This window comes from Dendrobates tinctorius, unplaced genomic scaffold (genome assembly GCF_039654945.1).
Source record: "Dendrobates tinctorius isolate UK_male_01 unplaced genomic scaffold, ASM3965494v1 ptg000006l, whole genome shotgun sequence".
In the NCBI taxonomy this organism is placed as follows: Eukaryota; Metazoa; Chordata; class Amphibia; order Anura; family Dendrobatidae; genus Dendrobates; species Dendrobates tinctorius.
In genome coordinates this window covers 11,600,379-12,169,056 of record NW_027361674.1, presented here as the reverse complement: position 1 = coordinate 12,169,056, position 568,678 = coordinate 11,600,379, and the positions used below count along the sequence as shown (strand labels likewise).

General features: G+C 44.3%; 4 protein-coding genes and 1 long non-coding RNA gene across 12 annotated transcripts in view; 3 read left to right on the top strand and 2 right to left on the bottom strand.

The window, feature by feature from the left end:
• Positions 1-30,499: 30,499 nt before the first annotated feature.
• HSPA2 (heat shock protein family A (Hsp70) member 2) lies at positions 30,500-37,542 on the top strand. Its single transcript, XM_073570699.1, has 2 exons — positions 30,500-31,971; positions 34,019-37,542. Exons 1-2 carry the CDS (start codon positions 30,547-30,549, stop codon positions 34,496-34,498), a joined length of 1,905 nt encoding a protein of 634 aa, XP_073426800.1. The 5' UTR covers positions 30,500-30,546; the 3' UTR covers positions 34,499-37,542.
• Positions 37,543-40,524: 2,982 nt separating this feature from the next.
• Positions 40,525-104,157, top strand: PPP1R36 (protein phosphatase 1 regulatory subunit 36). 3 transcript variants are annotated; one of them, XR_012231286.1, is made up of 11 exons: positions 40,525-40,580; positions 44,510-44,574; positions 59,837-59,964; positions 60,823-60,892; positions 77,874-77,972; positions 78,473-78,613; positions 82,381-82,423; positions 83,601-83,788; positions 101,043-101,225; positions 101,333-101,440; positions 103,824-103,930. XR_012231286.1 is itself a non-coding variant. In XM_073570671.1 (10 exons), exons 1-10 carry the CDS (start codon positions 40,572-40,574, stop codon positions 104,038-104,040), a joined length of 1,143 nt encoding a protein of 380 aa, XP_073426772.1. In that variant the 5' UTR covers positions 40,525-40,571; the 3' UTR covers positions 104,041-104,157. The 3 variants fall into 3 exon arrangements, 2 of the variants coding, with proteins under 2 accessions (XP_073426772.1, XP_073426782.1); XM_073570671.1 differs by lacking the exon at positions 101,333-101,440 and having other exon boundaries at positions 103,824-104,157; XM_073570681.1 differs by lacking the exons at positions 77,874-77,972; positions 101,333-101,440 and having other exon boundaries at positions 103,824-104,157.
• A 21,000-nt stretch (positions 104,158-125,157) lies between these two features.
• Positions 125,158-463,399, top strand: BRF1 (BRF1 general transcription factor IIIB subunit). 3 transcript variants are annotated; one of them, XM_073570644.1, is made up of 18 exons: positions 125,159-125,441; positions 151,289-151,369; positions 182,387-182,560; positions 237,432-237,463; positions 248,544-248,616; positions 273,286-273,435; positions 277,509-277,602; positions 283,499-283,625; positions 287,199-287,238; positions 290,910-291,002; positions 291,498-291,740; positions 352,106-352,170; positions 356,909-356,990; positions 357,105-357,160; positions 380,947-381,197; positions 456,130-456,181; positions 461,353-461,497; positions 463,053-463,399. In XM_073570644.1, the coding sequence occupies exons 1-18, from the start codon at positions 125,258-125,260 to the stop codon at positions 463,088-463,090; spliced, it is 1,980 nt and encodes a 659-aa protein (XP_073426745.1). In that variant the 5' UTR covers positions 125,159-125,257; the 3' UTR covers positions 463,091-463,399. The 3 variants fall into 3 exon arrangements, with proteins under 3 accessions (XP_073426761.1, XP_073426745.1, XP_073426753.1); XM_073570652.1 differs by lacking the exon at positions 151,289-151,369; XM_073570660.1 differs by lacking the exons at positions 456,130-456,181; positions 461,353-461,497; positions 463,053-463,399 and adding an exon at positions 381,294-381,837 and having other exon boundaries at positions 125,158-125,441.
• Positions 257,614-263,213, bottom strand: BTBD6 (BTB domain containing 6). 3 transcript variants are annotated; one of them, XM_073570633.1, is made up of 5 exons: positions 263,069-263,213; positions 261,583-261,862; positions 259,476-259,566; positions 259,256-259,374; positions 257,614-259,050 (listed from the first exon to the last, which is right to left on the bottom strand). In XM_073570633.1, the coding sequence occupies exons 2-5, from the start codon at positions 261,771-261,773 to the stop codon at positions 258,018-258,020; spliced, it is 1,434 nt and encodes a 477-aa protein (XP_073426734.1). In that variant the 5' UTR covers positions 261,774-261,862; positions 263,069-263,213; the 3' UTR covers positions 257,614-258,017. The 3 variants fall into 3 exon arrangements, with proteins under 3 accessions (XP_073426734.1, XP_073426730.1, XP_073426724.1); XM_073570629.1 differs by lacking the exon at positions 263,069-263,213 and adding an exon at positions 262,168-262,468; XM_073570623.1 differs by lacking the exon at positions 263,069-263,213 and having other exon boundaries at positions 261,583-262,469.
• Positions 463,400-561,394: 97,995 nt separating the features above from the next.
• Positions 561,395-568,678, bottom strand: part of LOC141085325 (uncharacterized) — an 11,973-nt gene continuing 4,689 nt past the window's right edge. Inside the window, exon 2 of one of the 2 annotated variants that reach the window (XR_012231276.1) lies at positions 561,395-563,857. This is a non-coding gene — a long non-coding RNA (uncharacterized lncRNA). The remainder of the gene's footprint in view (positions 563,858-568,678) is intronic. The other variant, XR_012231275.1, reaches the window with a different exon arrangement.

Here is a 568,678-nt window from a genome sequence, read left to right as displayed (position 1 = left end):
TATTGGGTGTATTTGGATTATTAATAAGACATCAATATGGTTATGTTTCATAAATCTGCCCCTGTGTCTTTATTCCGAGGCTTTGCATTACTATGATGATGCCAGAACAAACCATGGCGCTGTCACAGTAGTGTCTTTATTACTGGCAGAGTTATAGTAGCGGCATTCTAGAGAAATATGGGGCACAGGTATAGTAGGCTCACAACCTACTTCCGACTAAAGAGAGATATTTTGCTTACTCTAAATGTAAATTTAATGCAGCTTTTATTTATAAATTCTTATTCTTAAAAGGCAAATCAGAGATCTATTATATTGTATACTCTGTCCTGAAGCTAGTAGTCTGTGTCCCTGAGGAACTTCGATCTGTTTTTCTTTGTAATGTTTTTACCTTGATTTTATGTCTTTATGGCACTTGTATAATTGACCTCTTCTATGGAACCTATTATCAGCTTCTGGCACATAGAGTCGGAATCCCTGTCATCCGCTTTTGACATAGGGAGCTGGCGCCAGTCATCAGCTTTTGATGAATGGAGCTGGCGCCCCGTCATCCGCTTTTGACATAGGGAGCTGACGCCCGTCATCAGCTTTTGATGAATGGAGCTGGCGCCCCTGTCATCCGCTTTTGACATAGGGAGCTGACGCCCGTCATCAGCTTTTGATGAATGGAGCTGGCGCCCCGTCATCCGCTTTTGACATAGGGAGCTGACGCCCGTCATCAGCTTTTGACGAATGGAGCTGGCGCCCCTGTCATCCGCTTTTGACATAGGGAGCTGACGCCCGTCATCAGCTTTTGATGAATGGAGCTGGCGCCCCTGTCATCCGCTTTTGACATAGGGAGATGGCGCCCCTGTCATCAGCAATTGGCATATGGATCTGGCGATCCTGTCGTCTGCTTTTGGCATATGGAGCTGGATCCCCTATCTTCAGCTGGCGCCGAGTTAGTATATACTAAATACAATTATGTCCTTGTAAAAGCTTTCCGTTTTGCCTTTTATTTTTTTTTTGTAATCATTCGATCTTTAGACATTCGGTGCCATGCATATTATTAAGCCGTCAGGGCATTGCCACAGAATGTCAAAGTCACGGAGTCAGTCCTGCAATCATGAGCAGTCCATGTTAATTGACATCACCCCAACATGACAGTGTCACAGCGATATTGCTGCAAACACACCGACTCCAGAGTGATTGAATAAATCAGCGTTAATGTGTTAAATCCCACGCACGCACTGTTAGGCTCTCAACTGTAGACTGTAAGTAGATCACATACAAAACACCTATAGGAGTAAGAAGAAGAGTACTAAATTAGCCAGCAGCATATTTAAATCAAGCATACAAGGGACACCTGAGCAAATATCCCGACATACGTTTCGCTTCTTCATCAGGAGATGGATCAGTGACGTAACAATGCCACTCGTCTTAATTTTAAGTCAAGCCTGCGCTCCTGCAGAACATGACAGGAAAACCCATCTAATAACCTGTAACAACATGGCTCTTGCTACATATGCCAAAAGCCGATGACGGGTTCCCTTTAAGGCTATGTGCCCACGTATGCAGAAAATTTCTGCATGAAAACCGGACTCTTTCCCAGAAAACGCACTTTTTTTTTTATGCGCGTCCCCAGTCTCATAGAAAATGGCTAAAAACGCTGACTTTTCCGCAAAATTAATGAGCATGCTGTGTTTTTTACCGCAATGCATTTTTTTCGCAGAAAAAAAACGCATCAATATGCACAAAAAGTGCAGAATTCATTAAAATGAATGGGATGCTTCTTTTAAGCGATTTTTAAGCGTTTTTGCAGGTAAAAACGCTTAAACACGAAAAAAAACGCTTACGTGTGCACACAGCCTAAGTGTATGTGAACACAAAGTTTAATACCTGTTTAGTTTTTGAGGCAGAATACACTTAGGGAAAATGCCAGTGGTGTTTTTTCTAAAGTAGACCACAAAAATATATGAAAAAGGAATTTCCAGTGCAATAAAGATTATAAAACTGTGTGTGTTGTCTTCTTTCATTAAAATAATTTATTCTTATTGTGTGTGTGTGTGTGTTGTTTATTTAACCCTTTCTTTACTGTAGGATTAGTAATGGATCAGTGTCTTATTGACACCTCTCCATTACTAATCCGGGCTTAATGTCACCTGCCCACTCCGTACACCTCATACACACACGGCTCTGCTCCCTACACCTTGGTCCTCGTACTCACATGGCTCGGCTCCGTACACCTTGTGTACACGGCTTCGCTCCCTACACCTCGTACACACACGGCTCCGCTCCGTACACCTCGTACACACACGGCTCCGCTCCGTACACCTCGTACACACGGCTCCGCTCCGTACACCTCGTACACACACGGCTCCGCTCCGTACACCTCGTACACACACTGCTCTGCTCCGTACACCTCGCACACACTCGGCTCCGCTCCGTACACCTCGTACACACACGGTTCCGCTCCCTAAACCTCGGTCCTCATACACGCATGGCTCCACTCTGTACACCTTGTACACATACGGCTCCGCTCCGTACACCTTGTACACACTCGGCTCATCTTCATACACCTCGTACACACACGGCTCCGCTCCCTACACTTTGGTCCTCGTACATACGCGGCTTCGCTCCGTACACCTCGTACATACGCGGCTCCGCTCCGTACACCTCGTACATACGCGGCTCCGCTCCGTACACCTCGCACACACGCGGCTCCGCACACCTCGCACACACGCGGCTCCGCTCCGTACACCTCGCACACACGCGGCTCCGCTCCGTACACCTCGCACACACGCGGCTCCGCTCCGTACACCTCGCACACACGCGGCTCCGCTCCGTACACCTCGCACACACGCGGCTCCGCTCCGTACACCCTGTACACACGCGGCTCCGCTCCGTACACCCTGTACACACGCGGCTCCGCTCCGTACACCCTGTACACACGCGACTCTGCTGCATCCACCCTGTAAAACCCTCCTGACCCTACACATAAACTTATCTGCATCCAGCACCATGACAACTGGCACAGACAGCAGCGTCCTGCATACACTGAGCGAGGCCCCTGATCATGTGACCCCTGACTCCTCCCCCTCCTGTGACTTCATCACAGGTCCTGTGCACACAGAACAACCATCATGCGCTCCTGAATGCGTGCCCTGCCTTCCCCTGGCTGCCTCAGGGAGTGAGACATGTGGTGCACCGCGGGCCGCAGATCACTGCCTCAGGGCCGCATGCGGCCCGCGGCCCGCGTGTTTGAGACCTCTGGCATAGACCCATTCATTTGAATGGGTCTATGTGTGTCAGTGTCTCCGGTACGTGAGAAAACTTTCTCTACACGTACCGGAGGCACTGACATGTGATTACAGCCTTATTGTGTGTATTGGGACAACACAAAAAAGCCGCGAAAAAGGAAAATTGGACATCACTTGCCACAAACCCCCAAAAATGGGCCAGACAAATTGTTGCAACCTTCAACTTAATATTTGGTTCACACCCTTTGGAATAAATATCTGCAATTAATTGCTTCCTATAACCATCAACAAGGTTCTTTCACCTCTCAACTTGAATTTTTGGAGCACTCTTCTGTTGCAAACAGCTCCAGGTCTCTTATATTTGAAGGCACCTTCTCCCAGCACAATTTTTAAGATCACTCCACAGGTGTTCAATGGGATTTAGATTTGGACTCATTGCTGGCCACTTCCGAACTCTACAGCGCTTTGTTTCCATTCATTTCTGGGTGCTTCTTGAAGTATGTTTTGTGGCAAAGTCCTGCTGGAAGACAGAGGCCTAGGATCCAAATCCAGCTTTCTGACACTGGACATTACATTGCGACCCAAAATCCTTTGGTAAGCTTCACATTTCATGATGCCTTGTACACAGTCAAAGTAAGAGGGACCAAGGCTGTAGTCCTGGCTCTCAATAGGGGTGTTGTTGCACCCTGGCCCTATATCACATACACCAAATGTCCCAGTGGTAGCGTAGCTTTTTGTCCACTTTTCCGTCCGTCTGGATCCTCTCTGGTCCACTGTGGGTTTCTTTCTTGGGGTTCCACACAAATAGAGACAGTCAAATTCCAGCTTAAAACAAATGATTTTACTCAGTTCCTTTCTCAGTCCGTCCAGTTCACATTTAGGTACAGCACAAGACACTTCACAAGATACAACATTTTCTGTCCCTGTGCTGTCCCTCACTACTTCAGGAATATTGGAGGGTCGCACTGTTGTCCCCGGTACCACAGCATTCTGTCTGACCAGTCTAACTATAGGAGTTCCCGGTCCGTTTTGCCCTGGACATGCAGGTGTCTTCCTATGTAACTGACCGCCACCATGACAAAGCTGCCCTGGCTCACACATGCGAGAAACTCGGACGAGTGCCGGGTATTAAGATGCGAGACTCGTCCGAGTTTCTCGCATGTGTGATCCCGGCCTAAGGGTTGGTCTCAAGGATTCTCCAAGACCCCTTGGAATCTGACAAAACAATCACTAATTTGCCAAAGTGGAGCAAAGCAGTGCTGTATTTGTTGTCATTTTCTTGATTCTAGCTTTTAAAAAAAATTGAGAAAATGACATCATGCAGAAAGTAAATGTGCTACGTTGGCCGAATATTAGCAATCTGTCTTTATTGCTAGACTGAGTTTTATTACATTGATGTTACAGTTGTCTCTGTCCACATTTATAGACTGTGCGGTATTATATAATTGTAGTGATTATCTTTATTCGTAGGCTTATTATTATGTATTTATTCATCGTCTGTGTTGTATGCTGTATCGTGAAGATGTCACGTTAGTATGTGTCTTTATCCCTAGGCTGGGTCATCTGCCGACCGAGGACTATGTGTCTTGGATGGCTTAGTCCCAGGTAGGTCCTCAGCTTCTACCCCGCTCCACTCCAGCTGACTGATAGGTGTCTCTCTATGTGTACATCGGGAGAAACCTGTCAAATTAAGGGAAGAGTTAGATGACTGTATAACTCGGACAAGGATCATAACGCAATGCTCGGACTGGTCATCGGCTCTCCTGACTTACAGCTGCATAAAAATACATGTTGTCACACTTGGTTCGGAAGAGCTAACAGTCAGTCCAAGCATTGCGTTTAGATCCTTGTACGAGTAACATGGATGTCTGACTCTTCCTTAAGAGAGAATAGGGCAGTGAGAAGCAGCTGGGGATCTACCTCGGATCAGTCAACCCCTTGTGAGTGCGGCTGATCACCTATGAAGTACTATTACGTCCATGGCAATTAAGTCCCAGGTCACATGGACGAAATAGTACGTCTGAGGTCAGAGAGCGTTTACTTACCATATTTATTTACAGCGCAGGAGCGGCAGATGAATACTCCCATCCGCCACTCCTGCTGTCATTGTTATTAGCAGCAGCAGGGGTAGGCTGATGGGAGTAATAGTCCCATCAGCCGTCGCCTGCTGTCTCTTTTATTACTTAAATGTGACTCTCATCATTCTCCATTGCTCGCGCCGATCGCCGTCAGAGCAGGGGAGAATGATGAGAGCCGTGATCAGCACCCGGCGCCAGGGAACAGTGCTTACTGTAATGCTTCTTCCCCGGCACCAATGCGTGTCACATGGATGACATCCATGTGTGTTATGCGTATGAACGTGTGCGGGATGTTTTGTGGTCCGTACTGACATTAAAAATACGGACATGTCAGCGTATTTTGCCCACAGACACATGGTCCGTGGAAACACACGGACATGTGCACAGACCCATTCACTTGAATAGACAAATAGCGCTCCGTTCCTCCCGAGTCTCCGCATGGCTTAGTAGCACTGTACAGCCACATATGGGGTATTGCCACATTCAGTAGAAATTGTGGGACAAATTTTGTTGCCATTTGTACCCACTTCTTGTGTGAAAATGTAAAATCTTTGACTAAAACAAAATTTTGGTGGTAAAAATGTAGTTATTTGTCCTCACTGCCCAATCGTATAAAATTCTGTGACACACCCATGGTGTCAATATGATCACTGCACCCCTAGATGAGTTCATTGAGAGGTGTAGTTTGTAAAATGGGGTCAGTTATTGGAGGTTTTGCTGTTTTGGCACCTCATGGGCTCTCCCAGTGGGTCATGGCACCTGCAAACCATAACAGTCAAATCTGGCGCTCCTTGCCTTCTGAGCTCTGCCATGTGCCCAAACAGTGGTTCACCCCCACATACATATTTACTCAGGACAAACTGCACAATAACTGTTCAGGTCCAATTTCTTCTGTTACCTTTGGGAAAATAAAAATTGGGGGCGAAAAGAACATTTTTGTGGAAAAAATACGATCTTTTATTTTTATGACTCTACATTATAAACTTCTGTGAAGCACTTGGGGGTTCAACGTTCTCAGCACACAACTAGATAAGTTCCTTAGGGGGTCTACTTTCCAAAATGGGGTCACTTATGGGGGGGTTTCTACTGTTTAGGCACATCAGCGGCTCTCCAAAGTCAAACGGCGCACCTTCCCTTCCGAGCTCTGCCATGCGCTGAAGCAGTGGATTACCCTCACATGTGGGGTATCAGCGTACTCAGGACAAATTGCACAACTTTTGGGGTCCAATTTCTCCTGTTACCCTTGGTAAAATAAAAAAAAATCGTTCTGAAGTAATTTTTTTGTGAAAAAAAGTTAAATGTTCATTTTTTTCTGTAATGTTGTAGATAAGCCTCCAATGTAACCTGAAAGAGAAGAAAAAGGAGTTATATTATACTCACCCGGGGGGGGACGGTCCGTTCTTGGTCCGATAGGTGTCGCCGTCCGGCCTGGCACCTCCCATCTTATACAATGCCGTACTCTTCTTCCCTTCCTGTTGTGGCTCTGGCACAGGCACACTGCTCTACCCTGTTGAGGGCAGAGTCCTCCAGTGCGCAGGCGCCGAGAGAGGTCCGGCGCCTGCGCACTGCAGGACTCTGCTCTGCCCTCAACAGGGCAGAGCAGATCGCCTGCGCCGGAGCCAGGACAGGAAGGGAAGAAGAGGATGGCATCATATGAAGATGGGAGGTGCCGGACCGGACTGCAACACCCATCGGATCGGCCCGGACGCCGAGGTGAGTATAATCTCTTTTTTTTCTTATCTTTGCATCAAATTAAATGCTGTAGATAAGCCCCTGATGTCGATGCCGTCAGTTTATAGTCCAAAAAAAAAAGGGTGACCGATTCCCTTTAAGAATGTGGTTTTGAGCACTTTCAGTGGTGCAGTTTTTAGAATGGTGTCACTTTTGGGTATTTTCTATCATATAGACCCCTCAAAGTGACTTCAAATGTGATGTGGTCCCTAAAAAAGAAATGGTGTTGTAAAAATGAGAAATCGCTGTTTAACTTAGGGTATGTGCACACGTTGCAGATTTGGCTGCAGAGTTTTCTGCACGGAATTTGCATCTCTTGGCAGAAAATGCAGGTAAAAATCAGTGGTTTTTTTGCAGATTTGGGTTTTTGTGTGGATTGGCCTGCGGATTTCATTAATAGATTGGGTGTAAGAACGCATGCGGATCCGCAAAAAGAATTGACATGCCGCGGAAAATAAATCGCTGCGGATTCTGTGCGGAATTGTGTGTGCGCATACCCTCAACCCTTGTAACTTAGTAAGAAGAAAAAAAAAGTGTTGGTTCCCAAATTGTGCTGATGTAACGTAGACATGTGGGAAATGTTATTTATTAAGTATTTTGTGTGCCGTATTACTGTGATTTAAGGGCATGAAAATTCAAAATTGGAAAATAGCTAAATTTTCAACATTTTTGCCAAATTTCTGTTTTTTTTCACAAACGGAAGTCATGTCAAAGACATTTTACCACTACCATGACGTACAATATGTCACGAGAAAACAATATCAGAATCACAGGGATCCATGGAAGCGTTCCAGAGTTATTACCTCATAAAGGGACAGTGGTCAGAATTGTAAAAATTGGCCCGGTCATGAACGTGCAAACTACCCTTGGGGGTTAAGGAGTTAAAGATTCTAAAGATTAAAACAAAAAAACATACTTCACATCATTCCCCAGTTCGAAATAAAAATAAACGTATTTGATATTGTTACAGCCATGAAAATATCTAATTATTTAACCCTTAAACATCATAAAAAAAATATGAACATCAGAACTGCGGTTTGTCAGTCACCGTCCCTCCAGCAAAAGAATGCAATAGTTACCAAATAAACTGCACCCCACAATTATACCAATAACCTAAGCGCGCCGCTCCCAAGATTAACCCATACAGCGCCATCAACGGGGAAAGCAAAAACTATATAGCTCAACAAATGAATAAAACACAAAACTATTTATTTTTTTTTACACCGGATTTGTTTTTTTTCAGCCACTAATAAAAGGAAAAGAAATGCCAATATTTGCTACCGCTGTCATGTTTACCGCACAATGAGCACTTAAGCTGTGTGCACACGCTGCGGATTAGGTGCGGATTCATCCGCGCAGATTTTGTAAAATCCACAGGTGAAACCGCAGGTCAAAAGACCTGCGGTTTTACCTGCGATTGCTCTGCGGCTTTGCCCTGCGGTTTTTCATCTCCTCAATGTAGGAGATGGCAAACCGCAGCAGAATCCACAGAAAGAATTGACATGTCAATTCTTTCTGCGGATTGAAAACCGCAGATAATCCGTGCGGAAAATTCCACACCGTCTGCATTGCGGTTTTTGATTCCCATAGGGAATCCTGGTACTGTACACCGCAGCAAAAACTGCTGCGGGTCCGCAGCGGCCAAAACCGCTGCGGACCCGCAGCAAAATCCGCAGCGTGTGCACACAGCCTAATAAGGCCATGTGCACACGCTGCGGTTTTTGCTGCGTTTCTGCTGCAGTTTTGACCGCAGCAGAACTGCAGCAGTTCTGCAGCCAGTGTACAGTAGCATGTTATCCTATGGGATTAACATTCTGCTGTGCACATGCTGCGGATTTTTACCTGCGGAAAAGCTGCGTTTTTTTTTCCGCAGCATGTCAATTGTTTCTGCGGATTCTGCTGCGGTTTGCCACCTATTCCATTGTCCAGGTGGCAAACCGCAGGGCAAAACCGCAGGCCAATCTGCAGGAAAAACCGCAGGTCATTTTACCTGCGGTTTTACCTGCGGTTCCGCAGATATGAATCCGCAGACGAATCTGCAGTGTGTGCACGTAGCCTTAGATAAGACAGAACCTAGACATGTTTGGTGTCTATGAACTTGTAATGACCTGGAGAATCATAATGGCAGGTCAGTTTTAGCATTTAGTGAACCAAGCCAAACAAAAAGCAAGTGTGGGATTGCACTTATTTTGCAATTTCACTGCACTTGGAATTTTTTTCCCATTTTCTAGTACACAACATGGTAAAACCAATGGTGTCGTTCAAAACTGCATCTTGTCCCGCAAAAATAAGCCCTCACATGGCCATATTGATGGAAAAATAAAAAGTTATGTCTCTGGGAAGAAGGGGAGTGAAAAACGAAAACGCAAAACCGAAAAAAGCTCCGGTCATGAAGGGGTTAAAGAATATATAAATTTTATTTGAACAATCAGTGCACAAAGATTAAAAAAAATACAGACTGATCCTAAAGGGCAGGACTCGGAACACGGGTGAGTATTCATAAACACATGATAGTATTAAAGGCACAAATATACAATTAGGACCATATGTATTTGGACAGAGACAACATTTTTCTAATTTTGGGTCTAGACATTACCACAATGAATTTTAAACAAAACAATTCAGGTGCAGTTGAAGTTCAGACTTTCAGCTTTCATTTGAGGGTATCCACATTAAAATTGGATGAAGGGTTTAGGAGTGTCAGCTCCTTAACATGTACCACCCTGTTTTTAAAGATTAAATCATTGTAAATAAAATGTTCATTTCTAGTACTTGGTTGAAAACCCTTTGTTGGCAATGACTGCCTGAAGTCTTGAACTCATGGACATCACCAGACACTGTGTTTCCTCCTTTTTGATGCTCTGCCAGGCCTTCACTGCGGTGGTTTTCAGTTGCTGTTTGTTTGTGGGCCTTTCTGTCTGAAGTTTAGTCTTTAACAAGTGAAATGCATGCTCAATTGGGTTGAGATCAGGTGACTGACTTGGACATTCAAGAATATTCCACTTCTTTGCTTTAATAAACTCCTGGGTTGCTTTGGATTTATGTTTTGGGTCATTGTCCCTCTGTAGTATGAAACGACGACCAATCAGTTTGGCTGCATTTGGCTGGATCTGAGCACACAGTATGGCTCTGAATACCTCAGAATTCATTTGGCTGCTTCTGTACTGTGTCACATCATCAATAAACACTAGTGACACAGTGCCACTGGCAGCCATGCATGCCCAAGCCATCACACTGCCTCCGCCGTGTTTTACAGATGATGTGGTATGCTTTGGATCATGAGCTGTACCATGCCTTCACCATACTTTTACCATACTTTTCTCTTTCCATCATTCTGATAGAGGTTGATCTTGGTTTCATCTGTCCAAAGAATGTTCTTACAGAACTGTGCTGGCTTTTTTTGATGTTTTTTAGCAAAGTCCAGTCTAGCCTTTTTATTCTTGATGCTTATGAGTGGCTTTGAGTTCTCCATTACTTTTCGACCGGGGTCCAAAAATGTTAAAGCGGATGCCCTGTCCAGAAGTTTTGATCAAGTGTCTTATCCTGAGCCGCCGTCCTCCATTCTTCCCCCAGGGGTGGTAGTGGCGGGGGTCTCAACTGAGTTGGAACAAGAAATTCTAAGGGCTCAGGCCCTAGCTCCGGAAACCAGGCCGGGGGATAAACTGTTTGTTCCGGATTCTTTGCGGCCTAGACTTCTGCAGGAGTTTCATGAGTCTAGGTTGAGTGCTCATCCAGGTATCACAGCTATTAGAGAGGCAGTAGCCAGGGGTTTTTGGTGGCCTTCATTAAGGTCCGATGTCAAGGAATTTGTTTCTGCTTGTGGCATGTGTGCCCGTTCCAAAAGTTCGCATAACCGACCGGCTGGGGAACTCATACCTTTACCGGTTCCTGATAGGCCATGGACTCACCCTTCCAATGGATTTTATTACCGACCTTCCAGGGGCAATACCGTGATCTGGGTGGTGGTGGATAGTTTTTCTAAACAGGCCCATTTCATTCCCTTGGCAGCATTACCCTCAGCAGAAACATTGTCAAGGTTGTTTGTGCAGCATGTGGTCCGATTGCATGGGGTACCCCTGAATGTTGTGTCTGACAGAGGTGTGCAGTTTGTGGCCAAATTTTGGAGGGCGTTCTGTATGAAATTGGGCATCTCACTCTCCTTCTCGTCGGCATATCACCCGGAGAGTAATGGTCAGACAGAACGCACCAATCAATCCCTGGAACAAATTCTCAGGTGTCTGACCTCCGCCAGACAGGAGGATTGGTTGGATGCGTTACCGTTGGCGGAATTCGCTTTTAACAACCGGGTGAGTCAGTCCACCAACATGGCCCCATTCCTGATTAACTATGGGTTTAATCCGCATTTTGGGGAGTTTTCACGGGTGGATTCCGATTGTCCAGGGGCAGAGGGGTCCGTTCAACGGTTAAAAGACCTCTGGGCTGAAGTCCGGCGTAATATCTCTCGGGCCCAGGGGAGATACAAATATTTTGCTGACAAAAAGAGAGCCTCGGGAGACATGTTTCAGGTGGGAGAGAAGGTTTGGCTCGCCACACGTAACATCAACTTAAAGGTACCATCAGCTAAGTTGGGACCAAAGTTCATTGGTCCGTACGAGGTTATGGAGATAGTCAACCCAGTGGCATATAGGTTGCATCTCCCCGTCTCCTTAAAGATATCCAATGTGTTCCATATGTCTCTGTTGAAACCCGTAGGGTCTGTCAAAGAGGACTCCGAGCCTGTTGTTCCTCCAGTGCTGGAGGAGGGTCAATTGGAGTATGAGGTCGGACATATTGTGGACTCTTGGGGGGTGCGCCGCTCTTTGCAGTACCTGGTCCACTGGAAGGGATATGGACCAGAGGAGCGCTCATGGGTCCCTGCTCACTCTGTACATGCAGATCGCTTGGTTCGGGCTTTCCATGCCAAGTACCCGGGGAAGCCTGGGGGTCCAGAGGCCCCCCGTTGAGAGGGGGGTACTGTCATGATCCCAGTGCAGGCTTTTGAGCTGCACGTCAGGGGTTAATGCCTGGAGCTCGGTGCAGGTTTTGACCTGCACACCTGGGGTTAATGATTGTGGCCTCTTTCTGGTTCTGGAAGAGCTTCTTAAACCCCTGGGAAGCTTCAATCCCTGCCAGTTATACTTTTGCCTTTGGCCTAGTGTGCTGACCCCTGTGTGCCTGTTTGTTGTTGTAGCTTGTTTATATGGTTCTGACCCGGTTCTGTTTCCCGTTGTGAGTTTGCCTGCTGATTCTGTACTGCGTATTGTCTCTGTGTATGACTTATTGCCTGTGACCTGACTACTCTCTGCTCGCCCCTCTTGTACCTTACAGCTATCTCTGTGTGTTGACTCATTGGCTACGTCTGACTATTCTCCCTGTCTTTGCCCCTTGGTAACTTTGTCTCGCAGTTACCCTGCTAGGAGTTCTCTTGCAGCTCCTTGCTCTCTGGTGTTTCGGCCATGCCCCCAGCAGCCACGTGCTTCGGGTCCTGCGGCTCTGAAGTACGCATCTGCTCGACTGCTGCCCGCTTCACAGGTATCTTTGAGCACAGTTCGCTTTACTCAGGACACGCGCACTGGCTCAGTGAGCAAGTTCAGTGCGGTGTTCCTGACATTCCCAGCTGAGATTTATATATATATTCCCCACACCGCGTACCTGTGATTTCTACATATGTTCCCTCACACTGCCTGCACTCCTACTAATTTTTCTCTTGCAAAGCGTTGTCTTCTGAAGCCAGTTCCTGGCTTCAGCGTCCAAGTCAAGGAGACGCATGACATCGCTGCCATGCTCCCAGTCACGTGCACACCGACATCAGCTGCTGACCTCTGATTGTCCGGCAACTTATATTGCGGAGCACGGACCAGCACGTTCCTGAGCTGCCATACACTTCAGCTGGATGTGCATCCGATTACCCACGTTCAGCTGAATTAGGGACTGGCGTCAGCGGCGTCCGCACTACGGTGTCATTTCATCGAAGGCACTCTTCAATAAAATGGTGCTGCAGTGCAGTATGCGCATGCGCTGCTCCCGACTCCACACTGCGCAGCCGTCAAGTCTTCAGTCACAAGGACACATCTCCATTTACATTATAAATATAATGCATGACACAATACATGCAATACAGTCTACATTCTTACAGCATGACATTAATTGAAACCAAACAGCCCCCATTATAGTTAAGCTATGATAGTTCCCATGACCATTATTGGGTTTGACATCTAAAATATGAGATGTCAGGGATGAATATTATTATTTGACCTTTGTATTGCGTAAATGATCTACAGTGATTGGTTCTACATAAAACTTTGAAAATGTGCTCCGTTAAGCCTCACAACTAAAAGTACGCCACTTTTTTCCACTTTTGCTGGTATTTTTGGTGAAAAAGGAAACAATTTTAGTGGAAGTGGTCATCAAATCGTATTTCCTGACTGTTTGGAGGGTGGAGGTGCTGCGTTAGGGGTCCTGTTAGCATAGTTTCTGACCCATTACTTTGCTTGGAAGGATGCCATTGGCTTCATCTGCCTAAGGCTTCAAAATACCTTGTCCTGACCCTGATCATATTGCTAAAGATACCAAAAAGCAGGTCTGTATATGAGAAGAATCTAACCAAAAGCAACATAGATGTTTTATATATATATATATATATATATATATATTTGTGCATAAAAGTATTATGCAAATATGAAAAAGAAAGTGTGTAGATACAGTGACTTTCTGTATAAAGGAGCAGATGATGACGATTCCACTTCTTGGGCCTTGGTTTGCACTTATGCTGATTTTGGACATCCAGGTCTGGATCACACATGACAGAGACGAGATCTGTGTAGTTGAAGTTTTCCTGGATTCCTACAGCATTGCGATCAACCATATGGCCTTCTGTCTGACCATGGGCAGTAAGGTGAAGGAGCAGCCGCTTCCTTCCATCTGTCCATGGCCTTTTAGGTGAAGGAGCAGCCACTTCCTTCTGTATGTACATGGCCAAGTAGAAGAAGGAGCAGCCGCTTCCTTCTGTCTGTACAGGACCAAGTAGGTGAAGGAGCAGCCGCTTCCTTCTTTCTGTAATATCCGGTAGGTGAAGGAGCAGCCGCTGCCTTCTGTCTGTCCATATTCGGTAGTCTTCTCCTTACCACCACATTGTAGATGAGTCGTCCAGATGGTGACATAGCAAGTATTGCTGAATGAAGTCCTTCAATTTCAGCCTTTAATTACTTGCTATGTTGCTCCAGAGGAAGGCGAAAAATAACCCTGAGGACTCGTTGATGGATTGTCCTCATATCAAGGGAAAAAAATTCCTTCCTGATCCCAAATATGGCGATCGGAATAAATCCCTGGATGTTTGGTGCTCAAATCTACGTGGGTGTTATGTGGTGGAAGCTCGGTAGGTTTGTCACAGTCCGGTTAATGCGAAAGTCCAGTTTTGTCGTCTCATCCGATTAATGTAAATCTTCAATCCTGGATGTTACTGGAATGGGGCTGATTGTTATCAGCTTAATAGTCTTGCTGTAAGAAGAGAAATATACACGTCTGAGAATCAGCTCCTCACACTCAGTCTATACAGTTTACTGGGGAATATAACAATAAGGGGTATAGTGGGTAAGTGCGTTACTGGGTAACATTATGGATGTCCGTATGTGTTATACTTACATAGTAATATGGGAATGGTGGGTCAGATCTGCCGCACTCCACATCGCTCCAGTCTATGGAGTGGAAGAACGGGTGGGACCTGATGGATGTTATGGCAAATTGGGTAGATGGAGTTTTGCAGAGAAGCTAGAAAATGAATGAGACCATTAGTCATTAGATTATGTATTATTACTGATAAGTTATTACACAATGTCTATGGACTGTCCACATCTTATCTTCTATCAATTTTTGTAGTCCACCATCTTCTTTATCCATCTGGGCAGCACGGTGGCTCAGTGATTAGCGCCGCAGCCTTGCAGCGCTGGAGTCCTGGGTTCAAATCCCACCAAGGACAACATCTGCAAGGAATTTCTATGTTCTCCCTGTGTTTGCGTGGGTTTCCTCCGGGTACTCCGGTTTCCTCCCACATTCCAAAAACATACTGATAGGGAATTTAGATTGTGAGCCCCATCAGGGACAGTGATGATAATGTGTGCAAAACTGTAAAGTGCTGCGGAATATGTTAGCGCTATATAAAAATAAAGATTTATTATTATCTGATACTACTCACCCCTTTTATGATGTCAATGGTATTAGTGCATATCCCTGGTGGAAAATAAGGGATGTCCTCACGCAGAGACTGGTAGTATTCGTCCAGTGAGCCTCTGCTGTAAAATGGCCAGTCACCTACACTCATCATATATAGGATGACTCCGAAGGAAAAGGAGTCTGCCAGATGGTTGTATCCTTCCTCATTCATTATCTGTGGGAACATGAGATTGGAGAGAAGCTGAATATAACGGGAAGAATGACACACAGAGAATATGAGTATCAGTCTGTGATTAGATGTGAGCAGGATACATTGGGATCAGATTATCCCTCCTGCTATCGGCACCAATCACACACTGATGTTCCTTACCTCAGGCGCTACGTAACCCTTAGTGCCAGCATTCCACCTCACTATGGCACCCTCAGACACATTCATGACTGATAAGCCAAAGTCGGAGATTTTGATGTGTCCGCTGTCTTGGATGAGGATGTTCTCTGGCTTCAGGTCACTGCAGGGAGAAGGAGCAGACACTGATTGTGAGGATTATTCATGAAAATACCTTTCTACAATAGATATGTAAGGAGACAACAGAGAGTCACAGGTGACAGATTTATGGAGGTGAAATGATTACCTATGTATGATGCCGTGTTCATGCAGGAATTGTAGTCCGCACACCATCTCTGCCGCAAAGAGTCTGTGGAGATGAAAGTAAAAGATGGATCAGTGGTTACATACACATTCATATGGAGAACATGAGGAGATCACACACGTGTCCTTTTCACCTCATTATTTGCTCTTGTTGTCATTCTCCATTGCTCCAGGACTACATTGTGCGGGCAGCGGATTATTAAGATTCGCTATAAGACATTTACCTTGTTGCCTTTGTGTTAAACATCATTGAATCTTTCATGTGGTGAAACAGGTCTCCTCCGGCCATATAGTCCATGGCTATTGCATATTCCGTAGGTGTCTCCATAAACGCCCTCATAGACATTAGGTAGGGGCACCCGGCAGCCAGTCTCAGGACTTCTACCTCTGTAGAGATTATGTGCTCACAAGATCTCTTGTCCATGATCTTAATGGCCAGCAGTCCTTCACTGACCGGATCTGATGCCAAGCTGACCTGGAGAAAAATCACAACAGATCAGACCAAACTCCCATCTATTACTCTGTAACATGTCACTGGTTTATTCCAAGTATCAGTACATATGAACATCCTGTAATGAATAAGTCCATCCCTCCTGTGTATCTGTGCAGGATACATTGAGGGTCACGGACAAATATAAAATGACACTTACTTTTCCATAGCCTCCTTTTCCAAGATCTTTCAGGAACTCAAGACTGTAAAGGTCCATAGGTTGGTCTGTGTGGACCAGTCCTCTGTGTGGAGAAATCTGTACACTGGCATCACCAAGGCGTCGTGCCGGCATGTATGGTGTGTCGATGGACATCATTTCCACTCCATCGATGGACATCTTATCCATTCCATCTGCAAGAGATGATACAAGATTAGCCCCTTAGCGAACACATGGTGGAAATGTTTGTCAGGTTGTGTAGTAAATGTATGGAGCGGGCTCAGGAGCTGAGCATGCATCGTACCAATGCCTGCTGTATTACATAGCTGCCACCTGCCTATAACGTCAGCGACCAGAGCGTTCTCCGATTACTGTAGTTTATCCATTTCAATGCTGACAATTGTATTTAAACTAAGTGACTTCCAATTTGTGTCTACGCAATTGCAGGACATAATTGCTGGGGGTTGGTTGTTTAAAATGACTACCTGGGCCTGCTGAAAGCCCCTGACTCTCACTTCCCTTCTCCTGTGAAGACCAGCCTGGCTTAATTTCATATGAGAACATTAATTTAGCTATATACAGTTCTATCACAGTACAAGCGATCAGAAAATCACAGATTCAAGTCCCCTAAGGAGACTAAAGAAAAGAAGTAACTGAAAAAATTGTTACAGAAGAAAACAGAAAATGTGAAAACTTTAATTAATAATAGCAATAATAATGATAATAATAATTTGCATCTGTATTATCACCACATCTATATTGGTCCGATACACAAAAATGCAATATTTATTATTAATAATGCAAACCGTAAACACTGAAATGAGAAAAAAATGAAAATTGATTTTTTGAGAGTGCCGGATCAACTTAAACAATTGTAATGAAAAGATATCACAATGTCCGCTCTACCCAAGAAAGGTATCAATAAAAGCTACAACTCGACACGGGAAAAAAAAGTCCTCACACAGCTCCATCAAGCTATCAAAATAAAAAGATACAATGTCTCAAAATATGGGGTCACAAACCAATTTTTTTTTTTAAATTCACAATTTTCTTTCAACATCAAGTAAAATGAAAACCCCTATGTATATTCAGCATTATCATAGTTGTCACTGACGTGGAGAAATATTTTGTGAGGTCATTTTTGCCACTTTTTTTACCCACACTTTAAATCTTTTTCCCTATTTTCCAGAACATTGAATGGTAAAATAAATAATGTTCAAAACTACAGCTCGGTCCACTAAAAAAACAAGTCCACGTATGGCTACTTTGGCAGAAAAATTAAAAATAGTTATTGGCTTTATAAGGAGTAAGAAAAAAACGGACAGTTACCAGCTCAAGAAGGGGTTAACAAATATAACTCCAGAAGAAATATTACAATTTTACACAGCATTATGTAAATGAGCAGGAAATGTCTAATATTTGGGCTCCCATTCATCAAAACTGTCCATTAGCAAAAAGTTCCTGTTGCCCATAGCAATGAATCACAGCACAGATTCTATTTCTTAACATTCTATAGAACAATGAAAGCGCATTATGATTGGTTGCTATGGACAACAAGGACAGTTTTTCTGCACTTTCGATAATTGTGGCCAGTACATAATATTAGGAGTATAATCCCACTCACCCCAGTCTTATTATACTGAACAGTGTCCATCTTACCTGGTCCCTCTTTATCCAGTGAGGTGTTTGGTGGAGAATCACTCAGCTGTTTGTTCTCTGGGATGGAGATGTGCACAGCTGATGTCCTGGAGCTCCGTGATGCACCATTCCCATTTATAATGGGTTTAGGATAGATGAGACGTCTTCTACATTGGACAACCCAGTCTCTGCTGTTCCTGATCCTCTTCTCGGCTGCCGCTCTTTGCAGGTTTGGTGTCACCAGACTTTCAGATCTGGAGAATGTGACATGTCTCGGTGTTTCTTTGAGAACCTCTTCCAGCTCTAACTCTGCGCTGATGTTTCTCCGCTTATTGAGGATGTCTTCTTTGTTCCTCCTCCGTATTTCAGGGACCAGATCTCCGATTTTTTTCAATGAGATAAGAAAGGCCCTCTGAAGCTCAGCGGAGGCTGCAGAGTGAGAATCCATGAGGGTCTCCATTTTCCTTTTCTCTGTAAGGATCTCATGTCTTTTAGTCTTTCTCATTTTCTCCAGATATTGTCGTTTCAAAGCCATTTCTGAGGCTTCAGTGTCCATGTCCAGTAATATAGAGTCTTTTCGCCCTAAAGAGAACAATGGTACCTGCTCTTCATTTATTCCTCTCTTCTCTCTCAGAACCCAATCTCTTTGGGCTCTTCTCTCTTTATCCATTTTAAAATGCATTTTTGCTTCGTTTGTCACGAAAAACAAAAGGGGTTGCCTCACCCTTGGGAGTCTGTAAGGCAGTGATTTCCCTTAGGCTGCAACAATGGAATATAGAATGTGATGATGTCATCACATCACTTGTGACATTGGTTTTATTGTGATGTCACCATAAGAGTGATGATAGAGATAGATAGACAGATAGATAGATAATAGATAGAAATGAAATGTAAAGGATGATTAACCAAATTTTTGCAGATGTATGCATGTACACTACATATATAAACTGTGTGCACAATTTGTATTTTTGATTTATTTTATTATTGAACAACTACTGTGCTGCTGATTGATTCAAAATGATAATAAATCTGAAACCTGAATATTTAGTGTCATGGTCACGTGTGTCAGGACGCAGATGATGCCACAAGGCGAACCCATAACACACGTGACCCTGGATACACCGCCTCCAGTGGGGCGCATTTAAATAATAAAAACGTGCAGGTGGATACGCCGCCTCCACCTGGCAAATTTAGGTATTACATGTTATACATACAATAATCAAATAATAAAGGGGGAACCTGGGAAACTTTAACAATGGTGGGCCCTGCGATAGGGAATGGGGACATGGAGACCTCCTAAGCTCCCCTGAGCCAGTGTCCCTGCACTCCTTACATTCCCTAAACAGGCTCCACACCTGTCGCCGCACGCGTACCTTAACGCCCTTGCTCACCCTGACCCTAAACCCTCACTAGGGAATGGGTCGGTGCGGAGACTAATCCCACCACTGCACCAATAACACACGAGGAAAGAGACAATACAGGGGAAACACCACTTAGCTTTGCTCTGTTGCGTGCGCTCCTAGCAACAGAGCCCTCCACCTGAGTGCATCTTCTCCTCCACCTGGATCCATCACCATAACAGGATCCTCCACCTTAGTGCAGCCTTGGAGCAGAGTCCAACACCAGTTGCAGCTGCTTAGTACCAGAGTCCCAAGGAAGTGTTCAGCTTCTGCCACGAAGTCAAGCATGCTTGAGTCCAGCTCAGCGGCCAAGTCCCACATGGTGAGTGCCACTCTCCATAGTAGCCACTCCACCAGACCATGCAGACACTTCCCGCTGACACCATCATTGCGACCCCACCACGCCATGCGAGCCCTTCGTCCAGACACCATAGCTGCAACACGTCCCCCCTGGCTAAGCTGCGCAGGACTCCTCAACAGCTCCATCCTTCCTCCAGGCTCTCCACTTCAAAGTGAAAGCAATATCACAGGCAGTGATTGCACACCTCTAGCACACCTTTATAGGGTGTCACACCTGATACCTAATTAAGTGCACAAAAACCCAAAGTGCAATACCACAACCACCACCGGGGACAGTCAAAACACCTTTGAACTTAACCAAAGTAAAAAAAGTTCACTTTGTGCTTTTAATACCGCCAGATCCAACACTGGATCATGACAGTACCCCCTCCTTAATGAGGGGCCTCTGGACCCTCAAGACCACCCCTCATTAGGGAAACACCTACAGCGGGGACGCCCAGATCCTGAGTTCACCCCACCATTACCTGCCACTTCAGGTTTATGACAAACACCGCTGATATTGGCAATATATGTTCCTTTTGGAGGCACCACTCATCAACACAGCGCCGACCTGGGGAACGAGTTAATGTATGTGTAGGTTTGCTCAGAGCTGATCAGACTCCACAACACAATTCCACAAGATGTTTTTTGGTGGCACCCATACATGCTCGTTCACACACAGGTCCGGACCTGAACGTTTATTGCACACATACATATGTCATAACTCGGTGAACTCACTCTGGACTCAACAGAGGCGTCCCCCTGTGTCGCCACACTCACACCCCCACTATTCACCAAGGGACACCACCCTCCAACCCTTTCACCATGAGGACTGCGCCTCTTAGGGTTGGTTAATGGCGAGGGTAGAGATTTGTCCCTACTCCCCCGCAGCACAACTGCTGCACACACCAGGAGGAGAAGGGGACCGGGAAGTGGAGGAAATATACACTCGCTGGTCGCCTCCACATGACCAGGAGGGCGGCTTCTTCGATGGTATGAAGATTTGGCGTAAAACCCCGCGGACTATCACACCAGTCAGCTCACCACAGGGGCGTACCCCTTCACCTCGGGGAATACCAGGCAGCTCCGTGGGGCACCATTCCTCCCACCTGCCTGGGTGCGCCCGCCTGCATGAACCAGTCCTGCTCCCCAGCAGCGACTCTAGGGGGCTTTAGTACCATAGCCGCAGGAATATGGAGGAAAATATATATATACTCGCTGGTCGCCTCCACACGACCAGGAGGGGCGGCATCGAAGATTTGGCATGAGCCCCGCGGACTATTCACCAATCTGCTCACTACAGGGACGTACCCCTTCACCTCGGGGAATACCAGGCAGCTCCGTGGGGCACCATTCCTCCCACCTGCCTGGGTGCGTCCCCTGTATGAACAAGTCCCGCTCCCCAGCAGCGACTACACACCTAGTCTGCTCACCACAGGGATGTACCCCTTCACCTCAGGGAATACCAGGCAGCTCCGTGGGGCACCATTCCTCCCACCTGCCTGGGTGCGTCCCCTGTAAGAGCAAGTCCCGCTCCCCAGCAGCGACTACACACCTAGTCTGCTCACCACAGGGATGTACCCCTTCACCTCGGGGAATACCAGGCAGCTCCGTGGGGCACCATTCCTCCCACCTACCTGGGTACCTCCCCGTGCGAGAGCAAGTCCCGCTCCCCAGCAGCGACTCTAGGGGCTTTTGCCAGACCGCAGCCGCCATTTTTTTTTTTTTCTCTGGTTATCTGAGCAGAGGCCCCAGACCGTGATAACTGCTGCTGCAGCGGCTCTAAACACCTTGCCGCTCCCCACTCACCTCAGTGAGGCCCGGCAGCAATAACTCAGCGGTCTCCACATGGCCAAAGCGCACCAGAAAAAAAAACTGTATGGCCTGTGATAATGTCATGGTCACGTGTGTCAGGACGCAGATGATGCCGCAAGGCGAACCCATAACACACGTGACCCTGGATACACCGCCTCCAGTGGGGCGCATTTAAATAATAAAAACGTGCAGGTGGATACGCCGCCTCCACCTGGCGAATTTAGGTATTACACGTTATACATACAATAATCAAATAATAAAGGGGGAACCTGGGAAACTTTAACAATGGTGGGCCCTGCGATAGGGAATGGGGACATGGAGACCTCCTAAGCTCCCCTGAGCCAGTGTCCCTGCACTCCTTACATTCCCTAAACAGGCTCCACACCTGACGCCGCACGCGTACCTTAACGCCCTTGCTCACCCTGACCCTAAACCCTCACTAGGGAATGGGTCGGTGCGGAGACTAATCCCACCACTGCACCAATAACACACGAGGAAAGAGACAATACAGGGGAAACACCACTTAGCTTTGCTCTGTTGCGTGCGCTCCTAGCAACAGAGCCCTCCACCTGAGTGCATCTTCTCCTCCACCTGGATCCATCACCATAACAGGATCCTCCACCTTAGTGCAGCCTTGGAGCAGAGTCCAACACCAGTTGCAGCTGCTTAGTACCAGAGTCCCAAGGAAGTGTTCAGCTTCTGCCACGAAGTCAAGCATGCTTGAGTCCAGCTCAGCGGCCAAGTCCCACATGGTGAGTGCCACTCTCCATAGTAGCCACTCCACCAGACCATGCAGACACTTCCCGCTGACACCATCACTGCGACCCCACCACGCCATGCGAGCCCTTCGTCCAGACACCATAGCTGCAACACGTCCCCCCTGGCTAAGCTGCGCAGGACTCCTCAACAGCTCCATCCTTCCTCCAGGCTCTCCACTTCAAAGTGAAAGCAATATCACAGGCAGTGATTGCACACCTCTAGCACACCTTTATAGGGTGTCACACCTGATACCTAATTAAGTGCACAAAAACCCAAAGTGCAATACCACAACCACCACCGGGGACAGTCAAAACACCTTTGAACTTAACCAAAGTAAAAAAGTTCACTTTGTGCTTTTAATACCGCCAGATCCAACACTGGATCATGACATTTAGGAAATTAAAAATAAAGTTTTTTCTTTCTTAGGAGAATATCTCTGTGCGCAGAAGTATTGAGTAACTATTATTGTGCAGAATTATTATGCAACTAAATGAAAAACATTTTCTCATCTCATTTATTTTCCTCTTACAGTGAGAATAATAATCAAGGAACTCAAAAGTTAAAAAATACATTTCTGACTTTTAAAAAATATATATCAGTGCCCAATATAGCCGCCCTTCTTTTCATTAATAGACATAAACCGCTCATCCATGGAGTCTATTGCAATCAGCTTTTTGAGCAACACCAACCACAGCCTCCCAGACCCCGGTATTAGATGCATTGATACATAATGTTTTAGAGGTTCCCAATTGGATTCAGGTCTGGGCCTGTTTTGGAGGTAATAGTGGCCCCCAACCTCTTGGACCCCTGTGTGGCTGTACAAGTTGCACCAGGTCTGCTCCTGGGTATGGGGATCATGGACTCACAGGGCCGGTGTTAGGGGCAGGCAGACCAGGCAGCTGCCTAGGGCTCCCACTCCTCCAGGGGCCCCCAGCCAGCGGCACATCACACAGCCGCTATGGAGCCCCTGTGAGCCAGGGGGCCCGCCTGCCCCCAGCGCCGACTCCCGCCGCCGCATTGAAGGAAGCAGTGATGGAGGAGAGAGCGTCAGCTGACGCTCCCTCTCCCATCATTCCCCGCTCTGCCTCTGATACAGCGGGGTCGCGATGACATCATCGCGCTCTCACTGTGTGCCAGACAGAGCAGGAGGAGACAGGAGCAGCCAGCAGCGCAGGCACGAGGAGAAGGTGAGGAGTGTTTTTTTTTTTAATCAGTGTGAGTACTGGACTGTGGGGCCACTTTGGGGGACTACATACCATGCTGGGCTGTATTATACCATGCTTGGGGGGCTATATACCATGCTGGGCTGTATTATGTCATTCTGGGGGGACTATATACCATGCTGGGCTACATTATACCATGCTGGGGGGGCTATATACCATTGCTGGGTTGTATTATACCATCCTGGGGGGCTATCTACCATGCTGGGCTGTATTGTACCATGCTGGGGGGCTATATACAATGCTGGGCTATATTACACCTATCGGGGTGGGGCTATATACCATGCTGGGCTGTATTACACCGTGCTGGGCTGTATTATACCATTCTCGGGGGGGGCTATATACCATGCTGGGCTCTATTATACCATGCTGGGCTGCATTACACCATGCTGGGCTGTATTATACCATGCTGGGCTGTATTATACCGTGCTTGGCTGTATTACACCATGCTGGGCTGTATTCTACCATTCGGGGGGGGGCTATATACCATTATATACCATGCTGGGCTGTATTATACCATTCTGGGGGGGCTATATACCATGCTGGGCTGTATTATACCATTCTGGGGGGCTATATACCATGCTGGGCTGTATTATACGGTGCTTGGCTGTATTATATCATTCTGGGGGGGCTATACACCATGCTGGGCTGTATTATACAATGCTGGGCTGCATTATACCATTCTGGGGGGCTATATACCATGCTGGGCTGTATTACACCATGCTGGGCTGTATTATACCATTCTTGGCTGTATTATACCATTCTGGGGGGGCTATATACCATACTGGGCTGTATTATACAATGCTGGGCTGCATATTACCATTCTGGGGGCTATATACCATGCTGGGCTGTATTACACCATGCTGGGTTGTATTATACCATTCTGAGGGGGCTATATACCATGCTGGGCTGTATTATACCGTGCTGGGCTGTACTATACCATCTGGGGGGCTATATACCATGCTGGGATTTATTATACCATGCTGGGCTGTATTATACCATTCTGGGGGGCTATATACCTTGCTGGGCTGTATTATACCTTGCTGGGCTGTATTATACCATGCTGGGCTGTATTATACCATTCTGGGGGGGCTATATACCATGCTGGGCTGTATTATATCATTCTGGGGGGCTATATACCATGTTGGCCTGTATCATACTATGCTGGGCTGTATTATACCATTCTGGGGGGGGGCTATATACCATGCTGAGCTGTATTATACCATGCTGGGCTGTATTATACCATTCTGGGGGGCTATATACCATGCTGGGCTGTATTATATCATTATGGGGGGCTATATACCATGCTGGGCTGTATTATATCATGCTGGGGGGGCTATATACCATGCTGGGATGTATTAGACCATGCTGGGCTGTATTATACAATTCTGGGGGGCTATATGCGATGCTGGGCTGTATTATACCATGGTGGGCTGTATAATACAGCCCATCATGATATACAGCCCAGCATGGTATACAGCCTGTATACCATGGTGGGCTGTTTTATACCATGGTGGGCCGTATTATACCATGGTGGGCTATATACCATGCTGTGCTGTATACCATGGTGGGCTGGGGTGTATACCATGTGGTGCTGGGGTATATACCATGTGGTGCTGGGCTATATACTATGCGGCTGTGTTATATACCATGGGGGGTACATTTTACATTATATTCTATAGGGGGAGGCTGTGTTATATAATATGGGGAGGTGGGCTGTATAATATTCTATTTGGGGCTACATTATATTCTATGGGGGCTGTATTATATTTATTATATTCGATGGGGGCTGCATTATACCATATGAGGAGGGCTACACTGTATTCTATGGAGGGGCTACATCTATTATATGAAGCTCAAGTGTGTGTATGTGTGTGTGTGTATATGTGTATGTCTGGGATAGGCATCCGCACCGTCGCAGCTACAGCCACAAAATTTGGCACAGTCACATGTCTGGACCCCGAGAGTGTCCTAAGCTATGTTGTGAGGTGAAATTTTAACCCTGCGCGTTCCAATTCACCAAACAATTTTGTCCCTATCTACATAATGGGGAAAAAGTGTGTGTATCAAGCCTCGCCCCTCATTATGATGTCCTAATGGTTGCCATGGCGACACTGATGTCATCATAGGTTGCAAGCCCCACCGCTTATTATGATGTCATAATGGTTGACTATGGCATGGATGAAGTGTGATGGGTATATGGGCACTGGACTATGGGATGGAGGATATGTATGACAGGTATATGGGCACGGGACTATGGGATGGAGGATGTGTGATGGGTATATAGGCACTGGACTATGGGATGGAGGATATATATGATGGGTATATGGGCATGGGACTATGAGATGAAGGCTGTGTGATGGGTATATGGGCATTCGACTATGGGATGGCAAATATGTATGATGGGTATATGGGCATGGGACTATGGGATGGAGGATGTGTGATGGGTATATGGGCATGGGACTATGGGATGGAGGATGTATGATGGGTATATGGGCACTCGACTATGGGATGGAGGATATGTATGATGGGTATATGGGCACGGGCCTCTGTGATGGTGGATATGTATGATGGGTATATGGGCACGGGACTATGGGATGGAGGATGTATGATGGGTATATGGGCACTCGACTATGGGATGGAGGTTATGTTTGATGGGTATATGGGCACGGGCCTCTGTGATGGTGGATATGTATGATGGGTATATGGGCACGGGACTATGGGATGGAGGATATGCATGATGGGTATATGGGCACGGGACTATGGGAAGGAGGATGTGTGGTGGGCTTATGGGCATAGGACTATGGGATGGAGGATGTGTGGGTATATGGGCACTCGACTATGGGATGGAGGATATGTATGATGGGTATATGGGCACGGGACTATGGGATGGAGTGTTATGATTGAGTCACCATAGGAGGCAAAAACAAAAATGCTAGCTAAGTCCAGAAAACCAGAGAGGTTGGCAGCTATCGGATTGCAGACCTCTGATCCTATCACAACAACTAACAGTAGCCGTGGGGGGTTCCTACGATGCCCTAGACCCCTCGATCACAGCCGGAGAATTAAATAGGCCTAAAGAAAGAAAGGGGAAATCTAAACTGCCCCAGAGCAGACCCCAAAGCAATAGGCAGCCCCCAACATATAATGACGGTGAAGCAAGATGAAAACACTAACACAGACAGAAAGATAGACTGAGCAAAGACGGGGCCCAAAAACTACCTAGATAGGAAAGGACAGGAAGGCTGCTGTCTGCAATCCGTGAAAAACCCTATGAAAATAAGAGCCAACAGACTGACAGTGAAAAAGGCCCTGAAGACGCTAGGCTTCAAAATAGCTATGTCAGTACTCAGGAATATTCTGAAGACAGAGCAACCGGCAAAAGGAGATTCAGCTCATCCCAGCAGGGAATGGCAGAATCCAGAAAAGCAAGGAAAACAAACACAAAACATAAATGCAAACAGGCAGAGCAGAAACTTAGCTTTAGGGAAGCAGGAATCAGACTGGTGTCCTAGACGTCCACAGAGAAATCACCCGCAGGGCAGGAGGGCGTTGGCAGCCTTATATCCAGTCAGTGACTCCACTCAGCCAGTCATCCTCATTAGACTCAGGTGCCTGATAATCAGGCTCATTACCTTCCTTTACCAGAATAGGGAGTTCCCCAGACCTCAGTGAAGAAGGGGAAAATGAACTCACAACAATGGAGGATATGTATGATGGGTATATGGGCATGGGACTATGAGATGAAGGATGTGTGATGGGTATATGGGCACTCAACTATGGGATGGAGGATAGATATGTTGGCTATATGGGCACGGGACTATGGGATGGAGGATAATTATAATGTGTTATAAATATCCACAGTTACTATGCCCGGGCAGCACCGGGCTCTTCAGCTAGTTTTACTGTATAAGGGGCTGCATTATATCCTATGAGGGGGTTAGATTATATTCTGTGGAGTGGCTGCATTATACTCTGGGGTAGCTGCATTATTCTCTATGGGGTGGCTGCATTATACTATAAGAGGGGGGCTGCATTATATTCTATGGGGGTTACATTATATTGTATGGCGGGGCTGCATTATACTCTGAGGGGTGGCTGCATTATGCTCTATGGGGTGGCTGCATTAAACTTTATGTGGGCTGCATTATACTGTATCGAGGACTATGGGGAATACATTATATGAAGGAACTATGGGGTGCATGATGCTATGGGAAGTGAATTGTATTACATGGGTGACTATGGTGGTGCATTATACTATATGGAGGACTGAGGAGTGTATTATACTATATGGAGGACTATAGGGCAGATTATATTATATGGAGGACTATGGGGTGTAAACTGTAGATGTGCTGCTGATAACATGATAGTGTATGGTGGTCTGTTAGGGTGTGTGCACGCGTTGCGGATTAATCTTCAGCTTTTTCTGCAGAGAATCCATATCTCTTGGCAGAAACCGCAGGGTAAAACACATGCATTTTTCCTGCGGATTCCTAGCATGTGTGCAGCGGATTTGATGCAGGTTCTAGTGCGGTTTGGCAGTGCGGATGAGAGAGAGATTGATTGATTTGTATGTTCCGGAACGTACACTGCAGCTGCGGTTCTGCAAAAAAGAAGTAACATGCTGCGGAAAATAAACCGCAGCAAATCTGCGCGGAATTTTCTGCAGCATACACGGCGGATTTGGTTTTCCATAGGTTTACATGGTATCGTAAACCACATGGAAACTGCTGCGGATCCGCAGCAAAAACCGCAACGTGTGCACGCACCCTTAGTGATCCATTAGTGATTGTTCTGTCCCCATCATTCTTTCTCAGATGGTGGAAAGAGGCCGGGAAACAAGTGCTGAACGACTTCTTCAATTTTGTCCATCTCACTCATTTAGCGGCCTCAACTCAGCGCATGTAAATACAATCGAAATGCTTCTGTTATGTGCAATATGTTAGCATTTGGGGCCCCATTTTAAACTTTGCCTAGGCCCCACTTTGCCTAAAATCAGCCCTGTGGACTCATCAATACCTTCATCATCTAGTACCCAGTCTGGTCACATGAGGTCAAGTAATGTCCTGCACTCGGAGGAGCCCAGGGTCCACTGCACCGCAGTAAGGTCTGACAATGGCTCTGAGAATTTCATCCTGGTACCTAATAGCAGTCAGGAGCCGTTGGCTATCACATAGTACCCGTCCTACCAGGTGATGGTGCAGACTGCATAACATTCACCACGGCGTCTCCAGACTATCACATCTGTCACTTGCTCAGTGTGAACATGCTCTCATCTGTGCAGAGAACGTAGGACCGGCCAATTCTGGTGTTCTCATGTTTGTGCCACTTGAATTACAAGGTGCTGGGCTGTTAGTAAGGAGGATGCGAATAGGTAATTCAGGTGGGAGAAAGGGAGTTAGCGAGCCAGCGGAGGACTGGGCAGAGACAGGAGATTGGTGATATAAGTGTATGGTTAAAAAATAAAAAAACAGTCTGTTTATAGTGCTTTTCATTCTGCAGAGACTACAAGAAAAAAAAACAAAGTAAAGGACAAATATAGATCGTGTTATTGAATATCAAAACCTTATTAACCAAACAATAGATGTGCAAGAGTAATATTATTGTTATTATTATTATGCATTTATATAGCGCCATTTATTCCATGGCGCTTTACATGTGAAAAGGGGAAATATAGACAAGTATAATAAACATGTGGAAGACAAGGGACACACAAGTACATAAGGAGAGGGGACGGTGAGGATACAGTAGGAGATGGTAGAGCAGGTCATGCGGTGGTTCAGTAGACTGAGGATCATTGCAGGCTGTAGGCTTGTCGGAATAGGTGGGTCTTCAGGTTCTTCTTGAAGGTTTCCGTTGATGGTGAGAGTCTGATGTGTTGCGGCAGAGAGTTCCAGAGTATGGGGGAAGCACGGGAGAAGTCTTGTATGCGGTTGTGGGAAGAAGAGGTAACGGGGGAGTAGAGGAGATCTTGAGATGCACACTGCGGTTTTTCCTGCAGATTGGCCTGCGGTTTTGCCCTGCGGTTTGCCACCTGGACAATGGAATAGGTGGCAAACCGCAGCAGAATCCGCAGAAACAATTGACATGCTGCGGGAAAAAAACCCGCAGCTTTTCCGCAGGTAAAAATCCGCAGCATGTGCACAGCAGAATGTTAATCCCATAGGATAACATGTTACTGTACACTGGCTGCAGAACTGCTGCGGTCAAAACTGCAGCAGAAACGCAGCAAAAACCGCAGCGTGTGCACATGGCCTAACAATGCCGGAATTGCGGGTTTTTTTCACCATTTCGTATATTGGCTTTTCCTCCTGGTTTCCAGCACATTTTACGGTACAATAAATGGTGCCATTACAAAGCAACTAAAAAAAAAACTTTAATAAAAAAGGTGTGTCCATGTAACCATCACAAAGCGTCACCACACGGGGCAGACACAGATTCCCGCCGCAGTTTACGGCATTGCAGGAATTCTCCGCCGAGAACCATATAAGGACACGCGCTGCCCCGATGCGCGGAGGCTTCTGGCAAGAAACCGAAAAGTCAGACGCAATTGAGCAGTCCTGAGACACGCCTTCCCGTCAAATCACACGTGTTGTAGTCACATGACAGTCTTTAATATTCGTTGATTGGTTAACAGTCTATGCAGTCACGCCTATCTTCCGTTGCCATGGCGTGATTGGCTAATGAAAGAAAAAAAAAAGAAAGTAACGTTGTCCAATCGGACAGCGCGTTTTACCGTTACTGTATTTTGATTGGGTCTCGCTTTCGGAACTGGCTAATGAGCGCAGAGGGCGGGAGCATATAAAAACTAGCGCAAGAGCCAGCGTTACGCAGTTGTTTCAACTTGCTTGTCGAGTTGGTCAGGATGAGTACTTCGGTGGCTGTGGGCATTGATCTGGGCACCACGTTCTCCTGCGTTGGAGTGTTTCAGCTTGGCAAGGTGGAGATTATAGCTAACGACCAGGGTAACCGCACCACTCCAAGCTATGTGGCGTTCACAGACACCGAGAGGCTGATAGGAGATGCTGCCATGAATCAGGTGGCGATGAACCCAGCTAACACCATCTTCGACGCTAAGAGATTGATCGGCCGACGCTTTGACGATCCGACAGTACAATCCGATATGAAACATTGGCCTTTCACTGTGATCAACGAAGGGACAAAACCCAAAGTGCAGGTGGAGTATAAGGGGGAGGTGAAGTCGTTCTTCCCGGAGGAGATCTCGGCCATGGTGCTGACCAAGATGAAGGAGATCGCTGAGGCTTATCTGGGGAAGAAGGTGCCCAACGCGGTCATCACCGTCCCCGCATACTTCAATGACTCACAGCGACAAGCGACCAAAGATGCAGGGACCATCGCCGGCATCAACGTCCTCCGCATCATCAATGAGCCCACCGCGGCCGCCATCGCCTACGGGCTGGACAAGAAGGGTGGCGGGGAGCAGAACGTGCTGATCTTCGATCTGGGCGGCGGCACCTTCGATGTCTCAGTGCTAACGATCGATGATGGCATCTTCGAGGTGAAATCTACAGCCGGAGACACTCACCTGGGCGGCGAAGACTTCGATAACCGCATGGTCAATCACTTTGTGGAAGAGTTCAAGCGCAAGAACAAGCGGGACATCAGCGGGAACAAGAGGGCGCTGCGGCGGCTGAGGACGGCCTCCGAGCGGGCAAAACGCACCCTGTCCTCCAGCACACAGGCCAGCATCGAGATCGATTCCCTCTACGAAGGCGTCGATTTCTACACCTCCATCACCCGTGCCCGATTCGAGGAGCTCAACTCCGATCTGTTCCGTGGCACCCTGGAGCCGGTGGAGAAGTCACTCCGTGATGCCAAGCTGGACAAGGCCCAGATCAAGGAGATTGTGCTGGTCGGCGGCTCCACCCGGATCCCCAAGATCCAGAAGATGCTCCAGGATTTCTTCAACGGCAAAGAGCTCAACAAGAGCATCAACCCGGACGAGGCGGTGGCTTACGGGGCTGCGGTGCAGGCGGCCATCCTCACCGGGGATAAGTCCCAGAACGTTCAGGACCTGCTGCTGCTGGATGTCACCCCACTGTCCCTGGGCATCGAGACAGCCGGAGGGGTGATGACCCCACTCATCAAGAGGAACACCACCATCCCCACCAAGCAGACCCAGACCTTCACCACCTACTCCGACAACCAGGCCAGTGTGCTGGTACAGGTGTACGAGGGCGAGAGGTCCATGACTAAGGACAACAACCTACTGGGCAAGTTCGACCTGACTGGCATCCCCCCCGCCCCTAGAGGAGTACCACAAATCGAGGTGACCAGTTCTTCTAATTGTTTCTTGTATCTATACAATGATTCTATAGTGTTTCAGCTGCTACATGGTATACACAGGTGACAATCTTTTGTCTGTTCACCACAGTGGTTACATTGTATCCATACACAGGTTACGGTGATCATCACTTTTATATGATAGCTACATTGTATCCGTGGCGTGTGCTCACCGGTGTCACATTGTATCCATACACAGATGGAGGTGACTCTTCTCTCTGTTCTGTCAGCACAGTTGTTATGTTGTATCCATAATAGATGAACATGATCTAGAGAGAAATCGTGGAAGGCAATCTGGGCACCACTACTACCTGGCACCAAACTGATAGTTTTGACTTTAGTAAACTGACCAAATTAAATTGGGAGCAATGCTAAAATAATAATTTCTGCATAGTAGAAGTATGTTTTCTTGGCTCCTGGCTTAATTTGTGCCAATAATGCTATCATTTGTACTATTTTGTAATATGCTTTTGGCACTTTTTGAGTCTGCCATACACCATCAATAGTTATTTGGCCTGACAGCTTTTGTCCGTACATATGTATGCTCGATTTTGCGGAGTGTGCACACATTTTGAATGGGAAGAGCTGAGTCAATCGCTTCAAGGCACCTCTGGGACTTCTTTCCAGAACAGAAAGGATCGAGCATTGACATTACACATCTCCCTTCCTTCCCTCCGTCACTATCAGGCAGCGTCAGGACCTCCCCATACACTTCAGAGAGAAGATTTCTTTATGTATTCTTCCATTGTGCTTGTAACAGGAGACTCCAAAAGGAGGAGAGAAGGGGCACGTCTATGTGATACACGCCTTTATAGAAAATGTGGCCACACTACTTTCTTAGCCTGTATTCACATATTCTCTATCTATCCCATATCTTTCTATCCCATATCTATCTATCCATCCCATATCTATCTATCCCATATCTATCTATTATCTAACTATCTATCTATCCCATATCTATCCCATATCTATCTATCTCATATCTATCCCATATCTATCTATTATCTAACTATCTATTATCTATCTATCTATCCCATATCTATCTATCCCCTATCTATCTATCCCCTATCTATCTATCCCCTATCTATCTATCCCATATCTATCTATCCCATATCTATCTATCCCATATCTATCTATCCCATATCTATCTATCCCATATCTATCTATCTATCTATCTATCTATCCCATATCTATCTATCTATCCCATATCTATCTATCTATCCCATATCTATCTATCTATCTATCCCATATCTATCTATCTATCTATCCCATATCTATATATACACAGACACATATTTTTTTTTTTCTCTTTGGATCTGTGATGGGAATTGCCAACATCTGGATTTATCCCAGCATTGTAGAAAAAATAATTTTACTGCTTAGTTCAGTTATCTGTGGGGCAAACTCCTTGACTGTCCCCATAGATTTTAGGGTAGGACCACACGCTGCGGCCGGCTGCATGCATCCCAATTTCCACGCACTGTGATGCCCACAACTAATTTCAAAATCTTGCAGCCATTGGGCAACATCCTTGGTGGATTTTCTGATGCATGTACCAAGCCTAGGTATGTGGTCTTCCCCTTTAAAGGGGTGTTTCGCCTTTTGGGGACGTTTATTTATATAATGTATGAATGTATATAAAGCTAAAAATCATTTTTGCATTTGGATTTCATTAACATTTTGCACTATTTGGCTTCTATAACCTCTGGGTTGCACTTTATATTGCTGGCTGCAGAATGGTTCAACTGAAAATACATCAGTGAGCGCGTTCTTGTAGTCTGACGGGGAGTTTATAACTTTTTAGCGTGTCCTTTTCTGACCCGCTCTCAGCCGATTTTAGACCACAGACCACTGATCAAAGTTGAATGTGCAGGGAAACAAGAAGCCTGTAAAAGCAAAGCAGTGCAAAATTTTTCATGAAATCCAATAGCAAAAGGGTTAACATGAAAGTACCAACTTAAGTCCTACTTTTATTTCCAAAAACATCGACGTGCCATTTGCTCATCACGTGCTTCGTTTTTCAATAATTTCAGGTGACCTTTGACATCGATGCCAACGGCATCCTGAACGTGACGGCGGCCGACAAGAGCACCGGGAAAGAAAGCAAAATCACCATCACTAACGACAAAGGCCGGCTGACCAAGGAAGATATCGACCGCATGGTGAACGATGCCGAAAAGTATAAGGAGGAAGACGAATCCAACAGGGAGCGCGTATCGGCCAAGAACGGACTGGAGTCGTACGCCTACCAAATCAAGCAGACGGCCGAAGATGACAAGCTGAAGGGTAAACTAAGCGACCAAGACAAGGAGAAGATACTGTCCAAGTGCAAAGAGGTCATCGATTGGCTGGAGAGGAACCAGATGGCCGAAAAAGAAGAATTTGAGCACAAGCAAAAAGAGTTGGAGAAGTTGTGGAACCCAATCATGAGCAACGTGTACCAGGGTGGAGCTGGCAACCCGGGCGCTGCAGGCGGAGGAGCTGGGGGCCCCACCATAGAAGAAGTAGATTAGATTTTTACATTAAAGGGGTTTTCTAGCTTCACAAATCCCTTTTACCCCTGACTGCAAAAAATATATATTTACTGTGTGTGTATATATATAATCAGCTTTACACTCCCTCCCCGAGTCCAGTGCTCAGTCTCCGGAGTCTGTTGTCTACAGTGCTGATGGCGCGAGCTGCACTGCAGATTGTAACAGATGCCAGGAGCTGCGCCAGAGACCTGAACCCATGGAGGGTATATAAGGCACAGTTTGTTTTACAAAACTGCAGCTCAGGAATGGGTTATCTGAAACGGAAAAACCCCTTTAAGCATTATAGGTCACTGATGGTTATATGCAGATACCAGCGTATTGTTACCTTTTACTTCCAAGGGCATCAAGCATCTACATATTATCTGTAGCACTTAGCTAGAGCTTAAAAGACCATTGTCATTTCAGACCGGATGTGCCAGAAATTAATGCAGGCCTTGCCGTTGACACCCTGACCTTTTTAGAGAGTAGAGCCACATCTTGTGCCCCTGTTACCGTATGAGTGGCTCTCTCCATTCATTTCTGTGGGTATTCCGACGCATGTCCCACCTGACACCTGTGGCTTATCTTGTGGGATATGCCATAAATGTCTGACATGGGAATAACCCCTTTAAAGCAAATGTCCATCTTCTATGGAATTTTGGACAGACCCATAAAACTATGCCGGTGCCTTAGACTTCACAATTTCTCATATGCACGGGTCGGCTTTGTTCTCTGGCACTGACTAATCTGAAGAAACAGCCACAGATATAGAAGTAATGAGGAAACTTCCATAAAGGTGGAGATTTCCTTTAATTCTTGTTGGCTTTTTTTCATTGCTATTATAGTTGTTATAGTCATTACATGGCTTTACTGCTCAGGGTGGTGTGCGTGGGTTTTTAATAAAAGTTTCCTCAGACATAGGATGTGTCCTTCATTGCTGCATTATAATTGGGGGTTAAAAATGACATCATACATATGGCGGAGGACACCATAGTGGCGGAGGACACCATAGTGGTGGAGGGCACCATAGTGACTACCTAATGGGTCAGTGCAGGTAATTACCAAAACTGCTGTAGTTTGGGTGCACACAGTCAGACATAATCCTAGAGAAGTCTTGGCTGTCTCTTGAATGTTTCTTACAGGCTTCCTTCAGACAGTTGTAATGTAGCCAAATCTTTGTGTCCATGTTATGACCGTAAAGCATCTGGACAACTTCAGGGGCTTTTTTTTTTTAAAGCTACATTCATGTATTTTGCGCTAAGTATTATTGGGTGTTCAATAAAAATTATGCACTGTTTGCCGTTTATAATCTATGTACTACTGCTGGCTACAGAATGAGTTATTTGAGAATCTGTCAGTAAGCTTATTCTGATGGAGAATTCCAGATAGACCACATCAAAACCTGAGCTGTACATTTATGTTAGTGGTAAATCAGCTGAGAAGAGCAGATTAGAGTTACAAACGTGTTGAGAATGGCTCACTGACAGATTGTAAGAGAACTCCTTCAGCAGCCAGCAATATGCGGTTAAAAAAGAGGCTGTAAAATCCAAAATGTGCAAAATTTTTAATGTAATCCAAATTAAAATATGATTTTTAGCCCAATATTCATGGATTTAAATAGAAAAAATGTAATGTCCCCAGTATTGTCCATTTAGGCTGGGGTCTGACTTGCGAGAAACTCGCACGAGTCTCGCATCTTAATACCCGGCACTCGGGAGCGGAGCGCTCAGCTGCATAGCAATACATGCAGCCGCACACTATGGTCTCGAGTGCCGGGTATTAAGATGCGAGACTCGTGCGAGTTTCTCCCAAGTCTGACCCTGGCCTTACTCTAAGATCTAGTTCAAGGAATCAGATTTGGATTATTGTGAAGCCCTTTGGTCATCTGAGCTGTGCCCTTGTGACCCGCACGGCGATCAGGGCCTATGGCTGCTTTCGTTGTCTAAAGAAGCTTCAAAATTGGAAACTTTTTGAAATCTTAGGAGGCTTTTGTTATTTTTCCTTAAGAGTTATGATGCGTTGGCTTAAAGGGAACCTGTCACCAGTTTTTGAGTGTTTCAACAAATGCCACCACCTTTACTGTATTCCACAAACGTGCGTAATGTTGAGACTCAAAAACTGGTGACAGGTTCCCTTTAAGTCTGTCGTGATGATTAGGCTCCAGGCTTCCTGCCAATAATGTGTACAGGAGCTGCCGGGCAGGGCGTGCCTGCATGTTGGATTTCTTCATCCATAAGTGGCTGCCATAGATGTTTGCCAGGAACACAACTGATAGGCGGGGGATGTATGGTCGTGTGCCGTCCTGTCCATTCAGTTCTACTAGGAAATCGTTCTGGTTTTGTTATCACAATTTCACAAACTTTGAACAGTTAGGTTCCTGATCAGAGTTTTTTGGAGCTATTCACACACAGCGGTGACTCTGCAGAATTCTTGTGTTCTAGTACCCACAAATGTCAGGAGATGAGGTCAGCAACACAACTATGGGGGCACTTTACAAACTTCTGAAGCACAGGCCAAAGTTAAAGGTCGTGGCTCATCATCACGTCTTGGCAGGCCAGCTATACACATATATGTAATGCAGCATTTTGCTTCTGACTCTTAGTAGTTACATGTTATGATGGAGATCTCCTTTTACTGGTATGGCAGAGGCGCTTTCTAAGCTCAGGATGCATTTCACTTTGGTCCAGATCCGCTGCGGTCCTCCTCCTCCTGGTCTTATTCTGGGCTGTATGGAAGAAGCCGGGGTTCTTTCTGCACTAATGACCCCCGTGATCCAGCGATTGTAAGAATTCTGCATCCGTTATTTCTTTGTTCTCAGCACCATTGGTCATAACCAAGTTCTTTATATCAGAAAAGTTTCTGGAATCTTGGAAAGTCTTAACACTAAGTTTATTTCTTCTAGCAGGTGATGGTTTTTGTTTTCATCTTCATGTAACGGGAATTTTAGTGCCTTGGTGGAAAGTGTAATTCTGGGGCTTGTGTCTTTCATTATTCTTCATATGTTCAGTTTCTTCTCTTATGGATAATAAAGTATTTTCTCAGCAGGGTGGTTAATGAGTTTTTTTGACATTTTGCACTAAGTGGCTCTGACATCAGGTGTCCCCGAGTATCATGGCTGAAATCAGATAGGTTTTCTGCAATGTGAATGGACACGTTCATTATAGGACACTATGACCGTAGCATGTAATCAGCTTATTTCCAGTACCATGAGCCTTCGGGCGCCTACAGGAGTCCAGGAAACTAAGTCCGAGCACGGACTGGACTGTCTTCAGATCTCCTGACCTGAACTCGACAGTCTCTTAGGCATATATGAAGCTGTCGAGTTCGGGTCAGCAGACTGTCCGTGCATTGCGGTCTGTGTTCAGAGTAACTTTCTTGTCTGCCATTAGGAGCCCTTTCAGGTTTCTGCTACTTACGATGATGCATAGGACCTCTGCCAGTCCGCATAATAAAGACACCACTATGCCCTAGGAATCTTGTATGTCGATATCCGCGATCTTTTCTTCAGCTGACATCTGCCCTTGTGAGACTCGTCAATCTGGCCAGTATCAGTCATACCCCATACAGGATGGATCAAGTGCGGCCACCACACTAGGGAGGTATGGGACGGCCCTATCTTGGGAAAGGTCTGGGACCGGCATGTATCAGACATATACTGTTGATATGGGAATACCCCTTTAAATTTGTATTTTGTGTTAAACGTACTTTTAAAACATGTTTAGCAATGTTTTTTTCCCCTGAGAACAATTTTTATAAAAAATCTTGCAATTTTGACACAGGCCCCTTGTGCTATTTTAGATTCTTAACTTCCATTTTTTTAGGAATGTACATGGACATTATCCTAAGCATATAGAGAAAAAATTGCACATAGGAGAACCAAAAGTACTGAAAAAAATCGCTTTATTAAACAACCCGTGTTAAAAAATATCTGTAACATAGTAGAAGGGTGATTGGACAGGGAAGACTACCAATATAGTGGAACCACAGGTCAGAGGCAAATACATAGTTAATACAAGATACTCCCTCCAAACAGCAAGTGTGTATATGTATCATAAGTAGGTATCAGACCATTGTAAAGCCACTGGTGAACATCACCAAAGAAAGTGTTAGATGGAGGGGTAATTAGAACATGAAGGTGGTAAATAGCTACCCCTACGCGCGTTTCGGCTTGTGTGCCTTCTTCCGGGAGAGCCAGGATTATCCTCAATGGTCAGACTCTGACCCTGTCTTCTATATTGACGTGTCTAATGAGCATGTGCAAAGGTCATTGTGAAAGGAGAGGGAGCTGTGAAATTGCCTAATGTGATTGGTGGATCCTGTGTTATCTACTGTATATAGAGGTGTTATCCATCATTATACAGGAGGAGGAGGTGAGCTTTGTCATCACTTATTGTGAATGGTGGATCCTGTGTTAACATCTCTATATGCAGTAGATAACACAGGATCCACAGTTCACAATAAGTGATGTCAAAGCTCACCTCCTCCTGTATAATGATGGATAACACCTCTATATACAGTAGATAACACAGGATCCATCATTCACAATAGGCGATGTCACAGCTCACCTCCTATATAATGATGGATAACGCCTCTATATACAGTAAATAACAGGATCCATCATTCACAATAGGTGATGTCACAGCTCACCTCCTCCTGTACAATCACTGATAACTTCTCTATATACAGTAGATAACACAGGATCCACCATTCACAAAAAGTGATGTAACAGCTCACATTCTCCTCCAGTACAATCACTGATAACACATCTATATACAGTAACACAGGATCCACCAATCATAATAGGCAATGTCACAGCTTTCTCCCTCTCCTGTACAATGACTGATAACATCTCTATACACAGCTGGTAACACAGGATCCACCATTCACAGTGAGTGATGTCACAGCTCACCTCCTCCCCCTCCTGTACAATGACTGACAACACCTCTATACACAGCTGGTAACACAGGGTCCATAAATCACAATAGATGTCACAGCTCCCCTCCTCCTGTACAATCACTGATAACATCTCTATATACAGTACATATCAGTGATTGTAGAGGAGGAGAGCTGTGTCATTGCCTATTGTGATTGATGGATCCTGTGTTACCAGCTGGGGGTATTATCAGTCATTGTACAGGAGGGGGAGAAGGTAAGCTGTGACATTGCCTATTGTGAATGGTGGATCCTGTGTTACCAGCTATGCACAGAGGTGTTACATATCATTATAATCCTGCCTCTCCTGATAATGAGACTGCAGAAAACTTCCTGAAAGGGCAACAAGTATGAGTCTAAAATAACCCCAATGCCCAGTATGATAATTTTTATTTTTTTTATATAAAGATCATAATATGAAAAAAAGAAAATTAAAACATACATCTGATTTCAACAATGGTTATTTTCTGACACATTCGTTAAGTTTAGGGGGGCTGCATAGAGTACACTTGCTGTCTCCATGTTCACTATCGCTGTTAGTTATGTAAGGAGATGGAGCTTTTAAAGTTTGTAAAATCCCAAAGATGAATTTACACAATTCGCTGATTTGTGGTTTGGACACAGTAGATCTGGACGGTGTATACAGCGCTGCATTATACGTAGACGACAGAGGCTGGTAATGTCGAGCATCCGACACCGCGCTGATTCCCATAATTACTGTATACCCTGCGTAATGGGAAATAGTAGCTGGCATCGAACTTCTAAATAAACCTCAGGGAGTGGTGACTGCCAATGACCTGTAATGTCCCCAAGATGAAAGGTACGAATGTGGAAAATTATCATTATCGCAGTCCGAGCACTGGCGGCCGGGTTTATGGTTCAAACATTATAACATCGGGACGTTTTGTTCTGTTCTATTTTTTTTTTTTTTTTAAATTTCCTGTCTGATTCCCAAACCAGCAGCGACAGAGCTGCATCTCATCCTGTATCTCTGCCCCCGGCTGTGCTGTAGCTAAGCCCGTGTGCCTGCGCCTCTGGCTCCGTCCGGTCGTCCTGCCCATTCAATGATACAATAGAATAGTTACCAGGCGACACAGGAGCGCAGACAAACACTGATCACAGTCCGGTCTGGTGACCGTCCATGGAGCAGGTAAGGCATCTAACCCTCCAGACATCCCTGGAGACACACCGACCTCGCCTGTAACTACAATTCACTTTTTTGGTACATTTTGACAATAAAATCTAATGTGATTAAATATCCTGCTACTATTTATGCAATCCTGTGTATTTATTGTGGTATGAATACAATGTAGCTATACCTGGCACTCGTCCACTGCGCAGCTCACCTAGTAAATGATCTTACAGCTGGCAAATATGTAACATAATCTTCAAATATTTAAGATTTACATATAACATTATAATATAATGTTACCCACTAGTTTATATTTACAAAGATAAAAAAAATTGCATAATATCTGCAAGCAATAAATTGAAGATTATGTTCCAAATGTGATTGTGAACCTGCCAGCTGTAAGGTCATTTACTATGTTTATACACTTGAAACTAGAAGTTTCCATCCACTATATATATAAAAAGACACATCTGCATATTGTTCTCAATATCTGACATGAAATCAGAATAAACCTTTCCATTTTAGGTCAATTAGGATTACCATAATTATTAATATTTGCCAATGCCAGTATAATGAGAGACAGAGAATGTTTTAAGGCATTTTTATTACTTACTACAAGGTCAAAAGTTTACATACATTTCATTAGTATTTGGTACCATTTCTCTTAAACTGAATGACTTGGGTCAGACATTTGGGATATCCTTCCACAAGCTTCTCACAATAGTTGGTCAGAATTTGGGCCCTGTCCTCCTGACAAAACTGGTGTAACTGATCCAGGTTTGTAGGTCGCCTTGCTCCCACCGGCCTTTTCAGCTTTGCCCATAAATTTTCAACAGGACTGAGATCAGGGTTTTAGTCAGTCCGTGTGGGACCGAAGTTAGGTCCTGACTATCGGTGGATACCGCGTTGGTGTAGGAAGGACGCGCTCAGCTACCAATCTATCTTCACCAACCGGGCATTTTCAGCCCTTATTTGTCCTCCTAATATACAGGCGTATACTACATCTAATTCTCTCAAATTTGTTTCTTAAAAGCAGTCGGACTGACGAAGGTCCGTATGGGACCGAAACCTCTCTTGTTACTTTGACAGACTGCATTAAAATTATCAATGGAATTCTAAGTTAAGTTGAGTGCAAGTTTTATGTTACTATACCTTGGGCCTGGGAACCTACTTGTGCACCATCACAGTTGTTCAATGATATATCCTATATTGAGATCAGGGCTTTGTGATTGCCGCTCCTAAACATTGACTTTGTTATCCTTAAGCCACTTTGATACCGTTTTGGCAGTATGCTTCAGGTCATTGTCCATTTGGAAGATCCATTTCCACCCAAGCTTTAACTTCCCGACTGATATCTTGAGATGTTGCTTCAGTAATGCCACACAGTCTTCTTTTCTCATGATGCCATCTATTTTGTGAAGTGCACTAGTCCTTTCTGCAGCAAAACAGCCCCACAACATGATGCTGACACCCCTGTGTTTTACAGTTGGGATGGTGTTCTTAGGCTTCCAAGCTTCTCCCTTTTTCCTCCAATCGTAACGATGGTCATTATGGCCAAAAGGTTAAATTTTAGTTTCATCAGACCACAGGACTTGTGTCCAAAAATTAAGTTCTTTGTTCCTGTGTGCCTTTGCAAACATTATTCTGGCTTTTTTATGTTTCTTTTGGAGTAATGGCTTCTTCATGGCAGAGTGGCCTTTCAGCCCATGTTGATACAGTATTTGTTTCACTGTGGATATTGACACAATATTACCAGCTTTCACCTTCATCTTCACAAGGTCTTTTGCTTTTGTCCTTGAGTTGATATGCACATGTCGGACCAAAGTACGTTCATCTCTGGGACACAGAACTCGTCTCCTTCCTGAGCGGTATGATGGCTGGACATTCCCATCTTGTTTCTTCTTGTGTATAATTGTTTGTACAGAAGAATGAGGCACGTTCAGGTATCCTGACATTGTGCCCAAGGATGAGCCAGACTTGTGCAAGTCTCTTTGGCTGATTTCTTGAGACTTTCCCATGGTGCTACACAAAGAAGCAGTGTGTTTCAAGTGTGCATTTAAAATACATCCACAGGTGTGTCTATAATTAATTGTGTCTTTGATTCATACTGAAACTGTGCAACCAGGCTTTGATTCATGCTGCAATCACACAGCCAGCCTCTGATTTATGCTGCAATCACACAGCCAGCCTCTGATTCATGCTGCAACCACACAGCCAGCCTGATTCATTCTGCAACTGCGCAGCCAGCCTCTGATTCATTCTGCAACTGCGCAGCCAGCCTCTGATTCATTCTGCAACCACACAGCCAACCTCTTATTCATTCTGCAACGGCACAGCCAACCCAATATTTATACTGCAACTGCATAGCCAGCCTCTGATTCATGCTGCAACTGCAAAGCCAGCCTCTGATTCATGCTGTAACTGCATATGCTGCAACTGCGCAGTCAGCCTATGATTCACGCTGCAACTGCACAATCAGCCTCTGATTCATGCTGCAACTGCGCAGTCAGCCTCTGATTTATGCTGCAACTGCACAGCCAGCCTCTGATTCATGCTGCAACAGCGCAGCCAGCCTCTGATTCATGCTGCAAATATGCAGCCAGCCTCTGATTCATGCTGCAACTGCACAGCCAGCCACTAATTCATGCTGCAACTGTGCAGTCAGCCTCTGATTCATTCTGCAACCGCACAGCCAGCCACTGATTCATGCTGCAACTGCACAGCCAGCCTATGATTCATGCTGCAACACACTATTACAATTTCTGCCAGGAGCTGAACTCCCCAAAAAAGATGGGAAAATCTAGCACAGGAGAAAGACCTACTAATATTTGTGCAGCGCCTCCTAGGGTCGGGGTTACTCGATAACGGGCCGGTCAGTTCTTAAAGGGGATGTCACGGAAGCAGTGACCTGGTCCGTAGCCCTAGTCATGCAATGAAAATAAAGAAGATGATGATTTTAGGGAATAAAGATGGGGATGATTCGTGAGTCTGTAGGTGACTCTGTAAATAAGTCAGAGGACACAGTGGAGTGCAGTCTTCACACTTTTACTCACAGTTCTTCCAGTTACAATCCCCAGCCATGGTGCTGTGTCCTCCTGGTCGGTGGTCCAGCCAGCTCTCAGGTAAATTGGGGTACACCGCGTCAGAACCCCCTTCAGGTGTTCCTTCCCTTGCCGTCTCACTGCGCTAGCTCAAACATCTCCTGACCTGCGCCTTTACACACAGTGTCCCAAGCCAGCAGCCCCAGATCCTGTCAGGCGACGTGCTCTATGTCCCCTTGATCCTATCCGGCTGCCTTTTCAGCGAATGTGTATGGATGTGGCTGCAGCACATGCAGATACTGCAACCTCTGGTTAGCTAGCTGAGTCCTTAGTTTCTCAACTAGTCTGGGGCCGGTCCTCTACTGTGACCTGGTTCCTCCACCCGACTACGGTCGTCAAGGATACGGGCCTCACGGGTGGATTCCTAACTACCCGTGCCCCTAGGACCCCTTCTTCCTCTCTTCCACAGAACCTTATCTTTCTGTTTCTTCTTTCTTTCCTTTCTCTCTTTCTACTGTCTTCTGGTCTAAAGATGAGCTCCTCACTGCTCAAGTCCCCAGCTCCAACTCACTCACTTTCACTGTCACTTCCTTCAGCTCTCCCCTTGCTGCTTTCTCCACCCACACCCTCTGCCTAGTCCCTCCCTGGCCTGGAGCGGTCTGGTGTTGGATGCAAGTGTCTGGGTTCTGGGTAGTGCCCCCTCCTTACCTGAGAGCGGAGTACCACACCTCTGGATGAGGTGCAGTACCTCTGTGGCGACTGAACCCTGAAGGGCACCACATTTGCATTTTACTTATTCTCCGTTTTAACGAAAAAGCTGCAGAAAATGTCCTCAGTTGCCTACAATCTGTACCATGTGAACAATTAAAATCTAGATACTATCTTTCTCCATTATTTTACTCACAGACGGCAAACGTTCCTCCAGGAAAATGGTACTGGAAAGAGGAAACGAAAACACTTGAATTTACAAGGTACATTTTTTTTACACATTTATTTTATGGAAAGGAACGTTCCTGCCAGGATCGAGTATCAGATCTAGAACGAATGTGCAGGGAATACGTTAGTCCTGTGTTGGGATGTATCAGGCCACTGTGTTACGATAAAATAATTGCTAAAGTACAGTCAGTTACAACTGGATGCAAGAAGTAAACCTGCACCATTCATAATAATCCTACAGCTACATATGGCTGGTACACAGGTTCAGCAGATATGTCTGTGGGAGAGAGGATCCCCGCCGAGTGTCCAGGTCGGAACCAAGGGGACCGTCACCTGGGTTCTGGGGGAAGCTGTTTACGGGGGACAGAGTTCAGGGACGGACCGTGGAGACTGACAGATGGGCTGGGGGAGGAGCCAATATAAAAGGGGCGGGGAACGCGAGTCACAGTGAGTCAGCAGAACGAGACAGAAGGAGCAGGAAATCGTGGGAGCGACTGAGAGCCAGAGCGACTTACCAGAGCCAGGAAGGAGGCCAGAGACAGGAGAGATACTCCCCCTGGACATCAGTGGGACGGCGCAGAGACGACCGTCCGAGAACCGCTGCCCCGCGTCGACCAGCGGCCACCGCTGCCTTCCTCCAGCCCACACAGAAGTATATAACGTAGATCCGTGAAAATTAAAAATCATATTTTTTCCACAAAAATGATTTTTCACCACCAAATTTTTATTTTCCCAAGGGTAACAGGAGAAATTAGACCCCGAAAGTTGTTGTGCAATTTGTCCTGAGTATGCTGATATCCCATATGCGGGGGTAAACCACTGTTTGGTGCATGGCAGGGCTCAGAAGGGAGGGAGCACCATTTCACTTTTTGAACACAAAATTGTCTGGAATCAATGCACTGCGCATGTGCCCGCCATTTTCTCCCAGAAGAAGATGCCGGCAGCCCGGGGGACATCACGGGGGGATACAGGGACTCCAGAGGTACTAGGGGGGCCATTGGGGGACTGGGGGACACTATTTCTCTCTCCTCTGATGTGCGATCACATCAGAGGAGAGATAAATTAAATGGAAAATCTGATTTATTTTTTTTTTGCGGTCGCCGGTATACCGTTAATAACTGCGATCGCAACACCAGGATTGGTAAAAACGACCCGAATCATGTTCTCTGGTGTCTCAGCTACCCCCTGTAGCAAAGACCCTGGAGAAATTCCGACACTGGGGGGCTCTATACACTTAAACCTCAGCGCCGTTAAAAAGAGGCGCTGTGGTTTAAGTACCCTTAACTGACGCTGTTAAAAGGCGTATCGGTGGTCGTTAAGGGGTACAATTTTTCACTCTTTGCTTCATTGCAGCCATTTGCTAAATTCAAAAAAGTTCATTTTTTTCTCATTAATTTACACTCTGCACCCCATCTTGACTGAAAAAAAAACATAAATGTAGAAATTTTTGCAAATTTATGAAAAAAGAAAAACTAAAATATCACATGGTCATGAGTATTCAGACCCTTTGCTCAGTATTGAGTAGAAGCACCCTTTTGAGCTAGTACTTGTACAGTCATGAGTCTTCTTGGGAATGATGGAGCAAGTTTTTAACACCTGGATTTGGGGATCCTCTGCCATTCTTCCTTGCAGATCCTCTCCAGTTCCGTCAGGTTGGATGGTGAGCGTTGGTGGACAGCCATTTTCAGGTCTCTCCAGAGATGCTCAATTGGGTTTAGGTCAGGGCTCTGGCTGGGCCAGTCAAGCATGGTCACAGAGTTGTTCTGAAGCCACTCCTTTGTTATTTTAGCTGTGTGCTTAGGGTCATTATCTTGTTGGAAGGTGAACCTTCGGCCAAGTCTGAGGTACAGAGCACTCTGGAAGAGGTTTTCTTCCAGCATATCTCTGTACTTGGCCGCATTCATGTTTCCTTCAGTTGCAACCATCGTCCTGTCCCTGCAGCTGAAAAACACCCCCATAGCATGATGCTGCCACCACCATGTTTCACTGTTGGGATTTTATTGGGCAGGTGATGAGCAGTGCCTGGTTTTTTCCACACATACCGCTTAGTGTTATCACCGAAAAGTTCTATCTTCGTCACATCAGACCAAAGAATCTTATTTCTCATAGTCTGGGAGTCCTTCATGTGTTTTTTTTAGCAATCTCTGTGCGGGCTTTATGTCTGGCACTGAGGAGAGGCTTCTGTCAGGCCACTCTGCCATAGAGGCCCGATTGGTGGAGGGATGAAGTGATAGTTGACTTTGTGGAACTTTCTCCCATTTCCCTACTGCATCTCTGGTGCTCATACACAGTGATCTTGGGGTTCTTCTTTACCTCTCTCACCGAGGCTCTTCTACCACGATTGCTCAGTTTGGCTGGACGGCCAGGTCTAGGAAGACTTCTGGTGGTTCCAAACTTCTTCCATTTAAGAATTATGGAGGCCTCTGTGCTCTTAGTAACCTTGAGAACTGCAGACATTCTTTTGTAACCTTGACCAGATGTGTGCCTTGCCACAATTCTGTCTCTGAGCTCCTTGGCCAGTTCCTTTGACCTCATGATTCTCATTTGGTCTGACATGCACTGTGAGCTGTGAGGTCTTATATAGATAGGTGTGTTCCTTTACAAATCAAGCTCTATCAGTTGTAGGGATTCAACTCGCTTAGGTGCGACGGGACACAAACCAGGAGGCACGTTCCTTTAAAAGTTCATAGGGTTTATTGCTCCATAACCCATAAACCAGCACATAACATAAGGAATAGCCTTTAGCTCATGCGAAAGCAAGTATAAGTGTCCATGATTTCAGGCTCAGTCCTGGAGCCTCAGCAAACACAGGAGGCTTTTCTGTCCTCACATACAGCCAATATACATAGGCCTCCCCGGGTCAGCAGCCTCAGCACGTGGTCTTCAGGACGGTAGCACACCTTCATCCACCTAGGCCTGCCGGGACCTTCCACATGGCTTATTCAGATCCATGCGCTCTCTGTCATGTGACCTACTCTGGTTACCTTATAAGGTCCGTAGCCACGCCCCCGGGTCACATGGCAATGACCTCATCACAGGTCCTTCAAACATTCATACACATATACTTTATTATGACACTCTTAAACACACCCCTGGGTGGATTGTAGATAGCTCTCGCTGACACAGTGTAACAACAGTTCAGCAGTGCCTCTGCTGATCAGCACATAAGCAAGCCTTCATCTCAAGGCAACCTACCTTGAGATACATAACGATCCTTCAGCATCCTATACCCATTACCACAATGGATATGACTGTAGGCCCGTCCTGGGACACCCACACAGCGCCCCCTAGTGGACATAGTGGTCACTGCACCACATACCTCCCCCTCTGTTCAAACTTGTGGGGTTTAACACATGACATCACCCAGGGATCTCGAGACCGGGCACCCATGTAACCTTGCCCCACAAGTCGAGAGGACCATCTCCGTCTGTTTCGGTAGTCATACTGCATCATATTTACGCTAGGCCTCCCCTGCCCCCAGCGGTCAGTATCTCTGGCTTGGGCTTTGGCCTTCCCGTCAAAGTCCGTCAGCGTGACCAGACACTCTTTAGTCTCCACCTGTCTGCAGTGCGCTCCGTCACCCGACCTTTCTGTCACTGACCGGCTCTCCCGGTTCGTACGGTCATGAGTCCCACGTCCATTTAGGCTAACTGGCTGGTCTGAGTCTGACCCTCTGTCGCTACATCCACCACCGGGTCTCGTGCCTATGCTACTAAGATTAGAACTGCCACTTGCGGACTCTCGACGTTCTTGTCTTCGACTACCAGTCCTTTCATTATTTGGAGGATCCTTTCGGGCCCTTACACCTTGGGTTGGAGGTGGATGCCACATGACATTCTGTATCTGCTTATTCATTTTCAGTTGGTCCTGTGTTAGCTGCTCTATCTCCTTCAGGTACGCTACCCGATATTCCAGGAGCATGCGGAGGTTCCCAATGCTTTCCACCGAACCAACCACAATGACAGGAACCATGTTATCTTCAACAGCGACTTGGATTTCACCAGCAGGTGAGATCCTCACTCTCTTCACACCGGATCCATGCACCATCTCCTGCATCACCTTTCCAAGTCTACCAACGACTTTCCCCACCAGATTTCTGGGTAACGGAATTATGTCTTCCACAAAGCCCAGCTGACTTTGAGCCTCTCTCGCAAGCTCCAGACGTCGAGCGGCTTTCCTATTACGCACCACGAGCATCTGTTTTGCGCGGAGACATTGTAGGTGCATCTCCTTCAGGACAGCCACCCTTCTCTCTGTGTCTTCCGTTTCTGCCAGTATCACCAACTGGTCTGTCTCTGGTGCCCAGTTCACACTATAGGCCTTTACTGCCTTTTTAAAGGTCTCATGCACACCCTCGCTGGCACATGCTTCTCGCACGTCTTCAGGTACCTCCATTATGCACTTGAAGGTCGTGGACTTGCTCTCATCCTGGACAGATGGCTTTGGGTTTACCACGGACACTTCCCTCAAGATATCTGCCACGATAGGGTGACTGTCTTGTGCAGCTCTTGGCTCACCATCTTCCTGAGATTTACAGTCTTCAGGACCCTTTTCCAAGATGGGCTTTGGCAGTTCTGCCTTGTTATCTCTTGGGCCCGGCCGCTGTACATCTTCGTCCCAGCTCTTCTCCCGCAGAAGACCTTTTACTACTCCTCTGAGTTCTTGCAGAACTTTATCCCGCTCCACAGCCAGGTAGCGACGCTCATCCTCTCTCTGGAGAATCTCCTGTTGATGCTTCTCTTGGGCCTCTCTGAGGACCTCCATATCCTTCACTATAGCTTTTTTCATAGTTTGATACGCTGACAGGTGACCTCTGAGCTCAGAGACTTCCTTCTCCAGCTCATCCACTCTGTGCTCAGATGCTTGCCTTAGGACTCTTTCCCGTTTGAGATGTCCTTCCACTGTCTCCTTTATCAGCTGTATCTCACGATCTTGTTCTCTTTTGGCCAGCACGTGTCTCACCACTACCTCTTTAATTATATCGTCAAAGGGTACCACTAGGTCAGTACCGTCAGTCTCATCTCCCAGACCACCACCCGTCATGTCACGAGACATCAGGTCCGTAAATTGGGCAGATGTACCTTTTCTTCCGGTCGGTTCTACCTCTGACCTGTCCACTTTAGGAGGCGTCACCGTCTCAGTGTCCGCTGGCCCCACAGTCGAAACGTCTTCATTGCCCGACCATACGTCATCAAACACGACAAAGTCTCGGCCCCTCTCAAAGGTATGCCCTAAGTTTGGTGGCATACTACCACCTTGACACTTCCCCTTTGTCATCTCAATCATAACTCTGTCCACCGTCTAATTCACAATGACCCCATGGTCGCAGCGAACCCTGACGTTTTTCTCGGTCAGAGATAAAACGAGAGGAGTTCCTGTCAGAGTCACCTGACTCTTTGAGTCCAGCCTACCAGGGACTCCTTCCCGGTGCAGCATCACGGTACACACCTGTGGCCCATTGTTATCAGGAAAATACATGCCACACTCCTCAAAACTCATACACACACACTGCGGTTCCCCAGACATACCCACTGAGGCAACCAGTGCTGCCATTTCCTGAACCACCCCAATTTGGGTCGCTGCCCCTCCTGGGACTCCACCCCTTTGGGGCTACCACCGCAATTTGGGTCACCGCCCCCTTTTGGGACTCCACCCCCTTTTGGGTTACAACTCCAATTTGGGTCACCGCCCCATTTGGGACTCCACACCCTTTTGGGCTACCACCCTGATTTGGGTGACCTCCCCCTTCTGGGACTCCACCCCTTTCTGGGCCACCACCCCAATTTGGGCCACCGCCCCCTTTCTGGGACTCCACCACTTTCTGGGCCACCACCCCGATTTGAGCCACCGCCCCCTTTCAGGATTTCCCCATGTCCGTTCTGCAGAACTCCTTATGCCACAGTTCACACAGTACAGTTTGTCTTTCTGGGCTGGTACTGGCCCTTTAAGCACCACACCACACCAGTTCCTTCTGGCACTGCCACAGCGTCTGCTGTCACAAACCACCAGCACCACCGGTTGCTGTTCACACACAGCTGCTGGTGTCCTCTTCGTAACCCCACCGAGATACAGGAAGCCGCTTGCCCCCTTCGTAACCCCGCTGAGTTACCGGAAGCTGCTTGTCCCCTTCGTAACCCCGCCGAGTTACAGGAAGCCGCTTGTCACCTTCTTGACTCCCACTGAGCCACCGCAGGCTGAGTTGAGAAAAGAAGAAAAAAAAAACACACCACAAAAAACTCACGTGTCCTGTCTGTGTGCTATTCAGGACGTACCGTCTCCGCCTGAGACCGTCCAACACACAGGGCGCACCGGGTGCTATTCAGGGAGCCGACCCTCCTCCCAGGGTTTCCCAACACACTGGCCTCACCAGGTCCAGGGTCTCAGCGGGTGCTCTTCAGGACATCATCGCCTCCTGAGACTGCCCAACACTCATACCTCACCAGGTCCAGGGTCATATCACGTGTTCCAGGGATCCAATTCTTCTCCCAGAACCTCCCAACACTGACCCTCAAGGACCTTGATCACTGACCCCTCCAGGTACACAGTCTCTCACTGACCCTGGTCAGTGGAACACGGATTCCTGTCCGTTACCTGCTGGTGTCAGCCACATAGGTTCCTGGACGCCTCTTCTCCTCAGAGGTATCCCACAAATATCAATACAGTCACTTTCTCTGATCTCGGTCAGTATTACTCACAATTTTCCAGACCATCTGCTCTCCTGGCTCATAGTCGCCAGTATGGCAACATGTGCTTCTTGGAACCGCTGCCCGCAGTCTGTCACCAATTGTAGGGATTCAACTCGCTTAGGTGCGACGGGAGACAACCAGGAGGCACATTCCTTTAAAAGTTCATAGGGTTTATTGCTCCATAACCCATAAACCAGCACATAACATAAGGAATAGCCTTTAGCTCATGCGAAAGCAAGTATAAGTGTCCATGATTTCAGGCTCAGTCCTGGAGCCTCAGCAAACACAGGAGGCTTATCCGTCCTCACATACAGCAAATATACATAGGCCTCCCCGGGTCAGCAGCCTCAGCACGTGGTCTTCAGGACTGTAGCACACCTTCAGCACAGGCCTGCCGGGACCTTCCACATGGCTTAATCAGATCCATGCGCTCTCTCTCATGTGACCTACTCTGGTTACCTTATATGGTCCGTAGCCACGCCCCCCAAGTCACATGGCTATGACCTCATCACAGGTCCTTCAAGCATTCATACACATATACTTTATTATGACACTCTTAAACACACCCCTGGGTGGATTTGTAGATAGCTCTCGCTGACACAGTGTAACAACAGTTCAGCAGTGCCTCTGCTGATCAGCACATAAGCAAGCCTTCATCTCAAGGCCACCTACCTTGAGATACATAACGATCCTTCAGCATCCTATACCCATTACCACAATGGATATGACTGTAGGCCCGTCCTGGGACACCCACACAGCGCCCCTTAGCGGACATAGTGGTCACTGCACCACACAGTTTAATTACACACAGCTGGACTCCAATGAAGGAGTAGAACCTGTAATATCCACACGTTATGAAGAATTCAAGGTATTAAACTTTAGATATGTTTTATTCTTCGTCCTCCAGCACACAGCATAACAGTTGCATTCCCATGCTACACAGAAGTGAAACTGAAACTTCCCTTCTCATCCCTCTTGTCTCCACCCCCCAAGTCCCATAAGTCTGGCTTGCTTAAAGAGACAGATCTAATTATTATACATTACATCATCCCCTCTTTTTTTTTTTTTCTATAAATAAACCATATTACTGATAAATGCAACAACATGAAAACGTCCAAAGAAATCATATGTCCGTTTTGTCTTATTTGTTCAATTCCAAAGCCAGAGAAACCAACAAAAAAAACAAAAAAACAAAACTGTAATTACACTTCTTCAATAAGCCTCGATGGAGCGCTTCTCACTCGTGTAGGATAACGTCTGGGCTCATTGAGAGGGTTCATTATTGATGGACCAGCTACCTCTTGTTGGTCCTCTCCACCATCGGATATCAAATCTTCCACCAAAGAGAGTTCATTGTCATCATTCTGCGGTATGACTTTAAAATATGAAGAATTTCGCGTTATGGAGTGTCCATCTCGTTCAGCTGTGATCATGCTGCCTTTCCTTTTAGTAACATAATATTTTGCAGGACCATATACAGGTGAGGTCTTGCTGGTTGGTCTTTGACGTACCACCACGACATCCCCTCTTTCGATGGCACTTGACTGTGTCCTTCGCCTTCTGTCTGCATAACGTTTCATGGCTTGTTTGTTGGAGAAATCTGTGGATCTCACTGAGGAGTCACTCGGTCGGGGATGGCTGGTCACATCAGGGAGACGTATACGCAGGGTTCTGCTGAACATTAAATGAGCTGGAGCAGCATTAGTAGTGGAGTGTGGCGTATTGCGGTAATTACGCATGAATTTGTATAATGACTGTTTCAGTGGGATGTGCTCCAGACTCGCTGCCTTGATACGTTTCCCCAGAGTGCGCATAAAACGTTCCACAATTCCATTGGCTTGCGGCCAGCAAGGTGTGATTTTCCTGTGATTGAATCCCAAGTATTCAGAAAATTGTGTAAACACATGTCCATTGAATGGAGGTCCATTGTCTGTTTTGACCACTCTTGGAATACCATATGCCGAGAAAATGTCGTCCAGCTCCGGTATGACATTAGTAGCAGATGTTGAAGAGATAAATGAAATGACAGGGTATCGAGAATATTCATCAATTGTTACGAGAATGTATTGGCCATTTGGCAATGGTCCATATATATCGACTGCCACTTCCTCCCAGACAGCAGTGGGTAACGGAGACATTTGTAATGGCTCTAAGGTTGATGATGGAGTGATTAATTGACAAGTAGAACAGCGTCTAATCTTTTCTTCCACCAAGTGATCCATATTTGGGAACCACACTTTTTCTCTGAGTAACTTCTTTGTGCCAACAATTCCTAAATGACCTTCATGTGCTATCTGTATGACTAAGTTACGCAAAGTCTTAGGTACAACTAGTTTGGTACCTCGAAGAATGAGGTGTTCTTCAGTGACTGATAATTCCTCACGTACGTTTGAGAATAGTTTTAACTCTTTCAGATCAATCTCAGAATCAGGAAATTTTTCCTTTTGAATTTCATGCCACCTTCGATTTTGGATGATTTGTATTAGGGCACAGAGTGTCTTGTCTTTTGTTGTTTCATTTATAAATTGATCAAGAGAAAGTGCTTTTGGCATGGCATGATCTGTAACAAAACGTAGGTATTCTTCAATGGAGGAATGCACAGGTATATAATCATTAGTAGGATGTCTTGAAAGATAATCAGCCGGATTGCTGTATTTTCCAGGTTTGTGAAAAATTTTATAGTTGTAGTCCTGTAGACGTAGGCCCCATCGTTCAATTCGTGCAGGCATTTTAGCTCTGGGATTTCCAAAAATTGTAAGAAGTGCTTGATGATCTGTGACAATGGTGAAGGGAGCTCCATAGAGAAATAAGTGAAAGTGTTCACATCCCCAGACAACTGCCAAGCTTTCTTTTTCAGGTTGAGAATATTTTCTTTCAGTGTTTGTTAAGCTCTTACTTGCATAAGAAATGATGTGAGGATTTTGATTGTTATCCTTGTACTGCGCTAGAATAGCACCCAGTCCCATGGGACTGGCGTCCACAATCAGTTCAGTTCGAAGAGCTGGATCAAAATAAGCCATAGTGGTTGTCGAGCAGAGTTCATTTTTAATTGTTTCAAAAGAGGCCTGACAGTCTTGAGACCATTGAAAAATACAACTTTGTTTTGTAAGTTCCCGTAGTGGATTGCTGATTGTTGAAAAATTCGGAATATATCTAGCACAGTAACTTGCCATTCCAAGGAAAGAACGCACTTCACTGGCATCCTGTGGAATTGAGGCTGTTCTGATAGCTTCCACTTTCTTGGGGTCTGGTTGTACTCCTTTTGCCGAGAAGATGTGACCATAGAATTCTAATGAACCCTTGTCAAACTCGCACTTCTCTTTGTTTAAAGTGAGTCCAGCAGAAAGCAGTCATTCGAAGATAGCATATAGAGCACGATTATGCTCAGCTTGAGTTTTACCAAAAACCAATATGTCATCACTGTAATTAAAGGCATTTGGGATGTGTTGAATGACACTCCTTATTGCATCCTGAAAAATTTCTGCTGCTGAGCAGACTCCAAAAGTCAATCTTTTGTATCTTCTGAGGCCCACATGGGTGGAAAATGTGGTCAAGTATCGGGACTCTGGACTCAGTTCTAATTGATGATATCCCTTATTGAGGTCGAGCTTTGAGAAGACGGTGGCTCCATTTAATAAATGAATAATATCATCAATCGTAGGTGAGATATGTCTTTCCCTCTGGATAGCGGTGTTGGGCAGGCGCATGTCAACACACAGTCTCACTTGATCAGGAGTCTTTGGTTTTGGAACTACCACAAGTGGAGAGACCCACGGAGTGGGACCAGTAACAGTTTCAATAACGTCCTCATCCATGAGCAATTGGAGTTCCTTTTCTACCTTCTGTCTCAGGTGAAATGGAATACGCCTGTGAGGCTGGGCTACTGGACGAACATTGTCATCCACATGAAGGTGTACTTGAGAGTCCTTTAGTTTTCCCAAACCACTAAATAGGGAGGGAAAGCTGTTCACCATAGTTTGTACATCCATATCCGCAGGGTCAGTTATGGTATGAATAATCTGGATGAGCCCTAGCTCCAAGGCAGTGTGATAGCTGAGAAGACAGCCTCCCGATCCTTGTAATGTGTGGAAAGTGGTTTTCTGCCTGTTTTCTTTATATCTAATTTCAGCATCAAATTGTCCCATTATAGCTAGAGGTGTTTTAGATCCATAAGGAAAGATTTTAGTCTGCACTTGTTGTAAGACTGGCCTTGTTTTCAATTGTTCATATGTAGTGCCATCTATGATATTCACTGAAGCTCCTGTATCTATTGTAAAGGTAATGTCAGTGTTGCAGATTGAGAGTGTAACACAGGGAGACTGTACTGAACCAGTGACAGAGGTAGTGAACACATAGTTCTCAGTCGCAGACATTTCTTCTGTGTCCTGATTTAAACTTTTACATCTGCAGATTTTGTCATAGGCAGCGGAGGCTTGTAGTGCGCTGATTTGCAAACAGCTGCAAAATGATTCCCTTTTCCACATTTACTGCAGGTTTGTCCCATAGCTGGACATTTGTTCTGGTGGTGAGGGAAATCCTGCCCACATCTATAACATTTCTTCTGTTTCTGGGCTTGTTTGTCTGGTAAATTTTTCTGTTTGAGATTATGCACATGTAATTTATCCCCATTCTCCATTACGGTAGCCTGATGATCTGCTATTTCTATAGCACGGGCCATTTTGAGCAAATCATGTAGAGAGATATCCTGCTGCAGAGCCTTACGCCTTAGGTTATTAGACGAGCAGGTGACAATGATTTGAGTTAGGATTTCATCATCTACATCTGTAAAGGCACATCCATGTGCTAACTCTTTCAGCCGTGTGACATAAGTGTCTATGGACTCTTCTGGAAGCTGCTTGGCAATCCTGAATTTATATCTTTCATATCTGATGTTCTGTTTGGGGTTGAAGTAGCCAGTGAGAGCTTTAGTGCAGTTGCTGTATGTGTCTGTTTCTGCTGCAGGTAACGTACTGTATATGTCATAGACTCCTGTGCCTGCACAATGCAGGAGCAAAGCTCTCTTTCTTTTCTCCTCCTTTATGTCCATGGCTTCTAGGAAATTCTCAAATCTGTTTAGCCATTTTCTCCAGTTATGGGAGAGATTAATGACATCAGTCATATCAAACTGTGGGAATGTGTGCAAGTAGTCAGCCATGATAGAGTCTCTCAGTAGTGCTGGCGTGTGAAGCGGTAAAATATATTCCGTACTCACAGTAGTAGGTGATTATATCCCATCCTCGTCGCCAGTTGTAATATCCACACGTTATGAAGAATTCAAGGTATCAAACTTTAGATATGTTTTATTCTTCGTCCTCCAGCACACAGCATAACAGTTGCATTCCCATGCTACACAGAAGTGAAACTGAAACTTCCCTTCTCATCCCTCTTGTCTCCACCCCCCAAGTCCCATAAGTCTGGCTTGCTTAAAGAGACAGATCTAATTATTATACATTACAGAACCATCTCAAGGAGGATCACAAGGAAATGCACAGCATGTGACTTAAATATGAGTGTCTGAGCAAAGGGTCTGAATACTTATGACCATGTGATATTTCAGTTTTTATTTTTTAATAAATTTGCAACAATTTCTACATTTCTGTTTTGTTTCAGTCAAGATGGGGTGCATGAGAAAAAAAAGAACTTTTTTGAATTTACCAAATGGCTGTGAAAAATTTATAGGGGTCTGAATTCTTTCCGTATACACTGTAAGACCCTGACAAAACCATTTTTATAGTTGGACCACAACATTCAGTGGATTCAATGCAAAAATATCTCGGCTTCATATGGACAAATGGTAACATTCCCACAACCCTTGTATTGGGCCTATAGATAGTGGATCTGTGCCCTCAAATATTTGTGAAATAATTGTGCCAGTACTATAATTTGCAATATTCACTACTGTCTATCCTACGGACCCATTATTTTCCCCAACCTTGTGATTGGTTGGGGATCCCGGCCGTAGGACACCGAGTGATCATGGTTTACTACTTTCTGTGGCTACAGGTGATAAATCCTATGGACCCATTAAATTCTCCTACCTTCAAAAACAATATATTGGATCGTGAGAAACATTTATCCCCTACCACAGGTAGTGTTAATCGTATGATCGCTGGTGCGAGAATAAAATACTGATAAAGTGTCACCATGTTGTAATTTCAGTTTGCACGTCGCTGCCAACTACATAGAGCCCTTTTTTGCGTAGTCGGTAATATCTCACGGGCGCAATACTTTATCTATGTGCCGTTATGACGCAGACATTGTGGACCAGCATTAGGGATCAGAAATGCATAACTAGTGTATTTCTGTGGCTGCAGCTGAACAATAGCAGCCTTATAGCAGCACACAAGGCTTCTGGTTTGTTTTTTTGCATAGCAAATAATCTTCTGGAACACATGTTCTGATCTGTCTTCTATTATCACATCTATTCTATTGCAATGACTGGAACATTGGAGAATTTACAATATGATAATATCTTGGCACTGTCTGATCCTGGCCTTACAGTATTAGGTTTCCAGCAGCTTAGCCGGCCGTGCCAGACCACAATAGTCCATTTATAGCCCATCATATGGCAGGACTTTATATTAGGCCATTGATGTTGATAAGTCGGAGAAGAGATGGATCATGGTATAACTCATCTACTGTTCAGCCGTCTCTGAGTTTATCTGCGCCAGGAAAAGCTGTGTGGAAACATGTTGTGCTCCACCATGGAGAAGGGCATTTCTTCTCCCACGGCATGCAAATCTGGGCGATAACTCTTATATAAGCAGAAGGGACAGAGAGGGACAATGACCCATATTAGAAGTAGAAAATCTGGAGAGCAAAAAAAAAACGCAAGTAGGGTCTTAACTGGTTAAAAACATAGGGTTTGGGCAGCACAATGGCTCAGTGGTTAGCACTGTAGCCTTGCAACGCTGGAGTCCTGGATTCAAATCCCACCAAGGACAACATCTGCAAGAAGTTTGTATGTTCTCCCCGTGTTTGCGTGGGTTTCCTCTGGGTTCTCCGGTTTCCTCCCACACTCCAAAGACATACTGATAGGGAATTTAGATTGTGAGTCCCATCGGGGCAGCGATGATAATGTGTGCAAACTGTAAAGCGCTGTGGAATATGTTAGCACTATATTAAATTAAAGATTATTCAAAAAAACATAGGGTGAACCGTGGAAAGGTACGCTCACCTTTTTTTGTTGCAACTAAGCAACATGTATAAAGTGTATGTGTCCAAATCTGTGCTGCTGATAAAGATGTCTGGCAGACGATATTCTTCAAAGCTTTATTTTAAAACAGGTTAATAGTCAACGTGTTTCGAGGTGATGCAGGACCTATTCCTCTAGGACAAAACGAAGAGGTCCTGCATGACCTCGAAACCTGTAAGGTTTTGTCCTGAGGAAGAGGGCCTTCATGACCTCGAAACCTGCAAGGTTTTGTCCTGAGGAAGATGTGCTGCATGACCTCGAAACCTGTAAGGTTTTGTCCTGAGGAAGATGTGCTACATGACCTCGAAACCTGTAAGGTTTTGTCCTGAGGAAGATGTGCTGCATGACATCGAAACCTGTAAGGTTTTGTCCCATAGAATATTTTTGATGGCAAGAATTCATAATAAGTTTCTGGGAAATTTAGATGATTTATTTATTTATTTTACTCATTTATATAGCACCATTAATTCCACAGCACTTTACAGACATTATCTAGCCAAACCCTTTTTTTTTTTAAACTATCACCGTCCAGACCCATTTTCCAATTGCTCGTCTCCCTGATTGAAGAAACCACTTGGAATAGCTGTTGTCCGGGAGGTTTCAGACAGGTTCAGTAGGGCCTCAGAGACTTTCTGACTTGTTTTGGAGTATAGTAGAACCGCCTTTGTTCCAGGAGCCTCCTTCATGTTCTGGAAGATTTGGAAAGCATAGCTTATCCTTCACATTAAAGGTCTGTACTAATTTTTTTTTTTAAGGATCGTATTCAGCAATCCAGCTTCCTGCTTACCGGGGAGTGTTGCACTCCTGATTTTTCACAGTTTAGACCTATGGTATGGTCACGTCGCTGGTTTGAACCGTGCACTTTTCCATGCTGCGAGCAGAGGCAGCTTTGCCTGTGCAGCATCAGAGAAGCACAGGGAATCTGAAGCTGGCAGGATCGAGCAATCCTGATCAACTCTTGCAAATTGCACAGCAAACATCTTGCAAATGCATGCTATGTACTTAGGAAACTGGCGACATTAATAAGACTGATGAGTTGGCCGGTAACCTAGGCACCGAGAGGATTTTTAATAAGAGATAAATTGCACCGATGCTTGATTTTGCAAATTCAGCAAATTCAGCTGTTTAAGAAGTTAAGTTAAGAAGTTGAGACCCCCCCCCTTAAGAAACATGCTTGATATGTTTTCATGATACGGTTTTCAGTCAAATATTATACATTGATACGCATGAATAATGTCAGTGTAAGAACCCAACTGAATTAGGTGATCTTTTTGTGGCAGGTGGGTTCATGCTAAAATCCTTACATTTAAGTCAACACAGCAGTAAGGCAACTGAAAATTGGATCAAATGTTCAGTGTGTGGATATTTATTATCATTTGTTGCAAATGTTTGTGTCCTAATCCATTATTATTTAAGACGTTCAGATTTTCGTTGGAGACCTGGATCTAAATCTCCCGAAAGAAATACCACTGAGAGAATGACTAAATCTCCAAAACATAAGAAGAACCGACAACATGAATTTGTGACTCTAGATGATGTCAAAAGTAAGTGTGTGGAGAACATGTATATATAGAAGGAAATTTTTCTGTCCAATGGCCTGTAAAGAGATAACCTGAGTTTCCTCGAGTTCCCACTGGCTCAATGGGCAGATGAGACCAACGCTCATTGAGTCCCAGAGAAAGAGGAACATCCCCTGTGAGAGTAAGAGTGGAGCCTTATTGAGGTAGCTGGAGTAGGCCAGAAGAGTCAAAAACGTGCAGGCTCAAGAGAAGTGGGACTAGGCACCTAGTGAGATAATGGTGGGCAATGCCGAGTGAAGTTAGAATTTCCAGGTGGGCACAGCTCAGGTAAACAAGATGACTGGTGGGCAGGGGCTTGAAGGATATGCTCAGGACGGGGGACCATCCATGGTGCAGAAGTGATGGTAGCACCCTGGACCTAGAGTCCAATTATTTCCTCAGCCACAATTAAAGAGACCAATATTACAAATAGCAACCAATACTGGACCACAAGGCCCATTGTAAATGCTGGCTCCAATCTTGGCTAATGTAGGATATAGTATGACCAATATCCAATGATAGATATTACATATTTTGCCTGGTTGGTGGGGGGGGCATAACTTTCAAGTTATATTTCTGCCTAATCTATTTTTATTCTCTTGCTCAGTGGTGTAAATGGTTGGCCATAACACCTCTCAAAATGGAAAAATTAATTTGTGGATGATGTACAGTCTAGATTAGAGCAAGAAATGGGCGGGATTCGAAAGTTGCTGCAATCAGTAGGAGTCCCATTGGTCAGACCCTTTGCTAATGATAAAGTCGAGGCAGATCCAAGTTATCAGCAGATGCCAGATGAATGAAAACTTGAGAACACACGTTATATATTAATCCACTGTTTTCCAGGAGTGGCATTAAATTTGATAGAAGAACAAGAACGACTTTACTTTACGTTTGGATTTTCCAGCATTTTCAGGTATGACCGATCCACAAAGGAAACATAAATCACATTAGTCCCAATACTGATGCCGGTAGTAAATGCATCTGATGTGATCTGTAAAGTTACAGATAACAGGACTTAGAAACTTCTCTTCACATTACTGTTAGGTGACGTGTTAGGCCGGGATCACACTACCGTGTGTGATGCGAGAAACTCGCACGAGTCTCTCACATCAACACCCAGCACTGCCGCTGGCACTCAGGACCGGAGCTGTAGCTGCATAGAAATACACGCAGCCGCAGCTCCGGTCCTGAGTGCCTGCGGCAGTGCCGGGTGTTGATGTGAGAGACTCGTGCAAGTTTCTCGCATCACACATGGTAGTGTGATCCCGGCCTTAGGGATCCTGTAAGTGGGTGCGTATATTTGTCACCCGGTGGTTGTGTCCATCTTTGCATCTTTGGGGACAATTTTCTTTTTACTTGAATGCATATATTTAGGGCTAACATCATTTTTGCTAAACGTTTGCACTGTTTGGCTTTTACAAGCTTTTTTTGCTGCACATTAAACTTCGATGTGGTCTGTGGTTCTAAATGAGCTGAAAAGAGCTCAGAAAAAGAATGATGAAAGAGTCATGAACTCCCTGTCAGAGACTTATAGCGAGCTGACTCATGGATTCTCAGTTAGCTCATTCTGCATCCAGCTATAGACAGTACGACTCAAAGACTATTAGAAGGAAAACGGTGCAAAATTTTAATGAAATCCGATTGTAAAAATGATTTTTAAGGACCAATTACATTCATTTACCTAAAATTAAAAAAAAATTGTTCCCATAGGTGAACAAGCTCCTTACTTCTGTTGTGTTTGGCTGGAACTCCCCCTTGTACAGTCAAACTGCAAAAGTTTAAAGTGCCGTCATATTGGATGATGACGTTATGTGCCGACATGTTGGGTGATGAGGTTATGTGGGGCATGTTGTCTATTTAATTTAATTGCATAATTTACTAATTTATAAAAGATATGTTTAAATTGGCGCCAGTCTTCATGGCAGATGGGGTGTGCCAGGGTAACTGCTGCTGACGGAAATGAAGTGTGTCATAACAAATTTGTGGGGTGAAAAGTTCTTGAAATGTTTGGAAATTTAGAGTAAATGGTTTTCTTGCCAAGTCAGAAGGAAGTTACTTTACTGTCCAAAAGGATAATCACATGATTTTCCGAGTGTTTTAGTGAGCCAGTGGTGGTGAGTGCCAAGCACAGTTAGAAGTTCTAGGAAGGTTCTGCCCTCGTAAGCAAGGTTACTGGTGGTAGAGGGACTGGAGGATGTGTTTAGGAGGAAACCATCCAGGAAGAGTGTGATAGACATCAGTAATAGGTGAAAGTCTGGAGGATATGTTGAAGGGGAACTGTACAGGAAGACTATGACATGCCCTAGTAGTGGGTGAGGGTCTGGAGGATATGCTGAGGAGGGGAAAGTTCAGGAACAGTGTGACAGACACAAGTGGTGGGTGAGGAAGAGCCTGACATGCACTAGTATTGGATGATTGTCTGTAGGATATGCTCAGGATTGGAAAGTCCAGGAAGAATGCAAAAGGGTCAAGAAGTGGGTCAGAGTCTGGAGGATATGTTCAGGGGGAACTGTGCATGAGGAGTGTGTTACGCATCAGTAGTAGGCGAGAGTGTGGAGGATATGCTCAGGGGGAACTGTACAGGAAGAGTGTGATAGGCACCAGTAGTGGGTGAGGGTTTGGAGACTATGTTTAGGGGGAACTGTACCGGAAGAGTGTGACATGCACTAGTTGTGGGTGAGGGTCTGGAGGATATGCTCATGAGGGGAAAGTCCAGGAAGAGTGCGATAGGCACCAGTAGTGTGTTATTGTCTGGAGGATATGCTCAGGTGGGGAAAGTTCAGGAAGAGTACTATAGATACCAGTAGTGGGTGAGAGTCTAGAGGATATGTTCAGGGGGATCTGTACAGGAAGAATGTGATAGGCACCAGTAGTGAGAGAGGTTCTGAAGTATATTGTCATGGGGATACCACGCAGGACAGAGAAGGGCCAGAGGATCACGGCGTCTGGTTTCACGAACTGCGGCACTGGTTAGAAATACTTCACCATCTTATCAAACAGTGCTGTTTTTTTCCTTGCTTGCAGTGCAAGGGTCAGTCTGTTCAGCTGAAGCTCCTGGAACTTTCCTACCTGGATTGCATAGCAAGGCACGTGAACCTGGCATCTCCATCATCAGGAGTAATCCAGGGGACAGGAATAGCCTAGGGAGGCCCTAGTTCTAGGGACCTGGTTGGCGCTCACAGTCCCAAGTCACTGCTTAAAAGATATGCTCAGGAGGGGAGCATCCAGAAAGAGTGCCAAAGGGACTAGTAGTTTAGTAGGGTGAGGGTCTGGAAAATATGTTCGGGCGAACTGTACAGGAACCAGTTCTGGGTGAGGGTCTGGAGGATATGCTTAGGAGGGCACCATAAAGGAAGAGTGCTATAGGCATCAGTAGTGGGTTAGGGTCTGGAGGATTGGCTCAATAGGGGACCATCTAGGTAGAGTGATATAGGCACCAGTAGTTGAAGAGGGCCTGAACTATTATTATTGTTATGCATTGCTTATATAGCGCTATCATATTCTGTAGCGCTTTACATACAATATCGTCGCTGTCCCCATTGGGGCTCACAATCTAAATTCCCTATCATTATGTCCAGTGTCGGACTGGGGTGCCAAGGGCCCACCAGTAAAATTGACTTTGGGGGCCCCCTTTTTACCTGCACACAAATATTACACTACCCTTGCTCACAAATGTACCTATAGCAGTATATAATAATAAACTGGGTAGTTTGGTTAATGAACGATGAGATGCTGCTTTTTTCTGTATAGAGTGAATTATGCCAAGTTCTGCCCACACATTGGGATTGGGGGCCCAGACCTGCACAAGGGCCCACCAGGGAATTCCCCTGTTACCCTATGGGCCAGTCCGAGCCTGGCGCCGGAGATCGCGGTACGCATAGACACTGAATGCATACCGCGATCTCCAGTGCCATACTTACATACTTATCTGACCAGAAGGAGCATGAATCGGCGCTTCTCTTCTCGCCGGAGACTGGGCAGGAGTTCGGCGTCGGAATCGAGTATGCTCATAGCGCTATCCGGCGCCATTTTACTGAAGACACATTTGCAGTGTGTCTTCAGCAATATGGCGCTGGACAGTGCGGTATGGGCATGCGCGTAGTCCGGCGCCGCACTCCTCCCCCGGCCTCCGGCAGAACGGGACAGCACTGGAGCACAGGGAAGAAAGGTGAGTATAAAGATTTTTTTGTATGTGTGCCATTTAATAGGGGTGAGGATACATACATATCAGGATAAGGGGTTGAAATATAGCATGCATACCAGGATAGGGGGTGAGGGGACCATGCATGCCAAGATTGGGGGGTGAGGGGACCATGCATATCAGGATTGGGGGGTGAGGGGTCCATGCATACTAGGATTGGGGGGTGAGGGGACCATGCATACCAGGATTGGGGGGTGAGGGGACCATGCATAACAGGATTGGGGGGTGAGGGGACCATGCATTCCAGGATTGGGGGGTGAGGGGACCATGCATTCCAGGATTGGGGGGTGAGGGGACCATGCATTCCAGGATTGGGGGGTGAGGGGACCATGCATACCAGGATTGGAGGGTGAGGGGACCATGCATACCAGGATTGGAGGGTGAGGGGTCCATGCATACTAGGATTGGGGGATGAGAGGACCATGCATAACAGGATTGGGGATGAGGGGACCATGCATAACAGGATTGGGGGGTGAGGGAACCATGCATACCAGGATGAGGAATGGGGTGCCATGCATACCAGGATTGGGGGGGTGAGGGGACCATACCAGAATAGTGATGAGGGGGCCATGCATACCATTATAGGGATGAGGGGGCCATGCATAGCAGGATAGGGATGAGGGGTACCATACATACCAAGATAGGGATGAGAGGTACCATGCATACCAGGATAGGGATGAGGGGTGCCATGCATACCAGGATAGGAGGGGGGCAGCACATACCAGGATGGGAGACCATATACCAATAAAAATGCTCACCACCCGGGCGCAGAACGGGTTCAATAGCTAGTAGGCTATAACAGTTTAGGAGACCCACTGTTTAATAATGGCCCTTTAAGCAGATTAATGCTGCCTGATGCCCCTGTAAAAATAGGCTCTGTGACTTTAAGTGTCCCTCTTTCATAAATGAATCCAGATATGTCTACTTCTGTGTCACATATCACATGGCCAGCTATGGTTGGTAAATGTTATAATGACATTTCCCAGTGAATGCATTTGTTTTGGTTGAAAGCAATGTTAACGTTCAAAAACGCTGCGTCTGAACATAGCCCAAGTGGGGGAGGAACATTTTGATCTGGGGTTATTTATTTTGCCTTATATACAAGTCATTAACCTGCAAAGGATGTACCCTAACATATTTCCCAGCGAAATCCATTTTGGTATGTTTTTTGGTGCACTGGTAAAAATGGCATGAAACTCTGAAAACATTGTTTAAAGATGTGAACTAGGAGTCAGGAATGCTACCAGGGGCGATCCCCATGATGTCCCCGTGTCATTTAAGCAGTGTTTCCATCATTTTCAGACGTTTTTAGACCTTAAAAAGGACCCCCGGGGGGATGGCGGTAAAAATGCTCGGGTCTCCCATAGACTTACATTGGGGTCGATGTTCTGCCCGAGTTTTACAATTTGCTCGACCCAAACAATGAGCATTTTAGTGCTCGCCCATCACTATTAAAAATAATTTTATCATGGATCTTTTCTCACAACTGGACCCCTTTTTTGAATTGAAGGTTACAGTTCATTTTTGTGTGTTATACTGTTCACCGTAAACCTCCCATTTAAGAAGGGCCCACAATTACTCATAAGGATTTAGGGCCGTGAGGAAGGGGTTGTGTCATTATTCTTTCATCTTTACTGGCAGCCGAGCAGTGGAGGCATTGATGCTGCAATGGAGCATTGTCCTGCAGAACAATCATAATTTTCTTGAAATATACAGATCTTTTCCTCTACCACTGTATGAAAGAAGAGTCTTCTAAACACTGGTAAGGCTAGTTTCACATTTTCGTTTGGAGGTGTAGCGGACGCTTGCCCTGAAGCTCCGCCCCTGCCGCGCCTTTCTGGTCAGCTCTGCCTATGGGTGCATTCTGCTGCATAAGGCCTGCGTACCCTATCTTTTGCATTGGGTACGCAGGCCGTGCACAGGTATGCGTTTGCCGCCACATGCATCGTTTTGACGGTGCAGTGACCTGCGCCAAACGCAACGTGTTGCATTTTGGTGCGGTCGCCGCACCGTCAAAACGACACATGCGGCGGCAAACTCATACCTGTGCATTGCCTGCGTACCCAATGCTAAAGATAGGGTATGCAGGCCATATGCAGCGGCAGGCGCCCATAGGCGGAGCTGACCGGATGAGGCGTGGCGGGGGCGGAGCTTCCCGGCGAGCGTCGGCTGCGCCTCCAAACACAAATGTGAAACTAGCCTAATAAGTTTGCGACTTGATTTTAAGTTCATCTGCCACCTGAAAAGGTCCCTCAAGCTCATCATTAATAATCCCAACCCATAGCTATTCCCCACCTTCACCTTGCTGGTGTCAGAATAGATGTTTGTACCAGTTACTTCTTCAACCATTGCCATCTGGTCCATCAAGAGTCGCTCTAATCTCATCAGTCCATAAAACCTTTAAAAAATCTGTCTTCAGATATTTCTTGGCTCAGTATTGATATTTCACCTTCTGTGTCTTGCTCAGTGGTGGTCAGGTTCAGCCTTCCTCACCTCGGCCATGTCTCTGAGCACTGAGCACCTTGTACTTCAGAATCACAGACTTCATCACGTCACTCTATCCCCCTTATCTCTGCCCAGAGCACGTCTAGTGTGCCCCCCTGCCATTCTGTATCAAGTCTTTCTGTATCATCTGGCTGCCCTCACCGATAAGTTAAGCTTTGGGTGGTCCCGTCTGAGTGAGGGGCTTGGGGCGACTTCAACCTCTGCTTCTCCAGAAGTTATGCTACTGTGAGAGCAGTAAATGAGGATACTTTATAGTTTGAGTAGATTATATTCTCTCATCTCTTTTTAGAACTTAAATATTTTACTGTATGCAAAAATCCTTATGAGAGATATTCAGCCCCTTCCATAATTTCATTAGGTCATCAGGATATTAGTAAAAATACCAAAAAGCAGTTCTGTCAGAAGAATCGATCTAGAAGCAGCATAGATGTTCAATATATTTATTTTTGCATAAAAGTTGTTACTAATGTGGTAAGGGTCCAGATTGGGGGGTGGTCCACTGCTTACCACGAGCAGACGATGCAAAGACGAGACGGAGGCAGATTCCAATTGTAACAGGTCCGAGTTTATTGGCCATCCTCCTGACGACTGTAGCCATACACCGCAGCATGTTTACAGCTCTCCGTTTCCAGTCCCGGGTACCTTCACCTTTCCTTCAGTCGTGATGACGTCCCTCGCGGATCTTTCGCTGGGGATGTCCTAGACCAATCTACCGCCAGCGCTTCACCTGCCCGAGGTCGTCGTCCAATCGGTACCCCAGGGGCCTCGTCTGTCCTGCGGTCCGTTGTGTCAGGGCCACCCCCCTGACTGTCTCTTCCTGTCAGTCCCCTGGTCGAGCTCTTCCACCGTTCTTAGTCTTCTGTCCTGAGTCTTCTCCTCCTGAGCTCCTCCCGGGACTATCCTAGCCTAGAACCCTAACCTGTCCTATTTATCCCCTCTCTCACTGGGAATTTCCCTCCGGGGTTCCTATCTCCCCACCCCCCCATGACTAAGCAGTTTCTATAGCCGTAAGCTGATGTCAAGTCCTGAACTACACTCCCCCTGCCATCTTGTGGTCAAATCCCGGTACTGCACTCCCTTTTCTGTCTTTCCCTGCTGTTACCTTTCTGTCATTGCCGATCTCCGTCTGTAGTGCACAAATCGTCCCCTCCTACTTCCAGTCAAGTCTGTCCGTCAAGTCACCTTCCCCACACTAATATGCAAAGATGGAATAAGAAAGTCTGTAGATACAGTCACTCTCTATAGAAAGGAGCAGATGTTCATGATTCCGCTCCTCGGGCCTTTGGTTGCACTTGTGCTGTTTTTGCACATCCAGGTTTGGATCACACGTGATGGAGAGAAAAGCAGGAATATGCGACGTGTGATCTGTGTAGATGAAGTTTTCCTGGATTCTTACAGCACCGCGATCAACCATATGGCCTTATGTCTGGCCATGGTCAGGTAGATGAAGGAGCAGCCGCTTCTTCATTCTGTCCATGACCTGGTAGTGTCTGTATATGGCTGGGCTCACACTTGCCGCCGGCACTCAGGACCAGAGTGTGTTTCTATGCAGCTGAGCGCTAAGATCTAAGTGCCGGTGGCAGTGCTGGGTATTGAGAAACGAGACTTGTACGAGCTTTCGCAAGTGTGACCCCGGCCTATGGCCATGTATGAGAAGGAGCAGCCATTGCCTTCTTTCTGGCCATATCCGGTAGAGAAGGAGCAGCCGCTGCCTTCTTTTTGTCTATATCTGGTGGAGAAGGAGCAGCCGCTACCTTCTTTTTGTCTATATTCAGTGGAGAAGGAGCAGCCGCTGCTATCTCTGTCCATATCCAGTAGTCTTGTCCTTATCACCACATTGTAGATGAGTCAACCAAATGGCATGTTTGGCTGAAAGAAGTCTTTCAATTTCAGCCTTTTAGATCCAGAGGAAGGCGAAAAATAACCCCGAGGACTTGTTGTTGGAATATCCTCAGGGGCAAAAAATTCCTTCCTGAACCCAAATATGGTGATCGTAATACATCCCTGGATGTTTGGTGCTCAAATCTACGTGGCTGTAATGTGGTGGAAACTCTGTAGTATTTGTCACGGTCCGGTAAATTAGAAAGTCCAGATAATTGTCTCATCAGATTAATTAAAGCTTCATTCCTCGATGTTGCTGGAATGGGGCTGATTTATATGAGCCTATTACTCCTGTAAGAAAAGAAATATATTCAAAATAAAGAAACTTAAGCGACTCGGCACCATAATAAAGTCTGGGCGGAGATCACAATATCGCAGGTTGCACATTTAAAAAAGGGTCCGTGAACCACAGGGGAGCTGAGTTTAATAGACACCAAACTGGGGAAACAATTGCAGGTCAAAAATGAAGAAAAGCGTCACTCGCCGTATAAAAATACTCTTTTATTAATGTCCCGTAGAACATATCGGCTGGTCTCTCTGAACAGCCGCATCTGATCCTTCTCTCTCTACTGATGATATGTCTTAAAGGACGTTAATAAAAAAGTGATTTTTAAAGGTGAGTGCTGCTTTTCTCCCTTTTAAGAAGAGAAATTTACATTTCTTACAACTGACTCCTCACATATATACTGTATACTGGGCAATATAATGATGAGGTGTATGGTGGGTATGTGTACTACTGGGCAGAGGTAACACTATGCATGTCCCCATGTGCTATACTTACATCTTCATAATGGAACGGTGGTTCGGCTCTGCCGGACTCCAGGTCGCTCCAGTTTATGGAGTGGAAGAATGGGCGCTCTCGGATGAATGATGTTATGGAATACCGAGCAAATGGAGTTTTGCAGAGAAGCTGGAAGATAAGACCATTGATCATAACATTATGTATTATTACTGATACGTTATTACACAATGTCTATGAACTGTCAGCATCGTGTCCTCTACCCTTCCTCATAATCTACCATCATCCTTCTTCACCTATTCCTACTTACCCCTTCTAGAATGTCAAGCTCATCGATGGAGATACAGGGTGGAAAATATAGGACATTGTCCAAAGACTCATGGTATTCATTAATATCGCCACTGGTATAGAATGGAGACTTCCCCACAATCATCATGTACTGTACATGGAGTGCCCTCACTCACCAGGGCTGTGGGGTACTTGGTACCGGGCCGGTTGATCTTCTCAATGGGGGGTTGTCACGGCAGCAGTGACCCGGTCCGTGGCCCTGGGGCTCCATTGCGAAAGGGGTTGTTTCAGTGTGCTTATGGTGGTGAAAGGTTATAAGTGATTCGTGACGCCACCTGTGGTGTTCGGCAATGAAGATGTAAGCCGACGCCGCAGACAGATCCTCTGGGACAGATGGTGTGGTGCAGCAATGATGTTATAGCCCTCCACAGGCAGGGCTGTAGTCCCAGGGCAGAGTAGGTGAAGTGACACTTAGATGGTGTAGTGTCGGGCGCAAGAGATGTAGCAGTGCTGGACGGGTTGGCGCCAGAATAAGTGGAGGACACCAGGACATGTAGTTCCAAAGCTTTACTTACAGTCTGTTGTGGTACAGGTGCCCGCATCCGTGCGGTGTCCTCAGGGTCAGGAGCTCAGCCAACTTCCAGGCAGGATGAAGTACTCCTTTCCAACACTTCGCCAACATATGTGCCTTTTCTGAACGTCTCCCTCTTAGCGGACACCTTTGGGGACTCCTTCTACCTAGTCCCGGCTCACTATCGTTGCTGTTGTGCCCCCAAGTCTTGTGTGGGAATAAAGTGGTCACTACTTCTATTCCTCCGGTGCCTGCTGCAGGACCATTAGTATCCATACAACCTCGGGGACAGGGCCCCGGCCTTGCGCTTAGAACTTGGGAAAGGTTCTCCTCTAACCCTGGTCCTTGCTCTCTTATTCTCCTCACGTTCCATACTAATCCTTTCCTTCTTATGGAGAATCAGGCTTTCTAAAATGTCTCTTTCCTGTGCCAGCAGACCCAGGTCACTGAGGTCTGCTGCAGCACTTCCATCCATCCATCCCTCTCCTGGGGATCTCTCCAACTCCCTCTCTCTGTCAGACTGACTGAATCCTATACTCTTCCTGCTCTTTTAGTACAAAAACCCAGCTCCACCCACCTCCCAGCACATTTCGTGTTCCAAGCAGGGAGCCACCAAGGGGTGCTATGCTACACTCCAAGTGGGAGCCGCCGAAGGTGCTTTGCTACACTACTTTGTGGTGTGGGGTGCAGGTGTTGGAGTGTGGTCAGGTGTCTCCACCTTACCTGGATAGTGGGGTACCACATCTCAGGAGGAGCTGCAGTACCTCTGCGGCGACTGAACCCTCAGGGGTGCCACATACCCCTCGGTTATACACAGCACGTCCGCGGGCTGAAAAAGAAGCAAAGATGGACAAATACAGGAACATACAAAATTTTTATAATGCTAATAAACAGTTCTTATCTAATCTTCTCAATATGAGAGGCACTCATTCTTGAACATTGCAAACAGTTTTAACTAACTATCTATGTTCTAATACAGTACCTAATTCAAAAGTGCTATTGGCAGTAACTCACTAACACTTCAAGTATTCTTCATCAACACATCTCTTCATCATCTCTTCTTCTCATTTTCTACTTCCTTTTATTAACCTTAAGTGACAACCGTTGATGCCTGGTTCGTCACCTGCATTTCTCAAATCTTCATCTTAATTCAAATTTCTTTATTAAAACATTCCTATTAGTCATTGCTACTAACTAGATTCTATATAAAAGCTATTCTCTATTAATACTGTCATAAGGCACATTATAAAATACTTCACATCAATAATTCTTGTAAGTGCTGGACCCGCTCCCAGCCGGGATCTCTTGCAGTGTTCTTTTGGGTGGAGCTATGCTCCATGATGAGGTAGTTCTTATCCATAAAAGGGCTATGTAAAACCAAGAAAAGGCACCTAAGGAGGTGCAACTATATACATTAAAGTTCTGGATCATTCAGTGTCCATGATCTCCACAGTTCAAATGTGAGAAACGCTGCCAATGCAACTGGGCAACAAAACTGGAACAAACTTGATGAACAAACAAAAATAACTTTAAAGCACAACGGTGCAAATGCCCTCCTGGGTAACAGAAGTTAGTTATTTTCTACGTTCTTTAATGTTGGTGGTCCCCTCCTGGGGTACTGGAAGCTGATGACTTGGGCTGCTTCCAGGGAAGGACTTGTGAACATCCTCTTCCTGCTTGTGGGTTCACATAGGACGAGGTGGTGGCAGCTGGGTGGATTGCTGCCTGAGGTACTTTGGCAGGGGTGATCACTATGGTGCGTGGTATTCCTGCCGACTGTACTTCAGCAGAAGTTGCAATTGGCACCAATGGATGTGGTTCTTCAATTTCAGGTGTTTCCCCCCGTGGACTAGTATCCCGGTCCCAGACCAAGTCCAGCACTACCTGTCCAACCGCTGTAGCCGGCGGGCACCCAGTGGCTTCCCTAGCTTCAGGGGCGACGGGCATACCTTGTGCCTCCTTGGCTCCAGTGCAGGCACAGTGCGGCTCTTGGTGGCAGCGGTGGCGGTTGGAACTGCCCGGTTAAGTACTGGAGATGGCGGTGGAGCAGATGGTGGCTCTGGATCCGCGAGGATCTCCAGTGGGACCTGCGCAGCCGCGCTAGGTCCAGACAGGGGCTCAGCTTTCTTCGCTTCATGCCCCAGGCCCTCAGATGACTCCTCTAGGCAGACAACGCTCAGCGGCGGATGCAGCGCGGGGATGGTGTTGGGCACTGCCGGTGGTATTGTAGCCTCCTCCGGCTCCAAGGGTGCTGCCTGGGGTGGAGATTGTGCAGCGGCGACGGGTACCAGTGGTGAAGGTACCGCGGGTGTAGGCCCTTCCTGGGCGCGCTGCAGGTTCAGAGTCCATAAGGCTTCTTGTCTCAGCCGCAGACGGCAGGTCAGCTGGGCTATCTCATCCTCCAGCTGCTGACGGTCCAGATGGGAAGCCAGATCGGAGCCTTCAGCCATTGCGCCGGGGAGCTTCAGCTTAACCTCCCTTCGCTCTTCAGGCCTCCTCTCTCCTTCCATCATGGCGTTCTCTCCTTCTTATTCCTGTCTGGCCTCTTTTCCAGCAACTGGCTTCCGCTCCTCCTTCTGGGGGAGGCGTCTTCTTCCTACTCCTCCATACCATGCCAGTATACGAACCCCACGGGGGGTGGGCCATGTTGCTGTCACATAGAAGTTCAGACAGGGGAGGCCCAGGACAGTTCGCGGTCTTTTCTTATGACCACGCATGTTGTCACGCCCTTCTTCTCCGCGCTGGCGGCCATTTTTAGCATTCATTTTACAGTCTATCAAATTGGTTATTCTGCACATTTCCACAAACTTTTAAGTCCAATAAATCGTAGGCACACAGAACCCGGTGGCACCGGGTCTCGTCATCCTGTTCGTGATGCCAAGTTGGAGCGCCCTCACTCACCAGGGATGTGGGGTACTTGGTACCGGGCCGGTTGATCTTCTCAACGGGGGGTTGTCACGGCAGCAGTGACCCGGTCTGTGGCCCTGGGGCTCCATTGCAAAAGGGGTTGTTTCAGTGTGCTTATGGTGGTGAAAGGTTATAAGTGATTCGTGACGCCACCTGTGGTGTTCGGCAATGAAGATGTAAGCCGACGCTGCAGACAGATCCTCTGGGACAGATGGTGTGGTGCAGCAATGATGTTATAGCCTTCCACAGGCAGGGCTGTAGTCCCAGGGCAGAGTAGGTGAAGTGACACTTAGATGGTGTAGTGTCGGGCGCAAGAGATGTAGCAGTGCTGGACGGGTTGGCGCCGGAATAAGTGGAGGACACCAGGGCATGTAGTTCCAAAGCTTTACTCAGTCTGTTGTGGTACAGGTGCCCGCATCCGTGCGGTGTCCTCAGGGTCAGGAGCTCAGCCAACTTCCAGGCAGGATTAAGTACTCCTTTCCAACACTCCGCCAACATATGTGCCTTTTCTGAACGTCTCCCTCTTAGTGCCTTTGAGTAAAGTACTCCCAGTACTGAGTTACACTCGAGTTCCTCCTGTCAGATGTTCTTATGAACTCTACTTGTACGGCAGACAGCTGTAGCCTACTTCGGGGACTCCTACCTAGTCCCGGCTCACTATCGTTGTTGTTGTGCCCCCAAGTCTTGTGTGGGAATAAAGTGGCCACTACTTCTATTCCTCCGGTGTCTGCTGCGGGACCATTAGTATCCATACAACCTTGGGGACCGGGCCCCGGCCTTGCGCTTGGAACTTGGGAAGGGTTCTCCTCTAACCCTGGTCCTTGTTCTCTTATTCTCCTCACGTTCCGTACTAATCCTTTCCTTCTTATGGAGAATCAGGCTTTCTAAAATGTCTCTTTCCTGTGCCAGCAGACCCAGGTCACTGAGGTCTGCTGCAGCATTCCCATCCATCCATCCATCCCTCTCCTGGGGATCTCTCCAACTATCTCTCTCTGTCAGACTGACTGAATCCTAAACTCTTCCCGCTCTTTTAGTGCAAAAACCCAGCTCCACCCACCTCCCAGCACGTTTCGTGTTCCAAGCAGGGAGCCACCAAGGGGTGCTATACTACACTCCAAGCAGGGAGCCGCCGAAGGGTGCTTTGCTACACTACTTTGTGGTGTGGGGGCAGGTGTTGGAGTGTGGTCAGGTGTCTCCACCTTACCTGGATAGTGGGGTACCACACCTCAGGAGGAGGTGCAGTACCTCTGCGGCGACTGAACCCTCAGGGGCGCCACATACAGTATGACACCAAATGAAAAGGAATCTGCCAGATGATTGTAGCCTTCTCTGTCCATTACCTGTAGGAACATAAGATAGGAGATGAGCTGAATATACCGGGGAGGGGATTTACACACAGAGCCTATGAGGACCGGTCTGTGATGAGATATGATAACGGTAGTCAAAATAAGCACTATATAACTAAAATAGCAAAAGAAGCCATAACTTCCATCCAAAGATTAAGGCACAAATGCCAATCATACATAAAGGATGGAGAAGCTCCCACTAATATATGATATACAAAAGACAAATTGGAGCAAAGAAAACCCTCAAATACAATAGCAAAAAAACTTGTAGATAAAAAATTATAAATTACATGCCAACATTATAGGCCTAAGGAGGGGAGTGGATATAGAACACTGCAGGCATAGAGTGGGAGTAACAAAAGACGACCAAGAGACCAAAAATAATTATAAATAGTCCCAAAAGTACTTAAAGGTAAAAGGCAAGCACAAAATGATAAATTCAGGCAGAAATGGGCAAGTAAGTCATATGCAAATATACATAAACATCCGGATTGATGTGCCCAATTTTTCAGTCCAATCCTGCCCCCTGTGTCTCCAATCATGCCCCCAGTGTCTCCAATCACACCCCCAGTGTCTCCAATCACGCCCCCTGTGTCTCCAATCACGCCCCCTGTGTCTCCAATCATGCCCCCTGTGTCTCCAAACCTGCCCCCGTGTCTCCAATCATGCCCCCATATCTTTCATTCTGCCCCCATGTCTCCATTATGCCCCCTGTGTTTCTAATCCTGCCCCCTGTCTCCAATCCTGCCCCATGTGTCCAATCATGCCCCCGTGTCTCCAATCATGTCCCCTGTGTCTGCAATCATGCCCCTTGTTTCTGTGCAATCATGCCCCCTGTGTCTGCAATCCTGCCCTGTCTCCAATGTGCCGGCTTGCTGCTTTCAATAATAAATTAATTAAAAGAAACCAAAAACACCTTTCTCCTTACCTTGCCGCGCTCCTACGGCGAGCGATCTGCACTCCAGGCTTAAAGCGCGCACTCGCCGGAGACTGACATTGATGTCAGACGCCGGCGACGTGCGCTGCCAGCCTCTGATTGGCTGGCGCTTTAACTATTGCCGTGCGGGCCTGCACGGCAATAGAGTAACTGAACCTGCATCTTGGTTCAGTTGCTTGATCCTGCCGCTGGGGCAGGGCAGTGGGACCCGATGGGTAGAGGAGCTGCCATAACAACAGTGAGAGTGTGCATCTCATGGGGAGAACTGGGGAAGTAGTCACAAGGGTGTGACAGAGCTTAAAGTGTAGACTGACGGATACAGTGATTGGAAGTCAAGGATTTTTCTAGGTCGCGACATGAGCCCAGACGCACAAGAGAAGAGATTGTGCATATACTGAAGTAGGATTATGTTTGACAATGTTAAGAGCATATGTGCCGCCATACAGGACATAGGATAAAGCTCATTTTTGCTGCTATCCTTGGTATCTTGTACCTCTCCTTACTATCCTAAAACTAATTTATGTATTTTTTCTTGCACTGATGATGGATGATCGACGGGGCTGTCACTGCCAGCATAATGCATGGGTTACCAAGATTTAGCATCAGTGTGTAACAAGGTAGCCCGGGGTGGTAGTCCCAGCCAAGTCAAATAATCCACAGTCAGTAGACACCCTGGGTACCTTGCACAGAGATGGACCGGACAGACATAATCCTCAGGCACAACTTGCAGTCCAACAGGGAATGAAGTTTATAAAACAGAGATGAGAAAAAGGTACAACACTGGCTTCCTGCACTCTCCCTAGCAATCTCCATAGCCGTACACACAACAACCACGGTAGTCGAAATTAAGCAGTAGTCCATACACCGGGATCTGGACGCTTCAAGTCCCTTCGGCGGGGCCCTTACCAGGTCCTGGGGCCTGTGTTGCAGTCCTTAAGTCCTGGGCAACAGATTCTATCCCCTCCTGGGGTCTGGCAATGCTAGTAGTACTATCCTTGAGTCCGGGGCAACAAATTCTTCCCCTCATAGGGTCTGGCAATGCCCCGACTGTTGCTGCACACCTGCTCAGGGCAAACGTGCCTGGGCTACTGACTGGGAGCAGCAGCTTCCTGTTACATTTTCAGCTGCTGGCTCAGCACACAACCTTAACCGTCGGCTGTCCCTAATCTGTATACAGGCAGCAAGCAGTTAACATAATGCACAATAATACATGGGAAACACAGCACAGCATAATGCACTTAAGAACATATGTTACAGGGGTTATCATACACAATAGGGGTGCATAAGTTCCGTGTGAGGGAGAGGCAAACGAGGGTCTCCGCCACCTCCTTACAAGTGCACCAGTTTCGGCAATCATGTCGGATTTGTGCTGACCCTCTACTCAAGGACTATGAAATTTACATATGTAGATCTGTCTCGCCCAGAGCGTGGTACTCAGGTCGCCGGGCAGCATTAGATTCAGGAGGTCACAGGGGTGGCGGCGGTGCCCGATGCCTGTGCTCCTGGGACAGTGAAATGGGGGTTGAAAAATAAAGTAAAAATAAAAGAAATTTGAAAAGAGTACGTGACGCCAGTTGGTGTGTTCGACTGTAGGATAGCTGGCACTGTAGATGATCCTTGGGTGGTAGATGGTGATGGCAGTGCAGATATTTAACCCCCTCCAACCAGGGCTGATCCCCAGAGATTGTGATGGAAGTAGATGGCACGGAGTAATAAGGCAGGAGACAAGGAAAATCACTTTATCATTTACTGTAGTTCAGATGCAGTTCAGAGGAGATATTACAACTCTCACCAGGTTTACAGTCTGATCTGCAAGATGGAAGTTATCCTTCTCTCTGCTGAGACTTGGTGTAACCTTCCTGCTATTCTATCCTTTCAGGGACCAAGGCTTCCCGGAGTGTGAAACTTCCAATACAGCCACTACTCACTGTGTTTTCTTCTCTTGGCAACTTGCAGCTTGGATCTTGTGTGAGGCTCGAGTTCCTTCTTGCACAATCCTTCACTGATCCTAGTTTGCTGTAGTCTTCCTGGGGGAAAACACTCTGCTGTTGATTGTATAAACCCACACAGTCTCTCAGCTTACCACCCTGCTCTAAAAGCATGGATGGCCTAGGGGCTGATTCCCTGACTCTTCTTAGCTTTACTCCTGGAGGGAGCACAGTTATGGCTTCCAGGAGCGTTCTCCATTTACTCTTCACCGTCTTCGTCACAGAAAACAACAACTCGATTCCTCCCCCTCCCAGTTAGGGTACGTCTCCCAAGCTCTAAGCTTCAGGGAAGTAAGGGAGTGAGGTAGTGGTCTCTAGCAGAGAAAGTATAACTCCCATTTCTTACAAAACAGTACATATTTAACCATTTTGTGGTGGCAAAGACACAGGGCGCCACAGATCACCAATCAATGATCAGTCTGACATGAGAAGGTCATTGCATCTTCATGTACAATATTTTTTCTTGCAGGTAAAAAAAATAATAATAATTATGTTTTATATTAACTATTTATTCCATCCTTTTAAATTTAGATCCCAGCAACTTGATGATTTCCTCATGGCCGTGATTAACTACTTGTACTGTTTTTTAGTAAAACAGTCACGTAGTAAACAACCCAAATCTTTTCTGCCGTAAGTGTTTTTATGTATAATATTTGTATGTATGGGTAAAAAAAGTTGTATGTTGTATTGGGGTTTTAGTATAAATATCATACACATCTATAAAGTGGTTGTCTTGTGAAACAGAGTTTATGAAAGGCAAACAGTGCAATTCTTTTTTTTAAGAAACCCAATCGTAAAAATGATTTTTAGCCCCAAATACATGCATTTAAGTAAGAAAAAAACAATGTCCCAATAGACAACCCCTTTAACTTAGCTGAGCACTTATGATGCACCAAAAGGCCTTCTCTATAATAAATTACAGTGTGTAACAGTTTCCAGAATTAAAATCATCAAAGTATGGAATGTTCTAGGTGATTTCAGCTCTGAAGCTTGCAGAATTGTGAATGCAGCTCTGAAATATAATACAAGTTGTACATTATCAGGGCAAGTTAAACAATGTAATGTATTTATAATGTTCCTACATTTTTAGAAGGATTCTGTATTTAACCTGTAAAATATTCTCTTTCTAGGAGACCAAAAGTTTTAGAAGAAGAAGAGATGATGACCCTTAACAAGACACTAGAAGCTGCAATGAAGCACCTTGCTTTTAAATACTCCGTTCTTGTACTTGGAGAGGGGATGGACAAACAACACCATTTGGCATGTGGAAAGTATGATAACCATGGATAACAAATGTGTCATCATCTAGACCACACATACACACATAACGAGATATTTAAAGGAGAACATCATAGCATTTCCTAGTGTAACTTATAAGCAACCATAAAGGTTGTCCTCCTGATCCTAAAATAGGAGACCTGTTTTTGGTTCATTTTCCGTATCACTATATTAAAGAAGTTTTTATGCTCTTAATATATTACAATCAACATAATACTCGTATATAGCACTGTGTACTTACAGTTGCTCATTTTGCCTTTCTACCCAACTAATTCTTCTCTTTTCGCTGCTCTATGTAGAAACAGGAAGTCTATTGTCCCTGCATGAGTCAACACCCTCTTCAACTCCTGATTCAGATGCTTCCTCTTCCCCCTGCCAGGGAGATTTGCAGTGACTTATGCTTGTGCAGAGAAAATTGACCTCCTGTTTCTACATAGAGCTTAGAAGGATTCATTTCAGCTAGTCAGTTTTTAATCACGTGATATCATGGACCTAATGGAAAAGAGAAGAACTAGCTGGGTAGAAAGACAAAATGAGCAATTGTAAGTGCATAGTGCTATATGATGATTGCAATATATTAAGAGGATAAAAGCTTAGCTGGGGGAGGAGGAGTGCTTCTTTAAATGGAAATCATGACATCTTGCTGTTTTACACTGACTACTGATACTTCCTTCTGTTTTGTAGAGATCACCTCCTTCCTTACACTGCGCAAAGACCTGTGCATAGGTCACAGAGCATGCCCACAGTACTATCCCATAAAAGCTGTCGGAAAACAATATAATATCATATAGCATGCCTGAGAATGAATGGCCTGCAGTGGTTTCATGCATTATGTAACTAGATGTATATAGAAGTCCAATACAGCTGTATACAAAACCTATCTGAACTAGGGAGCATACATGAGCACTAATGCTAGCCATGCACCTTTAATAGATGTGGGCTGAACAGCTCATTCTCCCAACACCCCATATACATACAGTCCATGCTCAATTCAAAGTGTACATCTGTTTTCTATGTGGGGTGAGGATTAAGCTACTGCCAGACACCTTACCTGCCTTGAGAAAAAAGGATTGGGGGGCATGTTGAAGTTCAACATGCCCAATCATTTTTCCTCATCTTTGTCCAAATGAACATAATTCAAAAATACCTTAAAGTTTTTTTTTGGGGGGGAGGAGATCACAATATTGATTGGTCAGGTATAGAGAGCAAACAATGAAGAGGCCAAACAGTTCAGACCCTTTAAAACCAGATCAACGGGGGTGAAAAGAATCAGACCACCGCCAATCTGATATTGATTACCGCCATGCAAATGAGATCGTTATCAGTCGAACAATCGCTCGCCAGGCCGCTATCTCTTTCTGCTTCTTCATACAAGTGAGCGCTTGACTCGACCGAGTGTTCATGTATTTTCCACAGCGAGAGAGGAGTAATCCGATGCCAGACAATTTACAGTATCTCTCATGCAAAAAAAAAGGATTGACAGTTGAAATTCCAACAGTTTGATGCTTCTCACCCGTGACATCATCTGTCGGAGAAGAGTAGGGAGACCCTCATACAGATTTACAAGTTTAAATCGCCGGTTTTCCTCCGACTTTTATCTGGTTTATATGGGAAACTTTACAATAGAACATATTTACTGTGATTCTGGAATCCCCCTTTAAGGCTGTAGAATAGATACACAAGGATTTTGTCTTTTATCTTTGTGATCGTTGCTTTAATAAAGCACAAACCCGATGACTCAGTCTGGAACTACGCAGCGTCTTTTGTCCATTTTGTGTAGTCCTTTTGCTTTCAGTCATCCGGATCGATGTATTTTGTAGTGATGTGCCTGTATAAAGCCCTTTTCTTTGCATTGGCACTGTTGTTTAGAACTTATTTTGCTGGCATTTTGCTTCCCATTGTTTGTTAACTGTTTACATACTTGTGCACTGGCCAAACTGGGATCATGTAAGGACGGGAGGCGACATCTTTGTTGTAGCAAGAGGTTTACTTTAACCTGCACCGGCAGTAAGGCCATTTTAGAAAGGAGCGTCGGGTGGAGACACTTACTGTACACACATAAGCTTTGTTTTCTGCAGAGGAGTCTTTACTCAGCAGTTTGTAGACAAGTCCTGACAGATCTGGTTATATATCCTACTTGTATTTCTACATTCAGAGGAGTAACTTCAACTTTCTGAGCCCCTATCGAAAAATTGTATCAGGCCCCAATCCTAAAATGTGTCTGGTATATTCTTATGTGACTTTGCCTCCTTAAAGAGGTTTGTCTCTTCTTATTAAATGGGTGAAATCACAAAGTGCTTGTAAAAACTAACAACTTTGTAATTTACCTAAAATTAAAAATCCTTTCGATTCTCAAGAACGCTGAGATTTTTAATTTCACAGATTACCGTTCATTGCCAAAATTACTGGCCACCTTAGAAGTGGCCAGTTTCCTAGGCAAAGAGCATGTGCTGGCAGGCAAGTACCACTTTGCAGCTGTCCGGATCTCTGCATCCTAGCGCTCCTCTGATACAGAGACAAAGATGCCTCTGCTTTGCCTGTTTTCACAGAGGACAGGCTGCTGTTTTAGGCAGCCTGTATTCTGCCTTATCAAAGCAATGCCCACATAGACTATGAGTGGCATAGCGATCACAGTTGCAAAGGGCGCAATTGCGATCGGGCCAGAAAGGGGCTCGCCAACGCCCGTGCTTATTTCAGCTGGAGTTGTGTCCAAGGAGGCACATTCTGCTGAAATGTATTGTGGCGCAGAGATCCGCTGGTTCCTTGCACCGCAATATACGGTGCCAGTCAATCAGATGCCGGTAGCTTATGTCGGCGTGCAAGTCACAGGTGGTGCACAGCAGTGACGTCATGCGTTAGCCATAGCAGACACGCCAAAATCAGCTGCCAGCCTTTGGACCAGCTACAGAGGAGGACGCTGTGTCGTGGGAGAAGAGGAAGGTAAGAGGAATCATTGTTCTTTAAATGTGTTAGAGAACAGAGGCAGAAGAGGGAACATTATTACAGGATTGGTCCAGGAGCTGGGACATTATATAGCAAGAAGAGCCAAGTATGGGAAACACTATTACTGGAAGGGTCCAGAATGAGGATATTACACTAGAATGGGGGAACTTATTACTGAGGGCACCCACAATGGGGAACTTTATTACAGGAAGGGCCCCAGGATGGGGGACATTATTACTGAAAGGGTCCAAGATGCACAGATTAGGAGATTACACTAGAATTGGGGACATTATTACTGAAAGTGGGCCAGGATGGGGACATTATTACTGGAAGGGGCACAGGATGGGGGACATTATACCCGGAAAGAGCCCAGGATGGATGACATCAGTACAGGATGGGGGACGTTATCACATTATAGGGGGGAAATCAGGTCCAAATTTTGCTTCGGGGCCCATCGGACTTTAGTTACGGCATTGCAGACTACTATAGTGTTTTAGAAAGAATTGCCTCTGAATTTGGTAAAGTATCTGCAATGATTTGTGGACATATTGGATTTGAACATGCCCAATTGTTTGCCCCTACAGGACATATTGTGCCATCATAAGGATCTTCAGTGAGGCATGTCCATCTCTCCATTGAAAAGCATGCACACTCAAGGAGGAGTGAGGAATAAGTGTTAGATTTTTTTTATAAACCATTATTTGCAGAGTAGGATTTGTGCATGCTTTTTATATGCTTTGTCATAATATCATAAACTAAAAAAAAATATTTTGTTAGCCCAAAAGCTGATTGCAGTTCCCATATATCTGTGTTACAGAGGCCGAGCTTCTTCTACACTGAGAGACCGCAGATTCTTTGAGGTACAAGTATCTCTCCTGCTCTTGTAATGATGGGAATCCAACATGAAACTTCAGCAATGGCTGATTCTATTACATGTCAGCTTCGGGCTGGAACATTCCTCATCATGCGAGAAGAGTATAACTATGTATTATAATCGTATCCAACCTGGAGCCGTCCGAGTTGATGGAAAAGCTGATGTGTATGAGCAGAACTTGCAGTGTTTTCTTCTCTGCTGCTGTGAAGGAAAGAAGTATTTGATCCCTTGCTGATTTTGTAAGTTTGCCCACTGACAAAGACATGACCAGTCTATAATTTTGAGGGTAGGTTCATTTTAACATTGAGAGACAGAATATCAAAAATAAAATTCAGAAAATCACATTGTATAAAATTATAGACTGTTCATGTCTTTGTCAGTGGGCAAACATACAAAATCACCGAGGAATCAAACAATTATTTCCTTCACTACAACACACAATTTCATCTGCAGTTCAAATTACAAAAAAAGTCTGAATTTCATCAAGACTTTATAAACAGGATCAGATTCATATCTATAGTTGCCCGCGGGCAAAACATTTTGTTGGGGGCCCCTCCTTTTTTAAAAGGAAGGGTAGGGCGTGAGACAAGAGACAAGCTAAAAATACAAAGATGTAAGATTGAAATGTATTAACTTACAATATATTATGATTGTGCAAAGAAGCAGAATTACAGCAGAAATAACCTTAACGTATATGCCCATATTGTGTATGATCCTATGCCACCGCAATGCCCAAATTATAATACTCCAATATTAACACCGTCAGGCACTGTCTAAATAAAAAAGCTATATAATGTCTAAACAATGATATCACTGCCACATACTGCCCAAGTAGCAGAAGAACGACAAGAAAAGCATCATGGATTTATAGTTAGGTAGGTCCTGGCCCCTATATTGAACGACCCCATGGTTGGTGCCCTTTACATAACACCTTGTCTATATAAGTATAGACAGTGGGCCCCGTGGTAAAGCCTCTGTTATGCAGGGGATCATTTATTTTTGTAGTATATGCCGTATATTCTTGTATAAAAGACCCCAAAAAGTTTGGATCGGCCCAGTTTCCAGACTCATTGTGCACAGAAGATAATGAAAAAAAAACTTTTTTTTTAATAATTAATCCCAACTCGTTTGATTTCTCACATTGGGGTGTCTGTTCCTTCCAGTGCTTGTACAACTACTGCATTCAAGTTGGCTGGGTCGTGTTCAGACGCAAGAAACTGGAAGCAATTCAGGAAGAGGTTGGCAGAATATTGCGTACTCATCATTTTAATTCTGCCCTCCGGGTGACAGATATCATGCCAGGCAGAAACCTGTCTGGGAAAAAGAAGATGGCGACATATGCTAATGACAGGTAAATGGCATTATTACATAAGACTCGACAACGGGGTCAGCATTCATTTACAACGACAGTGGGTAATCAAACAGAGGTCTTTACACTATATGATTTGTATCCTGCATTTCTCAGCAGTTTTCCTCTTTGCTGGCTCTATCACCAGTTCAGTTCTTTCAGAGCTAGAGGAGCAGACACGCTATTATTATTATTATTATTATTATTATTATTACTAATTCTTAAAGCACCATTGATTCCATGTGTCTGTATATGTAAACAGGCTGCTATGATGTCAGGCGTACACAAACATGAAGAATTCCTATATGTATTGTGGTGTAGTGACCACTGTGTCCGCTAGGGGGCGCTGTGCGGGTGTCCCAGGACAGGCGTATAAGCATTTCCAGTGTCCTGATAGGTGTAGGATGCTGAATGATCGTAATGTATCTCAAGGTGAGTGGCCTAGAGATGAAGACTTGTGTATGTGTTGATCAGCATTGATACTGCTGAGGTTTCGTGCCAATGGGTTAGGGAGAGCTACCTACAAATCCACCCAGGGGTGTGGCTAGAACACCATAGTAAAGAATGTATGAATGCTTGTAGGACCTGTGATGAGGTCATAGCCATGTAACCCGGTGGGCGTGGCTACGGACCATATAAGGTGGCCAGGGTAGGTCACATGGATGAATGCTTGGACCCGGTTGGTCCGTTGTGGAAGGTCCCGCTGGGAGATGGGGCTTCCTGCCTGACAGCACGTGAATGCTGTGAGTAATGGCTGCAAGCGTCTGACAGTTCCCAGAGGGAGAGGGAATCAACGTCTGCAGTGAGCTGAAGCAGCCATGAGGTAACCGTGACGGGGTGAGATATCTGTGAGGCTGAAGAGCCTGAGTACTGGACATTGCGTAACCTGTGTGACCACAGGGATAACAGAGGGAAACTCTGTCATGAACGCTATGCTGATTATATGAACTTTATGTTGCTGGTGTGGATTTATGATGCCTGAATAAACCGCATGGATTGTTATTGTTTTATGGAAAACACGTGTCGGACGTGATTATTTGGCTGCCAAGCGAGTGTCCCCAACCTTGAATGACAGCGCTACCTTACACTTGGTGGAGAAATGCAATGGGCAGTATTGTAGCCTTGCTGCTAGGAGCAACAGAAGAGGACTGCAAAATTCGGTTTCTAAGGGCAACGGTTTCCAAAGCACATGGTGCAGTGCTGGCAACGCTGAGCCAGGAGGGCTGTCGGTCTTGAAAGCCGTGTGATATACTGACCGGGGTCAGTGGAAAAGACTTATAGGACACCTCTGTGGTAGAGGGGTCCGAGAAACTGCGCGGCCGGCAGGTGACGGTTGTGAAAACCGTGTGATATGCTGACCGGGGTCAGAGAAAGAGACTGTGGATTGCTATAGGGTGCCTCTGTGGATATGAGGTACCCGAGGACCTGTGTGGCCGACACAGGTAACGGACAGGTGTTCATGTTGTACTGACCTAGGTCAGTGAGAAAGACTGTGTACCTGGAGGGTTCAGTGAGCAAGGTCCTGGAGGGTCAGTGTTGGGAGGTTCTGGAAGAAGAATCGGATCCCTGGAGCATGTGGTATGACCTTGGACCTGGTGACAGGGCCGCCATCAGGGCATGACAGGCATTACACCTGTATGGGGCCCCGCCCGGGCCCGGCAGCCGCGGCGGCGCCTGAGCAAGCTGGGCGCTGCAGCTTGGTCCGCGCTCGCCGCTCGGGTCCCGGCCGGGCCCCCCCTACAAATATTTCAGCGGTTCGGGCGGCCCCCGTTCTCCCCCAGGCCTCTGCGCCTCTGCCTGTACATTCAGTTCACTCAGTCTGACTGTGACAGGACAGCCGGCCAGCGCTTGGCTCCTCCTCCCCAGTCCCCAGTGCACCATGGTTGGATCATGGTCACTCCCAGCACCGCCCCCGGCTCACCACGTGATGTGACGTCACACGCTGCCTCTTCACTTCCTCATTCCTGAGAAATTTGAAGAGCGGTATGCACGTGGTGTCAGCGTGGGAGCAGCTGCAGGCCTGCACCAGAGCAGAAGACGACGTCGGGTCCCGGGGACGGCGGGTCACGGTCTGACGGTGCTGTGGAGGAGTGGACGGCCAGCGAGCAGGTAAGTGAATTCTTTTTATGTCTGTCTGGCTGCAGCCTGCTGATCATGATTCATGGGGATGGGGACATTGGGGGCCGAGGGGGGCCTGTTGTCTCAGTCTGAAGTTGGGGGGGAGTCTCTGGGGGCCCCGGCGCCGGGGGCCGGTTGTTGTGGGGAGTCTCTGGGGGCCCAGTTGTGTCATATCATGGGAGGGAGTCTGGGGGTCCTGTGGGGACCCAGGGGCCCGGCTGATGGTGGGGGACCCAGGGGCCTGCCTGGCTGTCCATGGGGGGGTCACCCAGGGGCCCGCCCGGCTGTCCGTGGGGGGCCTGGGGGACCCAGGGGCCCAGCTGATGATGGTGGGGACCCAGGGGCCCGCCCGGCTGTCTGTGGGGGGTCACCCAGGGGCCTGGGAGACACAGGGGACCAGCTGATAATGGTGGGGACCCAGGGGCCCGCCCGGCTGTCCGTGGGGGGTCACCCAGGGGCCCACCCGGCTGTCCGTGGGGGGGTCACCCAGGGGCCTGGGGGACCCAGGGACCCAGCTGATGATGGTGGGGACCCAGGGGCCCGCCCGGCTGTCCGTGTGGGGTCACCCAGGGGCCCGCCCAGCTGTCCGTGGGGGGTCACCCAGGGGCCCGCCCGGCTGTCCATGGGGGGTCACCCAGGGGCCCGCCCGGCTGTCCGTTGGGGGGGTCTGGGGCACCAAGGGGCCCGGCTGTCCGTGAGGGGTCTGGGGGGCCCAGCTGATGATGGGGGGGCCTGGCTGTTCACAGGGGGGGTCTGAGGGGCTGATGATGGGGGGGACCCAGGAGGCCCGGCTGATGGGGTGAGCCAGGGCCCAGGGGGACAGATCTCCAGTGCCAAGATTAGTAGGCACATTGTCTCCACCTGCAGCTCAGCCTGTAGTCCTATATGGGGTATCAGCCTACTCAGGACAAATTGCACAAGTACTGTTAGGGTCCAATTTCTCATGTTACACTTGGGGAAAAACAAACATTGGGGGTGATAAGATCATTTTTGTGAAAATAAGATTAGATTTTAGATTGGCAGCTAATAAAAATCAAATACAAGCGGTTAGTATGTTAATCAAAAGCCCAAGACAATAGAAAAGGCTGCTTTGTAAACAGGGTTAAAGTTAGAGTAGAAAAAAAAGGGTTACTAGAAATACTATGATAATACCCTTTTCTTATGAAAAGTGACTTCTTCTACTCCTGATGAAGTCACATTAGTGACAAAACGTGTCAAGTAACAAGAGTGGCATCCCTTTCCTGGGACCAGGGCATTCATTATGGCTCTTCATGTTCAGTGAGCATGTCTTTGTTCTGCTAGTAGCAAGGGTGGCTTATCATAAGAAAAGGGTATTACAAAGCCTTTTCTATTGTCTTGGGCTTTTGATTAACATACTATCCACTTGTATTTGGTTTTTATTAGGTGCCAATCCTATTGCTAACATGGCTGTTTGTTATTTATAAGGTGGCTTGTTGTAATATTATCAATATTTCTTGTTTAAGCATAAGACTTTTTTGATTGTAGAGTTATTTGAAATTCGGAGGATTTCATTGGCCACAACGAATACACTGAATATATGTGTTTATTATATACTTGTTGCTCTGGCATGCTACATAGAATACTGAACTTTTATTGAATATTGTTATACATTTACTGTATATATTGCCCAGGACCGTCTAGCCGCTCCCTTATATACAGGTCACGTTTGGTGACACCTGCATATATTTTACATGTTTTTATCATTTGTGGTGTTTTTCTGCACATCTATATGTACTAAAAATTAACTTTATAAGGGTGATCCCTGCATGTGTGTATGTCTACTTTGCTTTCTTTTTTTTCTATTTGGATCTACTTTTTGACATACAGCGGTTGGATCCCTGATATATTTGGTTTGTTTTTCCTGATGGTGCCCTCCCTGTTCTGGTATTATACAACGTTTACTGACCGTGGGAACATAGCCAAAAGAGTTTTTGAATTCTGACTGTATAATGCTATGTGCACACGGTGCGGATTCTGCTGCGGATTTTTCTGCGCAGATTTTACTAAATCCGCAGGTCAAATGACCAGCATTTTTCCTGCGGATTTAGTGCATATTTTGTGCGGATTTACTGCAGTTTTTGTGCAGTTTTTCCCTGCGGATTTCAAGAATGGAGCAGGTGGAAAATTGCAGCAAAACCGCCCAAAAGAAGTCACATGCTGCTTCTTTTAATTCCGCACAAAATCCGTGCAGAAAAATCCGCAGCATGTGCACAGTGGATTTTGTTTTACATAGCCAATAATGGTACTGTACATCACCTGCAGTTCTGCTGTGTATCTGCAGCAGAATCCGTACCGTCTGCACTGTAAAGTTTTTCGATGAAAGCGCGGAGGGATTTTGGAAGGATCGCATGGTGAAGGAGGAGCTAGGGTGGAGGCGGAACTGGGGTGGAGCCTGGGTGGAGTCTCAAGGGGGCCCCATAAATTTTGCCAGTATGGGGCCCCGAAATTCCTAGTGGCAGCCCTGCCTGGTGAGGCGTAAGTGTTGGACAGTCTCAGGCGGAGACGGATGTCCTGAATAGCACCCGCCGAGCCCCTTGACCTGGTGAGGCCCGTGTGTTGGGAAACCCTGGGAGGAGGGTCGGCTCCCTGAATAGCACCTGGTGTGCCCTGTGTGCTGGACGGTCTCAGGAGAGGAGACGGACGTCCTGAAGAGCACACAGACAGGACACGTGAGTTTTGTGTTGCATGTGTGTTTTTTTTTCTTCCCTTTCAAGTCAGCCTGCGGTGGCTCAGTGGGGGTCAAGAAGGTGACAAGTGGCTTGCTGTAACTCGGCGGTGTTGCAAAGGGGACAAGCGGCTTGCTGTAATTCGGCGGGGTTACGAAGGGGACAAGCGGCTTCCTGTAACTCGGTGGGGTTACGAAGGTGACACCAGCAGCTGTGTGTGAACATCAGCCGGAGGTGTCAGAGATCGGTGACAGCAGGAGCTGTGGTGGTGCCAGCAAGGACTTGTGTGGTATTGTAAAAGAGACAAACTGTGTTGTATGAACTGTGGTCTAAGGAGACCTGTAGAATGGACATGGGGAAATCCAGAAAGGGGGTGGTGGCCCAAATCGGGGTGGCGGCCCAAAAGGGGGTGGAGTCCCAGAGAGGGGCAGTGACCCAAATCAGGGTGGTAGCCCAAAAGGGGGTGGAGTCCCAGAGGGGGGGCGGTGACCCAACTCGGGGTGGTCCAGAGAGGGGCCGGTGTGTGTTATGATTGAGTCACCATAGGAGGCAAAAACAGAAATGCTAGCTAAGTCCAGAAAAACCAGAGAAGTTGGCAGCTATCGGATTTCAGACCCCTGAACCTATCAAAACAACTAGCAGTAGCCGTGGGGGGTTCCTACGATGCCCTAGACCCCTCGATCACAGCCGGAGAATTAAATAGGCCTAAAGAAAGAGAGGGGAAATCTAAACTGCCCCAGAGCAGACCCCAAAGCAATAGGCAGCCCCCAACATATAATGACGGTGAAGCAAGATGAAAATACTAACACAGACAGAAAGATAGACTGAGCAAAGACGGGGCCCAAGCTAACTAGATAGAAAAGGACAGGAAGGCTGCTGTCTGCAATCCATGAAAAACCCTATGAAAGTAAGAGCCAACAGACTGACAGTGAAAATGGCCCTGAAGATGCTAGGCTTCAAAAAAGCTATGTCAGTACTCAGGAATATTCTGAAGACAGAGCTACAGGCAAAAGGAGATTCAGCTCACCCCAGCAGGGAATGGCAGAATACAGAAAAGCAAGGAAAAGAAAAAACAAAACAAAAATGCTAACAGGCAAAACAGAAAACTTAGCTTTAGAGGAGCAGGAATCAGACTGGTGTCCTAGAAGTCCACAGAGAAATCACCCGCAGGGCAGAAGGGCATCGGCAGCCTTATATCCAGTCCGTGACTCCACTCAGCCAGTCATCCTCATTAGGCTCAGGTGCCTGATAATCAGGCTCATTACCTTCCTTTACCAGAATAGGGAGTTCACCAGACCTCAGTGACGAAGGGGAAAATGAACTCACAACAGTACCTCCCCCTTGAGGAGGGGTCACCGAACCCTCAACCACGCCACCAGGGCGATCAGGGTGAGCCCGATGAAATGCACGCACCAATCTTTTGGCATGAATATCAGAGGCCGAGACCAAGGAATTATCCTCCTGACCATAACCCTTCCACTTAACCAAATACTGGAGTCTCCATCTAGCCAGACGGGAATCCAGTATTTTCTCTACCTCATATTCCATGTTACCTTCAACCAATACAGGGTCTGGAGGTGCCACCCCAGGAACAACTGGTTCAACAAACCTCTTCAACAAGGACTTATGGAACACATTATGGATTTTATATGTGACAGGAAGAGCCAAACGAAAAGAGACCGGATTAATAATCTCCAAAATCTTGTAAGGTCCAATAAATCTAGGCTTAAACTTAGGAGAAGCCACCTTCATAGCAATATTTTTTGATGATAACCACACCATATCACCAATCTTAAACTGGGGACCAATGGTCCTATGTCAATTGGAAAACCGCTGGGCCTTTTCCTGGGAGAGAGATAACTTATCCACCACTTGGTCCCAGATCTGGTGCATTCTCTCCACCACAGTGTCAACACCTGGGCAGGCAGAAGGCTCCACCTGCCCTGAAGAAAATCGAGGATGAAACCCAAAGTTACAAAAAAAAGGTGACATCAAAGTGGCAGAACTAGCTCTATTATTTAAAGCAAATTCGGCCAAGGGCAAAAATGAAACCCAATCATCCTGATCAGCGGAAATAAAACATCTCAAATACGACTCCAAGGTCTGGTTTGTTCTCTCTGTCTGCCCATTGGTCTGAGGGTGAAAAGCAGAGGAGAAGGACAACTGAATTCCCAGTTTGGAACAGAAAGTCCTCCAAAATCTAGACACAAACTGAACTCCTCTGTCAGATACAATGTTCTCAGGAATCCCGTGTAAGCGAACCACCTGTTGCAAAAACAGGGGCACCAACTCAGAGGACGATGGCAACTTAGGGAGTGGTACAAGATGAACCATCTTAGAGAACCTATCACAAATCACCCAAATAACAGTCATTCTTTGAGAGACCGGCATATCAGAGATGAAATCCATTGAAATATGGGTCCATGGCCTCCTGGGGACCGGCAAAGGCATCAACAACCCACTAGAGCGAGAACAAGATTTAGACCGGGAGCAAGTCCCACAGGACTGCACAAAAATCCTGACATCACGAGACAAGGAGGGCCACCAAAAAGACCGACTCACCAGATCTCTAATACCAAAAATACCTGGATGACCAGCCAAAGCAGAGCAATGAACTTCAGACATCACTCTCTTCTTCCACTGGTCAGGAACATACAACTTTGCACTGGGACAACGCTCAGGTTTGTCCTCCTGGAACTCTTGCAGAGCAAGTCTCAAATCGGGCGAGATGGCAGAAAGAACTACCCCTTCGCCTAAGATGGTAGCAGGCTTGGTCACCACAGTAGAATCAGCAAAGAAACTCCTAGAGAGGGCGTCTGCCTTGACATTCTTAGTTCCAGGAAGAAAAGAGACCACAAAATCAAAACGTGTAAAAAACAAGGCCCACCTAGCCTGTCTAGGGTTCAAGCGTTTAGCCGACTCTAGGTAAATCAAATTCTTGTGGTCAGTGAGGACCACAACTTGATGTTTAGCTCCCTCCAACCAATGTCTCAACTCCTCAAATGCCCATTTCATGGCCAACAGTTCCCGATTCCCCACATCATAGTTACGTTCAGATGGAGAGAACTTTCGGGAAAAGAAAGCACAGGGATTCATTTTAGATGTTACAGGATCCTTTTGGGACAAAACAGCTCCTGCACCAATCTCAGAAGCATCCACCTCTACCTGGAACGGGAGTGAGACATCAGGTTGCCGCAAAACCGGGGCGGAGGTAAATCTTCGCTTCAGCTCCTGAAAGGAAGCAACAGCCTCAGAAGACCAATTCAACACATCAGCACCCTTCTTAGTCAGATCAGTCAATGGCTTGGCAATACTAGAAAATTTTGCTATAAATTTCCGATAAAAATTAGCAAAACCCAAAAACTTCTGGAGGGCCTTCAAAGAAGTGGGCTGAACCCAATCATAAATGGCCTGTACCTTGGCCGGGTCCATTTCAGTAGTTGACAGAGACAAAATAAATCCCAAAAATGAAATCCTCTGTACTCCAAAAAGGCATTTCGATCCTTTGACATACAGGGAATTCTCCCTCAAGATCCGGAACACAGTCCGAATATGTTCCACATGAGAATCCCAATCCTTGGAGAAGATCAAAATATCATCCAGATAGATAATCAAAAATTTATCGACAAAGTCTCGGAAAATATCGTTCATGAAGCACTGGAAGACAGAAGGGGCATTAGTGAGCCCAAAAGGCATCACCAGGTACTCAAAATGTCCCTCCGGAGTATTAGACACCGTCTTCCATTCATCCCCCTGCTTAATGCGGATAAGATTATACGCCCCCCTGAGGTCAAGCTTGGTAAACCAGCAAGCACCTCTAACTCTAGAGAATAGAGCCGAAATCAGGGGTAACGGATACTGATATTTAATAGTAATTTTATTGAGGGCACGATAATCAATACAAGGCCTTAAAGAACCATCCTTTTTTGGCCACAAAAAAAAACCCGGCACCTAAGGGTGAAGAGGATGGTCTAATATGACCCTTCTCCAACGCCTCCTTAATATTGGACCACATAGCCTCGTGCTCGGGTACAGATAAATTGAAGAGCCGACCCTTGGGAAATTTACACCCCGGGCTTAGTTCAATTGCACAGTCATAACTCCTATGAGGAGGCAAGGACGCAGACTCATTCTCACTAAATACATCATAAAAGTCCGCCAAATAGTCAGGAACATCATGCGACTGAGGAGAGGTGGAAAAAACCGGACCCTCACTAAAGGCACACCGACAACCCCAACTCACCACAGACACAGATTTCCAATCCAAAACTGGATTATGAATTTGCAACCAGGGAAACCCCAGAACAACGGCATCATGCAGACCATGCAATACCAAAAATCTGCAATTTTCTTGATGGTCTGGGGCGACCCGCATGACCACCTGGGTCCAAAATTGAGGTTTATTTTTAGCCAAAGGAGTAGCATCAATCCCCCCTCAAAGGGATAGGCGTCTGCAGAGGTGTCATCGTAAATCCACAAAGTTTAGCAAAATCCAAGTCCATTAGGTTTAGCACTGCTCCCGAATCCACAAAAGCCTTGGCGGAAAATGTGGACAGGGAGCAGATCAGAGTAATTGCCAGAAGAAATTTAGGTTGAACACCACCAACAGAAAACGTGTGTGCAAAGCGTTTCTCTCGTTTAGGACAAACAGAAATAATATGCGAGGCATCTCCACAGAAAAAACACAGCTTATTACGCCTTCTGAACTCCTGACGTTGCGCCTTAGACAAAACTCTATCACATTGCATAGGTTCAGACGTCTGTTCAACCGGTGGCAACACCTCTCGTGCAATCCTGCATTCACGTAAACGCCGATCAACCTGAATGGCTAATGACATAGAATCGTCCAGACCAGAGGGAACAGGAAATCCCACCATAGTATCTTTTACGGCTTCTGACAAACCCTTCCAAAAGAGAGCAGCCAAGGCATTATCATTCCAGGTAGTAAGGACCGCCCACTTTCGGAACTTTTGACAGTACAACTCTGCAGAATCTCGACCCTGGTTCAATGCCAACAGGGTCTTTTCAGCCTGATCAATAGCATTAGGTTCGTCATACAACAACCCCAAAGCTTGAAAGAATGCATTCACATTAGTCAGAATAGGATCATCTGGTTTCAAAGAAAACGCCCAATCCTGGGGATCGCCACGCAGCAAAGAGATGACAATTTTAACCTGCTGCGCGGAGCTCCCTGACGAGTTAGGCTTCAAGGCAAAAAATAATTTGCAATTATTTTTGAAACTCAAAAATTTAGATCGATCCCCAAAAAATACATCAGGTGTAGGGATCTTTGGTTCAACAGCATGCGAACGAGCAAGGTAGGCGGAAATTCCCCGCACTTCCGCAGCGAGCTGCTCCACACGATCAGTACTCTGTTATGATGAGTCACCAAAGGAGGAAAAAACAAAATACCAGCTAAGTCCAGAAAAACCAGAGAGGTTGGCAGCTATCGGATTGCAGACCCCTGAACCTATCCACAACAACTAGCAGTAGCCGTGGGGGGTTCCTACGGTGCCCTAGACCCCTCGATCACAGCCGGAGAACTACATAGCCTAAAGACAGAAAGGGGAAAAACTAAACTGCCCCAGAGCAGACCCCAAAGCAATAGGCAGCCCCCAACATATAATGACGGTGAAGCAAGATGAAAACACTAACACAGATAGAAAGATAAGTTGAGCAAATGATGGGGCCCAAGCTAACTACATAGGACAGGATAGGAAAGCTGCTGTCTGCCATCCGTAAAAACCCTATCAAAATGAGCCAATCGACTGATAGGAAAAACAGGCCCTGAAGTCGCTAGGCTTCAAAAGACTATATCAGCACTCAGGTATATTCTGAAGACAGAGCAAAAGAACAACAGATCAGAGACAAAAATGGAATTCAGCTCACCCCCGGCCGGGGATGGCAGAACTCCCAAAAAACAAGGCAAAACAAAAACAAAACTGAAGAGTACAAAGCAGAGCAGAAAAACTTAGCTTTGAGATGCAGGAATCAGACTGGTCTCCAAGAATCCAGCAGGAAAATCACCAGCCAGGAAGAAGGGCGTCGGCAGCCTTATATCCAGTCCTCAATTCCAGCCACCCAGTCATCATCTAGCTGCCCAGGTGTTTGGTAATCAGTCTCACTACCTTCCTTCACTAGAGGAGGGAGTTCATCAGACCTCAATGGTGAAGGGAAAAATGAACTCACAACAGTACCTCCCCCTTGAGGAGGGGTCACCGAACCCTCATCCATGCCACTAGGGCGATTCGGGTGAGCTCGATGAAAGGCACGCACCAATCTTTTGGCATGAATATATGAGGTAGAGAAGATACTGGATTCTCGTCTGGCTAGACGGAGACTCCAGTATTTGGTTAAGTGGAAGGGTTATGGTCAGGAGGATAATTCCTGGGTCTCTGCCTCTGATATTCATGCCGAAAGATTGGTGCGTGCCTTTCATCGGGCTCACCCGGATCGCCCTGGTGGCATGGATGTGGGTTCGGTGACCCCTCCTCAAGGGGGAGGTACTGTTGTGAGTTCATTTTTCCCTTCACCATTGAGGTCTGATGAACTCCCTCCTCTAGTGAAGGAAGGTAGTGAGACTGATTACCAAACACCTGGGCAGCTAGATGATAACTGGGTGGCTGGAATTGAGGACTGGATATAAGGCTGCCGACGCCCTTCTTCCTGGCTGCTGATTTTCCTGCTGGATTCTTGGAGACCAGTCTGATTCCTGCATCTCAAAGCTAAGTTTTTCTGCTCTGCTTTGTACTCTTCAGTTTTGTTTTTGTTTTGCCTTGTTTTTTGGGAGTTCTGCCATCCCCGGCCGGGAGTGAGCTGAATTCCATTTTTGTCTCTGATCTGTTGTTCTTTTGCTCTGTCTTCAGAATATACCTGAGTGCTGATATAGTCTTTTGAAGCCTAGCGACTTCAGGGCCTGTTTTTCCTATCAGTCGGTTGACTCATTTTGATAGGGTTTTTGCGGATGGCAGACAGCAGCTTTCCTATCCTGTCCTATGTAGTTAACTTGGGCCCCATCATTTGCTCAACCTATCTTTCTATCTGTGTTAGTGTTTTCATCTTGCTTCACCGTCATTATATGTTGGGGGCTGCCTATTGCTTTGGGGTCTGCTCTGGGGCAGTTTAGTTTTTCCCCTTTCTGTCTTTAGGCTATGTAGTTCTCCGGCTGTGATCGAGGGGTCTAGGGCACCGTAGAAACCCCCCACGGCTACTGCTAGTTGTTGTGGATAGGTTCAGGGGTCTGCAATCCGATAGCTGCCAACCTCTCTGATTTTTCTGGACTTAGCTGGTATTTTGTTTTTTCCTCCTTCGGTGACTCATCATAACACTGCACCGAGAAGGAATCTCGCGTCGGCTGGACTCAAAGAGTCAGGTGACTCTGACAGGAACTCCTCTCACTTTCTGTCTGGCTGAGAAAATGGTCAAGGTTTGCTGTAAACATGGGGTCACGGTGAACTATGCGGTAGACAGAGTAATGTTTGAGGGGTCCACAAGTGGTGAGTGCCAAGGTAGCGGGATACCACCTGACTTAGTGTATGCCTTGGAGAGGGGCCGGGACTTTATCGTTTTTGATGATATATGGCAGGAGGTTGGAGACGTTTCTACTGTTGGGCTAGCAGATATTAAGACGGGGACGGCTCCTGACGTGGACAGGTCAGAGGTATGTGTGATCGAAAGAAGGGGTACGTCTGCCCAACGGACGGACCTGACATCTCGTGACAGGACTGACGTTGACCGAATTGATAAGACGGCTGAAGTATTCACACGGTTAGTGGGTAACTGGAAGGATTACTCGACAGGCCGGGGTGACTCAGACTCTGGGGGTGACTGTGGCTCTGAGAGAGAAAGGGAGCACAGAATAGAAGAGCTAGAGAAAGAAGTCTCTGAGCTCAAAGGTCACCTGTCAACGTGGCAAAACATGAACAAGACCCTTAGGGAAGAGATGGAAGAACTCAGAGGAGTAGTAAAAGGTCTTCTGCGGGAGAAGAGCTTGGACGGAGATGTACAGCGGACGGGTCCGATTGGTGGTGGGCCGGAGCTGCCGGTGCCCGTCTTGGCAGAGGGTCATGAAGAGATGGGATCTCGTGAAGTTGGGGAGCTAAGAACTGAAGAAGACAGTCACCCAGTCGGGTCAACTGTATGGCAGCACGGTGGCTCAGTGGTTAGCACTGCAGCCTTGCAGCGCTGGGGTCCTGGGTTCGAATCCCACCAAGGACAACATCTGCAAGGAGTTTGTATGTTCTCCCCGTGTTTGCGTGGGTTTCCTCCGGGCACTCCGGTTTCCTCCCACATTCCAAAGACATACTGATAGGGAATTTAGATTGTGAGCCCCATCGGGGACAGTGATGATGATGTGTGCAAACTGTAAAGCGCTGCGGAATATGTTAGCGCTATATAAAAATAAAGATTATTATTATTATTATTAGTGAGGGAAGTGTCTGTGGTAAAGCCAGAGCCTCCTGGCCAGGAAGAGAGCAAGGCCACGACCTTCAAGTCTGTGATTGACATGCCCGAGGACATGCAAGAAACCTGTGCTGAGGAAGGGGTGCATGAGGCTTTTAAAAAGGTGGTCAAGGCATGTAAGGTGCACTGGGCACCTGAGACTCGGCAGTTGGTGATAATTTCAGCCAGAGAAGATACAGCAAACCGGGTAGCTGTCCTGAAAGAGATGCATTTGCAATGTCTCCATGTCAAACAGTTGGTCAGGCGGAGTAATATGAAAGCTGCTCGACGCCTAGAGTTAGCAAGGGAGGCTATGGATCGGCTGGGTTTGCGGAAAGATGTAGTTCCGGTACCCAAAAGTCTGATTGGGAGAATCATTGGAAGACTCGGGAAGGTAATGCAAGACCTTGTAAATGTCTCCGGTGTGGTGAGAGTGAGGATCCCTCCTGATGATTTAGACTAGGTATCCAGTGAAGAGGGTAGGATCCCCATCATGGTAGTTGGCTCTGTGGAAAGCTTGAGAAGCTTTCGGATGCTCTTGGAGTATCGAGTGGGGTACCTGCGGTATCCAGTGAAGAGGGTAGGATCCCCATCATGGTGGTTGGCTCCGTGGAAAGCTTGAGAAGCTTTCGGATGCTCTTGGAGTATCGAGTGGGGTGCCTGCAAGAGATTGAGCAGTTGAGGCTAGACCATCTGCGGATCAATAAAGAGGTACAGTGCAACCCAAGATGTAAGGACCCGAAGGGTTCCTCCAAGTAGTGACATGGCAGATGGCCGAAGAATGTCAGCGAGTGGCAATTCGACGGGCCGTACGAGGCTGAGAGACCTTAGTTCCTGTAAGACGCTGAATGGGTCAGACTCAGGCCAGACAGTAGGCTCGATTAAGACTTATGACCGCACCAACCGGGAGAGCCGGTCAGTGAGAGAAAGGAGTGTGGTGACTAAACAGTGTCTGATGACGCAGACAGACTGTGACTGGAGGGCCAAAGATCAGGGCCGATATTCTGACCGCTGTGGGCGGGGGAGGCCTAACGTAGAGATGAGGCCGTATGACGGGCGGAGACGGTTCTCTCGACCTGTGGGGCAAGTTGTAATGAGTGCGCGGTCACGAGATCCTGGGGTAATATTGTGTGTTCAACCCTATAAGTTTGAACAGAGGGGGGAGGTATGTGTCCGCTAGGGGGCGCTGTGTGGGTGTCCCAGGACAGGCGTATAAGCATTTCCAGTGTTCTGATAGGTGTAGGATGCTGAATGATCGTAATGTATCTCAAGGTGGGTGGCCTTGAGATGAAGACTTGTGTATGTGTTGATCAGCAGTGATACTGCTGAGGTTTCGTGCCAATGGGTTAGGGAGAGCTAACTACATATCCACCCAGGGGTGTGGCTAGAATGCCATAGTAAAGAATGTATGAATGCTTGTAGGACCTGTGATGAGGTCATAGCCATGTGACCCGGTGGGCGTGGCTACAGACCATATAAGGTGGCCAGGGTAGGTCACATGAATGAATGCTTGGACCCGGTTGGTCCGTTATGGAAGGTCCCGCTGGGAGATGGGGCTTTCTGCCTGACAGCACGTGAATGCTGTGAGTAATGGCTGCAAGCGTCTGACAGTTCACAGAGGGAGAGGGAATGAACGTCTGCAGTGAGCTGAAGCAGCCATGAGGTAACCGTGACGGGGTGTGATATCTGTGAGGCTGAAGAGCCTGAGTACTGGACATTGCGTAACCTGTGTGACCACAGGGATAACAGAGGGAAGCTCTGTCATGAACGCTATGCTGATTATATGAACTTTTTGTTGCTGCTGTGGGTTTATGATGCCTGAATAAACTGCATGGATTGCTATTGTTTTATGGAAAACCCATGCCGGACGTGATTATTTGGCTGCCAAGCGAGTGTCCCCAACCTTGAATGACAGCGCTACCTTACAGTATGTAGCATATGTTCAGAAGCAGCAGTATGAAGAACATTATAATAAGCTATGTAGCTGTGAATCCAGCACTGTGGTGAGATTAAACACTTATTACAAAGCAGCAGCACTTCCTCTTCCTCAAGTCTTCCTAGGTTTCAATAGGCAGATTTAATATGTTCCCTCAGTGAGCTGGACGTCCATCTTGATTTCACCAAAGATTGATTTTAGAGAGAACCTATGATAACATCAATATGAGCATATACCCTATAGTAAGTAAATAAACTAATAGTAATAATACATGTAAATAACATAAGGTACTAAGTTAACACACTTTTGATGAAAAAAAGCATAAAAGTCATCCCACCGAGACAAGGTGTCCCCAATTGGGATGGTACCTAACGCTTGTAGTCACCTCACTATGCATCCACAGAGTTCAATATAGTAGTAGATGGGGGCAGAGCAGGACCTGGGTCCCGACTGTTCAGACACCTGTGCGTGGAAAGCTATAAAGGCAAAATGAACATCCCAAAAAGGGAGCCATGCCCCTGTATGTATATAAGAGCTTTCCAGATGATTTCATTCTTGTTTTCTTTACATTTTATGCATCGTCCCATCTTTTTTTTGGAATTGTGGTTGTATTTTATAGAGTTTATTATGCTAGCACTGTTGATTTATGCAAAGTTTATTTCTTCCCCTGTGATCAGTGAGCTCCTACGGCTGTCTGTTTTGTGACTACATTTGCATTCAGTATGCTAACCACGGGATACCATGTCATAGTACATCATAATAGAGACTTAAGTCCCCAGTTTGGATTAACACTGCCCAGAACACGAGGTTTGCAGCTGTATAAATAGCTCGGGAGCCGCACCTTGTCCTACAACTGTGATACCGCAGGCTGAGAGATACGTGATTAATAACACACCCATCATATATGTTATCGATTAGCCTGGTATTAAAGAGAACCTGGCAGTAAGAATCTTCCTGATGTAGTGCTATAATAAGGCAGGAGAACACATTTACAAGAATATCTGTACTGTCGTCAGCCAGCGCCCTGTTCTACTCCAAAATTAAGCTTGCAAGTGCACTGCTGGGAATATAAGTGCATTTGCAATCCTCATCTCTTCTTCTTCCCACTGGTGCCGTCTTTTGCGTCTTAATTGACAGTGGAGAGCAGAGGTGACTTTATGCAGCCGAGTCTTTGTCAGTCAATAAGCGAGGGGGCAACAGTAGGAAGAAGATGAGCTGAAGACTTCAAGTGCACCGATAAGCCCACAAGTGCACCGATAACAAGCCCACAAGTGCACGATATGCCCACGAGTGCAACGATAAGCCCACAAGTTCACCGAAAAGCCCACATTTGCACCTATAAACTCTCAAGTGCACCGATAAGCCCACGAGTGCACCGATAAGCCCACGAGTGCACCGATAAGGCCACGAGTGTACCGATAAGCCCACAAGTGTACTGATAAGCCCACAAGTGCATCGATAAGCCCACAAGTGCATCGATAAGCCCACAAGTACGCCGATAAGCCCTCAAATGCACCGATAAGTCCACAAGTGCACCAATAAGCTCTCAAGTGCACCAATAAGCCCACAAGTGCACCTATAAGGCCATAAGTGCACCGAAAAGCCCACAAGTGCACTTACGAGCCTAATATACATATAATGAAGTCACAAACTTCATTGCAATAGATGACTACAGAATATATATTTTTGGATTCTCGCTTTTTCTTTCTGCTACCATTAGGCTGTGGTACAAATTGACTTTCCAAACAGTGCCGAAGATGGGACCATGATGAAGGTGAGTGTGGTTGTATTCCAGCCCGTACTCTGCGACACACATGTTGCAAACAATCCTTATCCTCTGGCCTTCTTGCCATGTAGGTGTCATAATCATGCCAACGTGGTGGGTCTTAATTATGGTGCAATGTAGCATCGTCATACCGCCATCTTTTTCTGCACATCAGTCATTAAAGCCTGGGTGCTGCAGAGATTGCAGCACACTGCATGCCGACTGATGCAACACGCCATATTGTATTACTACTGCCATAGGCATAGAGATCCCTATTTTATTTATAACAGATTTCTTTTTTTGGAACAGGAAAGCTCATGCCAAAAGATACCCCATAAAGAAAATCATCACTCAGCGCTCCCCCGTGCTCAGTTCATTAATTCCAACTCCTAAGGAACGATCTCAATACTTGTTCCAGCAACATGAGCTTCACCCCAAAGGCAGTGATCACCTGGATATGGAGGAGACTGTGGATTACAACATCCCAGCCTGGTAAGTATATTATCATGCCTGTTATTTTCCTATGGTCTCATCTTTGTACCTGCCCTGTATTGGCAATTTCTGTTTTTCTGTATTTTTACATTTTTATCTCCATGAAGCCACCAGTAGAGGGAGCTAAGAACAGACAGATGTATACAGATCCTATTGACAACACAGGGAGCTGTGTAAATCTCTATGCAATGAGCTCCCCCTAGTGACAGCTGCAGGTAATCTATAAAAAAATATAATTCAGAATGCCTGAGTGCCGGTCTGACATGTTGTTCCTGTCAGTTTTTAGTAAAGCTGTTTAATTAACCATACATGCCTGGCCCTGGTGTATCAAAAACAGATACCGTAAAAATTCCCAATGTCCCAAGGTGGAAATAAAACAAAGTGGAAGAGATCTTTGCCAAAACCCATGAGCTGTCTCCTCAAACTATCTTTTCGAAGCAGATTTGCTTGAAAACAAATATAGAAAAAAATTCAAATGCACTGTGAATATTTTTATTGTGGATTTTCAAGTGGATCTACTTCAAAATCCACATAAAAAAACCTCTGTGTGGACATTCCCCTAAGTTATGTCCACACATTGCGTTTGCACTGAATTTTTTTGACACAACTTTACAAAATCGCAGTAAAAATGCTGCACAATTGCCTGATGTAAAATACCGTAAATAGAAAACCAGGATATGTTCACCGTTGTGATGTCAGCGTTGAGACAATAACAGACACTGAGACTCAGCACTGGACCAGGTGAGGGGGAGTTAAAGTGGTTTCTTTTGTTAAAACAAGCTGCAGCCAGGGGACATGGTGTTTCTGAAACTGGAAAACCCCTTTGAAGTCCTAGTGCTTTTCGTCTCAAGCTAATGTATTTCCACCTCTGTCATTGGAGCACAGACACTGCGACACTTACATACAAAGTGCTTGATAGTAATGTAATGGAGGGACAGGACTGTAGTCGTGACCTGTATGACTGCAACAGCTATGTCCAGTCCTTCCCTTACAGAAAACTGTACTCTTCTCTCCAGCGTACCTGCACCTCAATAATCAGCTTCCCCCGGGCACTTCCCAGGCGGCGACAGTCCCTCTTCCAGGCGACCCCCAGTAATGGAGACACAGTCCAGGATAACTTGAACATTCTCTTTACTGAATACTTCACACGTTATTTCCACAGTTGGTACATCATGGAATCCACTTGTTTCCTCATCTTTCCCTGTCTGGCTGTCGCTTCTGTGCAGTACACGCCCGGACTATCCTAGACTGCTCCCCAGTTCCTTCCTGGCCTGACCTCGCCATGATGACAATTCCTTCTGCCTGTTTCGCCCCAGACTCAAAAGGCTTGGTTGCCTCTGGTAAAGCATCCGGCCCATCTGTACCGATCTCGTCGAAGCTCCAACTTCCCTCATCTCTTCTGTCCAACCAACCGACTCCTGCCCTAAAGTCGTCCGCCCAAGCAGTGAGTCGCCACATCTTCCCTTTCCTGTTCTGGCCCACTGCTATGATGCACAGTGGCCATGGATATCGTGGGCTGGAGTGATTTAACGTTACGTGGCTGCCAAGCTGTCCGGGCCTATAGCCCATGTGGACACTTCGGGTACCCTGGCCCCGTCTGGCCTAACTTCCTAGAAACCCCTGTCTTATCACCCGGCAGCCCCTCCTACACTTAACCCTCTATAAACAACCTATACCTACAGTGCACACTATTTGCAATAAAAAAAGAAAAGAGCCAGCACTGCCAGTGGTCAGAACGCATAACATGAGGTGCATATGCACATATCTTACTGCATTCAAAATGAGACATTTAGCAAAATATTGATCAATATATTGAGCCACAGTGTGCATGTAATGAGGTCTTGCTTTTATATATTTAGGAGGCCGCAATGGCACAGCGAACATAAAAAACGTAGAGTAGGACTCCCCATACGAGACTGCCTTGACGTGGCGGGGTAGCTCAAACAATTGATCAATTTTTTGCTAAATGTCTCATTTTTGAATACAGATAGAAACCAATGTGTGTTTTCACACTTTATGTATTACGTTCTGACCACAAGCAGCGCTGGCTTCTCCCTCTCTTTTTTCTACAGTGCACACTAGTATGCCCCCATCTAGAGGCCCAGAACAGAACTACACCTACCCTATGTATAAGAACTATATACTAAGGTGCCCGCCTCTAATGTCCCCAGAAGGATGCACTTTACTTTCCCTAAACTGTACATAATCATCAGTACTAACCATCACATTACATTATATACAGTATGACACTAAACAACACAACATAATACAGTTCTCCAAAGAATAGTAACACATATATAAATGTGGCAGTACCATAAATGTGAGCGATAATACATATTTCTATGTAGCAGTACCGCAAGCATTTATCATAGACATTATCAGCATTAGCATATGGAAACATCAACAGATAAAAGACAACTGGAAGAAGGGAAGGGAAGCAAGTAAGTCATTCTATCTCACCCCCTTACAGTAACAGGGCAGCCGCACACTGGAACATGAGTAATATGCGAGGAGGGGTTTGAGTATGAACCAAACATCTGAAAACAAGTCAAGACATGAGATCAGCTGTTCATCTCACGCTCCTCTCTGTCTCCACAGTATAGGGATAATCGGAGAACCTCTGAAGCAATTCCACTTTCATGACCTGACGCCATTCGGAGTTGATGAAGATGAGGAGCCAGATGTGGAGAGACACAATACTGCTTCATCCTTAGACTTCTCTGGTCATCACTCACCAGTACGACCCGCTACTGGCCGCCAGAGCCAGGTTATATCCAGAGCCACCACGGAGGCCACATATTCTGATATTTACTGAGGACTATGAGGACTAACTCCGCAGACTATGGACTGCCTGAGCGAAAGATTTACTAAGTCATCATTTTATGTTGTATCCACGATTATTTAACATTAAAACTGTTCATATTTTATTGATTATCAGTTACATCATTGTGTTATGTTACTAGTTGTAAAGTCACTGCCTCCTTCAAGGCCAGAACCCTCTTCTCCCGCTGTCATCAGTATTTCTATGATTACAGGACATTCTGTCTCTGCCCAATTTCTAGGATGGGGTAAAAGTAATGGTCATCATTAGAGTTGAGAGAAACGGGTCGAAAAATTTCAAAAGTCGCCGACTTTTGGCAAAGTCGGGTTTCATGAAACGAAACCCGACCCTAGGATGAGGTCGGCCACGAGGTCGGCGACTTATGTGCCAAAGTCGCGTTTCAAAAGTTTGTTTTGCGCTCTTTTTCAGCCAATCAGGATACACGGACACTGTGGGCAACGTGATGACATAGGCAGGGGTCACCACCATCTTTCAGAAGGGCATGCAAGTGATTGGCTTGCTTTGGTGGGCGTCACAGGGGTTATAAAAGGGCGTGCACGCCGACCGCCATCTTACTTCTGCCGATCTTAGCATAGGGAGAGGTTGCTGCTGCTGATTCTGTAGGGAGAGCGTTAGGCAGGGAAGAAGAAAAAAAAACTGCTTCTGCTGCTAGCGATTTTGCCTGTACAACACACCAGTCACTGTGTGTGCAGTGCAAGGGGAGGCTATATTGTGGTGGATCAGCGGTGTTGGTTGTTAGGCTGCCTTCTAAGGCTTCCTGACAGCTGCATTGCTGTTTACCCACTGCTCTGCAAACTGCTTTTTTAAAAGCAATCCCAATTTTTTTTTTTGTCCTGCTGAGGTACTGAGCGTGCATTTTTTCACACCATACAGCGGTGTACGCTCCTCACACAGTACCGTGTAACGGCTGTTATCACAGCCACAGTGAAGCTATCTGTGTGTCACTCTGTGAGAATAAGTCGAGGACATGTTCCGTTCTTACAGACCTGCACCTACTAGTTTTGTCTAGCTTTCAAACAGTTAAATATATTTGCTGTTTGATCACATTCAAAACTATAGAGAGACAGCGTGTGTCAGTCCGTATTCTTAAAAAACACGGAGCTTGACAATTTTACGTACACCGGACAGCCGTGTATGTGCACGCTCCTCTCAGTACCGTGTAACGGCTGTTATCATGGCCACAGTGAAGCTATCTGTGTGTCACTCTGTGAGAATAAGTCGAGGACATGTTCCGTTCTTACAGACCTGCACCTACTAGTTTTGTCTAGCTTGCAAACAGTTAAATATATTTGCAGTTTGATCACATTCAAAACTATAGAGAGACAGCGTGTGTCAGTCCGTATACTTAAAAAACACGGAGCTTGACAATTTTACGTACACCGGACAGCCGTGTACGTGCACGCTCCTCTCAGTACCGTGTAACGGCTGTTATCACGGCCACAGTGAAGCTATCTGTGTATCATTGTGGAAGGATAAGTGGAGGACTTGTTCCGTTCTTACAGACCTACACTCTAGGGAGATTCCTATTCTGCCCAATTCTACATACACCTTGTAGTTTGTGATACACTAGCCAGTTTCTGCCTGTGACATAGCGCTCTGATATTCAGTGGGCCTCACACAATCCAAAAGTGTCCAGTGTCCACTAGTGTGTGCAGAAATTCAAAATCTCCCTTATCCTGTAGTCACTTTTTTCACACCTGTGCCATCGAGCCTGTGACATAGCGCTGTGATATTCAGTGAGCCTCACACAATCCATAAGTGTCCAGTGTCCACAAGTGTGTGCAGAAATTCAAAATCTCTGTGATCCTGTAGTCACTTTTTTCACACCTGTGCCATCGAGCCTGTGACATAGCGCTCTGATATTCAGTGGGCCTCACACAATCCAAAAGTGTCCAGTGTCCACTAGTGTGTGCAGAATTTCAAAATCTCCCTTATCCTGTAGTCACTTTTTTCACACCTGTGCCATCGAGCCTGTGACATAGCGCTCTGATATTCAGTGGGCCTCACACAATCCAAAAGTGTCCAGTGTCCACTAGTGTGTGCAGAAATTCAAAATCTCTGTGATCCTGTAGTCACTTTTTTCACACCTGTGCCATCGAGCCTGTGACATAGCGCTCTGATATTCAGTGGGCCTCACACAATCCATAAGTGTCCAGTGTCCACAAGTGTGTGCAGAAATTCAAAATCTCCCCTGTCCTATAGACACCTTGTACCTTGTTTTACATTACTATATAGTTTGTTGGATTTTGTCTACATTTCTACAAAAAATGAGGAAGGCTGGTGGAAGAGGCCGTGGAATTGGGCGGGGGTTGGCAGCTGGTAATGATGGTGTTGGTGGTGGATCTGATGGTAGTGGCAAGAGAAAAATAGGACTGAATGCAGGAGGTGTTGAGCCTGCGTCATCGTCTGGCTCCATAAGGCTTCGAAGGCTTAGTTTTCTAGGAGTTGGCAAACCGCTTTTAAAGCCAGAGCATCAGGAAAAAGTTTTGCCTTACATTGCTGACTCAGCCTCCAGCTCTATCGCCTCCTCTTCTGAAGTTATAAAAAGTAAAAGCACTGAGTCGTCATTGGAGGCTCATGTTCATGAACCACACCTTTCCTTGTGTCCTTCACCCCAACCAAGATTGAAGGATGACGCAGGCCATACTAATGATTACTCCATGGAGCTGTTTTCACATACCATGCCTGGATTATCAAGTGAAATGGTGAATTACCCAGGCCAAGATTAATCTGACATGGAGTACACTGATGCACAGCCGCTGATAGATGATTCTGCTGGTACATTCACTCAGAGCACTACATTGTCCTCGCAGTGTACAGAGCCAGATTCTGACCCTGATGAGACTCAGGTGCCCCTTCCCGCACACTATACCACCATACACGGTGACACAGAGGAAGGTGCACATGACATTGAAGAGGAGGTGATGGATGACCCAGTTGTTGACCCAGATTGGCATCCATTGGGGGAAGAGGGTGCTGCTTCCAATAGCTCAGATGAGGAGCATCCACAGCAGACATCGACATCGCAACAGCTGTTATCTGGCAGGCCCGGAGCACTCCAAAGACAGGTTCCAAAAATCAAAAGAGTTGCTGGACAGCATGTCAAGAGGGTCAAAAGATCACAGCGTGCTAGGCCGCAAAATGTCTGCCAAAGTAGGAAGAGTGCAGTGTGGCACTTTTTTGAACAAAATCCTCATGATCAGGCCAAGGTTATCTGTAAGAAGTGCGCAAAGACCTTTAGCCGAGGGAAAAATCTGAAAAATTTGAATACCAGTTGCATGCTTAGACATTTAGCCACCATGCACTTGCAAGCGTGGACACAACACCAAACCTCAAGTGCCACATGTGCAACTGATCACAGAGAAGGTAGTCAGCAACGCTACATTGTTTCCCCCACTGTAAGCACAGCAGCAAATGTTGAGGTGTCGTTGCAAGGCCACAGCAGTCAGGGAATCCCACTGTTATATCAACGAAATACTGAATCTATGCCATCAGAAAGAACACCAACTCCATCACCATCATCAACCCTCTCTCAGTCCGCCCTGTCCACCGCTACTTCCACCATATGCAGCTCTCAAGTCCAGCTCACCCTCCCAGACACTATGAATAGGTCAAGAAAGTACTCAGTCTCTCATCCGCGTACACTGGGTTTGAACGCCCACATTGCCAAACTAATCTCGTTTGAGATGATGCCCTATCGGTTGGTGGAAAGCGCAGCTTTCCGCGAACTCATGGCCTATGCAGTACCATGCTATGACCTACCCAGTCGCCACTTCTTCTCTCGCAAAGCCATCCCAGCCCTCCACCATCATGTAAAAGACCGCATTGTCCATGCACTCAAGCAGTCAGTGAGTGGAAAGGTGCACCTCACAACTGATGCATGGTCCAGTCGGCATGGCCAGGGCCGTTACGTGTCCATCACTGCGCACTGGGTTAATGTGGTGGATGCAGGGTCCACAGGGGACAGCGGTGGTGGGACAGTGCTGCCTAGCCCACGGTATAGGAAACAGTTGGCTGTAGGCGTTCGACCCTCCTCCTCCTCCAGAAGCGAAAGCTCGTCCACAGAGCGCAGTCGTACGAGCACTCCATCTGCAGCTGCCACTGTTGCACACGAGGTGTCCCCCTATCGAGCAGCTAGTGGAAAGCGTCAGCAGGCTGTGTTGCAGATGATGTGTTTGGGCGACAGACACACCGCCGAGGTGCTGGCCGAGTACTTGAAGCGACAAACTGAGTCATGGCTGGGCAGTGTACATCTTGAGGCAGGCAAGGTAGTTAGTGATAACGGCCGTAATTTTGTGGCAGCCATAGCCCTTTCAAAACTCAGCCACATACCTTGCTTGGCTCACACCTTGAACCTGGTGGTGCAGTGCTTCCTCAAAAATTATCCGGAGTTAACAGCCCTGCTCCAGAAGGTGCGAAGACTGTGCGCGCACATCCGCCGGTCGCCTGTACACTCCGTTCGTATGCAGAAGCTGCAGCGATTGCTCCACCTTCCCAACCACCGCCTCATTATTGACATTGCAACAAGGTGGAACTCCACCCTGCACATGGTGGAGCGGCTGTGCGAGCAGAGGCAGGCCATAATGCATTTGTGGCAGGATACACGGCCAGGCACTTTGAGAGCAGACATGGAGTTGACAGGTGTGCAGTGGTCGAAGCTGAAAGACCTCTGTAAAGTCCTTCAGTGTTTTGAGGAATGCACACGGCTGGTAAGCGCAGACGACGCCATCCTAAGCATGAGCATCCCACTTATGCGTCTGCTCATGCAAACTTTGACGCACCTTAAGGAGCAGGCGTCTGCAGCCAATGTTGATGAGGAGGAAGAGGAGGAGGGAATCCTTGATGACATTCAGCCATTGTCTGCTCAGGGACCTCTCCTGGACGAGGTGGAGGAAGAAGAGGAGGAGGAGGATGATGATGGGGATGATTACTTAGGGGAGGAGGATGCATCTCGTGGGGCAAGTGAAAATGTTGGCGTGGCAAGGTCTGGTACAGGGTTTGTGCATGACTGGAGGGATGTGGATTTGCCAGAAAGTGCTCCTCCAACCAGCACTCGCAGTGCATCATTGACACCGGGAACATTGGCCCACATGTCAGATTATGCCTTGCAGATCCTAAAAAGGGACCCCCGCATTGCCAAAATGATGAACGATGACGACTACTGGTTGGCCAGCATCCTGGATCCACGCTATAAAGGCAAATTACAAAACATCATGCCACAGGAGAACCTTGACCTAATATTGGCTAATAAACAAGCAACTATGGTAAATCGGTTGCTTGAGGCATTCCCAGCACACAGCAGCGGTGATGGTTCTCACACGAGCCGTACGGGCCGGGGGCAGCTTGGCAGAGGTGTTCATGGTGCACACAGCAGAAGTGATGTTGGAGACAGGGGTTTCATGACAATGTTGTGGACTGATTTTTCAATTACCGCTCACACAACTGGTAATACTGCATCGATGGAAAGTGACAGGAGACAGCAGTTGTCAACTATGGTTACAAACTACTTTTCCTCCCATATCGATGTTCCCCCACACAGGTCATTCTCCTTTGACTATTGGGCCGCTAAACTGGACACCTGGCCTGAATTGTCACAATATACATTACAGGAGCTCGCTGGCCCAGCTGCAAGTGTGCTATCGGAAAGAGTCTTCAGTGCAGCTGGATCAATCCTGACAGAAAAAAGGACCCGTCTGTCAACCCAAAATGTGGATGATCTAACCTTCATTAAAATGAACCATGCATGCAGGGGTGGCATTTATGCACATGTAATCTAAGTACATGTATCAAAGTACTTCTGGCAGTTATAACATGGCAGTTAGACAGGGCAGGAGACAGGTAAGACATTTATATACATCTACTCTCTGTACATTTGGAGTACAACAAATATATACCATATGCATTTGTGTAATTTTTATCCTGGCCGCTGCATTCACACACATCCACCGCCCTGGCATTAACTCTCCACACTCCATCCATATTGGCCCCTCGCTTCTTTCCTCTCCTATGTATAGCACTCATGCTCTTTTCACATTGTTAAATTGCACAGATCCAGCCAGTCCCACCATTCAACACCAGAGACGCTCTCACAAATCACTTAACCATCTGCTCACTCTTTCTATCCTCCTTCTCCTAGTTGTAGGAGACATTGCTCCCAACCCTGGTCCCCCATGTTATAGAAAGTCAAACCCCCCCACTGCTACACTCAGAAACCCCTCTAATCTTATTAATATTCCCTGCATGCCATCTGTCTCTCTTAATTGTGCACTTTGGAATTCTCGCTCAGTGTGTAACAAACTCTCCTTCATTCATGACTTCTTCCTTTCTAATTCTCTTAACCTCCTGGCTCTTACTGAAACCTTGATCCAGCAGTCAGATACTACCGCTGCTGCTGCTCTTTCATACGGGGGGCTACACTTCTCTCATACCCCAAGATCAGACAATAGAGCTGGTGGAGGCGTTGGTCTGCTCCTATCACCAAAATGTACCTTTCAGGTTATCCCTCAAGTACCCTCACTTGTCTTCCCTTCTTTTGAGGTCCATGCCGTCAGACTCTACACCCCCTTCTCCATGCAAGTGGCGGTGGTATATCGTCCTCCCGGCCCCTCCCATCAGTTCCTGGATTATTTTGCCACTTGGCTTCCACATTTTCTCTCCTGTGACATCCCTACCCTCATCATGGGAGATTTCAACATCCCCATTGCTCTTCCCCTCTCCCCATCTGCTACTCACCTTTTATCTCTAACCTCCTCATTTGGCCTTTCGCAGCTTACTAATTCTCCAACGCATGAAGACGGAAACTCCCTCGACTTGGTCTTCTCTCGGCTTTGTGCAGTGGATGATTTTGCAAACTCCCCTCTCCCGCTCTCTGACCACAATCTTCTTTCATTCTCTATAAAGAACTGCCAGGCTGCTCAGGTCACCCCCACTGTCCAGACTTATAGAAACATACAGGCCATTAACACCCAGAAACTTCTGAAGAACTTGCAGTCTTCATTGGCCCCTATCTCCTCCCTCTCATGTCCTGATTCTGCATTGAAGCATTACAATGAAACACTTCAAAGTGCCCTGGATGAATTTGCACCCCCTATAAATAGAACACCACAACGCAGACGGCGACAACCCTGGCACACGGTGCAAACACGTTTCCTGCAGCGGTGCTCCAGGTGCGCCGAACGTCTGTGGAGAAAATCCAATCTACACGAAGATTTCATCCATTTTAAGTTTATGCTTAGAACATACAACACTTCCCTTCACCTCTCCAAACAAACCTATTTCAACACCCTCATCATCTCACTGTCCAATAACCCGAAACGTCTCTTTGACACTTTTCATTCTCTACTCAATCCAAGAGTACAGGCCCCAACCACGGAGCTCCGAGCTGACGATCTGGCCAATTACTTCAAAGAAAAAATTGACCAGATCCGACAGGAAATTATCTCCAAATCCCCTCATACCATGCACTGTCCTCCCTCCCCCACTGCATCTAACTCACTCTCTGATTTTGAACCAGTCACAGAAGAAGAAGTAAGCAGGCTCCTTGCATCTTCTCGCCCAACTACTTGCACCAGTGACCCATTTCCGTCACATCTCCTCCAGTCCCTTTCCCCTGCTGTCACCCCTCACCTAACTAAAATATTTAACCTCTCTCTCTCTTCTGGTATTTTTCCCTCCTCATTTATGCATGCCATCATACATCCACTACTTAAAAAACCATCCCTCGACCAAAACTGTGCCGCTAACTATAGACCTGTCTCTAATCTTCCCTTCATCTCTAAACTCCTGGAACGCCTGGTCCACTCCCGTCTTATCCGCTATCTCTCAGAAAACTCTGTTCTCGACCCTCTCCAATCCGGTTTCCGCTCTTTACACTCCACTGAAACTGCCCTCACTAAAGTCTCTAATGATCTGCTAACAGCTAAATCAAATGGTCATTACTCCATGCTAATTCTCTTGGATCTCTCTGCAGCATTCGACACTGTGGATCATCAGCTCCTCCTCACTATGCTCCATTCCATTGGCCTCAAGGACACCGTTCTCTCCTGGTTCTCCTCCTATCTCTCCGACCGCTCCTTTACTGTTTCTTTTGCCGGTTCCTCCTCCTCTCACCTTCCCCTTACTGTTGGGGTTCCTCAAGGATCGGTTCTAGGCCCCCTCCTCTTCTCCTTGTACACTGCCCCTATTGGTCAAACAATCAGTAGATTTGGTTTCCAGTACCATCTCTATGCTGATGACACCCAATTATACGCTTCTTCTCCTGACATCACGCCAGCCTTTCTAGAAAACACTGGCGATTGTCTAAACGCTGTGTCTAATATCATGTCCTCACTATATCTGAAACTTAACCTGTCAAAGACTGAACTCCTTGTGTTTCCTCCCGCTACTAATGTACCTACACCCGACATTGCCATTTCCGTGTGTGGTTCCACTATTACTCCCCAGCAACATGCCCGCTGTCTTGGGGTCATACTTGATTCCGAGCTTTCCTTTGCCCCCCACATTCGATCACTGGCTCGCTCTTGTCATCTGCACCTCAAAAACATTTCTAGAATTCGACCTTTTCTTACTTTTGACTCTGCAAAAACTCTTACTGTTTCTCTTATTCATTCTCGTCTCGACTATTGTAACTCTCTTCTAATCGGTCTCCCTCTTACCAAACTCTCCCCTCTCCAATCTGTCTTGAATGCTGCAGCCAGGATCATATTCCTCACCAATCGTTACACCGATGCCTCTACCTTGTGCCAGTCATTACACTGGCTACCCATCCACTCCAGAATTCAGTATAAACTTATTACCCTCACCCACAAAGCCCTCCATGGCTCAGCACCACCCTACATCTCCTCCCTTGTTTCAGTATACCACCCTACCCGGGCCCTCCGTTCTGCTGATGACCTGAGGTTAGTATCCTCAATAGTCAGAACCTCCCACTCCCGTCTCCAAGACTTTACACGTGCCGCGCCAATTCTTTGGAATGCACTTCCCAGGTCAATACGATTAGTCCCCAATCCCCACAATTTTAAGCATGTCCTGAAAACGCATTTATTCAGACTGGCCTATCGCCTCAACACATTAACCTAACCTATCCCTGTGTGGCAGAGCCAAAAGTTTTACCATAACCAGGTTCCCAGCATCATGTTCCCACATGCTTTATGCATCCATTAGCCCTCTATGTCTGTACTGTTACACACTTAACATTATGGCTGGTCCATACAATCAGGGCAACTGTTACCACCCACCTTTCGTGTCTACCTCTTTCCTCATAGACTGTAAGCTTGCGAGCAGGGCCCTCACTCCTCTTGGTATTTGTTATAATCTACTGTATGTGATTATTGTTATGCTGTAATGTCTATTGTCTGTACAAATCCCCTCTGAAATGTAAAGTGCTGCGGAATATGTCGGCGCTATAAAAATAAAATTTATTATTATTATTATTATTATTATGCATGGGTTTCCAAGGATTTTGTCCCACCTTCCCCTGATGACACATAGGGTGACAGAAAAATGGCTTGCTTTGGTCCTCCTCTTCCTGGGACTTGACCTATTTCGCCTTTTGCATCAGCTGAATGTCCAACATCAACATATGCCACTTTCTAAAACTCCCTAACTGTGCTGCCTCCTCCCCCATGGCCGGGGTCACCACCTAGCGCACGACACCGTGCGAGTGCCGTTGCCCTGGACAGGTGGGTAGGCCGACTCTTGGGTGCGGGCACTGGCACAGGGTCCCTCATAGTGCAATCAAGTGTCTCTGACGGTGGTGGTGCACACCCACCGTCAGACACACCGCCGTACTATGAGGGGCCCAGTGCCAGTACCGACGCCCACGAGTGGGCCCCCCCCCTTGCTTGGGCAGGGCCCCAGCATTTGCAATCTTTACCTCTCCCTGCTCCTCCGCTGTGTAGTCTGGGCCGTCAAATCCATACTGTGCCTGACACCGTCTGAGCCTGCCTCCTGATGTATAGACATATATTTTGAATGTGTACGCTATCCATACATGTTATCCGGGGATACGGTACCCTTTCTCACCTTTGTGCAATCACGTGCAATCCATACTGGGCCTAACACCGTCTGAGCCTGCCTCCTGATGTATAGACATATATTTTGAATGTGTACGCTATCCATACATGTTATCCGGGGATACGGTACCCTTTCTCACCTTTGTGCAATCACGTGCAAGCCATACTGGGCCTAACACCGTCTGAGCCTGCCTCCTGATGTATAGACATATATTTTGAATGTGTACGCTATCCATACATGTTATCCGGGGATACGGTACCCTTTCTCACCTTTGTGCAATCACGTGCAAGCCATACTGGGCCTAACACCGTCTGAGCCTGCCTCCTGATGTATAGACATATATTTTGAATGTGTACGCTATCCATACATGTTATCTGGGGATACGGTACCCTTTCTCACCTTTGTGCAATCACGTGTAATCCATACTGGGCGTGAGAACGGCTGGCGAGCTGTTAAGCAAGCTACAGCACCTGTGGTTTGCACACGTAAGTTTTTCATTTTTTCAGGAATGACGGTTAGGCCTAATTCCGGAACTGCGGTTGACCTGCACTTACTGGGAAATCATCGTTCGCGGGTAATAATTGTAATCAGTGATCCCCATCACTAACGTTGTTCAGCGGGTTATCTGCACCTGTAAGCGACAAATGCTGGCCTTTTCAGTGTAGCGCACATGCAGCCACGGACATGTAAGGGCATGACACACCAGTTATTGGCCAATCTCATGTGTCAGAGCCTCACGTGTCCCTCTAGTAAGCCGGACTCGGACCGCGGGGCATGACGGAGTCTCGTTCGTTAACGGAATTAAGCTTGCAATGTGTGCATCTTTTCTGTAGCTGGCATGGTTGAGGTTTCCCAGGTGGAGTCGAATTTAACCGTAGGCTCCACTCCTGGTGGTGCCCTTCTGGACATTCCTTTAAGGTTCAGCTTTGCAACCATACTGCCCACGTAAAACAAACACTTTGCCTTCATGAACGCTGTTTGGAGGGTCATGACTCGTGGGAATAACGCCGCCCAATCAGTTAACCTGCTAGAGAGATCCTTCGTTGCTCCCAAGCATGACATCACACTCCCTAGGAGGAAGGTAATGCCACTGTGGCGACCGTACTCCTGGGGGCGACACAAGTGCACTGATGCCCAGCCACTGCTCGATGAATCTGCTGGTACATTGACCCAGACCACTACATTCCCCTCGCACGCTACCCGGCCTGAATCTGACCCTGATGAAACTCAGGTTACCCTTCCCATATACAGTTCCATCTTACACGGTGACAAAGAGGAAGCTGCAGATGAAAGTGCAGGTTCGGCCCACCCGCCATCAGACACACCACCGTACTATCAGGGGCCCTGTGCCAGTGCCGTCGCCAACGAGTGGGCCCCCCCTGCTTGCTCAGGATCACAGCACTTGCAAGGTTGAAATACTGTGCAGTGAGATGGAAGATGGGGACGACGAGGAGTCCAGACTAGTACAGGGATTCCCTAGCGAGGAGACTTATTTGATTGTTTTCAATGTTGGGACAGCAATTTTTGGGGAGCACTATACTCTGGAGAATGATAGATGGGGCCCACCATACACTGTAACATTCCAAAGGTGGACGTCAGACACTGGAGCAGCATTTACAGGGCCCATTATACACTAGAGCATTAGAAATGGGGCCCATTATGTTTGGAGCATTATTTGGGCCCATAAGACAGTGGAGCTTCATCCATGGGGACCAACATATACTGTAGCATTATGTGGAGCTCATCATATACTGTTTCAAACATTATATGGGACCAATGATTCTGTATGGAGAAATAGATGGGCCTCGTCATGAGATGTAAAAAGTGAGGTATTTTTCATTGTACTATACCGCTATTTCTCTGCCGTATCGGAGCATGATGAGTTGTGGTATGTGTTAAAGGGGCGCTCTTTCGCCCAGGGCACATGAAAACCTGGAGCCAGCCCTACCCCCCCACAACTTTAGCCAAATAACCCCCATTTTTCAGTGCGTAACTTGTATTATGAAGTTAATTAAGGTTGACAAGCTTAAGTAAGAAGAATTGATGCTTTTGGCATTCAAATGGGTACTGTAGGTGTGTTTCCTGTCCTCCTCTCACTGCCGACTTTTATTCCCCATTGACTTACATTGGGTTTCGTGTTTCGGGACGACCCCGACTTTTCCCTATAATCGGCCGATCTTGCTCGACCCGACTTTTGGAAAAGTCGGGTTTCACGAAACGAAACTCGACCCTAAAAAACCAAAAGTCGCTCAACTCTAGTCATCATTCATATAAAAAAAACAAAGTATCTGTCTTACACACATCAGCATTACATGAGAATTTGTCTGTCCAGATCAGGAGAGTCTCCAAAACCAGTCCAGGTGTCAATCTTTCAATGATAGTATTTCACAGTAAGGCCGGGGTCACACTAGACAGGAATACGGCCGAGTGAGAGGCGCTAAAAGCACGCAATACACACGGACCAATGATTCTCTATGGGGCAGCTCCCAACAGCCGTATATTTCTCGTCTGTATTCTAGGGTCCGTGCCAATCGCAGCATGCTGCGACTGTCAGCGTACTACGCCCGTAATACGCCAATGCAAGTCTATGGGTGCGCTAAAAATACGCATTACACACATGTGACTTGCGAGAAATACGCACCCAGTGTCCTTTAGAAAAGCTGGCAATTCAGTGCGCTATACAGTAAACTCACACTGACAGGTTTTATAACACAAACGAAAGAATAGATATATACACATAGAAAACATACATATATTTATATACATGTCATTGAGACACACATATACAGTCATATGTAAAAGTTTGGGCACCCCTATTAATGTTAACCTTTTTTCTTTATAACAATTTTGGTTTTTGCAACAGGTATTTCAGTTTCATATATCTAATAACTGATGGACTCAGTTATATTTCTGGATCCAAATGAGGTTTATTGTACTAACAGAAAATGTGCAATCTGCATTTAAACAAAATTTGACCGGTGCAAAAGTATGGGCACCCTTATCATTTTCTTGATTTGAACACTCCTAACTACTTTTTACTGACTTCCTGAAGCACTAAATTGGTTTTGTAACCTCATTGAGCTTTGAACTTCATAGCCAGGTGTATCAAATCATGAGAAAAGGTATTTAAAGTGGCCACTTGCAAGTAGTTCTCCTATTTGATTCTCCTATGAAGAGTGGCATCATGGGCTCCTCAAAACAACTCTCAAATGATTTGAAAACAAAGATTATTCAACATAGCTTTTCAGGGGGAAGGATACAAAAAGTTGTCTCAGAGATTTAACCTGTCAGTTTCCACTGTGAGGAACATAGTAAGGAAATGGAAGAACACAGGTACAGTTCTTGTTAAGCCCAGAAGTGGCAGGCCAAGAAAAATATCAGAAAGGCAGAGAAGAAGAATGGTGAGAACAGTCAAGGACAATCCACAGACCACCTCCAAAGACCTGCAGCATCATCTTGCTGCAGATGGTGTCACTGTGCATCGGTCAACAATACAGCGCACTTTGCACAAGGAGAAGCTGTATGGGAGAGTGATGCGAAAGAAGCCGTTTCTGCAAGCACGCCACAAACAGAGTGGCCTGAGGTATGCAAAAGCACATTGGGACAAGCCAGTTACATTTTGGAAGAAGGTCCTGTGGACTGATGAAACAAAGATTGAGTTGTTTGGTCATACAAAAAGGCGTTATGCATGCGCTGTATTGTTGACCGATGCACAGTGACACCATCTGCAGCAAGATGATTTCCTTACTATGATTCTCACAGTGGAAACTGACAGGTTAAATCTCTGAGACAACTTTTTGTATCCTTCCCCTGAAAAGCTATGTTGAATAATCTTTGTTTTCAGATCATTTGAGAGTTGTTTTGAGGAGCCCATGATGCCACTCTTCATAGGAGAATCAAATAGGAGAACTACTTGCAAGTGGCCACCTTAATTACCTTTTCTCATGATTTGATACACCTGGCTATGAAGTTCAAAGCTCAATGAGGTTACAAAACCAATTTAGTGCTTCAGGAAGTCAGTAAAAAGTAGTTAGGAGTGTTCAAATCAAGAAAATGATAAGGGTGCCCATACTTTTGCACCGGGTCAAATTTTGTTTAAATGCAGATTGCACATTTTCTGTTAGCACAATAAACCTCATTTGAATCCAGAAATATAACTGAGTCCATCAGTTATTAGATATATGAAACTGAAATACCTGTTGCAAAAACCAAAATTGTTATAAAGAAAAAAGGTTAACATTAATAGGGGTGCCCAAACGTTTACATATGACTGTATATATATATATATTTCACAGAGTTCTTCATAGCAGAATAGCCGCTAATTCAATTGCCGGCTTTTGTCAAATCATTCCCCAACCCGACATGAAACGACACATGGTTTACATACAGTAAAGCATTTCATTTCATGTTTTTTTTTGTATGTCTTTCATTAGTAATTAGATGAGGGTTGATGTGTAAATTTTGGGAGGTGTAGGTGTTAACTTAAGGTGTTAATTCGTTGTAAAAAAATGTGTGGGCTTCCACATTGACAAATTACCGCGGGAGCCCACACATTTTTTTTGCAACAAATTAACCCCTTAAGTTAACACCTACACCTCCCAAATTTTACACATCAACACTCATCTAATTACTAATGAAAGACATACAAAAAAAAACATGAAATGAAATGCTTTGCTGAATGTAAACCATGTGTCATTTCATGTCGGGTTGGGGAATGATTTGACAAAAACCGGCAATTGAATTAGCGGCTATTCTGCTATGAAGAACTCTATGAAATATAAATATATATATATATGTGTGTCTCAATGACATGTGTATATATACAGTCATATGTAAAAGTTTGGGCACCCCTATTAATGTTAACCTTTTTTCTTTATAACAATTTTGCTTTTTGCAACAGCTATTTCAGTTTCATATATCTAATAACTGATGGACTCAGTTATATTTCTGGATTCAAATGAGGTTTATTGTACTAACAGAAAATGTGCAATCTGCATTTAAACAAAATTTGACTGGTGCAAAAGTATGGGCACCCTTATCATTTTCTTGATTTGAACACTCCTAACTACTTTTTACTGACTTCCTGAAGCACTAAATTGGTTTTATAACCTCATTGAGCTTTGAACTTCATAGCCAGGTGTATCAAATCATGAGAAAAGGTATTTAAAGTGGCCACTTGCAAGTAGTTCTCCTGTTTGATTCTCCTATGAAGAGTGGCATCATGGGCTCCTCAAAACAACTCTCAAATGATCTGAAAACAAAGATTATTCAACATAGCTTTTCAGGGGAAGGATACAAAAAGTTGTCTCAGAGATTTAACCAGTCAGTTTCCACTGTGAGGAACATAGTAAGGAAATGGAAGAACACAGGTACTGTTCTTGTTAAGCCCAGAAGTGGCAGGCCAAGAAAAATATCAGAAAGGCAGAGAAGAAGAATGCTGAGAACAGTCATGGACAATCCACAGACCACCTCCAAAGACCTGCAGCATCATCTTGCTGCAGATGGTGTCACTGTGCATCGGTCAACAATACAGCGCACTTTGCACAAGGAGAAGCTGTATGGGAGAGTGATGCGAAAGAAGCCGTTTCTGCAAGCACGCCACAAACAGAGTCGCCTGAGGTATGCAAAAGCACATTTGGACAAGCCAGTTACATTTTGGAAGAAGGTCCTGTGGACTGATGAAACAAAGATTGAGTTGTTTGGTCATACAAAAAGGCGTTATGCATGCGCTGTATTGTTGACTGATGCACAGTGACACCATCTGCAGCAAGATGATGCTGCCGGTCTTTGGAGGTGGTCTGTGGATTGTCCTTGACTGTTCTCACCATTCTTCTTCTCTGCCTTTCTGTTATTTTTCTTGGCCTGCCACTTCTGGGCTTAACAAGAACTGTACCTGTGTTCTTCCATTTCCTTACTATGTTCCTCACAGTGGAAACTGACAGGTTAAATCTCTGAGACAACTTTTGGTATCCTTCCCCTGAAAAGCTATGTTGAATAATCTTTGTTTTCAGATCATTTGAGAGTTGTTTTGAGGAGCCCATGATGCCACTCTTCATAGGAGAATCAAATAGGAGAACTACTTGCGCTCAGCCTTGCCTCTACCGTCTGCAAGACTCTGCTTTGCTGTTGTCATGGTGCTGGTTGAGGTAAGTATGTGTGGGGTCAGGATTTACAGTGTGGATGTAGCAGAGCCGTGTGTGTATGAGGTGGACGGAGAGGAGCCGTGTGTGTGTGAGGTGTACGGAGCGGATGCGCGTGTGTACGAGGTGTACGGAGCGGAGCCGCGCGTGTACGAGGTGTACGAAGAGGAGCCGCGCGTGTACGAGGTGTACAGAGAGGAGCCGAGCGTGTACGAGGTGTACGGAGAGGAGCCGTGTGTACAAGGTGTACGGAGAGGAGCCACGTGTGTACGAGGTGTATGGAGAGGAGCCGCGTGTGTACGGAGAGGAGCCGCGCGTGTACGAGGTGTACGGAGAGGAGCCGCGTGTGTACGAGGTGTACGGAGCGGAGCCGCGTGTGTACGAGGTGTACGGAGCGGAGCCGCGTGTGTACGAGGTGTACGGAGCGGAGCCGCGTGTGTACGAGGTGTACGGAGCGGAGCCGCGTGTGTACGAGGTGTACGGAGCGGAGCCGCGTGTGTACGAGGTGTACGGAGAGGAGCCGCGTGTGTACGAGGTGTACGGAGAGGAGCCGCGTGTGTGCGAGGTGTACGGAGAGGAGCCGCGTGTGTACGGAGAGGAGCCGCGCGTGTACGAGGTGTACGGAGCGGAGCCGCGTGTGTACGAGGTGTACGGAGCGGAGCCGCGTGTGTACGAGGTGTACGGAGAGGAGCCGCGCGTGTACGAGGTGTACGGAGAGGAGCCGCGCGTGTACGAGGTGTACGGAGCGGAGCCGCGTGTGTACGAGGTGTATGGAGAGGAGCCGCGTGTGTACGAGGTGTACGGAGAGGAGCCGCGCGTGTACGGAGAGGAGCCGTGTGTGTATGAGGTGTACGGAGAGGAGCCACGCGTGTACGAGGTGTATGGAGAGGAGCCGCGCGTGTACGAGGTGTACGGAGAGGAGCCGTGTGTACGAGGTGTACGGAGAGGAGCCACGCGTGTACGAGGTGGACAGAGTGGAGCCGTGTGTGTATGGAGTGGAGCCATATGTGTACGGGATGTACGGAGCGGAGCCAAGTGTGTACAAAGCATACAAAGCGTGCTTTTCCCACGGACACAGGAGTACACGGCGGAGCCCCGAGGAGCATTTTAAAAAACACACATGACGTTCCACCTGAAGTGATGTGCTGGAAGCTGACCGGAAATGAGATAATTTCTTGAGGAGATTGTGACGGAACTAGGAATGCTTCAGAGCCATCACCGTGTCCTCCTCCGACAGCGCAGACAGCAGGATCGCCTTGGAATCGGGGATGCCGGCCATGTGAGCGGATCATGATAGGTCCTGCAACCGGGAGGCTCAGGTGGGCACTACAATGGGAGCCGGGCTGCTATAGTATCTTTGTAGAATCTTTATTTCTTTCTCTCTTTTTCTTTCTCTCTCTGTTCTTTCTTTCTCTCTGTTCTTTCTTTCTTTTCTTTACTTCTTTCTCTCTCTGTTCTTTCTCTGTCTCTCTCTGTTCTTTCTTTCCCCTCTTTCTTTCTCTCTCTGTTCTTTCTCTGTCTCTCTCTGTTCTTTCTTTGTCTCTCACTGTTCTTTCTTTCTTTCCCCTTTCTTTCTCGCTCTGTTTTCTTTTTTCTCTCTCTCTGTTTTCTCTCTTCCTTAGTGCCAGTCAGTGTGCCCATAATGCCAGCCACTGTGCCCTCAGTACCAGTCAGTGTGATCAGCAGTGCTAAATGGGTGCGATTAGGTGTGCACATGGGTGTGACTAGTTGTTAAATGGGTGTGGCTGGGCGTGTCCATCATTCCCTTCTTCAAAAGTTGGGAGGTATGATAGGGGCGGCTATGACCAGGGGGTCTGGTTGCCCAATAGAGAGCAGTTCTGCCAGGAATTCTGTAATCATGCATACAAAAGGGGACAGAGATTTGGGAGGAGTACTGTACCTAAAAGCAATAAATAGGACTGAGCTGAAATACTGGACACAGCTGTGACTACATGTTATATAGTCGTGTTAATCTCCTCTCACTTCTTGTAAACTACAAGTGTACAAAGATATTATATAGTCACCATGTGACTAGTGGGCCTGTGTAACTTCAAATGCCAGAGCTGAATTTTAGTCCCAGTCCGGCCCTGATACGGAGCACTATTTAGGGGTCATTCATCCGTATTACGCCTGTAAACTACTGACCGTATTATGCGTCGGTTAGTGTGACCCCGGCCTAAGTTCCACTCCTGGTTTTAGCATAGAAACATTAATGCAAAATACTGGTGTGTGAATAAGCCCTAAGGGTTGTATTCTCATGGGTCAGTAAGATGCAGCAATGACAAAAATTGTACAGGTAAACTCATGTTTTACAGTGAATTTCCTGCACTTTTCCATTAGTTTAAACAATGGATTTTTAATATGTTTCACTAGTAAAAGGCAATTTGGCGCACCCAAACAGCTCATGGGACTACACCCTAGATGTGCTTTTCTTTAATATGTAATTTTCTATAGAAAAGAATTAGATAAGATCGATATAGATAGATAGATATGGGATAGATAGATACAGTTGTGGCCAAAAGTATTGACACCCCTGCAATTCTGTCAGATAATACTCAGTTTCTTCCTGAAAATGATTGCAAACACAAATTCTTTGGTATTATTATCTTCATTTAATTTGTCTTAAATGAAAAAACACAAAAGAGAATGAAGCAAAACATTGATCATTTCACACAAAACTCCAAAAATGGGCCAGACAAAAGTATTAGCACCCTCAGCCTAATACTTGGTTGCACAACCTTTAACCAAAATAACTGCGACCAACCGCTTCCGGTAACCATCAATGAGTTTCTTACAATGCTCTGCTGGAATTTTAGACCATTCTTCCTTGGCAAACTGCTCCAGGTCCCTGATATTTGAAGGGTGCCTTCTCCAAACTGCCATTTTTAGATCTCTCCACAGGTGTTCTATGGGATTCAGGTCTAGACTCATTGCTGGCCACCTTAGAAGTCTCCAGTGCTTTCTCTCAAACCATTTTCTAGTGCTTTTAGAAGTGTGTTTTGGGTCATTGTCCTGCTGGAAGACCAATGACCTCTGAGGGAGACCTAGCTTTCTCACACTGGGCCCTACATTATGCTGCAAAATTTGTTGGTAGTCTTCAGACATCATATTGCCATGCACACGGTCAAGCAGTCCAGTGTCAGAGGCAGCAAAGCAACCCCAAAACATCAGGGAACCTCCGCCATGTTTGACTGTAGGGACCGTGTTTTTTTCTTTGAATGCCTCTTTTTTCTCCTGTAAACTCTATGTTGATGCCTTTGCCCAAAAAGCTCTACTTTTGTCTCATCTGACCAGAGAACATTCTTCCAAAACGTTTTAGGCTTTTTCAGGTAAGTTTTGGCAAACTCCAGCCTGGCTTTTTTATGTCTCGCGGTAAGAAGTGGGGTCTTCCTGGTCTCCTACCATACAGTCCCTTTTCATTCAGACGCCGACGGATAGTACGGGTTGACACTGTTGTACCCTCGGACTGCAGGGCAGCTTGAACTTGTTTGGATGTTATTCGAGGTTCTTTATCCAACATCCGCACAATCTTGCGTTAAAATCTCTTGTCAATTTTTCTTTTCCGTCCACATCTGGGGAGGTTAGCCACAGTGCCATGGGCTTTAAACTTCTTGATGACACTGCGCACGGTAGACACAGGAACATTCAGGTCTTTGGGACTTGTAGCCTTGAGATTGCTCATGCTTCCTCACAATTTGGTTTCTCAAGTCCTCAGACAGTTCTTTGGTCTTCTTTCTTTTCTCCATGCTCAATGTGGTACACACAAGGACACAGGACAGAGGTTGAGTCAACTTTAATCCATGTCAACTGGCTGCAAGTGTGATTTAGTTATTGCCAACACCTGTTAGGTGCCACAGGTAAGTTACAGGTGCTGTTAATTACACAAATTAGAGAAGCACCACATGATTTTTCGACCAGTGCCAATACTTTTGTCCACCCTCTTTTTTATGTTTGGTGTGGAATTATATCCAATTTGGCTTTAGGACAATTCTTTTTGTGTTTTTTCATTTAAGACAAATTAAATGATGATAATAATAACAAAGAATTTGTGTTTGCAATCATTTTCAGGAAGAAACTGAGTATTATCTGACAAAATTGCAGGGGTGTCAATACTTTTGGCCACAACTGTAGATAGATAGATAATAGATAGATAGATAGATATGGGATAGATATTAGATAGGTAGATAGATAGATAGATAGAGAGATATGGGATAGATAGATAGATAGAGAGATATGGGATAGATAGATAGATAGATAGAGAGATATGGGATAGATAATAGATAGATAGATAGATATGGGATAGATAATAGATAGATAGATAGATAGATAGATATGGGATAGATAATAGATAGAGAGATATGGGATAGATAGATAGATAGAGAGATATGGGATAGATAGATAGATAGATAGAGAGATATGGGATAGATAGATAGATATGGGATAGATAATAGATAGATAGATAGATAGATAGATATGGGATAGATAATAGATAGGTAGATAGATAGATAGATGGATGTATAGATAGATAGATAGATATGGGATAGATAGATAGATGGAGAGAGATAGATATCAACACCAACAAGTTTCTGGTGGCAAGCGGCAGTCTCCGGTTTTGCCCGTTGAGCTACTAGTCCATTAATCTGTAGATTTGAAGTGGGTAGTAACGTGGAAGTTCCTGATGCGGGCTCTGTAGTTGGGGCAACTATAACCACAGATGACTTGTCTGTCTTGGGAAATTCTTACATTTTCCGTTCAATAACTATTCTAGAGCGGCTTTTCTGAGAACGCTGCAGATTTAGTATCCAACCAATATGATGGCGGCTCCAGTGAGGGCGACAGGAATATCCTGTGCTCCGGCTAGTCGTATCAGGGCGACATCTAGCGGCACATTTTCAGAATGGCGGCGTGTGTACATCTTACTGTTGCCTTGCTTTTTAGTCACGCGAGATTTGGAGTGGGAAGTGGCCCACAGCGCCGCTGTGTGCAGGCCGTGACTGGAGCCGGCTGCTTGGATACATGTGAGGATTGTCGGCACCATGAGCAGCCGGGTGTGTAAGAGCTGCGGCTGCACGGACATAGATGTGGACGCGGCTCGCGGAGATGCGGTGTGTACGGGCTGCGGCTCGGTGCTGGAGGACAACATCATCGTGTCTGAGGTGCAGTTCGTGGAGACCGGAGGCGGCGGATCCTCGGCGGTGGGACAGTTCGTGTCCTCAGAGGGTGAGAAGCGGTCCGAGGGTGTGGGCAGAGCCAGGAGTGGGCACGGTGCTGCGCGGAGTGGCGGGAGTGGGCACGGTGCTGCGCGGAGTGGCGGGCGCGGGCACGGTGCTGCGCGGAGTGGCGGGCGCGGGCACGGTGCTGCGCGGAGTGGCGGGAGTGGGCACGGTGCTGCGCGGAGTGGCGGGAGTGGGCACGGTGCTGCGCGGAGTGGCGGGAGGACTTGGCGCGGAGCTGCGCGGAGTGGCGGGAGGACTTGGCGCGGAGCTGCGCGGAGTGGCGGGAGGACTTGGCGCGGAGCTGCGCGGAGTGGCGGGAGGACTTGGCGCGGAGCTGCGCGGAGTGGCGGGAGGACTTGGCGCGGAGCTGCGCGGAGTGGCGGGAGGACTTGGCGCGGAGCTGCGCGGAGTGGCGGGAGGACTTGGCGCGGAGCTGCGCGGAGTGGCGGGAGGACTTGGCGCGGAGCTGCGCGGAGTGGCGGGAGGACTTGGCGCGGAGCTGCGCGGAGTGGCGGGAGGACTTGGCGCGGAGCTGCGCGGAGTGGCGGGAGGACTTGGCGCGGAGTGCCGGGAGGAGTGGGTGTGGTGCAGGTGATCATTGCAAACCCTGGACGGCTGTCATTTCTTTGAGGATGACTGGTCCAGTTTCACCCTTTTGTCATGCACCTCGCAGATAGGGGGCGCAGCTGAGCACTTACAAACGTTTTGTGACTCAGTGTAACTAACATCTCTGACTTATCCTATAATGCACATGATGATAATCTTGTAGGATGTGTAGGTGTTTTCTCTGCGCTGCAGGTAAAGGTCCCCGGCTGAATCTGGGACACAGGATGAAAGAATCTGCGGGTTTATTAGGTATTAAACTGCTTTCATCTCTTGGTTTTTAACTTCCGTTTTGGTCACAAGTCCAGTGACTGGTAAAGAAAATGGGAGTCTAAAAACAAGAGATGAAAGCAGTTTAATACCTAATAAACCCGCAGATTCTTTCATCCTGTGTGTCCTGGTTTCATCTGCTGACCTTTACCTGCACACAGAGTAAACACCTACACATCCTCCATGCATATGATCGTGGCTTGCAGCCTCACCAGATGAGCACGTTTCTACATTCTTAATATGTCTCCCAGCAGATAAACCCCATTGTCTCCTGATAGTGTCCATGATGAGAATATACGGAATCTTCGTCCTCTTCGCTGCTGCTGTTTTTTATTTTTTTTGACCAGATAAGGAGCGGCCTGCGATTGTTTTCTCCGCCACACTGTAACCTGGTGCCATGTCTGCGCTGGTGACTTGCACAGTTCCTGTCTGTTTTGTTATATGCCGGTTACTGAGTGGTTATTACACAATGGTCTGCCTGTGTCTGTGCAGAGTATTAGGGGGACGTGACAGAAGCTGGGCATCACACTCGGACAGCTGTCAGTTGAATGCTCTTCTGGCTTTCTCGTCTCCTCCGTACATATGCACGCTCACTGTGCTTGAGCATGCCAGTGTTTTCACTGGAGTAAGCTGATGTCAGACACTGATGGTGGATGCTTATCTCTTGGGAGAGCAAAACAAATCGGGCATGTTGAAATTCAACATGCCTGGTCCTTTTTTGTCTGACATCTGGTAATGTGGGCCATGTGGGACACCCTGATAGATATTAGACAGCTGGGCTGTCCCTGCAAAATTGGGGGTGAGTGTACAGGAGGGAAGGAGGTGAGCGGTAACATTTATTGTGAAGGGTGAATCCTGTTATCTGCCTTGTATGGATATGTTACTAGTTAGTCATTGTACAGGAGGAGGAGGTGAGCTGTGACATTGCCTATTGTGAAGTGTTATCTACTGTATATAGAGGGGTTATCAGTCATTGTACAGAAGGAGGAGGAGGAGAGCTATGATATCACCTACAGTGAATGGTGGGTCCTGTTATCTACTGTATATAGAGCTGTTATCAGTCATTGCACAGGAAGGGGAGGAGGTGAGCTGTGAAACCTAAAGATAATGATGTTTCATTTGCAAACATTTGTTTGTAAACCTGTCTGTGATGATAATTAGACATCTGAAAAGTCATCTGTACACAACAGGAAGTGTGGATCTAGCATTAGTCCTAGTAGCTAGTGTGAAAATTGCAAGACTATTGCCATATATTGGATGCCGGTGAATATGATGAAGTGTAATGGATATGGAGATTTCCTGCCTTACTTGCTGAACATATAGACCGTCAGATGTGAACATGGATTTACCTGGCCAGACTTGTCACATCAACGACATAAGCCGATTGGTGCTGTTCATGCGATCCCTCACTTCCCATATAGTTTGCATATTGTCTGCTGCTGATCCCTTTTTGCTCAGGGTGATGCGCTGCCAGCAGCGATAATTTTAGTGCCAGACAAGGTCAGATTGGCTGACGAATGGCAGTTTTCTTTATCATCACATAAATCCAAAACATACCAATTTCTTTTGCGGATACGCTGAGTTTTATGTGCAGATTTTCTCCCAAAGATTTGCAATGGATTTGAAAAATCCCCAGAAAAAGCATGTAATCCACACGTGACTGTAGCAAACAAAATTTTGCTAAAGCCAAATACCAGAAAGTATCAAAAACAAAGCAACTTTATCCAAAGTGTGACACCAGAAATAGAGAAAAACCGGGTTGTCAAAAGCGAAATAAAAATAAGACAAGAAGCCTAATTTACATAATGCACAACATAGAAAAAGATTTTCCAGCGTCTCCAGGAGATAAAATAACAATTGCTTTATTGAAAATATAAAATCTTCTTACCATCAAGTAAAAACAACATAAAGAGGCATATGGAGGGGAGCACTTTCCTACGCGTTTCACCCTGATTCCATGATTAAGCCCTTTCAGGGTGAAACGCGTAGGAAAGTGCTCCCCTCCATATGCCTCTTTATGTTGTTTTTACTTGATGGTAAGAAGATTTTATATTTTCAATAAAGCAATTGTTATTTTATCTCCTGGAGACGCTGGAAAATCTTTTTCTATGTTGTGCATGCACTATACACCCGGGTCAGGGTGTTTCCGTGCGTCGGAGGTGTGATTAGGAGTGAAGAGGGGTGAGCAGAAAATTTCCTTTTGTGTAATTTACATAATGGGTACAGAAATTCTGCAATATCAAATACTCATCTTGGGAACAAAGACTACGGTAATGTGTATGGGTCCTCCAATGTCAGGGTAAAAAAAGATGGGGCTGCTAGATTTCTTCCATTTTCATCAGAACTTATATGGCTAATCTGAACGTTATGGAGCGCACTCAGGAGCTGAGCCCGCTCTACACAGGGCAGGTGCTGGCTGGGCTACACAGGCGGAATCTGTCTCTAATGGCAGCGACTGGAGCTAGCTCCGTTTGCTGCTGTTAACATCTTAAAAGCTGATGAGGATCACCGACAGCCGCATGTAAACCTCACAATCCTGGAAGGCTGTCCATTCACACAACATGCGACGCAATCACAGAGTACCGATTGCTGTGTTAGCTGGGGGGTGGCTTGCTGAAAACCCCCTTTCCGCCTATGTTGGTGATAATGTGAAGACTGGAGACCATGATCATAAATTTAAGCACCCCCCCCCCCAATAAAAAATTTGAGTCATCCCCAATTTTTGCACAAAGTCAGAAAAAAGTCTATAGGTGCTGCAAATTTATGAAACCATGTGAGCCAGTGTGATAAATTTGCTTCTTTTTAGTAAATGTGCTCCTCTTTCTTTTGGAGACATACAAGCTGCACTTCACGGCAGGTTATTGACCATGAGTGCAAACTCAAAATGTTTGGTTAGCTCAGAAGCTTGCCTGTGTCTAGCGATATAGTTGCATATGTAGTCTGTTGGCTCTCAATCTTTTAAAGGGAACCTGTCACCCCCCAGGGCGTTTTTCAGTTAAAGAGCCACCTTCAGCAGCACTAAGGCTGCATTCTGTGAAGGTGGCTCTTCTGTTTCTGACCCCCAGTAACGCTGAAATATCGACTTTTATAAATAGCTCCTCATACCTGTAATGTGTCCCACAGGTAGCCTTAGTGCTGCTGAAGGTGGCTGTTTAACTGAAAACCGCCCTGGGGGGTGACAAGTTCCCTTTATGAAGAAAAAAAAAGCATGTACAGTGTGGGATGCCTAGAAAAGCGTAGTCAACGTTCTTTGGACTCTCTTTGGGCCTCCATCGGGCAAATAAAGGCCTATAGACAGGGGTGATCTTAGCCTCTCTGCTGCCTGAGGTGAACAGCAAAATGACCCCCCCCCCCGCGCACAAAATACATTTTTATTTCTAAATTGTAAAACTGAGTATAGTAGTGGACATTTTGATTTAGATAAATAGAAAAAAAAGGTGTCCAAACACAAGGATGTCAGCGGCATCACACGCACATAGAAGAACAACACAGAAGTATCCAGAACAAGGATCATTAATGGCAATGGTAGGCCTGACACTGGACCGGACTGGGACAAAAATGCAGCCCTGCCACACAAATCCCACAAACTATAACACTCATCAGCCCCAATCAGTGAATTTTTGCTATATTGTCGTCCCCTCATCACTCTCTTAAAGGAGTTATTTGAAGAGCCACATGTGAATGGCACCACAGTGCGTATGACTGACCACCGCTCCATTTACACGGCGCTCTTCAAAGCTACGTTTCCCAGGATCATGGGGGTCCCAGCTGTCAGATCCACAACAAACAGTCATCCCCTATCCCCATATAATGCTCCATACAGTATATTGGGACCCATATATTACTTCATACAGTATAATGGGCACCATATACTACTTCATACAGCATAATGGGCCTCATATAATTCTTCTCCCCATACCCCGCTGCTCTGGTCTCCTCAGTGTATTCTGATCCTCCACACTGCTTGGCACAGGGACATCATTAACTTTACCTATATAATTTATAATTGTTCACTTAGACTGATAGTAATAGTGATTTGTTTGTACCCTGTTCTCTGGGACTGGCCCACTTTATGGGGGTGCTCGGGGCATATGATTATAGTTATATACCAGTAAAAAGTATGAGAGGCTCAATGTGACCAGTGCCACCTAGTTTCCTACCCCTCTTATTCTACTGGTACTGTGGGCACACTGACTGGTACTGAGGAAAAGAAAGAAAGAACGGAGATAGAGAAAAAAAGAACAGAGAGAGAAAGAGGGGACAGGAAAAAAAAAGAACAGAGAGAGAAAGAGGGGAAAGAAAGAAACAGAGAGAGAGAAATAAAGGAAAGAACAGAGAGGGGGAAAGAAAGGGGAAATAAAGAAACAACAGAGAGAAAGAAAGGGGAAAGAAACAACAGAGAGAGAGAAAGAGGGGAAAGAAAGAAACAACAGAGAGAAAGAAAGAGGGGAAAGAAACAACAGAGAGAAAGAAAGAGGGGAAAGAAAGAGGAGACAGAAAAAAAAACAGACAGAAGGAAAGAGGGGAAAGAAAGAACAGAGGGAGAGAGAAAGAAAGAGGGGAACGAAAGAACAGAGAGAGAGAAAGAGAGGGGAAAGCAAGAACAGAGAGAAAGAAAGACCAGAGAGAGAAAGAAAGAGGGGAAGAAAGAACAGCTAGAGAAAGAAAGAGGAGAAGGAGGGGAAAGAGAGAACAGAGAGAGAAAGAAAGAGGGGAAAGAGAGAACAGAGAGAGAAAGAAAGAGGGGAAAGAAAGAACAGAGAGAGAAAGAGGGGAAAGAAAGAACAGAAAAAGAAAAAGAACAGAGAGAGAAAGAGTGGACAGAAAGAGAGAGAAAGAAAGAACAGAGAGGGAGAGAGAAAGAGGGGAAAGAAATAAAATAGAAAGAAAGGGGAAAGAAAGAACAGAGAGAGAAAAACAGGGGAAAGAAAGAACAGAGAGAGAGAAAGAGAGGAAAGAAAGAATGAGCAGAGAGAAAGTTTAGAGAGAGAAAGAGGAAAGAAAGAACAGAGAGAAAGAAGAGAGAGAGGAAAGAAAGAACAGAGAGAGAAAAAAAAGAAAGATTAGAGAGAGAAAGAAGCAGAGAGAGAAAGATTCTATAAAGATACTATAGCAGCCCGGCTCCCATTGTAGTGCCCACCTGAGCCTTCCGATGCAGGACATATCATGATCCGCTCACATGGCCGACATCACCGAGTCCAAGGCGATTCCGCTTTCCGCGCTGTCGGAGGAGGAAACAGTGATGGATCTGAAGCATTCCCTGAAGTGCCTCCATGGTTCCGTCACAATCTCCCGAAATTACCTAATTTCTGGTCAGCTTCTAGCACATCACTTCCGATGGAACGTCACGTGCGAATTTAAAGTGCTCCTCGCGGCTCCACCGTGTACTCCTGTGTCCGCGGGAAAAGTAAGCTCCCGGCCGGGGCAGTGGGGCAGACTCACTCAAAATCGGGACTGTCCCCCTGGGAGGTATGAATGCTCCCCACCATACATCTTGTACACGTATGGCTCTGCACACCTCATACACACACGGTTCCGCTTTTTGTGCCTCGTACACACACGGCTCCGCTCGGTACACTTCGCACACACATGGCTCCACTCCGTAAACCTTGTACACATGCGGCTTTGCTCCATACACCTCGTACACACGCGGTTCCGCTCAATACACACACGGCTCTGCTCTGCTCCGTACACACACGGCTCTGCTCTGCTCCGTACACACACGGCTCTGCTCTGCTCCGTACACACACGGCTCTGCTCTGCTCCGTACACACACGGCTCTGCTCTGCTCCGTACACACACGGCTCTGCTCTGCTCCGTACACACACGGCTCTGCTCTGCTCCGTACACACACGGCTCGGCTCTGCTCCGTACACACACGGCTCGGCTCTGCTCCGTACACACACGGCTCGGCTCTGCTCCGTACACACACGGCTCGGCTCTGCTCCGTACACACACGGCTCGGCTCTGCTCCGTACACACACGGCTCGGCTCTGCTCCGTACACACACGGCTCGGCTCTGCTCCGTACACACACGGCTCGGCTCTGCTCCGTACACACACGGCTCGGCTCTGCTCCGTACACACACGGCTCGGCTCCGTACACACACGGCTCGGCTCTGCTCCGTACACACACGGCTCGGCTCTGCTCCGTACACACACGCTCGGCTCTGCTCCGTACACACACGGCTCGGCTCTGCTCCGTACACACACGGCTCGGCTCTGCTCCGTACACCTCGCACACACACGGCCCCACTCAGTACACACACGGCTCCACTCCGTAAACCTCGTACACATGCGGCTCTGCTCCATACACCTTTTATACACGTGGCCACGCTCTGTACACCTTGTACACACATGGCTCCACTTCGTAAACATTATACACATGCAGCTTTGTTCCATAAACCTTGTACACACGCAGTTCCGCTCCGTACACCTCGCACACACGCAGCTCCGCTCCATACACAGGTGGCTCCAATCCGTACACACGCGGCTCCGCTCCGTACACCCCGTACACACACAGTTCCGCTCTGTATACCTCGCACACACGGCTCCACTAAGTACACACATAGCTCCACTCCATAAACCTTGTACACATGCGGTTCTGCTCCGTACACCTTTTACACACGTGGCCACGCTTTGTACATCTTGTACACATATAGCTCCACTCTGTAAACCCTGTACACATGCGTCTTTGCTCCATACACCTCGTACACACGCGGTTCCGCTCCGTACACCTCGCACACATGCAGCTCCGCTCCATACACCCGCGACTCCACTCCGTACACACATAGCTCCGCTCCGTACACCCCGTACACGCTGCTCTGCACACCTCTACACATGCAGCTCTGCTCTGTACACCTTGCACACACAAGGCTCCACTCAGTACACACATGGCTCCACTCCGTAAACATCATACACATGCGGCTCTGCTCCGTAGACCTTTTACACACGTGGCCACGCTCTGTACTCCTTGTACACACATGGCTCCACTCCGTAAACCTTGTACACATGCGGCTTTGCCCCGTACACCTCACACACACGTGGCTCTGCTCCATACACACGCGGATCCACTCCGTGCCCGCATGGCTCGGCTCCATACACCTCGCACACGCGCGGCTCTGCTACATCCACCCTGTAAACCCCCCCTGACCACACACATAAACTTCCCTCTTCCAACACCATGACAACCAGCACAGCAGAGTCTTGCATACACCAAGGGCTGTGCGCACAGTGCCTGTGCTGAGGTCACAAGAGGGGAGGAGTCAGGTGGCCCTGACTGTCCCTTCTGTGTCCTCATCAATTACAAGCCTTTGCACGCTACCAGCAGTACCAGCGTGCAGAGGCTAAATTGTAGGTGCTGCGGGTAGCAGAGCGCATAATGCCGCCCCCTGTGCACAGCAGCTGCCTGCCGCCTGAGCCACAGGCTCAACTTGTCTCATTATAGATGCGCCCCTGCCTATAGAAACTTTTGGTGTATGTGCCGAGCATTTACCTCACATATACACTAAACTTAGGGCTCAGATCTGATATGAACAGAGGCTTTGCTTTTGCACGGAAATTTTCTGATTTGGTTTTCAAGAGGAATCCTCATTATAATAATCTTTATTTTTATATAGCGCTAACATATTCCGCAGCGCTTTACAGTTTGCACACAGTATCATCACTGTCCCCGATGGGGCTCACAATCTAAATTTCCTATTATCAAGAATCCATGCATTGATTTTTTTCTTAAAAAATCAAGATTTTCTGATTTGATGTTCAATTTGGAAAGGTTTTTTACCCACATGTTTTTTTGGCAGCCTTTTGATTTGACAGTGTCCCTTTTCTTTCTTAAAAAAAAAAAAAAAAAAAAAGCAAACCAAAAACCTTCACTGTTTGTACAGCAAAATAAGTTTTCTGTCAAGATCACGAGTAGTAAAAGAGCAGTTAAAGAATATTCTTTGCAGCAGTTTTTGTTGTGGATTTTGTTTCAGAATCTGCTTTAAAATCAATGTAAAAAAATGCAGTGTAACCCTAACCTGTAACAACAAGTTTCCCATTAATTTGAATGATAAAATGGTCTCCTTGTGCACGTTATTTTTTTTTTGCATGTTTTTTAACACTAGTAAAAAAAAGTAAATTCTTTGGCATGATTTTTTTTTGACAAGTTCACAACAAAACCATTGGAGTTTTTTTTGCACTTGTATTTTGCTACAGAATAGCACCTAAAGCACACCTTTTTGTTGCACCCCATGTTATAATTAAAAAAGGTGTCAAAACACAGACAAAGGTCATTTTTTGTCTTTCAGTTTAGATTTTTCAGCCAGAAAAATGTACGTAAAAAACCTCATTGTGAACTTAGCCATGGAGTACGTTGGCACCGTTTTCAACAGTTGGTGTGAATTGTGCACTAAAATCCTCCTGAAAATCTGCTTTAAATACTCTTTGAATAAGTTTCCTATTGAAATCAATGGGAATCCACATTACTGTTCAAATGGTGATTTTTTTTTTTTCTTCTTCACTACCGGTACTTCTTTAATGCTTATTTCTGATTGGATCTGCTACAACTTGACATACAGTTGTGGCCAAAAGTATTGACACCCCTGCAATTCTGTCAGATAATACTCAGTCTCTTCCTGAAAATGATTGCAAACACAAATTCTTTGGTATTATTATCTTCTTTTAATTTGTCTTAAATGAAAAAAACACAAAAAGAATTGTCCTAAAGCCAAATTGGATATAATTCCACACCAAACATAAAAAAGAGGATGGACAAAAGTATTGGCACTGTTTGAAAAATCATGTGATGCTTCTCTAATTTGTGTAATTAACAGCACCTGTAACTTACCTGTGGCACCTAACAGGTCTTGGCAATAGCTAAATCACACTTGCAGCCAGTTGACATGGATTAAAGTTGACTCAACCTCTGTCCTGTGTCCTTGTGTGTACCACATTGAGCATGGAGAAAAGAAAGAAGACCAAAGAACTGTCTAAGGACTTGAGAAACCAAATTGTGAGGAAGCATGAGCAATCTCAAGGCTACAAGTCCATCTCCAAAGACCTGAATGTTCCTGTGTCTACCGTGCACAGTGTCATCAAGAAGTTTAAAGCCCATGGCACTGTGGCTAACCTCCCTAGATGTGGATGGAAAAGAAAAATTGACAAGAGATTTCAAGGCAAGATTGTGCGAATGATGGATAAAGAACCTCGTCTAACATCCAAACAAGTTCAAGCTGCCCTGCAGTCCGAGGGTACAACAGTGTCAACCCGTACTATCCGTCGGTGTCTGAATGATAAGGGACTGTATGGTAGGAGACCCAGGAAGACCCCACTTCTTACCCCGAGACATAAAAAAGCCAGGCTGGAGTTTGCCAAAACTTACCTGAAAAAGCCTAAAACGTTTTGGAAGAATGTTCTCTGGTCAGATGAGACAAAAGTAGAGCTTTTTGGGCAAAGGCATCAACATAGAGTTTACAGGAGAAAAAAGAGGCATTCAAAGAAAGAAACACGGTCCCTACAGTCAAACATGGCGGAGGTTCCCTGATGTTTTGTGGTTGCTTTGCTGCCTCTGGCACAGGACTGCTTGACCGTGTGCATGGTATTATGAAGTCTGAAGACTACCAACAAATTTTGCAGCATAATGTAGGGCCCAGTGAGAGAAAGCTGGGTCTCCCTCACTTCAAAAAGCACTAGAAAATGGTTTGAGAGAAAGCACTGGAGACTTCTAAGGTGGCTAGCAATGAGTCCAGACCTGAATCCCATAGAACTCTTGTGGAGAGATCTAAAAATGGCAGTTTGGAGAAGGCACCATTCTAATATCAGGGACCTGGAGCAGTTTGCCAAAGAAGAATGGTCTAAAATTCCAGCAGAGCATTGTAAGAAACTCATTGATGGTTACCGGAAGCGGTTGGTCGCAGTTATTTTGGCTAAAGGTTGTGCAACCAAGTATTAGGCTGAGGGTGCCAATACTTTTGTCTGGCCCATTTTTGGAGTTTTGTGTGAAATGATCAATGTTTTGCTTCATCCTCTTTTGTGTTTTTTCATTTAAGACAAATTAAATGAAGATAATAACAAAGAATTTGTGATTGCAATCATTTTCAGGAAGAAACTGAGTATTGTCTGACAAAATTGCAGGGGTGTCAATACTTTTGGCCACAACTGTAAGTCATAAAGCTGCGAAAGACATAGGGGGAAAAAAAAAAGCATAAAAAATCTACAACGAAGGTGTAGCTTTCTCTTGAAAAATCAAATTTTTTTTTTTTTCATTTCAGCCATTGAACTAATGTAAATAGTTAAACAACAGATCACACAAGCGCTTACCCAGCAATCAATACCAGTGATTCCCCAGCTGGACTGGAGCACAAAGCAAACCAACGCGTTTCGAAGGTACAAACTGCCTTCTTCATCGATGAAGAAGGCAGTTTGTACCTTCGAAACGCGTTGGTTTGCTTTTTGGCCTGCACACTGCCCCGTACAGGCTGTGACGTCACACGCCCAGGTACTCTCGGGCAGCTGTTTCTAAGTGGGTTTCTAGGGACGCCACCGGCCGGGGCTTTCCCTTCCTGCTCCTTTCATCTCCTGCCCTCCCCTGTGCCTGTGCAAATGCTTCTTATCTTGGCAGCACGCCGTTTGTGCATGGACTTCCTAGCACATTATCACCCTGCATTGTGCTCCAGTCACCTCTGCTGGTATGCAACTCCTACTGTTTCTGTAATTTATGTCCCTGTTCATTCCGGGACGTGTTCAGCCTTCTTTTCACAGCAGCGGTGTTTGTATAAATCAGCATTGATATTACATCTGTGGGATTCACCTTTTGCAGTTTTCATTATCATCATCATCATCGTTTTCTCTGGTGAGTGCATGTCTGTTCCCTTGAGGACGAGTATTTAATGACTACTGTTTTATGTGCAACTATTTATTCCATTTGGAGTTTGCACTTTTTTTGAACTTGTATATGTTTACTTAGGGGGTGCCTTTGACCATCATTTGTTCACTCTTGTAGCCTCGTTTTAACCCTTTTAGCGCAGGTCTTAATGTAATTAGTTAACTTTATATATATATTAGGGGAAAAGTAATTAACCTTGCAGACAAGAACCCGGTGGAAAATAAGCCACTGTCTAATACGATATGATTGACGTTTGCATCCATGCTGGTTCTGTACTGCCACATTGTGCACAACATGAGTAGAAAGCATTATTGTCCCCCACCCAGTCCTACATCTTATTTCCTCTTGGTCTCTTTCTCTGAAGCCTGCGACACATAAGAGCTCTTAGCAACTTGACATGAGCGGAAAATCAACAAAAGTCATAAAAAATGGATCTTTCTGAGCGTACGTCTGGCTAGTGACATTGTTATGCAAAGCAAGGATCCGCTCCTGAGCTTTTTCCCGTCGCTGGAGTTTGAAGACCTCTTTTATATTTGCACCTTGATCAGACCCATTACTGCCGGACGGGAAATCAATCATGTAATCTGGCTGCCAGCCATGCTGCTGTGTACTTCATAGACTAAGCAGTAAAGTACCGTAGCTCTGTCCTTGGCTTGTTAGCCGGTAGGAGGCCGCTGATATAGAGGTCTTTACTTGTGCGCTGATTTGTACACAGTCGCTATAAATGCTCTATATTTCCATGACTGGTGCGAGAGAATATGGGCATCTGCAAAAACCCCTCGAGAAAATCTGTCGCTTGCATGAGCCTGTAGAGAAACCTTTAAGGCCCCTTTACATTTAGCGATGCAGCAGCGATCCTGACAACGATACGACCCGGTCAGGATCGCTGGTGCATCGCTAAATGGTCGCTAGTGAGCTGCCACACAGGCAGATCTCACAGCGATACAGCAGTTGTTACTTACCTTTCAGACGCGGCGATCCTGACGTCCTCCCGTCCGCGTCCACGCGTCGCTCGTCGGCGCCAGCAGGAAGCCCAGCAGGTAGCGGCCGACAGGAAATGGAGCTGCGCGATCTACGACAGACAGCGGGAGAGCCGCTCGGAGGTAAGTATCACACATAGCGATATCGCTGCTGCATCACCAAATCGGTGATGCTTTAGCGATATTGCTAGCTATATCGCTATGTGTAAAACCCACTTTAGGCTACGTTCACACCTAGCATCTGCACTGCTGACCTCCCACAGTGATATCTGCTGGATATCATTGGGAACAAAGGTGCTGGGGGAGCTGCACATTCACCCAAAGGGTGCACCTAGTACTGTAGCATTAATGGACATTCTGCGGTTCTCAATACCCCTCCCCCAGGTCTCAGTTATATTTTGCAGAATCTGCATGAGTTTTATTAAAATCTCATGCACTGTAAAATGCAGCGAATATGCAGTGAAATGTCCACTGTGTGTTCATGACGCATGAATTTACCCTTAGTATCATCTTATGAACGGCATCTTGCAGTGAATTTTCCATCTGGAATTTCTGGGCAATCATATCCCCAGATAAAGATGCACTTTGCTTGTTCGTCTGATGATTGGATCTTTTATGCAGATCATAATATAGTTGTCAGGGGCCACTCTGCTGACCAGGGCTGCGGAGTTGGAAAAAAATGGACCGACTTCTAAAATCTATGATAAATTGGGTACAGCGGTACAATGCAGGATGTGCTGTACGTTTTTTCATAATAATTTGGGAATATTATGAAATGTCCTATAAATGTCTGTTCTGTTCCTCATCTAAGGATCTCGTCTTTTAATTGAGATGAATCTGTGCTGCACTTTATGTCCATGCTCAGTAGTGACCAGTGCTGTGGAGTCGCAGATGAGATGAATCTGTGCTGCACTTTATGTACATGCTCAGTAATGACCAGTGCTGTGGAGTCATAGATGAGATGAATCTGTGCTGCACTTTATGTACATGCTCAGTAATGACCAGTGCTGTGGAGTCGCAGATTAGATGACTCTGTGCTGCACTTTATGTACATGCTCAGTAGTGACCAGTGCTGTGGAGTCATAGATGAGATGAATCTGTGCTGCACTTTATGTACGTGCTCAGTAGTGGCCAGTGCTGTGGGGTCATAGATGAGATGAATCTGTGCTGCACTTTATGTACGTGCTCAGTAGTGACCATTGCTGTGGAGTCATAGATGAGATGAATCTGTGCTGCACTTTATGTACGTGCTCAGTAGTGACCATTGCTGTGGAGTCATAGATGAGATGAATCTGTACTGCACTTTATGTGCATGCTCAGTAGTGACCAGTGCTGTGGAGTCATAGATGAGATGAATCTGTGCTGCACTTTATGTACATGCTCAGTAGTGGCCAGTGCTGTGGAGTCATAGATGAGATGAATCTGTGCTGCACTTTATGTAGATGCTCAGTAGTGACCAGTGCCATGGAGTTATAGGTGAGATGAATCTGTGCTGCACTTTATGTACATGCTCAGTAGTGACCAGTGCTGTGGAGTCATAGATGTGATGAATCTGTGCTGCACTTTATGTAGATGCTCAGTAGTGACCAGTACTGTAGAGTTGTAGATGAGATGAATCTGTGGTGCACTTTATGTACATGCTCAGTAGTGACCAGTGCTGTGGAGTCATAGATGAGATGAATCTGTGCTGCACTTTATGTACGTGCTCAGTAGTGACCATTGCTGTGGAGTCATAGATGAGATGAATCTGTGCTGCACTTTATGTACGTGCTCAGTAGTGACCATTGCTGTGGAGTCATAGATGAGATGAATCTGTACTGCACTTTATGTGCATGCTCAGTAGTGACCAGTGCTGTGGAGTCATAGATGAGATGAATCTGTGCTGCACTTTATGTACATGCTCAGTAGTGGCCAGTGCTGTGGAGTCATAGATGAGATGAATCTGTGCTGCACTTTATGTAGATGCTCAGTAGTGACCAGTGCTGTGGAGTCATAGATGAGATGAATCTGTGCTGCACTTTATGTACGTGCTCAGTAGTGACCATTGCTGTGGAGTCATAGATGAGATGAATCTGTGCTGCACTTTATGTACGTGCTCAGTAGTGACCATTGCTGTGGAGTCATAGATGAGATGAATCTGTACTGCACTTTATGTGCATGCTCAGTAGTGACCAGTGCTGTGGAGTCATAGATGAGATGAATCTGTGCTGCACTTTATGTAGATGCTCAGTAGTGACCAGTGCCATGGAGTTATAGGTGAGATGAATCTGTGCTGCACTTTATGTACATGCTCAGTAGTGACCAGTGCTGTGGAGTCATAGATGTGATGAATCTGTGCTGCACTTTATGTAGATGCTCAGTAGTGACCAGTACTGTAGAGTTGTAGATGAGATGAATCTGTGGTGCACTTTATGTACATGCTCAGTAGTGACCAGTGCTGTGGAGTCATAGATGAGATGAATCTGTGCTGCACTTTATGTACATGCTCAGTAGTGACCAGTGCTGTGGAGTTATAGGTGAGATGAATCTGTGCTGCACTTTATGTGCATGCTCAGTAGTGACCAGTGCTGTGGAGTCATAGATGAGATGAATCTGTGCTGCACTTTATGTAGATGCTCAGTAGTGACCAGTGCCATGGAGTTATAGGTGAGATGAATCTGTGCTGCACTTTATGTACGTGCTCAGTAGTGACCAGTGCTGTGGAGTCATAGATGAGATGAATCTGTGCTGCACTTTATGTACATGCTCAGTAGTGACCAGTACTGTAGAGTTGTAGATGAGATGAATCTGTGGTGCACTTTATGTACATGCTCAGTAGTGACCAGTGCTGTGGAGTTATAGGTGAGATGAATCTGTGCTGCACTTTATGTACATGCTCAGTAGTGACCAGTGCTGTGGAGTCGCAGATGAGATGAATCTGTACTGCACTTTATGTACATGCTCAGTAGTGACCAGTGCTGTGGAGATGTAGATGAGATGAATCTGTGCTGCACTTCATGTACATGCTCAGTAGTGACCAGTGCTGTGGAGTCGCAGATGAGATGAATCTGTACTGCACTTTATGTACATGCTCAGTAGTGACCAGTGCTGTGGAGTCGCAGATGAGATGAATCTGTGCTGCACTTTATGTACATGCTCAGTAGTGACCAGTGCTGTGGAGTCATAGATGAGATGAATCTGTGCTGCACTTTATGTACATGCTCAGTAATGACCAGTGCTGTGGAGTCGCAGATTAGATGACTCTGTGCTGCACTTTATGTACATGCTCAGTAGTGACCAGTGCTGTGGAGTCATAGATGAGATGAATCTGTGCTGCACTTTATGTACGTGCTCAGTAGTGGCCAGTGCTGTGGGGTCATAGATGAGATGGATCTGTGCTGCACTTTATGTACGTGCTCAGTAGTGGCCAGTGCTGTGGAGTCATAGATGAGATGAATCTGTGCTGCACTTTAGTGACCAGTGCTGTGGAGTCATAGATGAGATGAATCTGTGCTGCACTTTATGTACATGCTCAGTAGTGGCCAGTGCTGTGGAGTCATAGATGAGATGAATCTATGCTGCACTTTATGTAGATGCTCAGTAGTGACCAGTGCCATGGAGTTATAGGTGAGATGAATCTGTGCTGCACTTTATGTACATGCTCAGTAGTGACCAGTGCTGTGGAGTCATAGATGTGATGAATCTGTGCTGCACTTTATGTACATGCTCAGTAGTGACCAGTACTGTAGAGTTGTAGATGAGATGAATCTGTGGTGCACTTTATGTACATGCTCAGTAGTGACCAGTGCTGTGGAGTCATAGATGAGATGAATCTGTGCTGCACTTTATGTACATGCTCAGTAGTGACCAGTGCTGTGGAGTCATAGATGAGATGAATCTGTGCTGCACTTTATGTACATGCTCAGTAGTGACCAGTGCTGTGGAGTTATAGGTGAGATGAATCTGTGCTGCACTTTATGTGCATGCTCAGTAGTGACCAGTGCTGTGGAGTCATAGATGAGATGAATCTGTGCTGCACTTTATGTAGATGCTCAGTAGTGACCAGTGCCATGGAGTTATAGGTGAGATGAATCTGTGCTGCACTTTATGTACGTGCTCAGTAGTGACCAGTGCTGTGGAGTCATAGATGAGATGAATCTGTGCTGCACTTTATGTACATGCTCAGTAGTGACCAGTACTGTAGAGTTGTAGATGAGATGAATCTGTGGTGCACTTTATGTACATGCTCAGTAGTGACCAGTGCTGTGGAGTTATAGGTGAGATGAATCTGTGCTGCACTTTATGTACATGCTCAGTAGTGACCAGTGCTGTGGAGTCGTAGATGAGATGAATCTGTGCAGCACTTTATGTACATGCTCAGTAGTGACCAGTGCTGTGGAGTCGCAGATGAGATGAATCTGTACTGCACTTTATGTACATGCTCAGTAGTGACCAGTGCTGTGGAGATGTAGATGAGATGAATCTGTGCTGCACTTCATGTACATGCTCAGTAGTGACCAGTGCTGTGGAGATGTAGATGAGATGAATCTGTGCTGCACTTCATGTACATGCTCAGTAGTGACCAGTGCTGTGGAGTCATAGATGAGATGAATCTGTGCTGCACTTTATGTACATGCTCAGTAGTGACCAGTACTGTAGAGTTGTAGATGAGATGAATCTGTGGTGCACTTTATGTACATGCTCAGTAGTGACCAGTGCTGTGGAGTTATAGGTGAGATGAATCTGTGCTGCACTTTATGTACATGCTCAGTAGTGACCAGTGCTGTGGAGTCGCAGATGAGATGAATCTGTGCTGCACTTTATGTACATGCTCAGTAGTGACCAGTGCTGTGGAGTCATAGATGAGATGAATCTGTGCTGCACTTTATGTACATGCTCAGTAGTGACCAGTGCTGTGGAGATGTAGATGAGATGAATCTGTGCTGCACTTTATGTACATGCTCAGTAGTGACCAGTGCTGTGGAGATGTAGATGAGATGAATCTGTGCTGCACTTTATGTACATGCTCAGTAGTGACCAGTGCTGTGGAGTTATAGGTGAGATGAATCTGTGCTGCTCTTTATGTACATGCTCAGTAGTGACCAGTGCTGTAGAGTTGTAGATGAGATGAATCTGTGCTGCACTTTATGTACGTGCTCAGTAGTGGCCAGTGCTGTGGGGTCATAGATGAGATGGATCTGTGCTGCACTTTATGTACGTGCTCAGTAGTGACCAGTGCTGTGGAGATGTAGATGAGATGACTCTGTGCTGCACTTTATGTACATGCTCAGTAGTGACCAGTGCTGTGGAGATGTAGATGAGATGAATCTGTGCTGCACTTTATGTAGATGCTCAGTAGTGACCAGTGCTGTGGAGTCGCAGATGAGATGAATCTGTGCTGCACTTTATGTACATGCTCAGTAGTGACCAGTGTTGTGGAGTCGTAGATGAGATGAATCTGTGCTGCACTTTATGTACATGCTCAGTAGTGACCAGTGCTGTGGAGTCGCAGATGAGATGAATCTGTGCTGCACTTTATGTACTTGCTCAGTAGTGACCAGTGCTGTGGAGTCATAGATGAGATGAATCAGTGCTGCACTTTATGTACATGCTCAGTAGTGACCAGTGCTGTGGAGTCATAGATGAGATGAATCTGTGGTGCACTTTATGTACATGCTCAGTAGTGACTAGTGCTGTGGAGTTATAGGTGAGATGATTCTGTGCTGCACTTTATGTACATGCTCAGTAGTGACCAGTGCTGTGGAGATGTAGATGAGATGAATCTGTGCTGCACTTTATGTAGATGCTCAGTAGTGACCAGTGCCATGGAGTTATAGGCGAGATGAATCTGTGCTGCACTTTATGTACATGCTCAGTAGTGACCAGTGCTGTGGAGTGATAGATGAGATGAATCTGTGGTGCACTTTATGTACATGCTCAGTAGTGGCCAGTGCTGTGGAGTCGTAGATGAGATGAATCTGTGCTGCACTTTATGTACATGCTCAGTAGTGACCAGTGCTGTGGAGTCGTAGATGAGATGAATCTGTGCTGCACTTTATGTACATGCTCAGTAGTGACCAGTGCTGTGGAGTCATAGATGAGATGAATCTGTGCTGCACTTTATGTACATGCTCAGTATTGAGCAGTGCTGTGGAGTTATAGGTGAGATGAATCTGTGCTGCACTTTATGTACATGCTCAGTAGTGACCAGTGCTGTGGAGTCATAGATGAGATGAATCTGTGGTGCACTTTATGTACATGCTCAGTAGTGACCAGTGCTGTGGAGTCGTAGATGAGATGAATCTGTGCTGCACTTTATGTACATGCTCAGTAGTGACTAGTGCTGTGGAGATGTAGATGAGATGAATCTGTGCTGCACTTTATGTACATGCTCAGTAGTGACCAGTGCTGTGGAGTTGCAGATGAGATGAATCTGTGCTGTACTTTATGTACATGCTCAGTAGTGATCAGTGCTGTGGAGATGTAGATGAGATGAATCTGTGCTGCACTTTATGTACATGCTCAGTATTGACCAGTGCTGTGGAGATGTAGATGAGATGACTCTGTGCTGCACTTTATGTACTTGCTCAGTAGTGACCAGTGCTGTGGAGATGTAGATGAGATGAATCTGTGCTGCACTTTATGTACATGCTCAGTAGTGACCAGTGCTGTGGAGATGTAGATGAGATGACTCTGTGCTGCACTTTATGTACATGCTCAGTAGTGACCTGTGCTGTGGAGATGTAGATGAGATGAATCTGTGCTGCACTTTATGTACATGCTCAGTAGTGACCAGTGCTGTGGAGTTATAGGTGAGATGAATCTGTGCTGCACTTTATGTACATGCTCAGTAGTGACCAGTCCTGTGAAGTTATAGGTGAGATGAATCTGTACTGCACTTTATGTACATGCTCAGTAGTGACCAGTGCTGTGGAGATGTAGATGAGATGAATCTGTGCTGCACTTTATGTACATGCTCAGTAATGACCAGTGCTGTGGAGTTATAGGTGACATGAATCTGTTCTGCTCTTTATGTACATGCTCAGTATTGAGCAGTGCTGTGGAGTTATAGGTGAGATGAATCTGTGCTGCACTTTATGTACATGCTCAGTAGTGACCAGTGCTGTGGAGTCGTAGTTGAGATGAATCTGTGCTGCACTTTATGTACATGCTCAGTAGTGACCAGTGCTGTGGAGATGTAGATGAGATGAATCTGTGCTGCACTTTATGTACATGCTCAGTAGTGACCAGTCCTGTGAAGTTATAGGTGAGATGAATCTGTACTGCACTTTATGTACATGCTCAGTAGTGACCAGTGCTGTGGAGATGTAGATGAGATGAATCTGTGCTGCACTTTATGTACATGCTCAGTAATGACCAGTGCTGTGGAGTTATAGGTGACATGAATCTGTGCTGCTCTTTATGTACATGCTCAGTAGTGACCAGTGCTGTGGAGTTATAGGTGACATGAATCTGTGCTGCTCTTTATGTACATGCTCAGTAGTGACCAGTGCTGTGGAGATGTAGATGAGATGAATCTGTGCTGCACTTTATGTACATGCTCAGTAGTGACCATTGCTGTGGAGTCGCAGATGAGACGAATCTGTACTGCACTTTATGTACATGCTCAGTAGTGACCAGTGCTGTGGAGTCGCAGATGAGATGAATCTGTAGTGCACTTTATGTACATGCTCAGTAGTGACCAGTGCTGTGGAGATGTAGATGAGATGAATCTGTGCTGCACTTTATGTAGATGCTCAGTAGTGACCAGTGCTGTGGAGTCGCAGATGAGATGAATCTGTGCTGCACTTTATGTAAATGCTCAGTAGTGACTAGTGCTGTGGAGTTATAGGTGAGATGATTCTGCGCTGCACTTTATGTACATGCTCAGTAGTGACCAGTGCTGTGGAGATGTAGATGAGATGAATCTGTGCTGCACTTTATGTAGATGCTCAGTAGTGACCAGTGCCATGGAGTTATAGGCGAGATGAATCTGTGCTGCACTTTATGTACATGCTCAGTAGTGACCAGTGCTGTGGAGTTATAGGTGAGATGAATCTGTTCTGCACTTTATGTACATGCTCAGTAGTGATCAGTGCTGTGGATTCGTAGATGAGATGAATCTGTGCTGCACTTTATGTACATGCTCAGTAGTGACCAGTGCTGTGGATTCGTAGATGAGATGAATCTGTGCTGCACTTTATGTACATGCTCAGTAGTGAGCAGTGCTGTGGAGATGTAGATGAGATGAATCTGTGCTGCACTTTATGTACATGCTCAGTAGTGGCCAGTGCTGTGGAGTCGTAGATGAGATGAATCTGTGCTGCACTTTATGTACATGCTCAGTAGTGACCAGTGCTGTGGATTCGTAGATGAGATGAATCTGTGCTGCACTTTATGTACATGCTCAGTAGTGGCCAGTGCTGTGGAGTCGTAGATGAGATGAATCTGTGCTGCACTTTATGTACATGCTCAGTAGTGACCAGTGCTGTGGAGATGTAGATGAGATGAATCTGTGCTGCATTTTATGTACAGTCATGGCCAAAAGTTTTGAGAATGACACAAATATTAATTTTTACAAAGTCTACTGCTTCATTTTTTCTAATGGCAATTTGCATATACTCCAGAATGTTATAAAGAGTGATCAGCTTAACAGCAATTACTTGCAAAGTCAATATTTGCCTAGAAAATGAACTTTATCCCCCAAAACACATTTCAACATCATTGCAGCCCTGCCTTAAAAGGACCAGCTAACATCGTTTCAGTGATTGCTCCATTAACACAGGTGTGGGTGTTGATGAGGACAGGGCTGGAGATCAATCTGTCATGATTAAGTAAGAATGACACCATTGGACACTTTAAAAGGAGGCTGGTGCTTGGCCTCATTGTTTCTCTTCTGTTAACCATGATTATCTCTAAAGAAACACGTGCAGTCATCATTGCACTGCCCAAAAATGGCCTAACAGGGAAGAGTATCGCAGCTAGAAAGATTGCACCTCAGTCAACAATCTATCGCATCATCAAGAACTTCAAGGAGAGAGGTTCCCTTGTTGCCAAAAAGGCTGCAGGGCGCCCAAGAAAGACCAGCAAGCGCCAGGACCGTCTCTTAAAAGCGTTTCAGCTGCGGGATCGGGCTACCAGCAGTGCAGAGCTTGCTCAGAAATGGCAGCAGGCAGGTGTGAGTGCATCTGCAGGCAGGTGTGAGTGCATCTGCACGCACTGTGAGGCGGAGACTCTTGGAGCAAGGCCTGGTCTCAAGGAGGGCAGCAAAGAAGCCATTTCTCTCCAGGAAAAACATCATGGACAGACTGATATTCTGCAAGAGGTACAGGGAGTGGACTGCTGAGGACTGGGGTAAAGTCATTTTCTCTGATGAATCCCCTTTTCGATTGTTTGGGACATCTGGAAAACGGCTTATTCGGAGAAGACCAGGTGAGCGCTACCACCAGTCTTGTCTCATGCCAACTGTCAAGCATCCTGAAACCATTCATGTGTGGGGTTGCTTCTCAGCCAAGGGAATGGGCTCTCTCTCAGTCTTGCCTAAAACCACAGTCATGAATAAAGAATGGTACCAGAATGTCCTCCAAGAGCAACTTCTCCCAACCGTCCAAGAGCAGTTTGGCGATCAACAATGCCTTTTTCAACATGATGGAGCACCTTGCCATAAAGCAAAGGTGATAACTAAATGGCTCAGGGAACAAAACATAGAGATTTTGGGACCATGGCCTGGAAACTCCCCAGATCTTAATCCCATTGAGAACTTGTGGTCAATCATCAAGAGACGGGTGGACAAACAAAAACCTTCAAATTCAGACAAAATAAAAGCATTGATTTTGCAAGAATGGACTGCTATCAGTCAGGATTTGATCCAGAAGTTGATTGAGAGCATGCCAGGGAGAATTGCTGAGGTCCTGAAGAAGAAGGGTCAACACTGCAAATATTGACTTGCTGCATTAACTCATTCTAACTGTCAATATAACCTTTTGCTACTCATAATATGATTGCTATTATATTTCTGTATGTGATAAAAACATCTGACAAACACACATAAAAACCAGAGGCCAGCAGATCATGTGAAAATATAATATTTGTGTCATTCTCAAAACTTTTGGCCATGACTGTACATGCTCAGTAGTGACCAGTGCTGTGGAGTCGCAGATGAGATGAATTTGTAGTGCACTTTATGTACATGCTCAGTAGTGACCAGTGCTGTGGAGATGTAGATGAGATGAATCTGTGCTGCACTTTATGTACATGCTCAGTAGTGACCAGTGCTGTGGAGTCGCAGATGAGATGAATCTGTGCTGCACTTTATGTACATGCTCAGTAGTGACCAGTGCTGTGGAGATGTAGATGAGATGAATCTGTGCTGCACTTTATGTACATGCTCAGTAGTGACCACTGCTGTGGAGTCGCAGATGAGATGAATCTGTGCTGCACTTTATGTACATGCTAAGTAGTGACCAGTGCTGCAGAGTCATAGATTAGATGAATCTGTGCTGCACTTTATGTACATGCTCAGTAGTGACCAGTGCTGTGGAGATGTAGATGAGATGACTCTGTGCTGCACTTTATGTACATGCTCAGTAGTGACCAGTGCTGTGGAGTCGCAGATGAGATGAATTTGTAGTGCACTTTATGTACATGCTCAGTAGTGACCAGTGCTGTGGAGTTATAGGTGAGATGAATCTGTGCTGCACTTTATGCACATGCTCAGTAGTGACCAGTGCTGTGGAGATGTAGATGAGATGAATCTGTGCTGCACTTTATGTACATGCTCAGTAGTGACCAGTGCTGTGGAGTCGCAGATGAGATGAATCTGTGCTGCACTTTATGTACATGCTCAGTATTGAGCAGTGCTATGGAGTTATAGGTGAGATGAATCTGTGCTGCACTTTATGTACATGCTCAGTAGTGACCAGTGCTGTGGAGTCGCAGATGAGATGAATCGTGCTGCACTTTATGTACATGCTCAGTAGTGACCAGTGCTGTGGAGATGTAGGTGAGATGATTCTGTGCTGCACTTTATGTACATGCTCAGTAGTGACCAGTGCTGTGGAGATGTAGATGAGATGAATCTGTGCTGCACTTTATGTACATGCTCAGTAGTGACCAGTGCTGTGGAGTCGCAGATGAGATGAATCTGTGCTGCACTTTATGTACATGCTAAGTAGTGACCAGTGCTGCAGAGTCATAGATTAGATGAATCTGTGCTGCACTTTATGCACATGCTCAGTAGTGACCAGTGCTGTGGAGATGTAGATGAGATGAATCTGTGCTGCACTTTATGTACATGCTCAGTAGTGACCGGTGCTGTGGAGTCGCAGATGAGATGAATCTGTGCTGCACTTTATGTACATGCTCAGTATTGAGCAGTGCTATGGAGTTATAGGTGAGATGAATCTGTGCTGCACTTTATGTACATGCTCAGTAGTGACCAGTGCTGTGGAGTCGCAGATGAGATGAATCTGTGCTGCACTTTATGTACATGCTCAGTAGTGACCAGTGCTGTGGAGATGTAGATGAGATGAATCTGTGCTGCACTTTATGTACATGCTCAGTAGTGACCAGTGCTGTGGAGTCGTAGATGAGATGAATCTGTGCTGCACTTTATGTACATGCTCAGTAGTGACCAGTGCTGTGGAGATGTAGATGAGATGAATCTGTGCTGCACTTTATGTACATGCTCAGTAGTGACCAGTGCTGTGGAGTCGCAGATGAGATGAATCTGTGCTGCACTTTATGTACATGCTAAGTAGTGACCAGTGCTGCAGAGTCATAGATTAGATGAATCTGTGCTGCACTTTATGCACATGCTCAGTAGTGACCAGTGCTGTGGAGATGTAGATGAGATGAATCTGTGCTGCACTTTATGTACATGCTCAGTAGTGACCAGTGCTGTGGAGTCGCAGATGAGATGAATCTGTGCTGCACTTTATGTACATGCTCAGTATTGAGCAGTGCTATGGAGTTATAGGTGAGATGAATCTGTGCTGCACTTTATGTACATGCTCAGTAGTGACCAGTGCTGTGGAGATGTAGATGAGATGAATCTGTGCTGCACTTTATGTACATGCTCAGTAGTGACCAGTGCTGGGGAGTCGTAGTCAGGGAAATTGAGTAGTCGGAGTTCTGGCTTACCGACTCCACAACTTTATGTAGACTATACGAGGACCAGACATTCCTATTAACAATTTTTCAGTCCCTTTAAATAATCCTTAATCAAGCAGAGATCATCTGACTGTACTATTGATCTTGTTAGGGCAGGTGCAGATGAGCGTATTTTCAGTTTTAGTGCAATCTAATAAAATTGGACAATTGTTAGTGTATAGGACCATTCACATGTCCGATTATTTTTTTTGGTCAGAGTTTATCCGAGTGCAGTCTCCTTTTTGTTTTCACGGGTCTCTAGACTTGCATTGCCGATTTTGATCCAATGCTTAGATCAAGATCATACATGCCTCCATGAGTTCCTGTAGATCCGCAAGAAATCACTGACATAGGAATGGCCTCATAACATTTGGAAGTGTGAGCTGCATGAATAAATGGCTGTACAAAGCTCAAGGAAGACATATGCATTAGATAAATCGGCTGATAAATTTCTCATGTGTAATGGGGCCCGCCAGTATCTGATTTCAACTTGCCTTATTATCATTTCCCAGAAGCGTCTCTTCGTACATTACCAGTTGCTATAAACATGCACTCTCAGACGATCCATACAGACGTTTGTATGTGGGAGATGGAAGAGATTTGTATCTGCTGTCTTGTGTGCATGGGCGGCTGTACAACTTGCATTTCAATACAAGATGTGCTGCAGTTTCTTCTTTGTACACTAGGTGGCAGTATTTGTAAGAGTCAAGCTTTCATATTAATGTGTGTGTGTGTATGTATGTATGTATATGTGTATATATATGTGTGTATATATATATATATATATATATATATATATATATATATATATATATATATATGTATATGTATATGTATATGTGCAGGCATATCTGCAAATAAAACCATAATATGCATAAATAATTTTGTTAGAACAATTTTAATATAAATATTCTTTTATTATATATATAGTACACTTTACACTCAATTTGTCATGCAGTCTGTGTTTACTATGCAGCCTTATCTTTCTCCCAATCTTTTGAAGGTATTGGAAAATCTTCCACACTTGTCGGTGGATTTCACACAAATTTGGGAAAGGAATCTCGGACCCAAACACTACAGAATGGTACGTAGATCCATCCAGACTTTTATTTATTTTTGTCTAAGATGTGTGTATATGCCTTTATATCGTGCTCACCTTAATCGTATAGACCAAGCGTTCTTTAATCTATTAATCTATAGCCAAATGCATGCACAATGTTAGCCTTCAATATATATATATATATACACTCACTGGCCACTTTATTAGGTACACCTGTCCAACTGTGTGTTAAGACTTAATTTCTAATCAGCCAATCACATGGCGGCAACTCAGTGCATTTAGGCATGTAGACATGGTCAAGACAATCTCCTGCAGTTCAAACCGAGCATCAGTATGGGGAAGAAAGGTGATTTGAGTGCCTTTGAACGTGGCATGATTGTTGGTGCCAGAAGGGCTGGTCTGAGTATTTCAGAAACTGCTGATCTACTGGGATTTTCACGCACAACCATCTCTAGGGTTTACAGAGAATGGTCCGAAAAAGAAAAAAAATCCAGTGAGCGGCAGTTCTGTGGCCGGAAATGCCTTGTTGATGCCAGAGGTCAGAGGAGAATGGGCAGACTGGTTCGAGCTGATAGAAAGGCAACAGTGACTCAAATTGCCACCCGTTACAACCAAGGTAGGCAGAAGAGCATCTCTGAACGCACAGTGCGTCGAACTTTGAGGCAGATGGGCTACAGCAGCAGAAGACCACACCGGGTACCATTCCTCTCAGCTAAGAACAGGAAACTGAGGCTACAATTTGCACAAGCTCATCGAAATTGGACAGTAGAAGATTGGAAAAACGTTGCCTGGTCTGATGAGTCTCGATTTCTGCTGCGACATTCGGATGGTAGGGTCAGAATTTGGCGTAAACAACATGAAAGCATGGATCCATCCTGCCTTGTATCAACGGTTCAGGCTGGTGGTGGTGGTGTCATGGTGTGGGGAATTTTTTCTTGGCACTCTTTGGGCCCCTTGGTACCAATTGAGCATCGTTGCAACGCCACAGCCTACCTGAGTATTGTTGCTGACCATGTCCATCCCTTTATGACCACAATGTACCCAACATCTGATGGCTACTTTCAGCAGGATAATGCGCCATGTCATAAAGCTCGAATCATCTCAGATTGGTTTCTTGAACATGACAATGAGTTCACTGTACTCAAATGGCCTCCTCAGTCACCAGATCTCAATCCAATAGAGCATCTTTGGGATGTGGTGGAACGGGAGATTCGCATCAGGGATGTGCAGCCGACAAATCTGCGCCAACTGTGTGATGCCATCATGTCAATATGGTCCAAAATCTCTGAGGAATGCTTCCAGCACCTTGTTGAATCTCTGCCACGAAGAATTGAGGCAGTTCTGAAGGCAAAAGGGGGGTCCAACCCGTTACTAGCATGGTGTACCTAATAAAGTGGCCAGTGAGTGTGTGTGTATATATATATATATATATATATATATATATATATATATATATATATATATAACCAAGATGTGAACACTTACTCTTTAGATTAAGTTAACTACATAGACGTAAGGTCACCATTTTTATGTAGTTAACTTACTCTTCAGATTAAGTGTTCACATCTTGGTTGCTTGATTAAGGGTACCGTTACACTTGCACCAGCGATCCCAAAAACGATATGGATCGCTGGTACATCGCTAAGTGGTCGCTAGTGAGCTGCCACACAGGCAGATCTCACCAGCGACATAGCAGGGGTCGGGGGTCGCTACTTACCTGTCAGACGAGGCGATCCTGCGTCCTCCCGCCCGGCTCCACGCGTCGCCTTCGGTGCCACAGGAAGCGCAGCAGGAAGCTGACGACGAGAAATGGTCCAGGACAATCATAGCCTCCATCAAGACGGACCCATGTTACCTGAATGGTCTTACTTCTTCGGATCAGAGCATCCTGGTGCCTGATTTTCAAAGACCATCGGTGATAACGTGACCACGTATCCAATTACATAGCAATAATTTCCCTCGGGATCAATAAAGTGTATCATATCGTATCGTAATATACAATGACATTAAAGCCACGTTCACACTTTTAAGTATTTTAGTCACTTTTTAACTTCGTATTTGTAAGCCAAAACCCGGAGTAGAACAATAGGAGGAAAAGTATAATAGAAACACGTCACCACTTCGGTATTTATCACCCACTCCTGGTTTTGGCTTACAAATACTTATGTAAAATACTGACCAAATACTGACTGTGTGAACATGGATGAAAGCTGGATGTACCTAACAATCCAATTCAATTAGTGACGCCATTGTTTCACCTGGTATGTATAATGTTGAGTGCCACCATAAAATTCCTTTCAAGGGATTGTGTGGTCACTCCATATTGATGACTATCCAGGCAGATCTACAGTTGACTAATCCATCTACTGTCCAACCTGTTTTTCGAGTTTGAGGCTATGTGCCCACGTCGCGTTTTTCATGCGATTTTTTTCCTGAGCAGAAACGCATGCCCCTGCCAGGGAAATCGCATGCGGTTTTTGACGCGATTGTCGAGCGTTTTTGCATGCGTTTTCCCATGCGTTTTTGCTCATATAATGGATGGTATGCGGAAACGCGGGCGATTCCGCAAAATTAATGAACATGCTGCTTTTTTTACCGCTAAGCGATTCCGCAGCGGTAAAAAACGCCTCATTGGCACAACATCTGCGTTTTGTATTAAAAATGAATGGAATGCTTTTTATAAGCATTTCCGCGGCAGAATCGCGCGTTTAAAAACGCCTCGGAAACGTTTAAAAATCGCATCGTGGGCTCACAGGCATTTTAAAATTTTTAACCATGAGCTCGTTGGGGGTTTAACACTAAGCACCCCCACTGACCAGCAGAAAACACCTCCAGCAGACGGATGTAAGCACAGGAAATGTAGTTCCTTCCATGTAAGCAATTGCCTTTGTTATATGCTCTGAAGAAAATGTTGTATTTCTTCCTTTTTTTTTTTTTCCCCCAAGGGAGAGTTTTTGAATTTCAATTGTATATTATACCAGCTGAAGAGCCCGGCGCTGCCCGGGCATAGTAACTAACTACGGTTAGTTATAACAAATTATACATCATCCCGTCAGCCAGAGCCACCGGACTACTACCCCTAATATCCCACATCATCCCGTCACATCCGCCGGACTACTACCCCTAATATCCCACATCATCCTGTCAGCCAGAGCCACTGGACTACTACCCCTAATATCCCACATCATCCCGTCACATCCGCCGGACTACTACTCCTAATATCCCACATCATCCCGTCAGCCAGAGCCAATGGACTACTACCCCTAATATCCCACATCATCCCGTCAGCCAGAGCCAATGGACTACTACCCCTAATATCCCACATCATCCCGTCAGCCAGAGCCACTGGACTACTACCCATAATATCCCACATCATCCTGTCAGCCAGAGCCACTGGACTACTACCCCTAATATCCCACATCATCCCGTCACATCCGCCGGACTACTACCCCTAATATCCCACATCATCCCGTCAGCCAGAGCCAATGGACTACTACCCCTAATATCCCACATCATCCCGTCAGCCAGAGCCAATGGACTACTACCCCTAATATCCCACATCATCCCGTCAGCCAGAGCCACTGGACTACTACCCCTAATATCCCACATCATCCCGTCACATCCGCCGGACTACTACCCCTAATATCCCACATCATCCCGTCAGCCAGAGCCAATGGACTACTACCCCTAATATCCCACATCATCCCGTCAGCCAGAGCCAATGGACTACTACCCCTAATATCCCACATCATCCCGTCAGAGCCAGTAAAAGTAGAATAGTGAAATTGCACAGAAACATGGTTCACTAAGATCCCAGGTTTTCTACTGATCAGGCATAATCTCACTTAACTGCCACCATAAATCACAGTCATGCTTTTCACCAATGGACAGGCATAAACCTTATACATTAGTACAGCAGAGAAACCTTCACACATATTTTCATGCACCGTCAACTTGTCATTTGTCCGGGTGAGTTGCTCATGGATGTACAGCATCTGTATGCCGTATAGTATCATATTTAATGGGTCGTTATGGGAAAAGCATTATGTGTTATATGGGTATATTCAGGTGAATTATGGGGAAAGTAGCACTTTAAAAAACTCACAGCATCAGAGCACAGTAACACATCAATAATGCATAAAAGTGTCTGTGAGAAAATATTAAATCCACTTGACATTTAATACGTGCACTTTCCTACATTCATGCCTGTCACTTAATGATACCTTACGGGAGGGGGGATTCATTTTTGTCATGTACTCACTGCTCCTTTCTGGGGGGCACACAATGGCTGGAGCTTATGTTCCCAGGGATGCTAGACTTCTCCCACCATGTCCGTGTCTGCTGAGGTGTTGTCAATTGGGAAAACTTGCGCATAGCAACCAATCAGCTCAGCTACTTTTAACCAGCTCTGGTGAAATGAGAGATACTTAGTGATTGGTTGCAAGGAAAACTGTTGGTCATAGCAACCAATCACAGCTTAGCTTCTTTTGAACAGCTCTGGTGAAATGAAAGATGCTTCGTGATTGGTTGGTGATACACACACACATTGATTTTTATATATAGAGATTTCTGAAATTATCATAACGTATGTATGATGGATCATGGCTGGATATATCTCGGTGACTTACATTGTCAGAGATTTGTTCCATTTTTAAATATACACACAAATAACACTTTAATTATATTTTTACTTTATATATTTTTTAATTAAAAAAAAAAATCTAATCGCCTTCTTATTTAACTACTTAAAGGGGTTGTCCACTACCTGGACAACTTCTTTTTAAAACAAGTAGTGCTCGCCCCATGTAAGCAGCTGCTATTGAAGTAAAGGGCCTGTCACACTAAGCGATATCGCTAGCAATATCGTTATAATGTCACTGTTTTTTGTGACGTTATAGCGATATTGCTAGCGATATCGCTATGTCTGATACTTACCTCCGACCGCTCCCCCGCTGGTTATTGCTGATCGCGCGAGAACGTCCTGGACCGTTTCTCGTCGTCAGCTTCCTGCTGTGGAGACAAGCGACGCGTGAACGCGGGCGGGAGGACGTCAGGATCGCCTCGTCTGACAGGTAAGTACGACTCCCGACCCCAGCGATGTCGCTAGTGAGATCTGCCTGTGTGGCAGCTCACTAGTGACCACTTAGCGATGCACCAGCGATCCTGACCACGTCATATCGCTGGTCGGGATCGCTGGTGCATCGCTAAGTGTGACAGTACCTTACCTTAACCCCTTAACGACCAGGGTTATTTTTGGTTTTGCATTTTCATTTTTCCCTCCCCTTCTTTCCAGAGCCATAACTTTTTTATTTTTCCGTCTATATGGCCATGTGAGGGCTTATTTTTTGCGGGACGAGTTGTACTTTTAAATGACACCATTGGTTTTACCATGTCATGTACTCGAAAACGGGAAAAAATTCCAAGTGCGGTGAAATTGCCAAAAAAGTGCAATCCCACGCTTGTTTTTTGCTTGGCTTTTTTGCTAGGTTCACTAGATGCTAAATCTGACCTACCATTTTGATTCTCCAGGTCATTACGAGTTCATAGACACCAAACATGTCTATGTCCTCTTTTATCTAAGTGGTGAAAAAAAATTCCAAAGTTTGCTAAAAAAAAAACATTTGCGCAATTTTCTGAGACCCGTAGCGTCTCCATTTTTCATGATCTGGGGTCTGGTGAGGGCTTATTTTTTCCGTACCGGGCTGACGTTTTTAATGTTGCCACTTTTGTGCAGATACGTTCTTTTGATCGCCCGTTATTGCATACCAAATATGTGTATGTGGGATTTTTTTTTTTTACTGTTTTATTTTGATTGGGGCAAAAGGGGGTTGTGATTTGAACTTTTAGGTTTTTTTAATTTTTTTTATTTTTAAACATTTTTTTTTTTTTTATATTTGGCATGCTTCAATAGCCTCCATAGGAGGCTAGAAGCATGCGCAACCCGATCGGCTCTGCTACATATGGGCGATGAGCAGATCGCCCATATGTAGCAGATTTACTGCTGTGCTTTCAGCGCCGACCACCGGGTGGCGCTGAAGGCCATATGCCTGGAACAGCCATAGAGGTCTCATAGACCTCTGGTTGTCCAGGCAACATGATGCCGACCTCGATCACGTGACGGGGGTCGGCGATGATGTCATTTCCGGCCTGGCGGCCGGAAATGCTATTTAAATGCCCGCTGTCGGCTTTGACAGCGGGATTTGACTAGTTAATAGGCGCGGCCGGACGGCGATTCTGCTCGTGCCTATTGCGGGCACATGTCAGCTGTTCATAACAGCTGACATGTCCCGGCTTTGATGCGGGCTCAACGCCGGAGCCCTCATCAAAGCAGGGGAGATGTCTGATGACGGACTGTCTCAGTCATTGGACATTAAGGGGTTAAGAGTGCAATTACTGAATTTCTGGAGATCTGTCAAAGCTGAAACTGTGCTGGGTCGGGAGATGAGTACCTGCCATTTTTGAGACTACTTAATGTGTGCAAGTGGTATGTCATGCAGCGCAGGCCGTGTCGTGCAGCGCGGGGGCAGGCTGTGCCGTGCAGCGTGAGCGCAGGCTGTGTTGTGTAGCCGAAACTTGCTCTGATTACAACAGTTTAATCTCTGAGATGCCGCTGTCCGTGGCGACGGCAGCATATAAGAGGTTAGGAATGGTGGAGGTTTGTCAGTTCTGATGTACATTGCTCCAATCCTCCTTCCATTTTACTCCAATAGGTGGTCATGGCAGCCGATGACCTAAAGAGGGTATGGCTTTAAGTTATTGCAGGTACAAATCCCCTAACAAATCTAATAAAAAACTTTATCTTTTTATAAAAAAAAACAGTGTATATACCTAAGCTTCCATCAGGAGATGTTGTGCTGGGGGTTGTGCCTCCCCTGAGGTGAAGCTCTGCTCAGGTTGCACTTTACCTCAGAATTTTTAAGGCGGTGTCACGTGCAGACATGTTTTGTGATAGAGAAGTAAATTCTGTGGGATTTTTACCACAGAAATTAGGTCAATTGTCATTGCTGTAAATGGTCAAAAGGTAGCGGGAATGTTTAGTTTTTATCACAATTTTTATTTTAAATCATGTGAAATCTGTATTTCTATCTAGACTCTGGCCTTGGAAGAGATTTCTGACTAATATATTATATATCGCAGCTGGGTTATTTTCTTATACCCAGGCCGACTGTGCGGGGCAAAAAAAAATGTCAGTTTCTTTTGATTTTCAGTTCAGACTCGCCAATGTATTTCCTATTCCACTCCCCTATAAATGCCTCAGGCCGCACGTGTTGTCTCTGAGGTAAGCGAAGCCATCGCTTCCTCAGTCATGGACGCCCGTTATGTGAGCTAGAGCGGTTTCAACTTATCTGAGGTAATGGGAATTTCCTCCATGTTACTCCTGTCACACCTGTAGGGGGCAGAGCAGGCAATTACAAGGATCAGGAGCAGCTTTGTACAGATAGACCTCTATTAACCCCCTAATGGCACAATTTAAATTTTTTTTTCCTCATCTTTTTTTGTTCTTCTTTTACAACGTTCTATATGAGCTTGTTTCTTTTTTTTTTTTTTTTTATGTAAGCAGGACAAGTTGTAAGTTTTATTGACACCATCATTTTTTATCTTTCCCAATTAAGGCTATGTGCCCACAGTAGCGTTTTGAACCTGACACAAAACCGGACTCCTTCACAGAAAACACGCGTTTTTTGCACGTTTTCCGCGCGTTTTTTGCTAAAAAAAAACATGCGTTTTTTTTCCTCGCGTCTTCTGGACCACAGGAAATAGCTAAAAACGCGTACTAAGCCGCAAAATTAATGAACATGCTGCGTTTTTAGCCGCTAAGCGTTTTCTTAGCGGTAAAAAACGCATCCATTGCCCCAAAAAGCATTAAAATGAATGGGATGCTTCTTTTAAGCGTTTTTGAAGCGGTTACGCTTAAAAACCACTACATTTTAGGGGAAAATGATTGCAAAACTACAATTCATTCCACAAAAAAAAACCAATGTCGATGGAAAAGTAAAAAAGTGCGGCTCTTGAAAGGTCAAGGAGGAAAAAGCAGAAAACTAAAAATGGCCATAGTTCCAAAGAATTAATGCAGTGTAGATAGGATTTAGTTTTACCTTATTCTTCTCATTGGTAAGGCCTCTTTCACACTTCAGTTTTTTGCATCAGTCAAAATCCGCCAAAAGGACGGATGCTGGATCCGTTTTAGAACTGATGACAACGGATGCCACCCATCCGTTTTTTTGACGGATCCGCAAAATGAAGAATTTTAAAGGAATCGCAGCCTGAGAGAGAGAGAGAGTTTTGTCCGGCACCCAGAAAGAATTTCGGGTTAAATTAGTGTCTGGAGGATCCGCCAGAAAAAAAACGTTGCAAGCTCCGTTTTCAAATCTTTGAGGATGGTGACGGACAGCAACTTTTGGCGGATCCGCAAAAAAAACCGGATGCAACGGACAGCAATCCGTCACAATCCGCCAATAATGGAAGTCAATGGGGGAAAAAAACGGATCCTCAAAAGAAAATTGAGGATCCGCTTTTTTCAAAACCTGGCGGATTGTGACTGATTGTAAAAAACTGAAGTGTGAAAGAGGCCTAACTTTTATTTTTCCGCAGTTTTTGGGTGTCCTTTCTCCATACAACCAGCAGAGGGCTCTCTAGTTTTACATGATTTATTTTTCTAACCCCAGTGCAATGCAGCTGATTGTGTGAGTTCTGCTCTTCAGCTGAAGTTCTCGTGTACTTGCCATATTTACCCTCTGATCATGGTTTGCTCTGAGGCGGACCGGGCTGCAGCATGTCGTCATCTGCCAGTAACTGCCCGCTCAGCACAATTCTCCATCCAGCCGCTTGTAAGTGAATAGTTGCCCTTGTATCCTGCTAATCAGGCATGACCCAATGGGAAGGAGACAGGAGCATTCCCGTATTACACAGCGAGATGTTATACTGACAGCCTGTTACTAGATAATAAACACTGCTTCTTGGCTTACAATAATATCCCTATTATTAGACGTGTTACAATCCATATTCTGGGTGTCAAGGGCTGTGACGCCATCATTGTGGATCAGCACGATTCAAGGGGATTTGAGTATTTTATCCGGAATACATAGCATTAAACATTGGGACAAAATAGCCCCCGTAATGACCCTTAGGTTGGTTTTCCATTCTAGGGGTCACTTACCATTAGCTCACTTTTTTTTTTTTTTTCTATAGTTTATACTTGTGCCTTTTTTTTCCTAAACACACTGCTGTCAAATGTAATCAAAAATGCATTTTTCATGCATTTTAAGACACCAGAACGTACACTGTGGGAAGAAGCCACCTCGTACAGACCCTAAAATGCAGCTTGGCTGCTTTCTCTTACAAACCCCCCCCCCCCCCCCCCAATGACTAGGTGTGGAGAAAGCCACCTTCACACCTCTTATTTTCCCTGAAAATCTGTCTCTCCCCCCAATATCATCTGTCTTGAGGCCCCCCTCATAGATGTCAGATGGTTGTCTGGTCTTGCGGAAATTGGTTCTTTTGCCCCCAACTTTCATCTATTGTGTATGGGAATATTAAGGCTATGTGCGCACGTTGCGGATTTGCTTTCAGAAATGTCTGCAAGGTTTCTACATCTCTTGGCAGAAAAATGCAGTGGAAAATCCACTTGTTTTTTATGCTTTTTTTATGCGTTTTTGCACTTTTTAATGCAATTTTTCATGCAGTTTTGTAAATCCATAGAGCTAAACAAAGATTATTAAGAAAAAAAAGAATTGTGATGTAATTTCCTTGTTCAACTTCTTTTTCATTCTCCATTGAAGTCCATAAAGTCATTACATACCATGTTCAAATTTATAATGTTTACACACACAAAACAAATATGTAAATACTAAACCCAATGTTTAGTAATGAAGAGGCGTCAGCCAGATACCCTCATTAATAAATGGTACATAGTGTTAAAGACACACACACACGCACACACATACAGTCACCAGCCTATGTAGGAGCATTAACATAATTAACCTACATATGCTGTAACAAAACAGCAACTGTCAGAAATCTGCGTGAATTTTCCAAAAATGTAAAAAAAAATTTGTGGGCTCCCACATAATTTTCATAACCAGCAGAGGGAAAGCTGAGGGCTGATGTTATATTTCTGGGAAGGAGCCAATAGCCATAAAGGTTCCCATGCTATTACTATCAGCTTGCAGATGTTTGCTTAGCCTTTACTGGATAGTTTACAGGGGAACCCCAGAAAAAAATTGACATGGGGTCCCCTCTATAAAATCGAACCAGTAAAGGCTAGGTAGACAGCTGTGGGCTGATATTAATAGCCTGGGAAGGGGCCATGGATATTGGCATCCCCCCAGGCTAAAAACATCAGCTCTCAGCCGCCCCAGAAATGGAGCATCTTATAGATGCACCAATTCTGGCACTTGGCCTTGCTCTTCTTACTTGCTCTGTAGCGGTGGCAAGTGGGGTTCATATTTGTGGGCTTAATGTCACCTTTCTATTGTCAGGTGACATCAAGGCCACAGGTTAGTAATGTAGTGGCGTCTATTAGACACCCATCCATTACTAATCCTATAGTTATATGGTAAGTAAATGCACAGCCAGAATAAAGTCCTTTATTTGAAATAATCACACAGACTCCTTTATTTAATCTAAATTAACCATACTTACTGAAAGGCTAATCCCCGACTCCCTCGTCTCCTGCAACAAAAATAAAATAATAAACCAACATATAATACTATCCTGTCCGACGTAGTCCATTTAATACCGAGTGTCCCACGGCGATCTCACATGTAGAACAGTCACATCGGGAGATGTGACTGCTCTTTCTGGCCTTCGGCTATACACAGACAGGAAGTAATCATTTCTGCAGTGTATCACTGCGCTGCTGTGAGAGTTCACCGGAGTTCATCAGCTCCGTTGCTCTCACTTACAGCACTACCGCTGTGTGAGAACTTTCTCACGCAGCGGTGCCGTAAGTGAGATCAGATGATGTACTCCGGTGAACTCTCACGGCGGCTCAGTGATACATTGCGGGAGCGATTACCTCCTGTTAGTGTAACGCCGGCGGCCAGGTGACATCCACGTAGGACACTCTATATTAAATGAACTATGGCGGACAGGGAGTATATATTGGTTTATTATTTTTGATTGCTTGCAGGAGACGCGGGTGTTGGGGATTAGGTGTTCGGTGAGTAGGTATATTGTATGTGATTGTCAATATTTTGATTTTTTTTTTTATAATTGAACTCAGGCGCCGGACGATGAGACTATTTTCCCATGATCGTCTCATGCTGTCTGTGTTTATATGACAAAAGACGTAGCCGGATGGGAGTATTATTCCCATCAGACGACGCCTAAGTATAATCACTATGGACTGTTCATCGCATGGGTACACACACGCATGCACACAGTCATACACAGACTCCTGCAGACAGACATGCACACATTCTTCTGAAATCATTTCCTTTGACAATACTGCGGCATTTTTGGCAGCAAATCTGCAGCAAATGCACAAACCTTTTTACACCTGCATTTTTGCTGTAGATTTGACTGACTCAATGGAAGTCAATGGCAGGGCTGTGGAGTCGGTAAGCCAAACCTCCAACTCCTCAATTTCCATGACACCAACTCCGACTCCACCAAAATGGATTCCGACTCCACAGCCCCTGGTCAGTGGGTGACAAACGCTGCAGAAACGCAAAAAGAATGGCCAAGGAGCTCAGAGGCAGAATTGTGGCAAGGTACTCAAGGTTCCTAAGAGCACAGTTGCCTCAGTAATCCTTAAATGGAAGATTGGGACCACCAGAAGTGTTCCTAGACCTGGCCGTCCAGAAAAACTGAGCAATTGTGGGAGAAGAGCCTTGGTGAGAGAGGTAAAGAAGAACACCAAGATTACTGTGGCTGAGCTCCACAGATGCAGTAGGGAGATGAGAGAAGGTTCCACAAAGTCAACTATCACTGCAGCCCTCCACCATTCGGGCCTTTATGCCAGAGTTGCCCGATGGAAGCCTCTCTCAGTGCCAGACATGTGAAAACCCACATAGAGTTTGCTAAAAAACACATGAAGGACTCCCAGACTACGAGAAATAAGATCTGGTCTGATGAGACGAAGATAGAACATTTTGGTTATATTTCTAAGCGGTATGTGTGGAGAAAACCAGGCACTGCTCATCATTTGCCCAATACAATCCCAACAGTGAAACATGGTGGTGGCAGCATCATACTATGGTGGTGTTTTTCAGCTGCAGGTACAGGATGACTGGTTGCCATTGAAGGAAACATGAATGCAGCCAAGTACAGAGATATCCTGGATGAAAACCTTCCATAGTGCTCTGGACCTCAGACTTGGCCGAAGGTTCATTTTCCAACAAGACAATGACCCTAAGCACACAGCTAAAATAACAAAGGAGTGGCTTCAGAACAACTCTGTGACCATTCTTGACTGGCCCAGCCAGAGTCCTGACCTAAACTGAATTGAGCATCTCTGGAGAGACCTGAAAACGGCTGTCCACCAACGTTCACCATCCAACCTGACGGAACTGGAGAGGATCTGCAAGGAAGAATGGCAGAGGATCCCCAAATCCAGGTGTGAAAAACTTGTTGCATCATTCCCAAGAAGACTCATGGCTGTACTAGTGCAAACGGGTGCATCTACTCAATACTGAGCAAAGGGTCTGAATACTTATGACCATGTGATATTTCAGTTTTTCTTTTTTAATAAAGTTGCAAAAATTAGTTTTTTTTTCAGTCAAGATGGTGTGCAGAGTGTACATTAATGAGAAAAAAATGATCTTTTTAGAATTTACTAAATGGCTGCAATGAAAGAGTGAAAAATGTAAAGGGATCTGGATACTTTCCGTACTCACTGTATATGCATGTTACCAACTGGAGTGCATTTGTTGCAACAAATTTTGTGACTTTTTTTAAAATTTGCAAATAATGAATCAGGCGAAAACACCTGGAAACGTCTAAACCATAGCTACAGTGGTGAACTTAAATTAAAAAAATAAAAATTGGCGAACACTTGAAATATACATTAAAGGAAGCCCTGTCATGTTGTTAAAGTCACATTGCTGTCCAGTCACCTAACTGAAATCGTGACTACTGGGAGAAAATTACCTTTATTCCTACTAGAAGCTTCAACCTTTTAGTCATAGCTCGTGCCAAGACAGCCGTCATCACCGCTCAGTACATAGTGAGCAACCGCTGCAAGCAAGCCCTGAGAACGGACTGTCAATCAAAGTGTAAGGGGAAGTGCTTACAGTGTCTGCTCACAATGCTCAGGGCTGACTGTCGCCGCTTTGGGTACACCTCTATGACTGAAAGCTGGCAGCTTCTGGGAGGAATAAAGTTCATTTTCTCCCAGTAGCCACACTATCAGTATGGTGGCCGGACTTCATTGTAATTCTATTTTCCAGCAGATTAATAGCATTTAGGAACATAACAGGTTCACTTCAAAGCCCATTAAAAAGCTGATATCTAATTAGCTCGTTTGCCGATCTCCATAGGCTTGTGTAAACACGCTAGCAATCTTGTCTGGTAGGTGATTGCATCATTTGTGTCAGCATTACTATCATCCTTATGGGCAGATATCGTCTTGTGTAAACAAGATATGTGCTGCCAATAATATTATTTTTTGTGCACAGAAAGATCGCATTCAATATTATTCTGGTTCTGGTCGTGCTGGTAAGCCACCGCCAATCTGCCATCGTTTAGCGGCCTTTAGGGAATGTCTATGTGTGACATTTCCTCTGTACTGTTCCCGCAGCAAGATCCTTAGTGGTAAATACCACTGAAGATTTCATGGTGAAAATGGACATTTCACTCTTTGCATTGCAAATTTTATTCCAGAACACTGGCTAATTTACACTGTAGATATTCTCCGCAGTCAGTGTGTAAGAGAGCTGTGACTGTTGTAGAAGGGATGGAGCAATCCACCGGTTATGGCTCCGGTTGCTTGTACCCTTAGGGTCCAAACACACGGCAGTTTTCATGATCTGAATGGATGGCTCTGACATTAAACACACAACTGTAATAAGAGCAGCTACATAAAGGCACAGATGCTCCAAGAAGTTACAGACACCTTTCCTCTATTGAGCATCCAGACATCCCTGCAAACTGGATTTCGCCAGCATCCAGCCCTCTGATGACTTTTGCAGGCCATGTGCAGTCGGAGGAGCCGGATACTTCTGTGCCCAGTAGGTGGCATCTACACAAATAACTTAAGAGCAGAAGGAATTTCTTTTGTCCTCTGCTGGATTTCTTTGTATTTTCCAGGGTCCAGATCTTACACCAGGAATGTTGAGTCGGATCCAGTTGTTGTGGCTTATAAATAGATGCTTTTAAAATTAGATTCTTTTCTTCTCGAAGCTGAGCGGTCGCCCTGGTATGCGGGGGACAAATAGCTTTCACTGGTAATCTTAGCACAGATTATTCTCATTTTCTTTCCAATTTAAGATGCATGCACATGCTGCTGCTTAACACCCCTCCCCTTTATAAATGGAGTTTTACTAGACTTTGGGCTGTGATTCTGCTTTGCAAGACATTATATGATTTGCTTTGGTAGGAAAATTACAAACAATTGCACAAATTAAAGTTCATTGCAAAATGACAGAAATGCTTTGTTTTGTTGTGAGACCATGGCAAAACCACCGCATTTTGTGTCAAGATTTGTTGGAGATACCGAATCCATTGAGCTGCTACTGTGATTTACACAGACTGCAAAATCTGAGAGTATTGCTAACAATTGGCAGCAATGTATCCACGTCCTCTTTCAAGGCCAGGAAGCAAAAACTAAAAAATAAAATAAGGCGGTCAAAACGTTGCCATATTTTTATAAAGCTTCTGGATAGTAGTGCAAAAAGATATGCAGGTCCAGCGGCTACGACCGTCGTCTTCATCCTACCTTATTGCATGTCCAGCGCATCTTCTAAGTTGTAAATCCCGCATGATCTCGGACGCTTGTCGTGACTCAGTGATGATTTGCCGAGCTTACAAATCAGAACAGGAGTAGGGGATGCAAACAGATTAAAGGAGGGTCACTAGGTTCTAGTCCAGCAACCATAGGCAACCAACATAGCTGCTGGACCTGGGTCCTAGCAATCTTTTTGATCAACTTTACTATCTATTTAACATCTAGAAGCTTTACAAAATGGCAATATTTTAAACTATTTTTTTTTTTATTTTGCTTCATGACCTTGAAAGAGGAAGTAAATGCATCGCTGCCAAGTGTTATTAGCGCCTAAAGTTATTTGTGTCTTTTATGTATTAATATTTTCCGCAGTTTGTCACTGTGGATCTGTTTGCAGCTCAGCAGACCTGTTGTAACCCATTAACGACTGCCGATACACCTTCTAACAGTACATATTCCTCAGCTCCGCTTTTTAATGGCCCCGAGAAATAAGGGTATTGCGCCCCCCCAGCATTGGAAAATCTCAGCTTACGGGGTTACCCAAGACCCTGGAGAACATGATCAGGGTTGGTTTTTACTGTCCCCTGTCACATTAATGCCGTTATTCACCGAATAACGGCAGTCACAAAAAATAAAAAGTCCGATTTTCAATTTATTTGTCTCCTCTGATTATCTGATCTATAGAGGAGTGAGAATTGGGGTCCCCTTGGCCCTCCACGTCATCTTTCTGGAAGAGAATGCCGGGTGCATGTGCAGTTTTCCCGACGAGATCTGCCGGCCGGTACCCGGTAGCAATAGGAGATTTGTCCTATTTGTTCATTTTGATCACTGTCATAAACCCTAACACAATGATTAAAAAAAATAGTAAATCAAATCTCCCTTTGTCACCCCCTTCGGTAAAAATAATAAATTGAAATGTTTTCCATTTGTTGGGGCTGTGGTTAGGGTTAGGATTTTGTTGGGGTTAGGGCTGTGGTTATGGTTAGGGCTGTGTTGGGGTTAGGGCTAGGCTATGTGCACACGTTGCGGATTTATCACGGATCCGCAGCGGATTTTCCGCTGCGGATTCGCTATAAGTCCGCAAAGTGTGTATCAAAACAATGTTATTCTATGGGAAAAAAAATTGCTGTGCACATGCTGCGGAAAAAACGTGGATTCACAGTGTTTTATTTTCCGCAGCATGTCAATTCTTTGTGCGGATCTGCAGCGTTTCTGCACCCATTGTCTTGCATTGAGTCGGGCACTTCCACAGCAAAACCACAGGTTTTTTAGCCGGGGGGGGGCCTCAGTATCCATGGCCCCTTCCTAGGCTATGAATATCAGCCCGCAGCTCTCTGCATAGCCTTTCTGGCTATAACTTATAGGGTGACCCCATGTCATTTTTTATTTTGGGGTCCCCCTATTTTAATAGCCAGTAAAGGCTAGCTGCGGGCTGATATTCATAGCCTGGGAAGCTCCATGGGTATTAACCCCTTCCTAGGCTAGAAATATTGGCCCCGGCCATCTGCTTTCCCCCTCTGGCGCAGAAAATTGCGCGGGAGCCCACGCCATTTTTCCCCCCATTTTTTTTTTTAAATTAAAGATCTTGCGTGAAGCTTTTGTGTGTGTGTGTCTTTAACTATTTATGTACCATTCTATCTATCCCATATCTATCTATCTATCTATCTATCTATCTATCTCATATCTATTTATTATCTATCTATTTATCTATTATCTATCATCTGTCTATCTGTGTGTGTAATGGAGTGTGGGTTGGACAAATGTAAAATAGGAGGTTGGACAGAATTTACATCACAAACTTTTTTTTTTTTTGTTAAATAACATATCTTTATTTAGCTTACAAAAACGCATACAAATCCGCAGGGAAAACTGCATGAAAATCTGCATCAAATCCGCATAAAAAACGCACCTATGTTTTATGCCAAAAGGTGCGGATTCTGTGCAGAAAATTCCGCAGGCTAATCTGCAACATATGTACATACCCTTAGGGTGTGTGCACACGCTGCGGATTCTGCTGCGGTTCCGCAGCGGTTTTGGCCGCTGCGGTTCCGCAGCGGTTTTGGCCGCTGCGGGTCCGCAGCGGTTTTTGCTGCGGGTCCGCAGCGGTTTTTGCTGCGGGTCCGCAGCAGTTTTTGCTGCGGTGTACAGTACCATTAATCCCTATGGGAATAGAAAACCGCAATGCAGACGGTGCAGATTTTTCCGCGCGGTTTTTCTGCTGTTTTGAAACCGCAGAAAGAATTGACATGTCAATTCTTTCTGCGGATTCCGCTGCTATTTGCCATCTCCTCCGTTGAGGAGATGAAAAACCGCAGGGCAAAACCGCAGAGCAATCCGCAGGTAAAACCGCAGGTCTTTTGACCTGCAGATTTACCTGCGGATTTTACAACATCCGCGCGGCCAAATCCGCACCCCAATCCACAGCGTGTGCACATACCCTTAGGGTTGGAGTTAGAATTGGGGCATTTTCAAAAGTAAAAAAAAAAATGATGATGATATGATGGCTAGTGTAGAGCGCAAGTGCTCGCTACTGGAGTATGCATCTGGTGCTCGGGCATGCACCGAGTATATCAAGTCCCCGCATTTTGTGGGGGGTATCTAACAGCCACAAAACATGTGGGGCAGGGACTTGAGCATGTCACTCAAGCACCCACGATACCGGTGCATATCCGAGCCCCCGATGCAAACTGCAGTAACGAGCACTAAACACTAATGACGACAAATTCAATATGACGACCTAATGTTATCAAATTCTGTGACGTACCTGTGGGTTCAAAATGCTCACTATACCCCTTGATAAAATCCTTGAGGGGTGTAGTTTCCAAAATGGGGTCACTTGTGGGGGTGTTTAAACTGTTTAGGCACATCAGGGGGTCTCCAAAGGCAACATAGTGCCCGCCATCGATTCCAGCCAATTTTGCGTTCAAAAAGTCAAACGGTGCTCCCTTCTGAGCTCTGCCGTGCACCCAAACAGTGGATTTACCCCACATATGGGGCATCGGTGTACTCAGGAGAAATTGCACAACAAATGTTGGGGTCTATTTTCTACTGTTACCCTTGTGAAAATAAAAAAGTTTGGGTCTAAAGTACCATATATACTTGTGTATAAGCCGACTGACTACACACTGACACACCGACACACTGACTACGTCATCGCGCCCTCTGATGTCACAGCAGGAGCCGGAGACACAGCAGTGCATAGCGATGGAACCTGGACAGGTGAATATTACTCTGGCCCCGTCATACTCACCCCCTGCTGGCGCAAGGTCTTTTTTGCAGTGGCAACCCCTGCTTCTCCCTCTGTCGTCTGCTTCCTGCATTCAGCTGGTCATGTGGTACCGCTAATTAAACTCATAAATATGCGCATATTCATGAGTTTAATGAGCGGTACCACGTGACCGCTAAACGCAGGAAGCAGACGGCAGAGGCAGAAGCAGGGGCTGCAGAGATGTGCCAGGAGTTGTGAGTATGGTCTCTGACTCCCCCCTCCCCCGCCCACCCCCCGGTATATGACTTATGCGTATAAGCAGAGAGGGGGGGAGGGGTTTGGGACTTTCAGCCCCCAAAAATGGGCTGAAAATCTCGACTTATACACGACTATATACGGTACATTTTTTGTGAAAAAATTAAATGTTATTTTTTTTCCTTCCACATTGCTTTAATAAACTTCTTGAATGTGGTTTTGAGCACATTGAGGGGTGCAGTTTTTAGAATGGTGTCACTTTGGGTACTTTCTGTCATATTGACCGCTCAGTCACTTCAAATGTGATGTGGTCCCTAAAAAAAATGGTTTTGTAAATTTTGTCTGAAAAATGAGAAATCTCTGGTCAACTTTTTACCTTTAAAAACGTCCTAACAAAAAAAATTGTTTCCAAAATTGTGCTGATGTAAAGTAGACATGTGGGAAATGTTATTTATTAACTATTTTGTGTGACATATCTCTCTGATTTAAGAGCACAGAAATTAAAAGTTTGAGAATTGCAATATTTTCAATATTTTTGCCAAATTTCCTTTTTTTTTTTTTATTATAAATAGACGCAAGTCATATCGAAGAAATTTTACCACTAACATGAAGTACAATATATCACGAAAAAACAATCTCTGAAACAGTGGGATCCATTGAAGCGTTCCAGTTTGAATCACATAAAGTGACAATGGTCAGAATTGTAAAAATTGTCTTGGTCATTAAGGTCAAAATTGGCTTTGTCACTAAGGGGTTAATAGGTAAACATCTTCAAGTGTAACGGAATTTGTGCCGAACTATATTAAGAGTAATAACATGTTACGCTGTAGGAGCCCTACACAGATATACGAAATGTTTAGGATCCTCTTCTGGACGCCGCTGAGCAAGCCGCCTCATATGGGAGACACTTGGAACCTACCGCTCAGCAGCCCCCTGCTTTTGGGAGCCCACCGCTCAGCAGCCCCCTGCTTTTGGGAGCTCACCGCTCAGCAGCCCCCTGCTTTTGGGAGCCTAGCGCTCAGCCATCCCCACTCCTAGGAGGCCCCATTAAGTTGTTCCTTCTGTTGGGAACCACCCTGCTCAGCAGCCTCCACTCCTAGGTCCCATTCAACAGCCCTGCTCCTGGGAGCTCCCAATCTTGAGAATCACATTCTCATCAGTAATATATGGGTGCATCTGTAAATGTCACTGCATGTGAACAACCAGCACTGCTACAGGCACCAGGCCTATATGGAGGGTACACATGAAATCCCCACGGTCCTGTATCATAAACCATCTGCCCTCCATGTGCTTCTGTAAGGTGTCTCTGTGCTGCCCTTCACATCTGGGAGAACAATTAGATGTAGATTTTCAGGTTCCTTTGGACCTGTAACGGGATTCGGGTGCCATATTCTATATCTGCAAAGGTACTGTCACACTTAGCGATGTACCAGCGATCCCGACCAGCGATATGACCCGGTCAGGATCGCTGGTACATCGCTAAGTGGTCGCTAGTGAGCTGCCACACAGGCAGATCTCACCAGCGACATCGCTGGGGACGGGGGTCGCTACTTACCTGTCACACCAAGCGATCCTGCGTCCTCCCGCCCGGCTCCACGCGTCGCTCGTCGTCACAGCAGGAAGCGCCGCAGGAAGTGGCCGACGAGAAACAGTCCTGAACGTTCTCGCGCGATCAGTGATAACCAGCGGGGGAGCCGGTCGTAGGTAAGTATCAGACACAGCGATATCGCTAGCAATATCGCTATAACGTCACTAGTTATAGCGATATTGCTAGCGATATCTCTTAGTGTGACATGCCCTTAAGGCCAAGTGTTGGACTCCTTTAGAGATGATTATCTTCTGTGAAATTGGGCTGATTGCCTGTTTTCAAAGGATTAAAGTCTCCTTGTCAGCGCTCTCATCCACTGCCCAAGGGAATGACTACCTTCACCGACTGATAGTTAAGGTGTCACAAGGTGTACAGTGACTTATCAACTGGAGAGCAAACTAACCCCTTGGTATTGTTTACTGTGGTAATACAAGGAATGCTTATAAGCTTGGGGTAAGTGTGGATTGGTCGGGGTCCTGAGACCCGCATCGATCGATTAATAGACTCTTGAACATTGCGCAACTCAGAAGCGCACACAGTACAGAGTATGGATTCAGTAGGATAATTAATGCCAAATATGAAAAAAAAACTGCAGTGAAAATATACTCTTTTTGAGCGTTTTTGCTGGGTTTTTTTTCCCCTCTTTTTCATATATCAGAGTGTATAGGAAAGATGGCAGAAAAAACTCAATACTCAGATCGTGCTGCAGTAAAAAAAATAAATAAAACGCTGACTTCTCAGTTTTGCTACAACCGTCAACATCTGTATGCAGTATTTTGAAGGGGGGATGCAGCAAAAATTCTGCAAAACGCTGCACATGAACCCAGCCTAAATCGTTACAATGCAAGAAGTCTAATTTCATTTTGTAAAATGCGAGCTAACACAACAGATTAAATGAAGTCACTGGCATTGATGGAGAAGGATGCTTTGGCAGAAAAGCCAAACCCCTTAAAGGTTGTCTCCTAGGTGTTACTAATCGTATAGTCATATTGTCTAGAAACGCTTTAACCTTTGACTCATGTCCTCCGGGCAGGACTTCCAGGCAGCATTGCTGATCACATCCAGTCTGGCGTATAATGATGTGTGCGACCCCCTCTGCTACCGACCTACTAATATTGTGCATACAATCATCCGGGGTCGTGCTTCTCTGTAAAATGGATGTTTATTGCAAAATGAATAGATTATTATTGTCCATTCATGGCTTTAAGACCTGGATCACTTCTGATTTATTGCTTTTATTTATAACTAGCTGAAGAGCTCGGCGCTGCCCGGGCATGGTAACTAAATACGGTTAGTTATAACAAATTATAATGGTTATATCTATATATATAAAGCTGAGTGTATAGCCCCGCCCATTCCGCATAGCCACATTCACTATAATATCCCACATCATCCCGTCAGCCAGAGCCACTGGACTACTACCCCTAAAGTCCCACATCATCCCGTCAGCTAGAGCTACCGGACTACTACCCATAATATCCCACATCATCCCATCAGCCAGAGCCACCGGACTACTACCCATAATATCCCACATCATCCCGTCAGCCAGAGCCACTGGACTACTACCACTAATATCCCACATCATCCCATCAGCCAGAGCTACTGGACTACTACCCATAATATCCCACATCATCCCGTCAGCCAGAGCCACTGGACTACTACCCCTAATGTCCCACATCATCCTATCAGCCAGAGCCACCGAACAACTACCACTAATATCTCACATCATCCCGTCAGCCAGAGCCACCGGACTACTACCACTAATATCCCACATCATCCCGTCAGCCAGAGCTACCGGACTACTATCCATAATATCCCACATCATGCCATCAGCCAGAGCTACCGGACTACTACCACTAATATCCCACATCTTCCTGTCAGCCAGAGCTACCGGACTACTACCCATAATATCCCACATCATCCCGTCAGCCAGAGCCACTGGATTACTACCACTAATATCCCATATCATCCCGTCAGCCAGAGCTACTGGACTACTACCCATAATATCCCACATCATCCCGTCAGCCAGAGCCACTAGACTACTACCCCTAATGTCCCACATCATCCCATCAGCCAGAGCCACCGAACAACTACCACTAATATCTCACATCATCCCGTCAGCCAGAGTCACCAGACTACTACCACTAATATCCCACATCATCCCGTCAGCCAGAGCCACCGGACTACTACCACTAATATCCCACATCATCCCGTCAGCCCGAGCTACCGGACTACTATCCATAATATCCCACATCATGCCATCAGCCAGAGCTACCGGACTACTACCACTAATATCCCACATCTTCCTGTCAGCCAGAGCTACCGGACAACTACCCATAATATCCCACATCATCCCGTCAGCCAGAGCCACTGGATTACTACCACTAATATCCCATATCATCCCGTCAGCCTGGAGTCAGAACCAGAGCACTGAGTGGAACGGTCCTAAATTCCATACTGGGGGTCCCTTTAAGAGAGGCCTGGCGTCAGAACCAGGGCGCTGAGTGGATTTGCCCTGACCTCCATACCAATGATCCTTTTAATAGAAGCCTGAGGTGAGAATCAGAGCGCTGAGGGATTTACCCTAACTTCCATACCGGAGATCCCTTTAAGAGAGGCCTGGGGTCAGTACCAAAGGGCAGAGTGGATTTTCCCTCACTTCGTACCGAGGATCCCTTTAAGAGGGGACTTGGGTCAGAACGAGAGTGCTGAGTGGATTTGCCCTAACTTCCATATCAGGGATCCCTTTAAGAGAGCCTGGGATGAGAACCAGAGCACTGAGTGGATTTGCCCTGACTTGTATACCAATGATTCCTTTAATAGAACCCTGGGCTCAGAATCAGAGCGCTGAGGGATTTACCCTATCTTCCATACAGGAGATCCCTTTAAGAGAGCCTGGAGTCTGTACCAGAGCATTTGAAGGCAATTGCTCTGACTTCCATACCGGGGATGCCTTTAAGAGAGGCCTGGGGTCAGAATTAAAGCGCTGGATGGATTTGCCCTGACTTCCATACTGGAGATCCCTTTAAGAAAGTCCTGGGGTCAGTACCAAAGCGCAGTGTGGATTTGCCCTAAATTCCATACCCAATGATCCCTTTAAGAGACCCTGGGATCAGTACCAAAGCGCTGGATGGATTTGCTCTGACTTTCATACCAATGATCCCTTTAAGACGGATGATGTGCCTACGGGATGGAGGATGTGTCATGGGGATATGGGCACCGGAGGGGGGATTCATTTGTCATGTGCTCTCTACTCCTTTCAGGTGGGGCAGACAATGGCTGGGAGCTTATGTTCCCAGGGATGCTAGATTACTCCCACCATGTCAGTGTCTGTTGAGGTGTTGTCAAGTGAGAAAACTGCTGGTCATAGCAACCAATCACAGCTCAGCTACTTTTAACCAGCTCTGGTGAAATGACATGCTTAGTGATTGTTTGCAAGGAAAACTGTTGCTCATAGCAACCAATCACAGCTCAGCTTCTTTTGAACAGCTCTGGTGAAATGAAAGATGCTTCAGGATTGGTTGGTGATACACACACACACACACACACATTCATTTTTATATATAGAGATCTACTTTCAGCAAAATATGGCTGAAGGCTTCCTAGGAAATGTATATGTGGCTATATCATGCACGTTACAATCTTTTGTATTACATTTAATCATTAAAATACACATCTGGCAGATTGGCAATCTGAGAGTGGTCCCATAATCTATAGTCCAAGGGTCCCCATACACATTAGATAAGTCTTCTCAACCTCTGATTTTGGCAGGACCGGTCAACCATCTAAGGTCCTCCTAACTCTTCCCCCAACAGATCTAGGTGCCTCCCAACTTTTCCGCAACAGCTGATGTTGGTTGGGGGAGAGAAGGGTTAGGCAGTAGTGGTGAGCGAGTGTAATTGTTGCTCGGGTTTCCCACAGCATGCTCGGGTGTCCGAGTATTTTGGCGTGCTTGGAGATTTAGTTTTCGTCGCCTCAGTTGCATGATTTGCGGATGTTAGACAGTCTGAATACATGTGGGGATATCCTAACAAACAGGCAATCCACACATGTATTCAGCCTGTCCAGCAGCTGTATGTCATGCAGCTGAGGCGACGAAAACTAAATCTCAGAGCATGCCAAAATACTCTGAGACCACCTGAGCATGCTCTGGGAAATCTAAGCAACAAGTATACTCGCTCATCACTATTAGGCAGTTTAAATTTCAGTGCCTTACCTTTCTTGTTTTCAGCAGAGAAAAGCCTCAGTTGATCCGAGTGCCCAAGTGTACAAGGCTTAAAGGGGTTTTCCCACGAACAAAAGTTCATCAATCAAAACAATCTTGGAATAAAAATAAGTTCCACAATTGGATGTGCTGAGATAATCTTATAAATGTGCCCCTGTGTACTGTGTAATGGTGGTGTCTGACTGTACTGTAACAGTGGTATGATTAGACCAATGTCCTGGGGCAGGGGAAGCAAAAGAGAGTATACAGTCAGGATGTCATGGGATCATGGCTGATTCTTTATGTGAGGTAAAACATTTCCCTTCTTGTTTTTAAGGGAAATTACTTCAAAGAATAATTTGCGATCTTATGCTGTCCTGTCTGTATGCTTTTTTTTTTCTGTCCCCCTGCCCAGTAGCTGTGGTATGATGAGACCATGTCCCTGGACCGCCAAGACACCGCCATTACACAGTACACAGCAGGGACACATTTATAAGATTATCTCAGCACAGGAACATTTAAACACATCCAATTGTGGAAATTATAATTATTCCAAGATCTATTGATTAAAATCAACTTTTGTTCGTAGGATAACACCCTTTAAGTTAGTGACCTGATGATAGTATAGAAATAAGTTTTATGCCTACACACACATGCATACACACACACACACACACACACACACACTATAACTATGTTTTATGCCTTCTTTTCTTTTTTTTAATTTTAGTTTTAAATCTTCTTTTTCCCCCCTTTAAACAAGTTTTGGTGGTGGTTTATAGTTTTTTAATTTTGTATAATTGTGTCCATATTTCAGTTTTCAAATCCTATATAGAATCCTGTGGAAAAAAAAGAGAAAATTACCTTTTTCATGTTTTAAATAGAAACACCACTTATCCTCACCCTCAAAAAACGAAAACCTATTCTTGATCACAGCTCCATTCACTGTGAATAGGAGTGACGGCCATAGCTGAGTTCAGCACTTGGCTGTTAACCCCGTACCCAATGAATGGAGCGAAGGTGTGCATTCTTGATCGCTGCTCTGTTCAGATGAGGCTCACTAGAGCCTTGTTCTTGAGAGTGGTGGAGAGTCTCAAATGTTGGAAACTGCAGCGATAAATAAATTATTACCTACCATATGAATTAACTTTTCTTTGCTGCCCACCTCCAAAAAAATAAATAAAACAACTTTCATGGGCTTCACTTAAAACTAACCCAAAATGTTAGACACCAGGTACATTGGCCGCCTGACTCTTACATGTTTAATGATATTTTAAAATATATCCTAATACCAGTAAAGAAAGTCTAATACAGTCAGCCCTCGGGGTATGAACTATAATAGATACGTTCTGTAGCTTTGTTTGTTAGGTGGATAAATATGTGGAACGCCCCGCAGGGCCGGGGGTTACTCGGTACCGGGCCGGGGGTTACTCGGTACCGGGCCGGTCAGGCTCTTTCACAGGGGAAGTGTGTCACGGTGGTGATAGTGACCCGGTCCGTGGCCCTGGGTGTCCAGTATAGATGATGGAAGTTCAGATGTAGGGGGAAGATGTTAGGAAAATTAATAGGGAAAAGGGGAATTGTGACGACACCTGTGGTATTCGGCAACGGTAGCCGACGCTGCACTGCAGATCCTCTGGGACGGTGTTAGGGCAGCGGGGATGGTAAAGCTCTCCACAGGTAGAGCTATGTCCCAGGGCAGTTGTGCCGGTGAAGGAGATGGTGCGTGCGGTGTATGGCAGGAGAGATGTAAATGACACAAAGGACACAGTTGGGTGCAGTTTCTGGGTTTTTACTCACAAGTCTTGTGCACAAGATGACCCATTTGGTACTGTGTCCTCCGGGTGAGGGGTCCAGCCAACTCCCAGGTAGATTGGTGACACCGTTTTAGGACTCCTCTTTGTGTTCATCTTTCTAGGTAGTGTGGTCTCTCTGCGCTGATCTCTCCTTTCTCTCCTGCCCTGCGCCTTCGCAAACAGTGTCCCCTGGCCAGCAGCCACGGATCTCACCAGGCGACGTGGGTCAGGCCCCGGGATCCTCTATAGCTACCTTTGCCAGGAATGCGGTTGTGGCTGAGGCACTTAAAGTTACCTCAGCCTCCGGCTTTCTATCTGAGCCTTGTAGTCCTCCACTAGCCTCAGGGGCCGGTTCCCTCACTGCAGCCTTGTCCTTCTTTTCCAGGATGCGGGCCCCATGGGTGGCTTATCGCACTACGCGTGCCCCAAGGACCCCTTCTCTTCTCCTAGGAGCTCCTTCTAGATGTTTCTCTCACTGACTCGGACTTTCACTATGTCAGTCCTGCTCCTCGGCTGTCCTGTCACCGACTGACTGGATCTTCCAGAAAGATCCTTTACCTCAGGCTTAACTCCTCCCACCAACTGTCACCTCCTTGTCACTAATTGGCTACACTCCTTGTCACCCCATCTCCTTAGCTCCTCCCACTGTACCTACCTTTCCCACTTGCCTCCCAACACCCTTTCCTGGCCAGTGTGTATTGGGTGCAAGTGATAGGAGTCCTGGGTGGTGTTCCCTCCTTACCTGAGGGTGGGATACCACAACTCTGGATGAGGTGCAGTACCTCTGTGGCGACCGGACCCTATGTAAGTTGGAACAGTGCCAGGTTGAAAAAAAAAAATGAATACCTCACCGCCCTGGTCGCCCCACTGCTTACCGCTCTCCATGCGGTCCTCTTCTTTCCAACATTATGCACCGCATCTCTAGCTTCTTCACTATGTGCCAGAACTGCCATCAGGGGCCTGGATGCGACCAGAAGTTTTGGAGGCACGCGGTGGCGGAAAGAAGTCAATCGGATGGCGAGCAGCGTGGCGGTCGGAGAGGTGAGTATTATTTATCTTGTTTTAACCAATACTCACTTTGCTGCCTGGTGCTCTTATTTACGTCATCAGGCTCACACCATCACTGGCCTCTTTACTATAGGCTCGGATTTGTGGTCACTTCCAGGCAGGGGATTATTTTCCATCATTAGATTGCAATGAAGGCACAAGTTTATGATGCCCAGTGAGCTCCGTCCTGGACGTGTCTGGGAGCCCTAGTCTATAGATGTGGTGGAAAGAAAAGGACCGTACAATGGCCCCGAGAGGTCAGTGGTTAGGTGAGTATTTAAGTTTTTTCTTTGTTCCTTTACATCTGGTGTTCAAGACTAAAGGTCATATGTAAGCTGGGGACTCGCTGTAAAACTATACAAAGCTGGAAGTGAACGTGATGTACAATAGTGAAAACCCTCTTTGTTTTTCTTCTTCTGATATCGTATAGTATCAATTTAAGAATGATAAATTGCATTGAATACTGTATACAGGGTCACATGAATATTACGCTGGAGTCAGACGATCATGCTCCTGAACTGTTACTTTATTATAGATAATCCGCTTCAGTGCTTCTGCCGCATTCACAGTAGTAAAACTTTACAAGCGGCTGCTACCTTGACAACGCTGACATTCTTTTTTTTTCTTTTTCCATGCTAAACGAAGATGTGGAACTTGTTGATGAACGGGTATTTTTAGGATACAAGAAAAAAAAAAGCACCCCCCAAAAAAGCAAGCAAGCAGTGCAACACTGTTTACTCATTATATTTGACTTTATTGCATCACTCGCTGTTCGACCTCTCTCCTGATATTTCATAAGGCACATTGGAATATGAAAAATATCGTTGGGATATCGCCCATCGGATGCGGTATTACTGAACTATTCTCTCCCCCAAAATATTGCTTCCAGTGAATAAAACATCTGTTGTATGCCTCACAGGACACACCCAAGTTCTGCCATACTACGTCCTGTTTCTGCCTTTCCAGGCCTTTTCCTAGCTAAAAAACAGTAAAAGCTGTTTACTTTGGCACTCCTTTAGTGGTATGCCCATCACCACGATCCTATCCCAATATGTAGTAGGTGTAATAATAATATTAGCAAATAACTCCAATTAGAAATATAGCATATTTCCCTTGATTTGCTGTGTCTCTCACACCCCATGTGCAGGGCATTTCAGTAGCTTAGGTATCCATGGTTATGACCACTAACAGCTATCTGTCACAATATGAATGGTCATAACCATGGATACCTAAGCTACTGCAATGCCCTGCGCATGGGGTAAATGACATAGCGAATCAGAAGAACTATACAACATTTCTAATTGGTGGTATTTCTTAACCCCTTCACACCCGAGCCTGTTTTTGCCTTCGTGACCGGGCCAATTTTTTCAATTCTGACCAGTATCACTTTATGAGGTCATAACTCTAGAACGCTTCAACGGATCCTACTGATTCTGACATTGTTTTCTCATGACATATTGTACTTCATGATGGTGGCAAAATTTTTTAGATATGAGCTGCGCTTATTTGTTAAAAAAATCAAAATTTGGCAAAAATTTAGAAAATTTTGCAATTTTCAAACTTTTAATTTTTATGGCCTTAAATCAGAGAGTGATATCGCACAAAATAGTTAATAAATAACATTTCCCACATGTCTACTTTACATCTGCACAATTTTGGAAACATTATTTTTTTTTTTTAGGAAGTTATAAGGGTTAAAAGTTGACCAGCGATTTCTCATTTTTACAACAAAATTTGCAACACCATTTTTTTTAGGGACCACCTCACATTTGAAGTGAGTTTGGGGGGTCAATATAACAAAAAATACCCAAAAGTGACACCATTCTAAAAACTGCACCTCTCAATGTACTCAAAACCACATTCAAGAAGTTTATTAACCCTTCAGGTGCTTCACATGAATGAATGGAATATGGAAGGAAAAAATAAACATTTAACTTTTTTTCACCAACATTTTACTTCAAAACTATTTTTTTTTATTTTCACAAGTGTAAAAAGAGAAAATGAACCACAAAATTTTTTGTGCAATTTCTCCCGAATACGCAGATACCCCGTATGTGGGGCTAAACCACTGTTTGAGCACACGGCAGAGCTCAGAACGGAAGGAGCGCCGTTTGACTTTTTCAGTGCAGAATTGGCAGGAATTGAGATCGGATGCCATGTCGCATTTGGAGAGCCCCTGATGTACCTAAACAGTGGAAACCCCCCACAAATGACCCCATTTTGGAAACTAGACCCCTTAAAGAACTTATCTAGATGTGTTGTGAACACTTTGAACCCCCAAGTGCTTCACAGAAGTTTATAACGTAGTGCCATGAAAATAAAAAAATCATTTTTTTTCCACAAAATGACCTTTTAGCCCCCAATTTTTATTTTCACAAAGGTAACAGGAGAAATTGGACCCCAAAAGTTGTTGTCCATTTTGTCCTGAGTACGCTGATACCCCATATGTGGAAGAAATCTACTGTTTGGGCACACGGTGGGGCTCGGAAGGGAAGTAGTGACGTTCTGAAATGCAGACTTTGATGGAATGGTCTGCGGGTGTCATGTGCGTTTGCAGAGCCCCTGATGTACCTAAACAGTGGAAATCCCCCCACAAGTGACCCCATTTTGGAAACTAGACCCCCCAAGGAACTTATCTAGATGTGTGGTGAGCACTTTGAACCCCCAAGTGTTTCAGTAAAGTTTATAATGTAGAGGCGTGAAAATAAAAAAAATCATTTTTTTCCCACAAAAATGATCTTTTAGCCCCCAATTTTTATTTTCACAAGGTTAACAGGAGAAATTGGACCCTAAGAGTTGTTGTCCAATTTGTCCTGAGTACGCTGGTACCCCATATGTGGGAGAAAACTACTGTTTGGGCTCACGGTGGGGCTCGGAAGGGAAGTAGTGACGTTCTGAAATGCAGACTTTGATGGATTGGTCTGCGGGCGTCATATTGCATTTACAGAGCCCCTGATGTACCTAAACAGTGGAAACCCACAATTCTAATTCCAACCCTAACCCCAACACACCCCTAACCCTAATCTCAGCCCTAACCATAACCCTAACCACAAACCTAACACCATCACACCCATAACCTTAATCCCAGCCCTAGCCCTAACCCTAACCCTAACCCTAGCCCTAGCCCTAACCTGTGTACCTGCTTTTTTCTTTTTTTTTCTTTACTTTTTTTTATTTTTGTGACAAGATCGCTGCGCTGCGATCTGACTCATAGTAACGCCACTTCTCCTCTGATCTCACACTGACAGATGATCAGAGGAGAAGCAGCATTACTATGTGACTAGATCGCTGCCTGGCACACTGTAACGTGACTTCTCTGATCTCACAATGACAGATGATCAGAGGTGAAGCAGCGTTACTGTGTGACAAGATCGCTGCCTGGCACAGCTGTGCCAGGCAGCGATCTAGTCACAGAGTAACGCTGCTTCACCTCTGATCATCTGTCAGTGAGATCAGAGGGAGAAGCCGCGTTACAATGAGGGAGATCGCCGGGAAACAAGCAGCTTTCCCAGCGATTGCTCCCATTGGCTGCTGTGACGCTGACGTCATCAGGACCTGAACCAATCAGGTCTCGATGACGTCGGGGGTCCCAGCATGCATTGTGCACCGGGATCCCCGCATTGTAAGGTATGTGGGGGTCCCAGGGGGCACAAAACCGCCGACAGTAGATAAACGTCGGCGCTGCACAAAGCCCAGCAAGCGCCAACGTTTATCTACAGTGGGCGGTCGGGAAGCGGTTAATATTATTATTGCACCCTACTACATATTGGGATAGGATCTAGGAGATGGGGAACACCCCTTTAAGGTTCTTTTACACAAGTTGATGACTGGTCACATTAGGATTCTTGTAAGAAGGTGAGCAAAAACGAAAAATATGCAATAGTTTAGTCCCCGTTTATTGTGAATGTTGGCGGCAGCACTTCCCTGCTTATACAGGAAAATATGCTGCTGACAATAATTATGTAAATCACAAAGGTTTGATCTTCTGACAATTGAGGTGATGGCTGAATATTAACCTGTCCGATGATGTAGAGTAACAGAATGTTCCTTTTTTTCCAGGGAAGAGACAGATCCATAATTTGGGAGTCCAACTGCAGCTCAACAAACACTGTTTGGACACCGCTTTCAACTTCTTCAAAATGGCCGTCAGCAAGCACCTGACCCGCGGTAGGAAGATGACGCACGTTATAGCTGCCTGTCTCTACCTGGTCTGTAGGACTGAAGGAACTCCTCGTATCCTTTTATTTTTTTGGTAGTATAACAAACAGCAGGATGTTTCTTTTTTGCAAAGTCTTTTCTATGTGAGTGTCTACCACCTCCGTGAGCTATAAATGCGCTATTAGGCCGCTACCTGTCAGAATAAACATTGTGCAATCCGCCTTGAATAATACCTGTTACTTCTCACCTCTCTGTAATGTTACATTAAGTGTGACACTTTTATTCATTCTCTTACTCGAGCTGGAAAATCCAGTCTCCTGAGACTCCTGTTGTTACACAGAGATGTAGGAGGCAGCTATTTTAGCGACTGTTCCCAGCTCCCTCGCATACGTACTGCCGTTACCATGTATCTGCATGAGGTATCTCAAGGGCATTGTCCAGGGAGACCCAAGACGTGGTTGGTGGTGGTTGTCTGAGGGCTTAGTAATGCCTGCCTTGTACTGTCTGATTGCCAGATAATCGGGTTAGCTGTGTCTATTAATTGTCTGCGTCTGCAGCCGGTTTTCACAAAACACCATGTCGCTGACCTCTCGTAGTGGTGGACATTTTGGCTTCCAGGCGTGTCTTGTACAACCCGGGGGTCTGAAAAACCAGAGGCTTATTGTAGACCTTATCCTACGGGCCCAGTCACACATAGCGACGCACCAGCGATCCCGACAACGATATGAACTTGTCAGGATCGCTGGTGATTCGCTACATGATCGCTGGTGAGCTGTCAAACAGGCAGCTTCACCAGCGATCAGGACAGCGACACGCGGGTAACAAGCGACGCACGTCGCTTAGTTATCCACGGTGTACCTTAGTTACCAGCGCGCTGGTGCAGGGATCTGGTAACCAAGGTACACATCGGGTTTCTAAGCGGCATGCGGCACTTAGAAACCCGATGTGTACCTTGGTTGCCAGCTCCCTGCACCAGTGCGCTGGTAACTAAGGTACATATCAGGTTTCTAAGTGCTGCGCGCCGCTTAGAAACCCGATGTTTACCTTGGTTACCAGTTCTAGCTCGCTCATCACTGGTCTCCCGCCTGCCACATGCCGTGATGCGTGCTGGCCAGCGGGAGACCAGCTATCAAAAAAATGTCTTGGTCTTTCCAGGACGACCAGCGATACCTGGCAGGGGGGCCGGTCGCTGGTCAGTGTCACACACAGCGATTTCGCTGGTGAGATCGCTGTTGCGTCATAAAACTTGTGACTCAGCAGAGATCTCCGCTAGCGATCTCGCTGTGTGTGACGGGGGGCTTAAGAGTTTGCTAAATAATTGCACAGAAGACGCTCTGGGAAATAAATGCTTTGCTGGAAAATCAAATGTGTAAACTGCATCTGATAGACAACTCAATTGTAGGAAAATAGGAAGGTTTTATTCTAGGAGGAACATAAAACATGAAGACGAGACATGTCTCCTTCCTAGTGGCACATTTACATGGAATCACGTGCCCTGATGAGGGATATACATGTCACTTGGCACTATGTTAAAGGCTTAATCGCACGGGACCATCGTTATTAACAGTGTCCAGTGCTTATATTTTCGACAGCACATCCTCACTTTACACAAAGCGATGTGCAGCCGAATAGCGATGATTTATAGACTGTTTGCTCATTCGGCAGCCTGTTAACACGGATAAGGGATTGTTCATTTTCCTATTGTTGGGTCCATGTGGGTAAATGGAGAACTCAAGACTAATATTCATATCTGTAAGATCAAAGATAGAAAAACTTCTAGCTTGAACATTTTCTGCCTCTACATCTCTAATAGAGATCTCTAAAGATAATAGCAAACTAAAGCTGGAGTCACACATAGCAATCTCGCTAGCGAGATCGCTGCTGAGTCACAACTTTTGTGACGTAACAGCGATCTCACCAGCGAGATCGCTGTGTGTGACAGCGATCAGCGAGAGGCCCCCCTGCCGGTATCACTGATCGCTGTAAGAAACCTCTGGACATTTTTTTGGTCGCTGGTCTCCCGCTGGCCAGCACGCATCGCTGCATGTGACAAGCGGGAGACCAGCGATCAGCTGTAAAAAATAGAATTAAAATAAAAAATATTGTTATTCTCACCTTCCGACGTCCCGCGCAGCATTCCTCTCTCCACGCTCCGGTCCCAGTAATCCTTTGCACGAATGACCGCGAGACTTCTCGCTCCCGCGAGACCATGACTCTCGCGGTCATTCTCGCAAAGGATTACTGGGACCGGAGCGTGGAGAGAGGAATGCTGCGTGGGACGTCGGAAGGTGAGAATAACAATATTTTTTATTTTAATTCTATTTTTTACAGGGATGGCAAGCGATGTCGGGCGCTCAGCATCGCTGTGCTGATCGCTGGTGAAGCTGTCTGTTTGAGAGCTCACCAGAGATCACATAGCGACTTACCAGCGATCCTGACACATTGATATCGGTGTCTGTATCGCTGCTAAGTCGCTATGTGTGACTCCAACTTAAGGCAGCCATGGACATTAGATAGCTCAGCATTAGTGATGAGTGAGCATGCTCATATAAGGTGTTATCTGAGCATGCTCAAGTACTAATAGAGTATCTTCGGCGTGCTCTAATTCTAGATTTGAGGCGCCATGGCTTCATGTCTCGTGGCTGTTCAGACAGCCGCAACACATGCTGGGATTGCCTGTTGGTTAGGCAATAACCGCACATGTTGCAGCTGTTGAACAGCTGTGAGACATGAAGCCATGGCGCCTCAAACCTAGTATTAGAGGACACCAAAGATACTTTATTAGTACTTGAGCATGCTCAGATAACACCTTATATGAGCACGCTCACTCATCACTACTCGGCATCATTCGGCCCACAGCCATCTCGGCCGAAGCTTTAGTTCGGCTCAGCGTTTCCTATGACAAGTCGGCTGGCGGCTTATCACTGTGAGAAAAATGCATTCGTCAGTCCGAAATCAGACATCTGTGATCAATATCTCTTCCAACCGTCAGTCGCCTGGCACCTCCATACACGTTAGACCGCCAGTAGACCGTCAATATCGGCGGGTTCTGACTGGTTTAATTTAATGTGTATGGGGGCCTTTAGGGTTCATTTAGACAAGATGATAATTGGTGGTTTATTCTGTTTAGAATCCTTTGTGAATCCTCTTGAATTGGCCCTTTTCTGCTCCCCACCCAGGGAGGTGGGACGTAATAGTGTATGTAAACACACAAACCGGATAAACTATGGAGGACATACAGGGATAAATGAACATACCAAACATACAGTGGGGAAAAAAAGTATTTAGTCAGTCAGCAATAGTGCAAGTTCCACCACTTAAAAAGATGAGAGGCGTCTGTAATTTACATCATAGGTAGACCTCAACTATGGGAGACAAACTGAGAAAAAAAATCCAGAAAATCACATTGTCTGTTTTTTTTTTTTTTCATTTTATTTGCATATTATGGTGGAAAATAAGTATTTGGTCAGAAACAAAATTTCATCTCAATACTTTGTGATATATCCTTTGTTGGCAATGACAGAGATCAAACGTTTTCTGTAAGTCTTCACAAGGTTGCCACACACTGTTGTTGGTATGTTGGCCCATTCCTCCATGCAGATCTCCTCTAGAGCAGTGATGTTTTTGGCTTTTCGCTTGGCAACACGGAATTTCAACTCCCTCCAAAGGTTTTCTATAGGGTTGAGATCTGGAGACTGGCTAGGCCACTCCAGGACCTTGAAATGCTTCTTACGAAGCCACTCCTTCGTTGCCCTGGCGGTGTGCTTTGGATCATTGTCATGTTGAAAGACCCAGCCACGTTTCATCTTCAATGCCCTTGCTGATGGAAGGAGGTTTGCACTCAAAATCTCCCGATACATGGCCCCATTCATTCTTTCATGTACCCGGATCAGTCGTCCTGGCCCCTTTGCAGAGAAACAGCCCCAAAGCATGATGTTTCCACCACCATGCTTTACAGTAGGTATGGTGTTTGATGGATGCAACTCAGTATTCTTTTTCCTCCAAACACGACAAGTTGTGTTTCTACCAAACAGTTCCAGTTTGGTTTCATCAGACCATAGGACATTCTCCCAAAACTCCTCTGGATCATCCAAATGCTCTCTAGCAAACTTCAGACGGGCCCGGACATGTACAGGCTTAAGCAGTGGGACACGTCTGGCACTGCAGGATCTGAGTCCATGGTGGCATAGTGTGTTACTTATGGTAGGCCTTGTTACATTGGTCCCAGCTCTCTGCAGTTCATTCACTAGGTCCCCCCGCGTGGTTCTGGGATTTTTGCTCACCGTTCTTGTGATCATTCTGACCCCACGGGGTGGGATTTAGCGTGGAGCACCAGATCGAGGGAGATTATCAGTGGTCTTGTATGTCTTCCATTTTCTAATTATTGCTCCCACAGTTGATTTCTTCACTCCAAGCTGGTTGGCTATTGCAGATTCAGTCTTCCCAGCCTGGTGCAGGGCTACAATTTTGTTTCTGGTGTCCTTTGACAGCTCTTTGGTCTTCACCATAGTGGAGTTTGGAGTCAGACTGTTTGAGGGTGTGCACAGGTGTCTTTTTATACTGATAACAAGTTTAAACAGGTGCCATTACTACAGGTAATGAGTGGAGGAAAGAGGAGACTCTTAAAGAAGAAGTTACAGGTCTGTGAGAGCCAGAAATCTTGATTGCTTGTTTCTGACCAAATACTTATTTTCCACCATAATATGCAAACAAAATGAAAAAAAAAGACAATGTGATTTTCTGGATTTTTTTTTCTCAGTTTGTCTCCCATAGTTGAGGTCTACCTATGATGTAAATTACAGACGCCTCTCATCGTTTTAAGTGGTGAAACTTGCACTATTGCTGACTGACTAAATACTTTTTTTCCCCACTGTATATGAACTCTCAGACAACAGAGGGGACATCGGGGGAGGAAAACCAAATAGGAGAGGAAGAGGTATTGCACACACCCGAAACACCAAGTGCAACTGTCGCAGATCAACACTCCAAACGCCTCTTCCAACGACTGACACTTCCACTCCACACTAGGCAGTACAAGACTAACACTGGCAATCCAGATTGCCAGAGGCTAGTATATATAGGAGAGTAGAGTGGCAAACACTGAACAGCTAAAGTCATCCAAGCAGGAAAATTTCAGAGACTCTTAAGCTGAACAGTTTAACTCCTACACTGAAACCTGAACTGTTTAATGTGAAGGTGAAGTGCTTCTAATTGGTGCAGGAGTACGTGAAATCAGACATTGTGGTCTTCTGGCTCCTCTCTGTCGTGACTTCTGGTTTGAGAAGACAAGTCAGACATGCATGCATATGGGGTAACCAAATGGATAGTTGTCAGCCAAACGAGCATGTAGCCAGCAGCTTCCCTAGGTGTCCGGGCACCCTTGCAGTGTTCCACTTCAATCGCTTCCTAATTTCTGCTTGCTTTTCAAAATCCCATTTGCTGCTGTGTAACATCTGGAAGCAGAGGTCAAAATGCGTTGTAACTGACCTCAGGGTGTATTTCCCTTACATACCGACTTTGCCGATCAGATCAAAACTTGGCACTGCTGAGCGGAGAAATGGAAAATCTGCTTGGCAGCAATTGGTCCATGCCAGACTTCCTCTCAGCTTGCATTAGTAATCAGATTTTTTTCAGGTGGAGAGGCTGACCTTCAAAGTAGACACTTCTGCATTTAATGAGCAGATCTGTGATGTGATTATGGCTTCCCAGTATTAGTATAGAGCCCGGCTTCTGCTTGTGGAGGTGATTGACCTGCTCTTTGTTTGCCATTAATGTTAAGATGTCGTGTTTGTTTTTGAGCAGTCTTGTCTTCTTGCCCTGTCCTCCTCTCTGGATTCCCAGCCTCTTTAGCTTGTCGTAATGCATTGAATTGAAGTTTCCCCTAAGCAACAAAGCTTTTACATGTCACCTTGCAATTACGGTACTTTACATAAATCTTCCAGCTGAATTAACCATTTCCAGCTTCCAGGCATTGTCGCCACCAGCTTGTATGCTTAGAGGGGAGGGCACTTACCTTTCTTGTGTCTTTCAGGACATCTGTCACTACAGCTGCAGTGGCAGAAGGAGAGGCCGGTCATCCATTACTATACATTGTTGTCTGGCTTTCTTTTTAAGGTTTATCACATTGCATCTCTCACCTGCATACTCTGCAACAATATGTTTGTGGGCAGAGCTAATACTATGCGTATAGCTCAGGCAAACCAGAGAGGAAACAACTTGACCGTTCTGAGAAACTCATTCATATCCTGAATTAAACCTCAGCATCTAATGAAATATCCTTCTATAGATATTAATGGCAAGTACCCCCAAACGAGGGATGCACCATATTTTCTTGACTGAGCATCACATGCCTTTGTCATGGAAACAAAATAAGTTTAGCATATGTTAGTGATTACCTTCAGTAGCAATACATTTTCGACTGCAACCTTTATTCCACTTTATATGCAGCTTGATCCAATTTTTAATTTTTTCTCTTTTTGGATTGTCTTTCTCAACAATATAGGATGGATATTATGTTGTCTATGGTGTCTTCAATAGCTCTTATGTCGGCACAGCTTCTATCCTGCTCTTATTTCCTTTTCATGTACTTTCTTATTTCTAGTCTGTTTTCTCTGCCCTCCCAGAGGCACTAGATGCTTAATCCCCTCCCTGTACTGTGGAGCTCTGAGTACAGCTCCCTCCTGACTGTATCTCTAACACTTGGAGGTGGGAGCATTAGGAGCAGTTTTGACAGATCTTGATCAGTTTTGCAGATCTCTTTGGCTAGGTAAAGGACTTCCAGCATCAAGTAGGACATTTTTTAATTAAAACTATTTAGAAGGTTATTTGACTTTGTATTTACACCAAAGAAAATCCAACAAAGCTAAAAATAGAAACTACCAAATATACTTTATTACATAATAAACACATGTACAATCAATAATGTGAAACATAAAAAGATATGTATTTGTTAAAATAACCAGAGAAACACCACAAATAACACCCCGGACAAAGTGTTTCAATGCGAAACGCGCGTTGAGTTTAGGTGATATGTATGGCTCTCTTGTTTATTGTGTTGGGGATATGTATCTAAATGGACTATATTGACACTAGTGGGTATGATGTGTGTACATATTTGTTACTAAATGAATTTAATTAACGCTATTGTCTATCATTACCCTGGTATCATATTGTTAACTATACGTGACATATACCGTACGCTAATTAAGAGATTATGATATTTTGAAAGCCATACCCCTAATAGTATTTACATATATATGTACATCGCTTCCAGGTCACCCACCCTTGGATTTTATTTGTGGTGTTTCTCTGGTTATTTTAACAAATGCATATCTTTTTATGTTTCACATTATTGATTGTACATGTGTTTATTATCTAATAAAGTATATTTGGCATTTTCTATTTTTTGCTTTGTTGGATTTTCTTTTTGGTGTTGATTCATTGATTTCTTATTGCATGGGTGTTTTTAAATTTGTATTTAGTATGCTAATCAATTATAAATTGTGTATGAAGATGTAAAAAGGATTAGGCATATTGAAATTCAACATTCTCGTTCCATTTTTGCCGCTGTGATCTTCCAAACAAAGCCGTACACTTAATATATATTACATGGTTGGCTTGTGCTTCCAAAACTGCTCTTCTTGGTGCTTCGTGTAAATGTAAACGGTCACTTATAAATTGTGGTCTGTGGCCACATTTGCCTTATCTCTTCCTTTTTTCTTCCTTTTCTGCTGAATTTTCTCAGTACAAAAAGGCACAACTGCATTGTTATCTGCAATGTCTTTGCATTGTGCAGCTTGGGATCAATAGCATCTGATTAAACCATCTTTGGTCTTCGCTACCTGTTTATTGCTCCAGCCTGTCCCAAATATGTTGGTATATATTGTTGTTGTTTTTTTTTTTTTCATTTCAAGTAAAGACCTCTTGGAGAATTGCTGTTGGGATTCATGTATCTCCTTAGGAGAGTCCACTTGTACATTTCCCATTTCTTCTGTTTGAGGTTTAATAAAAAGCCATTTCAGTGTATCTGTGCTCAGAACGGCTTTGCAATTGAAATTAGATTGGGATGTTCCTGACTTTTTCACAGAAGAAATTTTCTTGGACTCAAGGGAAATAAAGACTAAAAAAAATTACAAAAGAAGGAGATGTAGATCAGTCCCAACGATATTTTCTGTGTATCATTGTCATATTCATACAAAACCTGAGGAGTATCGCCAGCTTCCTCTACAGCAGCTCTCTTAGGCCGGGTTCACATTAGCGCTTGGGGGCTCTGCGGAGGGCTATGTACTTCCTCCGTTAAGCCACTTCCGCATACTTCAGCATGCGTCCTGCGTACCCATCTTTAACATTGGACATACGGATGTATGTGGATGCGTCGTTTTGATGCGCCCGCCGTCCGCACAAACGCAACTTGTTGCGTTCCCGTGTGGTCGGCGGGCACAACAAAACAACGCATCCACATACATCCACATGTCCAATGTCAAAGATAAGTACGCAGGATGCGGCTTCTGGTATATTTTTTCTCTATTGGCCTCTATGGCGAGCCAGAAAAAAAATCTTGCTTCAATTCTGTACCAAAAACTAATCAATTGAAAGGAAAAATGCAGAAAAAAGTGAAATAATCGGAGAGGATTGTTATTACAGAAAACATAGAAAAAACCCCACAGCATTTACACTCAGTGTGTACTGAGCTTTTATTGGTGCTCTTTTGACTTTTTTTTTATATTATAAAGGCATTCTCTTGGATGGATATTTTTTTTTTTTTTTAGGATAGCCCTACTCTCTACTTCAGATCTCCTACTTCATGATACCTGAGGTTGAATACTGATTGATTAAATTGTGTCTTCAGCTGTGCATCTTTCTTTTTCTTGCTCCTTGGGCCTCTTCTTTTCTCTCGGCGTCGCCTCTGCTCTTCTCTCGGCGTCGCCTCTGCTCTTCTCTCGTCGTCGCCTCTGCTCTTCTCTCGGCGTCGCCTCTGCTCTTCTCTCGGCGTCGCCTCTGCTCTTCTCTCGGCGTCGCCTCTGCTCTTCTCTCGGCGTCGCCTCTGCTCTCCTCTCGGCGTCGCCTCTGCTCTCCTCTCGGCGTCGCCTCTGCTCTCCTCTCGGCGTCGCCTCTGCTCTCCTCTCGGCGTCGCCTCTGCTTTTCTCTCGGGATACCTCCCTCACTGAGTGCCCCTTTTTCTCCCTGTTGCTCCCCTTATATGCCTCTTCTTTTTCTCCTCTGTAATCCTGCAGGATTTCTCTAGGCACTGTGAAATACTTAATTTCTCCTGTGGTGGTGATGCAGGTTAATGAAACAACCTACAGGTTTTTGACTAAAATATGCTTGCACAAATCAACCGGCAGCGCTAAACAATGGCTGATCAGCGGTCATGTAATAGCCTGTTTACACAGGCAGACCTAAACTACGTAAAATAAGTGCCCATAGACTGCCACTGTTCTCAGTTGCGTGAGCCCTGATTCAACAGGATGATGTGCTGCTGAGAACAATGATTTTTAAGCCTGGAAATGCAGCTCAAGCAGGCACCTGTTTTTTGAATTAAAGCTTAGTTATTTTAGGTGTGGATGGACATCTACTACTCTGGCGTCTGTGGCTGTCAGGTATTATTGCAGATAAGCATTACTTCTGAATTTTCTGTTTTTCATGCCGGATTAAGATTTTTACCTTCTTTCCAGGGCAGTAACATCATAGTTTTGCTGGGATTTTTGGATATAAAAGTAATTTCCCTTGAGCCAAGCCTGGGTTTTATGATACGTTTCAGCTTTGCCCTGAGGAGCCACGCTTCACAATCTAATGAACTGGATCGTGGACAGTAACATGAAGTTGGCAGAAAGGCTCAGCACCTGATGTATCCTGCGATCCCACCCTCTGTTTCAAGGTTGCAACAGCGGCCCATCTGTTAAGTCTCTTGGCACAGGGAGTGTCCAGCTTCACCCTGAAATCATCGAAAGAGACAAGTGCGTGTCTGATTTAAGCAGCTGGATGTTTCAGATAAGGACTCTATAATACATGTAGAATATTTTTTACTATGGGTGATATGTATAATATACTTCTGTGAAGTAATCCAACCTTCTAAACATTGTGCACAGTGATGCACAATGAGATAAAAGGGTTGTATGAAATCAGAAAAGCCATGTCTGCTTTTCTAGTAAAATTGTCCATGTTAACATTGTAGAACAATAGAGAGATTTGAGATCCTTACTAATGATCAAACGTGCTGAATAAGGTGTTATCTGAGCAGGCTCGTATGCTAACCGAGTGTCTTCGCCGTGCTTGAAAATTATGTTCTAGTCCCCGCGGCTGCATGTCTCCCTGCTGTTCGACAGCCGCAACACATGTAGGGATACCTGTTTCTTTAGGCAGTCCCTGTATGTATTGTGGCTGTCGAACAGTCTGAGATGCTAATGTAAGAACAACTGGACAGATGATTGATTCTGGAAGATCATGGTCTTCTATGTATAGTCTGCAAAAAATTGGGCGAAAAAAACAAACAAAAAAAAAGACCACACTAGGATAGCTGATGAAAGATTAATTAACCCTTCCATTGTTCTTTGTGAAAGCATTGACGTTCCTGAGTGGCGGCAACATCGGTGCTGTTTCAGCTTTATTTTAAGATTATGTTGACCCAGTAAAGAAGGAGGAATGTGCGTTGGGAAGATCTGTTATCCTACAATTATTTTAAGTAGCTATTGTGAGCAGATGGAAGACTTTAGTGTCCGGTTTAGACAGTGTTATCTGTGGTGTCCATCAGACTGTCATTCCAGGTGTTGAACACTTGTATGAATATTGCCAGGCTCAGGCAGAACTTCTCCTGATCATTTCCTGGTTTTACTCTCTAACCTTATTTTTACTCAAATCCTACTGTTTTTGGCAGTTAAAACTTCAAATGAATCAGCTATACACCTAGTAATCATTCCATGTTTGTTGTGATTTTAGAGATCTATGATTCTTCACTTTGCAATGTGGCATGTCCTTAAGGTCTTTGGCGGTGCAGTCGATGGTACTTGGACAATGAAAAAAAAGAAAAAAATCCTGTTTATTGTTTTAGTAGAGCTGCAGCCATGCATGCACTACCGATCTTCTTAAAAGCAAACTTGTGTTTTCATACAATACTGTGGTGCACCTATGAACATCCCCGGCACCTCTTCTGATTAGCACACCCGGGAACGATGCCATTTGTGCTTCACACAGCAATGATAATGTCACGCCGAGCTTACAAATCAGAAGAGGTGAAGTAGGAGTATCGTCACAAGGCACCTGTTCAGTGGCCTCTGCACAAAATACTGCCGTGGCCTCCGGACCAGGGTCGTGGAAAGCAATTCACTCGTCTCTACACATTTTTATGACCCCATACAGTGTATAATTTTCCTTTTTCTTGTTTATTTGTTTATTTGTTGCCATGTTGCTTTTTATATAATTACATAGATTTTTTTGTTATTTTTCTTTAGATATAAAAACAGCAATGTTAGTAAACAATTATAAAAGCTTGATTCCAGCTCACCTAGTTGCTCTAGTCTATGCTAATCCGCCTGGGGCTCAGACACCGACCTCGCCCTGGCATCACATCAAGGAAAATAGAAAAAATTGGAGTCCGGCTCAACAGGACTGGATTTTTCTTTTCTTTTTCAAAAGAAATTATAGTGCGTACAAAAGAAAAATTTATATGGTAGGCATGACCCATTCGACGCGTTTCAATGTCATCAGTAAGACTGCTTAGTGCAGTCGAAACGCATCGACTGGGTCATGTCGACCATGTAAATTTTTCTTTTGTATGCACTATAATTTCTTTTGAAAAAGAAAAGGAAAATCCAGTCCTTTTGAGCAGGACTCCAATTTTTTTCTATTTTCCTTAATGTTAGTAAACATCCAGGGTTACTGAGAAGTGAAAGATCAGGATTAGCCGTGGTTATCTGGCCTAGTTTTACAATTACTTATGACAGGAGGGATAACAGCACTGCTGGTTAACCTGCTGATAGCATTGAGGGTTCCTTTATAAGACGCCATTTGTCCTTGGTGTCACGATGTGACTTGGCCCTGTGTGACGCAACCCGACGATCGGTCGGTCACTAAAACAACCAAAACAGACAAGGGGACACCTGGGACACAATTACAACGGTGGGCCCTGCAAATAGGGAACGGGGAAACGGACACCTCCTGCACTCTCCTAAGGAAGTGCCCTGAACTCTCCTCACGTTCCTTATACAGGTTCTTTCAACCTGTCGCCGACCAGGGTACCTCAGTCCCTCACTTGCCCTGCACCTATCCCTTACTAGGGAACTGGCAAGTGCGGACACTGGTCCCACCGCTGCACTAATACAACACAAGGGAAAATAACAGACAGGGAAAAACAAACAACTTAGCTTTCTCTGCTGCCAATGCTCCGAGGCAGCAGAGTAAGGCACCCGATCTCAGCTTTCAGCAGAAACACCACTGCTTCAGATAGGCTGCAAAAAGCACTGCTCCATATAAGCTCCTCTCTTCTCAAAGGTTGGTTTGCAAAGGACCTGCTATACCTGGTGTACCAGGTGACCTTATATAGGAAGGAGGGAGTGGTCACCAGCAGCAATAACAGACTCACCAAATATGTAGTAACACCAGCGGTCACCGAGGGCAAAAACTGACATTAACCCCCGATGGCCTGAAAGGAAAAGAGTTTATATCAGAGCAGTCCAAACTGACACAGATCCAAAAATGGATCGTGACACTTGGTTTCAGCATGTCAAGGATAGTATCAAAGTGACTGATGCTAAACTCTTGTTATCTTATTGTGACATCTAAAGGTCAGTTTACACTAGCTGGCTGGCAGCACCGCCAATCTGATACTTGTTCACTGCTCAGTAGTCATTTCATAGCTTATTTACATCTGTGATTGATCAATCAGTGCCCATAGTCTGCCGCCATTGTTCTCAGCAGTGGACAGGACAATGCACTGCCCATGGTAAACCAAAAGATCATTTCACCCAATGAACGAGTGGTTTTCTTGTTCACTGATTGCCATCCATGATTATTGGAAAACGAGTGGTTTGTTGTGCAGTGTAAATGCAGTTTAGGGTACGTGCCCACAATCGGGAATAGCAGCATTTTGGACACAGGGCACTTGCGCTGTATTCAAAACACTGACGTTTGGTGCAAGCACAGTGGATGGAATTTATAGAAATCTCATGCCCACAGTGCTTCTATTTGATGCCGCGTAAACTCACCGGCTGTGCTTATTTCAAATTCGCAACATGTCAGTTTCTCTTGTGGGTATTCTGAGTTTTCTGTGCAGATTTTTCCCCATGGTCTCGCATTAGATGCGGCAAAAAACAACGCACATGCGTTTTTAATGCGTTTCCGCTGCGGAAGCACATCAAAACGACATATAATCCGCACCTAAGTATATCAAAATTTTTTTGTCAAAGCAAGAAAACAGGAAGTATTGAAATCAAAGCAGATTTTTTTTTTAAAGCATGACACGAAAAAGAAAAAAACTGCAGCTTCAAAAATGCCATAAAAACGCATGTGAAAAAAAATCGCATAAAAAAAAAATGCAAGTGACCTAATTTAAACAATAGGCGCAAAAATTCTGCAACATCAAAAACTCACCAAAAGCTTATCGTGCGAATGTAGCCTCAGTCTCATTCTCAATTCACAGGTAAAATCTGTCTTCAGTGAATGCAGACTTTCCCATTACGGAGAGAAAAGACAGTTGGTGCTCATAATGTTCTATGTAGAACTGTAACTGCCGTTTTTTGAACTTGCAGCGGAATGTCTGCGTCTTCCTTTAACTGATCCCTGATCCATAGAATTTTAAAAACACTGTCATCTCGTAGCTCAGTAATATGAACGCCAGACTTTACTGAATGCAGATATATTACAAAGTTGATTATTTTAATGTGGACTATTGATTTGTGAAATAAAAAGTAAAAAGGAGGTTACACTTTGGGCTATGTATCCAAGGTCAGTCTGTCTGGGCCACCAGAGAACCGGAGGATTCTCCGGTGGGCCCAGGCACTGAAACCTGCTGGCATACAGGGCCATCAGCTGCTCCAGGGGACCCCAGCCAGTGGCATGTCCCCAATGCACTCCTTATCAACTGTATCGGCATCATAGATACCGATACAGTTGAAAGCAATAATGGAGAAGAGGGCGTCAGATGACGCTCCCTCTCCCATCATTCCCTTCTGTCTCTGACACTGCGGGTGCGTGAGTATTGTTTGTTTAAAAAAATATATATTTATATATATTTATTTTTTTATAGTATATCAGTGTGTGTGTGTCCTGGTTGCATTATACCCCATGAGGGGGTGGTGCATTATTCCCTATGAGGGGGCAGCCTTATACCCTATGAGGGGTCAGCATAATACTCTATTGGGGGTACATTATATTCTATGGGGGGCTGCATTATGTTCTATGAGGGGGGGCTACATTATATTCTATGGGGGGCTGCATTATGTTCTATGAGGGGGGCTACATTATATTCTATGGGGGGGATGCATTATACTATATGAGGGTTGCATTATATTTTATGGGGGGGGCTACATTATATTCTGTGAGGGTGCTACATTATATTCTATGAGGGGGCTGACCGTCTATGATTCTATCCCAATCCCTGCTACATAATTAAGACGTGTACTACCTTATATTATACCCGGATATTAGCTCGTTTTACCGAACAATTGGTGGTCTTGTATTTATTTCTATGTAGCTACATAGTGGGCCCCAAGAATGATTTTCTCTGGTGGGCCCAAGGTGCTCCAGTTCGACACTGGATGTATCACATGTGCATGTGTGGAGTCTGCACCATTGTATATTTGTGACGTATACTATTGTACAACTGTAATATATGGGCCACGATCTAAATTTAAAATAATAAAAAAAAATGATGCAATTTCAACAAATTTCTTGGATCAAATCTCACCCCGCGTGTCTGCGGATATTTATAGTCGTGTGGTTGCCATTTAACAACACTTCAGACTGGATTTTTGTTATTTTTTATTTATCCATGAAAACAAACTACCATTTATGAACACAAGGGTTGCAAAAAAGTTTTCAGCAATTAGCTTTATGGTACTTTAAAGGTTCTTCTTTAGTCTGTTTCAAAACGGCTGGATCAAAAAGAAATCTTGTATGTTTTATATACTTTCTTGCTGGCGTTCATTGTTTACAGTACTTTATGATGTGAAATGATGAAATCTACACACAATCCGCTTATATCACATGCAGAATTTTGATGCAAACATGCTTATATTTACGCAGCGCAAAACTTGCATTGAATCTGCAACGTGTGCATATAGATTTTTATAAGCTAGTATTTTGCTACAAAAAAGAAAATCTGTGAATAATGCAGTGTTTTTACAAAAAAATGCTATGTGAAGACTCCCTGATTTCTAAGGGTCACAGCAGCGGGACACACAAAGCAGGCAAAACCACTATTGTAAACGATACCTTTAGAGAACTGTATGGATCTGTTATTATTTATGCTTATTATGTGTTCCTTTCTCGTTAAGTGTCATGGGTTTTATATACTTGTATTTTTCCTACAAGTGTATTTCCTTCTCTCCGCGGCTCTTATTTTCCCTTAAATGTCTGCATCACAATTAACATTTTAATCAGTAGCTTGCGTCTGTATGGAGACAGCAGATGTTGTTATGCCACCAGTCCATACCTCCCTTCCTGGGGGAAGGGGTAGCCAGGGACGTCCATTCTCTTTATGTGCTTTTATATATGTGCCGTCGTATGGGAAGCCTGCGATATGAAAAGGATCCGAATGAATATTTATAACTTGGATGAAAGTCAAACAAAAGTATTATAGCGGTGCCAAGTGACATCAAATAATCAAATATGTAAATCAAATCGTGTATTGAAATAAGTACCATTTGGCGGTTATTTGTGCAGAAAATCTGCAGTTTTCCTTCTCTTTATCTGAGCTACATGTAAGGGTACGTGCACACGCTGCGGAATCCGCTGCGGATTAATCCGCACGGATTTTGCAAAAACCGGAGATAAACCGCAGGTCAAAAGACCTGCGGATTATCTGCGGTTTTGCCTGCGGTTTGGTCCTGCGGATTCACCATCTCCACAATGGTGGAGATAGGAACCCGCTGCGGATTCCGCAGAAAGAATTGACATGTCACTTCTTTCTGCGGTTTCAAAACCGCAGCAAATCCGCGCGGATTTTTCCGCAACGTCTACAAAGCGTTTTTTTTTTACCATTCATTTGAATGGTACTGTACACCGCAGCTAAAACTGCTGCGGGTCCGCAGCGGCCAAAACTGCTGCGGAAACGCAGCGGAATCTGCAGTGTGTGCACGCAGCCTTAGCAAGTGTGTGTAATATACACCGCATATAGCACTGTCCTGATCTGCTTTGGTAATGTCATATGCATTTTTTTTTTTTTTTAAAGATTTTCGATTAGAGTTGAAAAAGATTTGTAGGGCTCTGGTCTATGTCGATGCTTTGTGGCAGCCAAGGCAAGGCAGTGCAAACTTTCTTAGCCGTCACTCGTACAACAGCATCCTGGGCTCTTCTTGAATTTCCAAGACCCATGTGATGTAATGAAGTCAAAGCACAAGAAATGGTAAATGTAATGATGTCACATTATGAAGCACAAGAAAGGTCGACTCGACGTCATGATGTCACGGTAAGAAGCACAAGAAAGACCGATGCGATGTCACGGTACGAAGCACAAGAAAGACCAATGCGACATCATGATGTCATGGTACGAAGCACAAAAAAGACTGATGTGATGTCACCTTACGAAGCACAAGAAAGACTGATGCGATGTCACGGTACGAAGCACAAGAAAGACCAATGCGACATCATGATGTCATGGTACGAAGCACAAGAAAGACTGATGTGATGTCACCTTACGAAGCACAAGAAAGACTGATGCCATGTCACGTTATGAAGCACAAGAAAGGCCGACTCGACGTCATGATGTCACGGTGAGAAACATAAGAAAGGCCGATGCAATGTCACCGTACAAAGCGCAAGAAAGGCCGATGCAAGGTCATGATGTCACGGTAAGGCCTGTTTCACACTTCCGTCTTTTGACGTCAGTTAAAATCCGCCAATTTTTGAAAAAAACGGATCCCCAAAAAAGGGGGGGATCCGTTTTTTTCCCCCATAGACTTACATTAGAGACGGATCTTGACTGACGTTCGTCCATCCCACCCATTTTTTGACGGATCCGCCAAGATTTCAGCGGATGAGACGGACACTGCAACGTTTTTTTTCTTTGACGGTCCGCTATTTTGCAGTGCGCATGCCCAGAAGCTTCTCGCCGGGAAGCATTTTAACTATGAAATGCCGTTCCGGGGAGCGGCGAAAATTCTCTCTCTCTCCCTCTTCCTCTCTCCCTCTTCCTCTCTCCCTCTTCCTCTCTCTCTCTTCCTCTCTCTCTCTTCCTCTCTCACCTCTTCCGGACTGCGGTCGCTTTAAATTTCCAGCGCAATTAATATTCACCGGATCTGACAAAATTAGCGGCCGCTGACATCCGTATTTCAAATAATGGAGGCGGAACCGCTACTTTTCGTTTTTGGCGGATATCGGCTGTCCGCAAACAACGGAGGTTTGAAACACGCCTAAGAAGCACAAGAAAGACCGATGCAACATCATGATGTCATGGTACGAAGCACAAGAAAGACTGATGCCATGTCATGGTATGAAGCATAAAAAAGGCCTATGCAACGTCATGATGTCATTGTATGAAGCACAAGAAAGACCAATGCGATGTCATGGAACGAAGCACAAGAAAGGTCTACACGACGTTATGATTTAACTGTACGAAGCACAACGATGTGACATCAAGATGTCACGGTACAAAACACAAGAAAGGCCGACTTCTCGTCATGATGTCACGGTACGAAGTGCAAGAAAGGTCGACACAATGTCATGATGTCACGGTACGAAGCGCAAGAAAGGCCGAAGCGATGTCATGATGTGGCAGTACTTCTCCCTAGAGACGTGGCCACTCCATGGTGCACTGAGCACCTGTGCTTGGTTTGAACAGTCATTCTGTGTTGACTGATGTCTTATAAAAGGGTTTTGTCAGGTTATCCCTTACAGCATGAAAGATTTGTTAGGTTTCCCTTTGATCTTGGGTTTCTGTATGCATTCTGCGTTTTTATTGGGACTCTATCAGTAGGTGTTTCAGGTGAAAAGTCTGTTTGGCACATTGTGACCTCGGCTCCATTGTGCTGCAGTGAATGTTTCCTTATACAGACAGACATCTCTTGACAAGTGTTGCTGCTTCTCCCTCTAATGAGGAGGTTATTGTGGAGATTTGTAAGTAATTTGCAGTGCAAACATGTGAGCTTGTACTCCTCAGCAAAATATATTGATGAAGTCAGCAGTGTGCATGAGGCCCACACACTGAGGTCACAACCTGTGCACAATGTCCTCCTGACCCTGACACTGGTCACTAATGACCTGATTATCCTCCTTTCCAGGGAAAGTTGTAACTGGGGTCAAACAGCAGCTGGGCACATGGATGGAAACTTTGTCTCAAACTAAAACCATAAAAATTAGAATATTACCATCCGAAGTTACTTACCTGAGCAATTGTCAATGTCTTAGACTTTTACTGTTCAGGAGGTGGGTGTTTAAGTGAGTTGGGGCTTGTACATAGGGCTGTCTGATGGTGGAGTGAGGTTTCGAAAATCCCCGACATCCTTGATCAGCCATGTCTACTGTTCTGACAATCTGTGGATGAAAATATTGCACTGAAGTGTAATTGGCAGATAGCCTCATACATCACAGACTTTACCTTTAGTCACTATTTGGACATTTTGAAGGAGGCCGCTGACTTAAAACCCATATACTTTATGGTTTTATTACTTTTTTTTTTATTTTGTTTGCTTTTACTCCTCAAGTCTCCTTGGCTTGCCTGACCTCGCTTATGTCCCTTTAATAAGGTCTGCTGTAATGTTAGTAAGGAAGAAAAGCAAACAGTGGAGCAGTCAGTATTCTGAGAAGCTGGTAAAACCAATCTGTGGCTTTTTAATTAAGGAGGAAATGTCAGCGAGCCAGGGCCGTCTAATAGCCTATCAGATTGTAGATTACCTGCCGGCATTCTGGCACTGTGATTTCTCTACAATAAGTGTTCATTGATAGAGCACAGAATATAGCCGCTCAGCAGTTCGACAGCCCTTTAACAGAGCCGCCTCTGTGTGGACCACCGGCTGATCCAGGGACGGACACTGATAGTTTGGGGCCCCTGTGCAAGAATTATGTCTGGGCCCCCCTTCCTGCCCGGCTTACAATGAGGACAATTTGACCATGGGACCCCCGGAGCCTCAGGCTCTGAGCAACAGGCCAGATTGCCTCATTATCACCGCAAGCAGAGGCATACATAGAGTCCACACAGGGCACCATAGTAAGAGTTCTATTTGGGCCCCCCCACACCTCTAAAAATATGTTTAATTTTTTTTTTTTTACTGAGATGGAGATATATATCTTCGTTAGAATTCTGTTCTGCTGAGCCCAGCCATGTATATATTATATTAAGTTATATGGCTGGTGTCTTTACCATCTGGTATCTAATAAAGGGTTATTCCCCAAGTAAATTAAATTATCCCCAATCGCAATGATAAGGGATAACTGACTTTTGGGCGACTAACACTGGGACCTCCAGCAATTCTGAGAACAGGACTCTGCAGCTCAGCCATGAAAGGATTGGAGGGGCGCAGGCTTGACTTCTCTATTCATTGTCAATGGAACAGATGGAAATAGCCGAGCGCAGTGCTCAGCAGGTCTATTTGGAGAGAGCATAGGCCGAGCATGTACAACTCTGCTCCACTCAGGACAGGACTGCAGACCACTGGTCTCAGAATCAATGGGGGGGGGGGGGGGGGTTGTCAGTGGTTGGATCCTATGGATCAGAGATAACTTTATTATTTGGTGAAAAACCCTTTAAAGAGCCAGGTTGATTTTCCTATTCTTTTCAGTTACAGTGTCATACATGAACCAAAAGCAAATATGTTAACACATACGCATGCACACACATGCACGCGCATACATAAAGTCATAAACACACAGACGCACACATGCAGTGGGAACGGAAAGTATTCAGACCCCTTTCAATTTTTCACTCTGTTTCATTGCAGCCATTTGGTAAATTCAAAAAAGTCCATTTTTTTCCTCATTTCCTTTGTACGCCCTGAACCCCATCTTGACTGAAAAAAACAGAAATGTAGAAGTTTTTGCAAATTTATTAAAAAAGAAACACTGAAATATCACATGTATCATAAGTATTAGATCCTTTGCTCAGTATTAAGTAGAAGCACCCTTTTGAGCTAGTACAGCCATGAGTCTTCTTGGGAATGATGCAACAAGTTTTTCACACCTGGATTTGGGGATCCTCTGCCATTCTTCCTTGCAGATCCTCTCCAGTTCCGTCAGGTTGGATGGTGAACATTGGTGGACAGCCATTTTCAGGTCTCTCTAGGGATGCTCAATTGGGTTTAGGTCGGGGCTCTGGCTGGGTCAGAGGTGATCGAGGGTCCACGGGTTTCAGTACCTGTAGTATTAGAATATGGTTTGTTGTATGATTTTAAAGATGTTTTATTTCAAAATCCACATCAAAAATTATTCAGAGAGCATTTAAAGCAGCTTTTGTTTTAGTGGATTTTGATTGGTATGTTTTCATGGAGAATTTTGATGTAGATTTTTCGGTTTCAAAAATCCAAGCCAAAAAAAAATAGTTTTTGTATACTCTGTTTCTGTTCAGTTGTCAAGCAGCACCAAGGGCTCCTAAGGTGATCTTTTCTTAGAACATTAAACTGGATAGGAAGTTTATTCAATTAGTTATTGAAATAATTTTTTGTGTGGCTTTTTGGGACAGAATCTGCTCTGAAATCCACAGCCGTGTGCGCATGTACGCTGAGGTTATGTACTCACACCGTTTTTTGAAGTGCATCAAAATCAATAGCAAAAATCTCTTCATATACAGTACTTTATGACATAGATTTTGATCCGGGTCCATGTCAAAATAGCTCCCATGTGAACGTATTCTTGTACTTCTGTCTACAGCTGTTTTTACCCTATTGGAGTGAAAATGAAGACTTTTTAAATTGATTTTTTGTAAGAAAGCTGCAGATCATATATGTATTGTTTGTTTAGATACCAACAATTCAATTTTTAGAAGTGGCATAAAACATCCAAACAGTTACCCATTTATTTTGCAAAAATTTGTAAAAAAATTTGCAACTTTATGATGCTACAAAATCCTTGATGAATCCTCCTCCCCCCTAATGATTCTGGATCCCAGGGGCAGGGAATTATATTTACCTTTTATCTGTCCCAAGACTCTAAGGGTCTTGTTACACATAGCGATGCTCCAGCGATCCTGACAACGATACGACCTGGTAAGGATCGCTGGTACGTCGCTACATGGTCACTAGTAAGCTGTCAAACAGGCAGATCTACTCAACGACGCTATCCGTATAACGACCTCGGCGGTTGTTGTGACCTTGAAACATAGCAGCGATTCTGATGACTCAAACCTCGATAGGTGTGCTTCAGCGTTGCCTTTTCCACGCCCCTCTGCTCCACTACTGCGCTATCGCTACGCGGTTTGCTTCAGCTTCCCTATCTGAGTCATTAGTGCGCTATTTATTGGTGGATCTACAGTCACTGACACGGGGACACAGATTATTATAACTGTACATGTTAAATGATATGATTGCATATAATTGATAGCTGACCTATAAAAGGAAACGCTACAAAGATCCTAATTTGAGACCACCAATCGAGGCAGCGTTGAAAAGACAAAGCAAAATTACGCCTGTGTCCCTGAGTTCTGAGTCGCCAACGAGGTCGCTCATCGTTGTTATGGCGTCAAACACAGCGATGCATGCTGGCCAGCGGGACACCAACGATCAAAAAATGGCCTAGGACATTCGAGCACGATCAGCGATATGGCAGCGGGGGGCCGGTCGCCGCCATGTGTCACACGTAGCGAGGTCGCTGTTGCGTCACAAATCCTGTGACGTTTCAGCGATCTCGCTATGTGTGAAGTACCCTTTAGGCTGTGATGGCTGATAACAGAGAACACTATTTTGCATTTACAATAAGAAAATGCAAAAGAAAGCTTTAAGCACAAAGATGCCCACTGTGCCGTTGTCCTTGTGGATGTTTAGCTCACACTTGTTTCCGGCTGGGAATAACATTGCGTATTCTAGAGAAGGCAGGACATTGTTCTTTGTACTTTATACTTTTCCACACCCTTCCCTGGCTTTCCTGTTGACACAGATTCCTGTCCTGGGCTATACAGTCTTGCCTTATGTGGAAGTGCAAGGTGTACTTTTTAGTAATTGGCAGTGCCTAAGCATCAGTTAATAAAATGTAACACCCCATCCACCCAAAAAAAAAGCAAATAAAAAAAACTGAGTCAGTTTGCTCCTTTATGTACTGGATTATATTCAGCTGGAGTATATCTGCATAGTGGGCAGACTGGACATAAAGAAAAAAGTTGGGTGATAAACCAGGGAATGTTCACAAGGGACAGATTTGTTGCAAAAGTTTTGGCAGCTGCATGTAAACAGGCTTTCCAAAAGCCTCTGCATCTGCAAATTTCTAGTCTGAGCCTGGCCCTCTTATTTCTGCTGTGGGTGTGCTGCATGATATGCAAGCTTTTTCCTTTCTGTATTTTTAGTGTAACCAGCAATTAAAGGGTTTCTCTGTCTATTTATTATTATTATTATTATTATTTATTGTTATAGCGCCATTTATTCCATGGCGCTTTACATGTGAGGGGGGTATACATAAAAACAAGTACAATAATCTTAAACAATACAAGTCATAACTGGTACAGGAGGAGAGAGGACCCTGCCCGCGAGGGCTCACAATCTTCAAGGGATGGGTGATAATACAGTAGGCGAGGGTAGAGCTGGTCGTGCAGCGGTTTGGTCGATCGGTGGTTACTGCAGGTTATAGGCTTGTCGGAAGAGGTGGGTCTTCAGGCTCTTTTTGAAGGTTTCGATGGTAGGTGAGAGTCTGATATGTTGTGGTAGAGAGTTCCAGAGTAGGGGTGATGCGCGAGAGAAATCTTGTATGCGATTGTGGGAAGAGGAGATAAGAGGGGAGTAGAGAAGGAGATCTTGTGAGGATCGGAGGTTGCATGCAGGAAAGTACCGGGAGACGAGGTCACAGATGTATGGAGGAGACAAGTTGTGGATGGCTTTGTATGTCATGGTTAGGGTTTTGTAATGGAGTCTCTGGGCAATTGGGAGCCAGTGAAGGGATTGACAGAGGGGAGAAGCTGGGGAATAGCGGGGGGACAGGTGGATTAGCCGGGCAGCAGAGTTTAGAATAGATTGGAGGGGTGCGAGAGTGTTTGAGGGGAGGCCGCAGAGCATGAGGTTGCAGTAGTCAAGGCGAGAGATGATGAGGGCATGGACTAGGGTTTTTGCAGATTCTTGGGTGAGGAATGAACGGATGCGTGAAATATTTTTGAGTTGAAGTCGGCAGGAAGTGGAAAGGGTTTGGATATGTGGTTTGAAGGAGAGATCAGCATCAAGGATTACTCCGAGGCAGCGAGCTTGTGGGACTGGGGAGAGTGGGCAGTCATTTACTGTAATTGATAGGTTCGTAGGGGGGGTCACGTGAGATGGGGGAAAGATGATGAATTCTGTTTAAAGGGCATTATTCAGCATGTCTCCCTTCCTCATTGATGTTACATCGCCAGGTAACACTATTCTAATTAATAGGACCTGTGCTCCATGCCAGAAACGTCCGCAGCGCCTCTCACCTCCGGAAGAGTAAATTAAAGGTGCAGTTAACCCTTTTAAGCGGAAATTGGCTGGATGTCTATTGTAGCCGGGATTACGGAGCGTGCATGTTTATGGGGGTAGGTGTGGGGATATATCTCGGGCAAACAAGCGTCTGATTTTCTCCTCGCCGGCAGCTTGTGAGATGTCTAGATTGATGGTGGTGGTAGTAGTAGCATGCTGTGTCTCCATCTGACAGTAGAGGTTATTTTGCAGCATGTTTGATGGAAAGTCTCGCCAGGGTTGCAGGAGACAGAAGTACACCTATCTGATTTTATCTTCCAGTATGTCCACCTAATCCATGTCCAGAACTAAGGAACTTGTTTTACTGCATAAGTGCCACTCCGTGTATACATGAGTACTGCAGACCCTCGTTACTCTATGCTCCTCACAGACATTCATTTCCTTTGGAGCTAAGACTGACAATGCACGGATGATCCACAACAAATCTAATTGTAAGTCACTAAGGATAGCAGCACGATTTCTGTCCCGTCAGTACGTCCTATGAAACATGCATGAGCGTTATTTTCTCTAGATGAGCTACTATAGTGCACTTAGTAACGGCAGTAGGGTAAAGGGGATTAAAGGACGTTGTGTTCCCCCTCCTACATGACTTATCAAAATAAGCCTGGATTATATTTTCTCACCTGTTATTCCTCCTAGAAATTGGGTGTAAACCAAGTCAAGCTGTCCAATCAGCACTGACTATGTCATACTGCAAGAACACACCCCTTAAATAAGAAAAAATAAAAAATGGTAACACCTAGTTGTCATATTATTTAGAAATATTCAGGAGGGATAACAGGAACGCCACAAGATCGTTGCAAGAAGGTTGTGAAAATTTTTTTTAAAACTTTATCAAAAAACTACATTTGATTTCAGACTCAAATTTTTCCTGAAAGCCATGTCTGTTTTTTCCACCTCAAAACCCCTCAGTACTCTCAGCCACTACAGTACTATAGATGACATATTATACCCCTGTACCAAGCCGTAATTTTTAGCCCCTACCGATTCCTAAACTGTGTGGAACCTTTTGATGAATCAGTGCACGTTTCATGGAGAGGACACAGTATTTGGCCAAATAACTCCAAATATCGTAGCAATTGTAGCAAGAGGTTTAGAAAAAATAAGTACATACTCTGCTGCTGCCACAGTGTTAATAACTTTTTAAAGGTGTCTCTCTCTGGAGCGCACCTCGGAGCTTGAAAAGGTTATAAATAAGCATGTGGTACCTGTGAAGAGTGGAGGGAGTGGTCCCAGGGTCATTCATTTTGCGAAGGTCAATGGCATCCCCCGCATGGGCAAATGAAGGCAGGACCAGGCCACCTTCACTCGCTTGTAAGGCTAGGACAGCATGAGAACAGGGCCGCCCCCTTGACTCTTTAAAGGTAGCACACCCTACATTATATATAATAAATATATATATATATATATATATATATATATATATATATATATATATATATATATATATATATATATAGCTTTATTTGTAGTTTTATACTCCAATGTTAGAAAGCTTTTCTTATTCTGTCTCACACTATGGTGGCGGTTTAAGGGACGGTAGATGTGATCCCGGTGGAAGAGGCTTCGGACCTGATGGAAAGGCCTCCGGCTTTGTTTTCTGACATTTCAGATGTGCAGTCAGGGAATGGGGAGGATGAGAACGCCCTTATTGACTTCCTGCACAGATGCTCGGCCGTTAGTCCATTTAATAATTCTATCAATTTGTGCATTGAACACCGTCTGCAGAAACGCGTTGTCAACCCTTTTAGTAGCGATCCATCCCGCCGTCTCTGATGTTGATGTAAAGTGCCACAGTCTGTCCGTGCAGACAGATTACATGTGTTTTCGTAGCCGGCTACTCATCTGGAGGGAGGGGGGAGTTATCGTCTGTCCTTAAAAGCTTCAGGAAGAGAATGAGGATTAGGAAGATGATTTGTGATGTTTAACCTGTTCATACACACAGCTCAGTGCCGCTTCTCTTCTGTTGTCCTTTGCAAATAGAAACTTTGTGTGTGGGGGGTTTCGTGCAGGTAGGCCCAAGCAAAAAATTGGCTGGCCATTAATGGCTGCTGGGTAATGCTTCATGTGCTATTGCTTCCCATGGCAGAATCGTGGGGGATTCTAATAGCCCAATTCCTAGACATTAGCTGAATCCTCCGGTGGCTCCTTCCTTAAAGAAGCACAATATTTATACAGTATATTAAGTGGAGGAGCCACCAGTGCGATAAACTGATCACTAGGATTCAAGCTCCTCGAATTGCCTGCAAACAGCTTAATTCACCTGAGGAAGCAGAATAAATGTAGCCTCAGATGAATGGCTGACCATGTGTTACATACGGTATATTTCTAGAATCCCAGGAATATCTTACTACTTGCTAATATACTAGAAAATGAGCTGTGGAAAGCACAAGGAGGAGCACTCCAGGGTTAGGCTTTTCCTTCAGTTAAGGGCTCATTAAGGGTGTTTTTTGCAAACGAGGTCTATCCATGGCTTTCATGAATAGGACTCGTACCTGTCTATGGGGCCATTCACATGTCTGAAAAAGAGGTCCGTGTAAAATCACCAAGACATGTCCGATTTTGACCTGAGGGTTGTATCAAAGTTGGCAATTCAAGTCAGTGGGCCTGCGAAAAAAAACGGATGACATAGGAGTGCGGTCTGTTTTTCACGATCTGACGGAATGGAGAAGTTGGATTTCTTTTTTAAATTTCTCCACTTTAAGGGCACACTAAGAGATATCGCTAGCAATATCGCTATAACTAGTGACGTTATAGCGATATTGCTAGCGATATCGCTGTGTCTGATACTTACCTACTACCCGCTCCCCCGCTGGTTATCGCTGATCGCACAAGAACGTTCAGGACTGTTTCTCGTCGTCAGCTTCCTGTGGCGCTTCCTGCTGTGAGGACGAGCGACGCGTGGAGCCGGGCGGGAGGACGCAGGATCGCCTGGTGTGACAGGTAAGTAGCGACCCCCGTCCCCAGCGATGTCGCTAGTGAGATCTGCCTGTGTGGCAGCTCACTAGCGACCACTTAGAGATGTACCAGCGATCCTGACCGCGTCATATCGCTGGTCGGGATCGCTGGTACATCGCTAAGTGTGACAGTACCTTAAGAGAAAATCTTACCACACTCTGATCAACCTCTGACCAGAATAATCGGTCCATGTTTCCCGCACGTAGAAAAATCGGATGTCTGCATGAACCCTTCGCTGCGGATTCTGCTGCGGTTCCGCAGCGGATTTGGCCTCTGCGGGTCGGCAGCAGTTTCTGCTGCGGTGTACAGTACCATTATTCCCTATGGGAATAAAAAACCGCAGTGCAGACGGTGCGGATTTTTCCGCCGGTTTTTCTGCGGTTTTGAAACCGCAGAAAGAATTGACATGTCAATTCTTTCTGCGGATTCCGCTGCGGTTTACAATCTCCTCCATTGTAGAGGTGATAAACCGCAGGGCAAAACCGCAGGCTAATCCGCAGGTAAAACCGCAGGTCTTTTGACCTGCAGATTTACCTGCGGATTTTACAAAATCCGCGCAGCCAAATCCGCAGCGTGTGCACGTAGCCTTACCCTTCCACATTTTGGGTAAAGTTGCCTAAGGTAGAGGTTCCTTTGAAACTTACGGTATTTCAATCTCATTTCCGATCATAAAATTGCAGTGACCAAATACAACCACTTTTTATGAAGATTTCTCCATGCTACTGAGCCATGTGGAAACCATGTAGTTTGGATTGCAAAACCGAATATTCTCTTTTTTTTTTTTCTGTGCCTCCATTACGATTAGACATTGTGGAGAAACACAGTGGTATCATTGGTGTTATCGTCATGTGCTCAACTCTCCATAGATGATTTACTTTTTGCTCTTTTTCTCTGTCTATATAACATTGTTGTGTGATTTTAGTTTAGTTTTTTTCAATAGTTTTAATTTTGGCTGCTTTTAGAGCTACTGACACAGTTCTTTTTGTTACCTTTTATTTTCTTTTCATTCCTAAATGTATTTTCCTTATGTCCTTTTTTTTTTTACAAGTCAAATTGGTGCTTTCTGATTTTGACTTTTTGGCTTGTTGAGATTGAACAGCTGGATGCCACAAGTGAATCCTTATATCTGACCTTTATTGTCACCATTTATAGGAAAGTATGATCTATATTTGATCATGGGGTGGGTGGGAGAAGAAACATTCCCAACTGCTAGCAAAGACATAGGCCTGAAAATGATATAGTGTAGTAATTAGAGGAGGGGAAATGATCATAGATTGTGTTATTACAAGGGCTGGAGGTGACCTTCCTCTGAGGAAACACAAGAGAAAGGTGGAGGATAATGAATTCTCCTTGTGGACAATGGAAATGTCATTTGGTAGAGGACAAGGAAGGAGAATGCTAGTAAAGGTCCATTATAAATGTATTTATTGTAGAAAGGCTTCATGTGCCTTTTTACTTGTACAGCATATATGTAATAAAATGAATACTTGTCTATATTGGTACAAACTTTTAAAGCAAAATGTCTACTTTGTATTGTTTTTTTTTAATACTTCTAAAACAGCAACTTTGCAAAGCATCTTGATAAAAAGGCTATAGACTTCTATGTTAAGAGCGCATCGGCTTCATTCCATTCCGAGGTGCTACACTTGTGGTGATTGCCAGTTCGGGCCAGTGGCGTGGTCGAGACACTACATCGAACTGTGCGCTCTCCGGTGTTGCAGGCAGAGTCATCTTTGCACAGGGTCACTAAGCTGGGCAGATCCAGAGCTTCGCTCTCTATGGCAATGAGCTTGGAAGAGCACGCTCCTTTCCTACGAAACAACCGGCCACCTCGGTTACTGGTGTACAGTAACGTAGTCAACAAGTAGTAAACTGTGATGTGGAATTTAGATTGTAAGCCCCAGTAGTGTCAGTGATGACAATGGCTGTGGATATATTGGTGCTATATAATCAAACATATTAAATAAATATACTATGGAATTAAAGATCCCTCTGTTTTTGAAAAAAGAGAGGATTTTAATAAGAGGCAAAGTTTCAATTTGCTGGTCTTCATTTAACCCTTTTGCAGTTTTGTCGATTTATGATTGAGTGATCCCCATTAAAGTGTTTCTCCACCCTTGGACTGAAAAGTGACCATACATTACTCATGTAATGTGCCTGGTGCCGTCCGTCTGGCTCCTCTGCTCAGTGTGGCTTTCTGTTCCACCAGCTTCCTAGATGGCCATAACAGTGGCCGGTAGTAGCAGGTAGTCTAAACCACCCCTTCCTTTCCTATCCCACAACACTGAGTTGGAGAGGTCTAGATTTACAACTACACCGCACCTCCCCCATGTCACTGACATGGCCATCATGGAAGCAAGAGGCGCAGACATCCTCTGTGTAGTCTGATCTTGCAGCCTTATTGCCATTCCTATGGTAAAACAGAGATATTACACTTAAAACTGTGCAACAGTTGCTGGGGAGCGTGGTTTTGGGCACGGGTGACACCCGTTCTTATCCCAACGCTCACATATGAGACTGTCCACTTGTAACTGATCTTTCCATGTAGGAATTTCTGTAACATGCTAGTGCCCCATGGAGCCCATTGTTTGTCTGAAATAAGCGGAGCGTAACCCTGATAAAAGATACAGAATTAGCCTAACATCATGTTCTAGTTGGTAAATCTGTTGTCGTATTTGATTTTTTTTTAACCCCTCCAGCACTAGAAATAGTTATATAAATGTGGCTATATATATATTTGGCTGTATATATAGCTAAATGTTTCTGATAGATATAAATGTATGTACCGTATACAAAAGTCGTTTTTTTTTTTAATGGGCACATTTGAAGGCTTGTTACCTCCGCTTAGTGTGCGTCTATGAATATAGCACCATTGAATTACACTACTGACATGTACTGTTGCTCTCAGCATGCAGTGTGATGGAGGATACCAATTTGCACTAAATGAATACGCCTTATTCCTTTATTTAGTTCTCTCATGCATGTATGCCATTTCTATATGTCTTTTTCAGTCCTCCCTTTCTTATTTAGTGTAAACAGTAAATCTTAGTATATATTCGCTCTTTTCAGACATTTTAAGGGGAACTTGTCTGCATGTTTCGCATTTCTTTCTAGCTGCCATTCTCTGATATGCATCTTGACGTACGTCCCTACAAACTCCTTTTATATTCCTACAATGGCATGGCTCTCCACTAAGGGTGTGTGCACACGCTGCGGATTCTGCTGCGGATCCGCAGCGGTTTTGGTCCTGCGGATCCGCAGCAGTTTCTGCTGTGGTGTACAGTACCATAATATCCTATGGGAAATGGAAACCGCAGTGCAGATGCTGCGGATTTTTCCGTGCGGATTTTGCTGCGGTTTCTAATCCGCAGAAAGAATTGACATGTCAATTCTTTCTGCGGATTCCGCTGTGGTTTACCATCTCCTCCATTGTAGAGGTGATAAACCCGCAGTGCAAAACCGCAGGCTAATCCGCAGATAAACCGCAAGTCTCTTGACCTGCGGATTTACCTGTGGATTTTGCAAAATCCGCGCGGATCAATCTGCAGCAGAATCCGCAGTGTGTGCACACAGCCTAACTCTCTGCCCGCAGTTGCAGGCGCTCTATTTACTGGATATTTAGGGTATGTGCACACGCTGCGGATTCTGCTGCGTTTCCGCAGCGTTTTTGGCTCTGCAGAAACGCTGCAGATTCTGCTGCGTTGTACAGTACCTTTATTTCCTATGGAAATCAAAAAAAGCTGTGCACATGCTGCGTTTTTTTCCGCGCGGTTTTGCTGCGGTTTACAATCCGCAGCATGTCAATTGTTTGGTGCAGAAACGCTGCGGTTTTACACCTCATCCATTATGAGGTGTAAAACCGCAGGGCAAAACCGCAGAAAAAACGCAGATAATCCGCAGATAAACCGCAGAAAAACCGCAGCACTTTGTCCTGCGGATTTCCTGCGGTTTTCTCTACAAAATCCGCAGAGACTAAAAACTACGTGTGCACATACCCTAAGGAGACGTCACTCAAAGACGGAGGGACGGAAATGACGGGGAGGTAGGTATGGCGCAAAAGTGATCAGTACACAGGGCTGGACCTTTATAAAACATTATGAAGAAATTCTGGGTTATTGTGTGGAAATAAATATAAGAGTCGTAGGGACTTGCATTAAGATACATGTAAGGGGTTAGCAGCAGTTTATAAAGGGAAAACTTGCTGACAGGTTCACTTAAAACAAAAACCTTCAGCTTTCTCTGGCAACTAGAAGGCCACAGTCTGATCGCCCTTGTGATTTTATAACACTTGATTTTCAAACAATGTTAAAAGCCTGCAAAGTATTTCACCTAAGTTCCGATGTTAAAAGTGTTGAGCGAATGTACTGGGATAAGGCGATATCTGAGCATGCTCATGTGCTAGCAGAGTGTCTTCGGTGTGCTGGAATACTATGTTCGAGTCCTCACACCTTCATGTCTAGCGGCTGTTCGACAGCCAAAAAACATGCAGGGATTACTTGTTTGTTAGACAATCCCTGCATGTGTTGCGGCTCTCCAGTAGCAGCAAGACGTGCAAGTCGGGGACTCTGGTATAGTATTCGAGGATGCCGAAGATACTCTGTTAGCACATGAGCATGCTCGGATAATGCCTTATCCGAGCACGTTCGCCCAACACTATTACGGTAAATATGTATTTTTAACAACCTGTCAGATTATTTATTTTCTTAGTTTCCATATCTTATTTATCTAAAAATATATAGTAACACCGTTACACCATTCACAATAGGTGATGTCACTGCTCACCTCCTCACTTTCAAAAAGATTTTCTAATATCTAATTTATATCTTCTCCCATTTAGTTTCATCCCATTGCTCCTAGTCTTTCTTTTTGCAAATGAGAATAAACATGATCCTTCTACAATGTCTCAGCCCTTGAGATATTTGTAGACAGCTATTAAGTCTACTCTCAGTCTTCTCTTTTGCAATCTAAACATTCCCAAATCCTCTAACCATTCCTCATAGGACATTATTATTATTTATTGTTATAGCGCCATTTATTCCATGGCGCTTTACATGTAAGGAGGGGTATACATAATAAAAACAAGTACAATAATGTTAAACAATACAAGTCATAACTGGTACAGGAGGAGAGAGGACCCTGCCCGCGAAGGCTCACAATCTACAAGGGATGGGTGAAAATACAGTAGGCGAGGGTAGAGCTGGTCATGCAGCGGTTTGGTCGATCGGTGGTTACTGTAAGTTATAGGCTTGTCGGAAGAGGTGGGTCTTCAGGCTCTTTTTGAAGGTTTCGATGGTAGGTGAGAGTCTGATATGTTGTGGTAGAGAGTTCCAGAGTAGGGGTGATGCGCGAGAGAAATCTTGTATGCGATTGTGGGAAGAGGAGATAAGAGGGGAGTAGAGAAGGAGATCTTGTGAGGATCGGAGGTTGCGTGCAGGAAAGTACCGGAAGACGAGGTCACAGATGTATGGAGGAGACAGGTTGTGGATGGCTTTGTATGTCATGGTTAGGGTTTTGTACTGGAGTCTCTGGGCAATGGGGAGCCAGTGAAGGGATTGACAGAGGGGAGAAGCTGGGGAATAGCGGGGGGACAGGTGGATTAGTCGGGCAGCAGAGTTTAGAATAGGTTGGAGGGGTGCGAGAGTGTTCGAGGGGAGGCCACAGACCAGTCACTGCTCTGGTAGCTCTTCTCTGAACTTGCCCCAGGTTGTTCTTGGCTTTTTTTAAAATGTGGCGCCCAGAACTGAACACAGTATTACAGATGCTGCCTGACCAAGGAGGAGTAGAGGGGTATAATGACTTCACGTGATCTAGACGCTATGCTTTTGTTAATGCAACCCATAATTGTGTTTGCCTTTTTTGCTGCTGCATCACACAGTTGACTCATGTGCAGTCTGTGATCTATTAGTATACCCAAGTCTTTTTCACATGTGCTGTTGCTTAGCCCTTTTCCTCCCATTCTGTATGTTTTTTTTTTTCATTTTTCTTGCCCAGTTGTAGTACTTTGCATTTATCCATGTTAAAAACCATTCTGTAGTTGCTTCCCACAGTTCCAGTTTTATATCTTTTTGAATCCCCTCTCTCTCTTCTCTAGTATTAGCTATCCCTCCTAGCTTTGTGTCATCCACAAATATAATCCGTTTACCCTCAATTCCTTTATCTAAATCATTGATAAAGATGTTGAACAATACAGGGCCCATGACAGAACCCTGTGGTACCCCAATTGAGACATTTTTATAACTGGATGTGTAACCATTTATTACCACTCTTTGGGTCTGATCACTAAGCCAGTTATGAATCCACCTAACAGTTGCCTTGTCACTCCCATTCTTGGTAATTTTTTCAATAAGGATTGTGTGAGATACTTTGTCAAACTGCTTTCCTGAAGTCAATATATACTATACCGCATTTCCCAGATCTACCCAGTTAGTGATTCCTTCATAGAAGGAAATTAAGTAAGTCTGGCATGACTTATTTAGTTACAAACCCATGCTGACTCTGTTTAATCACTTCATTCTCATTTGAGTACTTGCATACATTTTGTTTAATAATTTGTTCAAAGAACTTTCTCGGTATAGAAGTCAGGCTCACAGGCCTATAGTTCCCTAGGTCCACCTTTTCGACTTTTTGAAGACAGGGACAACATTTCTTGTTCTCCAATCTCCTGTTCTCCAACAATTTTCAAAGATTCTGGCATTTGGTTCAGTAATTTCCTCTGCTATCTGCTTCAGTACCCTAGGACGTAATTCATCTGGACCTGGAGACTTGAATTAATTTGTTAGCTAAGTATTCCCACACCATCTCTCTCTTTATAGATACTGTGGATTCTTCTATTCCTTTAATAGGACAGTGAAGATCAGGTGATGTTAGATTTCCTTCCTGAGAGAAAACAGATGCAAAATAGGAATTTAAAAGTTCGGTCTTCTCAACATCATTTGTCACCACTTTACCATTTTCATGCTGTAAAAAATCTATAGAATTTTTTACTTTTTCTTTTGACATATCCCCAAAATCCTTTTTTATGATGTCACAGCTCACCTCCTCCTCCCCCCTTCGCAATGACCTCTGTACCGATCCCACCCACAACAGTCTCCCATAGAAGTTGGTGAACATGTCCGGTCTGTTTTCTATGGTACGTGTTGCTGCTGTAAAGTGTATTTCTAGAAGCTGTTGACCGCTCAGGCAGGATGACCGCCTCATTTTATGCAGAGAATAGATTATTCTACCATCGTGAAATAAAACTATAAGGATAAAAAGCCTATTAATTGGAATGTGGTGCAGTAAAAGCAAATATAGGCGATACCTCACCTTTTGTTAGGTCTTTCTGTTACAACTTGTATTCCCCTCAAATCATTCCTGGAGTTTGATTTCATAGAAGTCTGATTTGTTGTGCTCTTCTGTTATTCCTCTTGGACATGTGTGGAATATATTGAGTGTTTGGATCCCTATAGCCAAAGCTTCTCCTGCTCAGGTATATATGTGGGAGAATACTCTATATACGCCCCTTGGATCTGTTCTTTTCAGTTGGATCCGAACCTCCGTGCGTCAGGGCGGCCGCGCTCACTACTGAGACTCCCAGCTGCTGCTAGTATTACTCTATTTTACCCCTTTCTTTTATTCCCTGGAACCTCCTGATGCTCCTCTGACCGGTGTGTCTGGCAGCCATTTATTCCCCCTACTTAGAAAGAGCATACTGAAAATGGAGAACTTGAGAAGTGTGTTTTTGGGACGCGAGAGGAATATCCTATAGTTTATGGTTCATGTGAGCAGGACAGGACTCTGCTTCCTTCTGTTGTCAGGGATGATCTCGAGAGACTAGTGTTGGCCCAGGTTCAGATCTTTACCGCTGAGCTCATCTTTCATGCACAAGTAAGATACACCTTTCTGTGGTTCTTTTTTCCTTTTGTTTGCAGTTATCCTACTTTGCAAAACATATTTCCTTTATTATCCCCATTAGACGTTTGGGTTGGCAGCTTTTTCATCCAGCTCTGCTGCCTGATGGCTCCTGTGGAGCCCTGCCATGACGGCAGTGCTGCCTGTAATTGGACCTGATTATACGGGAGAGTGGCAGTCTTCTCCCTGCCTGCCTGCTCGGGCTTTCAGAGCTGTAGAAACCACTCAGCTTCACACTGCTCCTTTTATTAACAGAAACCACATGTAATGTCTTTGTAGAAAACTGGCGGCACAGGTGAATACAGCGTGGTGCTCCCTCAGGCCTTTACAAAGGTTGTAGTAGTCTGTGATAATAATGACCCACAGGTGGCATTACCCTACGGCCATATGGTGTCCTCCGGCGCTTTCTATGCCCTATTGTAATCCCCAGATTTCCTGGGTTGCACTGTGATTTGTTTTATTTCTGCTAATGCATTAATAAATGATTAGGACTTTACGCCCAGTCTCCTGAGAGGGTGGACATTACTGTAATCTCTTTTCTGTTGCTTTAGTGAAGCATAGCAAATGCATCCTCGATTTTGGCTCTATTAGGCCGAGCAGTGCCGTACGTAGGGTGCACTTGTATGCCACCCCGCTTTCTGAAGTACTTATTGATTTGTCACATTGTTTCCTTTTCCAGAGTTTGAGGCAAACTCATGTTGAAACCTGCATGTATTTGAAGCAGATTTTAGTGCAGATTTTTACTCTTCGCTTTGCAAACATTTAAATCCTTCATAAAAATCCAACCTCAAGCTGTTTATTTTACTGACTTTTATAGCACCATTAATTCCGCAGCGCTTTACAGACATTATACTCACTGTCCCCATTGGGGCTCACAATCTAGGTTTGTCTATCAGTATGTCTTAGGAGTGTATCGGTGGAAACTGGAGAACTCAGAGGAAACCCACACAAAAACAGGGAGAGCAAACAGTGGGGAAAATAAGTATTTGATACACTGCTAATTTTGCAAGTTTTCCCACCTACAAAGAATGGAGAAGTCTGTAATTTGTATCGTATGTACACTTTACCTGTGAGAGACAGAATCGAAAAGAAAAAAAAAAAATCCAGAAAATCACATTGTATGATTTTTACATAATTAATTTGCCTTCTATTGCATGAAATAAGTCTTTCACACGTTCTGTGTGCCCAGCCGGTCTTGAGGTGGCACTTCACTGAATCAGCTACTGATTGGCTGCAGCTTTCACATTCCATTCAAACGTTAAGAAAGTGCACTGCAGTGGCCGCTGATTGGCTGCAGCGGATACGTAACGCATCCATGCCAGATAGTGATGAGGGTAGACCGGCGGGGAGCATAATACGTGGTGTGGAAAAGCAGCATCGGAGGTGACCTAGGCACATGACTGAATAATCAGACGACACAGTGTTTGTGTTAAATCATAGGTCCGAATAAGAGCTGTATACCCAAAACGGTCAGTGAGTTATAAACATGTTACATAAAGTTTGCTCCTTTTTAATTTTAGATGTATTTGAGCAGCAGAATGATTGGTTAAGAAGTGAAAGATCCTTTCTCATAGTGCCCAATAAATGCGCCGTCCTGACTGTTTCAGCAGTGTGCGTTGTGACAATTGTTTCCTTACAGGACATAGTTATTTGGATTCACGGTTTCCCTGCTACAAAAATATTTTTCCTGTGCATCTAAATGTATATACTATTTAGCTCCTTGTTATTTTTACTTGAAATTTCCAGCCCTGGCTCCATAATAACAAGCTACGCTGGGGTCCCCGTCATATCCTGCCCGCTACTTAGTAGTGCAGTCCTTTACCCGCGCCGCTCCTGTTTTCTCACGCTTTGCCCTAAGCGCTGAAAGGTTTGTTGTTTAATCTACGACTTGTGTGCACCTCTGCCATTAGGCCTCTTTCACACATCAGTTTTTTGCCTTCAGGCGCGATCCGGCTTTTTTTTGTAAAACCAGATCCGGCAAAATGCAATGCCGGATCCAGTTTTTCCCCATTGACTTGCATTAGCGCCGGATCGTGCCGGATGGCATTGCGTTTCATCCATTTTTTGCCGGATCCGGCAACTTGTCTCATTCCGGCGTCTGGAAAAAACGGCTACTGTAACGTTTTTTGTCTCCGGCGAAAACGCCGGAAGCGCCGGATCCGGCGCTTCCAGCTTTTTGCTACAATGAAAGTCTATGGGCGCCGGAATGCGCCGGATCCAGAAAAAGACAGATCCAGCCACCGGATCCGTTTTTTTTAAGTCTGCGCATGCTCAGATCCAATTGGCCAGCCCCCAGGAACAGATATAACCTGCTAGACGGATCCAGCAAAAAAACGGATCCGTTTCTACAGTTCTCCAAAATTTATGCCGGATCCGTTTTTTCTAAAAATAGCCGGATCCTGCCTGACGGCAAAAAACTGATGTGTGAAAGTAGCCTTAGAGCGGTTTACACCCTATGTTCACCAGCTTCCTTCTTCCATGGGCACCAGCGGCATTAGCATGAGTGGAGTGGGGGGCATGAAACACAGTGGTAGGTGTCGGAAACCCTCCGTATTGTGACAGTGTGTAGGGTATCCATTCTCTACAATGAGGGATGTGTTGCTCCTCACATTAGATCTAGCCCTCCTCTCGCTTTTGTGTCACAATTTTGGCTACTTCGCTTCCATTTTCTTCAGATCTTTCAGCTTCTTGTGTACATACATCAAAGATTAATTTGCGGAGGCTAATGAGCCTTTTAAAAAGCGGACTATAAACAATTTCTGCGAGCGTATTGTGCTGCGACAAGGGGGGTGGGCATGGCACAAAAGCTGCTATTCACTCCGCAGCCAAGCCACTTTACCCATGTTTGTCAAGTGTTATTGCTTAGAGGCAGGATGGCGTCTTGCTCACTGGGGGCTACTTTGGCCTGACCGGCATGGCAGACGCTGCTGACACATTCACTGTGTGCACAAAAGCTTCAGAAGAATAGAAATACTCTCAACTGGTGGTGGATAGAAAGGCTTTGACCCCTTCATAATGTCATAGGGGGTCACTAAACCTAAAGACTTAGCCTTGCAAAAATAGCTTCATATATCATTCACACATATGCGGTGTATATATACATAATACGGTAGTCTCTGGGGAGTAAGATTTGTAAGGTGGAGGAATGGTCCCGGGGACAGGGGTTCTTCTTGATAGTGAGGTTTCCAAAACCATATTGAAGAACACTACCGTCTTTCTATGCTGTATTTGTTAATAACTTGTAAAAAAAAAAAAAAAAAAAATAATAATAAAATTGAAACAGAACTGTTATAAAAAAATCCACTTGACTTTAGGCTTGAGATACACATTAAAGGGGATTAGGAAACCATGGCCACGTTCTTCCATAGAAATCACCCCACCTGTCCATGGTGTTTGTGACTGGTGGATGTGAATGGGACCATGCCATGCCATGCCACACAGAACCTGTTTTTGGAAGTTGGCAGACATTTTTTTTTTCTTTTATCCAAAAATAATTTCTATAGCATCTCAGGTATGACTCTGGTTGCTTCCATTTTTTTTATTGAAACATGTAGACTCAACTTTTTTTTTATCCATCGATCAATTAAAAACAGAAGAAACTCTGAAGCACACAGTCTGTCTTCAGTGTGTCGTCATTTTTAATTGCCCCTGAAGGTTGTCTGTATCCTGTATGCTTATAGTGTTCCCTCCACGTCACAGGCAACAAACGGCCAGACCATTTTTGATAAATATCAGATTGTTTAATTATATGGAGATCTGTGGCTGGCACGACTTGTGGATCAGCGGGATGATTCATAGTGCAGTAGGCCGAGGAAACCTAATATTCTGACACATCAGCTGCTGAACGGTTAAACATTCAGACTTCAGTAAAATGGCTTGCATGTTTAGCAGCAGCGAGGTCCCACATTACCTGCAGTGGGGGCAGAGCTGATTAATGATTCCTCTCCATACACTGCAGCTTTGGAGAGTTTCATTTGCCAGGGCATGTGATTTATGACACCTGTTTGCAATCTCCCTGGGTTTGGAGGAGGGCATCGTCTCGTCCACTGTCTCTCCCCACTCAGGCTCTGTGTAATATGTCTGAAGGGAGTAAGCATGATTCACATCCTAAATTGCTCAGGCAGCTTTGAGTCAGCCTTACCCTCCAGTGGCTCCATGCATTGATCCTCCTCCCTGTGCTCTTCATAAAACCTTCACTATGAGAAAGTGCATTATGCAATGTCGTTGCTGCATTGTAATGAAAATATATGTACATTTCACGGCAGGTCTCTAAGACTCGGTGTCTTATTTGCCTTATAAGTTTTTCTTTTCCCTTTACTAGTAGATTTGTTGCTTCTAGTATATTGTGTATTTATTGTAATAAAAACGGGCTCTTAGAAACTTGATTCTCAACCAGTGGAGGGCTTCTGGTTACCAGAGCAGCCAGTCTGCAAAAGCAGAGCTGCAGCAAAAAAGAGCATGAGCCTAAATCTCGGATGAGAGAGAAGACGGATTTAAGATGTTTCTGTAATGTATCATTCCAAAAAGTAAACTTGCAGCCAACACTAAAGAACATAAATGGTAGATGCGCATTACCCATGCATAAATTGTGTTCACCTAAAAGTGGTATTCCCGTCATAGACATTTATAGTATGTTCACAGGATAGGTGATACATGCGTGATCGCTGGCGGTAAAACCTCTGATAACAGGGCTCCCAATGTCCCCACTGTGAGTGGAGTGGTATTGGCACGTGTGGATTACTTGGTTTGGGACCTGCACTTATTAGACAATTTGTGAACACTTTAATTGGGACAGTGTGTCAGTCTACGCAAGCGGACATCGCTAATCCTTATTATGAAAAAGCTTCCCGCTGTGCACAAGGTTAGGTCAGAAAAGCTTTTCAGCTTCTAGATGAGAACTGAATGTTTCCATTCCACACGAACATGCAGAGATCTGGAAAATGGAAACGGATTAATACACCAAGGTCTAAATTTTTTAATAAACGCATGCATTTTAATTATAAACTGTGGTTTACCCAATTTCATATCGTCTTTAAAAAGCTGATGATAAAGTTTCCCCTCTTCCAGTGATCAGCAGTGATCTATGGAGAAACTTGACTGTGTTTAATTTCCCTGCAGCGCCACCACTGGGGAAATTAATCTTTACACCCTTCTGTGTGTTGCAGGAGAGGACGAGTCCTCCAGAGAGTAGACACACTAGCAATGCCAACCTCCCAATCTGGGCCTTCACTCCCCTTCTTCAGTATTCTCCTGGCCTCGGATTGGTGGTATTATTTCGATAATCTATTTTATTGTGTGATGTGTAATTACTTACAGCTATGTTAGCGATTTATAATTTTATTTGCCTTTTGTGCATGATATATCTGGTGATATTGAGCTAAATCCTATTTAAGTGGACGACCGCTGTTCGCCTTTGTATGCCAGGTTCAGGCAATACTCATGGAGACGGCTGTGCATCCTATTAGCAGCCGCTTCCTATGGCGCTGTTTGGGATGAGCTCATTATGACCGAGTCATCCTCTCTTTATGCTCGTGAAGGATGGGAGTGATTTTTTTTTTAATTGTGTGAATGGCTGAGATTGTATTCTCAGCCTTAATTTGGTCCATACGATTAATTGCAGGGGACTCATCTGCTTTCATCTCCTCTTCATTTTGCTGTTGCTGTTGTTTTCCTGCCCTTCCTCAGGCTCTGGGTGTTTTTTTATTTTAATTTAGGGTCTTGGATTGCCATTACCTCGGAGCCTCTGATATTAAACGAGTGGTTTTAATTAAAGATCTGCTTGTTTGAGAGCCAATTTATTAAGGTTCTCTGACCTCTCGGCTTGCTACAAGTGAATACCGACCTTCATGTTTGTGCAACTCCTTCCTTTGAAATGTCTCACCCACACAGTGACTAGTGAGATATTGGCAAAGTCTTCACTGACTCAAAAGAAAAAGGGTCTGTGCTTATCATCCCTGAGTCTTGCTGTGTTTTCCAGTATACTTGGGCCCTGGACAGGATGTTATTTTTCAGATAAGAAAATATAGGATGTGCTGCAGTAATTTCCAGTAATGTTCCTTTTGTTCTCTAGACCAGTTTTCATACACCCTATGAGGTCCCTGTGCGTTAATGTTTTTTTTCTTCTATTCAGGATCCTTACCTCTTAGTCTAAGTGGAACAAAGTTGGAAAGAGCATCCCTTGCTCTGGAGGATCTGTCCTGCCCATCATTACACAGACTTCTCAATCCTTTATACAGATGCTGTGTAATGCTTTATTTCACCTGCAGTGGCGCTGGAGGGAAATTGAACACTTAAAGGGGTATTCCCAACTCCAAGATCCTATCCCAATGTGTAGTAGGTGTAGTAGTAATAATAATAGTAATATTGGCAACCAATTAAAAATGTATGGTTCTTTTGATAAGTTATGTCGCTTATCCCATATCCAGGGCATTGCAGTAGCTTATGTACCCATAGTTACCACCGCTAACTACTAACTGTCACTATGAGTGGTCGTAACTAGAGATGAGCGAATATGTTCGGAAAACGATTGCCAAATATAAATTTGGCACGAATATGGTAAATTCAGAATCGTGATCGGTAACACAAGCATTTCTCTTAAAATTGGAAAAAGACGGTAACATTCGGTAAAAGAATATAAGCTGGCAATTCATGTGTCGCGTACAGTAAAATTAGTGGCAGGTTAGAATAAAATAGATAGAATAGATGTATACACATAGAATATATAGATGTCAGTGACACACACACACATATAGGGTATATGTATAATTTAATAATATCAGCTCACAACTGTATACTTAGCATTTACAGGCTATTAAAATGGGGGACCCTAAAAAATATGACGTTGGGTCTCCCTATAATTAATAACCAGCAAAGGCTATGCAGACAGCTGTGGACTGATATTAATAGCCTAGGAAGGGGCCATGGATACTGACCTCAATCCCCGAAAGTAGTAATGGAGAGCCATCAATAAGACGCCCCCATTACTTACCCCATAGTCATATTGTATAAAAACACATACACCCGTAAAATAGTCCTTTAATTGAAAGACTGACACCGACTCCTTTAATAATCTTAATTAAACCATACTTACAACCTCGCCCATTCCCCAGATGCCCTCGTCATCTGCAATAGAAGTAAAAAAAAAACAACAATATTCATCACCTTTCTGCAGAGATGCTTTTAATCCATTTGTCCCATGACCAGTCTAGCTCTGCTACATCTAGATGGCAGGCTGCATGGATGCATGATGCGACCATGCAGCCTGTCATCCAGTAGAAACTGAGCACAGTGTGAGCTGTTATTCCCTGCCTGAGGGCACCGCGAGTGAGAGACAGGTCCTGCAAGTTCACAGCCAATGAACTCACTTCACCTTTCTGACGTCAACGCGAGCGCCATGGAAAAATTTCTCAGGGGGACGAGATCTGAATCTGAGCATGCATCACCCCCAGTGGCCATTTTCCCGGAGGCCGCAGCAATGGAGCTGCGGGGGCCTCCGGGCTTTGACAAAATGCTGGTGGAGCCCCCCACGCTGCACAAAGAGCCGCTGCTGCCATCCCCCAGCACAGAGAGCCGCACTGAACACCGCTGCCAAAATGAGGTAATAGGGATACTTCACTAACACCTTCCCGGTGAGACGCCCCCTCACCTCGTCATCGGGACCACTCCCCCCCCCCCCCCCACCATATGCGGTGACCGCAGATTTCTCCGCACCCGCCCTATAAGACGATACCTAGTGTATAAGACGACCCACGACTTAAGATTTTCAGGGGTTAAAAAGTCATCTTATATGCCGGAAAATACGGTAAATTGGTGAATATTGCAAATTCGGCGATCGTGAACCAAACATTGAAATATTCACTCATCTCTAGTCGTAACCATGAATACCTAAGCTACTGCAATGTCCTGCACATGAGGTAAGCGAGATAGTGAATTAGAAGAACTATACTATGTTTCTATTTGTAGATATTTGCCAATATTATTACACCGGCTACACATTGGGTTAAGATCTTGGAGTTGGGAATACCCCCCTTTAACCCTTTAGATATCGTTTAGATAGCACTAGCTGAACAATGGTTTGGTCAGCAGCTATATTGTCTGCCTTGCCGATGCACAACAGCATTTGCTCATCTCCCCCGACAATCATCTGTCTGAGGTCCCTACACACATTCGACTGTCGGATGAACCAATCGATATTGGAGCATTCAGTCAGTTATTCCAATGTGAATGGTGGTCTTCACTGCCAGGTTTTCTCCCAGATTACAGCTGGACTCTTCTATTTCAATATTTATCAATACAGTGTAAGGGTATATTCACGCGTTGCGTTTTTGCTGCTTTTTTTTATACAAATTGTGAGCTGCGTTTTACAGAACCAGCAAAGTCTGAGATTTCAGAAATCTCATGCACATAGCTTGTTTTTTTGTCCTCAATATTTTGTGCTTTGCTTGTTTTTTTGCAGAATAGAGCATGTCACATCTTTCAGCTTTTTTTTTGCGTTTTTTTTTACCCATTGAAAGTAATAGGTGGTGAAAAAAACGCTGAAAAAAATGCAGGTATCAGGTTTTGCTGCATTTTTTTTTTTAGCTAAAACCTGATGAAGTAGAATGATTTTTTTTTTACGTCACGTGTGAACATACCCTAATAGACGGTGTGTTAGGCTGGCGGAACGCACCAAATAATAAAAATGACAATGAGGTGCGTTCGCCGCCTGGGGTCCACCGTGCAGAGGTGTAGAACTGCTGCTCGGTAATAGCGAAGGTTATACGGCAGACAATAAATGAACACATGCGGGTTAGTGTCACCCGGTGTGTACAGACGCGAGCTCTGTTACTTCACAGAACCGCGGTGTCGCGCAAAGTAAATGCCGAAGCCTGTTAAGCTCACAGGACTCGGCCAGATGAGCGCTAGAATACGGACACAGGACTCTGTCCCAAGGACACGGGATTAGAGTCTTTCTAGTCAACTAGCACTCGGCGCCGCTGTAGCGGTGCCAGCACGGGATAATAATCCCAGATAACCGTGCAGGAGTGCACAGAGCCGCTCAGGCAAATGCCTCTAATCGCCCAGGGTTGGGCCAGATAAGCGCACAGATTGCGCAAGGCGCTGCACAGGCGGGCGCTGCACAGGCGGTCGCTGCCACTTGCCACGGTACAGTAGTGCCTTGCAGTGGGTGACACTATCGGACGCTAGTGTGCGTAGAGTACTGGGAGCACAGTGGCTTGAGCATAGCCACCCGTTGGCGCTGACTCTCACTCTGAATCCCTAACCAACATGAGTATCAAAGGGAGGGGAGTCTTACTGAGTCAGTCACCAGATACATGCATCCATCATCATACACACAAATAAGCATAAGAGTCTATACTAGCGCATGGCCGAGCGGCCATGCGGCTCTTTTATAGCGGCGTCCTACGGGACCTTCCCAGTAGTGGACCAATCAGAGCAGGACCGGGACCTGCGCATGTGATCTCTGACCTCCAAAGAGAGGTCGTCCCATGGACATGCTCAGTAGGCAGAATACAGGACTTAGTCTCTGGAGCTTCTGCTTGCTGCTAACTCAAACATGGTGTTTCAGCAGAGCCTGAAGAGCAACCAGACTCCTAGCATTAGCCTGGGCAATACGCCTGGACCGACGTCTCTGCTGAGCAGGAATCTCTGCGGCTGCAGAGGAATGGGAGACCTCAGAGAACATGGCTTGAGATTCCCCCTGTGCAGTGGGGGAAACTCGACGCCTAACATTACCGCCCCCCTCCCCCCTTTGCCTCGCTATGCTCAAAGGCCGCAATGAGTAGTGGAGCGCGGATGTTCTCCACAGGCTCCCAGGTCCGATCCTCTGGGCCATGACCCCTCTAATCCACCAGATAACACTTGCAGCCCACAATGGCGTTCACCTCAAACTCGTCCGAGGACAAGCTTGATGTCCCGGCAGATGACTCGGAGAACCGAGACATGTGAACGGGCTTAAGTAGAGAACCGAGACATGTGAACGGGCTTAAGTAGAGAAACATGGAAGGTATCAGTGATATCCAGGCGAGGGGGAAGGGCCAGCCGGTAGACTACAGGGTTGACCTGTTCGAGGACCTTGAAAGGACCAATGTAGCGAGGTGCAAGCTTCGTGGATTCGACCCACAGCCTGATGTTATGGGCGGAGAGGCACACTAAGTCGCCAGGGGAGAGGGTCGGAGTGGGGCTCCGTTGTGCATTGGCGGAGGATCTCATTCTCTCCTTGGAGGCCCGGATGGCATCCTGAGTGCGGTCCCAAATGTCACGTGCCTCCACCGCCCAGTCTGCCACCCTAGAATCAGTGGAAGACACGGGCAGGGTAACAGGGACGCGAGGATGCTGGCCGTAATTGAGGAGGAATGGGGTCTGACCGGTGGAATCGGCCACAGCGTTGTTCAACGCAATCTCCGCCCATGGTAGCAGGGATGCCCAGTCATCCTGCCTTGCCGAGTCAAAGTGTCGTAGGTATGTGACCAGGGTCTGGTTGGCCCTCTCTACCAACCCATTTGTCTCGGGATGATAGGCCGAGGAGAGATTAAGCTCAATGATGAGCAGACTACATAGTTTTCTTCCGAACCAAGACGCAAACTGGGGACCCCGGTCACTGACTACCTTGTCCGGCATACCATGCAGGCGAAAGACATGTTTAATGAAGAGCATTGCCAGGCCCCGAGCAGAAGGTAACCTCGAGAGAGGCACCATTTTGGAGAAATGGTCCGTGACAACCGAAATAACCATGCTGCCACTGGACTTGGGCAGTCCCACCACAAAATCCATGCTGACCATCTCCCAGGGCCTATCCGCCACCGGCAGGGGGTAAAGTAGCCCAGCGGGCCGTTGCCGAGGAGACCTATTCTGGGCGCAAGAGACGCACGCCCGAATGTAGTCTCTGACATCCCGGGACATATGTGGCCACCAATATGTTCTCATCAGGAGGTCGATTGTCCGCTTCGTCCCAAAGTGTCCACCCACCCTGGACGCGTGAGCCTAAGAGAGGACCTCTAGTCTCAAACGGGCAGGGACAAAAGTCTTTCCCGGGGGGCACCGATTCTAGAGCGACCGAAGCCACGGTCCTCAGGCTCTCAGTTGGGACGATCAAGCGAGGCTCTGTCTCCTCCTCCTCCGATGACACCACGAAACGAGAGAGAGCGTTCGCCCGGACGTTCTTCTCACTGGACAAAAAATGAAGGGTAAAGTGGAACCAGGAGAAAAAGAGCGACCATCTGGCCTGGCGAGACTTTAGCCGCTGGGCTGTCTGTAGGTAGACCAAGTTTTTGTGGTCCGTGAACACCTGGAAGGGAAAGCGAGCCCCCTCCATGTCTCCACTCCGAGAAGGCCAACTTCATTGCCAGCAACTCCCTGTCCCCGATGGAATAGTTCCTCTCCGCCGGGGAGAAGGTCTTGGAGAAGAAGCACGGATGCTTCCCGCCTTGAGCGTCTTTCTGGAAAAGAACCACTCCAGCACCAACAGAAGAGGCATCCACCTCCAAGATAAAAGGTTTATCAACATCGGGGCGGAGGAGAATGGGAGCGCCTGCAAAATTAGTCTTGATGGAGACAAAGGCCTTGGAGACCTGTTCTGATCACAACTTGAGGTTGGCTCCCTTCTTGGTGAGGGCGACCAAGGGAACTACCAAGGTGGTGAATGAACTGGCGGTAGTAGTTTATGAACCCCAAAAAGTGCTGCACCGCTTTGATGGAGTGGGGTTCCTGCCAGTGCATTACCATCTGCAATTTGGCAGGATCCATCCAAACCCTGGGCCGAGATGATATAGCCCAGGAAAGGCAAGGACTCCTGATCAAACAGGCACTTCTCCAACTTGGCATAGAGGGAGTTGGCACGTAAGCGGGCGAAGACCTTGCAAACCTTTCTCCGGTGGGACTCCATATCTGGAGAGAAGATGAGGATATCATCCAGATAGACCACCACCGAAGAGGAAAGCATATCTCGGAAGATATCATTTACAAAGTCTTGGAAGACGGCCGGGGCATTACAGAGGCCAAAGGGCATGACCAGATACTCATAATGGCCATCCCTGGTATTAAAAGCCGTCTTCCACTCGTCCCCCTCACGGATGCGTATCAGGTTGTAAGCCCCCTGCAGATCAAGTTTGGTAAACACTCTCGCTCCCCGCAACCTATCAAACAGTTCCGATATCAGGAGCAGTGGGTACTTATTATTAACGGTGATGGCGTTAAGACCCCTGTAATCAATGCACGGCCGCAATTCTCCATTCTTCTTCTGGACAAAGAAGAATCCCGCCCCCGCTAGTGACACCGACTTCCTAATAAATCCTCTTGCACGGTTCTCCCTGATATACTGTGGCATGGCTTCCATTTCCTGGAGAGACAGGCGATACACACGACCCCGAGGAGGCTCGGCACCAGGCAAGAGGTCTATAGGACAGTCATAGGAGCGGTGTGGCAGAAGAGTTTCTGCCACTTTCTTGGAGAACACGTCTGCGTACTGCTGATAGTGCTTGGGGAGCGAGGAAAGATCTGTGGGGACCTCAGTAGAGGCAACCTGTGCGCACTCCCTCTGACATCTACCCTCACAGGACTTACTCCAACCAAGAATCCTCCCCTAGGACCGCTCTATATGGGGAGAGTGATACCACAACCAGGGGACCCCTAGAAGAACCTGGTCGATACCCTCTGGCATGACGAGGAGGGATATGGTCTCCTGATGAGATGGAGACACCGAGAGTAACAAGGGGGCGGTCTGGTGGGTAATCTGTGAGGGCAGAGTTGCGCCGTTCACCACTCTTGACGGTGATTGGTTTAGGTATCATAACCAGGGGTATTGCGTGCCGTTGAGCGAAGGCAGACGACATAAAATTGCCTTCCGCTCAGGAATGCACGCAAACCTCCACCGCCAGAGTGGAAGAACCAAACTCAAGTGTCCTCTTAAAGGACAGCTTGGAGGAAAACGCCGCTGATTCTAGTGAGCCGCCTCCAACGGCCACTAGACGCGAGAGTTTTCCCTGCCGCTGTGGGCACCGGGTGGCAAGGTGACCGGACTGCTGGCAAGCATGACAGATCACAGGAGCTCAAGCGGACCGGGGCCTGGATCCCTCACGGGAAGCCCCCTGACGCTTGGTCGCCCGATCGGGAGATTCCAGAGGTTTAGGAAAACTGGGTGCCAACCTAAACCTCTGCCTACACTGGGACCGCTCCAACCTTCGCTTGGCAAAGCGAAGGTCTATACGGGTGGAGACGGTGATAAGCTCCTCCATTGTAGCGGGAATCTCCCTGGTGGCCAGAGCGTCCTTCACATGGTCAGCCAAACCTCTCCATAATGCCGGAATGAGGACCTTATCTGGCTACTCCAACTCTGAGGCCAGCATCCGGAACTGGATAAAGTGGCTGACCATGGACGAGCCCTGTGACAATGCCAGCAGCTGGAGTGCGGTGTCATGGGTGACTCGTGGCCCAAGGAAGACCTGCTTCAGAGTGCCCAAGAACTGTGAGGCACTCTGCACCACAGGATCACCACGCTCCCACAGCGGTGTGGCCCACTCCAAAGCCCTGCCCGACAAGAGGGAAATAATAAATCCCAACTTAGCCCGCTCGGAGGGGAGTCGTGCCGCCAGCAGCTCCAGCTGTATAGTGCACTGGCTCACGAAACCCCTACAAGAGGCACTATCGCCCGAGAACTTCTCGGGCAGCGGGAGGCGGGACAAAGTCGGGGCAGGGATGGCAGTGGTCACACGGGAGACAGCCTCCGTGGCTGCCTGAACAGCGACCTCGGTAACATCCGCAGCCGAGGTTGAACGCTCGAGAGCCGCCAACCTGCCCTGCAGCTGCCGGATGTACTGCAGCAGTCGCTGGTCTTACGCCATTACTAGCCAGACCCTGGCGCTGGTATAATGTTAGGCTGGCGGAACGCACCAAATAATAAAAATGACAATGAGGTGCGTTCGCTGCCTGGGGTCCACCATGCAGGGATGTAGAACTGCTGCTCGGTAATGGCGGAGGTTATACGGCAGACAATAAATGAACACACGCGGATTAGCATCACCCGGTGTGTACAGACGCGAGCTCTGTTACTTCACAGAACCGCGGTGCTGCACAAAGTAAATGCCGAAGCCTGTTAAGCTCACAGGACTCGGCCAGATGAGCACTAGAATACGGACACAGGATTAGAGTCCTTCTAGTCCACTAGCACTCGGCGCCGCTGTAGCGGTGCCAGCACGGCATAATAATCCCAGATAACAGTGCAGGTGTGCACAGAGCCGCTCAGGCAAACACCTCTAATCGCCCAGGGTTGGGCCAGATAAGCGCACAGATTGCGCAAGGCGCTGCACAGGCGGTCGCTGCCACTTGCCGCGGTACAATAGTGCCCTGCAGTGGGCGACACTATCGGATGCTAGTGTGCGTAGAGTACTGGGAGCACAGTGGCTTGAGCATAGCCACCCGTTGGCGCTGACTCTCACTCTGAATCCCTAACCAACATGCGTATCAAAGGGAGGGGAGTCTTAATGAGTCAGTCACCAGATACATGCATCCATCATCATACACACAAATAAGCATAAGAGTCTATACTAGCGCATAGCCGAGAGGCCATGCGGCTCTTTTATAGCGGTGTCCTTCCGGGACCTCCCCAGTAGTGGACCAATCAGAGCAGGACCGGGACCTGCGCATGTGACCTCTGACCTCCAATGAGAGGTCGTCCCATGGACATGCTTAGTAGGCAGAATACAGGACTGGAGCTTCTGCTTGCTGCTGACTCAAACATGGTGTTACAGCAGAGCTTGAAAGAGCAACCAGACGCCTAGCATTAGCCTGGGCAAGACGCCTGGACCGACGTCTCTGCTGAGCAGGAATCTCTGCGGCCACAGAGGAATGGGAGACCGCAGAGGACATGGCTTGAGATTCCCCCTGTGCAGTGGGGGAAACTCAACGCCTAACACGGTGCAATCTTAAGTCATGTGCACAGTTTTTTTCTTTTGTGTGTTCAAAGCAAAAAAACCCTCTAAAACAAACGAAAAAAAAAGTTTCTTGAAGTGGTTTTTGCTTGAAAATTTGTGGCTCTTGGAAAAAAAACAAACAAGCCTCAGTGTAAATATGTTTTTAATTGGACTTCTTTAGTATCTGTTTCAAAAATTGACATTCTCTTTATTTTTTGCTCAAATGCTCAAAAATCTGAACATGACCAGCAATGTAATTTTAGAATAGACATGAATAGGAAGAATAGTTCAAGTGTGTTTTTAAATGATTTAAATGGCTTTTTTTTTTTTTTTTTTTATAAAAGTGGACCTGCACCAAAAACTCCATATGCTCGTCTCTTTAGGCTACAAAATCTTAAAATATTTCATCCTGGCACATTTTTCGGCAGTTTTGTCTAAATTTGCCTTGCGGCAAAAATTTGCATCTAAATTTTGACTACATTGTTCATCTTTAAGGCAACGCCTTTTCCTCATGGACACGCCCATTTCTGCAAAGCCACACCCATTTGACTCCATTTCTTGTGCATTTAGCTTGATAAATCCATGAGTAAGTTTACCAAGATCCTCACCCTTTTTTTTTTTTTTTTTTTTTTAAAATACCAGTAAGCTTTTTTGTGTATAATTTTTATACACAAATCTACTGATATTTTTGAACACATGCAAAGAGGTCATTGAGATAATACCAAAAACCTTTTTTTAATTATTAGTATTTTTTTTTTTTTTTGCAAGATCCAGAGGACTATTAAAAATAGAGCATAGACCGCCAACTTCAACACCATTAATTAGGACCTCTAGCAACAAGTTCCTCCCGAGATCACCTTTAGGCCGGGGTCAGACTTGCGAGAAACTCGCACGAGCCTCATGTCTCAATACCTGGCACTGCTGCTGGCACTCGGACCGGAGCACTCAGCTGTCCCGAATGCCGGCGGTAGTGCCGGGTATTGAGACACGAGGCTCGTGCGAGTTTCTCGCAAGTGTGACCCCGGCCTAAAGGGGATGTGCAGGATTAGGCCGGTTTCATACTTACGTTGTTCCCGTCAGTTGGCATCCGCCAAAAAGGCGGAGAACGGATCCGTGTGCATCGAGAAACCAACGGGTGCCACCGGACCGTTGCTTTGACGGGGTCCGCCGATGTAGTAATGTTAAAGGAACCGCAACCAAAAAGTAGGCCGCGGGAGTGGGAAGAGATCGCGGGACCAGGAGGAGCCGCGAAAAGAAACCGGGGTCGGGACGAGCCGCGAGAAGAGACCGGGCTCGGGACGAGATCGCGGGACGAGCCGCGAGAAGAGACCGGGGTCGGGAAGAGCCGCGACATCGGATTGCGGGGTGAGGAGAGAGAGAAAATTTTTCAGCCGCCAGAACAGAGTTTAGGGTTAAATTTGTGGCTGAGTGAAGTTCTTCGGGCATGCGCAATGAAAAATGCGGATCCGGCCGCCCGAAAAAAACGTTGCATTGTCCATCCAGGCATGTCAGCGGACGCCAAAATTTTGGCGGATTCGCAAAAAAAGGATCCAACGGATGGCCATCCGTCAAGATCCGCCGGTAATGCAACGCAAGCAAAATGGCGGATCCGTTTTTTTTGCAAAACGGCGGATTTTGACTGATGGTAACAGACGGATGTGTGAAACAGGCCGTAGACAAACACTGCTGCTTTTACCCCACCCTTTTCATTTGGGTCGTGTCTGGTATTGCAGCCCTAGTCCCAGTGAATCAAATAGAGCTGATCTTCAGTACCACGCTTGGTCAGGGGTGGCCATGGTTTTTTTTTTTTTTCTAATCCTTGACTTTTTTTTTAAATTTCAGCCATTTTTTTTTTCAAAACCAGACCTTTCCAAAAGGTAAATTCACTTGTGCATTTTATTTTTATTTTATTTCTTGCAAAATTTTTTGCTCTTATTTTCAAAATTATGGCCAAACGTCAATTTATTATTACACCCTTGGACAGCTCTTTCTGTTGCTTTAGTGAGGAGTATTTTGTATACCCTTGAGTGAATTTGCATTATTGCTGACATTTCTAGTACAGGAATTACCTGTCATTTCACTATGGTGACTCATTCTTGCTGTTTTTATGCCTTTTTTTTTAACTAAAAAATCTATCTAAAATTAAAATGCACAACGCCCTATGAGGTCAGATCGTTGCCCTCTATCCAGAATAATAGATCTAGTCCGCTCCTACACGGGTCTCAGATTCTCTACACGCTGTTCATGCCCCAGCAACCATTGGGACTCTACAGTACATTAATACCTCTGCATTTTCCTGGGTGTAAAGTATGCAAATTGTGTCTTTAATATGTGAATTTTAATGTGCGCCAGCGTTGTAAGATACATAAAATAACAATATGCATGAAGAGAAGACAATCGCCAGGCAGCGTGCCCATTTCTGAATCATTATTGAGTGGAGAACACAGGATACAGAACAGCCATCCATCACATCTACAGACAAGAGGATCACTCTGCAGAACCGCCGTGTGGATGCGTTAACCCCTTCATGTTAGGACTTGACACCAGCAAGCCTTTTTTCCTTCGTTCGTATACTCTGCTTATTTATAGGAACTTGTACTCTGTCTTCCTGGGCCTGCCATACGTGAAAATAAAAGAAGTGCTCAGCAAAAACATTTAGTGCTGATGGGAAAATTTTGATTCCAGAGTGCAGTGCTTCCTTTCCATATGGTGTGAACCGCACAGGTCATCAGTGTGTGACGGTTTGAGCTCTGACCCTAAAACCTGTACAAATTAGCAGACTGGACACCCTTAGACAATGCTCCCATGAGCAAAAAAACACTGCTTTTTTTTTTTTTTTTCCTGCCGAGAGTGTCTGCTTCAAAATTCCAATAGCAATTGCTGTGATTGTTGTACTTTTTATGCATTTTCTTATATTTTTTTTGTCATTTTGGTGCAAATTTGAAGCAGCATTTTTTAGTGCAAGAGATTGGATTTTACACTTAAAAAATGCATTCATTTTTTGTCAATCACCCTATAAAATCCTTTAAGGAAAAATCTCACACAAAAATACAAAAAAAAGCAAACCAAAACATAGTTTAACAGTGTCTCCAAATGCATAGTGGGCGTGAGTTTTCATGAAATCATGATTTTCTGCAAAAAAAAAAAAAATGCAGTGTTTGTTACCTGGGAATGCAGCCTAAAGGTAAAACCAGGCGATGCATCCAAAACAGCTACCGTATATACTCGTGTATAAGCTGACCCCCCCCCTAATTTTGCCTCAAAAAACTGGGAGAACTTTTTGACTCGTATATAAGCTTAGGATGGAAAATACAGCAGCTACTGGTAAATGTAAAAAATAAAAATAGATGCCAATAAACGTAAAATTAATTGAGACATCTGTAGGTTAAATGTTTTTGAATATCCATATTGAATCAGGAGCTCCATACAGTTCATGATGGGCCCCATAAGATGCTCCATACAAAATACACCCCATATAATGCTGCATAAAGGTTAATAATGCCCCGATAAGATGCTCCATAGAATAATATGCCCCATATGCTGCTCCATAAAGGTTATGGGCCCATAAGATGTTCCATAGATTATGCCCCCATAAGATGCTCCATAGATTATGCTCCCATATGCTGCTGCTCAAAAAAAAAAGACATACCTCTCCGTCGCTGGGGGACAGGTGCCGGTGCCACCGCTGGCGCGCACTAACCACGTCATCGCGCCCTCTGCTGCCTGAACGTCACTGACAGAGGACCCGGCAGACAGAGCGGGCGCAGCGATGGACCGGGGGCAGGTGAATATCGCATATACTTACCTCCTCCTGGCGCAGTCTCTGCAACCCCTGCGTCTCTGGCAGCTCTTCCTTCAGCGGTCACGTGGTTCGCTCATTAAAGTCATGAATATGCGCGTATTCATGAATAATGAGCGGTACCACGTGACCGCTGAAGGAAGGAGCCTGAGACCGTGGGAGAAGCACGGGGGCTGCAGAGACTCACCAGGAAGGGGGGTAAGTATGATCTGACACCTCCGCTCCTCCCTCGTCAACCCCCAGGCATATATGACTCGCATATAAGCTGAGAGGGGGACTTTCAGCCCCAAAAAATTGACTGAAAATCATGGCTTATACGCGAGTATATACGGTACTTGTTTTTGGGCCCGTGATTTTGCAGAACATCTTTTCATCGGCAAAATATGCATGGCCGATTGTTATTATTTTATTATTTTTACATCCTTATATAACACCGTTAATTCCACAGCGCTTTATCAGCACTGTTCCCATTGATACTTGCAGATGTTGTCCTTGGTGGGATTTGAACCCAAAATCCAGCGCTGTTAACCAATGAGCCACCGTTCTCATGATGGCTTGCACCATGGCCTCTCCATCTGTCCTTACCCTTAAATGCCTCTAGAAACTGGCATTTCTTCACTGTATTCCAGTACCTGATTCCGGCGCATCCATATGTGCCCATTGCTGGGTCAGGTACTGTACCCAACCCCATTCAAATCAATGAGGCTGAGCTGCAAGTACTTGAATCATCATCGATCACTGGGTTAAACAGTATCGAGTCCTCACCAATTACTAACTGATTACCTAAAACCAGGGCAAAATAGCTGTGTGAATAAAGCATAAGGCCTAATGTACAAGTATTGATACTGCATACAAGTGCTGGACCACTTTACTGCACCCCAAATGGGGGTCTACACCATCCGCCACCTCAGTGTCCGTATAGTTACAAAATAAACCATATTATGGTCTATTTAATGTTGTATTATGGAGACTATGTCCCCTGAAGCATTGATTCTTTGGATTTAGATCCCCTTGCTGCGATGCTGTATAGCAGTACAGGGATTGTCTACAGCTCCATAGTGCGGTACCATAAGTACTCCAATTATCACCTTCCAGGATTCATGCACACAACATGTGATTTCTCTCTTTTTAGACAAGTTCTGTCTTCCATCATAATTCTAAGGGTAAGGAATAAAAGGTTTTCTATGTTTGTCCCAGAAGGTGTCTGCTTTCTCACTCCTGACACCTTAAACGTGTAAATTGAGTTTTTTGAAAAGTGGACGGGACGTAGTTTTTTATTTTTTTTTATTTTGTATATGTTTACTAATGGTTTTCCCTTTTAGGGTAGCTTCTTTTTGAAACTCTATATTTCACAGATGGGCAACGTGTTGTGAATCTGCAGTGAACTGGAACACATGTCGATCGGCTCAGATTCCGACAGTAATATTCCCTTTTCTTCTTAATAAAGACCATAAATCCCTACAGTCTGGGCTTTCTGTGTATTTTTTACTGTCTTTTGGGAAATTTGTAGTGGAAAATAATGAAATTGGTCACATTTGTTCCCCCCTTTTCCCTTCTTGGTTCAGCAGACTACAAGAACCCTTTGTGTCTCCAATGTATTTCCTTGACTTTACTCCCAGATATGTTACTTGATCTCAGCGACCTTCTTCAGGTATGGTATAATCTTACAGCAGTCTCTGCTTTGTGTTAACTAGCTTTATCACTGCCAGCTGGGTGTTGTGGTGAATAATGCTTTTTATTGTGTGCACACTTGGAGATCTCAAGGACACTGCACCTGTAGTGTTTTGACTCCCTGTGCTTTCATGCACCGAGGTGAACACTTTGCAGATGCCAAGGCCTATGGCAAGAGTTCTTCGGGATTGTAGCCAGTATAGGATGATGATGAGAGGAATCCAGCTGCGCTGACTTGTACTGGGAGTTTCTTGTTTTTTTTCTTTTGAAGTTCTTAGCTCTTTGAAGATGTTATTTTTTTTTTCTTTTTGCAACTTTTAGACGAGACGTGTCTTTTTAATGTCCTCCAACTTGGCACAATCCAATAGGTCTCATTGCCATCGAAACTGCAGTCGTACAATCGAGTGTTGGTCCGCAGGACAGCAAGTCAATTGGTGCTGAAAGCCCTTCTACACAGGTTGACACAAAAGTATGGGGGCGAGCAATCGTTAAATGTTTGCTCTCAACATAGCAGGTTACCTATTCACAAGATAGACTAAAACCTCCTGATCACTGTGAACCTGCCTATGGGTCCATCACCAATCTTGAAAACGGGGCTCTGAAATGTCCTGTCTGAAATACAGGACAGCATGAATAGAGCTGTGACCTGCATGTATGGACGCCACTCTACTCACTTCATAGGACAATTGGGTCCCAGCGATTGGACTCACTAACCAGCAAGTCATAGGTGATACTTTGAAATGTTGAGCATAACTTTTGGCTATGATAGTTGCATCTCCATGCAGTGTGCACATATCCTGACGATCTTTGGCTGACGTTTCTCAAGGGACCACATCTCTTATGAAGAACAATCACCGCCATGTTTGCATGGGCTAATAATCGAAGGCAGGTGGAGTTTTCAATAGGAAACTGCATCCCATTTGGGTTGTCACGTTTCATTTTTCTTTTTGGCTATGAGTAGTGGGAAAAAAAACTTGTTCTTTTGCTCATACGGAAGTGTGTGCCGCTGATTGTCTGCAGTGGTCATGTGACATTGTCACGAGACCAGTTGGGGAATCAGAGTTCAGCGGATTAGAGGAGCAATGGTCTGGGAGGTAAATATAGATTTTTCATTTTATTTTAAATGATAAAACAACCTTGGGCCAGAGAAAAATGTGCCCCGCCCCTTTAGATGAAGGCATATCTATGATTCTATGATGATATCTCTCTAAGCCCTTGCAAACTAAAAAGTCATATGGTTGAGTTGTTTTAAGACATACTATCTAAGGCAAAACTATGAAAAAAAAAATTATACTGTCAACGTGGCTGTAAAAAACTGGCTGCAGCAGGAGCCTCTCCCCTATTTGCAGTACCATGCAATAGAGCTGCCCCTGTAGATAAGGTGGGGTGCCTTCAGAACGGATGAGCAGGAGATCAGTCTCTGTGTCCTTTGTAGGATTTTCACATGACTGACTGTTTCATGACCATACAGAAAATACCGCAGAGGAAGAAAACAGGAAGGACAACTAGATTTCTTTAATGTAAACATTAATTTCCAGGTTTAATTTTCCTTTTTAAGATCAGTTGTTCATCGCACATATGCATCACTCATGATACAAGAAGAGAGAGCGGTCTATCCCTAGGGAATTGGCTCAAGGGTCATGGACCTGGAAAGCATACAGTAGGTCTTTATTTTCTGTGTGGCAGAATGAAGCACTACAAGGCTGTGAGATGGGGGAACTTCTACGTTCGGTGTACAAAGAAAGAAAGCTGAGTGACAACCGATAATAGTACCCTCTTGGTACACGGGGAATGTATATTTACAGAGGTCTGGTGAAAAGACGTTATCACCTATCCATAGCGTACGGTACAACTTCTAGATACATGGGGATCCGACCACTGAGACCCCCAACAATCGCCAGGAGGGAGCACTTTATCCCAGTTAGAATGGAGGGGAATTCTTATTATATGGAGCTAACGGAAAAGCGGAGCACGGCACTCGGAGAATTCGTGGAGAATGAATTGAGCGGCAGTCTGACAGGTGCGCTGCTGCTCCACTGTAGCCTGGGTAAAAGTGCCTGTTCGGAAACTGGTGGAACGCCTCTTCAGCTATGTGATATCTGCTAGATCCGGGGGATCTGACTACGGAGTATCCACATTAGTCCCATAGACTTTGAGTAAAGTGGAAGCTGACCTGTACAGTTGCCGCTCTGTTCAAATGGGGCAAACTACCAAATATCTCCTTGCCTGTTGATAGGAATACCCAGGGTACAAATGATATATAATTATATTTGTATGATTCTTTTTAAGTCTTGATGTTTACAGATAACGAAGAGAATGTTTTCCACTTGCCGAATAAGTTCATGCTGCCTCCAAAAAAGGTTATGAGAACTGGCAAAGCCTCATCTGATCATCTTGTGCCATTTTCATCTGCGAGTAAAAATAATTGCTGTTGCATGCCCCTCTGGCCCTGCCTAGCTAGCCCATCGCCTGCATATTACAGAGCAGCTGGTACATTTTATTTCGGTCTCCCCAGCTGTCCTGGTAAATGGCATCCCTCTGAGCGCTATTTATTGCGGCGTGGCTTTATTCTCTGACAAGTGAAAAGGAACTGCAGGAATGGCAAACCTTTACTGAATTTTTACCTCCAAAATAATTAACATTCTGTAAAACTCAGCCAGGCATTTTTTGACAAGGGTCTCTCTTCTACCCCAGGGCCGTACATCTCCCCTCTAATCTCTGCTGCATTATACATGCTGTTAACTTTGTAAAGGGCGTTATGTTTAAGAATTATCGTAATTGTGCAAAGAAAGAGGTTTGTAATATCAATTATTATGTATAAGCAGAAACAACTCCTGGGACATGTATTTATAGTATGATAGATGGAGACCTCATAGGTGACCCTCAGGGGGAAAGCTGAATGTGCTCCTTTTAAAAAGAGGGTTCCATTCCTGTACCCAAAATCATACTTGCCTGATCTGCCAAAGTTTTAGAGATTATTTTGGGTGGTCTCTATAAGGGTCTGCTCCCTCCTTCACCATGGCTGCAAGTTCAGGTCCAGAGCAACAGGTGTCATCATGAGTGAGATGAGGATGGAGGCAGTGGACAATTAGGGGGAATTTGTCAGGTTAGGCCTCTTTCACACTTCCGTTTTTGACAATCAGTCAAGATCCGCCAATTTTGAAAAAAAAAAACGGATCCGCAATTTTTCTTTGCGGATCCGTTTTTTCCCCATTGACTTTCATTAGTGATGGATCCTGACTGATTGCCGTCAGTTGCATCCGTTTTTTTGAGGATCCGCCACAATCTTAGTGTCTGTCAACATCCTCAAAGATTTCCAAACAGAGCTTGCAACGTTTTTTTTGCCAGCGGATCCTCCAGACACTGAATTAACCCCAAATTCTGTCTGGATGCCGGACAAAAAAAAATTCTCTCTCTCTCTCTCTCTCTCTCTCTCTCTCTCTCTCTGACAGCAGTTCCTTTAAATTTCCTCATTTTCAGGATCCATCTAAAAACGGATCCAGTGCCATCCGTTCACATCAGTTGAGAACGGATCCGCTTGTCTGCCTTTTTGGCGGATTATAACTGATGCAAAAAACTGAAGTGTGAAAGAGGCCTAAGCAGTAAAGCAACAATCTAAAAGGGTAGTCCACTAATTTGTAACACTATCTATCTATCTATATATCTATCTATCTATCTATCTATCTATCTTATATTCTGAGTCCAAGACATCTGTCCTGTCCCTTCATTGTTGTAGTCTGTCCAGGAATCTGTGAAGTAAATAGTCTGTGAAGGCAAAATCCTAATATATAAAGCTCAATGTGGATGTGTGTGTATGTGTGTATGTATGTATGTATGTCCGGGATTGGCATCCGCACCGTCGCAGCTATAGCCACAAAATTTGGCACAGTCACACGTCTGGACCCCGAGAGCGTCATAGGCTATGTTGTTGTCACGTTTCCGCCAGACTTAGGGCCTGCTGTTCCGGTCGCGGCCTCTAGGAGGCGCCGGACCGCCACTTTATCGTCAGACTCAGGGACGGCTGTTCCTGCCTCGGCCACTGGACAGGGCCGTGGTTCTGTCACGTCAGGCTCAGAGCCTACTGTCCCGGCTTTAGCCTCTAGGAGACGCCGGTCTGTCACGTCGCCGTTAAATTCTGGGTCTGCTGCTCCTGTCGCGGTCACTAGGAGGCGCCATGGCTCGCCCGGGAGTTATGGTGCTGACAGAGTAAGGGCACCTGCGCAGGCATCTGGTGGACGCAGGCTCCACCCCTCTGTCAGTCATCAAGAGGTTACTGCATCTCCATCTGGCCTGGTCCTGGGGGCGGTACTGATGACATCATCAGTCCAGGAACCTATGAGGGGTGACCTGATCCCTGAAATACCTTGGGACTGGTCTTGCAAGCCGCCGGATATATTCTTGGTTCCCCTGTGTGTTACTGTGTGAATTGCTTTCTGACTGACTGACTTTGGCCTGGACTTCTGACTCTCCTTCTGCCTAACGATTCTGTACCTCTGCTACTCTCCTGGTTTATGACTCTCGGCCTGAATCTGACCCTGCTTCTGCCTAACGATTCTGTACCTCTGCTACTCTCCTGGTTTATGACTCTCGGCCTGAATCTGACTCTGCTTCTGTCTACCGTTTTTGTACCATTGCTGCCCGACTGGTTTAGACTCGCATATCTCCACGTTTGTGTCCTGTATTGGAACACCTTTCTGGCGACCGTCCTGCTCTGGTCACTGCTCCTATTCAGACAGTACCTCCTGGGCTCTGCTATAAATCCAGATCCCTGTATAGGGGTAAAGGGTATCAGTGTTTCTCGGGGTGTTGCCTGGCTGCAGCCCAGACCCGCAGGCGGACGTCACATTTGTGAGGCGAAATTTTAACCCCGTGCGTTCCAATTCACCAAACAATTTTGCCCCTATCTACATAATGGTGAAAAAGTGAAAGGAAAGGTGTTGGAGGCAAATTGACAGCTGCCAGATGTGAACAAGGGGGACTTAAAGAATGAGAGCGATGGCGCCAAACAGTATATACCGTACAAGTTGCTAAGGTGGGGCCCTGACATGGGATAGTCACCACACACGGGGATATGAACACACACACAAAAAGCGCCACACACTACCACGTGCTTCACCACATAGACCACCCTCAGCACACATTTCACCACACATACACCAACCTCGCCACATAAATGTCCAAACACAAAAGTCGCCACTCAAAACTCGCCACGCTGTCCCAGAGCTGTTTAAAAAGATGAAAAATGAGCTGTGATTGGTTGCTATCAGCAACAGTTTTCTTTGTAGACAGTTGTGGTAACTGAGGCCTATTATTCTTATCATTTCTATGGTGTTATCGTCCTTCTGTAAAGCTGGAAATAACACAATTTATTACCGTGCCAACACAGACCACCCTCTGACACAGACTGCAGGGGGGGCCCAGTATCACAGAGGATAGGATTAGATACACGGCTCAGCAGTCAGTATCACACAGGAGAGGAATAGATACACGGCTCAGCAGACAGTATCACACAGGATAGGATTAGATACACAGCTCAGCAGTCAGTATCACACAGGAGAGGATTAGACACATGGCTCAGCAGGCAGTATCACACAGGAGAGGATTAGATACACGGCTCTGCAGTCAGTATCACACAGGATAGGATTAGATACACAGCTCAGCAGTCAGTATCACACAGGAGAGGATTAGACACATGGCTCAGCAGGCAGTATCACACAGGATAGGATTAGATACACAGCTCAGCAGACAGTATCACACAGGATAGGATTAGATACACGCTCAGCAGTCAGTATCACACAGGATAGGAATAGATACACGGCTCAGCAGACAGTATCACACAGGATAGGATTAGATACACGGCTCAGCAGTCAGTATCACACAGGATAGGATTAGATACACAGCTCAGCAGTTAGTATCACACAGGATAGGATTAGATACATGGCTCAGCAGTCAGTATCACACAGGATAGGATTAGATACACAGCTCAGCAGTCAATATCACACAGGATAGGATTAGATACACAGCTCAGCAGTCAGTATCACACAATATAGGATTAGATACACGGCTCAGCAGACAGTATCACACAGAATAGGATTAGATACATGGCTCAGCAGTCAGTATCACACAGGATAGGATTAGATACATAGCTCAGCAGTCAGTATCACACAGGATAGGACTAGATACACAACTCAGCAGTCAGTATCACACAGGATAGGATTAGATACACGGCTCAGCAGTCAGTATCACACAGGATAGGATTAGATGCACAGTTTTTATGTGCAATATAATCATTATAATTTGTTATAACTAACCACAGTTGGTTACTATGCCCAGGCAACGCCGGGCTCTTCAGCTAGTGTATCCATAAAACAAAAACACAATGCATAAAATTCTTCTGAATTATAGTGTGTATTATAGTCTAGAACTGAAATTGCAATTCTGCAAATTTAAGTGTTGAAATCTCTCAGCATTTCTTGGCTTAATGTCTGCAGTATTTTCACTGTTAATTTCCATTCTGAGAAGCATTGTATTGTCAGTAGGACCTTGGTTAAACTGTCATCAAGTGTGTGGAAGATTGCTAACAAGCAGAATAGTGAATGCAGCTCTGCAGTATGAGAAAGTTTATAACTTTGAATGTGAAATAAGTGATAGAAATGTACTGTATTTACATAGTAATTGGGATTTTCATGTAGATGATATTTATGTATATAGTGGGGTCGGCTCGGTGGTCAGTGCTGATGCCTTGCTGTACTGGGATCCTGACTTCGAATCTAGGTTTCTTACCTTATAGTTAGTGCTATGAAAACTAAGACAATAAATGGTAATTAATAAATAAAGCATAAAATACATTATTCATAGACTTGTCCTCCAGGTGTTATCTAATATGGAAGAAGAAAAGAAAAAGTGCAAAACCAGTTGTCACAAATTCCTGTGCCATCAATGTCTGTGAAGTACTGTACAAATGAGGTTGAGGCACAGCCGTAGTTTTTTTTTATTTGATTTTTATTGTAGTTTTTTCCTGTTTTGTAATTGTGAAATGAATATTCCACTTTCCCATTATTTGGGGGAGTACATGTCACTCCCTCCATGTATTACCTAATTTTCTCTATAGTGGCCGCTGTAGGAAAATATGTAAGGCCGGATCCTCAGCGATCATCAGATCACCCGTTCAGCTGCACTCTAAAAGGAAGTTGTCTCTATGAGATAACCCCTTTAATAATGATTATATTGTAATCTATATGTGAGGCCTCCTGCAATATCTGTTTAGGACAAGAGCTCCATATAAATATGCATTGAACGTAAAGACCTTTTACTCAGGCCTGATCATTGGCCCATGTAAACATGGCAGCAATCTGCCGTTGAGTTTGCAAGCATTCTTTCGGCAGCTAAACACATCTGTCACGCGACAGCCTGAAAGATAATGGTTGCCCACGGCACATCTACTCCTACGAACAGGGGATATGCTGCCGAAAATATGCATGGAAATCGAGTGATCATTCACGTCCAGCCTCCAAAAGTAAGCAGATCAATTTTATAGGGGCAAAAATCTGCATATATCAAAGGACCGCAAATTTATGGGATTACATAATATCATATTTTGATCTGCCTGATATTGACATCCCTCCCTCTCTTACAGTGGCAGGTGGTTTATCACATAATGTAGTATTGCCATCCATTTTTTGGAATATGTCAGCAGGGAGCCCCGTCCTAAACGAAGGATGTTAGTAGTAAATAATTTATGTTTGGAATTTATACGTAGAAACCTCCAGAAAGATAATTTACTGTGCAATATGGTTTATAAAATCACAATCCAGTATTGTAATATTGTAATAGTCATTGGTTATTGGATTGGTTTCTAGTGAAGAACACGGCAAGGAATGCAATTAACAGATTAACATGACATGTGAATTTTTAATCAATTTTTTTCCTATTTTTGTTCCAAATTTTCCCAAGTAAGCACAGAGAATGTATCACTGCTGTTACAGTGTGCCGCCATATCCATATGGATGCATGTGCTGCAAAAACGATGCCTCGTCGTACAGCGCCATACGGTGGCAGCGTAGGGAGCTTCAGAGGCCCCCCAGGCACAGTAGATGAATATCTGCCAATTGTAATGTGTGTGTGGGGGGGGGGGCACCAAACTCTCTCACCAGATAATAGGGGAGATGAGGATCTGGCATATCGTGTCTAACAGCAGCTCTCATAGAGCAGGGCAAGTACTCCTGTATATGGGAGAGTCGGGTGAGATAGCCGCTGGGGTGCTTAAGACTCTTTCACATCTGTGTTTTCTTCTATATCGATTGTAGGTATTTTTTGCTGCAGTTCCACACTATGCATCTCTGATGGTACCCGTTGATGTATGCATACATTGGCCTATGTTAACCTTTGACGCTAGCTATAATCTGCACCAACTCTTGGCATAAACTGGATGCACGGGGGCTTAGGGACGTGTTCTGTGTGCTGGAAGTTTTCTTGATGCATTTGCAGAATGTCAATAAAAAAAAAAACAAAAAAACAAGATTTTAGCAGAGCTTCATTGCAAACCTTTACAACCTGAAAGGGGATGTCTGGTGAAAGCTAGCTGATGATAACTTGTACTTTTATCTCAGATGCAATAGAGCTGCCGAGTGCTGTGCTCCTTCTAGTGTCTCCATAGAGAATGAATAGAGCCTTGGTCAGGTGTCCATCTTGTCACTCCAGCTTTTCTTTATGAGGGATAAAAATGATAGAGAAAAAAAAAAATAATCCGCATCCTGCCGATCAGTGAGTGTGCCAGTGGTAAGAGCCCACCCGTGGATAAGTCATCACCTGCTGCTAAGTGATAACTTTTTTTTTTTCACCAGACAACCCTTTTAAGTCTGTAGGTAAATACTTCTGCCCTACAGTTTTAGTTTTGAGTGCTGCTCTCTTTTTAGCCCTCCACTTTCTTCTCCACTCTTGTTTTTTTTTTTTTTTTTTTAAATAGATACTTGCAGTCTCCATGATGTAACAATTCCGGAACAACTGTTCACATGAGTTTACATTTTGTCATCCCTTTGCTTTTCCTCCTGAAAATATATGAATACTTTAGAAAACTGGTTGTTAGTATTCCACAGTCCGTGCACTGTTTTGTACCAACGGCACGGATTGGGCAGCATCAGAGGGTGTAGTAACAAAATAGTAACAGCTAACTATCAATGGATTCATACATTTCCTGGAAAAATAAGACCTGTCACTAGCTTATTGACCCTCTTTGAAGGGAACATTTAAACTAGGTTTTTTGTTATATTTATTTTTTTACATTTTTATAAATTCTCCCTTTCCAATCCATTGCTTTCAAGTATATTTAAAGAAATTTCAGAAGTATTGCAATTTTAACTCTGACCATTAATACTACTTCCTGTACAGTGACTGACAACTTCTCAATGTGCCATAGATAAAACATGACCACTGTAGATGATGTTACAGCTCACCTCCCCCCTCCTGTACAATGACAGATAACACCTCTACATACAGTAGATAACAAAGAACCCACCATTCACAATTGGTGATGTCACAGCCCACTTCCTCCTTCTCCTGTATAATGACTGATAACACAGGGTCCAGCATTCAGAATAGGTGAAATCACAGCTTTCCTCGTTCTTCTCCTGTACAATGAGTAATACCACCTCTATATTCAGTAGATAACTGTTGCGCTGGATGAAGGATAATTAAGTGCACAACAGCGGGAAGAGGGAGCCCAAACCCTAGTGAAGTGGTGAGTGGAGACCCCAATGCAGATCTAAGATCATCCTGTCTGCACCTATCGCTGAGCAGGAACCTAATCCCTTCCTGACCCTAGCGATAGGCCCTGGTTAGGGAAGGGATGGGGTAAACACTAGTCAGTCCCCACTAAAACTAATGACAGAGGGTAGACGAATGAGAGGAATACTTGAGAAGACAACTGAGATGTCAAGCCAGCAATCCTCCAAGAGTCCTCTGTTAAGGAACTAACCGACTGTTAGTACTTCCAACTAAACAGTGAGAAGAGCTAATCGGATGATTGTCAGTCACCCCTGATACACTCGTGATAATAACATAGGATTCACCACTCACAGTAGGAGATATCACAGCTCACCTCATCTTTGTCCTGTACAATAATTGATAACCTTTTTCTACAGTATATAACACAGGATCCACCATTCACAATAGGTGATATCACAGCTCCCCTCCTGTACACTGACTGATAACCTCTCCATATATAGTAGATATCGGATGATTGTCAGTTACCCCTGATACACTCGTGATAATAACATAGGATTCACCACTCACAGTAGGAGATATCACAGCTCACCTCATCTTTGTCCTGTACAATAATTGATAACCTCTTTCTACAGTATATAACACAGGATCCACCATTCACAATAGGTGATATCACAGCTCCCCTCCTGTACACTGACTGATAACCTCTCCATATATAGTAGATAACACAGAATGTACCAGTCACAGTAGGAGATATTATAGTTCACGTACTCCTGTATTATGACTGATAACATCTCTAAATACAGTAGATAACACAGGATCCACTATTCACAATAAGCGATATCACAGCTCACCTCCTCCACTCGGCAGACTGGCTTGTGCTCAGATTCTTACATCCTTGGGTAATATTTGTATACCGTATACCAAATAGGGTCTGAGTCAGTCTTTGGCTACTAATGTCCATGTGAAGAAAGGGAAATATGAGTTTAATATTAGGTCTAGGTGTCTGATGTCAAATTGAAAGTGTTGTTTTTTTTTGTTTTTAAATAGTGATAGTAAAAAATATATATTTTAAAAAGTAAAATAATACATTTAACATATAAACCTAATTTAAACAGTAAGTGATTTGGTTTTATGACACATCCCCTGTAAAAGATGTAAGGTTTTACTACACTGATTTTCATAGCGCTGATTGCAATCTGATTCCTGTACATGTGCAGCCGTACACCGCCGCTGGTCCAAATGTGCATTAAACGCCAGACTTCCCTTTGATTATAGGCTTTTTGGCTTTTTTCCCTTCTATTCTTGAAGGTGTAATGATGTTTGTGTTGTTCTGACAGGTGAACGTGTATATCCTGGGGAAAACCTTTCTTCTGCTGGCCAGAGAGCTCTGCATTAATGCTCCCGCTATAGGTAACTTTATGACTCACTTTATATCTTTTTACTGTGCGGCTCTATTGTAAATGAGGCAATCACTCACGGGAAACATTTCTATTCTTGAACAACCTGTGGCTATGCTGAGACCGTGGCGCTATAATTCCCAGCATGCCTCGCTCACCATTTCAGTACACAAATGGGTCGTTTCCAGCAAACGCATTGATTCTGTAAGCAAGTTGTGAAAAAGAAAAAAGAAAAGAAACCGTGGAAGCTGTGTCTGTGTGATAGCAGCCAGCTGAAATATTTATGACGTATAATAGCCATAGATAAGACAGGAAAATATGTTCTTTATATTCCTGGCTAATGCAGAAATCCTTGAAGTGGAGACTAGAATTTTGCACAGAGTGAGGGTAGGTTCACATATGACTGATTAAATGCAGAATTTTAGAAGACCGTTCGTGGATTCTAACTGGCCATTTATCATGAACGAATGTTCCTAGGAACGCTCATTTCCCAATAATCGTGCAGTGTAAACAGACTGCCGGTCACCCTAATAAAAGTGCTTAGAAATCAAAGCTTTCTTATAAATCATCGTTCTCAGCAGCGCATTGTGTAAACAGGACATGCTGCCGGGAATAATGACCGCCTATTTGCAGTGAATGGATTTTTTGATATGCGCTGCTGATTTAGACACAATCTCTCAAATCACAGGAAAAAGTGGTGTAATTCCAACTTGTTTTCGGAGTCCATCTGACTCCTTCCTCAGGACAACAAAAGGAAGGTGTCCTGAGGAAGGAGTCAGATGGACTCTGAAATGCTTTGACATTAAACCACCAGTGATTATGTTCTATATGCGACCGGTTGTATTCATCGTCGCACCTGGCATGCTGTTGGCCTTCATAGGAGAACATAGTTTTTAGTATATACAGTAATATGTACAAGCAGTCATATAGCAGGTTCAAATCCACTAGGGGGACAAAAAGGGAATCGTAATAAAAAAATGTAAACATATATTTATAAAAAATAAACCTTTTCTCAATACAAAAAGCTTTCAAAATGCTGTACGTACCCCAAAAGGGTACCAATAAAAAATACAGCTTCCAACACAAAAAAGCCCACAAATGTGTCTTTTAAAGAAGGAAATAGTGGCACAAACCAATTTATTTATTTATTTTTAACAAAGTTTTCCCTTTTTTTTAACAGTTGAAAGTACAAGCAAAACTATACAAGTTTGGTATTTCTGTAATCGCACTGACCTTGCACTGAATGTTATTGAAATGAAAACGCAGTAATTTTCAGATTGAGGTTGTTTCACAATTTCACCCAGTTGGATTTTGTTTTCCCCAATTTTACGGTATATTATATGGTAAAACTGTAACTTTTATATAAAAAATGGCTCTGTATAAAATAGGAATAAAAATTATAGTTATAGAAAAATACATTTTTTTTTTCTCCCCAGAAATGGCGCCACTCCTTCCATAGGTTCTGTCTGGTACTGCAGCTCCTCATGAGTCGGGGCTGCAATACTGCACGCGATCTGTGGACAGCTATGCCGCTGTGGTTTTCTAATCGTCAAAGCAGCGGCCTTTTGATTGATAAATATCGATATATTACCGAGATTCTCTTGAAATTCCCATAAACACGAGTTGCATTTTTCTCCCTGTTTTATGATAATTTGTAAATCTGATGCAAACCTGCAGCCTCTACTAACGTGAAAGCACACGAGTCCGGCATTATACTGACCTGATGATTGGCTATGCGCATGTATAATTAACAAGTGACCCACATACACAGGCATGTCTTTCTCTGCAGTTTTCCTGGGCCATAAAACAAGTTATCACTCCAAAAATCTTAAACACACTCAGAAAGCTGCTTGTAAAACACCAGTACACCCAGGACGCCCAAGATTAAAGGAGAGATTATGTTGGTCAGCTGCAATTTCTTAAAGTCCTAGCTACTTGCTTTACTAATGCCAGGGTTTGTCTGCACCATGGTGAAGAGCGGATACAGACCTGCTCAGGTGTTTACAGCAAATCCTCTTATTAATGGGCTTGATGTTTCAATCTGTTGCACTTTTATTATCGTCAGCGGCAGGATTTCCTGTAGAACCCAATTCGGAGTTTAAAGGGGGCATTAGGCTCTGTGTACATGTTGCATTTTTCCTGTGCAGTTGTATTTTTTTTAATTGCTGTTTTTGTTAGAATTTTTTGTAAATAACACAAAAAAACACAATGAAAAAGTATTATTTACAACTGAATAATGGTAATAAAAATGCCAATTGATCTCCCGCAACCCAAATGAGTTTATATTTATTTGTTTTTACTGTAAAACTAAGTTACCCAAAATAAAAAAAAATATCCGTTTGCTGTAGCCGTAATATCACCGACTCACAGAATACATTTTATATTTTATGCATCGTTTATAGTGCACATTGAATGACGTAATAACAAAACCCAAACAATTGTGGAGTTTGTTTTAAACCCTCTATATTATACTTACCCGAAATGCAACACGTCCTGCAAAATTAAGAGCGGTATCTTTGATGGAAGTTGTGACAGCAACTTCAATTAGCCTTGGGTGACATGTATTGCCATGCTTTACCAACAGTGGCGCTACGCTATAAAACAAGCAAAGAAGAAAATATAGCTGGTAGGGATGAATCGTCTCCGCAATATGCTATAGTGGCCTCTATCATTGCTGCCTGGCTGTTGTCCTAGGAGCTCCGCTCACGAGCGTTTCACTCCATTAGTATACGGTAATGGAGGTTTTGTCCATTTGTTAAACATTAGCAGAAAAAAAGTTAAACTTCTACTCATTGATTGTCCAGCTTCAAGCATGCTGTTAGTCATGGCGTTCCAGTCACTTAAGGGTATTTGCTGTGAATGGTGACACTGTTCTCCACCATTGTGCAGCCAGGCATTTGTTTGTGGAGCCAGATAATAACATTGACTAAGCACATACAGGCCTGGTCAGGTTTCATGTGGACAAAGCTGACTGCACATGCACTTACAATCCAATGAGATCTTTTGCGTTGGTAAAAGTGGGGTTGAGTAGCCGTAGTAATTAAAGCCCCCCATATACATTAGATGGGTGTCTGACGAATTATGTTGATGATGATGCTCCAGTCGGCATCTATCTTGCCTGATTCTCCCGTACTCGGGAGCATTCCTTCTGCCTCGTGCTCTTGTGTTCTTTGTAAGCAAACTAAATCCGACATCTCTGGTGGTGACATCTCCAGGAGAACAAAAGCATGGCAGTACAAAATCTGAGAGAACTCTCCTGGCAATCATCTATTGGCAGCCTCATACACATTAGACTGTTGGCCAAATCATTGATGTCCCAGAACTGGTCATAAGCTCCCTGTAATATACTGTACAGTTGCCTTCCTAACGATGGTTTGGCCGATTGTTTGGCCTATAGCGATCTCTCGCGCCTCTTCCATACACAGGAGCGCTCATCTGGGTGTTCTCTTGAGAGAGACACTTCCAGACTCTCAAAAGGATCGACAGTCTGAAATCAGTCATGCTGGATCCTTTTCTCCATCAGAAAGGAGATCCTTCTAACCACTAGACTGTTGGCCCGATACTACCTATGTCGGCAGGTTTGGCGCTACTTTACTGTAATGATTATGGAAGCCTTTAAAGGTTTCTCCACGACTTTTATACAGAGGTCATCAATATAAAAATAGGTCATCAACATAAAACTAGTGGAGCAACCCTTTAAGCTTTACCATGCCTGGGGGCACCCAGCGCTCTTTGTGACAGACCTGATCCTGCTAAATGTGAAGCCCAGGACCATGCACCGTATATTTATGGCATGTAGCTCTTAGCAGGTTAAAGGGGCTTTCTAAGATGTAAAAAATGAAACGAGAGAAAATGAATAACCAAACACAAAAAGGGGCCGTGTGTAGAAAAAAAAAAATCAGTTTCCTAATATAATCTCCCACTGTTGCAGCATCTAGCTACCTATAAAACTGGTGTGAATAGCGGGTGGTGTGAGCGGAGACTTGGATCCATCACATTCTATTTTCCATTGATGTTTATACATCTACATCCTGGCGTGTAATAGTAGCTGCATGATACAGGTTCAGTGTGAGCGGTGCTCGAGCAGAACATATCAGATCACTTAAAATGAAAAATCCAAAGCCATCGTTTACTTAGCCTAATTATGTCACGCTCCATTACCCCCAGTTTCATCAAACGTGCCGCTATTTGCTCAGATCACAAAATCATTTGCAGAATTCGAAAATATCACGGCCTATCAATTCTCTGATAAGATTTATATCAGATAGAAAATAAACATGTAATTCAACAGTTGTGCTGCCAAATAACTCATTGTGCGCCATTTATCCTACTCTTTCTGGAAGTAATGGAGTTTAAGAGGAATCTATTAGTGAAAAGCAGGTTAATCCTTCAATAACGGCTAAATTCACACTGACGACTGTGGGTTCTGCTTCTAATACATATGTTCAATGTATCCACAGTCCTTTATTCATCAAACGAAAGCCAGAAAGTTGTGCTTTTGGCATTCTTCAAGTCGATATACATTAGTATATTTTTCGTTTCAGCAGTCTGCTGCCCACAGATATAGAAATAAGTTTACGGCGAGTTAGGCTGTGTGCACACGTTACAGATTTTTTACGCGGTTTTAGACTTGTGGAATTGCATAAAATCTGCAGTGTAGTACAGTACCAATGATAGTCAATGGGAATTTGAGAATTGGTGTGCACATGCTGCGGAATAATCCGCACGGATTCGAAGCATTTTATTTTCCGCAGCTTGTCAATTCTTAGTGCGGAAACACAACGTTTCTGCATCCATTGACTATACATTGAGTAAGGCAAATCCGCACATCAAAAAACACATGACAATCCGCAATAAATCCGCAAGTAATCCACAAGAAATCCGCATCAATTCCACATGAAATCCGCAGGCATTTTGGCATGGTTTTTCTGCCAAGAGCTGCAGATTCTGTGCAGAAAACTCCGTAGGCCAATCCACAACGTGTGTGACGAGGAAGATTGTGTAATATATTCTGGTGTCGGACTATACAGTGGCATACATCAGAGGTATAAGTGAAGATCACTCTGACATATGCTGCACACTGCAGTGTCAATAGACCCTTAGGCTATGTGCCCACATTGCAGAAATGCTGCGGAAATGTCCGCAGCATTTCCGCAACTCCCCGCCGCGGGTAAAACACATGCGGAATTCACATGCATTTTCCCGCAAAACACAAGCGTTTTGCAAGCATTTTTATCTTGCAGAATGCTAGCGCTTTTCCAAGCAATTTGAAGCATCGCTTGGAGAAGTGATTGACAGGTTGGTCACACTTGTCAAGCATAGTGCTTGACAAGTGTGACCAACTTTTTACTATTGATGCTCCCTATGCAGCATCAAGAGTAAAAGATATAATGTTAAAAATAATAAAAATAGGGATATACTTACCCTCCATTGTCCCCCAGAGTCGTCCCGCCCCTCATTGACGCTGCCGGCAACTTCGTTCCTAGGGATGCCTTGCGACAATGATCTCTGATGACGTAGCATCACGCGAGACCGCTATGTCATTCGCGCAATACATCCCTGGGAACGGAAGAAGCTGGCTGAGAGGTGGGAAGGCTCCGGGAGCCGACAGAGGGTAAGTATATCCCTACTTTTTATTTTAATTCTATTTTTTACAGGGATATGGTACCCAAGGCATGGAGGAGAGTCTCCTCTCCTCCAGACCCTGGGTACCATCCGCACATGACAAGGCCCCATGCGTAAAGTGAGCATTTCAATGCAATCCTATGGCGGCGGAATCCTCGCGATTCCGCAGAAATAATGAACTTGATTCCGCAGCATGGGACATCAACTGCGGAATCCCATAGGATTGCATGGGGATGCGTTTTATTAGCGTTTCTGCTGCAGCGGAAATGCATAACAAACGCAACGTGGGCACACAGCCTTTGAGTAACGAAACGTGTGCTGTTATATATTGTATGTTGTGTGTTCTCTTAATTGCAAATAGATCGGTGGGGGTCTTCCTTCTGAGACCCACTCAAAAGCCTTGGAGAGATGCACAGGAGACGAGGAGCAAATAGAGCGGGGAACAGATGCAGTAGAAAGAATAGGTTTTTGATTGCCTCCGTACGCTTCTGTCTACTTAGCCACGCACCTCTGGCTGCGTTGAAGAGCCATTGCTGGGGGTCTTAGAAACCAAACCCCCACGAATCTACTTGCAATTAAGAGAACAGCATATAAATAATAAATGCTTAGGTACTCTTTAACAGTATTGGTTAGACAGTTACTTTGCATAAGGACATCGGAGATGTTCGAAATATTAGAATGGGCATCTGTTTGTGCGCTCAATATGGTGAAGAGTCCAGAGGAGAATTTGTCAGGCAATGGTACTTCTATAGTCAGAGTTGTCTCTGCATTTGGCCCTAGAGTGCCACTCTATGGCACAGTACTAAACACCTGCCCTCCCTCACAATACCATGCAGGGAACCATGTTAAATGGAGAACCATGAAGCTTTTTCAATTCCACTGTGTTTTCATAGTGTCTGTCATATACCGCTTTGTCATCCTTTGATTTTTTTTTTTTTTTTTAAAGAAATTGTCAATCCCATATCTATATGAAATGTGCCTTGACTACCCAATCATTGGTAGAATTAACCTGTTTGGCTTCATTTCCCTCATGGAGATATTGCAATTGTTACCATCCACCTTTCGTGTCTCCACTATTTCCTCCTAGATTGTAAGCTTGCGAGCAGGGCCCCCATTCCTCTTGGTATCTGTTTTGGTCTATGTGATTATTGTTTTGCTTAATGTCTATTGTCTGTACAAGTCCACTCTAACATGTAAAGTGCTGCTGAAATTATTATTGCAAGAGACATTAATTATTTGATGGTGATGGACCAAGCATGGTCTCCAGTGCTGTCCCCAAATACCCCAGCATCAGGTCCAATTTTGGAGAATTGCACAAGTTAAATAATTTTTGTCAAGCATTGTCTTGACTTTTAGGGCTGGTGTTGACACATTGCTCAAAAGGAAGTAGTGCTCATTACAGCAGTGCTCCGCTTTCATCATTTCATAGGGGATGGGGCAGAGAACCCCTTTTTAAGATGGCCATGCGTGAACTTCAATACTGTTATAATAAGTAATGCAATGCTTTGAAGAATTGTAGCGTATTCTTGGTGTTCTGCCGGCCTATTGGTTTTTCTGCTTGGCATTTAGAGGCAAATGTTTTTGGTCCAAATAGATCTAATAATTCCAGGACAAGTGGTTACTTAGTCAAGTAATTGCTAGAATTTAATATCTATTTATGGACTTATCTAACCCCCCCAAAAACGCTGTGTAATGTGTTCATTCATTTGGAATTCAATGTTGTAAAACTTGGTTACCAGCAGGTTCACCACCAGAATTATCTTTAATGCAGCTTGGCAGATAAATAGATTCATTTCGGCAAATTTCTCATATTTAGGGGCATGCCACGAATTTCTGCGTGTCTTTTATGAGCAGTAGACCTCAGATGGCACAGATTATCTCACAGGAAAACAAAAGGATGGATTGGCAATCAACTTGTTTTATTGCTCCCTCCCCCTCTGAGATCATCTGACAGGAAAGGTTTTTGGTAATTCTAGCTGAAATTGGAGGTTACCAAGTAAAGGCCCCCATAAACATTAGATGAAAGTCGATCAAACCCATTGACTATCTGAAGTATATGGCAGATTTCCAATGATGTCGGTGCAGAGAAGGATCAGATAGTTGGGAGTTTCAGTGCCTGACCTTTTTTTCTTTTAAGAGAGATATATCGACAGTGGTTTTCTCCTCTCCCCCATTGTAAACACTTGAACGTTCGGCTGACTCAAGTGCTTATATTATGGGGAAATCTGGAGTCATTCTTTTATCTAATGTGATTGGACTCCTTTCTGTTTTTTAAATGTACCCCAATGAAATTTTGGCCATTTCCTGCAGTCCGCTATGTTAATTAGTGTTGAGCAAATGTGCTCAGATAACGTGAGTATTTTGGGCATGCTTGTATAATATGTTTGAGTACCCGTGGCTGCATGATTTGCGGCTGTCAGACAGTCACAACACGTGTTGTGTCTAACAGGGCAAAACATGCAGCTGCAGGGACTCGAGCATGTTATTTGAGCATGCCCAAGATAGATAACATCCGGGCACATTCGCTGATCAATACTGTTAATAATTTCTCTATAGCATCATTCTGCAGCCTCTTATCACTGCTGATTGTTCACTAGTTCAAGACCAGGTACCATTTTACCCGTTACTCACATTGTATTTTTGCCTTTTAACACAATACATGGGTCTTATTTTTAATTTTTTGCTGATATTGAGGGGAAATTGTAAAGACTAAAAAATTGTCTATTTTTCATCTTTTTTTAATCTGATTCTTTTTTTCTTAACCTCGCAGGGCTAGAAACAGCAGTTTGTACTGGCAGTTGTTTTGTTTTAGTCTTGTGTTTTTTCCCCACCTTTTTCCCACTTTAAAGACCTTTAGGGGGCATTTTAACATATTAGTACATTCTTTTCATTGCTGATTTCCCCTGTAGCTGGGGATGGTTTTATTAGCCCCAGTTACAGTGAAAAGTCAGACTCCTAGATGAATAGTAGAGCTGATTGGGTCTCTTTGGACCCAGCAACTCCTGTTGCCTCCCTACACCTAGTGATCACATGACTGTTGGGTCCAGGGGAGGAAGCATCGTCATCGCTTCCCAATCTGTATACAATGATCAAAATGGTATATATGGTAATAATCACTCACACCTGCATAATCTGGTGCAAGTGGCTTACCGTACATTGACGTTTTATGCCGTCAGTGCAAAGTAAAGCGTGGACTGACGTTTATAGTCTACAGGCTGTCCAGAAGTAGATAAGCTACCAGGATCACTGATGTTGCTGATTTTATGACACTGACTCACAAATAATGCATAGAAACATGCACACGGTTCACTGAATACAACAACCCTTGACGGATGAAATATGTATGACGTACAGAAACGCATAAATGACATAGACAAGGCAGAGGTCGGGTATAAGTAAAAATCTTTTATGTAACCTATTTAATCGCTGCTCGTTTGCTGAGCAAGCTAAATTTTACCAAGTTATCTATATACAAAATAAATGCACATTATGTGCAGATTTCTTTACCATTTCCCCTGCATGGAGCAGTTTTAATATCTCAAATAGATTATAAATAAATAAAATAAAATTAAACTCTAAAAGCAATCCTTCAGGTGGATTTTCGACAGCCCGTTTGTTACATTCCATACAGTTTACAAGAACAGATTTACTCTTGACCCTTTTTCAGTGCATGGCAGGACAACCAGGGAGTGGAAAAAGGGGCGAGCTATCATATTGCAGGCTGCTCTAGAAAAAAAAAAAAAAAAGAGGCGTCGATGTGCTTTAGCAGTAGTCGGGAGGTGAAACGCGTCATGCATAAAAGATCAGCTCTGGAATTTGCCCCCCTTGTACCCCAGTCCCGTTGGTACTGTCCGATGAGCACTGAAATTGGAAAGTCACTTTCCCGCACTGCACTTCCGTCATGCCCTCTTGCCCAAAGTAACTGAGTTCGTTTCCGTCCAGGATGGCACTGACAGTGTAAAACGTGTCCTGCTCCACCTGCACGGGGTGCTCAAACCAGACGGAAAAAGTGTTGCTACAACCATCGGAGACAAATTTAGTCAGATTTTGAGCAAGGACAACCCCTTGCCTTTTCAGTTCAATTTTGACACTATATTCTGCTTTACCACAGCTCGATCCGTATAGCCCAAGTCCCGCAATAAATATCCTTTTGTCTACCGCAAACTGGATGCTGTCACAACGTCCCCTGTATCTCCACTGGTTACTGCGGTAGGCTGAAGACTGGAATCTGTGGCATCTTTGAGGTGCAAGACCCTTCCTTTTAACGAGTGGGAACTCTAGCTGGGGTTTGTTAGCAGCAGTGTACCACAAGAAAATGCTGCGCGTCTCCTCCAAGGTTAAAATGTCTGACTGGGCAGCCCCATTGGCAAATTCCTCTAAAGTCATGGTGGGAATCCGTACCAAGTACAATGCTTTTCCCAGTACATTCCTCTTGTTTGTAGGCGTCACCATCAGGCCTTGTCGTTTGCACTCTGCCTCAGCCCAATTCAAAACTGCTTCGAAAACAACGTCTTCTTTAGTGTTAAGCGTTTCCCGGGTCACGATAATCTCTAGGGTGGGAAGATCGATCTCACAGAAGCCCTCTGACTTCAGCGCCAATTCAGCCTGTGCATCAATCACTTCCCAGCAACGCAAAGTCAGATCCGGCTCCTCGAAGAGACGGCTTTGAGAAAGTAAGACGCATGCGTTTTTAGCCTCTAGGCTAGTCTCAAGAAAGTTCACACAGGCCTTGGCCAGCGCGGGCACAATATACTTCTTGGCAGCATAGAGCGTTGCAAGCACAGTGTCCGCTTCCAGGTCAATTTCGTCACTATACAAGTACCTAAGGAAAAGAACAAGAGTAAAACATTTGCTCAAAAAAATTCTCTGATTAAAATGTGTTTTTTTTTTTTTGTGGTTTTCAAGAACAGCTATTTTACCAACCGTTCTGAGAGCGAGCCATTAATGCCAGTCAGAATATGCATATTTTATAAGCTTTCATGTTTGCTGCCGTATTTCTTTTCCAATTCTTTAATGACCTCACTTACTTTAAAAGGATTAAAAAAGCAGCAGGTTCCACATCCGGAATATGGATTTCAGATTTAACCTCCGCTAGATCTCCATAAAACATGGCATAAAACACTGAACTCCCAACGGCCAAAATATACTGGAAATGGAAAAAAAAAAAATCAAATTTTAATTTTGCAAATCGTAAAAAAAAAGCGTTTGTATTTTTCACAATTTTGCAAAGGGAAGGGTTCAACGTACCTTGTGAGCTGGGACTTTCTTGCAGGCCCCGACCGGCCCCACAATGAAGTGCACATCAGCCATTAGCTCGTTGTTGAACATCAGTGCATTCCTAAAGGGAAAATATATACATATGTATTTAGCCGGAAGAGCTCAACAAGAATACTCCAGTCTAAATCCAACGACAAAGGCTGACGCGAGCGTCTCTAATTGAAATGGCCTTCCCTTTCTATGTAAATGATGGGATGAAAGAGATGACACATCCTTTTCATAGGCGTACAAGAAAGGTCTGCTCAGTTTAATCTGCGGAGATTTCAACTTTTGTCGACATTTTGCTGCAGTCGGTTTGTCTCCTACGATTGTCAGCTACCTTGTACCGGCCCTATATGGGTTAATCATGCTAATCTGAGGGATTTTTCTGAGGATTCGTTGATATTCTCCATGGCTTTACTTTAGATTACTGGAAATGAAATCTAATAGAACCATAGCTTTGCCTGGAAAGCATTTTTTTTAAATGCAGTTGTCTATCCAGAGAGTCAAGTGAGCAGAAGTGATGCGATCAACTAGCTTCTTGCCTAAAATAAAAAATTGCCTTCTAGCTTGACTGCATGACTGGTAATGCAAGAATATGGGCAGTGAAGACCCTGGAAATGCCACATTTTCCTGTACGATCACTATATTTTGTGCAATACATGAAACAGAAATCTATCATGGTGTGCATCATTCACAATCGACGACCTCATTATATGCACAGAACAAACCGGAAGACCCCCTGCCATATTCACATTCTCACGACTGGGTGGCCTATTGAAAATGTGACACTGTGGCGGAAAAAAAAATGGTACTTAAGATCAATGGCTGTGCAGCAATCCATGGTGGCGAATGGGTTGGTCTTTTACTCTTGTCAAGACATCAACAAGAAAAATCCATCTCCTTTCATATTCTGTTATTGGAGAGTGGTTTAGTATTGCAGAAAGAGCTCTACTTGCGTTATATGACCCATTGCCGCTCTGGTTGGTCCTGACAGCTCTGCAGTGAGGAATCCCCCTATCTGTATCACAATGCTTAAACCATGTCCTGTTCCTGCTGATGCTCCTTGCAGATTAGCAATGGCTGAGTGCATGAGCTGCCTGCTAACTCATTGCAGCTTCGGTGGGGGATGCCTGTCGGCTGAATACGTGCAGGACCTGCATATGGTACCAACGGTTTTAGCTCGTGTTGGGGTATTTGCGTTGACTAGAGATTAGATCCGTTGCTCACTTCTGTTGTTCATTACAAGCTCCTTTCTGAACTCATAAGTCCCATACATTATCTGATAGAGCATTGGACCAATGGTGGTCTGACCCCCGTACTAGGTAGCTAGGATAATAGATGAGCAAGGATATGTCTGGTATCCTAAGGAAGACAGTCTATATTGGCACCAAGTTATTGTCCCCCACTGTGATGTTTGCGGTTTCCCCCGATTCTGAGATAGTAAAGGATAAGTTATGTAGCTGCAGTTTGATAGATTCCCTTATGATTGCACCATCATGGATTGTTAATCCCAGTGTCTATAACACTTCACTGTAAATCTGGCATAAGGATTAGCTAGATCTGTGGCTGCTGTCCTGTCGGTAGGCAATAGCCTTCTACTAGCAGTGTTTGTATGTTATAGCGCTGTTACTGCAGTGTCATTGGCACGCATGGTTGACACATCAGGATCTGTAACCCCTGTGTGTTAAGTGCCAGGCTCATCTACCTTTGACTACGGTACACTGCGAGGCTCGGGTACCTTTTACTACGGTACACACCAAGGCTCGGGTACCTTTGACTACGGTGCACACCAAGACTCAAGTAGCTTTGACTTCGGTGCACACCAAGACTCGAGTAGCTTTGACTTCGGTGCACACCAAGACTCGAGTAGCTATGACTTTGGTGCACTGCAATGCTTGTTACCTTTGACTATGATGCTGAGCACTTCTGCATTTGGTACCCCCACCCCACTCTGACTTCAAATAATGACTGCAGTATCCCATGATTGCCCTGAAAAGTTAGTTCCCTTGTGCATGCACGTTGGTTGCTATCGGGGCTCTTCTAGGGCTGATCTATGGGTGCCAGGCTGTGGCTGCAGGGGGCACTGTGTTCTCACCTCTCCCTCAGGGTCGGGTGGAAGGACTGCCAGTTGGTGCTCTCGATGTTGTTGTTGTTCAGGTTCTGTAGTTGCGGTGGTGGTGCGTTCTGCTGGATCTGGAGGGCGTTTTTCTTGGCCGTGACCGCAGCTGCGTTATTACTGTTGGCGATATTCGTGTTTGCACTAGCAGGGTAAAGCTCTGCAGCCATCTTCCTCTTGAGAGCCAGAGGCACTATCTCATAGCATGCTTGCACCTTGCCGTTAGCCCGGGCGCTCTTTTTAGACTTCTTTAAGGTCTCTGGAAGCAGAAGAAAGAAAGTCAAACACTTCATGATCCTGCCATTCAGGCAGCCTGGGTCTAGTGGCATGGGCAAGGGGAAAAAACTAGCAAGAGCTCCTCTTTTGTAAGCATCAGTCACGAACGCTGTGATTTAACTTCCAAAGTCACCAGGATTAAATTCGTCCAAAAGCAAAAAATAAAAGAAGAAAAAACACCATGCAGTTATGTAATTGACCTCGGTGACGTGCACACCAATACAATCCACGGGGAGCAGTCACAAGCTGCGGCACCCATAGGGGAAAGTAAACCAAATGCCCAGTTACCAGCTGCTCCGGCGGTCTCGGTTATATCCAGGGCTCCTCTGGGTGCAGCAGGTAGAAGTTCCTTTGCTGCCTGCCACGCATTATAAGGATGCCTTGGTGGCCAGTGTGGGTGCCACAGCTGCCAGTGGTGCAGGCGGCGCCTCCTCCCCACCTCTCTCCAGTGTGTGCTGCTGGCTTCAGGCTCTACGTGTAGATGTGGAGAGAATTGGGCAAGGCTTGAGCTCAAATAGCAAGCTGGGGCTGCTGACGTCAGGAGGGTGGGAGCCAATCACAGGGGCTAGTCCTTGCCATTCACAGCAGCAGCCCTTGCACCAACAAGCCTCTGTGTGTGCAGCTTAGCCTGGGAGAGAGGTGGGAGGACTCTGTAACCTCCCTCCCTTCATCAGACAATATGTCATTCTTCTGTACTCCCACCCAAAGCCCCTGATCATCAATCCAAGTGCACAGGATAAGCCCATAACAGAGGAAGGGGATGCACTCTGCATGGACAAAGTGCAGATGAGCTGCACATACTGACTGCTGGGAACCAGCCAAACATCCAGCAGGACTGAGCACAATGCAGAGTTCATAAGTGCAAAATAGTGGGGTGCAGCAGCAACATCCGCTAAGCCAGGTATACGTTGACCTCTTGCTACATTCATTCTCATCAGGGTGCAAGAGAGCAGGGTACATGCACAGAGTCTTAGCCAAGAAAAAAATGATACATGTTGCAATGGAATTGCAGGGATTAAAGTTTACAGAGATACATGCAGCAATTAATACACATTTGCAAAGTTTAGCTACAAAAAGGAAGATCCCTCCCTCCCCTCCCTATAAACACACATCTGGCAGTGGTGGGAAAATCGCTGCATATGCCAGCCTGCAGCATTGCCCAGCCCATGCCCACGTCCCCCCATGGTACCTCTATGGAGCTAGCAGCTGATCTCTGTATCCACACTTATACACAGGAAAGTTTGCAGAGCAGGATCGTTCATGGAGTGCGGAGCCATGATTGTGGAAGTGGCAGGAAGACTGAGAGGGGCGGACTCCAGGCAGCAGCTCTTCCTCCTCTGTGCACACATCTGGGGTGGCCGGTTCCACTGGTGGCCAACAGAGGGCGCCCGCACTACTGAACATCAGTGCAAAAGTTCTCTGCTTGGGACTCCTAAATGCAGACTTACAACCTGCAAGCTGAAGCTCACATTGTTTTTTTTATTACACGTTTTTATATCTTATGTATTTTTTTATTAACTTTTGGAACAACGCGTTTATTTCAGTCAAATAGTAAAACAACGCAATTTTACTTGTGACAAACCATTAGACTGCTGTTATTGCTGCCACAGTGGCTGTCACCCAGCTTTCTCAGAGTCCTGACTTTCTGCAGCGTGGGAGACAAGGTTTTGTTTCTTCTGCAAGGATTTAGGTTTGAGACAAAGGAAAATAAACACCAAAGGTTATGACACTTGCAGGAAATTGGCTTGTGTGTAATGAAACATTAGATCCTGGAGCAAAAACCATCAATGCACATTTAAAGTAAAACAGTTCTTACTCATTATTATACACCAATTATGAAGCCGATGGAATCGGAGGTTTGGCCTACCAGCTCCACAGTCCTGGTTTTCTTCAAACAGCGCCACATTGATCGACAGGTTGTGAGTGATATTGCAACACAGTCACTTCAATGGAGGCCTGACCCATAGACCTGCTGTTAGTTGAAGACCGCGGCAACAACGATGGAGTCTACTTGCATTGAATACATTGAAATGTCTTTGTTTTTAGTTTGTACATTTGTTTCATTGGAAGTGTCACCCAGCTTTATTTGTATCCTGAAGGGCAAATCTGCCCCGGATTTCAGTTATATTGGAAACAAAAGGGGCATGTACAAATCTTCACAAAGTAATACCTTTACTGTGTTTTGCAATTATGTGCAATCTTCAGCAATGGAGGATTTCTCCTCTTATTACGGTACATTCGTACTAGCATTATATTGCAGAGAACTTAGAGGTCCGAATAAAATACCTCCGGTCCTAAAGGGACTGCAGTGAGCTCTTAAGCGCCCCCCACATTGCTACTGACGAGAGGCGGCGTAGCATGAATATTTCATCCGCTACAAGTCTTCCACCCCCTAGATCCCCACAGTGCTGCTGCAGTTCAGTAGCTTTGATAATCCTGTCATGGTGTGCAATGACTTCAATACCCGTCTATGCATAACTAGGTCAATTAAAAAAAAAATATGGCAATACCTGATAAGAAGCAAGATGAGGAGGTACGGAATAGATCATCTGTCGGGTCTGATTGTGCATTCTCTGCAAGTCACGGACATGGAGGAAACGGGGGAGAGCAAGATGGATCAATAGGACAGGAAAGGCTGAGGAGATTGATCATTTAAAATTGTAGCTTTATTACTGTGTTTGCCATTAGTTATATCCTAATACTGTAGACAAAAAAGGGTATGTTCACATGCCGCATTTTATCTTGCGGGAAAAAAACGCAGTGTTTTACAGTAGCAGCTAAAATGTTCTAAAATCTCATGCACACGGTGCATTTTTAAAACTGCAGCATGTCAATTCTTTCAGAGTTTGTTTGCATTTTTTAACTCATTTAATTGAATGGGTGAAAAACAAATATAAAAAATTTGCAAATTTTGTAATGTGAAGCAGTTTTGCATGAAAATTTTGGCAAATTGACTACGACTCTTAATTCCTCCATCATGGGACAGAAGGGAATGGAGACCATCAGAAAAATTAAACTGTTGGCCAATCTTGCCGAAAGTGATGCGATCTGATGCGTGTGGTCACCTTCGCTGGCTCTTCTGGATACTTTCATACATGGTCGGAATCGCCGCAGGGGTTTCCGCTGCCAATATTCAGCACATTTGACACCAAATGACGCACCATCGCTGTGGAAATGCTGCACATGACCCGCATATGTCGCTCTTCAGCTTGCTAGTAATGAAATCCATGGTGAAAAAAAACAATTGGCAGACGCTGGATATCAAATCCACAGCGGTACCCAATTTTTCTGGGGATATGCTGTTTTGGGTGAGATGTTATCAAAGTGTTGCTACTGTGATAACAATCGGAAATATCCACTGCAACAAAATTTTTGTTATTTAAAAAAAAACAAAAGAAAACGAAAGACAATTTCAAAACTACACATGTACATTTAGAACATTTATATTTTGCTTAAATCCAAGATTTTAGATTAGTGGATTTACACTTAAGACAATTTGTGTTTTTTTTGTTCTTCTTGCACTAATTGTCTTAAATAAGAGACACATGAGCCCTGGTGTAAATCTCAGCTGGTGTCTCCTTACCTCCCCCTCTGCCATGACCCCATCCATATTCCTAATTATCCATGCTTGTCAAGAATAGACAGTGACGATTATGTATGGTGTACAGTAATGGGGGATTGTAGGTACAGTTCTGTTTTTTTTTTTTTTTTCCTTTTACCAGCTCTAGATTTTTCAACTTCTTTTTTAGACCAAAAGTAAAAAGCTTTTCTGTTCTTATCTTGATCATTGATGGATTGGATGGAATGTTTTTCCAGTGTGCCCACTATAATCATGCAGGAGAAAGTGAAACAATCTTATTGCTTAGGACCACAATCTACAGTCAGAAGTGTCCAGGTATGGATAGACAAGCTCTTCTTAAAGGTACTGTCACACTTAGCGATGCACCAGCGATCCCGACCAGCGATATGACGCGGTAAGGATCGCTGGTACATGGCTAAGTGGTCGCTAGTGAGCTGCCACACAGGCAGATCTCACCAGCGACATAGCAGCAGTCGGGGGTCGCTACTTACCTGTCACACTAGGCGATCCTGCGTCCTCTCGCCCGGCTCCACGCTCGTCGCTCGTCTCTCCACAGGAAGCGCCGCAGGAAGCTGACGACGAGAAAAAGTCCAGCCTGTTCTCGCGCGATCAGTGATAAGCAGCGGGGGAGCGGGTTGTAGGTAAGTATCACACACAGCGATATCGCTAGCAATATCGCTATAACGTCACAAGTTATAGCGATATTGCTAGCGATATCGCTTAGTTTGACAGGCCCTTTAGACCTGATTGTTCTATATTCAACATCTGATTTATTATCTAGTAAGGGGGTCATTATTATTGTTTTGCATAGAAGCATATTAATATTCTTTGGCATCCATCTTTGCTTTCCCTATAGAGAGTGGTTTTTATGCGGGTATTATTAGCGCAAATTCCTGTTGTATTTGTAATGATTTATTATCTGCTTGTTAATATTTTCAGTGTTTCTGGATCCCTCTAGTGACCAGAGTCATAACCGCAGTGTTATTGTGTTTTACTTTCACTTTGCTTGTGCCTTTCCCTCCATTGCAGTGCATTCTGGTAAGCTTTTGCAGTGCATTCTGGTAAGGTTGCAATGTATCCTGGTAGCCTTTGCAAAGGATTATGGTTAGTTCAGCCTGCATTTCCCTCCAGCTCTCCATTTTCCTTCTGCCTGTATCCAATTCCTGTCACATGTTAGCCTAGTTAATTAGTCCTTCCCCTAGTTAGCTATTAGTCCAGATGTTGATTCATATTGTATTATGTATATAAGAATTTCTGATGTACCCTGTATTGACTGAGTGTGTTTATATGTTTGCTTGTAGTTTCACCACGCATCAATATACCATCACAGTCAATAAAGCACAGATTCAACTACAGTCTCCTTATTGGACCCCAGTATAGCGGTTTAGCTGCCTGTAGAGCTACATGAATTCTGCTTCATTTAGTGAGTACAGAACACTGATATATTGGGCACAGTATGTTGGGAAATCTTACTCAGTTTTTCTTTTCTACCCTATGTAGGGGCGATTTGCCCCAAAAATAGGAATTGGTACTTATCCCAACCCTTTTACCGGCAGCTTTAGTATGCCGACATATGAAACATGGGTGAGACAGAAGTGAGCAAGGCTTCCTTTACCATATGGGCCAATATAGACCTGCAGAAGTAACCCAGAAGCTTGAGAAGAATAAGGCATGTTGAGCACTCGTTTGCTGTTTGAGGGCTAAGGGCATTGGGTTGGAGATACCGTGTTTGCACAAAGTTTCTACTTTCATCATGTTTGGTGCTTGAGAACAATATCTCTACAACTTTATGGTGATAGTTTCTTCCACACCTTCCAAGCTTATTTCCCGTGATTAAAGATTGTCATGAATCAGCAGCTACGTTCTACACACCATGTTCTTCTGTGTGCTCCTTTTGGCTAAGAGCATCAGCGATGGTCGGAGCCCAGTATCCTGTAAGGACAATTAAGTTCACGATGCAGCCTGAAGCTAATTTCCTCTCCCATCCTGACAAAACAGCACTGCAGACGTTATTTTACATGAAACTTCCCCACACTTTGCCCTTCTTAATGTCACTTTCAGCCCCCTTAGGACTTATTAACCAGACCTTTTATATGGTCTTGCTAACATCATCCTGATAATGGGATTTTGTATGTACACAGTGTTAAAGCTTGTGATATTACAGCGCAATTTTCTCTGTGTATACTCCGCTTTCATTACTGGCATTGTGTCAAATTCTTACAGATAAAAGAAGACCATGTCTCCACCCTAGATATATTCATACAGTGCTAAAATCACACATGCAGATTGTTTTTGTTTTAACCAGAAGAGGATCCATCAAGAAGAAATGTTGGGGCTTATTCACACGTAGCATTTTTTTTCCATGCGGTTTTCAGTAGCGGCAAAATAAATGAGATATCTCAAATCTTATTCACTTATTCACAAAATTTTTCTTTCTTGACGTTTTTTTTTTCGGAGCTGCAAATTGTTTTTTTCAGTATTTTGGCTGTGTTTCTTTACCCAATCACTTGAATGCATTAAAAAAACACATAAAATACGCGCTTTTTGTACACAGCGGTTTTTTGGCCAGCCAACTATGATTTTCTTTTTTAAATGCTGCAAAAAAAAAGCTGGTTTCCCGTCCCTTTTCAGTTCACATTTTGCTTTACTGTAATAATTAAAAAAAAGTGATAATGTGTTTTAAACTTTATAGAAGTCATAATTATAGCTGAACAAATTTTTCAATAATCGGTTCAGATTACGTTTGACGGTGAATGTTTTTTGCAATATTCTCCGAAAGTCATTGGAGTCAATGGGAGTAGAACTGTGCAAATTTGTTTGAAAACGATCCTTAGACATAAATTCGGCATAAATAGGTAGCCAATATGCTATTACTATGGCAAATTCGGATTTGGCAAACATTTCAGAACATATTCACTCAATTCTCTGTCCATAGTCTTTTTTTAAGATTTATGGGCATCATATATGGAGGGTCTCTTACTCAGGATCCCTCTATATGACCCAAAATCAGAGCTTCTATGTACGAGGGTCTCCTTTTGGGTGATTCAAGCTATATTACTATTCATCTGAATAGCCATGGATGAAAATTGGATCCAGTGCAGTGATTAGGACCGGTCTTGGGTTTTTTTGCATTGCAAAGAAAACACAAATTCAGCTTTGTATAATTATTTGTACGGGGTTCAGAATGACCAAATAATTATAGGATTACAGCAATTCAGTGATATCCTGGAATATGGGAGCTCTTCTGGGTTACAGCACATGTTATCACTTTATCCCTATTGTGGGATCTACATTGACTGGTAAACAGCCATTGTTTGCTTAGTCTTTCCTGTTTCTCTGCCTTTCCCAGAGGTCACAAACAGGGAGGAAATCTCTGACCTTCCCAAACTCTGTTTTTTTTTGCAAAAATAAAAAGAAAGTCCATCCTGTGCACAGCTCAAAGTTTCTTGTGAAATGTTATAAATTGCTAATCATATATGATATGAAAATGAGAGAAAATATTACCGCCATCCTATACAATCTAAAAAAAAAAAAAGAAATATACTTGTGAAATTGTTGATGAAGTCCTCATCCATGTGTTCATTTATGGGATTCGGGTTCTGATTTATGAGTGCATATTCACCAATCCTATAGGGCTGATTACCTTTTATTGTATTTATGTGCTTATATTCTTACCCTAGATACAAAACTTCCTGAAAAATCTGTAGTATCCTGATTTATTGGAGGTTATATATCCCTATATAATAATTCACCTGTGCTGACATGCATGGCGGAGAGACACCAACTGTAGCTCCTGCTATCTTGATGATTAGACGATTTACATGCTGATTTACTTTTTTATTATATAACTTTTTTTTTTTTGCTTACATATGAAATGAACATTTGTATTGTGTGTTATATAGTGATAGATAATGTTAGACTCGTCTTTAGCTCATATATGTTATTATATGTTACCGTCTTGCTGACGATCTGTCCTGTCAAATTACCTGCATTACTTTGTCATATATAGGCTAAATTGTAATAAGGTAGAATTACCTGAATGTGTCATCAGAAAATGACCTATTCTCGAAATCAGGCTTTTATGTTAAATGTATGTTTGTTTGTTTTTTTGTTGTTATTTTATAATGCCTTTTCACTTTTCCATATCAATATTTAGTTACCGGTGCATGCTCATGTTCTCCCAACTTCTATTCCTCCTGAGCCCTGTATATACATGCATGCTCATGTTCACCCAACTTCTATTCCTCCTGAGCCCTGTATATACATGCATGCTCATGTTCGCCTAACTTCTATTCCTCCTGAGCCCTGTATATACATGCACGCTCATGTTCTCCCAACTTCTATTCCTCCTGAGCCCTGTATATACATGTACGCTCATGTTCACCCAACTTCTATTCCTCCTGAGCCCTGTATATACATGTACGCTCATGTTCACCCAACTTCTATTCCTCCTGAGCCCTGTATATACATGTACGCTCATGTTCACCCAGCTTCTATTCCTCCTGAGCCCTGTATATACAGGCACGTTCATGTTCAACCAACTTCTATTCCTCCTGAGCCCTGTATATACAGGCACACTCATGTTCCCCAACTTCTATTCCTCCTGATCCCTGTATATACATGCACGCTCATGTTCTCCCAATTTCTATTCCTCCTGAGCCCTGTATATACATGCACGCTCATATTCTCCCAACTTCTACTCCTCCTGAGCCCTGTGTACACATGCACGCTCATGTTCAACAAACAACTATTCCTACTGAGCCTTTTGTACACATGCATGCTCATGTTCATCCAACATCTCCTACTGAGCTCTGTGTACACATGCATGCTCATGTTTATCCAACATCTACTCCTACTGAGCTCTGTGTACACATGCATGCTCATGTTTATCCAACATCTACTCCTACTGAGCTCTGTGTACACATGCATGCTCATGTTTATCCAACATCTACTCCTACTGAGCTCTGTGTACACATGCATGCTCATGTTTATCCAACATCTACTCCTACTGAGCTCTGTGTACACATATATGCTCATGTTTATCCAACATCTACTCCTACTGAGCTCTGTGTACACATGCATGCTCATGTTTATCCAACATCTACTCCTACTGAGCTCTGTGTACACATGCATGCTCATGTTTATCCAACATCTACTCCTACTGAGCTCTGTGTACACATGCATGCTCATGTTTATCCGACATCTACTCCTACTGAGCTCTGTGTACACATGCATGCTCATGTTTATCCGACATCTACTCCTACTGAGCTCTGTGTACACATGCATGCTCATGTTTATCCGACATCTACTCCTACTGAGCTCTGTGTACACATGCATGCTCATGTTTATCCGACATCTACTCCTACTGAGCTCTGTGTACACATGCATGCTCATGTTTATCCAACATCTACTCCTACTGAGCTCTGTGTACACATGCATGCTCATGTTTATCCAACATCTACTCCTACTGAGCTCTGTGTACACATGCATGCTCATGTTTATCCAACATCTACTCCTACTGAGCTCTGTGTACACATGCATGCTCATGTTTATCCAACATCTAATCCTACTGAGCTCTGTGTACACATGCATGCTCATGTTTATCCAACATCTACTCCTACTGAGCTCTGTGTACACATGCAGGCTCATTTGCAGTCAACATATTTTTCTCCTTAGCCCAGTATACACATGCGCGCTCATGTTCAACTGACATCTATTCCTCATGAACCCTGCATACATGCTTATTTGCAACCAACATATATTTCTCCTGAGCCCTTTATGCACATGCATGCTCGTTCAGCTGACAGCCGTTCTTTCAAACCCTCCCTGTAAGGGTAAGTTTTTCTTGCATTTTTTTCTGCAGCAAAACCTGATTTCTTGGCAGGGAAGAAGCTGCGGCAAAAATGCAGGTTTAGGTGTGTTTTTGGTGCATTTTTGTTGCGGTGTGCATTTTTTTTGTCTCTCTTTGTCCATGTTATTGTCCATGACTTTCCTGCAGAAAAAACGCTGAAAATGATGATACCTGCGTTTTTGCTGTGTGTTTTTTTTTTTTTTTTTTCAACACCCATTCAAGCCAATGGGTGAAAAACGCTGAAAAAAGTGACATGCTCTATATCTAAAAGAAAGCAGCAAAGCACGAAATCCTGATGATACAAAAAATCAATGTGTGTGCATGAGATTTCGGAAATCTCATAGGCTTTGCTGGTACTGTAAAAAGCCGCTGAAAATTAGCATAAAAAATGCAGCAAAAGCGTCCAGTGTGAACATACCCTAATATTGATGAGCACGAAGGATCAGGCAAGTTGAATTCCAGCATGCCCTATCCTTCTTCTGTCCTTTGTCATCTGCTCTCATTAGGACAGAAGAGATACCCCCAGACATATTAGATGGTCTTCTTATCCTTCCGGTTACCTTTAGTGGTTTGCGCTCCTGGCGCCCTGTTGTGAATCCATCTCTGCTTCTGTTTTGTGTTGTACAGCACTGGGGAGAACATATTGCACGTAGCTTTATGGAAGTCGCCTTATCCCTGCAGTAAATACTTGGGTCTCTTCATGATATTGCCTTGTGTTTCCACAATGAGATTGGAGATAATGGCAGCATAAATCATAAAGCAATCCAGCAAAATTGCCATTTTTGTGCTACGCACAGTATTTCTTCCATTTTCCTTTCATAGGGATCACACTTTGCACTGCACATTCCGTAGTTCCCAACATTCGCTCGATCTCTTTGTTGCTGTGCCATACACTGAAGTAAATAGGTAGGTAGAAGCGGTCCGTCAGTGATCCGGCAGCTGCTCTGTGCAGATCCAGTCAGGGTTTATATAGGGCCACCGATGGAGCAAAGAGCGGATCCTAAGTAGGCATCAGCAATACCATATTTCCAGAGGACCCCTTTATAACAGTGCTTTCATCTCATGCACTTATGGCATACTTACAGGTTCACTTGCAACTGCTGGGATAGTGTCAGTACATGCATGGACCTCACTATTGACTTCCATGGGGTTATGAAAATAGTCCAGCCCAACTTCCTGGACCTTTTTTTTTTTTCCGGAACTTCCATAAAGGCCCCGTCTCACTAAGCAATCTCGGTAGCGAGATCGCTGCTGAGTCACAACTTTAGTGACGTAACAGCGATCTCACCAGCGAGATTGCTGTGTGTGACAGCGATCAGCGAGCGGCCCCCCTGCCGGTATCGCTGATCGCTGCAAGAAACCTCTGGACATTTCTTTGGTCGCTGGTCTCCCGCTGGCCAGCACGCATCGCTGTGTGTGACAGCGGGAGACCAGCGATCAGGAGTAAAAAAATAATAAAAAAAATAAAAAATATAGTTATTCTCACCTTCCGATGTCCCGTTCAGCCATCCTGCCTCTCTCCACGCTCCGGTCCCAGTGATCCTTTGCATGAATGACCGCGAGACTTTGTTATCCCGCGAGACCGTGACATCTCGCGGTCATTCGTGCAAAGGATCACTGGGACCGGAGCGTGGAGAGAGGCGGGATGGCTGCGTGGGACGTCGGAAGGTGAGAATAACTATATTTTTTATTTTGATACTATTTTCTACAGCGATAGCCAGCGATCACATAGCGACTTACTAGCGATCCTGACACCTTCATATCGGTGTCGGGATCGCTGGTGAGTCGCTTAGTGTGACGGGGCCTTAAGTCTCTACTGGCTGCAGTCGGAGGACCCTCCTGTTTTTTAGTTAAGTGGAACACAGATCGTTATTAAGTTACATTAAGAAATTTATTGGCACTGAATGATAAACTTATTAGATACAAATAATGTTTTTCTGGGGCTCAAATATTTAATGTAACCCTTTTCTTCCAGACCCCTGTTTATACATTCCTCGATTTGCACATTTGCTGGAGTTCGGAGATAAGAATCATGAAGTGTCTATGACCGCTTTGAGGCTGGTCCAGAGGATGAAGAGAGACTGGATGCACACAGGACGGCGGCCATCTGGGCTTTGTGGTGCGGGTGAGTGAATGAATTTATTGTTAGGAAAGAATATCTCGGTACCCATAAAGTTTGATGGAGCCTCATGACGATGCATCGGGAACCTATAGTGCTCAGTGTACAGGGATCTTGGTTATCTAAAGACAGCATAACTCCTGCCCAGAGAGGACTGATCGTAGAACTTTGCTGTCTGTGGCGTTTATCACTTTCATACAGTCAAGAGTAATCCAGAATCTAGATAAAAAGAACCAACTCAAACAAACCAGTAAAATATTAGACTTCAGTAATGTTTTTTTTATTGAAGAAATTGATCGAGATCACATGTCTGTGAGTGGCAAAATTATGTGGACCTTGAAGATTAGGAGAATTTGAATGTGAAATTAGAGTCTGGTATTTTCAGTCGATAGGATGAGAACAGAAATCAAACAAAATCTGATCTTCACAACACATTTATCGTGTCCCAGACAAAAGAGACTTAATGAGCACCTTAGAAGAGTTGGTGCTCATTAACTTGGAAACGTTTACAAAAATCTTTTTTAAAGAGATTGGACTTCACCCATTCACAGTCAGACAGATTGTATACAAATGGAGAAAAGTCAAGGCCATTATTATCCTCTCCAGGAGAGTGATCTTCTGGATAGGTGTTAATTTCTTTTCACCAGACACTCCCTCTACCCATCATTTTAGAATATTTGATGCTATTATACATCTTGTCATAATTGAGGTGCTGATATGGTTGTTTAAGTTAATTTGTAATGTTTTAGAGTTTCTTTTTTTTTAGTTATTCCCATCACCCCTGTTAATAATAATAATCTTTATTTTTATATAGCGCCAACGTATTCCAAAGCACTTTACAGTTTGCACACATTATCATCAATGTCCCTGATGGGGCTCACAATCTATATTCCCTATCAGTTTGTCTTTGGAATGTGGGAGGAAACCGGAGAACCCGGAGGAAACCCACGAAAACACGGGGAGAACATACAAACTCCTTGCAGATGTTGTCCTTGGTGGGATTTGAACCCACGAAAACACGGGGAGAACATACAAACTCCTTGCAGATGTTGTCCTTGGTGGGATTTGAACCCAGGACCCCAGCGCTGCAAGTCTGCAGTGCTTACCACTGAGCCACCATGCTGCCCTGTTAGAAAATCTTACATAAGTTGTCTTAAGTGCTTAAAACACCACTCCAGCTTTTTTTTTATTGTACCGTTAAAGTGGTGCTTTAAATGTTATTTCCTTGTCCATACTCGCATGCCGCTGCTTTCATTCTTTTCCAGTGTCAATCGTTTTGATCTCGGTCGAAAATTGACCTGCCGGCAGCTCTGGTGTTTTATGAAGTGTACCGGAGGTCACGTTTCAATGCATCTCTATCAGAGTTTCCTTCTGGCTTTTATAGACTTGCATCGAGCTCTTCTGACCAATCAAAAGTTACAGTCACTAGATGGCACCGAAGCGGCACCTGTAAAAGGTGAAACCCCCAGAAGGTGAGTATAAGAACAGGGGCTTACATTTAAAGCACCACTCCCGCACTGAAAAAAGCAAAACCGCTCTGTAAAAATTAATCATTTTGTGAGTTACTTTTTTTTTTTATAAAAAATTCTCTCAGTTCTGAAGAAAGGAGGGGGGATTATTAGTATTTGTACTGCTAATCCCCAAATGTATTAGGAATCCTGCTGTCTCAGCGGCAACCTAGTCAATGAGCACACGACGCTCACAGGCTGCAGAGACAATGTTACCTCTGCTAGCAGCACAAATGTTAACTGTCAATCTTTTGAAGCACATCATTCCCCCTCCCCGGCATCCACAAATCTAGGAAGCATAGGAGAAGTCCGCTCTTTAATATGTATAATAAAAACACTCCTTTAGGTGTTAAGCCCTACATAAATTTAGAGCGATGATCTGCAGAGTCCACAACACTTGCAGTGGTAGCCTTTGAAATTCATTGAGACTGTGCAGCACGGAGCATTCCTGTCCACACCATTACACTTGTCGTTTGTTATAGCACTTTCTTCTAGGGACACTTATTAAAGTTTAAGGGGGGAGAAATGACCTTTCCATCGTGACCTATTCAGCGCAGATTATATCCGTACAGAGGCCATCCGACAGGAACGTTTCACCAGGAAATATCGTTCTCATAAACGCTGCTCGCCAACAAATTGTCTTTTTTCCCCCCTTCCGCTTTTTAATTGTCGTGCTAATATGCAATGCATCATTGGTTACAATGTGTTTTTCCTCCGTCATCTAATCGCAAATACCAAGAACATTAGGAGTTTGGATGATTACGGATTGCACATTATGTGTGGCCTCTTTCTGCTCTGGTTGGAAACGATGATGACATAGTGATTCTCCCTCGCTCCTTGCTATTTCATGCTTGTTTTATATAGACGATTTTTCTTGTGGGAGCTGAAAAGGCCCCTAATCGGTGCTAATCTTCCAAATGTATAACAGGTTATTTTGGGAACTGGCTCGTGTTCACAAAGGTGTGCCACTTATAGTATGTGTATAGAAACACAGGCTGTAAAGGGTGGCCGTATGGAACAGGGAGATGAAAATCTATGTCACGTGGATATACAGCGCTATAATTTATTAATTGAAAAATAATAATATAAAAATGATTTTTTTTCCCAAAATATATTCCAATATATCTTTTTACGAAAGGGTATGTTAAAGGTGTAGTGGATTATAAAAACATGTCTTCTTTTTTGGCGCTACAATACTACAGATTGTACATGGCATTGGAGCGCAGCGACATTCAATGTTGCAATATTGGACACTACCCAAGGTTGGGGGTGGCGCTGTTTCTGATAGAAAGCATCCATGTTCTAGCAATCCTGAACAGTCCATTTAAAGGACCTTAGTTTACTTTCCGGTTGAGCAAGTCATATTGGGTGTACTGTTCCACGTTGGAGCTCAGCCGTCATCTTTTCCTACCTATATGATCAGAGGAACTTCTAGTCTTTTTTTTTTAACCCTTTGCAGGTAAAGTGACATAAAAAAAAGTGACTACCCTCTTTTAAAGGGTCATTGTATTTGCTGTATGTCAAGTAGGGACTGGGAAACCCCTGTGTAGCCCATGCTTGGAAATTAGAAAGGGCCACGGTTGTCTATATGTGAAAAGTAGCAAAACCGTTTTTTTTCCTCTCTCGCATAAAAAATCACAACATTATTCCAGCTGAAATGTGAAACAGCTAAAAAAAAAAGTAAGTCAGTAAAAAATGGTCATATAGAAGTTAAAGACAAATTTATAGTTAAATCTATTTCTAGATATCCCACTAAATGTGTTACTTATATAAGTAGGAGACAAGTAGGGATTGTGACTGCAGCATCAGACTACACATTGTAGTCTTGTAGTCTGTTACCGTGGAAACACAGATTTACATAGTAAAAAAATTATTTAGTTTTTTTCCTAAGATTTTTTTACCAAGTGACTTCATTTTTAATTCCATCTGTATTAAAAAACATAAACATAACTTGTCTTCTAAGGTGAAGACATTACAGACTTCCTCCAGCCTAGAAAGCACCATCATAGTTGATGCAGAACGCCTCAGTTGTAATGCATAGGGTGGGCTGACGCACCTCAGTTTTCTACAACTCATTGTCCGTGTCATTTTCTTTGACCTTGTGAAGAATGAATCTGCCTTATATTTAATGGCATATACTGTATGTATGTTTTCACTATTTGTTTGATTTGTGGGGTTTTTAATCTCAGCGTTGTATTGTGGAGCTGATGAAAAGCCGGGCTGTGATTATGATCCACATTTTATTATCATCTTAAAATCACCCCAGTAAAACCATGGCGTATCAGCGCACAAAGTGATATCGGCCGCTCAGCATTTCCTGAGCGTTCTTCACCCCTGTAAGCTTCAGTCCATTGAAGCAAATGAAAGGTTTACAGCAATTACCAGGACTCACCAGCTAATAGCGGAGTTTGTAAATGGTGAGAAGACGAATGGGTGCACTTCTTGTTGCCTAGAATACCAATCGGCTGTTGAGTGTTGGCTGGGGATGCAGTGACATTCCTGTCCCGGCCAAGACCACCTCGTATTGTTTATTCACCTGTTTTGCAGATTTTTGCCTTCTCCTTTTTGCAGCTCTCCTGGTCGCATCCAGAATGCACGATTTTCGGCGAACTATTAAAGAGGTCATCAGAGTTGTAAAAGTTTGCGAATCTACCCTGAGAAAAAGGTGAGCATGAAACATAGAAATCATGGTAACATTAGGTAGAATAAACATCATCTAATTCATTGTATAGACAGAGAAGAGAAGGCTCTGTGCTTTTCACCACTATTTATTGTAAAAAAAAAAAAAAATAATGAAAAAACGTATTTCTCTATAATGATGTCACAATTTGTATAACTGTATATTTTTATATTTTGTTTAATACATAATATGCAAGAAAGTATTCAAATACAAAGAAAAGGAGACCATCTCAACACTGTTCCATAGAGAAAGCATATGTCAGTAAGGCATGAAAGGATGAAAGATGGATGGATGGACTGGAAGGGTGATAGGAGATGGATGGGTAAATGTGTGGGGGGATGGGATTGCGTGGTTGGGTGGATAGAACGGTATATGGGTAGATTGGTGAATGTCAAGATAGATTGGTGGATGGACAGATAGGCATATACAGGTGAATGGGTGGGTACACAAGTAAATTGATGGGTAGATAAGTGGATGGATAAACAGATACGAGTACATGGATGGGTGGTTTGATAGGATGGGTGTATAGATAAATGGATGGATAGGTAGGTGAACCTATAAAAGTGTGGATGAGTGAGTACACAAGTACATTGATGGGTGGATGGCAAGATAGACAAGTGGATTAATTGGTAGATGGGTGGGTAGATATGGATGGACGGAAGAGAATTTAGACAAGAGAGTTGACAGGTGGCTTGGTGGATGAATGCATAGATAGATGATGTGTAGATGGATGGATTACCCATCCATTCATCTGCCCATCCATCAACTCATCTATCTATGCGTGGGTGGGTGAGACGGACGGAGGGGTGGATGGCGAGATGGACGGAGGGGTGGAAGGGTGGGAGCATGAAAGTATGGTGGATAGAAGTAGATGGGTGGGTAAAATAATAGATTTTTAAATGGACAGATGGTAAGAACAATACATGGATGGACAGATAGAGAGAGGTATAGCAATTGTTAAATATCAACAAATATGACAGAACACAAAGTATAAGACGAGGACTCTGAGAAGATTTTTTTTATTTATGGCAACAATCTTTCCCTAAACTGAGGCCATGAAATGCCAGACAATAATTGATGAATCATTCAGTGTTACTCACAACTTCTTCACTTCCAATTTAAAAGCAACAAATTAGTAATCTCCTCATTGTTTCCAGAAAACTAAGCAACCCATTTAAAATTATTAGCGCATCTTCTGGCCTACCCATCTGGCACAGGAAGGGACATACAGAGGTGTTTATTCTGCCCACTATTCGTGCTTTGCCTAGGATGTCACATAATTGTCACAGTGTAGCAGCGAGCGGTTTACAGAAGCAGCAGCACAAATACCACAAAAATGCTTCTGTTCTCAGAAAAGCCAAGTTATTCTGACATTTTGTAAGGGGAATTTATGCCAGGGTTATGGCATTTTGGAGATCACCGTTTGTGTGATTACATTGCTATTATCATTACTTTGTTGTTTGCTGTTGGATGTACTCCCAATGGAGTGAAAGTTTTAACGCTAGAGGCAAAAGTAATTTTTATATTGGAATTAAATGTGAAGTTAGAAGTGTCCAATGGAAATGTCAGATGTGATAATGAGAAAGATCTCTCAACTTTATAAAAAATATAGCAGTTTTTATAAGATGTGATATTTCCTCTTTACTTTGGCTTACAATTCAGCTCTAAAGGGTAGAAGAATTGTTTTAATACTGAAACTCCATCAAATGGATAAGTTCTGATATTGTGCTACTGCGTTTCAGGCTGTTAACAATCACTAAATCCTGATATTCACTATTTGGATAAAAAACTTGACTTTCTATGGAGCTTTTGCTCATTCTTCTAGAAAAGTGTTCGTGAGGTCATACTGTACACTGATATTGGACAAGAGGAGCTGGCCAATCTGCATTTCCGTTCTTCCCACAAGTGTTGGATGAGGTTGAGGTCAGGGCACTATGCAGCCAGTCAAGTTCTACCATTCCAAACTCATCAACTGAACTTATATGGACCTTGTTTGTCACTGGGATACAGTCATGGTGGAACCGAAAACTGTCCATTGGCGGTGGCTTTACACCATTTCATCCTGCATATCGGATTGTTCTTGGTGATGTACAACAGCAGACAAAGGCTCTGCCATGAAGCTCCCGGCGGGGGCACAGTGTTTGTGCGTATGTCATTGCTAGAGGAAGTTTGAACTCTTTAGTTACGGAGTCAGCAGACCATTATAGACTTTTATACCCACTGCTCCTTAGTATATTCGCTCAGTGACTAAGTGACTCCGCTCTGTAACTTTACATAGTAAATAAATAATATCACTCACTGGGGGTGATGGGAGAATATTTAGGAGGAAAGAAATGTGATGAATGGACTTGTTACACCGGTGGCTACTTATTACAAGACTACACCAGTATCATGCAGCGCTTTACAACCAGCCATTCTGTCACATGTTGGTAAAGACAGATGACATGGCGAGGGGCTGGGGCAAATCCTGTAAGTTGGGACGTCCAATGAATTAGACCAGGCCACCTTTTTTTATTGCTCCTTGTCAAATTCTGATGCTCTACCTCCTGACGAAACTGCAAATGGCGGTGAAACACGCGTCGAGGTGAGTCTCCGCAGTCTTTACACCTCTATACTATGGACACAGGTAATTAATTACATGGATATTGTTTGGCTATTCTGATATCAGTGCTTGCCCCACACTAGCATTATTGCTCTACACCTATTATATGGATTATTTTTGTAATTTGCTTAGTGTGTAACATTTTAGGGCATTCTAATCTCGTTAAAATTGCATGCTATTATTGTCATGAGGATTGAGCTATTTGTTATGCACTGTAGCCACTTTATTACTTTGGAATAGTGTCCAGATGATTAGATGGTCACCTTGTCATATCCAAAGTTATTTTATACATAATATTGTTACTGTATGGATATGTACTTTGTTGGATTCTGCTCTTTAGTCTCTTGTTGACTGTCCCTAGCATTATTTGGTCCTATTTAATATAATTTCTTTTGTTAATTTTTTTTTTATTCTGTGATTAATAAAATTTTGATATATTTTTTGTTGGTTTATCCTTCATCCGTTCTCCTTTGGTGCAATTTCTGATGCTTGCATACCAATTTTAGGCATTTTCGGTGGTGGACACTCATAAGCATGGGCAATCTGCCCTAAGGATTCACAGCAAGGTGTGATGTTGTGCTACAGTAGCTCTTCTGTGGGACCGGACCGGGTGGGCTAAACTGTGCCATCCCATGCCCATCAATAAGCTCTGGGTGCCCAAGATTCTACCACCGGTTCTCTGACTAGCATTCCTTGGACTTGTCTTGGTTGGTATTAGCCATTGCATACCGGGAACAAAGCACAAGACCTGGCCTCTTGGAGATGCACTGACCTAGTAGTCTGACAAGAATCAAATCTAAAGTCGCTCACCTCCTTCCTCTTGACAATCTTTCCTGCTTCCAACACATCAACTTCAAGAACTGACTGTTTTCCCTTTAAGGGTATGTGCACACGCTGCGGATTCCGCTGCGTTTCCGCAGCAGTTTTGGCTGCTGCGGACCCGCAGCAGTTTTAGCTGCGGTGTACAGTACCATTCAAATGAATGGTAAAAAAAAAACGCTTTGTAGACGTTGCGGAAAAATCCGCGCGGATTTGCTGCGGTTTTGAAACCGCAGAAAGAAGTGACATGTCAATTCTTTCTGCGGAATCCGCAGCGGGTTCCTATCTCCACCATTGTGGAGATGGTGAATCCGCAGGACCAAACCGCAGGCAAAACCGCAGATAATCCGCAGGTCTTTTGACCTGCGGTTTATCTGCGGTTTTTGCAAAATCCGTGCGGATTAATCCGCAGCAGATTCCGCAGCGTCTGCACACACCCTAACAGTAGCCAATGTCACAAAGAAATCGGTATTATGCAATGTCTGTGATTTTCAAATAACTATTGACAGCAAGCAGAGGTCTTGAAATATCAGGAATATAAAAAGTCCATTGGAAAATTGCTTTTTCTGTCATTCATTTTGATCTGGACTGCTACTCTGATCATTGTGGGTATCAGTAGTGCGACCCATATCAATCATACATTTACAAGCTCTGTGGAGTTTGGGGCGATACCCAATTTTAATTATAATTAATAGCCATTAATAATATAGGCGAGTGTAGCAAAACCTCAGCCATCCTTAATCATCAAAGTGTTTCATGTGTCTGTGACAGAAGGCTTGAACGTAGCAGATGAGGCTTCCTTGATGCCTCCTCCGGTGGGGTGTCCTCCGCAGGGTGGCTCTGCTTTTTCTTTTTTTTTTCTTCATGTGCGTTCCCATGCTGTGCGGCAAAAAGGCCACATTTTTAGAGCCTTTGAATCCTTCTAAAATGAAAGATTAAAAGTGAAATGTAACAACTTGGATGCTTTCCATCAGCCGGCTCCCTGCAGAGGTGCGTATGAAATGACGGCAGACGTGGACTGCTGCCTAAATGCACTTGTGGTGTCGCCTGATCTCTGGGGGTTGTGTGAGTGCTCTGACCATCCAGCTCGGCTTTATGTCCTGTGGTGTCTAAATGCTATATGCAGTGATTAAGGCAGCCAGCCGTTCTTAATAGAAGACGAATTGGAGGAGAAATCGCAGCAGAAAATGAGGGCATTTACTCATTGGAATCAACCTATTTGACTATGGAATCGTACCGGGATCTGTACCTATAGGATGATGTTTATTGCTGGTTTAAATGTTCATACCGATCATTCACACACCCCCATCATCTGAAGTGACAGCCGGTTATCCTTTGACAGAAAGTAAACGATGGAACTGAATCTTTCATGCAAGGAAAGCAGAAGACAGCGATGAAGATATTACTGTATTTACTGTGCCATTCCACAAAGCCTGATTGTCGGTTTTGGAACGATCCCGTGTCGCTTTCATCCGCCGTGTTTGCCAATATGAAAGGGCGAAGTTTTCTTCAATGTCTGGCGTTAAATTGAGTTTGTCAGGGCTAGGAAAGCGACAAAATATACATCTGATTGAGACTTTTTTTTTTTCATCTTGGAACCTGGCTGGTTTGTTTGCAATTTTCTGAGAATGCGGAAAATCTCAGTTCTGTTTAATAGGAACTGCCTTGCCCCCTCTCTTCACACATGTACATAGGGAACCTGTCAGGATGAATTTACTACTGAAACTAATAGCGTGGTGTTATAGGTTATAGTACAATAATAAAAATGATACCTAGCACTGCATTAACATGCCTTTTGGGCACTTCTAGGCTACAATGCATGTGGCTTCAAAGCTTGATTTCACATCACTGGTACATGGGATTGGGATACCCATATACATTTTAGATGGTCAGCTAGTTCTGCTGACATCATGGGTTCCTATACCCTGTATAGCGCGTTAATATAGTTTTTAGGCAACCCTAAGACACTTTGTGCAACCCTCCTATTCCAAATAAAATGGTACCATATGCAAAGTGAGGTGCTCCACATGCAAGTTTATAATCACTGGACCCAGAATATCATAAATAGTTTTGGTTAACATCCTTGATTAGTGTACAAAAATCCAATATCTTCAGACATAAATGGAGATGTATCAAAACCAAAAAAACTTGCTGGTGCATAAGTTAGTATATGTGTAAGAGCACCTTCACACTGAAGAACAGGCTAGGACTATCCCAATAGTCTTAACAAAGTACCCTAAGGTATTTACATGTACTGTTTACTACTATTTTCAATTGTAAAGTCCAAATACATTAAACAAAATGTTGACCTATCAAAGAAGAAATCGTACATGAGATGGATGGGATTATAGGCACTCATCTCTTATTCTTTATTGCACAACCTTTGGTAACAATGGTGACCATAATTCTCATTCTTTCCACATGTCTTGCGTATTTTATGTGATGGCCATCTTTTTGCAGGTTAACAGAATTTGAAGACACCCCAACGAGTCAATTAACGATAGATGAATTCATGAAGATAGATTTGGAACAGGAATGTGATCCTCCTTCCTTCGTTGCAGGTCAGAGGAAGATCCGGCTACAGCAGGTAAAGCCTTTTATCTATATCTCCATTATTAACTGTTCCTCAACCTGACTTCTACTAATTTGCCTTCATATCCAGATCAGCGCAGCTTTATGCTGAATAATTAGATTTTGCTAATTCCATATACAAGATCAAAGACTGCAAAGACTTAAAGGCCAACATTCAGACACCAGTGAGTTGAAGGGGTTGGACTTTTCAGGCTGGGTTCCCACATAGGTAGCTGCAGAGGAAACTGTGAATAAATGAAAAATTCTTATAAAAACCAGTGGCGCTACATGAGGGTATAACAGCTGCAAATTAACAGATAATGCCACCTATTATCTGGATGATATTAAAAAATTACTTAAAAATGTATATTTGCGCTAGTAATACCCACAATATTGTCTCTCTTCAAAAACAAACATGCAATATAAAAGTATATATATTTGTGTAGATAAATTCCTTTTATGATCTCAAAAACCACATCAGTAGTGCAACTAAATAACACAAAATGAACAATAAATTAAGGAGGAAGCAGATAAACTAAAAAACCAAACCGCTCCCCCACATATTAGTATGTAAAATTAGGCACACATAAATGCACCTGGAATTGGCAAAAAATAAAAAAGCTTTTTTAGTCTCAATTCAAATAGCGCACATACCTATTGTACTCCCCCGCTTGATTTCCTTATAATCCAATAGTGAAGCGGCGTGGATAGAAAAAATAATAATGATCACGAAAAGATCTGGGTAAATATTGCAAGAGGGTTACCGTTAATGATGTCCAAAGTGCTAACGGGGGATGCTCCGGCCGGTAGCAATCCCCCTGTTCACCGCTGATACTCCACCCGTTGACAGAAGGGCTTGAAAAAGATTGACAGAAATTTGGACCAATCCTACGCGTTTCGGAGGCTTACTGCTTCCTTCATCAGGGATCTTTTTCAAGCCGATCACGTGCTCTGACACGTGACTGTGACGTCACGCAAGGTCCTGTACCTTGCCGGCTCCAAACAGCGTCCTCCGCTTCTCGCCCTTCTGTCAACGGGTGGAGTATCAGCGGTGAACAGGGGGATTGCTACCGGCCGGAGCATCCCCCGTTAGCACTTTGGACATCATTAACGGTAACCCTCTTGCAATATTTACCCAGATCTTTTCGTGATCATTATTATTTTTTCTATCCACGCCGCTTCACTATTGAATTATAAGGAAATCAAGCGGGGGAGTACAATAGGTATGTGCGCTATTTGAATTGAGACTAAAAAAGCTTTTTTATTTTTTGCCAATTCCAGGTGCATTTATGTGTGCCTAATTTTACATACTAATATGTGGGGGAGCGGTTTGGTTTTTTAGTTTATCTGCTTCCTCCTTAATTTATTGTTCATTTTGTGTTATTTAGTTGCACTACTGATGTGGTTTTTGAGATCATAAAAGGAATTTATCTACACAAATATATATACTTTTATATTGCATGTTTGTTTTTGAAGAGAGACAATATTGTGGGTATTACTAGCGCAAATATACATTTTTAAGAAACTGTGAATAACACTGCATAACAAGAAACTAAAAAATGATAGTGTTGGCCCCCTTAAAAATAGTCTGAGTGAAATGGTGGAGGAGGATGCGGAAAAAGCCAATATGCTAAATTACTTATTTTCAACAGTATTTACACAAGAAAATCCCATGACTGATAACATGATCAGGGATAAAAATTCTCCATTAAATGTCACCTGCTTAACCCAGCAGGAAGTACGGCGGCGTCTAAAAATCACTAAAATTGACAAATCCCCGGGCCCGGATGGGATACACCCCCGAGTACTGCAGGAATTAAGTACAGTCATAGACCATTATTTTTAATCTTTAAAGATTCCATAATAACAGGGTCTGTACCACAGGACTGGCGTATATCAAATGTGCCAATATTCAAAAAGGGGACAAAAACTGAACTTGGAAATTATAGGCCAGTAAGTTTAACCTCAACTGTGGGTAAGATCCTGGAGGGTTTCCTAAGAGATACTATACTGGAGTATCTGGAGAAGAATAACCTCATGACCCAATATCAACATGGGTTTACAAGGGACCGTTCCTGTCAGACTAATCTGATAAGCTTTTATGAAGAGGTAAGTTCCGGACTGGACCAAGGGAATGCAGTGGACGTGGTGTACATGGACTTTTCAAAAGCTTTTGATACGGTGCCACACAAAAGGTTGATACATAAAATGAGAACAATGGGGATAGGGTAAAATATGTGTAGGTGGGTTAAGAGCTGGCTCAGGGATAGGAAACAAAGGGTGGTTATTAATGGAGCACACTCGGACTGGGTCACGGTTAGCAGTGGGGTACCACAGGGGTCAATTTTGGGCCCGCTTCTTTTTAACATATTTATTAATGACCTTGTAGGGGGCATAGAGAGTAGAATTTCAATATTTGCAGATGACACTAAACTCTGCAGGGTAATCAATACAGAGGAGGACAATTTTATATTACAGGAGGATTTATGTAAACTAGAAGCTTGGGCTGATAAATGGCAAATGAGTTTTAATGGGGATAAATGTAAGGTCATGCACTTGGGTAGAACGAACAAGATGTATAATTATGTGCTTAATTGTAAAACACTGGGAAAAAACAGTCACTGAAAAAGACCTGGGTGTATGGGTGGACGACAAACTCACATTTAGCGGCCAGTGTCAGGCAGCTGCTGCAAAGGCAAATAAAATAATGGGATGCATTAAAAGAGGCATAGATGCTCATGAGGAGAACATAATTTTACCTCTATATAAGTCACTAGTGCGACCACACTTAGAATACTGTGTACAGTTCTGGTCTCCGGTGTATAAGAAAGACATAGCTGAACTGGAGCTTGTGCAGAGAAGAGCGACCAAGGTTATTAGGGAACTAGGGGGTCTGCAATACCATGACAGGCTATTACATTTGGGGTTATTTAGTTTGGAGAATCGAAGGCTTAGGGGTGATCTTATTACAATGTATAAATATATGCGGGGACAATACCAAGAGCTTTCTAATGATCTTTTTACTCTTAGACCTGTGACGGGGACAAGGGGGCATCCTCTACGTCTGGAGGAAAGAAGGTTTAAGCATACTCACAGACGTGGATTCTTTACTGTAAGAGCAGCGAGACTATGGAACTCTCAGCCATATGATGTTGTAATGAGTGATTCCCTACTAAAATTTAAGAAGGGACTGGATGCCTTTCTTGAAAAGTATAATATTACAGGGTATATACACTAGTTTCCTTAATATTGCGTTGATCCAGGGAGCTAGTCTGATTGCCGTATGTGGAGTCGGGAAGGAATTTTTTTCCCCAATGTGAAGCTTACTGTTTGCCACATGGGGTTTTTTTGCCTTCCTCTGGATCAACATGTTAGGGCAAGTTAGGATAGGATATGGGTTGAACTAGATGGACTTAAAGTCTCCCTTTAACCTTAATAACTATGTTACTATGTTACTATTTAAAAGAATAAAAAAAGAAGCTAAGCCACTGTTCATGTAACATTCAGGCCTAACATTCAATATATCTCCCATGCATAAAATGAAGCAATAATAGTGCATCACAATGCTATTTAATATTTATCATTTCAGCTCCAACAAGAATTTGCAAAGAAACTGGACGATGTCGAAGGTAACGTTCATTAAAAGGGATAAAACATTAAAGGAAATCTGTTAATACAAAATAACTTTTCAAACCAAGTACATATGCTCAGTTCCCCATTGGTGTGACGGGACGGAACAGTAAAGTGCCCCTTTGGTGTGACGGAATGGTACAGTGCCCCCTTGGTGTGACGGAACTGTGCAGTGCCCCCTTGGTGTGACGGAACTGTGCAGTGCCCTCTTGGTGTGACGGAACTGTGCAGTGCCCTCTTGGTGTGACGGAACCGTACAGCGCACCTTCCCACCTACCGTATATACTCGAATATAAGCCGAGATTTTCAGCACATTTTTTTGGGCTGAAAGTCCCCCTCTCGGCTTATATTCGAGTCATACACCAGGGGGTCGGAGGGAGAGGGGGGGGGCGGGGATGTCAGGTCACACTTACCCGTCCTGGCACGGTCTCTGCAGCCCCCAGCTTCTCCGCGATCTCCCTTCCTTCAGCAGTCACATGGTACCGCTCATTAAACTCATGAATATGTGCATATTCATGAGTGTAATGAGCGGTACCACGTGACCGCTGAAGGCAGGAAGGGAGATCGCGGAGAAGCTGGGGGCTGCAGAGACCGTGCCAGGACGGGTAAGTATAGCGATACTCACCTGTCCGGGGTCCATCGCTGCTTGCTGCTGTCTGGCACGTCATCTGTCAGTGACGTTCAGACAGCAGAGGGCACGGTGACGTGGTTAGTGCGCGCCGCGCCCCCTGCAGTCTGAACGTCACTGACAGATGACGTGCCAGACAGCAGCAAGCAGCGATGGACCGGGGGACAGGTGAATATCTCAGGTGCCAGCAGTAACACCAGCAACTGGCCCCAGCGACGGAGAGGTGAGCATGTCATTTTTTTATTCTTAAATGCAGCAGCGGCAGCACATGGGGGCAAAATCTATGAAGCATCTTATAGGGGCAGCATATAGGTGCATAATCTATGGAGCATCTTATAGGGGCAGCATATGGGGGCATAATCTATGGAGCATCTTATAGGGGCAGCACATGGGGGCATAATCTATGGAGCATTTTATAGGGGCAGCATATGGGGGCATAATCTATGGAGCATCTTATAGGGGCAGCATATGTGGGCATAATCTATGGAGCATCTTATGGGGTCAGCATATGGGGGCATAATCTATGGAGCATCTTATAGGGGCAGCATATGGGGACATAATCTATGGAGCATCTTATGGGGGCATAATCTATGGAGCATCTTATAGGGGCAACATATGGGAGCATAATCTGGAGCATCTTTTGGGGGCAGCATATGGGGGCATAATCTATGGAGCATCTTATAGGGGCAGCATGTGGGGCATAATCTATGGAGCATCTTATAGGGGCACCATATGGGGGCATAATCCATGGAGCATCTTATAGGGGCAGCATATGGGGGCATAATCTATGGAGCATCTTATGGGGCCATAACCTTTATGGAGCAGCATATGGGGGCATTATCTATAGAGCATCTTGTGGGGCATAATCTATGGAGCATCTTATGGGGGCATAATCTATGGCGCATCTTATGGGGGCATAATCTATGGCGCATCTTATGGGGCCATAACCTCTATGGAGCAGCATAAGGGGCATATTATTCTAGGGAGCATCTTATGAAGCCATTATTAACCTTTGTTTAGCATTTTTGGGGCATATTTTGTATGGAGCATCTTATGCGGCTATCATGAACTGTATGGAGCATTATGTGGGGCTCCTGATTCAATATGGATATTCAAAAACATTTAACCTACTGATGTCTCAATTAATTTTACTTTTATTAGTATCTATTTTTAGTTCTTAAATTTACCAGTGGCTGCTGCATTTTCCACCCTAGGCTTATACTCGAGTCAATAAGTTTTCCCAGTTTTTTGTGGCAAAATTAGGGGGGGTCGGCTTATACTCGGGTCGGCTTATACTCAAGTATATTGTGACGTCTGCCTGCGGTCTGGGCTGCAGCCAGACAACACCCCGAGAAACACTGATACCCTTTACCCCTATACAGGGATCTGGATTTATAGCAGAGCCCAGGAGGCGCTGTCTGAATAGGAGCAATGACCAGAGCAGGACGGTCGCCAGAAAGGTGTTCCAATACAGGACACAGAGGCAATGATATCCGAGACTAAACCAGTCAGGCAGAAATGGTATAAAAACAGTAGATAGTAGCAGAGTCAGATTCCAGGCCGAAGCCAGAGTCATAAACCAGGAGAGTCGCAGAGGTACAGAATCGTTAGGCAGAAGCAGAGTCAGAATCCAGGCCGAAGTCAGAGTCATAAACCAGGAGAGTTGCAGAGGTACAGAATCGTTAGGCAGAAGCAGGGTCAGAAGTCCAGGCAAAAGTCAGAGTCAGTCAAACAGTAATTCACACAGTAACACGCAGGGGAACCAAGAATATATCCGGCGGCCTGCAAGACCAGTCCCAAGGTATTTGAGGGATCAGGTCGTCCCTCACAGGCTCCTGGGCTGATGATGTCATCCGGACCGCCCCCAGGACCAGGCTGGATGGTGATGCACCAGCCCCTTCATGACTGACCGAGGAGCGAAGCCTGCGTCCAGCGGACGCCTGCGCAGGAGCCTCATAACTATCGCCGCCATCACTCGGGGTTGAAGCACAGCGCCTCCCAGAGACCGAGGCCGGAACCGCAGGCCACGAGTCAGACGGTGATGGGACAGTCCGGCGCCTCCTAGTGGTCGAGGCCGGGACAGCAGGCCCTGAGTCTGACGGTGATGTGACAGTCCGGCGCCTCCTAGTGGCCGAGGCTGGGACAGCAGGCCCCGAGTCTGACGGTGACGTGACATATATACGGTATTTGTTTTCAATATGTACCCTCCCGGTTCTTCAGTGATTGTCAGCTTTAGCTTTACAGAGGCCAGAGGATGACACAGATAAAAAAAAGAACACAAATAGGTGGGAAGGTGCACTAAAGTGTTCGGCTAGACCAATAGGGCGCCTGAATGCGTATGCTTAGTACAAACAGTCATTTTATGCTGAAAGACTCACATTTATTTAGAAAAAAAGTGACTCTTCAGAAATGGCGGCCCACCTGTGGTATTCTAGCTCAACTATGGCTATACTATACACAACCTGTGGACAGGGGTGATGGTGCTGTAATTGGAAGATGACAGCCATCTTTTACTAGGCTTACATTTTTTGTATGCTTTTAAATGGCTTCTTTTTAAATGCTTTCTGTCCCTGGACGTTCCCCTGGTCAGGATACTGCATCAAATTGCAAAGCGGAGTCTGCACATATCTGCAAGTCTCTGTTCAAGTCTTTGGGCGTTAGACTGCATTCACACATCAGTTAATATCTGAGAAAAACAAAACAATTTTTTTTTCCACAAGTGCGATCCTATTTGCGTTCTAGGTGCTTCCTTTTATTCCTCTAGAGCAGGTAGACTGTCTGAGCGTTATTTTATGACCGTTGAATCTTAACAATGGATTAATTAAAACACGGAGGAAACTTGGGTGGCTTTCTGAAATACAGCGTCTATCGTCTGTGTGTCATCTGTGTCTGAGCCAGAAAACACCGTCGCTTGTCACATGCATGTGTGAATATAGCCTTACTGAGCGAGTATATGCCATACAGGAAAGACGCTACTCCTACAGCAAGACTTTAATCATCCAGTAAATGTAGTTTATGTAGTTAATCTCATTTCTGTAACAGGAGAAATCACATCTTATCAAGACGAAATAGAGAATGAGCTGGAGAGTAACCGGCCGAAACCGAAAGGAATTTACGCCTCTTTCAGCAAAGATGGTGAGTTGGAGTAAATGAGCAAAAATCTGAAGATTAATAAAGATAATGCAGGACAAAATTAAGTAGTTTAGAAAACTTAACAGTTAAAGGAGTTTTCCTTAGTATAGCTCATCAATATCATAGTGATGGCCAGGCTGACAGCCAGACACCCCACCATCGGCTGTTACTATCTCTCCATACACTGTGTATATCTGGCCGCTGCCAGATGTGAGAACAGCTGAACGAGGCGTGCCGGGCAGTCAGCCCCTACCACCTAGATATTGTCCAGCTATACTAATTTCAACCCCTTTAATGCTGTTCTAACTACAGCGCTGATAGATTTCCCAACTGGAGTACGTACATTGTGATGTCTGATATCTCAATGTCATGTTGGTGACTTGTATGTAAAAAAAAAAAAAAAAAGAAGAAAAGAAATAAATTAAATCTCCAGCTATAAAATATGGATAATCCAACAAAATGTCCTTCTCCCCTGTGATGCTGACCTCTTCTCCATAGATGCAGATGACTCCTCCGGTATATTAGAAGATGACCGGGAGGACGAGGAGCTAGAAGCGGCTGCAAATCACTTAAACAAAGATTTTTACAGTGACCTGTCTGAGAAGGCCAAATTGCATGGTTGTGAGCCTACCATCCAGCCTATTCCTATAGAGACTCTGCTGGGGCCTCTCCCCACCGCTGCAAGCTTAGGGATCACAGACTCCATCAAGGAATGCATCAACGCCAAAGGACAAGAGAAATGTAAGTGCAGAACATGCTCTACTACTGCTCTCGCTATTACTACTGCTACCTACTACTGCTTTTAAAACTACTACCTACTATTACTGCTATTACTACTACTAACTACTACTATTATTATTACTACTACTGCTATTACTAATACTACTGCTATTACTACTACTACTATTGCTGCTATTACTACTACTGCTATTACTACTACTGCTATTGCTATTACTACTACTACTGCTATTACTACTACCTAATACTATTGCTATTACTGCTACTACCTACTACTACTATTACTGATACTACTGCTATTACTACTACTACTGCTGTTACTAATACTACCGCTACTACTACTGCTACAACTACTGCTATTATTGCTACTGCTATTACTAGTACTACCTACTAATACTGCTTTTACTAGTACTACCTACTACTGCTGCTATTACTAGTACTACCTACTACTACTGCTATTACTAGTACTACCTACTATTACTGCTATTACTACTACTATTGCTGCTACTTTTACTACTACTACCTACTACCACTGCTATTAGTACTATTACTACTATCACTGCTATTAGTACTACTACTGCTATTAGTACTACTACCTATTACTACTGTACTACTACCTACTACTACTACTATTAGTACTACTACTATTAGTACTACTACTACTACCACTGCTATTAGTACTACTACTATTAGTACTACTACCTACTACTAATACTTGCTGCATAATTTTTCATATTCTTTGCTATGTTATCCATTTTTCTTTCGGTTATATAATTTTATTTCTGAGGTCTGTCATCAGAAAATTACCTATTGTTTAAATCAGGTTGTTTTGTTCATTGTATTTTTTAAACTTTTTTATTTGTCATATTACTTTCAATATAAAAAAAAATCTAAAGTTGCAAATTATACATTATCCATTAGGCCTAATATTCAACAGCTACTTTGTATTGGGCACCTGGATACTCATAGCAAAAGACTTACTCAGACCCTATTGTGTTTAAGCTCTTAGTGAGCATTCTTTGATCATTGCAAATGTTATTGTGAAGGGAGAAGGTGGGCTGTGACATCACCTACTGTGAATGGTGGATCTGGTGTTATCTACTGTATATAGAGATGTAATCAGTCATTATACAGGATGAGGAGGTGAGCTGTGACATCACCTACTGTGATTGGTGGATCCTGTGTTATTTACTGTGTATGGAGGTTTAATAAGTCATTGTACAGGAGGGGAGCTGTGAAATTCTCACCTGCACCTTTCAGCATCACTGTATAGCAGCTATTAGGATATTCTGGAGATGACCAACCATTGTATTAATCAGTAGTGTTACTCAGAATTGTATGATCCTATCCTGTAGAAGTAATAAGATGCTGCCGCTTCTGTGTTGTCTCAGCTATGCCTGGATATCCTTGCGTTGAGGTTTGTACTTTTCCCAGAACAGAAGGAGCCTGAACCACACAAGGATTGTATGCAGGACAGATGATAACCTGCGTGGTTCTCATGCACAATAGGCCGATAGTAGTCACCCATTAGTACGGACAGGGAGACACTGGTGGCACTGGGCACCTGTACAGTGTATAGAGGTACAGTAAGACCACATGTACCTTTTTGGGTTCTCTGCTAGGCATCCGTAGTATCTGCATGCTACAAACATATTTTTAGAAAAATATGAGAGTACTCCGTATCCAATATATTTCCTTCTGTTATTTCTTTAGTAGGTTGTCTTTCTTCTCTGTAGCTGAGGAAAGTGTGGGTGTCTTACCTGAAGGTATAAGGGTATGTGCACACGTTGCAGATTTGCCTGCAGAATTTTCTGCACAAATCTGCATCTCTTGGCAGAAAACGCAGGTAAAAATCTGCGCTGTTTTTTGGGCGCATTTTTTGCGGATTGGCATACGTTTTTAACTTTGCGGATTTCATTAATGGAATGGGTGTAAGAACACATGCAGATCCGCAAAAAGAACTGACATGCTGCGGAAAATAAAGGTGTGTGCACACGTTGCGGATTTGGCTGCGGATTTTTCTCACGGATTTGGCTGAATCTGCAGGTAAAATGACCTGCGTTTTACCTGCGGTTTTAGTGCAGATTTACGGCGGATTTCACCTGTGTTTTTACACCTGCGGATTCCTATAATGGAAGAGGTGTAAAAACGCTCCGGATTCCGCACAAAGAATTGACATGCTGCGGAAAATAAACCGCAGCAAATCTGCATGTGCACAGCGGATTTGGTTTTCCATAGGTTTACATGGTACTGTACACCGCATGGAAAACTGCTGCGGATCCTCAGGGCCAAATCTGCATTTTCCGCAGCATGTGCACAGTTTTTTTTTTTCCCTATTGAATTACATTGGTTGGTCACACACTTGAGAATCTGCAGCGAATCCGCGTGGAAAAGCCGCTGCGGATCCACAGCATATCTGCAACGTGTGCACATACCCTAATGGTGGCCATATTGGCTGTGAACCAACTTAAAGCCCAATAGAACGTTATTGAAATTGCCACAAAAGTAATAGATGTTGGTGTGTTGTACAGTGACTGGACGAACTGTCCGTGTGTCTCCTGACCAAAACGTGACCGCTTGATAAATGTTCAGGAGGCAACAGAGTCCTCAGCCCACAGCCTGTCCATACATCACGGCCTGTACTTTCCCATTAACCACGGGCGTGTGCAATCGGCCTTAGGATGATACAGCGAAAGCTCAGCAGATTTACAGCACTGGATGCCGGATTCTTATCTCACCCGACAACTGTTGTAGGAGATTTGGAGGCGCCATACACTTGATCCTGTCAGTGGGACCTGACTATTGGGGGAGTTCAGCTGGCAGGTTATGTCTTGATCATATGACGAGAGAGCAGAGTGCTCAGACAATGTGTTTTTTTTTTTTTCAGTATGAAGCAGAGCAATCATTCCCTTGCCGTGTGTGCGATGTATGTCCCCGTTCACTTTACAAAGGCTTCTCCAGTGTATTTTTACCTGCAGTATTTTCCGCTCGCTCTGTGCACGCTTGGCTTAAGCTGATGCAAGCTCATGCGTTATACAATTCGGGGCATAGATGGCCGCTCAGGCTTGATTCACTCGTAGGTACAAAGACAAAATAGACTTTGGCAGAGGAGAGACTGACAACCCTGTGCACAACTAGAGCACACCACTAACTCACACCCGGTTATGGGTGATTACCACATACCCTCATGTGTCTGGTGTCTAACAGACAGCTATAATTTAGTATTTTATTTTGTGCTTCGGTTTCAATTCCTTTTTCTTATAAGTGTGAATACATATGCTGCAGACTTTCTGTATGGAAATGCACATGCTCGGTTTTGACAAATCAGAACTTTTCATCTATGAAGATCTAGTAGCTGAGACTCCAAGTGAGCAGGCTGAAATATTAAATCGAGCGCTGATCCTTTTCAGCCCTGCATGAATTTTGCGCTCATTAAATTAGTGCACCGCTCTGCTCATATCTTCAACGCGATTCAAGCCAAACATGGTGACCACCCTGCTCTACCGCACCCCTCCCCCCCGTTCCAAACTTCTTAAATACTGTTACCGCCGTTGACAGAAGCCACCATCTAAGCGGTTCAGTTAGCACCGGTGCCAGCTGTATAATACAGTCAGCCCCTGTGCTGTATGGAACAAGCTCTGCTTTTGAGCCAGCTCTGTATAGGGAGAAAATCTGATTCAAGCAGTTTTTTTTTTTTTTAAATTGGCTCCATACAAAGGAGCTGTACTGACTTAACAGGGACCTCTGTGACGTTCATCGTCTTTTCTACAGCCTTCAATAGTCCGCTAAAATATAGCATTCGCCAACTGAGCTCTTTTTTTTTTTATCTCCTGCAGCCCCATAAACAAAGTATCGGAGCAGTGTCAGAGCCCTGTCCTCGAGATTGAATGACCCATTTAACATGGTTCCTAGCAAAATATATTGATTTGTTTTTCCCTACTTTGAATTGTATCAGCATATGGGAAACATCTATAGGTGACATTTTGTGTCTTCTCTTTATATCAGATGATTTACTTTACCTAATGTATCATCAAACTATAGGAAAAAAAATACCTTTAGCCAATGATTTTCTAGTATTGCAATTATTATTCAGTCTCCTCTTTTTTTTTAAACCTACCGTAAAGGTATCGGCCCTCAAATGACAGGGCACAAGCCCGCCGCCTCAGTCCTCTGATGACAGATTACAAGCCTGGCTGCCTCAGTCCTCTGATGATAGGGTACGAATTCGGCTGGCTCGGTTCTCCAATGACAGGGTTACTAGCACTGCTGGTATGACCCTGCGATGACAGGGCACAAGTCCGGCTGGCTCGGTCCTCTGATGACAGGGTACAAGCTCGGCTGGCTCGGTCCTCTGATGACAGGGTACAAGCACAGCTGGCTCGGTCCTCTGATGACAGGGTACAAGCACAACTGGCTCGGTCCTCCAATGACAGAATACAAGCCCAGCCACCCCAGTCTTCTGACAGGGTTTAAGCCCGGCTGGCTCAGTCCTCTGACAGGGTATAAGCCCGGCTGGCTCAGGCCTCTGACAGGGTATAAGCCCGGCTGGCTCAGTCCTCTTATGACGGTATAAGCCCGGCTGGCTTGGTCCTCTGATGACGGGGTACAAGCTCGGCTGGCTCGGTCCTCTGATGACAGGGTATAATCCCTTCTGGCTTGGTTCTCTGATGACAGAATAAAAGCCCGGCCACCCCAGTCTTCTGACAGGGTTTATGCCTGGCTGGCTTAGTCCTCTGACAGGGTATAAGGCCAGCTGGCTCAGTACTCTTATGATGGTATAAGCCCGGCTGGCTTGATCCTCTGATGATAGGCTACAAGCTCGGCTGGCTCGGTCCTCTGATGACAGGGTACAAGCTTGGCTGGCTCGGTCCTCTGATGACAGGGTATAATCCCGTCTGGCTTGGTTCTCTGATGACAGAATAAAAGCCCGGCCACCCCAGTCTTCTGACAGGGTTTAAGCCCGGCTGGCTTAGTCTAGTCCTCTGACAGGGTATAAGCCCAGCTGGCTCAGTCCTCTTATGACGGTATAAGCCCGGCTGGCTTGATCCTCTGATGATAGGGTACAAGCTCGGCTGGCTCGGTCCTCTGATGACAGGGTACAAGCTTGGCTGGCTCGGTCCTCTGATGACAGGGTATAATCCCGTCTGGCTTGGTTCTCTGATGACAGAATAAAAGCCCGGCCACCCCAGTCTTCTGACAGGGTTTAAGCCCGGCTGGCTTAGTCCTCTGACAGGGTATAAGCCCAGCTGGCTCAGTCCTCTTATGACGGTAGAAGCCCGGCTGGCTTGATCCTCTGATGATAGGGTACAAGCTCGGCTGGCTCGGTCCTCAGATGACAGGGTACAAGCTCGGCTGGCTCGGTCCTCTGATGATAGGGTACAAGCTTGGCTGGCTCGGTTCTCCAATGATAGGGTACAAGCTCGGCTGGCTCGGTCCTCCCATGACGAGGCACAAGCCCAGCCGATGTCCGACTGATAAGACTGATTTATAGCATTGCTGTGCAGTTCATTTCCAGCACATTGAAACTTTCTAAGTTTTTGCACTAAGTAATAAGTTTCATCCAAAATAGAAAATTAATCTCCAGATATCCCAAAATTGTGTGCTCAGCGTGACAGCCTGCCGCTTGTTATGGGGTAGAGGAAATGTAGATGTCAGCTTCAGTCATTCATTCATGTGTACCTGTTGCTGCATTTAATATGGTGGAGGAAATGATACGTGTGAGAATTTATCACGTGACATCTGTGAGAGTGGTTGGCATTAAGCAGAATGTAATTACATAGGGAATGTTCTTTTTTAGCAAATAATTGCCTTTCCCAAGTAGTGCTAATCTTGGAGCATTTATTAAAAATAATTCTGTATTGTGCTGTTCCTTTTCTATTCCTCCAGGAAATTGAATGCGTTTAAAGTGGTTTTATACCTCAAAGGACATTTTTTTTTTTAAATAGATTACTTAAATGCATGTATTTGGGGCTAAAATTCATTTTTGCAATTGGGTTGCATTAGAAATTTTTCACCTTTCAGCTTTTACAGGCTCTTTGTTGTTTCCCTGCACATTCAACTTTGATCTGGTCATTGCTTATAAATCAGCTGAGATGAGCTCTGAAAAAGACAGATAAGAGTTATAAACTCTCTCATCATTTACTCTGAATGAGCTCACTGACAGATTCTCAGCTAACTTATTCTGCAACCAGCAATAAACATAAGCAAAAAATGGCCCCAAAGGTGATTAACCCCTTTAATTACTTCTGGACCTTCCATAGAATTTAAATGTCCGAGCAATCCATTCTTTACTCTGCACTGACAGTCTAAAACATAAAATAAAGTCTAATATATCAAAATAATTTATCCAGAAAAGTGGACACAGTTTAAAAAGTTTTTGTTTTGTTGTTTTATTTTCTTGTGGTTTTTTTTTTTCCAAGCAATCCTTTCTGGTCATAAAAATAAAATAAATATGTGAAAAATAGACATGTAATTCCCATTTTTCCTTAAATTTTTCCCAATATCCAGCCCCCCTGAAAATATACATGGTCTGGATTGACGAAAAATGACATGGACTGGTTTAGTATTGCCATTTCCTACACCAGAATGGGGTCCTTCCACTGTCTGATGATATCAGCACAGGTTGGACAGTGTCTAACCGTGTAGGCGCTTTGCCTTATTGACAAGAATGGTAACCCCCCCCCAGTAATCCATATGTTACCAGTAGGATTTATAGAGGAACAATGCAATGCAGAGCGATGAGAAAAGAGGCTCCATATTTTATGGGGTTTACGATGTCCTAAAACAAGACAGGAAATGTCACTTGTATTTTTTAAGTGTGACTTGCATTAATAATGCATTTTGTTATTGTTAGGGCTCGCAATGGTTAAATGTGCTATTAAGCTATATAGCAGGTATGACGGGAGTGTTTCATGTCTGGACGGTCACCGGGCACACACAATAGATTTGAAGCATGTACCTTGCCAGCATTTTCTTGGCCATTGAGCTCCTGCCGCTGGCTCGCCACTCAACAGACTATGTTTTATAGGAAGCCCCAGGTGCCCTGTGCCAGCTGTATAAATCACCATTGTTCTGCTGGATTATAGAACTTTCCCGTCGTCCTCCAGGAGACCTACGTCAGTGTTCACTGCTTAGGCCTCTTTCACACTTCCGTTTTTGTGGTCAGTTGCAATCCATGAAAAATGCAAAAGACGGATCCGTTTCCGTTGTGACACCAACGTATGCCACCGGACCGTTGTTTTGACGGATCCGCTGAAGTCGGAAATTTAAAGGAACCGCAGCCTGGAAAAGGAGAGAGAGAGAGAGAGAATTTATTTTTTTTCTGCCGCCAGAACGGGATTTGGATTCTGGCAAGGAAATTCTTCCGGGCATGCTCAGTGTAAAAATGCGGATCCGTGCACACAATAAAATGTTTCATTGTCCGTCCACTCAAGTCAGCGGACGCCAAAATTTTGGCGGATCCGTCAAAAAACGGATCCAACGGATGACCATCCGTCAAAATCTGCCGCTAATGCAAGTCAATGGGAAAAAAACGGATCCGCCCAAAAAAATGGCGGATCCGTTTTTTTTTTGCAAAACGGCGGATTTTGACTGATGGAAACAAACGGAAGTGTGAAACAGGCCTTAGCTGACATTCAGGTGAACGGTGCATTGGGTTTTGTCTGGTTCCAAAACCAGGGTATAATCCAGGTGTCATAGGTCCCTTGTCCAATCCAGATGTAGAGAATGTTTGCCATGCTCTCCTCCTGACTTATTAGACTGATTTCTGCACAGTTTAGGCTTCTGCTAAAACTGACCATGATAACTATACAGTAAAATTACAGAGGTGTGAGTATCCTGCCTAATCCAGCCTGGTCCAAAAATGCCTCTAGTGACAGAGTAATGCTGAAACAATGCAGTTTTTGGTACAAGAATAACTTCATATAACATGTGAAATATCAAGGAAGCACTTGTCTATCTCGCTGAATACGGTTTGTGTCACCACATCTGAGTCTAACCTAACAGAGGTTCTCTCCATTAATCCGGATCCCCTCCTGTTGTATCCATTAGTTAAGAATGTGCAAAACGTTATACTCACATTGGATTATTGGAGACTTGGAATGGGTGAGATTTTCTACCCTTTATACAGCAGAATTTTGGCATAATCCGAGCTGCAAAACTGTTGTCAATGCCATGTTTTTCATTTGTAAGCCGTGCATAAGAATAATAATTTATTATAAGAGTTAGACACTTTTTATTTATTTTTTGTATTTGACAACTTGTGAAAAGCGGTATGGCTTTCTAGCAAAGGAGGTGCTGTCTAAAATCCAGCACTGGGCGCCAAAATTGTAAGACAAATCTGCTGCAAATTATTGACTCAGAGTAAGCCAACCAATACAAGTTCTACCTGACAGTCTAGGGATGCATCACATTTATCATTCAGACTGTCTAGTCAGCACAGAATGACTGATCAAACCAAGAGCAGGCATTCAGTGCACCTTCCCACCTACTTGTTCTCCATCTATCTCTTCCCTCCCCTGACTCCTGAAAAGCCAAAGCTGTCAATCATGGAAATGGAGGACGGAGATAGAAAACAAGAAGGTGGGAAAGTGCACTGGACAGTATGACCACACTAAGGGAGTTCTAAGCGCTTGTGCTTGGTTTGATCAGTCATTTTGTGCTGACAGACTTTAATATGAGCCAGGATTATTAAATCTGACCCAGTGTTTTATCCATGACTGCAATCTCCATGGCCTCCACGAACAGCTCTTTAATAAACATAATTATTGTAAAGTCTATATTCACAGCTTTTTTCCTCGTAGCATTTTTAGTTGTTTTTTTCTCCAGCGTACAGTGGGTATGGCATTTTTTTTTTCCTGCTGTTTTACCCCATGGGCTTCTCTGTAAGACTTCAAACACAGCAGAGAGCATGTAAGAAATGTAACATCGATTACTCATGTAAGAAAACGCTACAAAGAAGTAGCGAAGCTCAGGGCAATTTTTACCAAAATTTGGCAAAAAAAGTCTGTAAAGGAGACCTAAGACATCTATTGCTCCACGAACCAACATGAAGTCATCTAGATGTCACTATCCGTCATATGGATTGTATTTTCTCTGGGTTTTCCAGTATGAAGCTTTTCTCTGCTGCTCTCTTGTGCCTCCTGTCCCCTCATTAATTTCCAGATAGCCCTAGCATAAAACACACCTCTAGCAATATCTCACGTTCAAAGTAAGATATCTTCTTGTGCTGCATAGGGAAAGTCAGAGGAGACAGGGCTTTAATTGTGTCGGTGACATTTCCGAGATTTGCTACTGTCTCAGCCCTTGGCATTTTGTATTCATTTATATTCACAGGTACTCTGTAAAAATAGAGTAATTGTAGTTGATGTTTCAATAAGAGCAGGTTTTCCTAACTCATCCTGAGAATACAGGATGCGGGAGAGTCTGGGTCAGGCTTGTTATTGCACCCAGCTTTTTACATAAATACACGGAAATTACTTCTTATTTAGGCTTCGTGAATGTTGGAAACGTCGCCGGTGGCAATAGAGGAAATGGTGCTGGCAAGTTATTTACTTTTCTGTATGTGCGACATGATGGCTTATGCTACAGAGTCACTTCTAAATTGTGTAGCAATGTGTTATTGGGCACATATAAGATGTCTTGTATCTGATCTCCTCCTCCAAGATGTCAGGTATCTGATCTCCTCCTACAAGATGTCGGTTATCTGATCTCCTCTTACAAGATGCCTGGTTTCTGATCTCCTCCTCTAAGATATCAGGTATCTGATCTCCTCCTACAAGATGTCAGGTACCTGATCTCCTCCTACAAGATGTCGAGTATCTGATCTCTTCTTTCAAGATTTCTGGTATCTGATCTCTTCCAAGATTTCTGGTATCTGATCTCCTACAAGATTTCTGGTATCTGATCTCCTACAAGATTTCTGGTATCTGATGTCCTCCTACAAGATGTCGGGTATCTGGTCTCCTCCTACAAGATGTCGGGTATCTGATCTCCTCCCACAAGATGTTGGATATCTGGTCTCCTCCTACAATATGCTGGGTGTCTGATTTCCTCCTCCAAGATTTCTGGTATTTGATCTCCTACAAGATTTCTGGTATCTGATGTCCTCCTACAAGATGTCGGGTATCTGGTCTCCTCCTACAAGATGTTGGGTATCTGATCTCCTCCCACAGGATGTTGGATATCTGGTCTCCTCCTACAAGATGCCGGGTGTCTGATTTCCTCCTCCAAGAGTTCTGGTATCTGATCTCCTACAAGATTTCCGGTATCTGATGTCCTCCTACAAGATGTCGGGTATCTGGTCTCCTCCTACAAGATGCCGGGTGTCTGATTTCCTACAAGATGTCAAGTATCTGATGTTCTCCTACAAGATGAGGACTGGAGATGAGGCCCTCTTTCCATATATCCGGCCAGTCTTTGGTTTCCACATCACAGTGGTGGTGAAACAATTCCAGAACTGATCCCATACATTGTTCTTCCAGCATCTGACCCTGACTTGTTACCCCGATTCAGTCAGGGACCATGCTATGGGCCCCTGGCCAGTGCACAACTTGTCATGTGTGGCGTCCAGCTCTGATATAAACCTACTGACGGAAATAAGCAAACCCAGCCATACACGTGAGGGGTGACAGCCACTGATGGACAATATTTGCATTGCCAAATAACATGAATCTGTATACAGAGCTGATCATTGCCTGTTTATAAAGCTATTCTCAAAAGTTTTTTTTACAGATTGTCTGGTGTATGGAAACATCTTACTGTGGGGGAAAAAAACAGTAATTGTACGTTCTGGATTTCATTCTTCTTGTTTCCTGGAGTAGTCAACCCTCTTTTCTCCATATACCTTACAAATGTAACCATGCATGTTAGAAGGGGAGTCACACAGCGAATCTGGTTTCGCTGCCAAAGATCACTGCAAAGTAGCCGCAGCTTGCAGGTGAATGAGACTGAAGTGCGTCTTACAAGGTACCACGCCTGCAACAAGGAAGTTGCAAAAAGATCCAATTGGTTCTAACTTTTTGTGACTTGCTTGTCGTGGTACCTTGTGGTCACAAAGCAACACACTCCACTTGCACTATTCTGAAATGTAGCTGCAACACAGAGCAATTTTTGGCAGTAAAACCTGTGGCTGGGAAGCTCCGGCTTAAAGGATACCTCTGCTTAACTAATCAACTGTGACGGCTGTGTTCCTGCAACACGGACAGTTAGGCTTTCTGGGGCTGCAGTCACCCTGCCCGGGTCCAGTCTCCTTTGTTGCTCACAGTGTCTGTTATTTTCTGCAGAGCTGATGTCAACAGCTCTGAAGACAATCGTTGACCTTAGCGTCGCTAGCCGCTCAGAAGCACGGAGCTTATTGATTATCAACTTGACTTCAATGCTGCAGACAATAACAGACACCAGGAGCAGTGCTGGACCTGGGCAGAGTGAGTAAAAACAAACTAAAGTTCATCAGCCTCATCAGATGCAAAAATCTATTAAATAATTGATGCTATTTATATTTTGAAATCTAGTGACAGATATTCTTTAAAGTCGTCATTTCTTGATACAGTTTCCAGATGAGGTATTGGTGTGGCCTCCTGCGAATCAGTAATAATGGTGCAACCCCCTACTGTGTATTAGTGTGTGTGAACCCGTGGGGAATGGTTGTCCGCGTCACAGTTTATAATTGCATCATTGCTTGCCCACTGTGTTAATAATAAATTCATATGTGATTTTTTTTTTTTTTATATCGGATGTTATGTGAACCCAGCCATAATTAGCTGTATTTCCATGTGTGTCCAGGCCTACGCATGGGACGTGAAAGATAAGAGCGTGTTTACCTTTCTGCGGCTTTCAGATTATTGTCCATTTTTATCTGGGAACATAATAATGTCATACTTTCCAAAGCTTTCACCAGGATGGTGTTTCCTGTTGAGCAGTGATATTCTGTGCAGGACTCGGACGGGTGTGATATGTTCTCCACCGAGAATTACTATTAAAGGAGAAACATTGATAAACGTTCTCATCGTGTGCTGTAAATTAGGGGAGTGTAATTACAAATTCAGCTATGACCGGCTGTAGCATGAGCCCTTCATGCAAATAAGTGCTTTTCTTGCATGGCTTTATTAGTAATGTGTTGTATGCCGTGTATTAATTAAGATCTGTATTTTATTTTTACATTTTTCCACTTTCCATTGCTAAGAATTGATGCTTTGTTTCCGGAGGACAGATTGATGTGTGGCACTGGACTCCTGAACTGCTATACTTGTCATTGTGGCATTCCTTGCAGCACCTGTAGTGTTAGGCAGTGCAGTTGTGAACACTAAGGGCTCAGTTCATCATTTGCATTATTTGTTTTTTCTTTTCTATTTTTTTTTGTCTTATGGCATTTGTTAGCATTATTTTTATGTAAAATTAAAAATTGTTCTTGTTTTTATCCACTTTTTCGCTCAAAAATGTGCATGTTTTGCTAAAAAAAAAAAAAAAAAAACTTACATAAAAGCACTCCAGGTGAAACTGGAATACATGTGCGCAAACATTTTTCGACTTATTTTCTTTTTTTTTAAAGAAAAAGCCTCAGTTGATGAATTGGCTGAAAACAGTGGCACACAGAAAATAGACTTAAAAAAAAAAAACAGATTAAAAGATTGACGCAAAAGAAAAGTAGACGAAAAACAGCATGGAATAAATTAAAAAAATACAGTGCTATGCAAATTAATTGGGACAAAGCATTTTTTTAAGTAAAATCGTAAGTTGGTTACCAGTCAGTGATTCAAACCCGTTTTAACTGCTTTGAACAGGCACTCACACCACAGGCACTCACACCTGTTCAATGCAGTCAAAACTGGCTTGAATCACTGACTAGTAACCAACTTACGATTTTACTTAAAAAAATGCTTTGTCCCAATTAATTTGCACAGCACTGTAAGTTTCATGATAAGTTTCTGACCCCAAAACAACCAAAAACCAATAAGTCAGGATCCTAGACAACAAAAACAACAAATCAAGGATCCCTAAAATATAACTTAATGAAAAAGTCTAAAAAACATGTTCCGAATTTGTAGACAAGACAAAAATAAATTTCAATCAGGGAAAAGAGGGTATCCGTAAGAAATAAATATCACAAAATATGTCCTTATACGCCCTCAGGTCCACTATACTGATTCCTGCCTGACAGTGGAGGTAGGCACCCTAAGTTTCTGTGGTAGGCGCCCCCACTCCCCGGTGGCTGACCCTGATGTCCCCAAAAATCCCTACAATAAAAATATGTCCTAATACACCCCATTACCCATGTAGAAAAACCGCAAAATGAGATAAAAGAAATAGAAAAAAATGAAAAAGCAGAAAAAAAAATATAAGTCTAGGGATATTTATATATACTTGATATTGAAGGCTATTTCAATGGACAATTTATAGCCAATTCTAATCTGTATATATATAAACAGTATCATGAAATATCCCTTTCAAGTGTGTTAGCCTAAATAGGCCAAAATGTGTAAATATAGATCAATGTGGGTAGAAAGGATGCAATATTTATATGCTTTTTCCCTTCACCCATGACAGCACCACCTGAGAGAGGGATCTGCCCCGCTAGGACAGGAACCTACTGAGACATAAGGGGCGGCACCTCTCCCCCGCTTCAGTTGGGTTCCTGTCCTGGAAGGAACCCCACTGTCGGCGGTGCCTGTCATGGGCGAAGAAATTGGACCCAACCCCGTCCCGGCGCAGGAAGAACAGGTGTCTCACCTGCAGCGCCGGCCGTCGGGTGCTGGATGCGCAGTCCCCAGGCCCTCCGGGGTTCCGGGTTCGTGCGGGCGTCGGTGGGATCCCCGGGGTCTGCGGAAAGCCCCCACCGCGCCGCCCTCCCCTCGCGCGCGCCGCATCTCGATCCCCATAGCAGGGGAGAGACGCTGGCTTCTTCCGGCCGCTGACGTCAGCGGCGCATTGCATGCTGGGTGCGCCAGCTGACGTCAGAGAAGGGCGACGGTTTAATGGCGCCGGGTGCGATGCCGGCCGGCTTTTCTGAAGCGGCAGCCGGCGGTCGCAGGGGGGAGGGGAGAGACGCTCACCTGAGCGGAGGCGCGATATTTAAAGAGGAAGGTGGCAGCAGACGGCGGTGCAACATGGAGTCAGAGCAGGAACGTTCAGCGTCCCTGCCTCCCTCTCAGCCCTCTGGCAGAAAGCATGGAAGCCATTCCAGCAGCAGTTGCCCCAGCCGCAGGTCGGGGGATTCAGCGAGATCCAAAGAACGCAGGTCACGTGCCCCGACGCAGCCTCCGAGTCCGGTACCCTTGATTTCGGGTGGTGAGTGATCTTTGTGAATGTTAGCATTTATGTTAATAGGGCTTCTGTTGTATGCTTCACCCTGTAGGAAAGGCCTAGGAAAGCGGGAAGCAAGAAGAACAATAGGGATTGTGCTATATGTAAATCTCCCCTAGCAAGAGATTGGCAAAAAGATCTCTGTGCTGCGTGCATTCAGCGGACTATGGCGGAGGAAGCGCCTAGTTTCGCAGCCAATCTGATATCTGCCCTAAGGTCAGAAATGGAAGGCTCAATTAAGTCCCTATTGAAAAAAGGGAAAAAAACCAGGAAGGATCCCCCTAGTTCCCCCTCGGATTCCGCGTCAATGTCATCTCAGGCGGAAAAATCATCCTCCTCAGATTCCTCAGACAGCGACATGGGGGGTAAACCATGTTTCCCTGTAGAAGACACAGACGCCCTCCTAAAGGCCAATAGAGCTACAATGGGCCTACAGGAAGAAAAGGCGGCTAAAACCCTAGAGGATGTTATGTTTGGGGGGCTTCAGGAGAGGAAAAAACAGACCTTTCCGGTAAACGAGAAGATCCAGTCACTTATTGAGAAAGAGTGGAGAAAGCCCGAAAAATCGGGGGCCCTTCCATCCACTTCCAAGAGACGATATCCCTTCGAGCATAAGGATGCAGAGATATAGGACAAAATCCCCAAAATAGATGCAGCGGTGTCCAGATCCTCCAAAAGGTCGACCCTGCCCCTGGAAGACGCAGGGGTTCTTGGAGACCCACTAGACAAAAAGGCGGACTCATATTTGAGGCACGCATGGGAAGCGACAGCAGGAGGACTAAAACCGGCAATAGCGGGTACTTGTACGGCACGCTCCCTCATAATCTGGCTGCAGCAGTTAGAAGAAAAGCTGGCTTCAAGGGTCCCAAGAGAGAAAATCTTATCGGAGATGTATCTCTTGCACGGGGCAGCAGCTTTTTTGGCCGATACCTCGGCGGACTCTATGCGGATGACAGCCAGGGCAGCGTCACTATCAAATGCTGCTAGACGCGCATTATGGCTTAAGTGCTGTCCGGGTGACCTTCAGTCCAAGGCCAAATTATGCTCTCTCCCCTGCGACGGTCGATTCTTGTTCGGCAAGAACTTGGACGATATACTGGAGAAAGCAGGCGATAAGAAAAAAGGCTTCCCCAGATTTCCTATGGATCAGAGGAGACAGCCCTTTCGGAGGGGAAGATTCAATAGGGGGCGCCCTCCCGCTGACAGGAGAAGATGGGAGGATAAAAGAAAAAAAGAATCGGGATTTATGTTTGGTGGAGGTACCTCCACCTCAAAAAAGTCGCCACAGTGACGCCAGTATTCCAGTGGGGGGGAGATTGGCACTCTTTTTCCAAACCTGGGAGAAGATCTCCTCCAACGCCTGGATCCTAACCATCCTAACGGAAGGCCTGAAAATTCCCTTCATCCGTCAGCCAAAATCCGTGGTCGTCATCACACCCATCAGGAAGGTGACCGAAGAGCAGGTGACCTTAGAAACAGAGATCCTGAGCCTGATAGACAAGCGGGTACTCTCCGAGGTACCACGCCTACAGGAAGGGAAGGGGTTTTATTCACCCTTTTTTCTGATAAAAAAAACCCGATCAAACTTTCAGGACAATCATAAATCTCAAACGGCTCAATCTATGGATAAGGAACTCGACCTTCAAGATGGAATCAGTAACTACGGCGGTGAAGCTGCTACACCAAGATTGCTTCATGGCCGTGGTCGATTTAAAGGATGCGTATTATCACATCCCTATCCACCCATATTACCAAACATACTTGAGGGAAGCACTTTATATTCAAGGCACGCTAAGGCACTTTCAGTTCAGGGCTCTTCCGTTTGGCATATCTATAGCCCCGAGAGTTTTCACCAAAGTCATAGCGGAAGTGACTGCCTTTCTCCGGATTCACAACACGGTCATAATACCATACCTGGACGATTTTCTCATAGTAGGCAGCTCAGAGGACCACTGTACAGCACAGTTGACCCGGGTGATCAACACCTTGCAGGAATTAGGGTGGATAGTCAATTTCAAAAAATCAAAATTGCAACCCCTAAGACCTTCCTAGGATTCTTACTAGACTCAGAAAAGCAAGAATGTCTGCTCCCAGAGTCCAAAATAGAAAAGGTGCAGAATCTGGCCTTAACGAGCCAAAACCAACCACGTATGACTTTAAGAAGAGCAATGTCCCTGCTAGGTACCCTAACATCCTGTATTCCGGCGGTCAGGTGGGCTCAGTTTCACACCGGGCAACTCCAGTGGGAGATACTAACAGCACAAAGATCGCTAAGAGGGCGTTTAGAAGGAAAGCTGGAGCTTTCCTTAAAAACCAGAGACTCTCAATTGGTGGCTGGACAAGGAAAATCTGACCTTGGGAATACCGTGGGACAGACAGACGTCAGATATAATCTTAACAGATGCAAGCTCCTCGGGGTGGGGGGCACACCTAAGGGGCATCATAGGTCAGGGTTCCTGGACGCGTCAAGAAAGGGAAGCATCCTCCAACCTGAGAGAACTGTGGGCAGTGAGCAAGGCCCTAAGTCACTTCGTTCCGCTACTCCAGGGTTGAAATGTATGCATCATGTCAGACAACAAGGTAGTAGTGGCATACATCAACCACCAAGGAGGGACAAGATCACACCCCTTAATGGAAGCAGCGACAGACATTCTGAGCAGAGCAGAAGAACACCTACACTCCTTGACAGCCTTACATATAAAAGGGGCAGAAAACATAGAGGCAGACTTCTTGAGTCGCAATACCCTGAAGCAGGGGGAATGGGCGCTAAACCGGTCCATTTTTCAAAAAATAACTCAGCTTTGGGGGAAACCGGTGATAGACCTCTTTGCCAACAAACACAACAGGCAAACAGAAAAGTTCTGCTCTCTAAACCCGAGAGAAAATCCATGGGCAGTGGACTCATTGCACATCCAGTGGAACTTCAGGCTAGCTTATGCGTTCCCCCCAGTGGCTCTGATCCCAACAGTTGTCAGAAAAATCAGGAACAATCAGGCCAGGGTGATTCTAATAGCTCCATTTTGGCCAAAAAGGCCCTGGTTTGCTCTGCTACGAAGGATGTCCCTCTCCGATCCATGGGTTCTACCAGAAATCCCGGACCTACTAGCTCAAGGTCCAATATTCCACGCTCAGGTCAAAGGATTCCATCTGACGGCGTGGAATTTGAAAGGTCGCTTTTAACGGATAGAGGGTTCTCCCACGGGTTGGTGGCCACCCTGCTAAAGAGTAGGAAACCAGTGACGACTAACATCTACGGCAGAATATGGAATAAGTTCCTGCAGTTCTTAGGTTGGCCATTAGGGAAAGATCCCCCGATTAATGCCATCCTGGAGTTCTTACAATCGGGGTTGCAGATGGGGTTAGCAGTGAACACACTTAAAGTTCAGGTGTCTGCACTAGGGGCGCTCTACAACTGCAAATTGGCATCAAATAGATGGGTAGCCAGATTTATTAAATCCTGCCATAGAGCTAGGCCTATCCCAATACCCCGGATAGCCCCCTGGGATTTAAACCTAGTGCTAGAGGCCCTTACAAAAGATCCGTATGAGCCATTACATCAGCTACCCCTAAAGTTTCTGACCCTAAAAACAATCCTGTTAGTGGCCCTCACGTCAGCCCGCAGGATAAGCGATTTACAGGCTCTCTCAGTAAATCCACCTTATACGCAAGTCTTTCAGGATAGGGTAGTGTTAAGAACAGACCCCGCTTATCTGCCCAAAGTAGCATCAGATTTCCATCGGGGCCAGGAAATTGTCCTTCCATCTTTCTGCGAGAACCCAAAAAATCTGGGGGAGGAAAAGTTCCATAATCTGGATGTTAAGAGAGCTCTCGTAGAATACATATCTATGACTAGCCAGTGGAGGAGGTCCCAGTCCCTATTCGTAGCTTTTCAGGGTGCCAGGAAAGGCTATGGGGTTTCAAAAGGGACTATTGCTAGATGGATTAGGGAGGCCATTAGTGTAGCCTACACAGCTAGTGGTATCCCGATTCCTGGCGGCATCAAGGCTCATTCCATCAGAGCCGTGGCGACCTCCTGGGCCGAAAAAGCAGAGGTATCGATCGAACAGATTTGTAAGGCCGCTACCTGGGCCTCACCTTCAACCTTCTTTAAGCACTATAGGTTGAATCTATCCTCCTCTGCTGACTTAACCTTTGGTAGAAGGGTGCTGCAAGCGGTGGTCCCTCCCTAAGGTGTTTCGAATCTCCAAAAAATCTCTCAGGTGGTGCTGTCATGGGTGAAGGGAAAACCACCATGGTTACTTACCGAATAAAAAACAAATCTGAACTGAGAAAAGTAAGTTAATGTGTATGCACAATGTAAGTGCATATTAACACATGACCATTAACCAGAGAAAACAAAAAGCAAAACAAAGTAAAAAATATACTGCAAATAATGCATAAAGGTAATAATAATAATAATAAGGGTATTTAGTAAACATAATTTTGATCAAAATAATGTACAAGCCATCCCGCTACGTCACGGCAACACAGTCCCTACTCTAGTATTTAAAACTAAGGTTTTAAATACTAGAGTAGGGACTGTCCCACAAGGGTTGCCGTGATGTGGCGGGATGGCTTGCACATTATTTTGATCAAAATTATGTTTACTAAATACCCTTATTATTATTATTATTATTATTATTATTATTATTATTACCTTTATGCATTATTTGCAGTATATTTTTTACTTTTAATTCAGGATATTTGTGTTTTTTGCTTTTTGTTTTCTCTGGTTAATGGTCATGTTTTAATATGCACTTACATTGTGCATACACATTAACTTACTTTTCTCAGTTCAGATTTGTTTTTTATTCATTTCATTGTGCATTCAGTGCATATATGGGTGTGACCGCCCTCTTTCTGAGCTGGGAAAGCCATCCAGTCTGGCCTAAGCTGTTACTAGTGGTTCAGCCGCTCGACCCTTATTCACATTTACGCCACTTGGCAAGTGAAAAGGTTTTAAATACTAGAGTAGGGACTGTCCCACAAGGGTTGCCGTGACGTGGCGGGATGGCTTGTACATTATTTTGATCAAAATTATGTTTACTAAATACCTTTATGCATTATTTGCAGTATATTTTTTACTTATGGTTACTTACCGGTAGCCGGTTTTTCCGGAACCCATGACAGCACCCGTATATTCCCCCCCCTTTTCACCATATGGGTGTGCACAATTAGTAGGGTGTTTTTTGAGTATTGTGGTGTTGGATTAAACATGTAACTAACCAAGAAGTCCTCTCAGTGCTCTGTAACCCAACTGAAGCGGGGGAGAGGTGCCGCCCCTTATGTCTCAGTAGGTTCCTGTCCTGGCGGGGCGGATCCCTCTCTCAGGTGGTGCTGTCATGGGTTCCGGAAAAACCGGCTACCGGTAAGTAACCATGGTGGTTTCTTATTGTCCTGATAAAATCAAACAAAAGTACAAAAAATCCACAAAAATAACAACTCCTTAGTTAAACATCATCCATAATACGACTGCACAAAATAATGTGTTGTAAACACGATGTAAGAGTGAAACAAATAGTACAATAGTCATGTGCTCATCTGAAAAATCGTACAATAACAATGTGCTCATCTGTACTGTGACGTATCCGTTCAATTGCGGAAGTCCCCATCCATACTGGCTCTATCCAAAAGTAGCGACATCCCAAATGTATTGGGACATATTTTTACTGTAGGGATTTTAGGGACTTGAGGGTCAGCCACCGAGGAGGGGGGGCGCCTACTGCGGAAACTTAGGATGCCCACCTCCACTGTCAGGCAGGAGTCAGTACAGTGGACCTGAGGGCGTATAAGGACATATTTTGTGATATTTATTTCTTACAGATACCCTCTTTTCCCTGATTGAAATTTATTTTTGTCTTGTCTACAAATTCGGAACATGTTTTTTAGACTTTTTCATTATAAGTTATACTTTAAGTTTCTGATCCCACCCAGAAAGCAGCCAGTCATGCAAAGTCAGGAGCAGAACGCAGAGAATGAACAATATACTACAAAGCTACGTGCACATGGGCATTGTTCAGAGTGGATTTTCTGGCTGGAAATTACAAAAGGAAAATCTGCATCAGTTTACAATAACCGCATAATGAATGAGATGTCCCAATGTTTAATATTCACATGCTGCAAAGAAAATCCGCATCATAAACTGAGCGGCGCTGCAATTTGTAGTCCCACATGTCAATTTTAGCTGCCGATTCCACTGATGAAAAAAGGTGAAATATTCAGCAATTTGCCTAACTGAGCAGCATAGCAAATTAATCTAGAGGGAGACCGCTTAGATTAGTCAAGCATACATGTATCCTCTGTGTTCAGAGTGGAGTAAGGCGCTGCCAGACTCATGGCAGTGGCTTCGCTACTCGGAGAGCTAACCTTCTCTTCCCCAGCATCATCTCTCAGGAGAGATAGGAGGACCCCCCCAAATACACATTAGATCAGTGCTCTGTATCCTGTGGGTCTTCTTCTCTTGCAAAACTACTGTTCCTTTCATACGCTGACAACAGCAGGACATAATGGCAATTGTAGTTTTGCAGCAGCTGAGGTCTGCAGGTTGGGGAAAACTGCATTATAGCATTGTCTGGTCCTGACATATTTGGCAATTTTGTGCACATTTATTCTGTTGTATTGGGACCTTTATTTGCTAAAAAGAGAAAAAAGTAGCAAAATCCATTTTACAGTAGTGTTCAAAATAATAGCAGGCCAATCTATTCTATTATTTCTTTTTTTTTTTAAATCAGATAGTTTTTATTAAAAGTTTTGCAAATGACAGGCATGTACAACTTACAACATGTTGTCAAACATTCCCTTCCCCAATAACACCCCCCTCCCTTTGTCCTATGGCATGGACTGGTACATAGCGAATAAACCCAATTGTATCGCACAACCATATCATATGAGAAAAGGCGAGCAACAACCAACAGGAGACCACCTCCAGGGCCCACCCACTAATCCAGAAGATTCGAGGCAGCCAGGCTGGGAATCTTCAACCATCCCTCCCATATTTTCCCAAAAATATGCGGCACACCCCTCCTAAGGTACACAGACTTTTCCCTATATAATATTTGGTTCAACCTATTAATATATTCTTTTCTTGAGGGGATGTTGGCAGAAATCCAGTGATAAGCTATCAGCTTTCGGGCCACAAATAGCATTCTGGCCACAGCAATTTTAAGGTATTGATCCCCTCCCACCTCATCAACAAACCCCAGAACACAAATCACTGGGTCCCTGGAGACATCCTGTCCCGTGACCAAGTGTATAAGGCCAAGGACCACGATCCAAAATATCTGCAGGCAAGAGCATGTCCACAACATATGTAAGATGTCCGCATTATCTGTCGTGCACTTGGGGCACCTTGAATCCGACCGCAACCCTCTATTGAACAACCATTCGGGAGACCTGTATGTCCTATAGAGGACATATAACTGAGACAGGCGGCCAGGCTCACTAAGAGACAATCTGGGAATCATCTGTAGAATCGAATCCCACTGCTCCACTGATATCGTACCTAACTGTTGTTCCCAATTGATCAGTACACTAATGGGATGCCTTGACAGGACCTGTCTAAGTAAGCCACCATACACCATTGAAATCAGTCCTCTGGTGGACCCCTGCATACCGAGCCTATGGAGAAGTACGTCGTGGTGTATGGTTAGGTCAACTTTTTTGCTCTGCACCATATACGCGTGACGCAGCTGCAGATATTGATAAAACCTAGAGCGTTGGAGGGGAAATTCCCGTCCCAATTGCTCGAAAGTTTTAAAAACCCCTCCCTCCACCAGCTGCGACACCCACCATATGCCAATCCGCCTCCAGTGAGCAAAGCCTCTGAGCGTTTTCATACATGGTAAATGCTGATTGTCCCATATGGGGGAGTACTTTGTAAGACCGCGTATTCCTCTCAGCTGCCTCAGCTTATCCCATACTCTAATCATTAGAAGCACCGTAGGAAACCTGAATGAAAGGGATCGAAATCTACCCGACTCCAGACTCGACACCAGCGATCCCCGTCCCACTAGAAATTGAAGGATCTTCTGACCTCCCACCAAATCTGCCAACTCGCCCTCCATCCCTCCTGCTACATGCTGACACTGGGAAGACAAGAAATAAAGCCATGGGTTGGGCAACGCAAGTCCCCCCTCATCCTTAGGTTTTTGCAGGTGTTCAAGTTTAATTCTCGCGCCTTGTTTCAGCCAAACGAGCTCTCTAAAAATCATATTAATTTTATGAAACCTGTTCTGAGGAAGCCAGACAGGGGAATTATGAAAGACATATAAGAGTTGCGGCATAACTACCATCTTCAACAGATTCACTCTTCCCACTACAGAGAGGTGTAACTTTGCCCAGGCCTTAACCTTCTGTTTGATCCTGTCCAACAACGGGACAAGATTTAGACTCTCATAGTCTGTCAGCTTATTGGATATTTTTATGCCCAAATATTGAAGGGACGTTGCAACCGGCACACCTACCACACTGCAGGAGCTTGAGTCCAATGGGAGGAGCGCAGACTTCTCCCAGTTAATAACCAGACCCGAGACCTTCCCAAATACTCCAAGAAGTGTCATTGTGTTTTGTAATGATCTGTCCGCGTCCGCTAAAAATAACAACAGGTCATCCGCATAAAGTGCTACCTTCTCCTCATGCTCCCCATACCGGAATCCCTCTATGCCAGTATCCAATCTTATCCTGGAAGCCAATGGCTCCACCGCGAGAGCAAACAGCAGCGGGGATAAAGGACATCCCTGCCTTGTTCCTCTATGAAGCGAAAAAGGATTAGACAACTGACCATTAGCCCTCAGCCGAGCGCTCGGCTCCGAGTACAAGAGCTTGACCCAGCCAATAAAGCCCGGGCCAAAGCCCATACAGTGAAGCGTCGCCCATAGATAGTCCCACTCCACACTATCAAATGCCTTAGCGGCGTCTAGGGACAGAACCACCCTCTTCCCGGCATTATCAGCCCTCACCTGCATATTCAGATATAATCTCCTAATATTCATAGCCGTCGATTTGTTGGGCATTAGCCCCGTCTGGTCGGGGTGTATTAACACAGCTACTACCTTTGAGAGTCGAATGGCCAGGACCTTCGCTAAAAGTTTAATGTCTAGCGTCAACAGGGAGATGGGCCTATACGACGCAGGCAGAGTTGGGTCCTTATCCTTTTTCAACAGCACAGCAATGACAGCTTCTCGCATAGACGGTGGGAGAACACCCCGTTCCAGACTATCATTAAACACCGTCAATAGAGCAGGGAGCAGTACCGTTCTATACCGTTTGTATACCTCAGCTGGCAACCCATCTACCCCAGGTGCCTTACCATTGGACATGGTTCCCAGAGCCTCCTCCAACTCCTCCAGACTTAGAGGTCTATCTAGAGAGCGTCTGTCCTTAGGAGCCAACCTTGGGAGACTGGCAGCCTCCAAAAAGGAAACAACATCCTCTGTCGGGGCCCTAGCATGTGAGGAATACAAGTCAGCATAAAAAATCTCTAGAATTTTTAAAATCCCCGGTGCGTCAGTGAGTAGTCGCCCATTCACATCCTGAAGACCCGCTATAACAGCAGACCCTCTCTGTGCCGATGTCACGACAGAAAGCAAATGCCCCACACTTTCCCCACTCTCAAAATATTGAGTAGATTGAAACAGCCGTTTTTGCGCCGCCGCCTCTAATGCCTGTTTGGTCACCTTTGACTGCGCCTCCCCCAATCGCTTCCGAGTGGCAGGTGTGCTCTGTGTTGCAAGGGCCCCTTCCGCATCCTCCAGTTCTCTAAATACAAGTTGTGATTTCGCCCTAGAGGCAGTCTTTATTTTAGAAATCTCTCGTATGTACATTCCCCTTAAGTACGCCTTTAAGGCCTCCCAAACGATCCCACTAGAAGCCGAGCCTCTATTAAGATCAAGATATTCCTGCAACTCAGGGATAAAGCCGTCATTCTTATCGATCAGTTGCAGCCAAAACGGATTAAGACGCCAGAGAGGTCTATCACTCATCCCGTTCCCGCCCCCCCCAAGCATGACTGAAACAGGCGAAAGATCAGATACCGTTCGCGCCAAATATTTAACCTCTAAAGTTTTTCCCAGCATAAGATCATCACCCAGGGCCAGATCGATGCGAGACAGGGAGGAGTGAGTAGAGGAGAAGCACGAGAATTGACAGACGCCAGGGTTACGGCATCTCCACAAGTCGGTCGAAGCTATCTCCCGCACGAGAACCCCGAATGGTGTAAGATTACCTCCCAGCCTCAGAGGTTCATGGCTACCCCTGTCCCAATGTGAATCCAGAATATTATTAGAATCTCCCACCACCAAATGCGGAACCCCTGAAAAATCTCTCAGAATGGCCAGAACTTTATAGATAACTCTACTGCTATAAGGCGGGGGTATACACTCACTGGCCACTTTATTAGGTACACCTGTCCAACTGTGTGTTAAGACTTAATTTCTAATCAGCCAATCACATGGCGGCAACTCAGTGCATTTAGGCATGTAGACATGGTCAAGACAAGCTCCTGCAGTTCAAACCGAGCATCAGTATGGGGAAGAAAGGTGATTTGAGTGCCTTTGAACGTGGCATGATTGTTGGTGCCAGAAGGGCTGGTCTGAGTATTTCAGAAACTGCTGATCTACTGGGATTTTCACGCACAACCATCTCTAGGGTTTACAGAGAATGGTCCGAAAAAGAAAAAAAATCCAGTGAGCGGCAGTTCTGTGGCCGGAAATGCCATGTTGATGCCAGAGGTCAGAGGAGAATGGGCAGACTGGTTCGAGCTGATAGAAAGGCAACAGTGACTCAAATTGCCACCCGTTACAACCAAGGTAGGCAGAAGAGCATCTCTGAACGCACAGTGCGTCGAACTTTGAGGCAGATGGGCTACAGCAGCAGAAGACCACACTGGGTACCACTCCTCTCAGCTAAGAACAGGAAACTGAGGCTACAATTTGCACAAGCTCATCGAAATTGGACAGTAAAAGATTGGAAAAACGTTGCCTGGTCTGATGAGTCTCGATTTCTGCTGCGACATTCGGATGGTAGGGTCAGAATTTGGCGTAAACAACATGAAAGCATGGATCCATCCTGCCTTGTATCAACGGTTCAGGCTGGTGGTGGTGGTGTCATGGTGTGGGGAATTTTTTCTGGGCACTCTTTGGGCCCCTTGGTACCAATTGAGCATCGTTGCAACGCCACAGCCTACCTGAGTATTGTTGCTGACCATGTCCATCCCTTTATGACCACAATGTACCCAACATCTGATGGCTACTTTCAGCAGGATAATGAGCCATGTCATAAAGCTCGAATCATCTCAGATTGGTTTCTTGAACATGACAATGAGTTTACTGTACTCAAATGGCCTCCTCAGTCACCAGATCTCAATCCAATAGAGTATCTTTGGGATGTGGTGGAACGGGAGATTCGCATCAGGGATGTGCAGCCGACAAATCTGCGCCAACTGTGTGATGCCATCATGTCAATATGGTCCAAAATCTCTGAGGAATGCTTCCAGCACCTTGTTGAATCTCTGCCACGAAGAATTGAGGCAGTTCTGAAGGCAAAAGGGGGTCCAACCCGTTACTAGCATGGTGTACCTAATAAAGTGGCCAGTGAGTGTATATATATAGATGTCAACACCAGTGGGGTGGAAAAGATTGTACAAGATAAAAGAACAAATTGCCCCTCTGTGTCCACCACCACCCGGTGGCACTTAAATTGAGTCCTGGAGTGAATCAATATACTGACCCCCCTAGAGTATTGGGAATGAGTAGAGTGAAAGCCCGCCTGTACCCATCTTTTATCCAGGATTCCCAGCGTCTCCTGTGTGAGATGCGTCTCCTGCAAACAAACAAACGCCGGCTTCTGGTCCGCTATGAAGGAGAATATGGCCTGTCGTTTTACTGGCGACTTCAACCCCCTGATATTCCAACTAAGTATCTTAAAATCAGCCATTATCGTACCACAGCATATTGCCTACCATCTCCCCCCCGGCCGCACCATAGCCAATATTGAAATGTACAAATATGCCAAAGGACATTTTGAACCCAATCCCTCCCCCCTCCCCCCAAAAAACACCCTCCAACAATTCCTTGGGCTGAACCAAGGGTGCAACAAGTAAGGGTACTGTCGAACCCTTCCACCCCATTCAGCAGGCGTTTCAATTCCTGTTCACTACCCGCATTTGACAGGATATAACCCCACAGCACTTTGCATTTTCCCTTATTCGTATTCAGACTAAGGCCCCACAAGGACCACAAATTCTTAAAAAAAAGAACAACATATAACAGAGTAATAAAAGGATAAATAGAAATATAACTTCTTAGGCAGTCCATTGCATCAGGACCGCAGACTCCAACCGCATGACTCCATAACAACTAAGCAGGTCAAGAAACCATCAGCCACAGTCCTGCTCTTCCCTCTCCTTCCTCAATTGTCGCTCGTTAAGGTCCAACCAGTCCACAGCTTCCCTGGGGTCCAGAAAAAAGTGGCTTTTATTCCAGGCCTCAACACGCAATTTAGCCGGGAAAAACATGGAGTACTTGACGCCACAGGCTCTCAGACGCTTCTTGATGTCTATGAACTTCACTCTCATCTTCTGAACTTCCGGCGAAAAGTCTGGGTAAAAGGAGACTCTGGATCCCTCCATTGTAAGGTCAGGGTGTTCCCTTGAGTATCTAAGGATAACGTCTCTGTCCCTGTAATGAAGGATTTTAGCCAGCACAGGTCTTGGTGGATGACCAGGGAGGGGGGGCCGAGTCGGGACTCTGTGTGCTCTTTCTACTGCATACAGGTGTGTTAGATTGTCCACACCTACTGTTTCTTTAAGCCATGCTTCAATGAAGGCAGTAGGATTCTTTCCCTCACAGCGCTCTGGCATGCCCACAATACGAACATTATTCCGTCTGGATCTATTTTCAAGGTCGTCAGTTTTAGCCCAGACAGCTGCCATATCCTTCTTGAGCTCTGTACAATGCTGTCCTGAGTCAGAGGCCGAATTCTCCACAGCACCCATATGCTTTTCCAGCTGGCTTGTTCTGTCTCTAACACTGTGCAGGTCATGTCGCACAGTCTGCATGGACTCCTGCAGAAAGCCCAGTTGCGTCAGGACATGTGAGATCGCAGTCGCACAGTGCACCACTGCCAGCATGACATCTTTGTTGGTGGGCTCGTCTGGAACTTGTAATTGCAAGGCTGTGAGGTGCTGTTTATTTCTTTCCACCAGATCACTCCAGCTAGGCTCAGCTCCCTTCCCCCCCTGCACTCCAGCATGGGCAGCCTCCTCCTCTTCCCCCATTCCCGGGCTCATGTCCTCTGCCACAGTCTCCTGATCCATATCAGAGTCCTGGAGAGACTCCTGTTCTGCCTCAGCCGTGCGGGCAAAGCGCTGCAACCTGGCCGCCACTGCCCTGTTCCTAGCCGCGCTGTCTTCTGCGGCCTCCTCCAAAGCGCGCGCTGAGGCGGCGGCGCCATCTTGGCTCCCCGCTCCGGCCTCTCCTGCCACCCTTCTCTGACCTCTTTTCCCCATATCCCGGGGTGAAGCAGCGATCTCCGGTGCCCCGCGGTGTCTACCTACTCCGGTGCAGCCTCCAAGGGTTATACCAGCCGTGCTGTGGGGACGAAACGGCTGAATGAAGCAAGTATATGCGGGAGCTCAGCGGGCACACGTCCTCCTCACATGCCGCTCAGGCCACGCCCCCATTCTATTATTTCTAAACACTGTTTTTCGGTGATTTCTTTGTATCTCCGTTCATACTGCACCCGTGCACACAAATGATACACCATTTGAAAGGTAAACTTGCCCCCTTCAGCAAGAAAATAGCTAAACAAACCACACATCCATGATTTGATCACAAAATACAGTTTAAACATTAATTTTCATAAACCTGCAGTAAGGAAAAATGACCTGCAGGTGGCACCACAGTACCCCACAGCACATTACCACAAAGCTGCTTACAGACATCACAAACAAATCCAAACATTTGCCTTGGGGACGTTCCAGCTTGCAGAACTGCTTGCCCAGCCTATTTTAGCCAAATTGGAGGATTGCACACTTAACTGCAGGTGAGGCACATATGCAAACACATTTGTAAACATGCACTGCGTATTGAATTGCACACGTGTTCCGTTCTTACTCCACCCACAGAAACAAATGATACACCATTTGAAAGGTCAAATGACCTGCAGATGGCAGCACACTGCTCCAAAGCACACTACCACAAAGCTGCTTACAGACAACACAAACAAATCCAAACATTTGCCTTGGGGTCTTTCCAACTTGCACAAAACAACAGTCCAGTGGCATCTACATATATAAATACCTGTCTGTGTTCACCAGCTCATGAAATACATTTACATTTGACCGGCTTGCTTTTTCTGAAATTGCCTGCGCCCCGGCGACCAATGTGTGAAAATTTGGCATGGACCAAGCTAGTATGACTAACCAGATTAATCATTGATTTTGGTATAAATTATATCACCACATGTGAAACACTTTACCAGTTGGTGCAGTAGATTCCAAGAAAACCAACAGACTCCTCATTATGATCGGCATGTTTTTGAGTCTGTGTATTAGAATAATGAATTGTAAGGGGGTGTTCAAAATAAGCTGTGTGGAGTTCATTTAGTGAGGTTAATAATTCTGTGAAGAAACCGGTGTGAATCAGGTGGCTCTTATTTAAGGGTGAAGCCAGGACCTGTTGTACATGCATTTCTCCTTGAAAGCCTGAGAAATATGGGTTGTTCGAGACATTGTTCAGAAGAACAGCGTACTTTGATTAAAAAGTTGATTGGAGAGGGTAAAACTTATAAAGAAGTGCAGACAATGGTAGGCTGTTCAGCTAAAATGATCTCCAATGCTTCAAAATGGAAAGCCAAACATGCAAGAAAACGTAAGACTACCATTCAAATGGATGTAAGAATGGCCAAGGCACAGCCAGTGATCAGCTCCAGGATGATCAGAGACGGTCTCAAGTTACCTGTGAGGACTGTGACTGTTAGATGCCTGTGTGACGCTAATCTCTTAGCAAGAAGTCCCCGCAAAGTCCCACTCTTAAGGTACTGTCACACTTAGCGATGCACCAGCGATCCCGACCAGGATCGCTGGTGCATCGCTAAGTGGTCGCTAGTGAGCTGCCACACAGGCAGATCTCACTAGCGACATCACTGGGAACGGGGGTCTCTACTTACCTGTCACACCAGGCGATCCTGCGTCCTTCCGCCCGGCTCCACGCGTCGCTCGTCGTCACAGCGGGAAGCTGACGACGAGAAACAGTCCAGCCTGTTCTCGCGTGATCAGCAATAAGCAGCGGGGGAGCGGTCGTAGGTAAGTATCACACATAGCGATATCGCTAGCAATATCGCTATAACGTCACAAGTTATAGCGATATTGCTAGCGATATCTCTTAGTGTGACAGGCCCTTTAAAAAAGAAACAGGTACTGAAGCCGATACAATTTGCCAAAGAACACATCAACTGGCCTAAAGAGAAATGGGGAAACATTTTGTGGACGGGTGACAGTTTGTCAAGCCACAGTACCCTCTGAAGACAGTAAACATGGTGGTGCAAGCATCAGGATATGGACATGTTTCTCTTACTATGGTACCCGACCTGTTACGGCATACCAGAGATCATGGATCAGTTTGCATATATTAAAATACTTGAAGAGGATATGCCCTTGACATGGGTGTTTTATTAAGACAACGACCCTAACACACCAGTAAACGAGCAAAATCTGGGTTCCAGTCCAACAAAATTGAGGTTATGGAGTGACCAGCCCGATCCCTGGACCTCAATCCAATAGAACACTTGTGGGGAGACATTAATAATGCTGTTTCTTAGGCAAAGCCAACCAATGCCAAAAAATTGTGGGATGTAGTCTGAGCATCCTGGGCTGGAATAACAAGTGCCAGGTGCCAGAAGTTGGTTGACTCTGTGCAACATGGATGTGAAACGGTTCTAAAAAAAAAACTGTGGCTAACAACTAAATGAGGTTAGTGATTCACAGGAATGCTAAATCCACAAAGTACATATTGTGAGTTTATAACAATAAATGCAGACACTGCTGTTTTTTGGGGAACAGCCCACTGTTCATTTTTTATTTTCTGTAAAGTAGTTAAAAATGATATACATTTCTCTTCATGTTTTGAATTAGAAAACAGTGTGCAATGTTCCAATGCTGGAAATAAAAACTAGTGTACATGCTTTTGAACACATTGCTATTATTTTGAACACTACTGTCCATGTGAAAATGAGTCTTGTCCTAACAAAATGTCATTGTGTAAAGGGGGTTTTACACTAAGCGATATCGCTAGCAATATCGCTAAAACGTCACTGGTTTTGTGACGTTATAGCGATATTGCTAGCGATATCGCTATGTGTGATACTTACCAACGACCGGCTCCCCCGCTGTCCATCGCTGATCGCGCGAGAATGTCTGGCTCCATTTCTCGTCGGGCGCTTCCTGCTGAGACTTCCTGCTGTGACGACGAGCGACGCTGGACGCGGGCGGGAGGACGCAGGATCGCTGTGTGTGAATGGTAAGTATCGTGCGCTGCGTCGCTGCTGCATCGCTGTGAGATCTTTCTGTATGAAAGCTCACTAGCGATCATTTAGCGATGCACCAGCGATCCTGACCGGGTCGGATCGCTGGTTGGATCGCTGGTGCATCGCTAAATGTAAAAGGGCCTTAAGTCAAAGGCGAAGCTGCAAGCACGGACATGTGCAGGTTTAATGTCAGTGTTACATTTGTGATTATTATTAATTCTTACAGGAAGTTTCCCATAGTACACTCATACACTTCATAATATTTGTATTGTCTGAGAGCATAATCGGTGGCACAGACCAATTTGAGTAACTTTTTCCTTGGAGGTTGTACTTGGGCAAATACTAATCAGAAATGGATTGTAATTCTACTTTGGAAATGAGTGTAGAAATCAGTAGTGTGAATTACGGTAAATCTCTGTGTCATGCAAATAGGAGGAAAATAAAAGCAAATATTTGAACTTGCAGCAGTTTCTGTAGAATGAAATTAATCATTTCTGTAGAAGAAATGAAATTTCGCTGTACTATTTGCGTTGTTCCGGCTTTGTGGGAACTCATTTGTTAGAGCATGTTGATATATTTAACCACTGAGTTTACAGGAATGAGTATGTATTCCTGATCAAGAAGGTGATTGCAAAAGATAACTCATTCTTATTTAGAAACTTCTGGATTGTGCTCTATAGCACATACTTTGTGGGAAACCTCACTAATGCTGTAGGATTCATCAGTTTAAGACAGGGGTGTGCAATTGATTTTCCCGAGGTGCCACATGAGACCGTGACTGTTGTGGCGGTCCAAACCAATAAGCTGAAATAAATTCTGCTCAATATTAACATAATCATTTTCAATAATTTTATATTAATATTAATTGTATTAATAGTGAGCAGAATTAAGTATGCTGACATCCCCCTATATACCATTTGAGCCCCCTTTAGTCTCCTATATACGTGAGCCCCGCGTAGCCTCCCCATCTGCAGCGTGAGCCCCGCGCAGCCTCCCCATCTGCAGCGTGAGCCCCGCGCAGCCTCCCCATCTGCAGCGTGAGCCCCGCGCAGCCTCCCATCTGCAGCGCGAGCCCCGCGCAGCCTCCCCGTCTGCAGCGCGAGCCCCGCGCAGCCTCCCCATCTGCAGCGCGAGCCCCGCGCAGCCTCCCCATCTGCAGCGCGAGCCCCGCGCAGCCTCCCCATTTGCAGCGCGAGCCCCGCTCAGCCTCCCCATTTGCAGCGCGAGCCCCGCGCAGCCTCCCCATTTGCAGCGCGAGCCAGCACATAGTCATCCCGTTTCCCCAGCACTCTGCTCCTGTCTCTAGTGCACTGACTCCACTGTACACAGCTGACACATTGAAATTACATCAACGTGTCAGCTGTTTCACTTGTTGATTGGTGAAAGAAGAGGCTGTCGGCTCCGTCCTCCACCAATTCATTTATCTCTTTCTGCATCCTGAGGGTGCAGACATCAGTGACGGAGGGCGGGGAGGGTTCACTGTTTTAAGCCCCTCGGCTGTCTCGGGCCACAGGCAAAGTCCACTTTGCCCAAGTCTGGAAGGAAAAAATAACACCAATCCCTAGAGTTTAGAGATCCTGAGAATTGGGACAGTTCCTCGTCACTTTAGACTTGGGGTATACGAGTCAAAATTGGTTGGATGAGCCATGCTTTTCTCTTTGCCATGCTCCTTTTTTTCCATGACGGAATTTGTCATGTCATTCGAGCTGTAGCTTTCTTTTCTTTCTTTCTTTTTTTTAAATGTAATGTTTTCTTCACTCTGAGAAAATTGTCACCATCTTTTTTTCCTTCTACTTTTGCTGAAATGTTTTTTTTTTGCATTGCTGGTAAATGTATTTGCTTGCTTTGAACTTGCAAATGTACTTCATTGTGTAATGTCTGTGAAACCTATTAGACGTCTTGTGTCAGAATGATTTTGCTACCACTTTGACCTACACCAAACATATTTTGTGAAACTGATCCAAAACTGTGTCTTGGCTGCAGTCAGATGTTGCATCTATAAACTACAGGTGTCGTTGCCCTGCCCCTATAAACTACAGGTGAGGACCTATTCACACTAACATGTCAGAGTATTAGTCTTAAGCTGGAGTCACACATAGCGACTCACCAGCGATCCCGACAACGATATCAACGTGTCAGGATCGCTGGTAAATCGCTATGTGATCGCTGGTGAGCTGTCACACAGACAGCTTCACCAGCGATCAGCACAGCGACGCCGAGCGCGCGGCGTCGCTGTGTTCGTTAGTTACCAGCGCGCTGATGCAGGGTGCTGGTAACTAACGTACACACCGGGTATCTAAGGGACGCCCGTCCCTTGGATACTTGATGTGTTCGTTAGTTACCAGCAGATCGCTGGTCTCTCCCGCCTGTCACACGCAGCGATGCATGCTGGCCAGCGGGAGACCAGCGACCAAAAAAAAGTCCAGAGGTTTCCCAGAGCGATCAGCGATACCAGCAGGGGGGCCAGTCGCTGATCGCTGTCACACACAGCGATCTCGCTGGTGAGATCGCTGTTGTGTCACAAAACTTGTGACTCAGCAGCCTGTGTGTGTTTGTGTGACGGGGCCTTTAGGACACGTTAATACTTTCAGTATTTGGTCAGTATTTTACATCCGTATTTGTAAGCCAAAATCAGAAGTGTAAAACTATAATAGAAACACATGCACCACTTCTACATTTTTCACCCACTCCTTGTTTTTATAATACTCGCCAAATACTTAACGTGACTTTCAACTAAATAATGACCCCCTGAAGTCAGTGGTCCAGTTCACATGTGCCATTTTCCTCATGGGCTGCAAGACTGTGCCGAGAAAATTGCAGCATGCTCCACCTTCTCTGAATGTCTCCTCAATCAATGAGTCAGTGAAAAGTTAGTGCCGCTCAGCGATATAACTGATACAACTTGGATGTAAAATCAATTATTTCAAGTTTTATATTGTTTGTCTGAATCCAGGCCCAGGCCTTAGCCAGGATTTTGTTCTTGGTGCCAAGGTACGACCCTTCACTACCCTGTAGTCTGTATATATTTACTTTGGTGTGGTGGAGTCATTGTGGATCAATGTTAGATTGTGGTATCTTGGACCAACTCCATCCATGCATAACATGCATGACCACTTTTACAGACGTATTTCAACGTAAAAAATATACACAAGCTTTAACAAGGGCCAGTCACTTGCGCAAAAAAATTGAATCAAATTCCTAGTAAATCTCCTTGATCTCCCTTGATTCTGGTGCTTTTCTCCATTTTGCATTGCATCCCAGCATTCACATTTGTTGCATTTGAAGAGCAGTATGTGAAATTTCTGCTTGCAGACCAACTGGACGTTTCTTCAGAGTCTTCTCTAGATTTATGTTCTTTTCACCCCTCCCTGCCTGTCACTGCTTGGCAGCTGATCCAGCACTCAAACGCTTCCGAGCTGTGATTGACAGCATTTGGGAGGGATGGGTGAAAGCGCACATGTTCCCTGAGAAGGCCCTGAAGAAACAATAAGATGGACTGTGGCCTGAGATTTCACATACTGAGCTCCAAAAGCAGCAAATGTGAATATCTGTATAATGGAGTGATGCAGCATAAAAAGGAAGAGGTCAGCAGAATTGGAGGAGATTAAAGATTTTTACAAGGTATTTAATTTGTTTTTCTTGGACAACTGATGGGTCCGCTTTAAATAGTAGATAATGTGACTCACTAATATAGTTCAGTAAGGCCAGTTGTCCTTATCATCGGGGGTTGGGGGGTAAGCTATTCTCGGTCGCTCCAACTCCACCTTCAGTTTTCTACTCAATTTAGACCATGGATACTGACTACCTGACAATGAGGGAACCTGGCTGAAGTAAACTATATTAGCAAGTTGCATAACTTACAATTTAAAGGAAACTTGTACATGCAGTCTGATCTGGGGACACCATGATACAAAGAAGGAGTTGCTGAGCAGGAAAATATATGGGTGTGTTGGAAAAGATTCAATATAATTTTTATTTTCTTCATTGAAATACCTGGCGTTTGTAGTTTTGGAGTCCAGTGGGCGGGCCATCTAGTGGTTGACAGCTGTCTATGCATGCACAGTCATACAGGGAAGATTGTCAATCTCTGAGTAGAACCGCCTACTTGAACTCAAACTATGGAAGCACCAGGGATTTCACTAAATAACACCCAAGTTATACTGAAACTTTTCCCACTGAAATGTACATCAGTCTGATCTGTTCCTCCTTCTCGATAAAACCTTGAACGCAGATCAGATATTATTTTCAATATGACACATTGAGTTCATCTATGTATAAATGTATGTAACTGTAATTATTATGTACATAATAAAACAAAATGGACCCTAGTGGCAAGTGGATTCCTCTATATAATTGTATTCTGGGGTAAGTACATCTTGTAATCAGCATTCTGTGCATCTACAGATACAAGTACATTATTTGTTTTCTCTACTATAGACCATTACTTGAGTAGTCCTCCCTGGGTTTTGGGCATGGAAACAGTCACAACTTTTCTTTTCATTTTTCAAATTGGGTTAATCCTTTTTTTTTTTTTTTTTTGGTGGAGGTGGGGCAGCTGATTTCCAGAGAATTAAAGGATTTGTAGAAGGATAATCTTAAGATATATTTATCTGGATAGTTGTTACATATCTCATAATTGCCCTAAGGAATAGCTAGTACTTAAATCCATCCCCAGTTTCAGTCTCTTCCAGACTCCAGTACAGTAAAGTTGTCCAGGGGCAGCGTGGCACGTCCTGTAGGAGAATATTAGCCATTTGATACCACATATGCAGAATGAATCATGGACACTGCTGTATAAATGGCACATAGTACTGGTACTGTTAGATTATAGGAAGACCGACTCTTCAGAGCCAACACCACATGTTACCCTGATGTGTGGCTGTAATGTGGTGCACAGAATCCTTGTACACCTGAAGTTTGTTTCCTGCAGTGTGAGGGAGTGCTCGGGTTACGTGTGCGCAAAAAAAGTATAAGTGGTCAGAAGAGATCAACACTGGTTTGAAGGACACTGGGCATCTCTACTTGTGAAGAGGGTAACCTGGATTAATATGTATAATCTGATTAAGTTGAAAAATAAATGTGTAGTGTGAGGCAGAAGGGTAATGTGTACACTGTGAGGGTGAAGATACCAGTGTAATGTGTACACTATGAGGGTGGAGATACCAGGGTAATGTGTACACTGTGAGGGTGGAGATACCAGTGTAATGTGTACACTGTGAGGGTGGAGATACCAGGGTAATGTGTACACTGTGAGGGTGGAGATACCAGGGTAATGTGTACACTGTGAGGGTGGAGATACCAGTGTAATGTGTACACTGTGAGGGTGGAGATACCAGGGTAATGTGTACACTGTGAGGGTGGAGATACCAAGGTAATATGTACACTGTGAGGGTGGAGATACCAGTGTAATGTGTACACTGTGAGGGTGGAGATACCAGGGTAATGTGTACAATGTGAGGGTGGAGATACCAGGGTAATGTGTTCACTGTGAGGGTGGAGATATTGGGGTGATGTGTACACTGAGGATTGAGATACCGGAATAATGTGTACACTGTGATTGGGGTGATACTGGGGTAATGTGTATACTGTGAGGATGGAGATACCGGAATAATGTGTACACTGTGATTGGGGTGATACTGGGGTAATGAGTACACTGTGAGGTTGGAGATATCGAGGTAATGTGTGCACTGAGGATGGAGATACAGGAATAATGTGTATACTGTGATTGGGGTGATATCAGGGTAATGATTACACTGTGAGGGTGGAGATACCGGGGTATTGTGTGCACTGAGGATGGAGATACCGGCATAATGTGTACACTGTGATTGGGGTGATACCGCAGTAAATGTGTACACTGTGAGTGTGGAGATACCGAGGTAATGTGTGCACTGAGGATGGAGATACAGGAATAATGTGTATACTGTGATTGGGGTGATACCGGGGTAATAAGTACACTGTGAGGGTGGAGAAACCGAGGTAATGTGTGCACTTAGGATGGAGATACCAGAATAATCTGTACACTGTGATTGGGGTGATACCGGGGTAATGAGTACACTGTGAGGGTGGAGATACCAAAGTAATGTGTGCACTGAGGATGGATACAGGAATAATGTGTTTACTGTGATTCTGGTGATACCAGGGTAATGTGTACACTGTGAGGGTGAAAATACCGGGATAATGTGCACAATGTGAGGGTGGAGATACCGGGGTAATGTGTACACTGAGAATGGAGATGCCGCAATAATGTGTATACTGTGAGGTTAGAGATACTGAGGTAAATTGTACACTGTGAGGGTGGAGATTGGAGGTAATGGGGTAGTGTGTACACTGAGAATGAAGATACCTGAATAATGTGTACAATGTGAGAGTAGAGATATCGGGGTAATGTGTACACTGAGGATGAAGCTACCTGAATAATGTGTACACTTTGAGGGTGGAGATAGGAGATAACACGGGGTAAGGTGTGCACTGTGACTGTGGAGATACCGTGGTAATGTGTGCACTGTGACTGTGAGGATGCCAGGGTAATGTGTGCACCATGACTGTGGTCATACCGGGGTAATGTGTGCACCGTGGCTGTGGTGATACTGGAATAATGTGTATACTGTGATTGGTGTGATACCAGGGTAATGTGTACACTGTGAGGGTGGAGATACTGAGGTAATGTGTGCACTGAGGATGGAGATACCGGAATAATGTGTACACTGTGATTGGGGTGATACCGGGGTAATGAGTACACTGTGAGGGTGAAGATACCGGGATAATGTGTACACTGAGAATGGAGATACTGGAATAATGTGTATACTGTGAGGGTGGAGATGGGAGATAACAGAGTAACGTGTGCACCGTGACTGTGGTGATAACGGGGTAGTGTGTGCACAGTGACTCTGGTGATATCGGGGTAATGTGTGCACCATGACTGTGGTGATAACGGGGCAATGTGTGCACCGTGACTGTGGAGAAACCGGGGTAATGTGTGCACCATGACTGTGGTGATAACGGGGCAATGTGTGCACCGTGACAGTGGAGATACCGGGGTAATGTGTGTACTGTGGGTGTGGTGATACCGGGGGTAATGTGTGTACCGTGACTGTGGTGATACCGGAGTAATTTGTGCACCGTGACTGTGGTGATACCGGAGTAATGTGTGCACCGTGACTGTGGTGATACCGGGGGTAATGTGTGCACCGTGACTGTGGTGATACCAGGGTAATGTGTGTACCGTGACTGTGGTAATACCGGAGTAATGTGTGCACCGTGACTGTGGTGATACCGGGGTAATGTGTGTACCGTGACTGTGGTGATACCGGGGTAATGTGTGTACCGTGACTGTGGTGATACCGGGGTAATGTGTACACTATGAGGGTGGAGATACTGAGGTAATGTGTACACTGAGGATGGAGATACCGGAATAATGTGTAGACTGTGATTGGGGTGATACCGGGGTAATGAGTACACTGTGAGGGTGAAGATACCGGGATAATGTGTACACTGAGAATGGAGATACTGGAATAATGTGTATACTGTGAGGGTGGAGATGGGAGATAACAGAGTAACGTGTGCACCGTGACTGTGGTGATAACGGGGTAGTGTGTGCACAGTGACTCTGGTGATATCGGGGTAATGTGTGCACCATGACAGTGGTGATACCGAGGTAATGTGTGTACCGTGACTGTGGTGATACCGGGGGTAATGTGTGCACCGTGGCTGTGGTGATAATGGGGCAATGTGTGCACCGTGACTGTGGAGAAACCGGGGTAATGTGTGTACCGTGACTGTGGTGATATCGGGGTAATGTGTGTACCGTGGCTGTGTTGGTACCGGGGTAATGTGTGCACCGTGACTGTGGTGATACCGGGGTAATGTGTGCACCGTGACTGTGGCGATACTGGGGTAATGTGTCCACCGTGACTGTGGCGATATCGGGGTAATGTGTGTACCGTGACTGTGGTGATACCGGGGTAATGTGTGTACCGTGACTGTGGTGATACCAGGGTAATGTGTGTACCGTGACTGTAGTGATACCGGAATAATGTGTATACTGTGAGAGTGGAGATAGGAGATAACGGGGTAATGTGTGCACCGTGACTGTGGTGATACCGGGGTAAAGTGTGTACCGTGACTGTGGTGATATCGGGGTAATGTGTGTACCGTGACTGTGGTGATACCAGAGTAATGTGTGTACCGTGGCTGTGGTGATACTGGGGTAATATGTGTACCGTGACTGTAGTGATACTGGGGTAATGTGTGTACCGTGACTGGTGATACTAGGGTAATGTGTATACCATGACTGTGGTGATACCGGGGTAATGTGTGTAACGTGACTGTGGTGATACCGGGGTAATGTGTATACAATGACTGTGGTGATACCGGGGTAATGTGTGTAACGTGACTGTGGTGATACCGGGGTAATCTGTGCACCGTGGCTGTGGTGGTACCGGGGTAATGTGTGTACCGTGACTGTGGTGATACCGGGGGTAATGTGTGTACCGTGGCTGTGGTGATACCGTGGGTAATGTGTGTACTGTGATTGTGGTGATACCAGGGTAATGTGTGTACTGTGGGTGTGGTGATACCGGGGTAATGTGTGTACCGTGACTGTGGTGATACTGGGGTAATGTGTGTACCGTGACTGTGGTGATACCGGGGGTAATGTGTGTACCGTGGCTGTGGTGATATCAGGGTAATGTGTGTACTGTGGGTGTGGTGATACCGGGGTAATGTGTGTACCGTGACTGTGGTGATACCGGGGTAATGTGTGTACCGTGACTGTGGTGATACCGTGGGTAATGTGAGTACCGTGACTGTGGTGACACCGGGGTAATGTGTGTACCGTGACTGTGGTGATACCGGGGGTAATGTGTGTACCGTGGCTGTGGTGATACCGTGGGTAATGTGTGTACTGTGACTGTGGTGATACCAGGGTAATGTGTGTACTGTGGGTGTGGTGATACCGGGGTAATGTGTGTACCGTGACTGTGGTGATACCGGGGGGGTAATGTGTGTACCGTGACTGGTGATACCGGGGGTAATGTGTGTACCGTGGCTGTGGTGATACCGTGGGTAATGTGTGTACCGTGACTGTGTTGATACCGGGGTAATGTGTGTACCGTGACTGTGTTGATACCGGGGTAATGTGTGTACCGTGACTGTGGTGATACCGGGGTAATGTGCATACCGTGGGTAATGTGTGTACTGTGACTGTGATGATACCGGGGTAATGTGTGTACCATAGGTGTGGTGATACCGGGGTAATGTGTGTACCGTGACTGTGGTGACACCGGGGTAATGTGTGTACCGTGACTGTGGTGATACCGGGGGTAATGTGTGTACCATGGCTGTGGTGATACCGTGGGTAATGTGTGTACTGTGACTGTGGTGATACCAGGGTAATGTGTGTACTGTGGGTGTGGTGATACCGGGGTTATGTGTGTACCGTGGGTGTGGTGATACCGGGCTAATGTGTGTACCGTGACTGTGGTGATACCGGGGATAATGTGTGTACCGTGGCTGTGGTGATACCAGGGTAATGTGTGTACTGTGGGTGTGGTAATACCGGGCTAATGTGTGTACCGTGACTGTGGTGATACCGGGGTAATGTGTGTACCGTGACTGTGGTGATACCGGGGGGTAATGTGTGTAACGTGACTGTGGTGATATCGGGGTAATGTGTGTACCGTGACTGTGGTGATACCGTGGTAATGTGTGCGCCGTGACTGTGGTGATACCGGGGTAATGTGTGTACCGTGGCTGTGGTGATACCGTGGGTAATGTGTGTACCGTGACTGTGGTGATACCGGGGTAATGTGTGTACCGTGACTGTGGTGATACCGGGGGTAATGTGTGCGCCGTGGTGATACCGGGGTAATGTGTGCACCGTGACTGTGGTGATACCGGGGTAACGTGTGTACCGTGACTGGTGATACCAGAGTAATGTGTGCACCGTGACTGTGGTGATACCGGGGTAATGTGTGCACTGTGACTGTGGTGATACCGGGGTAATGTGTGCACCGTGACTGTGGTGATACCGGGGTAACGTGTGTACCGTGACTGGTGATACCAGAGTAATGTGTGCACCGTGACTGTGGTGATACCGGGGTAATGTGTGCACTGTGACTGTGGTGATAACCGGGGTAATGTGTGCACCGTGACTGTGGTGATACCGGGGTAATGTGTGCACTGTGACTGTGGTGATACCGGGGTAATGTGTGCACTGTGACTGTGGTGATAACCGGGGTAATGTGTGCACCGTGGCTGTGGTGATACCGGGGTAATGTGTGCACTGTGACTGTGGTGATAACCGGGGTAACGTGTGTACCGTGACTGTGGTGATACCAGAGTAATGTGTGCACCGTGACTGTGGTGATACCGGGGTAATGTGTGCACTGTGACTGTGGTGATACCGGGGTAATGTGTGCACTGTGACTGTGGTGATAACCGGGGTAATGTGTGCACCGTGGCTGTGGTGATACCGGGGTAATGTGTGCACTGTGACTGTGGTGATACCGGGGTAATGTGTGCACTGTGACTGTGGTGATAACCGGGGTAATGTGTGCACTGTGACTGTGGTGATAACCGGGGTAATGTGTGCACTGTGACTGTGGTGATAACCGGGGTAATGTGTGCACTGTGACTGTGGTGATAACCGGGGTAATGTGTGCACTGTGACTGTGGTGATAACCGGGGTAATGTGTGCACTGTGACTGTGGTGATAACCGGGGTAATGTGTGCACTGTGACTGTGGTGATAACCGGGTAATGTGTGCACTGTGACTGTGGTGATAACCCGGGTAATGTGTGCACACTGAGGGTGTAGACTTTGTTTTGGTTGTACTTCTCTTTAAATGAAGACCACATAAAGGAACAATTTATTTCCTTGGGTTTGTAGTTTCCTGAGACTGTCACTTCAGTTCTGCGGAAAGTAACAAGAAGACATTTGCCATCTCCCAGCTGTTGGTAAACAATTCAATAATTTGCCATTCCATAATTTATTGAGAATTTCCTGCTGCGTGCTCCATTTAAGGAAATCCTAATTTATCTTTCAATCCTTGCAAAATATAGCTCCGTCTACTGTGGCGGAAGCAGCGAAATTAATTTAGAAAGTATACATCCTTCTGTTGCGCTTGTAATCTGCAGACATGCTCACAAGAAACATTGCCATATTTAGCATCTTGTGTCAAGACCATTATTTACAAGATATGAGCAGCATGGAGCCAGATTACCAGTAGAAAGGCTTCTAATCTGCCACTGCATACTGTGCCAGGGTCATAGGGAAAAGGCAATCGACCAGAGAACCTAATCTGCTCCAGATGTGCGTGCTTAACCCCTTTAGTTACTGAAGAGCGGGTTTAACACCAAAAGTTTATCTCCTTGCTGCTGTGAAAGAGGAGTTGGTCCTGATTGCTAAGTAGTCCTAATCTTAGTAGTCTAGTAAACTGCAAATGCCAAAATCACCTGACATTGATGAGTCTCATGGTCTTTCAACAGCTGGAAGAACTATGACTCCTAAAGGTACTGTCACACTTAGCGATGCACCAGCGCTTCCGACCAGCGATATGACGTGGTCAGAATCGCTGGTGCATCGCTAAGTGGACACTAGTGAGCTGCCACACAGGCAGATCTCACCAGCGACATAGCAGGGGTCGGGGGTCACTACTTACCTGTCAGACGAGGCGATCCTGATGTCCTCCCGCCCGCGTCCACGCGTCGCTCGTAGGCGCCACAGGAGGCCCAGCAGGAAGCTGACGAGAAACGGTCCAGGACGTTCTCGCGCGACCAGCGATAATCAGCGGGGGAGGCGGTCGGAGGTAAGTATCAGACATTGCGATATCGCTAGCAATATCGCTACTACATCACAAAACCAGTGACGTTATAGCGATATTGCTAGCAATATCGCTTAGTGTGACAGGCACTTAACATTTTCTGGCTCGGCTGGACCTCCGCTTCTGAACAGCTGGAGTACCACAACGCAAAACGTCACAAGACGTAGCTAGAAATTGTTTCACAATGCAGTGTGGTTTGAAGTTGGCTCAATACCATAAAGAATCATTACTCCAGAGTGTCCGCCATGAGGTGCTTCCCATCTGTATAATCTATCCACTGCTTGTAGTCAGGTGTAATCTAACTCTAGTAGCCGAGACAGATTACAGGTAAAGGAGAGAGTCTTTGCCTACAGGAAATGGTGGCTGTTCTTTCTCTCTCTACAGGAAGTGGTGGCTGTTTTCTCGCTCTCTACAGGAAGTGGGGCTGTTTTCTCTCTACAGGAATTGGTGGCTGTTTCTCGCTCTCTACAGGAAGTGGTGGCTGTTTCTCTCTCCCTCTCTACAGGAAGTGGGGCTGTTTTCTCTCTACAGGAAGTGGAGGCTGTTCCCTCTCTTTCCCTCTTTCTCTCCAGGACATGGTGGTTGTTTTCTCGCTCTCTACAGGAAGTATTGGTTGTTTCTGTCTCGCTCTCTAAAGGAAGTTGGGCTGTTTTCTCTCTTCAGTAAGGACATGGTTGTTCTTTCTCTCTCTACAGAAAGTGGTGGATGTTCTCTTACTCTACAGTGAATGGTGGCTATTCTAGCTATCTCTCTTTTTGCAGGAAGTGGTGGCTTTACTATGTCTCTCTTTACAAGAAGTGGTGACTGTTCTATCCCTCTAATTACAGAAAGTGGTGGCTGTTCTATGTCTCTACAGTAAGTGGTGTCTTTCTATGTCTCTCTACAAGAAGTGGAGGCTGTTATTCTAGGTCTCTCTTTACAAGAAGTGGTAGCTCTTCTATGTCTCTTTTTACAGGAAGTGGTGACTGTTCTGTCTCTCTCTACAGAAATTGGTGGCTGTTCAATCTCTGTTTATAGGAAGTGGTGGCTGTTCTGTGTCTCTTTACAAGAAGTGGTAGCTATTCTCTCGCTCTCTTTACAGAAAGTGGTAGCTGGTCTTTGTATGTCTGCAAAAGTAGGAGTAGGTTTTTTCTCTACTTCTCTACAGGAAGTAGGACGCTTCTTTGGCTCTCAGCCAAAATTGTGGGCTTGTCTTTGTCTCTACAGGATGTGAGGATGGTGTTGTGAATTCTCTTTCTGGGTTCCTCTGGTGGTTACTGAAGATAGTGGAGATGGTCAGATTGACAGAGGTGCTGCAAGTTCTCTTTCTGGGCTCCATCTGGTGGTTACTGGAGGTAGTGGAGCTGGTCAGACTGACAGAGGCTTGCCACCTGATAATGTTAATGACGTTTGGAGATCTGGGGTTTCTGACTGGAGTATTTAAGACAGCTGACTTCCTTCAATCCCTGCTGGTGATTTTCTTCCTGTGCCTTCTGAGGTCTGATGTCTCTTGCTCTGTTCCTGCATGGTTCAGCTAAGTGGTTCATTTGCTATTCTTTTTGCATTTGATCTGGTTTTGTCTATCTCTGCTTTGTGCGGGTCAGCTTGCTCCTGCTGGGGCTGTGCTGGATCACCGCCCATATATTACTGCTTGTGTCAGTTTGTTTTGTCCCCTGTTATATTGGTCTCTTTTTGCTTTGCTTTCAGTATATACCAGAGTGCTGATATAGTGGAGGTGAAGTCGTGTGACTTCAGTGTTTTTTTGAGCATCAGACGTGTTGGATTTTTCAGGGTTTTTTGCGTGATTGCAGACAGTGTCTTTCCTTTCCTGTCCTGTCTAGTCAGTCGGGGCCCCATCATTTGCTCAGTCTATTTTTCTGCCTGCGTTTGTGTTTTCATCTTGTCTCACCGACAATATATGTTTGGGGGGCTATCTATTCCTTTGGGGTCTGCTCTGGGGCAGTTTGGATTTCACCTTTCTTGCTTTAGGCTGAGTTAGCACTCCGGCTGTGCCGAGGCGTCTAGGGCATCGTAGGTACGCTCCACGGCTACTGCTAGTTGTGTGGATAGGATCAGGGGTCTGCAATCCGCTTAGCTACCAACCTCTCTGGTTTTCTGGTGGCTTAGGCCTGTTTCACACATCAGTTTTTTCTGTCAGTTGTAATCCGCCAAAATGGTGGAAAACTGATCCGCCTGCGTATGGACATCGTGTGCCACCGGACCGTTTTTTTGACGGATCCGGTGAAGGAAGAAATTTAAAGGAACCGCTCTCTGGAGAGAGAGAGAGAGATTTTTCTCAGCTGCCAGACCGGGATTTAGGGTTAAATTTACTGCAAAGGCAATTCTGCTGGGCATGTGCAGTGTAAAGTGCGGATCCGGCCAGCCAGAAAAACGTTGCATTGTCCATCCAGTCTTGTCAGCGGACTCCAAAATCTTGGCGGATCCACAAGAAAACGGATCCAACGGATGCCCATCCGTCAAGATCCGCCGGTAATGCAAGTCTATGGGGGAAAAAGCGAATCCGTTTTTTTTTTTTGCAAAACGGCAGATCTTGACTGATGGAGACAAACGGAAGTGTGAAACAGGCCTTAGCCTGGTCCTGCTATCCTCCTCGGTGACCCATTCATAACAGGATGGGTTTTTACCTCTACAGGACGGTCGGGATCTTTATTTCCACAGGATGTCGGTGTGGGTTTTTACTTCTACAGGATGGGGAGGAGCTTTGTCTCTAGAGGATTTGACGGTGGGGATCTTACCTCTACAGGATGGGAGGGGAGCTTTGTCTCTACAGGATGTGAGGGTGGGTTTTTATCCCTACAGAAAGTGAGGGAGGGTGGGTTTTTATTTCTACAAGAAGTGCAGGGTGGGTCTTTGTCTCTTCAGGATGTGAGAGGGGAGGTTTACCTCTACAGGAAGTAGGGTGTTTCTTTGTCTCTCTGCAGGATATGTGTGTCTATGTGGAGGGTGGTCTTTGTCTCTACTGGATGTTAGGTGGGGTTGGTCTTTGTCTCTCTGCTTTCTTTTGTTCTGCCTTTCACACTGTTTGCAAGACATAAGTAAAGCAGACTTTCAGTCCAGAGCAAGCAAGCCAGTGGCAGAGTAGTGTATGCTTAGAAGCAAGGTAAAAAAAAGTGATTGTGCCCCTGGTCAAATTAGACTGCTGTGAGCACCAAAAACCATTTTAAGTTGTAGTGATGGATGAGGCCATCTGTAAGCGAGATGAAGCTGCAGTACGAGGTACAACCACAGGGGCTTTGCCCAGCAAACAATGACGTAGATGCTGTTCGCTAGCCGGATTGCGTGCTTCTTCATTCTGCCTATCGTCAATAAGAGGTGGCAGGAGTCAGACACCATCTTGTCAGAAACCACTTTTAAATAATATAAAAGTATAAAGACAAATGTTACAGCCTGTGCCAAATAGCTAGTAATTCCCAACCTTTTACCATGCAAACTCCTGCCCTCATTCCAACTGTCGGACACCCAGTGACTTTCCTGAGCAGGTTTCTGAGGTTGTGTGCGCTTTGCTTTACTACAATTATAGGTCTTAGAAATAAATTTTCACATTTCTAAACCAGACATAGAAACGTCAGGCTTCTTTCTGCAGTAGACTCCAGGGAATAAATCTTGCCACGCTTCCTTTATTTAGTAGTGAGGCCAACGTCATAAGAAATGTACCAGCACTAATCATAGTTCTTCTTGTACTATGTCTTCAGAGGAATCATAAAAAACAATAACCCGAGATTGCTCCAATAGCTGCTGTTTAACCATTGAACTGATGAATTGCCGCTGTGTATATGTGCACCATCTCGCTTTGTGACGTCTCTGAGATGTCATCGCTGGTTGTCCATGAGCTGTCATGGCAACTGGGGCCTTCTGAAAGCCTCATAGCTGCCATCTTGGTCCTACTGACGTCATCACTTAGGGTCCCGGAAGTAGAGACCTGCAGATTGGAGAAGTTAGACATGTGTAGGTTCAAGGGGTAACTTGCAATCCTTATACTTTGTTATGGAATAAAATGCTATGTAAGCAATGGAAATAGAGAATGTTGCATTTTGCTATGTGCCCAGATATACAATATGGCCCTACAGTTTTTATTCTTTTCCTCTATATAGAATACTGTAGTCAGTTATGCTATTCAGTAAAGCCACATCTAGTAAAACGGGATTTCTTTACAGTGGCATCCTACCAGTGGGCCATGCCACATGTTCACCTCAATACAGTGCTAAAAAAAACAAAAAAAAGAAAATGCCTTTAAAATGCTATGTTGGAATCCATCACAATGTTTATCCCATATATACAGGTGTATGGGGGCAACCAGCGCTGCCGTTGGCTATGACCTCCTGGGTCACAGGTTTCGTAGAAGTCTGATATGTTTTCTTTCTTTTGTTGAGTGATAGTGAAGATAAAAGCCGGCGACTTGTCTGTGTTTACCCAGCACCTGCGCAGGGCTCTATAGTAATTCCTCTTTTGAAAGCGGAGTTCTGCTGTTACCTATAGCCTGCAGGTATAGAAAACAGCTCATCGCTTCTGAACCACATCAAACCACGCAGATGGAAGCTTTCTTCCTAAATATCTTTCATGAGTGGCAGATGTGACGCAGCGTTACATCTGTGTGCGAGTGTAATAGATGATTTCTGCTTTATGTTTCCAGTTTTTTGTTGCAAGGAACCAGGAAAAGTTAGGATGATTAATTTACTGTATTTGATCCTCGTCATCCAATTATTATAGAGGAAGTTGGTTACAAACGTGCTTCCTTGGAAGGAACCCTACCGCTAAAGGGTTCTTTTATTATGTTCTGGAGTTTCTAGGGATTTAGAAATATCTAGCCAAGAGCAGTGAATGGATTCAATAAAAAGTAAAATATATAGAAGCATAACATAAATTTGTGAGTGAGGTAATGTAATATTTGCACGTGGTTGAACAATGGGCCCCCAGAGTCATTGTTACCGGTGGTCCCTTGCCACCTCAGTCCGACACTGCTCATAACGCCAGATTATTTTGTAATAATTCCATAAAATGATATCATTGGAAAGAAAATTGAATGTAGGATGTAATGGAACAAATTTTTATGGAATAAATTGTAATAGGATGACAACTATAGGCAAGAATATTGAAAGGCATGGAAAAAATACAAATCTATAAAACTTTTCAACCTGTCAAACCTTTAGCCTTAATTATGGCCTAACACCTTCCTATGGAGGGAACCAAGTTTTTAAGTTTTTCAAGTCTAATGATGTGAAACGAAGATTGTGTTAATTGCGTTTTATTCATTGGTTTATTCTAAATAGCTAGTTTCTTTAGGTTTTTGATTGGTTTAAGTTCAAGGTAATTTCTGGGCCATTCTAGCAGTGTAATATCCTGAACTTTTTATACACAACAGCAACATGGCATAGAACTGAAACCTGTTGAAGTACCTTCCTAAACATTGAAACTACAACACCAAGAAGGAAAAGTCATTGAACTGTGAAAATCACAGAATGGATAGACAAATTCACAAACTCAGCTATAGAGCCTAGGTAATATCACTATGATAGTACTCCCAGGGTCACAGATTGAGTATAGCTAAGAGAGTCTCCCTTATTATTAAAACATAACTTTTAATACAACGTATTTTCATAGAGGGTTCAATTTTTCATGAGAAGGGGAAGGATAGGACAGAAATAATTTTCTCTGACTCCCCGTTGTGCCCCTGTATAGCTCCTGGGCATACGAATGGCCCACACATAGGCTGAGGCACAGACAGCCACATTGGCTCTAGGGACCTTCTGCCACTACAGGGCCCTATAATGAAGACGGATATACAATAATAATTCTACCACAGAATTCATTTGGGTAGTTCCCCTGATGAATCCCCAGAAACGTGGGGGAAACGCATAGGGAAGTTGCAAAGTATCTGTAGATGGTGGATCATCCATAGTAGGGCACTTGAGGCCTGTCCTTCTAAGGACAGGAGCTATACAGGGGCACGACAGGGAGTAAGAGAAAATTATTTCTGTCCTATCCCTTCCCATCTCATGAAAAAGTGGACCCTCTATGAAAATACATCTACTACAATGGTGAGACCAAACCATTTTTTAACTTGAGCACTGGTATGCACGAGCACTTTATACACGTGGTTTTCTTTGTGTCTTTTTTGTCCATGATTTTAGTGTTGTATTAAAACTTATGTTTTAATAATAAGGGAGACTCTCCTAGCTGTACTCAATCATGCCATACAAATTCATCAGATTAAGAGAGCTGTTGTTAAAATACCATTAGAAAGAGCAAACATTTTTAAAGCTGCTGGTGTCTCTGGAGTCAATGAACCCCAAGGTGCAGGATTCTCCAGCTGCCCCTAAGATTCCCCTGCGGGTGTATGGGCTCTACGGTCTGGGTCCGGGCGCAGTGCTCATATTGAAGCTGGCCCATACATCTGATAAGCCACCACAATGCACCAGATCGGAACTGACATCTGGCTGCACGTCATACTATGAGGAGGAGGCGGGAATTTCAACATAGGGGGCGAGAAGAGAAGGAATGGAGACCCAGAAACTGCCCATATCAGTCGGCGCTGGAGTCTTCATCATAGGAAAATGTACTGTATATACTCGTGTATAAGCCGACCCCCCTAATTTTGCCACAAAAAAACTGGGAAAACGTATTGACTTGTGTATAAGCCGAGGGTGGAATCCATAGACTTTCCCCCCATATGCTGCCCCATAGACTATGCCCCGATATGTTTCTCCATAGTTTATGCCCCCCCATATGCTGCCCCATAGACTATGCCCCCATATGCTGCTCCATAGAATATGCCCCCATATGCTGCAAAAAAAATGCCATACTCACCTCTCCTGGGTCCATCGCCGCTGCCTGCCGCTTCTTGTGTTAGTGACTGTTCAGCCAGCAGAGGGGCAGCGCGCACTAACCACGTCACCACGCCCCCTGCTGGCTAAACGTCACTGACACAGGATGCAGCAGAGACAGCGGTGAGCAGCGATGGACCGGGGGACAGGTGAATATCGCTATACGCACCCATCCTGCCGCGGTCTCTGCAGCCTTGCTTCTCCACTGTCTCCCTTCCTGTCTTCAGCGGTCACGTGGTACCGCGCATTACACATGAGTATGCGCATATTCATGAGTGTAATGAGCGGTACCACGTGACCGCTGAAGACAGGAAGGGAGACAGTGGAGAAGCGAGGCTGCAGAGACCGTGGCAGGGCAGGTAAGTATGATCTTTGACACCCCCACTCCCCCGCCGACCCCCAGGTGTATGACCCGTGTATAATACGAGAAGGGGACTTTCAGCCCAAAAAAATGGGCTGAAAATCTCGGCATATACATGAGTATATACGGTAAGTTAATTGTTTTTCTAAAGCGTTATAGTGTAGTTTTAGGTCAGAGAGGGAAGGTTAGGGATGAGCTAGTAACGTGCAGGGACAGGTAGTGATGGTTACTTGAGGACATGTGCTGCACTTGCGGTTTTGCACTTGTGGAGAGACAAAAAACATCGCTAGCAGCATTTTTTTCCATTGCTACAAGTACCGCATTTGCGGGATCGCGGCAAAACCGCAAGTGCCGCACATGTCCGCAAGTCCCATAGGGAATGAAAAAGAGCAAACATTTTTAAAGCTGCTGGTGTCTCTGGAGTCAATGAACCCCAAGGTGCAGGATTCTCCAGCTGCCCCTAACATACTCCTGCGGGTGTATGGGCTGTACGGTCTGGGTCCGGGCGCAGTGCTCATATTGAAGCTGGCCCATACATCTGATAAGCCACCACAATGCACCGGATCGGAACGGACGTCCGGCTGCACGTCATACTATGAGGAAGAGGCGGGAATTTCAGCATAGGGGGCGAGAAGAGAAGGAATGGAGACCCAGAGACTGCCCATATCAGTCTGCGCCGTAGCCTGGAGCCTTCATCATAGGAATATGTACTGTACGCAGTGTTGCCGATAGTGATCTGTTAAGTCACTGTTCCGAGAGGTGTACTGTTTTCACTCCCTGTAGATCTCACATTTTATGAGGGACCACTGGTTCTCTATGCGGTTCAGATCAGGTGAACAAGGGGGGCATGTCATTATTTTTTATTCTTTTAGACCTTTACTGGGCAGCCACGCTGTGGAGTATTTGGATGCATGTGATGGAGCATTGTCCTGCATGAAAATCATGTTTTTCTTGAACGATACCGACTTCTTCCTGTACCACTGCTTGAAGAAGGTGTCTTCCAGAAACTGGCAGTAGGTCTGGGAGTTGAGCTTCACTCCATCTTCAACTCGAAAAGGTCCCACAAGTTCATCTTTGATGATACCAGCCCATATCGTTACCCCACCTCCACCTTGCTGGCGTCTGAGTCGGAGTGGAGCTCTCTGGCCTTTACTGATCCAGCCTCGGGCCCATCCATCTGGCCCATCAAGAGTCACTCTCATTTCATCAGTCCATAAAACCTTAGAAAAATCAGTCAAGATATTTCTTGGAACAGTCTTGACGTTTTATCTTATGTTTCTTATTCAAAGGTGGTCGTTTTTCAGCCTTCCTTACCTTGGTCATGTCAAGCACACCTTATATAGGGTGTTGATGTCATTAAACCAAACCCCTCCTCATTACAGAGATGCAAATCACCTGATTTACATAAATGGCAGTTTGCTTTCAAGCCTATACAGCTTGGAGTAGGACAACATGTATAAAAAGGATGAGTGATCAAAATACTAATTTGCCTTATAATTCTGCACACAGTGTAATGGCGCTGTTGGTTCCATTTCATGTTGCTTACCAGTGCACATGTCTTGGGTGCTGGCCTCGTCTTCGCTGTCGCTCACAGTGTCTACTGATGATGTTTGCTTTCCACTGATGTCATTCACGTGCACCTGTGGTGCTCTTCACCGTCATGACGTCCCCTGCACCGACCAGATGCGCTGCCAATTGTGGCAACAAGCGGGATATTTAAATGGCTGTGAGGGGCACCAGTGACAGGAAGGCCCCACCAAGGAAGCGACTGTGAAACGTGTGTAGGGGCGCTTTCCTGCATGTGGTCTCAGACATGGGTAAAGAAAACTCCTAGTTACAATTTTCTTTGACTCTCTGCTGATCTCCTACCTCTGGGTCTAATGACTTGGCATTCTGGTGGCGCTCACTATGACTTACTACAAGGGGATTATTGTTAGGAGATTTTAGGGGATCTCCCCACGGCACTGTGCCTTAGATTTGGGGATGTGATTACAACCTGGGTGTTTATTTACACTATACATTTCCTGTCCAATTTGTGTCTGCCTCACTCTGCAGGGTCTTTTGTAATCTGGCATTCCTAGCCCGGGAACAAATATTTCTATGTTTCGTACTTATTATGCACTACATGAATTACTTTGTCTGTATTTTAACATTTGTATGACTAAAATAAAGACTCCTTTAATACTGAGAATTTTGACATTATGGTGTTTGCTCCAATTTTTTGGTGCAAGTCAAAAATTTACATACACTAAGATTACTATGCCTTTTAAACAATTTTGGACTGCCCATATGATGAGGTCACGTGTTTGGAAGCTTCTGTTTTTTGTGGCAACATCTGAGTTAGAGACACATCTGTGGATGTGTTTTAATGCACACCTGAAACACATTGCTTCTTTGTGTAGCATCATGGGAAATTCTCAAGAAATCAGCCAAAATATCAGGAAGACAATTGTGAACTGGCTCATCCTTGGGTACAATTTCAAGATACCTGAAGGTGCCTCATTTATCTGTGCAAACAATTATATACAAGTACAAACAATATGGGAATGTCCAGCTATCATACCGTTCAGGAAGGAGACGGTTCTGTGTCCCTGAGATGAAAGTGCTTTGGTCGGACATTTGCATATCAACCCAAGGACAAAAGCCTTGTGAAGATGATAGCGGAAGCTGGTAAGATTGTGTCAATATCCACAGTGAATTGAGCACTGTATCATGAGTTGAAAGGCCACTCTGCCAGGAAGAAGCCATTACTCCAAAAGAAATCTAAAAAAGCCAGATTAATGTTTGCAAAAGACCTTAATTTTTGGAGACCTTCTTTTTTGGTCTGCTGAAACTAAAATTGGACTATTTGGGCATAATGACCATTGTTAGGATTGAAGGTAAAAGGGAGAAGTTTGGAAGCCTAAGAACACAATCCCAACTGTGAAACACGGGGGTGGCAGCATCATGTTGTAGGGTTGTTTTTCTGCAGGAGGGACTGTTGCAGTTCACAAAATAGATGGCATCATGAGAAAAGAAGATTATATGGCAATACTGAAGCAACATCTCAAGTCATCAGCCAGGAAGTTAAAGCTTGGGAGGAAATGGGTCTTCCAAATTGACAATGATTCGAAGCATACTGCCAAAATGGTAACAAAGTGGCTTAAGGATAACAAAGTCAATGTTTTGGAGCGGCCATCACAAAGCCCTGACCTCAATCCTATTGAAAATTTATGGGCAAATCTGAAATGGCCCGTGCGAGCAAGGCTGGGATCAGTTACACCAGTTTTGTCAGGAGGAATGGGCCCAAATTCCGACCAACTATTGTGAGAAGCTTGTGGAAGGATATCCCAAATATTTAACCCAAGTCATTCAGTTTAAGGGCAATGGTACCAAATACTAATGACATGTATGTAAACTTTTGACTTCGTAGTAAAAGTAGTAAAAATACCTTAAAACACTGTCTGTTTCTCATTATTCTGGCATTTGGCAAATATTAATAATTATGGTAATCCTAATTGATCTAAAACGGGAAAGGTTTATTCTGATTTCATGTCAGATATTGAGGAAAAACATGCAGATGTGTCTTTTTATATAGTTTTTGGAAACTTTTTTAACCGTATATTAATTGTGAGTGTACTAGGGACTACAGAACAGGAGAAGGACTTGGGTATTCTGGTTACAAGTAAACTGAGCAGCAGTACTTAATGTCAAGCAACAGCCGCAAAATCAAACGAGATTTTAGGGTGTAAAAAGAGAGATAAAAGAGCATGTTAAGGGCCACCATTAATCTTTGTGCAGCATTATATGGGGCATATATTAATATGGAGTATGTTATGGGCCACCATTAACCTTTGTGCAGCATTCTATGGGGCATATATTAATATGGAGCATGTTAGGGGCCACCATTAACCTTTGTGCAGCATTATATGGAGCATATATTAATATGGAGCATGTTAGGGGCCACCTTTAACCTTTGTGCAGCATTATATGGGGCATATATTAATATGGAGCATCTTATGGGGCCACCATTAACCTTTCTGCAGCATTATATGGGGCGTATTTTAATATGGAGCATGTTATGGGGCCACCATTTTACTTTTATTAGTATCTATTTTTATTTTTGAAACTTACCAGTAGCTGCTGCATTTCGCACCCTTGGCTTATACTTGAGTCAATAAGTTTTCCCAGTTTTTTGTGGCAAAATTAGGGGCCTCGGTTTATACTCGGGTTGGCTTATACTAGAGTATATACGGTATGTGTGGTCTATACAAAGAACTGGCTCATAAATTATTCCTTCCAAAGACCATACTGAGGACTAGGGGGCACTCATTACAGGTGGAAGAAAGGTGTCTCCGGCTGCTAAATAGGACAGGTTTCTTTACAGTTAGCGCAGTCAGACTGTGCAATGCCCATCACAAGAGGTAGTAATGGCAGACACTATAACAGCTTTTATACAAGTGGTGGTTGATTTCCTTGATACACATAAAATTGTGGGTTATAGTTACATTAGTGACGAAATGTACAATTGGTGGAGAAAGGTTGAACTTGATGGATCTAGGTCTTTTTTTCAACCTATGTCTGACTTCTATACCAGGAAGTCTGACTTCTATACCAGGAAAGATCTTTGAACAAAATATTAAACATGTATGTCAGTACCTGGATAAGAATGAAGTGATTAAACAGAGTCAGCATGGGTTTGTAACTAATAAGTCATGTCAGACTAACTTAATTTCCTTCTATGACAGAGTCACTGATTGGGTGGATCAAGGAAATGCTGTAGATATAGTATATCTTGACTTCAGCAAAGCATTTGACAAAGTATCTCACACAATCCTTATTGAAAAAATGACTAAGTATGGAATGGACAAGGCATCTGTTAGGTGGATTCATAACTGGCTTAGTGATCGGACCCAAAGAGTGGTCGTAAATGGCTGCACATCCAGTTGGAAGAATGTCTCAAGTGGGGTACCACAGGGCTCTGTCCTGGGCCCTGTATTGTTCAACATCTTTATCAACGATTTAGATGAAGGGAACTGAGGGTAAACTGATTAAATTTGCTGATGACACAAAGCTAGGAGGGATAGCTAATACTAGAGAAGAGAGAGAGAGGATTCAGAAAGATATAAATAAACTGGAGCAGTGGGCAGCAACTAATAAAATGGTTTTTAACAGGGAAAAATGCAAAGTACTACATCTAGGCAATAAAAATGGAGGAATAGGGCTAAACAACAGCACATGTGAAAAAGACTTGGGTATACTAATAGATCACAGACTGAATATGAGTCAACAGTGTGATGCAGCAGCAAAAAAGGCAAATGCAATTCTAGGATGTATTAACAGAAGCATACAGTCTAGTTCACGTGAAGTCATTATTGCCCTCTACTCCTCTTTGGTCAGACCTCATCTGGAATACTGTGTCCAGTTTTGGGCGCCACATTTTAAAAAAGACATCAACAAACTAGAGCAAGTTCAGAAAAGAGCGACCAGAATGGTGACCGGTCTGCAAACCCTGTCTTATGAGGAAAGGTTGCAGGATTTGGGAATGTCTAGCTTGCAGAAGAGAAGATTGAAAAGAGACTTAATAGCTGTCTATAAATATCTAAAGGGCTGTCACATTGTAGAAGGATCAACTTTATTCTCATTTGCACAAGGAAAGACTAGAAGCAATGGGATGAAACTGAATGGGAGGAGACACAGATTAGACATTAGAAAAACTTTTTGACAGTTAAGGCCCTTTTACATTTAGCGATGCACCAGCGATCCAACCAGCGATCCGACCCGGTCAGGATCGCTGGTGCATCGCTAAATGATCGCTAGTGAGCTTTCATACAGAAAGACCTCACAGCGATGCAGCAGCGACGCAGCGCACGATACTCACCTTTCACACACAGCGATCCTGCGTCCTCCCGCCCGCGTCCAGCGTCGCTCGTCGTCACAGCAGGAAGTCTCAGCAGGAAGCGCCCGACGAGAAATGGAGCCAGACATTCTCGCGCGATCAGCGATGGACAGCGGGGGAGCCGGTCGTTGGTAAGTATCACACATAGCGATATCGCTAGCAATATCGCTATAACGTCACAAAACCAGTGACGTTTTAGCGATATTGCTAGCGATATCGCTTAGTGTAAAACCCCCTTTAGAGTGATCAATGAGTGGAACAGGCTGCCACGAGAGGTGGTGAGTTCTCCTTCAATGGAAGTCTTCAAACAGAGGCTGGACAGACATCTGTCTGGGATGATTTAGCGAATCCTGCTTTGAGCAGGGGGTTGGACCAGATGGCCCAGGAGGTCCCTTCCAACTCTACGATTCTATGTATCTATGTAACTTGGATTTGAGGCCACTTATCTTTTCACTCTTTGAGTGAGGCAGTTCACTTTCTATAGACAGTATTTCTATATTTCAGCAGAAGATAGAGCAGCATTGCCCTATTCAGCAGGGTCGTACAGGTGGTTTGTTCTATTACAGACTTTTCTCTTGCTTTCTCTCGGTTGTTAGATCTCGGTTTGTTATCTTTGAAAGTGCAGTTTCAGCTCTTTATGGTTCCAACTCTTTTGTGCCCCAACCTGTCTTTAATTATGTTTTATGACCGGAATTAATTGTCGAGCATCATTCAAAGGTGACAATTTTGATGGATCTTAAAAAATAAAATAAGTATTACTGTGCAATATATTTTATTTGGGGAGGATAAATGTAGACCATAAAAAATATTCTCCGTATTGTAGGCAAGTCTAGACAATAGTGCGGCCTGAACTAAAGGGTGAGCTAAAACCTTATAGAATATTGTATAAAGGTGAACAATTTAATGTAGTTGTCATTTTCTGCTAATGAAAGAGAAGTGGACAGATGATACATGCACCCCAATCCACGGGCAGCACATGTCAGACACTGGATGCGTGATTTCAGTCGTGATGTTTGGTTCTGAGATACTGTAGCATTTCAGAGAAAAATATATTTTAAAAACTGTATTTTAAAAACTGCTGGGGGCAGAGTCTCAAAGGAGACTAGTCGGACTGGCGGTTTCTTGGTGGCCTCTCCTCACCCCTTCACCTTGAGTGACGGGTCTCACTGTGTGTGTATAGAGAGAGACCTGTCATTCAGGACAGGGGGTGGGGAGAAGCTGCTGAATTATGTTTATGGCATTATGCACTTTTTTTTTAACTTGAGATTTCACAACATAGTTAGCTGTAGACGACTAAGGATAGAATTTGAAATTAAGATATGGACACCTTTTGGGACAATTATTTTTATTTAGATGCATGTATTTGGGTCTCATTAAAAATTTTACACCATTTATCTTTAACATGCTCTCTCTTTTCCAGGTCTGTGCTAGCTGCAGAATGAGTTAACTGAGAATTTGTCAGTAAACTCTTTGACATTGAGTTCTTTAACCCCTTTCATTTGTATTTTTCTGAGCTCCTCTCAGCTGATTTCTTACCACATCAAAGTTTAGCTTTACATTTGATGTGGTCTCTGGTCATAGATCAGTTTAGAAGTGCTCAATGAAAAACGGATAAAAATTATAGCTTTTATCTGTCTTTTTTTATGAGCTCCAGTGTCACATCAAGCTCACGGATTCTCAATTAAATCATTATCTAGCCAGCAACGTGCAAAGAATGAGCCTGTATAAAAACGATATCTGCTGTTTAATATGCGGATGAGACTACATGTACCACGGGACAGCCTCTCTACCATGGACAGCATGAATCCATTAAAAGATCCTCATCCTGAATCAAAGCCTGGCAGAAAAATATAGTTACAACATTTGGGGAGACAGAGACGAGACTAGTCCGTTGCCAGCTTTTCCCAGCGCCTCTCCAGGTGATAGCCATGTCTCTCCCATAGTAAAAGACTTGTCAATTAGCTGAATCCCTGCTGGGAAAGGTTGCTGGCGGTGGCACCTGACTAGTCTCTTCTCTGCCTATGATCCCCTGGCTGTTGTAACCATATTTTCTGAAACGCTCCAGCAGCAATCATGGTTTGGGCAGCATGAATCAAGCGACATGTACCCTATAATGGCTGCTGATCCTTCCAGAAGCTCAGAGCTATTTTCTTTGACATACGTAGACCTGATGCTTTTTTATAAGTAGCAATAAATTAATTTGATCTTTTTCCCAGATGAGAACAGTCTGTGGTGAGACACAAGTGATATCATCTTGTGTGCTGTGATCTCATCGTCCTCGTAGAGAACATCTGTTTTTTTTTTTTCTCTTTGCCTCTGCTAGAAATGTCTGAGGTCTTTCAATAATTCATCCGCTCTCTATTCTCCGGCCAGAGAGTTGGAAGTAGAAACAAATTAATTAGTCGGAAGTACTTCTAGTAATTGCTGGCCAGACTGAATGCTTCATGGTACACTCTTAATTACTGTGTTTTGGAAGAAGTCGCACGTGTTTCATCCACTGTTTCTGCAGGACTCACAGTATAGAACACAAAGACATTCATTCTTGATTTTTGGAAATTTGGCACTTTTAAAACTAAAATTATGTTGTAACTTTATACAAAAATCAACATCTCAATATTACTGCTTATTCCTCATACACACAGGAAAATTTAGAAATGTTTCAAGTTGCTTATATAGCAACTCTTCTGTAGAATCTGATGCTCTAACCACAGTCTGTAAGCTGTCTGTATTCAGATGATATTCGTTGGGTGACCTAAAATCAGTTACATTTAGTGTATGACTAGCATAGCTTCCATTTCTACCGACCACCCCTTACACGCGTACGCTCAGTTTGGATGTGCATCCATGCAGGGCTGTGGTGTCAGAGTCGTGGAGTTGGAGGTTTGGCTTACCGACTCCACAGTCCTGCATCCATGTGTTCTCTTTGGGGAGAGGAAATTACGGTAAGTTGCTGACAGCAGCTTATCACCTTTTGAGAAGAAAATGAGTGTGCATGTCAAAAATCCAACATCGGTCTATACTCTCATCATGTAGGTGCCACCGTGGATATTTGACAGTTAGGCTGGTTTCACACTAGCGTTTTTTAGCGCAGCGCATTGTGTGCATCCATGCGCCATGCACTCCTATGTTTAACATGGGTGCGCATGGTCTAGCGTTTGCACACGTTTTTATGCGTTTTCGTGCGTATACATTTTTTGTAGTGTGCGCCTAGGCGTCCCTGACGAAGGCAGACGCCGAAACGCGCGTCGGGGTCGGGCGCATTCTAGGAATCCTCCACCACGTACACCAGGTAATTATAGGGTATTGTTTTGATTTATTTGGCTTTGATTTCTGGCGCCATGTATTTCAGAGATGCGGTTTGAATGGCCATTGTGCCTTACATCGCTTAGGCTTGCATATGTTTCTCTTTAATAGAGGATATAAGCCACTATATATTGCTTCTTAGCACATATTTCTTTATTTGGGGCATAATATATGTTTTGTCAGGCGCTTTTAAAAAAACGGCCATTGTGTTTTTATCTTATATGCCGGTACACACGTATATATATTTTTCACAAATATATGCACTTTGCACTTTACTGATGTATTATTGTGAATTGTCTTATATACTTGATTAATATCTATCACCCTATATATTTTTTCTTTGTATATTTTGTAACACTGTGGCACTTATGAATTATTCATTTTCATTGTGGTGTTATATGGGTTCCTAGTTTTAGCTAATTGGTATTTGTCTCCCATCCAATTTTTGTGAATTCTGTGAATAAAATATTTATTTTATTTTTAATATTGGACGTTTGTTGTTCGGATTTCTTTCGCTGTTCTATGATTTAGGTTCCGATGTGTCCTTTTTCTTATTTAGTCCAATTGTGCATCACTGACCATATTTTACTCTACATATATTTAAGTGTGATTGCATATGTGCCTTGAATTTTTGTTACATTAATGATAACATCGGTGCACACTGATTCACTTAGATTTCTGAGATGAGGTCAGACTGGTCTCGTTGTGGTTCCCGGAGACCAAAATGGAGTCACTAACTTGAAGCTCCCAGTAGCCGATACAAAATGTTCAATGGTACCTGACAACCAGTACTGTTTTTATGTATATGTGTGTATGTATATATATATATGTATGTATATATGTGTATGTATATAGTATATGTGTGTGTGTATATAGTATATATAGGGCAAAATAACAGGACATTGGGTGCAGCTTTATCCTCTCTACCAATTATAGTTACCCTTCTGCATATTATTTCATATCCTGCCATTTCTAAAGAAGATTTTGGAATTTACATTTTTACGGTGAATCCAAAGGGGACTTTTAAAGCAAGAGTTGACATTATTTAGGCGGATTAAAGCGGTCACATTGAAGAAAAAAATTACTTGAAGATCCTTAAAGGGATGGCAATGAGTAGAGGATTTGGAGTCCTAAATATTATCTATATCTAGCTTTTAATTAAAGCTGCATCTTTTGAGCCACATGGTCTATTTTTGGTAGAACAGAGGTGACATCTTTTTTGTTGCGCCATTGTCACAGTATTTCTCTGCCATGAGTAGTTACTGGAGGGGGATTTATTTATTTTTGATCTTCCATGCTGTTAGTTGACATGAAACTTGAAGCGTATGCTTTCTCTGTAATCCTGAGATGCTTCTTACATTTCAGCCGGTGACAATGTGGAAGATGGAGAGTTGGACCTTAATGGGATTGACGACAATGAAATAGACAGGGTGAGACCCGATTTCTCCTTTTATGTCAAGTGATATAAATGTGTTTAATCAAGTCTGTTTTCCAGTGACTATTATTGCTCAGTTTGTTGTGTGGAGAAATAAATGGACTTATTAGCGAGCGCACAGCTGGGAGCACTGCTGGTGATCTATGTGACGAATATCACATTGTTAGTGAGCAGTAAATAAGGAGATGGCCCCAGAAAGTGTTATGCATATACTGCAGGCAAATCTGACAACCTGAATTATATACAAGGTCCTGACCGGGCATCATGCACATCCATCCAAGAGAATCGGTGTTATTGGGAAAGTCTTAGCCGCCAGCAAAATGGGTATTATAGAGGTAACATTCCGGAACTAGACTAATTTCCCTTTTTGTTATGTTCGTGGGCAACTTAGAAGGGTTGTCCCATAAACAATATACAGTATTCACAAAACGTTAGGGATATTTGGCTTTCGGGTGAAATTTATGTAAAAAGTTCACAACACAATATTGTATAAAGTAGGGTATTTAAGTAGAAGAATTCAATGGTGATTTCCTCATCTCAAATAATTTATTGGAACAAAACCCAACAACAGTATTGACTATACCCCCCCCCCCCCCCCAAAAAAAAAAGTCAATGTCTCAGTAACTTGTCATGTGTCTTTGAGCATCAATTACAACTGACAACAACGTCTCATGCTCTTCACCAGTCACATTTTTGTCTGCTGAGACATGGCAACCCATTCTTCTTGAAAGGCTGCCCTTAGGTTATCGAGGTTCTGGGGTAAAGAGTTACTTGAGCCTCTACACGGGGACTTAGCTGATCCCATAGTTTTGTATGGGATTCAGGTCTGGAGAAAGTGCAGGCCACTCCATTTGAGGTGCCCCAGTCTGTTCTAGTCATTCCCTAATGACGCGACCTCAATGAGCTTGGAGCATTGTCGTCCGTGAAGATAAAATTAAGCCTCCGTTGTTCATGCCTCTAGAGACGCAATGACTGGATTAATGTTACACAGTAGTAGCTTGTCACTGTACCATTGACAAAGTGTAGGGCAGTTCTGTATTGACCAAGACACATCTGCGCACCCTGTAACACAACCAAAGACTCGTCTGGTGAGAACAGTGTCTGATGCATAGCGCTCACCTTGATGACTCCAACATCATTGACGGCCATCATTTTTGCTCAGTGTGAATCGACTTTCATCAGTGAACAGCACTGAGGCCCACTGGTCCCTCGTCCAACTTAGATGCTCTCTGGCCCTTGCAAGACTATGACTATGGTGGTGTGGTCAGGTACCCTTGCAGGTCGTCTAGCACGCAGACTACACTGAAATGATTCACCTAAATGATTTCCAATGGTCTGACATGACACTTGGATTCCTCTCACCTCCCTTAAATGTGCCTGGAGTTGTGACATTCATCATTCGGTTCCAAAGGGCATTGGTCACAATAAAGCGGTCATCCGTGTGGGATGTGGCCAATGGGGCGTCCACTTCTCTGCCTTTCTGTCACTCTTCCAGTCTCTCTATATCTCTGGTGCATGCTCTGTGACACTTTAAGCTCATGGTCACTGCTGTCTGAGAATGTCCTGCTTGAAGCCTCGCAATGGTGAGGTACTGTTAATCAATTGCTAGGTGTCGTCTTGGTTTCACAGTGTCAAAATATGAACAGCATGATGAGGAGGAGTGTTTAATACCAATTCGAAATGAGCCATGAAATTTATTGGCCTATTCATGGATCAGCACCTGTTGTGAATTTTGCTATTAAACTCCTTGTTAGAGAACAGCAAGTTGTGCAGAGTCCTGAAACATTGAACAGTTGGACATGTGTATTCGAAAGTTTCAGAGAAGGTCACAATACGTTCACCTGAAAAGGTTAGAGGGCATTTTAGGATCATCCTGGAATTTCACCTGAAAGCCAAATATCCCTATCTTTTTATGAGTAGCGTAAGTCACCTCTACACAGGATAAGTATGTATGATCTCTTGAGGGTCAGACTGCTGGGACTACCGCTGATCACAGGAACTGATCATACGCTTGATTTGGGGTAGTGGGTAGTCCACAGTGTGAAGGCTTGTTTTTTCCAGTACATGTTCTACAAAAAAAGCTAAAATTGACGAGGCTGACTGTTTAAAATGTATGGACCTCATTGCATTCAAGTCTGGTCCTTGTAGTTCTTCATTGTCAAAAATTGTGGTTGGCATGGTAACTGACTTCTATACATAAGCATTGTAAGGTGCCCCACAATAAAGAGGAACTCTCTGTTCCACTTGCGTATTGCTGTTAGTAAATACTCATATTCTCTGGGAAATAGCAATACTGGAACATTGTTTTTAACCTGTCATTGCATTGTTCCTCAGTTTTACCTCCTGGAGATGTATGAATACAGTCATGGCCAAAAGTTTTGAGAATGACACAAATATTATATTTTCATATGATCTGCTGGCCTCTGGTTTTTATGTGTGTTTGTCAGATGTTTTTATCACATACAGAAATATAATTGCAATCATATTACGAATATCAAAAGGTTATATTGACACTTAGAATGAGTTAATGCAGCAAGTCAATATTTGCAGTGTTGACCCTTCTTCTTCAGGACCTCAGCAATTCTCCCTGGCATGCTCTCAATCAACTTCTGGATCAAATCCTGACTGATAGCAGTCCATTCTTGCAAAGTCAATGCTTTTATTTTGTCTGAATTTGAAGGTTTTTGTTTTTCCACCCGTCTCTTGATGATTGACCACAAGTTCTCAATGGGATTAAGATCTGGGGAGTTTCCAGGCCATGGTCCCAAAATCTCTATGTTTTGTTCCCTGAGCCATTTAGTTATCACCTTTGCTTTATGACAAGGTGCTCCATCATGTTGAAAAAGGCATTGTTGATCGCCAAACTGCTCTTGGACGGTTGGGAGAAGTTGCTCTTGGAGGACATTCTGGTACCATTCTTTATTCATGGCTGTGTTTTTAGGCAAGACTGAGAGAGAGCCCATTCCCTTGGCTGAGAAGCAACCCCACACATGAATGGTTTCAGGATGCTTGACAGTTGGCATGAGACAAGACTGGTGGTAGCGCTCACCTGGTCTTCTCCGAATAAGGCTGGTTTCACATTAGCGCTTTTTAAGCGCACGCACGGCCGGGGGTAGCTCCGCCCCCGAGCCGGCTCTCTGCCCGGCGTGCCCGCCCCTTGCTCGTAGCGCCGCTTCCTAGCGCACAGCGGCGCCTGCGATCGGCGCACCCTATCTTTAGCATAGGGTGCGCAGATCGTGCGCAGGCCGTGCGCTAGTTGCGCTTTGACCTGCGCTGCGCACTTTTGACGGTGCGCCGTGCGTGCCAAAATCAAACTTTTCGGATTTTGGCGCGCACGGCGCACCGTCAAAAGTGCGCAGCGCAGGTCAAAGCGCAACTAGCGCACGGCCTGCGCACGATCTGCGCACCCTATGCTAAAGATAGGGTGCGCCGATCGCAGGCGCCGCTGTGCGCTAGGAGGCGGCGCTACAAGCAAGGGGCGGGCACGCCGGGCAGAGAGCCGGCTCGGGGGCGGAGCTACCCCCGGCCGTGCGTGCGCTTAAAAAGCGCTAATGTGAAACCAGCCTAAGACGTTTTCCAGATGTCCCAAACAATCGAAAAGGGGATTCATCAGAGAAAATGACTTTACCACAGTCCTCAGCAGTCCACTCCCTGTACCTCTTGCAGAATATCAGTCTGTCCATGATGTTTTTCCTGGAGAGAAGTGGCTTCTTTGCTGCCCTCCTTGAGACCAGGCCTTGCTCCAAGAGTCTCCGCCTCACAGTGCGTGCAGATGCACTCACACCTGCCTGCTGCCATTCCTGAGCAAGCTCTGCACTGCTGGTAGGCCGATCCCGCAGCTGAAACACTTTTAAGAGACGGTCCTGGCGCTTGCTGGTCTTTCTTGGGCGCCCTGGAGCCTTTTTGGCAACAAGGGAACCTCTCTCCTTGAAGTTCTTGATGATGCGATAGATTGTTGACTGAGGTGCAATCTTTCTAGCTGCAATACTCTTCCCTGTTAAGCCATTATTGTGCAGTGCAATGATGACTGCACGTGTTTCTTTAGCGATAACCATGGTTAACAGAAGAGAAACAATGATGCCAAGCACCAGCCTCCTTTTAAAGTGTCCAGTGGTGTCATTCTTACTTAATCATGACAGATTGATCTCCAGCCCTGTCCTCATCAACACCCACACCTGTGTTAATGGAGCAATCACTGAAACGATGTTAGCTGGTCCTTTTAAGGCAGGGCTGCAATGATGTTGAAATGTGTTTTGGGGGATAAAGTTCATTTTCTAGGCAAATATTGACTTTGCAAGTAATTGCTGTTAAGCTGATCACTCTTTATAACATTCTGGAGTATATGCAAATTGCCATTAGAAAAAATTGAAGCAGTAGACTTTGTAAAAATTAATATTTGTGTCATTCTCAAAACTTTTGGCCATGACTGTACATTGAAGACTTGGTGTTACCAGTTCCCTTGTCAAAAATGTCTTCCCATGCCGTCTGACACTCTCAGCCCTGGATGTACAATATCTGAGCCTGTGTGAGGGCACACACCATAGGCATGGAGTTCTCAGATCTTATCTAAAAAGACATGTCCCAGTTGGGCATAAGGAGGAGCACTTGTACTGGCCATTGTTGAAGCACATCTGAACTGGATGTTCCTACACAGCAAATGCAAGATGCAGCCCTGAATTCTGCCTCTCTAGACCTGAAATTAATCCATGTTTTTCCCCTCTTCTACCCCTCAGTATATTCTGAACGAAAAAGAAGCTGAAATCAAGACGGAGCTATGGATGAGAGAAAACGCAGACTACCTGCAGGAACAAAAGGGTAAGTGATTTGATTTTGCATTCACTCTTTGACGTCTCGATGTGTCAATGACAGTGACAGGATGCAGCAAGCCTCATTCATGTTTTGTTAACATCTCACATCTCCATTTTTCAGAAAAGGAAGAGAGAATCGCAAAAGAAAAGGAACTGGGTATATATAAGGAACAGAAGGTAACCTCTGATGTGCATGCAGCCCTAAGTGGGATAGACTTCTCATTCTCTCTCTGTGATCTGCACTTTGCTTATTTATAATGATTTCAATTCTGCAGAATTTAACAAGATAATTGTACTATAAAGCAAATTCCAGTCAGAGACATGACACACTTGTAGTGTACGTACGCATTCAACACAGATTAGCGAGGAAAAGGCACATTCAGAACGCGTGAGTCTCATGTCGTGTTCTCCACTCATTAAAGGAATCCTATCACAGTGAAAATGATAACGAGTAGGAGGAAATGAACAAATTTATTATACATAGGTTTGTGTAAATGGAGTCAGGATAAGTTACAGATTGAAACCAATCTTCATGCCGGGCTTAGAAGTCTAGTGGATGGAGTGACTCCATGATTGACAGCCATCCCTGTATCAGTCACTCTAAAGGGCCTGTCACACTAAGCGATATCGCTATAACGTCACTGGTTTTGTGACATAGCAGCGATATTGCTAGCGATATCGCTATGTGTGATACCTCCGACCGGCTCCCCCGCTGATTATCGCTGATCGCGCGAGAATGTCCTGGACCGTTTCTCGTTGTCAGCTTCCTGCTGGGCTTCCTGTAGCGCCGACAAGTGACGCGTGGACGCGGGCGGGAGGACGTCAGGATCGCCTCGTCTGACAGGTAAGTAGCGACCGCCGACACCTGCTATGTCGCTGGTGAGATCTGCCTGTGTGGCAGCTCACTAGCGACCACTTAGCGATGCACCAGCGATCCTGACCGCGTCATATCGCTGGTGCATCGCTAAGTGTGACAGTACCTTTAGGCAGGGGTCCCCAACCTGTAGCTCGGGAGCCACATGTGGCTTGCGGGCTCATGAATTGTGGCTCGCCGCTGTCTGCCAGCTTAGCGCATTAGCTCCAGATCTAGCAAACAGGTATGAAGAGCGCATGTGAAAATGGTGAATTTTGTGAGCAGCCGTGCACAGAAGACCAGATCTGAATGCACATATACTGGTCTTAGGGGTTTTGAGATAATTTAAGTATGGTACGCTGGAGACAAGATGATACCACCTGTCAGAGGAGGTGTTTGAAGCTTGATACGACAGTGTGGTGACAGTGCTTGATGAGAGAGAATTGGAAACCCCTGGATCTTGATAAATTGCTTTGGGGTGATTTCTGTGGAAAATGTTTGGTTACCTTTATGCCTTTAATGGGGGCTTTGGTTTCCACTATTGTGAGGGGGGCGGGAGCTGAATGTGGCTCATGACCCTCTCTCCAGGCTGGATGTGGCTTGTGACCCTCTCTCAGAGCTGAATGTGGCTCTCAAGGTCAGAAAGGTTGGGGACCTCTGCTCTAAGGGGCCTCTCACTGGACAGCCATCCCTGTATCAGTCACTCTAAAGAACCTCCCACTTTACAGCTATCCCTGTATCAGTCACTCTGAAGGACGGCCCACTGGACAGTCATCCCTGTATAAGTCACTCTGAAGGATGGCCCTCTGGACAGTCATCCCTCTATCAGTCACTCTGAAGAATGGCCCTCTGGACAGTCATCCCTGTATCAGTCACTCTGAAGGATGGCCCACTGGACAGCCATCGCTGTTTCAGTCACTCTGAAGGACCTCCCACTGGACAGCCATCGCTGTTTCAGTCACTCTGAAGGACCTCCCACTGGACAGCCATCCCTGTATCAGTCACTCTGAATGACTGCACACTGGACAGCCATCCCTGTATCAGTTACTCTGAAGGACCTCCCACTGGACTCCTAGTCACAAAATGAACAGAAATTTAAATGAATAAAATTCAAGATGTACTAAATCTGATCCCATAGAACTGTATTTTTATCTGCTCAGCTCCTCCTGATCTAGGCTAAATCCCGCCAAGGACAACATCTGCAAGGAGTTTGTATGTTCTCCCCGTGTCTGCATTGGTTCTACCTTTTCCTCCCACATTCCAAAGATATACTGATAGGGAATTTAGATGGGGGGGACAGTGATGATGGCTGTAAAGCGATGTGGCATATGGCGCTATATAAATAAGCATAATGAATAAACGGGGAAACACTGTTAATATCATACATATACAGGAGTAATAACAGAGGAACAACACAGAATTGTGAGAAAAAAAACCTTAATAAAGTTTATTGCATGAAGAATATAAGAATATTTACTATATCAGACTGACAGCGCCGATTAAATGGAAGGATTGCAGTTGAGAAATATCCTGTGACTGTGCCATAAATGTAACTGTTTAAGAGGATCAGAATCAGAAGTAGTAGTAGTTACTAAGTGTTACTAAGTAGTAATTAATGCAGTTTCCTTACATTTTATATACAGTATATTCAATATTGAGGTGCACTTCACATTTTGTAATGACCTAATGGGCACTTTCCCCGTGGCCTCTAGAGACTTTAACATTTTCAGAAAGGAAAATAAATGCTGATTGTTGTATCAGGTTCATCCTCTTCAAAGTCATATGCCCCCTAGAAGTTCCCTTTCTGGCAAATGCTTAGTTTCTCCGCTCGACTTTGAAGATCATGAATTGGAATGAACGAACTAAGGGACAAAGAGACTTCAAAGAAAGAAGAGGTCAGGACACATAGGGGGAAGTGGGAGCAATCATGGAATATAATGAAGTGATGCGCGGTCGCTGGACTTCAGGCCCTTGGACATGACACTGTTCCTTAGTTTTTATTACTACTCTGCTGTTTACTTCTTTAGATGATATCATATATTGTTGTATGGACCCTACTATCCGTTTTTTTTATCACTGTGAGTTTAGGGTTTTATTCTCATCCATAACTGAAGAGTCCTGATAACAATACTTTAATGGAAATGTTACTTAAATGGAATGTTCACTTTATGGATAATTTTTTTTTACAGATAAGATATTTCTAAAATAAGAACTGAGTAAGCTTTGAAAATAAAATAATGTAATTTGTCTACAGATTCTATGGAGACCTATATGTTTTCACGGTAACAAACTACAAAGATTCTGTGTAGTTATCAACAAACGTGTCCAAATCAACATCAGGATATGGCACTTCCCAACAAAATAAATGCATTTTTTTCAGGGTAAGGAATCCCCAAAAAAATGAAGAGACCCATAAGAATTATCAATCTTTATTCAATATAATTAAATCAATAAAAATACAAATTATTGAAAAACGGATGCCTCTAAAGGACATTTTGGCTGACTGTATCACATTAACATTCGAAAAACATTCGGGATATCAATTCAAACAAAACTACAGGTATGCCGTCAATTGTGTCAGGTGGCTCAATACAGTATTCTATATACAGTGGGGCAAAAAAGTATTTAGTCAGTCAGCAATAGTGCAAGTTCCACCACTTAAAAAGATGAGAGGCGTCTGTAATTTACATCATAGGTAGACCTCAACTATGGGAGACAAACTGATAAAAAAAATCCAGAAAATCACATTGTCTGGTTTTTTTTCATTTTATTTGCATATTATGGTGGAAAATAAGTATTTGGTCAGAAACAAGCAATCAAGATTTCTGGCTCTCACAGACCTGTAACTTCTTCTTTAAGAGTCTCCTCTTTCCTCCACTCATTACCTGTAGTAATGGCACCTGTTTAAACTTGTTATCAGTATAAAAAGACACCTGTGCACACCCTCAAACAGTCTGACTCCAAACTCCACTATGGTGAAGACCAAAGAGCTGTCAAAGGACACCAGAAACAAAATTGTAGCCCTGCACCAGGCTGGGAAGACTGAATCTGCAATAGCCAACCAGCTTGGAGTGAAGAAATCAACTGTGGGAGCAATAATTAGAAAATGGAAGACATACAAGACCACTGATAATCTCCCTCGATCTGGTGCTCCACGCAAAATCCCACCCCGTGGGGTCAGAATGATCACAAGAACGGTGAGCAAAAATCCCAGAACCACGCGGGGGGACCTAGTGAATGAACTGCAGAGAGCTGGGACCAATGTAACAAGGCCTACCATAAGTAACACACTACGCCACCATGGACTCAGATCCTGCAGTGCCAGATGTGTCCCACTGCTTAAGCCTGTACATGTCCGGGCCCGTCTGAAGTATGCTAGAGAGCATTTGGATGATCCAGAGGAGTTTTGGGAGAATGTCCTATGGTCTGATGAAACCAAACTGGAACTGTTTGGTAGAAACACAACTTGTCGTGTTTGGAGGAAAAAGAATACTGAGTTGCATCCATCAAACACCATACCTACTGTAAAGCATGGTGGTGGAAACATCATGCTTTGGGGCTGTTTCTCTGCAAAGGGGCCAGGACGACTGATCCGGGTACATGAAAGAATGAATGGGGCCATGTATCGTGAGATTTTGAGTGCAAACCTCCTTCCATCAGCAAGGGCATTGAATATGAAACGTGGCTGGGTCTTTCAACATGACAATGATCCAAAGCACACCGCCCGGGCAACGAAGGAGCGGCTTCGTAAGAAGCATTTCAAGGTCCTGGAGTGGCCTAGCCAGTCTCCAGATCTCAACCCTATAGAAAACCTTTGGAGGGAGTTGAAAGTCCGTGTTGCCAAGCGAAAAGCCAAAAACATCACTGCTCTAGAGGAGATCTGCATGGAGGAATGGGCCAACATACCAACAACAGTGTGTGGCAACCTTGTGAAGACTTACAGAAAACGTTTGACCTCTGTCATTGCCAACAAAGGATATATCACAAAGTATTGAGATGAAATTTTGTTTCTGACCAAATACTTATTTTCCACCATAATATGCAAATAAAATGAAAAAAAACCAGACAATGTGATTTTCTGGATTTTTTTTTATCAGTTTGTCTCCCATAGTTGAGGTCTACCTATGATGTAAATTACAGACGCCTCTCATCTTTTTAAGTGGTGGAACTTGCACTATTGCTGACTGACTAAATACTTTTTTGCCCCACTGTACATATAGTAGTATCATTGCATTGTAGGAGAAGATATGCCGGAAGACTACAATATAATGGTTTTAGTTTATAACAATAGTAAATTATATTCACTATCAGGATAATAGAATGGTTTTTCGTTTATATCAATACTAAATTACAATCAGTATCAGAATGGTATTGTCCAAAATGAAATCTAATGGTAAAATACAAGAAAAGAAAGGAAAACCATTTGTTACCTGTGACAATGTCACACAAAACCACTCTGTCAGCCACAGTGCCCACTCACCCAGACGCACGTTTCACGCCTCTTCCAAGGGAGAAAAATCATTGTTATCCTTATAGTGAATATAATTTACTATTGGTATAAACTAAAAACCATTATATTGTAGACTTCTGGCATATCTTCTCTTACAATGCAATGATGCTGCTATATGTATATACAGTTGTGGCCAAAAGTATTGACACCCCTGCAATTCTGTCAGATAATACTCGGTCTCTTCCTGAAAATGATTACAAACACAAATTCTTTGGTATTATTATCTTCATTTAATTTGTCTTAAATGAAAAAACACAAAAAGAATTGTCCTAAAGCCAAATTGGACATAATTCCACACCAAACATAAAAAAGAGGGTGGACAAAAGTATTGGCACTGTTCGAAAAATCACCAAACAGGTGTTGGCAATAACTAAATCACACTTGCAGCCAGTTGACATGGATTAAAGTTGACTCAACCTCCGTCCTGTGTCCTTGTGTGTACCACATTGAGCATGGAGAAAAGAAAGAAGACCAAAGAACTGACTGAGGACTTGAGAAACCAAATTGTGAGGAAGCATGAGCAATCTCAAGGCTACAAGTCCATCTCCAAAGACCTGAATGTTCCTGTGTCTACCGTGCGCAGTGTCATCATGAAGTTTAAAGCCCATGGCACTGTGGCTAACCTCCCTAGATGTGGACGGAAAAGAAAAATTGACAAGAGATTTCAACGCAAGATTGTGCGGATGTTGGATAAAGAACCTCGACTAACATCCAAACAAGTTCAAGCTGCCCTGCAGTCCGAGGGTACAACAGTGTCAACCCGTACTATCCGTCGGCATCTGAATGAAAAGGGACTGTATGGTAGGAGACCCAGGAAGACCCCACTTCTTACCCCGAGACATAAAAAAGCCAGGCTGGAGTTTGCCAAAACTTACCTGAAAAAGCCTAAAACGTTTTGGAAGAATGTTCTCTGGTCAGATGACACAAAAGTAGAGCTTTTTGGGCAAAGGCATCAACATAGAGTTTACAGGAGAAAAAAAGAGGCATTCAAAGAAAAGAACACTGTCCCAACAGTCAAACATGGCGGAGGTTCCCTGATGTTTTGGGATTGCTTTGCTGCCTCTGGCACTGGACTGCTTGACCGTGTGTGCATGGCATTATGAAGTCAGAAGACTACCAACAAATTTTGCAGCATAATGTAGGGCCCAGTGTGAGAAAGCTGGGTCTCCCTCAGAGGTCATGGGTCTTCCAGCAGGACAATGACCCAAAACACACTACAAAAAGCACTAGAAAATGGTTTGAGAGAAAGCACTGGAGACTTCTAAGGTGGCCAGCAATGAGTCCAGACCTGAATCCCATAGAACACCTGTGGAGAGATCTAAAAATGGCAGTTTGGAGAAGGCACCCTTCAAATATCAGGGACCTGGAGCAGTTTGCCAAAGAAGAATGGTCTAAAATTCCAGCAGAGCATTGTAAGAAACTCATTGATGGTTACCGGAAGCGGTTGGTCGCAGTTATTTTGGCTAAAGGTTGTGCAACCAAGTATTAGGCTGAGGGTGCCAATACTTTTGTCTGGCCCATTTTTGGAGTTTTGTGTAAAATGATCAATGTTTTGCTTTTTGCTTCATTCTTGTTTGTGTATTTTCCTTTAAGACAAATTAAATGAAGATAATAATATCAAAGAATTTGTGTTTGCAATCATTTTCAGGAAGAAACTGAGTATTATCTGACAGAAATGCAGGGGTGTCAATACTTTTGGCCACAACTGTAGAATACTGTATTAAGCCTCTTGGCACAATTGACTGCATACCTGTAGCTGTGTTTGAATTTACAGTGGGTTTGGAAAGTATTCAGACCCCTTTAAATTTTTCACTCTTTGTTTCATTGCAGCCATTTGTAAATTCAAAAAAGTTCATTTTTTTTCTCATTAATGTATACTCTGCACCACATCTTGACTGACAAAAGAAATGTAGAATTTTTTGCAAATTTATTGATAAAGAATAACTGAACTATCACATGGTCATAAGTATTCAGATCCTTTGCTCAGTATTGAGTAGAAGAACCCTTTTGAGCTAGTACAGCCATGACTCTTCTTGGGAATGATGCAACAAGTTTTTCACACCTGGATATGGGGATCCTCTGCCGTTCTTCCTGGCAGATCCTCTCCAGTTCCGTCAGGATGGATGATGAATGTTGGTGGACAGCCATTTTCAGGTCTCTCCAGAGATGCTCAATTTGGTTTAGGTCAGGCCTCTGACTGGGCCAGTCAAGAATGGTCACAGAGTTGTTCTGAAGCCACTCCTTTGTTATTTTAGCTGTGTGCTTAGGGTGATTGTCTTGTTGGCCAAGTCTGAGGTCCAGAGCACTCTGTAAGAGGTTTTCATCCAGGATATCTCCGTACTTGTCTGCATTCATGTTTCCTTCAATTGCAACCAGTCATCCTGTCCCTGCAGATGAAAAACACCCCCATAGCATGATGCTGCCATCACCATGTTTCACTGTTGGGATTGTATTGTGCAGGTGATGAGCAGTGCCTGGTTTTCTCCACACACACCGCTTAGAATTATCCCCAAAAAGTTCTATCTTCATCTCATCAGACCAGAGAATCTTATTTCTCATAGTCTCGGAGTCCTTCATGTGTTTTTTAGCAAACTCTATGCAGGCTTTGATATGTCTGGCACTGAGGAGAGACTTCCGTCGGGCCACTCTGCCATAAAATCCCGAGTGGTGGAGGGCTGCAGTGATAGTTGACTTTGTGGAACTTTCTCCCATCTCCCTACTGCATCTGTTGAGCTCAGCCACAGTGATCTTGGGGTTCTTCTTTACCTCTCTCACCAAGGCTCTTGTTCCACGATTGCTCAGTTTGGCTGGACAGCCAGGTCTAGGAAGACTTCTGGTGGTCCCAAACGTCTTCCATTTAAGGATTATGGAGGCCACTGTGCTCTTAGGAACCTTGAGTACTGCAGAAATTCTTTTGTAACCTTGGCCAGATCTGTGCCTTGCCACAATTCTGTCTCTGAGCTCCTTGGCCAGTTCCTTTGACCTCATGATTCTCATTTGGTCTATCAATCACTGTGAGCTGGGAGGTCTTATATAGACAGGTGTGTGCCTTTACAAATCAAGTCCTATCTGTTTAATTAAACACAGCTGGACTCCAATGAAGGAGTAGAACCATCTCAAGGAGGATCACAAGGAAATTGACAGCATGTGACTTAAATATGAGTATCTGTGCAAAGGATCTGAATACTTATGATCATGTGATATTTCAGTTTTTCTTTAAATTTTAAAAAATTTCTACATTTCTGGGGCTCAGAGTGTACATTAATGAGAAAAAAAATTGAACCTTTTCGCATTTACCAAATGGCTGCAATGAAACAAAGAGTGAAAAATTTAAAGGAGTCTGAATACTCTCCGTACCCACTGCATATCCCAGAAATTTTTTGAATATTTATGTGATACAGTCAGCCAAAGTGTCCTTTAGAGGCATCTCTGTTTTTTAGTCATTATTTATTATTAATGTTTTAATTATATTGAATAAAGATTGATAATTATTAAGGATCTCAATTTTTCCGGGGGATTCCTTACCCTGAAAAAGGTATATATAAAAGAGTCTGTGTAGTCTGATTTTGCAGTCTTATTCTTACATTTGTCTCCTACTTTTTACACATTAGATAAAAGTTGTCCAAACCCCCGCCACTTTCACTGGGATCAGATGGGATCAGACGACCATCTGGTTTGTATGGAATCCTCCCGATTCTCTTGGACTCATCAGTTAACGTTTGGGCAGTTGAAAATTTCAATTCTTGGATTTTTATTTCTTTTCAGGCTACCGTAGCCACTGACAGAGTTGTCTGGCATCAAACTTTCTCCCCACTGCCCATTGAAAACACAAGAATTCTTGGCCAGGCTAAATATTTGTGTGTATGTTGGAGTCAGGGAAGATAGTTGTGGGGAATGTCATGTTTGGTAGACAACAATCTCATTTGCATGGCCAACGTTTGTCAGCTACCTCATGTTGGTAACAAGTAAGGGAGAGATTGGCATGTGAGCGGGGGATCAGACTACACAGGATTTGTGTTCTGTTACCATGGAGACACTTAGGTGTGCATATGCTCTGTATACACTAAACAGGAGATATTAATTAAAAGAATACCCCAGAAATAAACATAGCAAAATGCATTTTTTTTTTTTTTTTTTTTTTTAGCTCAGGGCCTAATGAGTACGCGTACAACCCCAAGATATGAGAAAAAAAAAAAAAGACAATAAGAGTAAAAGTCACCAGTTCAATTGCCATTCAAGAGCCTGGGAGATATGTCTGGCAACCTTGTGGGTATTATAAGGGATGCCATTTAGGAGTGTAGGTGTATTGTCATCTACTTTCAGAAGGACTTGGCAGCACCCATTAATCTCTGTACCCCAAATCTTTTGTCATTGGCAGAGAGTTTACCACACTCTGTATGATGGGGACAAACACAGTCTGCACTATGTGAGTTAATGTGTTGGGAATATCCACTTGGATGGGTACATTTCCCCCATACATTCCTATAAGCTGCTGGAAACAGAGAGATGTTATTTTCATCCACCAGTCGTTTGTATATCCTTTCAGCTCCAGCTCGCTTTGTATTCAGCTCAATTAAAGCACTTTATTCGGAATGATAAATTCTTTGGCCCTAAATTAATTTTGCCGAGCAGAAATAATTGCAGTAAACCAACGTGGAAGATAAATAACACTTATAATTGTAAATCTCAAACTGCAAGATGGGCGGCTGGAGAAACAAAATGTTTATTATTCAGTCCTGTGCCAGCTCCTGAGAAGTCTAAACGCATTGAGATCACTAGGTAATGCTACCATTACTAGATCTGCTACCAGTGTGCTCAGCCTCATTAGTGATTTATTCTTCATGGCCACTGTAATTGCCAAATATAGATATCACAAGGAGCTGTGTGACAAACTTGGCTCTGCTATATTATAGTGTGATGTCCATGCAAATGTGCGCTATCCTGGTAAGAAAGAAATCCATTTTGCTAGTAATACCTTTTGGAGGTCGCTACCGATTTAAGCCCCCCCATACCTAATAGGTGGTTGTCGTTCGGCTGGCAGAAATCTCCTCCTGCTTTTTCATACACAGGAGCGTTCGCTTGGCCGACACTCCTGTGTTCTCTGTACGAGAGCCATCACCAAACTTATTGGGCTGTGAATTATCTCTGAAAGGATTGGAAATAAAACATGCCAGATCCTTAACGCTGAGAAAAATCAATTATCCAGAGCCCCCATACATATTAGACTAATATCGGCCAAAACACGACGATATTGACCGGCTCGGCTGACATTAGTCTAATGTGCATGGGGGACTTCGGTCCATGTCTGACCCATTAACGAGCCTTGCAACGTGACCTTGTCCCTGAATGGGGCAGAATAATGTTACAGGACTTGTTAATTGGTCAGAGATTGACTTATCGGATAGCTACCTCCAATAGGTGGCACTATAGAAAGGATTTTATTTCTTTCCATCTGAGAGAGAGCCATGGTTTCCCCATGGAGCATGGCTACTAAAACTCCAGAATTAGATAGTCTTTGCCAGAAGAACCATCCCCTTTCCCCCCACACTACTGTGCAATCCACAAAATAAATGAGTAAATTACAAAGTTAAGGCCCCGTTACACATAACGATGTCCCAGCGATCCCACCAACGATCCGACATGGATGGGATCGCTGGGACATCGTTAGGCTGATCGCTGATGAGCTGTCACATGGACAGCCCCTCTAGCGATCAGGACCAGCGAGCAAGCTGGTTTCCAATGTAAACAGCGGGTATCTAAGAGCTGCGCGGCTCTTGGTTACCCGCTGTTTACCCTAGAAACCAGCGTCGCTGATCGCTGGTCTCTCGCTGCCACACGCAGCGATGCGCGCTGGCCAGCGGGAGACCAACGATCAAAAAACGGCCCAGGACGATGGAGCACGATCAGCGATACCCGGCAGGGGGGCCGGTCGCTGATCCATGTCACACACAGCGATCTCGCTGGCGAGATTGCTGTGTGTGACGGGGCCTTTACATCTGGATGTGACATAATCACATTAAATAAACATTCTTAACCAGATTTTCTCAATAACATGAAGACCAAGCGCAGTTAAAGAGAACCTGACACTTGCTGTAAATGTTATTCTTTATGTGGTGTAAATGCTGCTGTGCTCCTGAATCTGGTGTTTTTTCTTTCTTTCTTGTTCCCAAGATCTGGACTCCCCTTCCCTGTATATACCAGTATACCTATTCTTTGGGCTAGTGGGGGTGATTCTACAAGCATCATCTAAAGGATCACATCCAGTTTGCCAAAAAGACTAGATTTATATGCAGAAAAACCTATATAGAAAAGAAATACAAAAAATGAGAAATAATGTAACAAAACCCTGAATACTAAACATATATATACACTCACTGGCCACTTTATTAGGTACACCATGCTAGTAAGGGGTTGGACCCCCTTTTGCCTACAGAACTGCCTCAATTCTTCGTGGCAGAGATTCAACAAGGTGCTGGAAGCATTCCTCAGAGATTTTGGACCATATTGACATGATGGCATCACACAGTTGGCGCAGATTTGTCGGCTGCACATCCCTGATGCGAATCTCCCATTCCACCACATCCCAAAGATGCTCTATTGGATTGAGATCTGGTGACTGAGGAGGCCATTTGAGTACAGTAAACTCATTGTCATGTTCAAGAAACCAATCTGAGATGATTCGAGCTTTATGACATGGCGCATTATCCTGCTGAAAGTAGCCATCAGATGTTGGGTACATTGTGGTCATAAAGGGATGGACATGGTCAGCAACAATACTCAGGTAGGCTGTGGCGTTGCAACGATGCTCAATTGGTACCAAGGGGCCCAAAGAGTGCCCAGAAAAAATTCCCCACACCATGACACCACCACCACCAGCCTGAACCGTTCATACAAGGCAGGATGGATCCATGCTTTCATGTTGTTTACGCCAAATTCTGACCCTACCATCCGAATGTCGCAGCAGAAATCGAGACTCATCAGACCAGGCAACGTTTTTCCAATCTTCTACTGACCAATTTCGATGAGCTTGTGCAAATTGTAGCCTCAGTTTCCTGTTCTTAGCTGAGAGGAGTGGTACCCAGTGTGGTCTTCTGCTGCTGTAGCCCATCTGCCTCAAAGTTCGACGCACTGTGCGTTCAGAGATGCTCTTCTGCCTACCTTGGTTGTAACGGGTGGCAATTTGAGTCACTGTTGCCTTTCTATCAGCTCGAACCAGTCTGCCCATTCTCCTCTGACCTCTGGCATCAACATGGCATTTCCGGCCACAGAACTGCCGCTCACTGGATTTTTTTTCTTTTTCGGACCATTCTCTGTAAACCCTAGAGATGGTTGTGCGTGAAAATCCCAGTAGATCAGCAGTTTCTGAAATTCTCAGACCAGCCCTTCTGGCACCAACAATCATGCCACGTTCAAAGGCACTCAAATCACCTTTCTTCCCCATACTGATGCTCGGTTTGAACTGCAGGAGATTGTCTTGACCATGTCTACATGCCTAAATGCACTGAGTTGCCGCCATGTGATTGGCTGATTAGAAATTAAGTCTTAACACACAGTTGGACAGGTGTACCTAATAAAGTGGCCAGTGAGTGTATATACTAGCTGAAGAGCCCGGCGCTGCCCGGGCATAGTAACTAACTGTGGTTAGTTATAGCAAATTATAATTATCCTCCATCCCATAGTCCCGTGCCCATATACCCGTCATACATATCCTCCATCCCATAGTCGAGTGCCCATATACCCATCACACATCCTCCATCCCATGGTCCCGTGCCCATATACCCGTCATACATATCCTCCATCCCATAGTCCAGTGCCCATACACCCATCATACATCCTCCATCCCATAGTCCCGTGCCCATATACCCGTCATACATATCCTCCATCCCATAGTCCCGTGCCCATATCCCGTCTATTATTTTTTCATTATAAATAATAATGAAAACATACAAATTAAAAAATATAAGAAGATCTAAGAAATAAAAAAGTTTGAGTCATACCTAAATTAGGTGTTATGCCCTCCCTAAGTTACAAAACCAGTATGTTTCCCTGTTTGTGGTTATATAAACAAAAAAATCCCATTTTTATTTGTCCAAGATTCTTTATTATTATTATTTAGGTGTAACCCACTATAATAAGATAGCTACTCATTATGTTTATAAAAGAAGAAAGCCTGATAAACAGTGGATACAGAAAGTATTCAGACCCCTTTAAATTTTTTACACTGTTTCATTGCAGTCGTATAGTAAATTAAAAAAAATCCATTTTTTTCTCATTAATGTACACTCTGCACCCCATCTTGACTGATAAAAAACAAATGTTTTCAAATTTATTAAAAAAAAAAAGAAAAACAAATGTCACATGGTTATAAGTATTCAGACCCTTTGCTCAGACACTCATATTTGTCACATGCATTTCCTGGTGATCCTCCTTGAGATGGTTCTACGCCTTCATTGGAGTCCAGCTGTGTATAATTAAACTGATTGGACTTGATTTGTATATAAGACCTCACAGCTCACAGTGCATGTCAGACTAAATGAGAATCATGAGGTCAAAGGAACTGGCCAAGGAGCTCAGAGGCAGAATTGTGGCAAGGCACAGATCTAGCCAAGGTTACAAAATAATTTCTGCAGTACTCATGGTTCCTAAGAGCACAGTGGCCTTCATAATCCTTAAATGGAAGAATTTTGGGACCACCAGAAGTCTTCCTAGACCTGGCCGCCCAGCCAAAGAGAGCAATTGTGGGAGAAGAGCCTTTGTGAGAGAGGTAAAGAAGAACCCCAAGATTACTGTGGCTGAGCTCCACAGATGCAGTAGTGAGATGTTAGGAAGTTCCACAAAGTCAAATATCACTGCAGCCCTCCACCAGTCGGGCCTTTATACGATACGATAGAATACACTTTATTAATCCTAAGGGAAATTATGGTATCACAGCAGCGTTACAACAGCACTACAAACAAAACATTATGAACAGCATTACTACATTACAAACAGCATTACAGTAATTACCGTATATACTCGTGTATAAGCCGAGATTTTCAGCCCATTTTTTTGGGCTGAAAGTCCCCCTCTCGGCTTATACACGAGTCATATACCGGGGGGGACCGGCAGGGGAGGGGGAGCGGGGGTGTCAGATCATACTCACCCTTCTCTGCAGCTCCCCTGCTTGTTCTATGTTGTCGGCGCTGCTCTCTTCCTGTATCAGCTGTCAAATGGTACCCGCTCATTAAATATGCGCATATTTAATGAGTGGGTACCACGTGACCGCTGAACCAGGAAGAGAGCAGCGCCAACAACAAGCAGGGGAGCTGCAGAGACAAGCGCCAGGACCCGGTGAGTATGAACGCGGGGGGTTGGGAGGCATATTCACCTGTCCCTGCGCTCTGCTGTCTTGCGTCCTCTGCAGTGACATTCAGGTCAGAGGGTGCGAATCGTGCCCTCTGCCTGCACAGTCACTGCAGAGCGCAACGCTGATGAGCAGGGGGCAGCGACTGAGGTGAGTATGCAGGTTTTTGGTTTTTTTTGTAAGGGAGGCAGCGGCAGCAGCAACATGATGGGGCCACTCACTGTGCAGAAAAGCTGGGGCCACACACTGTGCAGAAAAGCTGGGGCCACTCACTGTGCAGAAAAGCTGGGGCCACTCACTGTGCATCATAACTAGGGCCACTCACTGTGCAGAAAAGCTGGGGCCACTCACTGTGCAGAAAAGCTGGGGCTACTCACTGTGCAGCAAAGCTGGGGCCACTCACTGTGCAGAAAAGCTGGGGCCACTCACTGTGCAGAAAAGCTGGGGCCACTCACTGTGCAGAAAAGCTGGGGCCACTCACTGTGCAGCAAAGCTGGGGCCACTCAATGTGCATAACTGGGGCCACTCACTGTGCAGAAAAGCTGGGGCCACTCACTGTGCAGATAACTGGGGCCACTCACTGTGCAGCAAAGCTGGGGCCACTCACTGTGCATAACTGGGGCCACTCACTGTGCAGAAAAGCTGGGGCCACTCACTGTGCAGATAACTGGGGCCACTCACTGTGCAGAAAAGCTGGGGCCACTCACTGTGCAGATAACTGGGGCCACTCACTGTGCAGCAAAGCTGGGGCCACTCACTGTGCATAACTGGGGCCACTCACTGTGCAGAAAAGCTGGGGCCACTCACTGTGCAGATAACTGGGGCCACTCACTGTGCAGCAAAGCTGGGGCCACTCACTGTGCATAACTGGGGCCACTCACTGCAGCAAAGCTGGGGCCACTCACTGTGCATAACTGGGGCCACTCACTGTGCAGCAAAGCTGGGGCCACTCACTGTGCATAACTGGGGCCACTCACTGTGCATAACTGGGGCCACTCACTGTGCAGAAAAGCTGGGGCCACTCACTGTGCAGAAAAGCTGGGGCCACTCACTGTGCAGATAACTGGGGCCACTCACTGTGCAGAAAAGCTGGGGCCACTCACTGTGCAGATAACTGGGGCCACTCACTGTGCAGCAAAGCTGGGGCCACTCACTGTGCATAACTGGGGCCACTCACTGTGCATAACTGGGGCCACTCACTGTGCAGAAAAGCTGGGGCCACTCACTGTGCAGATAGCTGGGGCCACTCACTGTGCAGCAAAGCTGGGGCCACTCACTGTGCAGATAACTGGGGCCACTCACTGTGCAGCAAAGCTGGGGCCACTCACTGTGCATAACTGGGGCCACTCACTGTGCAGCAAAGCTGGGGCCACTCACTGTGCATAACTGGGGCCACTCACTGTGCAGCAAAGCTGGGGCCACTCACTGTGCATAACTGGGGCCACTCACTGTGCAGCAAAGCTGGGGCCACTCACTGTGCATAACTGGGGCCACTCACTGTGCATCATAACTGGGGCCACACACTGCAGATAACTGAGACCACTCACTGTGCACCCTCGGCTTATACACGAGTCAATAAGTTTTCCCAGTTTTTTGTGGCAAAATAGGGGGGTCGGCTTATACTCGGATCGGCTTATACTCGAGTATATACGGTACTAGACACAGATCTTGCACATGACTAACCACAATACTTAACAAACAAGGTACACCAATCTCTGATCATTTCCATTAGTGCGCCAGCCCTAGGTTGTAGCTATCTTTCACCCTTAGTGAATTGTTGTACATCCCCATAGCAGTAGGCACAAACGATTTCCTGAATTTCTCCTTCTTGCACCTTAGTAGGATTAGACGGCTGGTGAATGTGCTCTTCTGATTTAAGAACAGCTCGTATAGTGAGTGTGTATTATTGTTCATTATAGCCCTGCACTTCTTTTGAATCCTATCCTCCACTACCTCCTCAAAAGAGTCAAGATGGAGGCCAACAGCTGCACTTGCCTTCTTGATAAGTTTGTTGAGCTTAATTATGTCAGCTACTCGCACACTAATGCCTCAGCAAATGAGAGCAAAAAAGATGACGCTTGCTACAACGGATTGGTAGAACATTTTGAGCATTTTACTGTACACATTGAACGACCTGAGCTTCCGCAGAAAGTACAGTCTGCTCATTCCCTTCTTGTGAACCTTCTCTGTATGACACCTCCAATCAAGTTTGCTGTCAAGTTGAATCCCAAAATATTTGTAGCTCTCAACCATCTCCACCTCCTGGCCAGCAATAGTGATTGGTAAGTAATCATCCTTTTTCCTTCTATAACTCGCCACCATCTCCTTGGTTTTCTTTACATTTAGTTCTAGACAGTTAGTCTGGCACCAATCTACAAAGTCAGAAACCACACTTCTATATTCCTCCTCCCCCCGGTCCCCCTCAATGACTCTTACAATCACTGAGTCATCTGAGAATTTTTGGAGGTGACAGAAGTCGGATTTATACTGAAATTCAGCTGTATACAATGTGAAGAAGAAGGGCGACAGCACTGTACCCTGAGGGGTGCCCACACTACTCCATACACTGCCAGATACCACCTCCCCCATTCTTTCAAACTGCGGCCTGTCCATCAGGTAGTCGCTTATCCAGTTCACCATCCCCTCATCCACTGCCATATCAGTCAACTTATCGTAGTAAGGGTGGCTGTAAGGTATTGAAAGCACTAGAGAAGTCAAAGAACATGGCGCGCACTGCAGTTCCATCATTGTCCAAGAATGAATGTATTGTATGTAGCAGAGACACTACAACATCATCCACCCCCCAATCTCTGCCGGTACGCAAACTGCAGGGGGTCAGTGTAGGCCCTCACCCTTGGGTACAAGTAGGTAAGTACTATTCTCTCCAACGACTTCATAGCATGCGATGTTAAGGGTGTGTGCACACGCTGCGGATTTTGCTGCGGTTCCGCAGCGGTTTTGGCCGCTGCGGACCCGCAGCAGTTTCTGCTGCGGTGTACAGTACCATGATTCCCTATGGGAATCAAAAACCGCAGTGCAGACGGTGCGGAATTTTCCACGCGGATTATCTGCGGTTTTCAATCCGCAGAAAGAATTGACATGTCAATTCTTTCTGCGGATTCTCCTGCGGTTTGCCATCTCTATTGAGGAGATGAAAAACCGCAGGGCAAAACCGCAGAGCAATCCGCAGGTAAAACCGCAGGTCTTTTGACCTGCGGTTTCACCTGCGGATTTTACAAAATCCGCACCTAATCCGCAGCGTGTGCACACAGCCTAAAGGCCACTGGACGATAATCGTGTAGGGAAGTTGGAAAGGAGATTTTGAGAACCGGCACCAGGCAGGTGGTCTTCCACAGCACTGGTATTCTCTGAGATTGTAGGCTCCTGTTAAACAGGAGCTGAAAGACATTACACTTTATGGCAGAGTGGCCCGACGGAAGCCTCTTCGTAGTGCCATAATCCAAAAAATTTTGGCACTCAACTTGTTGCAAAAGTGAAGAGATTTTTATTTGCAGTCACAAATATAGACGTTTCGGCTGTGTCAACAAGCCTTCATCAGTATACAAGACCGCTCATATCTCAATAAACTTCATAAGTATATCGCCAATAGTGAAATAGGTACTATTGGGGGTGTTGCCATCCACCATATGAGAACCAGTATGAGGACCTGTTATATTAAATGAAAAAAAGGAAATGTCCCAATAGAGATCACTTGTTGAATTTTTAGATCCGTAACTTTAGAGGACCCCAATGTTAGGTTGCAAAGCCAGTTGCTAGCATTGACATTAAATAGCTGTATCTGAGGGGAGTATTGGGAAAGTATCCCACAGGAAATCCCTTGCTGAATTTGTAATCTTGAAAGAGCCCCAATGATACGCTGTGAGTTCAGTGTCTGGCTGTAATAAGAAATGGCTGTATCGTTGGTGGGTGGCGGCAGAATGCGACCTGTGTAAACGCGGCATCCACCGCGTTTACAACCTAACATTGGGGTCCTCTAAAGTTACGGATCTAAAAATTCAACAAGTGATCTCTATTGGGACATTTTCTTACTACTTTTTTTCATTTAATATAACAGGTCCTCATACCGGTTCTCAAATGGTGGATGGCAACACCCCCAATAGTACCTATTTCACTATTGGCGATATACTTAAATGTCCAGAAGTTTATTGAGATATGAGCGGTGTTGTATACTGATGAAGGCTTGTTGACACTGCCGAAACGTCTATATTTGTGACTGCAAATAAAAATCTCTTCACTTTTGCAACAAGTTGAGTGTCAAAATTTTTTGGATTATTCTATACTGGTGTGGGAACCTTCTTTTGTGCACCGACACGGCTGTGCTACGTTATACTATTGATCTTCTTAGTGCCAGACATATGAAAGCCCGCATAGAGATTGCTTAAAAAAACAACACATGAAGTACTCCCAGACTATGAGAAATAAGATTCTCTGGTCTGATGAGATGAAGATAGAACTTTTTGGTGATAATTCTAAGCGGTATATGTGGAGAAAACCAGGCACTGCTCATGACCAGCCCAATACAATCCCAACAGTGAAACGTGGTGGTAGCATCATGCTATGGGGGTGTTTTTAAGCTGCATGGACAAGACGACTGGTTGCAATTGAAGGAAACATGAATGCGGCCAAGTACAGAGATATATTGGATGAAAACCCCTTCCAGAGTGCTCTGGACCTCAGACTTGGCCAAAGGTTCACCTTCCAACAAGACAATGACCCTAAGCTCACAGCTAAAATAACAAAGGAGTAGCTTCAGAACAACTCTGTGACCATTCTTGACTGGCCCAGCCAGAGTCCTGACCTAAACTGAATTGAGCATCTCTGGAGAGACCTGAAAATGGCTGTCCACCAACGTTCACCATCTAACCTGACAGAACTGGTGAAGATCTACAAAAAAGAATGGCAGAGGATCCCCAAATCCAGGTGTGAAAAACTTGTTGCATCATTCCCAAGAAGACTCATGGCTGTACTAGCTCAAAAGGGAGCTTCTACTCAATACTGAGCAAAGGGCTGAATACTTATGACCATGTGATATTTCAGTTTTTCTTTTTTTAATAAATTTGCAAAAATTTCTACATTTCTGTTTTTTTTTCAGTCATGATGTGGTGCAGAGTGTACACTAATGAGAAAAAAATGAACTTTTTTAAATTTACCAAATGGCTGCAATGAAACAAAGAGTGAAACATTTAAAGGGGTCTGAATACTTTCCATACCAACTGTAAGTGTAAAGTTGGTTCATATCACAAAAAGCTAGAAAAAACCCCACTGCTCATTAAGAAGACATCAAGGGGTCATACATTTTAATAGGGTAATCCATGGGCCAGTCTATTGGACAGATACCCCCCCTTCTCTTGCCTGGGTAAATGCGGTCAATTACTTTCAACAAGTGTCCCTGATTCCTATAATAATAATCATTATTTATATAACGCTAACATATTCCACAGCGCTTTACAGTTTAACAGTTTCAAGCACAACAGTCATAAATAACAACGTTAACAATAATACAATAATTAAAGCAAAGTAAGACGACCCTGCTCGTGACAGCTTACAATCTACAATGAGGTGGGGGATATACAAAGTACAGGTGTGTATTTACAGTGATGGTCCAGCCATCTTGAGGTAGTGGGGTATATATGGAGATAGTGAACAGGCTACACATGCACACTTACACATAAAATGACTTTGATTAGGGAACGTAATAGGCTGATATATAGGTTTGTGTTTGGAAATAGCCCCAAAATCATTAAAAATGTTTTTTTCAGCTGCTTTGATATCTTTAACATGTTCAAGAGTACCAACATGTAACTCCTGCGTGGTCACACCCAAATAAGATAAATTGCCTGGGTAATTCTTGGTAAATCACCATGGATGTACGACAATAAAATGAAAGATTTTGTAGTCTCGTTCAGGAATCGTAGAAAACATTTGTTTTTTCAATGTGTTTGCAAGAGTCTTAACTCCAGGAACCCCATTTGGGACCCCTGGACCCGAAGATGATATTACAGGTAGGCCAAACATAATGGCTGTGAGCTGCAACTCCAGGAACCCCATTTGGGACCCCTGGACCCAAAGATATTATTAGAGGTAGGCGAAACATAATGGTTGTGAACAAGAAGATCACGTAATGTTCTATTACTTTTGGCGGTGATCAAATGTCGATTTGGTAAAAATTTACACATGGTAGGGTCCTGCTGTAAGATGGGCCAAAATTTACAAAGAATAGAGATCCAAGAAGTAACGTTTATCCTCATGGGCAGTGACATGCTAAGCATGCCGAGATGCGTAGACTTAAAACCTGCAATGCTTCTCTGGGAAATATACAAATTGTCTCTTCAGAGAGGAAGAGGACTAGAACTCTGGTGCTACCTATAGGAAGTAGCAATCCTAAAAGTCAATGTTGACCTTTTAACGAGTCTTGCAATATGACTTAGGATAAAAGCCAAAAGCAGAATCTCAATAATAAGAGGTCATTTCACGCCATCTTGAATGGTAGTTGGTAATGAAACAAACCTGTCCGTTTGCTTCTTGAATGTATTTGGAGTTAAGATAAGATAAGATAATCCTTTAATCGTCCCACCATGGGGAAATTCAGAGCATTACAGCAGCAAGGCAGGAACAAGTACAGATACAGATGCATAAAGGCATTACATTGACCGTAGGTAGGGACATATACGAAGAAAAGAAAAAAAAAAAGATATAACCGGACTATCACAACTTTGGATCTATCAGTTCACTGTTTGGGTCGTTCTCCGTTTTGGACAGTGCTGGTTATACAGCCTAACTGCAGCAGGAAGGAAGGACTTTCGATAGCGCTCCCTCTCACATTTAGGTTGAAGTAGCCGGTCACTGACAGTACTGCACATCTTTGTCACGGTCTCATGCATGGGATGGGAATCATTCTGCACCATGTAGCTCACCTTGGCCAGTATCCTACTGTCGCCTACTTCCTGAACTGGATCAAGGGGGCATCCCAGGACAGAGCTGGCCCTTCTAATCAGTTTGTCCAGCCTATTCCTGTCCCTGGTTGATATGCCACTACCCCAGTTAGTAGAGTGTGTTGTTCAGTTTGCTTCTCTTGAGTATAGGCATGACAAATGTTGCTCATTTTGTAGCCACATTGTAAAAACCTTGAGGTTAGATTTTGTGCTTGTTCCTCAAAATCCTCTCAGAAATTGTCCAGTGGGTATAGCCAGGATGACATGAGTAGGGTGTGCCGATTTAGCATGTAGGAGTGCATTTACACTGGTCTCTTTGCAGTGGATAGTGGTATGAAGTTGTCCACTGAAATCCCTAGATCCAAAATTTCAGTGAAGTCTTGTTAGATTTATATACAGGACAGATAGGGCCATATCTCAGGAACAAGAGAAAGACACAATTCAGGAGAACAGTGGACTTTGCACAAGGTAAAACAAACATGTCTTATTTATGACATTAAGAAATTCCGAGAAGAATGATTTGTAGTATTTATTGTAGCACACTTTGGGTGGTCTTATAAATGGCTTATGATTTACCAATTCATTTATATGACAATCGAGTATTGTATGGTGCCGTGCTCAGATTTTAATGCAGTGACATTTTTAATCGCCGCATTTCCGGGGGTCTGCTCGTGACATTTGTAGCTGTTCCGAAGGTGTTTGGGATGGTTATGAAATATGACATTTCTCCAATTGACACAGTGTGAGCAAAGAACCAGCGTCAGATCAATACAGCACTTTTTTCTGTGCCCCCTCCTCCCTGCCCTATCGAAGGTGATATTATTTTTACAACATCATATTGATCCATTGACATTCCATGTCTGAAGAACCAGTCCTGATGTAAGTAATGGGAGTTGTGTAACATGCACACGAGTAGACACGTATATAGCATTCTTGTTTTATAGCTTGGAATCATGAAGCATTTGCAGTGTTGCTTTCTTGTTGACAACCCAGAAGGTGTATACGTTGTTCTGAGATCTTTTAGTTGTCAGTGATTCATCTGTTGTTACAAGTCACAAATTTTCAACATGTTTTGTGTGAGTTTTAGGTCCACACAACAACTTTGGAATATTTAGCATTGCCCAATTTACCACATACATGATTCCTTTGATCTTTCTGGTCTATGGTAGCATCATAGTTTCCAGCAGCTAATTGTTATAAGACCTGAGTTGTCAAGTGCCAGTGTGATTAGAAGCCATCTGTCAGTCGGTCAGTGTTGTGACCCAATAATAATTTTCTTTTTTCCTTTTTCGTTCTTTTGTTTCTTCTTATCAGCTATGGAGAGGCTAAAAATGTTTATATTTTCAATCAGGAGGTTTCAAAACTATTTTCAGGACCAGCCCTATTTTTTAGGTCTGTTTCCCCCTCTATATTTAGAGCTGGCACTTGCAGCACTTTACCGTCACATTTGTACAAGGACTCAATTTTCTCTTGATCTGTATCCTCCTCCTATGGCTGGGCTGTCTGCCGCGGATTTATCACAATTTATCAGAGCTGGCATATGCAGAACATGTTAAATTGGCTAATACATTAAAGCCATCTGTAGCATAAATTACTTGAGTCACAGGGCAAATGTGATTGATCTGTTGGTCCAGACTCATGCCAAGTGACGAAGCATCTGTGGTCTGGTGTCTCTGTATTAGGGTTTTGTGTGTGGGAATCAGCTATGACCAGTGATGTCTATACAGTCGTAGAAAGTATTGAGTGCTTTCCGAAGAACCCTACTGGATCCCATAGACTTATAGTAGGATCTATAAGGGTTCCTATACACTTAGTGCTGTAAATAGTGAAGCTTGTGTCTTTTTGTTGCCAAAAATTCCACATTCCCCAAAGAATGTACACATTTTTTTGCAAACACTGTTCCCTTACTAGGAGAACGATAAATCTGAAATATATATTTATTAGAATATCTGTTTATATCATGGACCATAATCCATAATATATGTATATACTGGAGTTTTTCCATCGTGCACTTTTATGCCATCTCCATAGGATATGCCATTAAATATATAGTAGATGCAGATCCCAGCAATGGAACATGTGTCTACTTTGAGAATGAGACCTTGATATACTCTGCTGTCATAGGAGAGGTGTTTGGAAATCCCATTAATTTGTATGGGAATTCTGACCCCTCTCCATTGACAGATGCACGTAACATGTCGCCGCTGTCTAGATAGATGATCGATGCAGAACCCATTGGCATGGATAGATCATTAATGTATGAGATAGGAGTCAGCCGCTAACATTTTTTACTTTTGTTTATAGCCAAAAAAGTCTACCAAACGCAGAGCACCCATTCAGGCCAGCACAGCTGGAGAAGCCATAGAGAAGATGCTAGAACAAAAGAAAATCTCTAGTAAAATTAACTACGATGTTCTGAGGGACCTTAACAGCAAAGTTGGCAGCACCCCCAAGCACGAGAAAACTGAGGAAATCGTCACGGAGAGCAAAGTGGCCCGGAGGAAAAGCTCTGCCAACAGGAGCGTGATCAGTACCATCAACAGCACAAACAAAAGGTAGGTCAGCCTCATCCCAGTGACTGATGGGCAGCATATGGCCGGTCTTTGTAGTTTACGTGAAGAACCTTTATTTTCGTTTGATTTTTCTATTAGCAGGAGAGTTGTGTGTAAGATATGCTGCCAAACTCTGGACACATGTGTCTTGTGTCATGTGGAAGAACCTTATCCTCTCTGTGTCTGCGTTCTCTTTCTCTTCTGATCTGCTTGCCTTCCACTTCATTGACATGACACATAACATGCTGCAGCGTTATCATGCTGAACCGCTTGAAAGAGCGATCCTTCCTACTGGCAATGACAGGCAGAGATGTCTAGTGATGTAGAAATTCCCCGCACTGGAGACGCTGAGCTGTTCAAAGTCCGTTCATTTCATTGATCATGGAGTGATATTGTGGTGACGGGATACTGCATTGTGCAGGGACGTAGAAGATTGCTGAAACCTGCTGAAATGTAATCACATCTCTGATAGCCACATCTCTGATATCCTCTTATGCGTCAGTCTACTGCAGGAAACTACTTCACCTATAGTGTACCCATTCCTCTGCAAGATTTTTTTTTGCCTGGTGTTCTATGTCCTTTTATTGACCATCTGTTGTATACATCCATGTAGATTGGGCAGCAATAAAGAGATCTGCAACCATCTATATATCCATGTGGTTAGTCACGGAGCACTATCTTTGCAGAAATTATAAATTGAAACGGTGAGCTAAAAATTAAGATTAAGGGACCCGTCACACATAGCGACGTTGCAGCGATCCCGACAACGATATGACCTTGTCAGGATCGCTGGTGTGTCGCTACATGATCGCCGGTGAGCTGCCACACAGGCAGATCTCAGCAGCGATCAGGACAGCGACGACGCGGGTAACAAGCGCGCACGTCGCTTAGTTACCCGCTGTGTACCTTAGATACCTGCGCGCTGGTGCAGGGAGCTGGTAACCAAGGTAAACAGCGGGTTTCTAAGTGCTGCGCGGCGCTTAGAAACCCGCTGTTTACCTTGGTTACCAGCTCCCTGCACCAGCGCGCTGGTAACTAAGGTACACAGAGGGTAACTAAGTGTCTCGTGCCCTTAGTTACCCGCGGTTTACTTTAGAAACCAGCGTCCAGCTCACTGATCGCTGGTCTCCTGCCTGCCACACGCAGCGATGCGCGCTGGCCAGCGGGAGACCAACGATCAAAAAAATGTCCAGTCCAGGCCATTCGAGCACGATCAGCGATACCCAGCAGGGGGGTCGGTCGCTGATACCTGTCACACACAGCGATCTCGCTGGTGAGATCGCAGTTGCGTCACAAAACTTGTGACTCAGCAGCGATCTCGCTGTGTGTGAAGGGGGAATGTCACCTATTGACAGGGTTTGATAAAAACTCCCTAAGGGTATGTGCACAAGGCATGTTTCAGACAGCGGCATACCCACATAGTTTTTGCTATAGGAAGACGTATCAGGACAATGCTTGCCTCTCAAAGCAAAGTGGATGGGATGTAAAGAAATCTCATGCCCATGGTTTGTTGTTTTGTTGCATTTTTTACTGACCTACAGGTGCATGTTTGAAATCCGCAACGTGTCCATTACTATTGTGATATTTACTTGTAGATTTCCCCATAGGATTGCATTAATGCAGAAAATTCACAAGTAAAAAAAATGTATGTAATCTGCACATGACTTTATCAATAAAGTTTTTTCAAATCCAAATACCAGGAAGTATAAAAAACAAAGCAGTGTTATATAAAATGTGAGATACTAAAAAGAGACAAAGTGCAATATAAAGGAAAAAAAACACAATAACTTAATGTAGGTAATAGGTGCAAAAATAATGCAGAAAACCTGCAACATCAAACACTCAGCAAAAACTCATCGTGGGAGCATTGGCTCACTTAGGCGTTTGCACACACCACCCTATGTAATGGTTGCCAAGATAATGAATTTTGCAACTTTTGTATGCCACTAGTGTCTTTAGCTCTGATGCAGATCCATTTGTTTCCATGGTAACAGACCACAAGCAGATCAGGTGTAGTCTGATTCTGCAGTACCACTAACATTTAATAGGCTAGCAAGTGTAAAGCCCCCCTATACACATAAGACTAACATTGTCCGAATTCATTAGTATCAACGGGTTTGGCTGACTACCTATGGTGGTCCCGGGTAGATGATTATCAGGGGACTTAAGGAACCGACATGTCCTGATTTCAGACTGCCGATTATTTTCTTCTCCCTGAGATAAGTAGTCAACTGTATGGGATAGACGTCCAAGATGGCTACCGGCTGTATGATCGGTCTAGCCATTGTTCAGCCAACAGCCATCTAGTGTGTGTGGGGGGGTTTAGGTTGGAGATGGATGCCAAAAGGACTGCAGGATCAGTCTATTCTCTTGTATTTACTCCTAGTTTTTCTTAACCAAAAGTCTTTATACACAGGAAGATATTCTGTCCATAGTGAGCGTCAATCGACGTTATAGCAAGCTGATCAGCGCTTGTTTGCTTCCATTTATAAAAGATTATCAGGTGTTTGGTGCGATCATTCTTTTCCTCCTCAGTTTAGTTTATATAAGAGAACTAATAATAATTTTTAGCCCTGCACAAAAAGTTCACCTGACAAGTGTTTTCTTTTCTGTTGCAATGATTGGGAAGGAACATGGCTATGAATGATCATCAGCCTGGGTTACATTTGGTAGGTGAAACTCCCCTTTAAACTGCGTTCCAGATGTGGGCAAGCCTTCAGGGCCCGGATTCACCTGATCAGTCACCTCCGGACTCACAGCCATTGATCCTTTTCTAAACCCTGCCGTCATGGTCATCATACTCTATGAAGGACGAACAGCATAATCTGAATATCCATACAAGCTGTTTCTTAGTCGGTAGAATCAAACATGGGTTTGAAGGGAGATGGAAAGATCTTACAAAATGTACATGTTTTCAGTGTAATAGTGCCAACCAGATGGGAAAGGGTTAACAAATTTTGGGCATCGCTAATTTCATCATATGCCTTAAGAATGGAGTCCCACATGAGAGTAGGCCTACTTGATATTTCCTTTTATCTAGCTGTCAGACTTGTCTTGTCCGTTTCAGATCTATCACAGCCCTAAGGGAAATGAAATCCCTCTAGAGTATAGCAAACTGCCTGAGACTCCGCTGTGTTTTCCTTGAGGCAGTGGGGGTCATAGAAAGTTAATGTGATTTATCATAAAGCTGGATTGCAGGCTGCAGAACACTTGGGGGGCTGGCGGTGCAGTCAGGCGGCGGCGGCTGTGCGTTACCGAATGATTCACTGACAATTCTCACATCCTGAAAAGATCCCTTCTCTTTATTCTGCCTGCTTAGCCATTGTCAAGTTTTATAAAGTTAATCACAACTTCTATTTTTTTTTTTTACTCCTTGAGGATAAGATTAGTGTCAAACCAGCTCGGATCCTATACAAATAATCTACACATGAACTACTCTAGCCGTTTCATGTAGGGAGACATTTTAACCCTTTAACCTGCTTAATTGTCGTTTTTGGTCATGGTTCATGGCTGCGCTGGCTCTCTGAATATTTGGGAAGCACCGGATACTTTTTATGTTACTGTTAGTTATTCTGCCATTGCTGGATGGAAATTCTTTGAATGGAGAGGCAAATCTAAGAATAGGAGCTGTTCTGCAGTACCCGGCTGCAGCTACTACACATTTCTTTTAAGCTCTGTTTAAAATGCTTACATTCACCAGTAGCAAATAACAGCTGATTGGTGGGGACGCAAGGTTTCGGACCCCCATGGTCTCCTATGAATAGGTCATCACTTCTCTCAGACAACCCCTTTAAGCAACAGATGATACCACATCATACCACTCTATTTTTACATATCTCAGTAGAGGTGCCTCAGAGCTCAATGTTTATGATTTTGAATATCCTGATATAATTCAGCTAGAAAACATGGGGCAATAATGGGTTAATAGATGGGTTAATAAAACCAACTCTTTTTGTATAACTCCCAAATTTTGAAATTGGGACAGACTGCAATCAGTGCTGCCAGGATCAGTCATACTGCCCGCGGTTTGGCCAGCAAGAGTCAGCTGATCGGTTCCTTTTAAAATGTACCGGATTTATCAGTTTGGGGGATCTTTAAACTGTCTAATCAAAGTTTACTCCAAGTGTTGTGCAAGGCAGAAAAAGTGTAAAAATGAAAAAAAAAAAAAAAAAAAAAAATTTAATTTGGGATTCTTTGCAAATATGCATATTTTATTAAGATTTAACAATGACTGCAAAAGACAACGAAGCATAGACTGAGAATTACATTAGGGAAATGTTGGAGTTTGGTGAGATTAATGGGTTTTTCCTCAAGCAACATTTTATCACAGCCCAGGATCAGGGCTCACAGTTATAACATGGGATTAGTGGACATGGGATTACTGCAGTTTTGAGAAGAATAGCTCCAAAATGTACAGTGCTAACATCAAAAGATGATTGATCAGTGGGTTCTTTCTTACTAAAACTAAATTTTTTTTTACCATTTTTTTTTCTTACCGTAGTTGGAGAAATGTTCACATATTTAATATGAATTGCTGCTATCTTCAAAATTAATGTATTTTTGTAGAGTCCATGAATTATTATGTAGACTTGATTATACAGAGATGGATGTTTTCTGCTGTTTATGACATATACAGTCATATGTAAAAGTTTGGGCACCCCTATTAATGTTAACCTTTTTTCTTTTTAACAATTTTGGTTTTTGCAACAGGTATTTCAGTTTCATATATCTAATAATTGATGGACTCAGTTATATTTCTGGATTCAAATGAGGTTTATTGTACTAACAGAAAATGTGCAATCTGCATTTAAACAAAATTTGACCGGTGCAAAAGTATGGGCACCCTTATCATTTTTTTGATTTGAACACTCCTAACTACTTTTTACTGACTTCCTGAAGCACTAAATTGGTTTTGTAACCTCATTGAGCTTTGAACTTCATAGCCAGGTGTATCAAATCATGAGAAAAGGTATTTAAAGTGGCCACTTGCAAGTAGTTCTCCTATTTGATTCTCCTATGAAGAGTGGCATCATGGGCTCCTCAAAACAACTCTCAAATGATCTGAAAACAAAGATTATTCAACATAGCTTTTCAGGGGAAGGATACAAAAAGTTGTCTCAGAGATTTAACCTGTCAGTTTCCACTGTGAGGAACATAGTAAGGAAATGGAAGAACACAGGTACAGTTCTTGTTAAGCCCAGAAGTGGCAGGCCAAGAAAAATATCAGAAAGGCAAAGAAGAAGAATGGTGAGAACAGTCAAGGACAATCCACAGACCACCTCCAAAGACCTGCAGCATCATCTTGCTGCAGATGGTGTCACTGTGCATCGGTCAACAATACAGCGCACTTTGCACAAGGAGAAGCTGTATGGGAGAGTGATGCGAAAGAAGCCGTTTCTGCAAGCACGCCACAAACAGAGTCGCCTGAGGTATGCAAAAGCACATTTGGACAAGCCAGTTACATTTTGGAAGAAGGTCCTGTGAACTGATGAAACAAAGATTGAGCTGTTTGGTCATACAAAAAGGCGTTATGCATGCGCTGTATTGTTGACCGATGCACAGTGACACCATCTGCAGCAAGATGATGCTGCAGGTCTTTGGAGGTGGTCTGTGGATTGTCCTTGACTGTTCTCACCATTCTTCTTCTCTGCCTTTCTGATATTTTTCTTGGCCTGACACTTCTGGGCTTAACAAGAACTGTACCCGTGTTCTTCCATTTCCTTACTATGTTCCTCACAGTGGAAACTGACTGGTTAAATCTCTGAGACAACTTTTTGTATCCTTCCCCTGAAAAGCTATGTTGAATAATCTTTGTTTTCAGATCATTTGAGAGTTGTTTTGAGGAGCCCATGATGCCACTCTTCATAGGAGAATCAAATAGGAGAACTACTTGCAAGTGGCCACTTTAAATACCTTTTCTCATGATTTGATACACCTGGCTATGAAGTTCAAAGCTCAATGAGGTTACAAAACCAATTTAGTGCTTCAGGAAGTCAGTAAAAAGTAGTTAGGAGTGTTCAAATCAAGAAAATGATATGATAAGAGTGCCCATACTTTTGCACCGGTCAAATTTTGTTTAAATGCAGATTGCACATTTTCTGTTAGTACAATAAACCTCATTTGAATCCAGAAATATAACTGAGTCCATCAGTTATTAGATATATGAAACTGAAATACCTGTTGCAAAAACCAAAATTGTTATAAAGAAAAAAGGTTAACATTAATAGGGGTGCCCAAACTTTTACATATGACTGTACTTGTATCAATTATCAGCTCGCAAAACGTCATTAATTATCAGCGAGACAGCAGGGAGCTATTGTATCTGCATTGTTGCCTTTACTGCCAGTATTGTTGCCGCCATGGCCATCCGAGGAGGACAACCATGACCTATCGTCATGTCATGTCATTTTGTGTATTGCCACACGGGTCACATAACCCATTCAGTTCTGAAGTGATGAGGATGTCATATTAGTTTCCAGCTTCAAATTCATGATTTACCGTATAGTTGCATATACTTGTCTGGTATATTTGTGTTTCCTGCACTGTTGTGTAGCTGTACGGAGTGCACAGATAAGTCATACCTAGGCCATTGTGACTGATGAAAACCAAAGACTTCTGTCTATCTAATCTCATATATATACTGTCTTTCTGGTATCCAGAAAAGCATTTGTGCAGTCCAACATTGATGTTAGATGAGAGGGCTGACTTGTAATTTCCATTCTAGTTCATCGGAAATGTATGCAATGGGGTGGAGGTCAGGGCTTTGTGCGGTTAGTCTCATTCGTCCACACCAAACTTACACAAACATGCCTTTATGGAGGCTGCTTTGTGCACAGGGCAGAGCTATGGGGACCAAAAAGGGTCCTTTCCCAAAGTTGGATGCTGTTGCACCATAAAAGCCACCCATTCAGCCATTTGCTCTCAGTCCTGACTTGCTCATACTCATTTGGTTCGGATTTGTGTGTTTAAAGGAAAGAGCAGGGACAGACACTATCAGACAGCTTTGGCATATATTATAAATAACCAAAACGTTGGGTGTTAAAATTCTTTACTTTGTGTATTCTGGCCAAAGGAGTTTTTTGGTGAAAGTGAAGTTATAACTTGTCCATTTATTCTATATGGGGGCTGCCGGGAAAAGCCAAGTGCAGCCCTTGGTAGTCCCATAGGGAATGAATGTAGCTGCTATCAATCATGTACACTGCTGCTCCATGCGAACAGGGATAAAAGTTCATCATTATGCTGATTAGTGCAGGTCCCAACGGTCGGATCCTCACTGATTGTTGTGTTCACCTACGCCAGGGTTTCTCAACTCCAGTCCTCAAGACCCACCAACAGGTCAAGTTTTCAGGATTTCCTTAGTGTTGGAGCGGTGATAATTTCCTCACTTGCTCAAGCATTAATCGCATCACCTGTGCAACACTAAGGAAATTCTGAAAACATGATCTGTTCGTGGGTCTTGAGGACTGGAGTTGAGAAACACTGATCTACGCTGTGAATAGGTGATGACTTTTTATTTGGACAACTCCTTTAAGACTTTCTTTCACTAGAGCTAAGTGGCTTAGACCAGCCCCTGAAAAACAACTCCATGGCATTGTCATTCACCAGACTGTACAGCAGACACAATTTAATGTTATCCTGGCAGTCATCAAACCCAGACTCATCCATCAGAAGCCACATAGAGGATTGTGAAACGTAGCTCCTCAGCACACGTTTCCGCTGCTCCAGAGTCCAGTGGTGGCAGCTTTTCGCCACTCCATCCAACACTTTGGCCTGCTACTGCTCAGCCATGAAGCTCCCAGCAAGGGTACAGTTTTGATGGTAATACAAGATGAGGTTAGGACTCTGCAGTTATAGAGTCAGCAGAGCGTTGGTGACTTTTCTGCGCTCTGCTCCTCAGCACTCCGTGACGCTGCTCTGCAACTTTACGTGGTCTCCACTTTTTGGCTAAGTTGCTGCAGTTCCTTCCACTCTGCAGCAACTTAGCCAAAAAGTGGAGACCATGTAAAGTTGCAGAGCAGCGTCACGGAGTGCTGAGGAGCAGAGCGCAGAAAAGTCACCAACGCTCTGCTGACTCTATAACTGCAGAGTCCTAACCTCATCTTGTATTTTGGAGGGAAGAAATGTTCTGAACTGATTTGTTGCAATGGTGACCCTATTAAAGGACCGTGCTGGTATCAGTCAGCTCTATTCTATCACAAACGTTGGGAATTGCAGACAGCATGGTGAGGGGATGGATTTTATATACCTGTGCCAATGAAGCTGAATGAAAAACCTGATCTCCTGGTGGTCGGTAAGCACTACCCTTTCTTTTATAAGGTTAGTGAAGTGTGACGACAGAATTCCAGATAGAAGGAAAATAGTCTCATGTGTGATCCCTGGAAGAAATCAATTGGTAATCCTGGCTCTTTTATTTACTAAATAAGGCGATTGACACTGGGACATGGCACCTCTGCTTCTAAGCTTCTTCAGATCTGATGATAAACATCATTTCACTTCTCAGCCCCCTGTGGTCAGTAAAGCCCGTTCTTCAAATTGATTTATATCAGGCATGTGTCTGCCTGTACTGACTAATAGTGGATTAATTGGATGTTTTATTCTTGCCATCAATATATTTTTTCCTATAAAGTTCGTGCTGATCTAATGGTATGGGGGTTTAAAAGGTCCTTCAGCTCTCCTGATTTATCTACTTTAACATATTCTTGTGTTTCCTATAAAAGTACTTTATTTGGAATGCCATTTCTAAGAATTTTGCAGTCTGCTTCACCTCTGTTATTTCCTCTGGATAGAGCTATACCAGCATGTTTCTTTGTTTATATATATATATATATATATATATATATATATATATATATATATATATATATATATATATATATATATAGCTAAGAAAGCAAGTTCATTATCATTTAGAAACAAGAATACTAATGTTTTAACTCGGGAATAGTTCGGAAATCAATATTTTGTGTTAATAACCATGATTTTTAATCACAGCTGTCATGCGCCTTGGCATGCTTTCCACCAGTATTTCACACTGCTTTTGGGTAACCTTATGCCACTCCTGGTGCAAAAATTTAAGCAGTTCTTCTTTGTTTGATTGCTTGTGACTATCCATCTTCCTCTTGATTACATTCCAGAGGTCTTCAGTGGGGATCAGGTCTGGAGATTGGGCTGGCCATGACAGGGATTTGATGTGGTAGTCCTTCATGCACACATTGCTTGACCTAGCTGTGTGGCATTGCGCATTGTCCTGCTGGAAAAAAACAGTCCTCAGAGTTGGGGAACATTGCCTGAGCAGAAGGAATCAACTGCTTTTCCAGGATAACCTTGTATGTGGCTTAATTCATACGTCCTTCTCAATGATTAACCTGCCCAATTCCAGCCTTGCTGAAGCATCCCCAGATCATCACTGATCCTCCACCAAATTTCACAGTGGGTGCAAGACACTGTGGCTTGTACGCCTCTCCAGGTCTCCGTCTAACCATTAGATGACCAGGTGTTGGGCAAAGCTGAAAATTAGACTCATCAGAGAAGATTACCTTACTCCAGTCCTCTATTGTCCACGCGTTATGGTCTTTGGGAAACTTCAGCCTGGCTCTCCTTTGCTTTCTCATTGATGAAATCCTTTTTTCTACCTTTACATGACTTGTGCCCTGCCTCTAGGAGCCCATTACAAACTGTTTTTGCCATGCACTTCTCCCCAGCTGCCATTTGAAATTCCTTTTGTAGGTCACTTGATGTCTTCCTGCGGTTGCTGAGTAATGATTGACACTGTAGGAGAAAAAAACTCAGAATAGGGTATTATCCGTTGGATAAGTTAAAGAAAGTAGTCAGATCACACTCACCTGATATGTGAGAAATAAAGGCACATAGAATCATCAGTCAGCTGCCGTAGATCCACAGGTCAAACTAGTGACCGCAAACGTATTAAATTACTGGAGATTTCTTGGATTATTTTCCTGTACTGCTATATATGACTAAGGAGCAAACAGTTCATAAAAGAGATGGTTTATTCACAATCTCAACGCGTTTCGAAGTACAAGACTTCTTCCTCAGGAGATGATATAGTATTTTCCTCCAGCACACTATGTGTTGTGAGGGTTAAGTTAAAGTTGCATAAAGGGCTGGTTTCATGTGGACCTTCCTAGAGGGGGTGGGAAGAGGTCCACTTTATCTTCACTTGCAGAGCTGCCAGGACCTGTGTGATGTCATGATCATGTGGTCAGTCACATGATGGAAAGAGTCACATAGTCTGGGGTTTAAGTAAATGGGCTCTACAGGCAGTCTGGGTTCAGCTAGCCTGGAGAAAGGAGTCTCCAGTGTCCTGTAGAGGACAGACTGAACCTGTGACGCTATAGAGCGGGGTGCCACCCGCATCATATGGACTGTGTTGCAGTGTTTGTTTTTCTTTGTTGTTTTTTTCTGTTTTAGCCGGAAAGCTGAGTTTTTTTTTCCCCTTGTGTTGGTTTATGCCGCTTACTAATAAACCGACCCAGGATTTAAAGAGACGGTGTTCCTATCTTTCCTACCTCTGTGTACCGCCACGTGAGTTGAACTACCATAATATATTAACAACTTGATGTGGCCACATTGTCTTTGTTAGTAGCGTGAGTACCTACTCTGACATTATGAGCACTGTTTGTATGATGTCGGCCTATGTAGGAAACTTATACTTTATTCCCTGTATATTCAATGTATTCATACATTTCCAGGAGGAAGAATAAAAGGACACAACAGTGTAGCGTTCTGACAGAAGGTGCCCTGGGGTTATATCAGCAGAGCTAAAGGGCCACTTGGGTAAACCATGTTCAGCAAATGGGGCTAATGGGGCTTCTTATACACCCATTTACCTATATCATATAATGTAAATTGCTGCTGCATAAATCACAATCCTTTACAGACCTCCATTTTAGTGATGCCAGCATAGGTTCTTGTTTGTAGCCTGTGAATACAGTCCATGCTGCAAACCAGTAACAGGATCTGCAGCCACAGCGAACATGTTCTAAGTCTGTGAACTTTTGTAATAATTTTGTGCCACCATGTTTACAGATAACAGACAATTCAGTGTGTGGTGTGATCCCACGGTTATACATTACTGCCATGCGTACTATTAGGACCTGTGGTCACTGCAGGTTAGTATAATACAGCATTTTGTGATGTACTTGAGCAAAGAGACACTTCAGAGAAATTGCAAATGACACAAACACACAGGGTACAGGGAGGCAACAGACAACACAATATAGAAAGACACTGAGCTCTGAACCAGCAGGTCCACAAGCCAGGATCTTAGAAAAAGCAGAGATCATTGTATGTTTTTCTATACACTCTGTTGGGCATGTAATTGACAGTAATATATACATCACTAGCAATATGGGTATGAGGGACAGAGGCGATAAAGACACACTGTGTACAGCTTTGAGGGAAGAGATGAGAGAAAACAATATAAAAAGACAATGAGCTCTGAACCTGCAAGACCACAAGTTGACTTATCAGATAAAGCAGAGAACCATGTAAATTTCCAAATATTATTCACTATTAGGCACATAATTGCAAGTAGTATAAAAATGACCATGCATATTTATTCATGTTAGCATTTTTCTTTGGCTTTTTAGTTCTTTTCGTGCTGGAAGCTGCAGCTGCTTTTCGTTGCCTGTAGTGAGATCAGCAGGCTTGTCGGTGTCTAGTTCCTCTGCACAAGGCTGTTATGTAACATGGACCGGGGTCTCTTCATTTACAGACTGTCACTGCATTTGCTTTTTCGACTTCATGGTCTGAGTAGAAAGCTGATTTATTATGTAGTTAATAAATGATTGCGGCACTGCCTGTGGGCAGCTGCAACGGGACCTTCACTCCTGATAAATAACGAATGGCTATGTTAAATGATTGACAAGGCAGAAGGCAGGAACAAGACTGTGCATAAAGGGGAAGTAAAAAAACAATGTTATTCTGTAACACTTTGCCCATATTGAGCGTGGATCGACAGCATAGCAAGTTGATTGGCATTCCTTGCGCTTCCCTTTATTTGCACCAATCATCTGTATGTTCACACTGTATGGGGATATACTGTCATTACTACAATCTTTCATCTCTGTGTGGTTTGCATGTTCTCGGCAGCACATTTACACGTGGGGATGTGCTGCTGTATCAAACATTTCGTCGTTTGCCAGCTGTTTGATGGCCTGTTTTACATTGGGAGTGGACAGTTATCAGTCCATGTAAAAAGACCTATCTTATACCAGCCTAGCTACTGTAGGGCAATCTAGTAGTGGCCAGTGGCACACAATACTGTAGCTTTGTAGGCCACTGGTTTATCAGTGAGATGAAAGGGGTACAACTGCTGCCAGAATTAGTGGGGAGTAGTTGAGTCTTGAGGACACTTCTTCATGCTTGGTCTTTTCTTTGCCTAGAGTACTTCTTTGGTTTCATGTTTGCTTTAGACATCTTGTTCCGGGGAAATAGACCTTTTAGATGTTCCTTTGTAGCAAAAAGCATTATTTACTATGAATTATAATCTATCGTCTGCGGCTTGGTCAGGCCGGTGGAGAGTTGCCAGTTCAGATCAGTGTTGTAATGTATATAATAGCTCCTTAGTCAGAATGGAAGCGTCCTAGTCATGATTTGATGGTACCTTCAAATTAAACTGGCGCTCTCCTGGAAGATTTATTGATGATGTGTTTCTCCTTTCCAGTCCATTGACTGCACTTTTCCAGAGGAACAAAGAGATCACATTGAGGTCTGATTGCAGCTTTTATGATTTGCCTTACATTAACTAGAAGAAATATCTTCTTAAATTACCCAGGAAGCTCACTCTTTAGGAAGGAGGGGGTCCAGGCCACGAGATGTTTCCAGCGCACATCTGAGCTCCCTAATGATATCTGAGAGGACAGGATGTATTATTAGAGTAATAATCTTGTCTGGTTAATCCCGTGAACACCTTGTCTGGAGAAGAATGGAAAAGTACTGCGAGGAAGGATCGCACAGTGCTGGAGGTTGTACGCTGAGGGATGTAAATACATTAGGAGCAGCCTTTATTGTCAGGCATATTGGTAAAATCTGATTATTTTCTCTTTGATGTTCATCCTGAGTGTCTTCAAGGAAGGACTGAGCAATGAGAACGGTTTCTGCAGCCTTTTCTTCCACACGTACACAGAAAGCACCTAGAACTTAAAGGCAAAATGGTCCTCTGATATGTTATCGATACATGTGAGAAGACCATGCTGGTGATGCCTGGGAGTGTGGCCCACCACCACTGGCTTCTACAACAAGAGGAAAAGAAATGGCTTAAATCCTATAATGCCCCTTATAGTTTACTTACTGAAGATCTGATCCAACATTTTTCTCACATTTCTGTATATTGTCAGCATTATTTTCCTGGATTTGTCCAACAGCCACTTCTTTAAAAAAAAAAAAAAACTCCTGTGCTTGCATCACAGAAAGTTTGTATTGTCCAACATTGAGGCTACTTCTTTTTTACATATCCGTTTTGGATCTTTACATTTTGTGGATGTTATTGTTGCTCCCTAAAAAAAAGAGAGAAATTTTAAGGCTTTGTTCTTATTTTGTTAATAGGCTATTTTTGGCGTGTACATCAGATACAGCTCCTGGCATAGGCTTCAAATGTTTCCAAAAGGCTTTGTTTACCCATTGCAGGACAAATGGGTGTTCTTATGACCGCCCTGATGCTGGTATATCTTAGTATACTTTTTTTGTGTTATGGAAAATCATATTACACTCTACTATTTTATATGCCTATACAATATAATGGGTGGCAGCAGCAGAGGCATAGCTAGGGGTTCAGCTTGGAACGAAACATTCGAGTGGGCCCCTAACTGATAACCCTGATTACAAGTATGCTGGCACACTTCTATTACCACCATATGGCGACATAGTGGTAGATACCAGTCCTGCAGAACATACAAGTGATTACAGTACAGTTATGGATAATAACATACAGCTGACGTTCTGTCTGGTGGAATCATTCACTTTTCACGTCTTTTCCATCTGGTCCAGACTGACATGACAACTTCTCCCAGCCACAACTCTTCTGCAGGGATTACAGCAAAGACACACATAACTTCTCACATTTCTAGCACCGTCCCCATCTATCCCCAAACTGCACAACTGCATCCTACTTATATCCCAATGCTGAGCCGCTGCTGCCATGTGTCCCTATTACTGCACCTACTGTTTGGCACAATAACAGCTCCTCTTACTGCCCCACCTAATAATGTCCACCACTGTGCCCCTTATATAGTAATTATTATTATTATTATTATTTATATAGCACCATTGATTCCATGGTGCTGTACATGAGAGGGGGTTACATACAAATTACAGATATCACTTACATACAGTAAAGAAACTAACAATCAATGAACTGATAAAGAAGGGAGAGGACCCTGCTCTTGAGGGCTTACCTTCTATAGGATGGTGGGGAAAATGCCTCCTTTTGTGTCCTCTAGATGTTAAAATTGCCTCTTAGAATATAATGCCTTTTGCAAATGCACTAGAAAAGCGTTCACATTTTGTCCTTTTGACAGTCACAATACTCTGAGTGCCCCTATAACAATAATGATTCTTAAGTGCCCTCTTAACATTTAATAATGTCCACTGAGTCCTCAAATGTAAAGCTCCTCTATACACATTATGGTGGGCCAACAGCTCCCTTATACAGAGTATGATGTCTCCACAGCTCCTCTATATACAGTATACTGGGCCCACAGCTCTGCTATACACAGTATGATACCCACGCAGCTCTTCTATACATAGTATGATGTCCCTGCTGATCCCTTAAAACACAGTATAATGATCCTCACATTATCTCCTACACCTTAGAATGGCCCCCCACATTAGCTCCCATGCTGTATAACGGCTCCCACACTTTTAAGGACCCCCCCTACAATGTATGAGGGCCCTTCACAGTGGTCTCCACACTGTATGATTGCCCCCCCACAGTAGGCCCAAACTGTATGACTAGCTTTCACGCTGTCTAATGACCCTCTCATCAGCCCCCAGCCTTAGCCCCCAGACTATATAATGCCCACTGTATTAGCCCCCAAACTGTATAATTGCTCCCACAGTAGCTGTATAATGGCCCCACATTCACTTCCGAGCTGTGTAATTTCCATTGCATTAGCCCCCCCCCCCCCAAACAATATAATGTCCACTTCATTAAGTCCCAAACTCTTTAATTTCCCGGTCTTAGCGCTGGTGCATGCACACGATGTCAGAGTCGTGGTATGGTGTGAAGACATTACCGTGCCACGACTCTTGACATCCTGGGAATGCGTTGGAGCCACGGCCATTCTGTAGAACGCAGTCTTAAAGTGACCTTCTGCCTAAAGAGAATGGAGAGCGGTAGTGCAGGGAGACCATTTCTCCTTGCTCTACTGCTAGGATGTACTATAAGTGTAGCGACGCTCTGGGTGGGCCCTTCTGAGTGCTGAGACTGGGACACCCGCGCCCTCTGCAGCCTCCTGTCGCAGGTACACTACCGTTCAAAAGTTTTTCGTCACCCAGACAATTGTGTTTTCCATGAAAACTCATACTTTTATTAATCAAATGAGTTGCCAAATAATTGTAAAATCTAGTCCAGACATTGACAAGGTTCGAAAAAAATATTTTTATTTGAAATAATAATTTTCTCCTTCAAACTTTGCTTTCGTCAAAGAATGCTCCCTTTGCAGCAATTACAGCATTGCAGACCTTTGGCATTCTAGCAGTTAATTTGCTGAGGTAATCTGGAGAAATTTCACCCCATGCTTCCAGAAGCCCCTCCCACAAGTTGGTTTGGCTTGATGGGCACTTTTTGCTTACCATACGGTCAAGCTGCTCTCACAACAGCTCAATGGGGTTGAGATCTGATGACTGCACTGGCCACTCCATTACAGATAGAATACCAGCTGCCTGCTTCTTCCCTAAATAGTTCTTGCATAATTTGGAGGTGTGCTTTGGGTCATTGTCCTGTTGTAGGATGAAATTGGCTCCAATCAAGCACTGTCCACAGGGTATGGCATGGCGTTGCAAAATGGAGTGATAGTCTTCCTTATTCAAAATCCCTTTTACCTTGTACAAATCTCCCACTTTACCAGCACCAAAGCAACCCCAGACCATCACATTACCTCCACCATGCTTGACAGATGGCGCCAGGCACTCTTCTAGCATCTTTTCAGTTGTTCTGCATCTCACATGTTCTTCTTGTGATCCAAACACCTCAAATTGGATTCGTCTGTCCTTAACACTTTTGTCTAATCTTCCTCTGTCCAATTTGTCTAATCTTCCTCTGTCCAATGTCTGTGTTCTTTTGCCCATATTAATCTTTTCCTTTTATTATCCAGTCTCAGATATGGCTTTTTCTTTGCCACTCTGCCCTGAAGGCCAGCATCCCGGAGTCGCCTCTTCACTGTAGACGTTGACACTGGCATTTGGCGTGTACTATTTAATGAAGCTGCCAGTTGAGGACCTGTGAGGCGTCAGTTTCTCAAACTACAGACTCTAATGTACTTGTCTTGTTGCTCATTTGTGCAGCGGGGTCTCCCACTTCTCTTTCTACTCTGGTTAGAGCCTGTTTGTGCTCTCCTCCGAAGGGAGTAGTACACACCGTTGTAGGAAATCTTCAGTTTCTTGGCAATTTCTCGCATGGAATAGCCTTCATTTCTAAGAACAAGAATAGACTGTCGAGTTTCACATGACAGTTCTTTTTTTCTGGCCATTTTGAGAGTTTAATGGAACCAACAAATGTAATGCTCCAGATTCTCAACTAGCTCAAAGGAAGGTCAGGTTTATAGCTTCTCTAATCAGCCATACTGTTTTCAGCTGTGCTAACATACTTGCACAAAGGTTTTCAAGGGTGTTCTAACCAGTCATTAGCCTTCTTACACAGTTAGCAGACACAAAGTACCAGAAGAACACTGGAGTGATGGTTGTTGGAAATGGGCCTATAAACACCTATGAAGATATTGCATTACAAACCAGACGTTTGCAGCCAGAATTGCCATTTACCACATTAACAAAGTATAGAGTGTATTTCTGAGTCATTTAATGTTAGCTTCATTGGAAAAAATTGTGCTTTTCTTTCAAAAATAAGGACATTTCTAAGTGACCCTAAACTTTTGAACGGTAGTGTATGCCACATGATCTGTCAGACATATGCCTCCAATGTAGGATTGTCATGTCATAGTACAATGGTGGAGTGATGACCAAAGGTGGTACAGGCTTTGCTCTGTTGGTGATTTACCATGAGGATTCCCTGTACCATTTTGAGAGTGCAGAGGAGTTTCTTTAATGCACATGCCAAATGTGTTCACAAAACAAGATGTGAACAGAGCCTGTTTTTGTGTGTGTGGCAAGAAAGACCATGGAGTCACCTGTAAAACAAAACTAACAAATTGGAGAGATCAGGTGGTAGATTTTGTGTTCTCACCTAAAGTGTAACCATCTTTTCCTTTTATTATTTAGATTTTTTTTTTTGCATAAATATATTCTACCCCCTTACACATCCTGGAGATCGGTGTGGGCCATTGTGGTAGACCTTTCTCTATGATGTTTCAATGCCTTAATAGGTCTTCTTTACAACTGAGTAGATTAAGGTAAAAAAAAATGAAAATGGGGAAGGGAAGAGAAGTCCAGTTAACTCCAGTTCCCGTGAAAAGATCTTAAACACTGGGAAAAGAAAAAATGCGAACAATAAACATGTACCAACAGAGCCTTTTTTTTCCCCCCATGAAATCCTGAATACGGGCTCATTTTTTTTTTGTCCAACTTTACCTGTATATTTCAATGCTACCAATTAATATAAAATGTCCATCAGTACTATTATAGATAATTTCTGGGATATTTTATGCTCACAGTAACTTTACCATTGTAGCAGAAGTTGTATGATAACCCCTTCTGCTGTAGTCTCTCGCTGCCAAAATGTTGCTGCAGTAAAGATGGCGCTCCAGGGCAGTTCTTGTATATAACACAAGTCTTCTAGATAGACTGCAATTAAAGGTAAGACGAGCTGACAGAAGATCCAGACAGACATTTTCCTTTTCTTTTGGAAGTTATGCCCCAGGGACAAATGTAAGGAGGAGCATTGAGAGGAGAGAAATCTGAGTATTAAGTTTCAGTTACATGTTTCTTTTCCAAGTCTAATATTTTTTATTTGGAGGTGGATGTTATAAGTGTACAGTGGGTTTGTGTGAGGTGACAGGTTAGAACATAAGGGTTGATATTTTAAGGGGATTTCCAAAAATTAATCTGTCCCGGCTTTTCCAGGTGTGTCCCTTCATCTTGTGGCACTTTTTTTGTTGTTTTTTTTTTTTACAGTGATAGCCGTTATGAATATTTTTTTTCCCCCCTCTTTTGCCAGGTGCAAGTTACTGTATTAACGTTTCGATATAGACCAGAGAGGGGAAAACCTAAACTATTAAAAGGCCAACATACATATTCTATAGCTGTTAGATGATTCTCCCAAAGAGCAAAAGGATTAACCGTTGGAAATACAGCATCTTGAGCCATATATCCCTTATCGTCTGTCGGACGTCGGGGGAGGCCCCCGTGCACATTACTTGGTCGGCGGATCCCACCAAATTTGGACAACCTTCATCTAATGTGTATGGGGCGTTTAAGGCTCTGTGCAGACTGTCTGAGCCTTTCATCAGTGGTATAAATCCAGATTTCCTACAGTATACCTCCTAGTATACCAATATATAGGTACATGGTGTTGAACATTGCTCATAAAGTCACTTTTTTGTATAACAAAAAACACTTAGTGCATATTTTTTTGCTCCTTTTGATGTATTCTGCTGCAAATTCTTTGAAGTAAAAAAAAAATATTACCCTGATAGAGGCCAAAAGAATATGTTGCCCTATTGATACGTTTAATGAGTACACCCAATATAGAGCGCAGATGCAGTTACCACAGGTGTAAAGTGCAGGCTTGGTTTGCTGAGATTTGTAGTTCTACCGTGGTTACAGAGCCTTATGTAGTCTATTGCAATACATCCATTGGGTATAGAAAGCAAACTTCATCTGTGAAAGGTTTCAGAGACTATGGAGCAATACATTCAGGTGATGATCTCTGTTAACCGGATACATTATGTTGGCATAGAGAACATTGGGCTATAACACCCTGCCATTATTGCATTTTCTTACACCATCTGCAGAGTTGGCATAATGCCTTGAGAAACTGTGAGAAACTGCCCACATCGTTCTTAGACATTTTTTATGTCATCACTGTTAACAAAAGACATTGTGTTATGTATGTGAGGATAACTATCCACTTCTATAAAGGAAAGAAGAACATATGGGGGTCATAAAGGTGAAAGATCAAACCTTTGAACCGAGGGAATGTCCTTCTCTTCCCGGTTTCTGCGGAGATGGAGAGCGCAGGCACTGCCAGTCTTCATATGTACTCTGCTCTCTATTGTATCTGAGTAATGCTCAAGGTGACATCTGTCCACTTGCATAGACACTCATCTTGTACTGCAGTGTTAGCTGTCAGCTTTAAGGTCTTGTAATATCATGATGTGATCCTTAGTAACAAAAGTCAAATGTCATGTTATGTGGCATTAACACCAACGTTTCACCTAGAACAGACTCAGCTTTAAAGGGTGCATCTATTAAAAAGGCGCTATTCTCAAAAATGTGCTCCATTTTGTAGAAAGTGACATATGATTGCGCTTACTAATATACTTTAACGTACCCTAACGTCCTGATTCGAGTGCTCTTTTTGCTGGTTAGCCTTTTCGCTTTGGTCTCCGCACAGGACAGATCATACTTCTCCCTTCTTGTATCAATCAGGACAAGACCACTGAATTGAATGGGGCTGGCTTAGCTATTGGACTGATCCGGACAGACAGTCCCGTTTAATATCACGTCCCCACACACAAGAGGAGGAATCTTTCTCTCATGTCAAACTTGGAAGTGGAACTGCAGGGACAAGAGTGGTACTGAAAAGTACAATTGTATAACAGTTCACACACAATAGAACATTTTTTTTGCCTCTGGACAACCACTTTTAAAGGCTATGTACATTGCAGGTCGTTGAGGGGCGATGCATGACAAAAAAGTCAAAAAACACTAGACAGAATCCCTGTGTCATTCTTTACTCCCCACTAATGATGAGTGAATTTGTACAGAAATCGATCACCAAACATAAATTTGGCACGAATATGGCACATTCGGATTCGTGATTGGAAACACTAGCAAAATTTTAAAAAATCGGTAACATTTGATTAAAAGTGTGGGGAAAATGTTTGCGTTGCCACAAAAGTATTTTTAGCACTTTAGCAACGATATTGGTGGTGTATCATGAGCATTTGGCACGAGTTTGATGAGGAGAGGGGGTTTGCAGAGCACATAGGCACGGCGTTCTTGTAAACAGTAGTTTTTGTTTTATTTTTCCGCTAACTTTGTGTGCACATTGCGGCTAGCCAACCTGGGCGCAGGAAACATCCACAATGTTCTGACACAACAGCTTGTGTCATTGGCTGCTGAAATCGTGTCCCTCTCCATATAAACAGAGGACGTGTTGTTTTAGCGCCATTTTGACACTATAACAGCACAGAGGCTGCTTCTGACTCTGGCACTTTTAGTAGGAAGATTTTAGCTAGTTAGCTAGGCGGTTGTATATCAGTCAGTGTAGCTAGGTAGTGTCCAGTGTGGCAGTTAAATTTACCTTCCAGCATTTTTTATTTATTTTTTTCCCATTACTGAGGTCCACAGACAAAAGCCAGCAGGGCATATGTCTTACAAGTGTGTTGTGCACTGCTTCTATTGTGCTTCATGCACAAGTATAACATTCTAAATCACTTTTTTTCACTAGCTAAATGTGAAACATCCTGCTGTATCCCACCTTGTCATTTTGTGCTGTGGTGATATGAAACCACATATGGGTGAGTCTTGAAAACCTGTTCACACATTCTATGCCATGGTCATCAGGAGTGTACTCTAAAGCTTCACAGAGTCAAGAGGAGGAAATCTGCACCGATGCACAAATTTTTTTTAGCCTTGATCCAGGGCAGGACAAGAAGTAGGGTCCGAGCAGCATCTTGGCTCTCGTCATCAGGTGTTAACCCCCGGGGGGAGGTGATCCTGATGAGACTCCGATATCTGAGGCTCACGCGGACTGTAGTGTGCTGTCAGGGCAGGAAGAGGAGGCGGGTAACTCCAAGGTCGAAGAATGTGACAACAAAGATGATGATGATGAGGTGTTAGATCTCAGTTGGTGTGAACATGGAGGCATATAGCTGAGTAGGTCATCAGAGGAGGAAGATGAGGAGGTTATGTTGCACCGTTTGTCTCAGACATGTAGTGATGCAGCCATGATGAGCAATGCATCCTCAGCCACAACTGTGGCTGTGACCAGCAGCGTCCGCGGGTCTGCAGCTAGCTGGGGTGGCAAGGGTTGCCTAGCTGGGCCTTTTTTTGACACTGCAAAGGGTGAGCCAACTCACGTAATCTGCCAACTTTGCAAAAAAAAAAAAAAACTGAGTAGAGGTAAAAAGTGCAATAACTTCACATGCGCAATCAACATGCGTTACACTGGGAATCCACTGCACTAAAATGTGAACCATTGGACCTCAACAACCATCAGCCGCCCCATCAATCGCATCTGCTGCCTGTTCCTCCTCTGTTACCATGCCAACTATTGAGACGCAGGTCTTCTAACACAGAACCTCAGGTTCTTTACCCGCTCCAGTCACACTGACTGAGAGTCTGCTGTCAACTGTAATTGAAGCGGACATGCCTGCTGTTTTCGACCGATCTCCGAGAATGAGCTCACCACAACTTTCTCAATCCACTGTAACATCTCCGCCTGCACCTCTCACGGTCCAGCAGTTTGTCTGGTTCACTGTTCTCCGCCCTCTCTCAGCACTGCAGCCAGCCCACGGTACTGTAGTTCTGGTCACGTAAAAGATTCTTTCCTCCTATGCATGACAAAGCTAAGAGGTTGAACTCCACCATCTCCAATCTGTTTGCCATGGAAATGCTGCTTTTCTGCCTGGTAGATACGGATGTTTTCTGAAAGTGGATGGGTGTCACAGTCCTTTTCTAAGAAAGCTGTGCTTGCGTTACACCATCATGACGCAGAAAACATCACCTATTACTTGACTAAATCTGTCTGCCAGGATGCATTTCACCACAGACACTTGGACGAGTAAGCATGGCCAAGGGCGTTATATCTCGCTGACTGGGCGCTGGGTGACTGGTTGCTGTGAGGGCAGGCGCTGCCCCAAAAGTCTTGGCATCCCAAAGGCATGCAGGACAAACCTCTACTTTTAACAATTCCTCCACTGCTCCTGCCTCTTCCTCTATCTCCTCTAGGGTCATCACCTGTGCCCTCAACGTCTGCCTTAATGAGACATGCGTTCCAACAGTGCAGAGTGAATCCCCACCACCTCTGTACTGCGCAGCCAGGGCTCACTGCAATCGGACAGTGTTAAAATTGATATGCATTATAGATCACAGTCAGACAGCTCTCCAGGCTGAGTTTCATCAATGGCTGTCTTCGCTGAACCTGCATCCAGGAAAGGCCGTGTCCGATAATGGTGCGAACCTGGTGGTAGCCCCACGGCGAGGCAAGCACACACACAGTGTCTTGCATGGCTCACATCCTCAACCTGGTGTTACAGCGTTTTCTCTGTCACTATCCTGGCATGGGTGAGCTGCTACAGAAGCTGTGTGCTCATTTCCGCCTGTCGCACTCCTGAGGTCTTCAAATTGCATTGATATAGAGGTCTTTGTCCATGCCCGAGTACAGGTTGATATGTGATGTGCTGACACAGTGGAATTCCACTCTGCACATGTTGCAGGGACTGTGTTAGTAGCAACAAGCTCTGAAGCAGTATGTCTTGTCGTATAGCCTGGACCCATGCAGTATGGACGTGGCACATATCACGTTTACAGAGTGGGCACAGATTAAGGACCTTTGCACCCTTCCACACAGTTTTGAAATGGCTATTGATATGGTTAGCTCTGATGACACCGTCATCAGCATCACTATTCCTGTCATCTGTATGCTGGAACAGACTTTGAATAGCCTGCGAGAGGAGTTGGTGGTCCCCAGAAGAAGAGGAGGATGCGGAAGGGATAACATTGTCTCCAAGTTCCAGACTGTTTTCACACAGGCTGGAGCCAAGGGAGGGTGGATTACTGTGATCGCGGGGGGGGGGCTGGTGATGACAGACAAACTGTTAGTAAATGCAAGATCTGAGGAAAAAATGGAGGAGGAAGAGATGATAGGCGAGCAACTGTCAGAAGATGAAGAGGATAATCCTCCCCTCTCTGTTGTTCATGGTTGGCGAGAGAGGACGGAGGAAACATGCATCAGCGTTAAGGCCCCGTCTCACTAAGCGACTTACCAGCGATCCCGACACCGATATCAAGGTGTCAGGATCGCTAGTAAGTCGCTATGTGATCGCTGGTGAGCTGTCACACAGACAGCTTCACCAGCGATCAGCACAGCGATGCCGAGCGCCCGGCATCGCTGGCCATCCTGTAAAAAATAGAATCAAAATAAAAAATATAGTTATTCTCACCATCCGATGTCCCGTTCAGCCATCCCGCCTCTCTCTACGCTCCGGTCCCAGTGATCCTTTGCACGAATGACCGCGAGATGTCACGGTCTCGCGGGATAACAAAGTCTCGCGGTCATTCGTGCAAAGGATCACTGGGACCGGAGCGTGGAGAGAGGCGGGATGGCTGAACGTGACATCGGAAGGTGAGAATAACAATATTTTTTATTTTTTTTATTATTTTTTACACCTGATCGCTGGTCTCCCGCTGTCACACACAGCGATGCATGCTGGCCAGCGGGAGACCAGCGACCAAAGAAATGTCCAGAGATTTCTTGCAGCGATCAGCGATACCGGCGGGGGGGCTGATCGCTGTCACACACAGGAATCTCGCTGGTGAGATCGCTGTTACGTCACAAAAGTTGTGACTCAGCAGCGATCTCGCTACCGAGATTGCTTAGTGAGACGGGGCCTTTACCCAGCGACAAACACAGCATAGGCTTGGACCTCATGGTAGAGCCCGACATAGGAGTGCTTTCTTGCTGCACTATCTGCAACATGATCCATAGTTATGATTAGAAATCGTGCTGACTACTGAGTTGCCACTCTGTCAGATCCACATTATAAAATCAAATTTTGCCAAATGGTTCCCGCCTTGATCCGTGATTGCTGGAGTATCGAAACACGCTTTTGCACAACCTTAAGAGAGCTTTTCCCTAAGACAGCAGTGAATCACACAGTTCGCAACGCAGCTCTACTGTAGACTTCCAACCTCCGGCACGTCAATTCGTCAACGCCAAAACATTAGCAGCAGTAGTGTAAGTGGAAGAAGCAATTTCTGTGAATCATTTGACACTTTTTTTTTTTTTTTTAGACCAGCTTATGCACAAGCACAACAGAATACAAGTCTTACACGTGGTGAACGAATGGAGAGGATAGTGCAGGAGTATCTACAACTGAATATCAATACCATCAGGAAGGGTTCTGACCCTTTCACATTTTGGTCTTCCAAAATGGATGTGTGTCCTGAGCTCGCCTCGCACATCTTGGAGGTTTTATCGTACCTGGCAGCCAGCATTCTCTCAGAATGTGTCTTTGGCACTGCTGGTGGTATCCTGAAAGATAAGCGCAGCTGGCTGGCAACTGAAAGTGTAGACCACCTAACTTTCATCAAGATGAACAAGTCATGGATCTCCAAGGACTTTTGCACCCTAATAGCAGTCTGTACAGACTAGGCTATATTGCATTTTTTAGTATGCTGCATTAATGTTGCGTTACTGCACTCTGTGATATCTTTAGTGTGGCTTCTGTGCCTGCTGCTGATGCTGCTGCAGATGTTAACACAAATTTGTGTAAATGTAAACAATCATTATTGGTCTATATCTGCTGGGGTGGCTGTAGTGGAAGACAGGTCGGTCCTAATTATACTTTTTATACTCTCGAAAAATTTATGCCACTTCGGTGGTCTCAGGCCCTCATTTGTTTAAATGTGAACTCTCCTGATTGGGTGTCCATCTGCTGGGTTGGGTGTATTGGAAGACCTATAGGTCCATATTATACTATTTCTACTGTGGTGAAATTGATGCCACTTTGGTGGTGTCTGCCAATAATTATTTGAAGCGTGAACAATCTTGGTTGGGTGTCCATCTGCTGGATTGGGCGTAATGGAAGACCTGTTGGTCCCTATTATACTATTTCTCCTGTGGTGAAATTGATGCCACTGTGGTGGTATCTGCCACTAATTTTTCAAAATGTGTAGACTCTTGGTTGGATCTCCTTCATGCGTGTTGCCTGTAGCAGTAGGCCTCCGAGACCTTCAGGCCTCCACTTCCTTGGAGTCAACTACCCGTGTTACTATCCTTAGATTTTTCTGACAATAGGAGTCTACAAAATGTATATGATTTGTGTGGCCTAGCATGAAAGCAGGTTGAGCTGTTGCATGTGGTGTCAGGGCTCCCAGCACAGGAGGCCTACACCGATCCCTCACCTACCTCGTCTTACTGTGACGTTCAATTGAAAGCTGTAAGTGCTTTCCTAGACCCCGATACCTCATGCCTGGCTGATTGCTGCAGTGCCATGCTATGATTTGTACTGTGGGTGAATCGAGGCAACTTTCCTGGTGTCTCCCCATAGTTTGATGTGTTTTTGGCAGCTTTTTGGGCCGTTAGAAGGTGTTGTGCATGCATTTGTTTTTGCCTCCCGTTGCCTTGAATGGCTTTCGGTTATGTTTGGCGAATATTCAGCAAATAAATCGGCAAATATTGCAAATTTGGCGATTGCAATCCGAACCGAACTCATCTGTACTCCCCACATGCATAAAATAGTCGATCAGTTTTGCTGTGTGTGTTCAACTGGTGGAATGGCTTATCTATATGGATCATGAAATATAAGAATATGCCTACTAGACCTCAACTTGCATAATAAATTTGTATTTCGGAGCAGCAGATTTTAACCTTTGGCACATCTTATCTCTGGATGTCGGAATTGTGAGATGGCATCAGATAATTATTACCCTTCTGATACAGATACCTGGCTCTATAACTGACAGTCCCATAAATCCACCAGGATTTGTAAATGATGTAAGCAGATTTATTGGGTAGGGAGGGGTACGGTCTGCACACTAGGCACATAACATGGCAGGTAAGCATGTGGGTTACTAAAGATCCATTTACAGTGGCCGATCAGCTACATGTTTGCTGATTGATGGTCATTTAATAGCCTTTTTACACAGGCCAACCCCGCTTTGAATGTGCACTGAACAATCGGTAATTTATCATTCAGTGTACATAGCCAACCATTGCACAGGTCTTGCTACTGAGAACAATGATTTTTTGGGGGGGCGAAAGATAGTTTCACCTGACGAATACGCTTTTTGTTCATTTGTTGGATTATCGCCACACTGTTTAAACTGGACAATTGTCATGAAACAAGCTTTCCTCGGCTGTGTAGATGCACCTTTAGTCATGATTGTGTGTGTGTTGGTGTAGTATATATTAATTATACTAATTTCACCTTCAGCGTATAATCTTTTCACAATCATAATTTAATTCCCTGCCATGAGTGTAGCACGCAAGACTTAACACAGAGCCACGCAGTCTTGTAATTAGCCTCTCCTAGCAGAAATAGGGTGCAATATTTCAAGGCATTTTGACCAGCAGCCTCATTTAATGTGATTCTGCCAGACAATAATTGCACCAGCCGCTCCTGAGAAGGTCTCATTTACTGTATTTAACTTTCTGTTCACATGCAGCCACATCCAAGAAAATGTGACCGAGAGATGTTTAAGGATCTCAGTGACGGCTTATTTCATCCACATCATTATTAGCGGCTTCGCTGTTTGCTGATGGGTAATTACTGCTCTGCTTAAAATGTGGATTTCTAATGAAGTACATGATCTGCACCATCAAGAAATCACGTCCTCCACACCCATGTAACGCTGCATTATGAAGTTTGCTTACTTGGAGGGAACATTTCAGTTCTGCGATAAAAGCGTGTAAAACCTACCTTTAGTCAGAAATTAAAAGGAAAAAAAAAAGCATGCGCTCTACTCGTGGGCAGTCTTTTATCTGCTGTCTACTACATTAGCTGCTTTTTCTATCACTTGGTAGTCAAGTTTATTCCAGAGAACCTCAGTCTTGTACAAGTAAATGACTATATAAAGATACCGTTCTAAAATGATGCAGGTGCTATAGCAGATGTCATAGACTTTTCGGTCAAACTGAAGCAGGTAGCATGTACTTGCCATTTTACCCAAAATGTATGCTATGCCCATGGAAAAATGGAACATATCTAAATCCAGCAACTCTGGGAGGTTTTTTGTATCTCGGAAAGGTAGGGAGTCTGTGAGCAATGGACCGAAATGGCATGATTATAGACATAATTTTCAGTGACGTGCTCCATGTGCCATTCAGCTGCTCAGTACTATCAAATGTTGTCACGTATGAGGTAGAACTGTGTTATTAACTGCATTCAAGTCTGTGCATGCAACATGAATATGAGCAAATCGACTCAAAAACAGCCATACAGTGCAGTCTCAGCTTATGGATGGCTAAGGGTGTATGGGTACACTTTTCTGTATAGCACCTCTTTAAAGATCCTCTTTAGTCTCAAGAACGGAGGGATTTTAATTCTATTGTGTACATCTCCTTGCCTAGGTTTCTCAGCACATGATTAGTGGTGGCAAGAAGTGACCACTTTGCAGGCTCTGTAATATAGATCTTGCTAAAACTGCTCTGAAGCAGGCAGGATCACTCGATCCAACGTCTCCACTCTGAACTTCTCTCCTCTGCAAAGGCAAAGTTGTGCCTGCTAGCAGCAAGTGAAACAGCACAGTTTGGACCAGTGGTGCATGCTGATGGTCTTTACCAGTGATGGTGAACCGTTTAGAGACCGAGTGCCCAAACTGCAACCCAAAAGCCACTTATTTATCGCAAAGTGCCAACACAGCAATTTAACTTGAATATTGAGGTTTTAGTTTAGAAAAAACAACTTATGCAGAGAGCAGGTGGGGGCACCTGAGAGCAGGCGGGGTGGGGTGGGGGAGAAAAGAGCAAGCACAGACAGGAGCAGGGGTACCAAACTGCAGATATAAAGGAACATGCTTCCTATCCTGGTATATGCTCTCCCCATTCTTGCATGTGATAACCCCATCCTTGCATGTAATAACCCCATCCTTGCAGGTGAAGACCCCAGTCCTTGCATGTGCTTCCCCCGCCGCTGGTCTATGCTGTCAGTCATGAGGAGGCAAATAGGAAGATGTGAGACAAGGGAGTGGTGCTCTCCTGAAGATAGAAGAAGAGAATAATGCTTCAAAGCAAGCTGTTGTGATGCATCTTGGAGCCAAAAATGATACACATAAGCTAATATCGGCAAACCCAGAGACACCCATCCGTAGACAGCACTGTTCTGGGGTTCTTGCCCTTTATTGGTGCAGAGCAGGGTAAAACCTCTGAGCAGTGTCCTCAACTAACCAGTACCCTGCTTTGTACTGAAAAGGGCCAAGAATCAGCCAAACCATGCAGTCATGATACTTGTTGTTCTGGAGCAGAATATTTTGTATTTGTGTTTCCAGCTGCACACATTGTTAGGATGAGGTTACATAACGTCCACTCCTAAAGAAATCTGCAGCTAAATTGAATAACTGACAGCACCCAGAGAACAACTGAAGAGCGAACAGTGAGGATTCACTCTGTATATGATGTGTTTATACTTCAGGACTTATGGGATCACAGAGAAAGGCACTGCACAGTTTCATCACATATATACAGTGCCTTGAGAAAGTATTCGGCCCCCTGGAACTTTTCAACCTTTTCCCACATATCATGCTTCAAACATAAAGATACCAAATGTAAATTTTTGGTGAAGAATCAACAAGAAGTGGGACACAATTGTGAAGTTGAACAAAATTTATTGGTTTTTGTGGAAATTGAAAAACAGAAAAGTGGGGCATGCAATATTATTCAGCCCCTTTACTTTCAGTGCAGCAAACTCACTCCAGAAGTTCATTGTGAATCTCTGAATGATCCAATGTAGTCCTAAATGACTAATGATGATAAATATAATCCACCTGTGTGTAATCAAGTCTCCGTATAAATGCACCTGCTCTGTGATGGTCTCAGGGTTCTGTTTGAAGCACAGAGAGCATCATGAAGACTAAGGAACACAACAAGCAGATCTGTGATACTGTTGTAGAGAAGTTTAAAGCTGGATTTGGATACAAAATGATTTCCAAAACTTTAAACCTCCCAAGGAGCACTGTGCAAGCGATCATATTGAAATGGAAGGAGTATCATACCTCTGCAAATCTACCAAGATCCGGCCGTCCCTCTAAACTTTCATCTCAAGCACGGAGAAGACTGATCAGAGATGCAGCCAAGAGGCCCATGATCACTCTGGATGAACTGCAGAGATCTACAGCTGAGGTGGGACAGTCCGTCCATAGGGCAACAATCAGTCGTACACTGCACAAATCTGGCCTTTATGGAAGAGTGGCAAGAAGAAAGCCATTTCTCAAAGATATCCATTAAAAGTGTGGTTTAAAGTTTGCAACAAGCCACCTGGGAGACACATCAAACATGTAGAAGAAGGTGCTCTGGTCAGATGAAACCAAAATCGAACTTTTTGGCAACAATGCCAAACGATATGTTTGGCGTAAAGGCAACACAGCTCATCACCCTGAACACACCATCCCCACTGTCAAACATAGTGGTGGCAGCATCATGGTTTGGGCCTGCTTTTCTTCAGCAGGGACAGGGAAGATGGTTAAAATTGATGGGAAGATGGATGGAGCTAAATACAGGACCATTCTTGAAGAAAATCTGTTGGACTAGGAAAGAGGTTTGTCTTCCATCAAGACAATGATCCCAAACATGAAGCAAAATCTACAATGGAATGGTTCACAAATAAACGTATCCAGGTGTTAGAATGGCCAAGTCAAAGTCCAGACCTGAATCCAATCAAGAATCTGGAAAGAGCTGAAAACTGCTATTCACAAACTATCTCCATCAAACCTCACTGAGCTCGAGCTGTTTGCCAAGGAAGAATGGGCAAAAATTTCAGTCTCTCGATGTACAAAACTGATAGAGACATACCCCAAGCGACTTGCAGCTGTAATCACAGCAAAAGGGGGAGCAACAAAGTATTAAGTTAAAGGGGGCGAATAATATTGCACGCCCACTTTTCAGTTTTTGAATTTCCACAAAAATTTTAAATAACCAATAAATTTTGTTCAACTTCACAATTGTGTCCTGCTTGTTGTTGATTCTTCACCAAAAATTTACATTTGGTATCTTTATGTTTGAAGCATGATGTGTGGGAAAAGGTTGAAAAGTTCCAGGGGGCCGAATACTTTCGCAAGGCACTGCATATGTCCGTGTGGTGGGGTGTATGGTGTAAGGGTATGATCTATGGTTATTTAATGTGTAGGTGAACCAGAGCTGAGATTCTCATATTATCGTGGAATAACAGATATTCACAGGACTGTAAGTAAAACCGTGCAGCAGTGCACTAAATATCCAACTAGGTGCATTCAACCTAATACTAAGGTACTACCTCAAAACCTAACCCATCTTGTGATCTGCAGATGCGTTTGATAAAGACGGAGGAGATGTGGGTTGGCAGTGCCCTTATAGGCTGATAGAAGAAATATGTGCACATTCAGAATTATAGGAAACGTAATACCACTACTGTTTTTACTGTGCAAAATTTCACAATGAAGTGTGCTTAAAAGCTGCTGTTTATTTCCAGTAGATTTTGCTGGGGAGAAGTTGCCATCAGCTCCTTATTACCCAATTATTCTGCTATAGGACAAATGTAGGCTTACATCTCCTACGGAAATAAATGCAATGCAGGGCCAGGTCATCCACCAGAGCCTCTGCTTGTTAGCAACTCTGCACATTCCGTCCCCAGGTTATTGCAATGCCGGGGGGGGGGAAATTTCATGCCGTTTGGATTTATGGAAGTCTTGTTTCAGTAAAAAAAAAAAAAAATCTCTGATATCATGTAAAATTGCAGTCACATAATACATGTGATTATTAAGCTGAAGCAGAATATACATTAGATATGGCTGCAGTACATTCCTCTTAGATGCCAGGAGGGTCCGAGCAGCCCGGACGTTTCTTCCACATGATTATACCGCTCACACTCGCCTCCAACCTCCGGAGCGAGCACAACTTAAGTTTATGATATAGGAAATATTTATTAAATTATGACTGACAAGTCTGCATCTTACAAGTACCAGCTTCTTTCCAGAGCTTCCCACTGTATTTAGTGCTTTTCCAATACCCAGAGGACAGAATATAAATAACGCTTCCAAGCATATAAAAATGGCGTTCAATGCTCATTTAAATATCATTTTAATGATGTGCACAGTAAATAACACAAATTAATTTGCATTGCGCTCATTTAAATATCAATAGAAATGAATATAAGATTGCTAATTAGTGACCATTTGCACATACAACAACTGCTACTTTTGTGATCGCTGTGGATTTCTTTTCATGGATCAGTAGCGTGAAGAGAAAAAAGCCAAAATTTTCAACATTATTTATTTTTAACCCATTATCTGCCAGCTGTGTATGCGCCAGAATCTAAAAAAGAAAACCTGTGGGTTTTTATTTTAATTGAAGTAAATCATGATCAGGCCGCCAATGGATACCCCAAACTAGGACTCTGATGATAACTAGAGTAAACTGGGTGAATCCCTCAGTCGACATATGTAAGTAGACAATTTGTGAATATACTGAATGCTTAAACTACATAGTCAACATAATTATTATAATCGGAGATCACTTTATAAATATCAGGTGTTGTATGTGGGGAAAAAAAATGTCTACTTTCTTCCATATAAACCACTACTTTGTTATATTGTTGCTATACTATAGACAGTTATTGTCGAAAGTGTTGGCGCGCTTGAAGTTGTTTCAGAAAATTATTGCAATTACACTTTTTTATATACTTTTATTTTGAATGTGTATTGGAACAACACAAAAAAAGGAGAAAATAAATCAAATTGGACATACCGTAAGTTCACACACAACCTCAAAAGTGGGCCAGACAAAATTGTTGGCACCTTTCCAAAATTGTGACTAAGCAACTTTGTTTACTTGTAGCAAGTAACGGGTGTGGGCAATCTTCAGTCTTTGCATTGTGTGTCAGTGTGTGCCACACTAAGCATGGAGAACAGAGAGAAGAAATCTGAAGACTGGAGAACTAGAATTGTTGAAAAATATCAACAATTTCAAGGTTACAAGTGCATCTCCTGAGATTTTGGTGTTCTTTTGTCCATGGTGCACAACATAATCAAGAAGTTTACAACCTACAGCACTGTAGGTAATCTCCCTGGACCTGGACGGCAGAGAAAAATTTGAAGAAAGGTTGCAATGCAGGATAGTCTGGGTGGTGGATAAGCAGCCCCAATCAAGTTCCAAAGAAATTCAAGCTGTCCTGCAGGCTCAGGGTGCATCAGTGTCGGGGCAAACTATCCGTCAATAAATGAAATTACCGTATATACACATGTGTAAGGCTAGTTTCACACTTGCTTTTTTTTGCAGCGCGTTTTTCCCGCAAAAAAACGCATTGAAAAAACGCATACATAAGCATACAACTGCTGCGTTTTTTTCAAGCATTTTTATGAGCATGCATGAAAAAAACGCAGCGTTTTTATGCGTTTGTATGCGTTTTTAGTGCGTTTTTACCGCGTTTGCGTTTTTTTCCAACATTTTTAGGTGGCCCCTCACACTACCCAAACCATGACTTTACTAACCCTAACCCTGACCCTAACCCTAACCCTGACCCTAACCCTAACCCTGACCCTAACCCTTAACAAAACCATACTTAACCCTAACCCTGACCCTAACCCTTAACCAAACCATACTTAACCCTAATCCTGACCCTAACCCTGACCCTAACCCTAACCCTGACCCTAACCCTTAACAAAACCATACTTAACCCTAATCCTGACCCTAACCCTGACCCTAATCCTTAACAAAACCATACTTAACCCTAACCCTGACCCTAACCCTGACCCTAACCCTAAACCCTAACTAACCCTGACCCTAACCCTAACCCTGACCCTAACCCTTAACAAAACCATACTTAACCCTAACCCTAACCCTGACCCTAACCCTTAACCAAACCATACTTAACCCTAATCCTGACCCTAACCCTGACCCTAACCCTGACCCTAACCCTTAACAAAACCATACTTAACCCTAATCCTGACCCTAACCCTGACCCTAATCCTTAACAAAACCATACCTAACCCTGACCCTAACCCTGACCCTAACCCTAACCCTGACCCTAACCCTTAACAAAACCATACTTAACCCTAATCCTGACCCTAACCCTGACCCTAATCCTTAACAAAACCATACTTAACCCTAATCCTGACCCTAACCCTAACCCTGACCCTAACCCTTAACAAAACCATACTTAACCCTAATCCTGACCCTAACCCTGACCCTAATCCTTAACAAAACCATACTTAACCCTAACCCTGACCCTAACCCTAACCCTGACCCTAACCCTGACCCTAACCCTTAACAAAACCATACTTAACCCTAATCCTGACCCTAACCCTGACCCTAACCCTGACCCTAACCCTTAACAAAACCATACTTAACCCTAATCCTGACCCTAACCCTGACCCTAATCCTTAACAAAACCATACTTAACCCTGACCCTAACCCTGACCCTAACCCTAACCCTGACCCTAACCCTTAACAAAACCATACTTAACCCTAATCCTGACCCTAACCCTTAACAAAACCATACTTAACCCTAATCCTGACCCTAACCCTTAACAAAACCATACTTAACCCTAATCCTGACCCTAACCCTGACCCTAACCCTAACCCTGACCCTAACCCTTAACAAAACCATACTTAACCCTAATCCTGACCCTAACCCTGACCCTAATCCTTAACAAAACCATACTTAACCCTAATCCTGACCCTAACCCTTAACAAAACCATACTTAACCCTAATCCTGACCCTAACCCTTAACAAAACCATACTTAACCCTAATCCTAACCCTGACCCTAATCCTTAACAAAACCATACTTAACCCTAACCCTGACCCTAACCCTTAACAAAACCATACTTAACCCTAATCCTGACCCTAACCCTTAACAAAACCATACTTAACCCTAATCCTGACCCTAACCCTTAACAAAACCATACTTAACCCTAATCCTGACCCTAACCCTGACCCTAACCCTAACCCTGACCCTAACCCTTAACAAAACCATACTTAACCCTAATCCTGACCCTAACCCTGACCCTAACCCTTAACAAAACCATACTTAACCCTAATCCTGACCCTAACCCTTAACAAAACCATACTTAACCCTAATCCTGACCCTAACCCTTAACAAAACCATACTTAACCCTAATCCTGACCCTAACCCTGACCCTAACCCTAACCCTGACCCTAACCCTTAACAAAACCATACTTAACCCTAATCCTGACCCTAACCCTGACCCTAATCCTTAACAAAACCATACTTAACCCTGACCCTAACCCTGACCCTAACCCTGACCCTAACCCTAACCCTGACCCTAACCCTTAACAAAACCATACTTAACCCTAATCCTGACCCTAACCCTTAACAAAACCATACTTAACCCTGACCCTAACCCTGACCCCAACCCTAACCCTGACCCTAACCCTGACCCTAACCCTTAACAAAACCATACTTAACCCTAATCCTGACCCTAACCCTGACCCTAACCCTTAACCAAACCATACTTAACCCTAACCCTGACCATAACCCTAACCCTAAACCCCCTTAACTAACCCTAACTCTAACCCAAACCCCTAAATTCCATGGTTAAAAAAAAAAACCGCATATGCAAAAAAACGCATACATGAGCATGCCAGTGCGCACATATGCGCATCCATAGGCTATAATGGCCATTTTTAGCGCAAAACGTGCGCATATGTGCGCATGCGCTTTTTTGCAGGGCCAAAAAATGCAACATGCTGCGTCTGGAAAATACCAACGCACACCCCAAAAAACGCAGCGCATGAAAATCGCATACATGCGCTTACCAGCGCGCAGGTATGCGCACCCATGTTAAATATAGGGGAAAAAACGCATGCGCAGGTATGCGTTTTTTTCCAGCGCTAAAAAACGCAAATGTGAAACCAGCCTAAGCCACGTTTTTCAGCACATTATTTTGTGCAGGAGCAGGCAGGTGTGGCTAAAGTCTGTGCCTCTGCTAAAGAGAAATGAATATTCATTTCTCTTATAGCGCACACAGTGACAACTGCAGCTTCCGCACCAGCTTTCAGAAGACATCCTACTCACCTTCCAGCATGCCCTCGCAGCATCTCGTTGATGCTGGTTTCCAGCAGCTCTTCTGTGCTGAGTGATCACGTGGCACCGCTCATTAAGGTAATGAATATGCACGCGTCTCCACTCCCATAGGCATGGAGAGAATATTTATTACCATAATGAGCGGGGCCACGTGATCGCTCAGCACAGGAAGAGCTGCTGGAAGCAAGAAGGAGGTGCTGCGAGGGCACGCTGGAGAGTGAGTAGGATGTTTTTTTTTTAATAGGATCCATGCTTACAAGGACAGGAGGGGGGAGCCAAGCATACCAGGACAGCGACGGGGGGATCCACTTCAGGACATGGATGAGGGGACAATGCATATCTGGCTTATACTCGAGTCAATAAGCTTACCCAGTTTTCCGTGGCAAAATTAGGTGCCTCGGCTTATACTCAAGTTGGCTTATACTCGAGTATATAGAGTAAATGCCTTGGCAGGAGACCCAGAAGGACCCCACTGCAGGCACAAATACATAAAAAAAAGCTAGACTGCAGTTTGCCAAAATCTACGTGAGTAAGCCAAAAATCCTTCAGGGAAAGTGTCTTGATGAGATATGAAACCAAGATAGAGCTTTTTGGTAAAAGCACATCAATCTACTGTTTACCAAAAACAGAAAAAGGCCTACAAAGAAAAGAAAACAGTACCTACTGTCAAATATAGTGGAGGTTCAAAGATGTTTTAGGGTTGTTTTGCTGCCTCTAGCACTGGGTGCCTTGACTGTGTGTAAGGCATGATGTAATCTGAAGATTAACAAAAGTTTTTGGGTCATAATGTCAGAAAACTGGGTTGGTATCCAAGGGCATGGGTCCTCCAGCAGGAGAATGACCCCAAACATACTTCAAGAAGCATCCAGAAATGGATGGAAACAAAGCTCTGGAGAATTCTGAAGTGACCAACAAAGGGTCCAGATCTAAATCCCATTGAAAAGCTGTCAAGAGATCTTAAAATTCCTGTGGGAACAATGTACTTTTCAAATATGAGAGACCTAAAGCAGTTTGCAAAAGTGGTCCAAAATTTCAGTTGAAAGTTGTAAGAAGCTGCTTGATGTTATAGGAAGCGATTTATTGCAAAACGTGTAATTGGAATAGATGTATAGGAGAAATACTTAATTTTCTGGAACAATTTCAAATAAAACCAAACAAAATAAACTGGAGCATAATTTAGTGTAAATGCAGCGAATAGAAGCATGTATACACTGTGGCCATTTAACAGACAAAGCTTGAAAATAAATCAGCAATAAACCAATGTTCACATAAATAGCACTAGTACATATAAATAACATTGGGAACTTAGGGCTTTTTTGATTAAAAACAGCATTTACTAACGCCATCCCATAGTGATAATGTGTACACCATTTGGGGCGGTCCTATCCTCTAGTCTTTAAACCTCACCTTGTGTCAGACGACACAATGTAGATGGGAGTAGAGTAAGACTAAGTCCCAACTGTTCAGGCACCCTGTCATGGGAAGCTATATAAATGAAATGCATACACAAATATTACATCTATACCAGTGTTGGCGAACCTATGGCACACGTGCCAGGGGGGGCACGCAGAACCCTCCCAGTGGGCACACGTGCCATCTCCTCAGGATTAGTGCCACCATCACTCTTCTCAGCCCCCTCGACATCTCCCTCATCACTAGCACTGTGGCCACTCTCCTCTGCACGTGCGCCGTCCCATCGGGTCACACATCCTACCATCAGTCTGTGCGCGGGTTAAGGAGTGTGGCGGCGCTAGTGCCCACAGGTAGGATTGTGATATATGAAGAGACTAGATCAGCGTTGGAATGGGCAGAAGTGAGTAGTTACTGTATATACTCGTGTATAAGCCAAGTTTTTCAGCACATTTTTTTTGTTCTGAAAATGCCCCCCTCGGCTTATACACCAATTTTTGTGTCGGGAGGGGGAGCAGCAGGTCACAGGATGCAGGAGCCGACTGCTGCGGTTAAAGTCTATGTCCGCTGCTAAAGAGAAATGAATTTTCACTGCACTGGCAGTGAATATTCAATTCTCTTATAGTAAAAACAGTGTCCGCAGCAGTCGCCGGCTTCCAGCAGCTGCGGGGCTATTACGTGTGCCCCCTTTAAGATATTGAATATTCACCCCTCTCCACTCCCATAGGCATGGAGAGAGGTGAATATTCATTCCCTTAATGAGCGGGCACCCGTGATCCCTCAGCCGCTGATGCTGCTGGCAAAGGAACAAGACGCTGCGAGGGCATGCAGGGAAGGTAAGTAGGATGTGTTTTTTTATGCTGTTCTCATGGGGGCCATACATACAAGGATAGGGATGAGGAGCCATGCATACTAAGACAGGGATGAGGAGCCATGCATACAAGGATGGGATAAGGAGACATGCAGACAAGGATGGGGATGAGGAACCATGCATGCCAGAATAAGGATTAGGGGACAGTGCATACCCGACTTATACTCCTAGTTTTTCGTGGCAGAATTAGATGCCTCAGCTTATACTCGTGTCGGCTTATACAAGAGAATATACTGTATTTTTTTTTATGTGAGACCATTATACTGTATGAAGCACTATGTGGGGCCATTATACAGTATGGAGCATCACGTGAGGCGATTATACAGTACGGAGCATTGTGTGGGGCCGTTATACAGTTTTGAGCACTGTGTGAGGCCATTATACAGTATGGAGCACTATGTGGGGGTATTTTCTAGTATGCAGCATTGTGTGGGGCCATTATATTGCATGGAGCAAAATTTAAAATAACCAATAAATTTTGTTCAACTTCACAGTTGTGTCCCACTTGTTGTTGATTCTTCACCAAAAATTTATATTTGGTATCTTTATGTTTGAAGCATGATATGTGGGAGAAGGTTGAAAAGTTCCAGGGGGCCGAATACTTTTGCAAGGCACTGTATGGCACTAGCTTAGTGTTTCTGTAAGCTATGTCTGCTCTTTTGTATCATGCACCAGACTCGTCTCCCACGGAACTTAAAAATGAGCAATCTTCCGTGCTGCGCTCATTTAATTGTTATTTTTGTATACTGAAGTGGTGTAGCAAAAATCATTTGCTAGAAACATTTTCCTGCCCTAAGTAAACAAATTCTTTCCTGATAACAGTGCTGCTGGGATCATTTCAGTACTTGGAACATGCACAACCTTGATATCTCATCATTATGGATGAAGATACAGGGAAGGTTTTAGAGAAAGTGAAATGCTGCATGAAACATAGAGGCCCGGGAAACCATATGCAGATGGTGTAATTAGCAGATGTCTGCAAGACCAACAGAAAACCAAAATATACACAGTGCTTTCAATTAAAAACACTGCAGGGAAAGCATCCTACAATTAAAATAATTGATAATTTAATAGCTCAATGTTCTGTCCTAAATGCACTGAGCCTTGCTTAAGGATGTATTTATTATACTCGTATACATCTTTAAAATAAAGCTGTCAGCAGGCTTGTGCACAGTAACCTACAGACACTGTCAGGTCGGTATCTTCATGTGGTGCTCTGATTAGGTATTCACCAGTATGGCTTCTGACAGGTTACGGATACCTCACTGACCCGCCTCCTATTTTACATACTGTATATCTTACTGTTTGGAAAAAAAAATTACATTAATTACGCAGGCGCCGATCCGATAAATGCTTCTGCGCAGGCGCCATCTTGGTGGAGACAGTTTTTTTCTTCTAGCAAAATGGCGCCGGCAGTGGTGCCTGCACAGTAGCATCTCTTACGTTCTGAATTATGCTACTGCGCAGGAGCAGCGGCGCCATTTTGAGAGAGACATTTTTTTCTCAAGAAATTTATATTACTAAATAAAATGAAGATATTATAGATCCAGTCATGCTACAACGCAGGCGTTGCATGCATGATGAATGTAATTTTTTTCTCTCCAATCAGTAAGATATACAGTATGTAAAATAGGGGGCAGGTCAGTGACCTGTCAGCAGTCTTCATTATGAATGCCTAGTCAGAGCACCACATGAAGACCCCCGCTGAGCATGGGCATAGCATTAACTCACAACTACAAATAAAGATTGCACAACAACCACAAGACGGGTTTCATCAACCAGGTATCATTGTAATCAGTATAACAGCGCCAACTTGACAGTGTCTGTAGGTTACTGAGCACAATCCTGCTGACAGGTGGCCTTTAAGGAGCATTGATCTTAAAATAAGGACGGTTTAAAAAGTACATTTGCTTACTTTAGTGTTAGCTTTTTCTAGGAAAGATTGAGTGACAGTGTGGGTGGATCAGCCTTCTTAGAAACAGATATAATCACGTAACGGTTACCTTGAATTTCTATTTACTTTATAGAATAAAAGGTTATTTTTCTTTTGTTTTTTTATTTTTTTTAGAGATGATTGCAGGTAAACAAAACTTTGGTGGCAGTATATTAAGTCATACAAAAAGCTCCAGAATTAAAGGGGTTGTCCACTACAGTATTTTGTTTCACAAATGAGCCCATGGTGTCTTAAAGAGAAAAAACATCTTCAAAAACATCTTCAGTGAGATTCCAAGAACTTAAGTATAAAATCATATCAAGATGGTATAAAACACCTGACATATTGAATAAAATAGACAGCTCAATGTCCCCTATTTTTTGGAGATGCACCAGAGAGAAGGGTTCTCCATCTCACATTTGGCTGGAATGCACAAAAATGAAGTTTCTCAGAGAGAGTTAGAGAGCATATAAAGAACACCTTAAGCGTAGACAGCGTCGGACTGGCCCACCGGGGAACCGGAGGATTCTCCGGTGGGCCCTGGCACCTGCAGGCATACAGGTCCAGCAGTTGCCTAGGGCCCCCGCTGCTCCAGGGGCCCCCAGCCAGTGGTGTGTCGCACACCATGCAGCTGCTATGGGGGCCCCTGCCAGCGGAGTAGCAGCGGGTGTCAGGAGGCAGGAGCCCCTGTCCCCGCTACTAAAGAGAATTGAATATTCACTGCGAAGCAGTGAATATCATTTCAGGTCTCCACCCCCAGAGGCCCCGCCCCCAGCCCAGTAAGCTGCTCTGCATCAGGGCCGGCGCCGCCCTCAGTCCTCTCTGCTCCTGGCTCACAGCCAGTGCGCAATGACGTCACTACATCGCGCACCCGCTGTGTGTCTGGCAGACGGGGCAGCTCCTGACACTGAAGCCGGGATCAGCGTGGGAGCGAGGAGGAGAGGTGAGTATTGTGTTTTGTTTTGTTTTTTCATATCTCTCTCGCTCTCTCTATCTGTCTCTATCTATCTATCTATCTATCTCTATATATCTCTCTATCTCTCTTATATCTATCTATCTTTCTATCTCTATCTATTATCTATATCTATCTATCTCTATATCTATCTCTATCTATTATCTATATCTATCTCTATCTATCTATCTTTATATCTATCTTTCTATCTCTACATCTATCTCTATATCTATCTATATATATCTCTATATCTATCTATTATGTCTATCTATCTCTATATCTATCTATCTTACTCTATCTATCTCTATATCTATTATCTCTATATTTATTATCTATCTAGCTACCATCTATATCTATCTATCTTTATCTATATATATCTCTATCTAATATCTATATCTATCTATCTCTATACCTATCTATCTATTTATCTATCCGTTATCTATCTCTATATCTTTTCTCTGTATCTATCTATCTCTATATCTATATCTCTCGCTATCTATCGCTCTATCTCTATATCTATATCTATCTTTATATCTATATCTATATATCTATCTCTATATCTATCTCTATTTCTCTCTATATCTATCTCTATAGCTATCTATCTATATATCTCTATCTATCTCTATATCTCTATATCTATCTTTCTATCTCTATATATCTATCTATCTTTATCTATTTATCTCTATATCTTTTCTCTGTATCTATCTATATCTATCTATCTCTATATATATCTATTATCTCTATATCTATATCTATTTCTCTCTATATCTCTCTCTATATCTATCTATATCTATCTATCTATTTATCTCTAACTCTATATCTATCTCTCTGTATATCTATCTATCTTTCTATCTCTATATCTATCTCTATATCTATCTATCTCTATCTATCTATCTCTATCTATATCTATCTCTATCTATCACTATATCTCTATATCTATCTTTCTATCTCTACATCTATCTCTATATCTATCTTTCTATCTATATCTATATCTATATCTATCTATTATGTCTATCTAGCTATCTCTATTTTCTATATCTACCTATCTCTATATCTTTCTATCTTACTCTATCTCTATATCTATCTGTTATCTCTATATTTATTATCTATCTTTATCTATCTATCTCTATTATCTATATCTATATCTATCTCTCTATCTATCGATCTCTGTATCTATCTCTCTCTATATCTATCTCTCTCTATATCTATCTTTATATCTATATCTATCTCTATATCTATTATCTCTATATCTATCTACCTATCTATCTCTATATCTATCTCTATATATATATATATATATCTGTTTCTCTCTATATCTATCTCTATATCTCTCTCTCTATAGCTATCTATATATTATCTCTATATCTATCTATCTATATATTATCTCTATATCTATCTATCTCTATATCTATCTATCTATCTATCTATCTCTATATCTGTTATCTCTATATCCATATCTATCTCTATATCCATATCTATCTCTATATCTATCTATCTCTATATCTATCTTTCTATCTAACACTATATCTCTATATCTATCTCTATATCTCATTATCTATCAATCTCTATCTCTCTCTTTATCTATCTATTGATCTATCCATCTATCTCTATATCTATCTCTATATCTATCTATTATATCTATCTATTATCTCTATTATCTATATCTATCCATCTATCTAGCTATCTCTATCTATCTCTATATCTCTCTATATCTATCTTTCTAACTCTATATCTATCTATCTCTATACATATCTCTATATCTAGCTATTATCTCTATATCTATCTCTATATCTATCTCTATATCTATCTTTCTATATCTATCTGTCTCTATATCTATCTCTATATCTATCTATCTATCTATCTCTATATCTATCTATCTCTATATATCTCTATATCTATTTTTATTTATAGCCATCTATCTATATATATTTATCTCTATATCTATCTATATATGTCTATATTATTATTATTATTATTATTATTATTATTATTATTACTGTATATCTCTATCTATTATCTATCTCTATCTATATATCTATCTATCTCTATATATTTCTATCTATAGCTATCTATCTCTATATCTATCTATCTATCTATCTATCTATCCATTATCTATTTTCTATCTATCTCTATATCTATCTACCTATCGATCTATCTATCTATATTTCTTTCTATATCTATCTTTATATCTATCTCTAGCTATCTCTATGAATCTTTCTATCTATATCTATCCATTATCTACTTTCTATCCATTATCTACTATCTATCTCTATATCTATCTATTTCTACATCTATCTTTCTATCTATTTCTATCTAACTCTATATCTATATATCTATATAGCATTATACCCTATGAGGGGGGCAGTATTATACCCTATGAGGGGGGCAGTATTATACCCTATGAGGGGGTGCATTATTCCCTATGAGGGGGCAGCATTATACCCTATGAGGAGGCAGCATTATATCCTATGAGGAGGCAGCATTATACCCTATGAGGAGGCAGCATTATATCCTATGAGGAGGCAGCATTATTCCCTATGAGGGGATGCATTATTCCCTATGAGGGGGGCAGTATTATACCCTATGAGGGGGGCAGTATTATACCCTATGAGGGGGGCAGCATTATTCCCTATGAGGGGGGCAGTATTATACCCTATGAGGGGGGCAGCATTATTCCCTATGAGGGGGGCAGTATTATACCCTATGAGGGGGGCAGTATTATACCCTATGAGGAGGCAGTATTATACCCTATGAGGGGGGCAGCATTATTCCCTATGAGGGGGGCAGTATTATACCCTATGAGGGGGCAGCATTATACCCTATGAGGAGGCAGCATTATACCCTATGAGGAGGGCAGCATTATTCCCTATGAGGGGGTGCATTATACCCTATGAGGGGGGCAGTATTATACCCTATGAGGGGGGCAGTATTATACCCTATGAGGGGGCAGCATTATTCCCTATGAGGGGATGCATTATTCCCTATGAGGAGGCAGCATTATACCCTATGAGGGGGTGCATTATACCCTATGAGGGGGGCAGTATTATACCCTATGAGGGGGGCAGTATTATACCCTATGAGGGGGGCAGTATTATACCCTATGAGGGGGCAGCATTATACCCTATGAGGGGGTGCATTATACCCTATGAGGGGGTGCATTATTCCCTATGAGGGGGTGCATTATTCCCTATGAGGGGAGCAGTATTATATTCTATGAGGGGGTGCATTATTCCCTATGAGGGGGTGCATTATTCCCTATGAGGGGGGCAGTATTATACCCTATGAGGAGGCAGCATTATACCCTATAAGGGGGTGCATTATTCCCTATGAGGGGGGCAGTATTATACCCTATGAGGGGGGCAGTATTATACCCTATGAGGGGGGCAGTATTATACCGTATGAGGGGGGCAGTATTATACCCTATGAGGGGGCGCATTACACCCTATGAGGGGGTGCATTATTCCCTATGAGGGGGGCAGTATTATACCCTATGAGGGGGGCAGTATTATACCCTATGAGGGGGTGCATTATACCCTATGAGGGGGTGCATTATACCCTATGAGGGGGTGCATTATTCCCTATGAGGGGGGCAGTATTATACCCTATGAGGGGGGCAGTATTATATTCTATGAGATGGCTGCATTATATTCTATTAGATGGCTGCATTATACTATGTGAGGGGGCTGCTTTATATTCTATGAGGGGGCTACCCCAACTCCTGCTACATAATTAAGACATGTACAACCTTATACCCGGATATTAGCGTGTTTTACCGCATAATTGGTGGTCTGGTATTTAACTCTATGCAGCTACATAGTGGGCCCCAAGAATGATTTTCTCTGGTGGGCCCAAGGTGTTCCAGTCCGACGCTGAGCGTAGACATCCCATTAACATCAAGTTTCATTCTATTCATTCTGGATCCTTCAAATTTACACTTTAAAAAGGCTCACTGATATCTCACCTGCTCAACGCAGCTGGAATAACTATTGCAAGACTCTGGAAAGATGTAGAGACCCCTACCTGCAAAGAATGGATGAAAAAATCCAACCAAATCTGTATATATGAGAAAATTAGACCTTTTTTTTTCCCTTTACCTATAGCCTGTTCTGTAATGTTCATGCCTTGATTTGAGCTTGATCTCCCAAATCGCTTAGTTAACCTCTATAATTTAAGCAGGACTTTCTGACTCCCTACCCTCCCCTTGCCTTCCCATGTCCTTCCCCACCACTGCCCCTTGTTTTTTAAACTCTTCTTACAACCCTTTTGGTTCACAAATCTCCAGCCTTGTAGTGTTATCAGGGTGGTTTATTACGATTGTTTTTTTTATTTGTTTTTTCTTTTACTATTTCTAGAAAATATTTACCCTTTTTTCCTTACCTGTTATGTTATTTAAATTTTCTAAATAAAGAATATATACAAAAAAAAAAATCACAGATACTCAACAAAACCCTCCTCTGCTGTTTCACAGCATTGCAGCCCGTGACCTCCACTGGTCTCCTCATTTTCCATTCTGTCCCATCCAGAAGAGAGATGATTGTTTATTGGGGACACAGGCAGAGCCATGGGGGTACTGTGAGGGTTAAATAGGTGAACATCTGCTTATGAGGGCTTTTTTTTTTTTGGGGGGGGGGGGTGTTGTGTGTTTTTTAAGACCACCATGGGCCCATTCTTAAAATGAAATGTTGTATTGGACACACTTTTAAATGGGCTGGCACACCATCACAAATGTATTCTTTGTCAACAAAATGGGTGATAACTTGCTAATCACTGGAGGGATCTCCCTACTATAACTCCCCCCAATCCTAAGATCTTTGATATCCAGGGGGCACTGGAGTCAAGTTGATATGGTGAGTCGACCCCAGAATATTTTTTCCCTTGGCTTTCTGTATTGTAGTACATGAGGTTTAAAAACCCAAGTTTTTTCAGGTTAGTAAAATACATTTTTGTAGCAAAATATGCTTTTTTCTGTTAGTTAATTTTAAATAGGTTGTGGATAGTGTTTTTAGCTGTGATTTGAGCAAGCAGTGGTGTATTTTATTTTGATTGTTTTTTTTGTAATATACATACATTGTCAAAATTGTTGGTACCCCTCGTTTAATGACAGAAAAACCCACAATGGTCCCAGAAATAACTTGAATCTGACAAGAGTAATAATATATCAAAAATCTATGAAAATGACAAATGAAAGTCAGACATTGCTTTTCAACCACACTTCCACAGAATTTAAAAAAAAATAAAACTCCTGAAATAGGCCTGGGCAGAAATGATGGTACCCCTGAAAATAATGGGACAAAAGGGACATGTTAAATCGCGGTGTGTCCACTAATTAGCATCACAGATGTCTACAATCTTGGAAACAGTGAGTGGGCCTGTATAGGGGGCTACAGATACTCACTGTGCTGTTTGGTGACATGGTGTGTATCACACTCAACATGAAGCAGAGGAAGCGAAGGAAAGAGTTGTCTCAGGAGATTAGAAAGAAAATTGTAGACAAACATGTTAAAGGTAAAAGTTATAAGACCATCTCCAAGCAGCTTGATGTTCCTGTGACTACAGTTGCACATATTATTCAGGTCTAAGGGGTAAGGTTTCTCCTTGTGGAGAGTGACATACCAGCTCTGGCTTGTCAAGGTAAGGAGGCTTATTCGCCGTGCAGTGCTCCTCTGGGAAAATAATATGCAAATTGCCTCTTCAGAGAGGAAGAGGACTTGAACTCTATAGTGTATTGTAAGGGTTCCAATAGATTGTAATAAATATGAAAATGCTCACACAAGAATTGAATTTACTTAAATTGATTTAATGATTCGATTAAATAATAAACAATATAAAACTATAAATACATATGCATCAGTCAGAAACAAGCATTATTCATACGTTACATTATTCAGATAGAAGTCCAACTCATCCTCCAGGAAACAAAAGAGACAGAGCACATGTGTCCTGGTTCTTTTAATGTCCAGCTGCACAACCTGTTGGTAGTAGCGATCCTACAAGTCGCAATCAACCCTTTAACGAGTCTTGTAATATGACTTTGGATAAAAGACAATTCAGAATCTCAATTTGCAGACACGGTGTTTCGGGCTATTGGCCCTCGTCACCGTGTCTGCAAATTGAGATTCTGATTTGGCTTTTTTCCGAAGTCATATCACAAGACTCGTTAAAGGGTTGATTGTGACTTATAGGATCGCTACTACCAACAGGTGGCGCTATAGAGTTCAAGTCCTCTTCCTCTCTGAAGAGGCAATTTGCAATGTATTATTCAGAAATTTAAGCTCCATGGGACTGTAGCCAACCTCCCTGGACGTGTGCCGCAGGAGGAAAATTGATGACAAATCAAAGAGCCGGATAATACAAATGGTAATAAAAGAGCCCAGATAAACTTCTAAACAGATTAAAGGTTAACTTCAAGCTCAAGGAACATCAGTGTCAGATCGCGCCATCCGTCGTTGTATGAGCCAAAGTGGACTTCATGGTAGATGACCAATGAGGACACCATTGTTGGAAAAAAAAAATCATAAAAAAGCCAGACTGGAATTTGCCAAACTACATGTTGACAAGCCACAAAGCTTTTGGGAGAATGTCCCATGGACATATGAGACAAAAATGGAACTTTTTGGCAAGGCACATCAGCTCTATGCTCACAGACGGAAAAATAAAGCATATCAAGAAGAGAACACTGTCCCTACTGTGAAACATGGAGGAGGCTCTGTTATATTATGGGGCTGCTTTGCTGCATCTGGCACAGGGTGTCTAGAATCTGCAGTGTACAATGAAATCTCAAGACTATTAAGGGATTCTAGAGAGAAATGTGCTGCCCAGTGTCAGAAAGTTTGGTCTCAGTCACAGGTCGTGGGTCTTGCAACAGGATAATAACCCAAAACACACAGCTAACAACACCCAAGAATGGCTAAGAGGAAAACATTGGACTATTGTGAAGTGGCCTTCTATGAGCCCCGACCTAAATCCTATTGAGCTTTGGAAAGAGCTGAAACATGCCGTCTCGAAAAGGCAACCTCCAAACACGAGACAACTGGATCAGTTTGCTCTTGAGTACTGGGGCAAAAATACCTGTCGACAGGTGCAGAAGTCTCATTGACAGTTACAGGAATCGTGTGATTGCTTCAAAAGGTCATGCAACAAAATATTAAGTTAAGGGTACCATCATTTCTGTCTAGGCCTATTTCAGGAGATTTATTTTTTTTTAAATGCTGTGGAAGCATGGTTGAAAAGTAATGTCTGATTTTCGGTTGTTCATTTTCATAAATTTTTGATTTATTATTACTTTTGTCAGATTCAAGTTTTTTCTGTCACCATTGTGGGTTTTTCTGTCATTAAACGAGGGGTACCAACGTGTGTAATTATACTTTGGTTGATTAATTTTCCATAAGATTATAAAAGACTTTTGGGAGACAATTTAACATTACTTTCTGTGGCTAATATCTCTGTAACTGGGATATACATATTAGCCCCAATTTCAGGGATACATCATGTTGAGGTATACAGCAGAAAATATGCATAAAGCTCCAAGATAAAAAAATAAATAAAGCATGCTCACCTTACCAATTATCTCTTCTCCTCTTCTAATGCTTCTTCGGCCAACTGCTGGTCTTCATGCCTCCTTTTCTAATGGGGATGGTGATTTGGCCTCTGCAGCCAATCAGTCGCTGCACCAATAACCAACAAATCACTGCTGCAGCAGTTTACATGTCCGTATAACCATAACAATATGTACAGAGACTGACAGGGAAATCAGAAAATGTTGGAAGAGAAGTGGTGAGTGAGAAGTCAGGTATGCCACATTTTATTTTCTGCATTATTTATTTTTTGCTTTTGTTAAATCTAGTGTTGTACCCTTCAAATTTGCATGATCAAAGTGTATCACTAGGCTAGGAAAAACTTAGCAGCAAGTGCTTGTGTACGTCACCACAGGGTAAAGTAAAGCATTACACAAAGCTCAGAGAAACCCTTGGTCTGTCAGTATAATGCATGCAAGTGCTGGGTCCTGAAGAGAGAGAGGCACTGACACTTTGAAGGTATTCTCTGATGTTTCTGAATGAAGGGCTCCCTATATTAAATGAGGATCCCAGAAGCTCTTGCTGCTGTTGTGTGATTTGTCAATTAGTCCCATATAATGACATATCATATGGTAGCGGTGACGTGCACTTTTCTTTGATCCGACCAGTACATTGGGAACCTCTTTTGTATGAAAATTGCATTCCTGTAAGTGCAGCTAGAACAACATTTCCAGCAGTAAATAACCATGTGCCATGTAATGCTATTACTGTGAGCTCAGAAGGCAATATATGGTGTGTGGTGATATTTATAACCTGGGCGGCTGTGGATAAATTCTGCCTGCGCTTCTTGGACCAGTATTGATGACACGGCCTCTGTGACTGATTGGATGTGACAGTTTGATTTCTTCTTCTGTCTTTTCATTTTGGCCTCCTAACAACCATCTGGCAGAAGGAAGGCCACACTTGTAACATGGCCTGCGCACCCGCTAGATATTACAAGCTTTGTGTCTGCTTCCTGCCACCGGCCAGATGAGCCAGAAAATTGTGAAGTTCATCTCATCCGATCTCTTGTCAATCTGTGAAATCATGGCAAATTGCATGCAGGCTGCCAAGTAGTTACAGAAAGACCTCAAAGAAACCATAACATACAAGTAGCGGTTCTTTATTTTCAACCTCTTTTTTTAATTAGTTAAGGTCATTAATTCTTCATGAAAACATTTAGGGGTGGTACTTTTTACCTAGTCAACCCTTTTATGGGTTTTTTATGTAACACATTCATGCCGTAATGGCAGTAACAACAATGTCTGATCAGTCGTCATCTCACCCACAATCACTAGCGGACTAAATTGATCCTCATAGTAATCCTTGGTTTACAGAATGTCTTCTGTTGCCACCTTTACTAAAAAGGGGAATTATTTATCGGGGAGGAGTTGTCTAGCCAGCATAGACTGGTCCGAGGTTCCCATAGCAGCCGTATTGTGTACAGTATCTACTCCCTTGATCTAAAGGATGTGTCTTTTCATGTTTTATTGTTTGTTTTTCTGTAAACCATATGGTCAACTTTTGACCATAATAGGCCCACCATGTGGTCATATGGGGGTTGTCACATCTTTCCCATTCTTCAAACTGGCAAATATGTCAAAGTCTACAGTGCTACAGCCTCTAGTAATGTTCATTGCTGCATTTCTAGATGCATTTTACTATGCATGGAGCCTCTGAAAGCTGTGCAACTTTTCCTTCAGCAGATTTGGTTGTATGTACAGTATATAAGTAAGCTGCAGTCTAACATTTGGAAATACCGTTTTTGGTGGATAAATCTAGATGATTTTCTGGAAAAAAAAAATACAGTGGTGCTGCAAAACCCAAAACAATCCATATTAGTTATAAATGTAAAATGAAGCCTTTCAGTACGTGATCAGTTGTCGTTCAGGTTTTCAGTGTTGCTAGATTCTGACCCCAGGGGTGTACTTGTCCACACCCGTCTACTGTTGAACTGTTCCTAACTTTTGGGTATGCAGCAGTTAAACCTAGTTAATTACAGTTGTTCCCTCCTTGCCCGTAGCTAATATTCACTGATTTCATTATGTGTCTGTTTTTGGATGATGTGATTTGTTTGTGTATTCTAATTCAGGCATTAAATACTTATCCTATTAGTTTGACATTTGCAGGGTTTGCATAGCACTAATTGTACTGACATCAGGGATCCATGTACTGCAGACCGCTGCTTACTAAAAGTGTTTCCTCCTTCTCCGTAAAGATGTAAGCATGTCACAAAACAAAAATGTAACATATTTAGTTATGAGTAATGAAGTCATGTCCTATGTAATCTTAAATGGAAAATTCCCAGGTCATTGGATGCATCAAAATAAATCTGATTCAGTAACTGTTTGACTGCAGGAAATATTAGTCACTGGATTATCTATACTTCTAGTGACCTGCTTGATGTTTTATGGCCGTAGAAGCCGGGTCTATGAGTAGATACGAGATGGGTTTCACTATCTGATATACCCCCCAGAATGTTGCTTAAAGCAGGGTTCCCCAACTCCAGTCCTCAAGGCCCACCCACAGATCATGCTTTCAGGATTTCTTTAGTATTGCACAGGTGATAATTGCTTCACCTGTGCAATACAAAGGACATCCTGAAAACATGATCTGTTGGTGGGCCTTGAGGACTGGAGTTGGGGAACCCTGGCTTAAAGCATTTGTTGCTAGAATTATAGTGGCAATGATACTGCTTAGTTTGTTTTGGTGGCTGCGTTATCATGCATAGATTGCACCACCTCCAGGAAAAGTGCATCATTACTGCCACGTTGTTTTAGTGATCGATGTAGATCACATGGATCATAGTGGTGGCTGGGAGTACTACTTCTGGGATGAGAGTCCAATCCCTATTGAATGGAACAATGGTCTATGGGGATGGAGGTAGCAGGCGCTATACAACATGTACTCTAATTTGTTCTTCTCCTCCTGCTCCATAAATTCAGCTTACCATAGATTGCAGAGCACTTCCAAGCTGACAAGTTCCCTTTAGGCTACTTTCAGACATCCGGTGTGTGGGGTCCGGCGGCGAAAAGCCGAGCCGCCGGATCCGGCCTGCAGCGGTGACACCAGATGTGTATGCGGCATCTGATACGGCTCGGACAGGATTTAAAGGAGCTGCAGGAGGAAGATACATCGGGGACGAGAGAGACAGCCGCCGAAGGGTATGGGGGGAGGGGTGGCGGTTAGAGAGAGACACGTGGGGTTAACACTCAGTGTCCGGGCGACAGAGAGAGAGAGAGATCTCTCTCTCCTGGACACTGTGAGTGTTAACCCACAAGTGCCCGGCGAGAGAGATCTCTCACAAGTGTCTGGGTGAGAGAGAGATCTCTCTCTTGCCGGGCACTTGTGGGGTTAACACTCACAGTGTCCGGGCATGCGCTGTGTAAAAAGCCGTTCCGGCGCTGCAAAAAAACGTTGCAGGGAACGTTTTTTGCAGACGCCGGACAGGCATTTTTTGCCGTATCCGGCAAAAGCCGGACACGCCGCATGGCCATCAGGCGCAATGTGGCAATAATGCTAGTCTATGGGATAAAAGCCGGATCCGGTGACAACCGACGCCGGATCCGGCTTTTACATTTTTCGCCTCATCGTGCCTGATGCTAAAAAACTGATGTCTGAAAGTAGCCTTAGTCAAACATTGATGCTCCGTAATAGCCTTTTTTTTGGCAAGAGTTTTTCGCCCGGCGTGAGCGTTAATACCGTATGTCACACTAGGGAAACAATATGTTGGGCAACGTTACTTTTAATTAGAATTGTACAAGTCTTGGAAGTGTTGGTACATGTTTACACTTTAGCAAGATTTCCTCTGTACAATGTGAGCATTATGCCCTGTGCCTGTAACCTGCGTACTGTCCTCTCTCTTCTGAATGTTAATCTTCAGGGTAAAATGTTATTTCTTCAGGACTGTGGTGCCTTATTGGACAGAGATCGATGTGTATGATTTCCTGACCTCACCATCCTCCTTTAGGGTAGTTATGCACAATGCTATTTAGTGCTAGTATTTCACTGTAAATACTGACTGTAATTAGTTGTTATTGTCCCCACACCAATTTGGAAAATGGGGGTCCTATGCCCAGCAAGCTGGTTTTCTCCACAGAAACTAATGTCGAGCTTACACACAACACTCTCTATTGAATCCATAAGAATTAGCTTTTACGCACCATATTTCATGGCCCATGAATGGATCGCGATTTCCGGACTGGCCATGGATCTTGAGAGCTAATAGGCACATATGAGACTGCTAGTTTGGATCAGGAAAACACGGTCTGTACACATGACATGAAATGCGGACGTGTGATACCGGCACTATAGAAAATTGGACCACAACCCCTTGCCCTTTACATAACTCCAAAAATATGAACTGGAGAATTGCAGTGGATGAGAATTGGAAACAAAAACCTGATTCCTGTGATGGTCTGAGGTTGGGACCTTCACCCATCAGGTATACATGACTTATATATTAGATATGCCATAAATGCCTAAGATGAGAATGTCTCATAAAGGGTTATTTCCAGCATGTAAAGTCATCACTTATCCAAAGGATAGGTGATAACTGTGGATTAGACAAAGTGCCCCGTCAGAATGGAGTAATGGCTGCTCATGTGCGCCATTAGTCCATTCATTCTCTAGAGGACGGCTTGAAAAAGATTAGTGCAATCCTCCACAGGCCCATAGACAATGAATGGAGCAGTAGCGCATTTCCGGGCTCCATTCTCTGAATCAGTGGGGCTCACAGTGGTTGGCCCCCCTCCAATCTCTTAAGTAATCACCAAGCCTTTCAATGATGGGGGGAAAACTTTTGAGAATGAAAAGCCAACACTTATCCTTGCCAAGTCTCTCAATAGTTTAATATTTCACAATATGTCAGCGAACTAATGTCAGTGCATAGACATTGCCACAGGTGTTCTCTGCCCTGTTAGGGGGAGCTGAGGAATAAACACGGTTCTGTTCACCCCAGCATTATGGCTTCCATTCAACAGCTATGGTGGATCTGTTTCCACCGACCTGAAAGCTACAGTGCATTTCTTGGATACAGCATTAGACAAACGGCGGCACAGAAATTCTTTACATGAAAATAACAAACTTGTAGCAATATTGTACTTATGATTTCACAGAACTAATCTCTGAAGGTTTTTATAAAAACAGACCTTTACCTATAGTCAGGAAATGGTAAATTGGAACAACATTGAAAATGCAGTATGACTGCTTTAGTTGCCCTAGGCAAAACATTAACAACAAGAATATTAAATAATTCTTAACTCTTGATATGCTTGTGACTGCCTTATATTCTTTTACTATGTACTCCGTTGCTATGCTTTATTTGCAGATACATGTGACGCTCATTGCAAATCCCTTTCTTTACTCACAGATGGCGTCTCTGTAATGGCTCTTATGTGGTTAGGTCTGTGCCAGGCAGTGGTCAGTTGGAGCAGCTACCCTGAGGTTGTGGTTGCTACCTTTTTGTCATATGCCTGCTTTTTCTTGCCTTCCGTAATGCCTACTGTTTAGGTCTGTCTCCCTCACATTGTGGCATTCGATAGAATCTCCGATCAGAAGTACCGTAAATGTTGGGTGAGCATAGCCTTGTTTTTAAAAGCATATACTGTGTGTGTATGTATGTATGTATATATATATATATACACTACTGTTTAAAAGCTTAGGGTCACTTACAAATGTCCTTATTTTTAAAAGAAAAGCACAGTTTTTTCCAATGAAACTAACATTAAATGATGCAGAAATACACTCTATACATTGTTATTGTGGTAAATGACTAATTCTAGCTGCAAACGTCTGCTTTGTAATGCAATATCTTCATAGGTGTAAAGAGGCCCATTTCCATCAACCATCACTCCAGTGTTCTTCTGGTACTTTGTGTTTCTAACTGTGTAAGAAGACTAATGGATGGTTACAATACCCTTGAAAACCCTTGTGCGAGTATGTTAGCCCAGCTGAAAACAGTTTGGCTGATTAGAGAAGCTATAAACCTGACCTTCCTTTGAGCTAGTTGAGAATCTGGAGCATTACATTTGTTCCATTAAACTCTCAAAATGGCCAGAAAAAAAGAACTTTCATGTGAAACTCGACAGTCTATTCTTGTTCTTAGAAATGAAGGCTATTCCACGCAAGAAATTGCCAAGAAACTGAAGATTTCCTACAACGGTGTGTTCTACTCCCTTCAGAGGAGAGCACAAACAGGCTCTAACCAGAAAAAATCCAAAAAGGTAAGCCTACATTAATGGCACTTCATGCTAAATACTATCCAATACGACAAAGCTAAGTTATGCCATGAAATCAATAGCCTTTATTAAATCACAATAATAAACACATAAAAAACACTAAAAAGTGCGTTTCAAGAGATACATGTCTTATAACGCCCAATAGGTAGTACATGTCATAACAGGCAGATATAAAAGAGGAGCTTAAAAGAGAATTTCTGAAAAAAGTTTTTACATCTGCTCCCCTAAATATTATACAGACAGTGCATATAGTGAGGTACTCAGTGATACACACATGTGTATTAGTCAAATCTCAATAGAGATTTTCTCACAGATAATGACCCCGTAATCGTCACACCACACAGACAGAAACAGATGGTATGCATACATAGAGTTAAACACAGTATGTCATTCAGTGGCCAGATTTGTAAAAACTGCATAGTACACATATATTGACCATAGTCCCTGCTCCAAAGTCTAACTTAAACTACATAATGCTATCCAACAGGGTGTATGGAAACAGCTGTCATATATGGGTGGCGCACAGAGCCAAATCAGCCTGAAAGCAATAAAGTGCAAAGCTCACCCCCCCTTGGAAGAAGCAAAGGCAAAACGCGCCTCGGGGATCTTCGCCCAATAAGGTTGTACCATTTCAGAATGCACTTTGCACTTTATTGATTTCAGGCTGATTTGGCTCTGTGCGCCACCCATATATGACAGCTGTTTCCATACACCCTGTTGGATAGCATTATGTAGCTTAAGTTAGACTTTGGAGCAGGGACTATGGTCAATATATGTGTACTATGCAGTTTTTACAAATCTGGCCACTGAATGACATACTGTGTTTAACTCTATGTATGCATACCATCTGTTTCTGTCTCTGTGGTGTGGCGATTACGGGATCATTATCTGTGAGAAAATCTCTTTTGAGATTTGACTAATACACATGTGTGTATCATTGAGTACCTCACTATATGCACTGTCTGTATTCTATTTAGGGGAGCAGATGTAAAAACTTTATTCAGTAATTCTCTTTTAAAAGCTCCTCTTTGATATCTGCCTGTTATGACATGTACTACCTATTGGGAGTTATTAGACATGTATCTCTTGAAGCGCACTTTTTAGTGTTTTTTATGTGTTTATTATTGTGATTTAATAAAGGCTATTGATTTTATGGCATAACTTCATTTTGTCGCATTGGATAGGCTCTAACTAGAGTAGAAAGAGAAGTGGGAGGCCCCGCTGCACAACTGAGCAACAAGACAAGTACATTAGAGTCTGTAGTTTGAGAAATCGACACCTCACAGGTCCTCAACTGGCAGCTTCATTAAATAGTACACGTAAAACGCCAGTGTCAACGTCTATAGTGAAGAGGCGACTCCGGGATGCTGGCCTTCAGGGCAGAGTGGCAAAGAAAAAGCTGTATCTGAGACTGGCTAATAAAAGGAAAAGATTAATATGGGCAAAAGAACACAGACATTGGAAAGAGGAAGATAGTAAAAAAGTGTTATGGACAGACAAATCCAAGTCTGAGGTGTTGGGATCACACAGAAGAACATTTATTAAATGCAGAACAACTGAAAAGATGCAGGAAGAGTGCCTGACACCATCTGTCAAGCATGGTGGAGGTAATGTGATGGTGTGGGGTTGCTTTGGTGCTGGTAAAGTGGGAGATTTGTACAAGGTAAAAGGGATTTTGAATAAGGAAGTCTATCACTCCATTTTGCAATGCCATATCCTGTGGACAGCGCTGATTGGAGCTAATTTCATGCTACAACAGGACAATGACCCAAAGCACACCTCCAAATTATGCAAGAACTATTTAGGGAAGAAGCAGGCAGCTGTTATTCCATCTGTAATGGAGTGGCCAGTGCAGTCACCAGATCCCAACCCCATTGAGCTGTTGTTGGAGCAGCTTGACCTTATGGTACGTAAAAAGCGCCCATCAAGCCACACCAACTTGTGGGAGGGGCTTCTGGAAGCATGGGGTGAAATTTCTCCAGATTACCTCAGCAAATTATCTGCTAGAATGCCAAAGGTCTGCAATGCTGTAATTGCTGCAAAGGGAGCATTCTTTGGCGAAAGCAAAGTTTGAAGGAGAAAATTATTTCAAATAAAAATCTTTTTTTTCGAACCTTGTCAATGTCTGGACTAGATTATAAATTCATTTGAAAACTTATTTGATTAATAAAAGTATGAGTTTTCATGAAAAACAAAATATATATATAATGTCTGTGTGTGTATGTATATACAGTTGTGGCCAAAAGTATTGACACCCCTGCAATTTGGTCAGATAATACTCAGTTTATTCCTGAAAATGATTGCAAACACAAATTCTTTGGTATTATTATCTTCATTTAATTTGTCTTAAATGAAAAAACACAAAAAGAATTGTCCTAAAGCCAAATTGGATATAATTCCACACCAAACATAAAAAAGAGGGTGGACAAAAGTATTGGCACTGTTCGAAAAATCATGTGATGCTTCTCTAATTTGTGTAATTAACAACACCTGTAACTTACCTGTGGCACCTATCAGGTGTTGGCAATAACTAAATCACACTTGCAGCCACTTGACATGGATTAAAGTTGACTCAACCTCTGTCCTGTGTCCTTGTGTGTACCACATTGAGCATGGAGAAAAGAAAGAAGACCAAAGAACTGTCTGAGGTCTTGAGAAACCAAATTGTGAGGAAGCATGAGCAATCTCAAGGCTACAAGTCCATCTCCAAAGACCTGAATGTTCCTGTGTCTACCGTGCGCAGTGTCATCAAGAAGTTTAAAGCCCATGGCACTGTGGCTAACCTCCCTAGATGTGTACGGAAAAGAAAAATTGACAAGAGATTTCAACGCAAGATTGTGCGGATGTTGGATAAAGAACCTCGACTAACATCCAAAAAAGTTCAAGCTGCCCTGCAGTCCGAGGGTACAACATTGTCAACCCATACTATCCGTCGGCATCTGAATGAAAAGGGACTGTATGGTAGGAGACCCAGGAAGACCCCACTACTTACCCCGAGACATAAAACAGCCAGGCTGGAGTTTGCCAAAACTTACCTGAAAAAGCCTAAAACGTTTTGGAAGAATGTTCTCTGGTCAGATGAAACAAAAGTAGAGCTTTTTGGGCAAAGGCATCAACATAGAGTTTACAGGAGAAAAAAAGAGGCATTCAAAGAAAAAACACGGTCCCTACAGTCAAACATGGCGGAGGTTCCCTGATGTTTTGGGGTTGCTTTGCTGCCTCTGGAACTGGACTGCTTGACCGTGTGCATGGCATTATGAAGTCTGAATACTACCAACAAATTTTGCAGCATAATGTAGGGCCCAGTGTGAGAAAGCTGGGTCTCCCTCAGAGGTCATGGGTCTTCCAGCAGGACAATGACCCAAAACACACTTCAAAAAGCACTAGAAAATGATTTGAGAGAAAGCACTGGAGACTTCTAAGGTGGCCAGCAATGAGTCCAGACCTGAATCCCATAGAACACCTGTGGAGAGATCTAAAAATGGCAGTTTGGAGAAGGCACCCTTCTAATATCAGGGACCTGGAGCAGTTTGCCAAAGAAGAATGGTCTAAAATTCCAGCAGAGCATTGTAAGAAACTCATTGATGGTTACCGGAAGCGGTTGGTCGCAGTTATTTTGGCTAAAGGTTGTGCAACCAAGTATTAGGCTGAGGATGCCAATACTTTTTGTCTGGTCCATTTTTGGAGTTTTGTGTGAAATGATCAATGTTTTGCTTTTTGCTTCATTCTCTTTTGTGTTTTTTCATTTAAGACAAATTAAATGAAGATAATAATACCAAAGAATTTGTGTTTGCAATCATTTTCAGGAAGAAACTGAGTATTATCTGACAAAATTGCAGGGGTGTCAATACTTTTGGCCACAACTGTATATACAATATATAAATTGCGATGTTGATGTGGTATTATAAATGGGTATAAAGGGGAAGGATACAGTGTATCTAATAGGTACTGAAAATACTGTGTATACTGGTATAGCACAATAAACTCCAGAGAACAATCAAAAATACTCTGTGGTCCCGTTAGCAGTTAAGTAAATATACTGGGATCCATGCTGTGCAGTGAACCAATTTGTGCACTGCTCTGTTGGTTGAATGGACTTGTCTCATTGGAGGTTGGATAAATATGGTTGGGTCTGTATAGTGCAATAGAGGAACTTATACGCTGCAATGGTGATATAATGAGCCAGTGTCGCTGATGTAAGGTAATGAAAAGGCTCTGTCAATTGTGGTAGGCAGCATCACCAATCCCCCAGATTGTTAGTCTGTGTGTCTGAGGAAGAAAGACGGAGCTTTTGAAACACGTTGGCTTGGAATTGGCCGAAAGTTGGACCAAAGTGAAGTCATACCCAAGTATCCAGCAGCAGCCAGCGAATCACTCACTGCTGAGTTTAAGCGGCAGTGATCACCATTTTCAACGCACACCACTGGCCGGGGCAGCGTTTTTGGACTGCAAGCAACCTGTATACGCCAGGTAACAGGCACATTTATACAAGCCATTCATCTCCTCTTTCCCCCCTGGAGGGGCTGAAGATTCCCTAGGACTTCATAGTATCTCAAGGGCACACTCTCTCCAGGTTAGAGGAATTCACACCCTTTTACTTTATACTGTTAAGTTCCTGACACAAAGATTAACGATCTGGGGTATCGGTGACGCTGCTTACCACCATTGACAGCACCTTTTCACTACCTTACATCAGTGAGACTGGCTCAATATATCACCAGTCCAGCGTATAAATTGTTCTGTTGCACAATTGACCAAACTACATGGGGGGAGATAAGTACTTGATCCCTTGCTGATTTTGTAACTTTGTCCACTGACAAAGACATGAACAGCCTATAATTTTAAGGTTTGGTTAATTTTAACATTGAGAGCTAGAATATCAAAAATAAAATCCAGAAAATCACATTGTATCAATTATATAAATTTATTTGCATTTTGCAGTGAGAAGTAAGTATTTAATCACCTACCAACCATTAAGAGTTCTGGCTCCTACAGACCAGTTAAACGTGCCTAATCAACTCGTTACCTGCATTAAAGACAGCTGTCTTACATAGTCACCTTTATAAAAGACTCCTGTCCACAAACTCAATTAATCAGTCAGACTCTAACCTCTACAACATGGGCAAGACCAAAGAGCTTTATAAGGATGTCAGGGACAAGATTATAGACCTGCACAAAGCTGGAATGGCCACAAAACCATAAGTAAGATGCTGGGTGAGAAGGAGACAACTTTTTGTGCAATAGTAAGAAAATGGAAGAAATACAAAATGACTATAGAGTTGAGCGAATTTGATCGGGTTCCCTCTTATTCGGCAAGCTATAGCGCTTACTGAATAAGCTGCAGAGGGAACCCGGCTTCCTGTATGGCGTCTGCTTGTTGGGCTCTCCATGCATGTGCTATGACTGTGACATAAAGTTCTGTGAAGCCCTTGGAGGTTCAAAGTGCTCACCACACATCTAGATAAGTTCCTTAAGGGGTCTAGTTTCCAAAATGGTGTCACTTGTGGGGGGTTTCCACTGTTTAGGCACATCAGGGGCTCTACAAACGCGACATGGCATCCAATCTCAATTCCAGCCAATTCTGCATTGAAAAAGTCAAACGGTGCTCCTTCCCTTCTGAGCTCTGCTGTGCGCCCAACCAGTGCTTTACCCCCACATATGGGGTTTCAGCGTATTCAGGAGAAATTGCACAACAAATTTTGTGGTTCATTTTCTCTTTTTACTCTTGTGAAAATTAAAAAAATTGGTTCTGAAGTAAAATGTTTGTAAAAAAAAGTTAAATGTTAATGTTTTTCCTTCCACATTGCTTCAGTTCTTGTGAAGCACGTAAAGGGTTAATAAACTTATTGAATGTGGTTTTGGGCACCTTAAGGGGTGCAGTTTTAAGAATGGTGCCAATTTTGGGTGTTTTCTGTCATATAGACCCCTCAAAGTAACTCCAAATGTGATGTGGTCCCTAAAAAAAAAAAATGGTTTTGTAAATTTTGTTGTAAAAATGAGAAATCGCTGGTCAACTTTTAACCCTTATAAATTCCAAAATCGTGCTGATGTAAAGCAGACATGTAGGAAATGTTATTAAGTATTTTTTAGTGACACATCTCTCTGATTTAAGGGCATAAAAATTAAAAGTTTGAAAATTGCAAAATTTTAAAAATTTTCCCCATATTTCTGTTTTTTTCATAAATAAACGCAAGTAATATCGAAGAAATTTTACCACTAACATGAAGTACAATATGTCACAAAAAACAATCTTAGAATCAGCAGGATCCGTTAACGCGTTCCAGAGTTATAACCTCATAAAGTGACAGTGGTCAGAATTGTAAAAATTGGCCCGGTCATAAAGCGGCAAAATGGCTCTGTCGCTAAGGGGTTAAAAAGGGGAAAACTTGAATATGCAGAATTTCATCAGGCAAACTTGTCTCAGTATTTGTGGTGATCTCAGAGAGTATTTTCCTAGCGGACATTTTATTCATATTTACAAAGCTGCCTACAGAAGTGGATGCTTCGTATCTTCCTAGAGTGCTTCTATTTTACAGCTGAGCTCGTCTTCTGATGAACATAGTGCTGTACTTAGAAATGGAATTTTAATTGGTAATATTGAGTGCCATTCCTGTCCCCAGCTCTTGTTTTTTTCCCAGACATTTATAGCTGTAAAGGGCTGTGATTATGCCAAGCATATGGGCCTGCGGTGAGCTCATTTTGAAATACTGTGGGACCCAGCATGATATTTTTCCCAAACTCATTTTCCAGCTGGTAAAGTAGCTTACACTGTATTATATAATCACGTATGTGACTGACCTGCAGCAAAACAGCAGACACAGATGATCTGGAGAAAGTTTCTGCTTATCTATAATGATATATAAAAACACTAGTGGATCAATAGTTGACCCGAAAATGCAGCTGAAGATTGGAAGCTGATTGATTGCTTCTTGACCACACGCTAGTATGTAGGAGGATCTCCTACTGGATATTTCTCCATATGGACATTTGCTGTTCAGTTAGGAAAGTGACATCTGCACCTGCCACAGCAGGAGTAAAGGCTTATTTCTGTGCATCCAAAATACTAAGCATCCACTCACTCGTGGATGATGATGGGTGTGCAAGAAGATGGTCTGCAGCATTTTGCACCTCTGCAACCTCAATCCTATCCCGTTGGGTCTTGTCTGCATCTTGCAGTGAGATGGTGCGTTCAAGTGCTTTGCCTGTGCCTCTCAGTTCTGCGTTGGGTGTGAGTAGCCATATCTTTTTACTTTGTGTCTGCAAGTATGGCCTTATGTTCATATGCTCCCAGACATGTTTGCCACTACAGGCCTGTCACTGTTTCTATACATGTCGGGTGATTGTCCAAGCGTATTGTAATCTGCAATCTGACGTCCATGCACTTGTTGGCATTTTGCAAATTCATTTAGGCAGAGATATAACATGGGCATGACTAACATAGTAGAATGCACAGGTTCTTCTAATGGGCCATACAATTAAAAAAGAGCCTATTTTCACCTGGTATGCATGGCCTCCTCCTCCCTATCCTGGTATGCATGGCCTCCTCCCTATCCTGGTATGCATGACCTCCTCATCCCTATCCTGGTATGCATTGCTTCCTCATCCCTATCCTGGTGTGCATGCCCCCCCTCATTCCTAGCCTGATAGGCATCGTCCGCCTCATCCCTATCCTGTTAGACATAGCCCCCTCAACCCTATCCTGGTAGGCAGTCCCCCTCATCCCTATCCTAGTATGCATGGCCCCCTCATCCCTATCCTGATATACAGGGTCCCCATCTCCATCCTGGTATGCATGGCTCCCTCATCCCCATCCTGGTATGCATGGCCCCTCATCCCCATCCTGGTATGCATGGCCCCTCATCCCCATCCTGGTATGCATGGGCCCCTCATCCCCACCTTGGTACGCATGGCCCCCTCATCCTTATCCTAGTATGCATGGCCCCCTCATCCCTATCCTGATATACAGGGCCCCCATCTCCGTCCTGGTATGCATGGCTCCCTCATCCCCATCCTGGTATGCATGGCCCCTCATCCCCATCCTGATATGCATGGCCCCCTCATCCCCATCTTGGTACGCATGGCCCCCTCATCCCTATCTTGGTATGCATTCCCCCATCAGAAAAACATAAAAAACTTAAGCCATTCTACTTACCTTTTCTCCGCTCCCTCACAGTGTCCTGTTCTAATGCCAGCAGCTGATTTATGCTTGTAAACAGCGCATCGCAGTGACTTCATTCGCTGCTTACAAGCAGAGGACAACTGCCAGAATACTCACTGCTCCCGACGCCATAACTATGGGCGTGTGGAGCAGTGAATATTCACTGATCTTTAAAGTGGACACATTGTTAGCCGCAACCGCCAGCTTCATGTAGCTGCCGGGTTCTCACATGGGCGCGGAGAGCAGTGTATATTCATTTCCCTTTAACAGCGAGTACAGGTGTTAGCCGCAGCAGCACGCTCTTGTCTCGTGTGACCCGCAGCTCCGCTACTGCTGCTCCCCCACCTCCCCATCCACAGCCAGAGCAGGTACATCTGGACTATAAGACGCACCTTACATTTTCCTCCACATTTTTGAAGGAAAAAAGTGCGAAAGATAGTCCGAAAAATACGGTAATTCCTTGTTTACAATGCCATAACTTTTTTTTTGTAGCATAACCTCTTGCTTTAGTTGCTGCACCAAATGGACGGGGTATTGAAGCCACTAGGGTTTTCGAGACTTCTTTCTCCATTCCATTTACAAATCTGCAAATAATTAATCTTTGTTACTATGAGTACGGTCCCCATCTCGTCAGCCTAACTCATCCCAAAGGTGCTCTATAGGGTTTAAATTAGGTGATTGGCTTGGCCATTGCAACAGGCAAACATTTTTCTTTGCTAACCAATTTTTTGCTAAATTGGATGTGTGCTTAGGATCATTTCCTTGCTGGAATTTCCAGCCCCTGCCTACTTTGTTTTTTCCATGTGGCAGCATTACATTCTCCAGTATATCCTAGTACATGGTAACATTCATATTTCCATGAATTCTGTGCAGAGGGCCAATGGCAGATGCAGAAAAGCAGTTGACATGGCCATCACCATGTTTCACTGTAGGTGTTTGGTACCTTACATCTTTATGCTTGCCATCACTACTAGGGATGAGCTAATAGCTTTGGATGAGTCCTTATCCGAATAGCTATAGTGCTTACCGAATAGCTTCATCTGGAACCCAGATGCCTGGAGCGCTCCCAATGATCAGCTGTACGGCTGCACAACTGCATGTGTAGCGGCTGTGTGACAGTCAGAACACATGCATGGAGAGCATGTTTATTGGGCTCTCCGTGCATGTATTGTGACTGTCACACAGTTGCGGCATTCAACAGCTGCTTATTGGGAGCGCTCCAGGTATCCGGGTAAGCGCTATAGCTATTTGGATAAGGACTTATCCAAAGCTATTCACTCATCCCTAATCACTAACAAACAGATTGAACTTGGCTCTTTCCGTTGGCTGTGTTCTTTGGCAAACTGAAGTTGGACCTTACGGTTCTTTGCAAAGATGAAAGGCTTCTTGACTGGAACGTGTGCATTCAACCCTCTTGCTCTTAGCCATCGCACCACAATTTGGCCACTCATTTTGACCTAAACTAATTAGCAAAGCCACTAAAGAAGACTCAGTCTCAAAAAATTCAATTTAAACAGCAGACAAAAAGGCAGCAACACTTACCTGCCCAGATCTTGGAACAAATTCACTACAGGGTGCAGTCAGCCAATATAGCAAGATGTTAGCAGCACAGGTGCAAAATATCAGATCAACAGCCACTCTCCACCTACCCATTCCTGGGCAGTCACCCCCTCTGGGAATGGCTAGGTTGAGAGTGGCTGTTGATCTGATATTTTGCACCTGGGTTGCTAACATTTTGCTTTATGGGCTGGCTGCACCCTGTAGTGCATTTGTTTCACTCATTTTGACCCCATATTCTTCGTTCATTTCGTGTAAAATCTGTACTGCACTTTTTTAGACATCAGCTACTGACTTTTTCTTGATAATGTGATCAACTTTGGAAGCAGTTTTCTGTGGTTGTCCACTTCTAGGTTTGTCAGCTGTTGCATAACCTTCCTTTTATTTCTTTATTATACGTGACCCTTTACTCTGAGAACAGTTGAATTCCATAGCTACCTATTTTTGGCTTTTGCCTGACTTCACTTCATAAATTTGGCTTTCTCTTTGCCATGTTTTAACCTAAAAACACACAAACAAAAAAAAAATTTTCAACTACTCATGAGTACCTAAAAATTTGACTACCCGTGACAATATGCAAAACATTTGGCACAGCAAATGTTAAAAACGAACACAACGTCGCTGCTTACATCATCCCTGTACTCTGACGTCGCTGGGTACATCATCCCTGTACTCTGACGTCGCTGGGTACATCATCCCTGTACTCTGACGTCGCTGGGTACATTATCCCTGTACTCTGACGTCACCGAGTACATCATCCCTGTACTCTGACGTCGCTGGGTACATCATCCCTGTACTGACGTCCCTGGGTACATCATCCCTGTACTGACGTCCCTGGGTACATCATCCCTGTACTGACGTCCCTGGGTACATCATCCCTGTACTCTGACGTTGCTGAGTACATCATCCCTGTACTCTGACGTCGCTGAGTACAATCATCCCTGTACTCTGACGTCGCTGAGTACATCATCCCGGTACTCTGACGTTGCTGGGTACAATCGTCCCTGTACTCTGACGTCCCTGGGTACATCATCCCTGTACTGACGTCCCTGGGTACATCATCCCTGTACTCTGACGTCGCTGAGTACATCATCCCTGTACTCTGACGTTGCTGGGTACAATCATCCCTTATCCCTGTACTCTGATGTCGCTATGTTTGGGTGTGCATGGGGAGTCTATGGGGTGACATTCTGCTCATGGTGCTGCATATGGGGGTGACATGCTGCACATGGTGCTGCATATGGGGGTGACATGCTGCACATGGTGCTGCATATGGGGGCGGCATGCTGCACATGGGGAGACTATGGGGCGTCATACTACACATGGCGAAGCTATGGGGGCATCATGCTGCACATGGGGAGGCTATGGGGGCATCGTGATGCACATGGGGAGGCTATATAAGGCGTCCTGCTGCCCATGGGGAGGCTATGGGGGCATAATGCTGCACTTGGGGAGGCTATGTGGGCCTCATGCAGTGTATATAGGGAGCCTGTGTGGGGCTCAAGTAGTGTATATAGGGAGGCTGTGTGGGGCTCATGCAGTGTATATAGGGAGGCTGTGTGGGGATCATGCAGCGTATATAGGGAGGCTGTGTGGGGATCATGCAGTGCGTATAGGGAGGCTGTGTGGGGCTCATGCAGTGTGTATAGGGAGGCTGTGTGGGGCTCATGCAGTGTATTTAGGGAGCCTGTGTGGGGCTCAAGTAGTTTATCTAGGGAGGCTGTGTGGGGTTCATGCAGTGTATATAGGGAGGCTGTGTGGGGCTCATGCAGTGTATATAGGGAGGCTGTGTGGGTCTCATGCAGTATATATAGGGAGGCTGTGTGGGGTTCATCCAGTGTATATAGGGAGGCTGTGTGGGGCTCATGCAGTGTATATAGGGAGGCTGTGTGGGTCTCATGCAGTATATATAGGGAGGCTGTGTGGGGTTCATGCAGTGTATATAGGGAGGCTGTGTGGGACTCATGCAGTGTATATAGGGAGGCTGTGTGGGTCTCATGCAGTATATATAGGGAGGTTGTGTGGGGCTCATCCAGTGTATATAGAAAGGCTCTGGGGCTCATGCTGTGTATAGGGAAGCTGTGTGGGGCTCATGCCGCACATGGGGGATGCTGGTGTGGGACTCATGCCACATATGGGGGAGGCTGGTCTGGGGCTCATTATCCGTGTACTCTGATGTCGCTGAGTACATCATCCTTGTACTCTGAAGTTGCTGGTTACATTATTCCTGTACTCTGACGTTGCTGGGTACATTATCCCTGCACTCTGACGTTGCGGAGTACATCATCCCTGTAATCTGACGTTGCTGGGTACATTATTATCCCTGTACTGTGACGTTGCTGGGTACATTATCCCTGTACTCTGACGTTGCGGAGTACATCATCCCTGTAATCTGACGTTGCTGGGTACATTATTATCCCTGTACTCTGACATTGTTGGGTACATTATCCCTGTACTCTGACGTTGCGGAGTACATCATCCCTGTAATCTGACGTTGCTGGGTACATTATTATCCCTGTACTGTGATGTTGCTGGGTACATTATCCCTGTATTCTGACGTTGCGGAGTACATTATCCCTGTAATCTGACGTTGCTGGGTACATTATTATCCCTGTACTCTGACATTGTTGGGTACATTATCCCTGTACTCTGACGTTGCGGAGTACATCATCCCTGTAATCTGACGTTGCTGGGTACATTATTATCCCTGTACTGTGATGTTGCTGGGTACATTATCCCTGTATTCTGACGTTGCGGAGTACATTATCCCTGTAATTGACGTTGCTGGGTACATTATTATCCCTGTACTGTGACGTTGCTGGGTACATTATCCCTGTATTCTGACGTCACTGCATTATCCTTGTACTGTGACATCACTGTGTGCATTATGTCTGTGTATTAAGAACACTAAAATCATTTAGGCCTTTACTGACTTGTTGCTGAAGTTAATCATGGAGAGGAGGGGGCTCGTTACATATTTTGGTTCTCTGTTGTTATTTGTTACCTGTAGAGATGCACAAGATGAAAGTGGTCCGCTTCTGATATATGCACTTTTTGTCTCTGACTACTGACCTCTAAATTTAAACCATTCGTGTTTGACTTATCCACAGTCTTTTACATAATGGGTGTTTATAGAAGACATTATGACTATTACTTGTTTAATAGTAATAAGTCTAATAGTTTACAGATTAAAAATGCTTTACAGGGACCACTTGGACCATAGACAGGATCTAGCTCACTGACTTACATGGGCGAGTGTTGTGACCAGTTATAGTGAATGAAAAGTTGTTTGGTAACTGGAATGTAAATTCGCATCCATAAACATCTAGTAAGTGTTGCCCACTAGTCATCAAATTATCAGTAGATGCAGAATATTGTGCAAAATTACAGTAAATAGTTTCTCAATGAACTTGCTTGAATACGCACATCTGGTTATGAAGATGTTTTATAGAGCATAAATCGCGTGTCTCCTGAAAGATAATTTTCTACAGACTGGCCAGTAAATATAGTTTCATGGAATGCAAAGATCAAACTCTGACTTTTATTTAGTCTGTATTTTATTTTTAATATTAGTTAAATTACCGTAGGATTTGTATCTAAGATCGGGGGGTGTTTGGAATGAGTTTGTGTCATGCCACAGAATATGTTGGTGCTATATACACATTGAATAATAATTGAGAGATGAAGAGCTGATGGAATAAAAAAAATCCTACTATCATATATATGTATATACTGTATAATTTACATAAATCTCCTCAGACCTGCCATCCATAAGTGCACAGGAATGTGCCAGGGAAACCTCCTTTTTGGATTTGTCTGTGTAATTGAGGTTATACCGTTGGTAATGATATATTCCTGTACAATGGACACATTGACAGGGCACAATTGGGTAGAAATTCCCAAAGCCTTTATAGACTTTGTTCATGATGCCTTGTCACAACCTGCTTCTCCGTATAATAGGGACCAAATTATATCAGACATTCCCCTATTTCAAAGTTTTCTTTGTTAAAGGGCTCAGTTCGTCTTTTCTTCTCTCCTTTCCATTTGTCTCCTCTGTTCTTTACCAGTGAAATTAACATTTGCTAAAGAATGAAGATAGCTGCCTATCGCTCACCGTAGTGATGCATCGTCCTCAGTCACTCTGAAAAATGACCCGGCGCTGGTACATTACAACACACCGGCTCTGCATGGTTGGTAGGTACAGCAGATGCAGCCAGGAAGATAAGGTTCCATATGGCGGCCAAGGCAGCAGCTGCTCGCTTTCTCAAAGGTCAGGACACATGGGAAAAAGCAATCTAGCTCTATTCTTGTTAAGTGAAACTGGGGAGAGTCGGTCTTGTCTCCAAAGGACCACTTAATTCAGAATCTTAATAAATATGTGTAAGTCCTGGAACCATAAGGTCTTACCAAGAAAATTAACAGTAACCTTCCTAAATTAAAAGTGTTGTCCACTTAATCAATTAAGGGCACAATGGAAAATAAAGACCTCTCCCACGGCGGCACCGTTCCAGCGATGTCTGCGCTGATCGGCCGCTTCTGATTGGCTGCAGTGATCCAGTGACATATCAATGTCACATCGCCCACCGGGAACTGCAGCACTGACATTGTTGGATTGGCATCGCAGCGGGGGGTGGATATATAATATTTTTACTTTTTGTGGAGCCCTGAATTAATGAAGCAGGGTTAGTCCAATGGTGGACAACCCCTTTAAAAGGTTTCCAACCAGAATTTATAGCATCGGTGATAAATGTATGATCGCTGGTGGTTGGACCATAGACACCCTCACCTATCTCCAGATCAGGCTCCTGTGTCCCTAGCTCATATACACATTGAATAGAGCAGTGCTCGTGTATACACACTACTGCTCCATTCATATATGAGAACACAGGTCTCCATTTTTGTGATTGATGGGGTCCCAGTGGTTGGTTCATTTATCACGTTGTAGACTACATCGCATAGGGTCACTAGGTTAGCAGTGTAACAAGCTGTGGTTTGTGTGGTTGCTGCTACGTCTGTAAACCTAGGCCCACATAGATTTGCATTTGTTTCATGCGCCAGTCTAAACTAAAAAGTTTATGGACATGGATTGCTACGAGCAGGCATGGATTTACAACATTTTCTGGCTTTAGTAATAATAATTCTGTAAAAAAAAAAATGTAATCCGCACACACACTTTTCATATCAATCTTTAATCTGTGCAAATCTATATATCTATATAATCGTCTTATGGTGTTTGTAACCGAAATCCCGCAATGCTGATTGGTCGTGGCCGCCAGGCCTCGACCAATCAGCGGCAGGCGCAGTCCTCAATTAGAAGGACGCACGCCACCGCTACCGTCGTGAGATCAGCGGTGCCACGGGTCATCTCCGGGCGCACGGGCGTCAGCGGCGACGCAGCCGGGAGATGACCGGCTAGCGGTACCCAGAGTCTAGAGGAGAGGAGTCTCCTCCGGTCCCTGGGTACCAGAAACGTGTAAAAAATAGAATTAAAATAAAAAAGAGTGATATACTCACCTTCCGACAGCCTCTGGACTTTTTCTCTTCTTTCTACGCTCCCGACATCTTCCGTTCCCAGTAAGGCTTTGCGCCAAAGACCACTGATGACGTCGCGCTCTCGCAAGAGTGACGTCAGCAGCGGTCTTTGGCGCAAAGCATTACTGGGAACAGAAGATGCTGGAAGCGTGGAGAGGAGCGACACAGTCCGAGGGCCGTCGGATGGTGAGTATATCACTTTTTTTATTTTAATCTCCTGCTGGCCATATTCTAGAGTACCCGCTGCTTTAGAATCGGGCCAGCAGCTAGTTATATATATATATATATATATATATATATATATATATATATATATATATATATACACATACAGTGGGGAAAAAAAGTATTTAGTCAGTCAGCAATAGTGCAAGTTCCACCACTTAAAAAGATGAGAGGCGTCTGTAATTTACATCATAGGTAGACCTCAACTATGGGAGACAAACTGAGAAAAAAAAATCCGGAAAATCACATTGTCTGTTTTTTTTTCATTTTATTTGCATATCATGGTGGAAAATAAGTATTTGGTCAGAAACAAGCAATCAAGATTTCTGGCTCTCACAGACCTGTAACTTCTTCTTTAAGAGTCTCCTCTTTTCTCCACTCATTACCTGTAGTAATGGCACCTGTTTAAACTTGTTATCAGTATAAAAAGACACCTGTGCACACCCTCAAACAGTCTGACTCCAACCTCCACTATGGTGAAGACCAAAGAGCTGTCAAAGGACACCAGAAACAAAATTGTAGCCCTGCACCAGGCTGGGAAGACTGAATCTGCAATAGCCAACCAGCTTGGAGTGAAGAAATCAACTGTGGGAGCAATAATTAGAAAATGGAAGACATACAAGACCACTGATAATCTCCCTCGATCTGGTGCTCCACGCAAAATCCCACCCCGTGGGGTCAGAATGATCACAAGAACGGTGAGCAAAAATCCCAGAACCACGCGGGGAAACCTAGTGAATGAACTGCAGAGAGCTGGGACCAATGTAACAAGGCCTACCATAAGTAACACACTACGCCACCATGGACTCAGATCCTGCAGTGCCAGACGTGTCCCACTGCTTAAGCCTGTACATGTCCGGGCCCGTCTGAAGTTTGCTAGAGAGCATTTGGATGATCCAGAGGAGTTTTGGGAGAATGTCCTATGGTCTGATGAAACCAAACTGGAACTGTTTGGTAGAAACACAACTTGTCTTGTTTGGAGGAAAAAGAATACTGAGTTGCATCCATCAAACACCATACCTACTGTAAAGCATGGTGGTGGAAACATCATGCTTTGGGGCTGTTTCTCTGCAAAGGGGCCAGGACGACTGATCCGGGTACATGAAAGAATGAATCGTGAGATTTTGAGTGCAAACCTCCTTCCATCAGCAAGGGCATTGAAGATGAAACGTGGCTGGGTCTTTCAACATGACAATGATCCAAAGCACACCGCCAGGGCAACGAAGGAGTGGCTTCGTAAGAAGCATTTCAAGGTTCTGGAGTGGCCTAGCCAGTCTCCAGATCTCAACCCTATAGAAAACCTTTGGAGGGAGTTGAAAGTCTGTGTTGCCAAGCGAAAAGCCAAAAACATCACTGCTCTAGAGGAGATCTGCATGGAGGAATGGGCCAACATACCAAAAACAGTGTGTGGCAACCTTGTGAAGACTTACAGAAAACGTTTGACCTCTGTCATTGCCAACAAAGGATATATCACAAAGTATTGAGATGAAATTTTGTTTCTGACCAAATACTTATTTTCCACCATAATATGCAAATAAAATGAAAAAAAAAAAACAGACAATGTGATTTTCTGGATTTTTTTTCCTCAGTTTGTCTCCCATAGTTGAGGTCTACCTATGATGTAAATTACAGACGCCTCTCATCTTTTTAAGTGGTGGAACTTGCACTATTGCTGACTGACTAAATACTTTTTTTCCCCCACTGTGTATATATATATATATATATATAATATATATACATATACACAGGGGATCATACTGTATATACTGTGTTCAATGTGTACGCAGTGCTCTCCTAAGCTCCCCCTAGTGGTGGTGGCTTTGGGCAGCCAGAATAGTATCCAGTTTCTGCATGTGCAAGAGGTTTGGAGTTTTGGGTCAGGTAAAAAAAAAATTAAAAACAAATCTGTAACAACTCTGAAGATTGTTCAATCTAGGAAGTACATGGAATGTGCCTTCTCTTGAGTTTTCCTTATTTCCTCACTTTCAGGTTGTATTGTGCTTTTAAAGTGGTAGCCATAACTTGTACCAACCGTTCCCAGACTACTGAGTGATAAACTTATGCAGCGACATGAGAACAGGGAATACAATACTGTATAAAAAAAATTTTGGTCGATTTCTTTCGTCTTATTGGATTTTCTCACCTTCAAATGTTAAAGCATACCACAACATACCTTATTAATCGATCCTGAAAAACTAAGATCATTGTTCCTTTGGGATTTCTCCTGCAGAGCGGTGCTCCTGGGAACCCACTGTGCAAGGACTTGCAACATAGATCCATTCCAGTGAATAGGGCTGAGATGCAGTTTTCTGCACAAGAGGTGACCAGGCGCCATAATGTCCCAATGTCCGGGAAAGAAACCATAAAGGGACCTTAGTACTTTTGTACAGAGTAAATCTATGAAAAAACCACACTGCTTAAAAGATATGGATGTATTCAAGGGAGAGAGAGGGATTTATTGTTTTTTTTTACCCAGAAGCATTATTTTTGGCGAAAAACAATTATTTTACAATTAGCACTCTTGTTAAAAATTGCTACCATATGACTTCTGCATCCCGCCTGAATAACTGTACATAGTAGACTGCAAAATAAGCTAAGGGTTTTCCTTTTTCCTAAGATGGTATATTATCCCTTATCCATAGGTTACCCCCAGAAATCCTGCGAGCATGGTGAAAGTTTAGAATTTGCACCTTCTCTCCATTCATTGACCTTGGGAGTACTGGAGTAAGGGTGGCAGATCTACTCAACGACGCAGCAACGATACGGCGATCCATGTAACGACCTCGGCGGTCGTTGGGACCTTGTCACACAGCAGCTATTCTGACGACTCACGCCTGCGTCCCTGAGTTCTGTGTCACCAACGAGGTCGCTCGTCAGCGTCAAACACAGCGATGCATGCTAGCCAACGATCAAAAAATGGCCTAGGACATTAGAGCACGATCTGCGATATCCAGCGGGGGGGGGGGGGGGGGGGGCAGTCGCCACTATGTGTCACATGTAGCCAGATCGCTGGTGAGGTCGCTGTTGCATCACAAAATCTGTGACGTTTTAGCAATCTCGCTAACAATCTCGTTATCTGAGACGGGGCCTTAAGCAGAGCACTGTATTCTGTGACCTCCTATAAACAGTGAATACGTCTGATCCATTCAGCCAGGACTGTTCAGAGCATTGTTCGGTGAGCTTTGAACTAAATCTGGCAAGTAACAGCCATGTTTCTCCTACAAGTGACAAGGACCATTGGGTGACACATACAACATATATTGTACAATAGTTACCAGAAGCAATTCAACTTTACTGCAGGGGCTAAAGTAAGGCACAGATGTATCAATACTGGTGTTTTGTATGCCAATCTGCTTGAAGATGCGCTAAATTAATTGAGATGCGCACCTTATTGAATTTGATGCAATTTTCAATTGCCATGCACCCCACCGGAAATGTACTCTACCCAGCAGCTAGACATTTCTCTCATATTTTGCACCAATGTTGTAGCATATAGAGTGATAACCTTCTCACGCTCTAGCATTGAGGTCAGTGAGGTGCACGGAGTTCATTGGCTAAGTGCTTCGCTCAACTTATTCAAGTCACTAAGAGACACTGATGCTTAGCTCAGTGTCTCTGTTGGCTGCCAGGCTGAATGCTCGCATCATGCCAACATTCAGCCTGGCATCTAGATGTAGCAGAACTAGACTCGTCGAAGGACAACTGGATTATCATTTTGTCTAAAAGTTGAGGAATATGGTTATTTGTTTCTTTCTTTTACAGGGGACACGAGATTTAGTGGATTAGTTTCTCGTCGGACAGGTGAGGATTTTGGTTGTTTATTTTTTTTTTTCTTTTACAGGGGACATAGGCTGTAGTGGATTAGGCGGAAAGGTGAGTATAACTTTCTTTTTTTATTTGTATTTCAAATAAAGGTGTCAGTGTCTTTATTTCAATTAAATGAATTTATTCTGGATGTTTTTTATTTACAATATGACTATGGGGTTATTAATGGGAGTGTCTTATAGATGCCTCTCCATTGCTAACCCCTGAGCTTAACGTCAGCTGCCAATACAAAGCTGATATCAACACCAATATTATTACCCAACGTGCCTCTGCATTAGGGCAAGTGGGAGGCGCCATTTCTGGTGCGGCTGAGATCTGATGTTTTTAGTCTGGGAGGGGGACAATGCTTATGGCCCCTTCCTAGTCTATTAATATCAGCCTGCATCTTTCTGCCTAGCCTTTGTTGATTATAGGGGAGCCCCATGTAATTTTTGGGGGGACAGTTCCCCATTTTAATAACCAGTAAAGGATAAGTATACAGCTTTGAGCTGATATTAATAGCCTGGGAATCGCCATGTATACTACCCCCTTCCCGGGTTAGAAATATCAGCCCTTGGCTATCCGCTTTCCCTCAGCTGGTTAAGAAAAGTTTGCAGGATCCCACAACATTTTTTCCTGTAATTTATTGATTTTTTAATTAAATACATGTACAGTGAGCTACACACACACTGTACTACAGTAATTATGTATGTCATACACATTTCGATCTATCATATATATATGTTGAAGAATGTTTACTTTGAAAACTAGCTTGAAATGACATAGATAATTACTCTATGTAAAAGCTAATGATTAAAATCTCATTGCATACATATTTCATTGGGATATCAGATGAATGCTAGGTGAGCAAATCGCATTGGACGTGCAATAAAATCGCATGACACTTGTCTGACTTTTCAGGGATAACATCAGACCTATTTTATTTATGCTGATGGGTGTGAGCCCTGAAATGCAATGCGCACCAAATCTTAGGAGCTAAAAAAAAAAAAATGGGTGCAAAGTAGGTCAACCAATTGGTGGTGTAAAATTAGAAAACAAAGATGTCTAAAGCTGCCCCAGATTTATAATTTTGCATGAGCCAGTGTGATAAATTTGGAGCATTTTCAAATTATCTAGTCTAAGTATACCCTGTCTATTTAGTAGATGGGCTTATTACCAGTTTGTGTATATGCTGCAGGGATGCATGTTTGTATCCAATGGTTCTGTTCTTCTGACATCACAGCTTTATTTTTGTAATATACTTTGGATATTATTTGTTGCAGGTCATATGTACTGCTGCCTATTGATATTGAGCTTTGCTTGCTCCTTCATCTTTTATTAATTGCAAGGAGCAGCCATGATCACTTTCTATTTTGTCTTTCAGATTAAGGCCGTTGGTTTCTACGCAACCATCGAAGAAGGCAGCAGTGGAGCAGGTACCTGTCAGATTGCATTTTATTACAATAAAGGTCAGGGGAAGTTACAGCTGGGAAGCAAAGAGACTGAAGCCGTGTCTTGTTTACAGTGCTTCCATTAGGCTGGCTCCAGTGATCAAGGCGTTGATTATTTTCATGTACCCTCCATACAAAGCCAGGGAGAACTTTTACTTTTTGGTTACTCACCAGATACTAGGATAGTGTTCCCTGTGGTGAGAGAGCTCATGTACAGATGCACATATGCCAGTCTTGGGTCAATCATAAGGAATACCCGCTGTTTGATTAGTCTGCCAGCGCAGAACGAGCCCGGATTGTCTTGTTCTAGTGACAGATGCTTGCGGCGAGAATGACATTTAATGCATAGAACTGAAATCATCCCATGTGAAATATTAAATACCCTTTGGCTGCCTGTCATTAAAATGAGATGTTTTATAAAATAAACCATCGTTTTATGTTCTAGCAGATGTTCCTAGGCTTCATATATACAGATGAGCATGGGGTCAGTTCTTATGGGAATATGGCAATTTGCTGGTTACAATATAATTAGAAATTTTATTTATTTACATATTATGAGAGTTGGAAAATTGAGTAATAACCTTTCATATTAAGGAATCGCTTAATATACTCCTATTATTATAACTGATACCTGTATGGGGATTACACGGGAACAATCTTCTACAATAAATGGAGCATACGTCTCTAGAACATCAGTATTTTGTGATCAGCACTGGTCTGATAGCCCAATAATTAAAACAGTCCCTCTCACCCTACCAGCCACTGCACTACTGCTATCCTATTAGTCTGGGACTAGAGTGCAATTTTGCGTGTCCAAACATCTCTGTGTTCCACTGCTACAACGCTGTGTACTGCAAGTGAATGGGGTCATTTTGCGACCCGCAAGTGAAAAAAAAAACAATTGGTTTAAACTTTTTTTGACTTGCTTGTTGCAGATCCCATTTACCAGCATTATGCAACAACAAACAGTTATCTTTGGCCATGCGACCTGTGTTGCAGCCAAAATTGCCATGTAGTCCTAGCGTTAACGTGAATGATGGTGAGTAGCAAAAACAAAGGGTATGGCCATTCTGTAAAAAAGGAAACGTTATGCCAGCTCACCGATTTTGATAGTCCAGTATGCATGGAAACCACAATCCGACCTTTCATTTGGTAGATGAGAAATATTCCAGCTCCTGGTAAAAGTATTCTGCTTTATTCCATATAAAAGTTAAAAATTACATCTAAGGCAAAGAGGTGCAAAGTGACGCGTTTCGAACGTACACAAACATTCTTTGTCAAAACTTGATGGCCATTCTGTACATGTGGACATAAGTTATAAATTGATAGCACATGCAATCAATCTTGAAAAGTATGGAACTTCTAATTGTAAAGGGTTGTCTAATCGGATTAATTCCCTTCATAGGTATTTTAGTAGACACATTCGAGCAATAGGCTGTCCTGATGCACAGCTCCTTTAAGGATGTACAAGTGGCAAATCCAAACCAATTTAGATCAAGTTAAAGGACAATTAAAGCGCGTGTACGCAGAAATTTTTTGAATGGGTAAAAAAACGACAAATCCTGAGTAGTATAGTGAGTAGTGGTTTTGAAGAGATTTTCGAAGCATTTTGCAGTCTTCTGATTGGACAGTGCTGAGCTTGGCGTGGATGCCATCAGGAGCCACTTCAGAAAGTTACATGCACCTTCTATTCTCCCACCAGGAGTTTATCAAAACTTGATCCTGGAAAGATAAACGCTGAAAAGAGTGAACGTATAAGAAGTTTAACTACAGTCATATGTTAAAGTTTGGGCACCCCTATTAATGTTAACCTTTTTTCTTTATAACAATTTTGGTTTTTGCAACAGCTATTTCAGTTTCATATATCTAATAACTGATGGACTCAGTTATATTTCTGGATTCAAATGAGGTTTATTGTACTAACAGAAAATGTGCAATCTGCATTTAAACAAAATTTGACCGGTGCAAAAGTATATAGGCATCCTTATCATTTTCTTGATTTGAACACTCCTAACTACTTTTTACTGACTTCCTGAAGCACTAAATTGGTTTTGTAACCTCATTGAGCTTTGAACTTCATAGCCAGGTGTATCAAATAATGAAAAAAGGTATTTAAGGTGGCCACTTGCAAGTAGTTCTCCTATTTGATTCTCCTATGAAGAGTGGCATCATGGGCTCCTCAAAACAACTCTCAAATGATCTGAAAACAAAGATTATTCAACATAGCTTTTCAGGGGAAGGTTACAAAAAGTTGTCTCAGAGATTTAACCTGTCAGTTTCCACTGTGAGGAAAATAGTAAGGAAATGGAAGAACACAGGTACAGTTCTTGTTAAGCCCAGAAGTGGCAGGCCAAGAAAAATATCAGAAAGGCAGAGAAGAAGAATGGTGAGAACAGTCAAGGACAATCCACAGACCACCTCCAAAGACCTGCAGCATCATCTTGCTGCAGATGGTGTCACTGTGCATCGGTCAACAATACAGCGCACTTTGCACAAGGAGAAGCTGTATGGGAGAGTGATGCGAAAGAAGCCGTTTCTGCAAGCACGCCACAAACAGAGTCGCCTGAGGTATGCAAAAGCACATTTGGACAAGCCAGTTACATTTTGGAAGAAGGTCCTGTGGACTGATGAAACAAAGATTGAGTTGTTTGGTCATACAAAAAGGCGTTATGCATGGAGGCTAAAAAACACAGCATTCCAAGAAAAACACTTGCTACCCACAGTAAAATTTGGTGGAGGTTCCATCATGCTTTGGGGCTGTGTGGCCAATGCCGGCACCGGGAATCTTGTTAAAGTTGAGGGTCGCATGGATTCAACTCAGTATCAGCAGATTCTTGACAATAATGTGCAAGAATCAGTGACGAAGATGAAGTTACGCAGGGGATGGATATTTCAGCAAGACAATGATCCAAAACACCGCTCCAAATCTACTCAGGCATTCATGCAGAGGAACAATTACAATGTTCTGAAATGGCCATCCCAGTCCCCAGACCTGAATATCATTGAACATCTGTGGGATGATTTGAAGCAGGCTGTCCATGCTCGGCGACCATCAAACTTAACTGAACTGGAATTGTTTTGTAAACAGGAATGGTCACAAATACCTTTATCCAGGATCCAGGAACTCATTAATAGCTACAGGAAGCGACTAGAGGCTGTTATTTTTGCAAAAGGAGGATCTACAAAATATTAATGTCACTTTTATGTTGAGGTGCCCATACTTTTGCACCGGTCAAATTTTGTTTAAATGCAGATTGCACATTTTCTGTTAGTACAATAAACCTCATTTGAATACAGAAATATAACTGAGTCCATCAGTTATTAGATATATGAAACTGAAATACCTGTTGCAAAAACCAAAATTGTTATAAAGAAAAAAGGTTAACATTAATAGGGGTGCCCAAACTTTAACATATGACTGTATAGAGATGAATAGAAAACATCTTCAGTAATTTTTAAGTGTCTTTTGCAGATGTTTTTGAAATGCATCCATTCCCAATAACTGTGTGCACATGCCGTTAGGATCTTTTTTTCTGAGTTTTCAGAGTGGAAATTCAAAATATATTGAAGAAATTTGTGATGTGCACAGTGAGTTTCTTCTCCAAAAACTCTGTGCACAAATCCTTAATCTATATACCATCTCTTTCTTTTCTGTGCTACTATGTACAGACACTGCACAATGTGTGGCACCGTGCCAGTTCCAGGGCATTAAAGCCCCTTCATTAGTATCAGATCAGTGTGGGATCAACCTCTTGTACTCCACCTGTCAGCTACATATGCCACCGATTTGCACCTAGAACTCATGATGGAGAGTTGTAAAATAATAATACCATTCTAATATTTTCAGGTCAATATTCCACATTCTGCCTGAGATGGCAAGTGATCTTATTCCTTTAGTGCTTATGTGACAGCATTTTAAAGAGTAGCAATAAGATGCAATCTAATCTTGTCAGACGGCTCAGTATTCTGCCCAGGGACACACATTATCACTTTTACTCTTCATTACAAAAATGCCACATTTACAGAAGTTCTCCAGGATGGAAAAAGGCAGGATAATTAGGAAGAGGTCACATTTTAATTAGACCATTTCTTTTCTTCTTGTGGACATCTCGAGTCAACGAGCAGCTTATTTTGGGTTCCACGGCACTCACACGCAGTTCTCATGCTGGATGAAAATTCTCAGCATGATCCGTCCCAAAGAACAAAGTTTCTCCTGTGCCACTTAATCCCTTTTTCTAGGATTGGTTATTTATGACTGGTTTAGCACTGAACTCTCTTGGGCATAGAACAGAGCAAATCTCCAAGATGACTGTGAACTTTCATAAGCAAACATTGCACCTTGAAGTGGCTGATTTTGAAAAATATTATCTTAACTTTTTTTTTTTACTCTTTTAAATGGATTTTTTGCTATAGATATTAGTCCAGTGTTTTTTCTCCTAACAGCTTGTTTGCTAGAATTGACTGTATTCTTATTTCTTAGTATCAGTGGCCTCTAACCTGCTGCTGTTCAGCTGTTGCATTGGCATATCTTTGTAAGCTCGTAGACTAGTACATCTGACAAAACTGAGATATGGCATGTTGGCAGATAGACAGTTAAGGTACTGTCACACTTAGCGATGCACCAGCGATCCCGACCAGCGATATGACGCGGTCAGGATCGCTGGTACATCGCTAAGTGGTCGCTAGTGAGCTGCCACACAGGCAGATCTCACCAGCGACATCGCTGGGGACGGGGGTCGCTACTTACCTGTCACACTAGGCGATCCTGCGTCCTCCCGCCCGGCTCCACGCTCGTCTCTCCACAGGAAGCACCGCAGGAAGCTGACGACGAGAAACAGTCCAGCCTGATCTCACGCGATCAGCGATAACCAGCGGGGGAGCGGGTCGTAGGTAGGTATCACACACAGCGTCACAAGTTATAGCGATATTGCTAGAGATATCGCTTAGTGTGACAGGCCCTTTAGTGGCTCCACCTATCTAATATCTATGAAGGTGTCGCAATCTCCGCTATTGAGTTTGGATTTGAGCATGCCCGATCCTTTGTTCCCCCAGGAGATAAGCTCTTTGCAGAGTTGACTGGCAGCAGTTTATTGAATATAGTAATAAATACTAAAGACCAAACCTCACTTGTTCAGTTGATGTTCTTTATTTTGTAGGAATCCAGCAGCCCTGTGGAGAGTCCGTCTGTTGTTGTGGAAAGTGGACCAGTTGCATATAACCATGAGGAAGAAGTAGAGGAAGAAGAGCAGGAGGAGGAGGAGGAGTATTGTGTCAGTGCACTTCAGCTGATGGGAGGCAACGGTACGTACAGATATATGGTCCGGTTTCTGTCTGTGGGCACAGACTGGCATTTAAAAGGTTTGTGCAGGGTCTTTCTCTTCTGCTCAATCTGACATCTAGCGTGGGTATACACTGCTCCCGCTGGATGGGACAATTGCTGAGGCAATCCTTAAGGGATTGTGCATGTCCTGTGCTAATTAAAACTTCACATACACAATACCTGCCAGGCATCGGACGTTTGCCTCTGCAACTTCATGCTCCATGCTGACTCCTTGTTTTCTTCTGGCACCTTAGACCAAATGTATTCATGTATGTCTTTAAAGCAGACTCTTAGCAAAATGACACAATATCTTTTGCACTGTTTTGACTATTAGTAGAGCGGTCCTGTCTCTTACGCTACCCTTACAAATGTCAGCATAGTCTAATGACACATCCACTAAAGTATTACTCTGTTCTTACAAAATGAAGCAGAATATTCTCAGAACATCACAATCTTCCTGTTATTCTTCACTGCCATAGTGTTGTCTATTTTTTTTTCTTTTTCAAATTAATACATTGTATAAAGGTAAAATAAGCTGGTTATCTAATTTTCAGGACAACTTTATTTTTGAAGATGGTCATTAAGTATAGGATCCATAGCAGATAATTTCTACTCACCTACTAATTGTGATACTACTCTTGTTCCGTTGGATTTTGTGAATTGTCTACAAGTGATGACGTTCTGATCATGTGCATGTGACTGCTTCAGCCAATCACTGTGCTGGTAGCACGGTAGGCACCTGACTGTTGAGGACAATTATTGGCTCCATGGGTCACATGCATGTAGTCAGAATATCATCACTTCCAGACACTCAGTCCAACATGCCCACAAGAACAGTTGCGCTGAAATGGTGGAGAATCGACAGGTCAGCATCATGTTGGTTTTTTTTTTTTTAAATGCATCTCTTGATTTGTATACAATTTAACAAAAATGTTTGACGCCTTTAGATTTGGCAAAAGAAATGTGATAGTTTGTTTTCATTAATATTTTCTAAAGATCTTTTACGCCTAAATATCTAAATATGGCTGGTGTTACAGTTCCTACCAGGATTATCCATTTCTACAAGATGTCAGAAGCAGTATATTACTGGTCATAATCTCACAGACCTAGAGCAGAGTTACGCTTCATTTAGCTGTAGTGGTAATCATGCTGGTTGTCACCCAAAAACAACTGAACAACTTGACTAGGAAAAATAATAATAGCTGAAATGTTTTGGGTTTTTTGTTTTTAAATCCTCATGTTACAAAACATTCATTCATTTTATATCTGCACATTTTTGAGACTTTTATCATTTTCCATTTAACTACTCCAAAGAAAGCAACAAGATGATAAGAGAATTTACAAACCTTAGAGTAGCATTACCAGCGAGTCAGTTTATCAGCCGGCCATAATTTTGTCTCCATGTAATGTTTATGGCATACTAGAATTTAATCTGACCCTAAATCACATGAATAACAAGACAATATCCATGAAAACTTCCTTCAATTGTTATATAGCCGCACATTATATGTAACATTTTGCTTTTTTTTTTTCCAGATTATGGCTGTGAGCTGGATGATGACGATGGTTATTGACTAACATGTTGTGGACAACAGCAGAGTTCACTATCCAGTGATTATGTAATATATGGACTTGTATCTATTATGCTGTTCTGTGATCAGCACAATTACGAATAATTTGCGTTTTGTAATTGATCTTACAAAATTCTGTTTATTTTGGTCAGTTCTCATTGGCCTTGGACCCATAAGCATTTAATGGGTTACTAGTACTTGAAACTTATGTTGTTGTAGCTTTCCTTTTTTCTATTGCTATTATTTTTATGTCGTAATTGTTTTGATAAATCTGTACTTAATATTAAACCAGTGAGAGCATGGATTTAACAATGTGTTGTGTTCTATCTAGTAACATTCACCCTTCAGCTACACACTTAAACTACAACAGAACAGCACTTCACTGTACCTACAGATACAGCTACAGTAAATCCCTTTTCTGTTTTTATTTAGCAGCTACTACCAAAACGAATACAGAGTTATACCTAGAGCTGGTACAGAGGGAATGGGACAAATCCTGTACCGCCTCCGAGGATCTGCTTTATACATAATACAATATATAAGTTTTACCTGAGTAGTTAATTTAATTATACAGACCTAAGAAAAAATAATTAACAAAATGGTGTCCAAAATCAATAAATTAAAGACACAATATTGTAAACATCAGTTTCCAAATGAGAGTTTAGTCATATGGAAAAAGGAAGAGACACATCTGAATTAAAATACACTTTTATTAGGAAATTTTATAAAATTAAATTATTAAAACCAACAGAGTGCCTATGTCTATTAGGGGGACCCTACTAAATCCAGGATTAATAAACAATTATTATGCTGGTATAATTGAAGTAAGTTGCCACCACTGATATATGCAATAATCACAGATTAAACTATAAATTTATATATATATATATATATATATATATATATATATATATTATACACTACACTACTGTTCAAAAGTTTGGGATCACCCAGACAATTTTGTGTTTTCCATGAAAACTCATGCTTTTATTAATAAAATGAGTTGCCAAGGAATTTAAAATCTAGTCCAGACATTGACAAGGTTCGAAAAAAAGATTATTTGAAATAATAATTTTCTCCTTCAAACTTTGCTTTCGTCAAAGAATGCTTCCTTTGCAGCAATTACAGCATTGCAGACCTTTGGCATTCTAGCAGTTAATGTGCTGCGGTAATCTGCACTTTTTGCGTACCATACGGTCAAGCTGCTCCGACAACAGCTCAATGGGGTTGAGATCTGGTGACTGCTCTGGCCACTCCATTACAGATAGAATACCAGCTGGCTGCTTCCTCCCTAAATAGTTCTTGCATAATTTGGAGGTGTGCTTTGCGTCATTGTCCTGTTGTTGGCTCCAATCAAGCGCTGTCCACAGGGTATGGCATGGCGTTGCAAAATGGAGTGATAGCCTTCCTTATTCAAAATCCCTTTTACCTTGTACAAATCTCCCACTTTATCAGCACCAAAGCAACCCCAGACCATCACATTACCTCCACCGTGCTTGACAGATGGCGTCAGGCACTCTTCCAACATTTTTCAGTTGTTCTGCATCTCACAAATGTTCTTCTATGTGATCCAAGCACCTCAAACTTGGATTCGTCTGTCCATAACACTTTTTTCCAATCTTCCTCTGTCCAATGTCTGTTCTTTTGCCCATATTAATCTTTTCCTTTTATTATCCAGTCTCAGATATGGCTTTTTCTTTGCCACTGTGCCCTGAAGGCCAGCATCCCGGAGTCGCCTCTTCACTGTAGGCGTTGACACTGGCGTTTTGGGTGTACTATTTAATGAAGCTGGCAGTTGAGGACCTGGGAGGCGTCGAATTCTCAAACTACAGACTCTGATGTACTTGTCTTGTTGCTCAGTTGCGCAGCGGGGCCTCCCACTTCTTTTTGTACTCTGGTTAGAGCCTGTTTATGCTCTCCTCTGAACGGAGTATTACAAACGGTTATAGGAAATCTTTAGTTTCTTGGCAATTTCTCACATGGAATAGCCTTCATTTCTAAGAACAAGAATAGACTGTCAAGTTTCACTTGAAAGTTCTTTTTTTCTGGCCATTTTGAGAGTTTTATGGAACCAACATATGTAATGCTCCAGATTCTCAACTAGCTCAAAGGAAGGTCAGGTTTATAGCTTCTCTAATCAGCCAAACTGTTTTCAGCTGTGCTAACATACTTGCACAAGGGTTTTCAAGGGTATTCTAACCATCCATTAGCCTTCTTACAAGTTCTCAAACACAAAATTCCATAAGAACACTGCAGTAATGGTTGTTGGAAATGGGCCTCTATACACCTATGAAGATATTGCATAACAATCCAGACGTTTGCAGCTAGAATAGTCACTTACCACATTAACAATGTATCAAGTGTATTTCTGAATCATTTAATATTGGCTTCACTGGAAAAACTGCTTTTCTTTCAAAAATAAGGAAACTTCTAAGTGACCCTAAACTTTTGAACTGTAGGTGGTGTGTGTGTGTATATATATATATGATATGACACATATATATGATTTTTCTCTTTATAGGCATATTTTTGAGTAAAATGTACATTGTTCTTTTAGTCTATAAACTACTGACAACATGTCGCGGAATTTCCAAGCAATACATTTTGTATGTTTTCCTGACAAAGAAAAATGATCAATTTTAAAAAAACAAACAAACAGTGCATTCAGACCTCAAATAATGCAAAGAAAACAAGTTCATAATAATTTAGAAACAACAATACTAATGTTTTAACTCACGAAGTGTTCAGAAATCAATATATTGTGGAATAAATATGATTTTTAAAAACAGCTTTCATGAATCTTGGCATGTTTGCCACCAGTCTTTCACACTGCTTCTGGCGCAAAAATGCATCCATCATCCTCTTGATTACATTCCAGAGGTTCTCAATATGGTTCAGGTCTGGAGAACAGGCTCCCCATGACAGGGTTTTGATGTGGTGGTCTCTTACTTTTTGGTGGTTTCTTACTTTTTTCCAGAGCTATATATGTGTGTGTGTATAATAGAGAGAGATATATATATATATATATATCTCTCTAATATATAAAGCTCTGTGTGTGTGTATGTATGTATGTCCGGGATTGGCATCCGCACCGTCGCAGCTACAGCCACAAAATTTGGCACAGTCTCACGTCTGGACCCCGAGAGCGTCATAAGCTATGTTGTGAGGCAAAATTTTAACCCCACGCGTTCCAATTCACCAAACAATTTTGCCCCTATCTGCATAATGGGGAAAAAGTGTGTGTGTATCAAGACCCGCCCCTCATTATGATGTCATAATGGTTGCCATGGCGACGCTCATGTCATCATAGGTTGCAAGCCCCGCCCCTCATTATGATGTCATAATGCTTGCCATGGCTAATGTCATAATAGGTTGCAATGTTGAAGATTCTGTCACAGTGGTTGCCATGGTGACGATGTCTTAATAGGTTGCAATGGTGACGGTTATGTCATAACGGTTGCCATGGTGGTGATGATGTCATAATGCGTATATGGGCACGGGACTATGGGATGGAGGATGTGTGATGAGTATATGGGCACTGGACTATGGGATGAAGGATATGTATGACGGGTATATGGACACGGGACTATGGGATGGAGGATGTGTGATGGGTATATGGGCAATCGACTATGGGATGGCTAATATGTATGATGGGTATATGGGCATGGGATGGAGGATGTGTGATGGGTATATGGGCACTCGACTATGGGATGGAGGATGTATGATGGGTATATGGGCACTCGACTATGGGATGGAGGATATGTATGATGGGTATATGGGCACGGGCCTATGAGATCGTGGATATGTATGTTGGGTATATGGGCACAGGACTATGGGATGGAGGATAATTATAATTTGCTATAACTAACCACAGTTAGTTACTATGCCCGGGCAGTGCCCATGCGTTCCAATTCACTAAACAATTTTGCCCGTATCTACATAATGGGGAAAAAGTGTGTATCAAGCCCCGCCCCTCATTATGATGTCATAATGGTTGTCATGGCGACACTGATGTCATCATAGATTGTAAGCCCCGCCCCTCATTTTGATGTCAGTCATAATGCTTGCCATGGTGACGCTAATGTTATAATAGCTTGCAATGGCGAAGCTGCTGTCACAATGGTTGCCATGGTGACGATGTCTTAATAGGTTGCAATGGTGACGGTTATGTCATAACGGTTGCCATGGTGATGATGTCATAATGTGTATATGGGCACGGGACTATGGGATGGAGGATGTGTGATGGGTATATGGGCACGGGACTATGGGATGGCGGATATGTATGATGGGTATATGGGCACGGGACTATGGGATGGAGGATATGTATGATGGGTATATGGGCACGGGACTATGGGATGGAGGATGTATGATGGGTATATGGGCACTCGACTATGGGATGGCGAATATGTATGATGGGTATATGGGCACTCGACTATGGAATGGAGGATATGTATGATGGGTATATGGGCACGGGACTATGGGATGGAGAATATGTATGATGGGTATATGGGCACGGGACTATGGGATGGAGGATGTGTGATGGGTATATGGGCATGGGACTATGGGATGGTGGATTTGTATGATGGGTATATGGGCATGGGACTATGGGATGGAGGATAATTATAATTTGTTATAACTAACCACAGTTAGTTACTATGCCCGGCCAGCGCCGGGCTCTTCAGCTAGTTAGTATATATATATTCCAAATCCAAGGGTTGCTGAGCGGAGATGGAAAAGATCCCATTCCAAGGAGCACTTCATCGCATTCAAACAGTCCCTCGCTATTTTCAAGGCCACAGTCGCCACGGCAAAACAAGCCTACTTCTCTTCTCTCATATCCTCCCTGTCTCACAACACTAAACAGTTAATCAACACTTTCAAGTCTCCCCTCTGTCCCCCAGCACTCCTTCCCTCTCCACTCATCTCAGCCAAAGACTGCCTCATTTTTCAAGCAGAAGATTGATAAAAGAGACAGTTTTGGTCGACAATCCCCAGAGCCCTTCCTCCTAATTGCTCAGCCCTCCTCCTCTAAAACCAACTTCTCCACCATTACAGAAGATCGACTCTCCACTCTACTCTCAAGATCACATCTCACCACCTGTGCACTTGACCCGATCCCATCACACTTCATTCCAAGTCTCACCACAGTCTTCATCCCAACCCTAACCCATCCCAACCCTAACACTAACAACATGTGTTATCTCCTCAAGCATTAAACATGCCTCAATCACACCTATCCTCAAAAAGCCCTCTCTTGACCCATCCTCTGCATCTAGCTATCGCCCCATATCACTTCTCCCTTATGCCTTAAAACTATTGGAACGATACGTCCATCTTGAAATGTCCTCCCACCTCTCTTCTTGCTCCCTCTTCAACTGCTTACAATCTGGCTTCCGACCGCTTCACTCGACTGAAACTGCTCTAACTAAAGTCACCAATAACCTACTAACTGCCAAATCCAATCGACACTACTCTGTTCTACTCCTCCTGGACTTGTCCTCTGCCTTTGACACAGTGGACCATTCCCTATTACTACAGACCCTCTCATCTCTTGGCATCACTGACTTGGCCCCATCTTGGATATCGTCATACCTAACAGATCAGACATTCAGCGTCTCCCACTCGCACACCACCTCCTTGCCTCGCCCCCTGTCTGAGTCCCACAAGGTTCAGTCCTAGGGCCTCTGCTCTTCTCCATTTACACCTTCGGCCTTGGACGGCACATAGAATCTCATGGCTTTCAGTAACACCTCTATGCTGATGACACACAGATCTACATCTCTAGACCAAATATCACCTCCCTACTAACCAGAATCCCACAATGTCTGTCTACTATTTCATCCTTCTTTGCTAGATTATTAAAACTTAATATGGACAAAACCGAATTCATCATCTTTCCCCCATCTCACTTGACTTCCCCAATGGACCTATCCATTAAAATAAATGGCTGCTCATTCTCCTCAGTCCCACAAGCTCAATGCCTCTGGGTAATCCTTGACACTGATCGCTTCTTCAAATCACATATCCATGCCCTTTCCACTTCCTGCCGACTTCAACTCAAAAATATTACATGGATCCGTACATTCCTCCACCAAGAATCTGCAAAAACCCTAGTCCAAGCCCTCATCATCTCCCGCCTTGACTACTGCAACCTTCTCTGTGGCCTCCCCTCTAACACACTTGCATCCCTCCAATCTATTCTAAACTCTGTTGCTCAACTAATCCACCTGTTTCCCCACTACTCCCTTGCCTCTCCCCTCTGTCAATCCCTGCACTGGCTCTCCATTACCCAAAGACTCCAGTTGAAAACCCTAACCATGACATACAAAGCCATCTGTGTCCTCCATACATCTGTGACCCCGTCTCCCGATACTTAGCTGCACGCAATCTCTGATCCTCACAAGATCTCCTTCTATACTCTCCTCTTATCGCCTCTTCCCACAATTGCATGCAAGATTTCTCATCACCCCTTCTCTGGAACTCTCTACCACAACATATCAGTCTCTTGCCTACCATGGAAACCTTCAAAAATAACCTGAAGACCTACCTCTTCCGACAAGCCTACAACCTGCAGTAACCACCGATCGAGCAAACCGCTGCACGACCAGCTCTACCCTCACTTACTGTATCCTCACCCATCCCTTGTAGATTGTGAGCCCTCTCGGGCAGGGTCCTCCCTCCTCTTGCACCAGTCATGACTTGTATTGTTTAAGATTACTGTACATTTTTTTTATTAGGTATACCCCTCCTCGCATGTAAAGCGCCATGGTATAAATGGCGCTATAATAAATAATCCAAGAAAACATCAGAGATCATGGTGACCCATAATTAGTAAATGAGCAATTCTCCTTATAGTATATAATATGACCCCTCTAAGTATAAATGGGCTAGCAGTATGTTGAAGGGTGGAAATACATATGAGTAATTGATATCACTTTAGAAAATACCATGTTAACAGTACCTTGGATATAAATGGCAGCAGGAGTAGCGTGCCTGGACAGAGCAGAGACCCCCTCACCCCGACTTGCGTTTCACCTCTTGCTTCTTCTGGGGCATAACACCCGTATGATGTTTACTAAGAAAAAAGAAGTTGATTAAAGTTTGTCAATCATGATTATTCTATTTTTTATCCATGTTATTTTAATACAGAAAAATAAGCTACTGGTTTTGCTTCTATCCATGTAAAACAAAAGCTGAAAAGGGAAAATATTAATCTCTCTGGATCGTATCTTTTGGTTCCTTATCGATTAAGTTGGGGGACTTAGTGAGTATATACACACACAGTATCGTTCTCCTCTTTATCATTAGCACTCCTTGCACATGGGACTTCAGCACAGATTTTTCTGTGGAAATTTTGCAAATTTGCAAAATCATGAGGCCATTAGCAATTAATTTCTAAAGATACAGTGGAAAGCCACTATGCTGTTTATCAAGCACTATCTTGGCAAACACAAGTCAGGCATGACTTGCACAAAACATTTGGTATACCTATAGCCCGGTCCTGGTAGTATCTGGCCATATATTCTATCAGGAGTGCAACCGCGAAGTGAAGGATAGAAATTAATATAACAACTCAAAGTGAGGTGATAAGGATATGTGCTTTTTATGTTTTGTGAGGCACTTAAACAGAGAAGAAGAGGTTATCCAGTATTGGACAACCCGTTTAAGGTTTGTTTTATAAGAGTAGACTAGAAGCGGAAATGCCTCATGGATAGATAAGGGAGATATGTTATATTCTGTGGAACTGGAAAAGTAGTTATGTCACTAAATCTACTGACTTGCCAGCCTACAAGAAACCAAATTTTTACATAGTATTACATAGTTATTAAGGTTGAAGGGAGACTTTAAGTCCATCTAGTTCAACCCATATCCTATCCTAACTTGCCCTAACATGTTGATCCATAGGAAGGCAAAAAAACCCCATGTGGCAACAGTAAGCTTCACATTGGGGAAAAAAATTCCTTCCCGACTCCACATACGGCAATCAGACTAGCTCCCTGGATCAACGCAATATTAAGGAGACTAGTGTATATACCCTGTAATATTATACTTTTCAAGAAAGGCATCCAGTCCCTTCTTAAATTTTAGTAGTGAATCACTCATTACAACATCATATGGCAGAGCGTTCCATAGTCTCACTGCTCTTACAGTAAAGAATCCGCGTCTGTGAGTATGCTTAAACCTTCTTTCCTCCAGACGTAGAGGATGCCCCCTTGTCCCCGTCACAGGTCTAAGAGTAAAAAGATCATTAGAAAGGTCTTTGTATTGTCCCCACATATATTTATACATTGTAATAAGATCACCCCTAAGCCTTCGATTCTCCAAACTAAATAACCCCAACTGTAATAACCTGTCTTGGTATTGCAGACCCCCTAGTTCCCCAATAACCTTGGTCGCTCTTCTCTGCACCCGCTCCAGTTCAGCTATGTCTTTCTTATACACCGGAGACCAGAACTGTACACAGTATTCTAAGTGTGGTCGCACTAGTGACTTATATAGAGGTAAAATTATGTTCTCCGCATGAGCATCTATGCCTCTTTTAATGCATCCCATTATTTTATTTGCCTTTGCAGCAGCTGCTTGACTCTGGCCACTAAATGTGAGTTTGTCGTCCACCCATACACCCAGGTCTCTTTCAGTGACTGTTTTGCCCAGTGTTTTACAATTAAGCACATAATTATACAACTTGTTCGTTCTACCCAAGTGCATGACCTTACATTTATCCCCATTAAAGCTCATTTGCCATATATCAGCCCAAGCTTCTAGTTTACATAAATCCTCCTGTAATATAAAATTGTCCTCCTCTGTATTAATTACCCTGCAGAGTTTAGTGTCATCTGCAAATATTGAAATTCTACTCTCTATGCCCCCTACAAGGTCATTAATAAATATGTTAAAAAGAAGCGGGCCCAAAACTGACCCCTGTGGTACCCCACTGCTAACCGTGACCCAGTACGAGTGTGCTCCATTAATAACCACCCTTTGTTTCCTATCACTGAGCCAGCTCTTAACCCACCTACACATATTTTCCACTATCCCCATTGTTCTCATTTTATGTATCAACCTTTTGTGTGGCACCGTATCAAAAGCTTTTGAAAAGTCCATGTACACCACGTCCACTGCATTCCCTTGGTCCAGTCCGGAACTTACCTCTTCATAAAAGCTTATCAGATTAGTCTGACAGGAACGGTCTCTTGTAAACCCATGTTGATATTGGGTCATAAGGTTATTCTTCTCCAGATACTCCAGTATAGTATCTCTTAGAAAACCCTCCAGGATTTTACCCACAGTTGAGGGTTAAACTTACTGACCTATAATTTCCAAGTTCAGTTTTTGTCCCCTTTTTGAATATTGGCACCACATTTGCTATACGCCAGTCCTGTGGTACAGACCCTGTTATTATGGAATCTTTAAAGATTAAAAATAGTGGTCTATCTATGACTGTGCTTAATTCCTGCAGTACTCGGGGGTGTATCCCATCCGGGCCCGGGGATTTGTCAATTTTAGTGATTTGTAGACGCCGCCGTACTTCCTGCTGGGTTAAGCAGGTGACATTTAATGGAGAATTTTTTTAAATTTAATTGGTTAAACTGAGGTGACAATAAAAGCAAATTTAAATGAGAAGGGATTAAAGTTTTTTTTTAATTTTTTTTATTACCGACATGTTTTTATATAGTGAGTTGAAGATGTCCGTCCTGCTTGTAAATCAGCACTCACGTCATTTATCAGGGACGCGTCACGGTAAGTTTCCTGCATTGTCACTTTTAATAAACTGGAGCTATATTAGGATGATGATTTACTTTACAGGACTATTTACAGTATATAGTTATACAGCACAGACATCCTGAGTTATCAATGAAATTGCAAAACAGAATCATAGAATCGTAGAGTTGGAAGGGACCTCCTGGGCCATCTGGTCCAACCCCCTGCTCAAAGCAGGATTCGCTAAATCATCCCAGTCAGATGTCTGTCCAGCCTCTGTTTGAAGACTTCCATTGAAGTAGAACTCACCACTTCTCGTGGCAGCTTGTTCCACTCATTGATCACTCTAACTGTCAAAACAAAAGTGTATAATTCCTGAAATTAGTCCAGCAGAAACTGTGGATTTTATTTTCCAATTGTAATGCAGTTTACAGGAAAATGTGTATTTCAAGGTAGAGTTGAGGATAAAGATTTGCCGGACCCTGGCCCAGAGCCCTGTGAGCCTTTTCTTATGTGAGAACATCCCTTACCGCTCTTCTGATTAGTAGTAGACCCAACAAGATCATACGTTCCTTGCATCACATCAATGATGTCATTATGGTCCTACGTCCTACTAATTGGATGATGTGCTGGTGATGCTGGCTGGTAGGAGGCTGTTGGACCAGAGTCCTGTGAATATTTTTGCATAACTCACATTTACTACAGGTTGAAATGTATTGGTCTCCATATTTTTCATAAGGATCCTTGTTCCTTAGATCAATATTCTGCTCTTTTCTTTATACATCATAGGAAACAGATATTGCAAGGTATTCTTGAAATTAAATACATAATTTTTTTTTTTTTTGTAAAAGGAATTTGAACCTTTGGAACCTTGTAGGAACCGTATTATCATTATTCCCTTATTTATCTATTGTATAAGCTTTAGAGCTACAGCAGGGACATTCGATCCATCATAGAGAATAGCCACAAGGAATTGTAACAGTCATCAGCCCTGCTACAAATGTTAAAATGATGTTACTTGATTAGAAAAACATGGTTGTTCTTATGTCCTACTTGTCCACAGGTTGTGTGTGATATCACCACTCAACTTCTTTAAAAAAAAATCAATGGAAATGAGCTGCTGCACCACACACGACCTGTGGACAGGTGTGTCATTGTTTTTGCAGGAAAACAGCCATCTTTTTCTAATCCTAGCCAACCCATTTAAGGCTATGTGCACACATTGCGGATTCTGCTGCGTTTCCGGCACTGCGGAAGCGCAGCAGTTCTGCAGACATGGTACAGTACCATGTTAGCCTATGGCATTTCAAATCCGCTGTGCTCACGCTGCGGTTTTTTCCGCGCGGTTTTCAAACCGCAGCATGTCAATTGTTTGTGCGGATTCCGCAGCGGTTTCACACCTTTAACATAGTAGAGGTGTGAAACGGCAGGGCAAAACCGCAGGCTAATCCGCAGAAAAAACGCAGGTCACTTTACCTGCGGATCCACGTGGAAAAACCCCCAGGTGAATCCGCAGTGTGTGCACATAGCCTTAGGGTGTTCAGCCAGCTACTCTTTAAAATAATCTATATACAGCTATGGCAAAAATTAAGAGACCACTGCAAAATTTTCAGTCTGAATTTTCTCTTTATAGGTATATTTTTGATTAAAATGTAAATTGATCTTTTATTTTATAAACTACTGACAACATGTCTTCGAATTTCCAAGCACTACATTTTGTATTTATTTTCAGAAAATGAGAAATGGTCAAAATAACAAAAAAATGCAGTGCTTGCAGACCTCAAATAATGCTAAGAAAACAAGTTCATAACACTGGGGAACAATTTGAAAAAAAATTTCTGTTGAGTTAGGTTTTTGAGCTGATTTATACTAAAATTGGCATGCTGATTCCAAAAATGTAGTCAGTTTTTTTCTATCATGTCAAGTTTTTCCTCCTCAACTTACCTGCCATAGAAGCACAATTGCACTGATTTCTGTAATAAGACTTGTTATCTGAGTACAATTCGACTCATATAGAGCTACGTGGCAACTTGTAAGAGTAATCACAACTGAGACAGTGTGGTGAGAGGTGTGTACAGCTCCCAATACGTCATAATTATCAATATCTTTACACAAAAAATGTATCATAGTAGGAATAAATAGGATTTGTGATAGCTTTTCTCTTTACATTGGGCGCTTAGTTGTAATTTATATATCTTTTATGATTTTTTTCTTTGTTAGTTTTCAAAGCTTGTAACTTTCCATCTCAGTGTTTTATTTACTTATGTACATATTTCCTTTGTTTCAGATCATGTCTGCTCCTTCTTCCTCTCGTCGTAAATGCCTAAACAACCCTGACTCCTTCTGCTATATTTGTGGTGTTTTCACCATTCCAGTTCAAAGGGCAAACATCAGTGCATTTGTCAAACAAGCATATTTTAAAGTAAAACTCGGTGATCAAGATAAGCCATGGGCCCCTTACATAGTGTGCAAGCAGTGTGTCGAGAGTTTACGGATGTGGACCAAAGGAACACGTGAAAAGTTGGCATTTGGTATCCCCATGGTGTGGAGAGAGCAAAAAAGTCATTCCACGGACTGTTACTTCTGTTCAGTGAAAACATCAGGATTTAACAGGAAAAATAAAAGTAAAATAGAATATCCAAATCTACCGTCAGCTATCAGACCAATGCCTCATTCAGCTGAAATTCCAGTGCCAGTTTTCGAACAGCTACCATCTCTAGAAGTTCTGAGTGATGTTGACGAACACAGTGACAGCAATGATACAGAATTTGAAAGTCACAAGGATTCAGTTCGTAAGGGATTTGATCAGCACGAGTTAAATGATTTAGCACGTGAATTGGGCTTATCAAAAAAAGCTTCAGAATTACTAGCATCAAGGCTGAATGAGAAACAGTTACTTGAACAAGGCAATTTATTTGGTGTAGTCCCTATTTGGGACAGTTACTTGAACAAGGCAATTTATTTGGTGTAGTCCCTATTTGGCATTCTGTCTCTCTTCGTGAAGAACATGGAGATGTAAAGAGAGTTATTGAGTTATTGAAATATGACACACACAATTGGATCATCTGTGTTGACCCTAAAATGGTTTGCCTCCTTGGTCAGCAATGTGGGTACACAAAGTATCCCTGCTTTCTCTGTATGTGGGATAGCAGAGCTCGAGAAAAGCATTGGGTTGAGTCGAATTGGCCTCCAAGATCTGGTCTTAAACCTGGAGATCCTAACATTCTACATTGGCCACTTGTTGACAGGAAGAATATACTATTCCCACCTCTGCGCATAAAACTAGGTCTCATGAAGCAATTTGTAAAAGCATTGCCAACTGATGGCGACTGTTTTAAGTACATTATGTTGGCACTTCCTGGACTGTCCATTGAAAAAAATCAAGGCTGGTGTGTTTGATGGTCCACAAATTCGACCGCTCATCAAAGATGAACATTTCACCGGGACTATGTCAGATCTTGAGAAGAATGCTTGGTTATCATTCAAAGACGTCGTCAAGAACTTTCTTGGAAATACACGTGCAAGTAATTACAAAGAAATTGTTCAGAAACTATTGGAGAGCTACAAAGCGCTTGGTTGCAACATGAGTATTAAACTACATTTTCTGCATTGCCATCTTGCCAACTTTCCGGAAAATCTTGGTGCTGTTAGCGATGAGCAACGTGAACGATGTCACCAAGATTTGAAGGTTATGGAAGACCGTTACCAGGGTAGATGGGATGTACATATGATGGCTGACTATTGCTGGAGCATCAAACGTGATTGTCCTCAAGTTAAACACTCCAGAAAAAGCTATAAATGTACATTTTTACCTTAAATACTTGCATATATATATATATATATCCTTTGTAAAAAACATGATAGTGTTAAAAAACATTTGTCATGCCTATTTCTTATATATTTCATTTTTTGTTCATATTTGTACTATTTAAAAAAAAAAAAAAACTTTTTAGGTACAGTAGTTTACATATTTTTGAGAAGACAAAAATCCTATAGTTCAAAAACTTGACGTGATAGAGAAAAACTGAGATCATTTCTGGATTCAGCATCCAAAAATTAATTAAGAACAGTTGTCTGACCTAACTCCTAAAAAATTGCGTTCCCCAGTGTAATCATTTAGAATCAACAATGCTAATGTTTTAACTCAGGAAGAGTTCAGAAATCAATATTTTGGGGAATATCCATGATTTTTAATCACAGCATTCATGCGTCTTGGCATGCTTTCCACCAGTCTTTCCCACTGCTTTACGGTGACCTTATGCTACTCCTGGTGCAAAAATTTAAGCAGTTCTTTGTTTGATGGCTTGTGACTATCCATCTTCCTCTTGGTGTACTTTGGTTGGAATTTAACTGACACTGGAATGGAATGGTTGTCAGACATGTAGAGATGCTGATTTTTTATAAAACTGTGCAGTGGTCTCTTAATTTTTGCCACATCTGTATACAGGTGCTTCTTGCAAAATTAGAATATCATCAAAAAGTTAATTTATTTCAGCTCTTATTTCAGCTCTTCAATACAAAAAGTGAAACTCATATATTATATAGAGTAATTACAAAAGGAGTGATCTACTTCAAGTGTTTATTTCTGTTAATGTTAATGATTATGGCTTACAGCTAATGACAACCCAAAAAGTCATTATCTCAGTAAACTAGAATAGTTTATAACAGCAGCTTTTGCAACAATGCGGCATGACATGGAGGCGATCAACCTGTGGCACTGCTGAGGTGTTATGGAAGCCCAGGTTGCATTGATAGCAGCCTTCAGCTCATCTGCATTGTTGAGTCTGGTGTCTCTCATAATCCTCTTGACAATACCACATAGATTCTCTATGGGGTTAAGGTCAGGCAAGTTTGCTGGCCAATCACGCACAGTGATACTGTTCTTAAACCAGCTATTGGACTTTTAGCAGTGTGGACAGGTTCCAAGTCCTGCTGGAGAATAAAATTTAAATCTCCAAAAAGCTTGTCAGCAGAGGGAAGCATTAAATGCGCAAAAATTTCCTGGTAACCAGCTGTGCTGACGTTGGTCTTGATAAAACACAGTGAACCTACACCAGCAGATGACATGGCTCCCCAAACCATCACTGATTGTGGAAACTTCACACTAGACCTCGAGCAGCTTGGATTGTGGCCTCTACACTCTTCCTCCAGACTCTGGGACCTTGATTTCCACATGAAAAGCAAAATTTACTTTCATCTGAAAACAACACCTTGGACCACTGAGCAACAGTCCAGTTCTTTTTCTCCTTGGCCCAGGTAAGATGCTTCTGGCATTGTCTATTGGACATGAGTGACTTGACACAAGGAATGTGACACTTGTAGCCCATGCCCTGGATACGTCTGTGTGTGGTGGCTCTTGAAGCAATGATTCCAGCAGCAGTCCACACCTTGTGAATCTCCCCCAAATTTTTGAATGGCTTTTTCTTAACAATCCTTTCAAGGCTGCTGTTATCTCGGTTGCTTGTGCACCTTTTTCTGCAACACTTTCATTCCCTTCAACTTTCCATTTGACCTTAATGACCTGGCCATTTTTTGCTATTCTGACCAGTGTCCCTTTATGAGGTAATAACTCAGGAACGCTTCAACGGATTCTAGCGATTCTGAGATTGTTTTTTCGTGACATATTGGGCTTCATGTTAGTGGTAAATTATGTCGATAATTTTTGTGTTTATTGGTGAAAAAATTTCGCAATTTTCAAATTTTGAATTTTTATTCTGTTAAACCAGAGAGTTATATGACACAAAATAGATACTAAATAACATTTCCCTCATGTCTACTTTACATCAGCACAATTTTGGAAACAAAATATTTTTTTGTTAGGACGTTATAAGTGTTAAAATTTGACCAGCGATTTCTCATTTTTACAATAAAATTTACAGAACCATTTTTTTTAGGGACCACCTCACATTTGAAGTCACTTTGTGGGGTCTATATGGCTGAAAATGCCCAAAAGTGACACCATTCTAAAAACTGCACCCCTCAAGCTACTCAAAACTACATTAAAGAAGATTATTAACCCTTCAGGTGTTTCACAGGAACTAAAGCAACGTGGAAAGAAAAAATGGACATTTTAATTTTTCCAACAAAAATTTTATTTTAGCATCAATCTTTTCATTTTCACATGGGCAACAGGATAAAATAGATCTTAAAATTTGTTGGGCAATTTCTCCTGAGTACACCGATACCTCATATGTGGTCATAAACCACTGTTTGGGCGCACGGCAGGGCTCAGAAGGGAAGGAGCGCCATTTGATTTTTTGAATGGAAAATTAGCTCCAATCGTTATCGGACACCATGTTGCGTTTGGAGAGCCCCTGTGCACCTAAACACTGGAGATCCCCCACAAGTGACCCCATTTTGAAAACTAGACCCCTTATGGAACTTATCTAGATGTGTAGTGAGCACTTTGAACCCCCAAGTGCTTCACAAAAGTTTATAACAGAGCAGTGAAAATAAAAAATATTTTTTTCCCTCAAAAATGATTTTTTAGCACGCTATTTTTAATTTTCACAAGGCTAACAGGAGAAATTGGACCACAAAAGTTGTTGTCCAGTTTGTCCTGAGTACGCTGATACCCCATATGTGGGGGGGGACCACTGTTTGGGTGCACGGCAGGGCTCAGAAGGGAAGGAGAGCCATTTGACTTTTTGAAATGCAAATTACTTCTAATCGTTAGCGGACACCATGTCGTGTTTGGAGAGCCCCTGTGCACCTAAACATTGGAGCTCCCCCACAAGTGACCCCATTTTGGAAACTAGACCGCTTATGGAACTTATCTAGATGTGTAGTGAGCACTTTGAACCCCCAAGTGCTTCACAAAAGTTTATAACGCAGAGCCTTGAAAATAAAAAATATTTTTTTTCCTCAAAAAATTATTTTTTAGTGTGCAATTTTTTATTTTCACAAGGGTACCAGGATAAATTGGACCCCAAAATTTGTCCAGTTTGTCCTGAGTACGCTGCTACCCCATTTGTGGGGGGACCACTGTTTGGGTACACGTCGGAGCTTTGAAGGGAAGTAGTGACATTATGAAATGCTGACTTTGATGGAATGGTCTGCGGGCATCATGTTACATTTGCAGAGCCCCTGATCTACCTAAACTGTGGAACCCCCCAAGTGACCCCATTTTGGAAACTAGACCCCCCAAGAAACTTCTCTAGATGTGTGGTGAGCACCTTGAACCCCCAAGTGCTTCACAGAAGTTTATAACGTAGAGCCGTGAAAATAAAAAAAAAATTTTCCTCAAAAAAATGATTTTAGACAGCAATTTTTTATTTTCACAAGGGTAGCAGGATAAATTGGACCCCAAAAGTTGTTGTCCAGTTTGTTCTGAGTATGCTGGTACCCCATATATGGGGGGAACCATTGTTTGGGCACACGTAAGGGCTCGGAATGGAAGTAGTGACGTTTTGAAATGCAGACTTTGATGGAATGGTCTGCGGTCGTTGTTACGTTTGCAGAGCCCCTGATGTGCCTAAACAATAGAAACCCCCTACAAGTGACCCCATTTTGGAAACTAGACCCTCCACGGAACTTATCTAGATCCCTGGTGAGCACTTTGAACCCCCAAGTGCTTCACAGAAGTTTATAACGCAGAGACGTGAAAATAAAAAAAAAAACATTTTCCACAAAAATAATTTTTTATCCCCCAATTTTTTATTTTCCCAAGGGTAACAGGAGAAATTAGACCCCCAAAGTAGTTGTACAATTGTTCCTGAGTACGCTGATACCCCATATGTTGGGGTAAACCACTGTTTGGGCACAAGTCGGGGCTTGGAAGGGAGGGAGCACCGTTTGACTTTTTGAACGCAAAATTGGCTGAAATCAATGGTTGTACCATGTCACGTTTGGAGACCCCTGATGTGCCTAAACAGTGGAAACCCCTCAATTCTAACTCAACCCTAACCCAAACAGCCCTAACCACAGCCCTAACCCCAACACATCCCTAACCCTAATCCCAACCATAACCCTAACCCCAACACACCCCTAATCCCAATCCTAACCATAACCCTAACCACAAGCCTAACCCTAATTCCAACCCTAATTCTAACCCTAATTCCAACCCTAACCCTAATTCCACCCTAACCCTAATTCCAACCCTAACCCTATTTCCAACCCTAAGGCTGGTTTCACACTTGCGTTTTTTTGCGCTGTATTTTAGCTCTAAAAAACGCATGCGCTTTTTTCCTATATTTTGCATGGGATGCGCTTATGTGCGCATACACATGCGTTTGTATGCGTTTTACGCGCATGTGTTTTTTTGTGGTGTGCGCTTGGGCGCACAAAATGCATCCTGTTGCATTTTTGGGCGTCCGACTTGCCTCAAAAAAACGCATGCGCGCACAATGTGTTTTTTTACAGCAAGACACCCATTGTAAGTCTATGGGTGCGCATTGGCATGCTCATGTATGTGTTTTTTTGCGCATGCGTTTTTTTGTTGACCATTGGTTAGAGAATGGAAATTAGGGGTTTGGGTTAGAGTTAGGGTTGGTTAAGGGGGGTTAGGGTTTGGGTTAGGGTTAGTAGGGTTTGGTTTAGGGTTAGGGATAGTATGGTTTGGTTAAAGGTTAGTGTTAGGGTTAGTATGGTTTGGTTAAGGGTTAGGGTTAGTAAATTCATGGTTTGGGTTAGTGTTAATCCTAACCCTATCTTGATTTTTTTGGTGAGGCCAACTAATGTTGGGAAAAAACGCAAACGCGGTAAAAACGCACTAAAAACGCATACAAATGCATAAAAATGCTGCATTTTTTTCATGCATGCGCATAAAAATTCTTGAAAAAAACGCAGGATTTGTATGCGTTTGTATGCGTTTTTTCCATGCATTTTTTTGCGGGAAAAGCGTGCTGCAAAAAAAAAGCAAGTGTGAAAGTAGCCTAACCCTCTTTCCAACCCTAATCCTAATGGAAAAAAATAAAAATAATATCTTTATTTTATTGTTTGTTCCTGCCTATGGGGGTGATAAAGGGGGGGGTTATTTACTTTTCATTCTATTTTGATCACTGTGAGAGTTTATCACAGTGATCAAAATGAATGAATGGAAATTGCAGCCGGCGGGCGCACTGCGCATGCGCCCGCCATTTTCCAATATGGCAGCGCCCATGGTCCGGGACCGCGGGACACCGGGAGCCATAGCGGCACTCGGTGAGTACCGGGGGTGGGAGGGAGGGCAATCGGAAGGCGGAGAAGCGGAGGGAAGGCGGGCGGGCAGATGATGACAGCGGCGGCACAGCACCGCTGTCATTCAGTGGTGGGGGGCAGATCGCCCCCATTAACCATGGGGGGGTCGGATCAGTGTCACCAGCCATGTCCGATGTTACAGCAGCGTCGGACATGGCTGGATTGTAGTATTTCATCAATTTTAATTGATGAAATATTACTATCGCTCTGATTGGCTGTTTCACATTTAACAGCCAATCAGAGCGATCGTAGCCACGTGGGGGCAAGGCCACGCCCCCCGTGGTGAAGTACAAACCCCCCTATATCTGCGGGTTGGGTGACCTTTCAGTAACCGAGGTCACCCGACCCGCAGGGGGGCTTTAAAGTCATGACGCCACATAGGCGTCACTGGTCATAATGGCACCAGTTTTCATGATGCCTATGTGGCGTCATTGGTCGTGAAGGGGTTAATATGCTTGGATGCAGCACTCTGAACAGCCAGCTTCTTTATCAATGACCTTTGGTGGCTTACCCTCCTTGTGGAGTGTGTCAATGACTGCCTTCTGGACATCTGCCAAGTCAGGAGTCTTCCCCATGATTGTGGAGCATACTGAAACACATTAAGGGACCCTTATTAAAAGCTTAGCAAGGCTTTGCACGAGTTTTTTGTTAATTATTCTAATTTACTGAGATAATGACTTTTGAGTTTTCATTGGCTGTAAGCTATAATCATCAACATTAACAGAAGTAAACACTTAAAATAAATCAATTTGTTTGTAATGACTCTATGAGTTTCACTTTTTGTATTGAAGAACTGCACTAAATTAACTTTATGATGTAATTCTAATTTTGTGAGAGGCACCCTTGTGTGTATGTGTGTGTGTGTGTGTGTATATATATATATATATATATATATATATATATCCTTTCATCTTCTTATTACTGCTAGATGAGACCTATATGTTATCTGTGTGATGTCTGTGTGCACAATATACTGGCCAATGTAAGGGATTTTTTTTTCAGTTTCAATGGCACATAGCTTGTGTGCATCCATGTGCAATACATATGAAAGTACGACGTCAAATTGTTGGACCAAGAATACAGATGAATTTGTGAACCCCATTTTTATTGCATGCTTTATACCAACATGTGCTAAATCCTACTGCTTCATGGCAAAAGCAGTAGCTGCACATGGAACTTCAAATTAATATATTTGTGGGAAAATGACTTGCTGGTCAAATGTTCAGACTTTTGAACTTTTCTTAAATGCTTCAGGATTTCAAAGATACCAACGATTTCAGTGAAGTGATCCGATCATACTTATGGCTTTTTCTGCTTACTACTTTACATTACAGGTCTATGGGAAGACTAAAGAGACGCACTGGAAGATGCTAGTGTTTTCTTTATTGTTAAGAGATTTAAAAAACATTCAAAAAAAGAGCAAAAAAACCCTGAAAATACACTAAAAAAAAGACCCTACACGTTTACAGAGGACAGTAGTTATTTCTAAAGCGTTTTCTGACGTTTTTGCACTCAACAAAAAGACACAATGTGAACATAACCTTAGATTACAATGTCCAGTTGCAAATGCAACTCTTACTCCTACATCACTTGCCCCTCTGCTGTCAGGTGCAGTGAGGTTTGAGGGACTGAGATAATTGTGTCCACATATTGTGACAGCCTCTTTCTAGTTCCCATCATTGGCACCTACATTTTGCAGTGAAATAGTCAGGTCTCCTATGGAAATAAAGACAAACAGAAAGCTGGCGCTCTGGGCTCCACTGACACTTTGAGGCCAATTATAAAACTTTGAAAGCCTCGTCCTCTCCTGGTTAGATAACTGATGTTGTACACTGTATTTCTTTCTCTTGGTTTGTCTTGTATCACGACCCAAAGACCTTATAAAACCCAACTTGACAGTGATGAGCTCTTCAGACACCGCAGAAATAAGGTCACAACTACCCCATTTAATGTCCACAATCCATCTTGTTCACTTGCACCCTGTACCTTTGGGGGATTGTAACAGTCTTTTTTAGGACAAGCCAATGCAGCTCAGAAGAGCATTAATATGTCATGCAGCACATCTTTTTTTTTCACGTTACACCCACAAACTTAAATGTATTTCATTGGGACTTTATGTGATATCCCAACACAAAATGGCAAGTATTTAGGAAGTGTAGAATAAAAAAATACATGGTTTTCTAAATATTATAAAATATAAATCTGGAAATTGTGACTTACATTTGTATTCAGCCCCCCTGTAGTCTGATACCCCTAAATAAAATCTTGAGTGACCAATTTTCTCCTCAATTCACATAATTAATGAGATGAGTTGTGAAGAATAAAGAAGTTATGTTATAACAAAAATATCCCAAGCTCTGAACATCTCACAGAGCACTTTTCAATCCATCATCCAAAAATGAAGAGCGTATGTCACAACTGCAAACCCACCAAAATATGGCCATCCACCTAAACTGACATTCCAAGCAAGGAATGGTCTAATTAGAAAAGCAGCGAAGAGGCTCATGGTCACTCTGGAGGAGCTGCAGAGATCCACAGTTCAGGTGGGAGAATCTGTCCACAGGACACCGATTAGGCCACGTTCATACTTTCAGTATGTGGTCAAGTATTTGACATCAGTATTTGTGTTTCAATTTTTTTTTTATTACATTTTTAAGTATTAACAGAACTAAAATAAGACGGGGAAAGGTAGATGTAAATGATTATTTAATAGGGAGTAGTGATGAGTGAGTATCCGTGTTGTTCGGGTTTCCCTGAGCATGCTCGGGTGGTCTCCAAGTATTTGGAAGTGCTCGGAGAGTTAGTTTGAGTCCCCGCAGGTGCATGATTTGCAGCTACTTGACAGCCTGAGTACATGTGAGGATTGCCTGTTTGTTAGGGAATTCCCACATGTATTCAGGCTGGCAAGTAGCCGTAAATCATGGTGCTGAGGCAACAGAAACTAAATCTCTGAGCACTTCCAAATACTCTGAGACCACCCGAGCATGCTCAGGGAGAACCGTGCAACGAGTATGCTCGCTCCTCACTAATAAGGAATAATTGGGATGGTAGGAAAAGATAATTAAGGGAAGAGAAAACTTAAATGCGCAGCTCTTTAGATATTACAAAAAAATGCACTTTAACAAACAGATTTGTGTGTGTGTGTGTGTATATATATATATATATATATATATATATATACACAATCATAAATAACCAATAAAAACAAATAGAAATAGTTTACTTTCATAAGATAATTTAACGGTAACTTAATTACATCATTGTTTGTAAGCCAAAATCAGGAATGGAACAATCAGCGTAAAAGTATAATAGAAACACGTCACCACGTCTGCATTTTTACCCACTCCTTACCCACTTGGCTTATAAATACTGGAGGTAAAATACTGACCAAATACTGAACGGGGCTTAGTCGTATACACCACAGATCTGTCCTTTATGGAAGAGTTGCATGAATAAAGTGATTTTTGAAAGCAAGCCATAAGTCCCATTTGCAGTTTGCAAAAAGCTATGTAGGGTACACAGCGAGTATGTGGAAGGACGAGCTCTTGTCAGATGAAACTAAAGTAGAACTATTTGGGCTAAATGCAAAACTCTGGCGGAACACTAACACTGCACATCACTCTGAAAACACCATCCCCACTGTCAAACCTGGTGGCAGCATAGTGTTGTGGGGAGTCTCTTCAGCAGGGACAGGGAAGCTTGTCAGAGTTCATGGGAAGATGGATAAAGCTTAAATACAGTGCAATCCTAGAGGAAAACTTACTAGATTCTGTAAAAGACTTGAGACTGGGATGTAAGCAGGAACACGATCCTAAATATCCTTTCAGAGCTACAATTGATTGTTTAGATCAAAGCATATTCATGTGTGTGAATGGCCCAGTCACAGCCCAGACTAAAATCCCATTGAGAATCTGTGGCAAGACTTGAAAATTGCTTTTCATAGACGTCTCCATCCAATCTCACTGAGTGAGAGCAAGTGTGCAAAAAAGAATGAGCAAAAATTTCAGCCTCTAGATGTGCAAACTGGTAGAGACATTCCCCAGTAGTAATTGCGCCAAAAGGTGGCCCAACAAATTATTGACTCGGGTGCCGAATACGAATGCATGTCACAATTTTCAGATTTATATTTTTAAATCATTTAGTAAACCATGTATCATTCCTTTACTCATCACAAATGCTTGCAACTGTGTTGGTATATCACACAAAATCACAAATAAATACATTTAGAATTGCAGGGGTAACTTGAAAAAAGTGGAAAGGTTTGCGGGGTATAGGTAAATATAATATGTTTGGCTGCTGCTAACTACAGTGGATGTAAATAGGGGTGGACATACCGCAACTGCAGCCTGTGCAGCTGCATCAGGGCCCAGAGGTGGAGGGGGACCCCTGGAGGAGGGCTAATAATGAGGGCAATCTGGACCGTTTCTCTGTCTCTGGGGGGAGGGGGCTGGCCAGATTGCCCTCGTGTGTGGTGGGCAAGGAACTGCAGGGATCCGTCATGCTTCCTGCCCGCACTTCCTATCTGACACAGCAGCGCGGCTGGATGACGTTATGATTCAGTGCGTTTCGGTGTCAGAGAGAGGAAGCTGCTGGCGACAGTGATGCTGTGGCTGCAGGAATCGTGCCGAGAGGAGAATGTGCTCTGTGTGTGTGTGAGTAGAGGTGACTGGTGCTCTGTGTGAGTGTGTGTGCACAGCGGATGCTGGGTAGCGTGCAGAGTGGTGAGTGATTCTGTGTGTGTTTGTGTGTGTAGGTGGTGGAGAGGGCAATGATGTGGTGGAGGAGGAGGCAATGATGGAGGTGGTTGAATGGGCAGTGATGGGGATGGTGGGGGAGAAGGCAATGATGGAGGTGGTGGGGAGAACAATGATGGGGTGGGGGAGAGGATGATGGGAGTGGTGGGGGAGAACATTGGGGTGTTAGAGGGGGCAATGATGGAGGTGGTGGAAAGGGCAATGATGGGGTGGTGGGGAAGAAAGCAATGAAGGAGGTGATGGAAAAAGCAATGATGGGGTTTTGGGGTAGAAGGCAATGATGGTGGTGGAAAGGGCAATGATGGGGGTGGTGGGGGAGAAGGCAGTGAAGGGAGTGGTGGGGAGAACAATGATTGAGGTGGTGGTGGGGGAGAAGGCAATGTTGGAGGTGGTGGAAGGGCAATGATGGGGTGGTGGGGAGAAGGCGGTGATGGAGAGGGCAATGATGGGGCGGGGGAGAGGCCAATGATGGAAGTGGTGGGGGAGAACAATGATGGATGTGGGGGATTGGGATATGAGTAAGGGGGATTTATAATGAACTTATGAACAGGAGGAGGGGGACAAGGGCATAAGATATGGATGTGAAATAAATTGGGTAGTGGAGGAGGGTTCTAAGCCTCCAATAATGTCCTCCCCCATCTCACAATTCATCTTTATGCTATTGGGGAGTTAAAATTTATTGGGGAGAGGAGGCGATAAGGTGCATAGGACACTTTATAATGAACTGAAAGGTGAGAGAAGAATGTCAGGGACTTGTAATAACTTGGGAGGTGGCGGAGGATGCTAAGTACCTGATTATGTCTTTTCCCACCCCTAAATTCATTATGATGCTATAAAGAACTTATAATGAATGATGGGGACACAGGACAAGGACTAAGGCTACAGTGGGGAAATAAGTGTTTGATCCCTTGCTGATTTTGTAAGTTTGCCCACAAAGACATGAACAGTCTATAATTTTGAGGGTAGGTTAATTTTAACATTGAGCGATAGAATATCAAAAATAAAATCCACCATCTCAGAATTGGCAGGACAGTGGCTCAGTGGTTAGCACTGCAGCCTTGCAGCACTGGGGTCCTGAGTTCAAATCCCACCAAGGACAACATCTGCAAGGAGTCTGTATGTTCTCTCTGTGTTTGCATGGGTTTCTCCGGTCTCCTCCCACATTCCAAAAACATACTGATAGGAAATTTAGATTGTGAGCCCCATTGGAGACAGTGCCAATAATGTCTGTGGAATTAATGGTGCTATATAAATGAGTAAAATAAATAAATTTGGCATTGATGATGGAAGAAATTAAAGATTTCTGTTCTCAAATGGGGAATATTCTGACCAAAACAGATATGGAAGGTTATATTACCCCCTTGGAAAATCTATATGAGTCTGAGATACAAGGCCTGAATGCATCAATCTCACAAGTCGCCGGTAGAGTGACCCAGTTGGAATCTTCCTCTCCCACAGCTGCCGCAGAACAAAAGGTGCAAAGTCAAATAATAGAAAGCCATGCCACACAGATTGACTCATTATTTGGTATGATAGAGGACATCAACAATAAAAACCGCCGCAATAATATTCACATACGGGGTTTACCTGAAGTAACTGGCACAGCCCATCTTATTTCAACCCTTTGCGTCAATATGCTCCTGGAAAGGCCACCTACCGAAGAAATACTTATTGACAGAGCACACTGAACTTTAAGACCCCCAACAATGACATCCCCAGAGATGTAATTTACCGAGTTCATTATTTCAAAACCTAAGAAAAAATTGACAGGCTCAGTCCAAAGGTCCTATTTTGATGGGGTCCATTTACATTTTATGGCGGACTTATCTAGGTCAACCTTAGCAAAACATGTTTCTCTACACCCACTGTTGGAAGTTCTCAGAGAAAGAAATGTCCCCTACTCATGGGGTTTTCCCTTCCATTTACAAGAATGGATCTTTCTTTCTGAGGAACCCACACGGATTGCAGTCCTTTCTAGTGGACCTGGTTCTGTCAGAAATTACTATCTTTGATTGGCCCACAAACCCATTGAATCCTTCGGACTCCTACGTGAATCATCAATAGGTACAACAATCCCAAAGACCCAGAAAACAACCATCCTCACATTCTCGTCCAGTTGAACAATAATATATCTGGTTGTTTCTGTTTAATTCTAGGAGATTCAATGAAAGCTTGTCTATTGAATTTTATATATCACTCACCAAGTTCCTTTTTTTTAGTGTTTATATTGTGAACTTAGGTGTAACTGGACCTGTTAGAATCATAAGACAATTTATCTTATATAATCTTATCAGTACTGTGGATATCCGAGGGTGATGTCTTCGATATAACTTGCCTTTGAAGGAGATTCTACTGAGCCCTTAGACTAATAATTTAGGCACAAATATACGATCTGCATGGTGTGAATGTGAGATTTATGAACATACAAGTAGATACCTGTAGTTAGTTTGATAGACTAACACAACTTTCAGAAACACCTAACGGTCCTAGAATGAACACTGGGATATGTTCTAATAGAGTTAATTACTGCATATTCCTTTCCTTACAGGTTGCCTAGTGTTATGCATATTTAAATGGGCATGATCCTTGTGATAGTTGGAACATAGGGTTCTTGTTTTTGTTGGCCTTTTTATATGCTTTTTACAAACTTTATTTTGCCCGGGCCAAGATCTCCGGGAGTTATCCAATGTTGCCTTGAAAGACACTTCTCAATTAGGTCAACTTGTTTTATACAAGTTTACTTGGGAAGGACTCCACTACCGCAGGGTTTCCTTTTCCCTTCTTTACATCCTTGGCCTAGAATCGAGGATTTAGGCCAGGGGTCCTGAAACTACGGCCCGCGGGACACATGCGGCCCACCGAGGACTTTTATCCAGCCCCCCTGGGCCTGGCCGACATTGAACTTCACTGCAGTTCAATGCTGGCGGGCCGTCTAATCGTTGGTGGAACAACGAGGCACAGATGAAAGGCGTTACGCAGCCCTCCGTATGCAGCAAGCACACACAGACGACGTGATTGTCATCACGCCACCTGCACGGCCTGATGAAGTCATACCGCTTGTGCTGGAAGAAGACGTAGATGAGCGGGCGCCTCTTCAGAGCAGCCGGGTCCTATTGGGGACATTTACCTGCCTATTGAGGACCTGTGCTACCCATTGGGGACATTTACCTGCCTACTGGGGACCTGTGCTGCCTATTGGGGACATTTATCTGCCTATTGGGGACATATGCTGCCTATTGGGGACCAAGGCTGCCTATTAGGACATTTACCTGCCTATTAGGGAGCAATGCTGCATATTGGGGTCCTGTTTTGACAATTGGGGACCTATGCTGCCTATTGGGACATTTACCTGCCAATTGGGGACCAATGCTGACTATTAGGACATATACCTGCTTATTGGGGACCTATGCTGCCTATTGGGGACCTATGCTGCCTATTAGGACATATGCCTGCTTATTTGGGACCTATTTTGCCTGTTGGGGACCTGTGCTGCCTATTGGAGACATTTACCTGTCTATTGGGGACATGTGCTGTCTATTGGGGACATGTGCCTGCCAATTGGGGACCTGCGCTGCCTATTGGGGACATTTACCTGCCTATTGGGGACCTGCGCTGCCTATTGGGAACCTGTGCTGCCTATTGGGAACATTTACCTGCCTATTGGTGACCTGTGCTGCCTATTGGGGACCTGTGCTGCCTATTGGGGACATTTACCTGCCTATTGGAGACCTATGCTGCCTATTGGGGACCAATGCTGCCTATTAGGACATTTACCTGCTTATTAGGGACCAATGTTGCCTATTGGGGACCTATGCTGCCTATTGGGGGACCTATGCTGACTATTAGGACATTTACCTGCCTATTGGGGACCAATGCTGCCTATTGGGGACCTATTTTGCCTATTGGGGACCTATGCTGCCTATTGGGACATTTACCTGTCTATTGGGGTCCGATGCTGCCTGTTGGGGACCTATTTTGCCTATTGAGGACCAATGCTGACTATTAGGACATATACCTGCTTATTGGGGACCTATGCTGCCTATTAGGACATATACCTGCTTATTGAGGACCTATGCTGCCTATTGGGACATTTACCTGCCTATTGGAGACCAATGCTGACTATTAGGACATATACCTGCCTATTGGGGACCGATGCTGCCTATTGAGGACCTATGCTGCCTATTAGGACAGACATTTACCTGCCAATTAGGGACCAATGCTGCCTATTATGACATATACCTGCTTACTGGGGACCAATGCTGCCTATTAGGACATTTACCTGCTTATTGGGTACCAATGCTGCCTATTGGGGACCTATTTTGCCTATTGAGAACTAATGCTGACTATTAGAGCATATACCTGCTTATTGGGGACCTATGCTGCCTATTACGACATATACCTGCTTATTGGGGACCTATTTTGCCTATTGTGGACCTATGCTACCTATTGGGACATTTACCTGCCTATTGGGGACCAATGCTGACTATTAGGACATATACCTGCCTATTGGGGACCGATGCTGCCTATTGAGGACCTATGCGGCCTATTAGGACAGACATTTACCTGCCCATTGGGGACCAATGCTGCCTATTAGGACATATACCTGCTTATTGGGGACCTATGCTGCCTATTGAGGACCTATGCTGCCTATTGGGGACCCATGCTGCCTATTGGGACATTTATCTGCCTATTGGGGACCTATGCTGCCTACTGAGGACCTATGCTGCCTATTGGGGACATATGCTGCTTGTTGGGACATTTGCCTGCCTATTAGGGACCAATGCTGCCTATTGGGGACTCTCGCACCACACCAGTCTGAGCTTGAGGTATAAGCGGAGTTCTATCAATATGGGCACTGGTGAGGCTGAAATGATAAGGACTGGCAAGGCTGCATTGATGGGCAGTGCAGTCTGTATGTCTCTGTATGGGCAATTTTATTGCTGGTATATTGTTTTTGTAGCGCTGTATATACAGTGCCTTGCGAAAGTATTCGGCCCCCTGGAACTTTTCATTCTTTTCCCACATATCATGCTTCAAACATAAAGACACCAAATGTAAATTTTTTGTCAAGAATCAACAAGTGGGACACAATTGTGAAATTGAACGAAATTTATTGGTAATTTAAATTTTTGTGGAAATTCAAAAACTGAAAAGTGGGGCGTGCAATATTATTCGGCCTCTTTACTTTCAGTGCAGCAAACTCACTCCAGAAATTCATTGTGGATCTCTGAATGATCCAATGTTGTCCTAAATGACTAGTGATGATAATATATTGGGGTTCATTATTCTGTATGGTGGACTATGTGGTGCCCATAATACTGTATGGAGGACTATACTGTCCATTTTCTGAGCTATTGTAGAATTTACAATATATATCACTCATGTAATGTAAGATGTAAGTGAAATCTTTGGCATTGTAACTGTCATGTCGGACGCTGTTCACACCACAGCGTCCGGCAGGCAGAGGTAGTTCCACCTCCAGCCACTATAGCCTCAGTGGCGCCGGCTTGATCTTCAGGCTCTCGGGGGTTAATCCTGCTGGAGACCAGGTTGGAAGGTTAGTCACGCCCACGGCCTTTAAATAGTCATACTGGCATATGGGCGTCGCCGATTATAGCTTGTGTTTCATACCAAGTGGTTCCGTCTGGAGTGGAGGTGTTGCAGAGAGAGAGAGATTCGTATCTGGTGTCGTATGATCCGTCGTTATCCTTTCTCCTTCCCATATTTGTGTTTAGTTGTGCCCTGTTCACATTACTGTATATTCCTGTGTGTGTGCGGCGCAGTGCAGTTTAAGTTCTCCCTGTCTGTCATTATTTGTGTGGGAGCTTTGGTGGTGTGACTCCTCACTGGGTGGAGGGTGGAGGGTTAAGTGCAGGGCTGAGCAGGAGATAAGGAAAGGTCGGAGGCTCAGGCATTTGCACCTTCAGCAAAAACCCTGGGTTGAGGGTCAGACAGGGTTTTCCCTAGTTATAGGGACATCACAGGGGCCCGGGAATTACAGCCTTAGTTGAACTAAGCCCCCGTGACATTATAATTGGCCCACATTTTTTCAGGAGTCCATGGATCCATTAGATTCCATAACCCGCCAGTTGGCGGCGCTGTCCTTACAGGTCTCCGAGTTGAAAGGGGCAGTTCAGCAGCAGGGCCTGGTAGTAGCAAAGGTGCAAACGGCATCTGCAGGTATCGGTGCAGAGCCGAAGTTTCCGCTGCCAGAACGATTTTCAGGCGATTGCAGCAAATTTGTCGTATTTCGGGAGGCCTGCAAATTATACTTCCGCATGCGGCCAATATCCTCAGGTAATGAGGCCCAGCGAGTAGGGCTGGTGTTGTCATTACTGAGTGGTGACCCCCAAGCATGGGCATTTTCCTTACCAGCTGACTCTGCTACATTTCATTCGGTCGATAATGTTTTTTCTGCCCTCGGGCTCATTTACGATGACCCTGACCGACTGGCTCTAGCGGAATCTAAAATCCGCGCCCTCCGCCAGGGGGAGCGCTTGGCAGAAGACTATTGTTCGGAATTTCGCCGCTGGGCTGTAGACACACAGTGGAATGACCCAGCACTGCGGAGCCAGTTTATTCATGGGGTATCAGGGAGGGTGAAACAAGCCCTCCTGATGTATGAGACTCCGGCATCATTGGAGTCTGCCATGAGTTTGGTGATACGTATTGATCGCCGTTTTCGTCAGGGGGCACAGGAGACGCTACCTCTGGGGGAAAACAGAGGTGCAGGTGTGGTTGAAGTAGATGAGTCCCCTGAACCTATGCAGATTGCTGGCGTGGCACAGGTTCAGCCTCGCGCTCCGGGATTCCGGAAGCCCGGAGCATGTTTCTACTGTGGTAAAGGAGGTCATTATGTTAACGTTTGCCCGGTACTACCTAAGAGGGTCACACCGGCAGAAAACTGTTAAGCTCAGAGGGTATGGAGGAGACCCAACTGAGCGTATGCATATCCTCCATGATGGTATCTCAATGTATGCTCCCTGCCAAGGTTATTATCGCCGGCAGAGAGCTACCTATATCAGTGTTTGTGGATAGCGGTTCCGCCACCAATCTCATAGATGAGGAGTTTGCACACACCGCCGGGTTTAAGATCGAAAAACTTCCTCACCCCATAGAGGTGGTGACCATTAATGCTGTTCCCCTCCCTCAAGGGGAGATTACTGAGTTTGTGGCAGAGGTGAAACTCCACATTGGGGTCCTACATTCTGAGTCGGTTACATGTAGGGTCCTCCGTAATCTCCCAGCTCAAATGGTCCTGGGTTTTTCCATGGCTGTCCAGGCACAACCCGGTAATTGATTGGAAAACTCAGGACATAGTACAATGGAGTGGTTTCTGCCAAGACAATTGCTTGGCCACATGTGTGTCCGCCGTGACGCCCAGCCTGCCGGAGGCTTTGCAGGATTTCACGGATGTTTTCTCTGAGAAGGGTTGCTCAGAACTGCCTCCACATAGAGCCTATGACTGTGCGATTAGGTTAAAACCCGGGGCCAAATTACCTAAGGCCAGGATGTTTCATATTTCTGGTCCTGAGAGACAAGCTCTGAAAGACTACATCGCGGACAGTCTGAGCAAAGGTCACATCCGGCCTTCGTCCTCGCCTGTAGCCGCGGGGTTTTTCTTCATTAAGAAGAAAGATGGGGGGTTACGCCCGTGTCTGGATTTCCGAGAGTTAAACCAGATTACTATCCGTGATCCCTACCCAATGCCGTTGATCCCGGATTTGTTCAACCAGGTAGCGGGGGCGAAATGGTTTTCCAAGCTGGACCTCAGGGGGCGTATAACCTCATAAGGGTCCGTCAGGGGGATGAGTGGAAGACGGCGTTTAACACTCCTGAGGGTCATTTTGAGAGTCTGGTTATGCCGTTTGGGTTGACCACCGCGCCTGCCGTTTTCCAACATTTTATTAATGATGTATTTGCTCATGTCCTGGGGAGATTTGTGATTGTATACCTGGATGATATCCTCATTTATTCTAGCGATCGGGACACTCATTTGGAGCATGTTAGGCAGGTGTTACAGTTGCTCCGGGAGAACCAGCTCTATGCTAAGCTGGAAAAATGTTTATTTTTTGTCCAGGAGTTGCCCTTTTTGGGATATATTGTGTCCGCAGCCGGTTTTAAAATGGACACCGCTAAGGTGCAAGCGGTGCTGCAATGGGAGAGGCCGGAGAGTCTGAAAGCACTCCAGCGGTTCCTTGGGTTTGCGAATTATTATAGGAAATTTATAAAACACTTTTCGACTGTCGCCAAACCGCTCACGGACATGACAAAAAAGGGTGCCGATCTGGCGAACTGGCCTGAGGTGGCTATACGTGCATTTGAGCGTCTGAAGAATAGTTTTGCTTCAGCCCCCATTCTGGTGCAACCAGACGTGTCTAAACCTTTTGTGGTAGAGGTTGATGCGTCGGAGGTGGGAGTGGGGGCAGTACTGTCTCAAGGCTCGTCCTTGAGCGAGATGCATCCATGCGCCTACTTCTCCAAGAAGCTGTTGCCGGCCGAACGGAATTATGATATCGGCAACAGGGAGTTGTTGGCCATCAAACTGGCTTTTGAGGAATGGCGACACTTCTTGGAGGGGGCGGCTCACCAGGTCACAGTTATCACCGACCATAAGAATCTGCTCTACCTGGAGTCGGCCAAGCGTCTGTCTCCTAGGCAGGCTCGCTGGGCATTGTTTTTTACTCGTTTCAATTTTCTTGTGACGTACCATCCCGGGGCTAAAAACACCAAGGCGGATGCTTTGTCTAGGTGTTTTCCGGGGGGAGAACCTCGGGAAGAGCCGGTACCCATCCTCCAGAAAGGGGTAGTGGTCTCGGCTCTCACGACTGAGGTAGAGGCGGAGATTGCCGAGGCCCAAGAGGTACCACCAGGTCTTCCCGCCAACAAATCATTTGTACCCCTGCATCTTCGGCTTAAGGTGTTGAAGGAACACCACGATTCGGTACTGGCTGGTCACCCAGGGGTGAAGGGCACCTTAGAGCTGGTATCGCGTCGTTTCTGGTGGCCCAAAATCCGGCAGGACGTGGTCTCGTACGTGGCAGCTTGCATCACGTGCGCTAGGGCTAAGTCACCCCGAACCCGTCCTGCTGGCACGCTACAGCCTCTGGGGGTACCCAATAGGCCATGGACAGAAATCTCCATGGATTTTATCACTGACTTGCCAGCCTCGGCAGGGAACACGGTCATCCTGGTGGTGGTTGACCGTTTTTCAAAGATGGCGCATTTTGTGGCGTTGTCTTCTTTGCCCAATGCTAAGACGTTGGCTCAGGTATTTGTGAAGGAAGTGGTCAGACTCCACGGAGTACCGTCTGACATAGTATCTGATAGGGGTACGCAATTTGTGGCGAGGTTTTGGAAAGCTTTTTGCTCAAGGTTGGGGATCAAGTTGTCACATTCATAGGCGTTTCATCCACAGTCTAATGGACAAACTGAACGCATGAACCAAAATCTAGAACAGTATTTACGATGCTTTGTGTCCGACAACCAGGAGGAGTGGTCTACTTTCCTTCCTCTGGCCGAATTCGCGTTAAATAATCACCGCCAAGAGTCATCAGGAGAGTCTCCATTCTTTTGTGTGTACGGTCAACATCCTCAGTTTTGTACCTTACGTCAGGGTGACTCCGGGGGTGTCCCGGAGGAGGATCAGCTAGGAGCCCAATTGTCATCAGTCTGGAGGCGGGTGAAACAGCGTTTGTTGAGCATGAGTGCCAGGTACAAACGGGTGGCTGACAGTAGACGCGTGCCAGGTCCGGACCTGTGTGTGGGTGAATGGGTGTGGTTAGCTACGAAGAACATAAAACTCAAAATCCCATCTTTAAAACTGGGTCCAAGGTTTATTGGGCCTTTTAGGATTTCTGCCATCATTAACCCAGTGGCTTATCGGTTGGAACTTCCTGCGGTGTACAGAATACATAACGTTTTTCACAGGGCTTTATTGAAAAAGGTGGTAGGCTTGGTGGACACGACGCCGATGCCACCTCCAGTCATGGTGGATGGCGATTTAGAGTTCGAGGTCGCCAAGGTAGTGGACTCTCGAGTAGTATGCCGTACTCTTCAGTATTTGGTGCACTGGCGGGGGTATGGTCCGGAGGAGAGGTCTTGGGTTCCAGCCTCAGACATACATGCGGATCGGCTGGTCAGTTCTTTTCACCGTCGTCATCCGGACAAGCCGGGTCCTATGAGTCTTGAGGGCCCTGGGGTCCCTCGTAGAAGACGGGGTACTGTCATGTCGGACGCTGTTCACACCACAGCGTCCGGCAGGCAGAGGTAGTTCCACCTCCAGCCACTATAGCCTCAGTGGCGCCGGCTTGATCTTCAGGCTCTCGGGAGTTAATCCTGCTGGAGACCAGGTTGGAAGGTTAGTCACGCCCACGGTCTTTAAATAGTCATACTGGCATATGGGCGTCGCCGATTATAGCTTGTGTTTCATACCAAGTGGTTCCGGTCTGGAGTGGAGGTGTTGCAGAGAGAGAGAGAGAGATTCGTATCTGGTGTCGTATGATCCGTCGTTATCCTTTCTCCTTCCCATATTTGTGTTTAGTTGTGCCCTGTTCACATTACTGTATATTCCTGTGTGTGTGCGGCGCAGTGCAGTTTAAGTTCTCCCTGTCTGTCATTATTTGTGTGGGAGCTTTGGTGGTGTGACTCCTCACTGGGTGGAGGGTGGATTAAGTGCAGGGCTGAGCAGGAGATAAGGAAAGGTCGGAGGCTCAGGCATTTGCACCTTCAGCAAAAACCCTGGGTTGAGGGTCAGACAGGGTTTTCCCTAGTTATAGGGACATCACAGGGGCCCGGGAATTACAGCCTTAGTTGAACTAAGCCCCCGTGACAGTACTATACCTATATTTCTCTGCTGTATCTGTGCATCATGAATTGTGGTATGTGTTAAAGGGGCCCACTGAGACACTCATCCGGGGCCCACAAAAACAAGGAGCTGGCCCTGTATGATTGTCTGTACATGGGTATATAAGTTTAATTGTTCTCAACACATTCCACTATGTAATGAATAAAAACTTGCAACTGGAATATTTCATTCAGTGATATCTAGGATGTGGTATTTTAGTGTTCCCTTTATTTTTTTGAGCAGTGTATATATACTGTGTGTATATATAATATATATATTGTAAGGTAGCGCTGTCATTCAGGTAGGGGACACTCGCTTGGCAGCCAAATAATCAGATCCGGCACGGGTCTTCCATAAAATAATAACAGTCCATGCGGTTTATTCAGGTATCATAAACCATGATCAGCAACATAAAGTTCATATAAACAGCATAGCGTCCTTGACAGAGCTTCACTCTGTTTATCCTGTAGTCATACAGGTTGTGCAATGTCCAGCACACAGGCTCTCAAGCCGAACAGTTATATCCCTTGTCAGGTTTACCTTCTCAAAGCTGCTTCTCAGTGCAGAAGTTCATTCCCTCTCCCTGGGGAACTGTCAGACACGTGCAGCCATTATGCACACATGCACTCAGGAAGGCTTACACATCTTCCAGCGAGACCTTCCAAACGGACCAACCGGGTCCCAGCATTCACTCATGTGACCTACCCTGGCCACCTTATATGGTCCATAGCCACGCCCACTGGGTCACGGCTGTGACCTCATCACAGGTTCTACAAGCATTCATACATTCTTTACTATGGTGTTCTAGCCACACCCCTGGGTGGATTTGTAGGCAGCTGGTCCTGCCCGTCTCTCCAGCTACCTGGAACGCTCTCCCTGACACAGTGTAACAGAAGCTCAGCAGTACCTCTGCTGACCAACACACATGTTCAAGCTTCCATCCCAAGGCCACCCACCTTGAGATACATAACGGTCATTCAACCTCTTGCCACTCATCCTCTCTCCTGGGACACCCACATAGCGCCCCCTAGCGGACACAGTGGTCACTACACCACTATATATATATACTAGCTGAAGAGCCCGGCGTTGCCTGGGCATAGTAACCAACTGTGGTTAGTTATAACAAATTATAATGATTATATTGCACATAAAAACTGTGCATCTAATCCTATCCTGTGTGTTACTGACTACTGAGCCGTGTATCTAATCCTATTCTGTGTGATACTGTCTGCTGAGCCGTGTATCTAATACTTTTCTGTGTGATACTGTGTGCTAAGCTGTGTATCTAATCCTATCCTGTGTGATACTGACTGCTGAGCCGTGTATCTATTCCTATCCTGTGTGATACTGACTGCTGAGCCGTGTATCTAATCCTATCCTATGTGATACTGACTGCTGAGCCGTGTATCTAATTCCATCCTGTGTGATACTGCCTGCTGAGCCATGTGTCTAATCCTCTCCTGTGTGATACTAACTGCTGAGCTGTGTATCTAATCCTATCCTGTGTGATATCCTATCCAGCCTTAAGCAAGCAACTTGGTGAGAAGGCAACAACTGTTGGCACAATTATTAGAAAATAGAAGAAGCAAAAGATGACTATCTGTCTTCCTCAGTCTGGTACTCCGTGCAAGATCTCGCCTTGTGGGGTAAGGATGATTCTGAGAAAGGTCAGGAATCAGCCGAGAACTACACAGGAGGACCTGGTCAATGACCTGAAGAGATCTGGGACCACAGGCTCAAATATTACCGTTAGTAACACACTACGCCTTCATGGATTAAAATCCTGAAGGGCACGCCAGGTGCCCTGCACACGCCTGTGGGTCGCCCTCCCAGGGCTGTGGGGTACTCGGTACCGGGCCGTGTCAGCGGGATGTGTCACAGCAGCGGTGACCCGGTCCATGGCCCTGGGCACCCAAGCAATGGCGGCTGTAGAAATGGTGGAATGTAGTTAATGGAATAGTTCATGACGCCACCTGTCGTTTTCGGCAAGGGAGGTGTTAAGCCGATGCTGCAGACAGATCCTCCGGGACAGATGGTGTGGTGCAGCAATGATGTTATAGCCCTCCACAGGCAGGGCTGTTGTCCCAGGGCAGGATAGGTGAAGAGACACTTAGATGGTGTAGTGTTTGGCGCATGGGATGTAGCAGTGCCAGGCGGACGGACGCAGGAAGGAATGGAGGACACCAGGGCATGTAGTTCCAAAGCTTTACTCACAGTCTGTAGTGCCCGCTTCTGTGCCGTGTTCTCCGGGTCAGGGACTCAGTCAACCTCCAGGCAAGATGGAATACTCCCTTCCAACACTCCGCCAACATGTGCCTTTCTGAACGTCTCCTCTATAGTGCCTTTAAGTTTGAAGATCTCCTAGTACTGAGTTACACTGGAGTTCCTCCTGACAGATGTTCCCAAGAACTCTACTTGTACGGCAGACAGCTGTAGCCTGCTTCGGGGACTCTCTACTCCTGAGTCCCGGTTCTCTATCCGTGTTGCTGTTGTGCCCCCAAGCCTTAGATGGGAGTAGTGCATTTACAGCCCACTACTCCACCAGTGTCTGCTGCAGAACCATTAGTGTCCATACAACCTCGGGAACCGGGCCCCGGCCTTGCGCTTAGAACTTCTAGGCAGGGTTTTTCCTCTAACCCACATCCTCTGTGTTCCCTTTCACTCCTATGTTCCGTACTTGTCTTTCCCTCCTATGGAAGCTCAGGCTTCGGTTCAATGTCTCTCTCCTTTCCTTTCCCGTGCCAGCTGGCTCAGATCACTGAGGCAGCTGCAGCACTCCTTCCTCCATCCCTCTTCCAGGGATCTCCTTTCCTCTCTCCTCTCTGAGTGACTTCCTCCCTCAGACTGACCTCAAACCTAAAACCTTCCCGATCTTCTATGTGTATTCTCAACTCCACCCACCTCCCAGCACGTTTAGTGTTCCGAGCAGGGAACCACCAAAGCTGCTTTGCTTCTCTCTAAGCAAGGAGCCACAATGTGGTTTTGCTGAACTACTCTATTGTGTGGGGTGCGAGTGTTGGAGCGTGGTCAGGAGCCTCCAACTTACCTGGATGGTGGGGCACTACACCTTAGGAGAAGGTGCAGTACCTCTGTGGCGACTGAGCCTCAGGGGCGCCACACCAGCTCATGTCCAAGCTCATTTGAAGAATGCCAATGACCATCGGGATGATCCAGAGGAGGCATGTGAGAAGGTCATGTGGTCAGATGAGACCCAAATAGAATGGAAAGTACTACCCCAATAACACTGTCCCAACTGTGAAGCATGGGTGGGGGAAGCCACTCATACTTTAGAGGTGCTTTTCTGCAAAGGGTACATATAGAAAAAACACCATACGCACTACTGAAATAGGTGCCAAAGTAGGTTTCCACACCATATATATATGTATGAATTAAACTTGGCACTCAGCTTATGCTGAAGAAGATATATTTAATGCAGTTCACAAAGTAGTTAAAACGTTTCTGTCAAGTTGACCTTCATCAGTTACTGACTGCACAGTAGTTTGTGGGTAGAAGGAATGTTAAAACTATACCCGACACATAGAAATCCGCTTTTCTAGAGTATATGAATTGTCAGGTTTCAGCACCTTATGCCAGTGGTCTATCGTATCCCTTGAGTTGCGTTCGTGTGTGTCCTCCCATGACACGGCATCCACCATTGGTCATCGATGACTGTAAGTTCTGTATTCCTGTTGTATCAAATACTTATTTCATGCAATAAAATGCAAATTATTATGTAAAAATCATACAGTGTGGTTTTTTTGGATTTTTTTTTTATTCGGTCTCTCACAGTTGAAGTGTACCCACGATAAAAATTACCGACCTCTCCATTCTTTGTAGTTGGGAAAACTTGCAAAATCATCAGTATAGCAAATACTTATATTCCCCACTACATTTGGCAGTAAGTTCAGCTGCAGGGATGAAATTAAATATTTTCCCTGCAGCTGTTTGCTTACAGTCATCCTCTTCTTGACTAACATCCTGCCTTGTGTGCTGAGCAGGATGTCAATCAAGAAGTAGGGGGAAGTGATTATAGCCCGCTCCCTGTGGAGTGCTGACTGCTCACAGCTTCAGGGTCACACTAATGACTGGGAGTAAGCAGCTGCAAGAAGAATATGCCTTTCAGTTAGACGGTCACATATTTACCCTGATGATCACTTGTTCCTTTTAAATAAATATCCAAACTATTTTGTGCAAGCTGCTGACACTTTATATTAATATTGAGTCTATTAAAGAGAACTTGTCGCCTGTTTTTGAGCCTGTGAACAAATTCCACTACCTTTAACTGCTCATGTGCTTCATTCCACAAACGTATCTATCAGCTCCTGACTCCCCCTGTATGCCCCCAAAAATAACATTTGATATGCTCCCGCGCTGTATGTAAATAAGATTGGTCCGGTCCGATGGGCGTTTTTGCTGCGGCGTACGTCCCTCCTCTCTGCTCCTAATCGCGTCCTCCTGCTTTGACTGATGTGAGGCGGGGCGAGATGGAACAGAAATCAACAATAAGCTAAGTCTATTTGATCAATATATTGGCTGATCTGAAGTTGTTGTGTGGGCAATGTGCAATATGAGGGTGTGTGGCAATAAGAGCATCAATTTAATCTGTGTATGGCTATAGGAGAGTGGCGGTGAATCTATCTTTGGTTTTGGTGCCTGTTGGGACTGCTAACCCCTGTGGGTACTTACCATTGGTGCCTTTAAGACTAGTAACCTCTATGCACATAAAAGGATTTTTTTCTCAAACTGAGATGTTTCTAGCTCAATCTGTTTATTGTGATCTTTTTTTCAGATAAATCTGATTGACCAAATAACCCATTAGAGTTGGGGCGAGATGAAACAGAAATTAAGTACAAGCTAAGTTTATTTGATGATTATATTGGCTGATCCGAAGTTGCTTTGTGGGCAATGTGCAATATGAGGGTGTGTGGCAATAAGAGCATCAAATTAGTCTGTGTTTGGTTATACGGGAGTGGTGGAGAATTTATCTCTGGTTTTGGTGCTTTTGGTGCCTTTTGAAACTGTTAACGCCTATGGATATTAATTATTGGTGCCTTTAAGACTAGTAACCTCTATGCACATAAAAAGGAATTTTTAGTTCTTAAATTGAGATGGTCCTAGCCCAATTTGTTTATTGTGATGCTTTTTCAGATAGTATGAGTTTGATTAGCCAAACAGTCGATTAGTACTTGGTCCCCTTTCCCTAGGATTTAATTAGTATCTTCTATGGAAATATAGGGTCAGTGAGGGACAGTCGACGTGGTGCGGGGGCACAGAAAAAAGTAGGGTGTAAAAGCCCCGCTGGTAGGCAGGGAATTTGGTAAATAAGGAATTTAGGCCAAATTCCAAGTTCCGTTTTTTCCACAAATTTAAGTAAGTCTGCTTATCGGTTACTGGCTATATACCCCCCATTCTATTTTTTTTTGATTGTCTATGACTGTTGGAAGTAAAAGACGGTGACTGTTTGGCGATTATGTATGCTTGTGTCTATGTGCTGTACTCTGATATTGTTGCTCTGAAGAGTAGCATTTAATAGGGCGAATAGGGACAGCCTTCGTGGAGCGGGGCGCCATTTGCGTTTCAAGAGGGTGCCAACCTCCGCTGTTAGGCAGGGGGAAGAAAAGGGCTTTTTAGGGGTGAAATAGGCCTGTTATTCCCATACCCTATCTTATATAAGTAGGGTCACAATTTTGATCAGCGATTAAATTTTGCATGGTGTTCGTGTATGTCTATGGTTTTAATTTTTCAATAAAGTAAATATTTTAGAATTAGTTTTTGTTTATGAGCTGGTTTATGACTAATTCACCTATTTGATCTAAGTTTTTTGAGCAACGCCCATCAGACGTCGACCACTCTTATTTACATGCAGCGCAGGAGCACATCAAATGGTATTTTTGGGAGCATGCAAGGGGAGTCAGGAGCTGACAGATACATTTGTGGAATGCAGCACAGGAGCAGTTAAATAAAGGTGGTGGCATTTGTTCTTCGGCTCAAAAACTGGTGACAGGTTCCCTTTAATCTCTGTTCCACAATCATATTAAAATGCTTTCTAATTTTATATCACCTTAAGATATCTCATGCTGTTTCATTGCCAGGACAAATCCAGACTTTTGTAGTCTAATTTATCGGACTGCTCTACAGGATCTGAGCTCAGTGGTTACATGGGGTTCACATCTTGAATATATTTGCGGTTATTCTGAAGCATAATTTCACTGGAGTGACACTGCAGCAGACACATGTTAAATGAAAGATGCATGTTTTATATGGTTGTGTGCTGTATATTTGAACAAGCCCTCAATTGTGAATTTCATATGTTACCCCCCTTCCTTTTTTTTTTCTTTTACAAACGCACTTGTAACCATTCTAGATCTGTTGCTTTTAAAAACTGTTGTTCTGGGTAAATCTATCGCTATAGGGTTCAATGCATATTTAATGCAGCTCTGGATAAGCATTCCCAAAGCCACTCAGTATGATACGGAGATGTATACTGAACAGTTCTGTTCAGAAGTCAAGACATCTTAAAACTACTGGGATATGCTTTCTGGTATGTTTCCATCCCTCATCAGTCACAGACATCATTTCCTTTTGTGATCTCCCAGCACTGTATTTGGCAGGTCTGGAACTATACATTAACCTCACATTTGTCTATTCCTATTGCTAAGAGGTGTCAAATCTGCTTGTCACAATGACATTGCAGAGATCATGGTTTATATACCATAGGTGGCCGAGCGGTAAATGCAAAACTGGGTGCAAATATCAAACTATTATCATAGTTATAATTATAACCACAGGAAGTAGATATAACCTGTACTGCTGATGCCAATAAGGATCTAAAGACAGGATTTGAAGAAAGAGGTTTATTGTCAACGCGTTTCAAAGTCAAACTGACTCCTCCAATATTTGGCTGACCCTGAGGAAGGAGCCAGTTTGACTTTGAAACGCGTTGACAATAGACCTCTTTCTTCAAATCCTGTCTTTAGATCCTTATTGGCATCAGCAGCGCAGATTATATCTACTTCCCATGGTTATAATTTGTATTTATCGCATTATTAGTGGTTGTACTATACCCATCCCTATCAGGTGAGCATAATACAATTGTTCCCCACTGTAAAACTTGGATAAGTCTCTATTGCGCTTTGCGTTTTAATCTAGCAATATCCAACTATTTATATTGTATGTGGTGGTGCCAGTAAGCTATTTCCTGGCACCTCAAAGAATCGGGCATATTGAAATTCTGCTGTTGGAGGATTGTTGGGGTATATTACCAAGTTGCAGGCTCCATGTACTTCATATCTTGTAACTTTTTACATTTTTCAACTTCCCATCCCTACAAATTTCTAAAAAGTGAGAGGAGCTTTAAGGAAGGGGCAGCCCAACAGATTTACTATAAATTATACTGAAAAGTGGAGTAAATTATAGTGCAAATCTACCACTGATTTTCCAGCAAACGCATACAAGCGGATTCTCAAACTTATGAAGAGACGTCTGCCTCTTATTAAAAAGCTTGTTGGCTAAAAATGCTCCAGATTTATTAAAACCATTATAAAATACGCCGATCCCAGTAAGCTTTTATTTTAGACAGATCCGTTATAGGGTGCATTTGACCTCTGTCCAACCGTGTGCTTCAGATTTCATATATAGAAATATGGATATTTTCTGTTAGTTTCATAATGTAAGGTTGAATTGCTCTGTACAGTACGGCACGTTGAGCCCCGTACTGCTCTGTACTTCAGAGCCTTATAGGACTCCATGTGCTGCATACAGCATGGCGGCTTCTTTTATAAGGCTCTCATGCACATTAGATGCTAAACTCTTAATACTTATCAGTCCAATGACAGTCTTGGGCCCTTGTTCACATCTGCAATGAGCACTCCATCTGGGGACTTCAACCCAGATTCAATCATGTTTGATGGGAAAAAAAAATAGCCTATCTTTCAGTGTTCTTCCCAATAATGGACACCACAACGGTACCTATTATATGTTAATGGGGTCTGTAGAGGGAGCGTCTGGTGTCAGTTCTATGAAGAATTCAGCACTCCATCATTTTTGGATCTTGAAATGGAATTGAAAACTGGAGATGAAAATGCAGATGTGAACACAGCACTATAGTGTGGTAGCCAATATTATGATGACAGAGCCTTAATGATCATTACTGTAGCTTGCAGATGTATGCTATTGCTGGGACAGATGTGTTTATTGTGTCTTTGCCTGTTGTCACTTATTAACCATTATTTAATTCTTTAGGAACCTCTCCAGCAATGGCAGAATGTGCTTCTGATGTACCGGAAGAGAGCACACAACTAAATGCCACTAAAGCCTTCTTACTAGTATCTGCGGATATTACAGCAATCTCCAATCTCTTAATGTGGTGTTGAGTAGTAGTAGATGAAAGGGCTTGTCTAGGGGCTTTTTCAGCCAATAGACAGGGGTTTCCAGCTATTTTTTCATGTTGGCTTCAGAAATCGACTTGCAATCTGTCCTCTGTGGTGATGAAGCATTGTCTCCTGGGCTGTAAGTCTCTGTTCTTGACAAGCTAAACACTTACAGCTGTTACACTGTGCTTAACTGCCAAGAAGTCTTTTCACATCCTCCAAATCTCTGCAAGTGACACATGAAGGATGATATGTCATAAAAGGAGGAGAAAAAGAACACGGCATGAGCATTGATAGATGACTTTCCCCCGATGTCAGGGTCTAGTAGTTGTTGGGCAGGATTAAAGTCTCTTTTTCCTTTATTGCTTGGAATATCATAATGGCTATCTTCACAGTCATTCAGTACGGAGAGCCTTCGATCTGCACATTAATGTTTTATAAAAGCACTAGGACAGGATAATAATGACTAGTGTCGAGCTCCATAGCAATCCATGTATACAACCCAATGCATCAGTATCATGGATGGCAGGCGACAAAATTACATATGTCTGATTGCTGCCCTACTGCATTGAGTTCTGATTTTGATTGTGGCCTGTCTAGATGACCTTGTATTGTTTTGGTAAATAAAATTTTTTTTTTTTTTGACAAGTGATAATTCTTTTATGTAATTTCTATATCTATTCCCTTTGGGTTTTAAGACCTTTGCTTACTGTTATTTGATAAGAATTTTTATTGTTTCTAGTGATGATAAATTCTGTCCTAGTCATATGAATTATGCAGGGGTAAAGCTGGCTATACATGAGTCAGCCAAACATTTGTTCAGCAGAGAGCTGGCTCTTGCAACCATTCATGTGTTTTCAACAGGGAGAAGAGAGAAAGCAGCTGCCATACACCTTTAGCAGTGGCTTTTCTTCCCTGGGAAAAAAAAACCATTGTTCGTTGAAATTCCAATGCTTGATTCTTCTCTTCCTTGACATTACTTGGGTAGAATCAGGAGCCCCCATACACATGAGGTAATTGAATAGAACTTAATAAAATCAGTCCTCAAAGTACAAATGACCAGTACAGGTTTTTGGCCTTTTTTTACCCCCCTCCAGCATAAACAATTTGTGTGGGACCACATAGTACCAAGATTTTCAACTGCATATCTAATATATAAAGCTCAAGTGTGTGTATGTATGTATGTGTGTGTGTGTGTGTGTGTGTGTATGTCCGGGATAGGCATCCGCACCATCGCAGCTACAGCCACAAAATTTGGCACAGTCACACGTCTGGACCCCGAGAGTGTCCTAAACTATGTTGTGAGGTGAAATTTTAACCCCACGCATTCCAATTCACCAAACAATTTTGCCCCTATCTACATAATGGGGAAAAAGTGTGTGTGTATCAAGCCCCGCCCCTCATTTTGATGTCATAATGGTTGCGATGGCGACGCTGATGTCATCATAGGTTGCAAGCCCCGCCGCTCACTATGATGTCATAATGGTTGACTATGGGATGGAGGATGTGTGATGGGTATATGGGCACTGGACTATGGGATGGAGGATACAGTATGTATGATGGGTATATGGGCATGGGACTATGGGATGGAGGATATGTATGATGGGTATATGGGCATGGGACTATGAGATGAAGGATGTGTGATGGGTATATGGGCACTCGACTATGGGATGGCGAATATGTATGATGGGTATATGGGCATGGGACTATGGGATGGAGGATGTGTGATGGGTATATGGGTATGGGACTATGTATGGGATGGAGGATGTGTGATGGGTATATGGGCACATGACTATGGGATGGAGGATATGTATGATGGGTATATGGGCACGGGCCTATGGGATCGTGGATATGTATGATGGGTATATGGGCACGGGACTATGGGATGGAGGATAATTATAATTTGCTATAACTAACCACAGTTAGTTACTATGCCTGGGCAGCGCCGGGCTCTTCAGCTAGTTATTATAATTATTATTTATTTATATAGCACCATTGATTCCATGATGCTGTACATGAGAAGGGATTACATATCAAATACAGATATCACTTACAGTAAACAAACTAACAATGACTGACTGGTACAGAGGGAAGAGGACCCTGCCCTTGCTGGCTTACATTCCACAGGATTATGGGGCTGGAGACAGTAGGTTGGGGGTTGCAGTAGCTCCGATAGTGTTGAGGTGGCAGCATGGTCATTGCAGGTTGTAATCTTTTTTGAAGAGATGGGTTTTCAGGTTCCATCTGAAGGATCCAAATGTGGTGGATAATTGAATGTGTTGGGGCACATAATTCCAAAGGATGGGGGATATTCAGGAGAAGTCTTGGAGGCGATTGGGTGAGGAGCGAATAAGTGTGGAGGATAGATGGATGTCTTCGGAGGATCGGAGATTACGGGAGGGAAGATATTGGGAGATTAGTTTGGAAATATACAGAGGAGAAAGGTTATGGATGGATTTGTAGGTCAGTGTTAGTAGTTTAAACTGGATACTCTGGGGAAACGGATAGCCAGTAAAGGGATTTGTAAAATGGGGAAGCAGGAGTGTAGCAAGGAGGGAAATTAATTAGCAGAGTTAAGGACAGACTGGAGAGGTGTGAGAATGTTAGAAGGTAGGACACAGAGGAGGATGTTGCAGTAGTCAAGGTGGGAGATGATTCGGGCATGCATAAGCGTACTGGTAGAGTGAAGGTTGAGGAAAAGATGGATTCTGGAAATATTGTTTAGCTGGAGGCGACAGGAGGTGGCGAGAGATTGGATGTGCGGTTTGAAGGACAGGGTAGAGTCTAGGGTTACTTCGAGGCAGCAGATTTCCGGGACAGGTGAAAGTGTGATGTAATTTATTGTGACAGATAAATCAGGTAGGGAAGATATGCAAGATGGAGGAAAGATAATTACTTCAGATTTGTCCACACTGAGCTTGACGAAGTGAGAGGAGAGGTAGGAGGATATGGCTGATAGACACTCTGGGATTCTGGACAGCAGAGAGGTGACATTTGAGCGAGAGAGGTATATCTGAGTGTCATTAGCATTTAGATGGTACTGGAAGCCATAGGACTTAATGAGTTGTCCCAGTCCAAGGGTAAAGATGGAGAAGAGGAGTCCTAGGACAAAGCCTTGAGGGACACCAACAGAGAGGGTGAGATGAGGTGGTAGTGTGAGAGCAGGAAACGCTAAATGTGTGTTTGATAAGGTATGACTAGATCGAGAATAGGGCAAGGTGTTTGATGCCAAAGAAGATATGATCTGTGGTAGGAGTCAGTGGTGAACTGTATTGAAGGCAGAGGACAGGTCTAGAAGTAGGAGTATAGAGAATTGTCTGTTAGCTTTGGCTGTAAGTAAGTTGTTAGTAAGCTTTGTCAAGGCACTCTAAGTGAAATGGTGGGGATGGAAGCCAGATTGTAGGTTGTTGAAAAGCGAGTTAGATGCAAAGTGAAAGGAAAGTTCAGCGTGGATGTGCAGCTCCTGGAGTTTGGAAGCGAATGGTAGCAGTGATATTGGGTGATAGCTGGACATAGCGCTTGGGTCAAGGGATGACTTTTTGAGGATAGGTGTGATTGTGGCATGTTTGAAAGCAGAGGGGAAGGTACCAGAAGTTAGTGATAGGTTGAAGAGATGGGTTAGGGATGGGATAAGTGTGGTGGTGAGGTTGGGGAGAAGGTGGGATGGAATGGGGTCAAGTGCACAAGTGGTGAGGTGTGATTTGGAGAGGAGATGAGTAAGCTCTCCTTCAGTGATTTTGGAGAAGGAAGTTATGAGGTTAGGGCATTGACTAACCATTGACTTTGCCCTGTCCTTCAAACCACACATCCAAGGTCTTTCTACCTCCTGTCGCCTCCAGCTCAAAAATATTTCCAGAATCTGTATTTTCCTCAACACTCAATGTACTAAAATGCTTGTGCATGCCCTCATCATCTCCCGTCTCGACTACTGCAGCATCCTTTTCTCTGGCTTCCATGCTAACACTCTCGCACCTCTCCAGTTCATCCTTAACTCTGCTTCCCGACTAATTCATCTCTCTCGTAGTAGAAAAAGACAGCAGGATGGCACTCACCGTTCTCTTGAAATTATTCACTTTATTTCATGTTAATAAAGCATAGGCGTTTTTTTTTTTTTTTTTCCTTGGGAACTTCAATCCTGGAGTGATCTGTATCATTGCAAGGAACTGCTCACTCTTCCTTTCATGTGTTGCCACTTTTTGTAATTAATTGCAAGCTTTGTGATTGGTTTGTAACCTGTATATATTTTTCTATGCATATTGTTTTTATTTACCTATGACTAAGGGTGCCTTTGTGCACCAGAAACGCGTCAGGTGTTTTTTGCATTTTAATATGGCATATTAGCTTAATAAAGTTTTTTTCATTTATGCCGGTGTGCCGAACGAACTTTCTTCTTCTTGTACATTTTAGTAGTACTAGATTATGCCACTCGCTATCCCGAAGCAGTACCCTTTCAGAATGCCAATGCGAAATCGATTTCAAAAGAGCTGGTTAATATGTTTTCTCGCACCGGCATTCTGAAAGAGATACTTGGATAAAGGGACCCCCTTTATGTCTCGTATACTTAAGGACTTATGTAAACTACTAAAAGTCTCCCATTTGCGTACCTCAGTATATCACCCTCAGACTGACGGATTGGTGGAGCGCTTTAATAAAACCCTAAAGGGAATGTTGAAGAGGGTGGTGGATAAGGACGGGAGAGATTGGGATGCCCTCCTGTCACGGTCCTGTCAGCGCCGGCGTGCAGTCACCGCGGAGCATGGACTCACCCACACTGCAGAGGGGCCCGGGGTCAGACACGGCCGGATAGTTCAAGCAAACAGGACCTGGAGAAGCTAAAGTCAGTGAGCAGTGAAGGACCTACGGTCATGTGACCGCAAGGGGGCAGGGCTTAGCGTCCTGCTGTCAGAGATAGGCAAAATACTATACAGGAATACTCAAAGTCAGAAAAACGGGGTCATACACAGAGATAACAATAAAGTACCAGGAATGAGACAGAACGGATAGTCGCAGACAGGCAGTGGTCAAAGCCAAACAGACATAGAAGGTACCAAGCAGAATCCAACAAGCAGTATCCAGAGAACAGACCGAGTCATACGCAGAGTATCAGATAAACAAGAACACAGCACCAACACACTCAGGGGTCACCAAACAATGCCAAGGGCGAAAGTATAACTGACAGGGATGGGAGCGTCCTGAGGTTATAAGAAGCTTTCCCAGAACCAGGGAGAGGCCACAATCATAAGCCCCAGGTTTGCAGGTAAGCCTGCACAGGGATCACAACCTTTAACCCCAGAAATGCCAGTCATCAGCACTGGTTCCAGACATTAACCCCACATGTGCGAGTCAAACCCGCACTGAGATCATGACAGTACCCCCCTCTCAACGGGGGGCCTCTGGACCTCCAGGCTTGCCCGGGTACTTAGCATGGAAAGCCTGCACCAGGCGATCAGCATGCATCAACCGGGCCGGTACCCAGGATCTGTCTTCCGGTCCATACCCCTTCCAATGAACCAGGTACCGTACCAACCTGGAATCTACGATATGACCAACCTCGTACTCCAGCTGCCCCTCGACCAAAAAAGGAGGAGCAGTGGACTCGGAGTCTCCCCGGACTGCTTCAAAAGGTTTCAGTAGAGATTTGTGGAAGAGGTTAGGGATCTTGAAAGAGGGTGGAAGGCACGGCCTATACACCACTGGATTGATTTTTTTCACAATCTTGTATGGGCCAATGAATTTGGGTCCCAACTTGGCTGAAGGAACCTTCAACTTAATGTTTCACGTGGAGAGCCAAACCTTGTCTCCAACCTGAAACGTGGGCCCTGGTGTTCGTTTCCTGTCCGCGAAAAACTTATACCTGCCCTGAGACCTAGATATACTCCGCTGGACTTCTGCCCACGTATTCTGTAATCGCTGAACAGAGCCCTCAGCCCCGAGACACCCCGAGTCCAGACGAGAAAGCTCACCAAAATGAGGACTGAACCCATAATTGATCAAAAAAGGAGTCATACCCGAGGATTGACTCACCCGACTATTGAAGGCAATTTCAGTCATCGGCAGTGCATCGCACCAGTCATTCTGTCTAGCAGAGGTTAGACACCTGAGGATCTGTTCCAGGGACTGGTTAGTGCGTTCCGTCTGACCATTGCTCTCAGGATGGTATGCAGACGAAAAGGACAGCGACATCCCTAATTTTTTGCAGAAAGCACGCCAAAACTTAGCCACAAACTGCACACCACGATCAGACACCACATTCAGGGGTACCCCATGCAACCGGATCACATGCTGCACAAACAACCTGGACAAAGTCTCAGCTGACGGTAGTGCGGACAGGGGTACAAAATGAGCCTACTTAGAAAACCTGTCCACCACTACCCATACCACCATATTACCCTTAGATGGAGGGAGATTGGTAACAAAATCCATGGATAAGTGAGTCCATCGTCTTTCGGGCACTGCCAAGAGCATCAGCTCCCCTGCCGGCTGGCTATGAGAGCTTTTGGAACGAGCGCAGACCCCACAACCAGCAATAAAATTTTTTATGCCCGAACCAAGGGTAGGCCACCAAAAGATCCTAGCCACCGCCAGACGCGTGGCTGAAATACCAGGGTGAGCACTCAGCTTGGATTCGTGGAACTCCTGCAAGAGTTTCAGGCGAAGTGGCTCTGGGATAAACAACTTACCCCCCGGCTTGTCCGCTGGAGCCCGCGACTGGGCCCCCTGAATCTCCCTTTCCAATTCAGACGAGACCTCTGCTAACACAACTCCAGGGTGAAGAATGGAGGACGGTGGCTCGGGGGGAAACACCGGCTGAAAACTGCGCGACAAGGCGTCAGCCTTGACATTCTTAGACCCTGGAGGAAATGTAATCGTAAACTGAAAATGGGAAAAAAAAAGTGACCAACGGGCCTGTCTGGGCGTTAGTCTTTTAACAGACTCAATGTATGACAAATTTTTGAGATCAGTGATCACCGTAACCGGGTGACTGGCCCCCTCCAAAAAGTGCCTCCGTTCTTCAAATGCCAATTTGACCGCAAGAAGCTCTCTATTGCCTACGTCGTAATTTCTTTCTGCAGCAGAGAACTTCTTGGAAAAGAAAGCACATGGCCTGAGGTTGGTTAAAGTGGCAGGCCCTTGGGACAACACCGCCCCCACCCCCACCTCGGAGGCGTCCACTTCCATGACGAGTGGTTTGGACAGATCTGGCTGTACTAACACGGGAGCAGAAATAAAGCTTCTTTTCAGGGTTGCAAAGGCCTCTTTTGCGAGCGAGGACCAGTTTCTCACATCTGCACCTTTACATGTAAGATCTGTGAGTGGTTTGACCACCTGTGAAAACCCCTGAATAAATTTGCGGTAATAATTGGCGAACCCCAAGAAGCGCTGAAGATCCTTAAGGTCTCAGGGTTGCACCCAATCCGCAATGGCCTGCACCTTCTTGGGGTCCATGCGAAAACCCTCACAGGACACAATTAATCCCAAAAAAGACAATTCTTGAACAAAAAACACACATTTCTCCAATTTGACATACAGATGATTTTCCCTCAGTCTTTGGAGAACGGTTCGTACATGATTCAGATGAGATTGACTGTCGGGAGAGTATATCAGAACATCGTCTAAGTAAATGACAACAAAACGACCAATGAGATCCGAGAATACCACGTTGATGAAATTCTGAAATATGGCTGGGGCATTGGTAAAACCAAACGGCATGACTAAATTTTCAAACAGTCCCTCGGTCGTGAGGAACGCGCTTTTCCATTCATCCCCCTCCCGGACCCGTATCAAATTATATGCCCCCCAAAGATCCAGTTTAGAAAACCATTTTGCCCCTGCATTCGACACTGTGGATCATCAGCTTCTCCTCACTATGCTCCGTTCCATTGGCCTCAAGGACACCGTTCTCTCCTGGTTCTCCTCCTATCTCTCTGACCGCTCCTTTACTGTATCTTTTGCTGGCACCTCCTCCTCTCACCTTCCCCTTACTGTTGGAGTTCCTCAAGGCTCGGTTCTAGGCCCCCTCCTCTTCTCCTTGTACACTGCCCCTATTGGTCAAACAATCAGTAGATTTGGTTTCCAGTACCATCTCTATGCTGATGACACCTGTTATGAATGAGTCATCGGAGGAGGAAAAAACAAAAATACAAGCTAAGCCCAGAAAACTGGAGATTTTGGTAGCTAGCGGATTGCAGACCCCTTATCCTATTCACAACAACTAACAGTAGCCGTGGGGAGTTCCTACGGTGGTCCTAGACCCCTCGTCACAGCCGGAGAACTAAATAAGCCTAAAGAAAGAAAGAGGAAATCTAAACTGCCCCAGAGCAGACCCCAAAGCAATAGACAGCCCACAACATGTATTGACGGTGAAAACAGATGAAAACACAAACATAGACAGAAAGACATGCTGAGCAAACGATGGAGCCCTCACTTACTAGATAGGACAGGAAAGAAAAGCAACTGTTTGCAATCACGCAAAAACCCTGCCAAAAATAATGTCCAACAAGTCTGATAGAAAAAGGCCCTGAAGTCGCTAGACTTCAAAATCACTATATCAGCACTCAGGTATATTCTGAAAACAGAGCAAAGAGATCAACTGATCAGAGACAAAAATGGAATTCAGCCAGTCCCAGCCAGGGCTGGCTGAGCACAAACACTAAGTAAACCAGACAAAATCTCATGGAATAATAGCAAAGCAAAAACTTAGCTTTAGTAGACAGGAACTAAACTGGAGGCCAGAGCTCAGAGCAGAAAGGATCACCAGCAACCCTACAGGGCGTCGGCGGCCTTATATCCACTCAGAGATTCCAGATTTCCAATCACACTGACCTGTTCAGATGACAGGTTTTTCCCATCCAAATCAGTTTCACTACCTCCTTTCACCAGCAGAGGGAGTTCATCGGACCTCAAAGGTGAAGGAGAAAATGAGCTCATAACAGACACCCAATTATACGCTTCTTCCCCTGACATCACGCCAGCCTTTCTAGAAAACACCGGCAATTGTCTAAACTGTGTGTCCAACATCATGTCCTCACTATATCTGAAACTGAACCTGTCAAAGACTGAACTCCTCGTGTTTCCTCCCTCTACAAATGTACCTATACCCGACATTGCCATTACTGTGTGTGGTTCCACTATTACTCCCCAGCAACATGCCCGCTCGCTGTCTTGGGGTCATACTTGACTCTGAGCTTTCCTTTTCCCCCCACATTCGATCACTGGCTCGCTCTTGTCATCTGCACCTCAAAAACAACTCTAGAATTGGACTTTTTCTTACTTTTGACTCTGCAAAAACTCTTACTGTTTCTCTTATTCATTCTTGTCTCGACTATTGTAACTCTCTTCTAATCGGTCTCCCTCTTACCAAACTCTCCCCTCTCCAATCTGTCTTGAATGCTGCAGCCAGGATCATATTCCTCTCCAATCGTTACACCGATGCCTCTACCTTGTGCCAGTCATTACACTGGCTACCCATCCACTCCAGAATTCAGTATAAACTTATTACCCTCGCCCACACAGCCCTCCATGGCTCAGCACCACCCTACATCTCCTCCCTTGTTTCAGTATACCACCCTACCCGCGCCCTTCACTCTGCTGATGACCTGAGGTTAACATCCTCAATAATCAGTACCTCCCACTCCCGTCTCCAAGACTTTACACGTGCTGTGCCAATTCTTTGGAATGCACCTCCCAGGTCAATACGATTAGTCCCCAATCTCCACAATTTTAAGCGTGCCCTGAAAACGCATTTATTCAGACTGGCCTATTGCCTCAACACATTAATCTAATCTATCCCGGTGTAGCACAGCCAAAAGTTTTACCATAACCAGGTTTCCCCGCATCATGTTCCCACATGCTTTATGCATCCATTAGCCCTCTGTGTCTGTACTGTTACACACTTAACATTATGGCTGGTCCATACAATCAGGGCAACTGTTACCACCCACCTTTCGTGTCTACCTCTTTCCTCATAGACTGTAAGCTTGCGAGCAGGGCCCTCATTCCTCTTGGTATTTGTTATAATCTATGTGATTATTGTTATGCTGTAATGTCTATTGTCTGTACAAATCCCCTCTGAAATGTAAAGTTCTGCGGAATATGTCGGCGCTATAAAAATAAAATTTATTATTATCCCCCTCCCGGACCCTTATCAAATTATATGCCCCCCGAAGATCCAGTTTGGAGAACCATTTTGTCCCTGAAAGTTGGTTACACAAATCGGGAATCAACGGAAGGGGGTACATATTTCGTACAGTAATCTTGTTGAGCTCACGAAAATCCAGGCAGGGACGTAAACCGCCATCTTTTTACTTTACAAAAAAAAACCCTGCCACCACAGTTGAGACTGAGGGACATATGTGTCCTTTGCGAAGACTCTCAGCAATGTAATCTTTCATGGCCAAGCGCTCAGGGCCATATAAATTAAACAGACGGGCTTTAGGCAATTTAGTCCCCGGGACTAACTCGATAGCGCAGTCAAAGGGTCTATGTGGCGGCAACGTCTCGGCCTTGCTTTCAGAGAAGACATCTTCGAATTCTTTCAGGTACTCCAGAATACCTTCCAGCTCGACAGATGACACAGATACAGATTTAACAGGTTCAACCAATAGTGCAGACTTATCACATAACATCGAATCATTAAACCCCCACTGAACAATCTCCCCCGTTTTCCAGTTAATGACTGGGTTATGGCGTTGTAACCAGGGGGCATGCCCAACACCAATCCTGGTGGTAGATTGTCCAGAACCAAACAACTTAAGTTTTCCACATGGGTAGCGCCCACTTTGAGCGAAAACAAGTCAGACATAAAGAGAATTCCCTCTTTAGTGAGGGGGGAGGAGTCAATGGCCACCACTTTGATCGGAACCTTAGGCTAAGTGCACACGTACTTTTTAGCCCTGCGGATTTTTCCGTGCAGAATTGAAGAAATCCGCAGGTCAAATGACCTGCATTTTTCCTGCGGATTTCTTCCTTTTTTATTGCGGTTTTCGTGCGGTTTTCCCCTGCGGTTTTCCCCCTGTGGATTTGGAAAATGGAGCAGGTGGAAAACTGCACAAAAGTGACAGGCTGCATATTTTGGACCTCAAGAAAACCGCGCGGAAAAAAACGCAGCGTGTGCACAGCGTTTTTTTTTAATTGATTTACATGCTACTGTACATCTCAATGCGGATATGCAGCGTTTCTGCGTGGTAAAATCCGGTGTGGATCCGCTGGAAATCTGCATCGTGTGCACATGGCCTAACTGTCCCTATCTTACAGCGTGTGACCAAATGGGAATCAATAAGATTGATGGATGATCCGCAGTCCACGAAAGCTGTAGAGGGAAAACAACAACCGTCCACTAACAGTTCCACATGAAGCAACACCTTAGAAAATGAGGAAAAGGGTACCTGAGGGTCTGAGTAGTCTCCCCACTGACTACCCAGACCTAGTCGTTTCCTGTCGACCGGGTTGAGGATGGACAATCAGGACACTCCCTTTTCCAATGTCCCGTTTTACCACAGTAGAAGCATAACTGCTTTTCTCTCCGGCGTTGTCTAGCCTTTTCCTTCAGGGAGAGAGCCCCTATGTCCATGGGCACAGAAACAGTCTCTTTTCCACTAGGGAACAATGGAGTCTCCACCTGCATCACCCCCCTGGCCCGCAGCCCGCGGACCATTTGGACTGCCTGGGTCATGGTGTCCTCGAGTGAGTTAGGTGGGGGATGTAATGCCAAGGCATCCTGTAACCGCTCAGACAAGCCTCTGCGAAAGAGTCCTCGGTGTGCGTCGTCGTCCCAAGAGACCTCTGCGGCCCAGCGGCGGAGTTCTGTACAAAACCACTCAGCCGAATGTTTCCCCTGACAGACACTCATCACCATGTCCTCTGCCAATCGCACTCGGTCCGGCTCATCATATATGTGCCCGAGGGCCTCAAAAAAATGCATTCACAGACACTCTCTCTGGGGCAGTGGGAGGAAGGGAGAAAGTCCAAGCTTGTGGGGATCCTCTTAATAGAGACATAATGACCCCAGCCTTCTGACTTTCGTCCCCAGAGGAACGTAGCCTCAAGCTAAAGAAGAGTTTGCACCCCTCCATGAAGACCCTGAACTCCTTTTTGTTCCCAGAAAAGAAATCAGGCAGTTTAACAGGTAGTTCTGGGGACACCAAAACAACATGACTTGCCCCAGCCCCCAGAGACCCAGCAGCTAAAGCCCCCCGCACCGCTGCTGAGAACGAGCCAGAGCTTGCTGCTCCAGAGATAAACCCTGAAACATCTGACTCAGATTTCTCATTTGCTCAGCCAGAGATTGTATGGGATCCTTATTTCTCAGCAGAGAAAAAAAAACAAAACAACAAAAAAAAAACTTAACGGTCAGTTATTATGTCACGGTCCTGTCAGCGCCGGCGTGCAGTCACCGCGGAGCATGGGCTCACCCACACTGCAGAGGGGCCCGGGGTAAGACACAGCCAGATAGTTCAAGCAAACAGGACCTGGAGAAGCTTAAGTCAGTGAGCAGTGAAGGACCTACGGTCATGTGACCGCAAGGGGGCGGGGCTTAGCACCCTGCTGTCAGAGATAGGCAAAATACTATACAGGAATATTCAAAGTCAGACAAACCGGGTCATACACAGAGATAACAATAAAGTACCAAGGACGAGACAGAACGGATAGTCGGGGACAGGCAGTGGTCAAAGCCAAACAGACATAGAAGGTACCAAGCAGAATCCAACAAGCAGTGTCCAGAGAACAGACCGAGTCATACACAGAGTATCAGATAAACAAAAACACAGCACCAACACACTCAGGGGTCACCACACAATGCCAAGGGCGAAAGTATAACTGACGGGGATGGGAGCGTCCTGAGGCTATAAGAAACTTTCCCAGAACCAGGGAGAGGCCACAATCATAAGCCCTAGGTGTGCAGGTAAGCCTGTACTGGGATCACAACCTTTAAACCCAGAAATGCCTGTCATCAGCACTGGTTCCAGACATTAACCCCACATGTGCGAGTAAAACCTGCACTAAGATCATGACACCTCCTACCATATCTCCTGTTCGCTATACGTGAAGTACCCCATTCCTCCACAGGCTTTTTGCCATTTGAGTTGGTTTATGGGCGGTGTCCCAGAGGCCTGTTAGATATTGCCGAGAAGACTTGGGAACAAGAGGTGACTCCTTATCGCAGTGTAATTGAAACATAACACTTATGTAGGACAGAATTGAGGCAGTTATGCCAATAGTTAAAGAATGTTTAGAGCGCGCACAACATGCCCAAAACACGGTATACAACCAAGCAGCTAAAACATGAGTCTTTCAACCCGAAGACAGGGTGTTAGTGTTGGTACCTACCATAGAAAATAAATTTCTTGCGAAATGGCAGGGCCCATACGAAGTACTGGACAGAATAGGTGAAGTAAATTATAAGATACACCAACCAGACAAGAGAAAACCCAAACAAATATACTACATAAACTTACTTAAGGCCTGGCGGGACAGGGAGAGTCTGGTGGCAGGAGCTGCCCTTGAGGATGGGCCCTGAGGGCCACCACCATCTAAGGTAAATGACCCCCAGCTAGCTCCGCCAGAAGTGGGTATTGCAGACACGCTATCCGAAAGCCAAAAACAAGAGACCAGGGAGTTCATGCAGAGGAACGCAGATGTTTTCTCAGAACTTTCTGGCCGTACTCACCTAATTAAACATCACATTGTTACTGATCCACAGGCGCGGGTACAGCTGAAACCATATCAAATTCCGGAGGCTCGGAGACAAGCCATTGCCCAGGAAGTTAAAAAATATTAGTGCTTGGAGTCATTGAGGAGTCCCAGAGTGATTGTGCTAGCCCTATCGTACTGGTACCCAAAGCCGATGGGACTATCCGGTTTTGTAATGATTTTCGGATATTAAATGAAGTATCGAAATTCGATGCCTACCCGATGCCAAAAGTCAATGAACTGATAGAGAGACTGGGTTCGGCTAGGTACATATCCACTATTGACGTAACAAAAGGTTATTGGCAAATTCCCCTCACAGAATCAGCCAAAGAGAAAACTGCCTTTGTTACTCCCCAGGGATTGTTCCAGTACCTAGATATGCCCTTTGGGTTGCATGGTGCCGCAGCCACCTTCCAACGTCTAATGGATATTGTTCTAAAACCCCAGGTCCAGTATGCGTCCGCATACTTGGACGATATCATTATCTTTAGTAATGACTGAGACACGCATTTTTCAAAAGTACAAGCCGTCTTGGACTCTCTAAAAACAGCTGGGTTGACTGCCAATCCCAAAAAATGTACGTTGGGATTGGAAGAGGCTCGCTATCTGGGATATAGCATAGGGAGAGAGGTTGTAAAGCCTCAGGCCAATAAAGTGGATGCTATTCAGAATTGGCCACAACCGGTAACAAAAAAACAGGTTGGAGCTGTTTTAGGGATCGTTGGTTATTACAGGCGGTTCATCAAACATTTTGCGACCATCGCAGCCCCTCTCACAGATCTTACTAAGGGGTCGAAATCTGTCACAATAAAGTGGAACGCAGAAGCAGAGGAGGCCTTTCAACGATTGAAAACGGTGCTCTGTGACCAACCAGTGTTGGTTGCGCCAGACATTAAAAGGGAGTTCATTGTCCAAACGGACGCCTCTGGTGTGGGCCTCGGCGCAGTTTTGTCTCAAGAAGTGAATGGTGAGGAACACCCAGTGGCCTATCTAAGCAGAAAGCTTACGAGGGCAGAAAATAACTACAATGAGGTTGAGCGGGAAGCCCTGGCTGTGAAATGGGCCCTGTACACCTTGCGCTATTATTTAATAGGTCGCCAATTTAGGCTAGTGACAGACCATTCGCCCCTAACGTGAATGTCCCGGGCAAAAGAGGGCAATGCGCGGGTGACACGCTGGTTCTTAGCATTACAAGGGTTTAAACTTTCCGATGGGCACAGCGCACAGAAATGCAGTTGCGTTGTCTAGAGCGCACTGCTTGGTGACTCGTGTCCGACCCCACAGGCTCGAACAGAGGAGGGGGTGTGTGAGGTGCCAAGGGGAGAGGTACTAGAAAACTGATATGTTTCCCCCCGTTTCATTTCATATGTCTCCCTGTACTGATAGTGAAGCCAATTTATTTCACTGTAATCTGGTCCTAGTTTCTTTAGTGATCAGTGTGGAAAAGACTGGTGGTTCCCCGTCCACACGTTCAATCCAGGTTTTGATTCCTGACAGGTCCAGCTGATATAATCAGGAGGAGCTGGGCTCTCTCTCTCGTCTGCTGGGCTGTGAGCTGACACAGTAGGACTACATGGACTTCTTTGTTATTGTATAGGTTTATTTTGTAGTTAGCCTTCTATTGTTAGTTAGAGGCCAGACGGCCATAGATATTTTATTTTATGTTTGGCATGTGTAACATTAAATGACCAATGTGCACAATAAAATACGCTGTGCCCTTATCCGTGTGGAACTCGCTAGACTGCTGTTGTGACTCCATAGCCACCCCCTTGTGCCAAAGCAAAGATCCCTGTCATGATCCCAGTGCAGGTTTTTGAGCTGCACATCAGGGGTTAATGTCTGGAGCTCGGTGCAGGTTTTGACCTGCACACCTGGGGTTAATGATTGTGGTCTCTTTCTGGTTCTGGGAGAGCTTCTTAAACCCCTGGGAAGCTTCAAACCCTGCCAGTTATACTTTTGCCTTTGGCCTAGTGTGCTGACCCCTGTGTGCCTGTTTGTTGTTGTAGCTTGTTTATATGGTTCTGACCCGGTTCTGTTTCCCGTTGTGAGTTTGCCTGCTGATTCTGTACTGCGTATTGTCTCTGTGTATGACTCATTGCCTGTGACCTGACTACTCTCTGCTCGCCCCTCTTGTACCTTACAGCTATCTGTGTGTGTTGACTCATTGGCCAAGTCTGACTATTCTCCCTGTCTATGCCCCTTGGTAACTTTGTCTCGCAGTTACCCTGCTAGGAGTTCTCTTGCAGCTCCTTGCTCTCTGGAGTTTCGGCCACGCCCCCAGCAGTCACGTGCTTCAGGTCCTGCGGCTCTGAAGTACGCATCTACTCGACTGCTGCCCGCTCTACAGGTATCTTTGAGCACAGTTCGCTTTACTCAGGACACGCGCACTGGCTCAGTGAGCAAGTTCAGTGCGGTGTTCCTGACATTCCCAGCTGAGATTTATATATATATTCCCCACACCGCGTACCTGTGATTTCTACATATGTTCCCTCACACTGCCTGCACTCCTACTAATTTTTCTCTTGCAAAGCGTTGTCTTCTGAAGCCAGTTCCTGGCTTCAGCGTCCAAGTCAAGGAGACGCATGACATCGCTGCCATGCTCCCAGTCACGTGCACACCGACATCAGCTGCTGACCTCTGATTGTCCGGCAACTTATATTGCGGAGCACGGACCGGCACGTTCCTGAACTGCCATACACTTCAGCTGGATGTGCATCCGATTACCCACGTTCAGCTGAAGTAGGGACTGGCGTCGGCGGCGTCCGCACTACGGCGTCATTTCATCGAAGGCACCCTTCAATAAAATGGTGCTGCAGTGCAGTATGCGCATGCGCTGCTCCCGACTCCACACTGCGCAGCCGTCAAGTCTTCAGTCACAAGGACACATCTCCATTTACATTATAAATATAATGCATGACACAATACATGCAATACAGTCCACACTCTTACAGCATGACATTAATTGAAACCATTATAGTTAAGCTATGATAGTTCCCATGACCATTATTGGGTTTGACATCTAAAATATGAGATGTCAGGGATGAATATTATTATTTGACCTTTGTATTGCGTAAATGATCTACAATGATTGGTTCTACATAAAACTTTGAAATTTGAAGCCTCACAACTAAAAGTACGCCACTTTTTTTCACTTTTGCTGGTATTTTTGGTGAAAAAGGAAACAATTTTAGTGGAAGTGGTCATCAAAGCGTACTTCCTGACTGTTTGGAGGGTGGAGGTGCTGCGTTAGGGGTCCTGTTAGCATAGTTTCTGACCCATTACTTTGCTTGGAAGGATGCCATTGGCTTCATCTGCCTAAGGCTTCAAAATACCTTGTCCTGACCCTGATCATATTGCTAAAGATACCAAAAAGCAGGTCTGTATATGAGAAGAATCTAACCAAAAGCAACATAGATGTTATATATATATATATATATATATATATATATATATATTTGTGCATAAAAGTATTATGCAAATATGAAAAAGAAAGTGTGTAGATACAGTGACTTTCTTTATAAAGGAGCAGATGATGACGATTCCACTTCTTGGGCCTTGGTTTGCACTTATGCTGATTTTGGACATCCAGGTCTGGATCACACATGACAGAGACGAGATCTGTGTAGTTGAAGTTTTCCTGGATTCCTACAGCATTGCGATCAACCATATGGCCTTCTGTCTGACCATGGGCAGTAAGGTGAAGGAGCAGCCACTTCCTTCCATCTGTCCATGGCCTTTTAGGTGAAGGAGCAGCCACTTCCTTCTGTATGTACATGGCCAAGTAGAAGAAGGAGCAGCCGCTTCCTTCTGTCTGTACATGACCAAGTAGGTGAAGGAGCAGCCGCTTCCTTCTTTCTGTAATATCCGGTAGGTGAAGGAGCAGCCGCTGACTTCTTTCTGTAAATATCCGGTAGGTGAAGGAGCAGCCGCTGCCTTCTGTCTGTCCATATTCGGTAGTCTTCTCCTTACCACCACATTGTAGATGAGTCGTCAAGATGGTGACATAGCAAGTATTGCTGAATGAAGTCCTTCAATTTCAGCCTTTAATTACTTGCTATGTTGCTCCAGAGGAAGGCGAAAAATAACCCTGAGGACTCGTTGATGGATTGTCCTCATATCAAGGGAAAAAAATTCCTTCCTGATCCCAAATATGGCGATCGGAATAAATCCCAAAATGTTTGGTGCTCAAATCTATGTGGGTGTTATGTGATGGAAGCTCGGTAGGTTTGTCACAGTCCGGTTAATGCGAAAGTCCAGTTTTGTCGTCTAATCCGATTAATGCAAATCTTCAATCCTGGATGTTACTGGAATGGAATGGGGCTGATTGTTATCAGCTTAATAGTCTTGCTGTAAGAAGAGAAATATACATGTCTGAGAATCAGCTCCTCACGTTCAGTCTATATAGTTTACTGGGGGATACAACAATAAGGGGTATAGTGGGTAAGTGCGTTACTGGGTAACATTATGGATGTCCGTATGTGTTATACTTACATAGTAATATGGGAATGGTGGGTCGGATCTGCCGCACTCCACATCGCTCCAGTCTATGGAGTGGAAGAACGGGTGGGACCTGATGGATGTTATGGCAAATCGGGTAGATGGAGTTTTGCAGAGAAGCTAGAAAATGAATGAGACCATTAGTCATTAGATTATGTATTATTACTGATAAGTTATTACACAATGTCTATGGACTGTCCACATCTTATCTTCTATCCTTGTAGTCCACCGTCTTCTTTATCCATCTGGGCAGCACGGTGGCTCAGTAATTAGCGCTGCAGCCCTGGGTTCAAATCCCACCAAGGACAACATCTGCAAGGAATTTGTATGTTCTCCCTGTGTTTGCGTGGGTTTCCTCCGGGTACTCCGGTTTCCTCCCACATTCCAAAAACATACTAATAGGGAATTTAGATTGTGAGCCCCATCAGGGACAGTGATTATAATGTGTGCAAAACTGTAAAGCGCTGCGGAATATGTTAGCGCTATATAAAAATAAAGATTTATTATTATCTGATACTACTCACCCCTTTTATGATGTCAATGGTATTAGTGCAAATCCCTGGTGGAAAATAAGGGATGTGCTCACGCAGAGACTGGTGGTATTCGTCCAGTGAGCCTCTGCTGTAAAATGGCCAGTCACCTACACTCATCATATATAGGATGACTCCGAAGGAAAAGGAGTCTGCCAGATGGTTGTATCCTTCCTCATTCATTATCTGTGGGAACATGAGATTGGAGAGAAGCTGAATATAACGGGAAGAATGACACACAGAAAATACGAGTAGCGGTCTGTGATTAGATGTGAGCAGGATACATTGGGATCAGATTATCCCTCCTGCTATCGGCACCAATCACACACTGATGTTCCTTACCTCAGGCGCTACGTAACCCTTAGTGCCAGCATTCCACCTCACTATGGCACCCTCAGACACATTCATGACTGATAAGCCAAAGTCGGAGATTTTGATGTGTCCGCTGTCTTGGATGAGGATGTTATCTGGCTTCAGGTCACTGCAGGGAGAAGGAGCAGACACTGATTGTGAGGATTATTCATGAAAATAACTTTCTACAATAGATATGTAAGGAGACAACAGAGAGTCACAGGTGACAGATTTATGGAGGTGAAATGATTACCTATGTATGATGCCGTGTTCATGCAGGAATTGTAGTCCGCACACCATCTCTGCCGCAAAGAGTCTGTGGAGATGAAAGTAAAAGATGGATCAGTGGTTACATACACAATCATACGGAGAACATGAGGAGATCACACACGTGTCCTTTTCACCTCATTATTTGCTCTTGTTGTCATTCTCCATTGCTCCAGGACTACATTGTGCGGGCAGCGGATTATTAAGATTCGCTATAAGACATTTACCTTGTTGTCTTTGTGTTAAACATCATTGAATCTTTCATGTGGTGAAACAGGTCTCCTCCGGCCATATAGTCCATGGCTATTGCATATTCCGTAGGTGTCTCCATAAACACCCTCATAGACATTAGGTAGGGGCACCCGGCAGCCAGTCTCAGGACTTCTACCTCTGTAGAGATTATGTGCTCACAAGATCTCTTGTCCATGATCTTAATGGCCAGCAGTCCTTCACTGACCGGATCTGATGCCAAGCTGACCTGGAGAAAAATCACAACAGATCAGACCAAACTTCCATCTATTACTCTGTAACATGTCACTGGTTTATTCCAAGTATCATTACATATGAACATCCTGTAATGAATAAGTCCATCCCTCCTGTGTATCTGTGCAGGATACATTGAGGGTCAAAGACAAATATAAATTGACACTTACTTTTCCATAGCCTCCTTTTCCAAGATCTTTCAGGAACTCAAGACTGTAAAGGTCCATAGGTTGGTCTGTGTGGACCAGTCGTCTGTGTGGAGAAATCTGTACACTGGCATCACCAAGGCGTCGTGCCGGCATGTATGGTGTGTCGATGGACATCATTTCCACTCCATCGATGGACATCTTATCCATTCCATCTGCAAGAGATGATACAAGATTAGCCCCTTAGCGAACACATGGTGGAAATGTTTGTCAGGTTGTGTAGTAAATGTATGGAGCGGGCTCAGGAGCTGAGCATGCATCGTACCAATGCCTGCTGTATTACATAGCTGCCACCTGCCTATAACGTCAGCGACCAGAGCGTTCTCCGATTACTGTAGTTTATCCATTTCAATGCTGACAATTGTATTTAAACTAAGTGACTTCCAATTTGTGTCTACGCAATTGCAGGACATAATTGCTGGGGGTTGGTTGTTTAAAATGACTACTTGTGCCTGCTGAAAGCCCCTGACTCTCACTTCCCTTCTCCTGTGAAGACCAGCCTGGTTTAATTTCATATGAGAACATTAATTTAGCTATATACAGTTCTATCACAGTACAAGCGATCAGAAAATCACAGGTTCAAGTCCCCTAAGGAGACTAAAGAAAAGAAGTAACTGAAAAAATTGTTACAGAAGAAAACAGAAAATGTAAAAACTTTAATTAATAATAGCAATAATAATGATAATAATAATTTGCATCTGTATTATCACCACATCTATATTGGTCCGATACACAAAAATGCAATATTTATTATTATTAATGCAAACCGTAAACACTGAAATGAGAAAAAAATGAAAATTGATTTTTTTGAGAGTGCCCGATCCACTTAAACAATTGTAATGAAGAGATATCACAATCTCCGCTCTACTCAAGAAAGGTATCAATAAAAGCTACAACTTGACACGGAAAAAAAAGTCCTCACACAGCTCCATCAAGCTATCAAAATTAAAAAGATACAATGTCTCAAAATATGGGGTCACAAACCAATTTTTTTTTAGATTCACAATTTTCTTTCAACATCAAGTAAAATGAAAACCCCTATGTATATTCAGCATTATCATAGTTGTCACTGAAGTGGAGAAATATTTTGTGAGGTCATTTTTACCACTTTTTTTTACCCACACCAAATCTTTTTCCCTATTTTCCAGAACATTGAATGGTAAAATAAATAATGTTCAAAACTACAGCTCGGTCCACTAAAAAAACAAGTCCACGTATGGCTACTTTGGCAGAAAAATTAAAAATAGTTATTGGTTTTATAAGGAGTAAGAAAAAAAATGGACAGTTACCAGCTCAAGAAGGGGTTAACAAATATAGCTCCAGAAGAAATATTACAATTTGATACAGCATTATGTAAATGAGCAGGAAATGTCTAATATTTGGGCTCCCATTCATCAAAACTGTCCATTAGCAAAAAGTTCCTGTTGCCCATAGCAATGAATCAAAGCACAGATTCTATTTCTTAACATTCTATAGAACAATGAAAGCGCATTGTGATTGGTTGCTATGAACAACAAGGACAGTTTTTCTGCACTTTCGATAATTGTGGCCAGTACATAATATTAGGAGTATAATCCCACTCACCCCAGTCTTATTATACTGAGCAGTGTCCATCTTACCTGGTCCCTCTTTATCCAGTGAGGTGTTTGGTGGAGAATCACTCAGCTGTTTGTTATCTGGGATGGAGATGTTCACAGCTGATGTCCTGGACCTCCGTGATGCACCATTCCCATTTATAATGGGTTTAGGATAGATGAGACGTCTTCTACATTGGACAACCCAGTCTCTGCTGTTCCTGATCCTCTTCTGGGCTGCTGCTCTTTGTAGGTTTGGTGTCACCAGACTTTCAGATCTGGAGAATGTGACATGTCTCGGTGTTTCTTGGAGAACCTCTTCCAGCTCTAACTCTGCGCTGATGTTTCTACGCTTATTGAGGATGTCTTCTTTGTTCCTCCTCCGTATTTCAGGGACCAGATCTCCGATTTTTTTCAATGAGATAAGAAAGGCCCTCTGAAGCTCAGTGGAGGCTGCAGAGTGAGAATCCATGAGGGTCTCCATTTTCCTTTTCTCTGTAAGGATCTCATGTCTTTTGGTCTTTCTCATTTTCTCCAGATGTTGTCGTTTGAAAGTCATTTCTGAGGCTTCAGTGTCCATGTCCAGTAATATAGAGTCTTTTTGCCCTAAAGCGAACAATGGTACCTGCTCTTCATTTATTCCTCTCTTCTCTCTCAGAACCCAATCTCTTTCGGCTCTTCTTCTCTCTTTATCCATTTTAAAATGCATTTTTGCTTCGTTTGTCACGAAAAACAAAAGGGGTTGCCTCACCCTTGGGAGTCTGTAAGGCAGTGATTTCCCTTAGGCTGCAACAATGGAATATAGAATGTGATGATGTCATCACATCACTTGTGACATTGGTTTTATTGTGATGTCACCATAAGAGTGATGATAGCGATAGATAGACAGATAGCTAGATAGATAGATAATAGATAGAAATGAAATGTAAAGGATGATGAACCAAATTTTTGCAGATGTATGCATGTACACTACATATATAAACTGTGTGCACAATTTGTATTTTTGATTTATTTTATTATTGAACAACTACTGTGCTGCTGATTGATTCAAAATGATAATAAATCTGAAACCTGAATATTTAGTGTCATGGTCACGTGTGTCAGGACGCAGATGATGCCGCAAGGCGAACCCATAACACACGTGACCCTGGATACACCGCCTCCAGTGGGGCGCATTTAAATAATAAAAACGTGCAGGTGGATACGCCGCCTCCACCTGGCGAATTTAGGTATTACACGTTATACATACAATAATCAAATAATAAAGGGGGAACCTGGGAAACTTTAACAATGGTGGGCCCTGCGATAGGGAATGGGGACATGGAGACCTCCTAAGCTCCCCTGAGCCAGTGTCCCTGCACTCCTTACATTCCCTAAACAGGCTCCACACCTGTCGCCGCTCGCGTACCTTAACGCCTTTGCTCACCCTGACCCTAAACCCTCACTAGGGAATGGGTCGGTGCGGAGACTAATCCCACCACTGCACCAATAACACACGAGGAAAGAGACAATACAGGGGAAACACCACTTAGCTTTGCTCTGTTGCGTGCGCTCCTAGCAACAGAGCCCTCCACCTGAGTGCATCTTCTCCTCCACCTGGATCCATCACCATAACAGGATCCTCCACCTTAGTGCAGCCTTGGAGCAGAGTCCAACACCAGTTGCAGCTGCTTAGTACCAGAGTCCCAAGGAAGTGTTCAGCTTCTGCCACGAAGTCAAGCATGCTTGAGTCCAGCTCAATGGCCAAGTCCCACATGGTGAGTGCAATTTGTATTTTTGATTTATTTTATTATTGAACAACTACTGTGCTGCTGATTGATTCAAAATAGTATTGAGTAACTATTATTGTGCAGAATTATTATGAAACTAAATGAAAAACATTTTCTCATCTCATTTGTTTATTTTCCTCTTACAGTGAGAATAATAATCAAGGAACTCAAAAGCTAAAAAGTAAATTTCTGACTTTTAAAAAATATATATCAGTGCCCAATATAGCCGCCCTTCTTTTCATTAATAGACATAAACCGCTCATCCATGGAGTCTATTGCAATCGGCTTTTTGAGCAACACCAACCACAGCCTCCCAGACCCCGGTATTAGATGCATTGATACATAATGTTTTAGAGGTTCCCAATTGGATTCAGGTCTGGGCCTGTTTTGGAGGTGATAGTGGCCCCCAACCTCTTGGACCCCTGTGTGGCTGTACAAGTTGCACCTGGTCTGCTCCTGGGTATGGGGATCATGGACTCACAGGGCCGGTGTTAGGGGCAGGCAGACCAGGCAGCTGCCTAGGGCTCCCACTCCTCCAGGGGCCCCCAGCCAGCGGCACATCACACAGCCGCTATGGGGCCCCTGTGAGCCAGGGGGGCCCGCCTGCCCCCAGCGCCGACTCCCGCCGCCCATCATTCCCCGCTCTGCCTCTGACACAGCGGGGTCGCGATGACATCATCGTGCTCTCACTGTGTGCCAGACAGAGCAGTAGGAGACAGGAGCAGCCAGCAGCGCAGGCACGAGGAGAAGGTGAGGAGTGATTTTTTTTTCAATCAGTGTGAGTACTGGACTGTGGGGCCACTTTGGGGGACTATATACCATGCTGGGCTGTATTATACCATGCTCGGGGGGCTATATACCATGCTGGGCTTTATTATGTCATTCTGGGGGGACTATATACCATGCTGGGCTGCATTATACCATGCTGGGGGGGCTATATACCATTGCTGGGTTGTATTATACCATTCTGGGGGGCTATCTACCATGCTGGGCTGTATTGTACCATGCTGGGGGGGCTATATACAATGCTGGGCTATATTACACCTTTCGGGGTGAGGCTATATACCATGCTGGGCTGTATTATACCATTCTCGGGGGGGCTATATACCATGCTGGGCTGTATTATACCATGCTGGGCTGTATTACACCATGCTGGGCTGTATTATACCATGCTGGGCTGTATTATACCGTGCTTGGCTGTATTACACCATGCTGGGCTGTATTATACCATTCGGGGGGGTTATATACCATGCTGGGCTGTATTATACCATTCAGGGGGGCCATATACCATGCTGGGCTGTATTATACCATTCTGGGGGGGCTATATACCATGCTGGGCTGTATTATACCATGCTGGACTGTATTATACCATTCTGGGGGGCTATATACCATGCTGGGCTGTATTATACCGTGCTTGGCTGCATTATATCATTCTGGGGGGCTATACACCATGCTGGGCAGTATTATACAATGATGGGCTGCATTATACCATTCTGGGGGGCTGTATTACACCATGCTGGGCTGTATTATACCATTCTGGGGGGGCTATATACCATACTGGGCTGTATTATAAAATGCTGGGCTGCATATTACCATTCTGGGGGGCTATATACCATGCTGGGCTATATTACACCATGCTGGGTTGTATTATACCATGCTCGGGGGGCTATATACCATGCTGGGCTGTATTATGTCATTCTGGGGGGACTATATACCATGCTGGGCTGCATTATACCATGCTGGGGGGCTATATACCATTGCTGGGTTGTATTATACCATTCTGGGGGGCTATATACCATGCTGGGCTGTATTGTACCATGCTGGGGGGCTATATACAATGCTGGGCTATATTACACCTTTCGGGGTGAGGCTATATACCATGCTGGGCTGTATTATACCATGCTGGGCTGTATTATACCATTCTCGGGGGGGGCTATATACCATGCTGGGCTGTATTATACCATGCTGGCCTGTATTACACCATGCTGGGCTGTATTATACCATACTTGGCTGTATTATACCATGCTTGGCTGTATTACACCATGCTGGGCTGTATTATACAATTCGGGGGGGGCTATATACCATGCTGGGCTGTATTATACCATTCTGGGGGGGCTATATACCATGCTGGGCTGTATTATACCATGCTGGGCTGTATTATACCATGCTGGGCTGTATTATACCATTCTGGGGGGCTATATACCATGCTGGGCTGTATTATACCGTGCTTGGCTGTATTATATCATTCTGGGGGCTATACACCATGCTGGGCAGTATTATACAATGATGGGCTGCATTATACCATTCTGGGGGGCTATATACCATGCTGGGCTGTATTACACCATGCTGGGCTGTATTATACCATTCTTGGCTGTATTATACCATTCTGGGGGGGCTATATACCATACTGGGCTGTATTATACAATGCTGGGCTGCATATTACCATTCTGGGGGGCTATATACCATGCTGGGCTGTATTACACCATGCTGGGTTGTATTATACCATTCTGAGGGGGCTATATACCGTGCTGGGCTGTATTATACCGTGCTGGGCTGTATTATACCATTTTGGGGGGCTATATACCATTCTGGGCTGTATTAAACCATGCTGGGCTGTATTATACCATTATTGGGGGCTATATACCATGCTGGGCTGTATTATACCGTGCTGGGCTGTACTATACCATCTGGGGGACTATATACCATGCTGGGATTTATTATACCATGCTGGGCTGTATTATACTATTCTGGGGGGCTATATACCTTGCTGGGCTGTATTATACCTTGCTGGGCTGTATTATATCATGCTGGGCTATATTATACCATTCTGGGGGGCTATATACCATGCTGGGCTGTATTATATCATTCTGGGGGGCTATATACCATGTTGGGCTGTATCATACTATGCTGGACTGTATTATACCATTCTGGGGGGGTTATATACCATGCTGAGCTGTATTATACCATGCTGGGCTGTATTATACCATTCTGGGGGGCTATATACCATGCTGGGCTGTATTATACCATTATGGGGGGCTATATACCATGCTGGGCTGTATTATACCATACTGGACTGTATTATTCCATTCTGGGGGCTATATACCATGCTGGGCTGTATTAGACCATGCTGGGCTGTATTATACAATTCTGGGGGGCTATATGCGATGCTGGGCTGTATTATACCATGCTGGGCTGTATTATACCATGGTGGGCTGTATTATACCATGCTGGGCTGTATTATACAGCCCATCATGATATACAACCCAGCATGGTATACAGCCTGTATACCATGGTGGGCTGTTTTATACCATGGTGGGCTGTATTATACCATGGTGGGCTATATACCATGCTGTGCTGTATACCATGGTGGGTTGTGGTGTATACCATGTGGTGCTGGGGTATATACCATGTGGTGCTGGGCTATATACTATGCGGCTGTGTTATATACCATGGGGGGTACATTTTACATTATATTCTATAGGGGGGAGGCTGTGTTATATAATATGGGGAGGTGGGCTGTATAATATTCTGTTTGGGGCTACATTATATTCTATGGGGGGGCTGTATTATATTTATTATATTCGATGGGGGCTGCATTATACCATATGAGGAGGGCTACATTGTATTCTATGGAGGGGCTACATCTATTACATAAAGCTCAAGTGTGTGTATGTGTGTATGTCCGGGATAGGCATCCGCACCGTCGCAGCTACAGCCACAAAATTTGGCACAGTCACACGTCTGGACCCCGAGAGTGTCCTAAGCTCTGTTGTGAGGTGAAATTTTAACCCCGCGCGTTCCAATTCACCAAACAATTTTGTCCCTATCTACATAATGGGGGGAAAAGTGTGTGTGTATCAAGCCCCGCCCCTCATTATGATGTCTTAATGGTTGCCATGGCGACGCTGATGTCATCATAGGTTGCAAGCCCCGCAGCTTATTATGATGTCATAATGGTTGACTATGGGATGGATGAAGTGTGATGGGTATATGGGCACTGGACTATGGGATGGAGGATATGTATGATGGGTATATGGGCACGGGACTATGGGATGGAGGATGTGTGATGGGTATATGGGCACTGGACTATGGGATGGAGGATATATATGATGGGTATATACACTCACTGGCCACTTTATTAGGTACACCTGTCCAACTGTGTGTTAAGACTTAATTTCTAATCAGCCAATCACATGGCGGCAACTCAGTGCATTTAGGCATGTAGACATGGTCAAGACAATCTCCTGCAGTTCAAACCGAGCATCAGTATGGGGAAGAAAGGTGATTTGAGTGCCTTTGAACGTGGCATGATTGTTGGTGCCAGAAGGGCTGGTCTGAGAATTTCAGAAACTGCTGATCTACTGGGATTTTCACGCACAACCATCTCTAGGGTTTACAGAGAATGGTCCGAAAAAGAAAAAAAAACCAGTGAGCGGCAGCTCTGTGGCCGGAAATGCCTTGTTGATGCCAGAGGTCAGAGGAGAATGGGCAGACTGGTTCGAGCTGATAGAAAGGCAACAGTGACTCAAATTGCCACCCGTTACAACCAAGGTAGGCAGAAGAGCATCTCTGAACGCACAGTGCGTCGAACTTTGAGGCAGATGGGCTACAGCAGCAGAAGACCACACTGGGTACCACTCCTCTCAGCTAAGAACAGGAAACTGAAGCTACAATTTGCACAAGCTCATCGAAATTGGACAGTAGAAGATTGGAATAACGTTGCCTGGTCTGATGAGTCTCGATTTCTGCTGCGACATTCGGATGGTAGGGTCAGAATTTGGCGTAAACAACATGAAAGCATGGATCCATCCTGCCTTGTATCAACGGTTCAGGCTGGTGGTGGTGGTGTCTTGGTGTGGGGAATTTTTTCTTGGCACTCTTTGGGCCACTTGGTACCAATTGAGCATCGTTGCAACGCCACAGCCTACCTGAGTATTGTTGCTGACCATGTCCATCCCTTTATGACCACAATGTACCCAACATCTGATGGCTACTTTCAGCAGGATAATGCGCCATGTCATAAAGCTCGAATCATCTCAGATTGGTTTCTTGAACATGACAATGAGTTCACTGTACTCAAATGGCCTCCTCAGTCACCAGATCTCAATCCAATAGAGCATCTTTGGGATGAGGTGGAACGGGAGATTCGCATCAGGGATGTGCAGCCGACAAATCTGCGCCAACTGTGTGATGCCATCATGTCAATATGGTCCAAAATCTCTGAGGAATGCTTCCAGCACCTTGTTGAATCTCTGCCACGAAGAATTGAGGCAGTTCTGAAGGCAAAAGGGGGTCCAACCCCTTACTAGCATGGTGTACCTAATAAAGTGGCCAGTGAGTGTATATGGGCATGGGACTATGAGGTGAAGGATGTGTGATGGGTATATGGGCATTCGACTATGGGATGGCAAATATGTATGATGGGTATATGGGCATGGGACTATGGGATGGAGGATGTGTGATGGGTATATGGGCATGGGACTATGGGATGGAGGATGTATGATGGGTATATGGGCACTCGACTATGGGATGGAGGATATGTATGATGGGTATATGGGCACGGGCCTCTGTGATGGTGGATATGTATGATGGGTATATGGGCACGGGACTATGGGATGGAGGATATGCATGATGGGTATATGGGCACGGGACTATGGGAAGGAGGATGTGTGATGGGTTTATGGGCATAGGACTATGGGATGGAGGATGTGTGATGGGTATATGGGCACTCGACTATGGGATGGAGGATATGTATGATGGGTATATGGGCACGGGCCTCTGTGATGGTGGATATGTATGATGGGTATATGGGCATGGGACTATGGGATGGAGGATATGTATGATGGGTATATGGGCATGGGACTATGAGATGAAGGATGTGTGATGGGTATATGGGCACTCGACTATGGGATGGAGGATAGATATGTTGGCTATATGGCACGGGACTATGGGATGGAGGATAATTATAATGTTTTATAAATATCCACAGTTAGTTACTATGCCCGGGCAGCGCCAGGCTCTTCAGCTAGTTATACTGTATAAGGGGCTGCATTATATCCTATGAGGGGGTTAGATTATATTCTGTGGAGTGGCTGCATTATACTCTGGGGTAGCTGCATTATTCTCTAAGGGGTGGCTGCATTATACTATAATGGGGGGCTGCATTATATTCTATGGGGGTTACATTATATTGTATGGCGGGGCTGCGTTATACTCTATGGGGTGGCTGCATTAAACTATATGTGGGCTACATTATACTGTATCGAGGACTATGGGGAATACATTATATGAAGAACTATGGGGTGCATGATGCTATGGGAAGTGAATTGTATTACATGGGTGACTATGGTGGTGCATTATACTATATGGAGGACTGAGGAGTGCATTATACTATATGGAGGACTATAGGGCAGATTATATTATATGGAGGACTATGGGGTGTAAACTGTAGATGTTCTGCTGATAACATGATACTGTATGGTGATCTGTTAGGGTGTGTGCACGCGTTGCGGATTAATCTGCAGCTTTTTCTGCAGAGAATCCATATCTCTTGGCAGAAACCGCAGGGTAAAACACATGCATTTTTCCTGCGGATTCCTAGCATGTGTGCAGCGGATTTGATGCAGGTTCTAGTGCGGTTTGGCTGTGCGGATGAGAGAGATTTATTGATTTGTATGTCCCGGAACGTACACTGCAGCTGCGGTTCCGCAAAAAGGAAGTAACATGCTGCGGAAAATAAACCGCAGCAAATCTGCGCGGAATTTTCTGCAGCATACACGGCGGATTTGGTTTTCCATAGGTTTACATGGTATCGTAAACCGCAAGGAAACTGCTGCGGATCCGCAGCAAAAACCGCAATGTGTGCACGCACCCTTAGTGATCCATTAGTGATTGTTCTGTCCCCATCATTCTTTCTCAGATGGTGGAAAGAGGCCGGGAAACAAGTGTTGAACGACTTCTTCAATTTTGTCCATCTCACTCATTTAGCGGCCTGAACTCAGCGCATGTAAATACAATCGAAATGCTTCTGTGATGTGCAATATGTTAGCATTTGGGGCCCCATTTTAAACTTTGCCTAGGGCCCCACTTTGCCTAAAACCGGCCCTGTGGACTCATCAGTACCTTCATCATCTAGTACCTGCGTACCCAGTCTGGTCACATGAGGTCAAGTAATGTCCTCAACTCGGAGGAGCCCAGGGTCCACTGCACCGCGGTAAGGTCTGACAATGGCTCTGAGAATTTCATCCTGGTACTTAATAGCAGTCAGGAGCCATTCGGTATCACATAGTACCCGTCCTACCAGGTGATGGTGCAGACTGCATAACATTCACCACTGCGTCTCCAGACTATCACATCTGTCACTTGCTCAGTGTGAACATGCTCTCATCTGTGCAGAGAACGTAAGACCGGCCAATTCTGGTGTTCTCATGTTTGTGGCACTTGAATTACAAGGTGCTGGGCTGTTAGTAAGGAGGATGCGAATAGGTAATTCAGGTGGGAGAAAGGCAGTTAGCGAGCCAGCGGAGGACCGGGCAGAGACAGGAGATTGGTGATATAAGTGTATGGTTTTTTATTTTTTAACCAGTCTGTTTATTGTGCTTTTCATTCTGCAGAGACTACAAGAAAAAAAAACAAAGTAAAGGACAAATATAGATCGTGTTATTGAATATCAAAACCTTATTAACCAAACAATAGATGTGCAAGAGTAATATTATTGTTATTATTATTATGCATTTATATAGCGCCATTTATTCCATGGCGCTTTACATGTGAAAAGGGGAAATATAGACAAGTATAATAAACATGTGGAAGACAAGGGACACACAAGTACATAAGGAGAGGGGACCCTGCTCGTAAGGGCTCACAGTCTACAGGGATGGGTGAGGATACAGTAGGAGAGGGTAGAGCAGGTCATGCGGTGGTTCAGTAGACCGAGGATCATTGCAGGCTGTAGGCTTGTCGGAACAGGTGGGTCTTCAGGTTCTTCTTGAAGGTTTCCGTTGATGGTGAGAGTCTGATGTGTTGCGGCAGAGAGTTCCAGAGTATGGGGGAAGCACGGGAGAAGTCTTGTATGCAGTTGTGGGAAGAAGAGATAACGGGGGAGTAGAGGAGATCTTGAGATGATCGAAGGTTGCATGCGGGTAGGTACCTAGAGACCATGTCACAGATGTATGGAGGTTGTGGATGGCTTTGTATGTCATGGTTAGGGTTTTGAATTGGAGCCTCTGGGCAATAGGAAGCCAGTGAAGGGCCTGGCATAGGGGGGAGGCTGGGGAATAGCGGGGAGACAGGTGGATTAGTCGGGCAGCAGAGTGTAAGATGGACTGGAGCGGAGCCAGAGTGCTAGAGGGGAGGCCAGAGAGTAGGAGGTTGCAGTAGTCGAGGCGGGAGATGATAAGAGCATGCACTAGTGGTTTCGTGGTTGAGGAATGAGCAGATCCAGGAAATATTTTTGAGTTTGAGGCGGCAGGAGGAGGCGAGGGCTTGGATATGTGGTTTGAAAGAGAGCGCAGAGTCGAGGATCACCCCAAGGCACCGAGCGTACGGGACTGGGGAAAGAAAGCAGCCATTGACATTGATGGATAGGTCTGGTGGAGGTGTAGAGTGAGAGGGGGAAAGATGATGAATTCTGTTTTGTCCATTTTCAGTTTGAGAAAGCGAGCAGAGAAGAAGGCTGAGATAGCAGACAGACATTGTGGGATTTCAGTCAGTAAGGAGGTGAGGTTGTGTCCAGATAGGTAGATCTGCGTGTCATCGGCATAGAGGTGATACTGCAAACCGTAGGATTCTATGAGCTGTGCCAAGCCAAAGGTGTAGATGGAGAATAGTAGGGGTCCTAGGACAGAGCCTTGAGGAACACCAACAGACAGGGGGCGAGGTGAGGAGGTGGCGTGTGAGAGGGAGACACTAAATGTTCGGTCTGTTAGGTATTGTCATGGTCACGCGCGACTGGACACACCGCCTCCAGCAGGGCGAATTTAAATAATAAAACGTGCAGCTGGATACACCGCCTCCAGCAGGCGAAGTTCAGGATAAAGGGGAATACCAGGGAAACAATTACAATGGTGGCCCTGCACTAGGGATGCACTAGGGAATGGGGATCTGGAGACCTCTTGCACTCCCGTGAGTCAGTACCTCTATACTCCTAACGTTTCCTAGGCCAGTTCCGCACCGGGCGCCGATCAGGATACCTAATAACCCTAGCTCTCCCTGCACCTAGCCCTTTCTAGTGCAGTGGACGGTGCGGAAACTAATCCCACCACTGTACTAAAACACACACAAGGAAAAGTGACAAAACAGGGAAACACCACTTAGCTTTGCTCTGTTGCTATTTCTCCTAGCAACAGAGACCATCATCTGTGCATCTTTTCTTCCGGCCGGGTCCAACACCTGGGTGCAGCTTTACAGCAACAACGTCCAGCACTCAAGTGCCACCTTGGAGCAACAGAGTCCTGCACCTAAGTGCAGCTGTCCATCGACAGAATCCAGCAACTGAGTGCAGCCCTCCAGTGACAGAGTCTTGCAACTGAGTGCAGCTTTACACCATAGCTGCCACTCCACCAAGCTTTGCCAGCACTCTTCACTGACACCATAGCTAGCTGCCACTCCTCACTGACACCATAGCTGCCACTCCAGGAATCCGACTGAGCTGCCCAGGACTCTTATCCAGCTCCTTTCTTCCCCAAGGCTTGGTTGCGACTGAGCAAAATCACCAACAGTGAGTGAGCACAACTGACACACCTTTATTGAGCAATCACACCTATTTCATAATAACGTGCACTAAACCAAAGTAACCAGTGTGCAATGACCCTAACGGCCACCGGGGGAAAACTTGAACTGAAACCACCACAGTGCAATGACCCTAATGGCCACCGGGGGGCAAAACAAACTCTGAGCACACAGCTCATGGAAAAAAAGGTTACTTGTGCATTTATCTGTCAGATCCAACCTGGATCATAACAGGTATGATGAGATCCAGGATAAGGTACAGTCTGTGATGCCAAGAGGTGAGAGAGTCTATAGCAGGAGGAAATGGTCTACGGTGTCGAAGGCAGAGGACAGGTCCAGGAGAAGGAGGACAGAGTAGTGTTGCTTGCTCTTGGCGGTTAGTAAGTCATTAGTGACTTTATTTAGGGCAGTTTCAATTGAGTGATGCGGTTGGAAGCCAGATTGTAACCAATCAAAGAGGGAACAGGAGGAGATGAGGGAGGACAGTTCAAGATATACATGCTGTTCCAGTAGTTTTGAGTCATAAGGGAGAAGAGATATCGGGCGAAAGTTAGACACAGAGGATGGATCAAGGGAGGGCTTTTTGAGGATGGGTGTGATTGAGGCATGATTGAAGGATGAGAGAAAGACACCATTTGTAAGTGAAAGGTTGAAGAGGTGTGTTAGAGATGGGATGAAGACTGTGGCCAAGTTAGGGATAAGGTGAGACGGGAGTGGGTCGAGGGCACAAGTGGTGAGGTGTGATCTTGCAGAAGGGTGGAGAGCTGATCTGTCATGGTGGAGAAGCTGGCTTTTGCAGAACAGGGCTGAGCGGCTAAGAGGGGCATTGGGGGCTGCGGGCCAAAGTTTTGTCTGATCTTGTCGATCTTCTGCTTAAAGAAGGAGGCAAAGTCTTCAGCAGAAATGAGAGGAGGGGGAGGAGGTGCGGTGGGATGGACTTGAGAATTGAAAGTGTTGAAGAGTTGTTTAGGGTTGTGAGACAGGGAGGATATGAGAGATGCGAAGTAAGTTTGTTTAGCGGCAGAGAGCGTGGACTTAAAGCTGGCAAGGGACTGCTTGTATGCACTGAAGTGCTCAGTAGAATGGGTTCTCTTCCATCTCCGCTCAGTGGCTCTGGAAACCTGTCTCAGTTCTTTGGTCAGGCTGGTCAGCCAGGGCTGCCTGTTAATTGTACGAGTTTTGCTCTGCATGGGGGGGGCAGCCGAATCAAGTGTTGTTGTTATTGTGGTGTTATAAAAATTGGCAGCAGCATCTGTGTCATGAAGGGAAGCTATGTCTGTAAGAGGGAGAAGGGACTCAGAGAGTCAATGTAAATTGAGGTGTTTGAGATTCCTGCGAGGGTGAGCGAGTTTATGGAGCAGGGGTTGCGCAGTAGGAGAGGTGAGGGAAGAGAATGTCAGTAGGTTGTGTTCAGACAGGGGGAGGGGTGAGTTATTGAGATTAGTGAGGGAACAGAGACAGGTGAAGATAAGGTCCAGCGTGTGACCATCTTTGTGAGTGGCCGCAGAGGACCATTGAGTGAGGCCAAGGGAAGCTGTGAGCGATAGAAGTTTAGAGGCAGCTGGGGTGGAAGTGTCAATGGGGATGTTGAAGTCATGGTGGGGATGTCAGCAGAAAGGAAATGGAGTAGTCAGGTGGTGAAGTGGTCGAGAAAGGTGGAGATGGCTAGTTCTGGGGGGCGGTAGATGACAGCCAGTTGGAGGGGGAATAGATGCGGACAGAGTGCACCTCGAATGAGGGAAGAGTAGCGGAGAGTGGCAAAGGAATTGGGGTAAAGGAGCAGGTATCGGAGAGAAGCAAGCCAACTCCTCCACCACGTTTGTTGCTGGGGCGAGGGGTGTGAGAGAGATGGAATCCACCATAGGAAAACGCAGCTGGAGAGGCTGTGTCAGAGGGAGTGAGCCAGGTTTCAGTGATGGCAAGGAAGGAGAGTTTGTTGGTGATAAAGAGGTCATGGATAAATGATAGCTTGTTGCAGATAGAGCGTGCATTCCATAGTGCTGCAGGTAGGGGGACCGAGGGAATGGGGGCTGGATGAATGGGTATGAGGTTATCATGGTTGTGAAGACGTATAGAGGATCGTGGCAGGATGTTAGAAATGAATTTGGGGGATGTGTTGAGGAGGGCCAAGATTTGGGGATACATTCCCAGCAATGAGGAGTAGTAGACAGAGCATTAGAAGGTGGGAGCAGGATAGGACATGATGTGGCCGTGTGTGTCTGGAGAAAAAGGATTGTATGTGGAGGAACAGTTGTGACGAAGAGGTGAGATGGCTGGGAAGGATGGAGAGAGAAATGACTAGTTCCTTACTGGGTGGAAGGATTGCAGGAGTTAGGGAGAAATAGAGTAGTATGGGGGTGATAGTAAAAAGAAGGCGAAACATTGTTGTGGTGTTATAGTCCGTTAACTTACAGTCTATTCCAGTCCAATTCTAGTCTAATTCAGAGTACTTAGAAATAAGTACTTGGATTTTGAAGTAGATGGAGCTGACTACGTCTGGAGCAGACCCATGGTGCTGAATATATGTGCAGCTAAACACAATCAGCTGTGAGTGAAAGTGGGGTGTAACTGCCCAGGCCAAATGCACAGAGTTAAGCAAATGTCATAAAAGGGGGAAGGGATTATACAGACCACTTAGATGTGTTGCAGAGATAACAAGAATGGAGTACAATTATGGATACAAGAAGATGGGTAAGCAATGCATACCATATAAAAATACAATGCAGTTCACATGGGGCATTCAGGAGCATGGGAGAGAGGGGTGGAATTCAGCAATGCATACCATATAAAAATACAATGCAGTTCACAACAAGATGACAGGGGGTGCATATCCAAATAATAATGTGAATAATCTAAAAACTATAACAATTGTGTGTCCAAAGAAGCAGCTGAATGCATAAATCCACTGATACACTTGGCACAGTGCAAATATGATAGCAACAATACATGTGCACATGTGAGAGTATACTGGTAATGAACTAAATGGAAAAATAATTGAGGCATCGCTCAATGATGGCCAGTTTACTAGTATAAAAAATGGCCATTGGTAAGTGGTTGTGTATGTAGCAATGCTATTATATTGACCCATGTAGGATGATATAAGCACATGTTGACGTAAGTGTTAGAATGACAAGGTGTTAAAGTGTATAGATACATACGATTTAAATAGAAAGTGATTCCGGTCAAATGACCGTGTTATGAACTAATTGTGCGCATGCCGCGAATCCCGTCACCCTTGCGTCCCACGCCTCGAGATAAACATCACGATCCTAGTCACGCGAGCTGGCCGATGCCAAGCCCTACATGACGTAGACACAGACCGGACGTCAGCCGAGGGATGTGATGAAGGATCAGGGACTCCACATATGCATAATAATATAAATAAGAATGTAAAGTGACTATGTGCAATTGCAAAAATAAGATAATTGCTCAATAAATAATAACTCTCAGGTCAAAAATACCACATGATCATTAAACTGTCATGATCTCAGTGCGGGTTTGACTCGCACACGTGGGGTTAATGTCGGGAACCAGTGCTGATGACTGGCATTTCTGGGGTTAAAGGTTGTGATCCCGATGCAGGCTTACCTGCACACCTGGGGCTATGATTGTGGCCTCTCCCTGGTTCTGGGAGAGGCTTCTTATAGCTTCAGGACGCTCCCATCCCTGTCAGTTATACTTTCGACCTTGGCATTGTGTGGTGACCCCTGAGTGTGTTAGTGCTGTGTTCTGGTTGCTTGATTCTCTGTGTATGACTCGGTCTGTTCTCTGGATATCGCTTTGGATTCTGCCTGGTACCTTCTATGTCTGTTTGGTTTTGATCTCTGCTTGGCCCTGACTTCCGTTCTGTCTCATCCCTGGTACTGTACTGATATCTTGTGTATGACCTTTGGCTTTGTCTGACCTCCCGTCTGTTCATCCCTCCTGTACCTCATTTGATTGTACTGTGCATGACCCCCGCTTTGCCTGACTCTGAGTTCTCTACCTTCTCTGAAAGAAGGATGCTAAGCCCCGCCCCCTTGCAGTCACATGACTGTTCACATGACCGAAGGTTCTGTGCTTACTTTCTAAACTTCTACATTCAGGTCCCATGCAAATTTATTTTCCGGCTGTTCTTGTCCCCTGGGGTCCCTACGGTGCGGGTGAGTCCCTGCTTAGCGGAGGCTGTACGCCGGCGCTGTCAGGACCCTGACATTATAACTGACCATTAAGTTTATTGGTGTTTTTTCATGCAGAGAGTTATGGATCCCATACAGTCTCTGGCTGACCAGATGAAAAGTCTGAGTCAGATGTTTCAGGGTTTATCTCTGGAGCAGCAAGCTCTGGCTCGTTCTCAGCAGCAGGTTTCTGAGGCAGTGCGAGGGGCTTTATCTGCTGGGTCTCTGGGGGCTGGGGCGAGTGATGTTGTTTTGGTGTCCTCAGAACCACCTGTTAAACTGCCTGACTTTTTTTCTGGAAACAAAAAGGAGTTCAGGGTCTTCATGTAGGGCTGCAAACTTTTTTTTAGTTTGAGACCACGTTCCTCTGGGGACAAAAGTCAGAAGGTTGGGGTCATTATGTCTCTGTTAAGAGGGTCCCCACAAGCTTGGGCTTTCTCCCTTCCTCCCACTGCCCCTGAGAGAGTGTCTGTGAATGCATTCTTTGAGGCCCTCGGGCACATTTATGATGAGCCTGACCGAGTGCGATTGGCAGAGGACATGGTGATGAGCGTCTGTCAGGGGAAACACTTAGCTGAGTGGTTTTGTACTGAATTCCGCCGCTGGGCCGCAGAGGACTCTTGGAGCAACGCCGCATTCCGAGGACTCTTTCGCAGAGGCTTGTCCGAGCGGCTGCAGGATGCCTTGGCGTTACATCCCCCACCTAACTCTCTCGAGGACGCCATGACCCAGGCCGTCCGGATGGACCGCAGGCTGCGGACCAGAGGGGTGATGCAGGTGGAGACTCCATTGTTCCCCAGTGGAAAGAGACTGCCCCTGAGCTCATGGATGTGGGCGCCCTCTCCTTGAAGGATACGGAGAGGAAACGCCGGAAGGACAAGCAGTTATGCTTTTACTGCGGTAAAACGGGACATTGGAAAAGGGAGTGTCCTGATTGCCCGTCTTCAACCCGGTCGGCAGGAAAACGACTAGGTCTGGGTAGTCAACGGGGAGACTACTCAGACCCTCAGGTACCCTTTTCCTCGTTTTCTAAAGTGTTACTGCCTGTAGAACTGTTTGTGGACGGTAGTTCTTTTTCCTCTACAGCCTTCGTGGACTGTGGGTCATCGATTAATCTCATTGACTCCCAATTGGTCACACACTGCAAGATAGGGACAGTTAGGCTCAAGGTTCCGATCAAGGTGATGGCCATTGACGCCTCTCCCCTCACTAAGGAGGGAATTCTCTTTATGTCTGACTTGTTTTCGCTCAGAGTGGACGCTACTCATGTGGAAAACCTAAGTTGTTTTGTGCTGGACAATCTACCTGCAGGGTTGGTGTTGGGCATGCCCTGGTTACAAAGCCATAACCCAGTTATTAACTGGAAAACGGGGGAGATTGTTCAATGGGGGTTTAATGATTTTAAGTTATGTGATAAATCTGCACTGCTGGTTGAACCTGGTAAATCTGTGTCTGTATCATCTGTCGAGCTGGAAGGTATTCCAGAATGCCTGAAGGACTTCGAAGATGTATTCTCCGAAAGCGAGGCCGAGACGTTACCACCACATAGACCCTTTGACTGCGCTATTGAGCTGGTCCCGGGGGCTAAATTACCTAAAGCCCGTCTGTTTAATTTGTCCGGTCCTGAGCGCTTGGCTATGAAGGAGTACATTGCTGAAAGTGTGCGCAAAGGACACATACGTCCTTCAGTCTCACCTGTGGCGGCAGGTTTCTTTTTTGAAAAGAAAAAAGATGGTGGGTTACGTCCCTGTCTCGACTTCCGGGAGCTTAATCAGATTACTGTACGGAATACGTACCCCCTTCCGTTGATTCCCGATTTATGTAACCAACTATCAGGGGCTAAGTGGTTTTCTAAACTGGATCTTGGGGGGGCATATAATTTGATAAGAGTCCGAGAGGGGGATGAATGGAAAACCGCGTTCCTCACAACTGAGGAACTATTTGAAAATTTAGTCATGCCGTTTGGTCTTACCAACGCCCCCGCCATATTTCAGAATTTCATCAACGTGGTATTCTCGGATCTCATTGGTCATTTTATCATTATCTACTTAGATGATATTTTGATATACTCCTCCGAAAAACATTCTCATTTGGGACATGTACGAACTGTTCTCCAAAGACTGAGAGAAAATCATCTGTATGCCAAATTGTAGAAATGTGTATTCTGTGTGCAAGAATTGTCTTTTTTGGGATTAATTGTATCCGGTGAGGGTTTTCGCATGGACCCCAAGAAGGTGCAGGCCATTGCGGATTGGGTGCAACCCCGAGATCTTAAGGGTCTTCAGCGCTTCTTGGGGTTCGCCAATTATTACCGCAAATTTATCCGGGGGTTTTCGCAAGTGGTCAAACCTCTCACGGATCTAACATGCAAAGGTGCGGATGTGAGAAATTGGTCCTCACTCGCAAAAGAGGCCTTTGCGACGCTGAAAAAATGTTTTATGTCTGCTCCTGTCTTGGTACAGCCAGATCCTTCCAAACCATTTATGGTGGAGGTGGACGCCTCCGAGGTGGGGGTGGGGGCGGTGTTGTCCCAAGGGCCTGCCACTCTAACCAAACTCAGGCCGAAAGAAATTATGATGTAGGCAATAGAGAGCTTCTTGCGGTCAAGTTGGCGTTTGAGGAGTGGAGGCACTTTTTGGAGGGGGCCAGTCACTGTGATCACTGATCACAAAAATTTGTCTTACATCGAGTCTGCTAAAAGATTAACGCCCAGACAGGCCCGTTGGTCACTTTTTTTTCTCGTTTCCAGTTTACTATTACATTCCGTCCAGGGTCAAAGAATGTCAAGGCTGACGCCTTATCTCGTAGTTTTCACCCTGTGTCTGTCCCTGAGCCACCATCCTCCATTCTGCACCCTGGGCTGGTGTTAGCAGGGATCTCGTCTGAATTGGAACGGGAAATTAAGGGGGCCCAGTCGCTGGCTCCTGCGGTCAAGCCAGGGGGCAAGTTGTTTGTCCCAGAGCAACTTCGCCTTAAACTCTTGCAAGAGTTCCACGAATCCAAGTTGTGTGCTCACCCTGGTATATCATCCACGCGACTGGCGGTGGCTAGGATCTTCTGGTGGCCTACTCTGGGTTCTGATATAAAGAAATTCATTTCTGGTTGTGGGGTCTGCGCTCATTCTAAAAGCTCCCATAGCCAGCCGCGGGGGAGCTGATGCCCTTGGAAGTTTCCGAAAGACCATGGACCCACCTGTCCATGGATTTTATTACCAATCTTCCCTCTTCCAGGGGTAATATGGTGGTATGGGTAGTGGTGGACAGATTTTCAAAGCAGGCTCATTTTGTACCCTTGTCCGCATTACCTTCTGCTGAGACCTTATCCAGATTGTTTGTGCAGCATGTGGTCCGCTTGCATGGGGTACCCCTGAATGTGGTATGCAGTTTGTGGCTAAATTTTGGTGTGCTTTCTGCAAAAAATTAGGGATATCTCTGTCCTTTTCGTCTGCATACCATCCTGAGAGTAATGGTCAGACGGAACGCACTAATCAGTCTCTGGAACAGATCCTCAGATGTCTGACTTCTGCTAGGCAGAATGACTGGTGTGATATACTGCCGTTGGCTGAATTTGCCTTCAATAGTCGGGTGAGTCAATGCACTGGTATGTCCCCTTTCTTGATCAACTATGGGTTCAGTCCTCATTTTGGTGAGTTTTCTCATCTGGATTTGGGGTGCCTTGGGGCTGAGGACTCTGTTCAGCGGTTAAAAGATACAAAGGCAGAAGTCCAGCGGTGTATATCTAGGTCTCAAGGCAGGTATAAGTTTTTCGCGGACAGGAAACGAACACCTGGTCCCATGTTTCAGGTGGGAGAGAAAGTTTGGCTCCCCAAACGGAACATTAAGTTAAAGATTCCGTCAGCCAAGTTGGGCCCCAAATTCATTGGCCCATACAAGATTGTGGAAAAAATCAACCCAGTAGCGTACAGATTGTGCCTTCCACCCTCTTTCAACATCCCTAACGTCTTCCATAGATCTCTACTGAAGCCGTTTGAAGCAGTCCGGGGAGAATCCGAGTCCGCTGCTCCTCCGGTTTCGGTTGAGGGACATGTGGAATATGAGATAGGTCACATCGTAGATTCTAGGTTGGTACGGCGGTCAGTACAGTACCTAGTTCATTGGAAGGGGTATAGACCAGAAGACAGGTCCTGGGTACCGGCCCGGTTGATGCATGCTGATCGCCTGGTGCGGGCTTTCCTTGCTAAGTACCCGGGCAAGCCTGGGGGTCCAGAGGCCCCCGTTGAGAGGAGGGTACTGTCATGATCTCAGTGCGGGTTTGACTCGCACACGTGGGGTTAATGTCGGGAACCAGTGCTGATGACTGGCATTTCTGGGGTTAAAGGTTGTGATTCCCGTTGCAGGCTTACCTGCACACCTGGGTCTATGATTGTGGCCTCTCCCTGGTTCTGGGAGAGGCTTCTTATAGCCTCAGGATGCTCCCATCCCTGTCAGTTATACTTTCGCCCTTGGCATTGTGTGGTGACCACTGAGTGTGTTAGTGCTGTGTTCTGGTTGCTTGATTCTCTGTGTATGACTCGGTCTGTTCTCTGGATATCGCTTTGGATTCTGCCTGGTACCTTCTATGTCTGTTTGGTTTTGATCTCTGCTTGGCCCTGACTTCCGTTCTGTCTCATCCCTGGTACTGTACTGATATCTTGTGTATGACCTTTGGCTTTGTCTGACCTCCCGTCTGTTCATCCCTCCTGTACCTCGTTTGATTGTACTGTGCATGACTCCCACTTTGTCTGACTCTGAGTTCTCTACCTTCTCTGAAAGAAGGATGCTAAGCCCCGCCCCCCTGCAGTCACATGACTTCACATGACCGTAGGTCCTGTGCCGACTTTCTAAACTTCTACATTCAGGTGCATATTTATTTTCCGGCTGTTCTTGTCCCCTGGGGTCCCTACGGCGCGGGTGAGTCCCTGCTTAGCGGAGGCTGTACGCCGGCGCTGTCAGGACCCTGACATAAACAATGTGCAAGGTGCAAAGTAGTGATTCTAACTAATTACATACACCGTATTTTCCGCTTTGTAAGACGCATTTTTCCCCCAAATTCTGTGCTGCCGCTGCAGGTGTCCGGTGCTTGCCGCCGCCGCCACGCTCTGTCCCCCGGTGCTTGCCGCTGTGCTCTGTCCTGTGCTGTGTGGGGGGTTCTGTTATGATTGAGTCACCGTAGGAGGCAAAAACAGAAATGCTAGCTAAGTCCAGAAAACCAGAGAGGTTGGCAGCTATCGGATTGCAGACCCCTGATCCTATCACAACAACTAACAGTAGCCGTGGGGGTTCCTACGATGCCCTAGACCCCTCGATCACAGCTGGAGAATTAAATAGGCCTAAAGAAAGAAAGGGGAAATCTAAACTGCCCCAGAGCAGACCCCAAAGCAATAGGCAGCCCCCAACATATAATGACGGTGAAGCAAGATGAAAACACTAACACAGACAGAAAGATAGACTGAGCAAAGACGGGGCCCAAGCTAACTAGATAGGAAAGGACAGGAAGGCTGCTGTCTGCAATCCGTGAAAAACCCTATGAAAATAAGAGCCAACAGACTGACAGTGAAAAAGGCCCTGAAGATGCTAGGCTTCAAAAAAGCTATGTCAGTACTCAGGAATATTCTGAAGACAGAGCAACCGGCAAAAGGAGATTCAGCTCATCCCAGCAGAGAATGGCAGAATCCAGAAAAGCAAGGAAAGCAAAAACAAAAGACAAATGCTAACAGGCAAAGCAGAAAACTTAGCTTTAGAGGAGCAGGAATCAGACTGGTGTCCTAGAAGTCCACAGAGAAATCACCCGCAGGGCAGAAGGGCGTCGGCAGCCTTATATCCAATCAGTGACTCCACTCAGCCAGTCATCCTCATTAGGCTCAGGTGCCTGATAATCAGGCTCATTACCTTCCTTTACCTGAATAGGGAGTTCACCAGACCTCAGTGACGAAGGGGAAAATGAACTCACAACAGGGTTCTGCCATTCCATCCGTGCTTTGTTGTCTGTGCGGAGATCTCCATCTGCGCTTGCGCGGCAGCCATTTTCCAGGAAGCAATCCACCACACAGACAACAAAGCATGGATGGAATGGCAGAGCCCCCCCCACGCAGCACGGGACAGAGTGCGGCGGCAAGCACCGGGGGACAGAGCGGGCGGCGGCACCTGGCAGCACCGGAGGACAGAGCGGGTGGCAGCACCAGGAGACAGAGCAGGCGGCAGCACCCGGCAGGCAGAGCGGGCGGTAGCACCAGGTACAAAGAGCGGGGACATAGTACAGTGGCAGCATCGGACACCAGCAGCGGCTAGCCGCACATCAAAACACCCCTTCATCCTAGAAGCAACGTTCCACTCCTGCCTCTTCCAGCCGCAACCCTGGGACCCCACTTCCCACCACCCCTGGTAAGCAATAAGATGCCTGGATTATAAGAAGCACCACCATTTTATTAAAAAAAAGTTTTTTCTATTTTTCTCCCCAAAATTTGTGGTGTGTCTTATAATCCGGAGCATCTTATAAAGCGAAAAATACGTATTTGTATATTTGTATTTAAGGCATAATTACCGACATAATCAATAAAACAAGAACCAAACAGCTTACATAGATTAACAAACATCAATGATACCACCATTATTAGAAGACAATAAAAATGGAGAGAGAATAAATATAGTCAAATGAACAAAAAATAATATCATGATTACAATGTTGACATATATAAAATTAGAACCATATATGGAACAACCATTAATATTAGGCCATATGGAGTTATTCACAATGCATCATATGAGGAACAAAAAAGTATCACAATAATTAATATATATATGATTAAAATCATATATAACCAATTCACAGTTTAAAGATCTGCATTTACATTCAAACTTGAACTGTTCTAGAAGATATATATCACTAATAATACAGCATCAAATCTTCATATTTCCTCATAAGTTTTGTTGCGATTAGCAACAACCAAAGGTTTCTCAGGTATTAAATTAGATATACCTGGATCCTGTAAAATAATAGGCCAAAACTTAGAGATGATACCAGTCATCTCATGCCGTCTAGAGTGAAAATTGGCAGCACAAAATTTGTGATGAACCGCACATGACCATCTGTTTCTTTATTTTTTGCCTTAGAAATTAACAACAATTGCCGATCAGCTTCTTTGGCTCTAACAAAAGCTTTATGCACAATATCTCTCCGATAACCCCTTTTTGAAAAATCTATTCATAAGTTCATTGGCCTGTTCTTCGAAAACATCTTGTCGATCACAGATATGTCTAGTTCTTAAAGGGAATCTGTCACCCTTTTTTGAGATATCATATAATGATATCATTCAATTGTGTGTCACATAAGGATTCTATTAGTTCTTTTGCTTCTCTCTGACCCCGCACCTTTCATGCATAAATACCTTTTTTATATCGGTTCAGATGTATGTAAACTGCCACGGTCCTGTCCACTGGGCAGGGCTTATTCACCTGCTCCCCCCTCCCTGCCTTGCTCTACGCATTTCTTCTTGTGTAGAGCAAGACAGGGGGGGGAGCAGTTGAATAAGCCCCGCCCATCGGAATGGACCGTGGCAGTTTACATACATCTGAACCGATATAAAAAAGGTATTTATGCATAAAAGGTGCGGGGTCAGGTGGAAGCAAAAGTACAGAATCCTTATGTGACACAGAATTGGATGAAATCATTATATGATATCTCAAAAAAGGGGTGACAGATTCCCTTTAAGAATTGTCCTGTTGGTATCGCACGGATGATATGCGCTGGATGTGATGAACTGGCATGGAGCAATGCATTAACACTCGTTTCTTTCCGGTAGATGGAAGTGAGAAGAAATCCTGTGTCATCAACCAATATCTTCAGATCCAGAAAATTTATGGAATCCTGTTTAATCGTGCAGGTAAGTTAATATTAATACTGTTTTCATTCAAATATTGAAGGAATCCTTCCAATTGCGCTTTGGAACCCTGCCAGACAAATAAAATATCATCGATGAATCTCATCCATAATACAACTGAACCTGATGAAATATAATCCCCATTTTCAACATATTCATGCTCCCATGCCCCCATGAATACATTTGCATAGGAGGGTGTGAAAGCCGCACCCATGGCTACGCCTCTCTTCTGAACATAAAATCGATCCTTACAAACAAAATAGTTATGTAAAAGAGCATACTCCAACAATTGCATTAAAAAACCTACTAATGAAACATCAAGCCCACGACTGGATAAATACCGCTTCACTGCTAAAAGACCTTGCTCATGTGGAATTGATGTGTATAACGATTCCACATCGCATGTTACAATACACATATTGGCATTTATGTATATCCCATCCAGTCTCTGCAGTGCCTCCGTGGTATCCTTTATATAAGAAGGAAGTTCTTTTACTATAGGTTTTAAATAAAAATCTAAACATTTTGAAATGGGTTCCAATAAACTACCATTTCCAGAAATTATAGGCCGTCCTGGTTCTTTCATATCCTTATGGACTTTTGGCAGTAAATATAATGTTGGAACAGATGGTGAATCGACTCTTAGTCCTTCCCAGATAGATTTCAAAATTATCCCTTCCTCCAAAGCTTCTTCTAGAATACGAAATAATTCTTTTTGATATGAAAAAGTTGGATCCTGTGGCAACCGCTCATAACATTGTGGATCTGCCTAAGTGCCTCCTTTTCATGTTGAATACATGGCCACACACCAATGTTACCGCCTTTATCAGATGGTTTATAACAACATTTTTCATCTCATTAAGATGTTCCAATGCTAATCTCTGTTCAGAATTGAGATTATCAAAAGGCCTAGTAGATGGTAGTTGGCGTACCTCATCACAAACCATCTTCACAAACACCTCAATAGATGAGTTTTGTGAAATAGGAGGGAAGGACTTTGATTTCTTTTTAATATAATCAGGGAATTTCCCTGGTGTCTCTTCTTCCTCTGCAATAAGAGCTTCTGGCGCCTGTAGCGCTGCCCATTCCTCTTCTGTGGGAAAAGAATTTGGAGATGACTTATCAGCGGGATACTTTTTTCACAATAACTTTCATGCAAATAAAAAGGTATCCTTAATAGCCACAAAATGGTCAGTTTTTGCTGTAGGGCAAAAGCGCAAACCCAAAGATAATACAGAAATGTGATCATGAGTTAATTGCACATCTGACAAATTAATTACCTTTAAATTCCCGTCATTATTGAATTCCTGATCACAATAGTTGGATTTTCTTTTTCCAGTTGTAAATCTCGTAGTGTATCTATTCAAAACCTCAGAAGAGTCACCATTAGGGATACTTGTAGAACTCCAGGAACTAGTGCTTGCTAAGGAGCTTACAGATCCAGATCTTTTCATGATAGATCGACCACGCCATTTGTAAACCTTATTGGTTTGATAATCTTGAAGGTCACGTTGAAATTTTGTTACCTTGAGTTTCTGAATTTCAGATTCCCATTTAGAAAATGATGTGTTCAGATCACCATCAAATTTAGTTAGTTGTTCAGCAGTGAGATTTTTTGAAGCTTTTCTTGCAACATTTTAATATTATTTTCCATAGACTCTATATTCTTCTTATCAACTTCAATCAATATTTCCATAAAAGTGCGGGAACATGTATTACAGGCATCTTCCCATTTTTTCAATAAAGTGTCATCCTCTAATGGGAAGGACGGAAATACCTGTATCCGTAAGCCACGTGGAATTAAACTACGTTGCATATAGTGTTCAAGTGAATTCTTATTCCACCATGACTTTGTTCTTTTATATAGTATCTCCTTCAGAGTTGCTTTATTCTCATGGATACCATCAGGATTCCCATTAGTTCCATTATTTCCCGCATCTTTGAAAATTGAGGATATTTGTGACATCCAATTAGTTTCACTATTTCTATAATCGATATTAATGGTCTCTTCCAAAATACAACAGAAAAAAATCCTACACAGAAGAAATACCAATAGTAAAAAAAAAAAAAAAAAAAAAAAAAGGTCAGATCTAAAAGGACAGATAAAGCATTGATAGCAGACAAATACAGGGTTGATTGACTGAGGTTCAGGAAAGATGGGTGATGATGGTATTGCAGCCGGGACACATACCATTGATAGCAGACAGATACAGGGGTGATTGATTGGGGTTCAGGAAAGATGGGTGATGATGGTTATGCAGCCAGGACACATACCTGAGGAGAAGCAGATCGATTGTCAGATTGATAGTAATAGTGAAGCATAGTAATAATTAGAGATGAGAAACTTTGCCTTTTTTCGGGTCGAGTCGGGTTTCATGAAACCCGACTTTCTCGAAAGTCGGGTCAAAAGAAATCGGCCGATTATCGTGAAAAGTCGAAGGCCGACTGAAACACGAAACCCAATGCAAGTCAATGGGGAAGCAAAGTCAGCAGGGAGTGGAGGACAGTAAACACACCTACAGTGCCCTTTTGAATGCCAAAAACATCAATTCTTATTACTGAAGTTTGTCAACCTTAATTTACTTCATAATAATAGTTACGCACTGAAAAATGGGGGTTATTTGGCTAAAATTGTGGGGGGGTAGGGCTGGCTCCAGGTTTTCATGTGCCCTGGGCCAAAGAGTGCCCCTTTAACACATACCACAACTCGTGATGCTCCGATATGGCAGAGAAATAGCGGTATAGTACAATGAAAAATAATTCACTTTTTACATCTCATGACTGCTATCCATTTTAAATTCTCCAATAGCTCCAAAAACGTACAGTATATTACTCCATACAGTATTAGGATCACCACATAGTGCGCTATACAGAGTAATGAGGCCCATATATTTCTCCATACGGAATCATTGGTCCCATATAATGTTTGAAACAGTATATGATGAGCTCCACATAATGCTACAGTATATGTTGGTCCCCATAGATGAAGCTCCACTGTCTTATGAGCCCAAATAATGCTACATGTATAATGGGCCCATTTCTAATGCTCTAGTGTATAATGGGCCCTGTAAATGATGCTCCAGTGTCTGATGTCCACCTTTGGAATGCTCCAGTGTCTGGTGGGCCACATATATCATTCTCCAGAGTATAGTGCTCCCCAAAAATTGCTGTCCCAACATTGAAAACAATTAAATAAGTCTCCTCGCTAGGGAATCCCTGTACTAGTCTGGACTCCTTGTCGTCCCCATCTTCCATCTCAATGCACTTGGCTGTATAGGCAGAGGGCGTACAGACGTGATGTCATTGCGCTCTCTGACCAGAATATCACTGTCAGGAAACGCGGAAGACGTCATGGCGGTAGAGCAGGGAGAGGTAAGTATTTCAACTTTGCAAGTGCTGTGATCCTGAGCAAGCAGGGGGGGCCCACTCGTTGGTGAAGGCACTGGCACAGGGCCCCTCATAGTACGGCGGTGTGTGGTGGTGTGTCTGACGGCAGGTGGGCCCTCCCACCGGCAGAGACACTTTTGCATACAATGAGGGGCACTGTGCCAGTGCCGTCGCCCATGAGTGCCCCCCACATTCTCAAGGAACCTGCACTTTCATCTGCACCTTCCTCGTTGTCTCCGTGTAAGGTGGTATAGTATGCGGGAAGGGGAACCTGAGTTTCCTCAGGGTCAGATTCTGGCTGTGTAGAGTGTGAGGGGAATGTAGTGGTCTGGGTCAATGTACCAGCAGAATCATCTAGCAGTGGTTGGGCATCAGTGCACTTGTGGCGCCCCCAGGAGTACGGTCGCCACAGTGGCATTACCTTCCTCCTAGGGAGTGTGATGTCATGCTTGGGAGCAATGAAGGATCTCTCTAGCAGTTAAACCAACACACAACACATTTCCCACTCCAGGCCAGCAGGGAGACCTCTGAACCTGACTGCTGAGGAGCTGCTCTCTGTGGTCGGGAGGAGGTAAGTTAGGGCAGTCTGTGAAGGGAAGGGGAAGTGTGTGGATGTGAGAAGGGGAGCTGGAGGATGAGCAGAGTTAAGACTCATTCCTAGCTGGAGCGCATGGTCCGGATTCCGGTCTCCGAGTTTGTAGGGACACTGACGTTCCTGCAGCTGAAACCGGAGGAAGTAGCAGCTGTAAATGCTCTGTACCCAACTAAAGCTCGGAGGCCCCAGCAGCGACATGTGGGAGCCAGAAGGAAAAGGCTACGGTTGCCTCCCATACGAGAAAGTTCCAAAAGAGAGTCAACAGGGGGAACTTCTACCTATCTGCAGAGAGAGAATTCCAAATTGGCTTCCAGGCTGACCAACTTTTTCTCCATCTGTACTCTGGTCCTGGACATCACTTACCAAGTACAGGTAAAGGAACTGCACGACTGCATCTGTCATCTTTCTCCTGTGCCTGGCGCATGGCTCTGCTACATCCTGCACTGCACACCATCTACCAACTCTTTCATCTGCCCTGCGACGACGGCCCTACCTGTGCAGGGCTTCTACATCTTAGCTGCACCACAACATCTTTCCCAGAGAAGCAACATTGCAGCGCTGGTCAATCTAATGAGAAACCACAGGTGGCGTCACGTATCATTCACCTATAAACGTAATTCACCCCTTTGCATGGACGCCCAGGGCCACGAAACGGGTCACCACCACCGTGACACATCCCTGTGAGACACCGGCCCGGTACCGATTAACCCCACTGCCCTTGGCTGGCCACCCACACTCCATGTCAGATTTATCTTGGACTGGGGAATTCACGATTTGACTTGATAACCCAGACATGGTATGATAGAGCTACATGGACTAATGTGAAGTGTGGCCTGCTGCATCATTCATTTTTGGTGGGGGTGAAGGACACAAGGAAAGGGGTTTTTCCTGACCAGGAGCCAGCACTTGATGACTCAGTGTTTGCATTTTTTGAAACTTCAGAAGAGGAGGGCATATTTGCTGGAGTCTGTTTCGACAATGTAAGCCAAAACCAGTTCCTCATGCTCCGGCTTTAAAAGTGGTTAACCTACTCCCAGAAAAGGTAGACTTCCAGGCGTTCCGGAGCCAGACCATGATGCAGGCTCAACACCTCCTGCCTTAGCTGCTATTGTGCTTTTGCCACTACCAGCAGATGCACCACCACCATCAGCACCAGCTGGCCCCCCACGTCCGCGGCCTCTTCTACCAAACTTCAAAATTTTGCAGAAAATAGACCCACAATAACATCAGATATATGGTACTGTATCAGAAGCGTACAGCTCTATTCAGTCAAAGGATAATTGTCAATCTCCCTATATATTCCATCAGTCACACAGAGATGCTCACAGGCTCAGTATGGATTAGACAAGAATATAAAAAGTAGACAAAGTGTACAGTATCATCAGATAGCAGGTATATATAGTATAGTTTAAACATTCTAAATCTCCGTAGATATTTCAGGAGGCAGACACAGACGCTCTCAGGCTCAGTATTGGATTACAACACAATCTAAAAAGCCGTAAAATGGTAATGGATCTGAAGAGTACAGCTGTACACAGTGTAGGTGTCATTGTTGTCAATCTCAGTATTTATTTCCACAGTCAGAAAATAACTCTCACTTGGTCAGTTTGGATTAGACCAGAATATAACAAGCAGTAAATGGGTAATGTATCACAAGCGTAGAGCTGTATACAGTGTTGGGGTAATTTTTAAATGTACATCTAAATTGCAGGAGTAACCCATAGACTCTCACACGCTCAGGATGGATCACACCACAATATAACAAGAAGATCCGAAAGAAATAATCACACATGTGGGACAATGTTCCAGGTGTCAATGATACACTTAGAGTGGTGGTTGTAGGAGGACTTCCTGGCAGAAAGGGTACAGTATCACCAGATACCAGGTGTATATATAGCATAGTTTAAACATTAAAAATGTACGTCTATATATCAGGAGTAGTGTTGAGCCACCCTGCTAGTGTTTTGGTTCATCGCACAGGAGGGAAGTTCGTCGAACGTTCGACGAATGTTCGTCGAACGTTCGAATACCGTCGAACCCCATTGAAAACAATGGCAGGCAAACACAAACAAATACAAACACATAGAACACAATTACAAAACACCTTAAAAGGTGTCCCAAAGCAGACAAAATGCTCAGAAGACAAAAATAACATATGGAAAAGGACAACTACATTTAGAAAAGAGGTGGAGGAGTAAAAGGAGGAGGTGGAGGAGACACAGATATAGGCTTGCCATGCCCTTATGAAGTCAAGAAAGGCTGGAATAAAAATGTAAAATACAAACAAAAAAAAAATCTGAAATCGAACACGATCGTATACCGTCGGACTTCCCACCAATAAATTATGCCAACTGCCGATCGGGCGGCGTTATTCCCATGAACCTCCAAACAGCGTCCATGAAGGCAAAGTGTTTGGTTTCCGGGGGCAGTATGGTTGCAAAGCTGAATGTCCAAAAGGGCACCACCAGGAGTGGAGCCTGCGGCTTAATTGGACTCCACCCGGGAAACCACAACCATGCCACCTAAAGAAAAGATGCGCACATTGAAAGCTTTGTCAATTCTGTGTGTGGTGTGGTATGTCCGTTTTTAGTTGTGCTAGCGATTTGTCAGCTTTATTCTGTTAACGAACAAGACTCCGGCCTGTCCCCGCGGTACGCGTCAAGCTTACTAGAGGGATACGCGAGGCTCTGGCACGCGAGATCGAGCAATAACAGGTCTATCATGCCCTTACATGTCCGGGGCTGCATGCGCGCTACACTGAAAGGACCAGCTTTTGTCACTTACAGGTGCAGATAACCCGCTGAACACCGTTAGAGATGGGGATCTGGGATTCCAGTTCCTCCCCGCGAATGATGATTTCCCAGTAAGTGCAGGTCAACCGCCATTCCGGAATTAGGCCTAACCAGCATTCCTGAAAAAATGAAAAAATTAAGTGTCCAAACCACAGGTGCTGTAGCTTGCTTAACAGCTCGGCAGTCGTTCTCAGGCCCAGTATGGATTCGACAAGATTGTAGAAAGTTGATAAAGGGTACAGTTTCACCGAATAACACGTATATATGTAGCATAGTTTACACATTAAAAACCTATGTCTATATATCAGGAGGCAGGCTCAGACGGTCTCAGGCCCAGTATGGATTCGACGTGATTGTACAAAGTTGAGAAAGGGTACAGTATCACTGGATAGCAGGTGTTAGGGTCGGTGGAACGCACCAGATATAAATAATAGGAGGTGCGTTCGCCGCCCGGGGTCCACCGTGCGGTAGGTGGTAAGACCGCTGCTGGACAATGGCAGATGCACCAGAAGGTGAAATACTGCGCTCGGGTTAACGTCACCCAAACGCTAAGAGCAGCTTTGTTCAGACACAGAGTCGCTTGGCAGAAATGAATGTAAAGCCGCTGGCCCTGTTAGCTTCACAGCTACACTAGCGCATCGCCGAGCCGCCATGCGGGCTTTTTATAGCGATGCGCTTCTGGGACCTTCCATTAACCTGGGAAGGACCAATCAGATCCGACGCAGGACCTGAGCATGTGACCCCTGCTCTCCAGTGAGAGGTCAAGTTGCGGGCATGCCCAGTAGCACGGCACGAGGACTTAGCCTCTGGAGTGGTTCCCTGCGGAGCAGGTTGCACTACCATTGCTGCACCAGAGGTGGCAGCAACATCCAGGCTCACAGAACAAGTCTGAGGAGCATGCCTGGCTCGCCGAGATTGCTGAGCAGCGGTCGGAGGAGAATGGGAGACCGCTGAATGTCTGGCTCTGGACTCATGCAGTGTCAGGAATCCGACACCTAACATTACCCCCCCCTCCTAAGGCCCCCCCTTTGAGCCTCACTGCGCTCAAAGGCCACGATCAGGAGCAGAGCATGAATGTTTTCCACCGGCTCCCAGGTCCGAGCCTCGGGCCCGTGACCCTTCCAGTCCACCAAATAAAATATTTTGCCACGGTCAAACCTGCGCCCCACGATGGCGTTAACCTCAAACTTGTCAGACGATAAGTCTGATGACCTGGCAGATGACTCAGAAAACCGGGCCATGTGAACTGGTTTGTGGAGGGACACATGGAACACGTCCGAAATAGCCAAATGTGGAGGAAGAGCCAGGCGGTAGACCACCGAGCTAAGTCACTCGAGGACCTTGAATGGCCCAATGTATCGCGGTGCGAACTTGGGAGACTCGACCCGCAGTTTAATGTTTCGGGTGGAGAGCCACACCATGTCGCCAGGGGAGAAGCTTGGAGCGGGTCGCCGATGGGTGTCGGCGGATGCCCTCATCCTTTCCTTAGAAGCACGGATAGCATCCTGAGTGCGATCCCAAATGTCCCGGGTCTCCACTGCCCAGTCTGCCACCCTGGAGTCAGTGGAGGACACTGGCATCGGAACAGGGACGCGTGGATGTTGACCATAGTTTAAGAGGAAGGGCGTCTGACCAGTGGAATCAGCCACAGCATTGTTTAGGGCAAATTCAGCCCTAGGTAGCAAGGATGCCTAGGCAGAGACAAAATGCTGCAGGTAGGTAACCAAGGTCTGATTGGCTCTCTCGACCAAGCCATTCGTCTCGGGATGTTAAGCGGAGGACAGATTTAGCTCGATGCTGAGTAGGCTGCAGAGCTCCCTCCGAAACCGAGACGCAAACTGGGGACCTCGGTCACTCACAATTTTGTCCGGCATGCCATGTAAACGGAATACGTGCTTTATGAACAAAGTGACAAGACTAGGGGCGGAAGGCAGCCATGCGAGTGGCACCAGGTGCATCATTTTGGAAAAATGGTCGGTGACCACCCAGATGACCGTACTGCCACCAGACTTGGGCAGGCCAACTATGAAATCCATGCCAACCATCTCCCATGGTCTATCTGCCACTGGCAGATGATATAACAGCCCCGCCGGCCTCTGTCTAGAGGGTCTGTTCCGAGCACACGAAATGCATGCTTGTACATATTCCTTAACGTCTCGAGCCATATGTGGCCACCAATATGACCTTGCCAGGAGTTCGGTGGTCCGTTTATTGCCAAAATGACCACCCACCCTGGAGGCATGTGCCCAGGCGAGGACCTCCGGCCGTAGCTGAGGAGGCACCAAGGTCTTGCCTGGTGGCACTGACTCGAGAGTGACTGGAGCCACGGTCGTAAAACTCTCCGGAGGGAGAATTAACCGAGGCTCAGCCTCTCCTTCCTCTGCTGAGACCACCGAGCGTGAGAGCGCATCCGCACGGACGTTCTTCTCTCCAAAGAGGTAGTGCAGGGTGAAGCGGAAGCGGGAAAAGAAGAGCGACCACCTAGCCTGACGGGAGTTCAGGCGCTGGGCCGTCTGTAAATAGACCAGATTTTTATGGTCCGTATATACCTAGAAGGGAAATCGAGCCCCCTCCAGGAGATGTCTCCACTCTGAAAAGGCCCACTTCATGGCTATCAGCTCCCTGTCACCGATGGAATAATTATTCTCTGCCGGTGAGAAGGTCTTTGAGAAGAAGAAGCAGGGATGCTTCCGACCTTGAGCATCCTTTTGGAAAAGGACTGCTCCTGCACCGACAGAAGAGGCATCTACCTCCAGAATAAATGGGTTGTTCACATCGGGATGGTGTAAGATGGGAGCGCCAGCAAAGTGGGATTTGATAGACAAGAAGGCCTTGGAGACCTGTTCTGACCAAGCATTTGGGTTAGCTCCTTTCTTGGTGAGAGCAACCAAAGGAGCTACCAATGTGGAGAAGTGCGGTATAAAATGGCGGTAATAATTTACGAACCCTAAGAAGCACTGCACTGCTTTGAGTGAATGGGGTTCTTGCCAATCCATCACCACTTGTAGCTTGGCCGGATCCATAGCCAATCCCTGGGTTGAGATGATATAGCCCAGGAACGGCAAAGACTCCTGCTCAAACTGACACTTCTCCAGCTTGGCGTATAGAGAGTTCGCCCGTAAAAGGTCAAAGACTCTGCATACGTCTCTCCGGTGAGTGCTCAAATCTGGCGAGAAGATGAGTATATCATCCAGATAGACCACCACCGAAGTAGACAGCATATCGCGGAAGATGTCGTTGACGAAGTCGTGGAAGACAGCTGGCGCATTACACAGGCCAAAGGGCATGACCAGATATTCATATTGGCCATCCCTGGTGTTAAAAGCTGTCTTCCACTTGTCTCCCTCACGAATGCAGATCAGGTCGTATGCCCCCTGTAGATCTAGTTTTGTAAAGATCCGGGCCCCTCGCAACCTGTCAAACAGTTCAGAGATCAACGGAAGAGGTGTCAGCGTTGGGATTTCTTTTCTAGTCACCAACCTCGGGTAAAGCTCACTTAGAGCTTCTCTTACCTAGGATCCTAGGAGTGGAGAAATAAAACGAGAGACACAGATTGCTTGTCTTTCAAGTTAATCTCCTTTATTGGGAGGGTCAGGGTAGATCTTTTATAGCTCATCAGAAAAGGAAATGAACAAATATAGACAATTCCGTAACATTGTGTAATAATTAACAAAATGGCGGAGAGATTACACAATAATTGGCAAGAATGATAGTTATATAACAAGATGTCAACTGTATCATGTATTATAAGATATATTTAATTGGAGGTGACGGGAGTTTTTGGCATTTCCCTTATGTGAATTTAACAATTCGTGGAACTATATCCATTAGTACTTTTTGGCCAGATAACTATTTGGCCTCAACATATTTAGACATTTATTATGAGAAAGATTTGGAACTGACCACTGGCAGAATTATATAACCACGTAGACAGATGATAACAATTAAAATGGTGTCATGGGTTACAAGTTGTTTTTCAAGTTATTTTTCTAGAGTTTAGAGAACTAGGATTAACCATTTCTTTGACAACTCCCCTCTTTTTATTATCTGTCTACTGGGGGGTCTACCTACCTCTATCTTTCCTTGCCTTTATCCGAGGCCTTAAAGATAACCCTACTTCACAAAATACACGGCTTATCCTATGTATATCATGGGATACCAGCTTTGCTGTGCATCCATTCAGATTATACTTGTGAATCAGACCTCCTTTCCCTACTTCTCTTTCAATTCTTGCCCTATCTCAGAGGAATACAGATTTTATTGAGGGGAGTTTATGTCTGTTTTGTGTGTAACATGTTAATAAGATATAGTAAATTCATAATTACTGTAATACATTATAACATATATTTTGATATATTAGTATATATATCTTTATATCTTTATTCATTAGTAAGTGTTAATCATTTAAAGTCCATAATGCATGTAATCTTCATCATTGTAGTTCTTTGTAGAGCCTTTGTCTTTGCTCAAACCAGTGGTTTTCCACAATGCATACAATCAGCCAGGTCTACTGAAGTTTGCTTGTTGCAGAATATACATTCACGCTGAACAGTGGTTGTGAAGGTTGTCATCACTTGAGTTTACTTTATATCAGAGTCAGTATTGATTCTAGCTTTATCTTTACCTGGAAAATATTTACAATTAGAACCGAGAACTTTATAACCATAACAAATAACTTTATCATCACTGCAATGATCAATATCACAAAAACTGGAAAATTAGAGAATGAATTATTCCTGATATCCATCTGCCTATCCCTTTAAACAAATTCAAAGGATTTAACCATGCGAGCCATTCAGGGAGGGGCAGGTCTTCCAGGGAATTAACCTTCCGTATTCTTCCTTTATTAGCCAAGCTGGTTCTATGTCATGAGTGACTCTCATCAGTCCGGATGGATCTATATAATGACAACCGGCAAGTCCCACTACCTGACAGAATGCCCCTTGAGATGCTGTAAGATAGTCCAGCACCATAGAGTGTTGGTTAGTTATAACAATGAGCTGTCTCATATAAGCAGATCCAACATTGATGGCGTCAAATAAATACTCAGTTACATTATCAAAGATATCACCTAATTCTCCTATCATCTGAGCATTTCTTAGAGTTCCGAACATAACTCCCAGAGGACCAGTGAGGACCATCCCAGTCTTAAGATACCATGGAGTGTACATTAAATGTTTGGGTGGCTGGGGAGAGGGTGCACTACGCTTTGCTATCATGTGATCAGGGACATTTTTATAAGGGAAATCATTCTCATTCCATACCCAGGTGGCTGGCTCTAACCTAGCCAGTGTACATGCACCTTCAGCTCCTTTAGGAATCCACCTATATGCATTACTCCCACATACTATGTTTATAAACTGAAATCCATTAAGAACAGCTATTGTCATTGAAACTAACCGGGTAGTGTCAGGGTAAAGACACCAGGAGTCGTCTAAATCTGTAGTGACTGCCCTATAATATCGTAATGTCTGACATTCTGGTTCAGTATTTATACTTATAGACATCTCAACAGCTCCATCTCCATACTGACCTTCTCTGGTTTCTTCATCTATGTAAACTGCCTCTCTCTCTCAATAGAGTTACAAAATATTGCATAGTTTTTACAGCAATTGGGGCATGTGAACAAATCCAGCAATTGGATAGATTTCTGACCTGGGCAATATAGCTATGGTACTGGATAAATTTATTAGCCCATCATTTTGACACATCACTATCCCATGGTTCGAAGACATCATTATTATTATTTTTTATTGAACAGATAATCACAGTGAGAAGCAAGAATGGATAGCACTTCCCAAATTCCATTCTTTTAATTCTTGTAGAATTTCTTGCAGTGAGAAGTGTGAATCCAGGCAGACTTTCCTTCCAGCTTAACAGATGTGGGCGTGATCAGCTGGACTTGGTAGGGTCCCTCAAAGTGAGGATCTAGACTTTTCCTCAGGTGCTTTCGCGTTACCACCCAATCTCCAGGCTTAAGGTCATGCGAGCCTCATAAGGAGGACGGATCTGGAAGGGAACTGAAAACACGCGTATGAATTTGCTGCAACACCTGTTGTAATGTGCCCACATAGGCCGTCATATTTGAATGAGAGGCCTGAATCTGCTGGGGAAAGTACAATCCTGTCTTGGGAGGGCTCCCAAACAATACATCATATGGACTTAAACTTGTCTTTCGGTTGGGAGTTACCCTAACAGTGTACAATGCAATGGGAAGACACTCAGTCCATGGTTTACCTGTTTCTGCCATTACTTTCTGAATTTTCAATTTCAGTGTACCATTTAACCTTTCCACCCTGCCACTGCTCTGAGGATGATAAGGAGTGTGAAATGATTGCCCCATCCCTAAGGCTCGGGTGATTCCTTGGCACACCTGTGACATGAAATGACTACCTCGGTCACTTTCAATTACCTCTGGCATTCCAAATCTGCAAACAACTTCTGAAAGTAGCTTTTTAGCCACAGTGCGTGCATTTGCATGAGCACAGGGCCATGCTTCTGGCCAATTGGAGAAAAGATCTACACATACCAGCACGTATTCATAGTTGCCTATCTTTGGAAGCTGAATGAAATCAATCTGCAGTCGCTGAAAAGGGTGCAATGGCCTGGGGGTGCACTTAGGTGGCACCTTCACCATTTTTTTTTCCCCTCCTACATTATGGCATGCACAGATTACACATCCCTGTCCAAATTTTGCAGTAGCATAATGGAACCCTGGTGCGACCCAACTTGCTTTTACCTGGCTTACCATTCCATCCTTGGATTGGCGTGTTAATCCGTGGGAGAGGGAGCATACCATAGGGAACAGCGCCCTAGGCAAGCAATACCTACCGTCCGCTTTCCACAATCCATCTTCTTCCTTCGCACCTGTGTGCCTTTGCCATTCTTGCTTTTCTGGTGCAGAGACCTGTGCTTGCAGGCTCTGGAGTAATTGAAGATCCACCTCCCCCGACACCTGTACAGTGTATCTTCCTGCGGGAAGAGGGAATAAAGCAGCAGCCTTGGCTGCAATATCAGCTCGGTTATTGCCTTCGGCTTCCTTAGTGCGCTCCTTAGTGTGAGATTGCACTTTCACTATAGCAACTTTCTTTAGGCAGCTCTAATGCTCTAAGGAGCTGGGCCACCAATTCTGCATTTTTAATGGGCTTACCAGAGGAACCAACAAACTTTCTGCTCTTCCATATGGGACCATAATCATGGCAGATGCCAAATGCATAGCGGCTATCTGTAAAAGTATTTTCTGTCAAAAGTTCAGCGATTACACACACCTCAGCGAGTGCTTTCAATTCAGCTTCTCAAGTAGACATCCTAGACATTCTAGAAGGCAAAGCTTTACTTTGTACCACCTTATATTGATCAACTATTGAATAAATAACCTGTATAAGGTACTTCATTTTGGTAAACTTGTGACACATCTACATAAAACTCTTGATCTACATTAGGGATTGGTGTCTCTTGCACATTGGCAAGTAGCCATGTTAAAAATACAATATACCCTTAGCATGTCCCCCCATTCATGCTAAGGGTATACAAATGGAAGTGGAGGTCATAATTTGGGATTCCTAGAGCCGAGGCTGAGAGAATGGCTCCTTGAACCCCTCTTTTGCTTCCGGGGTCAGTTGGCATGACTTCTCTACAGTAGCTGGTCAGCCCCAGGAATATACTAAGTGGCAGATAGAAGTGAGCTCCATTGCTTGGCTTATGGCTTTTTCTTTTTTTTTTTCTGCTGGTGTTATGTGTTTCAGCTGAGGTGAAATGCAATGACCTAAGAAAACAACCTTTTCCTTTGCTATTAGCAGTTACCTCTTTAGACCTTACATCCTTCATGGTACAAAAATATTAACAAGGAAGCTGTTTCCATTAGACATACAGTACCTGTTTCATCTCTCTGCTCAGGGGATATCATCTAATACGCACCGATACAGATCCTGGCTTCAATCTAATGAATACTGGTACTATCCTAAACCAACATCTGCCTTATCCTTTACCCATACTGCAGCTGGTATCTGCTCGAGCATTTGCAGCATTTCCTCATCTTGGTCAGTTGCAGTTTTTCTCGCCATCTAGCTAAATTAGCAACATCATTGTGAGAGGGTTTCTTCAGACAATGGGCCTGTAACAGTAATGCCTTTCTTCCAAACTTAATAAAAAAACTGCATTCATAGTACTCAGGATATCAGCACCTATCAAGATTATAGGACATTTATCTTTGACTAGCAATTATGCACACAAGTATGTAGTACGTGCTATTCACACATTCATAGGTTCTTTTTAATACAAAGGATGAACCATTCCTCCTGCTCCTAATCCTTGTACCATTTTTATAGTACGGCTCACCCCGTATCAATTAAATATTTCATTTGTTTCCCAGGAGGAAATTTTAATTAAGTCATAGTGATTGGACCATCCTGTGGGGGAACCGCTATTCTTGTTTACACTCCTCTGGGTCTGCTATCCCATCTTTTCCTTTTCGTCTCTACTGTTCCCTGTGATGTGTACCTGCCACCTGGACCACAGTTTTCACAGCATTCACTATTGCATTATTAAATGCATCCGGAGTTATATTCACCATAACAGGAGTTGCCTTCTGCTGCTTCTTTACTTTCCTATTGGTAATCTGGTCCTCTATCCCCTAAACATGGGAAGGGATTGTATATACATTCTGGCCGTATTCTCATTACTTCTGTTCTCAGATCTTCCTTCAATCCTATCAGTAACATATTTTTACAAATCCAGCTTCTCTGGGGTTTTTCAAATCATAGTTATGAGGTGTAAGGGTTGTCTGCAAGTGTAATGTAAAATGTTTCCTCATTTCTCCCCTCTGTAGGAACTGCTTGGGGCTGTTCCTTACCGGAGTGGAGAAACTGTCTGTGAACCCCTGTGGCAGCCCAAGGGTAATAAGTATAGAGGAGAAGCATCATATAAAAGTCAGCTAGTTTGCATCTGCGGAGACATGGGGATCAGTCCTCTCCCCGTGTTTGGCACCTATGGGACCCCTGGCTGATGGTATATCACCAGGGTCTACCAGAGATGGGGTGTATAAGAGATGGGGTGTATAGAATTATACAGATGTTAAGGCTGCAGAAATCTCCTGTCAGCACATAACTTCCGCTCTTTGGGCTGCTTGAGGGGGGGCCGGGCTCATCCCCTCCGCTACTACAGGGGCGGAGGGAGCTGTGGAAACACAGACTGATCTTGGGAAGGGGGAGCAGCCTGTGTGTGGAGACGCTGCAGATTGAAGGAAATACATTCTCTCATTCTAACTTCATCACACTTAGTATTTACGTCATCATTAGAGTTGAGCGATACCGTCCGATACTTCAAAGTATCGGATCGGAATGGATCGGCCGATCTTTAAAAAAAGTATCGGTATCGCCGATTCCAATACCGGAAGTCCCATTCAAGTCTATGGGACTTCCGGTATCGGAATAAGAAAAACCCTGTTTTTGCCTTGCACAGCCTCTCTGGGGTCTGTACGGGCCTTTCGGGGGGCTGTGCCGGCCTGCCAGGGGGTCTGTGCAGGCTCCGGTGGTCTGTGCCGGCCTGCCGGGGGGCTGTGCCGGCCTGCCGGTGGTCTGTGCAGGCTCCGGTGGGCTGTGCCGGCCTGCCGGGGGGCTGTGCCGGCCTGCCGGGGGGCTGTGCAGGCTCCGGGGGGCTGTGCCGGCCTGCCGGGGGGCTGTGCCGGCCTGCCGGTGGTCTGTGCAGGCTCCGGGGGGCTGTGCCGGCCTGCCGGGGGGCTGTGCCGGCCTGCCGGTGGTCTGTGCAGGCTTCGGGGGTCTGTGCAGGCATCGTCCGATGGGACTACAAGTCCCATCGGGCGATGCCTGCTACCATGACAGTGATTGACACATTAGCCAATGATGGGACAGTAGTAGTCCCATCATCCGGCTAATGTGTTGAATGTAAAAAAAAAAAAAAAAATTACATGCTACATACATGCTACATACATACAACATGCATACTACATACATGCTACATTCATACTACATAAATACTACATGCAACATACATACTACATATATACTACATACATACTACATATATACTACATGCATGCTACATACATACTGCATGCTACATACATACTACATGCTACATACATACCACATATATACTACATACATACTACATGCATGCTACATACATACCACATACATACTACATACATACTACATGCATGCTACATGCATGCTACATGCTACATACATAACACATATATACTACATGCATGCTACATACATACTACATGCTACATACATACCACATACATACTACATGCATGCTACATACATACTACATGCTACATACTACATATATATTACATGCATGCTACATACATACTACATGCTACATACATACTACATATATACTACATGCATGCTACATACATACTACAGGCTACATACATACTACATATATACTACATGCATGCTACATACATACTACATGCTACATACATACTACATATATACTACATGCATACTACATACATACTACATGCTACATACATACTACATATATACTACATGCATGCTACATACATACTACATGCTACATACATACTACATATATACTACATGCATGCTACATACATACTACATGCTACATACATACTACATATATACTACATGCATGCTACATACTACATGCTACATACATACTACATATATACTACATGCATGCTACATACATACTACATACATACTACATGCATGCTACATACATACTACATACATACCACATACATACTACATATATACTACATGCATGCTACATACATACTGCATGCTACATGCATGCTACATACATACTACATACATACTACATGCTACATACATACC

Bases quoted from the DNA above. Each gene is read 5' to 3' on its own strand.
- HSPA2 (XM_073570699.1), top strand. From the start codon at position 30,547: ATGAGTACTTCGGTGGCTGTGGGCATTGATCTGGGCACCACGTTCTCC. The intron at 31,972-34,018 runs GTGACCAGTTCT...CAATAATTTCAG, and splicing joins GAGGAGTACCACAAATCGAG to GTGACCTTTGACATCGATGC.
- PPP1R36 (XM_073570671.1), top strand. The intron at 60,893-77,873 runs GTATGACCGATC...TTTTAAATTTAG, and splicing joins GGATTTTCCAGCATTTTCAG to ATCCCAGCAACTTGATGATT. The intron at 78,614-82,380 runs GTATGATAACCA...TCTGTGTTACAG, and splicing joins CACCATTTGGCATGTGGAAA to AGGCCGAGCTTCTTCTACAC.
- BRF1 (XM_073570644.1), top strand. From the start codon at position 125,258: ATGAGCAGCCGGGTGTGTAAGAGCTGCGGCTGCACGGACATAGATGTG. The intron at 357,161-380,946 runs GTAACCTCTGAT...TTTTGTTTATAG, and splicing joins GTATATATAAGGAACAGAAG to CCAAAAAAGTCTACCAAACG. The intron at 456,182-461,352 runs GTACCTGTCAGA...TTTATTTTGTAG, and splicing joins AGAAGGCAGCAGTGGAGCAG to GAATCCAGCAGCCCTGTGGA.
- BTBD6 (XM_073570623.1), bottom strand. From the start codon at position 261,932: ATGCCACTAGACCCAGGCTGCCTGAATGGCAGGATCATGAAGTGTTTG. The intron at 259,567-261,582 runs GTGAGAACACAG...TTTTCCCTTTAG, and splicing joins CACCCGACCCTGAGGGAGAG to GAATGCACTGATGTTCAACA. The intron at 259,051-259,255 runs GTAAGTGAGGTC...TCTTTTCCTTAG, and splicing joins GCTTTTTTAATCCTTTTAAA to GTACTTGTATAGTGACGAAA.